Raw genomic sequence first — 576716 nt, forward strand, 5'->3', positions numbered from 1 at the left:
AATGGAGCTGAGAGCAGAAGGGCTATCCAGAAGCAGACTGTGGGCTTTGCTCTACTTCCCCCAGCTCAGAGTAGTTGTCCCACTAATGTTTGCCCTGGAGCACAAGAATAACTGAGCAAGGAGTTGTGACAGATCAATGCACTGCCATTTCCACTAGTAAAGAGCATCGCAAAATACTTATGGTGGGTCACTTGTTTTCCATAAGGCATTTATTAAAAAGTTTTTCTGTTAAAAAGCAGTCTTTCTAAATGTCAGTCGTCTTGAAACTGACTAACCTAGCTCTGTGAGTCTCAAAACTCCTTTTTTTTTTTGTCAAACTACGAGGCATTTTTTAGTGATCAGAATAATCTATCTTAAGAGAAAGAAAAAGGAGAAAGAAGCAAACCAGAGGACGATGGCCTCAGCCCCACCTGCTATTCCTTTATGCTAAAATCAGGCACCTGTGATAGACAGTTCATTTGATGAGAATAAGACCTCATATCAGGATGCCGGATTCCCCTAATTGACTTCCGAGTCGGGGTCAAAGTAACAAAATTTGGCAGGAATAGATAAGCCAAAAGATGAGTCTTTTTATTTATTTATTTATATGAGATCTAAAATAGAATGTATGTTTAATCCATATTTTAGACAGAAGAGAAAATAATGCTATATTGAGAAACCATAAATGATATTTTGTTCCAAATACAAAATTAACTGTAAAGCGGAGGACTCTATTAATGTCCCTAAGTAGAGGACAAGAAGCTAAAGTCTTTCCTGAGACATCCAAAGATCTAGAAAGGAAATAAGATTTGGACACAACCAGTTCAAAACCAGTTTGTAAGTGGGGTTTGAGACTTCAAAATTTGAAGGCTCTAAATTCAAATATGCCCTTGCTACAGTTATGACAAGGCTTTCTGGAAACAGAGAGACAGACATGCAAGGCACAGTCACTGAACAAGTGAATAAAATTGAAAAGGCAGCCGACCATCCAGAAACGTCAGGCAAGCAATGGCCTGAGAAAGGAGAGCCAAAGGGTTGGGAAAGAAAGGATTTCCTTCTGTCAATAGTAACAAAATTCTCCAGTCACCCAAGCCTGAAGCCTTACAGTCATCTTTTATTCTCTCCCTAGTTCCTTTGAGCTAATCAATCACTAAATCCTGCTCAGTCTTCCTTTTCATTTATTCCACAAGGTTTGTTTTTTTATTTTTATTTTTACTTCTGTTGAATGACAGCTGGGCGCTAGACAGAGTGTTCTTCCCTCGGTTATTCCAGAGTCTTCCTGACTGGTCTCTCTTTCCACCTTAGTCTCACCTCTGACTCATCTTGGAATCCATTGCCCATGTGGTTTTTGTGATAGTAATGACTGAGGTGATACCAGTACTCCTAAGAGTAGCTAATAGTGTTTTTGAGGGGATTCTGTGTGCTACGTACTGTGCTAAGAATTTTACATCATTTAATTCTCACAAAGTAAAAACCAATACTACCTATGAGGAAAGTGGTAGTATTTTTTAAATTATTATTTTACAGAAGAAACTGAGGCTTAGAGGGGTTAGGTAACTGTCCAAGGTCACACAGCCCCCAAGTGACTTAACCATGAATTACATGCTGGTCTCAATCTGACTCCAGAGGCTGAGAGCGTAACTTTCCAGTTTCACTGATTTAAAAAAAACAAAAAACTAATGATATCATTCTTCTATTTAAAATCCTTCTGGGCTCCCAACATGTTTGGAATAAAACATTAACTCTTTAGCATGTCACAAAAGGCTCTGTCCTCTTCTCCAGCCTCATTTCCCTTCACTCCTGCTTATAGGCCCTGTGCCCCAGGTCCACCACCTTCCAGGCAGATCTCAGAGGAGAGAGGCCCTTTCTCACTGCACCTGGCAACTTCCTCTACCTGCTCCCCTAATTACTTCCTTGTGATTCTTCCAGGCTAGATTCAAGTGTCACCTCTCTGCCGTAATGGATTAGAGGTCCCTATTCTGTACACCGTAGAACCAGTCCACACCTCTACTTGGTCACTGGTGTTGCGCTCCATCTGATACCCTTACTCATTTGCTTATCCCCAGAGAATACAATTTCCTTCTCTGAACCTTGAGTGACTTGTACAATGTTGAGTACTAAGTAGTAGATATTCAATAAGCACCTGCAGATTGGATGGATGGATGAATGAATGAAACAATGGAATTTGCAACTGGAGTGAGATAGGCACTTACACAAATGTTCAAAATTGAAAGTGAAAATTCTGTAGTGGTGATATGTGAAAAGAGCTAAGGGAGCACAGAGGAGAAAGTGGCTTTCTGTCTCTTGCCTCTCTAACCCTTCTTTCCTTTCTTATTGTTTCCTGACTCTTGGATTGCTTTGCCAGCCTCCTAAACCGGTTTCCCTGCCTGCACTGATTCTCTCTCCCATCCTTATAGCAAACAGCCACCACATTAATCTCCTTAAATCATTCCCCCCACACAATAACCTTCAACAGATCCTCATTGCCTGCAGGATACAGCTAGGAATTCAAGTCTAAAGAATTTGTACTTTATCAGATCTTTAGCAGATGTACCCATTCAACATCACCATCCATTACTGCCTTACATTAGCCTTCCCAGTCAGCTAAATTGGTTTACTGAGTTTCCCGATATGTCTTGTCTATTTCCATATCTACTTTTGTCTCTTTTGTCATTATTTTGCTTGGTATTCCATCCCCTCCTCATACACTCCTGCCCATAATTTAAAATCTGGATAATAATCTCATACCTCTTTCAGGCCATCCTTGGTCATTCCAATCAAAAACAATTTCTCTCTTCTTTGAGTTTATCTAGTTTCTGTAGTCCCCCAACATTAAATGAATTTACCACTCCCCTACAAATGTTTTGCTGAGCACGGATTAGAGAAAATCCCACTGCTCTTGAGTTTTGTACCAATACAAATCAATGATCTCCAACCTCTGCTAAGGGCTCAGCTGCTCAACATTCTTTGTTATAACTATCCAGACAACTGCCTTTCTCTTCAATTTCTAATAACACTATTCCAAATATTTAACCATTCTTCTCTGGGTATCTGTAGATAGCCCCTTTCTGATGACCTTGTCACATAAATTCAGAGCAATCCCAAATCTACTTTACATGAATTAATTCACTTTCTTTTTTAATGTATCTACATTTGCAAATACGTGCACTTTCTTTTCTCCTGGGACAAAAGCTTCTACTTGCCTACCCAATATCTATTTTATTCTTCCCTACTAATAGGACCTTAATTCTATAGAAGCAGAAAGGCTAAAGACTACATTTCCTAGCCGTCCTTACAGCTAGATGTGTCCAGTGAAAAATAAGCAGAAGTCATTGGGTGGGGTTTCCAGGAAATGCCAGGAGGGTGACTCAGCAGCAGGTATACTCTTTTGTCCTTCCTTCTTTTGTCTTTCCTCCTGCCTGGAACTCAGTTATGATGGTTGAACCTCAAGCAGGTATTTGAACCACAAGGTAACCTAAAAATAGAAAGGGCAAAAATATGAAAGGAACCTCTGTTCCTAAATGTCCAGGAGTGCCTATCTCCAAGCTTATTTGTAATGTGTGAGAAAAAGTAACTTCTATCTATGTGAGCTATTATTATTTTCATTTTTTGAAAATGCCTTTGATAACAGAAAAAATATCCATTTTCATATTGAAGGTTAAATTTTGGACCTGTGTTCTTGATCTGATTCCTTTCAATCTGTCAAGGAATCTGATTCCATTAATTAGATCCCCTCTTGCCTTTCTCTATCAGTGCCTTCCTCAAGGCCTATAATCAAGTTCATCTCTCAGGCATAGGAAAGAAAAGAAGAGAAGAGGATAAGAGAGAAGAGAGAAGAGAAGAGAAGAGAAAAGAAAAGCTCTTCATAAATCCTTTATCCCACAGTAGCTAAAACCCCATCTTTTTCCTTTCTTGAGCTACACTTGTCAGAACTATATTATCTCTTTCTCGTTTTTCTTTTTCTCTTTAACTCAAAGACTGCAATCCAGCTTCCTGCCATGCCACATCACTGAAACTGGTCTGACTGATGTCATTAATACTTTACAATTTGCAAAAGCAAATCATTCCTTTCTCACCTTTGTTCTACTTGAGCTCTTCACCATCTGGAGAAGATGAACATATTGATTCTTCCACAATACTGTTCACTTGATCTCCTCCTTTACCTGATGATCCTCCTCTGTGCCCTGAAGGTTGGTCTTCCTCTACCTACCCCTCAGAGTTAATGTTAACTGAGACTCTGGCCTTGGCTGCCTTCTTTTCTTCCTCTGCACACACCATGGGTGGCCATGCCCTCTGCATCTGTGTCATCAACTGCTGAGAGCTCCTAAATCTTCACCACCTAAATCTCCCGAGATCCCAATCTATATAGTCATGACCTACTGAACATAACCTCCAAGAAGGTCTCACAGACACCTCAATTTCCAATTCAACAGATCCAAAACAGAATTCACTATTTCTGTTTTTAACTTTCATTTTTACACATTCTTTGCCTTGGTCAAAATCACAGCAAAGCTAGAATCTCAGGAAGCATCCTAAATTCCTTTTTTTACCTTAGCCCCTATCGTTGCTCAGCAACTAAATCCTATCAGTTCACACAGCTTAACATCTGCTTTCTTCAACCCCTTCCTCTCCACCCCCACTGATCTGCATTAATTCAGAACCTCTTTATCTCTTTCCTCAACATGATTATAATGCTCTCTCCAGTCCCACACTCCTCCAACCATCCTTTGTGCTGTAGCCAGAGAGATCTGACTAGAGCATAAGCCTGATCATAGTGCACATCTTTAAAAACTTCAATGAAAAACAGAAAAAAGTAGGAGGAATCAGTCAACCCGATATCAAGATATATAACTACAATAATAATGACTGTGTGGTATTTTCAGAAGGCCACGTAAATCGACGGAACAGAATAAAGAACCCAGAAATAGACCACACAGTTATACTCAACTGATTTTCAACAAATATGCCAAAGCAATTTGAAAGAGAAAGATAGCGTTTATGACAAACAGTGCTACAGCAATTGGATATTCATAAGCAAGAGAAATAAAAGGCATATCAACTTAAATCTCATACCTTATATAAAACTTCACTCAAAATGAATCATGAATTTGAATATAAAATATAAAACAATAAAACTTTTAAGAAAAAATAGGAGAAAACTTTTGGGATATAGAGGTAGACAAAAAATTCTTACAACTTGACACCAAAAAGCATGATCCATAAAAAAATTTATATATTGGACTCCATCAGATGAAAAATATTGATAGACTCTAGTAAGAAGATAAAAAGACAAGCTGCAGACTTGTAGAAACTATTTTCAAACCACATATCTGACAATAGACTATTACCTAGAATGTATAAAGAACACTCAAAATTCAACAGTTTTCTCCTAAACAATGGGGCAGAAGATCCAGCCACTCCATGCTCCACACAGACTTAGCCTTTCCACACACATGGCTGGGCCTGCTTTCTTGGCTCAAGAAGATGTCTACGGCTGAGACCTCAGCTTCCCTGGTTCTGCCCTTGAAGTGATTTTCCCCTCGATTTTCCCTTCTCTGTCCCTGTGAGTCCATGTTAGCAGTGGTTCCATTCAAACAGATTGTGTAAGAAATTGTCAGTCTCACATATAGTTCACAAGGGTACAAACCTTCAGACCAAAGGAACTTTCCACAGATCCTTTCTACATAACTGCATTTTTGATCCTGACTTCCATGGAAATGGCCGACTGGTTCCATGTTTAGTTAAATCCTCACATGGAGCACTTTTCTCAGAATTTTCCAAACCATGAATTTCTGGTTTCTTTGTGCCCAGTAATCCAGTCCTTAGCTTATCATTTTCCTCTCATGTGAAACGCAAGAAGAAACCAGGTTGTATTTTCCAGTTAACGTGGAAATCTTCTCAGCTAAATATCCAGGCTCATGGCTTTCAACTTCTGCTTCCCATCTGACATCAGAACTCAATTTTACCAAGTATTCTGCTCCTTTCAAGCAAGAATGGCCTTCCTCCAGTTTCCAAAAACACATTCACCATTTTCTTCTAAGATTTCATGGGAAGTTTATTTGGTGTGCATATTTCTACCAACAGTCTCTTCAAAACAGTCTAGAACCTTTCTATTAAGCACCTCACAATCTTCCAGCCTCTACCCATTAACCAATCCAAACCATTTCCCTTTTTTGGTATTGCAATAGCAGCACACCACTCTCATTATCAAACTCTATTTTAGTTTTCTAGTCTGCTCAAGCAAATATTATGAAATGTGTTGATTTAAACAACAGGAATTTATTAGTTTATGGTTTCAGGTCTCAAAGAAAGTCCATATCAAGACTTTCTCCCCAAGACTGGCATTCTGATGCTGGTTGCCAGCATTCCTTGACTCCTCTGTTATACAGCAAGACACATGGCAGCATCTCTTGCTTTCTTTCTTCTCTTCTGAGTTCCATCGATGTTCAGTCTCTTGCTTCCAGTCTCTTGTTTCTCTCCCTGTTTGAATCTTATTCTGCTTTTAAAGGACTCCAGTAATAGGATTAAAACCCATCCTGATTGGACTGGGTCACACTTTAACTGAAGTAACCTCATCAAAAGGTCCTATTTATAATGAGTTCACACACACAGGAGTGGATTAGAGTTAAGAACGCATTTTTTTCTGGGGTAAATGCAACTTCAAACCACCATAGTATGCCACTGTATTTACATCTTTTGCAGTTCTCATCACAATCTATATTTACATTGTTTATTCCTTTGTATACCTGTTTAGTGACAATCTCCTTCACTAGAAAATGTTTCCATGAAGGCAGGGATCTCATTTGTCCTCTCTACGGCCATGTCCCAAGAGCTTAGCTTATAATAAGTGTTCAATCAATAATTATTATCTTTTTTCATTAGGAACTATGGAGGCAAGAAGGCAGCGGATGACATATTTAAAGTGTGAAACTAAAAAATTGTCAACCAGGAATTCTATATCCAGCAAAACTGTCTTTCAAAACTGAGGAAGAGAATAAGACATTTCATTAATGCCTGTTTATTTTGTATCCTTTTAATTTTGATGTTTATAAAATATATAACCTAAACCACAGGCTGTTCTTTCTAATAATGCTGCATTTATGAATCATCTTTTGCAAAAATCTCGAAGTTTTAACAAAATCCTAACCTGTGGGAAGAAGAAAAGAAAATTTCAAAATGTCTAATAACTATTTTCCAATTGAAAGGAATGTGTGGTAGATTTATTTCTGATACTCCAAGTTGTAAAAGTTTTAGTCATTAACAACAACATAGTGATTCTTACTTATACATACATGATCTTATAGTGAAACAACTTCTCTTGTACAAAACTTGCCAAATTTAGAATTTTCCAGTTATCATGCCAAGTAATTGAGCAGTGCATCAAGAATTTCCTATGCAGTGAGGGCTTTTTCTATCTCTTGATTAATAAGTAATATACTTGGCATTCTTAAATATTGGACTATTCAGGTTCACATTAATGCTTACTGTTTAATCACTTTCGTGGATTCCTGCATTTCTTTTCATTAATTTAGAAGAAAAACAAATCTTATCCTCATAAGTTAGTAGAATTTAAAGTCAAGGTTAAAGAAATATTTTGGTTAGTTTCAGATAAATGCCTCTAATAATTAAAACATAATGAAAGAGTCTTTAGGATTTAAGATTTTTTAAAATACCTGGCGTTTTAAGATTAGGCTCAATGTTTATGTTGAAAATCTCCTGTCAAACAGTATAATATACATAGTTGTGTATGGAAGTACAATTTACAGACTTGTAACAGCATCAGGGGCCTTGGGCGATGGAGTTGGTTTTCTGGAAATGTAACCAATTCTCAGGAACCCAGTGTTCCCTGGAGAATCATCAAGAAAACATGTTAAGTACACAATAAATGCCTTTTAGAAGGTGGTTTGTATTTTCTTGGTTGAGGTTAAGCTCCAGGTCATATCTTGTCCCCTGTGTACATAATGATATATAATGCATTTGGTTCACTTTAACACAAAAGTCTATACTCTGTGTGTTATTCTCATCTTGAAAAAGTATTCATTGCAGTATGGTTGGTTGTTCATATTTTTACAAGCATCCAATTAGTTAATAGAAATTTCAGAATATTGAACTTTAAAAAAAAGTATGTATAAATTTAGTTACAAAATCAATCTATAAATTTAGCCTTAAATGTATAGAATTGGAATATCTTTCCATCATTCCCCACTTAGGCAGTCAGCAAAAGGTCCATCACCAACCACAGAAGGTTATCTGCTCAAACTCCATTGCCTACCTAGTGATGGGTTCAATTAGAATATTGTCTAATTACAGAAACTCTCATTTGCTAGTCTATCAGAAGCAAGTCATACTTTAGAAGATTAAACCATATATATAACTAATGCATCAGTTGAAGGAAGTAAGGTAGTGGTTGACTATTATTATGAAACAGCAATCTATTTATTTCAGTGGTCTCGAGGGTTTACTTTCTTTGCTTTACTGAGTCAACAAGTATTTACTGAGCCCCTACCATGAGTCGGGCACTGGGCTAGTGCTTGGGGATGCAAAAATAAATAGATCAAGCATAGTCTCTACAATGCAAGGACATAATTGTAAAACACTATTGTAACCAGATTAAACACTGTCAGTGCAAAGTGAGATACAGATGTTTGAAAGTCATGCCTCTCTGCTTGACTTACATAGAAGTTTTCTTTCCTAATTTATTGAACACGTAATCATCCATTTTCACATACTATGTATCAGGCATGGTTCTAGCTATTGAGTTTATAGCAACAAATAAGAGACAATAGTTTGTATCCTATATAGAATTTATCAGTTAGTGGGGGAGACAACATTTAACAAATAATTACAGAAATAATTAATAATCCTCATGTAAAGAGCTACGTAGAAGTACAAAGTGCTGTAACAGTACTATTGTACTGTATTATGATAACACAAGAGTTTTTAGATTTATACTTTTTTCATGATTGAATCATCCACAGAGCTTGGAATAGTACACTGTAAATATTAGACCCTTAAATGGATAGTTGTTGAGTGATTAAGTCCTAAATTTGGGAACACGATCAGAAAATGTCACTTTTTAAAAGTGAAAATATTAATCAAAATTACTAGATATGGTATTTATCACTGCTATTCAAAGATATTTCCAGTTCTCCTCTTCTAATCATGTAGCAGGATTGTATTTTCCTATCACTTTGAAGAGATGAGCATTGGCTTATGACTTGCTTTGGACAATAAATGCAATTGGAATTGACGTGTATTATTTCCAGGTGAAACCTTTAGGAAAAGTGCAATTAAACATGTCCCCTTCCTCTGCCATGATAACAATGTTCTGAGTGAGGGATGGTCTGTTAGCCATCCTGGCTGAGGAAAACATAGAGCAGAACCTCCACTGACCAGACAGGTACATGCAACCTCATCAAGAAATAACCTTCATTGTTTTAGGTCTCAGAGATATTATGAGCTGTTTCCTATAGAAGCATAACCCAGCCCCAAGATAGTCAGTCTGCAATGGCCATCAGCCTTCTGTGGCATAGCATTTGGTGATGGTCTTGTTGCATCTTAATTAAAATAACTAAAATAGTAGAGATGACTGGAAAGAGTTATGTAGGTTGAAATTATGAGAAATAAAATAAACAATAATATTCTTGAACTTAAAGTTAGATGTGATATTAAAGTTATATTGTTAAAATGATTTCTACTTCTCTGTTGCAATACTCTAAGAGGCAGAATTTTTAAAAAACAGTGTTTCTGAACTGGTGGATCTTTTAACATTCTGTGAATTATTTTTTGACATTTGTAAAACATTATCACTGTGGATATTTTGAGAATAGTTACTGTGTTGCATATTAGTTGCATATTTTATGAGAAATAAATTATCTCTTTACCTTTTATTTGTAAACAACATAATTCTTTTTTTTTAAAGATATATTTATTTATTTCTCTCCCATCCCCACCCCCCATCCTGGTTGTCTGTTCTCTGTGTCTTCTTTTGTCCGCTTCTGTTGTTGTCAGCGGCACGGGAATCTGTGTTTCTTTTTGCTGCGTCATCTTGTTGTGTCAGCTCTCCGTGTGGGTGGCGCCATTCCTGGGCAGGCTGCACTTTCTTTCGCGCTGGGCGGCTCTTCCTACGGGGCGCACTCCTTGCGCGTGGGGCTCCCCTACGCAGGAGACACCCCTGCAAGGCAGGGCACTCCTTGTGCGCATCCGCACTGCATATGGGCCAGCTCCACACGGGTCAAGGAGGCCGGGGTTTGAACTGCGGACTTCTCATGTGGTAGATAGACGCCCTAACCACAGAGCCAAGTGCACTGCCAGCATAATTCTTAAGGATAATTTTATTATGCTTAAAATCCCATTTTCTCCCAGTTACAAATACTTCTAATTTTATATTTAAGAATATAAGAAATGGGGAAGAATTCATATAACAGAAATTTGATTTGCAATGAACTTGACTAGAGAAATATCTATTCTCATAAACAACAGATATCTATAGTTATTTTAAAGTAATAACAAATGTTATTACTTTAACCAGCACACTGGCCGAATTTCAGTGGAGGAAGATCATAGTCAATGATTTATAAAACTTTAACTGGAAACAGAAATGTATTGAATGTAAAAGGTAAAAAAAAAAAAATGTATTGATAGAAAACAACAATAAAAAATAAATCTAACAGAACTCATTGTTGAAAGTATTAGATAAAGCACTAAACTTATTCAAGATGAAAGGTGAGCAGCAGATAACTGATGACCATTTTAAAATTGTTCCAAGAAGACAGTACAGTACATAGCTTATTTTCCTTTATGCATAACATTATGGAGGAAACAATTTTTCAATTCATTCAATAATATTTATACTGCACTTTTCCATTTAGATGTGTTCATAAATATTAATCAATTCCCACAACAGCACTGAGATAGCTAAGAATTATCCAGAGTTGACAGACTGAGAGCTTAAAAATGATGCTTGGCTATGATGCCAAGGACTGCTGAGGGAATTAATCAGAAAGCTGATACTAGAGCCCAAAATCTTGGCTCCTGGCTGCTGCTTAGGGGAAGGAAGCTGTCAGAGAGCTTATTTGTCCTGTCCACTGACTTCTGTCTTCCAGTGACACAAGGAGTTAAGAACAGCTCTCCTAAATTAGCCCCTGCATTTGGTCAGCAGTACTACTGCCGACCCTTCTTATATCCTAGTGTCTGCTGATTCACAGATTTAAATATCTCACCTCTCCTTAGAAAAGATTAAGAAAGATTTTAAAATCCATAATTCAAGACCTAGTTTAAGGTCTCTGTACCTTGATTGCCCACCAGCATTTAGCCCTCACTGAAATACACATAGAGTGGTTGTGTGTATTTTCTTCAGCCAGGATCAGCCACACAGGTGTAGATGCAGAGCACAAAGTTGAGTTTAACTTGTGTATCTATTGCTGCAGAATAAACAATTCCAAAACTCAGCAGTTTAAAACAATATTTATTATTGTTCACAAATCAGTGGTCAGCTGGGCAGTCCTGCTGATCTATCTGGGAAGGTTCACCTGATTTTGGCCGGGGCCACTCATGGTCTGTGTTCAGCTCACAGGCCAATTGGGGACAGCTTTGGTTCAGGATGGCCATGCTCACACATCTGGCAGTTAGCTGACTCTAGGATGGGGTCACCAGAGTGAATGGACTAATGTTTCTCATCATCCAGGAGATCAGCAGATGCTTATTTGCATGGCAGTGGCAGAGTTCCCGAAAAGAGTGTGGATAGTCTGTAAGGCCTCTTCAAACCCAGGCTCAAAACTGACAAAGTATCACTTCTACTGCTCACTCTTAGCCAAAGCAAGTTGCAGGCCTAGACCAGATTCAAGGAATGGAGAGATAGACTCTACCCCATTGATGGGAAGGGGTGTATTATTTGCAAGGGGCACATGCAAAGAAAGGAAGTATAATGGACAGATTTGAAATCTTCCACAACCAGAGTTGTGGTTTTTCCTAAGGGTTTGAAAGGATGAGAGAGGAATATGGGAGCTAAGGATATGTCAATGAAGTGATAATATTGATTCTCCATGAATATTCAGCTTAGCAATAAAGGAAGTGAGAAGATGAGGACAATGGGGGACAGTGAAAAGGATTTGGGAATCATTGAATTTTAGATTCTAGTTTACTTGAAGGATTTTTAGAGTTGGCTACTTCACCCTATGGATTGCAAAAAATAGAGGGGGATGGTAGCAGAGTGGGATGCAAGAATGTGTGGCTGAGGTAGCGTCTGTGACAAGATCATTGGAGAAGAGTTAAAGGAGTTGAGAGGCTAGGTTATTGGACTCATCAAAAATTAAGAAAGGAATAGGGAGGGAAATATTACAAGCCAAGAGCTAGTATCTTCAAGGAATGGGAACTGGGGAGCAGGTGATTTGGGGTGGGGTGGAATAGGGATAATAGATGCATAGATGATATGTAGTTTGAGGACATGCTTTCATATATGTAAAAAGTATAAATATATAAACATACTATATCAGCATTTTGTATATAGGAATAAGTCTTGCAGGACACTCATTCAAGTGCTATGAGCAGTTCCTTCTGCAGAAGAGGACTCATGATGGGTTAGGAGTGAAAGGGATTTTCACTTGTATTTGCTTCTTTGTTCTTTCACAACACATATGTATTTTGCACAACTAATTTTATTCTAAAGAAGCAGTTCAAAAAGAGAAGTGAAATAGAAATTATTAAAGAACAGGAATGGCAGAATTCTGGTCATGCAGATCTAGGTTTGAATTTCATCTGTAAAATGAGTGTGCTGTCAGCTACTTCCTCATGGCATTGTAATCATTAAGAGAGGTCATTATCAAAAGTTCTTAATACCTGGCTTATGGATAAAGCTCAATAAAGTTTGCTATTTCTTCTCTTACTGACATGCCCCTCTCCATGCATGTCTGTGTGACACCACAAGAAGAGTGAGAGACAGAAGCAGAGATACATCTGGACACAAAGATTCTATAGCCCTTAGGTACTCTTCTTGGAGTATCCTCAATATTTATGGGTGAAAAGACAGATAAAAGGAGAAAAGAGACATGCTGTTGCTAATGTTGCTTATGTGGCTAATTTCCAAAGTAACTAAAAATAATAATAAATAATGCTGTAGCAGTTCGGCATAGCAGAGAGGTGAATTTCTTGGCAGTTGAAGAGGGTGGATGTTCCCACCCAATGTTCAGGGAGATTTTTGCTGCCACAGGGTACAGAGAAGGTGGAGCACATCCCTCAAGGATTAGGAAGGTTGAGGTCATGCCACATAGATATGAGAAGGGTGGGCCTATCCCCCAGGAGTTAGGGATAACCTAACTCATTGCTCTAAGAGAGTTGGGCCTGTGTGCCAGTATTTAGGGAGGATGTTGGCTTTACCACACTCTACTATGGGGATTAAGACTCTAATCCAAAGATTGAGTAAAATATGGCAATCATCCCAATGCTCTTGGAAGATGAGGTCTGGAACTTGGTTGACACTCCGATGCTTGATGAGGGTGGAACCAAGAAAATGGCTATTGGGCAAGCCTTGGGAAAGGGTGGGTCCTCATGAGGCCCCAGGGAGAAGAAACCATCATCTTAAGAATGATTCTCAGATGTTGAAATCAAATGGAATATGCCCTGCAAGTTTACTGAACTGTAGAGAACCTTTAACTCATGTTTCCCTCCCAATTTCTCCTTATGATAATAAAAATGTTTATCCTTTGTCCATTTCTGTATTGGAAGCAGATAAATGGTTTTGTAAATTTCAAAGGTCTACAGCCAGATAGGACTTGGCCCCAAGATAAACTGTATTTCTTTAAACTCATTATGATATGATTTTGTACTTAGTATTGTTACTGAAATAAGGTTTCTTAAATATTGTAATGTCTTTTTGGAATTCAGAGGGTGGAGTATAACAGGTATTGTTTACGAATTCCAAAAATAGATACGGGATTGTTTGTAAACTGGTCTGTTCCCCTGGCTTGATTAAATTATAATTAGGGCTTTGATTGGGCCACATCAGTAGGATATTGAGTCCCCACCCAAGAAGTGGGGGAGGGGGGTGACAATGGACTCACAGAGAAAACCATGTGACAGAGAAGAGAGTTTTGGATGCTGGAATCCTGGGAATTAAGCACACAGGAGAAGAACTGAGAGGAATAGAGATGGCTTCTTAGACATGGCAGAATTTCTGGGAGGAGAGACCAAGCATTTGCCTGATAGTTTGCAGCTGCAGAGACCAGAGCCCTGAGCAGCTGAGCCTGGAGAGAAATGAGCCCTTGGGAGAGACATGAGACTTATCCAAACCTACAGCTGATATTGGAAGAAGCTGGGACCACAGAGCCTTCAGAGGAAGAGGGAGGCTGAACCCTTGCAGAGGTCAGTAGCCATCTTGCTCCAACATGTGGCAACAGACTATGGTGAGGGAAGTAACTTATGCTTTACAGCCTGGTAACTGTAAACTTCTACCCCAAATAAATACCTTTTATAAAAAACTACAGATTTCTGGTACTTTGCATCAGTACCTCTTTGACTGACTAATACATGTGCAGATATTGAAACTTTCTCTGTAAACCATAAGCAACTTCTATTCAACTTTCTCATTAAGAACTGTTTGCATGTTCAGATGACAATTAAAAACAGGTAACGTGACTGAGATGTGCCGTGGACAGCTGACTGAAGATGAATGCCAGAGAACTTGGATCTCAGCTAAAGGACAGCATTCCAGTTATTGAACTCTCAGCAAGTGGCCCTTTTAAAAGTCAAATCTTCTTCAGACAGGTTTTCCTTATGTGAAAAAATAACCTTTTGCCCAGTCATCCTCTTGAATTATCAGAAGAGAATTTCTAGCTCAACCAAGATAAAATGAAATTTTCCACACTGAGAAACATCCAGGGTCTGTTTGCTCCACTAAAATTACAGATGGAATTCAAGGCAGTGTAGGAGGCTCAGCCACTTCCATTTCTTCCAAGCTCAAACATTTCACTGGATATTTTGAGGGTAATGCTGAGACTGTTGGATTTGAAGATATTTTTAATGATCGATCACAAAGTGAAACAATGGGAGAACCACACTTGATGGTTGAATATAAACTTGGTTTACTGTAATCAGTTGTGCTGTTAATGAAAAAAACAAGTGACCACACCTTGTTTGTAATTGTCTTCTTAGTATAATTTGTTGAACACAACATTAAAAGTACTGACACATGAGAACTTTTGTCTAAACTGTATCAGTGATTGTTTGAAATTATTTGGTTCTTTGTTTATGTCCATGTTGTGCCAAATGAAAACACTAAAAGGAGATAATTTAAAAACTAATTTATATGAAAACAATGGCCTTCTAAGACTCTGAAAAATCACTGTGAAAGAATATGATAAGTCTACCCACAAGTTCCAATTAAACCCATTTTCTAGATGTTCTGTAAACTTAATTTTGAATACTCATTATCAGTCTTTGATTGTACAGCCTTCATAGTAGCATCTTTCTGAATAAATATTTGTAATGGATTTCACTGGCAATTTCAAATTAAGAACAAAAATTATTTAAGACAATTGCAGCAGAAAATGTACTAGTTTCCAGGGGTGAAGAGTTTCAATGAAGAGAGTTTAGTAGGCAATTTATCTCAAAATAGGCAAAAAACTATAAATGGGAACTGGGAAACTTTGTGAATCTCACACCAAAATACGTAAACCTAAGTTATTGAAAGATTCATTTTCTTGTGTGATAGTCTATTAATAAGTAAGTGTTGCTGGGTAAGTCTGTCCTTGGATTCTCAAAATGCTGGCTTAGCCATTTTTAATTTGTAATTACCTGTATAGCCTACATGTAAGCTCTTGATATAGGGATTGAAGAGCCTACCAAAGTTCAAATTAAAAATTAGTATCAACAATGCTTTCGAAAACAAGATATTAGTCACACAAGGATTTCAGCCAGTTCCAACCACAGTGTCAGACCTATCTTCCCTCAACCTCAATAGAATAACCAGAGAGGTTTATACCCTGTCAGGGAAGGACTTCTGCCCTAAGCAGCAGGAAGTAACTACAAAAGAATGATCTTCGCCTCTCAGCACCCCCTTAAGAATAAGGGCATAAACTTTCTGAAGGGGGGGTTTAGGCAGGTTAGTACAGGTAAGGGGGAAAGATGAGTAACAACATGGCCAGCAGACAACATGGCCAGCAGACAACATGGCCAGCAGAACACATGGCCAGCAGACCACATGGTTGCAAGAACTTGCTAAGACCTTGAGTTTAACTTTGAGTTCCCAATTTCTCTTTCCAAGACCTTCCCTTGGCCCTGGATATTCCAAAGAGGCCTCACCATTGGCTCCCACCATAGGTGGGGTAACCAGTAACTGCTGGGGCCCATCCACTTATCATTAGCAAGGGAGTAGAATAATTAACAGTTTAAAAGATAACCACACAAGGCAGAACATGCTCTCTCTGCCTAGAGGAGTCCATACCAAATCTTGATGTGTATTTCCATCTTTGTCTCCCATATCTCAGCAAGCTCTGTTCTTTCCCCCATTTCCCAAATAAGTTCTTTTTACTGGCCCAACCAAAAAAAAAAATTAGTGTCTAATGCACTTATACTAGTATTTGACAGAACTAAAAATTAAAGTAAAATTTTTGTCAGAACACTGCCTGAAATTGTAGCTCCAAGAGATTAAAATCTTTATTATAAATCTGTAAATTATGAATGCTAATTTATGGATTACCAAGAACATTGGATTTAGGGTGCCAATGAAATATAGTGCCTCTTACCTCTGAGTAAAAATTTTCTTGCAGTCATTCAAAACTTCAAAATGGATGAAGATGAAAACTAAGAAACTGAAATTCATTCATTCATTTGATGGACATGATGTGCCAGATTGTGAGTTAAGCACTGAGATACAAAGATCAACAAAACAATGTCCTTAGTCTGAAATAACTTACAGCTAGTGGAGAAGGCTGACACAAAAACAGATTATTATAAAACAGCTTATAAGGGATCAAAGATATCTCTAAGTGGCTGCAACTAGACAAAATATTAAATGTTATTTTCAAGGGTAATATGGGAGGATGGCCTACATAGGAAATTAAATCAAGGAAGGAAGTAGGGAAGGAATATTTTGGGCAGAGCAGACAGCCTGAGTTGAGGAAGCCTTTGTGAATTAGCTTCTCCTTCTCTCTAAGTTACATACAGTGCTTTTGTACTTATCAGACTATATGTCATCCTTCTGTCTAAACATAAGCCCTTCTAAGGAAGGGACCATTTTGTATTCTGGTATCTATTTTAATTCCTGGCACACAATAGGCTCTCGATAAATATTTGCTAATCTACTAAATAGTCAAGCACTTACTACCATAAAAAAAAAGAGCCTGCTTCAATAGAGTATTTCAACCAATGCATATAGAACATAATCGGTTATATCTTTACCAAGATACTATGATAAGCTCTTTACTGTGGGCTTAGGGCAGACCCAGAACTTCATGAGCCCCAGGCTGCCCCTATTGGCTGAGATAGACTCTTAGAGCAGATAAAATAGTCTAGAAAGCCAAAGCACATTTGATTTTTAAATTCTGGACTTTCTGCAAGGAAAATAATTAAACGTTTTTATAAAAAGTTGGTTTCAGAATGGGTGCAGAGCATATGTCTTTGGTAGGGTTACTAGATGTAGCAAATAAAAATACAGGATATCAATTTTTAATTTTTAATTTCAGATAAACAATGAATACTTTTAAAATATAAGGCCATCGCCTGTAATATTCGGGCCATTAAAATTAACTGGGCATTCTTATTTTCTTACAATTAGTCTCAGTGGAACGGGATGAAAATATGATAGTGAACCATTTGTGTGGGTCCCTGAGAAAGAAGCCCTCCACTCTGTCCCCTGGCAAGGCAGAAATCCCAGTGTGGGAAATAAAACCCTCCAAACAGGCTTAGGTATTCAAAGTCCTGAGAAATGGGCCCTGATTCTCATTTGAAATTCTGAGAGAAGTCTGCTTCACAGAGTGGCCTTAGACAATAAAGAACAGTCACTACAAGAGGAATGTTTGGCCATATCTATATAGAGAGAGGGTCCAGGTAGCCACCCAAACTTCCCCCACTATAACGCATTCCCTACTTTTCTGTGGCTCCAAAACGGAAGGATTCCTGGGAAGGTTTCCTGTGACTGCTCAAGACTGATGCAGAGGTTGGCTGAGAGTGAAGTGGCAAGCCTGACATGGATTCATGGCTTGGTCAAAACCAAACCTTTTTATGTAACCAGATAGAGGTATTTCAGAGTGAATGCAGCAGGGATGGTTGTTGACAGTGTGGCCAGAGGCAGTGAAAGACTAACAGGGATTTTCTAGGGAAGGAAAAGCCATATGTATGGACACCACTGCCAAGGCCTGGAAAGACTCCTTGACAATATGTTAGCCCTTCTGCAATACAGAATTCCCTTACCTCAAGGACAGCTGAGGGAAAAGGAAAGTATCCTGAACTGCTAATCAAAGAGCTACCAAGTATAACTTGGAACTGAGTTTTCCTGGAGTTTATCCACATTTTTTTTTTCAATTTAGCTGCGGATAAATCAAGATTTCCCATTGTAGCAGTTTGATATTATTGATAAACTGCAAAAAGAAATACTGGATTATGTTTGTAAATTGATTTTTCCTCTGGGCATATTAGATTATATTGGATTCAGAGGTTTACTTGATTAATCAGTAGGGCATTGAGTACCCGTCCCTTGGTGGGTGGGTACTTGCAGATAAAAGGCATGGCAAAGGACAGAGTTGAGGGCTTTTAATGTTGGAGTTTTGATGTTGGAGTTTGATGCTGAAGCTGGAGCCCCAGGGAGAGAGATAGAGCCATTCACCTGATAATCTACAGCTGACCTGGTGGAGAAAACAGGAGCTGAGTCCAGAAGAACCCAGGAAGCCTGAACCCTCACAGATGTCGGCAGCCATCTTGCTCCAACATGTGAAAATAGTGAGGAAAGTAACTTTAGTGAGGGAAGTAACTTATGCTTTAAGGCCTGGTATCTGTAAGCTCCTACCCCAAATAAATACCCTTTATAAAAACTAACCAGTTTCTGGTATTTTGCATCAGCACCTCTTTGGCTAATACACCCATCATATACACTTAGTGTTGGTTGTTTGAACCCCAAAGCAAAACTTAACATGTGTCCTAATTACATTTCTGTCCATCAATCTATTGTTTGAGACTTTTGAATCACAGTTATATCATTTAGCTCTCCCTCCAAGAGGTTCCCATTTCATCTTTTAAACAATTAGTTCTTCACCCAGACACAACACTGAAATATTAATACTAAGTTTGCTGCCAAGGGACTAAATCTTATCACATCCTCCTTCCACACTGTTAAAAATAAATACACACATGTACATGCACACAAACACAATGGAGAAATGTCTAAGTGGCCTTCTCTTTTTACAGAGATAGAAGAAATGGAAGGTAGAAAATGAAGCATATTTTTATTAAGATAAGAAAGAACATTAAGATTACTAACAAATTCAAATGAAAAATATTCTTAGTGCAGAGCTACTGCCATCTTAAGGCCACAGCCAGTATTACAAACCAGCTTTTGGTTCTATTTAGCTAAGTGGCTTATATTTAAATATGATGAAGATTAATTTTTAGGTGTTTTTGCATTTTCCCTTTTTTTCCCAAATTACTAAACATTATCATTCCCCTTAAATGAATTACATGGACCAGAAAAGAAATGTGTAGATTGGCTTAGGTTACAATATTTAAATTGGAGTAATTAGAAAAGCACATTTTAAATGAACGAAAGAATTAACAGGCCATTTCCTCCTCCTCTGAAATAACAGTTTTGTAAATAACATTTACAATGTTGATGTAAATACAGTAGTATAAATCCAAAAAGATCATTCAGTGAGTAAGTTTGGATTCTAAAACTTTAGCTTGCTGATCACAAACAACAAATAGCAAATTAAGTAAAAGACACGTCTAAGGTTAAAGTTGCTAAATTACAGCAATTATTAAAAGATAAATGTGTTGAAATGATGCAATTCAATTCTAGAAAATCAGCAATATATATCATAATTTATTTCTGAGCATTTCTAAATTTCCATAACTTCCTAATTCTAAGAAAAAAACTCAGTACATGGAATATTGAAAAAACAAAAAAACAAAAACAAAGAAAAAAAACAAGCAATATAAATCTTTACAGCATGGAATTAGCATTACACTTAAAAGAAACCCAAATTTAAAAGGCCAACAAATAACAATTTAAGCTGAAATTCATATCATTTGGGGATCTTTCAAATCACAAACATTATTTGCCACACTTGACACAGCAACACCGAATAGAGTCAAATCTCATTGACTTTTAACATGTGGCTCAAAGAAACAAAATTAATGGATATTGGAGTAAAACATTGAATTGAAGTGAGTTGATAAAAGAAGAGCTGTGGTATTTTATCACTAAGTGGGAAATATATGGAGAAATGAAAAAAACTTTATTTGAAAATAAGCCTTATGAAACGAAGTGAAATGTATGTATTTAAGCTCAGGGTATAGAGAATGGGGAGGAGAAGAGACCATTCCAGGAGTTAGCCTGAGATTTGAGGTGGTGGCCAGAAAAGCGCGTGGGGCTCCAGGAGGAGGACAATTCTCCAGGAGGATTGGCTTGGAAGATTTGCAAAATTCTCCCCAAAGTGTCAATGTTGTAGACTCTCCAGCAGAGAGGTCTTTGGGTGGATGTGAAGACAATATAACACAGAGAACAGCTGTTAGTCAATAAGTCGATATGACTGTTGTGGAGCATGTCCTAATCTACTGACCAACTCCAGTCCCAGGATCACCTGGACAGGGTTAAGCTCTTCTCTCGGGCAACGAATGTACTTTTACATTTATGTTACTAAGGGGAGTCCTTAAAGAGCTTTTTCATTAAAAACAAAACAAAACAAAACAAGATATGCTTCAAGGCCTTCAGTACCTAATCTACCTGGAAGTTTGGAAGCATGACCTTGGTGGGCACTCTACTGCAAGGAGGAGTTGGGGGGGGGGGGGACAGGGAGGGGGACGGGCGGTCCTCAAGGAATGCTAAGGTCAATGTTCTAAGGCCAAAAGCCTCATAAAACGGAAATGGGTACAGGCTATGAAACTATCCACCGTTTTCTCCTTTGGTTCACAGACATTTAAGGCATGCCTGTTGGGCTCTTATTAGTGAACAGCGTAATTCTACTTGAGAATTCTTTCTCAATCCTATTCCAGAGAAATTTGTTTGGGAGCTTTTAAGAGTTAAAATGGAACAAGTTATCAATTTATTCAAATGGATCCACTAGGAATAATAAGTTTCCTAACCCATTGAACTATTTATTGCACGAAACTAATCCCTTGGTCTATTAGCCTCACAAGAGTTAGTGTTGTAAGGGTTAAATGTAATTTTTAATCAATTATATTTTCATTATGTCATGACTATTGATTTTTCCCATTAGACAAAGTGTTCCTTTAAATATGAAACTGAAGCACTATGAAGATTTATATTTCTTCTTAAAGTCCTAGCCCTTTTCGTCCAGGGGTTCTGGGAGAAAATTATATGCTCTAAGGTGTCCACTGTATGTTTTCTCCTACGAATCTAAAACGATACTAACAAAATACAGTCCTTGAAAGTATTGAGAAATTAGTCACTCAAATCATTTTGTGCTCTAGAAAGCTTAAAACCTTCTGCTTATTATGCATAAAGTTTTCTCTTCTGTAGTATGTTCTTTGGATTGTTGATACCCTTTTATAGAAAAATTCATTACAATATATATCATAATCGACACAATAACAACGGCTTTCTTAAACGATATCATTTTGCAAAAACTTCACGATATGTAACAAATTTATTTTCTATGGCACCCCTGGGGGTGAAATGGTGAAAGGTATCCCTAGAAAACATTGGAATAAAAATAGATCACGTGGGAGAAAAGACCTTCCAAATTCTAGCCTAACTGGATCAGAGGGACATTAATGAATAAATGTTCTTATATTATTCCGCACACATGAGTCAGGGGTCAAGTCTTAACTTTCCAAACTGCGTTTCTATGACGCCTTGATGATGAAGAGGATCTCCGGTTTAACTGGGAAAACCTCTGGCACGCGCAACGTGCCAACAGGTTCAGTTGTGCCACGCTCCCACCCCCCGCCCCGATTTCTACAGTTCGGGCCTCGTCCCTGGTCACGTCTCGCTCTCGGGACTCCAGGGCCGAGGTGGCCGAGGTGACCGAGCTCCTGGAGCCGGCAATGGGTAGTTCCGCGGCGGACGGCGGGCGAGCCGGGCTCGGGGATCTTCCGCAGCGCCGGGTCCGGCGGAAGCGCGGCCAGGGGGGGCGCTCGCGGGCGCGGGAAGCGCGGGGGAGGCGGCGCCGCGTCCCGGGAGCGGCCGGAGCCCCGCCCCGCCGCGTCTCGCCGCGTAGGTCCCGCGGAGGCGCTCGCCGGTGCCGGACGCGCAGTCCTTGTTCGGCGCTTCTCCCTTACCTCCTGCGACCTCTGAGCGCTGATGTGACCACACTCAGTGGCGCCACAGCCTGCCCCAGCGCGCGCCGGTGAGTGGCGCGGGCTGTCGGTGGCGGCTGGGGCTCGAGCTTCCTGCTCGAGCGGGCGCCCCGCCCTTCTGCAAAACGCGGCCTCCCACGTCGAGGCCGGGCGGTAGTTGTCACCTCTCGATTCCTGCGCTTATTTGAGCCCAGGCTCCCAAGTCGTTGAGCGAAGGGTAGGGAAGAAAAAGGGGGAATGAGGGACAAATCTTGCAAGGCCATCTTCCTAGGACAGGGGAGGGGCGTGGTGCGGAGACCTGGGAATGCCCTTTGCGTGTGTCCGGCCATGGCACTTCTCTGCAATTCTTTTTGGGTACCAGCGGGTCGCCAAGACAGCCACCTGATTGGGGGCTGGTATTTTCCTTGGCTGCATTTTACCTTTTGCACGTCCAGGAGAGCGCCTGGGAATTTGTAAAAACTGAAGCCAGGGACAGGTCTGGGCTGTTGAAAGGAACACTAGCCCAAAAGTGAGTGAGATCTTCCTGAACCCTAATTTTATCTCTTACCGTGAGAAGGAAATGTTTGTTGCACACCTATTACGTGTTGGGTCATGGACTTTGAATACGCTCTAAACCTCACAACAGCCTGTGAAGTTAGAATCCTCACTGGACCCTAACTGGGGAAGTCAGAAATGGAGCGTGATTCGAGAGCAGTACTCAAATTAATTGCGTTCCCTTCTCCATTCCCTTTGGCTTCACAAGGAAAATGAAATATCTACAGGAATTATTTAGTTAAAGAGCCAGAAAAAGAAATGGTTATGAGCACAGAGACCAGAGCAAGGATTCTGCACCCAGACCGTCTGGCTTAGAGCTCTGTGACCTCAGCCAAGTTACCCTGTTTCTGTTCTCGGTTTCTCCATCTCTAAATGGGCCTAAGATGTGGATTTGCTTTACAAGGTTGTTGCAAGGATTAAAAGGATAATGGATGCACGGTGCTTAAAGCAGTGCCGGGACACACAGAGACAAGTTCTTGCTTTTAGGGTTACCACCCAAACCATTGGGAGTGAACAGGGTTTATAGGCAGAGCTCTAGGCCACCTCTGCAGACACCAGCCAGAGCTGTTCTTTGTGGTGACATCAGTGCCCCACCAGCAGTTCCAGACTGTGAATAGTTATCTGAATTTTTCTTTGCACAAGGGATAGAAGGAAAAAGTGTACTTTTCCTTCTATTATACTTTTCTGCTTTCCTACTTTACGGATGGTTTCCTTAGTCATATTGACAGTTTCTGTTCTTTTTGGCGCGTTGGCCAGTAATTCTCCTAGGCCTCTGATTCCTTTTTCCTTCCATTTGTGTGCCTTTCAGATCCTCTCCTGTTCACATTTCTGTGCATCTCCTTTCCAGTCACTTTCACTCAGGGAAATTTTGTTAATACACCATCATGTTGGAGCCAATTCTGTCACTTGTGGGAGCATAAAATTTTGAAGACCAAGATTCTTTGCTCCAAGTTTTGAGTATAAGTGATGCTTGTTTTGAATCACACTCAGCTCAGAAATCTTTTATTGAGCAGCAACCAGTTTCCCAAGCACCCGGCTAGAGTTGGGGATGCAGGGATAAAAAGTACGCTCACCTTCCAGAAGCTTCCCATAATGGGACAGTGAAGTTAAGGAGGTAGTTTCAGTCCCCTGTCCTGGGAGTGGAGGTTGCTGGACCCTAATGCACATGGTTACCTGAGTCTGGAGGATCTACTCTCGGTATCACACCTAACTCACAGGCTCATTTTAAATACGGTAAATACCGTTCCCTTTGGATATTTGGAGACTTTTTCAGCACCTACACTTTACCTCTCCACCCCCACCCCTTATTTTCCCTAAAACCCACAATTTCTCATAGCTCTTTCTACTCTGCATTGTAATTTACTGTTTAATTTTCAGAATATTCCCCTAAAGCTATGGCTTCTTGACAGGCGTATCTATGACACTTTATTGTTTGTTTTGTGTGCCGAGCTTAGTGCTTTGCACCCAGTGGGCCCAGTAAGTAATTATGGATTAATTAAATAAGTAGGCATGTTAATAACGATTCAATTTTAATAGTCACAATTCTAACAGGCACTCTGCATATGTAAACCGGCTTTGTCATCACCATTTAGAGATGAGAAAAATGAGCTCCAAAAAGGTTACATAGCTTATCCAAAGTCCCCCAGCAAGGTGGTCTGGCTCAGGGTTTCTGCCCCTCACTACTGTGCGTTGTCTATGGAAAGCCCAGACGACTCCTCTGGAGTAGTGACGCCTGAACTGGAGCCCATCAGAGGAGTTGGAGCTGGCAAGTGAGGTGGAGGGTGCACTCCTGGCAGAGGCAAACAGAGTAAGAGCAAGGTCCTAAAGGTGAGATACAGTGCAGTGAACTGCAGGGGGGCCAAGTGGAAGGTGGGGATAGGAAGGTGAAGATGCTGGAGAAGTCAGCCAGGGCACGTCACGGAGGACGGTGTATCACACTCGCTTCTGTCCCTTAGGCATTTAGTAAGTGCAGAGTGCTTTGCAGGCACAGAACCACGTGTGTCCCTCACCTGAGGTTAGGGAAAGGCTTCTGCTGGGGTTGTGGACCCAGAGGCAGTTACCCTAAGTGCCCCAGTGGGCGGGTGGGCCTGGGATGGCCAGGAGGGTGTGCGCCCCTTCTGTAGGAGCAGCCTTTCTCCACCCCTGCCAAAAGCAGCTGTGAGGAAATAAGGGCTCAGTCATGCCAGAGCTTCTTGTGTGTTTTTTTCTGTAGTCGTTTTTAAGACAAGCTAGAAATTGGGACTTGTATGAGAAGTCTCTTAGTTCTTAAATGTTAGCTCACTTTCACACGTAGGTTTATCGGGTTGCCAGATTTAGCAAAGAAAAATACAGGACTTCCAGTTAAATTTGAATTTCAGGTAAACAACAAAATCATTTTTAGTATAAGTATGCCCCAAATACCACTGTGACATACTCATACTAAAAAATCTTTGTTGTTTATCTGAATTTTCAGTTTAACTGTGCAGTCCTACTTTATCTCGCTACTTTAGGAGGGACCCTAACAACTTGCAGACTGCACGTGGCCCACAGGACGCTAGTTTTCAACTGTTATGGGTGTGTGTGTGTGTGTGTGTGTGTGATTAGTCACATGAGGCTGTGAGGCAGTGGCAGCTGAGGCTGCCTGGGAGAGGGGCCCATCATAGGGGAACCTGTGCCATGAAGGCTTCTGGGGTAACTTGCATAATCTAAGGCAAAGCTGCAACAACCAAAGCCTTGGGACGAGATCTGGGGTTTCAAAGGCATAGGCTCGCCTGCAGTTCTCAACCAGCTTTTCTCTGCTGCTTCTTGCACATTGGCCGCATTCTCTCCTCCACGAGGGTAGGGAACACACAGAGTTGATCTCCCCTCTTGGCAGCCCTATTAAAAAGGTCCCCTTTCTCCTAAGAAGCAATCTGACCTTATTGGAATCACAAGCCTATATCTTGAACTAATTACTAATGCCAGGGGATGAGAAACCTCACTTGTCCAGAACTGAATAAAGTGCCTTGACCAGAGGCAAGTCCATCAGTGCAAGAGCTGGCTCTTAGGGCGTGTAAAGCCAGTGGTTAACTCTTCAGGAATTGTGCGAGCAAGTAAACTGTTAGTAGCTTAAAACTGGCCGTGGTGAAAGTATTTATACCATGGAGATAGACAAATGCTACAAATCAAGGCCTTTTAAAAAGAAAACAGCATACCACTGATAAAAACAGCATACAGTTACATTGAACTTGCTTTGTGCCAGGCACTGGTCTAAGCACTGCAGGCAGGGATCATGATGGGTAATTTTTATTGTCTGTAGCACTTTGTAGCCCTGAATGATTTATACGTTTTTAATTGATTTTTTAAAATGATAGAATGGAAATCCATATTACCCACAGGTCAGTGGTTTTCAGACCTCTCCAGGCTTCAGGGATCCTGTCGGTGCCCCCTTGGCCCCATCCTAACCTGTAGGCCTGGGTTCTCTGGCACACTGGACGTGGGTGGGTTTAGGAAGTGGCACCTGTAATTCTGAATCACCACCAGGGTTGAGAACCGTTGATGTATAATGCTGATACTGTGTGGGTCTATTAGCAGTTGACCTGGAATAGGGTCACTTTTTATTGGAAGGGAGTAGATGTATGGGTATTTTAATTTAATTAGCTTTATGACTGAGAGCAGCTCTATCTGCAGAGGAGCTCCTGCTTTGTCGTCACTCACCTTCAGCCCCTAACTCCAGCCCTGCCTGCCTTTCTGTTTCTGGAGTGTCCCATCTTCTCTCTTCCTCCTGGACCGCGGTGCATACTGTTCTCTTGACCTGCATTGCCCTAACCCCTTCACCTTATTAGCTGACCTCTGCATCCGTCAGGTGTCAGTCAGTGTAAACGTCACCACCTCAGGAAGCAAGCCTTCCCCTGCCCCCTGCGCCATTCCTTAGCAGTGGCCACCTCCCCTGCCACTTCTTGTGGCATTCCATGCTATCAAAACCTGCCATGAGTCAGCATCTGTACCAGCAAATTCAGACAGTTTGTCTTTTTGGATGCTGCTCATTTGAACTCAGATCAGTGTTCTGCCTCAGTTCAAATGCATTTGACACTGCCCTGAGAGGACTTTTGCCCACCTCTGTCCATCTTTTGTTTGGAAGGCAACAGTTCTTTAACAGTGGAACCAGCTCTTAGAAAAACCTATTTCCCATAAAAATTTGTGATTTTTAAAAATAAATCAGAACATCTGTCCACAAGGACAGAGCAAGGACTGTGCTATGACGATAGGGTGATCAACATGTTTCCCATCTTGGTGATGTGTTAAATTTATAAAGCTTTGTCAAATCTTAATTATGATCTCCAACAAATTAGAATTTGGGAGTATGAGTAATAATTGTCCTTGGCTTTATAATTGTATATTGATGGTATAATTTTGGAATATAAGAAACACTACGTGAGTCTCACCGGGGCTAATAAATTGCATGTGAAGGGGGATTACCCTGGAGAACTTCCCAGTTACAGGATATTTCTCTCCTACCTGCCTCCATCAGTGATTCCACCGAGTTTTTAGGTTCTTGAAATTAGTAATGAACAGAAAACTTTATGTTTAATGTCTTCATTTTCTTCCCCTTATTTGTAGCTCATTTATGATAGGTTTGCTTAGTTCCTAGTCAAGGAGAAAGGGTGTAATGAGGAATTGCTCACTGTGACTCCTGAGGACTGGAATTTCTGGGAAGTCTTTTTTTTTTCTCTCTCTCCCTTTTTTAAGATTCTGACATTCTCTTTGACTCTTAGTTGTTGATAATATTTTAAAACTTAATCTTCTATGAGGGAAGAAAGGAAGAAAGGAGAATATGAAACAGGGAAAAAAACAACATGCCTTCTATCCTATACTAATAGTTTTAACTTTAAGGACGCAAAGTCTTTCCTAGTTGAAACAAGTTTGACTTGCTTAATTAAATATGAAAATATGAAAATAAGCTAAGAGCTAATAGGACTAATTTGGTTGTTTTTCATATGGCTTTCATATTCTTGGTTTAGGATTCTTAATTTCCTGAAAACTTCATTTGTCTTTTTTTCTCATTTAAAAACAACAAAAACAAACAAAAAATCCTGTTAAGCTGCTTTGAATTTTCAGATTAAATTAATAATCTTTAACCACATGAAACTCACACAGTAGTAATTAGAATAGAGTAAAAATGTTCTTCCATTACACAGTCTTCAGATGTTTGGTTAATCCTTTTTGATATATCCCTTTTCTACAAGGAAGGAACAAACATTTTACTGTATGACATTGCTGACTCTGGAAATTTTACTGTGGACCAAAATAAATAATGCTTCTGTGGAAGTAGCCTGACATTCTCATTTAATTCTCTTGCTATTTGGCAGCCATTATGCCTCCTTGTTTTATTATTCATAATAATGAATCTCTACCCACTTTTCTCCCCAAATCCTACAAATCTTTTAAAGTGAAAAACTTAAAACTTAGTATTTGATTTGCTTATAATGGTTTTCCGTAATATGCCTGGCTCAAAGGGTAAGTTCGTATAACTTGCTGTGAAATGAGGTAAATTCTGAAGAGTGTAGTAAAGACTGGCTAAGAGCTTAACTTGAAGACTATAAATGCAAACACATGTGTTGTATATATATGGTGTTGGTGTACCTTAGTTAATAGGAAACACTTGCAAATTTTTTCTATAGTCTGTAGTTTAACTTGGGGTTTACTGTTTGTTTTGTACAGTTCCATAGATTTTTTAAAACGTTTATACTAGTAACATTTACAACATAAAATTCCCCCTTTCAACCACACTCAAATATGTAATTCAGTGCTGTTTAAGTTCCCAGTATGTGCAATCATCACCACCATCCATTAATCAAACTTTCCAAACATCCCAATTAGAAACTCTGTACATTTTAAGTCTTAACACCTTATTCTCTATCCCCACCCCCACCCCCATCCCTTGGTAACCTATCTTCTAGATTCTAACACTATATGTTTGCTTATTCTAATTTCATATCAGTGAAATCATACACCTGTTTGTCCTTTTATGTCTGGCTTATTTCACTCAACATGATGCTTTCAAGGTTGATGTCATCCATATTGTCACATGAATGAGAACTTCATTCCCTTTTACAGCTACAGCTGAATAATATTCCATTGTGTGAATATACACACATTTTACTTATCCATTCATCAGTTGATGAATACTTGAGTTGGCTTCCATCTTTTGGCAACTGAATAAGGCCACTATGAACATTGGTGTGCAAGTATCTGTTCAAGTGTCTGATTTCAGTTCCTTTGGGTACATACCTAGTAGTGGATTGCCAGGTCATATAGTAATTTTATACTTAGATTTCTGAGGAACCATCAAGTTGTCTTCCACAGTGGCTGCACCATTTTACATTGCCACCAGCAATGAGTGAGTGGTCCTGTTTCTCCACATCCTCTCCAACACTTGCAATTTTCTGTTTTTTTAATAATATCCATTCTAGTGGGTGTGGAATAGTATCTCGTGGTTTTGATTTGCATTTCCTTAATTATTAAGGATGAGCATCTTTTCATGTTCTTTTTTGACCATTTGTATATCTTTCTTGGAGAAATATCTGTTCAAGTCTTTTGCTCATTTTTTAATTTGGTTATTTGTCTTTTTTTGTTAAGTTAAAGGATATCTTTATACATTCTGGATATTAAACTCATTGGATATTAGGTTTCCGGATTGTCTCTTCTATTGTGTAGATTGTCGTTTTGCTTTCATGATAAAGTTCTTTGATGCACAAAAGTTTTTCATTTTGATGAGGTCACATTTATGTATTTTTTCTTTTGTTTCTTGTGTTTTGTGTCTAAAGTGAAAGGAAACCATTGCCTAATCCATGATCCTGAAGGAGTTTCCCTAGATTGCTTCTAGGAATTTGATAGTTCTGGTTCTTATATTTAGGTCTTTGATCCATTATATGTTGATTTTGTGAAGTAGGAGTCCACCTTCCTTCTTTTGCAAATGGAGATAGTTTTCCCAGCACCAATTGTTTGAAGAGGCTATTCTTTCCCAGTTGAGTGGTTTTTGCTCCCTTTTCAAAAATCATTTGTCAGTAAATGTAAGGATTGATTTCTGAATTCTCAATTCAGTTCCATTGGTTTATCTGTTTGTCCTTGTGCCAGTACCATGCTGTTTTGATTACTGTGGTTTTATAGTAAGTTTTAAAAAGGAGAAGTGTGTGTCTTCCAACTTTGTTCTTTTTCAAGATGGCTTTGGCTATTCAGGCCCTTTACCCTTCCATTTAAATTTGATGATTGGCTTTTCCATATCTGCAAAGAATATTGTTAGAATTTTGATTGGGATTGTGTTGAATCTGTAAATCACTATGGGTTGAATTGACATCTTTTTTTTTTTTTTTTTTTTTAAGATTTATTTATTTATTTAATTTCCCCCCCTCCCCTGGTTGTCTGTTCTTGGTGTCTGTTTGCTGCGTCTTGTTTCTTTGTCCGCTTCTGTTGTTGTCAGCTGCATGGGAAGTGTGGGCGGCGCCATTCCTGGGCAGGCTGCACTTTCTTTTCACGCTGGGCGGCTTTCCTCATGGGCGCACTCCTTGCGCGTGGGGCTCCCCCACGCGGGGGACACCCTTGCGTGGCAGGGCACTCCTTGCGCGCATCAGCACTGCACATGGCCAGCTCCACACGGGTCAAGGAGGCCCGGGGTTTGAACCGCGGACCTCCCATATGGTAGACGGACGCCCTAACCACTGGGCCAAAGTCCGTTTCCTGAATTGACATCTTAACAATATTTAATTTCCAGTCCCTGAACATCAACTGTCCTTTGCTTTATTTCGGTTTTCTTTAATACCTTTTAGCAATGTTTTGCAGTTTTCTGTATACAAGTGCTTTATAATTCTTGTAGGTTTTAACTGAGGCATGCATTGATCCTTTTTTTCCTCTTTTTCTTTGTGCTTCAGGCTTCTCTGTTTTAAAAGCTTAAAGGTCTTAAAAACTAAACATGCTGCCCTTGGTTTGTTTATGTAACAGTTTTCTTTAGATTCTTGGTTTATGAGTGATATTTAATTTGAAAATCTGTGGATATTTTAATTTATTTTGATTAATATATTTACCTAGATGGGAGAGTCCCTTTTTTAAGCATTGTTGCTTTTTTAAAAAAATGAATTATTATTTCTTGGGTTAGATAAATATATGAATTGATCAATCACACTTTTCCATTTTAGTTCAGAAGGCTTGGCATTGGCCCTGGAAGATAAGAGCTTTATTAAACTTGCAGGTAATACAATTTAGTTGTGAAGCCAAAACTTTTCTCTCTCCAATACACTTTATTACTGGGTAGCTTGTGACTCTTAAGATAATTGTTTTAAGTATGATTATTAATTTAGTCATTTAGAGGACAGATTGTGTGCCTCCATGACCATATATTAATTGCTTGAGCTGTTTATATACAAATCTAAGAGCAGTTAGACTTGAAAGTCTAGTTCCTTTCAATTTAGCTGGTCAGAAACATCTATAGGAATTACAGTAGAATTCTAATAACTTGCTTCATTTTATTGACTACCCCTATTGTAAAGAAATTTAGGAACTGTATTGTTTTAGCTGGCAGTGTGGATGCTTGGAATAAAATCAGGGTTTTTTAATTAAGGAAGAAGGGGAGTGTAGCAGTTTGATATTGTTTATGAATTCCAAAATAGGTATTGGATTATGTTTGTAAACTGGTCTGTCCCTCTCAGCATATTAGATTATATTGGATTTAGAGGTTTCACTTTTACTTGATTAAATAATGATTAAGGCTTTGATTAGACCAAGTCAGTGGGACGTTGCATCCCTGCCCCCTTGGTGGGTAGAAACTCACAGAGAAAAGACATGGCAAAGGACAGAGCAGAGAGATTTTGAACTGGAGCCCAGGAAGTAAGCACACAGAGGAGCCGAGCAGTTGAGCCCAGAGAGAATAGAGCCCTGGGAGAGAGACAGAGCCGGTTGCCTGGTAGTCTACAGCTGGCCTGTTGGGTAGAGAACTGGCAGTCTCTGCACATCTCCCTTTTTTTGTACCATTTATCCAATATCATGCAGGCCTCAATATTCGTAGTTTATTTATTAGACTGCTCCAACCCTCATCAATCTCCTTTCCTCTCCTCTGGTCAGCAGCGCCCAATGCTGACTCCTTTTCCTTCCCTCCACTCTGGGTGGGCCCCCCTCTCTCACGTGTCGACAAGAATAGAGCCAGCAATCCAGGTGTAGCTGCTGACTCTGCCCTGAGTCTAACCCAGGGCACTAGGATGGAGCATCCGTTTCTCTACAATAATGATGGTGTACAGGAAAGTCAACATGGCCGTGCAGCTTTGTGACTTCCTATTTATATTAGCCTGACTAGAGTCGAAGGAAAAGATGCTCTGCCCAGGTTACCCTTTAAATAAAGTCTTGCTCTCCCCTTTGATACAGCATTCTTTTTTTTAACTTTATTTTTAAAGAAGTTTTAGATTACAGAAAAGTTACACCGAATATATACAGGCTTCCTTCCATAAACGCCACTGCCCCACATTTTCCCCTATTAATAACATCTTACGTTAGTGGTATGTATGTTACAATTTATGAACAAATATTGAAGCATTGCTACTAACCATTATATTACACTACTCTCCATTATATTCTGTCTTCACTTTGTACTGTGCAATTTTATAGGTTTTGAAAAAAATGTTTAATGGTCTGTATCTGTCTGTATACCCTAAAAATGCCCTGTGTTCCACCTGTTCTTCCCTTCCCCCTTCCCCACCCCTCAGAACCTTTGGGTACCACTATCTTTAAGTCAGTGTTACAGGGAAGCGGATGTGGCTCAAGGCATATGGGAGGACCCAGGTTTGATCCCTGGGGCCTCCTGGTTAAAAAAAAAAAAAAAAAGTGTGCTCATCTGATGAGCCAGTGCCCATGCAAGTGCCTGTGTGATGAGCTGAGTGCCCATGTGGCGAGTTGAGCACCCACACAGCAAGCCAAGTGATCATGCAAGTGAGTCACACAGCAAGTTGATGACACAACAAAAGAGAGAGGAAGGGGAGAGTCATGGCAAGGCGCAACAGAAACTAGGAACTGAGGTGGTGCAAGTGACAGGGAACGTTTCTCCACATTAGAGGTCCCCAGGATCAAATCCTGGCGAATCCTAGAGGAGAAAAACAAGAAGAGAAGACAAAAACAGAAATAGGTACAGAAGATCGCACAGCAAGTGGACACAGACAGCAAAAAACAAGCAGGATGCCGGGAAAGGGGGCGAGGGGGAAAGTCAGTTTTACAAGTACTTCCATTATTACAGTAATAAGTCTACTTTGGTCCATGGTTGAATTCCCCTTTTGTTTGTTTATTTCTCAGTCTTGAGGACTTGGGGATGGCGATGCCCACTCTGATACAGTGTTCTTTTTGTGCAGCACCACCTCCTTTCATTCTCTCTTCCAAGCTTCCCCTAACTAGAGCCTATAACTCCACCTCTGATTATTTTTGTAATTCATTTGCATGTGGTTTTTCTCAGGTAACGATGTAGTGTGTATACACACACACATGCACACATGCTCAGTGGAGCTTTGACTCTGACCTTTAATTCTACTGGATCAGATTCTTGCAGTGCACTTGGCTGTCCTCAGTCATGGGAAGAGTGAAAAGCATCTTTTTCTTGTTGTTATATGTATGTCTTTTTCTCATTGTTATGACTGTCTATCTCTCCTCTCAACCTCCACCCTTTTGTCCCTCCCAAGGTCTGACCTGCAAGCTTACCTCAGTGTCTCCTGAATTTACTAGGTTTATTTCCTTGATGCTTTTATCCTTTCATTGGAATAGTAGATTTCCTGACTGATCACATTTCCAACTCAACCTTCCTCCATCTTAACTTACAGCTTTCTACAGTTTTAACCTTTTTATAAAAAGGAGCTCATTTGTAATTTCCCCCCATTTGCCCCTCTTATCTCACTTTTTCCTTTGTATTATTTTGCTACCACAATATAATAAAAGAATAATGATACTTATTATAATTCTTCATAATAAAGTACATAAAATATCAATTGTTTCTTTCCACAATGGCATGGGATTCTCTTAACCAATCCCAACTGATGATGCCTCAAGGGCAGAATTCTGAGCAAAGAAAATAGTTGCTTCCTTATCTCCTTGTCCTGTTTTGCCATCTTCCTCCTGCTGTTTTCATTATGGTTTTAGCTTATGTCAGGCCCTTGAGTGGGCAGGTTGCTCCCCGACTTCTGCCCCCAAGTGCCCCCGGCCCTCCTGCTCTTGGTGGCAGGGGTGTCCCACTGCCTCCTCGTGGGCATGGCACACGGCTCACCCTCTTTCTCTCCTACTTCCAGAACTCACTTTCCTCCTTATCACAGAGTCGTTTTCTCATTATTCCAGCTATGTTGATCTTACTTTCATCGTTAAATGACAGCTTCTCTTGGAAAGAGTGGTGTCTTATATTGCTCAGTTTTCCCAGAACAGCTGCCACAGGACTGATCTCAGAGTAAGCTGCTAAACTGCTGGGAGTTGGTGGATTTAATGGGCAAAGAGCTAGACTGTCGGTGGAAATGTCTAGTAAAACCATAAATGGGAGTCATCCAATGTAAATGGAAAAAAAAAAAAAGAAGCTTTGTTAGCTGCAATGGAGATGAACAGTAGCAGTGCCAGAGGACAGGGCATTCAAGGGAGCCACCGGTGATAAACAGGCATCGTCTTCCCAAACCATGGCAAGCCATGGCACAAAGATGCTAAGCCCAGAGCAGGTGGCCGAGGTGTACAGGAAGGGCAGTGGAAGTGCTTTGTGTTCGACAGTAGGATGGCTTGCCCCCCTGCTGCCATTCACACCCCTTTTGCTTGGGACTCTGAACCTGCTATGTGAGGACCCTCAGAAGGCCCTCCTTGCACCTCCTGGGCAGGGTGCACAAGGGGGTAGATGTGGTGCTACAGGAGTAGGGGCCATCGTTCCCACCTGTGCTGATTTCCCTTGGGCAGCTGTTGAGGATGCTTTTAGCAGCATTTTCACACTGTTTGTATTTCAGATTTTCTTGATACTCTTTTTACTTGGGCTTGTTCTGGAGTAAAGGAGATGAGCAGAAATAATACACTCCCCAGCCATCCTGTAGACCTTACAACTTTCTGCACGCTCTTCTTTCTTTTCTTTCTCCTTCCCCTTTGCTCCCCACACTCACCTTACCCACCTCTCCTTTTTAGAATTCTCTTCCTTTCCACCATTTCTAATATCGTCTGCCTTTGTCTTTTATTTTCCTTCTTATGAAAAGGATTTTATTTATTTTCCCTTTTCCACTGTCTTTAAAGAGCTTCTTCAGGGTAAGCATGAAATGATTTTCAAAGTATATTTTACACACCATATGTGTGCAATTACAGGGGATGTTAAACCATTTTTATAAACAGAATAAAAAATTAGAATTGTGAATTTTTCATTTGTTAAAATATTTTTTTCTGCCATTTGCTGGGTTTTCCTGTACTAAAGTATTGAAATGTACCTTTTCTCCTTTAGAAAAAGTAGTAACATAAAAATAGTTGGAATTGTTGCTTGCTACTATTATGTTTGTTTTGTTTGTTACAGTTGCCATCTGTGTTAGTTTCCTAGGGCTGCTGTACAAATAAGGAGGAAATGGGTACTTAAAACAAGAACAGGGAAGCAGAAGTGGCTCAACTGATAGAGCGTCTGCCTACCATATGGAGGGTCCAGGGTTCTGTACCCAGGGCCTCCTGACCCATGTGGTGAGCTGACCCACATGCAGTGCTGCCGCGCACAAGGAGTGCCGTGCCACACAGGGGCACCCCCGTGTAGGGGAGCCCGACACAAAGGAGTGTGCCCTGCAAGGAGAGCTGCCCTGCATGAAAAAAGCATAGCCCGCCCAGGAGTGGCACCGCACACATGGAGAGCTGATGCAGCAAGATGACACAACAGAAAAGAGACGCAGTTTCCCTGTGCTGCTGATCATATAGGTCGACGCAGAAGAACACACAGCAAATGGACACAGAGAGCAGACAACAGAGGGGAAGGGGAACAAAATAAATAAAATGAATCTTTAAAAAAATAAAAAAAACAAGAACAATGTTTTCCCTCACAGTTTTAGAGTCCAGAAGTCTGAAATCAAGGGCTGGCCAGGCCACACTCCCTCTGAACCTCTAGGGGAGGATTCTTCTTTGCCTCTTCCAGCTTCGGGTGGCCTCAGGCATTCCTGGGCACTCCCGGGCCCGTGGCAGCATAATTCCAATCTCTGCCTCTGTCTTCACATGGCCTTTGTCGCCCTGTGTGTCTGTGTCAGGATTTCCCTCCTCTTATACAGACACCTGTCATTGGATTATAGGACCCATCTTAACGAATCACATCTGTAAAGACCCTATTTCCAGATAAGGTCACTTTCACAGGAACTAGGAGTTAGGACTTGAACATAGATTTTTGAGGGGCACAGTTCAACCCACAGCATCATCTTTTGAGAGTTTTTTTGTTTTGTTTTATAGCACACTGAAAATGCCAGGCAGTATGAGTGCTCTTGATAAAATAAGTTGATCAGAAGAACTGAGATCTCACCTTGGGGTGGAAGCTTTCATATGTCTCAAATGTAAACAGCTAGTGGGAGCTAAACGGGTAGGTTGACTTTTACTCAAGTAATGATAAAGCACTGCGATCCCCTCTCCAGAGAAGAATTGTAAATAATCTCTTCCTTTCTCCCAGCAGAGGTAGGCAAATAAGTGTTTCACTCTGAAATGCATTCAGTAAGCGTGAGTATTTTAAAGAAGTATGTATGTCTGGCAACAAAAGGGCCTTCTCCCAGTGACACAACTCTTTACTCACTGCTATGTCCACTAGGGGGCAGCACCTACTTGGATCAAAAGCTTTCTGCTGGTGCTGTATTTACCCAGGAGGTTTCTGAGGATGGCATAGAAGTTTATTCTCATAAGAGTCCATGACTGGGGAGGTGTTTCTCATCCAGGTACCCAGTGGTCAGGCTGTGCCACTTAGTGCAAGCTAGTTATAATCTGAATTGCGTCCCCCAAAAAGATATGTCCAAGTCTTAACCCTCAGTCTCTTGAATGTGACCCTATTTGGAAATAGGGTCATTGAAGATGTAATTAGTCAGGATGAAACCAAACTAGATTAGGGTGAGCCTTTAATCTGATATGGACTGGTGTCCTTATAAGCAGGGGAAATTTGGACTCAGTCATCGAAGGGGGGTGCTGTGTGACGGGAGCAGAGATTGAGTTATCCCATCATAAACCAAGAAAGACCAAGGATTGCTGGCCATCCACCAGAAGCCAGGAGAAGGCCTGGAGTGGATTTGCCCCTCTAAGAGGAAGCAAGGCTCTGCCAGCTCCTTGACTTCAGACTTCCAGCCTCCAGGACATTGTGATGATAAATTTCTGTTGGTTAAGTCAGCTTGTCTGTGATGCTTAGTTACAGAAGCCCCAGAAAACTAAGACGAGGTCTTGTTTGTGCACTGTGGTTAGGGCAAGATAATGTCTTTAGAAAGAGTACTTATTTTTTAAATATAGAAAAGTTTAAAAAAGAAGTAGCTTGCAATTCCACTACCCATATAAACGCTGTTTACGTTTTTAAAAATTATGCGTGCACATGGTTAGAAATGTAAATGTTATTTATAGAAAGGAATAAGCTAAAAGTAATCATCTCCAACTTCTATCCCATAGAAGCTCTTTTCCCAAAGCTTTTTTTTTTTTAAGAGGTACTGGGGATTGAACCCCAGACCTTGTATGTGCAAAGCAGGTGCACAACACTAAGCTAGACCCACTCACTCCCAAGATTTATTTTTAAAAAGTATGCAAAGGTGTCATCCATTTTCTGTACTTTACTTTTTTGACCGCTATCTTAGATATCCTGTGATTAGCTCAGACATAGATGTACTTCATTCTTTTAACTGCTGGCACATCTGCTACACAGTGCCAGGATCATGATTTATTTCATTAGTCCCCAGTGAGCAGCATTTATTTTGGGACTATGTTTGGTCATTACAGACACAATCCTGCAACGGTGTCTTTGTATGCATTTATTTTGCACTTTTATAAACTTTAGCCAGGATAAACTCCTAGAAGTACAATTGTACTCTAAGGACATGTGGACTTAAAATTCTGCTAAATGTTGCCACATAAGACCCTTTTTCATGAATGATTCCTTGTATGCAGCTTCCTTCTCTTTATGTGTTAATCTTAAGAGTTAAGTGTAAAGTTGTACAAAGTGCATCCCTTACTAGTACAATTAGGGACTTGGAAGCATAGACGGATATAGAAATTTTAATAATAAGTTACTTGATAACCCCTTTAAAGTCACACTGGTCTACCAGCTTAGAGACAAGACAAAGTGCAGCTCAGTGAAGCTCGGGAAGCTTTGCCTACTACCATCCTGAGAACCCTGAAGTAATATATGGTCGTACAGCAAAGCAGGGTGAGGGCAGAAATGCACGTTGGATGTCATCTTCCCTTCTTCCAGGTCCCTGGTTCCTCGCACTGGCAAAAGCCATCGTAACCTTTTCTAAGAATGAAAAATAATCTGAGACGTATGCTGAAACAGTTTGATCTGTGAAAAAGTGAAAAACAGGAAGGCTGTGTCAATCCAGAATATTTTTAACTGAGGGAAAGGACATAGACCAGCTTAGCCTTTCACAGAAGGAAAGCAATGACTTTATTTCTTGTACATGCTTACTAATTTGACAGGAAGAGGTGAAGGGTGTTAAGTGGCATTCAAAGGGACAGAAAACCATTCTTGCCTTGAGTTTTCTCCTAATTTATCTGTGACACTTCATCTCAGAGTAACCCATTCAATTGTTGCTAACCCATTGATTCATTCCACAAATATTTATTGAATACCTACAGTGTGATGCACACTGCACTAAGTGTGCACATGGCTGACAAATGGGGAAGAGGGGGACTCAAAATCAGGCAATTATAGTACTATGAGCAAGAGTGGCTGTGACCATTTGAAAAGTACTTTCTTACCTTAAACTTGTATTCCTGAGGTTTTCTAAGGTAAGCACGCCATTTCCTCATATGACGTGATTTTTATTCCTCCCATCACTCCGGTGGTTTTCAGATTGTACTGAAATCTGTCTGATCTATATAAAAAGCGAATGCTGTGCTCTCGGTGGGCCGACCAGCGTGGATATGGAGGGGCAGCGTGGCAAGGAGCGCTTCCTGCTGCTCCAGGGCCAAGTTTTCTGATTGTTCTGAAGAACTGGCATGAAGAACGTGACCTGAGGCCTTCTTATGATCCATTTTATATTTGGGATATGTTTTAGTTTTTACCTTTTTTAGATAATCTGTAAGTATTTTTTAATAAAATGTTTAACTTGTAAATATCACATTTTAACTTCCTTGTAGCATTTCCTCAGAGCATAAACCTTATGACAATGGCCCGTAATGGAGCCATTTTGAATTGTTATGGAGGCTCCTCTAAATAATTAAACCAGAATCTCACATCTCTTCAGCCTAATGTCTGTGCATATTCCACATAAATGAGGCATTTACTTTGCAACTTAAAATTTTATTCCTTTTTAGGAAAATACTATTGTTATGATAACCACTAGACCTGCCAGGAGCTCTTCTCTGTGCCAGTGTAATGGACTCTTTGCAAAGGTGAGTGAAGGCTCATTTTTAAAAACTGTGATGTATTTAGTTGTTTATCAAAGGTCTTAATTACATGTAATGTTGAGTTTAGATTTTACTCAATTTCCTGTTTGGTTTCTGAGGTGTATGAGGAGGAAAAACAGCAAGTTTGGTCACAATATTTTTGGAAAATTAAATAGTGACCTTTTTTTCAAGGGTAACGAACTTTTTCTCCAGCAGGGGGTGTAAACATCTGGAAAAAGCAAATACAGAGCTTGTGTCAGGAAGAAATATTTCCTTAGTTTCATTAACAGAATAAAAAAGATAATAGTAATACAGAAAATTCCATGTCATTAAGCATTGTAAATAGTATAAAACCTGGAGAATGAAATGAAAATTTTAAATTCATATTTTGAAATTAATTAAATTGATTAAAAGTTATCATTTAATGCATACAAGCTTTTCTTTGTACCATCAAGATTAAATGGATCTCTGATTAATCAGTTTACATCTAGAACTTAAGACCTGTGAACATAAACTGGTTTACCTGCTCAGCATCATTTTTCCTCTTTCCATGATTCTTCTAGAATTATGATTACCGTGTTTGTAATAGAACATAGGTAATGTTTTATTTTTGAATCAGAATTACGTTTATGATCATGTCTTTTGAGCAAATAGTTTTGATGTTTAGAGAAGTCTTTATTAACATGACTTAAATTTAGAAATAGAATCATTTTCTCAATTCATAGTAACTATAAACAAAATGTATCAATCTTTAAATATTTTGTAGTGTGTATAATTAGATAAAATATATAGTAGCTTGTCTTTAGATAAGGGGACATTGGTGAATATTTCCTAGAAAGTATATGGCTCTAGGGTTCTGTGTTTTAATGTAATGATGTTTGCTGTCTGATTTAAAAAAATAATAAAAATAATGTAATTTGAACTTGGAATCTTCTTAATCTTTTCTATTTTTGAGGAATTTTCACCTCTTATGTTGAATTTCAGGCAAGATGAGAAAATACCCTTTTTTGGATGGGCTTTAGAGCTTCTATCTTCTTAGCCCCATTGATGCCATAATGCATTGAATAATACATTCCAATATCTCAGGAACTATAGTATTATAAATTTACTTACATGTTTAAAATATTCTATAATTTCTAGACTTCATAATGAGTGAAACTTTTTACTTTACTTGGGTAATCTACTATGTTTTCTGAAACCTGAACTCCTATTATAGAATAATATTGTAATTTTGCCAAGTCCTTTATACTATGCTTAAAAACAGAATCATTGAAATCAGCAAGATGGTGGCAGAATAAGGAGCTCCTAGAGTCAGCTCCTGCTGCAGGGCAGTTAGCAAACACTCAGAGCTATCTGAGCTAGTTCACCTGTTTGGGGGCTTCAGGAGGCCAGAAGGGCAACCTGCAGCATCCTTGAAGGAATGGAAGGAGGAGACTGCCCATCTGCAGAGAAGTCTCCTAAGTAGAGGACTCCACGCCTTGGAGGCGGTGCCCATCCTCCAGTGGAGGCACAAGTCTCCTCGGAGCTGTTCAGCAGCTGGAATTAAAAGTTCCACTTCCCCAAAATGGGGGAGGAAGAGACGGTTGGGCACCAACTTCAGCTACTGATGAATAAATTCAGGGGGCTAACCTGAGAACAGCTAAAGTTTGAGCCTGTCCAAGTAGAAAGAGGCCGGGAGCCACTGTCTTAACTCCGCACCTGGCACGAGGAGAAGCAGGAACTGAGAATCACAGTGCTGGTGGGGACCAGCTTCTTTCCATCCAGGTCAGATTGTAGGTATAGCCTAAGCCCCAGTGCCACCTCTGACAGGGAGGAAGCTGTAGGGACCTGTGTCAGCCTCTCTGGGAAATTGCTGGCCAAGCCAAGGAGGCCAGTGATTGTCCTACTCTGGTGGTGCCAGCCACCCCAGGAACTATTCTGTGATTGGAATCTAAAGCTCCATTTCCCAAAAACGGGAGGAGGAGATGGTTGGCTGTCGATTTCAGCTACTGATTGGTAGACTCAGATGTCTAAGGAATAACCCAAGGAATAGCTGGGGTGTGAATCTGTCCAAGTTGGAAAGGAAAGAGCCAGTGGCCACCATTTTGGCTCTGCCCCCAGCCTGAGGGGAAGCCTGGCTGACCAAATAGCACAGTGACAGTAGGAACCGGTTTCTTTCACCCAGATCAACCTGCAGTCCTAGCCTAGGCTTCAGCCCCTCCTCTGGCAGGGAGGAGGCTGGCTAGCTCTGCACTAGCCTATCCAGGTAACATTGGTTACCTTTGGCTGCCATAACCTGAATGATCTGAAGTCTGCCTGGGCAACTGTGGTCATCTTGCACCTGCACTGCATAGATTGCTGCCCACACTTGCAGCTCCATCCCCACCCCAGGCAGGGGGAAAACGAGGCATAAAGCTTCATCAGTCTCTCTGGGCAACCAGTCTAGGCCTGCACAACTTGGATTATTTGACACAAGTAACTCTGTCCCTACTTCTGGGAAAGGAAAAAGTTGGGAGAAGTTTCACTGGTCCCTGGGGCAATGAGGGCAGCTTGATTCTCCACAGTTTATAGCACCAATTACAACCTTGGCTCCTACTGCACAACCAGCAAGGGAGAAAGGGCATGAATCCCTAAACTAAAGAGAAAAACTGCACCCAGAATAAATACTCTAGTAAGCCAGATGCCAAGACACCAACCAAAAATTACAGTCCACACCAAGAAACAGGAAGATATGGTCCAGTTAAAGGAACAAGGTAAGCCTCCAGATGCCTTATTACAGATGTTCAAACAAATCTCCTTAATAAATTCAATGAGATGGCTAAAGAGAATAAGGATATTAAGGAGACACTGGATGAGCACCAAAAAGAATTTGAAAGCATGCATAAAAAATAGTAGATCTTATGGGAATGAAAGGCACAATAAATGAAATAAAAAAACATTGGAATCATATAATAGCAGATTTGAGGAGGCAGAAGAAAGGATTTGTGAGCTTGAAGAAATGGCCTCTGAAAGGGAACATACAAAAGAACAGATGAAGGAAAGAATGGAAAAAAATTGAACAAGATCTCAGGGAACTAAGCCATAGCAAGAATATGCAAACATACATGTCATGGGTGTCCCAGAAGAAGAGAAGGGAAAAGGGGCAGAAGGAATATTTAAAGAAATAATGTTAGAAAATTTCCCAACCCTATTGAAGGACATAGATATCCATGTCCAAGAAGCACAACGTACTCCCATCTGAAAAAATCTGAATAGACCAACTCTGAGGCACATACTAATCAGAATAAAAAATGCCAAAGACAAGGAGAGAATTCTGAAAACAGCAAGAGAACAGCAATGCATAACATATAAGGAATACCCAATAAGATTAAGTGCTGATTTCTCACCAGAAACCATGGAGGCAAGAAGACAGTAGTCTGATATATTTAAGATACTATAAGAGAAAAACTTCCAGCCAAGAATTTTATATCCAGCAAGACTGTCTTTCAAAAATGAGGGCAAGATTAGAATATTTACAGATAAACAGAAACTGAGAGAATTTCTAAGCAAGAGACCGGATTTTCAGGAAAATCTAAATGTTGTGCTAGAGCCTGAAAAGAAAAGACAGGAGAGAGAGGCCTGCAAGAGAGTCTAGAAATGAAGATTATATCAATAAAAGTAACTAAAAGTATCAAAGAGTGGTGAAAATAAAATATGACAGATAAAATTCAAATAGAAATACACTTAACCAACGATGTAAAGCACTTATATTCAGAAAACTGTAACCCAATGTTAAAAGAAATCAAAAAAGTCCTAAATAACTGGAAGAACATTCCATTCTGAAGACTAAATATCATTAAGATGTCAATTCTACTCAAATTGATATGCAGATTCAATGCAACCCTGATAAAAATTTCACCAACCTTAAAAAAGGAAAAAATTGGTGAAAACACAATTATCAAATTTATTTCAAGGGTAAGGGATTCTGAATAGCCAGAAACAACATAAAAGGAAAAGCAAAACCTCATCTCTGGACTTTACATCATACTACCAAGCTATAGTAAAAACAACATTGTACTGGCATAAAGACAGACACATAGACCAATGGAACCAAACTGATGGCTCAGAAACAGACCCTCACATGTATGGTCAAGTGATTTTTGACTAGCCTGTTAAACCCACACAGCTCAGGCAGAACAGTCCATTAAGCAAAATAGCCAAAAGAAGGAAAGAGGACCCCTATCTCACACATTATCCAAAAATTAACTCAAAATGGATCAAAAACCTAAAAATAAAAGCAAGAACCATAAAACTTCTAGAAGAAATTGTAGGAAAATATCTTCAAGACCTAGTGGTAGGTGGTGGATTATTAACAGAGATAAGAGAAGGACTGAGATGGACTAATGATGTTTAATGTATGTATAAGTTTTAATTAGTTTACTGTAAAAGTATGTAAATGTATAGAATGGATGGTAACAAATAGAAATAACTAGTTTATAAATGGTATGTGGCTGAAAATCCTAATCTAGGTATATAAATGCCAACTGACAGAATGCTAGAGAATAATCTAGGAACTGAATAGCACTGTAAACCAAGAGGTGGGTAAGAATTGTGGTTGATGGTACAGATGTAAGAGTGTCCTTTGTATACTAGAGCAAATGTATATTGCTACTGCAGGGTGTTGGGAACGCATGAGAAAAGTAAACTGGAATGACCTATGGATTGTGTTTAGCAGTAATAATATAATATTCTTGTATCTATGCCAAAGATGTACTGTGTTGATAATGGGGCAGTATGGAAAATGTGAGCCAAATGTACACTATGGACATGGTAACAAGCAGATGATATTATCTTATCTGTAACAAATGTTCCACCACTGTGTCGTATGTTGATAGAGGGGTGTTGTTTGGGAATTCTGCACATGTGCATGATTGTTTTGTAAGTTTACAACTTCTGTCATAAAAAATATATTTGAAAAATAATAATAGGTGAGTTGGGGGAAAAACACACCAAATGTAAGATAAGGACTATGATTAGAAGTAAGATTTTGACAATTTTTTTTTTCATAATTTATAACAAACATCTCACGACAATGCAAGATGTTGGTGGAGGGTTGATGTATGGTCCCTGTACGATGTTATGCATGTTTGCTTTGTAAGTTCACAACTTTTACTATACACTTAGTTGTTCATGTATGTTTATATATAAATGATATAAGGCTAATAATAGGGAGGGTTGGGGGAAAATACTTTGGTTAATAGTAATATTTTGACAATACTCTTTAATCATTAGTTAAAAAAGGTTTAACAGCAATGTTAGGTGTAGGTGGTGGGGTGAGTTATGGGAGTCCTGTGTGGGGTTATGTATGTTTGTTTTGTAGGTTCATAGCTCTTGCTATACACTTGTTGTTTATCTGTGTCTGTTTGTGGGTTATATATTTCAATAAATTTTTAAAAAAGCAGAATCATTGCATGTATTACATTTGGAATTTTTTTTAACATAACAATGGTCAAAAAACATTTTCCTTTTGAAGGGTTATATAACAGTTGCTGCTATACAACATGACTTAAAAAGTGTCTGCTTTTAAGGGTGGTTAGTGTGATGAGAACCTTCCTAATAGTTATTTAAGTGCTATATGTCTAGTGAATTAGTTAGAAGCTAGCTATTTTGCTGTTTGTTAATTAGATTTAATTTTATTCTAACAAATACCTTTATATAGTTGGTACTGCTTATGTTTAAAGGGGTTCTTTTATTCGTGTCTGTTTCATGGCGGTAATTGCCAGTATTCTGAGCTGTGTGGTTAAACTTTTACTTGCCTGCCCTTGGAGTGGTTCTGTGGATTCCCCAGCTTTGAGATTCCAGCTTTGCTGTTTCCTAGCTTAAATGAGGGTTAGGGAAACCTGCAACCACTGGTATAGTAATTATTAGCAGGTAGGGAAAGTGGCAGGTGGAAATGCCCTTCTTATTGCTTAAGGAACAGGACTGGCCCACCCAGAATGGGGACAGAAATATCCCCAGCCCTGAACATGTTTCCATTCATGGGTTTGCTTGAATTACACTGAGGTTTTACTTCTAAGGAGTAAACAGATGCCCGTATAGTATGTTACCCTGGTGACCTGAACAAGACTGTCCTCATTCAGCCAGCAGGCTGACGAATGCTCAAGAGCAGTGTTTTTCAGCTTAGAAAAATGTTTCCTTTGGATTGACATCAAAAACTGCTTGCCTTCCTTTAATATAAGTCAAGCCATCAAACTAATTTTAAATGTTATAGCTCATATCATGTCAAGGCAATGGTAACTGCAGAATGTTAGTTCAAACTACCTGTATCTCTGCCACATTCTCTCCTGGGAGAAAAAAACTGCTTGGGGTGATCATCTTTTCTATGCCCGGTCCTCGGCCTATGACCTGGCCCCTAGGTCCTGCGTGGGGACGGGTACCTTTCCCAGTCCACACGGAGTGCTTGGGTATGTGGGGAAGCCTGTCCTCAAAAGCAGGACACAGCCAGGACAATGGTAAGAGCCACCCGCCACTTGGTATTACCTTCATAACAGCTTTGTAAAATGAAAAGCCTTTATTTAAAAGAATAGTTGAGAATAGCAAATAGCCCGTTTCAAATAAATGCAGCATAAATATATATTTATGTACTTTATTGGATTGTAAAGAAAAGTAGGTAAAACATTTTGTGCTTTGATAAGTGAGGCACAGCTTTTAAAATTTTAAACAGCAATATAAAAATACAGTACAGAGTATAAATAAATAATGTGTTTTCACTTCTAGTCCAAATTTGAAACCCCTGATGTTAGTTATAATTTCACTGGCATAGGAGACATAATACAGTTGCTCATATTTTGTAAACCCAGAAAGTCATATTAAATAAGACTCATAAGGAATTAAAGAAATTGAATCAGTCAGATTTTCTGTAGTAATTTGCTTTTCTACAGTACTCACATCTGTATTAAGTGTGTTAAATAAATAACAATAGGTCAGACAACTATTTCCAGGTTGTGAACACTATGTAGAATACTTCTCTGAGATCACAGAGAAATTTGAAGGATTCATGACTAAAGCACCTTGAATTTCAGATTAATTTTAAAATGTATTTTGCTTTTTCAGTGAAAGCTTTTATATATATACACGTATATATATATATGCACCTGTATATTTGAATAGATCTTGATGAAAGGGTCCTACAAGCCTTGTCGTAATACACCATCAGAAATACCTTAGGATATACAGTGTCTTTTAAATTTGAATACTCAAGTAGTTAAATCCTTGTAAGTGTCATAAAGTTATATGATACGTCTTGAATGTTTCCCAAAAGTTCTCATAGTAATTCTTAAAAACAGGCTTATTTTAAAGGAAAATGCCAAGTTTCTGAAATTGAACTTAATATAATTTAGAGCAGGGGTGCTTAACAAGGGGTCCATGAACTTGAATTGCAATTCAAAAAAACATTCTTGTAGGGATCTGTTGGTGCAAGTGTAATATATTTAGTAAATAATACACAGTCTAGTGTGGACTTAGTAAAGGATCCGTGGTTTTCACTTGCCTGGCAAGGGGTCCATGGAACAAAAAAGGTTAAGAACCTCTGATTTAGAGTTGTATTTCTGTTTATTTGTGTGTAATTTTTTTTTTTTTAAGTTAGCAGGTCTTTTATGGTATAATCTTTAGATACTGAGGGAATTCACAGAAAACTTTAAAGGTTCTTAAGAGTGCTCTCTAGAAATTTGAGGGGATCTTTACATATTGCTTACCAGTGCTGCCCATTTTTTTCAGGGGGAAAATTTGTCAGTCTGAAAGTTCGAGTCAGTATTTTATAAAATTAAATTAAATTACTCACATTTTTTTAGCCTACCTCCGAATGCATTTTGTGGGGTGGGGTGGAGCCAGGGAATGCCTTTTCAAGCAGAAGATTTAGATCAGCCTGGTAGAACAGGCTCACATGGGAGCCACTAAGAATCCTGAGAACGAGGAGTGGACGTACTCGGAGGAGTACAGACCACTGGACTCGGCGTTGGGCAGCTGGAGCCACACCTGGTCGTTCTCTGCGAGCTCAATTACGGCGCTCCCTGAAGCTTGATCCAGGTAGCCTTTGGCATATTCATCGTAGGTGTACATTACTGGGGTGCCATTCTTATAGAGGCCCACCCAGACATGGATCCCCTTCACATGCACGTGGTAGGAGAAATAGTATATTCCCGGTATCCTGCAGGTAAAGATGCCGGTTCTTGGCTCATAATGCTGTTGCCTGTTATACAAAATCTTATCAAATGGGATGGGAGCGCCTATTGCTGGGTAAGCTTTGGAGAGAATAACCGTAAACGCAGACAAGGGCATTCCTGTTACACCCTGGTTAGCACTAACAAGAGGCGTCCCGGAGAGCCTGGGCATTTGTCCTGCCTTTATAAAGCCCTCGGGCAGGACCGCCTGGCCTGGGGGACCCGGAGGGCCCGGCGGCCCTGGGAGGCCAGGCTCTCCAGCATGGCCTCTTGGCCCTGGTGGCCCTGGTGGTCCGGTCGGTCCATTGAGTCCCTTTATTGCTATGCCGGCTGGGCCAGGAGGACCTGGATTTCCTGGATCCCCTTTAGATCCAGGGAATCCTGGGATGCCTGGTGGCCCAATGGGGCCTCTGGTACCTGGAATTCCAGGGGTACCTCTGGGGCCGGGCTCACCATTCTGTCCAGGCAGTCCCTTAGCTCCTGCTGGACCCACGGGGCCTGGGACACCAGGAGACCCTACAACTCCGGGATCACCTTTTGGGCCTGGTAACCCGGGGCTACCCTTAGAACCGTTGAGGCCTGGTTCTCCTGCATATCCTGGTTTTCCATCTAACCCAGGTGAGCCCCTTTCTCCCTTAGCCCCAGGGAATCCTGCAGACCCGACTGGCCCTGTCTCACCTTTAGGGCCTGGGATACCGTGGTTGCCTGGGATGCCTTTTGGTCCTTGGGGTCCCATAAGTCCAGGGGGTCCTGTCAGGCCTGGCTCCCCGGGATGCCCTGCTGGGCCTTGCTCCCCTTTGGCTCCTGGTCTCCCTGGAAGGCCGACCGGGCCTCTTTGTCCTTTCAGGCCTGGCAAGCCTGGTTTCCCATAGCCAGGAGCCCCTGGGGACCCAGCTGCCCCTGGCGCCCCGGGGTGACCCTTTGTTCCTGGAATCCCTGGCTGGCCTGGGGCTCCGGCGGCTCCCGGCTTCCCAGCGCCTTCTGGTCCTTGTCTCCCAGGAGGCCCTTGGGGACCTGGAGGGCCGCTAGCTCCCCTTTCCCCTGGAAAGCCTCGATCGCCTTTGGTGCCTGGCTGCCCTGGAAACCCATTTTCACCTCTTTTTCCTACTCCAGGAGGGCCAGGGGGTCCCATGGGACCCTGAGGGCCTGGAAGGCCCCTCTCGCCTGGGTGGCCAGGAGCACCATATCCTGTTTCCCCCTTCTGTCCGCTCACACCCGGGGCTCCTGGGGCACCCTTTTCTCCAGGAAAGCCCCTGGGTCCAGTGGCTCCTGTAGGTCCCTGTTGTCCAGGTTTTCCTGAAACAGAAATTCCAGCTGGGCCGGGGATTCCGGGTGGCCCTGCTGGGCCCCGTGGGCCTGGTAAGCCAGCTGGGCCGGCATCTCCCTTTGGTCCATAGGGGCCTCTTTCCCCCGGTTTTCCTGGGAGTCCTGGCAAACCGGGCTTCCCAGTGGCAGACGGTCCCGGTGGGCCCGGCAACCCCGGCTCCCCTTGGGGTCCAGGGCTCCCGAAGCCAGGTTTTCCTGGTGGTCCGGAGGGACCTGGTTGCCCTCGAGGTCCAGTGGGGCCTGGTGGTCCCGGAATACCTTGCTGTCCTCTTACCGGTATCCCTAAAAGACACAGCCAGAGAGGGATGGTTAGTAACATTAAGGATAGTCATTACTTCTCTGTCAGTGGGACAGGACATTGCAGTGGCATTCAGCCCATTCAGCAGTCTGTGGGCAGGCCAGTGTTAAATGATTTTTGGACAGATAAAGTTTATATTGCTTTTAAAACACTGCTAGAGAACATGGCCTCAGAGGACCACAGCTACCCTAGTACTTTCATGACACCCTGATGACCTATTAAAACATGCTGGGATTGAAGAATTCATCCAGAATAAGGGCAATGAAGGTGGAGTTATCACCTAGAAAGACCTAGAAAGGAAGGAAAAAAGGCATTTGACAGTAAAGGGAGAAAAAGACAAGCGCAGAATAAGTAGGAAAATGTTTTAAGAACTGTAACAGTTTTCCCTCACAAAAACTATCCAGATCAAGAAGATGTGTTAATATATAGGAATAGTTTCTATAAATTAATATTTTCTTATATTCTTTTCCCTAGATATCATTTTCTGATCTCAGGTAAGTAAAGCACCATGTATTTAAATGTTTGTAAATTGAAATGAAACTCCAGTTAGTACAAAATATAAAGACACCTAAGTCTAAAATGATTATTTTTCTAATTCAGCACATCTGTATTAATGATTTCTCTCTTCATTTTATCACCAAATGATTTTTCAAATTTCAGGATCATCTCTAGCCAAGACAGTAACATTAGCAACCATTTCTTACAGGCCAGTCAATTCATATGAAAGGTTTTTTCTGTTGTTTTTTTGTTTTGAATATTGGAATACAAGAGTGTACCAACAACTAATAGTAAAAGGAACTATACCATAAAATATATTTTCAAAGGCAATTCTCAGTTCATTTCCATTCTTCTATTGTAGTTCCCATTTAGTCTGTTTTATTTTTAAATTCATAAAAGATTTAATTAAATACAGGAAGAGTATACCAATCATCTTTTTACACCATAGTTGTGGCTCAAAAGTCATTGCTATGAGTCATTTTTAGGTTTCTGATTAAGCTATTTAACATATATTAACACATCTTCTTGACTGACTTTAGTGTACACATAAGATCTGTCTTTTAGGTAGAACTGAATGTTGAAATATGGCAAATAAAATAGATCAATAAATAAGGGATTTCTTACTGGTTTGGAATGAAAGAGCAAATTTTTTAAAATGCAAACTATGTTAGACTGGGATTTACTTCACAATCTTAGAAAGGATCATATGCTAGGAAATCTGATAGGATCATCTGATATGAAATTTATTTACTTGTTAGAGAGGAAAAACAAGTCTTATTGCAGACAACTGCAGTGAACACATGCTGGAAGCTAGACCTCCACCAACAGGTGAGCTCTAGCACTTGGTGTATTGTCCTGATGTGTCTTTAACCTCTCAGTGTAAGAAAGAATGCGACTTCTTTTGAATCCTTGAAGGGCACCCTCTGTTTGTATCCTGCCATCTGCTCAAGATTAGGGTAACATCATTCGTAAGAAAGATGACTACCCACTAGAGAAGTTTCTTAAGTGTCCACGAATTGGAGTAGTGGCTGCTTCTGTCTAAATCTAACCCCCATGTCCGCCCACCAGCTGCGGAATAGTCTGCAGAGTTACTCTCTTGTAGTCTGTGTTAAACACCTGTTTCTGTGAATTACATAGGAACCTCTTTGTATTTCTTTTATCAACTTAATGTATAAATCTCTCTTCATTAGAGTAAATAATGCCTGCCAGTGGATGATAATGTATTTGATTTTCCATCCAGCATTATCCAGTAAAGACTAAGATGGCTTTAATGATTAAAATAGAGCTTCTAAACTTTGTCATTTGATAACACATACACATTTTTATTTATTTTGCAAAAATAACCAAGATGATGCAGTATATAAAGATGGGGCAACAGAGAGAAATATTTGTAACCTTTAATTCAAGACTATTAAGATCTTGGTAAGCTACAGAAAGTGTTTGTGATCATAGAGATTATTGAATGCAATGGTGCTTATAATAACATTTCAAACTGCATTTGTTGCTTCATGTAAAGTAACAGATTTATCTTTTATTCTTCCTTAAATTCTATTTATTGATATTTTCAGTTGTGCAACAGTATGTTTTGTGCATCTGTGCATTTATTTTTAAATATTAAGCTTTTTTAAAACATTTTACCTTTCACCTTCTTAAAAAGACAGTCCTTTAAGTTTAATTTGCCCAAAATGGTGGCTTCCAAAAGCACAATATTTAAGGTTTATAGCAACTTTTTATTAGTTTTATTTACAGGATAAAATATATAACTATAATGAAAAAATAGTACAGAAAGGAAATTTGAATCCTGTCAGATGCTATTAAAGGAATTAGTGGATAAGAGACCTAACAGTTATCCTTCTTGGAGAATCTGTGAGCATTTGTCATACATTATCTCAGTACTCTGCACAGTAATTGAGAAAGCTGGATAGGTGAAGATTCAGGAAGAAAGTTAACACTTATGCAAGGCTACACCATCACCACTGGTAGTAGCAATAGTGGTAGAAGTACTAGTAGCTGAATGGTAGTAATAGCTAACAGTTATGCCCTTTATAAATATTAACTCACTTAAGTAATCACTAAACTGTAGAAAAATTGTGCAAGTAAATATGAAAATTGCTTCTTTGCTGAGTAAATTTATTATTAGGGGCATGAGGTTTTACTTGATAATTAAGTCTCCATTATGTGTAAATTTGTTGCTGGTTGAATAGGTTTTGAAAGTAAATATGATTTAAGTGTTTAGCTATATAAACATGCTACTCTCTTTGTACATTTGGCAGTTTTTAATTAAAAACATTTTAAGCTTGATTAATTTTGATTGGATTAATACTTCTTGATTATGGGCAGCTATTTTTGCAAAAGCAACATTTGAGGAGAAAAATCTCTATACCTACATCCTTAATTTTCTTTAGATATATTTTTCTACTACATTTTATTGTTTAAGGTATATTAAAGTTCTTAATAGAACTGCTTTTTCCACAATTTATTCTGTTTTAGTAATTTGGGCTAATCCAGGAGTTTAAAAATAATTGAACACCAAAGAAAGTTAAAAGCATCTTGTTTAAGAGATCATTAATACTGTAGAAAGCAACAGCCAACTACTTCATGGAGCAAAATGAGTAATCGAGTTTACCTTTACTCTTTATGGTGTAGGGAATGAAGAACTGGGTGTTGGAGTTGGGTAGTGGGCCTTTTATGCCTGTGGGTGTTTGGTATCGCTCAGCATAAAATCCATGAACCAAGTTCAAGGATACTAGCAGCAGAAGGGCTATTTGTGGCAGCATGTTCTCAGGTGGATTCTGAAAAACAAGAAATAATAATTTCATACAGCTTTGCTATTGACCAATATTCTTTTTCTAATGTTGCACAGATAAATTCTTTTTTTTTCAGATAAATTCTTTATACAGTTATCTTCTTTTTTTACACTAGCCTGTATATTTTGAATATATTTCATAAATTAGTGAGTTTTAATTTTCCAGTTCTATGAATATGTCTTAGTTGTTTTTGGACTCCACATTCAAATAATCAAATAAAAATCATGTGATTTATTAAAAAAAACGCATCATCATTTGATGTCTGTATTAAATAGTTCAGTATCTTTGACATAGACTGAAATATCCAATAGTTCCATAATACACTTAAATTCATATCAGAGCCTGTTTTTATAGATATGGTTATATTAGTACTGTATGATTAAATTGATACATATTAAATCTGAGTGCATTTTTGGTGGGAGGAGCCCTTTTTGAAAATCACACACTCACACACACACACACACACACACACGGTAATTTGTTGAAGCGTGTTTCCAAGCAAGCTGACATGGAAGTCACACTGTGGCATCAGAACATAGACTTACCGGAGTGCTGGGAGTTCCAGGAGATGATTTCCTGGCAGCTTTCTGAAGCTTCCTCTGACCAGGTGAACAGTGGAGAAGATGCCCTCTCCAGAGCTGCCCTGAGGTATTTATACTGTTTTCCCTTACTGCATGAGGCTACCCTGAATTTAAGCTCCTCCCCGTCAGAGGTGGTGAGCACTAATTATGGTGGAAAGTTCTATTGGGCAGGCATACAAGATCAGGTTGGGCTGTTTTTCCTTATTTTCTAATAGAAAAATAAACTCATTGTCTCAAATATATATATTAATAGTTTTAGCCATGTGCCATCTTTTCCTGTGATATTATTTTAAAAGTCATTTGGTAAATGTTTAAGTTGGTTCATGATGGAATGATGATACCCCTTTTTATTCTTGGAAAACACATCCTTCTATTATTAGGTTGAAAATATTTGGTAATATATAAATGTAAGAGAAGAATTTTTTTGAAGGGTTAGGGATTTAAACCATCATCTAAAGTCTTCAGTTACTACATGAAGCCATAAAGGTGTCAGTTAGTATTTCTAGATTGTATGAAAATAGCTTACCAATTTTAACTTATTTTTAGACTTGAGAGAAAGAAACAAAATAGTAAAAATGTAGTTATGCTTATGTATTTCAGTATTTTAGTATAAGCCTTAGAAGTTAAAAGAGAAAATTTAAATATAATAGCATATTAAATACTTCACATTTTTACATATTAAATACTTTTAACTTTCCAGACAGAAGCAAGACATTTGATAGTAGAGATGGAAGTAAAATTACCCTGAAGGATTTTGATTCTTTATTCACAGCACTGCTTTATTATTGCTCAATTTTCTATTTTACTTTCAGAGTTGCAGCTAAGTTTGCCCAATAAAACCCCCATAACTTGATAATGTGATATTATTTTTATTTAAATAAGGTTGCTATGTTTGTTTCAAAACAAACATTTTCTTTAAAATTTGCTTTCAGCCTTTTAAAATATCATTGGCTTGGGGGAGTGAATGTGGCTCAAGCAGTAGAGCACCCACCTCCCACATGGGAGGTCCCATGTTCAGTTGCCAGTGCCTCCTGAAAAAAACAAAAACAAACAAACAAGGAAAACAAACAATAAAACCAACTCAGGGAAGCCAGTGTAGCTGAGTGGTTGAGTGCCAGTTTCCCATATATGAGGTCCCAGGTTCAATCTCCAGCCCTAGGTACCTCAAAAAATAAAAAAAGAAATCATTGGCTTACCTTGCAGTTTCCTTCATGGGTCTTGAATCAATCAAATTAGAACCGTTTTTCCCCCAAAGATGAAAGTTGAGCATTATCATTGTCACTTTCATTGGTTAGTATTGTCTCCTACAATAATAGGAAACTCTTAAAATCAGTTTTAAAGATAAATAGAATCTAATAAAGATAAGAAGTTTAGAGCCCAAAATTTGTATCTTATTTAACTTCATCATTTTAGATCTAAATCAAATAGACTGCACAGGTGAGGTAAGTGAAAAGGAGAATTTGCACTTATTTGTTTATAATTGAGATTGATACCATGTTAGATATCATTAATGTGAAAGTTCAGTAGAATAAATAATTTGTTAATTTTTGGGTACTTCAGTTATTTTCAGTTTTTTACCTTACTCTCTGTAGTCTGTTTGTTCAGTGACACAATGAGAAAGTTGGACTTAGTGGTTTCTAAACTCCTCCCAGCTTTAAAATTAGGTTATTCTAGATTATTCTTGTGCTTGAGGTATTCTGCCCCTCCCCATGTACAGACAGTGGGCTTGGCTCCTTTTTAGTACTTGATATGTTTCAGTGTAGTTCTTTTTTGTGAGTAAAAATTCTTAAAGATTAAAAAATCCATACTGAGGTTGTATGCCTTCATTTTTGGCTATGTAAACAGATGTGGGTATTTGCCATTCTTTATTCCCCTCTAACTTTAAAAAATGTGGTGTCTTTATTGGATAAGCCTTGGACATTCATTTTTACAAATAGTCTACTTATTTCAGCACAAGCAATCTGACTACTGTTTGCTTTGTTAGTCATATGAGAAGCACTGTCTTGTCCAAAATAGACTATAGAATCAGAATATTTGCTAGCCACACCCAACCCAATTTTGTATTTAAAACTATTTTTATTCTGGATATGTACATGTAGCTGTTTAAAGTGACTAGTCTGTGGGTTTAGGTGAAAACCCATTCCACTTAAAACAGAACCATGTCCTATAAACCCAGAAAGTAAATTGAGTGATTTTTTTTTTTTAATATCAATTATGAGTGATGTGTTTCACACATCTAGCGATTAACTACTTCTAAGCTCCCCTATTCATTTTCACTTCCTTGGGCCATTCATTAATTCACCCAATATTTCTTGAGTACCCCTCAAGTGTCAGGCATGGAGTTAAATGCCCTTCCCTGAAGGTGTTTGTTCACTGGGTCATGACCTTTTCCCACTCAGGTAGCCCTGAGGGATACAGTATAACCCCCTCAGTACTGGGGGGTTCATTAAGATAGTGGAAGTTCAGGGACTATATTTTGAAAAAGCTCCTTAGGTGACTATGACGTGCTTCTAAGTTGAGAACCACCAGTCTAATACCAGTGTTCTATCACCAGCTAGTTAAATTAGTTATGTCATTTTTGTTCTTTTTGTTCATATGGTTTTTTTAACTTTGTCATAGAAATGTTTAGTCTTATATAGGAATAGAGATAATAGTTACAATGAATGCCTGTGTACCTATCACCCAGTTTAAACTATTCTCAGCAATTTCTCAACCAGTTCTTTGTCACTACCTCATATATTTGAAACAAAGCTTATTTTTATAGTAATTCACTTATAAATATTTCAGTATCTGTCTTTAGAAGATAAGGATTCCTTTTTCTTTAAAAAATATCTTCTTCATACCTAAAATATAAACCATTCTAATACCATCAAATGCTGAAGTTAGTAGTATCACATTTCCCCAATTATTTTATGTATGTATATGCATGCACCCACATATACATATATACATATGTATGTGTGCCTTATATGCATATATAGACACCCAAACATATATGCACTCATATCTTGTATACATTCCATACACAAGTTTTTTATTGATTGATTTTATCATTTGCTTGGATTAGGTTCACACACTGCAATTGATTAAAATGTCTCCTTGGTCCCTGTAATCTAGGTTTCTCATCCATGTCTCTTTTTTCCTCTTGTAATTTAGTTGTTGAAAAGCTAAGTCATCTATGCTGTATAATTTTCTACAATCTATATTTTGTCATTTACCTTGCTCTTCTCTAAATTAGTAGTTTGGCCTAGAGGTTTTCTCTGATTCAGGTTTGAAGTACACACACAGGCACACACACGTGGATACTTTTTCGGCAAGAATACATCATGGGTATGGTGTATTTCATCAGGGGGCCCTTCATTGCTGGTTGTGTCTTCCTGTGACGCTATAGGGCATTGATGGCTTCGATTTATTATTTCCTTGGAGGTTGTAAAATGGCCATATCCTAACTCTATCATTCTTCCTTCATTTATTTGGCTGGGATGCTTCCATGAAGAGAAACATCCCTTCATCATCTATTTGGTTACCCTGAAATATGATTTGTATAGAAAAATCAGAATAGATGCCTTATTTGTTTGTTTAAAACAATAAGCATCCTCTAGAAGTGGCCCAGTAAGTTTATGCATCACTATAAATTGATTAATTTAAACATATTTTGTATTTTCAATACACAGCTGTTATTATTCTTTATATTGCTCAAATTGTTTCCCCATCTTTTATTAATACCAGCGGGAGCCTCTTCTAGTTGACTCCTGAGTCCTTTCGACATGATCCCAGTAGTAGGCCCTGCTTGCCTGCCGGCCTTTCTCCCTCCCTGTAAGCAGACATTCCTTTTTGTGGCAAACAGAAGTTAGACACTGCAGTATGGTTGTCTCAGTCCCAGGTGTACACTTGCTTTTGGGTTGTTCATTGTTCCTAGGCTTTTTCAGTGGGAAAAGCTAGGAAATACATTTTTAATTAAATATAAAGTACATCATGCCTTCATACTGATACATCCAGTTCATATTCGGAATTGCAGGGTGTGAAATGACTTTGAACATATCTGTTGTGCCTTACACCCACACTGAAAGTCCTGATTCTCACAAGAGTAACGTAATTATTCATCTCTGTTTTACAATACTCAGTTTCTCAGAGTAACAGTCCAACATTCACAACACAATATTGAAAACAGTTCAGGATTATGTTTGCAATTCTTCTGGTGTTCCCACCAGGGCTGCATAGTCAAGTCCCATGCTCTAAAGTCATTTGAAACAGCTCCTTTCAGTGGAGTAATGCCCACTCCGTTCACCGTTAGGTTTGTGTGTTTCGTTTCGATTTCAGTATTTAGGAATTGCTCTTTTTACCTTTAATTTTGTTTTATACTTTATGTAAAATATTTGCATGTTTTCTGTAGTGTGTTGGTGTATGTTTACTAGCTTGGGGGTAGGCAGATGTGTTTGCTGACTTTCACGGTATAAATACTCTCGCCATGGCCCATTTCAAGTTACTAAGGTAAACACATTCAACTTGCAAAACTTCTGAGCATTTAACAAGAGCTAGTATGAGTCATCGGCAGCACAGCACACCTTGCCTATTTCCAAACTAATATTTACAAAACAAGGAATATTCAGAGAAGTCTAGCCTTTATCGCTGACCTATCTATCCTGTGTTTTAGCCTCTTTCTCTAAATAAACTTTTGTAAAATACTTGTTTAGCCTCCTATTATTTTTCAATATATATACTCATTTATATCCCTTTCTAATTACTTAGATACATGGCATCATGATATATGCACATTATTTTACCTTTTATTCATGTATCATTTTATCTTGGAGATCACTGAATAACATTGTGTAAAGATGCACCACTTTTCTTTCACAGTTGCATAGAACTACTAAATCGTATGGATCTACCAGGTTTTTTCAACCATTTCTCTATGATGGGCATTTGTGGTATTTCCTGTCTTTTGCTAGTACAAATAGTTCTGCAGTGGATAAACTTGTACATATGTATTTTTTGCCCGAATATTTTTGGGACAGATTCTAGGAGCAGGGTTCATGGGTCAAAGGGTAAATGCATATGTAAGTTTGCTAAATATTAAGTTCCCCTCCATAGGTATTGTATTGTTTTGCATTTTCACGAGCACTGCATGGGAGTGCCTGTTTCCCTACGGTCTCATGTTGTTGAAATTTTAGATTTTTGCCCATCTTAGAGGTGACAACTGGAAACTCAGTCTAGTTTCAATTTTCATTCTTCATACTAGGAGGGCTTCTTTTCATTTATTTAAGACCATATCTTTGACCTACTTTTCTTAACAAGTGTTCAAAGCAGAGTATAAAGCTCTTTGTATAGTTTGTACATACTTTTCCCAGTTTATCATTTGTCTTTTAGTTGGCATATGAGATTTGTAACATGCACATTTTTCTTTTAAGTTACATAAATTCTTGATCCAGAATATTTTTGTTCTTTCATAGACTCAGAGCTGTAAGGGGCATGAAAGGTTATCTAGATGAATCGTTTCATTCTTCAGATGAGGAAACTAGTTTCTCTGTATGCATGTCTTCTGTCCTAATGTTTAATTAAGTTAAATTTCTGAAGTTCTGAAGTTCTATCAGTGAGAGTGCCCAGTGAGGGAAAACATCAATGCCGAAGCGAATATGTTCGTGCCCTAACCCAAGCAGAATATTGATTTTCCTATTCTTCTAATCCTTCATCGTCTTAGCAGTGGAAATGGGAAAAGTACCCAGAAATGTAGGAAGTACCCTTGGAGACCCACAGCTTCCACATCACCTAGCTGTACTCCATTCTTCTTGAAAAATTTTAAAAAGAACATTCAGAGGTGCTATTACAGAACCCAGAGCTAAAAATAATCTATTTGTGTAAATAGTCTACTGTGGTTTAGTGGTTAGATAGCTGCTGAGGGCTTGAGAGGAGAAATTCATGCATAAAAACAGGTGTTGATGTAAAGTCCTGGAATTTCAGGCCAGGTCAAGTAAAACTGAGCCATTTTTAAAGTCTGAACAGGGGTTTTATATTCTATTTTCTGTTACACATACATTTTACAAAAAGAGCTCATCGGTTTGTGCCCCAGGTACTTAACAATATCACTTTCTTTCCACAGTAACCTGGCTGAGTTTTTAAAAACAGAGCTTTCTGACACCTTGTTCTAAGATTTTCAAAGATCTTGACCACCCAACAGGTTCTTGGTCATCCATACATGATCCTGCTCAAATTTGTGAGTTCACCTTTCACAGGCAGTCTCCACTAAGTCACAAAGGAGATCAAGTATTAATTGGGGGAACTTAGTGGGTGACACTCTTTAGTTTTGAATCTCTTTGCTCCAGCTTGTCATCGTGCTTCAGAACAACCCAGACTATCACCAGCTCTAGACTGAGGACCCCATAGGATCCAAAGCAGGGTCTGTGGTGGTACCTTTGAGACTGCCGCTTGCACAGCTATTTAACTTACTCATTTTAACATTAAAATTCATACTAGCATTTTAAGTAATTCTGTGCCCTTAGCCTGTCTAACCTGTAGTCAAATAAATTTTACCTGGTCAGCAGACCCTTACATCTGACCAGGGACAGATGCTAAATGACTGCTCTTCCCACCATCTCTGGCTTCTTCCTCTTTTCCATCCATTAACCTGAGAAGGTTGTTCAGCTTTGGTTTCCTCATTGGCAAAATCTCTAAATGTCTGCTTACTTTCAGATGTTAAAGGTAATTACTACTTAGAAAAAAATGTAGGAAAAGAAAAATTGTAGAAAATAAAATAATTTATATACCATAGAGTTTAATGATGATTACTTTTGGTGGTTTTCCCCATCCAATGACCTTGTTGGAGCTAAAATTGTATCAATTATCTCTGATCACTTTTGAGTCAAAATAACATTTGCCACTTCTGAGACCAAGAAGGCTAAGACGTAGACCTGCTACAGTCTTCTCCTATCTCCTCTGACTTATTTTTTAGGGAACTTGGAGGGGAAATAAGATACATGCAAAGTGGTAGAACAGTGCCTAGGACTGTTCAATAAACATGGATAATGATGAGGATTGTGTCAAAAAAGTGAACAGCCATCTCTGACATTACACTTGAATCTCCTTAAGGTATCAGTCTCTTCACATGTTTGCTGGACTGTTGCTGAGCCCTTTCTGAGCTCTAGTTGCTAAATTGGATGCTGAGGACATAGAGCAGAAGCTGATTCCTCTGTGGATGATCTATACTCATGGGTGCAGACACCAAACACAGCCTCTGAAGGCCTTTGCTCTGGCTTCCTTAGTGCCTGCAAGAATCCATCTTCCAAATCCTGAAATGATGCTCTCTCATCACACTGTATTCTCTTTCATGAATGTAACTCATGGACTGTCAGTTATCAGTCATCAAAACTCTGCTGTGCACAAATAGTATCTGGTACTAAGCATCAACCCATAAATATTTGCTGAATGAAGGAACTAAGAGCTCTGCGAGGCCAGATTCAATTTTTTTGGAGTGTGGGTGATTTGCCTCAAGCTTGTGGGTACCTGAGGGTGGGGGCCCTTTGCACAGTCCTGGTTTGGATCTGGGTCTTTTTTAGCCAGTGTCCTACCTTCAATAATTGACTTTTCCCCCAAGGATATAGCATCAACAACTGTTTCCCAAAGCAGTTTTCCCAAAAGAGAGTAACTGTGGCAGCTGTTCTGGTGAATGTGTACCTTAAAGTGTTCTGTGGGCTCACTGCATAGAGCTTCAGATTAAGATTTTCTGAAGAGAGTGTTTGTCACAGGAGCCATGTTAGGGGAGTATAGGTATAGAGGGGCAGGGGGCAACATGGGGGCTGAGATGGAGAGAGAGAAAAAAAGAAGAGCCCAGACTCTTGAGAATTTAAGGTGATTTCGCCAAGCTGAACTATACAGTAGCAGAGCTATGAATAAATGGCTGTGCATCATTTCCTCAAATCTCTTCACCCATCCATATGTCATTTACTTGCTGATTCATCAGTCCTCAATGTATTAAACACTTCTTATACACTAGGAAATAACTTGGGCTCGTAGATTGCCGACAGCGTTTATTGAGGGTTTCCCTGCTCAAACTACCTATTAGCATACTTCTTTCTGGAATGGAAATAGATGAGCTTTGAAGGGGGAAAATGCTTTTACCAGGAAAGTGTGCATCAGATATTTTAGAACATGTTCATAAGGTGAGAAACTTGAGAACTGCATTCAGTGTCACTAAAAGATGAATATTACAGCTACAAGATGATGTTAATCTTGGTACCAGAAACTGATTTTTCAGTATATTCTGTAGGCAACAATGGCACAGTCCTGGTTTCTACCTGTTATTTAGCAAAGCTTTGTTTGGGCAGAATTATTGTTGTTGTTGAATGTACCATTCCAGGAGTTATTAAGTGAGACAATTTATGTTACCAAAAGTATTTTCCATAAATTATGTTGAATATTTTCTCTAGTGTCATTACATTTTAGTTCAATCGAGAATTATTTTTTTAGCTTCTGGTATGCTTGGGGCACTACCCTAGGCTGTAGTGCAGTGTACCCATGCCTGGTGATGTTTACACAGAGAGTCTTGTTTACTGAGCCAAGATGCCATTCACAAAATGAAGGTATGCTATATATACAATTTGCATGGAGAACCAGGTATCTTCTTAGAGCTGTGAAAATCCAGTAGAAACCACCCAGCTGACTAATCAACATATTTTAAGCTCTTATGTGCTAGGTACAGATTTTAGAAATTTACATATATTGTTTCACTTACTCTTCCTAGTAACCCCATAATGTAGGTTTTATTATTATGCATATCTGTAAAGATGATGAAATTGAGGCCCAGAGAGGTTAAGATTCCTGACCAAAGACATACAGTAGATGGAGTAAAGTTACTGCTTTCAAAGGATACTTTTCTTGAGGATTTATGAGGGACCCAGTATAATTGTATGTATATCAGTGTTTAATAAGGAATCACTGTGTTATATTTTCCTTGTCAAGGATTTGTGTGAAAGGGGAGCCTAGAGTTGAACATAATCCCATTAAACTTACATTCCAAATCATCATCTCAAGGTTGTCGAAACTGTTTTCATTCTTTACCTTTGAATGAGCTATATTGTTTCATTTCTAAAATGTGATAATTCAGAATGTGCTACTTAAAAAAGAAGCTAATTGAAAAGCAAATGGTTCTAATATTGATATGTTTGTTTTTACGCAGAGAAGTGTCCAATATACTTATTTTAAAGCACATCTTGGCCTCTTACAATGGTTGAAAGGCAGGATGACATTACCAAACAATCTCAGTGCTTTGGAAGACATTGGAATTACAGTCATACCTTGGTACTTGACAACTTTGAAACTCATCAAATTTGATACTTGACTCATTTTGACACGAAAACTTTGTCCTGGTACTCGTCATTTCTTTGGTACTCAGTGCGCAAGCTAGAACTTGTCAGTGTCGGTTGCCTCCTGACTCACTACCCTTCCAGCCAAAACAAAAGGTCTGCATTAGTCACATGGTACCTTTTGCCCTGTACACATCCCATTGCCATCTTAGCTTCTACGGTCAGTTTTTGCATTTTTACATTTTTTTTCCCCATCATGGGTCCTAAGAAAATGAGCAATAATCGTGTTGAGCAGAAAAGAAAATTACTTTGCACCACCATTCAGCAAAATAAATAAATAGTTAAACATGAGAGTGGTATTTGCATTACTGATCTTGTTAGGGAATATGGTATGCCTAGAACAACTGTCTCCACCATCATTAGGAATAAAGAAGAGAGTTTTTAAAAAGGCTGATGTTGTGAAAGGAGTTAAAGCAGTAACAAAGCAGTGTTCCCAAGCACTCGTGGAAGTTGAAAAGCTGTGATTAATTTGGGTAAACAAGCAGTTAGCGGGCGACAGTGTGCTGGAAGCCATGATATGTGAAAAAGGGAAAGTGTTGGCTGCCAATCTTTTGAAAAACAAACTGGGACCAAGTGATGAGGGTGTTGAAGTTTTTAAGGCCAGCCTGGCTGATTTGATGATTTTAAAAAGAAGACCTGCGTCCATAGTGTTGTGAGGCATGGCGAGGAAGCTAGTGCTAATAAAAGGTGATTGATGAATTTGTCATTGAATTTCAACATTACATAGAGACTAAGGTTCCCCCACCACCACCACCACCAAGTTTTTAACTCTAATGAGACCTGAGCTTTTTGGGGAAAAAATGCTAAGTAGAACCTACATCACAAAAGTGGAGACGGCATTACCAGGCCACAGACCAATGAAGGACAGGCTTACTCTACTGTTGTGTGGGAATGCTAGCGAGGACTTAAAACTCAGACCTCTGCTAGTCTATCATAGTGAAAACCTGCAAGGTTTCAAGAAGCATAATGTCATAAAAAGCAAACTCCATGTGATGTAGAGGGCAAACCGCAAAGCTTGGGTCATAATGCAATTTTTCACTGAGTAGATAAATGAAATGTTTGGTTCCTCAGTGAAAAAATAATTGCTGGAGTAAGATTTGCCTCCAAAATCTCTCCTACTTTTGGACAGTGCGCCTGCCCACCCTCCAGGCTTGCAGGATGACTTACTGGAGGAGTTCAGCTTCATCATTGTAGGATTCCTACCCCGCGCCCCCCGCCCAACACTACTCCTCTCATCCAGCCCATGGATGGACCAACTAGTCATTTTAAACTTCAAAAAGTTGTACAACAAGGTGCTTTTCCAGAGGTGCTTTGAGATCACCTCGGACACCCAGTTGACCCTCACAGAATTCTGGAAGGAGCATTTTAGTATCCTGCACTGCCTTAACCTTATTGATAAGGCCTGGAACAAAGTCGCTTATGGGACAATGAATTCAGCATGGAAGAATTTGTGTTCAGAAGCTGTGACTCAGAGAGACTTTGAAGGGTTTGAGGCTGACTACAAGCCTGCATGTACAGAGGGTACAGTTGTGTGGAATATTGTGTCTTTAGGCCAGTCCAGTGATCTGGAGGTCAGCGCTACTGATGTTGAGGAGTTAGTGGAGGAACATCGTGAAGAGCTCTGGCACTGAGGAGCTGCAGGAACTACAGAAGCAGCAGCAACAAGAGGTGGCTGGACAGATTTCTTCAGGTGAGGAGGAGATAAGGGAGGATGTCCCCAGTTCCTTGATAAAAGAAACTGCAAAATGGGCAGAAGTTCAAAACTTTGTGGAGAAGGACCATCCGGACAAAGTTCTGACAAGCAGAAATGTGAATTTATTGAATGACCAAACAATTTCACACTTTCGAGGAACTGTGAAAAGAAGATAGAAGCAGTCCTCTTTGGATAAGTTTTAGTGAAGGTAACAAAAAGTGTGTCAGAGCCTGTGGTGCAAGTTGAAAAAAGGCAGAAAAGAGAAAGAATATCTGAAGTGCAAGTGCCCGATGTTCTATTGTAGGGGCCTTTCCTTCCAAGCAGCGCTCCATGTAACCTGTCCTCCTCATCACTCTCCTCCCACCATCCCATTAGGCCATGGACTCTTCTCAGTACAGGTAAAACGAGGTTTTTTATTTTATTTAACCTAAGTATTTATTAATTTTTAGGTTTATTTCTCATGGAAAGTAATGATATACAAGCCTGTGTTTTTACATATTGCCTTAAAAATGTGCATTGTCTTTGGTTTGGGAACACATTAAATTTACTTACATTATTCCTTATGGGAAAAATTTGTTTGGTACCTTTTTGGTTACTTGTCACTCCTCCCAGAACCAATTAACAGCAGGTACCAAGGTACTACTGTAGTACTACTGTTTTAAACCCAGCAATGGATTAACTTTAGTAAAAGTTATGAAGGTATTTGTTCTAATAAAAAGAGATCCCATTTCAGAAACCTCATATGGTTCTCAACTTTAGGGAGTTTGATAGAAAAAAGAGTTTTATATGAACTGACTTATAATTTGAATTCTCTTGCCAGTATACCCTAGTTTACCTTTCACCTACCTCTTCAAATGCAGGTTTCTTTAGATTTAATACATTCAAAATAACTTTGAACTAATGATTAATCTAATTCTTATTTTTAGTTAATTCCTCAATTAGAAAAATTATTTCTGAATTGTCAGATATAAAGAACTTAAATATCATGTAATTGCATTGGTTCCAGAAACCTTAAAATACATTTTAAATTTAATGCTATCCTATTTTGAACCTAGACTACCATGGTTATCAAAGAATTTTTCTCCGAGTTTAGATGAATTAAACATTTTGCATATATAGAGTTTAATTGACATAACACTACTTCTTAATCATTAGTTCATGGCACTTTCACTATTTTTACTTTAGTACATACATAATTTCTGAGTGAAGCTGATGAAACAGCATTAGAATCTATGCCTGATTTTGCAAAGAACACTAATTTACATATACTAAGGAGATCACATTTATCATTTCATTCTTAGATCTTCAAATTTATATAGAATTTTATCTTTAGTTAAAACTTTTAAAAAAAGGTCATCTCCCAAAGAGAAAAAGAAAAAAACTTATCTAAAATTGACAAAATGACAGAGATTAAAAATGATAGAGGATTGCTCATGATTACAACTATGATGCTGATAGCATAAGAGTAGATATTTAGATTCCATTTTGCCTGTCCTGCTTTTGGTTTGATTTCACCAAAAACCTTGATTTCACATGTTGGCAAATGTTAGTTTTTAATTGCCTCATTAGTTTTGTGAACAGTAGGATTGGTATAATTTCAGCAAAGTAAAACTTCTAAAGATTAATTTAATGAAAGGCATTTTGATCATTGTGACTAATAAATAGTACTATTACAAAATAGTAGTATTTTGATATTATAAATAGTGCGGCCATAAACCAGATGTAAGAAGAAATTGTTTGGCAGAAATTTTAGTGGGAGAATTTAGGGGAAAAGTGTTAAGAATATTGAAGACTGGGACTTGACCAATATTTTTTTTTGGTGGGGGAGCTCTCAGTCTAACAATTTGTGGGTAATTAGCACAAAGGATCAAGATTGTTTTACTTAGTACAAATGTTGATTAAACTCTCATGATGCTAGTTGTTTGGATAATGCAATTTAAAAGTGAACTCCAAACTTATACTGAGATAATTGTAATTAAAATCCATCTATTCTTAGATCTAATATAACCCTCAGATGTTTTTTTAATTTTTAAAATTTTTCTTTATTAGAGAAGTTATGGGTTTACAGAACAATTATGCATAAAATATAGAATTTCCATACACTACCCTACCACCAACACCTTGCATTGGTGAGGAACATTTGTCACAATTGGTAAAACACATTTTTATAATTGTACTATTAATTACAGTCCATTTTTTAATTAGGGTACACTCTTCATGTGATTTTTGTTGTTAAATTTTTGTTCTGTTACCATATATAAAATCAAGATTTTCACCCCAAAAAAGTGAGAGGTGACTTCTGGGAAGATGGAGGATTAAAGAGACACAGGACTTACTTCTCTCCCAGAAAAATAGCTAGAGAACAGGCAGAAACATCCTGGAAAAAATGTTTTAGGGTTTAGAGCACCAGGGGATGGCTTGACACTGCCCAGAAGAGAGAGGGGCAAAGGAAAACAATCTTGACAGGAAAACTCTGTGAGTATAAGCTGCAATTGCAGCTACCATCACCCATCCCTCCACCCTCAGAGCAGACAGCTTTGAATTCTCCAGCCTCTGACTGGTGGCCATCGACATAGGGGACTGTATGGGTCCACCTCTCTGGGAAAGCGGGGAGAAAGGAACACAGCCTAAGGCAAATTTCACTTTTGGCCAGCAATTTGGTGTGCTGTGTCCCATAAGCCCTTCCAGGCCAGGCGGGGCCACACCACTGTTCGCCCCTGGGAACCATCAAAGGGCGAAAGAGATCCAACTCTCACAAACTCCCTCCCTGCTGACTGGGACCAGTTGTTGGGGTTGCAGAGGGGAGTGGAATTCTTTCCTACCTGGGAAGATGGAGAGGGCTGCTGGCAAAGTTGAACAGCCTCTGAAATAGTTTGGTTTTCAAGGCTCTGAATAGCCTTACGGCAGGATCCTCTGTCACACTGTGGTTGTAGCAAACACATTCTGAGCAGGGTTTGGACTGAGAGGCTGCCAAAGAGCACCATCTGCTGGCAGACCAAGGAAGTGCATGTGAGGAAATTTAAAGCAATAAGAGACTTTTTCAGACCTTCATAGCTCCCTTCCCTTGGAAGGGGGTCTGCAACCCATTATTGGGTCCATGGCTCAGATTTGAGTGATTTAGGGATAATCCTAAAATGCTAGAAAAAGTTGAACCAAGAATCAAAGAATGGCAGAAACACACAGCCTCATGCTACTAAATCCCTATGCAAGAGAGAGAAATTTAGTATCAGAATAACTTCACCATCATAGTCAATGCCTAGACATTAGCAAAAAGTATATGCCATTCTAAGAAAATGGAAGATATGGGCCAAGGAAAGGAATATATTAAAGCCCCAGAGGAGGCACAGGATCTAAGACACATAATCAACAAGGTTCATACAAATATGCTAAATCAAATCAATGAGTTGAAAGGCAGTGTATTAGACAAAGAGGTGCTGATGCAAAATACCAGAAATTGGTTGTTTTTATAAAGGGTATTTATTTGGGGTAGGAGCTTACTGAAACCAGGCCATAAAGCATAAGTTACTTCCCTCACTAAAGTCTATTTCCACGTGCTGGAGCAAGATGACTGCCAACGTCTGCGAGGGTTCAGGCTTCCTGGGTTCCTCTGGACTCAGCTCCTCTGTTTTCTCCACAAGGTCAGCTGTAGACTATCAGGTGAACAGCTCTATCTCTCTCCCTGGGGTTTCTGCCATGTCAAAGGAGCCATCTCTATTCCTCTGTGTTCCTCTCCTGGCTCAGGCCCTCTCTTTCTGGGGCTTACTTCTCTTTCCTCTGCATGCTGACTTCCTGGAGCTACAGCTTAAGACTTCAGCACCATTCTCCAACATCAAAACTCCAATATCAGAAACCCTCAACTCTGTCCTTTGCCATGCCTTTTATCTGTGAGTCCCTACCCTTTGGTGGTGGGGGGACTCAATGCCCTAATGATGTGGCCCAATCAAAGCCCTAATCATAACTTAATTATGCCCAGGTACAGACCAGATTACAAACATAATCCAATATCTATTTTTGGAATTCATAACCATATCAAACTGCTACAGGCAGTATGGCTAAAGAGGTAAAGGACATCAAGAGGACACTGGACAAGCACAAAGAAAATTTGAAAACCTGAATAGAAAAATAACAATCTGGGAATGAAAGACACTGTAGATGAAATTAAAAGACACATTAGAGGCATACCACAGTAGCTTCAAAATGAAAGAATAAGTGATGCAGAAGACAAAACAACTGAAATTGAAGAAGGAGAAGAACAGAAAAAAAAAGAATGGAAAAATTTGAGCAGGGGCTCAGAGAGTTCAATGATAACAGGAAGAGCAACAACATATGTGTCATGGTAGTCCCAGAAGAAGAGAAGGGAAAAGGGCAGAAAGAATACTTGAGGAAATTATGGCTGAAAATTTCCCAACTCTTATGAAAGAAATGAATTTTTATGTCCAAGCACAGCATGCCCCAATAAGAAAAATCTGAATAGACCTACTCCAAGGCACATATTACTCAGAACACAAATGCCAAAGATAAAGAGAAAATTCTGAGAGCAGCAAAGGAGAAGCAAACCATCACGTACAAGGGATGCCCAGTAAGACTTAGAGTGGATTTCTCTTAAGAAACCATGTAAGCGAGAGGACAGTGGTATGATATAATTGGGATTCTGAAAGATAAGAGTTGCCAGCTGAGAATTCTTTACCAGCAAAATTGTCCTTCAACTATGAAGATGAGTTTAAAATATTTGCAAGTAAACAGAAACTAAGAGACTTTGTTAAAAAAAAAAAAAGAGTCCAGTTTTGCAGGAGGCATTAAAGGGACCCTTACAGCTTGAAAGAAAAAGGAGAGAGAGGCTTGGAGAAGGGCATAGAAGGGAAAACTAGCAAAAAGGATACCCAAAAAAGTAAAAAGACAGACAAAAATAAGATGTGGCATATGAAGACCAAAAAATAAAATGGTGGAAGTAAATAATTCATTTACAGTAATATCACTGAATGTGAATGGGATTAAACTACAAGTCTTACATTAGATCCAAGGATACAAATTGGCTGAAAGTGAAAGGTCAAAGAAAGATATCCTATGAAAATAGTAAACAAAAACTAGCAGGGGTATCTGTACTGATGTTGGACAAAAAAACTTTAATGCAAAAAAGTTTTGAGATTCAGAAGGCCTTAATAAAAACGACAATCCGCCAAGAAGAAATAAAATACGTAAATATCTCTGCAGCTAATCAGGGTGCCCCAAAATACATGAAGGAGGAAATAGATATTTCTACAGTAATATCTGGAGACTTCAACACACCACTTACAGCATTAGATAGAACAACTAGACAGAAGATCAATGAGGAAACAAAGAACCAAAACAATATGATAAGCAAGCTAGACCTAACAGACATAAACAGAATGTTGCATCCCAAATCAGGGAGTCCTTTAAGAAGATCAATAAAATTGGCAAACCCCTAGCTAGACACAAAGGAAAAAAGAGAGAAGATGCAAATAAACAAAATCAGAAATGAAAGGGGGAATGTTACAGCTGACTCCACAGAAATAAAAAGGATCATAAGAGGGTATTATGAGAAACTGTATGCCAACAAACCAGGCAGCTTAGATGAAATGGACAAATTCCTAGAAACACACAGCCTACATTGACTCTACAAAAAATACAAGAATTTAACAAGCCACTCACATTTAAAGAGATAGAATCAGTCATCAAAAATCACCCAATACAAAAAAGTCCAGGACCAGGTGACTTCAAAGGTGAATTCTACCAAGTATTTCATGAAGAATTAACACCAATCCTTTATAAACTCTTCTGAAAAATTGAAGAGGAGGGAAAATTACCCAACATGTTTTACAAACATCACCCTAATACCAAAGCCAGATAAAGATAACTACAAGAAAAGAAAATTACAGACCAATTTCTCTAAGAACAGAGATGCAAGAATCCCTACCAAAATACTTGCAAAGAGAATCTAACATCATATCAAAAGAATTATATACCAGCATCAAGTGGGATTTATTCCTGGTTTGCAAGAATGGTTCAACACAAGAAAATCAATTAATGTAATACACCATATTAGCAAGTTGAAGGAAAAAAACCTACATGATCATCTTGATTAATGCAGAAAAGATAGTCGACAAAAACCAGAATCCTTTCTTGATAAAAAAAAAACACTTCAAAAGATAGGAATAGAAGGAAAGTTCCTTAATACAATAAAGGAAATATATGAAAAACCAACAGCCAACATCATACTCAGTAGGCAGAGGTTGAAAGTGTTCTCTCTAAGATCAGGAACAAGACAAGGATGCCCACTGTCAGCACCATTTTTCAATACTGTACTAGAAGTTTAGCTAGAGCAATTATATAAGAAAAAAAAGAAAGGTATCCAAAAAGTAAAAGAGGAAGTAAAACCCTCACTATTTGCAGATGACTTGATCCTATATTTAGAAAATTCTGAAATGTCAATGACAAAGCTACTTGAGCTAACAAACAAGTTCAGCAAAGTGGCAGAATACAAGATCAATATGCAGGCAGCAGACTTGACCCAGTGGTTAGGACGTCCGTCTACCACATAGGAGGTCTGCAGTTCAAATCCCGGGCCTCCTTGACCCATGTGGAGCTGACCCATCCGCAGTGCTGATGCATGCAAGGAGTGCCGTGCCACGCAGCGGTGTGCCCCGCGTAGGGGAGCCCCACGTGCAAGGAGCGTGCCCTGCAAGGAGACCCAGCGCCAGGAGTGCACCCCAGAAGGAGAGCCACCCAGTGCAAAAGAAAGTGCAGCCTGCCCAGGAATGGTGCCGCATACACGGAGAGCTGACACAACAAAAAGAAACACAGATTCCCGTGCCGCTGATAACAACAGAAGCGGACAAAGAAGACGCAGCAAATAGACACAGAGAACAGACAACCGGGGAGGGGGCGAAGGGGAGAGAAATAAATAAATCTTTAAAAAAAAAAAGATCAATATGAAAAAATCAGTAATGTTCCTGTGTATTAATATTGAACAATATGAGGAGAAAAACAGGGAAAAAATTCCATTTACAGCAGCAACAAAAAGACTAGAATACAGAAGAATCGATTTAATGAACAAATGGAAAGATATTCCATGTTCACGGATTGGAAGACTAAACAGTGAAGATGCCAAACCTATCCAAACCTATTTATAGGTTCAATGCGATACCAATCAAAATTCCAACAGCCTACTTTACAGAAGTAGAAGAGGCAGTTATTAAATTTATTTGGGAGGGAAAGGCACCCAAATAGTGAAAAACATCTTAAAAAGAAGAGCAATGTGGGAGGGCTCTCACTGCCTGACTTTGAAACATATTACAAAGCTACAGGGGTCAAAACGCATGGTATTGGCATAAAGAGAGATACATTGATCAGTGGAATAGAATTAAGAGTCCAGAAAAAGACCCTCACCTCTATGGCAGACTGGTTTTTGACAAATCTACCAAGTCCATATTACTGGAAGAAAAACAGTCTCTTCAGCAAATGATGCTGGGAGAACTAGATATCCATAATCAAAAGAGGACCCCTATCTCATGCCCTATACAAGAATCAACTCAAGGGAAGTGGATGTGGCTCAAGTGATAGGGCCTCCACCTACCATATGGGAGGACCCAGGTTCAATGCCTGGGGCCTCCTGGTGAAAAAGAAGAAGAGAAAGCATGCCTGCGCAGCGAGCCAGTGCCCATGTGGAAAGCTGAGTGCCTGCATGGTGAGCCAAGTGCCCACGCAGTGAACTGAGTGCCCGTGCAGCAAGCACAGTGTTCATGTGAGTGCCCATCTGGCGAGCCAGTGACCACGCAGTGAGCCAATGCTTGCTGGTGAGCCAAGGGTCTGTGCAGCAAAGCCAAGTGCACACACAGTGAGTTAGGGCCCACACAAGGAGTCACTCAGCAAGATGATGACACAACAAAAGAGAGATGAAGGGAAGAGTCAAGGTGAAACACAGCAGACACCAGGAACTGAGGTGGCACAATTGACAGAGAACCTTTCTCCACATCAGAGGTCCCCAGAATTGAATCCCAGTGAATCCTAGAGGAGAAAGACAAGAAGAGGAGACAAGAAGAGAAATAGTTGTAGAAGATCACACAGCATATGGACAGACAGCAGGGTGGGGAGAGGGAGCGGAAGGGAAAAAAGAAGAATCAACTCAAAATAGATCAAAGACCTAAATATAAAAGCCAGGACCATAAAACTACCAGAATAAAATGTAGGAAAACATCTTCAGATCTTCTGGTAGGTGGTAGTTTCTTGGACCTCACATCCAAAGCATGAGCAATAAAAAAAAAAAAAACATAAATAGGACCTTCCAAAAATTAAACACTTTTTGCATCTCAAAGGACTTTGTCAAAAGAGTGAAAAGGCAGCCGACACATTGGGAGAAAATATTTGGAAATCACATATCTGATAAGGGTTTAAAATCCATGACATACAAAGAGAAGCTACTACTCAACAATAAAAAAGACAAATGACCCAATTAAAAAGTTTTTAAAAGACTTTGTCCGAGGTCTTTGTCCAAAGAAGAAACACATATGGTGAAAAAAACACATAAAAAATTTTTAAACATCATTAACAATTAGAGAAATGCAAATCAAAGCTACAATGAGATATCATTTCACACCTATTAGAATGGCCACTGTTTAAAAGACAGAAAACTACAGTGTTGGAGAGGATATGGAGAGATAGGAACACTTATTCACTGTTGGTAGGAATGTAGTATAGTACAACCACTGTGGAGGACTGTTTCACAATTCCCTAGGAAGTTGAATATAGATTTACCATGTGACCAGGCAATTCCAGTGCTAGGAGAACTGATAGCAGTGAAATGAACAGACATCTACACACTGTTGTTCATAGTGGCATTATTCACAATTGCCAAAAGATGGAAACAACCCAGGTGTCCATCAAGAGATGAATGGAAAAAGAAATTGTGCTGTATGTATATATATATATATATATATATATATATATATATATATATATAATGGAATATTATGGAATATATATATATATAATGGAATATTATGCAGCTGTAAGACGAAATGAAGTTGTCAAGCATATGACAAATTGAATAAACCTGGAGAACATTACGTTGAGTGAAGCAAGCCATACACAAAAGGACAAATATTGTATGATTGCACTATTATTAACTATGAACTTAAGCTCAGCCGCTTAAGCCACATCCACTTCCAGATGTGGGCCATTTTTATGAGTTATGTTTCTTTATGTTTTTCTTGCTATGGAAGGAGAAAGGGAAATAGCAATTTAACTTTGTGTTTCTTAAGATGCTATTTAAATATTAAGCTGTCTTCTTCAAAATGAGGGCCATTTGTATACAAGTTGTGTATCTTTGAGAACCTTGTAAGGTACTTCAGTCCTCTGTCAGTTAGTGTTCTAAGTAGATCTGCCTCACTTAGTCTCCAGACTGCACTTGGATTTATTAAGCATCTTCTGGCAGGTACTTTGCTTTTCCTTGATACACGTATAGTATATATAATTCTATGATATGTAAGACAAAGAATATTGATAAAATGAACATATGTGTATCTCAGCTAAGGAAACCTATGTTAATGTTACCTCTCTAACCACATTTCCTGAGTTGTCCTTATAGGTAGTTCTTCTGAATTTTGTGTTTATTATTCCCTCTGTCTTCACAAAAGCTATACACCCCCATTACTCCCTAAGAAATGCATACATATTTATCCCAAAGTAATTTTTTTGTACTTTTTGGATATTTTTTAAAGTATTGAAAAGGAATACTGTGTGTTTTCAACTTGTTGTTTTGGTGCAATACTCTATTTTGAGATTTATCAATATTGATATGTATAGCTGCTATTTTTTCATTCTAAACTACTATGTAAGTTTCCCATGGTATGAAAATATCAGAATTTATATTTTTCCTCTGAATACTGGCTTATTTCTAATATCCAATAGAAATTATATTCAATAATTAGAAATGTTTGCTGTTAAAAAAGAATGCTTCAGGAAGCAGACTTGGACCAATGGATAGAGTGTCCGCCTACCACATGGGAGGTCTGCGGTTCAAACCCCGGGCCTCCTCAACCCATGTGGAGCTGGCCCATGCACAGTGCTGATGTGCGCAAGAAGTGCTGTGCCACGCAGTGTTGTCCCCCACATAGGGGAGCCCCACGCACAAGGATTGCACCCTGTTAGGAGAGCTGCCCAGTTCCTAGTAGCCTGAGAAGGATTTTTTTTTCTTTCTCCTTTTTTTTGTCTTTATATTCTTTGTATCTTGTCTTTCATTTTTTCCTCTTCCTTTTCTTTCATTCTACTTTCCATCATTTGGTCTTAATTTCTTTCTTCTCATCTTTCCAATATTTTATTTTTCCTTATTTTTTTCTTTTACCTTTTTTATTCTTATTTATGACTTTTCACTCTTATTACTTATTTTTTCCTGGCTTTTTTATTCCATTTCCATCATTTTACTATTATTATTATTATTTTACTCTTCTTCCTTTCCTTTTTTGTGGGCTTAATATTTTTTCAGACAGCTACAAAGATATAGAATAAGTGGAACCAAGTGTTAAATAGAACCCTTAACACAGACTAGAAAAAGAAGCTAACCAACTGAATAAGCCCATCAGGAGAAACAGATGCCTAGACACCAGCAAAAAATTACATGCCATACTAAGAAACAGGAAGACAGAAGACATGGCCAGTCTAATGAACAAACTAAAAAGCAAGAGGACAAACAGAATATGGAACAACTAATCAAGGATGTCCAAACAAATATCATGAATCAACATAATGAAGTGAAGGGAGAGATAAAGGATATTACCAAGATACCGGGGGAACATACAGAAGAAACTGTAAACATACATAAAAAGAAGACAGATCTGATGGTGATGAAAGGCATAATGCAAGAAATTTAAAGTACAGTGGAAGCATGTAACAGCAGATTTGAATAGGCAGAGGAAAGAATTTGTGACATTAAAGACAGAACATCTGAAATCACACTGATGGAACAGATAGATTTCTTTTAAATGGAAAACATTCAGCAGGGACTCAGGGAATTGAATAACAACACGAAATGAACAAACATACACATTATAGGCATCTCAGAGGGAGAACAGAAGGGAAAGGGATCAGAAGGAGTGTTGGAGAAAATAATGTCCCCAAATTTCCCAACTCTTATGAGGGACATGAATGTACATGTCCAGGAAGTACAGCACACTAAAAACAGAATAAAACCTGACAAGCCTACCCTGAGACACATACTTATCAAATTGTCGAGCACTTGAGACAGAATTCTGAAAGCAGCAAGAGAAAAGAGGCCCATCACATTTAAACGGAAGCTTTCATATCAACTGCTAATTTTTCATCTGAAACCATGGAAGTGAGAGGGCATTGGTATGACATAATTAAGGTACTAAAATAAAACAATGTGCCAACCAAGAATTCTGTATTCAGCAAAACTGGCATTCAAAAATGAGGGAGAGTTCAAAATATTTACAATCTGACAGTTTGTCAACAAGAGTCCTGCCCTCCAAGAATACTAAAGGAAGTTCTTCAGGTCGAAAGGAAAAAACAGGAGAGAGAGGGAGTTGGACGAGAGTGTAGAAATGATGATTATTAGTAAGAGTAGCTAACAGGTTAAAAGAGAAATAAAAATGAATTATGATATATATAAACTTAAAGAAAAAACGGCTAATGTTTGTACTCTTTTGACAGTAATAACATTGAATGTTAATGGATTAAACTCTCCAATCAAAAGACACAGATTGGCAGATTGGATAAGGAAATATGACCCATCTATATGCTGATTACAAGAAATTCACCTTAGACTCAGAGACACAAGGAGATTGTAAGTGAAAGTTTGGAAAATGTTTTATACACAATAACCAAAAAAGGGCAGGAGTACCTTTACTAATATCAGGCAAAATAGACTCTAAATTCAAAACTATTGTAAGAGACAAAGAAAGGCACTCTATATTAATACAAGGGGCAATATATAAAGACGAAAGAATAATATTTATGCACCTAACCAGGGTGCCCCAAAGTATATGAGGCAAACAATGACAAAACTAAGGGGAGACATATTTGCTTCTACAATCATAGTGGGGAACTTTAATACAACATTATCACCATTAGACTGAATACCTTGACAGGGGGTTAATAAAGAAACAGAGACCTTGAATAAGATGTTAGAGAACTAGACTTAATAGACATAGATAGAACATTACACCCCAATACAGTGAGTTATACATTCTTCTTGAGTGCATATGAATCATTCACCAGGATAGAACACATGCTGGGTCACAGAACAAGCCTCAACAGACTTAGAAAAATTTAAATTATACATAGTAGGGAAGTGGCTGAGGCCCAGCTTGTTGGGCTCCCGTCTACCATATGGGAGGCCTGGGGCTCACGTCCCAGGGCCTCCTTGTAAAGGCAAGCTGGCCCATGCACCACAGACAGCTGACAGCCTGTGTGCCATGGAGAGCTGGTGCACCAAGATGACACAGCAAAGGGAGACAAACAGATACAGAAAAGAAAAAAAAACACACAGCAAATGGACACAGAGAAGAGACAGCAAAGTATGGAATGAGCCACAAGGGGAGAATAAATAAATAAATCTTTAAAAAAAAATTATACAGAGTAGTTTCTTTGACTACAGTGGAATAAGCTGGAAATTAATAAGGGACAGAGAACCAGAATAGGCACAAATGTATAAAACAATCAGTGGGTCAAGGAGGAAATTGCAAAAGTAATCAATGCTTATCAATCACCCCACAACCTGCCCTAAATAGCCAAAAACATCTTTAAAAGGAAAAAAGAAATTAGAGGAATCACACTACCTGACTTTAAAGCATAGTACAAAGCTACATTGGAATTGGCACAAGGACAGATACACTGACCAATGGAACTGAATTGAGAGTCCGGAGATAGACACATGCATATTCAGCAAACTGTTATTCAACAAGGCCACCAAGCCCACTCAACTGGAACAGAATAATCTCTTCAACAAATGGTGTTTGAAGAACTGGCTATCCATATCCAGAAGAATGAAGGAGAAACACCATATCATGTCCTGTAGAAAAATTAATTCAGGATGGTTCAAGGACCTAAATATGGGAGCCAAGACCATAAACTCATAGAAGATAATGTAGGGAAAATCTATGAGATCTTGTAGTAGGAAATGGTTTTATAAACTTTACTCCCAAAGTGCAAGCAATGAACAAGAAAATGGGTAACTGGGACCTCAAAGTTAGAAACTTATACTTCAAAGGAGTTTGTCAAGAAAGTGAAAAGGCAGCCTACTCAATGGGAGAAAATATTTGGGGACCACTTATCCCATAAGGGTCTAATATCCAGCATATAAAAAGAAATCTTACGTCTTGAAAATAAAAAGACAACCCATCTTAAAAATGGACAAGAGATTTAAATAGACACTTTTTCAAAGAAGAAATACAAATTACTAAAAAGTACATGAAAAGATGCTCATCATCACTAGTTGTTAGGGATATGTAAGTCAATACTATGGAGATACCATCTTATACCTATTAGACCAGCTGCTATTTAAAAAAAAAACCCCAGAAAACTACAAGTGTTTGAAAGGATGTGGAGGTATGGGAGCATTCATACACTATTGGTGGGAATGTCAAATGGTATAGCCATTGTGAAGGATGGTTTGGTAGTTCCTTGAGAAGGTAACTGTAGAATTGTCATATGATACAGCAATCCCTATGATAGGTATCTACTCAGAAGAATTAAAAGCAGGAACATGAACAGATAAATGCACCCCAGTGTTCATAGCAGCATTATTTTCTATTGTCAAAGGTCAGAAGCAACCCAAGTGTCCATCAATGGATTAATGGATAAACAAAATGTGTTACATACATACAATGGAATATTACTCAATTGTAAGAATGAATGAAGTACTGACATGCGAGACAACATGGATGAACCGCAGACCTTATGTTGAGTAGGCCAGTCACAAATATTGCATGATCTCACTGATATGACCTAAGGATATTGAGCAGACTCACAATGATAAGAATCTGAAAGATAGGTTCCCAGGAGAGAGAAAAGGAGTAGAGTGTAATAATCCAATGCTCAATCTGGGTACAGCCTATGATAAAGGTGGAAAGAAGTGGTTTGTCAGTGGATGGGGTGATGGTGGTGCAGGGACATGAATGGGGTTGAGTATGCTAGAGTATGAGAGTGAGAAGGGTTGGGAGTAGGTTGGACTATCCATGGAACTTGTGGGAGGGTTTGGGGGAAGGAACAGGCCTGTGGTTGAAAATATGATTGTGGGGAAACGGACTTGGCCCAGTGATTAGGGCATCTGTCTACCACATGGGAGGTCCACGGTTCAAACCCTGAGCCTCCTTGACCCGTGTGCAGCTGACCCCTGCGCAGTGCTGATGCACGCAGGGAGTGCCCTGCCACGTAGGGGTGTCCCCTGCATGGGGGAGCCCCACGCGCAGGGAGTGCTCCCTGTAAGGAGAGCCGCCCAGCGCAAAAGAAAGTGCAGCCTGCCCAGGAATGGCGCCGCCCATACTTCCTGTGCCGCTGACAACAACAGAAGCGGACAAAGAAACAAGACACAGCAAATAGACACAGAGAACAGACAACCGGGGGAAGGGGGAGGAATTAAATAAATAAATAAAACTTAAAAAAAAAATTGTCTTGAAATGGATTTAAAAAAAAAGAAAAGAAAATATAATTATCGGAGTGTTCTTTTGGCAGATATGGCAGGGGAGGATCACTGGTGCAGGATGTTGGTGGATATGTGGGGAAGGCCAGACCTGGGGCATGCCTCTGTGGAATATAAATGTGTTCATGTTGTCACAGGGTGTTATCTCAGTGGTTGGAAACCAACACAATAAACAACAAAATATTTAAGTCCCATCCTGGAGAGTCCTGCTACATTCTCAAATAGAGGGGCAAGAATCTGTTGAATACATGGACAGTGTCTAATAAAAGAAAACAGACCAATATGCCAAGCCCTCAATATTAATGCATGTAATTATGAATCTTATATTTGTAAAATTAAAATTTAGCCTAATAATAACTATCGCCTAAGTATTACCTCCTGAAAACATCTTTGTTACTCAAATGTGGTCTCCCACTAAGCCAAACTCAGCAAAAGAAAATGCACTGTTTCCCCCCATCTCACCTCCCCCCTCCCCCACCAGTGTGGGACATGTCTCCTGGGGATGAGCCTCCCTGGCATTGATGTTTCATACCAAGCCACAACCAGATGCATTTAGAAAAAGACCTTAACCAAAAGCGGGGAATGATAAATACAAAAGAGTTTTTACAGCTAAGAGATTTTGAAATGAGTCAAGGTCATTCATTCCAGAGGTTACATTTTTGGATGTCTAAGGCTGATCTCACTAACTGCCACTGTAAATAAAACGTCAAATAGGGTTCCTCCTGAGAGGGCTCTAGAGTCATCTGGACCCTATAGGCAAAGCACACCACCCCTTGAAATCAGCACCCAGTCAGTGAGCCTTAACCTTGGAATATATGACAACTTATTTCCCCCATGAAACAATTAGACTCATTTATAATTTTCCTTACACAGTTTTCTTCTACCCCTTTTATTTGAGCCTATACTTAAGCAATATATCCATTAAATTATGTACCAGAGACTTTTCAGTTTGTTCATATGTTGGTTGATCTCTGAATCTCAGAAGAGTTGCAGCCTATACCTACTCTCCAGTTTATCAGACTTGTCCAGGGCAGTGAAAAAAAGATGATGATGAACAACCCCCATCCCCCAAAAAAGAGTATCTACAAAAGTTCTTCCATCTGCCACATAAGTTCTAAACCCCTTCTCAATCTGAGGCAGAGTAGGCATCACCATCCTGAAATCCTCAAGATTGAGGAATGAACAAATATAAGGGGGAAATGCAACCATGGACAACATAAACTTATTAATATTGTAGTAACGGAAGAACATGTAACATTGATAAAAAGATAGTAGTGGTTACCAGTTCTCAGGGGAAGGGGAGGGAATAATAGGTGGGGCCTAGGGCATTTCTCCGGCTTTGGAATTAAGTGTAAACCACAATGTAAACTATAGACCTCAGTTAGTAGCAATTCTTCAATATTTATTCATCAATTGTAACAAATGTAACACACTATAGTAAGGTGTTTTTAAAGGGGAAGATGCAGAAGAGGGAGGGGTGGGGTATATGGGAATCTCTTATACTTTCAATGTGACGTTTTTGTAATCTAAAACCTCTTTAAAAAATAAAGTTTATTATATCAAAAAAAAAAAATGTAATGAGAACCCAAAAAAGGATTTGTTACCTCTTATTTTCACTTTTGGCAGACTTACGGTACTTGATACAAATGAAATTGATGCTAGACCTTTTTCCCTTATTGCTTTCCTATTTACATAACTTGTTTGAGGGACTAAAGTCAGCCTTTCTAAAATATTAAATTAATAGTGGTGTAATTCACAGGTCTTCTATTTTATTTTTCATAATCTGTGGGACCAATTTTAGTAATCTAATTTTAAAAGAACAGAAACAAAACAAATTCTGTTTTATTAAATTCCTTTTTTGCTTTTTTATTAAATAAAAAAAGTTTTCACTTGGCATGTTTTTGGGAGAAAGTAGTAGAGGTTGCACTGAGATTTTTTAAAAATTAATAGAAGAAAACCACACACAACCTTGGCTACCAGAAAGTATCTCCTGCTTAAGTGTCAAGTTCTGTATTTTACATTTAATTATCATTGATGCCAGTTCTGCTTCTCAACTCATTTTTCACTCTTAAGACATTTTTAACTGAGCCTGTAACTTGGTTCTGATGATTTTGTTGAAATTGGTTGGAGTCTGAAAATAAACATGTATGAGAAAATGAGCTCCTTAGTTTAATAGTGTGTGGTAAAAAACTGTGTTTTGTGCATAGAGGAAGAAATTTCTTTAGAGACCTGGGCATCATGATAAAATAATAGCTCTGGGAGGTTCATGGCAGTAGCTCAGCAGGAAGGAATTAGTGCAGTAAATTCATACCACTTTTCCCACATTGCAAGGTAGAATTGGCATTGCTTTTCTTGTTTCTTTCCATTTCTGGTAAACAGTCTGCTTCAGATTGCTGAAGATTCATTTGTATTTACCAGCTCTAAGGGATATTTTCTTATTCCAAAGGCCTTTCTTTGTTCCATATGTCCCAGTTTCTTACATTTGTCAGTCTGAATACACAGAAATCAAGGAAGTGGCTAAAAATTCCTGAGTCACCTATTCTCTGTGTATTATGGGACTCACTTTGGTAGGCATTATGGGTTATACCTTATTTGGAAGGAAGCTCTGGTTGTGGTGTACACATTTTGCTATTACTATAAAATTACTAGAGATACCATTTTTGTTTTCTAAGAATTTTGTTATTTTGAATTTGTTCAGAATGAGTTAGTCCTACAACATAGTTGTTTTGTTTTGTTTTCTTATAAAAACTATCAACAAGTTATGGAAGGGGATCATGCCTTTTTTTACTCCATTTAGCTGTGCTACTTGTTTGGGTGTTTAATATATAAACTGTTTTTAAGTGACCGCTGATGGATAAATCTAGGGAATAAATCATTCACTTAACAAAAATAACTATAGTCTTTAGTTTCATTATTGTAATCAAATCAAGAGAGATGATCACTAAGAGACATTCATTACATAGCTGAATTTGTAATAGTGTTTTCTTGTGATGAATTCTCTGTTGGATTTTAATCTGTAATAATTTGTGAGATATTTCATGAACCTTTTAAACATGCAGATGTAAATGGAATGTCTTAAAGTTGTTTACAATTTGAAGACAAATTTCGTGAGATTAGAAGCTTTTTCATTATGATTTTTCACACTCATTGCCAAATAAATATGGCCATCTGTTTTTTTAAATAATGAGGATATCCAGATCTCATTTATTAATGGTTATCAGCTATTCCACACTCATATATCTGAATTTCCTATATAATTAGAATCCTTTATATAATAAAATGTGAAAATGAACATATTCTTATTCCAATGTTAAAATGTAAACTTAAAGGAGAACACCAACTTCCATTCACTTTTGCTATGCTGCTAACTCTGTTTATTGAACTTGTTTTTCCTGGTTTTCTATATTACTCTAAATATGCCTCTAAACTTAGAACTCAAATATTTGCATGTATTTAAAATCAGCTCTGCTTTCTTCATGAAGTTTGGGATTTAGGCTTCACACTTTCCAATAAACTAGTAAATCTACACCAGACTTTGGAATGACTGTTTGTTAGACTTCACAACAGTAATGAAGTCCTTAGGGGGGCCAGTGTGATAGCAGGAAGTAAACCAGAAATGGGAAGCCAGTGGCGTTTGTCCCTGACCACTTAGAGCTAGTTCACCATATCCCAGCCACTAATATAGTATAAAAGTTTCATTTTGAGTTACATGCCTAATGAAACATTTTCAAACAAGGATCTTAGACTGATGGCATTGACTGAGCTCTGTACAGCATTGTTGAAAGTTACTGAATTTGTTTTAGAACAGGCTAGTCACTCACTAGCACAGCAGAAGAACCTGAGGGAAAAACAGCACCCATCTGAAGAGTAGATGTTGAACTGTTTTCAGTGAATGAACCAACTAATCACAGGCTGGAATCTCACATCAGGTTTGTGAGATCAGGTTGAATCACATCACAATACCTGAAAAATGGAGTACCTCTTAAGTCCAATGTATGAGCAGAGTTTTAGGATATAAACATCCTTTGGATTTTCTGTCTTCAAGTATTTAATGGACTGGAAGTTTGTTTAAAATCCTCCCCTTCTTCCACAAAGGGTGCTGTGTCACACGGGGGAAGTCAATACTGATTACTATCAACTGTCTCCAAAAGAATTTGCTTTGAAAGATGAGATATGATTAAGCAATCAATTATTTGGATTATGTCTATCATAAGATCTGAGTTCATTTACTCTTCAATGTAAAATTCTAAAAATAAGCAATTATCATTAAATTAATGGTGAAAAGGAATGCTGATTTTCAATATGCACAACCTTCTCTGCCCCTAATTATCTCTTAGTAAAGAGCTTGTTCACATCATTGCTTCAGGATAAACCTACAAGCTTTACGTTCATTGAAGTTATTAAAACTGATCTGACATCATTTTATTAGAAGTCTCGCCATTGTCATGTTATTGATTACTGTTGAAATCATTTCCTCTTTATCTCTTACCTAATATTTGTGTGGTTTTTGCCATGTTATATAATATTCTAATTTTAATATTCCAGATATTTTTAATAATATTTCCTATGATCTAAAAATCAAATTTTTATTCTCAAGCCAGTAAAATAAAAAATGGCTTATCTCATGATCTCCTAGTTTATTGTTCATTTTAGATTTTAGCAATTTATGCTGTTATTTAGAATACTATTTCATTTCTAACAGTTGTTGTGTGACTTCATTGTAAATTATATTTGTGAACTAATCAAAAAGAATGTTTAGGAACTTCTCACCTTCTTTTAACATTTAAGCAATGATATTCAAGAGCAGCAACCACCTTCCCAAAAGTTTGTGTTTGATAATTATTTTAATTTCATTTGCAATCTAGGTGTTTTTTTTTTTCCACAGCTCTGCAATGGGCAAAAGTCTTCCTTTACTTACTTCTGGAGAACAACACACAAAAGAGCAGCCCTCCTCCTTCTAAGTTTACACAGTCACATGTCACACAGCCCAACTTGTTGGTTATGCTTACAATTCATATTGATTAGAAAAAACTTTATCCTTCGAGGGGTGGGTGTGCTTGTCAGACTTTGAAGCAGGGAGAATCCCTGGGGTATGATAAAAGAATATAGATATTCTGAGATTTGAGTCCAATATATGGTAAAAAGGAATGAAGCAAATCCAGAGTTATCCAGACTGCAGACAGACCATGGCTGTGCACTTTTTTGAGTAGGTGGCATCAACCTGTGCCTCGACATAGCCAACTAAAATGGGCTTTATCATACATTGACTTCTCAAGTTCAAATGAAAGAGGAAAGAAGGAATATTTCTGAAGCTACCTGAATATGTCAGGAGTTCGAATTGCTTCACTGAAATGGAGGAAAGAAATCCCTTTGGGTTAAAGCCTGGGAAGTTCTCACCTGGCCACTTGGAAACTTCCTCTTAAAGAAAGAAAATATGCATCAATGAGGAGAAGGGAGTTAAATGAATTGACAAGTGAGAGCTAAGGCCCAAATAAATACTGACTTTCTCTATATTATGGTTTCTTGTAATTATAGCACACCTTATATTTCCTATCTTAAACTTCAGTATACTGTAAATTCTTTCTGATCTACATTGTTTAAGAATCATAGTTTTCGGGAAACGGACTTTGGCCCAGCGGTTAGGGCATCCGTCTACCACATGGGAGGTCTGCGGTTCAAACCCCGGGCCTCCTTGACCCGTGTGGAGCTGGCCATGTGCAGTGCTGAAGCGCGCAAGGAGTGCCGTGCCACGCAAGGGTGTCCCCCACGTAGGGGAGCCCCACGCGCAAGGAGTGCGCCCTGTAAGGAGAGCCGTCCAGCGTGAAAAGAAAGAGCAGCCTGCCCAGGAATGGCGCCGCCCACACTTCCCGTGCCGCTGACGACAACAGAAGCGGACAAAGAAACAAGACGCAGCAAATAGACACCAAGAACAGACAACCAGGGGAGGGGGGGAAATTAAATAAATAAATAAATCTTTAAAAAAAAAAAGAATCATAGTTTTCAAATTGAATAGGAAGTCCAGAAGTAGAATCACAGGTACTGGGGAAATCTAGAATATAGCATTTCAGATCAATAGAAAAGGGATTACTCTAGTGATGTTTGACCCATAGATGACCATTTGAAAAAGTAAAATTGAGCCCTCCCTCACACCTGACACCAAAAGAAATTCAATAGTGATCAAAGATCTAAGCATTTTTAAAAGTTTTAAAATCACTAGTATGAAAGGGGGAAGGGAAAGAGAGATATATTTTTTTAATTCTGGAGTTAGAAAGCCTCTTTAAATATGACCCAAACCCAGAAACCATAAAAGATGTATGAATCTGATAACAAAAAATTTGCATATAAAGGAAAATCTAAGCAAAATTAAAGACAAATGACAAAGCAGGAGAAAAATTTCCAACTCGCATAGTGAAAAAGGGCTAAGTCCTCATATATAAAGAGTTTCTTTTTTTAAAGAGGGATTAAAGACAAAATAATCCCAATAAATAATGGACAGAAGATATCAACAGTTCACAGAAAAGGAAGTATAAATCACTTTAAATGTATGCAGAGAGGTACAGCCTCATAATAAAAATGCAAATGGAAACTGCTATAGGAAATTAAGTTTACTATAGATTTTATGTAGGGTAATACCTTAAATTTTTTAGTATACATGGCTGGTACTCAAGACTTCTTTCTCTAATAAATTATCATACAGATAATAGTTGTCTGTGTGCAGATGATGTATATACAGATTATTCATTATTTGTAATAACAGTGAAGGAAAATGCCCAAATATTCATTAATAAAGTCTAGTTACATTCGAGTACATCTGTATAATGAAGCATTAAGCAGTCATTAAAAAGAATAGGGAGCAGATATGGCTCAAGCAGTTGAAGGCCCACCTCCCACATGGAAGGTCCCAGGTTTGGTTCCTAGTGCCTCCTGGAAAAGCAAAAACAAACAAAAAGCAAAACAATAAAAAAAAACTAACTCACAGAAGCCAATGTGGCTCAGTGGTTGAGTACCAACTTAAAAAAAAAAGGAGTCATCTTCTTATGTACTGATACATGTTTGCTAGAAAAAAATTGTAGAGTGTAAATTGTTTACTGTGTAAAATACATGTAATTGTTATATTTGTAACAGAATATCTCATATCTTGGTAAAGGATACACAAGAAACTAAGACGGATTGCTTTATGGGAAGAGAATTGAGTAGTTTGAGGTTGGGAGTGGAGAAAGGAGACTTATTCTTCATTGTATGCCAGTCCTTTACTTTTTGAATGTTGTGTCATATACAAGTATGATCTATTCCAAAAATACATCATATTTTTTAAAAATTCTCTATAAAAAGGCAAAAGAGGAAAGAATGTGGCATTTGTGTGCATTGTAATTTACATATATGCCATCCAAAGGGTGCCCATTTTTGGAGCATTTGAATGCAGTGATGGACAACTATCATCGTAAAGTCATAGTTATAATTATAGATGGTTATATAGTTTTATATATAATGGTATTAGTATTACTGAATCTTGACTGTGAGTATTGATTTTCAATGTTCCCTCAAATATGAGCATGTTAATTAGGAGAAGTATTAATATAATGATAGAGTTTATTATATATGCTTTAGTACATCAGTTTTTTGTTAAGGTAGAAATGAATAAAAGTTGGATGGTTCATATTACAAAATCATAATTAAAATGGTTTGTGAGAATATTTTTTTACTTTTCACTTTAGGAAAGAAGCAAGGGCCAAAATAGTGTTTAATATTCAGATTTACTTAAGTGTACTTATTTTTCTTCCAACGTATTTTGAGTGGTTTACTTTATAGGCAGCCATTTTTAAGTAAATGAAAAAGAAAGCAATAGGGAAAATAAGGATCTAGTCAAAGAAATGCTTTCAATAAATATACATTACATGACACTAATTATCCTAAGGAGCCAATCCTTAATTTTTATCACTAGGACATTCTAAAAATTTAAATGATGGGAAATGACTCTCCTTGCCAAACTTTCTGATTTTTAGCCTTATTTCATGTGTTTCCTACATTTTTCTTTCTTTCTTATTAGGTAAGAACATAGTCCATGGATAAAAACAGGTGGACAGTAAGCCAACAAAGTTCTCAAAATATATTTTGCCTGGCAGGGCATTTTAGGGTAATTACATATTTTGTTCAGAATTCAAAGGTGTAGATGATATTATTAGCAAGTTCAACACAATTTAAATTACTCAGTGACTTCTAAAATATTAAATTAAGAACTTTTTTTATGATTAATAACTTACATTGCTGTTTTCATCTTTGCAAATTTTCAGAGCATTATAAGCCATTTCTGATACTAACTTATGCTTCTTCCTACTGTGTATGACAGGAAATCTAAGAGATGGTATGTTTCTTTATTAGACTGACTCTGCATCTTTAGGAGTATAATCTTCTGAATTATTTCCTTGCCAGTTAACACTGGCTTATTCAAAGGCTACGTTAGCAGAATAAATAAGTTGAGTCTGAGATGAAGCTTTCAAAACAGAGTGGTGTTTGACTAGAGAAGTTGCTTTTAACAAAGGTGAACTAGAGGACAACTGTCCAAAAAGGTAATAAATGGTTTTTAAATAGAAGAAATGGCTATTTTCCCAAAGAGCCCTGGTACCTGGTACAGACAGTAAATTCAAAGAACTAGTCAAACATACTGCTGATATACCAAATCAGTATAGAGACAGGGGTAAGACCTTCGATCTGCATTCACAATGTAAAATAAGAGAGTGTGGCAATTTTTAGGGCTCTTTTTCACCCAAACTCCTTTCTTTAGAGATGAGAAATTGAGATAAGGAATTTGACTTACACACACCAAAAAAAGAAAAGAACACACACAAAAAAACAGAATTAAGCTTAATCAATTTTAATCTAATGTCCAGTTTTCCTTCCATCACAGGTGGTCCTGTTGAATGTGTTGGTACTGTACTTTTACCTTTATTCCCTAAGACATGTCACTTTGATGACGGCCCTCAAACTTTTGTTTTGGAGCTGAAAGAAGGCACGTTGGCCATGAGGGACGAGGCTTAGCAAATGGGAGTAGACCAGATGGTTTTGTAGCCATGTGAGAAAGTCTTATCTTTTACAAGGGCAATGAGAGGCCAAGGCGTGAAGGTTTTTTTAATGGAAGAGTGACCTAATTAGTTGTGTAGTTTTAAAATGTTGGGGGTCATGGGTCACTCGGAGCTTTGTTGAGAAAATGGTGGCTTGGGCTAGAGTGGTGCTGTGGAGGAGAGGAGTAGCTGGAGAAAAGGGATACCAGCTTCCTTACATTCAGATGCTATATTAAGTGACAAGAAAAAATAACAGAGAGGGACAATAATGATTAATATCAAATAAAAGCAAACTTACCAAATGCTAAGAGTCTTTGAGTATTATATATAGTATACTTCATATGTGGTGAGTTTGGGAATGTCTCTTAAAATTGTATGTAAATATGCACTTTTCATACTTAAACATTGCATAAATTGATTTTAGTTATATGATTACATTCACATTTTATAATTAGAAACATAATTTCAGATTATATGTGCTTTTATGATTTTTGATAAATTATTGAATATGATGTCACTTGACAATTTTTATGACATTTAAAGAATTATCTTTTGTCTGTTGAAATCTTGATGTCTGTGGATGTACATGGTTCTGAATTTGTTCAAGGATCAGAATTTGTCGCTCCTGATTTGCGTCTGCGTAGTTATCTAGCACATCTTCCCACCATTTTCCCTGCCTGCCCTATCACTCTTCTGCCCCTCTGCATATGGTTAAAGACTCTCAGGTCAGAATGTCAGACCTTCCGATAAATTTATCAGCCATCTTGGACCCCACTGATACATACAAATACATTTTTTACTATCCATATTTTTTCTTGACTAATTTTCCTTGAAATAAATTGTACAGGAAGAAAAATCCTCTACATTCTTCAACTTAATACTTTTACTGTTTTTGGTTTGTACCCTCTAAATTATTGTATGATTAAAAAGCATTTGCAGAGCAAAATTTTATTCCATTCATGGATTTATTTATTCACTTGAAATATATAAATACTTATATACTATTCATTTATTTGTTTGTTAATATGGAGCTGTTGAATTAAAATAATTTGTATGTGGTCTATTGGTATGCTTTTAAAATTCACATTGTTATTGAGACAGTGCATGTAAATACTGAAAAATATGATATTGAATTTTTAATTTAGGGTTAAGTTTAGACATTAAATATTAGAATTAGTTTTTATTCCTGCCTCCCATTTAATGGGAATCAAAGTCTGTCATTTTGAGTTTTCTGTAATAAATGCCAGTTTATTGTCTAGCACAGCAAATAAAACTTTAAATTAAAATTTAACAAAATAGAGCAAGAGCAAAATATTCCACTATAGCTTGTGAGTAAGAACAGTTCTTTTCTTGATAATTGAGCCATTTAGAAACTGATCATTTTGTCTCATCAAATATTCTTTTGTTTCTGGAGCATCAAGGTGTTTATTTTGGTTTCTGAAGCTTAATAAGGTCATGTTATTTAAGTAGCAATCAATGCCAACTTTTTTGAAAGCACTTGTTTTATTTTCCTGAGCTACTTCTTTGACTAAGATACAGGGTTAGAGTGACCTGGTTGGTTCTGGTACACCCTGCCTCACAAAGGAGAAGAAATGGAAATTTTGAAAGTGATGAAGTATGTGAAATTTGTATTTCATAATGTGTTTTAAAAGGAAGCAGTGTCTTCATTTTCATTCTGCTTTCAGTACAGTTGACTTCCAAAATACAAGTATTAAATTAGTTTGGAGGTTCAGGACTTGAAATGGAAACCTCTGATTGGAAAACTAGGAGCTAACTATTTGAATTGGTTTCATCTAATAATATGATTTTAAGACCTTAAAGTTGCATACAACAGTTGTCTGTTAACATACATTCACAAACATTATGTACAACTACCTTTATAGTTCAACATCTATCCCTTTCTTCCTGGCCTCTGCTTCTTCTCCATTGAAGTAGATCCCTCTGCCTCTTGTTTCAAAGACAAGAGAAAACATTAGGTAACTGTTTCTTTGACTCCTTTCTCCTGTACCCTTAAACTCATGTTATGTTGCTTATCCATGCAGCCATGCCAGAGAAAAAGAGCGAGCCTTGCTCCTTTTCCTTTGCTCTGAATCCATCCTCCTCATCTCCCATGGACCTTTATTCTACTATTTTTTCTCTGTCCTATCTTCACCAGTTTTGTCTGTAAGCCTCTTAACATATCCAAGACTTTGAAAGCTATAAAACAGAAAGAGAAAGCTTCCTACAGCCTCACAGTTCCCCTTTCCCACCTTCCCTTCACTGCCACACTTCATGATTAAATTGTTCCAGGCTTTGCTATTTCCCCTCTTACAACTCTTAATACAATACTTGGCATCATTCCATTGTCCTTGAGGAAGTCAACCCAAAACTCCAGATTGCTAAGTTCAGAGGTGCGTTCTCAGTGGTCACATTGCCATTCTTCTAAACATCTAACTTTATCATCTAAAACTAACTTTATAAATCACCCTTTGTCCAAACCTTCTCTTCCCTTGACTTTCTTACCATCTCTCTCTCCCCTGGTTTACCGATGGTCTCTGACTTTCTTCTGTGTTTTATTCCTTGACTTCTTCCTTCTGTTTTGCTCATCCCATGAATGTTGGGATTCTTAAAGGGTGGTCCTCCTACCTGGATGATCACAGGCATTGTCGTAACTTCAGCCTCTAAATGCTGATGCTGCCTTATCTGGTCTCTACCTAAGATCACTTGTTTGTTCTCCAGACTCATTTCCATATTGGAACCTTTCTTGACACAGAGAGTTAGGGATCAGGAGACTGAATTGTAGTTACCCAGGTTAAAGATAATATGAGACTGAACTAAGGAGTCCCAGAGGGGATAGAGAAGTGGGGTGTTTATAGCAGGAGATGGAATCTACAAAGTCTTTTATTCCTTTTACTGGGCCAGTGGGAAATAAAGAGATGACTTTGAGCTTTTAGGCTTGGTCACTTGAAGGTTCAAGTCACCATTCATTAATGTTTGGAGTACAAGAGCATGAACAGAACTTTAACAGATGATGAGTATAGCTTTCAGGATGTAAAGTTGAGAATATCTGTTGGACTTTAGTTGTTTGACTTGTATGAATATGGAGTTCCAGAGAGAGATTTGGCATGGAGAAAATGGAATTGAAAGGGACTCATCTATTGGTGGACATTGAAGGCATGGGAGATGGCACAGTCACATAGGCAGACCCTAGAAGGAAAACAGAAGGGCTGACATCTCTCCTTGTCATAAACTCCTTACTCACAATTCCCACCCCTTCTCCGCCTGTTTCTCCACATAATGAAATTTACTGTAACTATGACAGGCTATTTGAACTTCTCTTAACCTACCTTGTTGCTTTTCCTTTGAGCACTTCAGTGACTGAATTTCTCACCCTGCTCATCTAGTGAATTATCTTTTTTAACCTTCAAAATTTAGTTCAAATAATACCTCCTCCAGGAAGCCTTCTGTATAGTCAGGTTTAGGCATTTATTTACCTCTGTTCTCACAGAAAGAATGATAGTATTTATTACATTGTCAGTTATTTTTATATGTTTAGCCCTTTTCCCAATAGACTATATCCTCTTAAGGCTTAAGCTTTCTCTTGGCAAACTTAAGACCAAATCTACTTATTTGTCAAGGTAATAGAATTTTGGTAGATGTTTTATAATTATATGGCTTATAAAAGTATAATAAAGTTATTTTAAAAATTAAAGTTTACCATATTAATATTTATACATGACTTTTTAAAGATCCACTAAGAAAATGCCTTTGAGTTCTGTGAGCTCATCAGAGAAAAAGAAACAGTAAATTTAAACAGCCTATAATCCCACTCCCTACTGCTAGTCATATTTTTATAGCATAGTAAAATTCAGAGAAAATTATTACTTTGTATTTTACCACTAGATGGCTGAACTACATTGCTTTTTGGAAAAGAAGTAAAATCTTAATTACTTGAAGTAACTTAATATGTAACATTTTAAAAGTGTCTGATATATAAATATATATTTATATGTACACACATGCATACATACACTCATATAAATAATGGGTAGTGAGGTTAATTGGATTTAAAAATTATTTCTTAAAAATTTAAAACAATTATAGCCTTGCATGATTTCAACTTTATGATACATTATTTTGATTAGACACATAAAATCAGTAAGTTTTTTAATCATGTTCTTGTACCAAGTATCCACAAACATCAGTTTTAAAAGTTTCACAAATACCTTACAGGTGAATTTAGCTCTCTTGGAGATCTAATACCATTGTCAGATGAGTACATTCACTTTATCTTTAAACACAGTGTTTTGTAGAGTCTCACTTCAATCGGAGCTCAGAATGAAAGAAAAAGATATTACACCATTTCTCCATTGAAATTTTAAGACGTAAAACATTTTGTTCCAATGTTAAAGTCTTTGAATAAGTCTTAATCATAGATGTCTCTTTTTTGTCAGGTTTCAGAAATGTATTAAGTTGAACCTTATAAAATTGTCATTCTTGTTTGTCATCAACCAGCAAATGGCTTCTTGGGATTCAACACAATAACTTTCTTATTGTTTTGGTAATTTTAATTTTCTAAGTCTCATGCCATAACTGAAATACTTCCTGTGATTTGGAGGTTGGTAAGCTTTTGTAAGCTAAAGGTTTGGCCTTGAATGGATTGTTTCCTTGCCTTCTTTATAGGCTTTTGCAAAATATACATGCATAGAAATGCAGTTTGGCAAAATAGCCTCAGGGTTAGATCTTGCTAAATGCTGAAAGATTTTCAGCATAAAATCATAAGTATTGCATTCAGAAAATGGAGGGTACATCTTTAAAATAGGAAGTACAATACATGTCTAAAGGGACTATTTCTCAGCTTATGTTGATGATGAGCTAGTTGAAAGGATTGGTCAAAGAGATGTTCATACAGGAGTCTCAAATTAATATTGATTTGTCTTGTATCTTTCTCCCTTGGAATAGCAGCAATATAATAGTTAACTGATTTTTTTTTTATGTTACTTATGTTTTTTTATGTTACTTATGTTAGTAGAAGTGTTAACAAAATATGTGAAATTTAAAAATCGTTGGTAAATATATGTTTAATGTTTTAACAAAATATCTGAAGTGATACTTTTGGCAAAATTAAAAGATGTTGTCACTGAGGCTTCCGTGTCTTTCCATTCCTGTATCTTAACACTGTCCATTATAAGTCAGTTGCCTCACAGGGGTTGGCATAGTTATGATTTGTTTTCTTTCCTGAACTCAGACAACAGATTCATCCAAACACGTTGCACTCCTCACTACAGTTAAGCATGCTGGTGTTTGGAAATTTTTATGTCAACTTTATTTTAAGTCACCCAGCAAAATAATTGATTAAAAAGTACACTGATCTTTGTATTTTCTTTTTTTAAGAAATTGCTTGGACAGTGAGGTAGTTATAACAGTTTGAAAGTACACCGTTCATGGTGTTTATTTGGTAAACTTACAAGTTAACTTAATTATGAAAAGGAGAGGTCCTCCCTGAGAAATATTTGGATCTTTTTGATGATGGAATTTAATAATTTCTTCTTTGTTCTTTTTTATTTCACCCATCAAACTAAAAGCAAAGCAGGGTTTGACTGTTTTTATGTCTCAGGATTAATAATTAGGAGATAATTCTCTTAGCAGAGGCATCCTATTTCATTCCTTGAATTAGCTATATTGTCTTGTAATGAAGAAAAATAGTGAATTGTTTTGAGAATTAAAAAATATTTTTTCTTCATGAAGGGAAAACATTTTCTGGACTAAAAGAAAGCAAAACAAACGCTCTTTACAACCACATTCTATATCTGTTTTGTTTTTACTTCCTATGCAGATTTGGAATAAGGCTACTATAATAGAATAGAACTACATTTTGACAGGGAGGATGTAGACTTTATATGGGGCCAATTGAATTGATATATGGCATTGAAATATTTCTCCATTTGGTTAATTAAGGGTACAAATACTTAACATGGCTTCAGTGCTTATAGGCATTGAGAGAAACCATAAAGTCATGTTGGTTATATGTTACTCTGTTTCCTAACTTTTCCAAATGATCAGGGATACCAATCTGAGAAAGATTATAATCTTTGTTATTATGAGTAACCTCTTCATTTAGCACTACATGGTAGTTTTCATTTTTTTAATTCTTTTCACTCACCAGGACAAATGCCTCTTCTAAAATTCAGTGACCCCTTTCTAGGTCACTTAAAGGACCATTGTGAACCACCATTTGCCTAAGACCATATTTTGGGAATAAATACTATAATACATATTAAATCCAGTTTAAGAATTTTCAACACCTCCTTTAAAAGCCTCAAACCAACAAGTTAAAATGACATTGAATTTATCTAATCACAAATGTACTTACCTATCAGTAATAAACACATGAATGTATAGAAGTGATACATTTCTATATAGAAATGGAATAATTCCCAAGATGTATTAAGTAAAAAAAAAAAAAGCCAAACAAAATATAGAGCTTTATATATGTTATGCTATCTTTTGTTTAAACAGGGGTCGATAAGGAAGAATAGATAAGAAACTATTATAAGGCATTACCTTACTAAGATATTTGGGGTGAGGAATAGGATGGGAAAAAATTACATTGACTTGAATCAAGTTCAGTAGTAGCTTTTTTTTTTCATTTAAAAAATAATATTGGCCTCCTGTCCTCCATCGTCCTTTATTTTGGGAGCAAAATAAAATAAGGAGTGATATGTTACCTTTGCCTCTTGTTTTCCTGTTTTTTGGGGTTTTTTCCCTCTTTATTTTCTGTAGTTTGCCCCCTTTTGACACTGTCCCTCTAATTTTCTGCTTTGTGTTTAAATTTTTTCTTTTGATTATAGATCATATTCAACTTTTTAAAAAATATACCATGTAGGTACTTTGAGGTTGAAAAGATGTTTTACATGTGTCTCTGCTTTCAAATAGGTTATGGTTTTTTTATTAAGGAATTACCATGATATTTTATATATATATATATTACTAGGTAGAAATGGATATAAGATGTGGATAAATTAAGGGAGATGGAGATTATATATGCTAATTGGGGATGGATTAAGGAGGCAGAAGGAAGCCTTAGTGGGGGGTGATGATAAATTAGGTTGACATTTGAAAGACAAATATGATCACAGAGAGATGGAAGAGTGGTCACATGGGATAGCACTAAAAATAATATTTTCATAATATTTGCTTTTAAAAATCAGTATATCTTGAATAGGAATTACATTTGAAAGTAATATCAAAGGTATCTATGAATATAAAGAAGAAAGAGATCAGATGACGGTAACTTTTTGTTCTAAGTCCTGTCTCCATCCCTCTTAACACAATCCTCTGCCACATTCCCTTTGGTTCTCTGGGCCTCCAGTTCATTTAACTACCCTCACCACCCATGAAGGAGCCACTTATTCCCTAGGAAGAAGGAAGTCTTCATCCACAACTTGTTCATCCTACTTTTTTCTCCGAGCCTGCCTAAGTATCTGCATTCCGTAACACACCTACTCTTTCTCAGCCTAATAAGACAGAGAAGGGAGGGGACCAGGCTTTGGGCTGCCGGTTTCTTGGATTATTTGGGGGTCAGGTGGGAAAAACAAAATGATACTGTACTTTACCTATATGTATTCCAGATATTTGCTCCATTTCCCTCTACTTCATATTTTCTTGATTAATTTGGTTTAAGAATGAGGATTTCCACCCCATATCTCTTGAAGTAATTGCAGTGCTCTGAGTTTCTATAAAATGTCAAATTATGTGAGACCAGTCATTCATCGGGGTTACTATTTAGTGGAACTCTAGATTAGTTTTTACGGGCTTTCAGCACTCATGAAGATCCTTTGGCCACTACTACATTGGAAGCTCAGGGTGGGAAAAAGAACTGTGTGACAGGTTCAAAGAGCTGAAACTATGTTGAACAACCTGTCTGCCAAAAACGAGTGTTTGTCTTAAAGCTAAATAGCTTTTTAAATTAAATTAAAAAAAAGCAAAAAACCCAAAACATGAATTGGTGAAGAGATTTGAGTCCAAAGGGAGATCAACTGTATATAAAAGTACCTTTTTTAAAAGTTATATTTTTTTCAGTAGACCATAACATAAAACATCTGAAATGATGAGAGATGGTTCCTTCCTGTCCTCCTGCACTTTGGGCCCAATTTTTAAAAACAAAACAATGCCCCAAAAAAGCCAAACTGAATTAGAAAGTTGAAATGGAGAAAATGGGTAGAAAGACAAAAGGCATGCTTCCATTCAGTGGGACTTTCTAAGGAGGAAAGCATAAAAAGAGAATGAAAACAAGTAGCTGGCCTGACTACCCCTACTGAGGCTCTGTCCGAAAGCCTGTGGCCCTTGAGTTGTGCATGTCTTAGACTATTAACAGTATTAAAATGCCTGTAAAGTGTACTCAAACATTAAGAAAAATGAAAACCATATTTTTCATTATTTTTCGGTTTTAATTTCCAGTCTTCCCATCTTCTATTTGACATTTCCCTTTTTTTTAGAAATATGTTAGCAACTTGAACTCTTGAAAGAACTCAGGAATATTTTGAAGTCTGTTCTCTTTGAACTTACAAGAACTTTCTAGTTTCCATAATTATAATGATATGAAATTACTCTACTGCCATTTTTATTACATGATAACGATGTAACTATCCATACTGATCATCTCTCATTGTTGGGAGATGTTCAGAATTACAAAAGTGAGGGCAGATCTGGGAGTACTTTAAAGATGATACATCGCTGGAAGATACATGAAATTTCAAACAGTAGCGTCCTTGTTAGTTCTGGTGCATGCCCATGCATGCTTTCGTCCTCTTGTTTAAATTGCCTATTCCAGTTTCTCTTCAAATCCAGAAAAAAAAACTGAGTTTGTAAATGGTTCGCATTTTATTTAACCATTGCTTAGTGGAAGCAAGAAAATACAGACATAATCTTATGAGACACAGAAAAGTAATGTTTTCCTTGAATACATTTTATTTCTCCTGAAGAATTTTTTAGTCACAGCCAATACTCATGCCCTGTTTCTCGCTTAATCAGATAATTGGTCTAATAAACTTGTCACACATTTACATTTCTCCTACCTGTATTTACTGAATACGTCCCTAAGTGCTTGTTGGTTACTCTTTGAAAGTCATTACTTTGTCATCCTAATGCGTTCTTCATTCACACAGTCAGAAGCTGACAGACGCCATCGGTGGTGATTCCAGAAGGGACAAAAACACTCCACTACTTCAAGAGCCCTCTTTAGGTCAATATTCTTCTTTATACTTTTTATACAAAGCTCTGCTGAATCATTTGCTGGCTACTGAACGATGGTCTGCCTTCTGATTCATTTCCAGAAAACAATAAATTTCTGTTGTTTTCCAGCAGTCAGTGTGACTTTTGTGAAGTGGTTGGGGATTGGGGAATTTCATTTATTTGCTCTCATGTGTTAATGCAAGAATGAAATGACACTTTGGCACAAACATTTACCCTGGGATGGCTCAAAAACAAATCCTTCAGTAGTTTTAATTAGTAAATCAAAATGGTGTGTGCATTTTAGAAGGGAAAATTACTTTGTATCTATCTACTAAACAGCAATGTGAGGGAATTACACAGAAGACTGGCTTCTTATGCTAATCCTCTGATATCAGCAGTATTTTAGAAAACAGACAATTATATGTGGCTTTCTGTAGCTTTATTGATATTTATTACATCATACTCCTTTTAAAAATTGACCCAGCTGTGTTTATTCTTATTAAAATTAGAGAAATATAACCTTAATTTTCTACAAAGAGTAAAAATACCATTTTCCTTGCCAAATTATCTATCTTCTTCCCTTTTTTACCCTTCACATGTTTTTCCCTTATTTCCAGATTTGACAGTTTGTACATATATGATCTGCTTGTTCCTTTGTTCTTTATTTCCTCAAAGCAAACTGTACCATGAATTATGGGATGTCCTAATGCTTGGCCACTTTTTTTCACCACTGTGACCATCTGTAGGATTTTCTTGACATCTTTGTGCTGAAGCTATAGTATATTTTCTTTATGCTCCCTGGAATCCACACAACATAGGCAGCCCGTACTATATGCTGCTAAATAGAAATCACTCTTAAAACCAGGTCAGTAATATATTTTGAAAAGTAATTCAGCTATCATCTAAATCCATAGGAAATTTTTATTAAAATTTCAAAGGCACCTTTCATCTTATATGTGATGGTTACTTAAATATATGTAGAAGATGCAAATAAGATGAAATTACTAAAATCCTTAAATGTTACAATTCTAACCTTAAAATGAGGATGACTTTTTCTCATTTGGAATTGAACTGAAGTATCTTGTCTTTCTGAATTTAACTTATTAATTATTTATTTGAAAGTCCACTATGTATAGAGTTTTATGCTAGGTACACTATAGGACATATGAACACGAGAAAGAAATATTTCTTGTCCTAATCTAAATTACATTTAGATTATTCAGAGCATTCAGCTGCCTTAGAGTCAGCTTTTATCAGCTTTTATTACCTTCAAATTGTCTATATGCAACAAAATGCATCAAAGATAAAAGTGATTAGCTTTGTACTTTCAAAGCATTTATAAAATTAGTTAATATAGAAAAATTTTTAAGACAATGAAAGTAACTTTGACTTAATTCTATTTCAGTTGATGGAAATAAAATATTTTATAAATTGAAATGCGTTGCTCTTTCCTTAATCCTTTAACCTCCCTTCAGTTTCTAAGTTAATTTGAAGTGCTTCTAAGCAATATTTGTGTCCAGTGGCATGTGAAATAGAGCTTTCTTTGAAAAGGTAATGCCTGTGGCCATTGTTAAAAATAATTATATAACCCCAAACTGTGGATGGATAGATATGATTTGACACAATTAAAATGTAAAAAATTCTCCTTTGCATTTAGTGCCTGTTCTATGAAAATATTTTTATTATACCTTTTCAAAGGATGTTTTTTTCTAGATCAAGAAATCTAGTTAGTAGTTGTTTTCAGTGCTATCTTCTAGCTTCTTTCGTTTATCTTGAGAAGTTATTTGTCAGTGTAATTGTCCTTTAATGGGTAATCTGTTTTGCTTTAACAACTGTGAAGAATTCCTCTATCTTTGGTTTTCAGTGTTGTATTATGATGTGTCTTAGTGTAGTTCTCTTTTCATTTATCCTCTTTGGAATTTGCAAGGCTTCTTGAATGTTTGTGTAAGTCCGTTGATAGGTTATTGAAAAATTCTGAGCCATTATCTCTGAAAAATATTGCTTCTACCCTTTTTTGCTCCCTTTCTTTCTTTCTGGAACATCAGTTACACATATTTTCGAAGATATTCTGACTGCTCTTTTGTGTTTCTTTTTTTTTTTTCCCTGTATTTTCTCTCCTTTTTTTTTTTTTTTTTTGCCCATATTTTATTTTGTTTTCTTCTGCTTTGCCTTCTAACCTTTCAGTTAATCCTGTCTTCAGCTGTGTCTAATCTGCTTTTTAATCTATACATTGAATTCTTAATTTTGGTTATTGTATTTTTCAGATCTAGAATTCCCTTTTGGTTCTTTTTATGTTTTCCAGTCCCCTGAAATAAATTCTACATTTTATCTTGTAGCTCCTTGAATTTATTAAGCATAGTTGTTTTAAACTTTGTCTCATCATGCCATTACCTGGAACTCCTGTAAATCTATTTTTCCTCTTCCTGTGTGTTTTCCCCCCATATATATAGTCTCTTTGTGTGTCTGGTAATTTTTATTGATAAAAATACTGCATGTTTTAAAAGTTATAAAAAAAATTGGAGGCCAAGAATGTTGTTAGTTTTTTACAGAAAGGATTTACATTTTCTTCTGGCAGCCAGCTATGGCACTAGCAATCACAAATCAGCTTTAATGTGGTTTTAGAGATTGAGGTGATTTGAAATTGTACTTCAGTTTGAGAACTGTATTATTTCTGGTTCACACTTAACTCCAGTAGTGTAGGCCTTTGGGTCTCCACATAATCATGGAAGGTTTATTAGCCTCCACTCCTCCTCTGGACTGCTTTTTGTCCCCTAAGCTTCTTGAAGCATCTTAGGTTTGCATCTAGCTCTTCTGGAATTGGCATTGCCCTGAATGGCAGACTGAGGTCCTAGACTTCAGGCTTACCTCTGTAGGTTTCTGTCTTTCTCACCTTGCCCCCTATATCTTCATTGGCTTTATGGCTACCCAGTACCTTTAAGCAGGTATTTTTTTAAAACTTTGTCCAATTTTTCTAATTATACTCAATGGGATAATTGTCTAGCCCTCTAGTATCAGAAGCAAGAGACCAATTTAAGCAATATTTTAAAAATGAAGACAAGTTACAATTTCGAGATCAAAGATAATTTTAATGTGCATATAAGTCCATCACATTAAGTTTCTACTTCTATAAGTTTTATTAACAAAATGATTACCTAGAAAATCATATGATACCCTAAATCCTATATGGAAGAATATGTGGTAGGAAAATACATATCTAAACAAGGCTTTGAGGTTTTCTTAGCTGTTCCTATTCCACACTGACTAAATATATCCAGCCATGCATGATCTCTTTGGCTTGGAGAAGCCTTTAGTACCTGCTGTGTGTGCTAAGCCTTATTCTTTTCTTTGGGAAATTATTAAAAAGGGATAAAACATGAGGAATCAAGAGTTCCATTTTGGACCTATTAAGTCTGAGATACTCATTAGATGTCCTAGAGGAGATATTGAATAGACAGTCAGACAAACAGTTGGTTAGAGTTTTTAAAATCTATTGATTATGAGTTTATAGATGGTATTTAACTCCATGAAGAAAAGGAAGACCTAGGGCTGAGTGAAGGACAGTATCATGTTTAGATTATTTAGGAAAGAAAGGAACTTAGGCCTATAAGATGAGTAGGAAACAAAAACAACAGAATATATGGTAGAAACTGTCCCAGCTAAGAGAAAAAAGTGTCCAAGAAGAAAGGACAGTATTTACCTGCTGAGCCACTGGAAAGTTTGATTGGCCATTGGATTTAGCAATATGGAGGCCGTTCTCTTCAATATGAAGACTAATCAGAGAGAATGGGAAGTGTGGAAGTGGATATGACCAGTGTAGACAGCTCTTTATTGGTTTTGCTGTGAAGCAGAAAGGGTACAGTAGCTAAACAAGGATATGGTGTCAAGGAAGATTACCTCACTCCTCACCCATGATTCAGACGCAGTCTGATTGGGAAGAAGATAATGGAAGATAGATTTTTTTTTTTTTTTTAAAGAGAGTGTCCTAGTACAGACTTAAGTTAGACCTGGGTTTTAAGTCCATCCTTCTATTTAATTGGTTTGCTTGTGGGCCAATTATCTAACTTTCTTTTCTGATAAAAATAGTTTCTAGTCCTAGGATTGTTGTGAATATAAAATTAAATGAGAAATTACATAAAGTGCCTGACTCATAGTCAGTGATCAATACACTTGAGGGTTTTTTTTTTAAGTTTTACCTTTAAATTCTGAAAATAGTCCTGGTTCAAAAATGATTAAGAACTATTTGTGGATAGAATCATGTTTCTTCACATGGCATACATAATCCAGACATTTGCTGTACTTCACTCCCCAAAATCTAACCTTACCAAACTGCTTGGTGTTTTCCAGAATACTTTATAGTTTATCATGCACCAATTGATCTCCTTGGAAGATCTTGACCTGTCTCCACCTCCTATACCTCATCTTTCTTGTTATCTACCAGGGCCTGCTTATTTTTCAAACTCATCCCTTCCCCAAGGCTTTTCCTGCTACTCTGTTCTTTCCCACATAATTCTGTAATTGACCCCTTTTCCTTCTCTGGGGCCTCTCTTTAGCCTGCCATTACCCTGTCATGTTCAATGGTCTTTTTCACACTTTTGTTTCTCTTTACCAGACTGTAATATCCCAAAGCAGGAAATATCCATGTTTAATTTTATCCCCAGCACAAGACTTGAGACATAGTAGGTGTTCCATAAGTGATTATTGAGTGAATTAATATATGTAAATATGAATGGCCTGTTTGTCACCAAAATTATGATTTTGCATATTTTAATGTTCTAATAGCATGATTATTTGCTAATTACTTACAAAGGTTGTTATTTTACAAAGAATGTAAGTCTCAAAATCAAATAAATATGTATCATCTGCTCTGGCTTAGAAGAGCATTATTTGCAGAAGGGTTTTTTAAGAATTACAAATAGATTGTTCAAAAACACCATTTATAATCTATTATCAGAAACTTGGAATATGTGTCCTAAAACAAGTCACTGCTGAAGTGTTAGTGGTGGTGATGATCATAATAATAATAATCAGACTCCAGATCTGTACTTACAAAATGCTTGTGTAAAATCATAATACCATATAACTTGGGGACTTACCTTTTTGGGCGACCTGGAATTGAGTAACTGATCTGGTTTAGGAAGGAAAGCAAGAAAGTAGTTTATTCCACATTTGACTTTGCTGAGTTCTCCTTTAGGTATATCCTATACCCCTCTGTTTTTCTCTGCTGCTTTTATTCTACTTTTGAGTTTAAAGATTATTCCAGAACTCTTAAGATTTTTAAGACTTGCTTTCCCTGGTAGGAAGAGTGAGGTTGTGTTGGACATTTGGGATACAGTGAGGAGCTTTGGGGCAACCATCTGTATGAATGTGTAATTTCTAAGTATAGTATTTTGACATTGAAGATGTGATCATAACATAAATAAAAGTTGCTTTTAAATCAGATTATATACAAGAAGCTGAAGTCCAAGTACAAAGGTGTTTTCTTGCCTACTTTGCCTAGTGGTGGGGATTTTGTTGAAGATAGCCAACCAGATGAAGGCTGCAATATCCTAAAGGAAAAGTTGTTGTAGAAAGATTGTGAAGGGGAAAGAGAACTAGTTTGTTGTCCTAACTCAACCACTTTCATCCTAACTCTATGAATTTGAATGAATCTTGGACTTAGTATTTTTCCATCTGTAAATCAAGGTAATTGAACTAGTTGAGCATTTCCTAACCTTTTGTAAATTTGTGAACCCTTTCCTAGGTAATATGATTCTATATTCCCTCATAGAAATTTTGAAATTGATTTTTAATTTTAGATAGTAGTTAAGTGATTTAAGTAAAGAATTATAATACATCAGTTAGTATATTATTTAAGATTATATTATAAAATTAATTTTAGTATAATACTTAATATTGATAGTTCATAATGAAATTTTTTCTTTTTCTCTATATAACAGGTGATAAATGTGGTTTAATTTCATAAGAAAAATGATTTCTTGAGAAATCTTAGTGTTTTTATTAAAATTCCCTGTTTCAAGGCATCAAAAATAGACAAAACTGTTTTCACATCTGGATGTTTGTAATTCTTGAATTTTGACCATTAGAAAAATCTACTTTCTTATTTTTATAATATTCTTGTTTGGCTTCTAAATAATGAGATAAGAAAGAACATTTCATGCTTATATTTGCAAGTACTTTTCTACAGATTTCCCATTACAGGTATGGCTAGTCAGTTAGCATGAAATCATCTTTATATATTTTCCTTTGACATTTTTTTCTGAAGTACCAGAGATGCCTTGATTTGTTAATTTACAGATATAATGATTATTTTGAGGTTAACCTATAGAATTAGTCATTTTTATGTTTTTCCATAATTAGTTCTATTTCAAAATTTTTGGTGCTCATGCTTCATATCTTTTATCAATAGTCCATTATGGGAATAAATTAAACATAATGTGCCAAAAACACTATGTGTCCAAACTCTGTCACCTGGCAGTGTTCACCTAAGGGGTGAAGTGCCTGAGTAACTGTTTCGGAGGCTACTCATAGCAACTACCTGAAATACAAGGATATGTTTTAGTTTGCTGAAAGTTGCCAAAAGTAATATACCAGAAATGAGTTCGCTTTTACAATGGGGATTTATTAGCGTAGAAGTTTACAATTCTGGAACTGTGGCAATGTCCAAATCCAGGCATCAGGTGCCACTCTCTCCCTGAAGACCGGCTGTTGCTGATCCTGGACGCCCCTGTCAAACGGGAAGCACACGGCGGCATCTCCCTTCTCCTCTGAGTCTCATCACTTTCAGCTTCTAGCGTCCTCTCTCCTGTGGGTGAGAATTTTGTGCCCCTTCCCCAGAGGTGGAGACTTTTTCTTTTACTTTTTCTCCAGCCACAGTTTGTCTTTGCTGGTGCTCTGTGGGTACTTGCTGCCCCTTCCCAGCTGCTTAAGTGTTTTGCTGCTTTCGAGAGGAGTCTGAGGAAGTGGGTGGAGCTTTGTGCCTGTCCCTGCTGACACACTGCCCTACCCACCCCTATTCTGCAACTCCTTTGAGCCCTGTGGGCTAGAGGGTTTACTTTTCTCCCCCTGTGGCTTAAGGTTTTTCTTTAAATGAGAGAAAAGTCCAGGGTAGTGGGTGGGGCTTTATGCCTCACCGCCCCCCACCCCAGCTGCACACCTATGCCCACAGTGGGGCCTCTCTCAGATCTCTTGTCCTGCCCCTCAATCTTTTCTTGTGACCTGGAGAGGGCCTGTGTACAAGCGAGTTCCAGGTCCACTTCTATAAGATGCTCTCAGCGAATTCCGAAGTGGCAGCCATACTTGCCTTTGGCAAGTCTTCAAAAATTTAGGCGATTTCTTCTTCCCAGCTTTGATAGTGGTTGATGTGTTTCCTCCAGCACTCTGTCACAGCGGCACCAGTTCATATGTCCCCTTTCCGCCCTCTGCTTATTAATTTTCTTTAAAATTCCTCCCTTAGCGGAGAGGACTGTCTTTGCATTTGGGGCCTCTCCCGATTTAAATTCAACAAGTGAGCCCACCACAGATGGTGCGTCTTAGATGAGGCTTCAGAAGTCCATCTGGTTTCTCCTCATCCGGCAGACTGTCCTTTTCTAGTGGCCTTGTTTCTCCTTTTGTTCTGACCCCCAGCTCACAACTGGTCCAAACTATGAAAACAACCTCTTCCTGTTTAATTCTTTTAGATTTCTTTGTGTTCATAGCTCTTCTGTGGCTTTAAAGAAACGTGTTGTTTAGTTTTTTCTGGAGATTTGTGGTTGACTTGGCATGAGAGAAGGGCTTCTACATCCTCTTCCTCCAGACCAGCAACAGAACTTCCTTGTTGATTTTCAGCGACTCCATGTCCTTACTGCCTAAAGATGTGCCACTAAATAATGATATTCATTTGCAGATTATGTGAATTCTTAGAAAATATCTCCTCATTGCTCATGGTGAAATATAAAAATAGTTTTCCTATTAAAATTGGGTAGGAGCTCTCTAATAAATGAACGTTGCAGGATTTACAGCATTTTGGGGAAGAACAAGAACTTTACATGCTTAAGCACAGTAGCCTTGGTGAAAGAGGGAAGTTTATTCCCCTTCACCTGATGTTTACAACTTCTCTGCAGGTTCTACCTCCATATTTTATGGGTCTTCCCTTTCCCTCTGATGTGTGATGAGGAAAGTTAATTTCTAATACTGTACTTACTCTAAGACATTCTATTATCATAAGTTTTTGCTTACTTTTTTAAACAAAAATAACAGGTAGGCGGTAGGTTGGTTGGTTTGCTTTGTTTTTTAAGGCAGAACCTTTTTTCCTTAAGCTTTATTTATTTTTATGCTTAAGCTTTGAAAGTTGACAGAATCATAGCTTTACTAATTCTTCGGATATTCTAGAATCCTCTTTGATCTGTACTATTATTGTGGTGCAGCTTTAAGATGCATCTGGATGCAGGTTCTCTCCCCATGAAATCAACTTTTACCAAAGTAAAATAGTAATAAATAAAAAGCATTTCTAGTGCTTTTTAAACATCTTGGTATTGCTTAGGGTTTCCTTTTGGAAATATATATGCAATTACAAGTGTAGAAAAGTGATACATCTTTTGGAGGGGGAATTTGGTATGAAAAAGAAATTATGACTGTAATTTAACTCCTGTAACCAAGCTAAGACATGTGGTAAACTTTGAACACTGTGCATTCTGAACTAGATATTTCGGCCCCAAATTTGATTTTTTGAAATAAATATGTAATCAAAACAGGACTGGGATTGCTAAAGATTTCAAGTAGTTATTTAAAACAGAGTTTTACCTTGAGAGCTATTTTGACTTTTTAAATAAGGATATGTGTCTAGGAAAAGATTTCTCAATAGTTCAGTAATCTATTTTGATTTCTCTGTATATTATCTGAAAATCTTTCGTTTGTGGGGGTTATGATTACTATTACTACTGAGAAATCCTGTAACTGTTTAGTAAATATGTTTTGGGATTAGTAGTAGTTAAAATATTTATAGTAACAAAGGTATATTAGCTATCATGTATGGTACACTTTGAGAAAGGGGAAATTAAGACACAGAAACTAAAATGGAGAATAAGGATAAGATTGCCATAATTGGTTTAGAAGTAAGGAGTGAGCAAGGTCTTGACTTTGTGTATTATTCGTCTGTTCTATATCCTGATATGACCTTTGGAGACATGAGTAATATGTAATGTTATCATCACTATGATGATAAATGGGGTATGCCAGCTGTTTTGCAGGAAAAAAGTATCTACTTAATATAACATTCTAGTCCACAAGAGCTTAAAATGTAAGAGAGATAACATTAGCCATGATCTGAGTTCATGGCTTACAGATAGCAGAAGGGAAAACATGCTCATGGTTTCTGGGAAAAGGATGAAATTACATGTTTACCTTAAGACACTGAAAAGAAATTATAGAGTTTCTGGTAAAATGAGGCACAACGTTATTTTTTCTTAGACTGGAAAGTCAGGAGCCAGAATATCAGACACCACCTTTTACTACCTCATCCTTGGAATTTATTTTCACAGGAATGAATTGAAACTATACATACCTATTTTTTTTGGATGCACTTTTTATTCATTCCATTTTAGCTGGGAATTGCACTTCCACCCTCTCCCCAACCACCCTGCCTTCCTTCCTTCTGTACATTTTCATCATTTATCTGCTACTTTCCTGGAATAAAAACATCAAATGTTTCTTTAAATTGGTAGATTTTGTGTATGTGTGCTTGAGCATGTGTGTTTAATTTGTATGATAAAGTTAAAAAAGATATCGCCGGACATTGTAAATCCTCACAGGGCCTACATGATGGAATAGAGGAGAGTATGGGCCATGATGTGAACCAATGTATATGAGGTGCAGAGGTGCCCAAAGATGTACTTACCAAATCCAATGGATGTGTCATGATGATGGGAACGAGTGTTGTTGGGGGGGGGGAGAGGGGGGGTGGGGGGGTGGGGTTGAATGGGACCTCACATATATATTTTTAATGTAATATTATTACAAAGTCAATAAAAAATAAAAAAATTAATAAAAAAAAAAAAAAAAAAAAGATATCGCAAAATACATGTTTAGCCATTGTTTGCATAAGAGTATACCTATTCTATGCATATTCATATTCCCCCTCCTTCTCCACCATAAATTATTTGTGGCATATTAAGGATCACTGCTACTGGGAATGGCAGAAGCTCAGTTCATGAGCCATTCATATCTTTTGAGAAAAGTAAGAAATCCCAGTCTGCCTTCACTGACTAGTTTTCTGGTTTGCTTCAGTGATCTTAATACTTTTTACCTTTCTGTCAATTCATAAATAGTAGATCCTCTGAAGTATAAAAATGCTGACACTTTTCAGGACTTTTCACTGTAAGTAATAACACAAAAACTGAAATAGTGAAACCTTGTTTATATAACATAGAAACATTCTTCAACAGATTCTTAGTTTAATTCAGAATCCTACTATTTTCTACACTTCTTTTCAAGTATTGTTCAAAATATTGGTATATTTAAATAAAGTTTTATAAACAAAAAATGCCTTTTAGGGAGTGAAGTACCAGCAAAGATCATTAAACCTTTCTCTAGCAACTGGTTAGCAAACAGAGAGTAGTTGTATTAGTCAGCCAAAGGGGTGCTGATGCAAAGTACCAGGAATCTGTTGGCTTTTTTAAAGGGTATTTATTTGGGGTAGAAGCTTACAGTTACAAGGCCCTAAAGAATCCAACTTAACATTGCTTTCTCATCAAAGGCAATTGCCACATGTTGATAGCAAGATGGCGGGCAATCTCTTCCTGGTCTTTCGGGGCTTCTGTATTACTCTGGCAGAGGCTCATTTCTTTCCAGACTTGTTCAGCTGCTCAGCTGCAAACAGTCAAGCGAATGGCTCTGCTTTCCCTGGGGCTTTAGCTGTTTGATCCTTTTCCTTTCTGTCACATGGCAGAATGGAAATGACCAATTTCTCTCCTCTTCCATGTGTCTTCTTGAGTGAGTGTCCATTTATATCAGCCTACCAAGGGGGCGGGCACTTAATCTGAGTTATGCCCTACTGATGTGGTTGAATCAAAGCCCTAATCTTAACAGGTAATTTAATCAAGACATGTCAGCTGAGTCTAATGCATTCAAAGGGTATTATACCCAGAGAAATAGATGAGTTTACAAACATAAACTCTCATTTTGGGATTCATAAATAATTTCAGGCTGCCACAGTAGTATATACCACATTTTGTATTAAACTAACTTTTTCATATATTCCCTTTGAAAGCACCTTTTTCCTCCCTGTGTTTTAGTTTCCTTAGCTGCTCAAGCAAATACCATTCTATGAGTTGGCTTAAACAATGGGAATTTACTTGCTCATGGTTTGAAGGCTAAGAGAAAGTCCAAATCGAAGCATTATCAAAGCAATGCTTTCTTCCCGCAGATTGGCATTCTGGGGCTCGCTGCTGGTGATCATTGTTCCTGGGCTCCTCTGTCTCACAGAAATGCACATGGCAGCCTCTCCTGGCCTCTCCCTTCTCTTTAGTTCCATTGATGTTCAGCTTCCAGCTGCTCCCTCTGTCTCAGTTTCATTCTGCTTATAAAAGAACCCAGTAATAATGGATTAAGACCCATCCTGATTGAGGTGGGCCACACCTTAACTGAAGTAACCTCATCAAAAAGTCTTACTTACAACGGGTTCACACCCACAGGAATGTTATCATTTAAGCACATGCTTTTTCTGGGATACATACAGCTCCAAAACACAGCACCATATAATTTTAGAAAGCTTATGGGAACTTTAGATATAATTGTAGTACAGTTTCTCATCTTAGTAAATTGAATACTGGAGCTCATGTGTGCTTTGGAAATTTCCACTGTACCAGAACTAAAATCTAAAGTTCCTATTTGTGGTGAAGTATTTGCTCTAATAGAGTATATAGAATAGTTTTAATGTAAGCAATCTTGTCTCATAGAATGAGCTCATGCACACAACTATAAAAAGTCTTCTGTTAGATAGCCTTTCAATTTCCAACAAATTCTCAGTAATTGACTTTACTCTTTTAAGTTATATTCCTTTGCTATTTCCTTTGATTTTTTTTTTTTTTTTTTTTTTTTTTTGCATTGCATTTGTGGCATACTTTACAGTTAACTTTTTATTCATGGAGTAGGTGTCAGACCTTAAGAGAAGAGATCAGAATATATCTAAAAGCAGTAAGTCTAGATTGTTATTTCTATGATGAAAACATCTCTCTAAATATTAGAATGGCTTCCATTCATTTCATTGTAAACTGGCTTAAAAATATCTTCAAGATATCTTTAATGATATAAATTTTCTAGCTAAATAAAAATTACTATTTTGAAATGCAAAATACTATATAGGTAAATAGTGGTAGATGACAAAATGTGTTTAGAGGTAGACCCTTTCTGTGACTTCTTAAAATTGTCATTGTCAAGAATGTTTGCTATATTTTTGGTAGGTATAATTTTAAGGAAAAAATTGAATAAAATAATTGTAGTCAAAGACCATGCTTCTTCTCAGTATCTTATCAGGACATACTTTTCAGTAAAAAACATAAAGCCTTTGAAATTCTCCTGAGATCTCCTTTACATAGAAAGTTTCATGATCACATTAAAATCTACTTTTCAAAAAGTATCATAAATTGCATTCAAGCCTTTTGTATTCTAGTGCCCTTAAAAGAATTATAGATGGCTTTTTAATTAAAGGAACTTGTCAAAAAATACATGGAAATCAAATATAATGTATTAAAATTTAATAATCCTATTTAAAGTGTTTTATTAAATAAGCCAAGAAAATTAAATATTAATGTTCTAGAATGTTTTCTAATGTTCTAAAATATAATCATATAAATGGGTATGAAAATATTCCATTTATATATTTTCTTTTTTTTTTTAAAGATTTATTTTTTATTTATTTCTCTCCCCTTCCCCCTCCCCTAGTTGTCTGTTCTCTGTGTCCATTTGCTACGTGTTCTTCTTTGTCCCCTTCTGTTGTTGTCAGCAGCACGGGAATCTGTGTCTCTTTTTGTTGCGTCATCTTGCTGCGTCAGCTCTCCATGTGTGCGGCGCCATTCCTGGGCAGGCTGAACTTTCTTTCGTGCCAGGCAGCTCTCCTTATAGGGCACACTCCTTGGGCAGGGGGCTCCTCTATGCAGGGAGCACCCCTGCATGGCACGGCACTCCTTGTGTGCATCAGCACTGTGCATGGGCCAGCTCCACATGGGTCAAGAAGGCCTGGGGTTTGAACCATGGACCTCCCATGTGGTAGATAGAAGCGCTATCCATTGGGCCAAGTCTGCTTCCCTATATATTTTCTACCAATAGACTTTTGATTACTTCACTAAAAGCCCTGCTGGGAGGACAGAGGTAGGGAGAGGGGATGGGCTTTTTTATTTATTTTTGGTAGAATAGACAAACTCCTTAGAGATCAGAGATTGGCTTTACAATTAATTTAAAAACAATACTACCCTTTCAGTACCGTATCATTAAGCTTTTTACCCTAAATATCTAGCTTCTATAAATTATTTCAGAGAGAGAGAATGAATGAGAATAGAAGTGGGGACTGGGTCTAAATTTGTGTGATCTAGGTGAAGGTTAACTTGCTTGAATCTCTTCCATTTAGAACAAGTTGAGGATTATAGATCCAGATCACCTCCTTACCGTTTCTTTTTCTTTATTTTTAAGGGAGCTTTAGATTACATAAATGTTACATCAAAACTATAGGGGATTCCTATATGCCCCATCCCATCCTTCTCCCACCATTTCCCCTATTAACAACATCTTTCTTGAGTGTGGTACATTTGTTACAATTGATGAACATTTACTGCAGCATTGCTACTAAGCATGGCCTATAGTTTACATTATGGTTTACCTTTGCATCGCATAGTTTTATAGATTTTGACAAAAGGTATAATGGCTTGTATCTGTCATTGCAATATCATGCAGAACAATTCTAATATCCCAAAAATGTCCCAAGTTAAAACTATTCTTCCCTCTCTCTCCCCTCAGAACCTCCAGAGACCACTGTCTTTATATCAGTGTTACAAGTTTTTCCATTACTGGAATAATACTCAGTCTACTTTAGTCCATAGTTGCATTCCCACCTTATGTTTATTTGTTCCTCAACCTTAAGGACTTTGGAATGGCGATGCCCGCTCTGCTTCCAATTGAGAGGGGCTTACATCCTATCAGACAGACGGGTGGAACCGTCTTGCTTGCAATTGTAAATACTGTCTCCTTCTTGGGATGTTGTCCATCATCATCCTTTTGTTAGTTGTCCTGGGTGAGTCTGATGAACTGGAGAGTAGGTATTTGCTGCAACTCTTTTGAGATTGCTCACCCAGCAAAGGAACTGTCTGAAGACTTAAGTCTCTGAGACATATTCAATGGGTATAGCGCCAATTATAGGTTCAAATAAATGGGGCAGAAGTACCATGTGTAGGAAATCTACAAATGAGTCTAATTCTGATACACTGGGGAGATAGGTTGTCATATATTCCAAAAAGTCTGCCTTTCTTGATTCAGGTATGGGATGGAAATCACAGATCTCTCTATGTTTTATGTCCAGGTAAAGGGATTCTAAAACTGGTTGGTCAGAATCTTGGCCATTTTAATTAAGGAATACTGCAGTGAGACAGGAAGCTACCCCACTTCCCATCTTAACCCACTTCAAGTCTTTTGTTGGTAAAGCAGGCCTAATTGGGGTAAGTTGCTAGGAGAAAGCCTAGTTACCAAGTGCTCCCAACTTCTCTCTGTCCAAGGATTGAACTTTTTAAACCTAATGCAAAGAGCTGTGGTGTAGGTGAAAGCAGTTTCACTGAACAATTTAAAATTTTATCCCATTTCTGGAAACTGCAGTTTCTATTGAATAAGGAAACTCCTTGATTGAGCCCTGAAAATGTGAGCATACCGGAATGTCAAAACAAACAAAAACAAAATGAAAAAGCAAAGGATTAATTGATTTCGATGAGAGCCAGAATGAGCCTTCACCTTCCACCAAATCTGCTGATTGAGTGTTTACATTATAAATTGTCTTGCCTTAAGCAATATTTCCTGACTTGATTTGCATTTCCGACTCTTTAGTTTCTTCTCCTTAGGGGTCTGGTGCACCCAGCCAGTGAGCAGTGCAAAAAAAGATTTTCATAATCCTTATTTTCATGGTTATACGAATGATTACTCTTTGCCTAGCAATAGTCAAGGCAAGTTGAAAGTTGTAAAATAAAATAGGTTAATCCTGTTTTCTTCTTTTTATTTATTTAAGTGTTGAAACTTAGCTCAAGGTAGTGAGGCTGTGAGGGTATATATTATTTCAGAAATAGTTATTTTCTTAGTGTGTGTTTCACTATTAATGTCAAAATATTCCTCATCTTATTAAGATTTCATTAAAATGAAGAATTCTGAAAAAGTGTATCAAGATGAGGAAGATTTAAATTCGTATTCTGATCCTATATTAATGTTTTTGTTCACAGTTGATGTTTTAGCATTCACTCTTTTTCCATGAATATTAACTTCCATGATTACTTTTTAAAAATTAGTATACCAATATAATCCTGGAGCACGCCAATAGATTTTAGTAAGTATTTGGCAATTTGATGATAAAAATCTAAGTCAGCTTCAGTAATGAACTTAATGAATATTAAAAAATTCTGGTTTGATTGAGGCCTACCTTTGGTAACCCTGTTTTTTTCCAGACATACTCAGGATTATATAATGTTCTCTTATTATTATTTTTTGGAAACACCAAAAAATATACACAAATGCTAGCATGATTCTTGATGTTATTTATAGGAAAGTTCCTCTTATCCTAAAAGGTTTGTTAGCCAGTGATCCCTCTGAAGCAAGTTCCCATTTGTTGGGATTATAGAAAAATGTAGATACCATGGGCAAATCTAGCTCCAGTTAAGTAAAATAGCAAGAAGCCCATTGACAAAATAAGATCTTGTTTCATTTTTTAAAAATTAGAAACTACCATCATGTTCTGTATAACTGTATTCAGTTTTTTACAGTCTAATTGAAAGGAATTTACCCCCAAAGGGATGTTTCTATTTCTTTATTTTCAATGTAATTTTTTTCTCTCCTCTCCCCCACCCAGTTGTCTGCTCTCTATGTCCATTCGCTGTGTGTTCTTCTGTGACTGCTTCTATACTTATCAGCAGCACCAGGAATCTGTGTTTCTTTTTGTTGCGTCATCTTGTTTTGTCAGCTCTCTGTGTGTGCGGCGCCATTCTTGGGCAGGCTCTACTTTCTTTTGTGCTGTGCGGCTCTCTTCATGGGGCGCGCTCCTTGCGCAGGGGGCTTCCCTATGTGGGGGACACCCCTGCGTGGCTGGGCACTCCTTGCGTGCATCAGCACTGCGCATGCGCCAGCTCCACACAGGTCAAGGAGGCCCGGGGTTTGAACCGTGGACCTCCCATGTGGTAAGCAGACGCCCTATCCATTGGGCCAAGTCCACTTCCCTTCAATGTAATTTTTAAGGACATAGATTATTTTAGTTAAAGAGATCATCTGAAAAAGATACCTTTTATTTTAAATACTCTCTTAAAGGAGTAACATGTCTCATTGTTCACATTTTGAGGATACTAGGAAAATAACTCTGAAAACAGTAAATAAAAGGAAAAAAATCAAGCAATTATTGTTTCTCTTTTTTACAAATTGTAACGCAAGGTAACTTTATAGTTGATGTAAGAATGTTTCTCTCTGTAGAAGAATTCCAGCCTTAAAAAATGAAAAGGAATAATGGAATTGGTGCACCACAGTTTGCAACCACTAATGAAATAATAGATCCAATCAATGATCATCAGTAACTCCTAAGACTCTTAGGTGAGACTGATGCAGAATATTTTAATAGATGGAGCAGGCTCATAACACCTGAACCTGTTGATCAATATTAACATCACTAAAAAGGGAACAATTCGATATAATGTGCCTCCTGATTTGGTGTAGTAGGAAGTACAAATATCATGTATAAAGTTTTCTTGCCAAAATCTCAAACCTAGATTTTATTAAACCTCTTTAATTACCAGTTGATAGGAAGTATAGGAACCAGAGTAACAAGTTACCTGGCACTAAAAATGCAATAAGCAACGTCCAGAATGAGAGAAATTTTGGGGGAAAAAATGACCCAGTTTCGTCAGTAAATAAATGCAAGGAAATTTGAGTCATTTCAAACAAATTCAGTTGATGAATCCTGAGTGTATCTTTTTTTATAATAAACTTTATTTTTATAGAAGTTTTAAACTTACAGAAAAATTACACTGAAAATATAGGGAATCCTCATATAACTCCCCACACACATAGCTTCCCCTATTATTAACATTCTAACATTAGTGTCCTGTATTTGTTACACTTGATGTAGCAATATCAAAGCATTGCTACTGACCAAAATCTATAGTTTACATTATGGTTTAGGCTTTGTACTGATAGGCTCTGACAAATGTATTATGTGATGTATCTGTCATTGCAATACCACACAGAAATATTTTGCAACCTAGAAAATGGCCTGTGTTCTATCTATTCATCCTTCCCCCTTCCCTGCAAACCCCTATCAACCACTCTTTATGTCAATGTTACGAGTTCTTCCATTAACACAAGATAATAACCACATAACAGTAACTTCGGTCCATGGTAACACTCCCCCCTTATTTTTGTTCATCCCCAATCTTGAGGGATTTGGAATGATGTCTGCTCTGACTGCTTCAGGCTAATAAGAGACTAAGATAGTATGGGGAAGATGGAAGGAATTGTTTTGCTTGCAGTTGGAGATACTCCTTGTTTTATGGGAAGGGGCTTGTCCACCACCATTTTTTTGGTTGTCCTGGAACTAGAGAGTAGGAGCTGACTGCAACTCTGCTAGGCTTCAGGGCTCAATTGGCCTAGGAACAATCCTAAGATTTAGGTCTCTGAGAAATATATTTAATGGATGTATTGAGATTATAGGGTCAAAAACAGGAGTAGAAGAATTATGAGTAGGGGAATATAAATTACTATATGAATGTTATATTGGGGAAATAGATTATCATATCGTTTCAAATAGGGCCTGCCAGAGCGGTGTTTATTTCGTGAGGCTCTGTGCCTTGCTTCTGGTGTCTTGGAAACATCCCTGTTTGAGCTTTGTTTACTGTGGCAATTAGTGAAATCTGCCTGAGACCTGCATAAGCATAACCTCTGGAATGACCTCCCAACTCACTCTGAAGCCTCTTAGCCATAAAAACTTTTTTTTATTTAATATTTCTCGTTTTTGCTCAGGGCCTTTTTCCAAATGAATGACGGGTTAGCACTTGGTAATAATCCCTCAGTGAAGGGAGGCTCATCCAGGAGTCCTGTCCCACATCAGGGTGAAGGCAGTGAGTTTGTTTGCTGAGTTTGGCATAAAGAGAGGTCACATCTGAATAACAAGAAGGTTTTCAGGAGGTAACTCTTAGGCATTGTGATGATTAGGCTAATGTGTCAACTCAGCCAGTTAATTGCACCCTGTTATTTGGTCAAGCACGCACCCAGCTTATGTTTTACAAGGATATTTCGTGGACTTTAATCATCAGTGAGTTGATTTCTTAGGTGGCTGATTACATCTACAATCAACCAATGAGTTTGCCGTCAGCAATGAGTGACATCTTATCCAATCAGTTAAAGGCCTTAAAAGGGGAAGTGATTTCAGCATTCAAAGACAGAAAATTTCCAGCTCTACTTTGGACAGCCAGTGTCTCCTGGGAATTCATCAAGGACCTACATTGGAGCCCCAGGTTTGCAGCATACCCTGAGGAATTTGGACTTATGCATCTCTACAGTCATGTGAGAGAATTTTTATTTAATCTCATACTATTTACAGATATCTCCTATCAGTTCTGTTTCCCTGCAGAATCCTAACTAATACAGGCATTAATCATAATTAGGCAAAGTTTCATTTTTACAGGAATAATGTTCATAAGTACAAGCATTATGATCAAGGGCTTGGTATATTGGCCTGTTTAATTTTATTAGGCCTGGCTTATATATTCCAGGATTTTGGCCATCTTATTTGAGAGAATAGCAGGACTTCCCCAGGATTCAAGTTTAATATTTTGTTAGTTAATGTGTGGGCCTCTATCTATCAAGAAAACATACATATAACAACATGAATATATTCATATTCCAAAGAAATATGCTTTAGGTGCATTTTTCCCCATGTAATAATACCCCACTATCAACACCCCGTACTGGTGGCATACCTTTGTTATAGATCCTGAAAGAACATTCTTAACCATTCGCCTCAGCCACTCCTGAGTTTCCTGAGTTACACAGTCACCCATTTTATCCTCTAGCTTTCCTTCTAGGATCATGGACGGGCCAAAACTTCCCCTTTCAACCACGTGCACACTCACACTTAAGCACTATTACACTCATATCACTGCACCACAATTACTTCCATCCATTTCCAAAACATTGCCATCAATCTAATTATAAATTCTGTAAAAATTTAGCATTGGCTCACCAATCTCCTCACCTTTTATCTCCTGGTAACCTATCTCCCAGACTCTACCTCCATGAGTCTGTTCACTGTCCTTAATTCATACCAGTGAGATCATGCTGTATTTGTCCATTTGTGTCTGGCTTATTTCACTCAACATAAGGTCCTCAAGGTTCATCGATGCTGTTGTATGTGTCAGTACTTCATTCCATCTTACAGCTGAATAATATTCCATCATATGTATATACCATGTTTTGTTTATCCATTCATCTGTTGATGGACACTGGGCTTGCTTCCATCTTTTGGCAATTGTGAATAATGCTGCTATGAACATTGGTGTGCATATATCTGTTCATGTCCCTGCTTTCAATTCTTCTGGTCTTCTGGATATACACCTAGTGGTGGGATTGCTGGATCATAGGGCAATTTTATATTTAGCTTCCTGAGGAACTGCCAAATTGTCCTCCACAGTGGTGCACCATTCTACATTCCCACCATCAGTGAATGAGTGTTCCTATTTCTCTACATCCTTTCTAACACTTGTAGTTTTCTGTTTTTAAAATAGTGGCCATTCTGGTAGCTATGAAGTGATTTTTTGTATCTAAGTTCCTTACAGAGATTTGTCTCTAATTTTCTTTCCTTGTAGCATCTTTATGTGGCTTTGTTATTAGGGTAATGTTAGCATCATAGAGTGGGTTAGGTAGTGTTCCATCTTCTTTAATTTTTTGGAAGAGTTTGAGCAGGATTGTTATAAGAGTTATTACCTTCAACATTGGGACTTTCCCCATCATGGTTTTAACGTATTGTGGGTTGGCATAAGAAATGAAATGGGGATTTGAGGGGAGTTTTGAGGAAGCCTCAGATGGCATGCAAAGGCAAGGAGATAACACACAGAGGCTAGGAATGTAGAGATAGCTTAAATAGTGTAGTAATTGATAAATGAATAAAATGTATATACAGTTAGATATATATTTTATTGTTTAATAACTTAAATGAACAGCTATTCTTTTTTCTTAAAATTAAATTTGTCATAACAGAATTGTGGTTCTACTCATTGCTTTGGGGATTCCAAGCCTCTTTATAGCAGTCTCTCATGTGACATCTCAGTCATCTCTCAGTGATCTTTGCATCACAAATTTCTCTTTTCTTGTGTCATTTAAATGCCATAAACATTATTAAAATCATGGGTCCCAAACATAATGTTACCAGTGGTTTAGAAAGTGCTCCCAAGAAACACAGGAAACTGATGAACTTGAAGGGAAATATTGAATGCTTATATATGCTTCCTTTGGGCAAAATAGCTGCTACAGTTGGTAGCCATTAGGGCAGTCAACCTTAAGATATATCAAGAAAAAAAGGGAAGGAAATCCACGAAGCCTTTGCTGCAACTACACCAACAACTGCAAAGCATTTGCATAAACCATGAGATCTACATCTCTCGTGTGTAGAAATGCAACATTCTTTAGGGTGCATGATTGTTATAAAAAAAAAAAAAAGACATTCTGGTAGACTTTGGTATCATAAGAGAAAAGGATAAGTCCTTACATAATTCTCTAGAGGAAAATGAAGCTGAAGGATCTACCCCTATGGATTTTCAGGTCTGCAAAGTATGGTTTGAAATTTTTTTAAAAAGGTTTAGCCTACTCAAAAAATGTTATCTGGATATTCCAGATCACAGGGACTGTGCCCCTAACCCCTGGGATGCAGAAGGGATAACTGTAGTTCTTTTGGAAATGATTGGTAAAATTCACCTGTGAAGCCATCTACTCCTGAGTTTTTCTTGGTTGGAAGGTTTTTGATGACTGATTCAATTTCATTACTTAGGATTGGTCTTTTGAGATCTTCTATTTCTTCTTTTTTCAATGTAGTTTCCTCCGTGTTTCTAGAAATTCATTCATTTCATCTAAGTCATCCAATTTGTTGGCATACAATTTTTCATTGTATCCTCTTATGGTAGTCTTTATCTTTGTGGGGTCAGTGCTGATGTCCTCTCTAGTTTCTGATTTTGTTCATTTGAATCTTCTCTATTTTTTTCTTTGTTAGTTTAGCTAAGGGTTTGTCAATTTTATTAATTTTCTCATAAAACAGCTTTGGGTTTTGTTAATTAACTCTATTGTTTTCTTATTCTCAATTTCATTTATTCTTGCTTTAATCTTTCTTATTTTTTTCCTTCTGCTTGCTTGGGGATTAATTTGCTGTTCTTTTTCTAGTTCCCCAGATATGTGGTTAGGTCTTTGATGTCTGCTCTTCTTTTTGAACGTAGGCATGTAGAGCTATAAATTTCCCTCTTAGCACTGCCTTCACTGCATCCCATAAATTTGATATGTTCTCAGTTTCATTTGCTTCGAGATATTTCCTGATTTCTCTTGCAATTTCTTCCTTGACCCACTGATTGATTAAGAGTGTATTATTTAACTTCCCTATATTTGTGAATTTTCCAGTTCTCTACTCATTATTGATTTCCTTCTTCTGTTATGGTCAGAAAAAGTGCTTTGTACAATTTTAGTCTTTCTAAACTCATTGAGAGTTGTTCTGTGACCTAAATGTTATCTATACTGGGTAATGAGCCATAAGTACTCAAGAAGAATGTCTACCCTGCTGTTTGTGGGTGCAATTCTATATAGGTCCATTAGGTCTAGTTCCTCTAAGGTATTATTCAAGATCACTGTTTCTTTATTGGTCCTCTTTTGAGATATTCTGTCTATTGCTGAGAATGGTGTATTGAAGTTCCACTACGATTGTAAAGGTGTCTCTTTCTCCCTTCAGTTTTGCCAGTGTTTGTATAATATTTTGGGCACCCTGGTTAAGTGCATAAATATTTATGATTATTCTTTTTTCTTAATTGATTGCCCCTTTATTAATATATAGTATACTTTGTCTGTTAAAACAGTTTTACATTTAAAGTTATTTTGTTTCGTTTTGTTTTTAAAGATTTGTTTTTTATTTATTTCTCTCCCTTCCCTGCCACCCCAGTTGTTGGCACTGGGAATCTGTGTTTCTTTTTGTTGCATCATCTTGTCATGTCCACTCTCTGTGTGTGCAGTGCCATTCTTGGGCAGGCTGCACATTCTTTCATGCTGGGCGGCTCTCCTTACGGGGTGCACTCCTTGCGCATGGGGCTCCCCTACGCAGGGGACGCCCTGCATTGCAGGGCACTCCCTGCATGCATCAGCACTGCACATGGGCCAGCTCCACATGGGTCAAGGAGGCCTAGGGTTTGAACCACAGACCTCCCATGTGGTAGGCAGACGCCCTATCCATTGGGCCAAATCCACTTCCCAAGTCAGTTTTGTCTGATATTAATATAGCTACCCCACCCTGTTTTTGGTTACTATTTGCATAGAAAATTGTTTTCCAGTCTCTTGCAACCTAATTTTGTTCTTGGATCTAAGCAAGTCTCTTGTAGACTGCATATAGATGGTTCATATTTTTTATCCATTTTGCCAACCTATGTCTTCCGATTGGAGAGTTTAGTCCATTAATATTCAATGTTATTACTGTAAAGGCAGTATTTGTTTCAGCCATTTTTTCTTTAGGCTTCTTTTTGTCATATTTTATTTTTGTTTCTGTTTTTATTCTTTTAGTTACCCTTACTAATAATCTTCCTTTCTACACTCTCCTCCAAAACTCTCTCCTTTCTTTTCCTGCAGAACTCCCTTTAGCATTTCTTGAAGAGCAGAACTCTTATTCACAAATTCCCTCAATTTCTGTTTACCTGTGAATATTTTGATCTCTCCTCTTTCTGGTGGACAATTTTGCTAAGTACAGAATTCTTGGCTGGCATTTTTTTTTTCTTTCAGCACCTTAAGTATGTTACACTACTGCCTTCTTTCTTCTGTGGTTTCAGATGAGAAATCAGCACTTAATCTTATTGAGCATCCGTTAAATATGATCAATCTCTTTTCTCTTGCTGTTTTCAGGATTCTCTCTCTATCTTTGGCATTTGACAGTCTGACTAGTATGTGTCTCAGGGAAAGTCTGATAGGGCATATTCTGTTCGGAGTATGTTGTGCTTCCTGGACATGTACATCCAGGTCCCTCATAAGATTTGGGAAATTTGTGGCCATTATTTCCTCAAACAATTGTTCTGCCCTTTTTCCCTTCTCTTCTCCCTCTCAGATACCCATAATGTGTATGTTTGTGCATTTCCTGCTGTCATTCAATACCGTGAGTCCCTGCTAAACTTTTTCCATTTTTTGTCTATCTCGTCCATCTCTGTGATTTCAGATATTCTTATCTTGCACTTCACTAATTTCCTCTTCCTGTTAAAAATCTGCTGTTGGGTGATTCTAGTATATTTTTATTTCTTGCATTGTGACTTTCATTCCATAAGATCTGTTATGTTTTATGTATGTTTACAATTTCATCTGAATGTTCACCCAGTGTCTACTTAATGTCCTTTATCTCGTCCCTCATCTCATTGAACTGATTGAGGATATTTGTTTAGACGTCTTTGATTAGTTGTTCCACATTCTGTGTCTCCTCCTGATTTTTAGTTTGTTCATTAGACTGGGCCATGTCTTCCAGTTTCTTAGTATATAACTTGTAATTTTTTTGCTGATGTCTAGGCATTTGTTTATATTGAGCTGTTTATTCTGTTGGTCAGTTTTTCCCCCTTATGTAGGGTTTTATTTTTGTTTGGCTTTGTGATAAGGGTCTTCTTTGACACTTGGTTCCACGTATTCTAAATTTTTAGAATTCCCCATGTTTTACTGAGAAATTAAAATAACAAAAAAAAGAGAAAAGGAAATAGAAGAGACAAGAAAAACAGGAAGAGAAGAAATGAAGAGAAAAGAGGAAAAAGATGAAAGAAAAAAGAGGAAAAGAGAAAGTAAAGAAAGGAAAGGAAAAAGGAAGGGAAGGAAAAAGAAGGGAAGGGAAGGAAAAAGAAGGGAAGGGAAGGGAAGGGAAGGGAAGGGAAGGGAAGGGAAGGGAAGGGAAGGGAAGGGGAAGGGAGGGGAAGGGAAGGGAAGGGAAGGGAAGGGAGAGAGAAAGAGAGAGAAACATGACCTCCCTCTCAGGTCACAGGCTTACAACTTCTTGTCAGCCACCCATGTCTAAGGAAAGGGAAGGAAAAAAACAATCACTGGGCTCCTCTCAGGTGACCAGCTGCGCTCTTCCTTTCTGACAGCCTGTGCCCACCAGTCAATCATCCCAAAATAGCCTCTCTGCAAGTACTTAGATGAAAAAAGGGAGAAAGAAGGGGGGGGGGGTATAGAGGAGGGGAGAAAAAACAGCCTCTGCCTCAGGCCTCTGGCCTCTGGCTAGGTTCCCTCTCCCTGGCCTGATTGTCCTGTGGCTTCCTTCTCCCCCAGTGCCTGGCTGGGCTCTCCCTCTCCAACCACCCTCTCCAGTTACCCTCATTGCCCCATGGCTTCCCCTATGTCTGGCAAGCCTACCTACCTTCTGGCAGCTTCTGGAAGAGGAGTGCAGCTGGTATAAGATGATATAAAAGAATATCATCTACCAGTCTGTGCTAGGGGCTTACAGAGGTCAGATGATCAATGGAGTGTTAACTCAGGTCCATCTCACTTTGGGTCCAGTGGGCCCCCGACCCATTCTGTGGTTATTTTCCCAGTTCCAGAATGCAAAATTGTCATAGACATCCTCAGTAACTGGCAGAATCCCCACATTGGTTCCCTGACTTGTGGACTGTGGGTTATTATGGTAGGAATTGCCAGGTGGAAGTCACTAGAAATGCCCCTACCTAGCAAAATAGTAAGTCAAAAACAATACCAGATTCCTGGAGGGATTGCAGAGGATGGTACGACCATCAAAGACTTGATGGATGCAAACATGGTAATTCCCATCACATCCCCATTCCCCTCTCCTATTTGGCCTGTGCAGAAAACAGACAGAACCTGGAGGAAAACAGTGAATTATTGTAAACTTAACCAAACGATTATTCCAATTACAGCTGCTGGTCTAGATGTGGTATCACTGCTTGAGCAAATTAACACATCCCTTGGTACCTGGTATACAGCTACTGATATGGCAGATTCTTTTACTCTCAATTGCTGTTAGTAAGGAACACCGGAAACAGTTTTCTTTTAGCTAGCAATACCAGCAATAGACTTTCAGTGTCCTAACTCAGGGGTATGTCAACTCTCCAGCTCTATGTCATAATATTGTCTGTGGGACACTGATCATCCCTTCCTCTCACAAGGCATCACACTGGACCATTATATAGATGATATAATTCTGATTGGACTGGTGAGCAAGAAATAGTAACTACTATAGACTTATTGGTAAGGCATTTGATTCAGAAAGAATGGGAGATAAGCCCAACAAAAATACAGGGAACTTGCATCTCATTGAAATTTCTAGATGTCCAATGGTATGGGGCATGTCAAGATATCTCTTCTAAAGTGAAGGTTAAGCTGTTTCATCTGGTCCTTCCTACTACCAAAAAAAAGGCACAGCATCTAGTTGGCTTCTTTGGATTTTGAAGATAACATATCCCTCATTTGGGTGTGCTACTCCAGCTCATTTACTGTGTGACAAGAAAAGTTGCTAGTTTTGAGTGGAGACCAGGACAAGAGGAGACTCTGCAATAGGTCAGGCAGCTGTGCAAGGTTCTCTGCCACTTGGGCCATATGATCCAGCAGATCATTTGGTGCTGGAAGTGTCAGTGCAAACAGAGATGGTATCTAAAGCCTTGGCAGGCCCTGATAGGAGACTACAATGCAGACCATTAGAATTTTTGAGCAAAGACTTGCCATTCTCTTCAGATAGCTGACTTTCCCTGACTATCAAGGGGAAGTAGGATTGCAACTACACCATGCCCTACAACTAGGTTATCTCTTAGTACTACTGGGCCCTGTGATTTAAGTCAATGGAAAACTGCAACAACGCAGTCCAGGCAGGACTACCAATGATCCAGTAACTTCAGGCCCGAAGGTTTGGGTCACCCCACCAGACAAAAAACCACGGCCAGCTGAGGTACTTGCCGAAGGTAAAGGGAACATGGAATGGGTAGTGGAAGAAGGTAGTGATAAATATGGGAGGAACAGATTTAACTCAAATGGTTGAGTGCCTGCTTCCCATGTATGAGGTCCTGGGTTCAATCCCAGGTACCTACTTAAAAAGAAAACTATATCCAAGTGACCAGTTAGAGAAATGAGGACTCTAATGATTATGAATATTTCTTCCTTGTTTTGTTATGAGTTTATATATATATATATATATACACACATACATATATATATGTTTATATATGTATAGGAAGAAAATATCTTTGATTTCTTTCCTATCTTATTTCCCTTATCATATGACTTAAGTTATATTAGTTTCATGTTGTAATATTTAAGTTATAGGATATAAAGTTTAAGAGTTAAGATTACTGAAGGACTTATACCCTTTTCTGGAGAGATTTTGTGCATTTCTGGTTGTACCCAGGATAGTTAAATGTTGGATGAAAAATATGTCTGTTATTGTTTTATTAGAGATTAAGTATTGTTTTATTAGAGATTAAGGTGATATTTATGCCTGCTATGTTAACAAGGGATGCTGTGTTAACAAGGTGATGGTTAGGTTCATATCCCAACTTGGCCAGGTAATGGTGCCCATTTGTTTGGTCAAGCAAGCACTCTCCTAATTGTTACTGTGAAAACATTTTGTGGACTTAAATCATTAAGTTGATGCATCTATGTCTGATTACATTTACAATCAACTGAGGAGACTGCCTTCAGCAGTGAGAGATGTCTCATCCAATCAGTTGAAGGCCTTAGAAGAAGTAATGATTTCAGCAAAAGAGGAAATTCTATCTCTATATCAGCCAGATACCTTTTTGTGGAGAATTCATCAAAAACCTTCATCAGAGTTCCCAGCTTGCAGCCTATATTTGAACTCGTGCAGCCCCATAGTCACATGAGATATTTTATAAAATCTCAAACTATTTCTGACTATCTCCTGTCAAGTTCTTTTTCCCTGGAGAACAAGGACTAATACACCATAAAAAAACACTCACACAATGTAATATAGATACAAAAGAATCTTATAAAAATTAGCAGATTAATTTAGAATATATAAAAGTGGCTCTCCCCTAAGAAAAATGCAAGATTGGCTTAACATTTGAATATCAGTATAATTCATTACATTAACAAATTAAAGAAGAAAAGTCATGATTATTCCAATGGATACAGTAAAACTCAGTAAATAAAACTCAGCATCCATTCATAATTTTTTTTGAAAAGATTTATTTATTTATTTCTCTCCCCTCCCCCGCCACCCCAGTTGTCTGTTCTCTGTGTCTGTTTGCTGCATCTTGTTTCTTTGTCCGCTTCTGTTGTTGTCAGTGGCACGGGAATCTGTGTTTCTTTTTGTTGCATCATCTTGTTGTGTAAGCTCTCCGTGTGGGTGGTGCCATTCTTGGGCAGGCTGAACTTTCTTTCACACTGGGCAGCTCTCCTTACGGGGCGCACTCCTTGCGCGTGGGGCTCCCCTAACTGGGGACACCCCTGTGAGGTACAGCACTCCTTGCACGCATCAGCACTGTGCATGGGCCAGCTCCACATGGGTCAAGGAGGCCTGGGGTTTGAACCGTGGACCTCCCATGTGGTAGACGGATGCCCTAACCACTGGGGCAAGTCCGTTTCCCTGTTCACAATTTTTTAAATCTTAGCACTTGAAGAATAGAAGTGGACTTCTGTAATCCCATGAAGGGTAACTCCAAATAACCTATAACAAACTTTCATTCTTCTTAGTCAAACACTGAAGGCATTCTATATGAGACTGGCAATAAGATAAGGAAGCTTGCTGTCATCACTTTTATTCATTATAGAAAAATCAATTGGATATTCAGATCCCACCACAGGCAATTAGAAAGCTAAGTTAGAAAAAAATACCATTTGCAATAGCATCACAAAATATCAAGTACATTTAAATAACTCTTAGCAAAGGCTGTTGCAATTCTTCTGAACAGAAAATATAAAACATTATTAAGAGAAAGTAAAAGAAATCCTGAATAAATGGAAAACTATATCATATTCATGGCTTGGAAGACAATATTTTAAAGATGTCAAATCTCTTCAAATTAATTATCTAAACTCAGTGCACTTCCAGTCAAAATTTTAACAGGTTACTTTATGGAATTAAAGCAGACTCTAAAATTTATTTGGAAAAGCAAAGCGCCACAAAAAACCAAGACTCTCTTGAAGAACAAGGTAAAAGGGATTGTTCTACAAGATATTAGTACTTACTTATAGTCACAGTAATTAAGACAGTATGGTTTTTGTACAAAAGCAGACAAGTAGATAAGTGGACCAGAACAGAAATTCCAGAAATTCCAGACCCATGCACATGTAGATGTTTGTTTGATGACAAAGGAGGTACAACAGTAGAGAAAGGACTGTCTTTTCAATAAATTGTGCCAGGACAGTTGGCTGTCCACATGGGAAAACCATAAAACTTGATCCCTACCCCATATCATACATAAAAATCAATCGCACATGGATCATAGACCTAAATGCAGAAAGCAAGTCAATTAAATTTTCAGAGGAGAAAATGGGAGAATATTTTCATGACCCTAAGACAGAAAGATACTTTATAAGTAGGAAACAAAAATTAAAAAATTTTTCCTCATAATTACCAGGTCTGAAATATGTATTTGAATGTGGTTAAAAGGGAAACTCTGTGTTATATATATGTTACTAGAATAAATTTTTAAAAATCCATAGCACCTTATAACACAGTGAATTCTAAGGTGAATCATGGGCTGTAGTTAATAGTACAGTTATAAATATGCTCTTTTATCAATTGCAACAAGTATATCACATTAATACAAGGTGTTAATATTAGGGTGGTATATGAGAACTCTTTTGTTATGCATGATATTTCTATAAACCTACAACTTCTGAAATACAAAAAAAAGAAAACTTAAAAATCTCTGTTCATCATAAAAACACCATTAAGAAATGAAAAAATACTGTGCTAGCCAAGCACTTTCTTGGCCGTAGCCTGTGAACCTCAAATCTGTCTGGTCTATGGAATAGAAGATATTTGGAAACCTAAAAAACACAAAAGGGCTTATACCCAAAGTATAAAGAAGGTCTAGGGAAGCGGATGTGGCTCACCTGATAGGCTGTCCGCCTACCATATAGGAGGTCCAGAGTTCTAACCCAGGGCCTCCTGGCCCATGTGGTGAGGTGGCCCGTGTGCAGTGCTGCTGTGAAGGAGTGTCGTGCCACACAGGGACTTCCCCCCCCCCTTTGTAGGGGAGCCCCACGCGCAAGGAGTATGCCCCACAAGGAAAGCCACCCTATGCGAAGAAAGCACAGCCCACCCAAGAGTGGCACTGCACACACAGAGAGCTGATGCAGCAAGATGACGCGATAAAGAGACACAGATTCCTGGTGCCGCTGAGAATGCAAGAAGACACAGAAGAACACACAGCGAAAGGACACAAGAGAGCAGACAACAGGTAGGGGCCTGGGGCAGGGGAAAGAAATAAATAAAAATAAATCTTAAAAAAAAAAAAAAGGTCTTAAAGTCAGTAACAAGGAGACAGCAACCCAGTAGGAAAATGAGCATAAGATTTGACAGGCAGCTTACAAACAAGGAAATCTACGTGGCCAAAAAATGTAAAAATGTGCTTAAGCTTATTAATAATCATTAATAATCTGGAAAATGCTAATTAAAATGTCAGTGCAAAACCAATAGAGACAATCAGAGTGGTTGAACTTTGTCTGGTGATGTGAATGGTTGGTGAGACTGTGGAGCAGGGGGAATTCCCAAAACTGCTGCTAGGAACATAAATTAGTTGAGCTAGTTTTGAAAATTATTGAGTATTATTAAGAGAGTTGAGGATGACCATTCTCTATGATTCAGCCATTTCCATGCTTCAGTACATACCATACAGAATGTTCTTAGTGGCATTCACAATAGCCCCAAATTAGAAACACCCAGAATAGTGCAAAATGATAAACTGTGTATCATACGATGGATTTCTGTTCACCAATGAAAATAAACAAATTATAGCTATACCAACAGTATGAGTGAATCTTAAAAACACAATGTTGAGAGTGAAAAGGCCTGACACAAAAAGTACATTCTCTGTGATTCCATCTATACAATAAATTTTAAGCAGGATAAACTAGAATATAGTATTTATGGGTACATAATTAGGTGGTAAGACCAAAGAAGCAATGATATGAGTATCATAAATATCAGGACAGTAGTTATCTTTGGGGAGTGGTATCAGAAGACTACAAGGACCCTGGAAAAGTTGTTTTTAAAGACCCATGTATAACCTCTCACTTAAGGATACAAGGTCTAATATCATAGCTAATTCACTGTTTTTTTTGTTTTGTTTTGTTTATTTAAAATTAATAAAGCATTTCCACCATTATAATATGGAGTCAAATTTTGTCATTGGAATGGATAAATATAGCATTAACTTTGACTCATGCCTTAGAACTTTGCAATATTTAAAACATACCTTATAAATCCTAGAAGTTCAGTGCATATTCTCAATTTATAACAGTCTTTACCTATCAGTTTACTCATATTTACAAATGGTTTTTCCAAGGATTCAGTGAATCAGGTTGAAATGGGATGTTTAGGAATACCTTTTCTACTTGAATTTTGCTTGTTTTTTAGTGTATTGCTCTTCAGAAATTTTTTTTAGGTTTAAATTATCATAAAACTTTTACCTCCACTGATGAAGTAGAACTTGTTTCTCTTTTAGACCATAAGAATTAGCTAATTGATTGTGTATGTGTAGATTTTTCTCCACCTGTAAGTGCCAGAGTCTAATTTGTGACCTGAATATAGTTGCAGTTTTACTGTATGTACTCATTTTTCTCCTAGCTTTGACATTTTCCTCTGATTTTCTCTGGTTGTAATAGTCCTTATTTTATTATTAAGCATTTTGAGCAAGTTAATCCAGACCCTTTTTGCATTAAGGAAAAAGAACACATGAGCAAGTTAAGTCAGATCCTTTTTTGCATCAAGCAAAAGAACACATGAATGAATATACAAGCAATTGAATGAATAAATATTGGATGACATTGTGTTGTGCTTATGAGACTCTTGGTTCTTTATAGCTCTTATGGATGAAATAAAGTTCAAAAGTTTAAACCAGTTATGCAGACTGTTTTTCTCTTCTTTAAAAAGGCTCTTGCTTGTCAAGGGAAAGTAAATATTTATAGTTGGTTATGGATAATGTTGTGAGGGTGAAGAAAATGTTTTAATAGAACTGTATCCTAAATAGGAGATACACAGATACAAAAATCCATTCATAGGGAGAAGGTAGGGAAAATGAAGTAATGGTAGACAGCAATTACTTAGTCAAGTGCTAAGAAATTGCTTATTAGCATTATCCCTTCAAAGGAAGTACATAATTTGTTTATTCTATACTTTGTTATAGGTATGCATTTGCTTTTCAAAAGATTTTTAAACGGATTTCAATGGAGAAAGGAAATATATGTTGTTCTTTTAATAGCTTGCTGGTAGTGGCACAGTAATTGTAAACAGTATAATATAATGGAAATTGCATGGGCCATGTTTGAATATGGGCAAATTATTTCATCCCTCTGAATCAACCTCAGTTTTTCTATCTTTTTGGTTTTTGTTTGTGTGTTTTTTCAGCTATAACCAAAGGTCTAGCAATATTTATCACCCAGTTATAGTGATTGTTAAATGAAACAGGGGATAGGAGGTGCCTGGCATTAAGTAACTAGTCAGTGTATGTTCATTTTCTTCTCTTTTCATTGCTCCATTTTTAAACAATGGAAAGCCAGCTTACCTGAGCCAAAACAGTAAGATTTTTTTATTATCTACCTATTTTTTCTGTATTATATGAAATACTGTCCTTGAGAAGTGAAGTTATTCCCACATAATAGAGGAAAGCAATTCTGACAGTTTTTATTTTGAAAGAGGAAATAAATTGTTTTGTTAGCATACTTAGAAATAGAGGGGAAATAGGAATAGTTATTTGGATGAGGGAGAAGAAGTGAGGGACACAGTAGGTGGAATAAAGAGCTAGTGGTATTGGTATCTTAATGAAACAAAACAAACAAACCCCCCATCACATTAGTTGCTTTTTTTACACATCTAAAATTAAGTTAGAGGTGTACAAATGACAGTGGTGTGGGGCTAAATACCAAGTGCAGAAAGCCTCTACTTTTATTAGGTCTCGACTAAAATCAAACAGGAAAGACTTTAGACCTGTGAAGCTGCCAAAAATTTAGTGGTCTCTTGGATTTTTGACAGCTGAACCGCCAGAATCATGTGGATTGCAAAAGGGCTGGAAAGAATTGTTCTGCTGAGGAGCCTGCAACAGGTCTGCTAGATTTCAGTAATTCAAGAAGGTGCCAGAGATTTTTCCTATCATTTCTTTGGGATGGGTTCTGTGCTGCTCCATGGTCCTCTTTAGGAGTTACTCCTTTTTATAAAGACCAATACAAGAAAATCCTAGAATTCCAGGCCTTGTAAGGACTTGAGAAAGGATCTAACTTCCGTTCTTTATTTTCAGTGAGAAAACCCAGGTTCAGAGGCCTTTAAGTAACTTCCACAGAGGTGCATAGTTGAGTTGGTGTTAGAACTACGGCCAGGACCCTGTCTCTCAACTCCTGCTCTAAATGGTAATAGCAGGAGAAAGCATTCTTTAAAAACTTAATACTATGTTTCTTCCAATTTAACATTATTTGGCCCTGAAAGTCAATATCTTAAGAAAGAAAGAAAATAAACAAGAAACCCTACCCTTCATTCTGTAGTTTAGCAAGAATTTGTAACTCTGACCCAAACTCCAGGACAAGTTTGCTTCAAGATGCAAAACAAGAAAGAGCATCTGAGGTCTTTAAAAAATGTTAACCATAAGCAAACTGAAACCCTGCTCTATTTACTGTGTTTACTGCTCCCATTTCTCTGTGAAAGAGGAAGGTGAGAGGCGATTCAAGTGAAAGGAGGAGGAGGAATAAAGGTTTTATGTGGAATTTCCATGTCGTAGGTTCTTCATAAATATTTACTGATAGTTTAATAGCTTATTGATAAGATGAAATGGGCTTCAACAATCACTGTTGAAGATTTCTAAGTAGTTGATAGATTATAGCTAAGAATAACCTCATTTTGACTATTCCAGGTATCTTGATACCACCAAGTATCGGAATGAAGTGCAGTAGGAAAATAGTTTGTCTAAACTACCTATAAAGAAAATCTTCCTATTACTAAGCACAATCTAGATATTATCTAAACATTTTTGTGTGATAATGTGGGTTATATAAGTTTCTAGAATCAACATCTAAAATTTGAGATGTTTCTCCTAATAGCTAATTCCTAAAAATGTGTGTATTTACAGACAATGTTTATATATTTGTATTCCCTGAACTCTAAGGTTGCCAGGTTCTCATTGCTCAACGTTCATTACTGTCTTCACCAGTGTAAGGGGCCAGGAAACATTATCAGACCTAAATCCAAATCAGTTTTGCTGCCTGGGAGCCACTTTGATTGACTTTTTGGAGGGACAAAGCAAAATTAGGTAGAAATTATTAACAAACACGAGGATGGGGTTTGGGCTTATGAAACTCTTCACTCAGATGAAAACTGATAACCATTAAAATCATGGTAAGAGTTTTTCATTTAGACTTTTGATCAAGCTAATTAGGTAGTTAGAGAGTTGGCAATGTGTGATGTTTAAGATGTGAGTTCAGACTTGACTATGAGACTTTGGCAAGTTAATTAACCTCCATACATCACCATTTGCTCATCTTTAAAATTGGAATACATTGTGTTTTTGTGATATAGTGCCTATCTAACATGTGGTATGAGCTCTCAATAAATACCAGCTAATATTTCTACTGATGAAAAATCATGAGTCCTCTTTTTTGTATAATAAAATATTCATATGAAATGCTATTTCTGCTTTAGAGAACTATACTTGCTGCTCCTCCATTGTGTTAAGAGAAATTTGGTAGTTGTGCCTAACCATATACAAATGAAAGACTTGAACTGGACAATGCTCCTCCATGCTTAAATTGGATTCTATGTTCATGTCAATATCTAAGTTTTTGTTTAAATTTTTTCTCCTAAATATGAAAAAGCAAAAAATAAATAAATCTTAGGGAAAATTAAAGAATATTTATTTTGTGTGTTATAAAAGGTAAACATGAAATTTAAAATTTTGTAATTGAATTTTCAGGTTTTTTGCCTTACAACTGTGTCAAGAGTGTAAAACCTCAATTAACCAGAACTCAACTGGTTCAAACATTTCTATTTTGCTCTCTATTTTGAGAGTATATTTCCTGTTAGAAATTCCCCCTGGCATTCAGCTGAAGCCTGCTTCTTTGTGCTCATCCCACTGCAAAGCATGTCTTTTCTAGGTTCAACTCTTCCTGGTTCTGACCCTGCTTCAGACCCTGCTTCTCCAAAGGAGTGGTCTCCGGTTGCCCTTGAGCTTTCAGGGTCAGTACCTGGAGTTGTTCCTGCTGTCAACGTAGGGTTGGGACCATTACCCGCCCCCCCCCCCTTGAAATGAATGCTCCATTATTAGAGCTGAACGTTATAACCTGGTGCCTTACTGATTAGCAGGCATTACTTAAAGAAACTAGTTCTTATGAATCTTTTGCCTTAGTTGATTATTCAGCTTGTTATTTTAGTAGCTCTTTGTATAATGGCCTTTTAGTTTGTTTTTCCTTTTAATTCTGTCAGCTTTTCAATTGTTTATTTACAAAAATCCCACCCCATAGCATCTAGTAATAAGTAAGGAGTGAAAGTACTATATTGCTTTCTATACAAGTGTTATAATTGATAAGAAAACCTATAAATAAAAAATTATGATATCTTCTAAACAAAAGACAAAAAGAGCCCATGTGTTAGGCAGCTGTGGTAAAAGCAAAGAACACTTGCCTTTGAAAAAGAGAACTTGGTTTTAAATTTGGAACTTGCTTCTTACTTGCTGTGTGACATTAGCTAAAATCTTTTGGTCTCTCTAATCTTTAATTGCCATATCTGTGAGTAGAGAAAATTTTATGGGGTTGAAAACAGAAAATAATATATGCAAGCAGTGTTTTATAAATTGCAAGTATTAATACCAAATAAATGGTGGTCATTAATATACAGGCTATATCTCATCTCTGTTAAAGGATACATAAAGAAAAGTTTATCTTTGTTTAAGCATTTAGAAGCAAAGTTGTAGTTTTCAAAGTTTATTTTCATTTTAACTCTGCTATAATAAACTTTGGGTTTTCAACTTTATGTTTTAGACCCAAACATAAATTTGCAATAGAAATTTGAGGGTTTGGTGAATGATAGCAAAATAAAGGCAATTAGAAACTATAAGAAAAGTGAAAAACTGTACAATGATATACAACTGTACAAAACTGTCTAACCATAATGCAACCAAAATGTGGTGTAATTTTGAGCAATCATGAAAATTTAATAAAAGGAAATTTGCTCTTTGGGATGACTAAGAGTTCATAAAATGGACCTGTAGAAAAATAAATGTGATTCTGGAATATTACTTGTTTCTACAATGAAAAATATTTATAAATAAAAATATAATAAACACAGATTGTTTGCCTTTAATGTTTATAAACAACCTATAGAGAACACATAGAAAGGCTCCTTGATAATTTGAAAAAAAGGCAAAAAGATGGCTATCAGCATTAGGTTGTCAGAGTTGGTGGCAAGGAGAAGGTCGCAAAAACCTATTTTACATTATGGGGAGTTTAAAATTGATGGAACAACAAATAGAGATTGAAGGATATTATTTAAAGCTCCAAAGGTAACCAATAATAGAATAAAACTATAAAAATAGGAGGAAGGGGAAGGATGATAAACAGTAATATGAGGTAAGTAAATTCTCATTTCTTAATGGGAAGTCAGTAGATGTCTAAAGCTTACATACTAAAAACTATAAGCATATTATTTAGAGTTGTAAATATAAATTATAAGAAGAGTTAAAAACAGATATGGTTTAAAGTGGTGGTCTTTGGAGAGCACTTCTGATGGGAGGAATACGTATGGAACCAGAACCTATTGTTTTCTGTTATAAGCCATGCTATACTATTATATTAAATTTTTAAAAAAGATTTTATTACTTTTATTTATTTATTTCTACCCCCTGCTGCCACATTGTTTGAGCTTGCTGTCTGCTCTGTCTGTGTCTGTCCGTTGTGTGCTTTCTGTGTCTACTCATCTTCTTTTTAGGAGGCACCAGGAACTGAATTCAGGACCTCCCATGTGGGAGGGAGGTACCCCATCACTTGAGCCACCTCCGCTTCCTACTTGTTGTGTCTCTCATTGTGTATCCTCGTTGTGTCTCCTCATTTTGTCATCTCATTGAATCATCTTGTTGCATCACCTTGCCGTACCAGCTCACTGTCTTGCTCATCTTCTTTAGGAGGCACTGGGAACTGAACCTGGAACCTCCCATGTGGGAGCCCAGCCACTTGAGCCACATCCACTTCCTTCTTTTGTATTAAATTTTTAACCATTTACATGTATTACTTTGATACAGCAAATTTAAAAATAAACTATTGATAGCAAAAAGCCATGGATGAATACTTACAGCATATGGAACCAACACCATCCCCACCCCCAAATCAGAAGATCGGCTATAATTCTTTAAGCTTAAAGTCATCTGACTTCTCTCCTTACCACTCTTTCCAAACTTTCTATGTCTTATTCATATTCATGGGCAGCATGCAGTGATTTGATTTCCAGCTTAGGATCATCCTATGTATTTTGAGGTATATGTTAGTAAGTGAAACAGTATATTTACTATTTAGGAAAACTAAAATTAGAATAAAATATTAGCTTAGAAAATGGCTTGCCTTAAAACCAGGATTTTATACCAGGGTTTCATTATTAAAATGATGTAGAATGTTTGGATATCAAGAGAAGAGTATTGATTGGAAATTTTGTAGAAGCATTTTTATTTGTTCCCTGTATTTCCCCATTAAATTTACATTAAATTTTTATTTAATTAAAAAATTTTTTCTACTAAAGGACATAGCAGTAGTGAACCTGATTAGCTTAGTCATGGTCAGATTATAACCAAATAATTCCTAAAATCTTTATTTTTAAGGATACTTCAATATTTCCCTTTAGATATGACCACATTTGAAATTATTATTTTGGTGTAATTTCTCTACTCCTGCCCCTCAAATAATATATATAATCAGGAGTTAGAAAGATGGCTATCAAAACAGCTGCCAAATTTCTGTTTGAAGAAAACACATGTTTTAAAATAGTATACATTCTATTATTCAGAAATAAATTCATTGCTAAGTTTCCTAGTGTCAGTAGATCAATTGACAGTAGCAAATAGTACCAATTAAGCAAACTTTATGTGCAGAGAACAGACTCTGACACCATGAACTGGAGTGGGAACTGAAGACCAAAGAGTGCTAACTTTGGGAAAGACTGGAGAGAGCAGTTTTGACCATGATTTGGAAGGGGGATGGTGGAGATAGGGAGATTCCTCACTCTCCAACCAGTATTTGATAATGATCATTTATTTTGGTTAGTTTTTCCTTCAGCCTTCCATCCATCCCCCCAATATTTGTTTAAGTACCTATTGTAATACTCTGTGGTAGGTATTATGGGGAAAATAAAGGACTTAACTTGACATTCTGTCACTCTGATCTCCTGACGTCATGCAGGAGTTAGACTGTATCTCAAAAGGACAGTTTTCCTTTCCTTGCCAATCATATATTCCATAAGCATCTAACTTTCTTAATGGCTTAAACTGCAAATCCCCCCAAAAACCTTTCTGTTTTAGCTGATAGATTATTTGTACTTTCCAAATCACATTTGTTCCTTTCTTAAATAAAACTTTAAATTCTTTACATTTTTCTTATTTTTCCATTGCACTAACACCAAAATACCAATAGAAAGAAGTCCATTTAAAATCTAAACCTATTGTTATTTAAATATTTCCTAAATGGTTTCCCCAACCCATATTGGTAATTAGTTTGATTTAGAAAAAGCATAATTACACTTTTCAATTATATTTTTATTAGCACAAAAATTAATTAGAAAAAGACTCAAAATATTTGCTACATAGAAGCTTGAGGAAGTTAGGAGGAGTAGTTTGTTTTTTTGTGGTTTTTTTTTTTTGCTATAAATAAAACTTTAATTCAAACAAATAGCTGCAGTACAGGGCACAATTCTGATTAGGAAAAAAAAAACAGGAGAGAAAAAAGGGAAAATGGTTTCAGCGCTTTACGCCTCCGTAGGCTTGGCTGCCCTCTCATCCTCCCCCGGCACGAAGGCCCCTGGACTTGGTCTTCTGGACAAGGAGGAGTTTCATTACAACAAACAAAATAGTATTTATCCCTGTGTGACATTATATGAGTGTTTCAACAGTGTGGCTAACTTCTCCGATAGGATATGTTTGCTGCCTCTTAATTCCACAGTGTCAGGAGTGCCAGTTTAGCCTCTCCACATTTCCCTCTTCCACTTGTGCAGCCTTGCAGCGTCTGTTTTCAACAAGCACTTATGTAGTGCTCCCCCGGCACCATTTTTCATGAGATTGACAGGGTAAGGAGGTACCTCCTTCTCCACCCCTCTTCTAGCCTGGAATTGGAGGTTTCCTCAAATGGAGTAGCCATGTTTGCCCCAGAGTCCTGTCTGGAAGCACCTGATCAGCTCTTTTTCCTTTTGTTTCCTGCAGACCTGGTCACCGATGGCTCTTCTCTTCCTTTACTGGTGTGCGTGTGTTTAATGGCACTGCTGCCTCAGAACCAGAAGGTATACAGAGCAAGGTCTCTTGTGCTTCCCGATAGGACAGGACATTCTCTGATTTCCTGCCCAGCCCTCACCTCCTTGCTCCATTTTTAGTCTGCCCCTTGCCTCATCACCCCTGTCTTCTCTGCCCTCTCTAGGAGCCTGAATAGGCATGAGGCTTGGGATATCACCATCTGCTTGGCCTGGTTAGTGATAGAGACGTCAACTTTGTCTGAAATCACACAGCACCCAGTTTGTAGACACCATTGCCCTTACTGGGGTCCATATAAAACTCACAGCTGAACTTTACAATACTCACAAAAAGGCCTTGATTCCCTGCCAGGTCTCTGATTACCCTCTTGTCTGATTTGAAAAGCTTAGCAGAATTGAGGCCTTGGGAAATACTGGATAGAATAACTCCTAACATTCTTGACCTCCACCACAGCCACCCATGTCTTAAGAACAAACCTGTGTAATGGTTAATAATAACAATTTTAGAGACTGTGATGGAGATAAAGGACAATATAATTCAGTGATATCAGTGTCCAGATTTTGAAATTAGACTGCTGGATATTCAAATACCAGCTCAGCCTACTGATTGTTTAGCATTGACCCATTTACATGATTGCTTTTTAATTCCAAATATGAAAATAAATCTGAAAATAGTCCTTATCTCATAGGCTGGTAGTGACAGTTAAATGAGATGATATGGAAAACACTCAGCACATGGCCTGGCACATAGAAATCACTAAGAACAAAAGCACATTTGTTCTTTATCATTCCTACCATTGAGAAGCAATTGTGTATCCAGCATCATGGTATATAGTGTACTTTCCATGCACACTGTCTACTTTATCAGGCACTCCGCAAATAGGATTACACCAAATTATAAGGCAACCACAAGCCCTCTGAAGTTTTTTTATAGTCAGGACAATGCAATCCTTTATGACTACACAGCACCTCACTTTGCTCAGAAAATATCCATCACTGACAAGCATGCTTTTTCTAAAGCTCCCAAGAGAGATCCCAGTAAACAAAAGGATTCTTTCTTCTGTCAGACTGCCAGGTAATCACTTGCTACAGGGATTCAGTCATTCATTTTCTTTCCAAACTGAGGTCACTGAGCAGTGAGCAACAATTTCTGGGTAACAGCCATCTAATTACAGATTTTCATTGGCAGATTTTCTGAGCCACCTTACTTCTATGCACAACTTGTTCCTAAATAGAAGATGGCTAACAGCATGGCCAGTGAATGATGGTTTATGGAGATAAAACTTCCCTTTCCAGAACAATGATGTGTAATTCTGTTCATATCAGGGGAATTATTCATCTGATCATGCCCTGAAAGACTCAAGCATCTTGTTTTAAGGAAAGTACCTTCTCCTTTTTGTCCCATACCCAAGAACGAGGGGAGACTCTTTCAAATGATTAAAAGTCCTGTTTCTTAACAAAATGGGGGGACCTTTCTCTGATAAGCTAATTCATGAGGTAAGAGAATAAGGCAGAGTCTTCTGTAGTTGTCCCTCATAGCCATTACCATAAATATAGTTCAGGAGGAACCAAGATTGTGGAGTAGAGAGCAGCAGGGTGCATTCATCCTCCGGAAATGTCAAGAAGACAGGCAAGGCAGGCTTGCCAGATGCAGAGGAAGTGGCATGGGCAACCATGTTGGAAGTCTTTCGAGGCACAGGGGAAGTGGCATGGGTGACAAGCGAGGGAGGCCTTACCAGGCGCAGGGGAAGAGGCACAGGTGGCCTGTGAGGGAGGCCTTGTTGGGCTCCGTGGAAGAAGCAAGTTCAGCCCATTGAGGGAGACCTTGCTGGGAAATGGGGAGGCACGGGGGAAGGGTGACCCATAGGGAAGCCTTGCCAGGCACCAGATAAGCAATGTGAGTGGCCCGTGAGGGAGGCCTTGCCAGGAATTGGGGAGGCACAGGGGAAGCAGCACGGGTGACCCAGGAGGGAGGCCTTGCCAGGAGAACATGAAGCAGTGGGGGCAGTTGTGAGGGAGGCCTTGCCTGGTACTCAGAGGTAGCCCAGGGGAAATAGTGTCAGTGGCTCATGACAAGACCTTGCCAGGCACAGTGTCCAAGATGTGTCTTAGTTTGCCAAAGGACTGCTGAAGCAAAGTACTAGAAATGGGTTGCATTTTATAAAGGGTATTTATTAAGGATAAAAGCTTATATTTCTGATGCCAGGAAATGTCCAAATCAAGACACCATCATTCTCACCAATGTCAGCTACTGTTGATCCTAGTATCCTATCATGTGGTGAAAATGGTCACCGATCTCTCCTTTCCTCTCCAGAATCTACCATCTCCTGGAGCTCAGCTGTGGGCAACCAGGCATAGGGCTTGTCTCCTTCCAGGCCTCTTCTCTCAGTCACAGTTGCTCTGCTTTTTTCCCAAGTTCAGCTGTGAGCTATTAGACATATAGCTCATCTCTCCCTGGGCCTCAGCCCTTTGAGCCTCTCAGGGCTTCTCTCTTTGAGCTCAGCTGTGGGCAAGCCTGGAATTCTTTCTCTCACATTGCAGGATCAAATATGACAGATTCCTTTTTCTCTATATATCTCTCTGTCTCTGTGTCTCTGTTTATATCAGACCCAGCAAGAGGTGGAGACCCAAGCTGGCTCATGCCTCACTGATGTAGTTCAATCAAAGGGCCCCGCACCCACAAGAATGGATTAGATCAAAAACATAATGTTTTCAAGATTCGTAAAAGAACGTCAAACTGTCACAGGTGCTGAGAGAGAGAGAAAAAAAAAAAAAAAAAACAGCTGCCAGTCAGGAATTCTGTATCCAGCAAAATTGTTCTTCACAAATGAGGGATAAATCAAAATATAGATAAATAGAAATTGAGAGAATTCACCAACAGGAGTCATGCCGTTCAAGAAATATGAAAGGAAGTTCTGCAGGTTGAAGGAAAAGACAGGAGAGGGAGGTTTGGAGGAGCATGTAGAAAGGAAGATTTTTAATAAGGGTAACTAAAAAGTGAAAAAGAGAAACAAAAAATAAAATATGACAAATATAAACCTAAAGAAAAAATGGCTGAATAAGTACTATTTATACAAATAACATTGTTAATGGATTAAACTTCCCAATTAAGAGACACAGATTGGCAGAATAGGTTAAAAAATATGACTCATCTGTATGCTGTCTACAGGAGACTCACCTTAGACCCAAGGACTCAAATAGGTTGCAAGTGAAAGGTTGGAAAATGACTTTCCATGCAAACAGTAACCAAAAAAAGGCTGTGGTTACTATACTAACATCAGTTAAAATAGATTTTAATTGCAAAATTATTGTAAGAGACAAAGAAGGACACTATATATTAATAAAAGGGGCAATCTACCAAAAGAAAGAATAATCATAATTATTTATGCACCTAACCAGGGTGTCCCAAAATACATGAGGCAAACATTGGCAAAACTAAATGCTAGAGAAATAGAGGCCTCAACAATGATAGTGAGAGACTGCAATACAACACCCTCAGCAATAGACAGAATGTCTAGACAGAGAATCAATAAGGAAACAGATTTTAAATAATATCGTAAATGAACAGATCTAATAGACATACAAAGAACATTGCACCCAAAAACAGCTGGAAATACATTCTTCTCGAGTGCCCATGTTGGGTCATTGAATAAGTCTCAAGAAATTTAAAAAGATTGAGGGAGGAAGCGAACTTGGCCCAGTGGTTAGGGCATCCGTCTACCACATGAGAGGTCCACAGTTCAAACCCCAGGCCTCCTTGACCCATGTGGAGCTGGCCCATGCACAGTGCTGATGCACGCAAGGAGTGCCATGCCATGCCATGCCAGGGTGTCCCCTGCATAGGGGAGCCCCACATGCAAGGAGTGTGCCCCATAAGGAGAGCCACCCAGCACGAAAGAAAATGCAGCCTGCCCAAGAATGGCGCCGCACACACGGAGAGCTGACACAACAAGATGACGCAATAAAAAGAAACACAGATTCCCGGTGCCACTGATAAGGATAGCAGTGGTCACAGAAGAACACACAGTGAATGGACACAAAGAGCAGACAACTGGGGGAGGGAGGAGAAGGGGTGAGAAATAAATTTAAAAATTAAAAATAAATAAAAAGATTGAGATTTATACAAAGCACTTTCTTTGATCACAGCTGAATAAAGCTGGAAACCAGTAATGGGCAGAAAAATGGAAAATTCACAAATATATGGAAGTTAAGCAACATACTCTAAAATATTGGATCAAGGAGGAAATTGCAAGACAAATCAGTAAATATCTTGAAGCGTATCAAAACTTACAGGCTCTCGTGCCCACTGCCCAAGATGCCAAAAGAAAACAAGGCCAAGGGGAAAAAGGTGGCCCTGGCCCCTGATTTCATGAAGAAGCAGGAGGCCAAGAAGGTGGTTAATACCCTGTTTGAGAAAAGACCCAAGAACTTTGGCAATGGACAGGATATCCAGCCCGAAAGGGACCTCACCCACTTTGTCAAATGGCCCCGCTACATCTGGCTGCAGCATCAAAGGGCCATCCTCTTCAAGCAGCTGACAGTGGCCCCTGCCATCAGTCAGTTCACCCAAGCCTTGGACTGCGAGACAGCCATGCAGCTGCTCAAGCTGGCACACATGTACAGACCAGAGACAAAGCAGAAGGAGCAGAGGCTGCTGGGCCAAGCTGAGAAGAAAGCTTCTGGCAAAGGGGATATCCCCACCAAGTGGCTGCCTGTGCTTCGAGCCCAGGTGAACACTGTCACCACTCTGTTGGAAAACAAGAAGGCCCAGCTGGTAGTGATTGCACATGACATGGACCCAATTGAGCTAGTTGTCTTCCTGCCTGCCTTGTGTCATAAAATGGCGGTCCCCTACTGCAACATCAAGGGAAAGGCCAGGCTGGGAAGGCTTGTCCACAGAAAGACTTGCACCATAGTTGCCTTCATGCAGGTCAACTTGGAAGATAAAGGAGCACTAGCTAAGCTGGTGGAAGCTATTAAATCCAATTACAACAACAGATACAGTGAGATCTGCCATCACTGCAGAGGCAATGTCCTGGGTCCCAAGTCCATGGCATGCATGGCCAAGCTGGAGAAGGCAAGGCTAAAGAACTTGCCACTAACCTGGGTTAAATGTACACAGCTGGATTTTCTGTACATAAAAATAAAAGTTCTCCTTTTAAAAAAAAAACTTACAGGATGCAGCAAAGGCAGTGCTGAGAGGGAAATTTTTGGCCCTAATTGCCTACATTAAAAAAGAAGAAAGAGCTAAAATCTAAGACCTAACTACACATCGGGAGGAACAAGGAAAAGAACAGCAAACTAATCCCAAAGTAAACAGAAGTTTATGAAAAAACAAAAATTAGGGCAGAAAAAAATGAAATTAAGAATAAGAAACAATAGAGAGAGTTAATAAAACCAAAGGCTGGTTTTTTTGAGAAGATTCCTAAAACTGAACACCCTTAGCTGTACTAATAAAAAAGAGAGAAGATGCAAATAAATCAGAAATGAGGAGGTCATCACCATTGAGCCCACATAATTAGAAAGGATCAGAAGAGGATACTATGAACAACTGTATGCCAAAAAATTAGATAACTTAGATGAATGGATGACTTCCTAAAATCACCTGAACAAGCTACACTGTTGAAGAAATAGAAGACCTCAACAGAGCAATCCTAAGTAATGAGATTGAATCAGTCATCAAAAACCTCCCAACCAAGAAAAAGCCCAGAACCAGATAGCTTCAAAGGTAATTTCTACTAATTTTGAAAGAACTAATGCCATTCCTGCTCAAACTCTTTCAAAAAATAGAAGAGGAGGGAACATTATGAACTCATTATGTGATGCCAACATCACCCTATTACCAAAACCACATAAAGATGCTACAAGAAAAACTTACAGAACAATATCTCTAATGAACTCAGATTCAAAAATTATCAACAAAATACTTGCAGACAGAATCCAATAGCACATCAAACTAATTATTCACCATGATCAAGTGGATTTTATCCCAGGTATGCAAGGATGGTTCAACATAAAGTCAACTAACGTAATACACCACATTAAAAAATCAGAGGAAAAAAATTACATGACCATCTCTATCGATGCAGAAAAGGCACTAGACAAAATTCAGCAGCATTTCTTAATAAAAACCCTTTGAAAAATAGGAATAGAAGGAAACTTCCTCAACATGATAAGGGGCATATATGAAAAACCCACAGCTAAAAACCCACATTAACATAGTCAGTGGTAAAAGCTAAAAGCTTTCCCTCTATGATCCAAAACAAGATAAGGCTGCCTACTGTCACAACTCTTATTCAACATTGTGTTAGAAGTTCTTGGTTCCTCAGGAAGCTAAGTAGGGAATTGCCATATGATCTGGCAGTCCCATTACCAGGTATATACCCAGAAGAATGGAAAGCAGGGACATGAATAGATATATGCACACCAATGTTCCTAGCACCCATATTCACAGTTGCCAAAAGATGGAAGCAACCCAAATGTCTGTCAGCAGATGAATGGATAAACAAAATGTGGAGATATATAAATATAAATATATATATATAAATATATATATATATGATGGAATATCATTCAGCTGTAAGAAGGAATGAAGTACTGATGCATGTGATAACATGGATGAACTCGAGGACCTTATGTTGAGTGAAATAAGTCAGACACTAAAGGAGAAATATTATATGATCTCACTAATGTGAACTAATTACAATAAGAAAACTCACAGAGATAGAATCTAGAAGATAGGTTACCAGGAGATAGAATGTGGGTAGAGAATGGGGAGCTGATGCTTAATCTGTACAGAATTTATAATTTGGTTGTTTGTAATGGTTTGTAAATGGACAGAGGTGACAGTAGCACAATACCATAAGTATACTTAACAGTATTAAAGTATGTGTGTGAATGTGGTGAACAGGGAAGTTTTCAGTTGTATATGTTACCAAAAGGAAAGCAGGATATAAAACATGGGATTATATAATACAGTGAACCCTGTGGTAGATAAGGATTATGGTAAATAATACAAATATAAAATGTTCTTTCAGGATCTGTAACAAGATTATATCAACAAGATGGTATACATATAACAAGATATTAATAACAGGTTGGTACATGGAGGAAAAGCACCTAAATAAATATATGATTATAGTTAACAGTAATATATTAACATTCTTGCATCAATTGTAACAAAGATACCACACCAATGTTAAATGTCAACAATAGGGGATTATTGGAATGGTGCATTTTTTATTCTTAGAAAAATATTATATGTCACAGAATCAACCAAATTTCCATCTCAATTATACTGTTTTACTCTGAGTCTCCTCTGAAAGTACAGGAAGTTCAGCTGCAGTCAAAGCTTCATCTTCAGGGGAAAAAGAAGAACTTTACACAAGAAGCAAGGCAAGTATATAAATTATATTCTACTTGTCAAATAACTTAGTCCTGATAAGACGGTAAAGGTGGGACATGGTCAGTTGATTCAGCAGACAGTGGTTTTTGAACATATTGAACGTTATATAGCTATATACTTCTTTGGGATATAAATGTGTCCTTGTCGCCATATGGTATGTTCTCTGGATAGATAGATGCTTATACAGTAGCTAACAAAATATTAAACACTCCTCCTGGGGAAGTTCTGCTACTTTTTCAAATAAGATAGCCAAAACTCTGGAATACATAAGTCTTACCTAATAAAAGAAAACAGGCTAATAAGCCAAGACCTCATTCTTAAAGCTTGCACTTATAAACCTCAGTTTTGTAAAAATAAAACATAACCTAAGTTTAATGCCTAAAAGTTATCTCCTGAAAACTTCCTTGTTACTCAAGTGTGGCCTCTCTTAAGCCAAACACTGCAAATAAACTCATTACCTTCCCTCCAGTATGGGGCATGACTCTCAGGAATGAGCCTCCATGGCACCAAGAGATTATTACCAAGTGTTTTCAGAGAAAGACCTTGCTCAAAAGGGAGAAATACTAAATAAATTCGTTTTTATGGCTAGGAGGTTTCAAAGTAAGTCAGGAGGTCATTCTAGAAGTTATGCTTATGCAGGTCTTGGCTATACTTCACAAACTGCCACAGTAAACAAAACTGCAGACAAAAGTGCTCCTGAGGACCCTAGGGGTGTCTGGACACTGCAGGCAAGCCATGAGGCCACATGAAATCAACACCTACCTTAGCAGGCTTTATCTGGGAATATAAGAAAAGCTATTTCCCCAATATAACATAGTTACACTCATTTATAAATCCCGTAATTGTGATTCTTCTACTTCTTTTATCTGTATCTATGATTTTCAATTTACTGTTAAGTGTATTTCTCAGAAACTTAAAGCCTTCAGATTGTTCCTATGCTGGTTGAGGCCTGAAACCCAGAAGGTATACTGCCAACTCCCACATTCCAGTTCTTCTGGCCTGGCCTGGACAACTAACAAAATGATGATGATAAACCAGCCCCATCCCAAAACCAAGGACCATCTTCATCTGCTAGCAAAACCATTCCATTTCTCTGCCCCATAATACCTACATCCCTTCTCAGCCTGAAGCAGAGTTGGACATCATACCAAATCACTCAAGATTGAGGAAAGAACAAAAACAAGGGAGGAATGTAACCACTGTCTAAGGCAGATTTATTGGTATTGTAGTTATTATCTTGTATTAACTCAGTAACTTGTAGCATAGGTATAAAAAATAAATTTTTAAATAAAAAAAACAAGAAAGAGTTGAAATGGTATAAAGCTGGGTGAAGTTTTTCTAGTAGACACTCCTTTGGCTATAATGTAGGGTTTCTTAACCTGAGCACTACTGACAGTGATTCTTTTTTTCTTTTTTTTTTTTTAAGTTTTTTTAAAAACATTTTTTTTTTAACTTTTAATTGTACAATATGGAAAACTGAAAAACACAATAAGGAAAGAATACAAAAGTCATCCAGAATCACAAGCAGTTTACAATCTGACATAAACTTCTAGGTCCTGTGTGTATACACACTGAGCATACATTTTTTATGTGATCGAGATCACACAGAATATATCATGCGTTTTCACACATCATGAATATTTACCAATTCAAAGCACCAAAGCCATGAGGTATTGTAATAACCAAGAATACATGACTCCATCTCAGTCATGTATTCCTTCCTTTCTTGGGGACAAACATTTCCTGAGACAAAAATAGCAACAGGGCTTTATAGATATTGGCAGAGTTACAAATACTACACTCCCTTAATGCTCAATTTACAGCTCACATAAAGCAATAGAGTACAATAAGGATAATGCTTCTAAGAGAATTCGTTATCAGATCTATATTGAATTATTAGCAAGAATGTATGTTTCTATTGAATTAACAGTTTTCCTATGATATAGCCAAGAGATGCACACATACATCAACAGTTAGCATCAAAATGGAAATATGAACACATCTGCATACACCCATTCTCCTGCACCTCCTTCTGCCCCTCTGCAGCCAATTTAATGGAAAAAGTACTGGTGCATACTGTTCAGAGGTGGTTTAACAATTCCACATCAAAAATGCTTCTTTTCTATCAATTTAACAGAAAGATATTTATAAATTCATTAATTCACTGGCTCTACTTTTTATCATACATTGTCACCTCAAGATATCTAAAAGGCTTAGATGTGAAGTAAAGAATGAACCATATCTGCAATCAACATGGGTATTTTACCATGCACATTTAGAACTATGGTTATATTCTACAACTGTCTTCTCAACATGGAGATACTAGCAAGGAGCCCTTCCCTTTGCCCTTCCTCTCCTTCCTCATCCATCAATTCAATGAATAAGTACAGGAATCCATCCAGCTCCAAGAGGTGGATGGACAGAGATCACTCCCAGAAGACAGTCCATCCTAAAACTAACACTAGGACCTTTAATAGGGATTATTTTACTACCTCTATTTTTTACATACTTTGGACATGGGACCCGTCCTTTAATACACAGCAATAACTAAAATGCCTACAGAGAACAATGGTCAGACCATCTGAACTTGTCTCAACTCACAGGCAAAGAACCTTTCCCTGTGCATTTCCTTTCCTGCGCCCATTAACACCCCATCAACATACTGCTCTAAAATGTCTAGTTTAACAACCCCATTCCCCAAACACAGCTCTTCCTATGTATTAACAAAAAACATATTTAAAGTATTACTTTACACTCTCTACTTTAACATATGGTGTATACTTCTAAAGATCTAGAAAGACTAGATGTTTCAAATAAGGACTTAAGTTTGTCCACAATACACAGAGTAGCACTGAATAAACCACACACATTTATCAAAGGATATAATCTGAAAGTGTCTTCTAAATAGGAACACTCTGGCCTAGAATCCTTCCACTTCTGACCTCTATCAACACAGTGGAAAACTCTTCTGTGTATTGTAGGCTGTTCACCTGTATCCCTCCTTGTACCAACTAGATGCCAGTAGCAGTCCTCCCTACCCCCAAGTTGTGATGATCAAAAATGTCTCCAGAGTGCTAAATGTCCCTTGCAAAGGAGGTGTCAAAATTGCCCCTGATTTAGAACCATTCCTATAATATAAAGAACTCTTTCCCAAGAAGACAAAATCTCTAGTTGTTCCTTCTAGACAGATGGGAGAGTCTGTCCGATAGCCCTGTTAAATTTTCTCTGTCAAAAGGACTATCTTCTGGAAATGCCTTTCTCTTTATTTCCTTTTCCCTACAAATTGTTCATCTCATCTAATGCTGTGTCCTCATCCAAAAGACATCAAGTAGTAGATTTGACACTGAACTGTTATCAGAAGACTGGATTTAATCCCAACATTGCCATTTATTAGCCTTAATATTAAGCAAATCCCATAACTACTCTGAGCCTCCATTTACTAATCTCTCAAAGAGGTTTGTGAAAATGAAGAAAGTCTGTGTGTGTATGTGAAAGTACCTTTAAAAAACAATGAAAGCCCCTAGCATCCAGATCTTAGTATCTAATACCATTCTGCAATAAAAGGGCCAGGGTTCCTTGGAGAAATGACTGACTCTAAGACTGGGGCAGGAAATACACACAATGAGCCTGGATTATCTTGTAGTACCAGAAAGTAAGGGTGTATCCTCCACCCCCAAAAAGAAGCCAAACCCATGATAAGAGCAGTAAGTCAAAGGGACACAGAAGCCAGCTAAAAGAGCTTCCCAAGGCCAGAGCTGAAAAATTTCAGAACTAAGTAGTATTAGATTATAACCCAAAGTATAAAATAAATACCAATGAATTTTACTGATCTAAGTAAATGATTGAAGCAGAAAAGTTTTTTATTTTGAGGTGGTCCCATTTATCTACTTTTTTCTTTTGCTGCTCATACTTTAGGTACCATTGATATAAAGATAGTGGTTTCTAGAGTTCCTGAGGGGAGGGGAAGGGATGAGTAGGTAGAGTACAGGGCATTTTTAGGATATTGGGATTGTTCTGTATGATACTGCAATGCCAGATACAGGACACCATACATTGTCAAAGCCTATGAAACAGTACAGCGCAAAGAGTAAACCATAACGTAAACTATAGACCTTGTTTAGTAGTAATGCTTCAGTATCGTTTCATCAATTATAACACACTAATGTAAGATGTTGATAATGGGGGAAAGTGCGTGTGTGTATGTGTGTTGGGGAGATGTTTATATGATAATCCCCTATAGTTTTTTCGTTTTAAAAAATTATTGAAGTATTCATATATGAACATATATAAACAATAATTGTGTAGTAAAAGTTGTGAACTTATAAAACAAATGTGTATCTGGACTGGCTATTCTGCTGCAAGTCCATTTCCTGTACAAAGAACTTACCTTCCTCCACCTTTACTATCACATGTCCCTCCTGTTCTTCTCCATGCTAGATGACAAAAATCTATAGCCATTTTCACTGAAGAGAGGAGTTTTCATACAGGTACTATAATACTCCAGGGACATTCCCCTTCAAAAAATATAAAAAGCAGTATTAAGATGAAAAATTCCCATCAGTTACAAAAAAAAAAAAATCTACATATACTATAAAGGCCAATGCCCAGGACGCTTTAATAAAAGAAAATGGAAAAGGTTATTTGAAGTTTAGCTGATGGTGTTGCAAATGATTTGAGAATTTGCCATTCTTAGTAATGGGAATTTATATGACTCCATCATGTCTAATCTTTTTCCTACCAATTTTTCCTGTGCTTACTCTACTCCAATTAAATTCATTTCTATCTTAAGACATGTCAAATGCATTCCATCTGAGGGCCTCCACACTCACTTGAAATGCTCTTTTTTTTTTTTTAAAGATTTATTTATTTATTTAACCCCCCCACCCACCTCATCTGTTCTCTGTGTCTATTTGCTGCGTCTTGTTTCTTTGTCCGCTTCTGTTGTTGTCAGCGGCATGGGAAGTGTGGGCGGCGCCATTCCTGGGCAGGCTGCATCGCACTGGGCAGCTCTCCTTACGGGGTGCACATCTTGCGCGTGGGGCTCCCCTATGCGGGGGACACCCCTGCGTGGCAGGGCACTCCTTGCACACCTCAGCACTGTGCATTGGCCAGCTCCACACGGGTCAAGGAGGCCCGGGGTTTGAACCGCAGACCTCCCATGTGGTAGACGGCACCCTAACCACTGGGCCAAGTCCGTTCCCTTGAAATGCTCTTACCAAGATACTAGTATGAGAAAGTCCGTTGTTTCATTAAAGTATGTTCAAAAATATTTCATTAATGGAGTATTTCTAGCCTACCCATTTTTTTTATTGACTTTGTAATAATATTTCATTAAAAATATATATATATGAGGTCCCATTCAACCCCACCACCCCCACCCCACCTCTCCCCCCCCAGCAACACTCATTCCCATCATCATGACACATCCATTGCATTTGGTAAGTACATCTTTGGGCACCTCTGCACCTCATGGTCAATGGTCCACATCATGGCCCATACTCTCCCCCATTCCATCCAGTGGGCCCTGTGAGGATTTACAATGTCCGGTGATTGCCTCTGAAGCACCATCCAGGGCAGCTCCATGTCCCAAAGACGCCTCCACCTCTCATCTCTTCCTGCCTTTCCCCATACCCATCAGCCACCATGTCCACTTTTCCCAATCCAATGCCACCTTTTCTATGTGGACATTGAATTGGTTGTGTCCATTGCACCTCTATGTCAAGAGGAGGCTCAGATTCCACATGGATGCTGGATGCAATCCTCCCACTTTCAGTTGTAGGCTCTCTAGGCTCCATGGTGTGGTGGTTGTCCTTCTTCAACTCCATCTTAGCTGAGTGTGGTGAGTCCAATAAATCAGATTGTAGGTGCTGGAGTCTGTTGAGGCTCAGGACCTGGCTATCACATTGTCAGTCCAGAGATTCACATTGTCAGTCCAGAGTAGCCTACCCATTTTAAATGGTTTTCCCACCACTATTCTCTTATCTTACTATATTTTTCCTTGTAACACTCACCACCACTTGACATATTTATTTGTGTTTTGTTTGTTACCCCACAATATAAGTGCTGTAAGAGCAGGCACTTTATCTGTTCTGTACATTGTAGTATTTCCAGTGTCTAAAATAGACATGTAGGTGATTAACAAATATCAGATTCGAAGATGATCACGCCTCTTACACACATTCAGAAGTCCTTTGCTTCTCTGAAACTTCCGCAGAAGAGGAGCCTGAGATAGCCCTGGCCGGGATGGGAAACCCGGGCTGGTGTCAGGCACCGAGCCGCACCCCTCCACTCTAGGGCCCAGTCAGGGGTCCTTCCAGGAGAATTTGCTACCCGCAGCCAGGGTTAGAAAGGGCGTGCCCACAGCCCACCTGCTGCCTCGCCCACCCCACGCATCCCGAAGCCCAGAAAATCTCTCAGGATTCCTCTATTCTTGTGAAGTAACTTTTCTGTAATTTAAAACTTCTCCAAAAATAAATAAATAGGCAAGCAAATAAGTAATTGAATAACTAAATAAGTGGGGGAGACGAGACCAATCTTCAAGGCAAAAGAATTCCAAATAAGTCACCCTGAAGGAGGTGGAGCCTCCTCCCACCTCTTAAGAGTAGGCAGTGCATGGGGACCTTCCTTCTGAAGAGAACTGAATCGAAAGGGGGGGGGGGTGAATTTACCATGAGGAAAATTGACAAACTGATCCCAGCCAGGTAATCAAAGTCAACATCGACGTGGAGGAGTCATGTTGGTGAGAATGACACTTCACCTCTGTGCTCTTCCTCCCCAAGCCTCCATCCAGTCTTTGAGAAAAACATTAGACAAATACCAATTGAGCAACATTCTCAAAATACCTGACCAGTACTCCTCAACTATCAGGGTCATAAAACCAAGGAATGTCTGAGAAACCGAAACAGCCACGAGGAACCTAAGGAGGCATGAGGACTGAATGTAGTGTCGTGTGGGATGGAGTGCAGAAAAAAAGACATTTGGTTAAAAACTAAGGACACTTAAATAAAGTGTAGACTTTAGTCCATCAGGATTTATCAATGTGACAAATGTGTCATAGTAATGTAAGATGTTAATAATAGGGAAAACTGGGTATGAGGCACATGGCGGCCCTGTGCGCTATCTTTGCAATTTTTCTGCAAATCAAAAACTATTTTAAAAATAAAACCTTATTTTTTAAAAAACACAGGCTGGGGAAACGGACTTTGGCCCAGTGGTTAGGGCGTCCGTCTACCACATGGGAGGCCCGCGGTTCCAGCCCCGGGCCTCCTTGACCCGCGTGGAGCTGGCCCATGCGCAGTGCTGATGCGCGCAAGGAGCGCCGTGCCACACAGGGGTGTCCCCCGCGTAGGGGAGCCCCACGCGCAAGGAGTGCACCCGTAAGGAGAGCCGCCCAGCGCGAAGGAGGGAGCAGCCTGCCGAGGAATGGCGCCGCCCACACTTCCCGTGCAGCTGATGACAACAGAAGCGGACAAAGAAACAAGACGCAACAAAAAGACACAGAAAACAGACAACCGGTGGAGGGGAGGGGAATTAAATAAATAAAAATAAATCTTTAAAAAAAAAAACAAAACAAAAAAACACAGGCTGCAACTTGGGTGAAACTTGAGGGTATCTTGTTGAGTGAAATAAGCCAGACACCAAAGGACAAGTATTGTATCTCTCTCACTGATGTGAAAAATGTAGAACAAGCACATTCATAGAGTCAGAAATTAGAATACCAGGAGTAAGGATGGGGAATCGGTAGTTAATGCTTAATAGGTACAGAGATTCTCTTTGGGGTGATGGAGAAGTTGTAGTATTGGATGGTGTTGATGGTAGCACAACATTGTGAACATAATTAATACCATTGAATTGTATACCTGAGAGTGGTTAAAATGGGAACTTTTATGTGGTATATTATTACAACAATAAAAAATTATTTTAAAACAAAGCCATATAAATGCAAGGCACCAATATAAGTAATGGTGCCTTACTTATAACCAGTAGGCTACTCTGGTTATAGTAACCAGAAGGCTACTCTGGCTTATAATTTCCCAGGTTATTAAATATCTATCCAGTGAGTCTCCCTAACTTTATTCTCATGATGATGTTTAATGTCCTTATCAGTAATACTTCATCTCTCTTCCCACTAGCTTTTGGACCATTTTTCAGCTTCCAACTATAGATATTGAAGGGCATCATGTAACAGTTCTCCACCGTTGTTGTCATATAGCCTGTGGGGGACCATGTTTACTTTCTTTTGAGGATGTTCACGGGTCCTCCCATCCCCTCACCTAGAAAGAAGTCAAACACTTTACAACTTACAGGTGCTTTCTTCTAATGGGATCTGAAAGGCAAGTTATCCCTATGTAGTTTCTTATGTTATCAAGGGGGGAATGGATAAAAGTAGGGTGGTTTTATGGCAACTTCTCTTTACAGCTATGGGATGAAATATAAAACTGCCCAGCAGGTAATGCAACTGGATGTATGAAGAAGAGAAATGGAAGCCAGAATCCTTCAGAAAAGGACTCTGCATGTAAAATCTTGGAAGAACAGTATATTAGAAAATAAATAAGTTTAGGGGTTGGTAACTAGAATTAGTTTCTCTAGGATATTTTTACCTTTCTAACCTTGGCAATGATACTTAAAAGTACAATTGGAAGTTCTTTCCCACCATCTCCATTTCAGTGAACAGTATTTACTGGTTATCTACTCTGGACATACAGCATTGTATAAAGGTATGTATTTTAACATGATCTAGTATAGAAACTGAATTCAGAATCACTCCATTATAGAACAGTGTTCTATAATCTCTTGGTATAAAAGAATTGATCAGCCAAGATTCCCTAAATACTCCTAGTGACTTACGGAGTCACCACATTGCTTTTCAGTTCACAGCACCTAGATGCTCTGAGTGTCTGCCATAGGCAAGTTTGTTGATGGTACCCAAAGTGTTTTTGAACATAAAAGTAACAAACAGCATGCATTTACCACTCTCTAACACACACTGGTCATTTAAGCTTGTTTGTCACCCCAATTCTCCTGGGAGGTAGAGAGGGCAACATACAGCCTCCAACTGACAAATGAGGACAAGGACACAGTGAAACACAGGTGTAAATCCTGAGCCACCTGATTCTGGGGCCAAGTGTTTCCCCTCCTATCCCACACTGTAGCCTTGGCATGGTTTCATAGTTATAATAATCCCTTGTAGTTTAAAAAAAAAAAAAGCTCTATTTCTGGACCAAATCATGTTTGCTTATTATTTTGGTCAAAATGCCACATGGTAGCTTTATGCAGCCACAGGTGATAATTTTAGGAATTGCGGACTGAAGCTAATTTTCATCTAGAGCAGGTAGGTCAACAGAACTTACCTTCTGAGATGATGAAATGGTCTATATCTGTGCCGTCCAACATGGTAGCCACATGTACTTATTGAGCACTTGAAATGTGGCTAGTGCAACTGAGAAACTGAATTTTTAGTTAATTTTAGTTCATTTAAATTTAAATAGCTACATGTGGCTTGTGGACACAGTATGAGCACAGATGTAGACGGTTCAGGAACCCTCTGTTAGAATGCAAACTCCTCTTGTACGTTTGTTGTCAGCAATGCTTGTGCATGCTCAGCCATTCTTTTAGAGCAAAGTTGTTCTTTTAAGAACCTTCTATTCTTTTGTTTAGGACACTTGATATATATAACTCACTGGTAAAACAGTGTTTCTTCTAAATTTTAACCCATTCAAATTTAAGCTGTGAGATCTTAAATACAACACTAAAAAATAAAATTAATTGAGCTTAATTCACCATATGCTCTTTTTTGTGTGGGTGGGGGGGGTAGTGAATAAGGGAAAAGTGATCCCATATGTCCTTGATTCTATCTTTAAGAGTCTGAACCTTATGAAAATTATTATTGGCAAGAGGTTTATTTCTTTAATTCTAAAAACAAAGGACTATTTTCTGTTACAGATATAAATCTGATAGTTGATGCCTGCAAGTTCAGTGACACTTTAAATCAGTATTGAGTGATATTTACAGAGCCAGACAGAAACCAGTCACATGATGTTTCCATTAAACCAAGAATGGAATTCGGAGATTATAGTCTGGGAAAGGAGAAACCATGTGGTTTATAAATTCATAATGCATTGCTGATAAACATTAAAATATTAAAACAATGACAGCTATTTTCATTACTACTGTTGTTAAATTAAGTAAATTCACAAGTTGTCTGGGCAAAATCAGGTAGCTGCGGTTCTTAATTACCAAACCATTCCTTGACAGAAAAATCTCGAGGAATGAGAAAGTACAAAGTTAACAAACATTACTAGGATTAATAAAGGAATGAAAAAAAAGGGCTATCTCATCAGAAACTTTTTCTTCTATTATGGCTCTTGAACTATTAATACAAATGCCTTTTAATTTAACAGTTTAATAGAAAATTTTCTCTTGTAGATTATTATATTAGAAACATATTTCTTTTGCTGAGAGATAGGAAATAGCGAAGTTCATCTAAAATGTTATTTAATGCAAATCTGAACAAACTAAGTCACCAAATGCTTGTTTTTCTGTACTGAACTGCCTTATTTTCTACTCTATTTCTTGGTTTCATTTTCATGGTCATGGAAATACTATATCAAATCTTTATAATTTTTACTGTTAAATATATTTTTAAACATGTTTTTAGCTTGTCCCACCAAAGCCTTTCCCATGCTCTCTTCCAGTCCATATCCCTTCCCTGGAGGGATATCTGACACCATAGATTAATTTTGTCTGATTTTTAACTTTATATAAATGGAGTTATATAGTATTTATTTTCTTGTAGCTGTTCTTTTCCTCAACATTATGTTTCTGTAATTCATCCCCATTGTTCAATATAGTTCATTTTTATTGCCATACAATATACCACTGTATGACTATTCCATACTATATCAATTCTGTTGATAGACATTTGGATTAATTTAATTTGGGGATTGTTACAAATAATGATCCAAAAAATCATTTACATGGCTTTTGTATACCTCTTTACATATTACTCTTGAATCTGTAACTAGAAATGGAATTGTTGTGTTAGTGTGTGTTCAATTTTAGTAGATAATGCCAAACAAATGTCCAAAGTTCTTTATACTGTAGGAAGTTTCATGCCCTTAATATCTTTGTCAATATTTGATTTTGTCAATTTTTTTGGCTACTTTATATCTATGTATACCTTCATTTTATGTGGTTATCTTAGAATTTTAAGATAGTGATAATCATAATCATAATTTAGCTTTTGGAAAATGCCAGTAGGGAGATATAACTTTACAGTATTATACCCAATCCATTTCTCTTCTCTCCCTCACCCTCTCTCCCTCTCTCTACCTCTCACTCTGTTTCACACACACACAGAGATCAATTGTACCCACTCCTGACTTTCCCTAGACCCATCCATAAGACTCCCTGAAGGCAGTGGCCTCTGACCCAGCTCACTGTTGGCAATATAATCTGTAATTTGCTCCTGCCCTTAAACAGTTGGGTAAGGGAGAGAATCAAACACTGCTGTGAGCCTGAATGCTTTTGGTGGGGCAAGAAATATTTGAGGAGTTAATAATACTGGAATTTGCCAAGTACTCTCAGAATGTGTTTGGTGAATTTTTTTTTAAACTAATTTGACATAAATAGTCCCCAAGTCACACAGTTGAATTCAACAAACATTTTTTGGGGGTGGGGCAGGGTGATTGCTTCATTCCCAAATTGTATGCTGTGGAAATATAAAAGGAATGAAACATAGTGACTGTATTAGGGTTCTCTAAGGAAACAGAACCGACAGGAATTATCTGTAAATATTATCAGATTTTATGAAATTGTCTCATGCGGCTGTGGGGATATGCAAGTTGAAATTCTGTAGGGCAGGCTGCAAGCTGGGAACTCTGATGAAGGTTTTCAGTGACTTCCCCTGAAGAAGCTGGCTGACTGAAATAGAGATGAAAATTCCCTCTTCTGACTGCTGAAATCATCACTTCTTTTGAAGTCTTCAACTAATTGTATGAGATGTCTCTCTCTGTTGCAGGCAGTCTCCGTAGTTGATTGTGGATATAATCAATCATGGATGCCATCAATTTACTGATCATTTAGGTTCACAAAATGTCCTCATAGTGCTTGCTTAACCAAACAACTGGGCACCATCACCTGGCCAAGATGACACATAAACCCAACCATCACAGTGACTTATAAAGCTACAAAAACTGCTCTACTTAATTAGTAGTCAGGGAAATGTAAGGTAAAAGAATAGTAAGATGACCATTTTTTCACCCAATGGATTGACATATATTAAAAACTCTGATATTCCTACTGAGACTGTAGGGAAAGAGTACTCACACACCTACTGCTATAATTCTAGAAGGAAACTCAGTGTATCTATTAAAACTGGAAATGTGCATATGCAGTGACCCAGCAGTCTAACTATAACCCTAGAGAAATACTCACACATGGTTAAGGATCTTACTCAAAAAATGCTTATCCCAGAATGAGTAATAATGAAAAAACCCACCAATAAAGAATGACATAATCATCTGTAGTGTATTCATATGCTGGATTACTATGCTGTTGTTTAAAAGAATGAAGTATTTAGAACGTAAGCTCCATAAGGGCAGGAAATGCATTTTGTTCATTTCTATGTCTCTTGCAACTAGGAAAGTGCATAACATGGAGTAGGTGCTCAGTAATTATTTGTTGAATGTATCAGTAAGGCCATGGCTAGATATCCAAAGCATGTTGTTAAATGAACAGAAATTGCAGAAAATTTGTACTGTGAAATACATATGCATGCTGTAAGTCCACCAGCCAGTATTGGAAATGTGAAATACACATGCATATCCAAGTCCACAAAAACTTATAGGAAACTTACTGGAAACATACAGGAACTTATTGGAAAGACTGATACCAGAATGATAACAATGATATCCTTTGGGGTAGTCAGAGGTAAAGGACCAGAATTTGGGGAAAGTATTCAGAGAGGAAGACTTCAGCTTTTTCTCTGGTTTCCACATTTTGTAAAAGGTAACTTTTCATGTATTACTTAGGTAATTACAAAATAATTTTTAAATGACATTTTACTATGGAAAGATAATTTCCTTGTTAGCTGACAGATTGAAACTTTTTGGGTGACCTACCAGTGAGGTATAAATCAAGAGTCCGCCCTCTGGAGCCTTGAAGTGCTGCTGAGAACAATATACCAGAAATGGGTTGGCTTTTATAGTGGGAATTTTTTAGGTTAAAAGCTTACAGTTCCAAGCCTGTGAAAATGTCCAAACAAAGGCATCATCAGACGTTGTCTCACCGAAGTCTACTGGTGATCCTGGACTCCTGCCACATGACAAGGCACAATGGTCGCTCTCCAGCCTAGGTCTCTGCCTTCTCCTCCAGGCTTACTTTCTCCCCAAGCTCAGCTGTGGGTGATCAGGCATAGGGCTCATTTCTCCCCTCTTCTCTGGACCTTGTCTCTTTCAGCCTCTCAGGGACCTCTTTCTATGCCTCTGTGCTCTGTTGATTCCAGCCTCTGGCCTCCAGGACCTCCCTCTTAGCTTCTTGAGATTTCTGTCTCTGCCACTTTTTGTGTGTCTGCTGCTTTCAGTCCTCCTTTTATAAAGGACTCCAGCAAAAGGACCAAGACCCACCCTGGGTCAAACCTCATTGAACTAATCCAATCAAACTGGATCCAATCCAATCAAAGGGCCCCACACATGCAAGGATGGATTAGATTTAAGAACTTGTTCTTCTCTGGGATCCACAAAAAGCTTCAAACCATCACAAGTCCCCCAACCTCTGTATAATTTTATGGAGAGGTAGGTCTTTCTACATCTAGTCTTCCCCAAGGGAATTCATTTTGTATATTTCATCTTTGTTGTTTGCATTCATGAATGTTTGCAAAAAGGCTTTAACATACTTTAATAAAGGAGATGAAACAATAAGATTAATAAAAGTAGACACTAAGGAACACAGAAATAAAGATTCAGGAAGCCAAGATTGTCAACACACTCTGTATTTTTATTCACTGTGTTGATAGACAAGTCATATAACCTTTTGGGCCTCATTTTCATATCTGCGTGGTATGGTGATTGGGTTTTATGGTCCCCAAGGTCCTTGGCAGCTGCTCCAGGGTTCTGTGCTCATTGGTCAGGAACAATGGTGTATAATGGACCAGTGGGCCATACAGCCCAGTGTTTTGTCCCAGACGTGACAAAAAAGGCCCACCCTGCCTTTCCCCTTAGGTAGGACTTTTGGGCTTTATTTTCATAATAAAAATTTTTTCAATATATGTTTGGAAGGTAAACACCACTTTGGTAAGGAAAATCTTGCATTTTGGACCCATGCAGGGCAATCCTGTGACAGAATGTGGCCTGTAGCATTTCATAGTTCAGTAAGTGGAACTTGGTGAAATAAAAATAGCTAACACAGAGTGTTTGTGTGCTGAGCTGTTTCACAAATATTATTGTATTTAATCCATACAGTAACTTTCTGGGGTGGCTTCTGTCATCATCATCAGTTTACAGATAAGAGAAGTCTGCGAGTGACTAAAGTACTTACCCAAGTATACTGCACATCCGAGATTTGAATTGGGACTATCTGACTTGGATCCATGCAACCCAAGAACACCATGTGCCAAAAACCTGTATGTGTTTGTATATGTGTGTCTGCCTTAGTGCTGAACTGCGGGGTCCTTTGAAGCTTGTTTCAGAAGGAATGGAGTGGAGAGTGGAATGGAGTGGAGTGGAGTGGAATGGAGAGTGGAGTGGAGTGGAGTGGAGTGGAGTGGAGTGGAGTGGAGTGGAGTGGAGTGGAATGGAGAGTGGAGTGGAGTGGAGTGGAGTGGAGTGGAGTGGAATGGAGAGTGGAGTGGAGTGGAGTGGAGTGGAGTGGAGTGGAGTGGAGTGGAGAGTGGAGTGGAGTGGAGTGGAGTGGAATGGAGAGTGGAGTGGAGTGGAGTGGAGTGGAATGGAGAGTGGAGTGGAGTGGAGTGGAGTGGAGTGGAGTGGAGTGGAGTGGAGTGGAGTGGAGTGGAGTGGAGTGGAGTTCCACTCTCCTTACAGCAACAGCAGCAGATTTTATTTGATGAAGTCATCAGCAGATCAGGAATTCCTTACCCCTGCTCTGTGAAGATTTGATTTGTTGGCATGAGACATTTAAACTCCTTCTGAAGCTTGAAATGGAGTTCTTTTCTGGAAGGAAAAATATTGTCTGTCATGATCTCCTGATAAATTGAACTGTTGTTGGTCCTCTGTGAGCTCTGGTGCAATTTCCTTTTCATTCACTTTTTTTTTTCATTGAGTGCACGTAGCTCATTTAGTGTTTATTGCTAACATTTGCCAAATACTGTGAGTAAAATATTTGTCCCATTTAAATTGAATTTTTAATGTTTCCTTCTTTGTTATTGAGTAATTCCAGGCTTTCAGGTTCTCTGGATTTATGTTGGCAGCTCCTTTCCTTTCAAAAAGAACGCTTCTGATAACTTATGTCATATGTTTTTTTAAACTTATTCCTTGATCCAAAGAGTCAAAATCTAATTTTTCCTCAGTAAATAGTTTATTGCAATGTTTTTTCTTCAGGTCCTTTAGGAACTAGTGGTGTCTCTGACTTAATATCTAGAAATATTTTCTGCCTACAGCAGATTCGTTGCACTTTATTCTGAAGTATTTAAAGTATTTAAAGAATATACTACCATTCATACACCAACATACATTCATATTTGTATTATTGCTCCTAAGACCTTTAGCCTTGAGATTCCACTTTATTAGAATTTATAAGTAGGCCTCATTTTAGAGTGAATAGAAATGAAGTTTACCTTTGAATACAGAAAAAGAAATTCTTTCTTTTACTAAACCACGTAACAGTGTTACTGAGATTTCAAGGAATTATGTTGAACCTCAAGAGAAGAAGTTTCAATTTTATTATCTTTATTAAATGTGTCCAGAATCTAATCACTATGGCACTAATCAATATAATGACACAGAGAAATTTTCTTTCATGGAGCTTAACTAGGAGGAAAAAATATTGTTTAATTAATGACACATATAGAAAAATATATGCTTATGAGTTGAAACATGGTGAAATAGAACATAAGTATTTGGCACATTCAGAGAAGACAGAGAACTAGAAACTGGAAATTAAGCTGACCCTTAAAATAGGGTGGAATTCAGAAAAGCAGAGAAGAAATGAATTTTCAAATATGGCTTCCAGTTGATGTGGGGTGGAATGAGCAGCAAGCACCCTACACAAAGTCCTGCAGTAGGCACGAAGGTCTTGTTCACTCCACGCAGACCCTCAGCTCCAGCTACTGAGGACGTGCCCCAGATATCCCTGAGGTTCCAACGCTGGACCTTTTCTTCTGCTGTTCCCTCTGTTGGGATGGCCCTTCCTTCCCAGCACCACTTGCTGAAATGTCTCTCACTGATCAAGGTCCAATAAAAATACCTCACCTTCTCCTGAATCCTCACCTCCCCTTGCTGGGAAGAATTACTCATTTCTTCCCGAGCATCTGCCTAAAGCAGCACACTTCAACCTGTATTTCAGTTCCTCATTTTTGTCTCCTTCTCAAGACAGAGACATAGGAGCCACATGTCATCTGGTCCAAGTAGGCATGCAAAAAAATAGATCATGTGTTTTAGGGAATAATGGGGAAAATATTTTTCTACCTACAGTTCTTATTAATTCAATAGAGCCTACAGATAGAGAAGGTAAAGGTTTCTTTTAACTGAAGGCTTAATGTTGCCTTAAAGAGAAAGAGCAGAAAAATACCCCAGTTTTCATTCAAAGTTTTTAATAAATAAATGAAAAATAAATAGGTAAAGGCTGAGGGATGCCTCAACCTTGTTTTGTAGATCGTTCATGTTAACCTGGCAGAGAGTTGCCGTTTAATTTTTTACTTAAAAAGTCTTCCATGTTTAAGTATTTAAATACTATAGATGATTGTTATATTAATAAGATTGTACATTTGTTAATTTAGAAAAAACACCAAAGATACATAAATTTGTTGTATTAATTGAATTGGAAGTGATGAAGCCTGTGCATAAATTCAAAATTGTTTCCAAATGTACCTAGTCCCTAAAAGTCCAAATAAGTAATATAGGCCCTACAGTCTTTGAATGTTCAGAAAGGATGTAAGACTGAATGTGTGTTCAAGGTTGCATCCAGATGGAATGCGGAAGCTATGCTAAATCCAAGCTGGCTTGGAATGTGGGGAATATGCAACTCACCTGGAGGAAATAACCTATATGATACTCAGATCAAACACTGAAGAAAACTAACCAAAAGTTTGTTTGCATACAACCACCGTTTGTCTCCCTAATCCTATTACCTCTGTATAAAAGGGTCCCAAAAAGGCTATTCGGGGCTCGGTTTTTTATTAGGACAAGAGTCCGTAGAGTCCCACTGGTCGAAATAAACCAACTTCTTTCTCCAAGTTCTGGGTCCTGGCCTTCAATACCACGCACACCTGATTTCTCTACAACAGAAGGAGGAAGAGTGAATGAAATGAAATGAGTCAGACCAGAGAAGAAAACGGGGACTGAAACGGTCAAAAACCTTGCCTAGAGCCAGCCGCACACAGTCCTTATGCACCTTGACTCCCTTCTGCCCTGGTTCCCCCAGTGTTTTCTACATGAGACCCCGTCCACTGCTTAACGCTCCTCTAGTGTCACCCTGCCTTTCTCTTCTCTGGAGAATGAGGACTGGGTTTCACTAAGAAATCAATTTTAGATGTTCACTTGGGAACTGAATTGAGCATAGCATGTATACGCTACAATGCCATTTGGCATTCAGCTGAAGAAAAACCTGGTGAGCAAGTTCTATTTCAGGATTTTTGTTGTTAAATAATTTTGTAAGCACTGGAGTCCTCAGTGGGTGGCAGGTTTCCTTAAGAAATTCACAGCAAATGAACCCTAATGTCTAGTTAATGATTCCTTTGTTCCTGTTATTGTTTCCGTGTGCCTCCAAGGCACAGAATCAACTGTAACTTTTTAAAAAAGGAATAAAGGTTGCACATCTCTGAGCCTGCTTTCCCCAGGGCTATCCCATTTTAGTTCTAATTTTTTCCAGCTTCTTTTCTGGAGGAGGTGGTAAGTTTCTAGTTGGGTAATCGAGCCGTGTAGTGACTTTTGGTGAAACCAAAGCCCATTAGGATGCTTTGCGCATGGCAAATACATTTTAAAACTAGTTGAGATGATACCTACAGTATATTTCTTTGAAGCTAGCTCCTAAAACCTGTCCCGGTTTTACCTGGAAGCATCCATAATTTGAGGCATCCTTAATTTATTGTACAAGGAAAGAATTTCTCTTTCTTGTACAGCTAATTTGTAAGACTGCATTTGGACATTAATGTCTTTATTCATCTCAAGATACAAGCTCTTAGGGCCTTATGGTGACACCATCATGTCATCATGTGCATTTCTTGGATCTTTCTACTTCCTCTGACATTAAGAAGAGAAAATATTACCAGCTGTTAGCTTTTAGCCCTTGGCTTGCAGTGTGTGGCTCCTGTTGTTGCGCCATTGCAAGCAGACCAAGTGAACCTGAAAACAATTCATTCAGGAACTAAAGGTAAAGTGTTCCAGAAATACAAGGGCAAGGGCAAAAGCAGATGTCGATTTGTTTTAGTGAGATGGCAGAGTGCAGAGACCCTCTCCTGACTGAACAGAACTGGTCTTAGAGGACCCAGTCCACAGAATAACTGAGGGGCAATTACATCATGCTTGGGCTTCCCACTGTGATGGAAAGATATTTAAAAGTGTTTCTGTCATCTTTCAGAAATACAGTTTTATCACAAATGCTTTTGTAATAGTCATTCTACTGAAAGGCTGCATAGCCTTTAAGCAAAGTCTCTCAAACTAATTCCATTCATTCATTATTCTTGTTGGAACATTCCAGTAGTGAGTTATGACTATTTGTTTATATTCAGTTACTGTCTTATATTAATAAATGCTGCAGCTATTCAGGAATGAGCAACTTTTTTCCTTAAAGGGCCAGATAGTAAATATTTTAGGTTCTGCAGTCCAAAAAACAAAATCTAGGATATTATATAGGTCCCTATACAATCACTTTAAAATGAAAAATTGGGAAGTGGATGTAGCTCAACTGATAGAGCATCTGCCTACCATATGGAAGGTCCAGGGTTGAAACCCAGGGCCTCCTGACCCGTGTGGTGAGCTGGCCCATGCATAGTGCTGATGCGCGCAAGGAGTGCCATGCCACCCAGGGGTGTCCCCCGCGTGGGGGAGCCCTGCACGCAGGGGGTGCACCTGTGTGGGGAGCCACCCAGCGCGAGGGGGAGCACAGCCTGCCCAGGAATGGTGCAGCACGCATGGAGGGCTGACGCAGCAAGATGACGCAACAGGGAGAAGCACAGATTCCTGTGCCACTGGCGGCAGCAGGGCGGACAGAGCAGACACAGCAGGTGGACGCAGAGAGCGGACAACTGGGGTGGGGGGGGAAGGGGGAGAGAAATAAATGAATAGATAAATCTTTAAAAAAAAAAAAGATCCTTTAAAAAAAAGAGAGACACAGATTCCCAGTGCTGCTGATAAGAATGCAAGTGGACACAGAAGAACACATAGTGAATGGACCCAGAGAGCAGACAATGGCGCAGGGAGAGGGGAGAAATAAATGGAAAAGAAATCTTAAGAAAAAAAAAAGTAAAATTTTTTCTTCATTCTCAGATTGTGTTTGTATACCTCTGGTCTTAATGATCACCTGATAAATTTTCCCAGATATTGGCTCCCCTCACACACCCTTACTTCTGCAATTATTGATCATCTGCTATTTGTCTGACATCAAGAACATAAACATGTGACAACATGGATGAACCTTGAAGGCATCATGTTGAGTGAAATAAGCCAGTCACAAAAGCACAAATATTGTATGATCTCACTGATAAGAAATAATTGGAATAAGCAAATTCATAGAGTCAGAAACTCAAATACCCATTACCAGGTATCAGAATGAATTGTAGTAAATAGGCAGTTAATGCTTAATTGGTACACAGTTTCCATTTGAGGAGATGGAAAAGTTTTGGTAATGGATGGTGGTGATGGTGACACAACATTGCGAATTTAATTAACACCTTTAATTGCATCATGGATATGGTTAAAAGGAGAAATTTTTGGTTATATATGTTAATACAATAAAATTTTTTTAAAGAATGTAATCATGAATACAAGACTGCTCCCTTCCTAAAAGGTCTCATAATCTCAGAAGAAATAAGAATAAATAGGGAAGCAGATATGGCTCAAGCAGTTGAGCTCCTACCTACAACACAGGAGGTCCCAGGTTCAATTCCCAGTGCCTCCTAAAGAAGACAGCAAACTGACACAGTGGGCAGGTGTTGCAATCTGATGCAACAAGCTAATGCAACAAGAGACACAGGAAGGGAAGCAATGTAGCTCAAATGATAGAGCTTCCACCTACCATATGGGAGGACCAGGATTTGATCCCTGGAGCTTCCTGGTGAAAAAGAAGAAGAGAAAGTATGCCCCCGTAGTGAGCCAGTGCCTGCACGAGAGCCTGCATGGTGAGCACAAGTGTCCACATGGTAAGCCAGTGCCTGCGTGGTGAGCCAATGCCCATGCAAGTGAGTCATGCAGCAAGACGATGATGCATCAAAAGAGAGACAAGGAGAGAGTCAAGGTTTCTGCTGTGAAGTGCAGCAGAAACCAGGAATTGAGGTGGCACAATTGACAGGGAACCTCTCTCCGCATCAGGGGTCTCCAGGATCGAATCCAGGTAAACTCTAGAGGAGAGAAAATGAGAAGACAACACAGACAGTGAAAAAACAGCAGGGTGTGAGAAGAGGAAGGTGGAAAAATAAATATATCTTTAAAAACAAAGACGAGAAGAAAAATCATATTGAGAGACTCAACAAGAGCAGGGAGCAGAGGTTCCCAGTGCCTCCTAAAGATGATGAGCAAGACAGTGAGCTCGCGTGATGGGTAGGCACAGCAAGCTGATGCAACATGATAATGCAACAAGAGGCACAAGAAGAAAAAGCATGAGAGACACAACAAAGCCAGAAATGGAAGCAGTTCAAGCGATTAGGTGCCTGCCTTCCACATAGGAGGTCCCGGGTTCAGTTCCAGTGCCTCCAAAAAGAAACAAGGAAGAGAAACAGACAGAGCAAGTGCAAACAATGAGGGGGTGGCGAAAATAAACAAACAAAATCTCTAAAAAAAAAAAGAATATATACACATGGCTGTTAAAAGTGTTTACTATAATGCCATGTGATGAACTTCATCACTGATGCGCAGAGGTGGGCCTGACTGGGAAAGGGCCTTGGGGAGGGTTGTGCAGAAGAGGTCCATGTGCTGAGCTGGGATGATGAGGAGCAGTTCACCAAGCAGCAGAGGGAGCCAGTGTATTCTGCAAGCCGAAGTAATACTTATTCCTTGTGGGAAAGTGTTTATTTCGTTGTTTTCATCTCAGTACTAGGAGATCACAGTTCTCAGATAATATCTTAGTTATCAGATAATATCTTAGATAACAACGTATCAGTTCAGTGACTACAAAAAACCTCTGTAAGAATTCTGAGGAAAAGCACAGTATTCAAGAATTGCTAAATTAAACACTTAAAGCACTGGATCTCTGCTTTCTGCAGAACTACCAGTTATTTTTCTTGAACAGACAGTGCTCACCAGATAAGTTAGATCTAAAACATGTAGCTTTAGACATCTAAGCAGAGAGGTTTAGTAGACTGGGGTGCTCAAATCCTCTATTCCAGTCCCAGGTTTGTTACCAAGTATTTTGAGCAAAATCTATAGTCTCTGTTTATTCATCTTTACCACAACAAGGTTGAAGTAGATCATTTCTAAGGTCCCTGGAAGTCTAAATGCTGAACAGATAGAATGAATATTGATAGGTATGTTTTTCCTCTGCAGAAATCTAATTTGATTTCTACAAGTTTATCCAAATTCCAAACTCTTACTTATCTGAATTCCAATCAACTCCAAAGGCCCTGAACTGTGAAACTATGTAATACTGCATCATTGGGGAAAAAAAAGAGTAAGGATTTATGGTAGCCCTGAAATTCCTATATAGTACCAAAATATCTTATCACTGGAGGGGCAGTATTTCTCAGGGTTAAACATGCAGGCTCTGAAAGCAGACTGGTTGCATTCAAATCTTGGTTCTGCCATGTTGACAAGTTCCTTAGCCTCGCTCTGTATCTTAATTTCATCATCTATAAAATGGGAGTAATGTAGAACCTGTCTCACAGGGTTGTTATGAATAGATATGAAGATCTTAGAGTTGTGTTTGGTAAAAATAAGCACTCAAGGTATGTTAGTTATTAATAAAAGAATTATTATAAATGATACATTTATAAAATTTGATATTAAAATCATTAGGATGTTTTAAAATAAATGTGACTGTCTTAGGAAAATTGTTCCAATATGGTGCTAAATAAAAAAACACATACATGGTATGCTTACAATCCCCATAGAGTCACATATGAATAAAAAAACATATAGGCAGGAATTACACCAAAATATTAATATGTTTGGTAACAAGTCTCCAAAGAGCGCTTCCTAATGAATCAGGTACCCCAGTATTCACAACCTTCTATTTTCTTCTCCTTGAAAATGGGCTGGTCCTTTATGACTAGTAAATTGTACCCAAAGTGACACTGTACCAGACTTCTAGGGCTAACTCATAAGAATCCTGGCAGCTTCTCTGTAATGTCTTGGAACACTTGCTCTGGGGAAAGGCTACGCTGCCATTTCAGTCCAACTACCCTGAAGGCACCATGCCATGGGAAGCCCAAGCTAGCTTAGTACAAAGAACACCCCCACTGTGCCAGCTATCCCAGCTCAGGTACCAGGGAGTAAAGAAGCCCTTACATGACCTCAGACTCTGGGATGTCTGCATCACATGACAACTCAAATGAGAACCGTTCAGCTAAACTCAGTCAACCCTCCAAACCAGAGATGATGATCATTGTTGCTCTATGCCACCATATTTGAAATGGTCTGTTATGCAGTAACTATTTATTCTCTTTAAATGGTATTGTCAATGCTGAGAGTAGTTATTGTGTTTTATATGTATTTTTAAATTGTATTTTTGGTAATTGTCAATTTGGTGACCTAAAAACTAAATTACCTAGAGAGAAAAATCTTTTTCAATCCTAAATAAATGTAAATTTATTGCACTTAGGTTGTATACATATGGAAAATAGCATCCAGACTTTACAAAGAAGAAAATACATGATTATCTCAATTAACACAGAATAGGCATTTGACAAAATCCAGCATCCTTTCTTGACAAAAACGCTTCAAAAGATAGGAATTGAAGGAAACTTTCTCAACATGATAAAGTGCATATATGAAAAACCACAGCTAACTTTGTACTAAACAATGAAAGACTGAAAGCTTTCCTGTTGAAATTGGGAACAAGAAAATCATGCCCACTGTCACCAGTGTAATTCAATATTGTGCTAGAAGTTCTAGCAGTTAGGCAAGATGAAGAAATAAAAATCATCCAAATAGGAAAGAAAGAAGTAAAATTATTGCTATTCACTGAAAACCTGATCCTATTTATAGAAAATCCCAAAAACTCCACAGCAAAACTACTAGAGCTAATAAGTTCAGCAAAGAGGTGGGATACAAGATTAATGCAGAAAAAGTCAGTGTTATTACCATATATTACTAATGAGCAATCTGTGGAGGAAGTCAGGGAAAAAATTCCATTTACAATAGCAACTAGAAGAATCAAATATTTAGGCATAAACTTAACCAAGAACATAAAGGACTTGTATTCAAAAAACTATATAACACTGTTAAAAGAAACCAAAGAAGAACTAAATAAATGGAAGGATGATACATGCTCATGGATTGGAAGACTAAACATTGATAAGATGTCAATTCAACCCCAATTGATTTACAGATTCCACACAATCCCAATAAAACTTCTGATAGACTTTTTGCAGAAATGGAAAAGTCAATTATCAAATTTATTTGGAAGGGTAAGGGGCTCTAAATAACCAAAACTGTCTTTAAAAAAAAGACCAAAATTGGAGGACTCTCACTTCCTGACTTTAAAGCATATTAATTAGTGTGACAGTTTGAAGTTCTTTTATGAATCCCCAAAAGAGAAAAATTATGTCTTTGAAATAACACATTCCTGTAGATGTGAGACCCTTTTGATTAGACTATCTACATGAGGCAAGACTCAGGTTGAGTCTCTGCCCTCTTACCGGAGTTGATATAAATGGAAACAAGAGAAAGGAAGACATCATGTTGATTCTGCTCTCTGAGAGAGAGGCCTGCAGGAAAACAGAGAAGCCCCAAGGGTGGAGAGAGGGCCCAGAGTCTGGAACCAGCAGAGCACAGAGTCACAGAAAGAAGCCTCAGACAGACTGGGCCCATGGAGTAGCTCAAAGATGAAGAGGTGAGCCATATGCCTAATAGCACACAGTTGAGCACAGAAAGAAAGTGGAACAGCCAGACTGAGAGAGGAGGCCCAGTAAGAGACAAACCCTATGCCTGGTTACCCAGAGCTGAGCTCCAGGAGATTCTGGAGGGGAAGGCAGAGACCTTGGCAGAGATCAGCGGCCACCTTTGCAGGGTCCCAGAATCAACAGTAGCTTACTTTGGTGAGAAAGCATCTCTGATGGTGCCTTGATTTGGACATTTCATGTCGTTCAAACTATAGGCTTTACCTCAAATAAATCCCCTTTATAAAAGCCAACCCATTTCTGGCACTTTGCATCCGCAGCCCTGTGGCAAACTCAGACACTTAGCTACAGTGATAAAAATAGCATGGTACTAACATAAAAATAGAAATATTGACCAATGGAATTGAAATGAATTCAGAAATAGACCCTCACATCTATAGTCAAGTGACTTTTTGACAAGGCTGTCAAACCCACCCATTTAGGTCAGAGCAGTCTATTCTACAAATGGTGCTGGGAAAACTAGAAAGCCCCATAGCCAAAAAAAAAAAAAAGAAAGAGAACACCTATCTCACACAAAAATTAACTCAAAATGAATTAAAGACCTAAATATAAAATCTAGAACCATAAAAATCCTAGAAGAAAATGTAGGGAAACATCTTCAAGATCCAGTGGTAGGTGGTGGTTTCTTAAATCTCACAGCCAAAACACAAGCAATGAAAGAAAAATTAGATCAATGGGACCTCCTCAAAATTCAACACTATTGTGATTCAAATGACTTTGTCAAGAAGGTGAAAAGGCAGCCTACTGAATGGGAGAAAATACTTGGAAATCACATATCTGATAAGGTTTTGATTCCCATGTTCTATAAAGAGATAATACAATTCAATGATAAAAAGACAAGCAACCGAATCCAAAAAATGGGCAAAAGCCCTAAATAGATATCTTTTCAAAGTGGAAGTACAAATGGCCAAAAAGCACATGAAAAGTTAAAAATAACTAGCTATTGGGAAGCGGCTATGGCTCAAGCAATTGAGCTCCTGTTTACCATATGGAGGCTCTGGATTTGATCCCTGGGACCTCCTGGTAAAAAAAGAAAAAATGTGTCCCAGAACTGCACAAAGGCGCAGAGAGATGAACAAGGCCCCCATGGCAAGGCACCAAAAAAAAAAAAAAAAAAAAAGGACGCAACCAGATAGAAAAAAAGAAAAGATTAAAATTACAATGGGGCAGCGGACTTGGCCCAGTGGTTAGGGCGTCCATCTACCACATGGGAGGCCCATGTTTCAAACTCCGGGCCTCCTTGACCCATGTGGAGCTGGCCCATGCGCAGTGCTGATACACACAAGGAGTGCTGTGCCACTCAGGGGTGTCCCCATGCATGGGAGCCCCACGCGCAAGGAGTGCGCCCTGTAAGGAGAGCCGCCCAGCATGAAAGAAAGTGCAGTCTGCCCAGGAATGGTGCTGCACACACGGAAAGCTGACATAACAAGATGACGCAACAAAAAGAAACACAGATTCCCGTGCCGCTGACGACAACAGAAACAGACAAAGAAGACACAGCAAATTAGACACAGAGAACAGACAACCGGGATGGGGGGAGGGGAGAGAAATAAATAAATAAATAAATCTTAAAAAAAAAATTACAGTGATATAATTTCACACCTTATAGAATGGCCATTATTTTAAAAACCAGAAAACTACAAGTCCTGGAAAGGATGCAGAGAAATAGGAACACTCCTTTACTCTTGATGGGAATGTAGAAAGGTACAGCCTCTGTAGAGGAATGTTTGGCAGTTCCTCAGGAAGCTAAATATAGAACTGCCATATAATCTGGCAATCCTACTATTAGGAATATATTCAGAAGAACTGAAAACAGGCACACAAGCAGACATTTTCACACCCATGTTCATAGCAGCATTACATACAATTGTTAAAAGATGGAAACAACCCAAGTGTCCATCAACCAATGAATGTGTACACAAAATGTAGTATATACATAAGCTGGAATACTATTCAGCTGTAAGAATGAAGTTGGTATGCATGTGATAACATGAGTGAAACTTGAGGACATTATGTTGAGTGAAATACGTCAGACACATAAAGGACAACTATTGTATGGTTTCATTAATATGAACTGTATATGCAGAGTAAACACATGGAAGTAAATTATAGAGTATAAGTTACTAAGAGATAGAATGAAGTTGAAAAGGGGGAGCTGATGCTAAAAGTATGTCGAATTTTTAGTAAGGTTGATTGTAAATGTGTGGAAATGGATAGGGTCTACAGTAACACATGAAAGTGAATATAACTAACACTGCTGATGCTTAAAGGGGACGGTAGCTGAAAGGGGTAGTCTAGGGATGTAAATGTCAACTGAAAGAAACTAGAGTATAATCTAGGGACTGTCTAACATAGAAAACTTGGTGATGGATGAAGATTGTGGTTCATAGTACTAATACAAGAATGTTCTTTTATGAACTAGAACAAATGTACATCAACAGTACAAAGGGTTAAGAATGTATGGGAAAATACAACTAATGTAACTTATGGTCTATAGTTAACAGTGATATTGTAATATTTTTGCAGCAATGTCAAAGAAGGTACTATATCAGTGTGAAGGATCAGCAATAGAGGATTATAAGATAGAGCCTGCTGAGGGGGTGCTGATTTCATGTGGCCATGTGGGCACTGGATGTACACTGTGGAAGATTGTACAAGGCATGGAACTATATATCAGGTGAACCATGTCATGGATGTTGGTTAACAGTACAAATATGAGAATGTTCCCACATGAACTATAACAAATACACAATACCAATACATGATGTTAATAAAAGGGTGGTTTATGGAAAAAATATACAACTTGTAAACTATGGACTATAGTTAACAGTAATATTTGTTGATATTCTTTCATTGATTATAATGAATGTTCCACAACAATGCAAGGTTTTGGTGGTGGGGTGATGTATGGGAATCCCATATATTATTTATGACTATTGAGTAAACTCACAACTTTTCTAGCAAAAAGAAGGGTGGGATGAGGTATAAAAATGCTATATGCCATAGATACAACCAAATATCCTTGTCAGTTATACAGTTTTACTCTGAGGCTTCTCTGAAAATACTTGTGAAGATCTTTATATGAGAAGCATGGCAAGTATATAATTTAAGTTCTACCTGTCAATTAACATAACCCTCAAAAGAAGGTAAAGATGGGACTCTGTCAGGTGTCCCAACAGACAGGTCTTTTGAACATCTTGAAAGATATATACGTAAATACTACTTCAGGATTTAAAGGTATCCTGGTTGCCAAGGTATGTTTTCTGGATAGTTAGAGGCTCACATAGTAGCTAACAAAATATGAAACTTTTCTCCTGGTGAAGTCCTGCTACCTTCTCAAATAAGATGGCAAAAAGCTCTTGCCTAATAAAAGAAAATAGATCAATAAGTCAAGTCACCAATCTTAAGGCTTGTACTTACAAATCTTATTTCTGTAAAAATGAAACTTGGCCTAAGTTTAATTAATGCCTAAGTATTACCTCCTGAAAACTTCCTTGTTACTCAAATGTGGCCTCTTCCTAAGCCAAACTCTGCAAATAAACTCACTACCTAATCACCAATGTAGGACATGACTCCCAGGGATGAGCCTCCCTGGTGCCAAGGGAATAAAAGGGGGGAATGGTAAAGACAAATTAGTTTATATGGCTAAGAGACTTCAAAATGATTCAGGAGGTCATCAGAGTGTCCACACTTATGCACATCTAAGCAGGATCCCAGAGACAGCCAAAGTAAATACAACCCCAGGTACTAGTGCTCCTGAGGACTGTGGAGACACATAGGTTCTATGGTCATGGCAGATGACCCTGGAGTTCAGTGCCTTGCCAGTGGGCCCTACTTTGGAATTGTGCTCCTGAGTGTGATGGAGTTGAACTCAGATGTGACCTTTCTACACATGCCTCTTCTGTCACTTTTACTGAAACTGTGGTTGGCATGAGGTTTGTGTATACCCAGGAGACTTAAATTTCTGGACTGGCCATGTGCCAGCTGGGCCCTGAGCCTCGGCAGAGTTGCAACACCTACTCTCCGGTTCATTGGTCTTACCCAAGTCAACTAACAGGGAGGTGAAGATGGTCAACCACAGCACAAGGGAACCAAGAGTGTCTACTAATGCAAGTAGGAGAATTGCATCCATCAGCCATGTGGGATCTAAGCCCCCTTTTGATTTAGAGGTGGAGTGGATATCACCATCCCAGGGTCCACAGGTTGGAGGAATAAAATATGGATTAGAGTGTACTTACTGATATTCTACTATTGTGACTAGTAATGGAAGAAACTGTAGCATTGATCTGGAGAAAGTGGCTATGGTAGTTGCTGAGGGCAGGGAGAGGGAAGAAGAGAAGTGATGTGGGGGCATTTTGGGGGCGTGGAGTTGACTTAGATGATATTGCAGGGACAGAAGCTGGACATTATATAGCCTGCCATAACCCACTGAAAGGACTGGGGGAGAGTATAAACTACAATGTAAACTATAATCCAAGCAGTGTAGTAGTACTCCAAAATGTATTCACCAAATGCAATGAGGAAGGAAGGAAGGAAGGAAGGAGGGAGGGAGGGAAGGAGGGAGGGAGGGAGGGAGGGAGGGAAGGAAGGAAGGAAGGAAGGAAGGAAGGAAGGAAGGAAGGAAGGAAGGAAGGAAGGAAGGAAGGAAGGAAGGAAGGAAGGAAGGAAGGAAGGAAGGAAGGAAGGAAGGAAGGAAGGAAGGAAGGAAGGAAGGAAGGAAGGAAGGAAGGAAGGAAGGAAGGAAGGAAGGAAGGAAGGAAGGAAGGAAGGAAGGAAGGAAGGAAGGAAGGAAGGAAGGAAGGAAGGAAGGAAGGAAGGAAGGAAGGAAGGAAGGAAGGAAGGAAGGAAGGAAGGAAGGAAGGAAGGAAGGAAGGAAGGAAGGAAGGAAGGAAGGAAGGAAGGAAGGAAGGAAGGAAGGAAGGAAGGAAGGAAGGAAGGAAGGAAGGAAGGAAGGAAGGAAGGAAGGAAGGAAGGAAGGAAGGAAGGAAGGAAGGAAGGAAGGAAGGAAGGAAGGAAGGAAGGAAGGAAGGAAGGAAGGAAGGAAGGAAGGAAGGAAGGAAGGAAGGAAGGAAGGAAGGAAGGAAGGAAGGAAGGAAGGAAGGAAGGAAGGAAGGAAGGAAGGAAGGAAGGAAGGAAGGAAGGAAGGAAGGAAGGAAGGAAGGAAGGAAGGAAGGAAGGAAGGAAGGAAGGAAGGAAGGAAGGAAGGAAGGAAGGAAGGAAGGAAGGAAGGAAGGAAGGAAGGAAGGAAGGAAGGAAGGAAGGAAGGAAGGAGCTCCTAAGGGCCCTAGGGATGTCTGCACACCACAGGCAAGCCACACAGCCACATGAACGCAACACCCCCTCCACAGGCTCTATCTGGGAATATATGAAAAGTTATTTCTCAATATAAAAGTTATACTCACCTTTAAATCCCCTAATCATGATTCCTCTTTTCCTTTCATCTGAACCTATAATTTTCAATTTACTGTTAAGTGTATTTCTCAGAGACTTAAAATCTGTGGATTGTTCCTGTGCTAGTTGAACCCTGAAACCCAGCACATATGTGGGCAACCCCTACTCTCCAGTTCTTTGGGCCTGCCCTGGACAACTAACAAAATGATGAGGATGCTCAAGCTCCACCCCAAAAACAAGGAACATCTTCAAATGTGAGCAAAACAATTCCATTCCTCTGCCCCATAATATCTATTTCCCTTCTCAGCCTGAAACAGTCAGAGCAGACCTTAAACTTCTCAAGATTAAGGAATGAACAAAAATGGGAAGGTTATAACCCCTGACCAAAGAAGTTTTTTTTTAAGATTTACTTTTTATTTATTTCTCTCCCCTTCCCCCCTCCCCCCAGCCGTCTGCTCTCTGTGACCATTCATTGTGTTCTTCTGGGTCCACTTGAATTCTTGTTGGCGGCACCAAGAATCTATGTCTCTTTTTTGTTGCATCATCTTGATGCGTCAGCTCTCCGTGTGTGTGGCACCACTCCTGGGCAGGCTGCACTTTGTTCACGTGGGGTGGCTCTCCTTAGGGGGTACACTCCTTGTACATGGCGCTCCCCTACATGGAGGACACCCCTGCGTGGCACAGCACTCCTTGCGCACATCAGCACTGAGCGTGGGCCAGCTCACACAGGTCAAAGAGGCCCTAGGTTTGAACCCTGGACCTCCTATGTGGTAGGCGGACACTCTATCAGTTGAGCCAAATCCGCTTCCCAAGACCTACTATTATTGTAGCAATTATCTTGTCTTTCCTGAGGAACTTGTAACATTGATATAAATAAAAAATTTTCAAAAGTAATAGAAACAGGGAAGTGAATGTGGCTCAGTCGACTGGGCTCCCATCTGCCACGTGGGAGGCCCTGGGTTCGCATCCCAGGGCCTCCTTGTGAAGGCACGCTGGCCCATGCCCACGGAGAGCTGGTGGCCCATGCCCACAGAGAGCTGGCCCAGCAAGATGACCCAACAAAGGGAGACAAGCAGACACACAAGAATGCACAGCAAATGGACACAGAGCAGACAGCAAGGAAGCAGCAAGTGGGGAGGGGGGGCAGAAATAAATAAATAAAAATAAATCTTAAAAAAAAAAAGGAATAGAAACACAAAAAAATAAAATAGAGTCTCCAGGACCTATATTTGTGTAAAAACTCTAGATTCCAGTTATAAAGACACTTCTGTTTTCTAAGACATTTCTGTAAGAAGGAATATCAATATTCTTTATTATATTGCCCCAATCTATAAGAATCTAAATTTAATCTCTTGGGGTCATGTGTCCCTAATCCTGGGTATCTGATAAAGCTAGAGGGTCCCCTAGGCCTCTGATTTAGGAAATCATTATTCCTCAAGCAATGTCACAGAGTTTTGAGAAGTATAGCAACAAGTGTAGGCTGTGTTTACATGTAGATCCCATCGGGGTTATTTGAATATTCCAACACTGTCTTGTATTTCATCAGTTCAAAAATTTCAGATTTTACAGTACAAAGTTAATACTTCAGTCAAAACAATAATCTGAACTGACCTCTCACTGATTTGAAACTTTAGTATATTTTTTCCTTCCCCTTCCCCTTTTTTTAAAATCAGAGATACTTGGCCAAATGGTGCTTGGCAAAGATATATAGAGAATACAACTGGTGCAGTACATATTTGGGAAAAGTGTGGTGAAATACATAGTTCCTCATTAAGAAAACCACCAAATCCTGTGGATGCTGGATATAAAGGCACACCAGAACTGAGAAAGTTGGGGGCAGGAGGGCTCTTTCCTATTCGTATAAATGCAGTAGGAGGCCACACATTGACTACGTATTCCTGTGCAACTAGAATCTTTGTGTTCTGAAATTGATTCTTCAAAGTTAGTTGTGGTTCTTCATAACTTTTGTCTTTATTAATAAGAAAAGATATTTCTGAAGAAACTGAAGATGTTTGAACTAAAGTAATTAAGGAAACAGTGCACCCTTGTGATAAAATTTGATCTTAAAAATGTACCTTTCTTTGAAGACCAATCTGTTTTTTAAAGAAATATCAAAAGCTTTTTTTAAAGAAATATCAAAAGCTTTTGAGTTGAGACTTAAGCAGGGTTAAATATCCCAAAAAATTTGTGTTTTTTACTGCCATAAGCTCTGTCTTTCAAAAACTGGTTATTATTTTCTCTTCATCTAAGTACCTCACATTTGAAGTAGGCAAAGAAGTCAGAAGTATCCTGTAGAATTTGCCTTAAATATGGTTAATTTTGGTTTTGTTTAGATTGTTCAATAGTTTTGTATTGATGTCATATATGTATTTATAATTGATGTCATATATGTATTTATAATCTATAAATAAATATAGATATGCAGGAGAAACTTTTGAATTCTTTGGAGTTGAAAAAGAACAATGTAGAACCTGTTGATTTTTATATCAACTGTTTCTAGAAGCATATGTGAATATTTTCTTAATTTATCTTGAATTGCATGGAGATAATTGAAATTGTGACTCCATTCTTAAGCATCTTCTTTCAATTAACCTATTGCTTCATAACAAAGCCACCACAAAACTTAATGGCTTTAAAACAACTATTTATTATTATCTCCCATGATTCTGAGCTCAGTTAGGTGGTTCTTACTTGGGGTCTCTCATGTGGTTGCACTCAGGTGTCAGCTGGCTCTACATTAATCTGAAGGTTTGACTGAGCTAGATGTCCAATGTGGCTCACTCCTGCATCTAGGAGATGATGCTCTCAGTTCAGCACTCAGCTGGGACTGGCAACTGCAGCATCTACCAATAAGTTCTTCATATGACTTGCTACTCACAACATGGTGGCCTCAGTTGGTTGCACTTGTCAATAGCACCTGGCTTCTAAGAGACAGAACATTGAGGCAGCCAAACCAGTTAAGAGCCTCACCAGGAACTGGCACAGTCTCACATCATATTCCATTGGTCAAAGCAATAAAAGGACCAATCCAGATTCAAAGGAATGGAGAAAGGGACTCTTAACTCTGGATGAGGGGACTGGCAAAATCATAATTCAGGAAAGCATATGGAGATGGCATACATTGTCATGGTCATTTTGGAACCTCAGTCCACCACACGTCTTTTCCTATAATATAATATGTACAATAAATTGAGAATATAACTGCTCTGTATTCAGTTCATCTGCAGGAGAACATGAAAATGTCCCTCCAGTTTTAATGAGCTTTAGCTTTACGGAAAAATTAACTCTGATTCTAGAAGTGCAGTAACAGGCACAGGATCTGAGCATTTCATCTCTAGCAATAAACTCTCTTCAGAAGGTCTGGAAGGAGTAAGAGTAGAATCTAGGTAAGTGGAAAATGTGACAAGAAACTCCTGCTGCGGATTTTGTACCAAGCATCATGAGATGTATTGTACACATGTTACTTATTTATTCCTTTCTCTAACCTCATGAGATTTTATAGATGAAGAAAAGAAGAATCAGAAAATTTAAGTGACTTTCTCAAAATCATACTACCAATATATCAAGTCACAGACCTGGAATTCTGGAAACTCAGACCCATCTAACTCCCAAACCTGGGATTTTTCTGCTTTGTCATACAAAATTTCTCTCATAGTTTAGAAATGAAAATATGTGAAGTAACACAGAGAAAAATAGTCCCTCAGATCATCATTTTTGTATATATACTTTCTCTTTTAAAAGAAATGAAACTTCAAAGCTTGTTGGTGTAGGTACATTTTTAACATAAAACACCGGTTTGAGAATTTTCATCAGATAACATTAAATGTGCATAATCTAGCTCTTCACTCCTGGTCAAAATAGCAAGGGTCAACTTCTTCTAGGAGAAAATGGTTTTCCAAAAGCTGTCTGGTTTTAATAAGGTTATTCTTCAGCAGTGGTTCTCAGAATATGGGCCCTGGATCATCATCTTGACATCGGAACTTCTTAGAAATACAGATTTTCAACTGCACCTCTGGGAGTATTTTAACAAATCCTCCCAAGGTTTCTGATGTACACTAATAGCAAAAAGCCACATGTTAGAGAACTGATGTACTGTGGAAATGGTGTTCATTGTGACTAAAGAGTTATCTGTGACATCACCATGGAGGCACTGAATCAGGTAATCCTAACATTAAAAAGTCATTAGAAGTCACCTATTTCCTAGGTGTGTAAATGCCCGATTGGAGCCCCAGAAATTTCCAGGGTGAGACATGGGATTAATAACTGGTACACATACTACAGAGGATTATTTTGATACCATGTTTGAGAATCAGAGATTCTTGCATTCTCATGCATCATCTCCCAAAGTTCCCCTGTTGGACCACATGGACCAATCTTTGAATGTTTTGTCAGACAAGGTCCTTTATCTAGTGTCCATAACTCGTGTATCATGGTCATTCTTCTCTGGATATACTCCCTCTTGTAAAATGTCATCCAGAATTAGACCATATTATCAAGGTTTAACCTAAGAGATTGGTGGAGTAGGAATTGTTTTCTTTGTTCTGAACATTGCACTGGTATTGATGTGGCTTGAAGTTCTAATTATCTAATTGGCTTACAAGTCACACATCTAGATACCTAGGGGTAAGGAGAGGGACACATGCTTCTTACTCAACTTTCTGGAGAACACATATGTGGTAGTTTGAAACTGTATGTATCCCAGAAAATTATTTTTAAAGTTAATCCATTCCTGTGGGCATGGACCTATTGTAAGCGGATCTTTTGGTGAGTTGGATCTTAAAACATAACCTACCTCATTCATGGTAGGTCTTAATCCTATAACTGGAGTCCTTTAAAGAGAATGAAATCCATACCAAAGAGAGAGAAAGCCAAGGAAGCAAGAAGCTGAAAGAAATGAACCCGAGAGAGAAGGGAGAGACCAGCAAATGCCACCATGTACCTTGCCATGTGCAGAGGAGTTCAGGATCATCAGCCGTCAGTCTTCAGGAAGAAAACATCATGTTGATGATGCCTTGATTTGGACCTTTTTTTTCAGCCTCAAACTCGTAAGCTAATAAATTCCCATTATTAAAAGCCCATCCATTTTATGTTATCTGCTTTCAGCAGCTTTAGCAAACTAAAAAAACATATTTTTCCAAATTATGACAATGTCAAAATAATATGGAATTGGTCAAATAATTTGTAAAACATTGCCCCAAACTTTTTTTTTAATTCTTTTTTTTTTAAGATTTATTTATTTATTTAACCCCCCCCCCCCCTTGTCTGTTCTCTGTGTCTGTTTGCTGCGTCTTGTTTCTTTGTCCGCTTCTGTTGTCAGTGGCACGGGAAGTGTGGGCGGCACCATTCCTGGGCAGGCTGCACTTTCTTTCACGCTGGGCGGCTCTCCTTACCGGGCCACTCCTTGCGCGTGGGGCTCCCCTACACGGGGGACACCCCTGCGTGGCAGGGCACTCCTTGCGCGCATCAGCACTGCACATGGGCCAGTTCCACACGGGTCAAGGAAGCCCGGGTTTGAACCGCGGACCTCCCATGTGGTAGACGGACGCCCTAACCACTGGGCCAAGTCCATTTTCCGCCCCAAACTTTTAAAATTACACTTTGCCTATACTGTGGAGCTTGGGCTGACTGGGGGCTATATATGTCCAAGCTTCCAAAAAGAAAACAGCTCCTCTGTTGCTGTACTTGTAGGACTTAGACTTCAATCTGATATGATTCCATCTCTCCCTGAGAAATCTCATCTTGACAACCTTCCATTTGTCCAGATATTACTGTATGTGGTTCTGCCACCTGGTGCATCCGCTGTCCCTCCCAGCCATCAGTGTCCTCTTCAGAGAACTCATTAAACATCTTAGGGCAGGCCTCTATGAGCTCTCCACATCAGCCTTTCCTCTAAAGCTTTACCCCAGAGTATATTTCCTTCAATAATGTAATATCTGTTCAGTTACCATGTCAGAAAGAGGAAGCTAGGTTCTTTTAGAATCACTCATTCTGGCCTCAGAGGAGATAACTAATTGTGAGTTCAGATGCCAACAGGGGAGCAGACAGGTTTTATGAACTTGGTACGGCATGGCGGGGATTGTGGCAAACTATTGGAAACTTTATAGGTGTCTATCCAAAGACATTACAGTCCAAAAATTTTTACCTACTGCTGACCACAAACCATATTTATAGATTTTATTCAGTTTAAGGTCTACAGGTTTGACGGCTCTCTAGAGAGAGAAAGAATTTTCTTTGGTTTATTTAAGCTCATTTAAGCTGTTTGAATAATTTTTCTCAAAAACAGGGGTTCTTAACAAGGGATTCATGAGCTTGAACTTAAATTCAAAAAAACATTATTCTTGTGGGGACATGTTGATGTGGGTGCGGTATATTTGTTAAATAATACACAGTATTGTGTGGACTTAGTAAGGGGTCCATGGTTTTCACCTGACTGGCAAAGGGGTGTACGGAACAAAAAAGGTTAAGAACCCCTGCTCTAAAAGAATTCTACATCATCTTCCTCCAACCCCCAAATTTTCCATTGGTAGTCATGAAATTCATCATTCTATAAGTAGAATACTTAGTAAATCTAGAATACTGTTCATAATTGGTATGAAGTAAGAGTAAATGTTCTAAAGAGCATTAACTACAAAGACATTTAATAGCAGCAAATATTATTGATTGTCTAATGTAAAGGCTGATAACAATACTATAAAATTAAAAAGTCATCCCTGCCTTCAAGAAGTTAGGGTTTACACTGGGGAAGACAGGACATACAAATAATAATTCTTAATCCTAACTGTACATTAGAATTACGTGGGGAGATTTAAAAACATACCAGTATTGTAGCCCGAGCCTAGACCATTTAAACTAGAATTTTGGGGTAAAGCCCAGGTGTGTGACTTAAATTACACAGATAGAAGTCAAATATTATTCAAATGTAAGTTTCATAAATTATGTTTTTCAATACATTATATATGTCATTTCCCAATTTTAATTTGGTATCCTTCCCCAAGCATTGTATTTAGCATGGATATTTTATTTTACTTAATCATTTTCTAGATTTCTTTATTTACAAATATAATTATTAAATACAAGTAAATCATAAAGGGATCATAAACAGGAAATATATTTTAACATTACATTTAAAACATACTTAAACTATTATCTTAGTATCTCTTAGCCAAAAAAATTAAATGTATGTATGTGTGCATATACATATTTCAGCAAATTAAATATATCAACTCTTACAACATATACACTTAAACAGTTTGTAGCTAAACATTTTAGCTGTTAACTAGTGTGAAATCTTACATTACTCAGAAAGGCTGTAAATGTTTAAATCTCTCCTAAATTATGTTCTGCAATATATAGAGCAACAGACCTTCGTTGGAGACTGACAGAGGTGTTAGCAGCCTGGCATCGGTAATTCCCTAGAACAGCAGGTTTGAAAATTCTAGGCACAAGTCACACCAACAGTAGTGATACAGTTAGAAAGAAAAATGTTTAGTTATTCAGTGATGACAGAAGTAGTGATGTGGCACAATTGCCTGTTAAACTAAAAAAATATAGTTTTAATATTCAAATTGTGCTTTTTTTTTCCTACCACAAGAGGTCCCTAAATCCCAAATCTCGTTTGATAATATGCAGGCCATTTTATGTACATAAAGAGTCTTGCAACACTTTGCTAGTACTTCCATTAACCAAATCTTTAACGTAGAAAAGCTAAAATTTATTCTTAAAATCAGCTTTTTAAAATGTCTTCTTTTAATCCCATGTGTGTCAAAGGATATAAAAGAGGCAGAAAGGCCAGCAAAATGACTTATGTTAAGTGGTAGTGACACAGAATTCTTTCAGAATTTAGTTAAGTGAAAATGCAGGCTGCTGTTTGATTTAAGAGCAAACCTGACCATTCCTTTCTGCCTTGGGTCTAAATTTCCTGTTTTGTCCAGTTCATGTTACTATACCAATATCATAATGTAATTAGCATGATTTTTTTTCGCTATCGATAAAAAATGGAAGGGAACTTTAAATAGGATGACTTTGGTAGTATGTTAATAACACTTTTCTGACACAGTTTGGCAATGTATTACAAATCATTTTATTATTTTTCAGCATAAGCACAAATGATCCCATGTCTGTTCCTGAACTCATTTGGTTATTTATTCATTGTGTGCTTTTACTCTGTACCAAACAGAATGACATATTCTCTGCCTTCAGGAGCTTACAGTCTCTATGGGGAAAGAATTTAACAGACAATATAATTCATTGTAGCATTTTTAAACAATGACCCTCTCTTGCTTTTATTTAATAACTTGATTTCTTTTATTTTACTTGAAGTTGCCTCTCATTTGATTTCAATAAAAAGATGAGTGTATTTGTGTAATTATATCTCTTTAATTTTTTTAATGACTTGAGGATACAAAGGGAAAAAATATTTTCCACAACAATGGCCAGTGATCTTTTATAGTAAGTGCAACCCATAATCTACCATTGGGTATCTATTTGTGCAAGGTTATCTTGTTTAGTTTGTTCATTTCAAACTGGTTTGAATAAAATAAGGACACCCATTATTATTTCTGAGAGTAATTTTCTCCAGTTAAAGTATAATGTTTGTGATGTCTTGAATTAGGTTTATAAAGGGATACCAATAAAATTCATCTAGGTAAGAAATTTAATATATGAAATTTACATGTTTTATTTTATTTTTTTTATATCCCTTTGGAAATGTTGAGTAGCTTTATAATAGCAATTTATATTTTGATCACTAGATGGCACTAAGCACACATAGCTTAAAAAAAAAAAAATCAGCCTTTTTTCCCCAACATTTGTTTCCAAAATAGAGAAAGTTAAGTATATAAATGTTCTCAGCATTAGCCACTATAAATCTCTTTTTGTCCAGGCCATGAAATTCTTATCTTTTAGAACAGTATTTTGGAGGGGGGGGGGGCGGGCGGGAAGGGGGGGAGGAGTAAAATAATCTCACATATGACCCCCTTAGGGTCAATTCAAGCTCACCGACCCCTTATAAAGAATCCCTGCGCAAGCAGATGTCTCCTTCCAGGAGAATGAAACCCCAGACAAAATCATAGAGCTCTGCTAGCAAAGCAGAAGCACAGAAAGGATTTGGGCAGAAAGGCAATGGTATTTGCAAAACCATTTCTGTTTCTTTGGTCAGGGACTTTTCTGACCTGATAAACCTGAAATACAATATTACTTTCATTTCTATTACTTCAAGTGCAACACACTGGACAGAGGGAAATGTGTAACCCTCACCTAGCTATTGCCGTGTTTAGCATTCAGTTCAGGCCCTTTAAGCTATCGTTTTATTCGTGCATGTCCCTTTTCCTAGGAGTTGAAGAAAGTCAGATCTGCTTATTAGTGCTCTCTCTTAGTCTCTCTCAGTTGCTTTGTCAGTCTAGTAAGCCAAAGCCACAACTGTCTGCTAAGTACCCACAACTTTCAAGACGTTGGGTCAAGCACTATGGGTGTGTCTTCGTTTCTTAGGGCTGCCACATTTGGGTGGCTTACAAACAACAGCAAGTTATTGTCTCACAGTTCTGGAGGCCAGAAGACCAAATCCAAAGTGTCAGCAGCACCAGGCTCCATGTGTTGTGGAGAATCCCTGCTTGTCTCTTCTAGCTTTTGGGGTTTCCGGCAATCCTTGGCCTTCTGGGATTATAGATCCATCTCCCTCATTCATCTTTAAGTGGCCTTCTCCACTGTGCCTGTCCGTGTGTGTCCAATTCTCCCTTTCTTATAAGGGCACTGATCATATTGGATTAGGGCCAACCCTAATAATCCAGTTTGGCCTCTTTTTTACCTAATAACATCTTCAAAGACCCTCTTTTCAAATAAGGTGACATTCATAGGACTGGGGGGGTAGGAGCTAAACTTGTCTTTTGGGGGGAAACAATTCACCCCATAACAGGATGAGACTACCAGTATTGTATAATCTACATCTAGACATAGTGTCACCATCTGCCTTGGAGCTCAGCTTGACCCCCAAGTACCAAAGGGAAGAGCCAGCACTACTGGTTTAGCAGTTTAAGATCAAGTCCTTCAGCCTTCACTCTCACCTACAGCTGCCTCCCCGCCTTTTGGGACTTGTTTGGCTCTGGCCTTCTATTTAATGTCTCAGAGCCTGGCTCTCCTCCTGTGTGCTCCATCTGAACCTACATTGCCATGACTGGGGAACCCAGCTGCCTTCTTGGCTGCTTCATGCCGAAGATGTTCCTTGTGCATTATCCAAATATTGATTTATTTATTATAGGTATTCAACAAATATTTGTTGAAGGAATGAAAGATTATTAATCATTTGATATTTCAAAGGTAATAAAGTATTCTCTGGTTTGAAAATGCTGATTATATTGTGTTTATTATATTATCTATTTAACAGTCTATTTAACAGTTTATTACTTCTTGTCTAATAGCCAACAAATATTATCAACTGACATTTTCAACTATTATTTTATGTTTAAGTAAAGAATAAGAAGTACTTTTAAGAAGTGGTTCATGATGGTATATTACTACGTTGTTCAAAACTAGTCTTTTATAGCTTTTTTATCTATAATTTTAGAAGATATTAACTTGTTTGAGTATACACTGAGTCAAAAAAAAAAAAAGAAAGAAAAATCTATGGTAATTTTATTTTTTAGAAAATTGTATAACATATTTTCCAGAAATAAAAAGAGATCTAGGTAGATATACACCACTGTTCTGAATCTGTAAAAAAAACTAAAAAAGTGACTTTGAGAGCTGAAGAATGTTAGAAAAATTATTTTGTTGTTTTCCATTTCTCACAGTGATTATTGTAGACTACTCTGCTAATATATCCTTGGGTAAGTGATGAGGCATGAATTTGCACATCTTATAAAATACTGAGAGCAAATTGACCTGTGCTTTTTTAAAAGTGTTCAACCACTTTGTTATATTAAACCAAGCTGAGTTACAAGTGGTTGTTTCTTGTAAAATACTTCAACATCTGCCACAAACCCAAGTACAGTTCACCCAAGCAATATTACCAGGGGCCAGAGTCTTTGCTCACAGTTCAATTGATAAATTCCATGATAGGCTAGCAGCAGTAGTTTCTGGAAGGCACATGGACATGAGTTTGATGCTTATTCAAGGATACCAAATTGAAGATTATACTCCCTGACTGATACCTGGAGTATAAGCATTATAGCCATTTGAGAGTGAGGCCACATAGTGAGAGTGAGGCTTAGCATAGTCAGCGATGGGTAGACATCGATGAACATCGAGGCTGTATAAATGCATAGACTTTAAAATAAGACAGATATGGGTTCCCGTCCCACTCTATAACTTAACCTGGGGCATGTTAACTTCTCTGAGCCTCAATTTTTTTCACTTAAAAGTGGGACAATAATACGGCTTAGGGAAATTAAATGACATAAGGTAAGTATTAGGCCAAGTAGTTGGTAAGTTTCAGTAAGTGCTAATTCTTATGTATCATGCTTGCTTTGGACAATACAAGGGGATATCAATGGTCAAAGCAAGATTCTCCTTAGGAGACACTAAGAGATGTTGGAGCTCTCCTGAACTTTCCTCAGATTTCAGTAAACACTGAATTGCTTTGAGTATGGAGAAGGTTTTAGCTTAAAAATTGACCTACTGTTGACTTCTTTAGCCCCATGTTCCCCTGTTCCATAGCACACGTTGGTTTAGTTTGTTCTAGAGTACACATACAATCTGTCTGTGTATTTTTTGGTTTCTGAAAATCTCTAAGTGTGGAAGCTCTCTTACTCTCTTACAGGGGTAAGGCTGATCCCGATGGCTTAGAAGGTGCCTCTTATACTGACATCTCTTGCCCTAGTGATGGGACTATGCAACAGCATAAAGTCTCAAGAGTTTTCACTTCTTTTTCATTAGCATAGATAAGCCAGCTATTTCTTCTCATCTTAATTTCCAATTATTGCAGTTTTGATTTGTCAAGGTATTCTGAAATGTTGGATAAATATTCCCCAATAAGATGGCAAGTTCTTCAGGGACAAGAACTACCTTTCCTTTGCCATCCCAGATACTCTTTAATTTGGGACTAAGTACAGATTAAAAATCAATAATTGCCATCATCTAAAAGTTGCCACATTGTAAGACTATGCTGATTTTCAAAAACAAAGTATCTTCCTTCATGTTTTGAGCATTCATTGAAGATGTCGCCTCATGTGAGGTAATACTAGCTTTCTGTAAACCCATGTGACACACAATCCTTAACAACTCTTCAAGCTAATAAATCCCAAAAACTTTTAGTCCCCTGATTGGAAACCAGAGGTCCTAATATTTCCAGCAATTAGAAACTATTTGCAATTACCAATATAACAATGAACATCATGAGAAAGCATCTTGGGACCTAGAGTTAATGTGCTTTATTTTTTGTATGTTTATACTTGTGTTGTCAGGAAGACTAGTACTCAGCCACCTCCTATTTCCAGGGTAATATTCACCTAAAAATGCATAAGAATAAATAAAGCATATAAAAATTGATCAAAAGATAAAAATTGATACCTGGGTAAATTAGCTGCAGATTAAGTTTTATTTTATTATTTTATAAGGACCTTTTCTAATTCCTTAAAGTAAACTTATGAGAAATTTCATTACTGCTTAGGAATTATTTTGCAGACCTTTTTCACATTGTAATTAAAAATACCTTGAGGGGAGTAGATGTGGTTCAAGTGGTTGAGCACCTGCTTCCCACATGGAAATTCCTAGATTCAGTTCCCAGTACCTCATAAAAAAAAACTAAAACAAAAAACAAGCAAAACAAACAAAAGACCAGCTCAGGAGAGCTGAAGTGGCTCAGTGGTTGAGTACAACCTTTCCACATACAAGGTCTTGGGCTCAATCCCCAGCCTCTGGTACCTCAAAAACACAAAGGCCTTGAAGCCAAGTTTCTTCTCTCATTTATGAGGTGAAAAGCCTTTCTGGACACTAGGTGAGTTATGCTTTGTTTCTTTCTCCTCCTATTTAGGATTTGTCCATTTAGCTACTCAATAAACATTTATCGGCAATCAACCATGTGCAAAGTACTGTGTTAGAAGAAACAAGGTGCATAAAAAAGACACCAAGATAATAAGCCTATGCTTGTATTAAGTTTTAACTCTACCACTCTGTAGCATAATTATTTGTTTTCATATCAGTCTCCCCGACTTTAGAATGGCATTGCCTTTACCATAGTTTTTAGTACTCTCCTTGGGCCTAAGTGAATGCTGTAATAAATATTTGAGGAATGAATTAATTGCTTAAGAAAGAATGGCTTATTTTCTAGAACATAGGTGGCCTGCAGAATGCATTACAATTATTTAAAAAGTGAAGCAATCCCCCCTTTGGGAGACAGGCCCTGAGAATAGTTAGAACTTTCACACATATAGAAGAGGCTGATAGGGAGAGGGGTAAAAAGAAAGGAGCAAAGATGTTTGCAGATGAAAAAGAGTGAAAATAGCAGAGTGAATTGGTCACTGGTGCTGCCTGAAAGCTTGCTCTATCAGTGTGAAAATGAACGAAAAGCAGAGCTGAGCAGGAATGGAGGAATTATAGATTTGGGGAATGAGAGGGTGTTGATGATGAACTTTGTTGATATCTACTATGGATTTTATGTCTATTCAAGTAGATGTCACATAAGCTCATTGATTTATTAACATTTGAAGGCCATTCAGGTGAACATTTAAAATGAGCACAGGAAAGATTGGAAGTTGAAACACAGTGAATGGTTATAAATGCCTATCAATGGATATAGTGCCATTAAAGAAAAAATGTAGACTTAGAGTCCTAGCTGTGTTTCAAAGAGAATTGTATAAAAATGACCATAAAAATATATATGCATAATACATATGTAAATGCTTTGTAATTTAACTTATTTTACTTTTGATTCAGATGTTTGACATATAAACAGTCTGGGCTGTGTTGGATATTAAATATACATTTCTTCTTACTTCCTCACGCCCACACTTTACCATGTTTTGGAATGAAATTTAAAATCCCTCAGATAATGTACACATGAATCACACATGCCAAATCCTTTTTTAAAAATGTGGTAATACAGTATTGTTAACTTTGAACTTCTACTTCTCTGTGTTTTTCAGAAGACTGGTTCAGTGCGAGGCACTTGGCAGTAGCTCAGTACTCTACTCAGCAATGGGCTCCTGAACAGTGAAATCCAAGTTCAGTTCCATGTAGCAAGAGTTGAACAGTGAGGGAGCCTCAGTAAATGAGAGAGACGCATAAACACTAAGCAAGTCACTAACTGTAGAGGATAATTACAGATTGTGCTATGGGCCTTGAAGGAAGTAACAGTCTAATGAGGTAGAGATGCTGGGCAGGGAAGGCCTGTCCAGGGAGGTCAGAGTCGGGGGTCTGCAAGGCTGGACCTGAGGGACATGTAATGAGAGAGCAGAGGAAGCGGGGTCCTGCCAGGAGGATGGATGAACCAGTGCAAAGACCTGGAGCATGAGGCAGCGTGGTAAGTTTCAGGACAGAGAAGAGGTCCATGACTCTGGCACACGGTGATGGGCAGAGCAGGGTGAAGTTAGGGAAGTAAGCATCTTGACACACTATGCAAAGGGGCTTGAATTTTATTGCATGAGCAATCTGAAGCTATTCAATTGTTTGAGGCAGAAGAGTTATATAAGAGGCCACATTGGCTGCTAGGTGGGGAATGACTGGGTGTGGAGAAGGATGGAGAAAGAGCAGGGAGACCAGGCAATCGCAGTGGCCCAGGCGAGAGATTGGCATGGCTGGAGTGGTCATGCAGACATGAAGAGAAGTAGATATATTTTAGATACATTGTGGGGATGGAAAATACAGAATTTTTTTTTTTTACTTATTTCTCTCCCCTTCCCCTGCCACCCCCCAGTTGTCTGCTCTCCATGTCCATTCACTGTGTGCTCTTCTGTGACTGCTTCTATCCTTATCAATGGCACCGGGAATCTGTGTTTCTTTTCTTGCGTCATCTTGTGTCAGCTCTCTGTGTGTGCAGCACCATTCTTGGGCAGGCTGCACTTTCTTTCGCACTGGGTGGCCCTCCTTACGGGGCGCACTCCTTGCACGTGGGGCTCCCCTACATGGGGGACACCCCTGCGTGGCAGGGCACTCCTTGCACGCATCAGCACTGCGCATGGGCCAGCTCCACACAGGTCAAGGAGGCCCAGGGTTTGAACCTTGGACCTCCCATATGGTAGGTGGACACCCTATCCATTGGGCCAAGTCCACTTCCCGAAAATACAGAATTTGATGATGCTTTAGAAGCTACAGATGAAGAGAAAGGACTAATCAAAGATGATTGTTCATTTTTCTTTTTTCTGAAATGAGCAAATGGGTAGATGGTGGTCCCATTTACAGCCATGGGGAAAGATACAGAAGAAAAGATTATGGGGTAGGGAGGTATAACTATTAAGAATTCATTTTCCAACCTATTAATTTTGAAATGCATAGGCAGTTATCTCAATGGAGCTATCAACTGGGAAATTGTATAAATGAAACTGGAGTCCAGGGACAGGTCTAGGTTCAGGTTATAAATTTGGAAGTCATCCACTCATAGATGGGTATGTAAAGCATGGGCCTATAAGAGATCAAATAAAGAATGTAGATAGACAAGAGCCCAGACCAAATCCTGGTGCACTCTGATATTTAGGGGAGAGAAGAGTGTGATGGAGAAGGAGCAGACAGGTTATTGGGGGATGACAGGAGAGTGTGAGGTTCACATGCTTCTGAAATGTCAGTTAAAATGAGGAAATGAGGAAAGCGAAATGTCCATTGGAATGAGAAGATGGAGATCATTGTTGTCTTGATGAGCAATTCCCATAGTTTGGTGGGCATAGAAAACAGATTGCAGTGACTTGAAGAAGTCATTGGAAAAAAGAATAAGTCACTGGAGATAAGTGGAACCAGTAAGTGTAGATAACTCTTTCTAGAATTTAGTTATAAAGACCATAGAAGAATTAAGGCTTTAACTAGAGCACAATGTGAGATAGATGGCCTTTTTTTTTTTTAAGATTGACTATGCATTTATGCTGATGAGACTGGCCTAATGTAGTGGTTTTTCACTGGAGTGATTTTTGCCCCCCAGGGACATTTGACAATGTCTGGAGACAATTTTGATTGTTACAACTTGGGAGAGGTGCAACTGGCATCTAATGGCTAGAGGCTAAACACCCTACAATGCACAGGACAGTCCTGATACAACAAAGAATTATCTGGCCCAAAATATCAGTAGTGTCCAGGATAAGAAACCCTGGTCTTGTAGTAAAGAAGAAATTGATGATGCCTTATTTATAGGCTTAATGTTTTACGTAAGTCCTTGAAGTTTAAAAAAATCTGATATTAAGGATTAAATAATACTCTTTCTAATTAAACCCAGAAAAATTGTTTTCCCCTCTTCACAAACATATTTAAATTTCCTAAATATTCAATAAATGTTTTATTTGCAGACTTTTGATGAATATTTGAAAATGTAGTTGAGAGAATCACCATTTATTATGACATTCCTAAATCCAATTTGATACTTTCAACCAAAAGAAAATACTGTACAAAAATCATACTTCTATATGGTAATACTTTCTAAACAGTTTACTCTTCTATCTGGAAATTCTTCAATTAAACAGAAATGAGGACTGCATAAAATACATTAACTTGGAAGCCTAAGTTAATGCATTTATGCATCTCCAATATGGTAAAGAAATTGGTATATCTTTAGTCTACATTGTTTTTCATGACCAGTGCCTGTGTGTGTGAGATAAAGTTTAATAAAATCTTGGTGGAACTGCATAAGTACTACCACAGGTAGAGAACTCTAGATTTTCTTGGAATAAAATATGAAAATCGACTCATTGATAGTGTAATATAGGGAGCTTTTTTGGGACATTGGAATTGTCCTGAATCATGTTGCAATGACAGAAACAGGCCATTATGTTTTGTCATAACTTACAAAATTGCATGGAAAGAATATAAACTATAATGTAAATTATAATCCGCACTTATTGGCAATGTTCCAATATGTGTCCATCAATTGTAACAAATGTATCATACTAATGAAGGATGTTAATGTGGGAAAGTGTGGAGAGGTAGGGAGTGGGGCATATGGAAATCCCCTTCATTTTTTATGTAACATTTATGTAATCTAAAGTTTCTTAAAAAATTTTTTTTGAAGACTCATTGATTAAATTTATGATATGAAAAGTTAGGTATATAATTCTGGTATATACATACTGATAATAAATATACCATTTTAAAAAATTGTTTTGCATTTTGGGCTCCAGAAAAACTTAATTCATTTTAACAAGTAGCTACTGCAAATAAAGGTTAGAATTCACTAGTCCCTTCTATTTTCTACTTTCAGAGATGAGAAGTCTGGAATGATGACCTACGACCAAATTCCTGCTACAGTTCTCTATAACAATAGTATAAAATGCCCAGGGACCTCACTGTATACAGGATCTCCTGCTTTATGTGCATATGCGGAGAAGAGCTTAACCTCAATTTTGTCACAGCTAAGGTTCTTCCAGCTTTAGTTTCCTAGGCCTCTGATTTAAAGTATTTCAGTGGAGAACACAGTTTTGAGAGTTAACCCAAAATAGTTTACTCCTCTTTAGAGTACAAAAAGATTGTCAGAACTATATCATTAATTATAGGCTTCTATTGCTCATATTAAAGAATGTCTAATACATTATGTTTTGGTAGAGTTTTTATTTTGCTGCTGATTCTGATTCTTTTCCTGTCGCTAACTGCTGTTTCTCCGTTTCCACTGCTGGTTTCCCTTCATCTGCAGGTGTCCTTCTGTTTGCTTCCCAACCACTTGGGTGCATTTAAGGATAGTTTTAAAACTATCAGCTAATCACTGACTACTCCCCATCCCTTACCTCTGGGCTTCCCTTTCCCCAAACCTGCTGTGACTTATTCCTGTTTTCTAAACTCTACACTCACTTTGGCCCCAGAATTGCATGAAACTGGACATGCCTTTAACAACTCATCAATCCCCCCCCCCATCTTAAGATGCTCCACTTTTATATTCCATTACAATGTTAGTAACTTTTCCAACCATGATCTCGCCCAAGCTGAAAGAATCAGTCATCCTCAGCTCCTCTCTCCCCTTCATATCTAACCTGCCCTTCTGTGTTCTCGGGTTGGTCACCTACCACTTTCCTGCCACTGTCCTATCAATCCTTGTAGGAAGTGGTACAATGTTACGTCATGTGTGGTTATTACAAATGCCTCACAACTGATTTCCTGGCCTCCATTCAGCCATGTAACCCTCCAACCGTCCTCAATAATGTTATTGTACAAAGGAAGTCATGTCAGCCCACTGTTACAACCTGCAGCATTATATAAATCAAATCACTGCTCCAGGTGGTTACATTCAAGAGTAAAATTGTGGCAACGGAGTTTGCTGGGACGGAAGGTGCAGGGAGCCAATCACCGAGCACCGGGTCCTTGGCTGCAGTGCAGTTGGAGGGGGGGAGGGGGAGTCAGCGGTTGCCATAGAAGCACCCAAAAGCTGGAAGGAAGGGATGGAGGGGGGTCGATGGAGGCTGGGCTGCTCCAATAGGCTGATCCCTAGCAACCCTTCGAGAGTGCTCAGGGCAGGGAGCCCCTTCTAGCCAAAATCTGAACCCTCCGCACTCCCAAGCACTCCTTTCACCACCCAGATTCTCCCCTGCTAGGCCCCTGCGGGAAACTGTCTTCCTTGCTAGACTGTAAATTCATTGAAAGCATGCCATATTGTTCACTGATGCATCTTCAATGCTGCCACCCCGCTCCCTGTTTGGCAGCCGTGGCCCTACTCACTGTCTCTGTTCCTTTGGCTTAGGCAGTCACCAATATGCTGACTCCCAAATCTCTCCCCAAGACATCTTTTCCTGAGTGGTATTCCCTCCTGCTTACCAGGTGGCTCCACTCGGTATTCTGAAATCAAACTCGACATTAGCCTTCTTCCTAGAAACCAAATACAACGAAAGCCCGAGCTCCTTGTATTTCTTATCTTTGTTACTTGATCATCCACTAACTTGTCCCAACTGGAAGCCTTCATTATCTTCACCCTTTCCTGTCCAGTAGGCTGTGCTTCATGTCCTGTTTAATCTACCTCAGAAACATCTCATCTCTGCCCTCCTCTTCCTTCCACTAGGCCTTCATCACGCTGCAGTATGAGGCACCTAACTTCTCCCCACACTATGCTGCTTTCTCTCCAACTCTTTGCCACTATCCTCAAATACTTTTCAATGGCACAGATACATATCTTCTTTGTTTTTAAGGATTAAATGTGGAAACACATGGAGCACCTCCTATGCACCTTGCACAAAACTGGTGCTTAATAAATATGGAGTCATGTGAGTAATGATTCGTTAAATGAGACAATTGGATAAGAAACCGAAAGCCAATTAAAACTTTAATGAAACATTTCGTAGATGATTGCTTTCATTAGTAATTTTAATTTTGTCTACAGATCCCATAAGCAAATTTAACATAAAACTTGTATATATTATTGTTATATAATGATTAGAATCGCTTAGCACAGCGCCTGGCATGTGGCCCAACACACTATATAAATGTGTATTTTCTTCCTCTATACACACATATAACCTTACTTTCAGAAAAATTTTCTTAAAACATGTTCTGGAATATAACTTTATATACGTACCTAGTTACTACATATGGTATTTGGAACATACACACACATGCAGTTATGAAGATAATTTCCTGATGTGTAGTATGAATCTTGAAAGTCACTCTTTAGGATTTAACGCAATAGTTTATATGTGTATGAATCACCTTTGTTCATTGTATACCAACATGAAAATGGTCTAATATTCATGCATTGTAGAGATATTGTAAAACTTGTTGACTCTTAGTTTTCAGATGATAATTCATTATTTTCCAGACACTATGCTAGAAACTTTCATATATTATTTTAATTATTTTAGGTACTATTAATCCCTTTTTCCAGATAAGGAAACTGTGGCTTAGAGTGCTTAAGCCACCCTTATTTCTAGTAAGTGGCTTCAGGATGTTATACTCTCCTGATCTTCCTCCTAACTTGTGCTTCAGGATTTCTGAGAGTGGCTATAGTATTGTTGAGCGCAGCCCTTTTCTCTTCTCCATGCACACTTTTTCAAGTTGTCTCATCCAGTGACGGGCTTTAGATATGGTGGTAACTCACCTATATCCTAACGAATATTACATTTTTCTCTCTAGCACAGACCTCTTCTTTGGGATGCTCTAGGCCAGGACTTCCCCATCTCTATGTCTTTCTTGCCTCTAAAAGTTAGCATATAACTGCCTCTATTTTTCCTAAACTCAATCTTAGCCCAATCTTCCTTATCTCAGTAGTTTCCACCAGTCACCCAGCTGCTCATACCAAAATCATTCTTCATTTCTCTCTTACATGCAATTCATCAACTAGTCCAATGGCTCTGTCTTCAAAATACATACCAAATCCGACTACATTTAACAATATTTACCACCTCCATGCTAGGAGAATTTATTCACATCTTTCCCTTAGACCTCTGCAGCAGCCTCCTTTCTTCCCTTCTTGCCCTGTTTGTCCCTTGTATTCAATTCTCCAACCAGCAGTAAGGGAGTTTTCTGAAACTGTGTTGGATCATGTAACTTCCCTGAGCAAAACCCCTCAGTGACTTCCTGTGATATCCACATCCCTTATGTAGCTACAAGACCCTGTGACCTGGCCCTGCCTATGCCTCCAGACTCAGCTCACTTCTATCCACTGACTTAGTGTGCTCTGGCTGTTCTGCCTTCTCATCTCAGAGCTTTTGCACATGCTGCTCCTATCTAGAAGCTCTTCCCAGACCATCATTCACATGTTCCTCAACTGCAGAGGCTGTCCATGACTACTGTATCTAAAACTGCATCCATAGCCCTCCCTACGAATCCCTTGTTCTGCTTTATTATTTTTATAACATTTGTCATGGTCTAAAATGTTTATATATCGCTCCATAAAGTTTGTTTTCATATTGTCTCTCTCTCTCCCAACAGAAAATAAGCATCTCAAGGCCAGGGACTTGGACCATCCACTTACGGCTATATCCTTAAGTACCTAAAACAGTCTGTGAAACATAGTAGAAATAAAGAGCACCTGAAGAAAATAAAGAAAAAGAGAGAACTGTGTTTCCAGTTCATGCTCTGTTTGACCCACCAGGCTGCGCTGACTCTCTCATTTTTGTAACTTTTTGCTTGTAATAATTAAAGATTGGCAACAAGCCAGTAGAGGCTTAGTTAAATAAATCCTGCAGGATCTATGCAATAGAATAAAATGCACCTAAAAAAGAATGAAAATGAATCCATAAAAAGAATGAAGATGAATCTATAAAAAGAATGACGATACTCTCTACGACAAAGTATATAAAAAGAGCAGTTGCAAAGCAGTGCATAGAGTACGCTGAAATTTTACTCCTTTTTGTTCTCTGCTTGTCAGAGTAGAAAATAAAAAGGATTACTTGGTTATTGTGAAGCATAGCTGTATCCAGAAGGAAATAACAGTTTTTAAAAGGGCTCTAGTGTGGTTTACACATGGTTTAATTGATTGGCTCTCTATCCCTTTGTCCAATCCCGTTATTTCTTAACTTCCCAAGTTAGTTTTTTGGAGGGTTTGCAGGTCGTAAGAATAGGTTTGGCCTTTGGTTTCATGAGTCCTTCTCCTTCTTATTTATCTTGAACCCAGCCATATATTAATCATTAGATTAAAGGGTTTGAGGAATGATTCAGATATCTTATAGAATTTGGGTGCAGAAAAATGTTCTAGTATATTTTCATAGGAAAATTTTCCCATGAATGCATTTCATTAATAGGAATGTGACAAAATTTTAGGTTTATATTTTTCATAAGGCAGTGTTATTTTATCACTGACTTTGGGATTTTAATATTTTTAGCTTTATAAACTTAAGTTCAAATGCATTCTGAAGTCCTCCTCCTTTTCTTTACCCATGCCTGGTCTATTCTTGATATAAATAGAGAACAGTAGACAGCACTTAATTACTTAATTTGGGTGTTATATAAAGATACCACAGGGAGTTGGCTGGGGCTCCATGAAGGTGAGTACTAATTTATCCATGCCCTCAGGGATGCCAGATAAATGTTTCCTTTGTGCTATTCTTACTCCATGTCTGTGGCTATACCAATAGCTACATTCAGATCCAAGAATCCAAATCCAGAGATGGGCTATGAGGCTCTTGTCTTACCTTCATCTTCTATCTCCAATTCGAAGTCCTTTGAAGGGTAAGGAGACAAGGAACATTCATGCCCTGGCTGTGATGTGTCCTATTAGCTAACTTTGGGCAGCTTCTACTGCTTCTCCAGATATCAGTTTCTTTATCAGTAAAATGATGGCTATCAGCTAAAACTGCTGAACCCTTATTATGTACCAGACACTGTCCCACATACTTCATATGTATCAATTTATCTAATATTTACAAGTTCACTAAAGGTAACTGCTATTATTATCCTCATTTTAAAATGAAGTAACAAATCGCAGTCACTTTCAATCCCATTTATTTTTTTCTATTGCATTTATCTTTGATATTTTTTATAAATCAACTTTTTTAAGATCACTTTCATCATTTCATTCCTTGCAGAGCACTTATATACATATATATAAACATATACATAAACATTATATATATATAAAACTTTATTTGTATTTCTATAAATAGATAGATAGGTGGGTATATAGATACAGATAGATAGATACAGATAGGTAGATCTCATGTGAAAATAGAAGTTCCTATAACTATTTTCCTAGAACTGTGAAAAGAAAGAAGTGTTGCCCTATCTAAATAGGGTGAAAGTATTCAGGTTTATAAACTTTGCACTTAAAACTTCCTGTGAACTTACTGCTCTAGATTGTACAGATTCCACCTTGGCTATGTTGCTTTCACAGACCTCAGTTCTCTAATGCTGGAATAGTTTTTGGAGTTGCACAACCTCCTAGCTGTGGAGGTCTTGCCAGAATTCGGGAAGCTGCCCTGTGCAGGGAGATAGAAACAGGAAGCAGAAAGGGGAGTGTGATGTTTGTTATAAGTGTGGTTTTTTTGTTTTGTTTTTTTGTTCTTGCTTCTTATTAGATTCCTGACTCCTAACAGTTAAGAAATTGTATTTCTATAGATCAGTTTTGTTGTGTTTTTAACAAGCATTAGAAAAATTCCCTCCCACTGCCCTTACAAGGTATACATTTATATAGCAAATACAATCTGATATTTTAAAAATTTCTGTAAATTATTCATTTTTCCAATTGCTATTCGTATAAGTCAGGATTCTCCAGAGAAACAGAACCAACCGGATATGTATAGAGATATTTTGAGATTTACTTTAACCAATCGGCTCATGCAATTACAGGCCTGGTAAGCCCAAATTCCATAGGGCAGGCCAACAGACTGAAAATCCTAGTAAAAGTTGACGTTGAAGTCTTGAGACAAAATTTTCACTTCTTACTGGAGCCCTCAGTTCTTTGCTATAAAGTCTCAATTGCAATGAGGCCTACTCCAGTTATGGAGGATAATCTCTTTTACTTAGAGTCAACTGGTTATAGATAATAATCCCACCTACAAAATACTTCCACACAGTAACATCTAGTCCAATATTTGACCAAAACAACTGGACACCATAACTTAACCAAACTGATATAAAATTAACCATCACACCATCAAACTCATGTTACTTACATAGTCGGACATTCTGTACCAAAATACATACATACATATATATATACATACATATATACATACTTAGGAGGTGATTGGCTTTCACTGTGTTTCTCCAGTAATGTACTGAATTTTTAATGTTAAGTTCATACATAGTTCGGCAGATAACTGCTGGAATAGCAGCAAGGTAGGCAAAAATATTTCTTAGCCATAAACTACTACATGCTATGCTGGGGCTTTATAGTTATATATAAATGTGTTTTAGAATTCTTTGTTCAAAATATCTGAAGTTATGCAGAAATTCACCTCAGATTGTTGTGATATATTTGACTCATTTTCTGTTGTAGGCTTAATAAATTATATTCCATTTCAATGGCCAACATTTAATTTGTAAATCTCAATTCTCCAGTGCCATATTTGCAGGGGTTTATGCTATAAAGTAAGCAGAGATTTAAGGTGCTGGTTATATAACTGTTGGCCTCCGCTGCGGCACTGCAGGCGGGTCACTGCAGGCGGGTCACTGCAGGCGAGTCGCTGCCGGGGATCGGGCCTACGCCACGGCCTGACCGGGGCGGCAGCTGGCGGCTCAAGGCTTGGTGGGGACGCGCGGTTCGATGGAGGAAAAACCACGGAGACGAGGTCTATGCGCAGGTCTGATTTTATTCGGGAAGTACATGGGGTTTTATAGTGTCATGGAGGCGGGGAGGTTGTGGGAGGGGCATGTCCGCGGGGCAGCTGAGGATTGGCTGCAGAGGCAAGGGCGGACCTGCGGTTTATGACGTAAGCCATTGATGGCAGAGGGGGTTGTTTCCGAGGTTGTGCCGGGGCGGATACGGGATGAGGGCGGTTGAAATGAGGCGGGGAGAACAGCGATCGGCTGGGAGGGGGAAGATAACAGTGGCTGGGAGGAGGGGCGGAGGGAGGCAGCAGCACAAACTGCTGCTGAGAAGGGCCATAATACAGGGAGGTTACGAGGAACAGGCGGGCAAAGTGTAAGGAAGCGAAAGGCAGGGTGGGAGCAGGGGACATATAACCTCTACTTAAAGTTTCTTGAGGGGGAACTAGGCTTTAGGTAAGTGGACTGATAGTGCCAGAGATGTATTTTTAAGACTGATTTATCCAGCTTTACCCACATCTTTAAATATCCTTCCTGCCCTACCCCAGGGTTGATTTATAGCCAAACTAATGAAGACATTTCCAAGTCCAGGCAGAGACTGTGGCAATTTTGTATTGGTTATTTTGCATTCTTTCTATTACAAAGGGGTAGCCACTCTTGCCTACAACTTTTGGCCCATCTCATAAAGGCATAGCAGGGAGGGGAAAAAAAGTCATGATAAGTAGTAATAATACAACCATGTCAAAATCTGAATTCATAAATTAATGTGCTTTTTAAATAAAAAAATAGTTTTTAAATTTTTTTCTGTAGTTTCCAAAGCTCTAGTAACAGCTATCAATATGTTTGCTGCCACATCATCTTTTTCATATAACCTGACTTAATCCTGCATCTTCATCCTGCCATCAGCTGGTGAGCAAATTGTCTTCAGCTTTTGGCCTGTCCACAAGGCATGTAACAGTGGGCAAAATCCAGCTAGCTCTTTGCACCAGTCCCCTCTTTAGTAGGTGTGGGAAAATTGCATGCTGGGAGAGGGCAGCTCAGAATAGTCCACAAATATGTACTTTCACATCAGATAGCCCCAAAGCCTGGACTAGTGTGAAGCAACTGAGGCATCTAGGGTACAAAATTTAAGAGAGGCTCACTCTCAGGGTTGTGCAAAAATTCCCCTAATAGCTATTAAAACTAAGTCAAACTGTGTAAATCTCTCTGAACCTGTCTCCTCATTAGAATGAAACTGACCAGGGTAGGAAAATCATGGTGGAATTATAAAAACAAAGTGGTAGCTGATAGCCAGTAGCAGCATATGTAGCTATGGAATGCAAATTAGTTTGTGAAGATTATATGGAATGAGATATAGAAAACACATGCTAGAAAGCCTGCTTTAATAGACTCCAGATAGAAACTATCCTCCCTACCCCACCCAATTCCAAGACACTTAGGACCTAAGGGTTGCTTATTTAATAAAGCTTTTGAGACCTTGTGCAAAACAGCTTCCCTGAGTCTTATGGGCCTCAATTATAAAGTGTAAATAAGCCCTTCTGACCTCACAGAGTGTCATGAGGATTAAAAATTATACCCCTGATGGAGAGTGGGTGTAGCTCAGTAGTTGAGTGTCTGCTTCACATGTACAATTACCCGGGTTCAATGCCTGGCTATCTATATCTACATCTATCTATATATCCCTGAAGTTTATCTATACCCCTGAAGTTCTTGTAATATGCAGATGTTCACTGAAGGCTAGCTCCCTCCTCCACATAGGTCTTTTTTGTGCACATCCTGTAGCTGTGGCCTGAGTGTGACCTGCCTAACAGTACTTTTCACTTGATTAAAAAGTATGTGATTGTTAAACTGTAATTTCAGAGAATGACGAGGAACAGGAGGCACCCACCTCTCTGGCTAAACCTGGCTGGTACTTCCAAGGAAACACTATCCACCTTCATGAATTCCTGAGGAAAATGACCGGCAAACCTGAACCCAAGATAATTTCTGATTGAAGCAGCATCCTTGTTGCCCACTTTCATAAACAGCTGTAAACGAAAACCCTAATTCTAAATGCATTCAGTTTAGTTATCACCCAACTCACTTCTCTTAAATGAGTCCTTCTTTTGTTGATATAAACTAGGTCTTATCTATAACAGAGTAAAGCAAGAATTCCAAATAGAGCACCACAGCTCTAGTAGATGCAATGGATTAGTGTGTGGGACATCTGAAGAATGATAGCCTAATAACTGAGTCCTTCAGAGAAGTTTCTATTTGTAAAATAAGCAGTGGCTGATATTACATTATGGATTAGTCCAAAGGAAGCACACTTACTTTTGATATCCTCATCAGACTGTTGAAGTTGGACATTGGTACATTTAACAGTAGAAGACTTTGAAAAAATCTTTACCAAGAGTCCCGTGAGCAGCAGGAACCAGTAACAGCGCCTGCCTTCAGTGACTTCTACAATCCCACACCCCAGGGCACTCCTTAGGGTTTTGGTGGCCAGAACATCCTGACATGGAAGTTTCTAGTTCATATTCCTTAACATCAGTTTCTCATCTGTAAAAGGAGGGGTATAAACTAGATCAACTGGGCTATCCATCAGAAGACATGAGGAGCTTTCTAGTGTCCACATGCCTGACTCTACTCTCAAAGATTGTTTCAGCAGCTCTTTTGAAAGGGGTTCCCAGTTGGTTTTGATATGCACTCCTGAGAAGGACCCACTATAATAAGTTCCCTCTAAGACCTCACTAGCTTGCTAATTTACTGTAGACATGTGGACTCTGACTTCTAAGGAAAAGTGAATAAAATAATTTATTTTGCCTTTCTTTCTTTGCAAATGCCTTGTATAATTTCTTATGGCAAACCTAGAACCTATGACCCAAATGAGGTAGGTCACCTGTAAAGTTATTCAAGGACATTTAAGATGTTTATGAACCTTTGATTTGCCGTGCTCTGATGCAAGTTGAGGAATTTTTCTTCTGCTATGTAATAAATACCACTCTCTTTCATGATTCTTATTTTTCAGAATTTTCTATCTGACTTATAGGTCACTTACTATGGTTAACAGCATGCATTCAGATATTTTCCCAGCTCATCACTATAGCAAATGGTAGACAGTTCTCATTCCTAGAGGAGCTGAGAGAGACAAAGGCAGAAAGCCTGAGGATTCAGAGCATCTACAGAAGAAAGGAAAATACTCTGAGATAAGGATTCCTTTAGCTCTTTCCTTGAAAGAAAAAATTTTCATTTCACATATCTAGAAATTGGTTGCTTGTGCCAGGAGTGATGAATTTTTGTCAGTTACTGTGATCCTTCATGCCATCTCAGCTCTACAGTTCATCTTGCTGATAATATTTAAATTAGGCCAACATAACGTTATTTGACCATCTGTTTCTCTTCACTGCCTCGTGCTTTCATCCAGTGCTGTGGCACCATGGGTGTCTTTTGGCTGATGTGAAGGCAGTCAACTCTGACTCACTAGTCACATTCCTTGTCTCTTTTGCTTGGCCATGAAAGCTTTTGTGTTCCCTCTTCCTGGATCTAACTTAACTAAATTGGTAACTCACTCGAATTTACTTACACTGCCCAGCATGAACTTAGAAAAAGACATTAGGGAAAGAAAAGTAAAATATGTTATAAATCTAGGAAAGGGAAATAAGTGTATAGAAGCAAAATGATGCAGAAAAGAAAAAAGTTTAGAAAATAAAATACATTTATCCAAATTCATTCCAGTGGAATAATCAAAAAAGAAGGAAAAACTCAAGTCAAAATATAACTACCACAGGGTGAAGATATGGAATAGAGAGTTTAGCCTTAAAATGTACAGGGTTCCTATTTGGAACAATGGAAATGTTTTGGGAATGGATGGTTGTTATAGTGGCACAACATTGTGAACGTAATTAACAGCTCTAAAATATCTCCCTGAATGAGGTAAAAAGAGGAAACGTGAGATTGTATACATGGTAACAGAATAAAATGTTTAAAAACCCAGGGAACTGCACAATACAGTGAACCCTGAGTTAAACCACTGACTGTAATTAATAGTATAATTATAAAAATTTGCTTTGATCATTGTAACATATGTACTATACCAATGCAAGGTGTTAATAATAGAGTGATATATGAGAATCCTGTATTTTATACATGATTGTTCTATAAGCCCATAACCTCTCTAATAAAAAACACTAAAAGCAAATATCTACAAGGTCATTTTTCACACCTATAACTAATAATTCCTTAATATCATTAAATATTCCAGTCGATGTTTGATTTTCCTTAGTTGTGTCAGAAATATCATTTTATATTTAGTTTGCTGAGTTAAAATTCAAACAAGGTCCACATATTGCATTTAGATTAGATCCTTTGCTTCTTAAGTCTTTTTAAATGTGTAGTAGCTCCCTTCCTATTTTCATGCCATTCATTTGACAAATAAATGGGATTTGTCATGTAAAAAAAAGCATATGTATACATAAAACTATCAGCAGACTCAACAAAATGTTAGAATGGAGAAGTCAGGTTTCCATGAAGTTTTCCATTTAGTAACATTCAACCTTCAGGCTGCTAATAGTGGTTCTGTGGGTTGCGTTCAGGAGAGCCTTTTAAAACAACCTTCAAAAGAAGGTGGGCCTTCTAACTTGAATGACTTTGGAGGAGTTTCCACTAAAGAGAAATTAGGAGACTTGGTTTAGTCAAAACGATTTGAGAATGCAGGTAATAAGAAAAAGAAGAATCAGTGGGAAAGATTCCTCTAGCATTGCATAAACAGTGGCCCCATCCTTCTCCCAAGAATCTTTTCTCTTGGTTATTTAGTTATAAACATATAAAACAGAGTTAATAACTGGCTTTTAGACATGGATAGTGTTAAGTCTATGGCTTTAATCTTGTATTTCCTAATATTAAATTGAAATAAATAATGTACCTTCCCCACCCAGCTCCACTTTCCCATTCCACCCCTGTCCACTGAACATGGACACAGAAGAAAAGGGACGGTTTGGCCTAGCAGCAAGGTTAAAATAAAGGCCTAACCAGGTTACAACTTTAGCCTGAACTCTCTTTCCATCTCTCATGCTATTGGGATTCCGGGAAAGGTAGAGTTGTAGGAGGATGGATTTCCCTATCATGTCAGGATCTGAGGCAAATTTTTTGCTGCAAAATTCCCAGCTGTGACTCAAAACATTATATAAAAATAAATAAATAAAGTATCTTCCGACTCTTGACTACAAAATCATCCTGGTTAGACTGAATGCCTTCATGTTTCTGCATTTTGTTTTCAGGCAGTATCTGTGCTGATGGGGCCAAATTATTTGTTTTATCTACTTTGTGAAAAATCCTCCATCATATACCTTTCCGCTTATATTTCAGGCAAATGAAACAAATAGGTGTTTTCAAAAATTATGTTCTGACACAAACCTAGAACCACAATTCCTAAACATCAGACTCTTCATTAGCATTTTCACTACTTTTTGTTCAGAAGTTCAGGTCTGTTCATACTTCTACCACCAAAGTCAAAGCAGCACATCAAAGCCAGGTGGTAAATATTAATATAAGTCAAGAGAGTACAGATTCTTTCCTGTTTCCCAGGGGAAGGGTCGAGAATACAAACATCCTCAATTGCTATAGCAGGAGGAAAGCAGCCCTTAAAGAGAACTAAATAGAAAGTACTGCAAGTGGGTATCTTCTCTTTATTTTGTGAGAAGGACCTGAGTAAGGAAGAAAGCTGTGGGTGTCTAGCCTGAGCTGTATGCCTAGGATATGGAAGAGAAGGCTCAAGGAAAGTGCAAGGAGAGTCTATGGAGGGGGAACCATGAATGTTAATATGAAGTGTGTCACTATGACTCATAGGGCGATATGGCCTGATCAAACCAAAACGATAATACTTCTTTGGTGACCAGAGGATGAGCGAACTTTTTAACAGGGTTTGGAGGTCTGCATAAAGAAAAATTTGTGTCTAAAATTGAGGAAGAAACCAAAAACGAAATTCAAGGAATGGAGCGAGGCTATAGGAGTTCAACAACTGTTCAGAAAGTAAAACCTACATGATGCCTAATTCAATCTAATTTAATGACTAATTTCATTGTACTAAACAGAACATGTTAATCTATAACAAAAAGTGGCACTAGTCTGTTAGGAAAGTAAATACTATTGGATAGACTAATGTTGAGAAAAAAACTAAGGGCAACAAAATGGCATTTGCTGGTTATGTCCAGGGAAAAGAAAAGAAAAGGGATAATGCTTGAAATGGTTGACAATGTAGAAATCAATCACCAAATTTAAAAGGTAAAGTGAACATTGTAAGGGAAATTTGGGATTAACATGAGTGTACAAAAGAACAGCAAACTCTGTAATAACTTAAAATCTTCCCTTCCTAGAAAAGTTATACCTCAGCAAATAAAACTTGAAAAAAGGAAATGCATCAAGAGTCAGCAAGTCTGTTTAATTGTATAACTATTTGATCAACAGTCTCTGCCACAAATTAGAAATTTTAAGCATTTATGTCAAATTTCAATGTAGGCTAAAGGACTTGGATATTCATTTTCAGCACCATAAAACTTCTCTATAAATTACATTTATATAAATATAAAACATAAAATATAAATATGTATGTAATATAAATATTAAATATATACTAATATAAATAAAATGCAATAGCTACTGAATAATAAACTATCATTACTGGTAACAGAAGTTGTAAGTGTTAAGATGCTTGTTTCTATACATCATATTTCAGATCATAATTTTTTTTATTACTTTTTAAAGTGTCACATTGTTGTAAGAAAATAATTTAAGTCACACTCACAGGCAGAATATACACTGATTCATTCTTCTAGAAGCCCATCTTAAGCTTATTAAGAAGAGAATAAAACCAAGGAAGCCTATTTAACTTAAATGCACTAAACTGGAACGGCAAAGCAAGAACAGTTTGCCAATGAAAACAGTATTTTAAGGTAGTAACAATAATCAGTATATAGTGTATCAATTAACATTGGGAATTGTTTTGGTTTATAGGGAAAAAACGATGCTCATAAGTATGCGAATGTAGTTGGACCTCTTATTTACCAGTTTTCAAGCAAAAGTTTGATGGTGGTGACCTTTTTTTTTTAACCTTCTGGAGTTTGATGGTGGTGACCTTTTTTTTTTAACCTTCTGGATGATGCTTACTGTGATCATTTGATAATTAATGATTTCCCAATATTTTATTAACTTAGACAATGCAGACAGAGCTATTTATTTTTATTTTTATTTTAGGTGAAAATAAGAAATATAGTAGAGTGACAGACTTTATTTTTACTTCAAGTACTTGGGAGAAGACAAAAATGGTCACAATCCTCCTCTATTTTGACAGAATAATTCTTCAAGTACTTATACTGGTTAGGAACATAAAATATCAAGTACATTACTATTAGGACAAGAGATTATCAATTAAGACAACAGAGTTAAGGTTTTTTTTAAGATTACTTTCACAAGACATACAACAATTTCCAAAATCTTCAGACTCTTCAAAGATCACATTAGCAGATTATATTTCTAAGAAAACAGTTACATATGAACAGAGACCAGAACAAGCTGATACATAAATGAACATTCACACCAGCCTACATATGGCACAGGAAAACAAAATTGATATTTTTGCAAACATTCTCAATTACAAGCAATAAGCAGGCCTATAAACCTCGATTTTCTGAGGAGGCAGAAAAGGAAAGGAATGAATAGGATTTTACTCAAAAACCATGAAATAAGGAGCATACAGCATTAATTACCCACATAAAAGGTTCACTACTAGAATAGAGAGAAAACATCCAGACTTACATTTTTGTCAACAAATATCTACTAGTAAATTCAAAGAAGACAAAATGGTGGAAAGTCCTCCTCCACGCACCTTATTCAAACCTAAACTCTTTTAATTCTCCCATCCCTAGCCTGGGAAAAGCCGCAGGGGCCTCCCCTCCCAACCCCTGCCCCTGCAGGCTTTCAGTCATTCTTGACTGCCTTTCTAGAACCACTCCACAGAAGGCTCTTTTCCTGCTTCTGGGCTTTTCAGTTTCCCCAGCCTAGAAAGCACCCTCCCACTGTTTTCTTTGGAACTCAGCAACTTAGGGCAAAGCCTTCCAAAAGGAGGGGAAAGGGCAAAGACAGATATTCATCACCTCTACCATATACCCACACAAATAAGGCATCCAACAGTACTGCTGTCCCATCTACTTGACCCTGGCAATCTGCACACCTCACCCCTCACCCACTAAGAAGGAGGCCTGGGGTCTCTCATAACGCAGACTGCAGCCTGTTCCCTCATTTGTTAGGACAGATAAAGGGAAGGAAATGCAAAAGCTGAGGCCTGAGGGCCAAGAAGGCCAGAGAACAGGGTAGAGGCCCCTGGAACATCAGAAGACAGAGTGACTCACAAAATGCTAACTTGGGTTTATCATTCTAGGTGGTCCAAGGCCCAGAAAAAAATTTCCATCTTAAAAGTGAAGCTAAGTTTTTGTTGCCTTAGATCACATCCTGCTCTGGGTCTGTGACCCCATCACTATGGGGCCTTGCTCTATCTCCTCCCAGCTTCTCAAACTAAAGGTCAAGAAACATAGGAGGTTTAGGCATAAAGGATAGGGAAAAAGAGTGGGTTGGGGTTGTCACTTTCAGCCTAAAAGAACACTGCTGTAACTAAGCAATTAACCTTGCTCAAGGAAGGCTTGAGGGCAAGAAGAGGACAACAAGAGATCTGAAGTCTATTTTACAGTACCTCTTTCTCCCTTGCCCACAATCAAGGGGAGAGCCTGCTGTGCCAGTTTCGTTTTCTGTTTTTGAGCTGTAACTGTTTGAGAGAGAAAGGCATAGGACAGGCTCCACAATCCAGAAATACCTCTTTCTCAGTGCCCCCACCTGGGCACCTCAGTCATGTTCAGAGTAGGTGCAGGAGGAATGAAGGCCAACCAAGTTGCCTAGATTTGGTTGGGCTCAAAAGGCTGACTGATGGGAAGTGCCCCCATTCCCCACTATATACCTGTCACGTATGACTGCCCAATCTGCCTGACACCCAGTGAGGGATCTGGGCAATCATTGGACAGGGAGGGATTTTTCCTGTGTGCTGGCTCCACAGGTAATTCCAGTGAGGCATACAATGGTGGCTTGTGCAAAGCTCACCCAGAAAGTTGGCAGCAGATGGGGATTGGCCATAGCATTGGCCATCATAGACTCACCAGTAATCTGGTCACAATTCAGAGTGACTGATGGCACAGGATAACACAGAACGCTTCTCATCCATTACCTCAGTCATGTCTAGCAGCCATACATCAGCCACCTGCCTGTTCTGCCAGATAACCAGCAGCGTAGCTGGCATTGGCCCAGGGAGACAGCAGGGATCCAGTAGTAGTAGCCTGGAATGTCCAGGAGGGGTTGATGGCTGGCACCATCTATATCAGCTTCCAGTAGTGGTAGCCAGGAATGTCCAGGTTGAGTTGATGGTTGGCATCATCATCTATATCAGTTTCATTCTGTAGCTATGAAACTCAAAGAGCTTGCATGGCTACCAGAGCACAGCCATCATAAGGTATAAAGCTCAACTAGTCATTTGCAAAAAGATGTATCAAGCTTCCTTGTGGCTAAATGGTAGATAACCACATTTTAAAAAACTGAGAGAAGACCATGGCCACAGACAGGGGCCAAGTCATGCAAAAGAAGGCAATGTATATCTACAGCATCATATCCTTGACACAGAAGCGGTGGTACACCATGCGCCTGGAACATGTAACAGGATGCAGAATAGCATGAAGACCAAGAGGAAGACCAAGAGCACAGTCATGGAGGCGATAATCTTGCAACCTGTTGTTGAAGTCTTGCAACCAATTACTGAAGATTTAAGAAACCAAAGGACAAAACAATCCTCAGTGAAGAGAAAGCAGATGAAACACTGCATGCTGTTGGCAAAGCACAGGTCCAAAAGGTGATGGTAAGGAAACTTGTGCAGGAGCTTCTCACCAGGGCAGGAGTTAGCCAGACTGGAATCTGAAGGACATGGGGTTCTCCACTGACTGCCTTGCTGGGCCTCTTGTTCCTCTGCGGGTCCCTTCACCCATCAAGTAGTATTGTAGGGGATTGGGCCACAGTTCATCCTTGATAATCTCAGCAATCTTGTCGAATTCCAGGAGGCTGTGGTCTGAGAACCAGCTGAAGAAACTGTGGATAGTGTTTCCATCCCTATTCCTGTGGATATGGGACTGGGGGTCTTGGCCCCGGTGCCATCGGATTGGAGTGGAAAGAGAGACCACACGGCCAGAGGATCTGCGCTCATATTCCTTGACGAGCCCCTCATTTCGGAAGTAGGGGTTGCCCTGAAAGATGAACTTGAATTTGCAGCCTACTCTGGGGTGTTTAAGCTCCTCCACCTCCAAATTGGTCATGAACTTAAGCATATCTTCATCCTGGCCACTGATCATAGGTGATAGCTGGGGGTGGTTCCGAAAGGCAGTGACCCAGAAATTTGGGATATTCTGGATAATGAAACTCCTGCGCTGCATATGGAGCCTTCGCATCCGGCCAAACTTGCGCTCCAGCTGAAGGAAGGCCCTGTCAGCCTGGGCATTTACGTTTGATAGCTCCTGATCGATGGCCTCCAGTGAGTCCATGGAATTATTCACCTTCGGGACTCGGGACCCTGTCTTCTCTTTCACATCCTCTGCCATCTTTTTCTCCTTCTGCGCCACCTTCTTTTCCTCCCCCATCTCCTTTGCTTCTCCTTGGCCCTTGACCGCAGATACTGAGATGGCGCACTTCTTAGATGTCACTTCCTTTGCCTTAGCGCCAGCCGTCACCTGAGCTCTACAGCCCGCGCCACCGCATCCCACTGCGCCACCGCATCCCACTGCGCCACCGCATCCCACTGCGCCACAGGCTTCCGGGGCCTTCTTCCCACCAGGACCCCGCGGCGCTCCGCCCGGACCGCCATTTTTCTGGCTGCCTCCATTTGCCCCGGGGGCAGAGACTGCGTCCAGGCGTCCCGCTTCCTGCCCGGTTTTGGAAGGTGCATGGTTGCGGCTCCCGGGAATTCGGAAACGGAGCGCGAAACCGCAGTCCGCAGAGTCGCGAGATGCGCCCCCTTCCGCGGTGGCCTCCAAGCTGCCCCTGCCCAGCTCCGCCATCACCTGTATCGCCTTGGCTTCTTCACAGAGCCTCCGGCACTGCAGTTGGTCCAGCTCTCCTGCCGCACGGTTGGAAGTAGGCAGGCCGTGGGGTTTAGGAAGAGGGAATTTATCGCCCGCATCGAGGCCGCTCATTTTGGCACAAGTCAGACCAGCGCGAGAAGAACGAGAAGGTCCTTTCTCCTCGGTGGAAGCCGCTGCCGCAATGGCCACTCGCGCCACCCCCTTTCTTTCTGGGTGACGTTGCTATGGCAACTGTTGACGTCAATACTGCAGCATCTTGTCACCGCGGTAATTCGAGATTTTGTTGCACCAGGTAATTTGGCCTGTCATCCAAGCATATTACTTTGTCTCCTTTTTCCAAGGTGTTAACGAGCTAAACAGTCTGAAAAAGAGATTTGATTTATGTAAATGAACGTAGACCAAACTCAGGCAAGTGAGAACTGTGTTGATGAGGATTTCAGTGGCTCTGAAGGAAGTGAATCCCTCATGACTTCTAGCGAGTAAATAATGAGTGGATAGAGCAATTCCTTCCTAATGTCCAGATTCATGGTTATGACCAAAGAATTGAGATGAGCAGAGTTTGATTTTTAAGGAAATGAAGTATTGCTGTGCTAAGTGTGATGATACAAGAAATTAGGAGCAGCCACTAATGAGAGAAAATTAACGGGTTATTTAAATTTGCCTTACAGATTTTAAACACTATGTACTTTGGCCAACATTTATGAAACAATTGGTCAATATTTCCTTTTCATTTTAAACTAACAAGAGAAGCGAAATGATCCTTAGTGGCGACTCCTACACACACGCCAGCAAATTAAAACATTACTGAAAGAAATACCGTTTCAGGGGAATTTAATCTCCACAATGATGCATATTATATGTTGCTTATCATCAGGTTATGATCTTTGTCTGCAGGCAATGAAGACTACAAATATCTGCCACATTTTCTCTGCAGGATAAAGACAATAATCAGCTGTTTGGGGCCACCTAAGTTATTAATGATCTCTTAAAATATTTACTCAAGTAAAAGTTTAGCTATTGTCTATTGGAGTCAGTTAACTCATAGAATTCATTTCATAGTTATGCCATTACTATCTTTTATCTCTGTCAGTTTGTTGGCATGTGAGAAACAAATTTTTGCATATTTAATATCTTAACTTCATATTTGAGAAATGATTATGATTATAACTTGTTGTAATGGAAACTTCTGCCAGAGAGATCAGCTCTTATGATCTCTCTCAAATAAGGGCACAGAAGAGGATCCAATGAAAGTAGGAATCTAGGGAGAATCACCAGCACTTATACTGAGACTTCTAGTGAGGGAAGTAGTACAAATCCCGCCCACATAAGGATGAGGTGCTAATGGGAAAACACTGACAGATATCATAGAGAAATTGCCTGTTACACAGCCCTGGAGCTAAGTCACAGAGGTTTTCCAGAAATTTCAAAACAATTGAGATATATATTTAACCCCTAGTCAAAAGTATAGCCTACTCACAGGACATAACTGTACAAATTGGCCTCTTTACTGGATGCCAATTATCAGTTATCCCATAAAAAATATGCAAATGAGATTCACTCTTACCAGACGATTTTTTATTTCTTTTTTTTTTTTTTTTTAATTTTTTTATTTTTTATTGACTTTGTAATAATATTACATTATTATTTCTTATTATAACCCAAGCCAAGATGAAGAGAAGCAGCAAATGCTGAAAGAAAGTTACTTTTCCAGACGGGCAAAAAATGTGCTTGCTATTTGCAACAGAAAAATTATACAATTATATAGGGTTCCTATCTATGAACTTTTTTTCTCTTGATGTGCAAACCAAAATTTTAAAAAGAGGTTTATAGCTACTACCTGAAACATCCCTGTCACCTGTATCATTTTTTCACCCATAACAGCTTGTTCATTTTTAAAACTCAGCTCAAGTCTACCTCACGTAGGATATAATAGGCATTTTAAATGGATTAAATTTCATAAATAAGGACCCAGAAAGTTCAGAGAAGTTAACTTACCCATGATCCTTGTAATTGCTAATTTTATGTCACTTTGACCAGGTTATGGTTTCCAGTGTTTAGTCAAACACTGGCGTAGACATTGCTGTGGAGATATTTTATAAATGTGGTTAGCATCCACAGACAATTGACATTAAGTAAAGGAGACAAGGAAACTACCTCAATAATGTAGGTAGGCCTCTTACAATGAGTTGGAGGCTAAGATCAAAGAACTGAAGGTTCCAAAAAAGAAATTCTGCCTGAAGACTACATCAGCAACTCCCCTCAGAATTTCCAGCTGCCAGTCTCCCCAACAAATTTTGAACTTGAAACTTCAATATCAACTCTTACCAGAATTTCTAGCCTGCTAACTTCCTCTACAGATTTAGAACTCAAGACCACAACATCACACTTACTGTAATTTCCATCCTGCAGACTTGCACTATTGATCTCAGACTTGCCAGCCCTCACAATTACAAGCCAATTCATTTTACACACACGCATTCTATTGGCTCTGTTTTTCTGGAGAATTATACAGTCCTACATATATTTGGAGAATTGCCTCCTTCCATCTGCTGTGTATTAACTTTTTTAACCACCTTACCATTCTGATAGTTCTCTGAATTATATAGCTTTTATGACCTTTGCCATCCAGATTAGGAATTATCTATCCTCAACTTTTTAACTTTCTTGGTTGTTTTTGCAAGTCATTCTCCTTATCCCAGCTAGACAAGGATGATTGTGTAGTGACTTCTATAGGATCTACCATAATATAGCTCAATGACTATCTCATAGAAGATTTTAATGAAACTTGATGATTTAAAGTCAAATTTAAAAGGTTTTACAAAAATGAACAATATGACTATACTGGTATTTCATTTTGAGCTGAATGGATATATACTGTAGCTATGAACCACCTTTTACATTTTTGTACATTAGAATACAGGATATTTTTGCACACAATAAGCACATTCTACTGGCAATTGGCAATAAACCTCACTGCTCAGGAAAGGATACATCAATAGGTTATGATTCTATGGAAAAACATCCACAGAAAATGCCATGAAAATCTATGAACTAATGTTCCTTCACCAGTAGACAAAAAGTTTAGCAAAATTTCAAACATAATTTAATACTGTAAAATAAGGACTTTACTGAAGTGTACAGTAAATATTGGAAAATTTATGAAATATCTCCTATTGTTGGTTTTTTGAGCTTCAGTCTGTTTTTCAGAATGATATGGTTTATAGTTATGTATTCATTATAGCTTACATGTTTTAAGGGTTTTCTGTATATCAGACACTTAAATGAACTTACCATGGGTGTTCATTTATTCCTCACAATAACCCATAATAACACATAATATTATGACCTCCATTTTACTTTGGCTCAGAAGGAACTGAGGCAAAGACAAATTAAGTCACTTATCTAAAGTCACACAGCAAGTGGTGGAGACAAGATATGAACCAGGTAGTCTGACTCAAGAATCTGTGCTCTCATTCACTATACTATTCTGCAAACCTAGACAACATATAAAATAAGAAGGCACTTTCTTAGAAATATAACCATATGACCATTCCAATATAGTGTTAAGTCCTATCCTTCATCTGCCTCTCCCTCTCCTTTCCACAAAAGTAGTGATAATTATTGGGGGGCAGTGCCCAATTACTGAAAGAAGTAATAACTCATAATCTTCCAGTTCAATATCTTAGGTCAATGGTTCTCAATCCATAAAATATGTCATTTCTTTTCATAACAGCTGTTTTATAACACTTTAGTTTCTTGAAATTCAAAGATAGTATAGCATAATACACAATTTTTTCAAAAAAATCAATATCCTCTTAGTTGTAATTTAAAGGAGAAATAAAAGGAAAGTAAATGTTAAAGTATCTATTTCAATATATGTTTGGTCATGTCTACATTCCATGACATAGTAAATAGATGGTTATATCTATAGAATCACCTGTGTATGAAACAATTAGCTGATACAGGTGTATTGTACTAGAGATATAAGCAGCAATGCTTTTGATAATTTTCTGAAATGGCAAGCAACTTTATGATAAAGTTCTAGAAAAAATGTATAGAATTTCCTCAAGTTATATAGTATGTATCTCTTCAATTCTAAGACACACATTTTTTTCAATTCTAAGACACACATTTTAACAAGACTAGTATGTATGTGTGTAGTGTATAATTATGTATGATGATGCATCATGCGATCAATGGCATCTTACAACGGCTGTCAGCCTGACAGCTGTCAAAATATATGTCATTGCCTGAGCACATGCTTACTTGGTTGTTAGTCTTATTTGTTGTCTGAATAATGTCTGTTGATACCTTCTGGTAAGACCAAGAAAGCACTAGCATCAAAATTTGCCAGAGGGGTGTTAGCGTGTGGTAGATTGAATTAAAGATCCCAATTTAGAAATATTTTTAATCTGCATTCCTATGGGTGTGAAGCCATTGTAAATAGGAAGTGTCTTAATACTAAATGAGAGTGGTCTTAATCTGGATTACTGGAGGTTTTATAAGGAGAACCTGGATGTCACAGAGGACATTGCCATATGATGGGAGACAGAAACACAAGTCAAGAAACTCCAAGGATTGCCAGCAGCCAGCACTAGAACACTAAAGAATCTGGGGAGAAAACAGACCTTGCTGATATCTAGATTTTGGACTTCTTCTAGCCTCAAAACTGTGAGCCAATAAATGCTTGTTGTTTAAGCCAACCCATTATGTGGTATTTGTCATAGCAGCCTGGCACACTAAGACATAGTGCTTAGAAAAAAAGTGTATGTAATTTGAGTGGTGTAACAATTTTTTAAGAAACATTGCCATCATCAAAATGCGTCAAGGCACAGAAGACATTTCTGTTTGGATAAACATAGACATCAAAAACTTTAAGTCAAAATGTGATGGTGATTATTCTAAATCAGATAATTGGATTAATATAACTAATTTATTTCACTCATAATTTTTATATATACCCATGTGTGATATGTAATTTAAAAATCTATTTTTTAAAAGTCTGAATTCTTTCGGTAAGTATAAAATTAAAATTCCAAGTATTAGAAAGCTTTGTGTCAGAGTTTAATTGGCAATTATTTTCATTCTTAGTGTTAAATAATGGTAATCTTGTAATCAATACTGTTTCGGACTAGATGAAATAAGTTGCTTTCAAAAAAGGTAGCACACATTAAAATAGTGCAAAAAATATTTTAATGTGGAGAAATAATGTTATATTCTAGGCTTAATAATAAATAGCTTTTTCTTCTAGAAGACTATTTAATACTAGACAATTATTTTAGGTAGGGTGCTGGCCCTCTCAGATTGCAGGATATCTAACATCCCTAATGCCCTTAATGAATGCCATTTGTACCTCCATTCATTGTATTAATCAGAATTTCTCCCACAAATCTCCCAAACTTCTTAAGGGGAAGATACACACACATATACATACACATTGAGAAACCATTTTTTAAAAATGCCTGTGGATGTGGTATTACCATTCCTGGTTACCAAAGGGAGGAAGTGGTCTTTAAGATGGTAAGGTGAATAGTTTGCCTTTGGTGTTAAAGTATAAGCTGTTCCAAAGGGAATATTAATGGCAATTACAGACCATATATTTATTAAAATTATGTAGTTGTTCAACATAAATTTGATACTTTGTACCATTAAAGTTAAATCAAAATCTTTATTCCATTTAAGCTCACTTGTTACAAAATTAAATTTTTTCAGACAGGCTTAGGTTAGGTTATGATAGCTCCTTGTGGTAACGTTTGGCCAATTTTATTATCCTGCTTTCTTTTAATCATAAGGGAACCCAGCAAACAGCTCCCTGGCCTGAATGATCTCATACCTTCATAGACTAGGTGATAACATACACTTTGGGATCAGACAGATCTGGCTTCAAGTCCCATTTCTACCACTTACTAGATGTTTGATTTGGGCAAGTCACTTTACCTCTGTTTTCTCACATATAAAATGAATGTAATAAAACTTCAGGACTGTCATGAAGATGAAATGAGATAATATGTACTAAGTGTTTAGCACAATGAGCTTTCAACTAATAAGAAGATGAATTATTTATATTATTTTTATACTTAGGCTTACCTCCTTTAAATAGACCATAATGTGGGCAGTGTAAAATCAGTCTCAAATTCTATTATGATATCATGTGATCTATGTATCTTTTTTTTAAAAAGGTAATAAAAAATAAATAAATAAAAAATATATTACAAAACTAGAATTTCAGAGAAGGAAGACATCCACATAGAATGAAGTAGTCAGTGAAAGCTTTGTAGAAGAAACAGAGGGTTGAATTGAACAAAGTAGTATACAATTTGAGTAATCTGAGAAAGAGGAGACACATTGGTACATAGGAACAATACTTTTTCACTTGTTGCCAGCTATTGCTAAATGATTCTAGACAAAGTATTCCCAGTAGATAGAAAAAATTTTACTGCTGTAACTAAAGTGCTTGACTACATTCTTCCACTTAATATCATTTTTAAGACCCTATAAAATGCCTTAAGAAAAAAAAACTATATGAAAGCTATGTTTTTAATAGATAATTTTAACACAATTTTTTGCTCAATGTCATCCTCTGAGGGACACAGTATGGATTTCAAACGAAGTTTGATCTCAAAATCTTTGCTTAAGTTGATTAACACATTCACTTCTTTGATATTGGATCAAGACTGGTACGCAGCCACTATCTGATATCATATTCCAATTAAACATCTCCCATAGAAAGAAATGTGAGACACAAAGACACATTCTCTGCTCTGATAGATATTATAGCTTAGTATAAAAAAATGAGATCTAAATACAAATAATTGTAACGTAAAAATGTCCTGAAAAAAAAAAATTCTGGGATAACAGGGTACTGATATATAATTAATTATGCCTTATAACTACTGTACTTCTGGGAGCCATAAGGCCATCAATAAATAGGCTTATTTTTACCTTATATATTCAGTGTCCAATGCTCATCTTGAAATTACTCAGTAACTTTCCCCCACTGTTGATGAAATTAGAAAGAACTAATCAAAACTTCCCCAAGTAGACTCAGAGAAGAATGGCCATTACTTCAAACGGTTGACTACAATAGCACCTAGACTATAAGGCACCTGTTCTTAGACCCACCTGAACACAGTCCTTAATTGTATGTCCTCAGAGAAGTCAGGACTTGGTGAAAAGGATAAGAATTTAGTGCCTGTTATAAATAATCATTCTCTTGACACAAAGCTCAACAAATAACCATTCTCTCCATTTCTTAGTGATACCAACATTCTTTACAGCAGCCAAATTCCAGAAGAACATAAAAGCATTTGAATTCCTTTGGACCATTCTTTATTTTCTGAAAAAAGCACAACCAAGTAAATTAATTCAGGCAGGAAATATCAAAAATTGTATTTTTAAATACAGGGAGCAGTTCTAATCTGATGAGGTTTGGAGGTTCTCTGTTATTTAAAAATAAAGATAAATAAGTAAACATATATGAAGTTAAATTAATTAATTAAATAAAAATATCCCCTTTAAAAGCCTGTCACGAATAGATTACGATTAACATGCCAAAATTAGTTACAGGTTGCTGCAACATAGTGGAAGGTGTCCTAGCTTGAAACTAGAAATCCTATTTGAATGCAACCTATGGAACTTACCTCTTGGACAATACACTTCAGTTTGCTCAGCCTCTATTTTCCTTTCTATTAAATGGGGATAGTAGCACAATAACTGTAGAATTACAAGTGTAAAATGAGAGCATACATGGAAGTTCCTGGTATGTCTAATAATATTGAGATTTTTGACGACAGGATGTGTACCTGAAGTAGAGTTGGATGTCTGAGGCTCAAACTGTGGTTCTATGGGGCAGGGGCACAATTGTGATGAAGAATATAAGTAAATGTTTTGATTTGCTTTGTTTTTATAATGAAAACCCAAATTCAGGAAACGTGAATCAACTGGAGATAAAGCAGCAGCAGCAACCAAATTTAGGGCAGTGACTTTCAAACTTTAGCATGCATCAGAATCACCTGGAGAGCTTGGTAACACAGATTGCCGGGTCCCACCTCCAGAGTTTGATTCAATAGGTAAAGGGTGGGGTCCAATAATTTGCATTTCTTACCAGGTGGTGCTACTACTGCTGCTGCTGATCTCAGGACCACACTTTGTGATCTACTGTTTTAGGGTAATGTAGAGGAGCAGGCTATAGCTGCTGAAGAAGAGTCAGAGAGAAGGGCCTAAGTAAGGAGGGTCAGAGAACTGTCTTGTGGGTATCAGGAAGATTTTTAAGAGCAGTTGTAAGTTTACAGAAAGATCATGCAGAATTAACTCCCCATTTCCTGTCCCAACCCCAGCCCCAGTAACCTGTATTCCAGTTTCTATGAATTTCCTTATTCTACTTATTTCATATCGGTGAGATCATGCAGTATTTGTTCTTTTGCCTGGCTTATTTCACTCAGCATAAGGTGTTCAAGTTTCATCCACATTGTTGCTGATTTCAGAACTTCGTCCCTTTTCATAGCAAAATATTATTCCCTTGTCTGTATGCACTACATTTCGTTTGTCTATTCATCAGTTGATGGGCACTTGGGTTGCTTCTATCTTTAGGCAATTGTGAATAATGCTGCTGTGAACATTGGTGTGAAAATATCTGTTCGAATCCCTGCTTTCAATTCATTTTTGTAAATACCTTGAAGTGGAGTTGCTGGGTTATGTGGTAACTATACTTAAGGAAATGCCTTAAGTACAGGTGAGGAAATGCCGAACTGTTTTTCAGGGAGATTCTCAGGAGTGGCCCCAGGAGATTATCACTGAGTATGTCGTAGGACTGATAGGACAATACGTCCTGAGCAGACTTCACATCATCAGTCACCAGAGGTTGCCAGAACCTCTTAATTTGTAAGTTAAGGGAATATTTAGAAAGAACAATTTTGGCCTGGAATTGTGAAAGAATTCCAAGGGATTCCAAGATTAGATTTATAATGCAATAAATGGAACTAATACAATTCAATAAATGGACCTATAGAATGGTAAGGAGAATTTGCAAATAAGATTGTGCAAGCAGGGTCAGCAACTTTTAGGTACAGAAGTAGATAAGACTGGAGATGGGCAGTCTGCTTTTTAAACTCTCAATATTTAAAAATGTTATTTATTGACCTATAATTTATATGCATTAAAATCCATGGATTTTAAATATACAGTTTGGTAAGTTTTGACAAATGGATACACCTGTTTTCATCGCCCAAGTCAAGATATGGAGCCTTACCATTGACCCTGAAAATTCTCTCATGCTTCTTTCCAGTTACTGCCACCCATTCCAGGAAACCACTCTTTGAATTTCTGTCACCATAGGACAAGTTTTCCCTTGCTGAGCTTCATATACATGTAATCATATTGAATGTACTCCTTTATCTGGCATCCTTCACTTAACATATTTTTTAAATTCATCCATATTGTTGCATGATCAATAGTTTGTTCCTTTTTATTACTGAGTGGTATTCCATTGTATGAATATACCATATTTTACTCTTTCATCTGTTGGTGAGCATTTGGATTGTTTCTAGTTTGGGGCTATAATGAATATAGCTGCTATGAATATTCTTGTGCTACTGTAAATTATACTTTAATAAAGAAAATACAAATAACCAAAAACAAAGCAATCTATTATCAAAGCAGCATCTCTGGAATGATCAACAAAAGTAAACAAGAATTCACTAATTTCCTTTTTTGGTAAGGAAATTTGAAAGACAAAGTACATCTGCTGTTATGGACTGCACTGTTGAGAGGAAGGGGCACACATTTCTAACCACTCAGCCTAGCGAGGGTGCCTTTTCCTAATTCCTAGAGATGCCAAGTGTGCTTACAGATATTCTGGAACAAAGTTAGCAGGGCAAGATCATATCCTAAGGAGGATGAGTCAGTGTCGGTCTGGAAGGGTCCTGGGAGTAAGAACTCCAATGTTGACCTTGCCTTAGATATTAGGTTTGCAGATGTCATGAAATTAACAGGTAAATTACTCATAAGAAATAATTATTTCCCAAATGTCAACAAGCTAAAATATCTGGCCTAATTTAAAAGAATAAAATTTAGTATTGATACATGTGAAGTTTGGGAAGCAAACTTTAATCTGATTAGGAATGAACAGGGTTAATATTGCTGCCTCTAAAGCTAATGTTCTCCTAGGATACATTTAGAAAAATATACTATTTATAACAAAGGTAGTAAGAATTCTATTTATTTGGATATTATTTTGTCCAGTTCTGGGTAACAGACTTTAAGAACAATTGGCATTATGAATCGTGTTTAGTTAGCATACAGAATAGATGAGGAATTGATATATAGCCTGGGAACAGGGTGGGACCAGGAGCTATAATGATGATCTTTAAATACTTAAAGAGCTCTCTTGTGGAATTAGACTAATTTCTATCAGGAAGATTCCAAGAGGCAAAATAAGGAGCAGAGAGTACTGTGATCCTACCAGGCCCTTTGCAATAGCTGGATGGTATAAGGTGGAAGGCTTCTGGGTCAATTTAACAATACGGACAAGAGTTCAAGGACAGGTTTGGGGTAGTGCCCAGGCATCAGTATTTTTTCAAATCTGTTCAGCTATCGAAAACAGGCAGCCAAGCATGAAAACACTAGGCAAGATGACTTTTCTAGATGTAAATTAAATGAGAAACTAAAATTTAGAGTAAGGTAACTGAAAACTAAAATTTAAGTGCACATATGCCCAGGCATTTTAAGCGGCATTTTCATAGCCTAACCGCTTTACATCTTAATACTTGGAATCTTTTAGCACAGTACCTGGAACATAGTACTCTCAAACATTTGGTATTTTTGTTGTTCTCTCTCCAACCTTTTGCATTCTTTAAATGTATCATGGGAGAACGTTAGCTTATAAAGCAGGTATTATCATCCCTATGTTATGGACAAGAAAGCTGAGGTTCACCTTTGTCAATGCTGGTCGTAAACTGCAAAATTGTGATTCAATCATTATTTAAAGACATCTAATTTATTTACATAAATTAGAGCTTTACTTGAATGACCCTTTACATTTTTAATAGAACTCTGGCCTGGTCTCAAAGAAATTATCTTAAATGCAAATCCTGAAAATCAGAAATTGAAAAATATATGTCCTATATATATATATATATATATATATATATATTTTTTTTTTTGTCTTCATATTTTGGCTTTTTTTTGTCTTTATTTTTTTTTAATGTTACATTAAAAAAAATGAGGTCCCCATATACCCCCCACCCCCTTCACCCCACTCCTCTCATATCATCATTTGGTGAATATATTTTTGAGCACTGCTGCACCACATGGATAATGGTTTACATTATAGTTTACACTTTCCTCCAGTCTACCCAGTAGGCCATGGCAGGACATACAATGTCCAGCAACTGTGCCTGCAGTACCTAACCCAGGACAACTCCAAGTCCTGCAAATGTCCCCACATCATATCTCGTCTTCCCTCTTCCTACCCTCAGGAGAAATAAGCCACTTTCTCCATATATGTCCTATTTTTTGCTAATGTGGCCTGATGGAAACTTGCAGCTCTTGAGAACCTCTGAAATAAGAGGAAATGGATCAAGGTCGCCTTTCAGAACTGAAAAAGCAGTTGAAGCAAACATGATGGAAACTGTTCCCAAGTAAAATACCTCCCATACTAATGAATGGATACAGAGCCTATCTGTAATTTCTATACAGTCTAGTATTTTAGGTATTAACATTGAAGGAGGGGAAGTTGGCCCTGAGGGTATGGCACTGATCATCTCTGGTACCTTCTCTAGGCTAGGCTGACCTCAGATGCTTCTAAGCATCTTGGCTGGTTTTGAGTACGTGTATTTGCTCGAGGAAAGACGGAAATACCCAAGGAGTGGTAATCCACAAGGAGATAGCAAATTCCTGAAGGGCAAGGCCAACCTTTACTATCCTATATAATCCTTAATATCCAATACTAATTAAATAATCATTGCTGCAAGATTGCTGTAATTACAGACACTAATTTTCAAAAATAAAGTAGTCTTCTTCAAATTGTGCACATTCATTGAATTGACTTGATGCCATGCTAGCTTCAGGTATTTTCCTTTTATGTTGCTTGTTATTTGTTAAAATGTGAACCCATGTAAAATACACAAAATGGTATATTTAATGACTGAAATTATTTTAATTTTCAAGCATCAATAACATCTTTAAATTAAAATACACAGAACATTTTAGTCTAAAAAATATGAAGCTATAAATCCTAAATGTCTCCAGTTGTTAGAAACTTAAAAATAATCAATACAACTATTGGTGTCAATTTGGCACCTAGATATACCTTACCTATATCCAGAAAGTGTTACACAGTACCATGTCTTACACAGTACTATATATATTATGGGTATCCAAAGGAGACATTTTACTTTACCTTCTTTTCACCCATTAGCTTCTAGCTATACTTCACCCATCGTGAATTTTAGCTTGTCCTAGAGACACAAAACTTTCATGGGGATTTTTCATAAACATTAAGATATTTGTTAGGAAGTCTACAGCCACATGGTCCTATGTAATGCAAGGTTTTCTTGTAGCCAAATTAAAGGATAAACAGGTGAAATTCTATTAAAGTATTTAAGCCAATATACTAAAGATGTTTAAATACATAATATAAAAATTTGAGGTGTTTTACATTCTTTTTCCATACTATCTTCAAAATCTAGTGTGTATATTATACTTTCAGTTGATCTCAATTTGGACTAGCCACTTTTCAAGCGCGCAATGGCCACTGATGGCTAGTGACTACTGAAGTAGATACACACAGGACCAGAGTCTTCCACTTTTCTGAAATGTAATACTCACTTCAAACTGTACAAAAACAAACTATATAAACGATGATCTGAAGTTAAGTAATGCTCTTAAAATGGCAAGTGAAAGATTACATATAACTTGGACCTTTTCTAATTACATAAATGAAAAATTTGCCATTACCAGGAATAGCTTTGTGAATCTTTTTGGCATCGTTTTTTCAGATGCCTTGAAAACCGATTTCTTCTATTCCCTCATCAGAAGACTTTCTAGGAAGTTACTTTTCTCTTTTCTCCTTTTAAGGGTTGTTCATTCTGCCATTCAGTAAATTATCTGCAAACAACTATTTACAAAACATTATACCAAATGCGGATGTAAAAGACACTTCATCTATTTTTCCAAGTCTTTCAAACTACTGAGAAAGGGAAAAAGAGTGGCAAATGTAAAAATATATCTTTGTAATTTTATTTTACTGTGACAGTGTAAGTTGTTTGCATATGTCTTTCCTCAATTCTTTAACAATGAACTTAATGGACTTATCTTTTTTTCTTTTTATCAATCCAGGACTTAAAAGACTGACTTATAATTGTGTGGAATTCACTAAGTACGTTTTTATTTTCTAGAAGTCCCTACAAAGTACACTAATAACACAGAAAACATTTCATCTTCCCTATGGGGAACAGAAAAGACTGTAAAGCAGAAGAGTTATCTGGGCGAGGATGAGGAGGATTTAATACAGAAGATGGCCGTGAGGGTTAACGAAAAAATAAAAACATTTTTACAAATAAGAAAGTATAGGAATACAAGGGTACATCACTTATGGTACTTTCTGAACATTTGCTTATTAAAGGCACAAATAAAAAGAAGAGCCTCAATGACTTAAGAATATCATTTACGGGGCTAGAAATGGAGAATTTGAGAAAGTGAAGGTGCTGGTGCTGCACAAGTTGTATGGAAAGAAGTAACATCCATGAGTAAGCAGTTTCAATTATTAATATTTTAAATCTAATCAAAACAACCCCCTATCTCTTTTTGTTTCCTATTTTCTTACCCTTTAGGATAACGGTGATTGTGTCCATTTAAGAATTTTGATTCCATGATTTGTCACTAACTTGAATAGTTTCATTCAAGCATGTTTATGAACAAGGTGAAGAACAAGAAATCTAGCAGAGTAATGTACTTTTATTTTATCATCATGCATATAACTGAAGACAAATATGCAAATGATATAGTTCCAATATGACATAGCAATCTGAGGCACATCGATTAAGCTGTTACCAGGGCAAATTATTGAGCAAGACAATTATAGCCACAAAACTTTTTGGAGATTATTTTTCCAGAAAGAGAGCAATTTTCAACATCTTCAGAGACTGACAAGACCAAGTTATCCAAATTATATATCCAAAGACACAGTCTGAACAGAAACAATAAGTTGAAATCTATTAGACACTCTATATTGTACAAGACTGGTGTCCTTTCAAATGTTCCCAATTGAAAGCAAATGAAAGCCTGTACAGCTTAATATGTCCAGTAAGCAAAAACAGAAAAAGTAACAGGATTTTACCAAATGCTAGTGAAGTAAAAAACACAATATTAATTTTCCACATAAACATGGTCACATGAAAACAAGAGAAAAACACCAAAGTTGCACTGTTTCCTTAAAAGAACCCCTCCAGGCAACATATTTAACACTCCAACCTTCAATTTTTGCATCCTAGTCCTGAGAAAATATTTCTCCTTCCACCAATAATCAAGGAAGTATCCCTTTGTTGCAAGCTCTCAGTAGTCTTACTTCTAAACCCAATTTTCACCTAGCTCGCTATGGCCTCTGGCCTTTTGTTCAGTTTTCCCTGCTTTAGGGTACCCACCATAATCTCTTTAGTTCTTTCATCCAACCTGAATTAGACACTTTTCATTCTATCTAGATCTATCTCCCTTCTAGGTGTTACTAGGGTTGGAGTGTTGGGAAGAGAGCAGGGCAAGAGCTCTGGCAGTCTTAAACAGATTGCCTGCCTGTCTCTGGAAATGTTTATCAGAGAACCAAATTAAACTGAAAAGCCTGCTTTTGCAGATGGCCCAGAACTATCACTTTATTTGAAAAAGAGATGGAGGGAGAAAGAGGAAGAAGGTAGGGGAAGGGGGCGGGGAATGGGAGAGAGAACTACCACCCTGACACTAATCACATTCAGAATGAGAAAGAAAGGCAAAGATTCCTAGGTTTTGTGTGAATTCACAGGTTGAATACCTTTCCTGGTACAGCACAAGGTCTCACTTTTCACCTCAACCACTTGCTTGTTAGTAAATTTTCAGGGTGGAGAAGTGAGGAAGTAAGAGGTCTTTAAGGGAGAATTGGAAGGGTGTTTTATATGCTGGGAGGAAACATGGGTCCACCAGTTCAGGAGATCCTTGTTTACCAAAAACCAGACAGTACAGCTAACAGTCTCATCAGAGATGTGCATCCAGAAGGCAGCAGCTGAGGGGTAGGGGTGTACCAAGCAGCAACAGGAGGTGACCAGAGCAGCAGCAGAGCAGTAGAGTTGTAGAACCCACAGAGACAAAGTGGTCCAGGTATGCTCTCCTTGGATATCATTAATGCCCAGCAATGTTCCACAGACTGCCAGTACTGCCAGATGCAAAGGAGGGCAGGTAGAACAGGTTCCTAGCTAAAGGCAGAAATCCAGATGGTGGTAGACAGACCAGAGGCCCTGGGAACAAATAGGGTTCAAGCAGTGTAGATAAAGGCAATGCAACCTACAGCACCAATTTTCTGGCTTAGAAGTGGTGTGAACCATGGCCATGCAGCATGTGATGTTAATGCAGAACAGCATGAATGCATGTAAAAAGGGAAGAGCCTAGCCACCAAGGTCTCAATCTTGATGTTGAGAGAACTGAATGTCCAGAGGAGGGAGGGTTCAGAAAGGTCAACACACAAAAAATTGCTGTTGACCAAGCACAGGTCCAGCAGGTCATAGGGGACCTTGTGTAGTATTCCCAAGGGCAGGAGTTAACCAGACTGGAACCCAAAGGGCCTGGGGATCTCTACAGGCTCCCTTACTGGGCGACGTCTGGCTCTCCGGGCCCCTTCACGCAACAGGTAGTATTGCAGTGGATTTGGCCACAGGTCTTCTTTGATAATCTCAGCAATCCTGTCAGACTCTGGAAGGCTGTGGTCTGAAAACCAGGTAAAGAAGCTGCAGATGATGTCTTGGTTCCTGCGAATGAAGGACTGGGGTTCATGGCCCTTGCGCCATATAATCGGAGTGGAAAGAGATACCACTTGGCCAGAGGATCTGACCTCATACTCCTTGACAATCAGCTTGTTTCTAAAATAAGGGTTTCTTCGAAAGAAAAACTTGAACTTGCAGCCCATCCTCGGGTGCCTGAGCTCCTTTACCTCCAAATTGGTTATGTACCTTAACATCTCTGCATCTTGGCCCCGAATCATGGGAGACAGCTGAGGGTGGTTCCGAAAGGCGGTGACCCAGAAGCCCGGGATATTCTGAATGATGTAGTTCCTCCGTTCCAGGTAGTGTCGACGCATTCGCCCAAACTTGTGCTCCAGCTGGAGGAAGGCCCTGTCAGCCTGAGCATTCACAGTGTCCAGTTCCTGCTGGATGGCCTCTAAAGGATTCATGCGGAGATCCAGATTCAGGGGCTGGAGCCCTGCCTCCTTCACCTCCTCTACCACTCTATCTTCCTCCATCACTTCCATTTCTTCACCTGCTGGTTTCTCTCCCATCTCCATCGCCTCCTCAGTGCCTCCCTCCTCCAACTTCTCCATCACCTCAGCCCTTTCCTCCTCAATCACTGCGACTGAGAAAATGGCGCACTTATCCTTTTTAACTTCCTTGGCCTTGGCCCCAGCCACCTCCTCAGATCCCGACCACTCTTCGCCACAGTTTTCTAGGGTCTTCTCCCCACCAAGGCCGCGCGACTCTCCATCCTGAAAGCCATTTTTCAGGCTGCTGTCAGTTGCCACAGAAGCAGAGGCTGCTTCCAGGCCCTCCGTGGGAGGCGGGGCTTCCTCCCTCCCTGCTTTGGTCGCTATGAGACCGCAACCCCCGCGGACTCCGGTCTGGGGAATAGAGCTGCAGCCCGGGGGACTCTGGGGTGCGCCCCCCTCCTCCGGCAGTTGGGGCGATGGGAGCCCCTCTGTCTCCAAGCTACCCTCACCCGTCTCCGCCATCACCTGTATCGCCTCGGTTTCCTCTCGGAACTTCAGGCACAGGTGTGAGTCCGGGTCTCTCGGGGTGGTGAGGCTGTGGATTGGGGGGAGAGGAGTCCTCTCGCCCCCAGCCGGGCCGCTCAAGTCTGTAGCAGCCAGACTAGGGGTAGCAGTCCGACCAGCAGTATACGAACGTCCCTTTTCCTCACAGAACCCGCTCTACACAAACCGCCAGCTCGCGCCAGTCTCGCGAGGTGCTGCGTGGCGGTGACGTCAGAGCGTGAGGCTCTCGCCGCGGCGCGAGAAGTCGCTGAGTTTCGGGGTTAGTTTCGTGCCTACAAGTCGTTTGGAGCGGTAAATTGCTACGTAGATAAATGTGGATTGACTCCGTGTTTATAAAAGTGCGTAAACGAGAAGCTCTATGATTGAAAACGGTGACGAATCTCCCTGCGATATATCTGAAAACTGCCTCCAGCATGTAAATTGGGGCAGTCGTATGGATCGCGATCCTACGCTGCTTTTTGTCCAGTGCCAGAAAACGTTTGTTTTCCGGTTTTACTTTTTTGGAGGCAGAAAGGTAAATCTGTTCTCTGTTATTCCGTAATGGCTAGGAGCAAAAGTCTCTTTATTTTTTAACGAAGATGCAAATTGCTTCCCGTTCCTTGAGTATAAGTGACCTGAAAGTATCAATTATGGTCTAACATTATTTCTCCGCGGCTTTCTACGACTAAAGTGATGCGAATTATTCATTGCTAGTCCTCAGTTTATAATCTGCATCCTAGATGGGTTTGTACTGCATGTCTACAGAAATGAATCATAACAATTTGTTAAATCTTGTTCCATGGCCCCTCACTGCAGGAAAGAGGAAAGATCAGCTGTATCCAGCTCCATAAACTACTAATCTATTGAAGTATTTCGTTCTATAAGGTATGAAAGATTGGCTCTAATGAAGTTTCTGTTAATGTCAATCAGCCATTAAGTGCAAGGCTGCACTTGAGAGAGTTGTCATTGCTTCTTTGGTGGATTTAGTTTGTTGACTTGTGAAGAAAACTGGCGTTTCCCGAGAGTTACAAAGCCTCAGAAATATCAGTGGGGACCACCCCTACCTTTCTTATGAAGTGAAACCAGATTAAAACGGATAACCAAAACAGACTTGTAAAAAAACAGGTTTGCAGAATGCCAACATACAGCTGTATGCTGTAGTTGACTCAAGGTGTAGAAGCAAAAAAAAAGTCCTGTTTCCATTCCTTTGTGTGATAGGCTGAGCTGAATAAAGGCCCCCAAAGATGTCCATGTTCAATCTCCAGACTCTGTAAATATGTACCTACCATAGCAGAAGGGACTTGGCAGATATGGTTAAGGATCTTGAGATGGAAAGATTATCCTGGATTATCTAGAAGAACCCTCATAAATAGGAGTCAAGAGAGTTAAGAGGAGATGTCAGAGATGGAGAGATTCGAAGATGCTCTGCTGCTGGCTTTGAAGGATAGAGGCCAGCAGCCAAGGAATGTGGGCAGCATGTAGAAGCTGAAAAAAGGCAAGGAAAAAGAGTCTCCTCTAGAGCTTCCACGAGGAGTGAAGCCCTGCTGACACTTGATTTTAGGATACCTTAACCTCCAGAACTATAATAAATTTATGTTGTTTTAAACACAAATTTAGTGATTTGTTCCAAAAGCAAAAGGAAACTAATACACTTTGGATTGTGGTTTGGTTGCATCCATGTGTTCAGCTTTTTCCTAGCAGCACCTTATTCAGCTATGCTCTGAGGTATTCCCCTACAGCTATGGTTTATCATAGCATGAGTCTCTTTTTTGGATATCAAAATAAAAAATATACTAAGGCACGGACAAAATTAAAGCTAAAACCTACCAAAAAAGATGTGATCAAAGACCGAGCTCCAGGAGAATAAGGACATGATTTTGTTTACCACTGCATAGAAGTGCCTCGCACACTTGCATAGAACAGAGTTTCATAGATTATTAGAACATTAAATTAAACAAATCATAGGGTCTCCTGCCTGTAGCTTGTGAAAGAGAAGGTGCATGTGGATTGTGTCACCCTGCTCTCCTCCCTTTCTGCTACTGGCAAGCTAGGAGACTCCTACTGTCTGCAGTAGCAAAGTCCTAGCCAGGAGAATGAATTTCTACGTATGCATCAAAAATAGGAAATAGGAAAACCACAGGGAAAACTATTTGTTTTTACAAATAATTTACATTCATGTCATCACGCTTTGAGGAGCAAATTCCAAAGGACCAGCATATTTAGGTGAGTTTACATAACAAAGCTCAAACTTCAGTACTGTATTTCTCTTTAATTCTACTCTTCCTTTCTGTGTACACCAAAGGAGTGCTTCCAGAACATATTTTATTTCTCTCTGCAAGACACAGATATAGATCAGGAGTTCTTAACCTTTTTTGTTCCATGGACCCCTTTGTCAGTCAGGTGAAAACCACACTATGCTGTGTATAATTTAATAAATACATCACATCTGCACCAACACATCCCCACAAGAATAATGTTTTTTTTTTTTATTTCAATTCAAGCTCATGAACCCCTTGTTAAGAAACCCTGATATAGATCAGTGATGCGTGACTCAAAGAACTTTTGGTATAGATAAGAATAAATAATGGAACTTTCCACAAATCCCGCATCTTTCTAATTGCCATGGAGTAAGTGTTCACGAAAAGGCAAAGTGAAAGGTAAGAAGTTAGAAGGGGAAAGCAGATAAGTGTACTCTGTTCCTTTTCTTTTTCTGAAGAATCTTTGTGTGTATAAAGGAAGAACTCTAAGATTTTAAACTCAGACGAGACTCACAGGGTCAGGAAGAGTTATTCTACCATGCAGGAAAAAGAGTGGTGGTTATTTACCGCACACACACACACAAAAAAAAGGTATTTATTTTAGTAGGAATATTTACCTTTGTCCTAAAAAGGATATGTGACACAGGTTATCCAGCTATCTGAAACGTTCTCTTTCTAGAAAGATCCTGCCCATTCTCTAAGACCCACCACAAACCTATCTTTCTGTAGAATGTGCTAGTCATTTTACATGCATTAAATTGTCAAATTTGGTAAAAAGAGGCAGTAATGCCGAGAGGTTAACTAATTTAACCAAAGATATACATAATGTAACTGCTACCTTCCCCCTCCTAGGTGCAACTTTCCTTAACCATCCTATAACTCATTGATCTTCCTATGAATTCCTACTATTTTCTGAGCTGTGCCGTGAAATGTAACACTTAATTATATCCTTCCTCTTAGTGACTCTGATGGTTTCATACATGTCAGTCTCATCATCCCAGAATTGTCCCTTGAAATGGGAGCACAGTGTTTCCTTTGTCTTTCACATGTATTCAGCATAGCATGGCAGCTTACATTGTAGCATATTCTTAATGATATTTGTTGATTTGAGTAACATAAAACTTAAAGTGATTTTGCGAAAATTAATAGTGTGTCTGTTGTGGCATATTATTTAATCTTTCTGGAATGGAATTCATTGGTAATCTAACTCCCCTACACAATAAATAGAAAAACATCAATGTAATGATATTTAATATTTATATAATAAAATTATTTTAATATCTATTTCAATATACAAAGACTTTAGCATGCCTACACCCTAAGAAATGACAGAGTAGTTAGAAAATTACACTTTGTATAATCCCCATGGGTGCAGATTGATAGAGGTATGTTTTACTGGTGGCTCAAATACCATGAGCAGCATTACCCTTGATGATGAGATTTTTCAGAAATGGTAATCAACACTTGGTAAATTTCTGGGAAAGAAAAAGGGCAAGCTCCTGTTGATTGACACAGTACAGCATCTCTTCGCTTCTAAAAGCATGTTTTGGGAAGCGGATTTGGTTCAACAGATAGAGCATCTGCCTACCACATGGGAGGTCCAGGGTTCAAACCCAGGGCCTCTTGACCCGTGTGGCGAGCTGGTCCACGCACAGTGCTGATGCATGCTAGGAGTGCTGTGCCATGCAGGGGTGTGGGAGCCCCACACACAAGGATTGTGCCCCATAAGGAGAGCCGCCCTGTGCGAAAAAAAGCACAGCCCACCCAGGAGTGGTGCCGCACACACGGAGAGCTGACGCAGCAAGATGACGCAACAAAAAGAGATACAGATTTCCGGTGCTGCTGACAAGAATGCAAATGGACACAGAAGAAAATACGGTGAAAGGACACAGAGAGCAGACAACTGGCGGGGGGGGGGGGGGGGGGGGGTGGTGGCGAAGGGGAGAGAAATAAAACTTTAAAAAAAACAAAAGCATGTTTTTTCCCCACATGTCTGAAGTGAGGCTGTGTCTTACAAGCACTGTCAGTCAAACTCCAGTAGTGACATAGTTGTCCTTGTCATTGCCTGAGCCAGTGTAAACTTCGTTATTCCCACTTTCATTCCTGGACAGACTATTAAAAGACCATCTAAGGAAGGAATGTCAGTGCTAGTTGTTGTCTGAAAATATCCCATCAATACCTCTGGGAGGCTCAAAAAATGCCAACATCAAATCCTACATAATTGGTATCAGTGGCTTGGAAGAAAATCCCAGACACAAAGGTGGAGTACCGTTTTAAGAAATATAGCATCATCAAAACAATAGCACAGAGAGTAATATTTTTTGGAAAAACATGGATATTGACAACTCTGTAAAAAAACTTTCAGAAAATTTTTTAAATATAAAGAATTTTTAGAAATACCTTTAATAATTTTTTTAATTTATGTTTTTCCTTTTATATTTGTCCAAGTGTGACACTTGGTTTTAAAAGTTGGTCTAAAGAAATCTAAGAGTTCTTTCAATAAAGATAGAATAAAAATTATGTATAAGAATGCTCTGTCAGTTTGACAGTGTTTTTCTTAGTGATATTTAAACAATACTATATTTTACAATTGATTATGTCTTAGATGAAATATTGTAGGTTCCTTTTTGGAAAATTCATGTCATATTAAAATAGTGCAAACATAGGCCCAGAATATAAATAGGTTTTCCTTCTCAGAAGTGGCACAATCTTTCGTTGAAATGAGTTCCCTAACATGCATGACATTAGCATCATCCCTGCCAGTCTAATGAAAGCCAGTATCAACTCCCATTCTTTGTAATAACTAAAATAGGCTTCCAAAAATTTCCAAGATGACCCTAAGATACTGCAGATGAGAATTCCTCATTAAAATCTTATGTATGGTAGTCCCATCTATTCTCACTAGAGGGAGCTACTGGTCTTTAAGAAAATGATGGGTTTAGTCTCGGCAAGAACTACCGAATGGTTTTTCACTATAAATGAACTACTCTTAAATGGAATCATAATCTTTTACTCCCTCTAAACTATAACAGCTACAATGGAGTTTTCTCAAACAGGTTTTGGTTTGTTAGGATGACTTTCAATAATCAAATCAGTTCAAAGAATCTTAGGTGACCCTGCCTACCCAGGCAAGGCCGCTACCGTTTGTAGACTGGAGTCACAGACTTGGCTCTGAGTTCTGGCACTGCCACTCACTAGCTGTTTGACCTGGGCAAACTGCTTCATCCCTCTGAGTCAGAGTTTCCTCAAAGATAAAACGTAAAATCATCTCCTGTTTTGAAGAAGAAATGAGATATGTATAAAGTGCTTAGCATGAATAGAACCTGGTAGGATTATTTATTATTTTAGACTAAACCTACTGGTATTAAAATTAAACCATTGTAAAGGTGTAATAAGGTTCTAAATTGCATTACAAAACAGTTAAGTGTATAGAAGTGCAGAGGAGAAAGGAGTCCATGTGGACTGGAGTTATCAGTGAAACCTTCAAGGAGGAAAGGCAACTTGACTTGGATCCTTCTCAAGAGCTTGAGAAAGATCACAGTAATTCATATATACAATATACAGTACTCCCACATATCCAATATAAAACCTTTCCCTTCCACAGCAATAATCTTTTAACATATACCATATTTACTGAAACTGATGTATAGATATTGACAATAGCTTTCAAACAAGGTAACATTTGTGTTTACATTGTGGTTTATACTTTAGGCTATACAATTTTCTAAATTTTTAGTTATCCTATGTTTTATATTATGATTTACATTATAAGCTTAATAATTAGAAAAAGAAAAGAAAAAGATAGGATGTAGAATTTCTCCAGATTAATATGTATTCTATATCTAACCTTTAAACTCATCACTATATTCCATTTTACTATTAAGGGAACCTGGCATTATATTGGGCTTCACTTTTCAGGAAGTTTTGGATCACAGAGTGGTTCAACAATGGCAGCGGAGGAATACTGGTGTGGGATGTTATTGACAGGGGACATATGGTTGACAGGGAGTTATACCGGGCAAGTGTCCTGGGTGCATGGAAATGTTTGGATATATTCATAGTGGCAACAATTAAAAGCAACAGCTGGGGGGTACTGGGTTCCTGGCTGGAGGGGCTCTGTCGCAGTCCCTAGGGGAGCAGCAGCAGTCCCCCGGATGCAACGGCAAGGACCAGGAAGAAATGAGGGTCCAACAGTGAGCCTCTGATACTAATGACTATGCTTGTGAGCCTGTGCACCTGAAATAAGAACAAGGCCTAGAGCAGCAGTGTGCCTAAGAGTTCCCTCCTGAGAGCCTCCATGTGGCTCAAATGTGGCCAGTCTCAAGCCAAACTCAGCATGTAAATGCATTGCCTTCCCCCCAGCGTGGGACATGACTCCTGGGGATGAGCCTCCCTGGCACCGAGGGATCACTACCAAGTACCAGCTGATGACATAACTAGAAAATGACCTTGAATAAAAGGTTCAACTCGGACCAGCAGAATATTCCTGTCTACATATAATAAATAACAGGAGTTAAAAATGCTTTTTGACCTAAATCAAGGGGGAAATGGAAAGGACAAATGAGTTTATATGGCTATGAGTCTCTAAAAAAGAGCCTGGAGCTTATCAGAGGGGTTGCCCTTATGCACACCTGAGCAGAGTCTCAGAGACAGATAAAGTAGATACAACCCCAGGTATTGGTTCTTCTGAGGGCTACAGAGACCCACAGGTTTTATGGTCATGGCAGATGGAGTTCACTGCCATGTCAGTTGGCCCTTCTTTGGAGTTGGTGTTTCTGTGTGATGGAGCTGGACTCAGATGTGAACTCTTTTCACAAGCCTTTCCTGTTATTTTACCAGAATTGTGGTTGGTGCTGGGGTTTAAGATATATCTAGGGGATCTGAATCTCTGGACTGACCATATGATAGCCAGGCCATGAGCCTCAACAAACTTCAGCTCCTACACTCTGGTTTATTGGACTTACCCCACTCAGCTAACATGGAATTGAAGAATGGCCACCACCACACCATGGAGCCAAGAGTGCCTACAACTGAAAGCAGAAGGATTGCATCCAGCATCCATGTGGAATCTAAGCCCCCTCTTGACATAGATGTGGAATGGACACAACCAATCCAAGATCCATAGGATGGAGGAATAGAGTAAGGATTAGAGTGGACTTACTGATATTCTATTCATGAACTATTGTGGTTAGTAATCAAAGAAAATGTGGCATTGGTGTGGAAAAAGTGGCCATGGTGGCTGCTGGGTGCAGGGAATGGGAGATAGAGATGAGATGTGGAGGCATTTTCGGGACTTGGAGTTGCCCTGGGTGGTGCTGCAGGGACAATTACCAGACATTGTAGATCCTCCCATGGCCCAATGGATGGAATGTGGGAAAGTGTGGGCTATGATGTGGACCATTGACCATGAGGTGCAGTGATGCTCAGAGATGTACTCACCAAATGCAATGGATGTGTCATGATGATGGGGGAGAGTATTGCTGTGGGGGGAGAGGTGTGTGGGGGGGATGGGGGGTGCGTAGGGACCTCATATTTTTTTAATGAAACATTTTAAAAAAATGAATTAATAAAAAAAAGATCTTGAGAAAGAGGTGGGGCATAGGGACATGGTAATCATACTTGTCTGTTGTGTTCCAATTATTACAACATGCTTTCTATATCTGCACTGTCCAATAAGGTAGCCACTAACCTATGTGACTATTTAAACTTAATTATAATTTCAGTTCCTCAGTCACACAAAACACATTTCAAATGCTCAGTAGGCACATTGGGCTACTAACTAAGGTGTTGGACAACACAGCACATTTCATCATGGCAGAAAGTTTTATTGGACTATGCTGTGCTAGACATACAGTATTCAGGTAGTAGGAAAAAGAGTGGTTGTTAGATGTAAAATCCCATACCACAGAGATAGAGTGGTTGTTAGCGCCTTTTTGAGCAAAAAAAAACTTGTTGGGGATAACTATTCTCAATAGAAGTACTTAGCCATTGACTAAGATAACATCAAAAGGACAATTCAAATATTATGCTCCTTATAAACAAAATTTATGAATTTAATGTAAACTACAAAGTAACGGAGTCATTACTCTTCAAAGATAGGGATGAGACTAAATGATGCAGGTCAAAATCAGGAAATGTTGGTCAAAAAATTGCATAGTTATTTAAATAATCAATAACGTGTATGATTGGTGAAACAAACCCCTACTATAGTCTTAGGTGAAATAGTTTGAAAAGAAATCAAAAGAAAACAAGGTATGTGAAACAGTTAATGAAAACAATCACATAGATTTTTAAAAATCACTATGAATCCAAGTGATTTTTTGACACAATACTAAACATTGACTGTCAAACCATTTAGTAAATATGACTTTATATATTAAAGTATTTTAAGATCCTTAAAAGCTTAAGAATTTCAAATGGCAAATTGTTTCTGTATATTTTCTACATGGTATGACATTTGGATTAGTAGCTAGAACCTTTAAACATTGTTCCAATGAATCTGTTAGCTGCCTTTCATTAAAGCTCCAGAGCTCAATATATACTGTTACAAAAATATCAGTATTTTTGAAAAATGTGAGTACAGTCCCAAGGTCAAAGAATCTTTAGAACAAGGAGACATTCATGATAAAAACAACCCACTTATTTTCAGACAAGTTTCATCAAGGTCATTTTCCACTCTCCACATAATTAATTCAATATGAAGAGTTTGTATTATGTATCTAACTTGATAAGTTCATTGTCACAGCACTTTATCCACTAGGAAAGAACTCTGTCTGATGAATTCTTTGGCTCTAAGACTGTATTACAACTTCCTTTGGTTTATAAACCACTCTAGGCACATCTGTGTGTGTGTGTGTGTGTGTGTGTGTGTGTGTGTGTGTTTTAGGAGATACCGCGAATTGAACCAGGACCTGGTACATGGGAAGCAGATACTCAAACATTGAATTACATCTGTTCCCTGAACATCTGTTTTTGTTTGTTTGTTTGTTTTTTAAAGATTTATTTATTTATTTAATTCCCCGCCCTCCCCCGGTTGTCTGTTCTCTGTGTCTATTTGCTGCGTCTTGTTTCTTTGTCCACTTCTGTTGTCGTCAGCGGCATGGGAAGTGTGGGCGACGCCATTCCTGGGCAGGCTGCACTTTCTTACGCGCTGGGCAGCTCTTCTTATGGGTGCACTCCTTGCGCGTGGGGCTCCTCTACGCGGGGGACACCCCTGCGTGGGGTGGCACTCCTTGCGTGCATCAGCACTGCACATGGGCCAGCTCCACACGGGTCAAGGAGGCCCGGGGTTTGAACCACGGACCTCCCATGTGGTAGACGGACGCCCTAACCACTGGGCCAAATTCGTTTCCCTGAACATCTGTTTTTAAAATGTGAAAGGTTGACTTAGAAAGAGAGCACCATTCATTTGTTCTACCATTAATAGAAATATGGTATTTATTGAATATCTACTATATAATACAACTGTGTTAAATGCTTTCTGTGCATCGTTTAATTTAATTATTTCACCACCTCTATGATTGAAGTATTCATCACCTTATTGTAAAGATTAGGAAATCATGCAGAGGTCACCTGTCTTGCCTAAAGTTTTATAGTAGTAAATAATGGAAGGTGGATATAAACTCAATTTGCCTGACTCTAAAGCTCATTTTACTATGCCATGTTGCTTTTATGATTTTTTGAAATCTTTGACAGTAAGTAGAGAACTCAAGGGCAGCGGCTGCCTCCTTCTTGATAACTTTTTTTCCCCAGGGTTGTGTCTTTGGTGCCTGGCATCCAGAGGATTCGTTGCAATGTTTGCTGCATTGATTGTATGATTCCACATTGTATGCTAGCTTAAACAGCCATTGAAATTTTAGTATGTTTGTTTGTCTAAACAAAATATATGGCATTTAGTAGGCAAGTACCTTCAGGATGGAAGCATTCATTAAATATGGGACATATTTACGAAATAATAGCTCTGTAGCAGTTTGATATAGTTATGAATTCCAAAAATAGATATTGAATTAGGTTTGTAATTTGGTCTGTACCTGCATGTGATTAAGTTATGATTAGGGCTTTGATTGGGTCACATCATTAGGGCATTGAGTCCCCATCCCTTGGTGGGTAGGGACTCAGATAAAGGCATTGCAAAGAACAGAGTCGAGGGTTTTTGATGTTGGAGTTTTGATGTTGGAGTTTGATGCTGAAGACTTAAGCTGGAGCCCCAGGAAGGAGGCCCACAGGAGAAAGAGAAGCCAGCCCCAGGAAGAGAGGAACCTTGAGGCCAGGAAGAAGCAAGCCCTGGGAAGAAAGGAATCTTGAGCCCAGAGAGAAGCAAGACCCTGGAAGGGAGGAATCCAGGAAGCCTGAACCCTCGCAGCCATCAGCAGCCATCTTGTTCCAAAACATGAAAATAGACTTTGGTGAGGGAAGTAACTTATGCTTTATGGCCTGGTATCTATCTGTAAGCTCCTACCCCAAATAAATACTTTTTGTAAAAACCAATCAGTTTCTGGTATTTTGCATCATCACCCCTTTAGCCGACTAATACAAGCTTCTCCCCCTCCTATTTCTAATTAACAGAATTTTCTTATTTTCAGATTGGGGGTTCTGAGATTTTGTTTGCTTATAAATTAACTTAAGGATAAAAGGATAGCAAACAAATATTACTTTAGTTTGTACTTTCTGTACTCAGGGGGAGGTCTTGGGAATAAAGATTTGTTATTAGAAAATACATGAGGTCCCATTTGGAAATAATTTAAACTCATCCTGAGAAGAGATACCATCTTCAACCTTCCCACTTAGCGTAACATCTATGTATATGTAGTCTCTCATTATAGGAAACATTTCTCTAATTGCAAAAGCTAAGAAGGACCATATTAACTACTTTCTCCTCTACCACAAAAAGAGAAAGTTTCCCTGGCTCAACTCCAGCAAAATAAATCAGCTGATTAAATACTGTGTTACTAATATTAAAAAGTGGACACTGCACCCACCCTAAATTGTTTAATTCTCTATCTACCACTCTCCTTTGCAATGCCATCTGTAGTTCTGGAGATCAAAGGCATGGATTGGAGACTTCACCATTCTATTTGTTGTCTCCAGACTTTATAAACTCAAAACATATTTGTTAATGTTTCCCATATATAAGACAGTACTATGATGCGATACAAAGATCTGAAAGATGTGGACTCTGTTCATTTGGGATTTATGTCATTGTGGAGAAGATAAACACAGAAACAACTAATTATCATACCAGATATATGTGCAGCAAGAGAGATGTAGGTAAAAGGTTTGGGATGTATAGGGCAGGAAGTTTATACTCCTACCATTGATAGAAGAATTGGGTAAGAATTCAAAGAAGAGGTAATTTTGAGATAAGTCCTAATAGGAGAATGAGATTGTAACAGGACGAAGGAGGGAAAGAGAAGCCCTGGCTGATGAAATACCCCAAACCAATACTCAAATGGTAGTAGGATCCTGTTCAGCTTGGGAAATGGCTGAAAGATAGGACCATTAGTGGGGGTTGATGAAATAGAGCATAATGGTTAGGAGTCTTTTATATACACACCCATGCACACATACACATGTGCATGATATATATTTATGCCCTTTTATTTTGTGGACATTAGAGAAAATTGGAGGTTTTTAAACAGAAGACTGACATAGATTGTGTTAGAAATAATACTTATTGCCCTACAAAGAACATTTCGAAAATTATAATATTAGAGGATGGAGATCAGTTGTAAAGGATAGGCAATGAAGTACCTTGCATTGCACTTCACTTTATTATGATTTGTAGATACTGTTTTTTAACAATTGAAGATTTTTGGCAACCTTGTCGAGCAAGTCTATTGGCGCTATTTCACCAACAGCATGTGCTCACTTCGTGTCTCCTTTTCACATTTTGGTAATTCTCACGATATTTCAAACTATTTCATTATTACTGCATTTGTTATGGTGATCTGTGGTCAATGATCTTTGATGTTACTGGTGTAATTATTTTGGGATGCCACAAACCACACCTATATAAGACAGGGAACTTAATCGATAAATGTTGTGTGTGTTCTAACTGCTTCACTAACTGGCTGTTCCCAGGTTCTCTCTCTCTGTCCTCTGGCCTCCCTATTCCCTGAGACACAATAATATTGGAATTAATAATGCTACAATGGCCTCTAAGTATTCAAGAAAGGAAGAGGTGTGTTTCTCACTTTAAATAAAAAACTAGAAATGATTAAGCTTAGTGAGATAGGCATGTTGAAAGCCAAGATAGGCTGAAAGCTAGGTCTCTTGTGCTGAATTGTTAGCCAAGTTGTGAATGCAAAGGAAGAGTTCTTAAAGGCAATTAAAAAGTGTGACTCCAGTGAACACATGAATGATAATACAAAATAGCCTTATTGCTGATATGGAGAAATTTTTAGTTGTCTAAATAGAATATCAAAACAGCCACAACATTCCCTTAAGCCAAAACCTAATCCAGAGCAAGGCTGTAACTCTCTTCAATTCTTTGAAGGCTGAAAGAGGTGTGGAAGATGCAGAAGAAAAGTTGTTTCTTGAGGTTTAAGGAAAGAAACCATCTCAATAACATAAACATGCAAGTGAAAGGGCAAGTGCTCATGTAGAAGCTGCAGCACTTGCAGGAGCAAGTTATCCAAAAGCTCTACCTATGATATTTGGTAAAGGTGACCACATTAAACAACAGATTTTCAATGTAGATGAAATAGCCTTATATTGGAAGAAGATGCCATCTAGGACATTCATAGCTAGAGAGAGAAGAGAAGTCAATGCCTCGTTTCAAAGCTTCAAAGGACAGCTTGACTCTTTTGTCAGGGACTAATGCAACTGCTGATGTTAAGTTGAAGCCAGTGCTCATCTACCATTCCAAAAATCCTAGGACCCTTAAGAATTATGCTAAATCTGCTCTGCCTGTTTCTATAAATGGAACAACAAAGCCTGGATGACAGCTCATCTGTTTACAACATGGTTTTCTGAATATTTGAAGCCCATTGTTGAGACCTACTGACTGAAAGATTCCTTTCAAAATATGACTGCTCATCAGCAATGTGCAAGTTCAGATGGAGATATACAATGAGAGTAATGTTGTTTTCATGTCTGTTGTAGCAGTTTGATATTGTTTATGAATTCCAAAAATAGATATTGGATTATGTTTGTAAACTGGTTTGTTCCTCTGGGCATATTAGATTATATTGGATTCAGAGGCTTCACTTTTACTTGATTAAATAATGATTAAGGCCACATCAGTAGGATGTTGAGTCCCCACCCCCTTAGTAGGCAGGAACTCATAGAGGAACTGCACCACAGAGAAGGATATTTGAAGTTTTGATATTGGAGCCCTGGGAAATAAACACACAGAGAAGCAGATACTTGAGGAAGGAGAGAAGCCTCCATTAGACACTGCAGAGGCCCTGGGAAGAGAAATGAGCTGTTTGCCTGAGAGTCTACAGCTGACCCTGTGGAGAGAGCAGAGCAGCTGAACCTGGAGAGAAATGAGCCCCGGGAAGAGAGGAACCCAGGAAGCCTGAACCCTTGCAGATGTCGGCAGTCATCTTGCTCAAACACATGGCAAGATATTTTGGTGAGGGAACTAACTTATGCTTTTTGGCCTGGTAATTCTAAGTTTTTACATTTAAAAAAACCCTTTATAAAAGCCAATCAATTTCTAATATTTTGCATCATTTTGACTAATAAACCTGCTAACACAGCATCCATTCTGCAGCCTATAGATTGAGGAGTAAGTTTAACTTTCCAGTCTTATCATTTAAGAAATAAAGTTTGTAAGGCTATAACTGTCATAGATGTGATTCTTCTGATGGCATTAGGCAAAGTCAATTGAAAGTCTTCTAGAAAAGATTCACCATTTTAGATGCTATTAAGATATTAATGATTTATGAAAGGAGATCAACATATCAACAAGAACAGGAATTTGGAATAAGTTGATTCCAAACATCATGGATGAATTTGAGGGGTTCAAGACTTCCATGGAGGTACTAATTGAAGATGTGGTGGAATTAGCAGAACTAGATTTATAAGTGGAGCCTGATGATGTGACTGAATTGCTGCAATCTCATGATGAAACTTGAATGGTTGAAAAGGAGATTCTTATGGATGAGCAAATAAATGATTTCTTGAGATGGAATCTATTCCTGGTGAAGAGTCTCTGAACATTCTCAAGATGACAATTATTTAAAATTATTTAAAATATTACATCAACTTAGTGATAAAGTAGTGGCAGGGTTTGAGAAGATTGACTTCAGTTTTGAAAGAAATTCTACTGTGGCTAAAATGCTATCTAACAACATCACATGCTACAGGGAAATCTTTCATGAAAGGAAGAGTCAATTGATGTGACAAACTTCACTGTTGTCTTATTTTAAGAAATTGCCACTGCTACCCCAACCTTCAGCAACCCCCACCCTGGTCAGTCAGCAGCCATCAACATGAGGCAAAACCAGCAAAAAGATTATGACTTGCTGAAGGCTCCAATGATGGTTAGCATTTTTTAGCAATAAAGTATTTTTTAAACTAAGTTTTATAAATTATTTGTAGACATAATGCTATTGCACACTTAGTAGACTACAGTATACTTAACTTTTACATGCATTGGGAAACCAAAAAATTTGTGTAACTCACTTTATCGTTATATTCATTTTATTGCAGTGTTCTGAAACTGAACCTGTAATATCTCTGAGGTATGCCTGTATTGTAATAATTCAATACAGTAAGGGTTGATGAAGGTATCCTTAGAAATGTGGTAAGTGGCGGAACAGAATATTTCAGGAAAATAATAAAAACATTGAAAAGCTAAATGTAAAGGTGAATGAGAAGGAGTTGAGGAAGACTGATTTGTTCTATGACAATGAGGATGGGTGGAAATATGATTAAGTAGTGGGATCTAGGGAACAAGGTTATGAAGGGAGAGAAGCAATCATTCTTTCGTTTATAGAAAGTGTTTTATGAAAGCCTGGGGCAGCCCAGTGCAGAAATTAGAAGGTAGATTCAATCAATTGCATGTTAGGAGAAGCTTGGAGTCAACATATATAGACTTGGAAGTCATTGGTGTGTATGTGATAGTTAATATCATCAGAGGATGAGAACACCAGAAAGGGGAAGAAAGGAGACCCAAGAATAGAACTCTTGTGATCAGTGACAGGAAAGATCCTGGGGAGGTGGAACCAGCAGAAGCTGAGAAATAGCCACTTGAGTTAGGAGAAGAACCTGAAGAAAGTGTTGTCCCAGAAGGCAAAGGAGGAATGGACTTCAAGAAGTTGTACTTTGGAGATGCAGCCATGTCATGTAACATGAAGACTGAGAAGAAAAATTCCTGGGTTTGGCAATTGTGTGGGCATCAGTGCCTTTAGTGAGAGAAGTTTCACAAGAGTGGAGGGACAGAAGGGTTTCACAGTTGAGGAATGAATGAGAAATGAAGAAAGTATAGATAACTTGAGGTGAAGTAAAGAAAAGGAGAAAGACTAGGTGACAGATTGAGGGAGCTATGTGGTTAAGAAAAGAATCTGGAGAGAAGCAGGACTGAGGAAAATCCTAATCGTTTGTGTAAACTGAAGTAAGGGTACATCAGACTTCTTATCTCTATCTCTCTAAAAGAGGCAGACTTTAGGCTAAATCAGGCTTTGGGAGACTCATAGGATTTGGTAACAGAGAAAGGAGCCAATGACTTAATTGAGAGTGTGGAGAAAGCAAATTAAAACATTGGAAGCAAACTAAATTTCAGTCAGTGGGAGAAAGATTGGATTAATTATGGTATGTCCACACAATCAAATATTATTTAAACTTTAAAAAGAGTAAAATGGATCTCAAATAGTGACCTGGGAAAGTACCCATGTTCAGTTCAAAAGATATGAAAGAATATTAAAGATAAATATATATACCATAATTGTATTTTAATAGATAATGTTAATTTATATCCACACAACTGTATAAAGGTTGAAAATATATGGAAGGATGTGCTCCCAATTGTCAACAGTGATTATCTCCAGGGGCCTGTGGATTGGGAGAGGGAAGAGGACTTTTAACTTCTTGATTCCTATAATTTTTTCAATTACCCCCCTCCCCTGCAGCTTGCTTGCTGTCTGCTATCTATGTCCATTCGCTATGCATTCTTCTGTGTATCTGTATTTATTTATTTTTATCCCCCCCCCCCTTTTGCGGCTTGCTTGTTGTCTGCTCTCTGTGTCCATCTGTTGTGCACTCTTCTGTGATTCTACTTGTCTCCCTTTTTCGTTGTGTCACCTTGCTGAGTCAGCTCTACGCTGTGCTTGCGGGCTGGGCGGCACCCTACAACACTTGTGGGCCAAGCGGTACTCTGCGGCACTCAGGCCAGTGACTCTCTGCAGCTTGCAGGTGAGCCTGCCGTCACAAGAAGGCCCTGGGATGCAAACCCAGGGCCTCCCATATGGTAGATGGGAGCCCAATTGATTGAGCCACAGCCGCTTCCCTTGATTCCTATAATTTTAAAGAGAGGTGATAAGCTTTATACTTTGGGTTTAAAATGTTTTCCAAACAAACATTAAAGAAAAATCTTTCATGAAATAATTGAACTTTGTGTGATCAAATACAGAGTTTAGCACTCATTCCAAAGAAAAAGACTGCTCAAAATGTGAATATGAGTTCAAAGTGAATTAATGCTTTTTATAATCCTTAAAATTGGGAGATGAGGCCAATGTTAGGTTAAGCAGTGATTTGAAATAGCTGAAATTCAGTCAGAAACTTAATTTATTGGGATGGGCTTCTATATTCTGGAATGTTGGTTGCTGTAAAGAATGAGTAAGCAGTGACTTTGGTGTTCTATTTAGTAGTATTTGTTGTGGTGGTGGTTTTTGGTAATAAACTTTATTTTTAGAGAAGTTTTAGATTTACATTTACAGAAAAATTACACAAACAGTATAGGGAATTCCCATATAACTTCCCCAACACCACACAGTTTCGTCTATTATTAACATCTTAGATTAGTGTGGAACATTTGTTACAACTGATGAACCAATATTGAAGCATTGCTACTAATGTCTCTTGTTTATCTTTTAATTTACTTTCTGCTGCACAGTTCCATAGATCTTGACAAATGCATTATGTCATGTGTCTGTTATTGCAGTATCATGCAGAAGAATCTCACCACCCCAAATATGTTCTGTTACACACATCCTTCCTTCCCCTTCCTTATGAACCCTTGACAACCACTGTCTTTATATCAATGTTACAAGTTCTTCTGTTAACACAAGATAATAACTATGAGAACAAAAAAATCTACTTTGAAGTCTGCTCTGACTTCTTCAGGCTGAGAAGCAACTTATATATTATGGGGCAGATGGGAGGAATTATTTTGCTTGCAGTTGCAGATGCTATTTGATTTTGGGGATGGGATTTGTCCATCATAATCAATTTGTTGACTGTCCATTATCAAGCCTGGACTATGAATAGGTATAAGTATAGCATATAGATGGATCTTTTTTTCTTTTTTTCATTCTTCCAACACATGTTTCTTAATTGGGAAGTTTAGTCCATAACATTCAATGTTATTAGTGTAAAGGCAGTACTTATTCAATCATTTTTTTCTTTAGATTTATTTATGTCATATTTTATTTTTGTTTCTATTTTTACCCTTTTAGTTACCCTTCCTAATGGTCTTCCTTTCTAAACTCTCCTCCAAACCTCTTTCTCTCCTCTTTTTTCCTTTCAACCTGCAGAAGTCCCTTTAGTATTTCTTGAAGGGCATGATTATTGTTGGCAAATTATTTCTGTTTATCTGTGAATATTTTTATCTCACCCTCATTTTTGAAGGACAATTTTGCTGGATAATGAATTCCTGGTGGCAATTTTTTTCTTTCAGCAGCTCAGCTATGTCATACTATTCCTTCTCGCCTTCATGGTTTCAGATGAGAAATCAGCACTTAATCTTATCAAGCTACATTTATATGTGATGGTTTTCTTTTTTCTTGCTGCTTTCAGGATTCTGTCTTTATCTTTGACATTTGACAATCTCATTAGATATGTGTCTCAGAGTATGTCTTTCTAGATTTATTCTTAAATACACTGCACTTCCTGGACATGTACATCCATGACCCTCATATTAGTTGGGAAATTTTTATTTCTTTAAACATTCCTTCTGCCCCTTTTCCCTTCTGACCCTCTCTGGGACACCCATAATGTGTATGATTGTGCATTTTGTGCTGTCATTCAATTCCTTCAGGCTATTTTAAATGGTTTTGTTTTGTTTTGTTTTTGTTTTGTGTAGCTGTTCTGCTGTCTTCACAACTTTGGATGTCCTAGCATCCACTTTGTTAATTCATTCCTCTGCCTGTTCATATCTGCTGTTGTGTGATTCTAGTGTATTTTAATTTCTTCCAGTGTGCCTTTCTTTACCATAAGTTGTGTTATTTTTTATGTATATTCACAATTTCATTTATATGTTCCCATAGTGTCTTCTTTTTATTCTTTATCTCTTCCTTCATCTCATTGAATTGATTTAGGATATTTGTTTGGACATCTTTGATTAGTTGTTTCATTAATCAAATAGGTCTCCTGCTTTTTAGTTTGTTCATTTGACTGGACCATATCTTCCTGTTTCTTAGTATTGCTTATAATTTTTGGCTGATATCTAGGCATCTGTTTATCTTAATTGGTTTATTCTGCTAATTTCTCTCTCTTGCGGAGGGTTTTTGTTCGTTCATTTGTTCACTTGGATTCATGTTAAGGGTCTGCTTTGATACTTGGTTCCTCTTATTCCAAATCTTTAGAATTGTCCATATTACTGGAAAAAAAAAAAGAAAAATGTATATATAAAATGAAAAATAAAAGGAAAGAAAAAAATAAAAGATAAGAAAAACATGAAAAGAAAGAAGAAATGAAGAAAGAAGAGGAAAAGGAAGAAAGAAAAAAAGGAAAGAGGAGAAAAAAGAGAAAAAGAATGGCTTCTGGCTAGGCTCCTCCCAGTCAGTCACCCATGCCTGCCAATCAATCACCCCTTGGCCCATCTCTCCGCAGGTGAGGAAAGAGAAAAGAGAAAACAAACAAACCAACATTTCTCTGTCTTAAGCCTCTGGTGTCTGTCTAGGTTCCCCCTCATTGGCTGGACCACTCTGCTGCCAGCCACTCTCCATGTCCGTCTAGGCATCCTTACACTGTCCTGATCACCAGCAGTTCCCCATTCCCTCAGTGCTGGGCACTCCCATGCAGGCCTCATCACCCTGTTGCCTGCAGTTCTCTGATGTCCAGCAGGGTCCCCCACTCCAGCTCCCTTTCCTGTCACCCCTGGGGTCCCATAGCATTCCCTATGCCCAGCAATCCTGCCTGTCTTTCCGCAGCTTCTGGAGGAGAAATGTAGCCTTCCAGTTCCTACTCCACCATCTTGAATCTCCCAGTAGTATTTCTTTTATCTAAATTATATATTTTTCAATTATTTGTAATTGTTAGTAATTAATGAATATTTAATAATGCTGTTTTAATAAAATTTTATATAAAAGATTTAGAAGCAGAATGCTGGAGTTAGCAAAGGACACCATTCTTTTCCTAATTAAGAATAGTTTCTTAATTAGAATTTGTCCAAGGCACCCAAATCCTTTTAAAATGGAAATAACCCTATAATTATACCCAGAAGGGAGAACATAGGAAAACAGAGGTGACACGAATTTAACAAATCCCCTCTCCCCGAATCTCCTCCCATCCCATTATCAATGCAGAACAAATAATACAATCAGAACATACTCTCTCAGAATCCTGAGGTGTGTTAAAAAGAATAAAATATTCACCAACTACTAACTGAACAATTTACTGTGGCAAATCTGGTAAGTGTTGAGGATTCCGGATGGACGAGACACTCTTCCTGCCTTTGAGAGATTGTCCAGTAGGGGTGGAGGACAGTTTTGGGGGAAGAAAATCATTATACTACAGACTGTTAGGAATACTTTACCAAGTACAATCTGAACACTGAGCACAGTTTCTCTAGAGCTAGTGAGTGCTGGAGGATGGGATGTGCGGAGGGCCAGGATGCTGGGTATGGAAGAAGGGACTCAAGATGGGACTTGAAGGAAGAAGAGAGGTGCAAGAAGAGAGGATGAGGGGTGGACATCATAGATTTACAGAAAAGCCTCCACAAAGGCAGAAAGGAGGAGAAAGCTGGGCTTGTGTGGCCAGTTTAAACCACAGCAGGGTGGCACAGGGGGAAAGAGTGGGGGAAAAGGAAACTGGAATGTGGGTTGGGCTAGATTTTATTCTGGGTACAATGAAAAGACCTTTGGGAAGTTTTGGTAGGGTAGGGGATACATAATTAGAGGCATCCTTTTGGAAAACTCATTTGTTTTGTGCTGTTTTGTGGGGATTAGGTGAGGAGCAATAGTAGAGGCAAGGAAACCAGTGAAGCCAGTGAAGAAGATGCTGCTTTGGTCCAGGGGAGTCAAAATTGGCTTGGACCTGGGTTGTAGCTGTAGAAATAATGTGAGGTGTTAAGAAACAGAATATAATTTGGACAAATTATAGTGGAACTGTGGTTGTCTGTCCATAGTTTCTTGGCACTCACTGTTTCCAGGCATGCCAAAGGCTTCCTACTGCCAGGCCAGAATTCTGGGGAAGCCTCAGGAGCAGCCCTCAACCAAAGTCGAACTGGGAGTTGGAGGATAAATGTCCTAATTTCATTGCCCTTTGTATGTAGTGATGAGGAGAGTGGAGAGCAATTCTGATGCATATTCTTCTACATCGTCTCTCAAGTCTCAACTGCCTTCATCAGTAACCTTCTCATCCTCCACCCTGTACTGGCTTCCTTCCTTCCATCTTTCACTTCGCCAATGCTCCACCAGTGCCTCCTGGGAACACTTCCTAAATAAGCTTCTTATACTCCAATCCCTGACCCAGGATCAGCTTCTGGGAACTAACTTAATGTATTATTTTAGTAAATTCTAAATAACTATTTAATGAGGATTACAATGAGGACTTTCAATAGGTAATGCTTTTAAGGTTACTTGATTTGCTGCACATAGTTGAAGATGAAAAAACTGCATTTCTACCTCAAGTGCAGTCTCCCATCTGTTTTCAAGGTCCTACTTTTGAATCTTCTTAGGGTAAATTATCTGGACCATTTTCAGCAAATTCATTTTCTGTTAATCCAGAGGAAAGTTATTTTGGAATAAATACAGTTTCCAGAGTGTCTCTTTTCCTCATAGGCATCATCTTCTACCACAGCAGAGCTCTCTGGAAGTGAATTGTGATCTGCAATTACCAGACCCTCAGTGAATTCTTGCTAAACTACTATATCTGGGATTTGAATTAATGGTTCAGACATGATGACTAATCACCCTGGTTTGCCTGGAACTGAAGGGTTCCCCTGGACTGGGAGAGTCATTGTTAAAACCAGTCCGTCCCAGGCAAACCAGGATGGTCAATGTTAGAGGTTTGCAATGATTACCAGGTCATAATGCTGTGGCTCCATTCCAATCGAATGAGCAAGCTGCCTACATGTGGAAGACAGCGTCTCTCCCTCCAAGAATGAGCCATATCACCGTAGGAATGGAGCAGAGAAGGACCCTCATCTCTTCGGGGCTATCAAAACCTTCTGAATTCCAAGAAAACCCTACTCCCTAGCCCACCACCCCCAAGCCATACACAAAGAGAATTCACTTTTACAGCCCTTTATTGACCCAAGGCTGTACTGTGGACACTAACCCCCTCCCCATGAACTAACATTTCCCTGCCTATTGATGTACTGTATAAATTCACATCTGCACCTTCCATGAGTGGGCTGAAGTCTATCTTCGGACTCCCACCATGCTGCTGGGGGGACTGAAGTCTGTTCTTCAGACCTCCTTTGTTGGGAGAGCTTCTCAAGAAATTCTTTTTCTGCCTGTGGTCAATCAGTCTCCATGTCCCAGTGAACACCGTTTTTCTCCAACAGTCAGTCAACCTATCAGGCCTTTAGTAAGGCCTTTTGGTAAGAAATATTTGCATTCTAATTCCTGATTTGCCATTTATTGGCTTGGCAATCATGGACAAATTGCTTAGTCTGTCTATTCCTCTATTTCTTACTTATAAAAATGAGTTAATGCTTTGAAGATGGAGGTTAGAAGGGAACAAAGAATGAAGAGAGCCTCTGGAAGCTAGGAACACAGCTCTGCCAGCACCTTCATTTTAGCCTAGAGAGGCCCATTTCAGACTTGTGACCTCCAGAACTGTAAGATAATAAATAAATCTGTGCTGTTTTAAGCAACTAAGTTTGTGGTGATTTTTTTTTTTTCAAAGTTATAGAAAATGAAATGCGTGAAGTATTTAGCATATGACTGGCATATAGTATTCAAGCTACTCTGTTAGCTACCTCAGCTTTAGCTGTTGAGACTCATAGAAGCATTTGACTTTTCTACATTTTACTAGGTGGTAGAGAACCTGGAGCCATCCTCTCCCACTCTATCCATTTATTAACACCCTTCTCAGTCACCAACTCCTGAAAAAGTATGTTAGATACCTCAGACTAGATATGTTATTCTTCTCTTTTGAATCCTTCAATATTGTTTGTATGTTTATTATGGTATTTGTTTTGTTTACCTTGAGTTGAGTTTATCTGTGAATTTATTTTACTTATCCCTATTAGTTTGGAAGCAAGTTGAACATGAAGACAATTTTTACTAATTTTATATTCCCAGGATGATATCTATTTGCATAAAGTTAGGTAATAAGTATTGAATATTATTAAGTAATAAATATTAAGTGTTATTGAATAATAAGTCATCATTGAATTTCAGTTATAAGAATTATGAGCTTCATTGTACAAAATCCAAACTAGTACTATCAACACTTTGGCCTTTTAGGCAACTTTCTTACCTTCCTTTCCTTCAGCTCAAAATATTGGTCTAATAACAACTCTAATAGGATAGGATGTCATGGAATATTGGATAAAAATTAACTGTGGAAAATAAATTCTGCAAGACTAGAATAATATCCTGCTATGATTTAGTGATGTCTTAGAGTTGACAAGTATTTTTCCTTGACCAGATTAATATATTTTCCTTAAAAGATATTCCTCAAAAATGAAAAAACTCCTAGTGTCATGTATATAGAATGTCATTACTCTATGATACTCTATTAGTCTGATGTATATACAATGTTAGAAATCTTACTCATTCAAGAAAAATTTTTATGAACTATTTTTAAGAGTCAAGATGTTCTCGGATGTTACTTCTTGTAGAACTAAGGGAATATATACTGTTGATTGTAGCAGATGCTGTCGGTACCCAAATGTGATCTCTTCCCAGCTGGTTTCACCCACTTCCCAGCTGCTGCAGGTGTTGGATGCTAACAACTCACACCTACACCTTTCAACTTGTAGCCAATGACTGACTGAAGCAAGTGTGCAGGTATCAGAAACACTTGCCTCAGGATGGTTCAACCTCTTTGGTACAATTCATATTCTAGAGCTCCCCACTGGATCAGGCTGAGGCTCAACTTCTGCCTAAATTTTCTTCCCCACATCCACATATGCATGATTATATCTTTTCATTTCTTTGTAATAATTCTGTATCTCTATGTAAGTGCAAGCTCAGAGACTTGAATTCAAAAGAACCTCCACTTCTTCCACTAAATGTTGTCACAATTTACACAGTATTCTGATATTTCCTTTTATCACTGCAACACATACCAGAGATCTTTTTTTTAATGTTAGTAATAAAGAGTTTCCTCAATATTTTGTAAGCTGCCTAGTATTCCATTGTATAAAAGCATAAAAATTAATTAAACAGTCCTATTCCAGCAGATACTTGGGCTGTCTCCAATCTTTCACCATTGTGGACAATGTTGCAAAGAAAAACCTTGTAAAACTAATGTCTTTAATGAAAACAGCCAAATTTCAGGTATAATTAGCAGCCAGCCTAAGTTGCTATTACAAGGAGAAAAATAAATGTACTGATAGAAGTTTATATTTCTTTCATGTAACAGTCCTCAGCATTTGCTTCTATTTTGGGATTAAAGGTGGCTGCTCTACTTGTCATTTTTCACCAATCAGAAGTGAGAAAGAGGAAGTAAAAGGCAAGCAGTTGTCTAATGAGACCGAGAAACTGCACACAGCATGTCCACTCACATGCCATTGGCAAAGGAAACCAGTGTGCAAGGGAGGTGGAGAAAAATTAGTTACTAGTTGTGGTTCTGTGATCACCTAAAATTCTGGGTAAAGAAGGGAGAACAGATTATCAAGGAACAATTAGTCCCTCCCCATATTGGTTTTAAGAATTTGAGCCCATTAAAAGTTATCTTTAATTATGAATTTAGTAAGATATGAGGGGAAAAATACCCAGAGGTATAATAAACTAGACATGTAGATGAGCCCTCATCCTGACAGACTGCTTAAATTTAATCTAAATATATATATCTTCCTTGACTTTGAGTGTCATAAGCAGTTTGAGTTCATAAGTCTAACAACTATTACGGTTAGAATATATTTGGCTCTGTAGCCAAAATTTTTAAGGCCACCAGCCAAGTTAGATCAGTTTGTAGAGTTTGCCCTTTAGAACTTCCTCTTCCCGAATTCCTGGCTCTAGTGGTAAACAGAATGAGGAAGAAAAAAGGAAAAGAAATGTGTGTTACATTTGTGGGTAGTGGAAATTGGTGGATAGAGGTAAACACAGAATTATGAGTATAGTTTCAAATATATGTTAGTTAATGCCATTTTGACTCGAAACTTTTCTCCAATGGAAAAGGAGACACAGTAGCTTGTGTTTAAATTATTTTTAGAAGGTAGATAGGTAGTTTCCTTTTTCCTAAAAGAATATTCGCAGAGTGGACATAACTTTTAAAATGTGTGTAAAAATAAATATTTATGAAAGAGGTTTCTCTGCATTCAACTTGTACCAAATAAGATCTCCAAACCTTCAATAAAATGATTCAAAACTATTTTTCTCATCTAAGATATCTAAGTTAATCTTTAAATGCACATCTTTAACATTTATTAATGTTGAAATGGATAATTCCTCAGTCTATTGTGAAATGGAGTTTAGAAAGTAAAATTAGCTTGATCTCAGAATATTACTTAACACATTTTGCTTGTTTCTGAGATGGCTAGCATTTTGGCAAGGGTAGGCTGTGTGCAAGGACAAGGTGGAACATTAGATGGAAAAATAATTCTGGAATTTTAAAAAGCTGCTGGTCTGCTAATACTTCGCTTTTATTTGAACCATTTTTTATTTGGCAGTTATTCATAAATCTCGCTCCTGTGAAAAAATATACATTTTTCTTAGGAGGATATGCATAGTATTAAGAGAGTAAAGAGAGAAGGACATTCAAACTTTGCAGAAAGAGACTTCAATCAGTCCTATTCTGCTGCATACTAAATTGTTCTTGTAGAGGATGTCATAGTACTTTGGGATCCAAAATCACAACTAGAAGAACAATTGGAAGTAATAGATTCATATTTGAATAGTAAGTTTCAAGTAGCACAACATTTTAGGTGGCTGTTACTTTTTAGAATTCTAAACAATCCTTATACTACAGGACTCATTTCCTTCTGTATTTGAATATTATTTTCATATAAATGCAAAAATGAAACAAAAAACAGCCCAAATGCAAATGTGCAAGTTCCTTTAATTTCTGAATATATATTATTTTATGACCCTTGTAGATAAATTTCACAATAATGAGGAGTTTGGGAATTTTTGAATTATGAAGGAAGTTGTATTTGTATAATATTAGGCAGTGGCTTGATGCACTTCTTTTTTTATATTGAACTTTTAAATTTTTTAAAATTTTAAACAAATCAATTTTATTGATACATATGCCATGAGTTTATACAGTACGTTTAGTTCATAATAGTGCAAGCAACAGCATTTGTCCTTTTGTCTCCAGCTTGCTTCACTCCATATAATGTCCTCCAAGTTCATCCCTGGTGTCAAATGCTTCACGACTTCATTTCTTACAGCTGTATAATATTCCATTGTGTGTATACACTTCAATTTATCCATTCTTTGGTTGATGGACACCTGGGTTGTTTCAAACTTTGGACAATCATACATAAAGCTTCTATGAACATTAGTATGCAGATGTCCATTCCTGTCACTGCTTTCAGCTCTTCTGAGTATATACCTAGTAATGGTATTGCCACATCACATGGTAAGTCTATGTTCAGCTTCCTTAGGAACTGCCAAATAGTATTTCACAGTGGCTGGACAATTCTACATTCCCACCAACAGTAAATAAGCATTTTTATTTCTCCACATCCTCTCCAACACATGCAATTTTCCAACTTTTTAATAGTGGCAATTCTAAAAGGTGTGACATGATATCTCATTGTAGTTTTGATATGCATTTCCCTAATCGCTTGTCATGTTGAGCATTTTTTCTTGTGTTTTTTGCCATTTGTATTTCTTCTTTAGACATTTGCCTTTTCAAGTATTGTGCCCATTTTTTAATTAGGTTATTTGTCTTTTTATTGTTGAGTTGTATCTCTTCGTATATCATGAATATTAAACCCTTATTGGGTATGTGATTTGCAAATATTTTCTCCCATTGAGTCAGCTGCCTTTTCACCCTTTTGCCAAAGTCTCATGAGGTACAAAAGTGTTTAATTTTGAGGAAGTCCCATTTATCTATTTTTTCTTTTGTTCCTCTTGCTTTAAGAAACTACTGCTTACCACAAGATCTTGAAGATATTTTCCTCCATTTTCTTCTAGGAATTTTATGGTTGTTGTTTTTATATTTAGGTCCTTGATCCATTTCAAGTTAATTTTTGTATAAGGTGTGACATAGAGGTCCTCTTTCTTTTTTTTGGATATGGATACCCAGTTCTCCCATTTGTTTGAATAGACTAGACTGTTCTGGCCCAGTTGGGAAGGCTTAAGAGCCTCATCAAAAATCACTGGACTGTAGATTTCTGGGTCTATTTCTGAATTCTTGATTCATTTCCATTGGCCAATCTGTCTGCTTTATGCCAGTACTATGTTGTTTTTACCACTGTGACTAAGTAATATGCTTTAAAATCAGGAAGTGAGAGTCCTCCAATTTTATTCTTTTTAAAGACATGCTTGACTGTGTAAAGCCCCTTACCCTCCCAAATAAAGTTGATAATTGGCTTTTCCATTTCTGCAAGAAAAAAAAAAGTCTATTAGGGATTTTTATTGGGATTGTGTTGAATTTACCAACCTGTAAATAAATTTGGATTTAAATGGCATCTTAATGATATTTAGTCTTCCAGTCCATAAACACAGAATGTCCTTCAATTTATTTAAGAATAAATTTATTCCAATTATTTAAGTCTACTTCAGTTTATTTTAGCAATGTTTGTAGTTTTCTGAATACAGGTCCTTTATGTCCTTGATTAAGTTTATTCCTAAATATTTGATTCTTTAGATGCTATTGTAAATAGATTTTTAAAATTTCTTCCTCAGATTGTTCATCAGTAGTATATAGAAACACTATTGATTTTTGCATATTTATCTTGTATTATACCACTTTGCTGAACTCGTCTGTTAGTTCTAGTAGATTTGTTGTGAATTTTTCAGGATTTTCTGGATATCATATCATCAGTGAATAGTGAAAGTTTTACTTCTTTCTCTTCTATTGGGTACCTTTTATCTCCTTATCTAGCCTAATTGCTTTGGGTAGAATTTCTAGCACAAAATTGAGTAACAGTGGTGACAGTAGGCATTCTTGTCTTATTCCTCACCTCAGCAGGAAAGCTTTCAGTCTTTCATCATTGAGTACCATGCTAGCTATAGGTTTTTCATATATGCATTTTATCATATTGAGAAAACTTCCTTCTATTTCTATCTTTTGGAGGGTTTTTATCAAGAATGGATACTATATTTTGTCAAATGCCTTTTCTGCATCAATTGAGAGGATCATGTAATTTTTCTTCTTCAATTTATCAGTGTGGTTTATTATGCTAGTTGATTTTCTTGTATTGAACCATGCTCGCATACCCGGGATAAAATCCATTTGATCATGGTGTATAATTCTTTTAATGTGCTTTTGGATGTGGTTTGCAAGTGTTTTGTTGTGGATTTTTGCATCTGTATTCATTAGAGATAATTTGTCTGTAATTTTCTATTCTCATAGTATCTTTATCTGGTTTTGGTATTAGGATGATGTTGTCTTCATAAAACGAGTTTGGTAGCATTCTTTCCTGTTCAAGTGTTTGGAAGAGCTTGACAAGATTGACATTAGATCATCTTTGAATGATTGGTAGAATTCACTCTTGAAGCCATCTGTTCCTGGACTTTTCATCTTTTGGGGGGTTTTTGATAACTGTTTCAATCTCTTCACTTGTGATTGGTTTCTTGAGGTCTTCTCTTTCTTCTAGGGTCAGTGTAGGTGGTTCACATGTTTCTGGGAATTTGTTCATCTCATCTACATTGTCTAGTTTTTTGGCATACAGTTGTTCATTGAATCCTCTTATGATCACTCTTATTTTTGTGGGGTCAGTAGTAATGGCTCCCTTTCATTTCTGATTTTATTTATTTGTGTCTTCTCTCTTTTTTCTTTGTCCTTCTAGCTAAGGGCATATCAAATTTGTTGATCTTCTTAAAGAAACAACTTTTGGTTTTGTTGATTCTCGTTTGTGTGTGTGTGTGCATGTGTGGTTGTTGTTCTCAATTTCATTTATTTCTGCTCTGATCTTTACTATTTCTTTCCTTCAGCTTATATTGGGATTAGTTTGCTGTTCTTTTCCTAGTTCTCCAAGTGTGCCAGTAAATCTTCAATTTTAGCACTTTCTTCTTTTTCAATGTAAGCCTTGAGGGCTGTAAATTTCCCACTCAGCACTGCCTTTGCTGAATCCCATAAGTTTTGATATGATGTGTTCTCATTTTCATTCATCTCAAGATATTTGCTGAATCCTCTTGCAATTTTTTCTTTGACCCACTGATTATTTTAAGGTGTGTTGTTTAATTTCCATGTATTTATGAATTTTCCCTCTTCACATCCACTATTGATTTCCACCTTCATTCTATTATGACCAAAGAAAATGTTTTATAGAATTTTAATCTTTTAAAATTTATCAAGACCTGTTTTATTACGCAATATATGGTCTATCCTGGAGAAGGAGCCATGAGCACTTGAAAAGAATGTATATCCTACTCTTTTGGGGTACAATGCTCTATAAATGTCTTTTAGGACTAGTTTATTTATTATATAATTCAAGCTCTCTGGTTTTTTATTTATCTTCTGCCCAGATGTTCTATCCATTACTGAGAATGGTGTACTGAAGTCTTGTACTATTATTGTAGAGACATCTATTTCTCCCCTTCAGTTTTTCCAGTGTGTATCTCATATACCTTGGGGACTCAGGTTAGGTGCATAAATATCTATTATAGTTATTTCTTCTTGGTGAATTGCCCCTTTAATTAATATATAATGACCTTCTTCATCCCTTAAAAAGTTTTGCTTTTAAAATCTAATTGGTCTGATATTAGTTTCACTACTCCAGCTCCTTTTGGTTACTATTTATGTGGAATATCTTTTCACAACCTTTCATTTTAACCTGGTTGTGTCCTTACCTGTGAGGTGAGTCTCTTGCAGACAGCATAGCGATAGTTCATATGTTTTTATATATTCTATCCTATGTCTTCTGATTGGGGTGTTCAATCCATTAACAGTCAATCTTATTACTGTCAAGGCATTACTTAGTTCATCCATTTTGTCCTTTGGCTTTCCATTGTCATATCTTACTATTGTCTGTCTTTTTACCCTTTAATTTACCCTTCCTAATATTCTTCATTTCATCACTTTTCTCTAAGTCTATTTCCCTTGTTTGTTTGTTTGTGTTTTTTTTTTGTTGTTGTTGTTGTTGTTGTTTTAGGCTGCAGCACATCCTTTAGTACCTCTTATAATTCTGATCTTTTGGTAACATACTCTCTCAATGTTTGTTTGTCTGTAAAGGCTATAAACTCACTCTCATTTTGGAAGGATAGTTTTGCCAGGTACAGTTTTCCTGTTTCAGTACCTTATATACCTCATACCACTTTCTTCTCACCTCCATGGTTTCTGATAAGAGATTGGCACTTAATCTTACTGAGGTTCCCTTGTATGTGATGCTTTGCTCTTCTCTTGCTGCTTTCAGAATCCTTTCTTTATCCCTGATATTTGTCATTCTGAATAGTAGGTGTGTCTCAGGGTAGGTCTTTTTTTTTTTTTTTATTGACTTTGTAATAATATTACATCAAAAATATATATGTGAGGTCCCATTCAACCCCGCTCCCCCACCCCTCCTCTCCCCCCGCAACAACACTCGTTCCCATCATCATGACACATCCATTGGATTTGGTAAGTACATCTTTGGGCACCTCTGCACCTCATAGTCAATGGTCCACATCATGGCCCATACTCTCCTCCATTCCATCCAGTGGGCCCTGTGAGGATTTACAATGTCCGGTGATTGCCTCTGAAGCACCATCCAGGGCAGCTCCATGTCACTCAGGGTAGGTCTTATTTGGATTTATTCTGTTTAGGGTACACCGTCCTTCTTGGATATTGACATTTATGTCTTTTGTAAGGGTTGGGAAGGTTTTGGTTATTATTTCCTCAAATATTCTTTCTGCACCTTTTCCATTCTCTTCTTCTTCTGGGATACTGACAATGCACATGTTTATGCATTTCATGTTGTCATTCAATTCCCTGAGGCCCTGTTCCATTTTTTCCATTGTTTGCTCTTTCTGTCCTCCTGTCTTTTCCAGTTTGAATGTTCTGTCCTCTAACTCACTAATTCTGTATCAAGTAATTCAAATCTGTTCTTATGTTTCTCTAATGTATTTTTATTTTTATTTTTTTAATTTATTTTTTTATTTTATTTATTTCTCTCCCCTCCCTCCAGTTGTCTGCTCTTTGTGTCCATTCACTGTGTGTTCTTCTTTGTCTGCTTGTCCTCTTGTCAGTGGCACCAGGAATCTGTTTCTCTTTTTGTTGCATCACCTTGCTGCATCGGCTGTTCGTGTGTGCGGCACCACTCTGGGGCAGGCTGTGCTTTCTTCCCATGGGGCAGCTCTCCTTATGGGGTGTACTCCTTGTGCATGGGGCTTCCCTATGTGGGGGACACCCCTGCATGGCATGGCACTCCTTGCGTGTATCAGCACTGCGCATGGGTCAGCTCACCCCATAGGTCAAGAGTCCTTGGGTTTGAACCCTAACCTCCCATGTGGTAGGTGGACACTCTATCCACTGAGCCAAATCTGCTTCCCTCTAATGTAATTTTTTAAAATTTTTGTTTTATTTTATTTTATTTATTTATTTATTTATTTATCTCCCCTCCCCACCCCCGCTTATCTGTTCTCTGTGTCTATTTGCCACAGCCTTTTTTGTCCACTTCTGTTGTTGTCAGCGGCACAGGAATCTGTGTTTCTTTTTGTTGCATCATCTTGTTGTGTCAGCTCTCCGTGTGTGCAGCACCATTCTTGGGCAGGCTGCACTTTCTTTCGCGCTGAGTGGCTCTCCTTACGGGGAGCACTCCTTGTGCGTGGGGCTCCCCTATGCAGGGGACACCCCTGCGTGGCACGGCACTCCTTGTGCGCATCAGCACTGCGCATGGGCCAGCACCACATGGGTCAAGGAGGCCCGGGGTTTGAACCGTGGACCTCCCATGTGGTAGACGGACGCCCTAACCACTGGGCCAAGTCCGCCACCCTCTAAAGTATTTTTAATCTCATCCATTGTGACTTTTATTCCCATAAACTGTTACTTTGTTCTTTATGCTCACCCAGTGTTTTAAGAACCTTTATCACTTTAGTCATATTTTCTTTCAATTATTTTAATTGATTTAAGAGATTTGTGTGATTATCTTTGATTATTTGTCTTAAATCCTCTATCTCTTCAGGATATCTGCTTTGTTCCTTTGTTTCTTTTCCTGTCTCCTAGTACAGCTTATATTTTTTTGATGATGTTTAGGTTTCTGAATATGTGGATGAATTTGCACTGATGGTCAAATTCTCTCTCTTACCTAGTGGTTTTTTTTCACAGCTCTTCTTTTATTTTTGGCTCAACTTATTCTAAATCTTTAAAATTGGGCCGGGGACTCACTAATATGGCACAGATTTTCTCCAAGGGGCCTTAAGAGAGACCTAAAAGCAGTTTTTCTCCTTGCAGTTTCCTGACCAGCCAGCCAGTTTCCTGACAGCCAAGATGGTGCTTGTCAGCGACCCTTTCCACGCAGGTGTTTCTGTCAACTTTTGCTTTCCAGTGTTTCTGGTCTGGCTAGAGCTGACACTCAAAATGGGCTCTACTGGTCAAATTTACTGGAGAGAAGCCCTCAAACTCATCCTCCTTTTTCCCTTGTAACAGCTGTCAGGGAGAAAGTCATCTGTTCCCCTCTCAGTTCACTGCAGTGAGCCAGGGGTTTTATCCAGGCTTAATGTCTTGATGGTGGTGGATGGGGTCCCTTCCTGGCTGCCCCAAGGGTTTGTTAACTCATGTTTGTTGTTTTGGGTTCTTCGTTTCTCTGTCTTTCACCCTCCTGGGAGTTGTGCAACTCTGTCCTGGTTTGCTACCCCCAGAACAGTTTCCTTAGACAGCTTTTGGTCTTTTTTCCATTATTTTTGTGAGAGAGTTGAGCCCCGTCTGCCTACTCTGATGCCATCTTCCCAGAACTCCTCTTGATGTGCTTCTTTACATTTCTTTTGGCTCCTGCCAAGATCTTCTTTACAAAATTGTTTTTGTGACTATTCTGCTTCAGACCATCAAGTCAAAAGGAGCAATTTTTGACCTTACACTAACTTACTAATATTAGTCTCAAAGAACTATTGTCTTTTCCCTTTCTTTGCATCCTTTGACTCTAAGTCCAAAATAAATGAATGGTAACGAGTTTTCTTCACTGCTGTATAGTGTAGAGTTTCAGTTCAGGAAAAGTTCTGTCCAAGGATGAGAATTACAGCAGTGTTCTTAATGCCACTGGCAGCATAAAAGTCTTAGAATATGGAAATAAACCAGAGTAACTTCTGTACTGAATGAAGGCATTTATATGTGATGAAGTATGATTATGATTCTTTTTTTAATTATTTTTTAAAATTTTTAGTTTCTTTTTTTGTTTTTTTCACTTTTTAAAATTAAAATTAATAGATCACAAAGAACGTTACATTAAAACATGTAAGAGGTTCCCATATATCCCACTCCCCACCCCCCACCCCCATCATTTTTGTAAATTGTATTTTTTTAAAGATATATACATCACAAAAAATGTTACATTAAAAAATATGAGGTTCCTGTATACCCCCAACCCCCCCGCCCCAGTCCTCCCACGCCAACAACCTCCCCCATCACTGTGTCACACTCACTGCACTTGGTGAACACATGTGCTGCACCACATGGATAATAGTTTACTGTGTATTTCACACTCTCCCCCAGTACATTCAGTGGGCTATGGCAGGATAGATGAAGTCCAGCTTCTGACCCTGCAATATCTTTTAGGACAACTCTTTTGTCTAAAACAACAACAATTACTATATGATTCTTAATGCGCACTTCATGGCCATCTTTTCTTCAGAGTTTAAGCCATCAGCATTTATGGGAAACAAACGTGAAGGTGAAATAATCTCATTGTGATTTTTATTCAGATGCTATTCAGATACTAAATATGGGAGGAAGGTTCTAAGAGATAGAGCATTCTTTGGTTGGACTCCTGAGGTAGTCAGGTTTTGGAGTGAGTGTATATGAAAGGCAGCAAGGAAAAGAGAATGCGAGCTAGCAGGCATCCCCGCCTCCAGGCAGTCCTCTTCACCTGGAGAGGGTCAAGGGCCTGGCCTTATACCAGTGGAACTAAGTAACCCACTGTTCCAGGAACAGGAGGTCTGGTCCTATACATTCATGCTCATTCAGTGATTTTCTGCATTGTCTCTTTAATTAGATGTTTGTTTCTTAAGAGGGAAGAACCAACTATTTTATCCTTGGTCTGTTCTTCATACATTCACTCTTGATCTTCCAATCAATCCTGTACACCACAGCTGGAGTGTTCCAATAGAGTCTGATTATGCCACATCCCCACTTAAAACCCCTCGTTGTTGTAGGAATGTAAAATTGTGCAGCTTTCTGTGGAAGACAGTGTGGCAGTTCCTCAGAAAGTTAAACAGAACTACCGTATGACCTGGCAATCCCACTTCTAGGTATATACCCAAAATAATTGAAAGCAGGTGTTCATACAGATGTTTGTACACCAATGTTCATAGCAGCATTACTCACAATTGCCAAAATGTGGAAGCAACCCAAGTGTTCATTGATAGATGAATGGAAATACAAAATGGAGTATAGCCATAAAATGGAATATTACTCTTTTATAAAAAGGAATGGAATGCTGTTACATGTTACAACATGGATGAACCTTGAAGACATCGTGTTGAGTAAAATAAGGCAGGCACAAAAGGACAAATATTGTATGATTACTCTTATATGAAACATTTAGAATGAGAAAGTTTATAGACAGAAACAATATAGTGATTTCCAGAGAAGGGAGGAGTGGGAATGGGGAGTTATTGCATAATGGGTATGAGTTCCTGTTTGGAATGATGAAATGTTCTGAAAATAGATAGTGGTACAATTTACACAATACTGTCAATGTACTGAATGTCACAGAATTGTTCACTTAAAAATGGTTAAAATCATTTTATATATATTTATATATATTTTACCACTATAATTTTTTAAAAGTTTAAAGGAAAACCTTCAATGGCTGCTTTCTGCTCTTAGGATAAAGACCAAGTTTTTTCACATTACTCCATGCTTTCTCTTTTTCTACCCTCTAGCCACAGTTACTGGCATTTACTTTAGGCCAAGCTCCTCCCCAACTTGGGCTCCTTTTTATGAAGCTTGCTCCTGGAATTCTCCCTTCTCTACCTCACCTCACCCTTAGCTCAGCTCAAACATCACTTTCCTCCAGGAAGGCTTCCTGGAGACTCTCACATTAGGCTAGGTCCCCTTCTCCCCACTTGTACATTCTCACGTAGTCTGAATCCCCATTTGTAGCATTTACTACTATAGCAGTTATTTGTTTAATACCTGTTTTCTTTTCTAGATTGTAGCTCAGTGAAGACATTGGTTCTATCTCTTCATTGCTGAGCTTCTAATGCCTAGTGTGGTGTCTGGCACACTGTTCACTTTTGATACGTATTTCCTGAATGAATGAATGAATGAATGAATGAATGATGAGCAAATCAATGACAACTGGATAGTTGAATGGCTGGCTATATCTGATTTTTTTTTTTTCCTCCTAGATGCAGGCAGAACAGCCAGAGGCAGGTAGAGGTAGAGTTAGATAGATCCATTAGGGCATGGCAGAGGAAGGTAGGTGGATGGGAAGTGGTGCGAGAGGGTGGAACAGTGAAGAGGGTTATGGGGCATGGCTGGTAACCCCCTTTCTTAGAGGCAGTCACAGTTCAGTAGGCCCAGACGTCAAATACCAAAAACCATATTCAAATAAGAGTGAGGACTTTGGATCAGAGGGCTGAGCCAGGCCCATAATGATTGCTGAAGTACAGAATCAGGCAAAACAGGCCTTCCTGTTCCTACATCATCAGTGAGTGATTTCAGTGACCTTAAGAAAATGTGTTAATAAAGAATGTTGAATGCATTTAATGGAAGACTGATGTACTGAAAAGAAGTAAACTATTCTTCATATATTCTATATGGACATGAGCTAGATAATAAAGCCAACTTATACTAATAAAGAATTCAGAAAAAAAAAAAGGAAGTGTTATAGTTAGTAAATAATGAACAATACTTTTTCTTCAGGTAGTACAAAGTTAAACAGAAACCTTGCTCTCTTTTTATTTATTACCTTCACACCAGCTCATCTATTATTGAAAATATTTTTCCTGTGTAGCTAATCCCCACCCCCTCACTCAACAGGCATTTCTGCAGGTAATTTACTGAAAACCAAACAACTTATAGAGGAAGTGTATACACAACCATTCCAAGGGGAAAATACATATTTCCAGTTGAAAATTGGAGAAGTGTTGTATAAATATGAGCTAGTTAGTCAAGATCAGTCATGATTAGGAACTACTGGAAAAGCATGAAAAATGAATACATTCTAAGTCATTCAGTAGGAATGTCTATCAATTCAGAAATCATTTTTGCATGTTTTCTTTGTTTCTATCTTTTTGTGGATAAGGCCTAGAACATTTGGTGAGTTTTACAGTAATTAGTAAAGGACAAAGCAAAATCCATCATTATTATATTATTTGGAGGACCAGCTAGCCTAATTCTGAATGTTCTGAACTACGTGTTAATAAAGCGCTATGCTAACTCTGCTATGAAGTGGATTCATTTCCTTTGTTGGCTATCTGACAACCTGGCTGCTTCCATATACTCTTTATTTGGCTAACACTTCCTCTCCCATACAGAATGTTGGAAAAATTGGAACGAAGTTGTTCTCTAGTAAGCATTAGACTCAGATTCTGTTTCATTTTAAGCTTGGTTTAAATCTTGTCACTCACAAATATATAAAGGAACATAGAACTTGACATGACCTTTTTTGACTTCACGTATTTTGAAATGTGCTGCTTAGGAATAAAATATTTGCTTATGATATGTGTGAAAACATTAGGAATGTTGAGTAAGATTAAATGTTAAAATATTATGATGAGAACCTGGTTTTATGTGTAGAATCAGGGATTTTGAAACAGAAAGTTCAGGGTCTACATATTTGTCAGTTACTAGCTTCATTTTTTTAAGTAATTTATACATAAATTCATTGAGACAATAATATTTTCTATAAAATAGTGATAATCTTATCTTTCAGTAGGGCTGTTTTGAGAATGAAAACATGTAAATTATGAGTATAATATCTTGCACATAGGAGATAAATATTCCTTTTGATTAATAATTTTTAAAATGAGAAAACAAAAGGTAATTAAAATCTGTAATTGATTGTTGCTTTAACTAAAATTTTTAGTCATATTTAGAAAACCCACTAGTAAAATGAGCATATGAATATTATCTCTGTTTTGTGAATATTTAATTAAGTAAAATTAGAATAATCTATTTTAGTACATGTCACATAGTAAGTACTCAATAAATTCTAATTTTATTCCTTCCTCCCCATCTGACCCCAGCAAAAATCTTTTTTTGGGAAGCTGCCTTCAAAGATGGTCTAGAAAATAAAATTTTATATACTATGTCATTTGGAGCACAAATACAGTACAATAGTCTCAACTGAAAAGGTAATTACTTATTGAATGTGAATCCTACTATTGCCACTTCATGTGACATTAGATAATGATGAATATATGAATGCATTCACTTTTGTTTATCTTGAATATGAAAATAGCCTCATAGTCTTGTATACAAGGCACATTCTAAATTTAGCCAACTATTAGAGTTTATTGAGTACATATTTTGACCAAGTACTCTGCTAGGCATACATATTATCTTATTTAATTCCCACAAATTCTTACATGTAAGTATTATTTTGCAGATGAGGAAGCAAAGTCTGGGTCTGTAAGTGGTTTCAGGACCCCACATTCTCTGGTTGTTCCCCCTATTTTATAGGCAGCTCTTTCTCATCTCTTTTGCTTAGTCCTTCTTTCAAACTTCCAAATATCAAAGGGTCTAAGCTTGGGCCTTGATTCTTTTCTCTTCTCTGATTAGACTCCTTCCTTATCTCATCTACTCAGATGACTTTAAACATATCAATGAATTATCTATCTGCTGAAGAATCCTTTTATTTTTTAATTACTAATGAAGTCCTCTTCTCAAGACCAACCATTCCTGAACATTTCCATCCAGCCGAACAGGTTTCTAAAATTTACTGTGTTCTTCTTGATGTTCCCACTCATACCCTCCACTCTGTTCCTACTCCAGTTTTTCTCTTTTCAGTCCATGGCTCCACCATGTTCCCAATTGTTTAGAGAAAAACCTAGGAGTTTTTCATATGCCTGTTTTCCTCACATCCAGTCCACCATCAAGTCCTTTGGGCTCTGCCATCAAAATAGTTCCCAAATCTGCACACTTCTCACCATATCCACCACCCCCATTCTAGTACATGCCAGCTCAACTCTCGCCTAGCCTTCAGCTTGCCCACAACCCCTGATAGTCTTCTCTCCACACATAGCCTCTTCACACATAGCTTTCCATATGCCTGTTGTCACCACTTTTATTCACTGGTTCGAATGGACTTCAGAATGAAGAAATGTGACCTCAGTACAATCAAACTTTATTTAATCATAGTTCAGTATTAAACTCGAAACTCATCAGGGCAATGATGGAAGCCAACCCCTGGTGTTGCTGCACAAGCCTAGCCAAGGCACAAGCCTGGCTGAGGCACCAGTGGAAATGCCTTCAGTGTTATAGCTTAATCTGGGCCAAGGCAAAAACCTGGCCAAGGTGCTGGTGGGAGCGCCTTTAGTGTCACAGCTCAAGACTGGGCCAAGGCATAAGCCTGGCCGAGGTGCTGGTGGAAGTGCACAGCTCGGTGTTGTAGCCTGACTTGCCACTCAGTGTTCATCATTGCAGCTCAGCTTGGTGTTCTCAGCCCAGTGTCACATCTCACAACTCAGTGTTTGGCTCAGCTTGGCATTCATAGCTTGGCTCAGCATTCACAGTTCAACTCAGTATTGCAGCTCGATATTCCTCTGGCCAGAATGAAGATGGAATGCATGCTCAGGGCTGCTCTTGATATAGTCTAGCTATGCTACTGCCCCTGGGGCTGCAGCCCCAGTTGCAATGTTCTGATTGGCCAATCATTAGTTCTGAACAAGGGCATTGGTTAGGGTTTAAAAACCAGATTAGCATATTATATAAATAGGGTATCCTAACTGGGGGATGCTGGTTGGCTAACTATGAGAGGTGCTGATTGGCTGACAATTAAAGCAGTGGATTCTATTGGTTGAAAACTCTCTTACCCTATTGGTTGACTCAGGGTTCCTCTTCCTAGGAGTCCCAGGCTCAGTTACCTGCTTGCATAGTTTCTGAGTCCGGCTACTTCCTGCTGTATGGGAGCATAGTTAAAAAGGGAGGGGGTTTGGAGCAAGGGGTTGAGCAAAGAGTCTGGCAGTCTAATCCAGTTTTCCCAGGGCAGGTTGGAGTACAAGCTGACATTTAAGGACAACCACTACGGAGAAGAGGTGAGAGTGGAGGTACTCATCTATCCAAGCAAAAATATGGGGGAGCCCTGGACAGACTACAGAGCTGCTTGATGCTGTAGTAGACAGCCTCATCAAAACCAGTGCAACAGTGGCCTGAGACCAATGAAAGCTGAGATGATAGCAGACACTGCTGTAGCCCTGGCCCCCAGAAATTGGTTTCAAGCAATATCATTGGAAGGATGTGTAAAATCATTGACAAGATGTGCCTATCTCCAGCTTCTGCTCCAGAATAACATTCCACATGGGGTGACACTGTGTGACAGAGTTCTCACCACCCAAATTTTACTTGCTGATTGACACTAGCAAAGTCAGCTGCAGTCATTGCCCTCCAATCCAGTCACTGGAACAGGCCATCCTCTCCTACCTCCCACAAGAGGAAGACCTCTGCTTTGATGCCTCTCAAAACAGTCACAGAAGCCCTGCTGACCAGTGAGTCCCCCCTGGAAGCCTATGCTCACTGCCTGCGGATGGGCTGCCACTGCATTCAGCTGGACCGCTGGGATGGCTTGGATGGAATGCCAGTCATTTACCATGGATACACACTTACCATCAAGATTAGGTTCTTGGACATCCTGCACACTATCAAGGAGCACACCTTTGTGGCCTCAGGGTACCCAGTCATCCTGTCTATTGAGGACCACTGCAGCATCGCCCAGCAGAGGAACATGGTCCAGCACTTCAGGAAGGTGTTCGGGGACACACTCCTCACCAAACCCATGGACATAGCCACCGATAGGCTCTCCTCCCCAACCAGCCCAAGAAGATCTTCATCAAGCACAAGAAGCTGGCCAAAGGGCAGCACCTATGAGGAGGTTTTCACCTCGGCGATGTACTCTGAGAAGAACATCAGCAATTCCATCCAGAATGGCATCCTCTACTTGGTTGATCCTTCCAGTAGCATTTGCTTGTTCAGAGACTAAGCCATGCATGTCTAAGTAAGCATGGCTGGGACAGTGAATCATGAATGGTACCACCACTACTTTGTTCTGACCAGGAGGAGGATCTACTTACTCTAAGAAGACCAGTGGCACCCAGGGCAACAAGGATAAGGAGGATCCCAAAGAGGCCAGTGGCAGCATAGAGCTACAGTCCAATGAGAAGTGGTTCCATGTCATGCTCAGGGCAAGATGGGATGGACGGCACCTCTCTGAGTGCCTGCTCACCAAGGAATGCCTTGAGACCAGTGCTCAGGACAGCTCCTTCCTCATGCATGAGCATGAGCCCTGCTAGGCGACTACATGCTCTCTCCCTGGCAGAACAGGAAAGTCCAGCACTGCCATATTCACTCCCGGCAGGATGTCGGGACTCCCAGGTTCTTCCCAACAGACAACCTCATCTTGCTTTATGACCTTATCTCACACTACCAGAAGTGCCCTGTACTGCAACGAGTTCAAGATGTGCCCCAAAGAGCCTGTCTTTCAGAACCAATGCTCATGAGACCAAAGAGAGGCACCACGCGAGCCTGACCAGAACTGCACCCCCTTGGGCAGCTGTGACTGTGCTGCAGCCTGAAGAGGTCAGCTTGCACTCAGCAGGCACTGCACTTCTGAAACACAACCTGCACACCTTGGATAGTCTCCAGACATTCAATGACAAGAGGCCTGCTTGAGAAAGTATTTATGGCAATACGATATCCTCTGGAATGGCCCTGCAAGTAAATTGATTATTTTGTTGGACTCAATTTCAACTCTAACTTTACACTGGTTGGACACCTCTTAAAAGGGTATAGGTATCCTTCACCTGCTATTGTTTTAAGAACAGCCAGAATTTTGCACATGTTGCTAACTCTGGTTAACAAACATAGAAACTGGGACAAATCTGAGGAGACTACCCAGAGCTTGGCTTATTTAGCAGCCTTACTCACTGTGTCAGAGGAGGCTCAAAGTTGCTGCAGCCTAAAACATAGAAAAGTCTCTGCTTCTTACTGATATTTTAATGGAAAATATTCCTATGGATACCTATCCCACTCAGCATGGTAACCCAAGCTATAGGACACTCAAGGAAAACCAGCCATGGTCCTCTCTCAAAGGTTCTGAAGAATACCTTGCAGCCACTCATCCAACCATGGGTTAACCCAGTCCCTGAGCAAGGAAATCAACAAGCCTGGACATAGGACAGACCACCCAGGCCGACACCAAGAAGCTGCTTGGAACAAGGAAAAGTTTTGATCACATGATATCAAATACAAAAGCTCCCAAAAGGCAAGAAATGGAATTGGGGATCACAACACACCCAGTGTTTCTGCCAAGTTTCAGATCTATCTATTGATTCCTAATTAGCTGATGTGTTCCCTTCAATGAAAAGAAGACTGGCACAGAACATGCCTGCCATTGGGACATGCTGTCCCTCCCAGAGACCGAGGCTGAGAAATATGTGAACATGGCCAAGGGCAGGTAGTTCCTCTAGTACAATTGGCTGCAGCTCTCCTGCATCAACCCCAAGAGCCAGAGGCTGGACTCCTCCAATTATGATCCCTTGCCATGTGGATCCATGGCAGCCAACCCATGGCCCTAAAAAACTTCCATATGCCAGACAAGCCAATGCAGGTGAACTAGGTGGTCTTCCTTTCAGTGGGCATTGGTATGAAATCTGACTGCCAATTCTTGACAGTGTCCACTAAGTGGGAAGCACTCACTGTCTATAGTGGTGTCATCCTGGAATTAAAGACAATTTAACAAGAGATTTGGTTTACATTCTTACGGTAAAAGGTTTGCTCTGCAGTATTGCCAAAGACTTTGCCCGTACTAAATAGCCATTTGCTGCTTGTTTGGAGTTGGCAACAGAATTCTCGCCAAAACTTTATCAGGTCATGCTGAATGAGATGCTACTTTTGGATATTAATACACATGAAGCTAGAATGGGCAATCTGGAGAGAGAATGCCTTCAGACCTTATTAGTAGAGTTTGAGGATATCTAGAAATGAGGCTTCCCAATATTCCTTGTCAAACTACAGCTGAAGAGTGTGTTGCTTCTATGTCAAGCTAGACAGAAAATGAATATCTTACACTGCAGGTTCCTACACTTCTGCTTCAGAATAATCCATTTGTAAAGCCTGGGCAGAACCGCAGCAGCTACATGCAAAAAAACCTCCAGGCCCCAAAGAAAGCAGATGGACTGAACCCTGTGTGGCTGGCCAAGACCTATCACTTCCAGATCAGTAACTCTGAGCTGCCCTCCTGTGCTTTGCAGTGTATGAGGAAGACAGGTTTAGTGACCAGAACTTCCTGGCTCAGGCTACCCTCCCAGCCAAAGGCCTGAAGACAGGGTACAGAGCTGTGTCTTTGAAGAACAACTACAGCAAGGACCTGGTCTCGCAGCCTGGAGCCTATATTCCAGCAGTAAATGCTAGACAAAAATCCAAGCCCTTCTTCTTACTGTTCTAGCTACCCTGGTAAAATATACCACAGATGAAACTGACCAACAAATTCCCCACGAATACCTAGCAGAAGCCAGTGCTGTCCTCCCCAAAGTCCTTCCTGCCATGCACAACCTGCTGGATGAGAATTCTCTCAAAGTCCTTCCAGCAGTCATCTTGTGGGATATCTATGGCCATATGTTTAATGGCTGTGGTTTTTCTGCCAGGTTGCCGATTTGTTTCTTTATTCCCTAATCTAGCCTGCGGCAACTTCCCCCTGAGATTTTACACCTTCATTTTTAAAAGTGTGCCGAAGGATGATGGTCATTCTTCTGTAACTGCTTCCTGTTGTTTAAGGGCAGTAGGCCCTACCTGACAAGGTATAAAACCCTCCTGCTAGGAATAGAGTATGGATTAGAGTGGATTTACTGTTATTCTCTTAATGAAGTATTGTGATTAGTAATCGAACAAAACGTGGCATTGGTGTGGAGAAAGTGGCCATGTTGGCTGCTGGGGGTAGGGAGCGGGAGGAAGAGATGAGATGTGGGAGCATTTTCGGGACTTGGAGTTGTCCTGGGTGGTGCTGCAGGGACAGTTACCGGACATTGTATGTCCTCCCATGGCCCATTGAGTGGAATGTGGGAGAGTGTGGGCTATGATGTACACCATTGACCATGAGGTGCAGCGATGCTCAGAGATGTATTCACCAAATGCAATGAATGTCTCAAGATGATGGAGGAGACTGTTCTTATGGGGGAGGATTGGGGGGAGGGAGGTGGAGGGTTTATGGGGACCTCATATTTTTTTAATGTAATATTAAAAAAATAAATAAAGACCAAAAAAACCCCTCCTGCTATTCTATTGTAGTTGGAGGAAGACAAATCTGGCATCTTGGATGAAGCTGGATGGAATCCCTGTATGGTTAGCAAAATGTTGATTGTAGAAGAAATAAACTTAATTAGAATTTTGAAGATACAGGGTTTTACTAAAGGATAATGGAACACAAGAGTGGAAAAGGCCAGGTGCCTATAAAGGCTGCATCTTCCCAAAGTTGATGGACTTTATTTTGCAGGTTTTAAATGCTAAACTACAGGAAATGAAAACAGACAAGGTTTCTTAAGGGGTGTCTGGTTTGCCCTCCCCCTAAAGCAATAGTCATTTGGGTTAGAGTTAGAGGGAACAGCTAGCTTGACACAGACACTACTTAGCTTTGTTTCTTGAAGATGTATTTCAGGCTGTCTGATGACTGACACTTGTATGACCCGTCAGGTGCTTCTGGTGAGCTGGAACTTCCTTGGGCAGCTGGCTTCACTCGAGATAAGCACACCCATCCAGCTGTCAAAGTTAAAGGGTTTGTCAGTCCATCCCAGAATGAATGGGACAAGTTTTGGAATAAGGGTTAGGAGGGAGACTTGGATTAAGCATGTTCAACACTTCCAATGCAAGGTGAAACGTATCAAATGAACTTAACTTTTTAGAACTTTGCTTTCTATTCTACACTTTTACCATGAAGATGTTAATTAACAGGTATTTTACTTTAGCAGTATAGGGAAACTACTTCTTCCACTATTTTATGAAAACTGAAGGTTCCCAATGGAGTTAAGGTTCTCCCTTTACTACCACTTTAATATGCTGCAGATTGAGGTAGCCTTTGACAGTTTTTCCTAATATGAAGCTATTTTTTTATTGAAATCAATTCAGTTTCTGTGTAGTAATGATTTACTGGAATTAGCCATTCAAATATTTCAGTTTAAACAATGTTTCTACAAACTTCTTATGACTATTCATAACCACATTGACAATAGTTGCTTCATCTCAAGACAAATTCTGCTGCCACAAAACACATTCCTTTACTTAATGCTACCTTCTACAATACCTCCTACGGCTTGCCATGTGCGTTCAAGTTTTGTCCTACATACTTACATTCTTATTTTATGAAAACCAGCTATCCTATCTTAGGAAAAAAAACATTTATCAAATTTTAGTCAGTCCATCCACAAACTTTTTACTTCTTTCTATATCTACTTAAGTTTCAAATCCCTCATTCTGTTCTGTGAAAAAAGAATAAACTATTCATCTCAATTCAGGCATTTCAAAGGTTTCCATACTTTATCAATATAAGTGCTTATTTAATTTTTAGCCATTTGAATAGAGCTCTTTTAAAAACTTTCATTTGTCAATTTAATATTACCGCCCAGAGGCATTAAAACATACATTGACACTAAACAAACAGACAACACAGGTTGGGTCCCCTTTCCCTTGGGGGAGGGTGTTCATGGATATCCTACTTAGGAGGGCCCTGTATCTCTCTCTACTTGGGGTCTTGGGAACAAAAAATGTTGAGCTGTAAAATGGTGTTATAATTCAAAGTCCCACTACTGGTAATTTTTCTTGAATTCTAGTTCCTTCCCTCTGGAATGAATGGAATTCCCCAGACCTTTCAGGTACCTCTCAAATAGTGTCTCCCAGAGAAAGTTCTCAAACTCACTACTTAAAATACCTTCCACTCTTCCTTTACTTTCTAATCTCTTGCTGTGTTTCATTTTTCTGCATGGGACTTATTACCATCCAGGATTACATTATTTATTCATGTGTTTATGCACTTTTTTTTTATCTGTCTCGTGCAGTAATGTAAACACCATGAGGACAGGGACTTGTCAGTCTTGTCAGTTGCTGAATTCCCAGGGCCAAAAGCAGTAGCTGGAGGAAGGGAAAAATAAGGAATGAGCTAAAGATAGAGCGGAGTATCACATCTCTTTCTGTTGGATTTCAGGGTTTATCGTAACTACCACGTTAAACGGCCCTCATCCTTAAAAACTTTTGTATTTGGACCTTAGTGTTTTCAGGCTGAAAGGGAGCTGAAGGATCATCTAGTCCAATCCTTGATTTTGCAGAAGTGAACTAAGCACAGGGTGAGGTGATGTGTGGGGGTCCAGGGAATATGAGGTCAGGGGTGAGGGGATGACTTTTTATGATTTCAAACACATAATGAGCTTCTTATTTTAAAAAAAACTTTATAAATACATTTTGGAAATATCATTATGACAGTAACTAGTCAAATAATTCAGGCCCAAGTCCTTCATTTTCGTTTTCCAATCTGAAAGCACAGTCTTCATTCAACAGACTTTCTTGTTCTTGGAAGAAGCAGTAGTGACTTCGGGTGTAGTCGCTGGTCAGTGCAGCCTTCATGAAGGACCTAAACTGACCTTTAAAGACAGAAGGGATTAGATGGTGAACAGAGGAAAGAGTGTTTCCGGAAAGTATCACAGGAGTGAGGAACGTTGGTGGGAAAAAAACAGATGTAGAAGGGAGGCCCTGGAAGAGAAGCCTGTGAGGATTTCACAGGAAGTCAGTTCTCATCAATATGTACAATTTATTCTGGAAATAGGAAGTGAAACATCAAATTATAAGTCTTCAGGGCCTTAAATGAGAGAGGTTTACTCTCTGAAATGTTTCTGTTTTAACGATATTAACCTTTTTTTCATTCTCTAGACAGATAATGTAAGGCAAACAGCAATTACAGACTATTTTTAAAACCAAGTTTGAAGTGAAGCCAAACCAAGATAAACCACCAGATTCCTTTGCCACTGGGTTTTTGGCATACTTGGTACATTTGATTAAAACTCTCTCTATACAAGTTTTAGTTAATAATAATGATTGATTACACAATACCCATGAATGTGCACGTCTTTAAATTATTTGCACATAATTCCTTCATAAATTAATTGCAAGCAGAGTTGATCTTTTGTTTTCATTTTCCAATATAGAAGCACAATCTTCAACAGGCTTTCTTTTTCTTTTACTTGAAGCATTAATTCCTGTTTTTACTTAAGCAAATGATTTAGTCACCACTTTCTTATTAAAGAGCAGATTTTCACTCTTCTGATTTTAAGTGAATGGATATGCACTTCATCTAGTCATTTATTGCACCTACCTTTTGGAATGCAATAAGAGATGTATTACTTACTATCCCAATAATTTTGCTAACTTATATCCTTAGAGAGAGAAAATGCACACAGAAATTAATTATACTTAAACTCTGACCATCCTAAGCACGTAGTATTTTTCTCAGCAGTTTTGTGGCTGTTTACATGGGTTCACCTTGCTTATCTTTGTTTTCAAACTGTCAGCTGCTGTCTTGATGATTCTGTTTCCTTTTTTTCCCCTGTCAATTTAACCTTAGACTAAACCAAAGATTTTCAGTTCTTTTTCTTTACTCTCTATGTGCTTTCACAGTAGGAAAAAAAATGAAAATTTTGCTGTGTTATTTTTAGGCAGGTTTCTAAACAGAGAAATTTATATTTTTCAAATATGTCCGAGCATGGTTTGCAACATCTTTAAATTGATTGCTCTTCCTTCCTTTACTCAACCACAAATTCAATTCTTAATTAATTCACTTTGTCTTTTGAGGCTGGCGGGTCATGGGAACAAGTTTGAGCTTGGACATAGCATATGCGTGTTAGCCCTCATAATTATCTAGTAATCCAAACAAATGTTAGTCATAATGATAAAGAGTTTGAAGAATTGTTTGGGCATTTCATAGGACTTTGGCTCAGATAAATTATTCCAATAATACATTTTTTCAAGAAAATGTCTTCTAATTATTGCTTTCCTGACCTTTGATCTTCTGCAAAGTTTCTACGTTCCATTCAACTCTAAAAAATATTTTTAAATGATGCCCTAATCTAAGTGTATTGGGGAAACTATCAGATTTGCTTTATTCAAAAGATAGTACAATGTAACTCGAGGGAAATTTTAATAATAAGTTTTATTATTATTTTATTAAATTATGTTGAAAATGCATTTTATAGTCTCCTTTCACATTTTTCCTTAGCTATCGCTAACCTATTCATGATGTAAATAGAGACCAGTCCATAGCACTTCATTTGACCATTATAATAAAAGATGCTTCAGGTTGCCTGGAGCTAAAGGCAGAGTGAGTTCCTTTGGTCCTTAATTTTATCCATGCTCCCAGGGATGCCAACTGAATGTTCCATTTAGCAACATTCACTTCTGGCATATGGCTCCAGAAAAAGCACATTTCAGGTATAGGGATCTGTGTCACCAGATAGGCGCTGGCGCCACTATTTTACCCTCTGTCTTTAGTCACGATGCCACAGGGAATGAGAGAATAGGGTGTACCTAAAACTTGCTTCTAAAGCTTCTGCTTATATTCCATTGGCCAAAGCAAGTCACATAGTAAATAACAGCATCTTTAACATGGTCTATGAGGCTCTTTCTGCCTGATCTGGTGTCTACATACTTCCACAGCCCTATCTTTTCTTTCCCCTTACTTTCTTCACTCTGGTTCTTTGCACTTTATGTTGAGTTTATCCTAAATTCTCTTCCCACCTTTTCATATAGCCAAATCCTACCCAACCTTCAAATTTTAGATTAAACATGCCTTACTCTTGGAAACTGCCTCTGACTCTCTAGTAAAAGCTCCCCAATTATATGTCCTTATATTACCTGATGTTTTTCCTTTACATCATTCTGGACATATGAAATTAATTATTTATAATTATTAACTGAATATTTGTCTTTTCCACAGGTCTGTTTGAAAAAGAGTCTATGAGCTGTGCCTAACTCACCACCCCTAGCTCAATGCATTTTATAGTATGTAAATGCATACTACATATGTAATGAAACACTCAAATATTTCTCGGCCAAATGTCAATTGAGATTAGTGCACAAAGTCACATTTGAAATCACATTAACAGATCTGAAAGGAAGAAGACAATTGTATCAGCAGAGTTGTGGAGAAACCCTATGCCAAGATCACTTATATAAAACAATGCATGGCCAGACACCTCTTAATCATATACTTCATTACCGGAAGTTGATTTCAACATCAGAATGTATTCCTGGATAATTCTTATTGGGGAATTCTGATTTTGTTTTTCCTGTTTGTAAAAATTGGATTTTAAGCAAAAATATGTCAAGGATTTTATTCTTTTTAAAAGAACCTAGGATTTCTTTGTAGATAAAGGGACTTACCAGATACCAGGTGAGTCAGAAAACATGAAATCAGCTTTAGAGAGTCTTAGTAAAAAGCAAGACAAAAAAAGAGAAGGGTTCAAGTTAGGGCAGGTGAAGGATAAGGCTTGTCAGGGGAGGCAGAGAAGGATAGGCAGGCCTGTGCTACGTGAGGATACTGAACAAATATGTCATTAGAGTATGACTTCCTCAGGAAAGCAGTCTGGGAATTCCCCTGTCTCTGCTCCAACACCTGGTTTTGGTCCCAGACACTCTTACTGTACTTATTAATTATTAAGCGTCTGCCTTCCCAGATGGCAAGTGTCTGGAAGTGTCAAAAAGGCAGGGACTTGCTTGTTCACTGCTGTATGTTCAGGGCCCAAGAATATTTTTCAGATGGAAAAATGAATAGAATATGATGTTAAGGAATAGAGAGGTCATCCTGAATGTTCTCAAGGATCCATGAGCCTTGGTCAGCCTCCTGGAGGGAGCAGAGCCTCTCCATGACGGAGAGAGCTTGGACAAACCCTTCCAACCCCACTGCCTTAGTTTCTGGGCTGCTATGAGAAATACCACATAGTGGTATTCTGTTGGCTTAAGCAACAGAAATGTATTATCTCACATTTGTAAAACCTGGAAGACTTGCTTCCCACTGGGGTTGCTAACGGTCTGACTGGCCAGCAATCTAGGGTTCCTTGGCTTTGCTGTCACATGGTGATATCCTCTCCTTTCTCTTCTGGGTTCATGCTGACTTCTGGCTTCTGCTTCACCACACTACTTGCTCTTGATAAAGCCTCCCGTAATAGGATTAAGACCAAATATCATTCAGTTGGGCCAGATTCTAATTAAAAGTAACATCTTCAAAAGCTCTTATTTACTAGGAGTTCACAGACATAGGAAAAGATTAAGATGAAGGATATTTCTTTTTCTGGGGGCACATAAGTTAACCTACAACACCCACCATCCCCAAATTACTACTCTCCTCTCCACAATTAAATAAGATTTACCTTTGGGACCTGCTGAGTAAACCTGGAGTGGTGTTTAGGCTTCTGTCTGATTATCCTTTTCCCTAAAACATCATTTTGCTGGTATCTGAAGTTCATTAATATAAGAAAAAGGCTTTCATTCCACAGTCAGTGATAAAAGATTTAAAAGCAAACCTGTGATTGAGATTGGTATTTCAGTGATGTATAACTTCTGCTGAAATGCAATTAATCCATCTACAAGTGTAAAATACTCTCACCCAAACTTTCTTGGTTTAATAGGGAGAGAAAAGAGATTGGCGGCAGGTGGTGGGGCTTACAAAAAGATGTTTCAGAAACTAATTTCCAGGATTTGACTATTATGCAGTGCACCTTGGAGTGCTGGAGGAGAGGGAGGGTAGTTTTGCTTCCTGGTTGTGGGGAGTTCTGATGGAACTACCTGCAGGAACAATTAACCCATGTAGGGAACTCATCAGGGTGCTTCAGAAGGAAAGAGCAAATGGTGCTTTACAATATTTTGCACTTTGCTGATCTTTGATTATTGAATTCCCACATTCTCACCAATTATTTATGGTCTGATTTTTGTTAGTGTTATTCTTTGAGGAGTCAGTAAAAATATTTCCTTCCCAGTACCCTTGTAAAGTGAAAGTTATGTCAGATGTAAAAGGACTTTTAAACAGATTTCTATGAAATGCTTTTTTTTCTTCAGCTGTTTGCAAGGACACATCATTTACCTAGTAAGAAATCCTATATTGAAAAATTAAAGATCACCTTTCACTGTGTTTCTTCAGAAACGTGCTCAATCTTATTAGTTTCTTCTACTGTTAGCCTAAATGCGGAGTTTGAATGTTATCTTTTCTTCATTAAATAGTGAGAGTCCCATTTGACTTGCCAGATAAATAAAAACCAGAATGGCAGCAATGCAGATAATAAATATTTCTTGGCCATTAGCTTAGCAGTCAGGTGCCATGGTGTGTTTCAATTATCTGTACCCATTTAGGTGTCCTTATTCAAAAGTACTTGGGGAGCAGAGGTAGCCGAAGTTGTTGAGTGCCTACTTCCCATCTATGAGGTCCCATGTTTGATCCCCATACCTCCTAAAAACAACCACCAAATGAAAAAACCAACTCCCGTTGGGGAGCAGATGTAGCTCAATGGTTGAACACCTGGTTCCCATGTACAAAGTCCTAGGTTCAATCCCCAGTACCTCCTAAAAAAAGTACATCCAGAAGAATCTAGAATCTATTTCATTCGTTTTAATTCTAGGGCTAATGGAATTTCATTTTGTAGTGAACAACATACACTTTTAAAATAAGTCTGAGGAAAGTTTTGAACTTTAAATCTGTTTAAAAGAAACACGCTATAAAGTGTGATAGTTAAGGTGATTTATATTACCTTCCAAAGGGAAATTTAAGTTTGCAGAAGGTTATAGTTAAATTTGTATCTGGTTTCTCTGAGGCGAAAGTAGGTGCTTAGCCTGACAGTGTATATCTTTTCTGGCACCTTTTAAGAAAAAATAACTATTTTTTAATTGTATTTTTTGAAGGTATGTAGATCACAAAAAATGTTTCATTAAAAAATATAGGGGAAACGGACTTTGGCCCAGCGGTTAGGGCGTCCGGCTACCATATGGGAGGTCCGCGGTTCAAACCCCGGGCCTCCTTGACCCGTGTGGAGCTGGCCATGCGCAGCGCTGATGCGCGCAAGGAGTGCCGTGCTACACAGGGGTGTCCCCCGCGTAGAGGAGCCCCACGCGCAAGGAGTGCGCCCGTGAGGAAAGCCGCCCAGCGTGAAAAGAAAGTGCAGCCTGCCCAGGAATGGCGCCGCCCACACTTCCTGTGCCGCTGACAACAGAAGCGGACAAAGAAACAAAAGCAGACAAAGAAACAAGACGCAACAAATAGACACCAAGAACAGACAACCAGGGGAGGGGGGGAAATTAAATAAATAAATAAATCTTTAAAAATATATATATATATATAAGAGGTTCCCATATAACCCATCACCCACCTCACCCCCACTTCTCCCATATCAACAACGTCTTTCATCATTGTGGCATATTCATTGCATTTGGTAAGTACAGTTTGGAGCACTGCTACACCCCATGGATAATAGTTTACATTGTAGTTTACACTCTCCCCCAGTACATTCAGTGGGTTGTGGCAGAATATATAACATCCAGCATCTGGCCCCGCAATATCATTTAGGACAACTCCAAGTCCTGAAAATGCTCCCGCATCGATCTGTTCTTCCCTCTCCCTGCCCTCAGCAACTACCATGGCCACTTTCTCTACATCAATGATACAATTTCTCTTCCTTAACCTTTCCTCCCCTTCTAATATCCTCTTCCAATTTGACTTAAATGTGCTTCTGTAGCCAGGAAATGTTTTTGGTGACTGATTATCTAGCTCTTCCTTTTTTCTTTTTGGGCCTCCTATTTCTTCCCTGCCATATAGAGGAAAACTATATCTTATTAACACCCCTCAGAGGCAAACATGAGGTCAAAAGAGAAAAGGAACACCTGCCTGTGGGAATTTGTACTCAGCAGTTAATAGGTCCTCCTCCCTGGCCATTACCTCACCCCACTCCTCAAAGGGATGCTCTTCTTGCTTATACACAGGAAACACAGGCCCCAAACCTGTGTGTGCTCTTACCCTTCCCTGCTAATACCACCATGGTTTTCATTCGGCTTCACCTATCTTACCTCATCATCTTACCTGCCCATCTTGGTAGGTGGGCACATTTCCCTTAGGTTTACCTGACTCCAACAGACATGCAGCAGCTGCAAGATCCAAAAAAGCAAAGATGCTTTTGCTTATTTTCCCTAATATGCTTTAATATTAGCATATTATTATGCAGACGAGTCACCTGCTGGGATCTGGCAGTTTGGATTAATGGCAAGAACACGAGTTTGGAGGTCAAACAGTCCCAGCTCCAGCCCTTAAAGCTGTTTGAATTGATGCAGATACCTAATCTCTGTGAGTCTCAGGTCTTCACAGAGGAGGCACAGTTTACTTGGAAGAACAGGGTAGAACCTACACAAGAGTGTTCTGATGACTGAGTGCAACAGTATATGTACAATGGAAAGAGAACCTGGGTTTTGTTGGACACCTACAGTAGACAATTCCACGTGGCCCATTATCCCCTGCTGTTGGTACTCACCCAGCTTGAGTTAGCTCAAGGAAAGAAAAGGCTGATAATTGAACTACTTCCTTCCACTGCACAGATGTTCACTCCCCTGCCCCCTTCCATTCCTTTTAAATAAATGAGGAATTATAGAGGCAGAGTCTCACCCTTCTTGGGATGCATGCACTCCATGGCCCAAATTTTTGATGAGGGCTCAGGCATTTGTTTGAGCTCTCCTGCTTCTCTGTTTTTAAATTTTCCTTAATTCATCCCTTGTATATTTGCACTGTGAGACACTAATAAGTGTCCACAACTATGGAAGTTTGAGATTATTTATGAATCCCAAAAAAAGAAAGATTATATTTATGAACTAATCTATTCTCTGGGTGTGATACCCATTGATTATATTAAATTCAAATGTTTTAAGTTTACTTGGTAAAATCAATTTAGGGCTTCTGATTTGACCACATCAGTAGGACAAGACTCTGGTTGAGTCCCTGCTCCTTTGGTGGGCTGATATAAATGGGCACTTACTCAAGAAGACATAAGAAGAGAGAGAGAGCTCTGTCATGTTTGATCCTGGGGCCTTGCAGAGAAATGAGTCATTTGCCTGATAGTTTGCAGCTAAAAAGAATAGAGCAGCTGAGAAGGTGTGGAAAGAAACAAATCCTATGCCAGAGACTGATATAGGAAGCCCTGAGAGACAAGGCAGAGATTGCCCTCCATCTTGCTTCAACACATGGCCCTGACTTTGGTACCTCGAGTTGGACTTTCTACAGTGTATTAGTCAGCTAAAGAGGTGCTGATATAAAATACCAGAAATCTGTTGGATCTTATAATGCGTATTGGTGTGGAAGCTTACAGTTACCAAGTCATAAACTGTAAGTTATGTCCCTCACCAAAGTCTGTTGCCGCATGTTGGAGCAAGATGACTGCCAACATCTGCAAAGATTTGGGCTTCCTCTTCCTCTTAAGGATTCATGGTTCCAACTTCTCCCATAATCAGCTATAGCCTGGGACAAGTCTCATTCCCCTCCAGGCTCAGCTGCTCTGCTCGCTCCATAAGGACAGCTGTAAACTATCAGGTGAACGGCTCATCTCTCTTCCCAGGGCCTCTGCCATTTCTAATAGATGCTTCTCTCTCTCCTCACATATCTGCTTCTTTCTGTATTTAGTTCCTGGGGCTCCCATTAACTCCTCTGTTGTTTAGTTTTCTCCTAAACATGTCCTACTGACATGGCCCAATCAAAGCCTTAATCATAATTTAATCAAGTAAGTGTGAAACCTCTGAATCCAATACAATCTAATATACCCAGAGGAATAGACCAATTTACAAATAAAATCCAGTATCTATTTTTAGAAATAATAAATAATACCAAACTCCCACACATGGCCTTGGGACTGTAACCTTTTATTCCAAATAAATACCCTTTATAAAAGCCAATGGATTTCTGGTATTTGTTTCAGCACCCCTTTGGCAGACTAATATAGAATTTGGTAGTGAGAGTGGGGTACAGTCTGATGCAATTACCAAAAATGCTGGAACGGTTATATAAATGGATAAGGGGTGTTTTTTTGGAGGACTTGTGAGATGCTTGATAGAAGAGGCCTAGATTACTTTGAAGAGACTGTTAGTAGAAATATGGAACCTAAAGTTATCTCTGGTAAGGGCTTAGAAAGAAATGATGAAACCATTATTGCAAACTGGAAAAAAGACAATCTGTGTTTTGAAATTGCAGAGAACTTAGCAAGATTGACTCTGGATGTTATGTGGAAGGCAAAATTTGAAATTGGTGAGCTTGGACTTTTAACTGAAGAGATTTCCAAAGTAAACTTGGAGAATGCGGCTTGGCTTCTCCTTGAAGCTTATAGCAAAATGCTAGACAAAAGAGATATGCTGAGAACCAAATTTCTGGGCACAGAAAAATCAGACAGTGATTCCAGAAATTCCAAGCCTTTGGAAATCAAGCCCCTGGACAATAGTACCCTATTTGAGGAATTAATGAAACTGGGAATTAGTAGGCCAGAATTGAAAATACAGTTATCCAGGAAAGACTTGTAGAAAATCTTATGGTCTAATGGCTTGGACCCCGGCTTCCTATATGCTAAACCAACAAGATTTTGCAAGACATGTATGAACAAAACCACAGTCAGTCTGGACTAAAAGGGACATGGAGGGGAGCAATAGAAGGGAAAGTGACTTTAAGAGGAAAACCATGGAAGCTGAGGTCTGGAATTAAGACATCCTTGGGCCAAGGGACCCCACCCATGTGTACAGAGAGGGGTCAGTTTGCCCTGGCATTTGAAGAGAGTGGACGATCCAGCCCATTCATTGTTCAGGAAGAATTCTGCTGCCCCAGGCAAAGTGCATTCTCCAGTGGGTGGGGAGAGTTAGGTTGCCACCCCACTTCTCTAACAGGGTGAGCCTGTTCCCAATGAGTTGGGGGGAGTAAATTCACCACCCCACTTCTCTGAGGGGAGTGAGCCTGTTCCATGTAGATTAGGGAAGGCCAGGTCATCACCTCAGTGTTCTGAGGAGGTTGGACCTGTATGCCAGAGATTAGGGAGAATGTTGCTGCCACCTCATTGTACTAAGGGCGTTGAGACTGTACCCTCGAGATTGGGGAAGCGTGGCCATCACCTCATTGTTCTTGAAAGGTGAGGTCTGGAGCTTGGTTACCACCCAGACGTGATGAGGGTGGAACCAAGAAAACTGCCATTGGGCAAAGCTATGGAAAGGGAGGGTCTCCATGAGGCCCCAAGGAGAAGAAACTATCATCTTAAGAATGACTCTCAGACTTTGAAATCTAATGGAGTATGGCCTGCAGGTTTTTGGAACTGTTGGGGACCTGTGACGCATGTTCCCCCCCCCCCCCAAATTCACCTTATGTTAATGCAAATGTTCATCCTATGTCTATCCCTCTGTATATTGGAAGCAAATAACTTGTTTTATAAGTTTCTCAGGTCTATAGCCAGAAGGGACTTTGGCACAAGACAAACTATTTCTGTAACTGTAATGTGATTTTGTACTTAGCATTGCTAACAGAAAGGATTTAAGAATTTTTTGAATATTGTAATGTCTTTGTGGGATTCAGGGGTGGGGTATGGCAGTTTGAGGTTATTTATGAATCCCAAGAAGAGAAAGATTATGTTTGTGAACTAATCTATTTCTCTGGGTGTGATTGTATTAAATTCAAAGGTTTTAAATTTACTTGGTAAAATCAATTTAGGGCTTTTGATTCAACCACATCAGTAGGGTATGGCTCTGGTTGAGTCCCTGCCCCCTTGGTGGGTTGATATAAATGGGCACTCACTCAAGAAGACACAAGAAGAGACAGAAAGCTCTGTCATGCTTGATCCTGGGGCCTCAGGTAGAGATGAGCCATTTTCCTGATACTTTGCAGCTGAAGAGAATAGAGCAGCTGAGAAGGTCTGGAAAGAAACAAGCCCTATGCCAGAGAGTGATATAGGAAGCCCTGAGAGACGAGGCAGAGATTGCCCACCATCTTGCTTCAATACATGGCAGCTGACTTTGGTGAGAAAGTACCTCATATAGTACCTATAGTTGGACTTTCCATGGCCTTGGGAATGTGAGCTTTTACCCCAACAAATACCCTTTATAAAAGTCAACAGATTTCTGGTACTTTGCCTCAGCACCCCTTTGGCAGACTAATACAGTGACTCATTTGCATGACAGTTGGAAACTAGGAAGCAACATACACCAGCATCCCATTGCTGTGTGTTTTGGAAGCAACAATGTTTAGTCCATCCTGGGCTGGTGCCAGGTACCTGAAAGGTTGGGGTCAGGGTCCTCTAACCCAGGATCAATAGATGCTCCAGGCCCCAGGCATTGGGTGGTGTCAGAGGCGTTGTTCAGACACCAAAGCCCCCAAATCGCTGAAAAGAAGTGGATTTGTGGCACAAGGAAAGCCCTTGGAGAGTGAGACTGCTAGTTGCCTGAACTTTGCAAAGTCCTGAGTCCCAACATCTAGACATTGTTTCAGCAGGTCTGAGGTAAGGCCCAGGCATGTCTTTTGAAAAATGTCCACCACAGAAAAAGTTTTAATGTGCAGTCATATGCAAGGACTGCTGTAATACAACACCTCTTAAGGTCCCATCAGCTCTTTAGTCCCAAGGCAGGCTTAACTGTAAACACATGGGCTTGTTTTATTAGAAAAATAATGTAAAATGATTTGTTTTTATCTCCTGCCTTGCTCTCATTTCCAAATCACTTGTACCTTTCACCAATTCTTATAAAATCTAATGAACCTTTGTGTCAATAAGGGTAGGTAAATGGTCTCTGGCAAAGTTAAGATGTTTATAAAACTTTTTGTCACATTCTGATGCATGTTGAGGAATTTTCTTCTCCCTTGCATGTCAGGACCACTACTCTCATTTTCACAGTTCTACTTTCTCAAATATATAGCCAATTTATAATTTGCTGTCTGACTTACAGCATGCTTCAGATATTTTCCTGGCCAGTCACTATAGCAACTGGGAGACAGTCCTCATCATAAGGAAGCTTGGGAGGGGACCAAGGCAGGAAGCCTGAGGAGTCAGAACTTCTGGAGAAGAAAGGAAAATCTGAGGTAAGGAATCCCTTCAGTTCTGTCCTTGACAGAAAAAACTTTATGTTTGAAATTTCTTAGGTGGTTTTTCAGCCAAGAAGTGAAGAAATCTTTTGGCGGTTACTGTGAACTTCTGGCCAGTTTACCTCTTTAGAATATCTCCCTGAGTATGTTTAAAGGATGCCAACATAACATTTTTGATCATGTCTCTCTTCACTGCCATGTGCTTCCATCCAGTGCCGTGGTACCTTGGCTGTCTTTTGGCAGAGGTGAGGCAGCCAACTCCTGATTCACTACAGTCATATACCATGTCTCTTCTGCTTGGCCAAGAAAACTGTTAAGTTCTGTCTTCATTTGTCAGATGTAAGGATATTGGGTGCTCCCTGGAACTTAGGGTTGAGCTACACAGCATGAATTTAGGTGAAAACATAATGGAAAGAAAAGTAAAATGTACCAAAATCTAAATGGGGGAAATAATGTGTAAGAGCCAAAGGAAACAGAAAATTAATAGAGGGATGAGAAAATAAAATATATTTTCTGTATTTGTTTCAGTAACATAAGCTATAGAGGGAAAAGCCCAAATCAAAATATAACCCTAATTATACCCCTCAAAAATGATTATAGTAAGGCAGATCAATTTTCACATTTTACATTTATTAATCTTTGGCCTTTAGGCTGATATTGGGGTTCATTTGTGTAGTCTTCAAACACATAGGTCTTCTACATAGGCTTTCTAACTCCAGGGAAAATGAATGGGTTTCTTCAAAAGAGAAATTAGTGGGGACTAAAGGGGTTTGCAATAGATAGTAAGAAAAGGAAGGTCCAGGAAAAGTCAGGAAACATCTCTCCAACTTGTATAGCTCTATCTTTCTCCAGAACAGATCCTGTTTTTCTCAGTTACTTAGTTACATAACACATCACAAAGAGTAAACTATCCATCTTTAGGTTCAGAAAGAGGTGAGTCAAAGATATTACAGGATTATTCCCTAATGGAATTAGCCATAATGGAATAATCCTCTATGGGATTATTGGGAGATAATTAAAACAAATAACATTTCATGGATTTCTTCCCTCTCTCATGGCAAGACGGACAAATAAAGAACAAGAGGTTTAGGTTAAGGGACAGGGTTACAATGAATATGTAAGCTCCCAAATGTGACCTAGGGTTAGAAGACGAGTCGCAACTTTGACACTGACCTGTCTTTCTACCTTCTATCATTTACCAGAAAAGGTACTTGAAGAAGGGCAGACTTCCTGTCAGGGTCTTGGACATATGATTTGCGGAACCATAGCTAGTGTCATGAGGATAGGATTCATTGGGATTGAGGATATTTCGAGTTCAAAACTTTAAAGCAGTCTTATAACACTTGACTCCAAAACGCTCCTGATACATATTTCTTCTATTTATTATCAATGGGCCCATTATTGGTATATGTTTCCTATTTCATTGGTTATTTTATATGTATTTGTAGAAAATATCTTGTATATTTTACCTGCCTAATTTTGAGGGCAGTTGAAGCAATTTTGCAGGTTGCTACTGAAATTATGTTTACAAAGCATATTTAGAGGCATAACTCCTAAACGTCAGAGTCTTGATTGGCATTTTCACAGTTTTTAGCACAAGTTCAGGTCTGTTCACACTTCCTCTACAGAGGCCAGAAGAACACATCAAGGCCAGGTGGTAAACACAGCAAGTCATGAGAGTTCAAATCCTTTCCTGCTTCCCTGTGGAGGGGATGAGAACACAAACATCCCCAACTGCTCCAGCAGGAGGGAACATTAGGTCATAAGCAGAACCAAACAGTAAGCACCCAATAGGCATTTCTTCTATTTATTTTGTGATTGTTCAGTACAATGTAGTTTAGGTCTCTCAAGCAACCAACCAAATTGAAAACATATAAAGAACAGTCTTTTTGGTGAGGGGAAATTCTGATTGCAAAAGGCTTTAATGCTGTTTGTCCAGTCATTTCACTTAAAATAATTTATGCAATTAGGTTTTAGGAAGTCAGAATTTTGAGAAAAAAAATTAATCATGTCTCATTATCTTCTTTTTAAAAAATGTGAACCAGAATCTTAACATTTGCTGCCATTTATTGAGATTTACATTATGACTCACTTAGTCTTTAATTAAATTTCTCAGATGTTTCTTTTCCAGATAAACTATTTATGATGTGCAGATCTTTAACAGAATATTTTCCTCTCTCTGCAGTTTCTGATAGGGCACTAAAATTTCAGATAATGCCAGGAAATTGCTTAAATGGCACTTCAGAGATTTGTGTGCCTAATCAAAATTTTCTACTCCACTATTACAAAAAAAGTTCTGTTATTCCATGACCAGTGACAACAGAGAAGGGAAAATCAGGCACATTTTTGTAGTGATTCACACATGCCTCATTAAGGGGTAAATGGGAGTACGCTGTGTATTTTTAATTAATATTTTCAGAAGTAAATTAGCAAGCTAATTCATTATTTTTATAATTATTTAGAATCTCTTAATTCCAGAAGACTATTTGGCCTGCTAGTTAAAAGGAAGTTAGCGTCCTTTTTAATTTGCTTCATGATTTTTCTCATATATCTAGTGATGTACCAAGGATGGGACAGTGGAAGTAAACCACCGCAAGTAGAGGCAACAAGAGGATTCTTTATGTGTAGAAAATTTTAAAGTGATAAAGTAATAAAATAAAGTAAAACCAGTTGGCAATATATTATCACTATGCACTGACAATTCCAAACAGTGTCAATGATAACACTCCTGTCTGTAAAAGAAAATCTTTCATTGATCTAAGTTCTAAACTGCTACAGTTAACTGCTGAAATTTAATATATATAAGTTGAAAATTAGAACACTTTTATTTCTTAATCTTCAATAAACATTGTGTTTGACATGGAATTTAATTCTAACATTATTCATCATTTTAAATTTGAAATGATCTAATTGCAGAATTAATTCAGATAAATTGAAGAACACTGGTGATTGCTGTAAAATTTACGTTCAAATGAAAGCTGGTGATTTAGAAAAAAGTAGCAAATAGAGAGTTAAAGTTTAAAATGTATAGTTTCTATTTGGGATGATGGGAAAGTTTTGATAATGAATGGTGGTGATGGTAATACAACATTGTGAAAGTAATTAACAGCACTGAATTACATATTTGATGTGGTTAAAAGGGGACATTTCAGTTTATATAACTGGTACTAGATTTTTAAAACTTTTAAATCTTTGGACATGCACAACAGCAACAGTGAATCCTAAATTAAACCATGGGCCAAACTTAATAGTACTATTATAAATATATGCTTTTATCAATTGTAAAAAGTGTTCTACATCAATGCAAGGTGTTAATAAGGTGCTATATGGGAATCCTGTATTTTATGCATAATTGTTCCATAAACCTACAACTTCTCTAATAAAAAACAACAACAACAACAGAAAATCTACTAATGTATATCTCCAGGCAGCGGCCTCCCTGAAACAAGGTCATGGAGGCAGCTATAAGGGCTTGAGTCAAGAATAGCCATTAAGATTATAGGATTTATAGCTTTCTGCCTAGTTTCAAATTCTTGCTCCTATTCTTATGAGCTGTGTGATGTTGGCTGAGCTACTTAATTTCTCACTGCCTTAGTTTCTTTGTTTTGAAAATGAAGATCATAATAGGATGATGAGGAATAAAAGAGTATAAATATATATAAAGCAATTAGATCAGTGCCTGGCCCATTGTAAGTGCCATTAAATGTTAGCTATTGTTATTCTTTTTTTTTTTAAAGATTTATTTTTATTTATTTAATTCCCCTTCCCCGGTTGTCTGTTTTCTGTGTCTTTTTGCTGCGTCTTGTTTCTTTGTCCGCTTCTGTTGTCAGCGGCACGGGAAGTGTGGGCGGCGCCATTCCTCGGCAGGCTGCTCCCTCCTTCGCGCTGGGCGGCTCTCCTTATGGGTGCACTCCTTGCGCGTGGGGCTCCCCTACGCGGGGGACACCCCTCTGTGGCATGGCACTCCTTGCGCGCATGAGCACCGCGCATGGGCCAGCTCCACACGGGTCAAGGAGGCCCGGGGCTTGAACCGCGGACCTCCCATGTGGTAGACGGTCGCCCTAACCACTGGGCCAAAGTCCTTTTCCCTGTTATTCTTTTTAAACACATCTAACTATAGAAAACTTAATACTTCATCACTCTAGTTATTGGTAAAATTATTTTTAATAAAAATGGCACAGTAGGTTATTGGCATGGCTGGAATGGAATTTAAACCTCTTTATCAGAAATTATTAGGGGAGGGACGAAAAGGTATTTCATTTTATGCTTCTGAAATCTACCACCTATTATTTCTCCTTACTATTTCTCTTTAGCTCTGTCCTCTGCCAGAAGAAGAACATCTTCTAGCAAGGTAAATCCTAAAGAGTAACATAATGTTGCAGTTGCTTTCCTTAGATCATTTCATTTAATCCTCAGAGCAGCCTTTCAAGGAAGCTATTATCATCCCCATTTTGAAGGTGGGAATGCTGAAGATGAGAATGACTAAGAAATTTGCCCAAGGTCACACAACTAGTAGCTGCAAGTCTAGGGATTCAAACCTAGAGTAATTCAAATATCAGCCCCAATTCAAATCTTCCCAAGGTCATAAATTGACATTACTGACATTTCAGCAGAGTTGACAGTTAAAAATTAAAAGTATTTAAATTATGATTTTTAAGGTAGATTTTCTTGGTTAAGAATAGTGAATTAGATGTTGTGAATGGTGTGAAAAATAACTTTGGTAAAATGTCTATGAAGTCTCTATTTTCTACTTTTTTCTTTCAGTAAATACTTTCAATTCTTGCAAGCATTAACTCCCACAATAAATTCTACATTGCTGAAGTTTTCTTACATAACACCCTGTACTTTTTCTACATTCTGTAAGGCAAATACCAATTGGTAGATTCTTACCTAAAATGACCATGGATATTTTATGGGTGGAAATTACTAAGAGGCCCATTCAATACAGAGAGGGCTAGAATCACACTTCTTGATGATACTTCCTTCCTTCTTCTTGTAACTGAATGCCCTACCTCGGACCTAACAAAATGCAAATTGTAATTGTTAAATGAAAATGGAGGTGGACAGGCCCTAGCTTGACAGAGCTAAAATGAATTTCTTCAAGAGCTTTGGGTGGTGAAGCTAGAAGGGTTATTATTTATGCAAGAAAATATCTTGCTCAGAGTTGTCTTAGAAAGCAGCACCAAAACTGGTTTATGGGAGAAATAGATTTTAGTAAAAAAGAATAGAAGGAGCAGATGTAGCTCAGTGGTTGAGCACCTGCTTCCCATGTATAAGATCCTCAGTTCAATTCCTGGTATCTCCTTTAAAAATATATGGAATAACAAAACTATTAAATTAGAATTAGTAAACTTAAATTCTGGTCCCGATTCTGCCAATTATTAGTTATATAATAGCACTTTGTATTGAGACATATATTATCTCCTTTGGTAATTATAACAATTGTATGGAATTTGCTAGTGAGGAATCTGAAGTTGAGAGATTGACTTTCAGACCCAGATTATTGTGATAGAGACAAGCACACTGGTAGTAAAATGGATGTCTTTTGGTTCCTAGTATAGCATTGTCTATTATTAAAAAAAAAAAAAAAGGCAAAACAAAATAATAAAATAAAAAAACAATGCATCTTTTAACTTTGGAGACCACTAAATTACAGATACATGTCACTACAGTCATCTATTAATCCAGGCAAGAAAGTTTCCATGTTTTGCAGGGTCCAAAATTTCCCTCCTTCAGTACTCGGCTTTACGCCAGTACAGGGAATCCAGAAAGTCAAGAGAATGTTCCCACTTGCAACCTATGCTCTCCTAGACCATGCTCGGAAAACCCTACACAAACAACCCCGGGGGTCATTTTCAAGATCTCTGTATGCCCCTTCTGCAGGTCTATCCTCCCAAGGGTGAAAGGGCCCTCAGTTATGCACCCCTAGACCCAAGATAAGGCTATGAGGCAGTGGATTGGAGGTGGGGATTCAGCAGGGAATGGATGGAACATGTATCTACAGCATGAACACTAAACCCCTTACAGGGTGGGGTGTTAGTGGGTAAGATAAAGAACAGGCCACGGTTGGCTTTCTCCCATTCTGGTAGAACTTGATGACCCAGGAGATTAAGAATTCTAAATTTGAACCCAGCCTTTCAGGTGTTTATGAAGATATAATTGTCAAGGTGGAAAGAAAGATATTTTATTTAACATTTTGTTAGGCTGGTTTATAGCTTTTTAAAAATGCTTTAAGTATTTGGTCATATGGTATGTGTTAGAGCCTACATGAAGCAAATGTCCAAAACCATTCAGTCAAAATATATGTTGAGCACTTCCTTTGTGCAGATACTGTGCGAGGCACTAGTGTACCATAATGAATAAGACAGATGTTCATTATTTGACAAAATGAAAAGTATGCTTTGACGAAGTCTGACATTTCAAATTTATCACGGTGAAATGGTCTCATGTACTTTAGAATGTCCTTAGTCACTGACAAGTCTCTGATTCACAGCTGGAGCCGATCTCTGCCAGGTCACACAGAGCCTTCGTGGTAGGGGTGCCTGTTTGTTGAACCCCCCTCCATACAGACGCAAGGCCTGACTCCTTTGGGCGTGCTGCTGTGTCTGGCCTCTGCTGGAGAGTGCCACCCCCCACCACACATTCCCCACCCCACAGCTAGCGCAGACCCTGCTGTTCCCACCCACCTCTGGCACAGAAATTAAAAGAGCCTCATCCTTCCTCTGAGCTCCGCCCACCCCCTCGCCCCAAAGAGCTCAGTTTTCATTTTTTAGAAATAGCTTTGAGGACATTGTATATAAATTCAATCTGTGCTAATTTATTTAGAGTCTTCTGCATTCAATAAACTCGTTGGCAATGTGGGAGGACATTATAAAATCTGGTATAATTAGGAAGATTATTACTTCAGTAACTACAGCAGAAATTTTGCAGTTAATGAGTCTATCAGGTGAGAGAAACAACAATTATGGAGAATAAACCTCACCAGTTCTTTCTTTCTTTTTTTTTTTAAAGATTTATTTATTTATTTAATTCCCCCCCCCTCCCCTGGTTGTCTGTTCTTGGTGTCTATTTGCTGCATCTTGTTTCTTTGTCCGCTTCTGTTGTAGTCAGCGGCACGGGAAGTGTGGGCGGCGCCATTCCTGGGCAGGCTGCTCTTTCTTTTCACGCTGGGCGGCTCTCCTTAGGGCGCACTCCTTGTGCGTGGGGCTTCCCAGCCTTGCGTGGCACGGCACTCCTTGCGCGCATCAGCACTGCGCATGGCCAGCTCCACACGGGTCAAGGAGGCCCGGGGTTTGAACCGGGAACCTCCCATACGGTAGACGGACGCCCTAACCACTGGGCCAAAGTCCGTTTCCCACCAGTTCTTTCAATAGCTTTGTTATTCATCACATCTGTGTTTGGTCTTCTAATTTACCTTCCCTTTTTTGGCTTTCTTTAGTTTTCATTAATATACATCCTTTCACTGTGAAATATTATTAATTTGGATCACAGATACTCAGAATTCATTATAAGTTATAGTCTGAACCAACAATTACCTTTGGCATAAATCTAGTGGGAATGGAAGGCGTTGCTAAACAATATGAACCACACCCAACCTTCATCTGCAGTTTCAGGTTACCTAATTTGCATTTTCTATGTAGTTTATTCCTTTCACAAAGCTGAAAAGTGATAGAAAGCTTTTTTCCATTTTCCAGCAAAAGCACTGTGCAGGCAGCATCAAGTTTATAAAAGCAGAAGAGTTTAGTGCCAGAGAATCAGGATTCTTCAGTGCCCCATTGTCAATGGTCTCTGGACCTCTGAGGGCTTACCCAGACATCCTTGCCCATGTCCACCTGCAACTACAAGTTCATTGACAGTTCCAAATAGATGTTTGTTCTAATATTTGTTTTATTTGTCTCATGCATCCCACATCGAAGCAGTCTGTTCATCTGTATCTATTTACAAGTAAATGCTCCTGTTCAGTAGATGAATCCATTTGTTTCCTTGTCTGTAACTGGCTGAAAAAATCTAGGGTGGGATCTCCATCTCACTTCTGTCCATCTGCTCACCAGATTCCATGGCGACGTGTCCTGGACTTTTCATCTCCCACAGTTGATGTGGCCGCTCTACACTTCCAAGAACTTACATAATGTTGAATCTTAGAACATTTACAAGTTGTAAGGGAACACGTACCCACCCTCCGCCCCATTTTTCTTTCTTTTTTAAAACCTCATGGATTATTTCAGTTGAGCTGAAAAAAAATCTCCAGTTTTTCACAGGTCAAATTAGGGGTTGGTTAAGGGAAATAATGGAAAATAAAGTCTCGAAAGGAATATTCTGCTAAGAAATTCAGATTTTATTTTATGAGCTGTGGGAAGACATTGAATCTTTTTGTTTTGTTTTGTTCTTAAACAGGGAGTGAAATGACCAGAGCTATGCTTTAGGAATATTAATCTGACTACTATGTGTAGGATGGAATAAAGAGGGAAGAGAACAGAGTCATAAAATCCAGTTACAGCTCTAGGAGCAGTCTAGATGAGAATGTATTGAAATCCCGGCAAGTAGTAGTGGGAGTGAATAGGGAGAATACAGTTTTCAATAGAATTGGCAGGGCTTGGCAACTAGGTGAAGTTGGGAAAGAAGGAAATGTCATAGGTAATAGGTTTTGAATTGCCCCTGTCTATGGTTAGTGATGATACTATTATACAAATATGGAACAACAAAAGAAGAACCACCATTCTGTAGTTAAGATGCTAGAGAAATAAACAAGAGGAAGAAATTAGCAAGGCATTGGAAATGAGCTCTGATGTAGAGATTTGAAAGTCTCTTTACTGATGATCTATGAAAATGGAATGCATTTTATGTAAGCATGTGTAGTTTGGAAAGGTAAGAGTTTCATGGGATTTGTAAACACATTCACACAAAAAGGTTGAGGAAGAAAAGGACACAGCAGAGGAACAGTAAGGGAGGAATGAGGCAACCCATAATGCACACCATCACAGAAAGCCAGGGAGTAGAGTTTCAAGAGGAAGGGTTATTAACTTGGGTTGGTTAAACCTCTACAATGTACAGATTAAAGTTCTTAATCAAATTTGGTAAATTTTCAACCAATAATTTTCAAATCATTTTCTACTCCCTTCTCTCTTGCCTATCCTTCTGGAACTCCCATCATATATATTTTGGTACATGTGGTGTTGTCCTATAGGTCTTTCTTCTTCAGTTTACGTAATTTCTATTACTTCATAGTCCAGGTCACTGATTATTTCTTCTGCCATTTTGAATCTTCTATTGAGCTCTGCCAGAGAAGTTTTTGTTTCAGTTATTTTACCTTTCAACTCCAGAATGTGCATTTGCTTCTTTTTTTTCAAAGATTTATTTTTTATTTATTTATTCCCCCCCCCCCCCCCCACTTGTCTGCTCTCTGTGTCAATTTGCTGTGTGTTCTTCTTTTGTCTGCTTTTGTTGTTGTCAGCAGTATGGGAATCTGTGTCTCTTTTTGTTGTGTCATCTTGTTGTGTCAGCTCTCCGTGTGTGCGGCACCATTTTTGGGCAGGCTGCACTTTCTTTCATGCTGGGCAGCTCTCCTTACAGGACGCACTCCTTGCACATGGGGCTCCCCTATGTGGGGACACCCCTGCGTGGCACAGCACTCCTTGTGCGCATCAGCACTGCACATGGGCCAGCTCCACATGGGTCAAGGAGGCCTGTGGTTTGAAACGTGAACCTCCCATGTGGTAGGCAGACGCCCCATCCTTTGGGCCAAGTCCACTTCCCAACATTTGCTTCTTTTTAAATATAATTTCTAACTCTTTAGTGGAAATTTTTTTCATTGATTCATTGTTGTTATACTTTAATTCTTAAACATGAGCATATTTAAAATAACTGCTTATTAGTCTTTGTCAGCAAATTCCAATATCTGGGGACACCAAGGCACTGTTTTATTGGTGGTTTTTCTTTTTTTTCTTTTTTTTTTTACTGATATGGGTTATGCTTTCTCATTTCTTTGCCTATCTCATAAATTTTTTGTGGAAATTAGAGTGACATTTAGATAATATGTTCTAGTAAGTCTGGATTCTGATTTTTTAAATTTTCTGAAGGTTGTTGCTATTTTGTTTGTTTAGTAATTTTCCTTGGGTAAATTTGTAAAATTTTTCTCCTCTACTATTTTCAGGTACTGATGTCTCTGCTCAGTTAAAACAAAACAAAACAAAACAAAACAAAACAAAACAAAACAGATATATAGTTAACCTATCCCTGCAGGTGTGACTCCATTGTAAATTGGACCTTTTGATGAAGCTTCTGTTAGGGTTTGATCCACCTCATTCAGGATGGGTCTTAATCCTATTACTGGAGTCCTTTATAAGGGAATGAAATTCAGACAAAGAGAGAAAACCAAGAAACTGAAATCGAGTCCCAGAAGAGAACAGAGACCAGCAGACACCACCATGTGCCTTGCCACATGGCAGAGGAGCCAAGGATTGCAGGTGGCTGGTCTTTGGGAATAAAGCATTACCTTGATGATGCCTTAATTTGGACATTTTCTTTTTCTTTTTTAATTTCTCTCACCTTCCCCTCCCCCCTTCACCCCAGTTGTCTGTTCTCTGTGTCCATTTGCTGCATGTTCTTCTTTTTGTCCACTTCTGTTGTTGCACAAGGAGTGCCATGCCACCCAGGGGTGCCCCCCGCGTAGGGGAGCCCCATGCGCAAGGAGTGCACCCTGTACGGACATTTTCTTGATCTCAAAACTGTAAGCGAATAAATTCCCATTGTTTAAGCAGAACCATTTGATGATGTTTTGCTTTGCACAGCCTAGGAAACTAAAACAATATGTACACACACACTCAAATGTGCACATATAAATGTTAATATATATATAGACATTTAAGTTATATATATATATGTATGTATAAATGTATACTTTATGTGAGTTTGTGTATACCCATAAAACTGTTTTCATTACTGAGTGTAGTTTCTTAAGGATTTTCCTGTGTCTACATAACTTAGTGGTAAGCAATGATTGGACAGAAGTTGTGCTCAGACACTTTAAACCAATAAACTTCTGGCCTCTGCCAATGGGTCTCTGTGCAGATAGGGGAGCTCATCCAAAGTTCTGGTCATTTTAAAGTATGCTTAAGCCTTTACTTTCCCCTGGACATTCTTGGCTTCTTTGTGCATGAACACAGTTTCAGGGTTGGCCAGAAGTGGGTGACTAGCTTTGGCCCTCTCCAGCCTCCACATATTCACAGCCAAGAATATGCTGGCCCCAACCAAGACCGCACTCCAGGCTGTGCAGCTATTGACCTTCTTTGCTTACCCACCTCAGAAATTATCAACACTTTTCCCAAAACTGTTGCTGAAATTAGGTGTTTCTCACTGCTCCAAACTAAGTGATCTGCTGTTGACCACAGCAGAGGAGCTTCCCCTCCCAATAACCAGCCTTGCCTGTGCAGAATCTCTAGTTACTGAGGGATATTAGCAGGCTAGAGTGCCTCAGATTTTCTTTATTCTCCCCAAAGTTCAGGAGTTTTCAAGCCTAAACACTTCTCAGATTGCTGTGTGCCATTGGTAGATTTTCAGAGGATGGAAGTGATTGTTTTTGTCAGTTTTGCCCAGCTTTCTGGTTGCTTTTTGGAGAGCGGAGTTTTCAATCTCCTCATTTGGCCACAACCAGAAGCCCCACATCTCTCTATTGCTTTTTTTAAAAACATATTATATATTAGTTCTGTTTCATGCTTACATGCATACAATTTAAGAAATATTACCTAAATAAACTATTCCATTTACAGTGTTTAATATCTGACCTAACTTTAACAGACTGACAGGCCAAATTTGTTTCATTTTCCAATTATATATTTGACTTTTTTCCTCTTTCAAAGTAATCTGCATGTTATAAGAGAACACGATAGTAAGAAAATTGAAAAGTGATTAGACCATTCCAAATGCCTTAATGAAAACTGCAGCAGGTTATGATTGTGAATAGTCAAATATCAACATAGTATGAATCTACATTATTCTGGAATCTTCTTACTTCCATGCAAATGTGGCAACTTCCTACTGTCTAATTTCTGTGGCAAAAAAAAACTCTTTTAAAAGGAGCCTGATTGCATCAGTATTCACAATTCAGAGAAAAGATTTTGCATCTCTTTTCATATTACAAAAATTTACTACAGAGAACCCAGGGCAAGTCAATCTGAAAATCAGATTTAGAATTTGCAGAATCTTGAACTTCTATCCAAATTTTCTTGGGAAAAGTATTAAATAGGACCACTATTAACCTTCTAATCATATAATGACCCACTGACACAAATGTCTCTTCTTTGAAGGGACAAGGAACACAGCCAAGCACTGTATTATATTCAGTTTTTTATTTTTATATTCAAGAGTATTCCTTAAACAACATATGATTTTCTAAATTTCAGGCATACCCTTTTTGCTGTGATAATATTCTCGAAAGGAGTTATGTCCCACACACCTATTTTCAATAAACTTGTACACTACTATATAATCTGCCTCCAGTATGAAAAAAAAACTAAAGCAAAATTTAAGTGTTTTCCATGACTTTAGATACAATATTTAATTATATAAAGGTTTTCCTGGCGTATTTTCTTTCTGGGGGGGAGGGGTGTCCTAAAGTTCCCTCTGTTTCATGAAATATTGCAAATATTCCAGTTGCTTTTCTTCTGCAGTATATTATTTTACATGAAACTTAGTCTTAGAAGAGAATTTCTTAACAGCTACCCAAATTGCCCAATATTATCAATACTATAGTATGTTTACTATGGAGTGTTTAGTAGGATAGTTCTTGTGATTAAGCAAGAATTTGGTTCTTTGTCTCCCTTTCTCTTTTCTTCCAAATAACACCATTAAAGACTTTCCTATAAGAGAGAGATGAATGTTTTCCTCTTTCTGAATTCCTAGTCTTACAAACCCCCAATCTCGGGATCCTGGTTTTAACAGAATGGTCATCTGATTTCAGTTTGGCTATCCCATACCCAGATCTTCTGGCAGCAACAGAGTAACCCTTTTTAGTACCTGGGGAGAAAACAAAGAGTCTGTTTTGAGTATGGTAGAAGGTAAAAAATAAACCTGATACTTCATCTTCACATCTTAAAACTTTTATTTTTTATTTAAGAAATGTGCCGATAAGCTGGTAAACTTATTAACATTTAAATTCCTAGGAGCCATTTTATAGCCGATTAAAATAGTATATTCTTACTGGCTGAATATATCACCATTACATTCTGTTACATTACATTACTTTGGTGTTTGTTATTTATTAATAACTCAGTTATTTCACATCATCATAAAATAGCTACACATATATTCAAAAGTTTAGTAATGTTATGCAAAGGGAGGAAAAGAATAACAGCATTGTCTTCTTGGTTTGCATCATCTTGGGTTGACTTTCATAAATCCAGAGTCCTCAAGTGTATAATTTTAGAAACTCCATTTTATCAATTTAATTTCAAATGATCAGTCTCTGCTCATCATGTCATTTCTGCCATCCAAACAACTCCACTTCTAATCTCGGGGAATTTAGGAATTTGAGTTTGCAATCAGTCTATTGGAGAGCTTTGAATGGAGACAAAGGAATTGTTCATCCCAACTGTGGGAGAGCCTGAATAATTGGCTCTATGTGTTACCATGAGTCTTTCCAGTGACTGCAGTTCTCCCATCCACAGTGGTATTTTTTAATTTATGAGAACTATAAGTCTTGCCATTAAAACTTTACTAGGGAAACGGACTTTGGCCCAGTGGTTAGGGCGTCCGTCTACCACATGGGAGGTCCGCGGTTCAAGCCCCGGGCCTCTTTGACCTGTGTGGAGCTGGCCCATGCGCAGTGCTGATGCGCGCAAGGAGTGCCATGCCGCACAGGGGTGTCCCCCGCGTAGGGGAGCCCCACGCGCAAGGAGTGCACCCATAAGGAGAGCCGCCCAGCGCGAAGGAGGGAGCAGCCTGCCGAGGAATGGCGCCGCCCACACTTCCCGTGCCGCTGACGACAACAGAAGCGGACAAAGAAACAAGATGCAGCAAAAAGACACAGAAAACAGACAACTGGGGGAGGGGAGGGGAATTAAATAAATAAATAAAAATAAATCTTTAAAAAAACAAACAAAAAAAACTTTACTAATCGTGTATGTGTGTAAACTCCTTGGTTATATGTGGTTTCCATTTGACTGAAAACAAAGCTCATTCCAGTCTCTGTCCATCACCCTGAAAAAGTTAGTTGAAATCTCTAGTCCTCAGTTCTATCTGTAAATCTGTAAAATGGAAAGGTCACACAAAAGTCCACATATTGTAAAATTCCACTTATATGAAATATTCAGATATCAGAAATATTCAGGGATCACAAGACTATTCCTAAGGGATCCCAGGGAAGGAATCCATAGACGGAAGGTAGATTAGTGGCTGCCAGGGGTGGGGGGAAAAGGAAATGGGGAGCAACTGTTAATGGGTATGTTTTTCCTTTTGGAGTGATGAAAATGTCTTGGAACTAGGTAGAGGAGGTGGTTGTACAACACTGTGAATGTACTAAATGCCATTGAACTGTACACTTTAAAATGGCTGATTTTATGTTATATGAATTTCATCTCAGTATAAGAAAATACAAAATGGATCTCAAAAAAAACCCCAACTAGATATCTAGTAATAACTTTTTGTGATTTTAGTTGTTTATACAGTCTTAGAATTGGAATCAACACACACTGGTGTCTTACCAAATGACCAAATGTGTTTTTGATCTACATAAAGCCTCCCAGGCATGACTGATCCTTTTAGATAGTAGCATATCACATTACCATGTCTAAGGATCAGTTGAACTGAAGTGACCAGTCAGATCTATTTCTTCTCGATCACAGAGTTCCCTAAGCCCAGGGCTTCCTTGAGTGATAAAATAACTGACCTTGAAGAATATCTCAATATGGTGCTGTACATGCATGGGCCACTGATCATAATTTCTAGGCTGTGGGTGGACATAGCTGTGATTGGAATGGAATGGTAATTCTTAAAGAAATAAGGATTTAAAATCCTTAAGGCTAGTGCTGGCTGGGGTAGAGGTCAGTAGCTCTTGAACTTAGTAGTAAGCATCAAAGAGCTGAGATATGAAAAGCAGGAACTTTGAGGATTATTTGAGGAGAGAAGAGGAAGGGAGCACACCTACAATCACCACAGCCTCAGGATGTTTGTGCTAAAAAAAGTGAGAGGGCCAAGAAGAAACTATTAGTCAGGCCTGAGAATCCACTCATTCCAATAATATGCCTGGCAGAAAATCACTACCATTTTTGCAACACAGCCTTAGGTCAAGCCTGGACAGGCTCTGACTGGGCAAATAATTGACTTCCCAAACCTGTCCCAGTTTGCCAGTCCAAACCACACACTTTCCCCTTACATGGAATCTCCCTTTCTTTTTTCCTTTTTCTCCCTTCCTCCTTCCCCTTCCTTCCTTCCTTCTTTCCTTCCTTCCTCTTTCCTTCCTCCCTCCCTCTCTTTCTTTTCTTTATTTCTATTGCCAAAGAATATTGTAAACTCCAAGCTCTAAGTGGTTCATTCCTCCTACTCCAGAATGATTTGTAAGACTTATGGAATGTGTTTATCTGACAAGTCCATCAGGGACCGTCAAGAGAAAGAGGCATGAGTCTTATGGTCATCATAACTGGTTGGGGTTTCCCTCTCTCCCCTCCCATTCATTTATGTTAGCTAAGTACTAAATCATGGTCTTTACTAACTTATAGTTCAAATGTATATATGAGTGAATGTGTGTTTGTGTGCCTGTGTGCACACAGAAGTGTATATGTGTGTGGGACTGCATGTGTATAAACACTGATGGCTATTTTTCCAAATGAACTGTTGATGACCTCTAATTTGTGGTTTAGGAGAAGGAACTTTATGTTCTACTTTTTCTCTGGAGAAATGAAAAGACTGCTAAGGGTGGTGGTGGTGGGGAATTGTGCCTGTGTGTGTGAGTATGCATGTTAGGTAATATTGGGTGGAAAAAGGGATATTTTCCTTTGTAGTAATCCAAATAAATCTGTTTATGTCATGGATAGTTACTAGGAAAAAATATCTTTCTTCTTGAGAGCCTTCCTTAATTTCCAGAAAATCTCCTAAACCTTTCACTGTAAGGTCTTTAAGTTGACTTTTGTTTGAATAATGATAGCAGTTACCACTGAGCATTTACAGTGTGCCTTGTACTGTGTCCAATACTTTGCATTCTTTATCTCTCATCCCCATAACTATGAAGATGGGCATTAAAATTCCGAAAAGACTTAGGTTTGGAGATGTTAAGTAATCTGCCTGAGGTGTAAATATGTTGCCCAGCTGTTATTTGAACACAGAACTAATTGGCTACAACTACTGGACACTTCTACTGTGTCATGAAGGGACTATGATAGATATAGGCTTATTTTATAATTTTCTCCTTTGATGAGTGCTTGTCTACAAAGATATTTGTTTTGTGTGTGTGTGTGTAAGCTTTAGCAGCAATGTAAAATAATTTTTAAATTATTTAAAATATATTAGAGTTAATAAACATACTCATATACCATGTACTGAGATTCTTAGAAAAGTTTTTAGAGAATCAGATACAGATTCTCTGTATCATACATGCATTATGATACAGAATCATAATGGCTATTTTTAAAGTGATATAGCAGTGCTTTCTAGGTGTTAGAGATCTTCCAAATGTACAGCTATATCTGTAGAAATATTTGGATATAATATTCCCTGAAATGTAGTCCTTCTTATAAAATGAAGAAAAATATTTAGTTCAGGCTACATTGGAACAGCATTTACTTCCTTATGTTTGTCCTTGGGATAGGAGGTAGGAATTGGGGATTCATTACGAAAATGTTGACCCAAATTTTATACATTATATGATCAAAATCCTATTTTTAAAAATTTAAGTTAGGAAAAGGTAAGTAATCTTTATTGAAAGCTTGTGTGTGATATGCTGCTGGGAGCTCAGAAGATGTGACCTCATATAGACCTTAGATCTTCTGGGGATCAGTTGTTGTTCTCAAGTCAGACTCTTGGTTGCAAGGGACAGAGTTGCCTCCACATGTTATTTCAAAAGGGTGAGCTATTTTAAGCTAGAGCAGGTGGAGGGGGTGTGCAATGAGGGAACAAGGACACTCATGTTACTGCAGTGCAATCTAACCTCACAAGAACTTCTTAGAAATCTTTCAGAATGGGAAGCAGCTAAAGAAACTCATTCCTCCCACCATCTCATTCTTTTGGTCGAATGTGTGTGTGTGTTGGTCTCTTTGTCTCTTTTTCTGTCTCTGTCTCTCTCATTCCTGCTTTTTCTCTCTTTCCTGTTGAATCCGTTTCTCTGCCCCGTTCTAGTTCTAATGTTTCCACCACTGGCATTCTCTACTTACTCGTAGTTTCTGTTTCTATTATATAGCTTGCTTATGTCTCTGTTTGCCAAAACCTGGTCGTATCTTATGACATACTTTTAGCTTCTGTTTTTACCACTAAGACGCTCAAATCTTTTTATTCTCTTCGCTTCAGATTCTCAGTGGAGGAAATTGGTTAATCAGCTGTTACTAGGTGTCCATCAGATTGTCTCCTTCAGGGTAGATGCCTACACCTCTGGTCCAACCAAGCATGGTTGGGGTAGGGCTGGGATGCTTGTGTGGGACAGTTACCCTTAGAAAGGTCAGGGAACCCTCAGATACAATGGCTGAATGTGTAGTGTAATAGCATTATCCTATTGTAAAAGACAGAATAAAAAGTTCTGAATGATTTAGTACCTTGACCATGAACATGCAGGTAGCAGTCTGATTCTAAGGACCATACTTAGGAAGGGTCTACCAACCCTTACTATTAGAAATTTTTAAAAATCTCAGCCAACTAAGTAAATTTTACATTTGTTAATAGTTATAATAGCAACAATTTGTTGAGTACCTACTATATATCTAATTCTCACACTCAGGAAATATGTATAGCAATCTCAGACTGGAGGAAACCTGGTTGCAGCATCATTATTTAGAAAGCGTAATTTCTCTGATCCATCTACTCTGGACACTGGGGACTTACACCTAATACTTACTTGATAAAATTTGGTTCAGACATAGATCTTTAAGCAAACCTAGAAGGGCTCTGTGACTCAGGACTTTAAAAAATAACATAAACTGACTAAATCCATAGAGAAGAAATATTATATTCAGGTTACTATATTGCTAGCATAATAATAATTCTAATCAACATATCAAGTGAAACACTATCTCATGTCTACTTCTTATCTACTAGGGAATTGTTGAAAATACTTAGCTAGCTGTGCCTAAGATATTTCTCTTTTGTTGAACAACTTCTGCTTTGTATTGAAATGAACCATTCCTGTATCAAAGGGATCAATACAAATGTATGAGATGATCAGGCTCTGTCTAAAGATTTTTCAATCATATTATGAATGTATTCATTAGCTGATTTCCCAGGAGAATTTGCTTTTGACTTCTAAATTTCCATGATATCTGCCATCAATTACCTATCACAAGAGTAACTTTTCTCTATTCTTCTGACCTGTCAGCTTTTAGTCTCTTTCAGAACATGGACTCTATGGTTTGCACTGCATAGTCACGGCAGGGTGCTATTTTTCTGATTTTGGATAAATATAATTACTTTCAGAATGGGTCTAATCTGAAAACTCTACCCAGTGGGCAGATACATGAAATCTATTTCACGTAATTATAAAATAAAATGAAAACTACTTGTATTTCCAGAACCCCTATGTAAAATGACAATCTTCCACTATTTTCTGTGTAGTTACATTAATTTATTAATATATTTATAGATGGGTTATATATGTTTTTAATTTAATTTACTTTTGATGGAAATACTCCAACATCTTTCACATTTATTTTAATTTCATTTTATATCCACACACACTCATATACATACACACACATTCAGATGCACATATGCCATAATTAATTTAGCCATTTCTTTATTATTGGACATCTGGGTTGTTTTCAATATTTTGCTATTTTAACTCCATGTTGAATATCCCTGTATATATGTATATACATAGTTTCACTATATATATGTAGTTTCACACGTGTGCATATATTCCAAAGAGTAGAATTGTTGGATGAAAATTTACATAACTTTCTCAAGTTTTATAACATATTTGTCTTCCAATTGCTTTCTCAAAGGACTATACCAAATTATACTTCCACCAACAATGTATGAGAATGACTATTTCTCTGTCCCCTCATCAAACATTTCATACTTTTCTAATTGGAACAAGGAGGAATGACCAGTGTGTAGAGCCTCAGGTTACTATTTATTTGCCTAGTGATTTTCAGCTTATACTTTCCAAGCCTTCTGCTCCGGTTAAGCCTGAGGCCACTTCATCTACACTTAAGACTCATTCCCATTCCCCTGTGGATAATGTTGGCAAGGCTCATTTAACCTAACTTTAATTTACCTATTTTCTGCAAATTCCCTAGTAGCCTCTTTTGTCCATGATTAAATGATTTTGATAGGCTTCTAATACATACTCACTTCTCTTGTTTCACTAAAATAAAATTATTATGAGACTCTTCACTTTCTCTCAACTACTCTGTTACACTCAGGTAAATGTGCCCAAGGTGAGAATCAGTCCTCAGAAAATGGAGGACAACCAGACAGTTTATGCACAAACATTAAACAGGCTAAAAACATAGGTCTGTAACTATTACTGCAGCTTGATGGAGTCACCAGCTGGACAGACACATCCCGGCAAGGTGGAATCTGACCTCCTTTGTCTTGCAACCTCATTTGTTTGTTCTTTAATAAATTTTAACTTGAAAATGTTTAATTCCCTTCAGTAACTGAAAATACCCTGTACTGTCATAGGATGAGTGTTGAAATCTTCCAGCTCACATACTGAACAGAAGAAAGATCTGATGACAACTAGCTGAAGAATCCCTGGAGAAGATGCAAAACCACATAACCACTGCTTCCCTTATCCCACCCATGCCCTCTAACAGGTGTGAAGTCTTAGTTAACTCAGTGCAGAGATTTTTTAAACAGCCAGTTTGGACTGGCTGCACCTCAGATTTATATGGGGAGATTTTCTGTGGTACGATCCATGCCGAAAGAATGGGGTGGGCTCAGAAGTATTTGTTAAAGTTCCTCCAGAGATTGAGGTGAATATGCAGGCTTTGGAGCCTTGGCTCAGGGCATCAATGAGAAACGTAGCTCTTATTCCCATCCTGTGACCTTTACTCTGTTGTCCAGAGCTGTGCTGTCCAGTACAGTAGATAGTCGCCATTAGACCCCTCTGACTTTTGAATGGCTAGTCAGGATTTTTAAAGACTCATTTTGAAATGATACAATTGGGGAAATTTTGGATTAAATAAAAAATATTATGAAATCTAATTTCACCTGTTTCTTTTTTTTATTTTATTTTGAAAGATTTCTTTATTTACGCATTTACCACCACCACCCCTTGTCACGTGCATGGGCTGTCTGCTCTCTGTGTCCATTCGCTGTGCATTCTTCTGTGTATGCTTGTATCCCTTTGTTGTGTCATCTTGCTGGGCCAGCTTTCCTTAACGTGGATTGTCAGCTTTCCTTGGCAAGGGCCATCGGCTCTTCACAGTGCGGGCCAGCTTGCCTTCACCAGGAGGCCCTAGGAATCGAACCCAGGGCCTTCCATATGGTAGATAGGAGCTCAATTGCTTGAGTCACATCTGCTTCTGTGGTGGTTAGGCTAATGTGTCAACTCGGCCAGGTAATTGTGCCCAGTTGTTTGGTCAAGCAAGCACTGGGCTAATTGTAATATAAGGGCATTTATGGACTTTAGTCACCATTGACTTTACTGCAGGGGTAAATCATAGATAGCTGATTACAGTTAAATCAATCAGGGAAATTGCCATCAGCAATGAATGATGCTTTATCCAATTAGTTGAATGCCTTAAAAGGGTAAGTGATTCCGGCATTGAGAGAGAATTTCCCAGCTCATCTTTGGACAGTCAACATCTCCCATAACTTGTCAAGGACCTTCATTGGACTTTCATCAGAGTCCCTGGTTGCAGCTTGCCTGTGGAATCTGAACTTGTGCACCCCAAGGCTGCGTGAGAGACTCATATAAAATCACATATTATTGACATAGATCTCTTGTTGATTCTATTTCCCTAGAGAACCCTAATACAACTTCCCTCACCTGTTTTTTTTTTAATTTTTTTTAAATTTATTGAAGTTATATCACTCATACATAAACACAGATAAACAATAAGTCTATAATAATAGTTGTGAACTTACAAAACAAACATATATTAGCATCAAACAGGACTCTCATAACTCACCCTATCACCAATAACTTGCATTGTTGTTAAACCTTTTTAACTAATGATTAAAGAGCATTGTCAAAATACTACTACTAAACAAAATATTTCCGCCCAACCAATCCTTCTATTATTATCTTTATATCATTTATATATGAACATACATAAACAATTAAGTGTATAGTAAAAGTTGTGAACTTACAAAGCAAACATGCATATCATACAGGGGTCCCATACATTAACCTTCCACTAACACCTTGTATTGTCATGAGACGTTTGTTACAAATTATGAAAGAATATTGTCAAAATCTTACTACTAGTCATAGTCTTTATCTTACATTTGGTGTGTTTTTCCCCCAACCCATCCTATTATTATTTTTTAAATATATTTTTTATGACAGTTGTATACTTATCAAACAATCATGCACATGTGCAGAATTCCCAAACAACACCCCTCCATCAACACACCACAATGTGGCATGTCATTTGCTACAGATAAAATAATATCATCTGATTATTGCCATGTCCATAGTGTACATTTGGCTCACATTTTCCATACTGCCTCAGTATCAACACAGTACACCTTTCACATAGATACAAGAATATTATATTATTACTACTAACCACAGTCCATAGGTCACTCCAGCTGTATTTTTCCCATGCTTCTCCACATTCCCAACCCCCTGCAGCATTGATATGCATTTGCTCTAGCTAACAAAGGACACTCTTGAATCTGTACCATCAACCACAATTCTCATCCACCTCTTGGTTTACTAAGCTATCCAGTTCCTAGCATTCTGTCAATTGGCATTTACATAACGATTACCATTTTCAGTCACATCCCCATTTATATACTCTTTGTTACTCACTGTGTGTTACCATCCACTCTATGCATCTCCACAATTTTACAGTAAAGCTAATTAAAACCTCTACATATACTAAACATCCTAGTCCACTCAGTCCTCCTCTTATCTCCTTTAAGAATCCACCACCTACTACCAGGTCTTGAAGATATATTCCAATAATTTCTTCTACAAGTTTTATGGTTCTTACTTTTATTTTTAGTTTTTTTAATCCATTTTGAGTTCATTTTTGGATAAGGTGTGAGATAGGGGTCCTCTTTCCTTCCTTCAGCTATGGATATCAAATTCTTTTTTTTTTTTTATTTCTCTCTCCTTCCTCTCCACCCCCTTCCAGTTGTCTGTTCTCTATGTCCACTTGCTGCGTGCTCTTCCCTGTCCCCTTCTATTGTTGTCAGTGGCATGGAAATCTGTGTTTCTTTTTGTTGCATCATCTTGCTGCATCAGCTCTCCGTGTGTATGGCGCCATTCTTGGGCAGGCTGCACTTTCCTTGGCAATGGGCAGCTCTCCTTACAGGGTGCACTCCCTGCGCGTGGGGCTCCCCTACACAGGGGACACCCCTGTGTGGCAAGGAACTATTTGCGCACATCAGCACTGCGCATGGGCCAGGCCCACACGGGCCAAGGAAGCCCGGGGCCTGAAGCACGGACCTCCCATGTGGTAGACAGACACCCCAAACACTGGGCCAAGTCCGCTTCCCTGGATATCCAATTCTTTCAGTACCATTTGTTGAATGGATTGTTCTGCCCGAGTTGTGTTTTTGACAGGGTAGTCAAAAATAACTTGACCATACCTGTAAGGGTCTGTTTCTGAACCATAAATTTGGTTCCATTGGTCTACTGTGTCTGTCTTTAGGCCAGTACCATGTTCTTTTTACCACTATAGGTAGGTATTATGATTTAAAATCTGGAGATGAGGGCTCACTTTTCCTTTTTATTATGTTTCTCGCTTTTCAGGACTCCTTACCCTTCCAAATAAGTTTAATGATAGTGTTTTCATTTTTTTCTTTAATGCTGGTGGAATTTTTATCAGGATTGCATTAAATCTATATATCAATTTGAGTAGAATTGACATCTTAATGATATTTAGTCTTCCAATCCATGAGCATGGAATGTTCTTCCAGTTATTTAGGGCCTTTTTGATTTGTTTTAACATTGAGTTGCAGTTTTCTGAATACAAATACTTTACATCATTGGTTTATTCCTGACTATTTGAGTTTTATCTGTCATATTTTATTTTCACCACCCTTTTGACACTTTTAGTTACTTTTATTGATATAATCTTCATTTCTAGACTCTCTTCCAGGCCCCTCTTTTCTTTTCAGCTCTAGCACACTCTTTAGTATTTCCTGAAAATCTGGTCTCTTGCTTAGAAATTCTCTCAGTTTCTGTTTATCTGTGAATATTCTAATTTCACCCTCATTTTTGTCTTGCTGGGTATAAGATTCTTGGCTGGAAGCTTTTCTCTTGTAGTATTTTAAATATATCAGACCACTCTCTTCTGGCCTCCATGGTTTCTGGTGAGAAATCACACTTAATCTTATTGGATATCCCTTATATGTTATGCATTGCTTTTTTCTTGCTGCTCTTGGAATTCTCTCTTTGTCTTTGGCATTTGATACTCTGATTAATATGTGTCTTGGCGTTGGTCTATTTGGAATTTTTTGGATGGGAGTATGTTGTGCTTCTTGGCATGGATATCTATGTCCTTCAGTAGGGTTGGAAAATTTTCTACCATCATTTCTTCAAATATTCCTTCTGCCCCTTTTCCCTTCTCTTCTCCTTCTGGGACACCCACAACATGTATGTTTGCATTCCTTTTGCTGTCATTTAGTTCCCTGAGACCTTGTTCAATTTTTCCCCTTCTTTTCTTCATCTTTTCTTTTGTATGTTCACTTTCAGAAGTCATTTCTTCAAGCTCACCAATCCTTTCTTCTGCCTCCTCAAATCTGCTATTATATGATTCCAATGTTTTTAAAATTTTATTTATTGTACCTTTCATTCCCATAAGATCTGCTATTTTTCTATGTATGCTTTCAAATTCTTCTTTTTGCCCATTCAGTGTCTTCTTAATATCCTTAATCTCTTTAGCCATCTCATTGAATTTATTAAGGAGATTTGTCTGAACATCTATGATTAGTTGTCTCAACTCCTTTATGTCATCTGGAGGCCCAACTCTCTCTTCCTCCCCCATTTTGGGGAAGTGGAGCTTTCAATTCCAGCCATGGAATAGCTCCCAAGGTGTCTTGTGCCTCCAGTGGAGGATGGGCACCAGCCTCCGGGGTGTGGAGTGCTCTACTTATGAGTCTTCTCAGCAGATGGGCAGTCTCCCCCTTACACTTCTTCAAGGATGTTGCCATATGCTCTTCTGGTCTTCTGGAGCCCCCAAACAGGTGCTTCAGCTAGCTCCAGAGAGCTCCGGGTGTTTGCTAACTGCCCTGAGCAGAAGCTGACTCTAGGAGCACCTTACTTCCCCACCATCTTGCTGGTTCTCACCTGTTTCTTTTTATATTATTAACGTGGCTCCTAAAATTTTTAAATATGTGGCTTGCATTGTATTTCTATTGGCCAGCATTGATCTAGAAGGCATCTGTTCTGTAGTTCAGGAATTTTGAGTCACAAAATTCTAAAGTTAAAGAGACCTTGTAGATGATACAATCCTCTAATTTTATAAGTGGGAAAGATGACACTAAGAAGGATGCAGTGATTCCTCAGGTCACCTGAGTTGGTGGCAGGGCCAGGACATCCCTGAATCCCACAGCTCTGGGTCCCCATATGGTACAAGCTTCTCCTCCCATGCAGCCTGCATTTGGCTGCAGTAGCCACACCTAGTATTTCGGGGTTCCTACAATTCTGGCTCACCATTGCAGGCTCTGCCACGGTCTCTCTTCACCAGATTCTGTCTGCAGGGCCAGTGCTTCTCAAATTCATACCGAAAAAGCTACCCTCCGACCCTTAAGTCAATGCCTCCTCTTTTCTCCATCTCCCATTAATTACTAGCTTTGTTCCAAACAGAGCTGTGGTTTCAGTGAGGTCTTGATATCTTTCCAAGCGTGGCTTTAAAAAATTTCTAGTAATTGAGCAGTATGAACTTAGGAAACTTACCAGTAATGACTTTTCCCCAGATGTTTATTATCATCCTGGCCTTCTCTGGCATCCAGAGGACAATGTTCCTTCTCCCATCTCCAGTTTGCTCTTCAGAAGGATCAAGTGCTGACGGACAGTGAGCAACTTCCTGGTTAGTGGCTCTAAGTCACAAAAACAAGTTATTTTTTACATGGCATCAGCAGAGACTTGCTTATATAAGACATCTTTAGAGTCTAAAAATATTTTTTTCTTCCCTCTCATCCTGTAGTAAAATAATTGAGAATTTTAAGAAAATAATGTTATTGGTAGCATCCAGAGTATTTAGAAAATAGCTTTCCCTTCTTCCCACCCCCAACCACAGGAATATTTCCTCCTCTGAATAGAGTGTTTCAGGGACCTGCTTTCCCTCATGACTCCAAGTCTCCTTGGAACTGTCAAGTTGAGAATTTATGGGGAGTGATTTAACCCAAGTCACTGATAAATTAAAATGCCTCAGGCAAATCAGTTTACGTGAATAAATCTGGTTTAAGTATTTCTTAGGATTAGGTCACAAAAATTCTTTCTAATTTTTGTGTAGTTGAATCCTTTGCTGGCAGAAGACAGGCAAGGCTTATTTTCTGGCCACAAAGCCCTGTTGTATCCAATGAAGCAAAGATTTCAGACCATGGCCCTCTTTCCCTCTTCTCTTATCAGCAGTCTTTTACTGCTGCTGATTGTTTCTAGCCACAGCCACAGAAATATAGGGCAATGATACTAACTCTGTGAAAAGAGTATAAAAATAATCATCAATAGATGACAGGTTTAGAGGTCACGGTATCATATGTACAGGCTCTGCTGGCACGTCACTACCACATGGTCATTTTGAACGGAGAAGATGGGAAGAGTTTGTAAAAGTCTCTAGGTTTGTTGAGGGGAAGGGCTATTATTTGGCTATTCAAAATCTGAGCTGCACTGGTGCTGGAAAGGGGTGGTCTGGGAAGTGCAGTCCTGGGAAGCATCCTCCCAAGTGACAGGAACCGACGGAGAACTCATGAGAGCAGCCAGGTGGACCTTCACTTATGAACTGATGACCTCTAGGTGTAGGGATCCCTGAAGACTTACTGTTCTAACAAATGTGAAATTTCTTGCTGTGCTTCATAAGCATCTGTTCTTACTATTGGAAGATCTGTGTAGCCTTTGGGGAAATCTTAAATGTAATGTATTGTGTTAAACCTCACTAGTATTTTCATAATTCCATAGAGAATTATCATGAAAAGCCTCCTATTTCTTGGAGGTCTGTACCCTTAAACTTTGAGAGTAAATACAAACAAAATCTCTCTACACATATACATTAGTCCCAAAGCAATGTTTTTTAAGCTACAAGTTGCAAATCATTAGTGGGTCTTGAAATCTATTTAGTTGATCGAAATCTGTCGAAATGAAATAGACGAAAATAAAAAATATAAATAATGACTTCTGAAATTTTGTTACATATCTCTATCTCTATCTCCATATATATGTATTTTTTAATCCCCCCCTTGCGGCTTTTTCTTGCTGTCTGCTCTCTGTGTCCATTCACTGTGCATTCTTCTGTGTCTGTATTTATTTTATTTATTTATTTATTTTTATTTCTCTCTTCTTCCCTCCTCCCCAACCCCCCGTTGTCTGCTCTCTGTGTCCATTTCCTGTGTGTGTTCTTCTTTGTCCACTTCTGTTGTTGTCAGCGGCACAGGAATCTGTGTTTCTTTTTGTTGCATTATTTTGTGTGTCAGCTCTCCGCGTGTGCGGCGCCATTCCTGGGCAGGCTGAACTTTTCTTTCGCGCTGGGCAGCTCTCCTTACGGGGCACACTCCTTGCGTGTGGGGCTCCCCTATGCAGGGACACCCCTACGTGGCACGGCACTCCTTGCACGCATCAGCGCTGCGCATGGGCCAGTTCCACACGGGTCGAGGAGGCCTGGGGTCTGAACCGCAGACCTCCCTTGTGGTAGACGGATGCCCTATCCACTGGGCCAAGTCTGCTTCCCCGGTATTTATTTTTATTTATCCCCCACTCCCCCCACCTTGAGACTTGCTTGTTGTCTGCTCTCTGTGTCCATTCACAGCACTCTCTTCTGTTTTTTTTTTTTTTTGCTTGTCTGCCTTTTTATTGTGTCACCTTACTGAGTCAGCTCTCCGTGGTGCTTGCGAGCCATTGGTACTCTGTGGCGCCTGGGCCGGTGGCTCTCTGCAGCGTGCGGGCGAGCCTGTCTTCACAAGGAGGCCCCGGGACAAGAACCCAGGGTCTCCCATATGGTAGACGGGAGCCCAAGTGATTGAGCCACAGCCGCTTCCCTAACTCCATATATTTTTATACATCTATCATCCATCTATCCTCTACCTATCATTTGTTTTTCAGTTTAAAAAAAAGATTTGAAGAAAATCTGCCTTAGGGGCACTATGAGTAATAAATTGTTAGAATGGGTGATAATTCTTATGATCTGTGGCAGACTAAATTAAAAAACCCTGGGTTTTCATATGTGCTCTATCTTGCTTACGATATCTTTCTTTCACAAATTCCTCCTCCTACAATGCCCGTAGTGTTTTTTGTTCTTGTTTTGTTTTATTTTCCTTCTGAAAATGAATTCTAGAGAATTAAAAAATGGGGAAATACTAAGTTGTATAGACATAGGGTGGCCTTGTTTGTAAATAACTGTCCACCAAACGATGTTTTCCTCACAAACTTAAGGAGAAAGAATATTTCCCTGTAATCTAAGTGCAGAAAGAAAGTCACTTTTTGACATGTGTTCTAAGGTTTCGTTTGTAGTATCTGTGGTACTATTTCCTTGATGAAATGTGGAGGAAGTATTTGAAGGTTAGTTTTTCAGAGACTTATACAGGAAGGCAACACCATTATCCTACTTTCATTAGGGCATGGATTTTTGAGTTGATGATGAATTCCATGTTAATTCCCCCAGGCCCTTTGTGACCATTAGTATGAAGATTTAAGAGGTACATATGTTTGGAGAAAGTTGCCACCATGGCCTCATCAGATCAGAATTTTAAGTAAGCCAAGTGTTCACATACCATTCCTAATATCTCCCCCATGAAACCCTGGGATGATTAGGAATATTGCTAGTATTGATTCATTAGTTTCTTGTTGCTCTGTGATTCTTTGGAAGTTTTTTAATTGGAATTTTTAAATGGCTCACACACCTGGGAAAGAAAAGAAAAAAATATCAGGGACCTCAGTTTTCTAATCTGATGTGTTTACTTTTGTACTGTTAGTATTATAATTAAATTCACTGGCCAGAGCTCTGGCTATTTAAAATATTTTGAAATGTTATTTGTTTACAACTATTATAAATTTTGAGGAAATGTTCTCTATAATCTTTCCACAGAATCATTTATATTCTGGTTACAAAAGAGAATTAAAATAATATTAAGCTGAATGTGAGTTTTCATATCAATAAAACCCCACAATTCCTTTATTTATACGGTTGAATGTCCTTTTTGAGACCCACAAAATATTGATACTATATTTGCTTTTTTTCCTAAAATTACCTCTGTGCTCTAAATTTATAAAATTATTTAAAAATAACTCATATGCAGCTGGCTACTATCCAAATGCTTCTTTCACCCTATTCAATGGAAATTTACTGACTTCCAAATAAAGCTTTCGATTTTTACTGAAGAATAAAGGGCTGTTACCAGATTTCATCTACATTCTTGACTATGCTGCAGAAATGAATTTCAAGAGCACATCAGGTAAGTTAGGCCAGTAATTAATTCAGGTAGGGAGGGATGAGAAATGGGAGAAAATAACAGATCATGGGTCCCAGATAGAGAGGAAGGGGCTGAAAAGTGATAAAGCAGGCTGATTTACAGACTACAATTCCCCATTATAGGTTATAAATGCCCAGGTTTTACTTGCTTGGGGACCATGGCAGGCGAAAAATGGCAAGAGCAGTGCACAGAGGGCAGGAACAGGGGTTCAAAGGTGAGAGAGAGAATTCAGGCCTTGCACCTGCTTTTTGAACCATTAATTATTCTTGTGGATATTGACATCCATGTGGACATCTTACCAGGTTCCAGGTCCATCTATTGATTCCCTACCTTACAGCCTGCTTCCTTCCCCCCTTAAAGAGTTTACACCTTTATTCTTAAAAGGGTACTGAAGGTAGATGATCTTTCTTTTGTAGCTACTTCCTGCTGGTTAGGGTCAGTACGCCCTACCTGACAAAGTGTAAAACACTCTGGCTCCTCTATATCGGTCAGAGGAAGATGGATTGGGCATCCTAGGTGAATCTGGATGAAGGTTCCATATAGCTAATGAGATGTTGATTCTGGGAGAAACATTCTAGTTTAGAATTTTGAAAATATATGGTCCTACTAAGAGGATACAAGACCAAAAAAGTAAAAAAGTTTAGGTGCCTGCAAAGGCTGCATTTTCCCAAAGTTGGTGGGGAACTTCCTTGAGTTATTTTATGCTATTGGTTAACTCTAGAGAGATTGCAATAGACAACAGGATTAAGTATAAATTGCCAGTCCCAGTTCCTAAGGTTGAGAAGAGGAATGAGAAATGGCATTGCCCTTTTTAGTTAAGCTACAGGAGATGAAATCAGAGATTTTTTAAAGGGGTGTTTGGTTTTCTCTCCCTCTAGCAATAGGCATTTGGGATAGAGTTAGAGGGAACAGCTGACTTTGACATAGACACTACTTAGCTTTTTCTCTTGAAGAAGTATTTCAGGCCATCCATTGACTGGCTTTCATACATCCTGTCAGGTGCTTCTGGTGAGCTGGCCCTTTCTTGGGCAGCTGGCTTCACTCAGGATTAGTGTCCCAAGCTGGAAATTCCTTTAACTTTACTAACTGTGGGAGTGATCAAAACAACAGAGTAAAGTTTCTTACATTTTGGCTCTTATAGAGAGTGAGACTTGTTTTCTTGCTAAGTTTTGTTTAGAACCTAGTTTCTAGGTCCTAGGTAAAGAAAGATTTTCCATGGACCATCTTAAAGGAGCTAAGCTGAAGTGGGTCATAACCACCTCATTTGCTGTTTCCCTTCTGGTGGGAAAACACTTAGCCCTGGTAGGATGGCATGTGGGTTTGCCAGTCCTCCCCAGGATATGAGTGGGAGAGGTTTTGGAATAAGGGCTGGGAGGGAAACCTGGGCTAAGTATGTTCATTAGTTACTTAGAAAATGAAGTTTACCAGGACTTTTAACATGTTCAATATTTCCCTGCATATGGTCTAGAATAGAAAAGATATCACCATAATAATCAGGCATATATTTAGAATAGGATACAGGAACAGTACTTAATACTAATTAATGTACTACCCAATGCATAAGTTTCTCTTTGAGCTGCAATTAATAGATGTAAGTTCCAGGTTTGCAATACCTTACATGTTATCTCTCCATGGGAGCAGGCCATAATGCCAATTGTGTTTAAATTCTATTTACAGTACTCTGGTGATAATTGCTCCACTTGGTATATTCTCGCACAGCCAGCAAGCTGCAGGACTGTTGACCCTAAAGAGAAATTAGGAAGGTAGGTTCCAGTATTCCACTGGCTTGGTGCATAGCACCCTTTGGCACTATGAAACAGTGACACTCTGTAGGTAATATTCATTGTACATTTGGCTATATTGAGCCTTCATTGGCTGCTTCAGGGGTTTGAAACTTCAACATAGTCTCCATTAACTTCAGGAACACAACCAGAGATGTAGTAGATACCATTACTGTTTCAGTGTCAGTGACCAACCTAGCCAATAAATCAAATGGAGAGGCAACCCGTAGTATATTGAAGGCCTAGCTTGAATGCACAAGAGAGTTTGACAATACTGAAGTCTATCTCTTGACTTTTATATACTTTTTAAGCACTTCCAATGCAATGTGTAACATATCAAATGAACTTCTTAGTACTTTGCTTTTTACTTTTATACTTTAACATGAAGATGTTAATTATCAGGTATTTTACTTTAGCAGTAAAGGAAAAACTACTTCTTCCATTTTTTAAAATGAAAACTGGAGATTCCCAATGAAATAAAAATAATTTTTCTTTCCACCACTTTAATATGCAGATTAAGGTGGTTTCCAACAGATTTCTTTGTTATGAAGTTACTTTTTGCAATTAATATCTTAACCCTTATTTACAGTTTCTAGTAACTTTTTACTTTAAGGCAAATTGGGAACCATTATTAACTAAGTCACAAGAATTTTATTAGTAACAACTTTGTGAAATTTCTCACTTTTCTAGCAACTAAATAAATTCCACTTGTGATTTATACATTAAATCCACTCACAAGACAGTATTGACATTTAATGACTCATCTTTAGGTTACCTTTCACCATTATCCAATTTGTAACAGGTGACCCCCAAATTTGATTTCCTAGGCACAAGCAAACTGACAGATTTTAACACAGATTTCAAGGTTGAACACAAAGTTAAGCACAGATTAAAACAGAAGAGAGAATTTTATACCTTAGCATTTCTAGGAACTCTTTGATTTTAATCGATGACACATGAGGCTTCTTTTTCTTGATCACTATTTACACCTTTTATAGGCACAACCAAGGTTTAACTGAGAAGGCTGTTTCTAAAAGGGAGTTATTCAAAATTTGAGCTTTATTTCCTCATTTTTAAAAAGAAACACCACATGAGGTTTCTGGGCCTCAGATCCATCTGTTCTTTTTTTCTTACACTGGTTTAACTGGAATTCAGGGTCCTATACAGAGGCTACTCTCAGCTATACTGTGGCCACATGGACCAGAAGTAGGCAAATTTTCCTGATTCTTGAGAAGATACTCCTACAGGGAGTTTACTGCTGGGCTAGAGACCATGCCCATTATTTTAGAAAGAAGGAAGAAGTACATTTTAGTCAATCCATCTGGTGTCCCAGAGTCCTAGTCTGAATAAATTTTCACTACTTCATATAATTTGGAGCTGATGCTCTATCCCAGTATCCTGAGAATTTCGATTTTCAGAGCCTTCCTGGCCAACAGGTGTCCCTGTGAGTGACCTAGGTCCTGGGGGATATCTGATGATTCCAGAGATCAGATAAATGCACTCAGGCTGAGTTGGTGAGAGATGTTCTGAGCAGTTACCCCAAAAAGAGTGCCTGAGACAAGTCTCAGGGGATATTTTACTGCCCTCTGAATGGAAGGATGCAAGGAATGGGGGCCATTCACTGTTTATTGCTCTGGTTCTAGGCACTTCTGACATTTCAGGGTCCGAAACTGGCTGCATGGTTATCCAAACAGAAGTTCCTGAGTTAAATCTCAGGAAATGATTCCTGCCACCCTGGGAATCACAGAGCCCCTGCCACCGGGCATTCCTGGGGCCTTTCTGGACTTGGACAACAGACCAATAGATCAAATGCCTTTCACGCTGAATATTTTTCCTTCCTTGAATATTACTTCTTCCTCAGAAAAGGGACAAAAAGCTTCTTCTTATTCTTACAGAGGTCCTCAAAGCCATCCATCCTAGTTTTATGATTTTACTTTCCAGGAGTTTCCCAGTTCCACCAGCCATAAAAAGCCCATTAAGTGATTAGCAATCAATTGTTCTAGCTAACAGGCCTTGGGGCCCTGAGGCAATAGCTTCCTTGCTAGCAAAGGCATCTTGTTTTACAGTTTTTAAGACATTCCAAAACATTTTAACATATTGTGAGCTTCAGTAACAGGAAGTAGGAAGGTAAAAACGTGGGTAAAAGCTAATTATACAAGGGTGTCCTGGACTGTGACTGCCCTGGGGAAGGGAACTCCCATGGCATCTATCTTGGCTTTGCCTGCCCCCTCCCAGAGAAGCAGGCCTGCAAAGGCATAGATACATGAAGCCCCCACTCTCTGTCACTGCCGTATACCCCCTAGGGGAAAGGGTGGGAGAAGGCAATGGTCACTTGGCCCCAAGGGTAGATCCAATGGCTGCTAAAAGGGATTGAAAGAGTGGCACAGTGAGTTCCTGTCCTGTGTCCAGTCCTCAGATCTAACAAGCCTGGGCACATGGTACAGATGTGGAGAGTTCCAGTGCCCCAGCCTCTTCCCTCCTGGGATTACGTCCTATGGGGGCTCATAGGCAAACCCATTCAAAATGGATAATCAAAAGAAGGCATTAAATAGGTCGTAGGCCATAGTTTCACTCACCAAGAAGCCCCTGGCTGGCTCACCAAATGTGTTACTGGATTTTGTCTAGGTTCTTGACTATACAGCAGAAATGAATTTCAAGAGCATATCAGGTGAGTTAGGCCAGTGATTTATTCAGGTACGGAGGGACGAGAAATGGGAGAAAATAACAGATCATGGGTCCCAGGTAGAGCGGAAGGGGCTGAAAAGTGATAAAGCAGGCTGATTTACAGACTACAGTTCCCCATTATAGGTTATAAATGCCCAGGTTTTACTTGCTTGGGGACCATGGCAGGGGGGAAATGGCAAGAGTGGTACACAGAGGGTAGGAACAGGGGTCCAAAGGTGAGAGAGAGAATTCAAGACTTGCACCTGCTTTTTGAACATTAATTATTCCACCCCTTTGCTAATGGCAGGGGAGGAGTTCCAGCTGTTTACCATTTTGATTGCTTATCCCCCCATCAATCCCCCATGAGGGCCCAATGATAAAGTCCTTGGAGAATATCCAGAGCTTCTCCTGGCTTCTGGAGAAAGTCTTATTCTCAATGGCAGAATCTTGTGGAGGGTCTTCCAGCAGCCATCTTGGGGGTACCAATGTCCACATGGATTTCTTGCCAGGTTCCAGGTCCATCTATTGATTCCCTATCTTACTAGCCTGCTTCAGGACCATATATTCAGCAAATGTATTTTCAAATGAACAACTCGCAAAAATATGTTTACTGCATTATGTAACCAATTGATCAATGAAAATGGACTAACAAATGTGTGTTTTCTCTGAAACTACACAATAGAAAGGCTACCATATCGGTCTCTTTCTGATGTACATTATCTGGATGTTTCAAAAGCTGTCATTAAGTTATATTAAAATCCATACCAATCCAGAACTGCAAAGACCCTTAGAGATCTTCTATGCCAGTGGTTCTTAGATTGGATTCATATGGGAAGCTTTAAGAACATGCCTAGAGTGTGTACACTGGAACAATTAAATCAGAATAGGGTTGGGAAGGAGCCATCACTAGTTTTAAAAATTCTCCAGGTGATTCAAGTATGCAGCCTAGTTTAAGAATAAGTGTCCAAGGCCAGTGGTCCTCAGACTCAAGTGTGATAAAAATTACCTGCAGAGCTTGTGAAACCAGATTGCTGGTTCTCACCCCAAAGAGCTAGTAGATCTGAGCTGAGGTCTGAAAAGGCTGCTGCTGATAGACCAAGGACCACAGTTTGTGTAGCTCTGGACTAAGCCACATCCCTCAGAAATTCTGTTTTAATTTGTATGGGGCAGTGCAGGGCATAATTTTTTTTTCTTCAAGTTCCCCAGTGATTCTAATGAATAACCAAGATTTTAAAGCACTGACATAGGTCAGTTTCTTCTATTCAGTGAAGGACGCTGAGACTCAGAGATTTGTCCAAGCTATTATGGTTTGTGCTATTGATGAATTTTCCAAATCCATAAGGGAAAATAAAGAAACAATTTCTTCTGAGGTCACATCTCTAGTATGTGAAAGAGTTAGTTCTAGAATCCAGCTCTTTCAATTTCCTATTATCCTATTCATTTTCCCCTCAAATACCATTAAAATTCAGGCATTTTCACTTTTAGTGAATCCAAGACTGTTGAATTCTACATCTACATTGACTTTGTAACAGTTCTCTTTGATGCAACATGTTTAATGACTCAACAGAAAGCTGAATTATACATGTGTTTACTGGAATGCTTAGCTGAGCTTCAGATTGTGACACTAATCTGCCCACCACGAGCAGCAGAAACACTGCTACTTAGCTCTTTCCATCTTGTGTAATGGCAGGAAATGCAGGACACTGATTCATGCAATAAAACAATGAAAGTTCTAAGATTTTTAAATGCTTTACAAAAATCCAGGTACAATGAGGAGAAGAATGATTAAGAAGAAATTAAAGTTTTTTGAAGATTTCACCTAATGGAAAGGTTAGGTAGGTAGATATTGGTTGGATAGTAGAGATGGGCTTATATTGCCCAAATCTCAGTGGAAAATTCTATCATAACTAAACATACCCCATTAAATTTAACAGGATTGAATGAAAAATGCTAGCCCTTGAGCATTTTCAGTGTCATTTGATTTCCTCCAAAAATAAAACTGATTTCTCCTTAATGCACTGGCATTTTGTAAATGGAAAGAATGGATACTTTTTTTTTAATTGCCAGAGTTGTTAAGAAAGATAAATGCTTCAAAAGGAGAAGTTAGTAGCACTTTCTTGACCACTGACTCAGCCTGGAGGAGTGGGAAAAAGGAAGTAGGTAAAAGCTGGTAAGCTTGATTTCTCTTCCCACTTCTACCAGTAATTAGCAACAGGCCTGCGAAAAAAATCACCTGCTATTTTTTTAGTTTTTTAAAAAATTTATTTTGTTTTATATTTATTTATTTATTTATTTAAAAAAATATTTTAGGAGGAACCAGGAATTCACAGGACCTCATACATGGGAAGCAGGCACTTGCCCACTGAGCTACATCCACTCCATAATGGGTTTTTTTTTTTACCTCCTATTTTGACCTCAGTTTCTTTGTCTGTAAAATGAAAAGGTTGGAATATAGTTATTCCAAGTTTCTTTTTACCTTTCTAACATAGGCAATAAGTGCTTCTAAAGAATGTCATTTTTCTGTCTGACTGTAGTTTGGCTTTTAATTTTTATTTTAGCAGTAAAAAAAATGCCAGTATTTTCCATGCGGCCATGAGGAATGAAAAAGGCCACCCAAAAATGGCACTATACAAAATCATAAAAATCCAAGAAAATATAAAGAAGATATACTTTGTTTTCTCTGGTGGAGGTGAGAAAAAGAGACAGAAAAATATGTTCTTGAACTCATAGTTAAGATTAACCTTAGTAAACTATCAGTATTTCCTCATTTAAAAGATACTAGAATATAAATGCAATACAGCCAAGACTTTTCTTTGCTTGACAACAGTTAATCTTATCATCAGAAGAAAAGTCCAAATAGCTGTTAAAATTTGTGTTTTCTGGAATTCATTATTTATAATGCATAGGCAGCAGAAAATTGAAGTGAAGGAGGAACTGCAATTTGAAATCAACTTCACTAGTTCAAACAAATTATATGGAAATCAAGTATTATTTTCCCAAAGTGCAAATCCAACAAAAATATTTAATACTAAATACTTTCCTGAATTGGTGTAAATGAATATCAAACATCTTTTATATATTATAATTATATAATATTGTATATAATTATTAAACCAAAACTCAGCAAATAAACATATTCTCTAAGTCTAATTACTGCTTCATTTGATTCATGTCTGTTCAGTAACATGCCTAAAGAACATAATTTCCAAACTTTCCATGCATTGGAATCACATGGCTTTAAACACCCCTACTATTACAGTTTAATTGGTATAGGCCATGGCATCAGGATTTTTTAAAACTCCTTGGGTTGCTCTAATGTGCATGAAGTTTGGGAACCACAGGTTCTAAGCCTAGCTGCACATTAGAATAATCTAGTAGACTTAAAAGCATATGGGCGAAGCAGATGTGGCTCAACTGATAGAGCATCTGTCTAACATATGGAGGGTCCAAGATTCGATCCCCAGGGCCTTCTGACCTGTGTTGTAAGCTGGCCCATGTGCAGTGCTGCAGCGTGTAAGCAGTGCCATGCCACGCAAGGGTGACCCTGTATAGGGGTGCCCCACACACAAGGAGTGTGCCCCATAAGGAGAGCTGCCTTGCATGAAAAAAGCACAGCCCACCCAGAAGTGGCACCACACACACAGAGAGACACAACACAAGATGACACAACAAAAAAGAGACCTGGTTTCCCAATGTTGCTGGATAATGCAAGCAGACACAGAAGAACACATAGTGAATGGACACAGAGAGCAGACAATAGGGGGAAAGGGAGGAGAAATAAATAAAGTAAATCTTAAAAATAAATAAATAAATAAATGTTTAACATGGGGGGAAAAAAGCATATGGTACCTCCTGAGAGATTCCGTGTTGCTCAAATGTGGCCACTCTCTAAGCCAAACTTAGCATATAAATGCATTACCTTCTCCCAGAATGGGACATGACTCCTGCGGGTGAGCCTCCCTGGTGCCAAGGGATTACTACCAGCCACCAGCTGATGATGCAACTAGAAAAAGACCTTGAATGAAAGCAGGAAATGGTAAAGACAAATGAGTTTATATGGCTAAGAGACTTCAAAATGAGTCAGGAGGTCATTAGAGGGGCCGTGCTTATGCATGTTTCAGCAGGATCTCAGAGACAGCCAAAGTAGATACAACCCCAGGTAGGGGTGCTCCTGAGGGCTATGGAGACACCCAGGTCCTACAGTCATGACAAATGGCTCTGGTGTTTAGTGCCTTGCCAGTGGGCCCTACTTTAGATTTCTGCTCCTGAATGTGATGGAGTTGGATTCAGATGTGACCTCTCTACACATGCTTCTTCTGTCACTTGTACTGAACCTGTGGTTGGTGCTGGGGTTGGTGTGTGCTCAGGAGACTTGAATCTCTGGACTGTCTATGTGCCAGCTGGGCCCTGAGCCTCAGCAGAGTTTCAACACCTACTGTACGGTTAATTGGATTTACACAGGTCAGCTAACAGGGAGGTGAGGATTGTGAACCACCACACCAGGGAACCAAGAGAGTCTACAACTGCAAGCAGGAGGATCTCATCCATCAGCCATATGGAATCTAAGTCCCCTCTCGATTTAGAGGTGGAGTGGACATCGCCATCCCAGGGTTCTCAGAATGGAAGAGTAAAATATGGATTAGAGTTGACTAACTGGTATTCTACTATAGTATTATTGTGACTCTAGCAATGGAAGAAATTATATCATTAATGTGGAGACAGTGGCCACTGGGGTTGCTAAAAGCAGGGAGAGGGAAGAGGAGGTGTGATATGGGGGCATTTTTGGGACTTGGAGTTGTCCTGAATGATTTTTGCAAGGACAGATGCAGGATATTATATATCCTGCCATAACCCACTGAATGGAGTGGAAGAGAGTGTAAACTACAATGTAAACTATAATCCATGCTGTGTAGCAGTGCTCCAAAGAAGTTGTTGATGTGGGAAAAGTTCAGGGGTGTGGGGAATGGGGCAGATTGGGATTTGCTATATTTTTTAATGTAACATTTTGTGTGATCTATGTATCTTTTAAAAATAAATGAAAAATACATTTTAAAAAAAAAGCATATGTGACACCTGGGCCTCATCCTAGAAGGAATTAAATCAGAATCTCTGAGGGTGGACCTGGACATGGTGTGTTTTAAATACTCCTCAGCTGATGCCCAAGTAACAGCCAAGGGTGAGAATCACTATTGCAAAATATCACTAGGGCAATTCTATTTCCTTATGACTACTTGAGCACAAAATCACATAAAGCTTAATTTCCAAACTAGTATAAAAAGGGCATAACCACAACTACTTTTAGCAGAGTTGTGAGATGGTAGAGTTAACTCATTGAGCTTGGTCCAGATGCTGCCCCCCAAAAAACCAGGCACATTCCAGTCCAAACAGGATGATTCTTGTTGACAGACCCTAGAACCAATTTAAGTTTAACAATAAACAACTATTTAAGTGCTCACTCTTTTCCAGACACTTTATACACAATATCTTATTTACTCCTTCCAGAAATTGTATGAGGTAGATATATGTACCAGAATTTTGCAAATTAGGTAAGGAGAGCTTGAAGATTTTAAATGCCTTGCTTGCCCAAAGCCACACACATTTAGTAAGTGACAGAGAGTCTGGCTATGAATCCAGTTTGTTTGACCTCGAAGTTGATAGACATATTAAATTCTCCACCACTGGATTTATTTTTTTTTTTTTCCACCACTGGATCTATTCTGAGATACAACCACAATCTGAAACTGCATTCTAATTTAATAAACATGCACCACACTAGGAAATGTGAGGGAGAGATATGGAAATGTAGAAGAGACTCTGCCATGAAGGAGCTTATAACTTAGTAAAGGATATTAAGGCAAAAACAATCAAAAAGAAATGAGAAAAAAAGAAAGCCAGTACAAAGCAAAACTTTCCTGAGAGAGTATAGTGGATAAAATAGAGTCCATAAGACAAGCTAAGTCTCCCTTGCTTCCTCTTGGAGCCACATATGCTAAAGTCAACCACAACTTACGTATTCAATGCTCCAATGCTTACTGTATTAGTCAGCCAAAGGGGTGCTGATGCAAAATACCAGAAATCGGCTGGTTTTTATAAAGGGTATTAACTTGGGGTAGAAGTGTACAGTTGCCAGGCCATAAAGCATAAGTTACTTCCCTCACCAAAGTCTATTGCCATATGTTGGAGCAAGATGGCTGTGAATATCTGCAAGGATTCAGCCTTCCTGGGTTCCTCTCTTCCCAGGGCTCATTTCTTTCCTGGCTCAGGGCTTCTGTTTTCTCCACAAGGCCAGCTATAGACTATCAGGCAGCCAGCTCTGTCTCTCTCCCCAGGGCTTGATTCTCTCTGGGCTCAGCTGCTCTGTTCCTTGAATCCTTCCTTCCTGGGCTTCAGCTCAAAACCCCACCATCAAAACTTCAACAGCAAAGCTCCAACTAACTCCTCTGCTCTGCCGTATAATTTTATCTGTGAGTTCCCCCACACCAAGGGGGTGGGGACTCCACATCCTACTGATGTGGCCCAATCAAAGCCCTAATCATAATTTAATCACACCCAGGTGCAGACCAGTTTACAAACACAATCCAATATCTATTTTTGGAATTAATAAACCATATCAAACTGCTACACTTACCTTGAAAAATACTTAGTAAATTTCCCTCACTGCTGATGTAACCCAAATGGAGGAGAAAAAAATCACAATTAGCCTGCGAATAAATTCAGTGGACAACAGAGGTGTCTGGTGCTTGAAGAGAAAAGTCAGGTTCCTGGGCCATGAACCTATCATCAGAAATGTCTGAATACAACTCTTCCTGAACTGTACTTTACTGTAAGAAGTCAGGGTTTGGTAAAAAGAAAAGTACTACTAGCCCACATGGCTATCATAAGTAATCACCAAATTAAACCAACCAAGTACTTGTTTTCTAAATTCCTTACTGATATTCACAGTTCTTTACAGTTCTTAGTAGTCATGTTTAAGAAAAACATTCAGTGGCGAAACTAATTTTTGTCCATTCAGTATCTCTAGGAATAGAACAAGCTTCTAATTTTATTCATTCATATGGCAAATATCAAGAATCATTTTTGTAATTTCAGAGAAGAGTGTGGTATAATTTGATAGGCATTTGGAACATCTTGGGCAATTAAAAGTGAATCAAGAGTGATATATACAAACATCCATTTCAAAAGCCAATTAACAAAAACAAACAAAAAAAGCATTAAAAAAATGCAATCATGAATGAATGGAAAGCACCTGTCAAGTAAGGCCACCACTCACAAACAGTAATTAGGTCTTCAGATAGAAAAAGTTATTACAGATCATATGATTTGGTAGAAAGACCTGGATTTTATATCAGAAAATTTAATCACATGAGGTCTAAGCCATTTCTTGGGAAATTCCCTTCATTTCCCTGAGCCTTTGTTTCCTCCTCAAATAACCACAGTAATACAGACATGAGGGACTGTGAGGATAAAATGATACACATAAGGAAGTGGGTGACATGTTTAATGACCTGCTAAAAGACTGTGAGGTCAGAAAAAATGTATGTGAAGCAGAATTGTACATACAGGTCTCAAATAGTGACACTGTGCAGGCATAAATTCAATTATAATTAAGATTGTAGGTAAATATTTTGTTTTCAATGATGAATCTAGTTTAGGAAGCTTGAATCATCTGGAGATGAAATAGTAGCAGAAGGAAAATCTAGGTAATGGAGAGGAAAAGGTCAGAGCTGGAAAAGTCAGGGAATTGGGTCTAACTGCCAGTTGTCAGGTCAATCAGGCAACTAAGGAAGGTCGGAAAAGACTTTTGTGGGTGTCTGGCTAGGGATGAGTGCTCACAAATAGAGAGGAAAGCTCAGGGAGATAATCACTAAGTCAGTAGAAGGATAGGGCAATATAGCTCAAGTAAACCAAAATGGTCATACCTCTTCAGTGACCTGAGGATGAAAGGATCTTTTCTTTGCCAAGTACGGCAATTTTACAAATAGAATAATTTTAACTTACAGCAGAAAAACAAGGACTGAAGCATTTTACAGTCATGGAGAAGCTGGCTGGTTAGTAAAACCTGAATGGCAGATTTGAGTTTAATTTAATGAGTTAAACTAAACAGAAACTATGTATCTGTAACAGACCTGTAAGATTGGTATTGATTTGGCCAGAGTCAAGAATAAACTAAGGACAACAGAAAAGACATTTTGTTTTGTTTTGTTTTGCTTAGACGTGAAGAACTTGGGAGGAATGCCCCTTCTCAAGATAAATGGATAAACTCTCTTTTGTTCTTGCCTTCTCTATCATGAAAAATACTCATTAACTAAAAGGATAAAATGAACTTTGCAAGAGTTAATTGACAACTAAGAGAGGTGAAAAACTCTAGCTCTCTAAAGCTTAGCTTGGTTTGCCTAGAAAATTTATATCTCAGCAAGAAGAAAATACATATAAGGACTTTCCTATAGAATCAGCATGAAGGGAGATGAACACTAAACGACTGGAGATGGACAAATGAAGTTCCAGTTTTCAAAAAAGAAGATGCTTGATTACTGGAAAAGGGGCAAGAGACTTTTCACAGATACTGAGCAAAAGCAATAAACCTATTACTTAAGTGTCATCTGTGAGAACTTAGAAAAGGTGAATAAGTGTTCACTAAGTAGTCATATTCTTTTTAACAATGTTTTGCACCAGTAAAGCAAGGAAATTTAATAGACAAAGCGTATCTGCTGTTTGGAGTTGCATCTGGGAGGAAGGTATTGCTTTTCCCTAATCCCTTAGACTGGGATTGCGGAGGGGGGTGCCTTTTTCTAATTCTTACAAAGGTGCTATGCACATTAGCTGCTGCCCTGGGACGAGGGAATACAATATGACTAGGTACCATGTGGGTGATCAAGTGATGAGCCTATTCATCAACAGCATGCTAATTCAGTGTCAGTCTCCAGTGGACGGCACCTGAGAATGAGTACTTGGATAGTGAACGACAGGGCACGCAGGCTGGATTTGCAAAGGACATGAAATTGGAAGGTAGAATTACTCTTTGGAGGTAGTCGATGCAAAACATATCAACAAGCTAAAGGAGGCCTAATTTAACACAATGCAATTAAATAGAATCATACGTTACATGCTGCAAATCTGACATTTTCATTATAGGTGAATATAGGTTGGGGAAGTATGTTGTAGCAACAGTTGTGAAAAAGACATTAATACTCTAGGGTTTTAGTAGATTCTACTATAGGAGTCAATAGGGTACAATGGCTGCTCCCCCAAACTCCCAGGATATACTTAGGGGAATACAGTATTGGAACAAAGGTTTTAAAAATCTTTCTACTCTGTGCTATTTGGATGAAACAGGAAAGGTACTGCATTCAATTCTTGGGATCATATTTTGAGAGGAAGAGTGACCAAATGAATCACCTTCCAAGAACCTTCAAAATGGATGAGAAAAGTTGACAAAGTTGTATTTACTCAGGCAAATTGTAACGCTCTCCTGTGGAATCGAGGCTAGATGCGTCATCTAAGACAGCAGAGGATAAAACTGCAGACCGAGACCTACCATAGGGGGGCCCTTTGGAAAAGATGGATGTAATCTAGAGGCAGATTTCCAGGTCAATCAGGCAAAACTGAGGCTAAGAGAACAGTGGGTACTGCCTTATTTGAGGAATTCTCAACCCTTGACTGTACATTAGGATTACCTGGGAGGTGATTTTAAAAAGCTGGTGCTTAGCTCCTATCCAAGAGATTGTGATTTTTATCTGTTGGGTGTGGGGCCTCAGGCAAAGAGTATTTTGTCAAAATTCCTCAACTGATTCCACTGTTTGGCTAGGTTGTAGAATCACTGGGCTAGATGACAAATGGCTGGGATGTTAAAGAAATTAAACCAGGTGTTTTCTCTCTAGGATCTCTTCCAAATTTGAGAAGATAAATGGACACTAACACTTACGGATTACATCCTATAGCTAGGCACTTTTATAATTTATTCTCTTTCATAATTGAATTAATACAGGTAAATCTCTTAACACAGTGCCTGGCAGGTAATAAGGTCTCAATATACCATCTGTTGTTGTTGTAACCTTGCTACAAGGGATCAGTATTATCCCTACCTTATAGATGAGGAAACTGAAACTGAAGTTAATTTTCCAAGGCCCCTGGTAGTAAACTATAAATAAGAATTTAAATCAGATTTAAAGCTAGTTCTAAATTCCAGATGGTCCCCTGGCCTCAAGCTTTCATCCACAGGCCAGCTCTAAAACCTCTGTTCATGCAAATTGGTGGTTTATCTGAGTGAGTATTTTAAAAATTTAACAAACCCATTTGCTTCCATCTTGTTCCATCCATGTTTATAAGGCATCTCTCTTAAGTGCAATTTCTTTTTTTAATATGAGCGATTGTAGGTGTACCGAAAAATCATGCAGAAAGTACAGAATTCCCATATATCCCTTCCCACACACACAGTTTTCCCTATTAACATTTTACATTAGTGTGATACCTTTGTTACTATTGATAAAATAATATTAGCTTAATTATAGTATTAACTGTAGCCCATAGTTTACATTAGGGTACACTCTGTGTTATACAGTTCTAAGGTTTCCCTTCTCCCATAACTTATATACAACCTAAAATTTCCCATTTTATCCACTATTACATAACAATTCAGTAATGTTAATTACATTTAAAAAGTGTGATTCCATCACTATCATCCATTGCCAAATCTTTTCCATTACTCCAAATAGAAACTCTGTACAAATTAAGCATTAACCCCTGCTCTGGCCCTGGTACCCTGTATTCTAGTTTCTGATTGTGGGAATTTGCTTATTCTAATTATTTCCTATCAGTGAGATCAAACAATATTTGTCCTTCTGTGTCTGGCTTATTCACTCACCATATGTCTTTAAGGTTCATCCACTGTAGCAGATTTATTATTCCTTTTTATGACGGAATAATATTCCCTTGTATGTATACACCACATTTTGTTTATCCATTCACCTATTGATGACCTCGCATTTCTTCCACCTTTTGGCAAATGTGTTAAGTGCAATTTCTGAAAAAGAGAAGAAGAAAATTAGACATTCACTTGTTATCGTAATGTGGCCTGATAGAAACTTTTGTAGATGTTTGAAACAGTGAGGGCTGGGGGATTGGTTGAACGTGTCCTTCCCTTCAGCTTTCAACAACACACTTGAAGCAAGTGTGGAGGAAAGCACCTCCATACTAGTCATGGGTAAGTAAGGGGCACATCAGTTACTTCTGTACATTCCAGTCTGGTAGGTTAATTACATATTAACACCTTGAGGCGTTGGTCCTGGCCATATCTGACACCTCTCCTGGGGCCAGGTTGGACCGGCTGTGCGCACTGGCTAGTTTAAGAGAATAGGAGAAACCTCCAAGGTCTGTGCTTGCTAAGGTTGGAACTGCTAAGGGTGCAAACGCTTCACAGAACTCCTTGGATGGATGATGGGGGTGGGTCTCGATGGCTCGCAACTCTGTCTCTCTCTGTCTCTCTCTGTCTCTGTCTCTGTCTCTCGTACATGAGAAAAGGCAAATAAAAGGTCAATAAAATTTCCTCTTGTGGGCCGCAAAGTCGAATGCTCTGCTTCTGGCCCCTTACCTTTTATGAATAAAATGGATTTAGTTTGCCGTGTTCACTGCTTGTACATTTAGTGTATTTCATTACCAGAGTTGAGGCCAGAATTGCTTCTGAATAGGTGAGTCTTTCCCCTTCTCTTTGAGAGGAGAGTGAAACCTAAGGCCGGATAAAGAGGAGTACCTATTTTGGAGCAGGGGGAGGCGAGTGGGTACCACAACACACCACGTCCTGCCCCGCAGTAAGATTCTCCAAGTTCTCCTCGCTCTCCTCTCCCCGGGCGGTAAGGAGACAGCAGCTCCTCCCACTGGGCCTCCTAAAGTATCCTTCGATTGGGGGCGATTCCAGAGTTTAACCCGAAGCCTATGGGTCATTCGAAACTCGAGCTGGTCGGAGCAGAAGAGGCCCGGCAGGGGCGGGGTGCGTGGGGCCGGGCCCGAGCAGCGGGGAAGGCCCAGCGCAGCGGGGAGCCCGGGGAGAGGCGCCGCGAGAAAGCGGGGCGGGCCCGACGTCGGGGTTCGGCGAGGGGAGGGGGTCCAGACTCCCCCTCCCCCTTCTCGCCCCCGGGGCCCCGGTGACGTTGCGGTTTCCTCCGCCCTCCAGCGGAGGCTCGGCGCCCGCCGCGGCCCGCCCTCGGCCCCTTTCCTCCGCTTTCCCCGCACCCGCCAGCGCCGCCCCGGCTCGCAGTCGCGCCGCCCGAGGCTGCAGCTGCGCATCCCGGGGCGCGGCGCCCAGGGCATCCATGGCGCGGCGGGCGCGCTGAGGGCTCGGCGCCGGGGGCCGGGCGCCCTGGAGTGAGAGGGGCCGGGAAGGGGGTCGCGAGCGGGGCCCGAGGCTGGGGCGGCGACGCCGGAGAGGACGGAGGCGCGGCGGGGAGCGGTAAGCGGAGGGACGCGCGAGGAGCGGGAAGGGGCGCATCTTTCTGCCCGAGCCTCGGGGCGGGTGGCCGGCCGGGGTGGCCCGGCGCCGGCTGGAGGCGGAGAGCCACGTCCTCCGCCAGGCGCCGAGCCGTTGCTGCTCCGCGGGGCTCCTGGAGGGCGCGCGGGGCTTGGAGCCAGAGGCAAGGGCTTCCCCGGCGGCGGGGCTGCCCTGGGAGCACTTCCCCTCCGCCCCTGCTCGGCCCTCGCAGAGTCGGGCGCACTGCTGAAACCCGGAGATCGCTTTCGGGGGCTTCGGGTCTGGCCGACCCAGCCGCAATTTCCCGGAAAGCCCGCGGGGTTCGGCTTCGGTCTGCCGGATTGAGTGGCCCAGCCTCGTATCCCATTTCCTTCCATGCCCCCGTTAGTGGGCTGGGGGATGCCGATGCTCGCCCTGGCAGCCCCGCTTCGTGGCTGCGGAAGCCGAGGAAGCCCGGCCCGAGCCTCCCCCAGACGCTGGACTCCCGCGCCTCTTGGCTCGGTCGACACGCGGAGAAATTGGTAAACCTCACTCCTGGGACGCCGCGCGGGCTGCGATCCCGGAGCGCTGGGAGTGTGGGATGGGGGACCTGACTCACAGGCTGGGAAGCTCTGTAAGCGATGCCACATGGGCTTAGGCATCAGCCGGGGCCGAAATCTGTGCTGCGTTTGTGTGAGTTCTCGTTTTCATCCCTCATTTAAGGCTTAGGCTGGCTGGCGTTGAGGTTGAAACCCCATGGCGTAAAAGCATGAGGTGAATCTCATGTACCTGAAATTCCTTAAGTCAGGTAACGGCACTTTTAGTTTCTAGGAATCTTCGAATAATAATAGCCTTTTACATTTTTCGTTAGTCAAAGTTAAAAAAAAAACTAGTTAATATTACATTTAATTTGAGAATAGACTTTCTCACTTAAAAATAATTTAAAAACAGTCTGCCTCCAATACTTTATTTTTCACATTACACAACTCCAGGTTTTATCTGATTTTTTCAATAAATGAAAATCTCTACGAAATGAAATATTGATGTGCAATAATTCATAGTATATGCAGACTATTCCTAAATGGGATCAGAGAAATGCTCGTAACTGGCTTGGAAGAAATAAAGTACAAGATTATCTGAGTATTTGTCTATCATGTGGTAGTTTTTTTCTTTGATGGTCACCGTACATAAGTCCTTTTATGAAGTAGGTAAGACGTGTTCAAGTGAAGATGGAGAAGAGATTGAATTTGATGACTCCAACATCTAGTGACCTCTCTGTGTGGATTCAGCAAAAAACGCAAGAGTGCTGGTTACTTAGGAGAGATACAAGATATTTAAGTTATAACCCTGGCTGTCTTGGAGCTGCAGCTCTAGAAAGGGAGAACATATAAATATAGCCCAGTTGTGAGTTTGAACTTGGGAAGTTATTTTTAATTGACCCATTATATATTTCATTTTCAGTTTCTTCAAGTTTTAAATAAAAACAGCGGTCTACAAAGTGCATTTGAACATTCAGTTTAAAACATACATGATAGTACAGTAATCAAGTGAAAGGAAATTTTCAAAAAATGGAGGAAGACCTTAGATAAAAATGGAATTTGCCTTGGTGGGTATTAGTAGGTTCAGTTCCTTGTTCAGTTCTTGGCTCTGTCAAGTTCTTCCTTCTGAGTTGGGGGCCTGGTTGTGGGAAATATCAAATCTGAGTTTGAAGTCTTTTAGGTTTGCCACCTGACCTACACACTGACTAACATTCATCTGTACCTCTACCTTAATATTTATAAAGTTAATTCACAAATGAACCAATAGAGTTCATTTGAATGAGATTTGTGAACTGTGCAGTGCAATAAATGGCAGTGCTGCCATGAGAGGATATGCCAGCCACCCATGAGGTAAAATTTTTAACTTTACAGATGTTGTTCAGCGCCTTCCCAATGCCTCATAATAATTTTGTTTTTTAATCTTTGAATAAGTGTTTTAAGATAATAGATTAACATGCATTCTACAGCTAAAGAATGAAATGTTTGTTTATACATTTCTTGACAATGTTACTTGTGATAGAATAGTTTGCTGTTTATTTCTACTTGCCTTTGAGCACATCGTGTTGCATGAAAGAAAGTTGTTTCCCACTCAATATTATGATTTCAATAAATGACTGAGAGAGAAAAAGGAAGATAAGATAAATTTCAGATTTAATATAGCTGTAATGTCTGATATCAAAGGGGGCAAAGAAACTAGTAAAAAAAACTAGCACATAGTAGTTGTAATGTATATTAAATATTACATAACCATTGGCATGTCTGGGTCCTAGATATAGTAAATTTTTTTACCTTTTTTCACTGATACCACCTGCCTCCTACCCATCACCATATAAAATATATATATAGTTACTGGCCTGGAATGTGTTTTTGGTAGGTCTTTGTGGAAAATCAGTGGTAAAGGGAACTGTGTCATGGTGTATACTTTTATTGGATTTATTGAGAGGGGCTGGTCTTTGCCATGGCTGAAGGAGTGGGTGAGGTGCCTGGTGAAATTCGATGACTAATGAAGAATATTCCCAAGCAGAGGACAGGACAGTTCTTAATACTATGTTAAATATCTGGGGATTTTCTCATCTTGGAATTGCATTCTCTTACTTCGCAGTGATTTTTTAGAATAAAGCTCTGGGGGGAGGAAGGGACCACCAAATCACCAGCAGATGTTCAGACGACACAACAGAATTCTCTGGATCTCAAGCCAGTGCCCAATTTGGGAATCAGGCAAGTGTATAACCCAAGAGTACTGAAAGGGGAAACTATATACCCACAAAATTCATATGGTATATTAATGGCATGATGGGAAGTATAGATTAAAATCCCAAACCCCCCAGGTACTGATCCATGTTTTCCATCTGGTAATAGCAATAATTAGAGATGAGTGAGTATCTAGAAGTCTTGTTAACTCTCATGTCCAATTCTAATAGGAAATTCCCTATTTAAAAGTAAACTTTGCATGAAGTGGATATTTTTAATTTAAATAATCTTTAAAGAAAATCTCTTTCTGTATTTCTAGTAAATAAATATAGTCCCAAGTTCTGGCTTATCTAACTTTAATTATGCATATGTGTTTTGGTTAGCCGATGGTGATTAATTGCAGAAAAGAATCAAACTGGAAAGAGAAATAGATGGATGGGATAAAGAGCGACCACTGGGATTCATAAAGTTGTGCTACATACTCAGATGCATCAAGACAACTGAAGGAAAGGAAAAGTACCTATTAGGTCATACTGCTACACGAATATTTGCGTTTGAAAATTGTCTGGTACCTTTTACCTTTTTTTCAGACTATTCTGATATCACATTTTAGCCTCTTGGGAATGGAGAGAGATGTAGAGCAGGTGTATTAACCTCATTTTAGGGGTGTGGAATGGAGATACTGTGAAGGTAAGGAACTTGTCTATTCATTTTACAAGTAGTGGTATACTTTAAATATGACAGTAACCACAATTGCACACTTAATTCTGCCTTTCTCCTTTATGACTCCAAATTCATATTATTACAGACTGTTAAATTTCATTTTCCTACAGACCTACTTTATTATCCTTTTTTACTACTCACCACTAACCATGCACTGTCTGTTCCCTAGAACACTCAGGTGCCTCTGAGCCTTCTGTTACTGGCTATTTGATTTGCCTTTCTGCAGACCCTGTCATCTTAACATTCCTCTATGTCTCTTCTGTGGCCACAAAAAGATTCCATCATGGGGCTGCTTCGAAGTCCTGCAGAGCCCAAGGCTGACTGCACAGTTCTCATTTGCTGGCTGCAGGTCTCTTACTGTTGGGGGACTTTATCAATGAGGTTGCTTGCTTCTGAAGTATCTAGGCAAGCTTCAACCTGTTAAGGGTGTGGATGCCAGATCCTCTTTCAGAGGCCCAGAAGAGCACAAACCTGGAGGCAGAGTGTTCAGAGAGTCTGCTAGAGATCACAAAGAAAAGGGTTTGGTTTTAATTTGGAAAGAGAAGAAAAGATCGTTGAGGCCATCTGTTTGTCTCCTGAATAGTTTGTTCAGTCCTTAATTCAGTATAACACTATGAATTTTAATGTGTATTAAGATTACCACTGGATTTCTCCTAATTGTTTCTGTGTACTGGAATATTCTTTAAACATGATCTTGGTGTTATTTGTCATCAAATGGTAGTAAACAGTTCTTGAAAAAACAGAATTTGCCTCTTTAATAGTGTGTAGATGATATAAACAATACTGATATTTTAAGCATGGCTTGCTTTGGCATTTTACATTTGAGAATTTTTGTAATCATTAGGTAAGTGCAGCCCTGTTTTAAAAAATATTTAAAAGATATGCATATTCAGTTCTCAGTTATGAACGTGACATAGCCTTTATGGATTATTTTTCTCCATCTACTTTGTCCTAGACAAGGTCCAAAAGAGTTTCCAACCAAACACATGTGACTGCATGCCTCCTCCCCCCGATTTTTTTGTATTCTTCGTAGATTAATAGTGCTTTTCTTCTCCCAGCTTAGTATGAAAAAACAGCGATATACTCTTATAGTAAAAATCTCATTGTGTTTAAATTAGCATATATGCTTTTAAACAGTCCGTTTAAAAAGTAATCATTTAAGTCTTTCCATTTGAAACATTCATTGCAAATGATGCAACAGAGTTGTAATGATTTGTTGATTAAATCAAAGCTTTTGCAAATATTTTGGCATTTTTCTCAGGTGTAATGAACTTGGCTATTAAGCAATAAGCATTCAATGCATGCAGATGCCATATCACAACAGTTGAATCAGTATTTCATAATTCTAAAAAGGAATCTGTCAAGTAAATGTGTTCACCAAACATGTGGATCTATAGTATTTTTATTGTTGAAGTACTCAAGTAGTATGCCATTGTCACTGCTGGAGTCAGGTGACCATTGCAAGAAAAATGAGGATACTTGTTAGCAATTTCTGTAGTGGGAGATAGCAACAGAAGTATGGAAATTTCAGTGTAGAGTGTAGTAATTGCAGTTTCTCTGCCCTAATTTATAAATTTTAGATTATGACATGAATCCAGTATTGATTATGCATTTAAAGAAATAATTGACTAGAAATCAACACATTTGTTCATGAAGTTTAGATTGTGGTGTTGAAAGAGTTACTATATTTCTGAAGTTATCTTACATCCAGAAAGTTGCTGTAATGACAAGAAACGCCAGAGTTGCATGATAAAACCATGAGGCAGTTTAAATATGTTTCACGCCAGGATGCACTCAATACCCAAAAACCAGCGTGGCGCAGTACTGAAGGTCAAGGTGTCCCAGCTCCAGGCTGGCTCTCCTCACTAGTACACCACCAGCTGTACACTTTCCTTTCTGAGGGTGTTCGATTTTTGTTGTTTGACTATATCTGAAGACAGTCCCTAAGCGATGGGTTTCTAGAATTTCACAAATTCTGGTAAGGACCTTTTCTTGAGACCTTTGCAGGTTAATGGTATCATTCCAGGAGGTACGAATGGGGTCAAGCTCACCAGCCCTGTGGACACTCAGGCATGGGCCAGCTGGATTTGGGGATCACCTGCAGTGCTTATACTTCTCCCATGGGGGGAATTGGGGTGCCTGGAAGGAAGGAAAAGGAGCCTGAAAGGGAATGTTGAACAGCTGTTTTTCATCTTTCCTGAAGAAAAAGAAGAGGAAATACTCTTAAAACAAGCATCGTGAGGGATTTATGCTAAATTCTGGGATGTTTTCCTGAATGTTTTTATCCTTTAGATTTCTGAAGGAGGCTTTTGAATTCTTCTCTGTTTTAGAAAGGATTAATTGGGATTGTCTTGAAGAGACATTAGAAGTTGCCTTCTGGGTTCTAATCTTAGCCTGCTGCTCTCATTTGGATGTGAAAATCTTAGAAGTTAAAAATTATTTAATTATATGAATGTAGTAGAAATGGTCATTTTTTTGTGTTTGAAATACTAGGTTCTGCTTAGTATTCTTATCATGTTAAAAGAAAGCATTTCTCATTCCATAAAGCTAACGACACCCCAATACCAAAGTCAAATAAAGATATTATGGAAAAAAAATATGTAAAATTTCTTAAACTTTTCCTTCAGGTAAATTGTATAATATCTGAAAACTCCCCTTTCCTTTATGCTTAATCTGTTTTCTCCCTAAACAGGTCACTTTTCTCCACAGTTTTTTTTATTCTAGAAAACCTTAAAAGATTGTCTTGCACCAAACTCTGGAGTTCCATCTGAACTTTCATTAATACCTTCCATGCTTCTCTGCTCTGGTTTCTATAGTGAAGCCAGACAGCACAGTGGAAGGAAGCTCAGTGGTTTATGAGGCATTTATCAGTCACACAGTCAAAATAGAGAGGTTACCCATGTCAGATGGAGTCTGGGAGCTTCTCTCATATACCAGACTTATCGTTGCAGAATTTATAGTTAAAAATGACCATGGTTTTTCTAGAAGCAGAACTTGAACTTTGCTCCATTTAGTTTAGGAAGATGGAACCTCCAAGAGAACAGATCCCATGGTTTCAGGCCATCGGTTCAACTTTTTTCTAAATATTAAAATCAGGCAGTCCTTAAAATATAATTATTTTAAAAGCAGGTTTATTTTGATGCAAGAAAACTTGGAAAGTGTACGCTCAGCTAATAGGTGGGTCGCCTAGTTGAGAGGGTGCCAAGAACATGGAGCCCAACAAAATCAATGTCTTAGACAGTTGGAAATGTTTCAATTTAGTGTTTATTCTGTGGCTTTAAACAGTTTTCGAATGGAAATTTTCAAAAAGAAACTCTGAATTCTTGGAAACACTGAAAATCCTGCAAGGTTCTCTTGGGTTAGAGTGACTTTTGCTGGCCCCTTTTGTTGCAGGGTTATTTTCTTTGTTCTTATTTTCTAAGTCACGAATTAGTTAGATCCTCTTGTGTACTAATGAGAACCCCGGGTTGTAAGGAGCAAAATAAGAATTTATCTGTTGCTGTTACACAACCATTTAAATGATCCTTTCTTAAATGCTGGTGCGAAATTGTGAAGATCCATCTTTTTCTCTTAAGGAAACCAGTAAGGAACAGATTCATCCTGTTATCCACGTGCTATTTTAGGGTGCTTAATATTTTCATCATTAAAATTTTTAGTCTAAAAATTTTTAGATGTAACGTGACTTGCGTAGAATTATTCCAGATAAAATTTGAATTTGAGTGTGTGCTGTGGGAACTTCAAAAGTTCAGTTTCACCTCAACATATTAAATTTCTTCATGCAAGTTTTAGATTAAGTTAGACAACTAACAGAATCTTTTTCTTGGTGAAAATATGTGTGGCAGTATTTATACTACTAAATTGCCGTAAAATGATAAAGCCAATGCCTAAAGAAGTTGAATTGAACTAAGAGTGTTAGAGTGATTATATTACAGATCCTTCTTTGTGTACTTATATTTTTTTCTTGTTGAAGCCACTGAAGTTTGGCTCAGTGATTGCACATTTTAGAAGGGATAAATCTGGGTTACTTGGGAATGAATGCTTTGACATATAACTTTTTCCAATATACTTTTGAACCTGGAATGTCAAATAAAAGAACATTATACTTTAGCGATAGACATACTGAAAGGATTTAGTCATTCTGCAAGTATTGCCAAGTACTCTGTGTTTGAAGGTAATTCTGGGTGGAGAGAAGAAAGCATGCAAAATAAATAGGACATGGTCTCCAGCTTTGAGGAGCTAGAAAATCTGGTTGGAGAAGGATAACTAAATATGAAACTTTATGAGAGCATTTACGGGCCCGAAGGGAGGCAAATTCATACAGTGATATTACAGGAAGGGTGAGATCTGGGAGGGTTACTTGGACAGAGAATACTCAGCTGGGAGGGAAGAATTACCTTAGAGTATTTTATGAGGAAGAGGGAGGACAGGGGGTTTTGTAGACTGGGTGGCTGGTGGGGCAGAGGCCCAGGAAGGGGAGTGAGCAGAGAAATGGAGCGTCTGCAGGTTGAGGAGAACTTGGAAAAATCCTGGAAATTCACGTATCTCCTTTTATGACATTCTCTTTCCTTTCTTCCTCTGCTTCATATATTCTTTGTTTTCCACAAGTGTTTTTTGAAGGCCTGTACTGCACATGAATTGGTCATTCTTGGCTTATAGGAGAGACAAAGAAATCCAAGACCCCTGCATCCCAGTAGCTAATAACCCAATAAGGGAGATCTACCTCAACTCCCTTTCAGATCCAGAGAGGACTGAAACAATAACTGAGAAAGGAAGATAAGATAAACCTTAAAATGTATGTTGTGCATGTGCATATACATGTACGTATCTATATGATAATATATAATTAGTACTAAATTTGTAGTAGAGAAAGTTAAAGCTATAAACATTCTTACTGACTGCTTTTTAAGGCCCAGTTCAGATACCACCTCCATGATACAACCTTCCTTATTCACCCCAGTCAGAAGGCTTAACTTGTTTCTGTAAATCTCATTACTACTTTGTCATTCATGGAAATGTACTGCCTTTTTATTTTAGTGGTTTGTGTAAGCATCTTATTTTTTCTGCTATTTTGTAAGATGGTATAAGCATCTTCATGGCTGGCACCATCCCTGAATTCTCAGAGAACATTGAATAATTTATAGACGGGTTCATGGGAGAAGGGGACATTTATGGATGGAGTTGTCGGGGAAGACTTCATAAAGAATGTATTTTTTGAAGGAGAAATGTTGCAAGACTGAGAGTGGGGCAGGTAGAGAGAAGGAGCCCCATAAGATAAAATTCTAAGATTTTCACTATTAAAATGAACCCCATGAAAAGGAAAGGGCAAATGTGAGTTGTGCTCAACCAAGGGTGAGCAGCTCATTGTGAAAGGAGAAGTTTATGTAGTAAGAAAATGAGTGATAAGATTGGAAAGGTAGGCCAGAGCTGGATTTTGGAAGCTCTCACATTAGAAGGTCGTGTTGCTGTAAGAAATAGAAATTCTTGAATAGGAAAGTGGTATGACGATGGGGATTTCTTTAACCTTGAGGAACTTTATGGTTTAAAGATAGTTCTTTTGTGGGTAGTTTTGATCAGACTGCCTCGGTTTATTTCCTGGCTCCTTCACTTTCTGCGTGACCTTTGGCATATCAATCAGTCTGTTGCCTCAGTCTCCTCATCTGTGAAAAGGGGATGATAGTAGTATCTACATCCTGAGAGAGTGAGGTGAGTTATGTGAGTTAACCCATGTGAAGCACAATGCCTGGCACTTGGCAAGTGCCGTAAACATATTGTTTATAGTGGGCCTTGGAGGAGATAGTACAGAATTACAATCTCTTTTTAGAAATGAGAAAACTACAAAGCTAGGACTCCAGAGTCAGTTTAAGTATACCACATTATGGCCTTAAGGTGCCAAAAGAATTGTAGAAGAGGGAGTCAATTTGTTACATTTATTTGAGAAACCATTAATGAGCTGTCCTTGGCTCTTTTGTGGCCCGTATACCTGGACCTGCGCCATTCCCTGCATAGCCACAGCGATGGATGTGACAGGGAGGCCTTGGGACATTGGGGCGCTCCCCCTCTCCTGAAAGGATCTTCTGCCTTCCTTCTCTCTGATGGATGTGACAGGAAGGCCTTGGGACATTGGGGCGCTCCCCCTCTCCTGAAAGGATCTTCTGCCTTCCTTCTCTCTGTCATGGCACTCTGTGCAGTCTTTCTATTTGGGGTTGGAGATAAGGGTAAGAAGATAAATTTAGAGACATTGCAATTATAAAGGATAATTTGTCTTCCCTGTAAATTAGATGATACATGATTGTTCCACCCTAAAGGCGATAAAATAACAGAATGCTTTTGGAGAGATGCAAAACTGAAGTGTTGATGGTGAAGATTTTATTGGGGAGTCAGTTGGAGAAGCATAAGCAGGCAGGTATGCAGCTGAGAGAAGTTGGGTAATGTGAATTTATAATGAACTAGGTCTGCGTTCTACTGCCTGTAGAAATGGAGACTATAGAGTGGGAGCATATCTAGAATGTTGGGAAGGACGGGCAGGAAGCATCTAAGGAGGGTAGATTGGGTAGAGTAGGAGTACCGAGTAACTGAAGGTCTTCAGGAAAGTGGCAGAAATTGAATGGTGGATGTAATGGGGCATTGGTAGGGGTGATAAAGGAATGGCTTGAAATAGATAAAGGGCAGGTAATGATGAGTTAAACATTTGTGGCCTTGCACATACAAACTCATACAAGCATAAAATATCTGGCCATATTTCAGGCTCCGAGTTGGAATATTTCTGCAGGAGCAGTTTTTACCCTGTGGATCAGTGGCTGTCAGTTCAGAAATTATCCTCCTGGTCTGCATAATGTGAATTGTTTCCCGACTTTATAGATAGATCTAGAAATACCATAATAAGTTTTTTAAGCAAACAAAACAAAAGCAAAACAGGAATGATACAGGTATAGAAGAAATAATTCACTAGGGAACATTTTTATTGTTTTGAATTCTCTGGAGAAAAGAACTGTTAGTAGTACAGATGTTGTAACTAATGAAGAAAGTTGTTTTTTTTTTTCTAATTTGCAAATGATAGCACTAATACAGCCCTTATACCAAACCATTAAATAATATTACTAATAATTCTTGGGAATATGATTAAAAGTGTGAGGGCTTACAGGGGGGAATCTCTTTAAATGTCAAAACATGGCAACCTAAATAAAACATTTTAGCGTTGGAACAGTCATCCTGCAGCAGAAAAGCCTGGCTCATTTGTGTAACCCCAGGCAAAATGGCCTGAAGGTTTTGAGGTAGCATTTCAAAAAAGACCCAGAGAACAACTATGAAAGCCCCCGATGGAATGTCAGTGTACAGCCAGAGGTACTGGGGAGTGAACTGTGACCAGCAATGGGCCAGGCCACAGGGTCAAGGCGAGGTTGGGAGTAAAAGCAGCCAGCAGCTTGCAGAAACTGGAGTGGGAGCCTGGTGCCTAAGGGAGGGCTGAAGGGCAGTGGGTGTAGGGCCTTCTCAGCCAGCTCTGATCATCACCCCAGTGACCTTGAAAGGATCAGACATTGTGGCACATTTTATTTCCAAATGGTTTGTCCTGGTACACAAGGGGTTTTATTACTTCTATTCATTTAGTTACATTTATGTAGCTATATAATTATATATGTGGTTTATCTCTGAGTGCCTTGACACATGAATTAAATTCATCCATTCGGTAAATATTTCCTGAGTGTGTACTAAGTGCTAAACACTATTCCAGGTGCTGGGGATATAACAGGAAGCAAAGAGCAAAAAAAAAAAATCCCTGCCCTCATTGAGCTTCTGTTCTCGAGCAGGGAGTGAGGCTGGCAAACAAAAGAAATGAGTTAATTATTTAATGGATTAGAAGGTCCTAAGGGCCATGAAGGAATTATAGGGAATGGAGATTGTGGGGCTCAAGGAGGATATAAGAGATGATCAGGACAAGCCTCCCTGACAGTGGGACACTTGAAGGGGGTGAGGAGCAGGCTCTGGGGACGACTGGGGAAAAGCATTCCAAGTAGAAGCAATAGCAAGTACACGAGCTCCAGGGAAGGAGCCCACTTGCAGTGTACAGGAAATGGCTGGAAGGAACGAGAGAGGAGCGGCGGGACTCAGGGCAGAGAGGCCGGACCCTGCAGGGCCTGTGAGCTGCTGTCCGGACTCTCAACTCTGGATGCCATGGGAAGCCCTTGGAGGTTTCTAAACAGAGCATTGATGTGCTCTGAATTATAATGGAGCAGTATCAGTCGGACTCCTGTGTTGAGAATGACCTTAGGGAGCGAAGGCTGGAGGCTGGGAGGCCACAGACAGGCACAAGGGCAGCTAGTGAGTGGTGAGGCCTCTCCAGGGGTGGTGGACGTGGCTGGATTCTGGATGTATGTTGAGGAGAGAGCCAACAGCAGTTGCCGATGATTTGGAGCAAATAGATTTGGACGGAGGGAGTTCGGGCCTGAATTATGACGGATTGGTTGCCGGTAACTGAGATGGGAAAGTCTGAGAAGGCAGTGCCTGCGTCTTTTGGTCAATTACATCTGTATATCATTGTTTTACAGACCGAGTCTGTGGCATTCTGAGTTTATGATTCATAAGAGAAATTTGGAAAGTACTCGGGATTTCGATGCCAAAAGACTATGCTCTGTGGGCAAAAATGAGAAGTTTTAAAAGAATATGCAGAAATGTTTGAGGATGTGAAAGGCAGCAAAAAGAGTAAATTTTATCCTTAGTGTTTGAGGGCTGAAAAAAATGGAGGAATGTTCGCATCTATGCAAGGAATGAAAAAGGACTTCATGTATAGTGATAAAAACATCACTCCAGGTATAACTTCCAATAAATAAAATTTTCATTTTGATTAAATGAACTGAAATTGTAAATTTAATCTCAGGAAAATACTTTCCTAAATTCTTTTAAACCTTTGGCTTAACATTTATATATTTCATTTTTAGACAGTTTTGAAAGATTTTGAACAATCTGTAGGCCCAGTGTATTCTGCTATGTTCTTTGCTTTGACAGTTAACATTCTCAAACTGAATGTTTCTTTCTAGGTAGAAGTCAGAGAAAAATAATGAAAGTTGAGTAAAGAGAAAGTTTTGATAAAAAGTATTTCAAGGTTGTATTAGTCAGGATTCTCAGGAAATAGAACCAACAAGAGATATCTGTAAATATTATGAGATTTTTATAAGAATTGCCTCAATCTTGAGTGTGGGGATGGGTAAGTCTAAATTCTGCAGGACAGACCGCAATCTGTGAACTCCAATGGAAGTTTTCGATGAATTGCCCAAGAGAAGCTGGCTGACTGAAGTTGAGATGGAAAGTCTCTCTTTTTTTTCTGGGTTTCATTGATTTCAGCTTCTTGCTTCTGTGGCTTTTCTCTCTCTCTCTAAATTTCATTCTCTTATAAAGGACTCCAGTAAGAGGATAAGACCCATCCTGACCGAGCTGAGTCACACCTTAACTGAAGTAGCCTCATCAAAAAGTCCTACTTACAAAGGGTTCACACCCACAGGAATGGGTTAAAGTTAAGAATATGTTTTTCTGGGGCTCCTACAGCTTCAATTACCACAAAGGTTTTATTTTCCTTCTTACTGGGACAAAGTATTCTGACAAGACTATCATCATTCTAACATGAACTTACGTGATTGGTCTAAAAAGAAGAGAAGGGGCCCTCTTAGTTCATTATCATTAGAGAGTAAACCTATAGGATAAATTCTGCTTCTGGAGGCAATGATGATATAAAGACAGACCTAAAACATACAGTTTCCAGAGGGATTAGCTAAATTCATTAAGTGAATGAACCAGAGTTGGTTACATAAGAGTTTAGATATGTTTTGTGGTACTTTTCTAAAAATCTATAATTCATGTAATGACCCATCCCACCAAAGCTAGAAGAACAGAGTAGCTGACCTCTAGGTATGTGTGGTACTGTTTGGAGTCAGGAAAAAGGTCCAAAATCATAACTTGGAAGTTGATGTTGAATCCTAGAACGAAATGGTAACATTCTATTCTCGGTCAGTAATCTGTGTAAAAATGAAGAGTAATGAATGCTGCCTAGGGGGGAAAATATATATCTTTGGTGAAAAAATCTTAATGATGGAATTGAGGATGACTTGCAGATGATCAGTTTGGGAAAATACTGGTTCTCCGAACAGTGAGGAGGAGGTTAAGAATGTTTTGACTGAAAGATGATGTAGCAGTAGATGTCCCTGGAGTTTATCCCAGTGGATTCAGGTGAGCACCCTGGGCAGCTGTTATAGAGAAGGCATGGGGGTGGCGTTGAGCACAGGAGATGCAGAGTCAGAACCGTTTACATCCAGCTCGCAGCCACAGCCTCCTCCTAAGTCCCTGGATTTAGGTATTGGAGGCTGCTCACTGGGAGAGAAAGTGAGGCAGGTGGTCAAAATATTGATTCTCATATCAGACAGACCTGGAGTAAAAAATAACCCTGACCACTCAGAATGACACTGGATAAGTTATTAGCCATTCTAAACCTTACTTTCGTCATCTGTTTAAGTCAAAACAAAACTACCGGAGGCAGTTTTGGACCATGAGGCCTCTGTGCTCCCTTGCTTGTGCAACCAGTAAACCTCTTTCTGTCATGGAAACCCAGTGTCTCAGGAATTGGCTTTAAAGACGCTTTGGGGAAACGGACTTGGCCCAGTGGTGAGGGCGTCCGTCTACCACATGGCAGGTCCATGGTTCATATCCCGGGCCTCCTTGACCCGTGTGGAGCCGGCCCATGCGCAGTGCTGATGCGCGCAAGGAGTGCCCCCCCACGCAGGGGTGTTCCCCGCGTAAGGGAGCTGCATGCGCAAGGAGTGCACCCCATAAGGAGAGCCGCCCAGCACGAAAGAAAGTGCAGCCTGCCCAGGAATGGCGCTGCCCACACTTCCCATGCTGCTGACGACAACAGAAGCAGACAAAAGAAACAAGATGCAGCAAATAGACACAGAGAAAGACAGCTGGGGGAGGGGGCGGAATTAAAATAAATAAATCTTTTTAAAAAAAAAAAAGACGCATTGGGAGAAAAGAACCTGTTTTTGCCCAGTATCAGTTTGGCAACCTAGATTGGACTATGGACAAAGGGGTCTCTGAACGAGTCCAACCGCCGGCGGTTCTGGGGCTGCAGTGAGAGCTAAGCACGTAATTGAGCTTTCTGCAGACACTAGACCCTCTTGGTCTAAAAGCTCGACAGTCAGGTTTTCCTACCTTGCTGGCACTCCAGGCCCTAAACGTGCTTTAAAGCTTCAAAGGGAGAAAAAGTTCCTCCCCTGAATCTGGACATCTGTCTGGGTGAGTAGGTCAGCAAGGTAGAAGTGCATCTGGAAGTTAGTTCAGCAGTTTGAGCCCCTTTAAACTCCTTCCAGAATGATTCCTCTTTCTCTGACATCTCTACCTTTTCTGGTCTTTTGGAGGTAATATTCTTTTGGGGTTCAAGTCCCCATCTTAAGTCTGTCCATTAACTGTACTCCTGAACCTTGAGTATGTCTTTTGGATATACTCCTGACGCTTAAGTCTGTTGGTTGGATATACTCCTGAACTTTGAATTTGCCTGTTAAATACACTCCTGAGAAAGTACTCCAGAATATAGGAAGTGCTAGGTGTCTGTTCATGAAATGGTGTGTGCTGCTTAGGTATAGTAAATGTTCAGTGTCTGTCTAAACTGCTAAATTAGTATTTAACTGCATTTATACTGCTCAAGTTTTCCTAATTGGTTACTGGTTATTGAAATTCTTTAAAATGGGAAATTCTAATTTTACTAGCTTTCCTATATGTAGCCCTTTAGGCTGGATTTTGAAAGACAGGAAAATCTTAGCCACGAGCCTATGAAAAAGCAGGAAATAGTTTTCCTGTAGCAAATATATGTATATGTGTATGTGTGTGTATGTATGTATGTATGTGTGTATATATATATATAACTGTTCAATATATATTTTCTGTAACTTTGGATGGTAATGTCAAATTAACACATGAAAATTCTTAAAAGAGCTCTTTTCAAATTGCTAAAAAGTTAAATAAGCACTTCTATATGTAAATGAATACTCCTGGAGCCCAAATTAGGAAAGCCAAACAGGATGAAAAGATATATAAAAATTTTGACTAAAGAAACTAAAGGAAAAAAAATCTAAAAAGGTTGTCCTGAATCCCTCCACAATCTTTCTATAGCCTATCCTATCCCCAGGGTCTTCTAACCTTGACTGAATTAGACTGATTCAAAACCGGTCTAGGAAACAATGGGGGATGGGCTGGGTATGGAATGATAGGGGAGATGTAAGTTTGGTTTAAAATTCTGTCTCCCAGGCTTGGAAATTAAAAAGGATAGTGTTACCAGATGGCTCTAGTTCTGGGCTTCTAGGTTTTTGGCTTGTGTTGCATAAAAAAGAATACATCACAGGGTAGGAAAGGGAGTAAAGAGTTTATTAAGAAACAAGAAAATGAGAAAAGTACACAGTCCATGCCAAGGCATGGACCAGGGACATGGTATAGGGTGAGTTGCACATGTGGGACCCTAGGTAAGCAGTTTTTAAAGTCTTTCTTTCTCCCCTTTCATAATGTTGGGGTCAGGGTCCCAGCTGTTTGCTGTTCAGATTGGTTGCCCTACCTGCCAATTCTCAGGGGCCAATGGTGAGGCCTTTTGAGGGTATACAGGCTTTTCCTTCTCCTTCCCAATGAGATTCTCATTCCGGTGTCTCATGGGATACTCTCACGAGGTTTCTGGGAGGGGTCTCATGGCCATGTTGTCTGCCAGGTCTTCAGCTGTGACCCAAGTCTTTCCTTTCCCTATACTAACCTGCCTCAATTCCAGCCTAAGAGAATTTACACCCTTATTCTTAAGGGGTGCTAAAGGGTGCTGATTATTCTTCTGTAGCTACTTCCTGCTGGTTAGGGGGAATAGGCCCTACCTGACAAGGTGCAAAGCCCTTTGGCTATTCTATTGCAGTTGAGGGGAGATGGGTCTGACACCCTGGTTGGAACTGGAAGAAATCCCCACATGACTAATAAGGCATTGATTCTGCAAGAAATAAGGTTAATTAGAATTTTGAAGATGCATGGCCCTGCTAAAAGGATAAAGAGGATGGTGATAAGCAGACCTGAAAAGGGGCCAGCTGTGATATACTGGACCATGTGAGTGAGAAAGTCCAGGTGCCTTCAGAGGCTGCATCCTCCCAAGTTGATGGGAAACAGCATTCTTCCTTGAGTTCTGTTATGCTGTTGGTTAACTCTAGGGAGAGACTGTGGTAGATATCTCTGGGTTTGGGTATAAACTGTCAACTCCAGTTCCCACAGCAGTGGTTATGCTTAGGACAGCTAGGAGAGATATGAAAAGAGGCACTGCCCTAGACATAAACTCACAAAGACATTATAGGCAACAACAAGACAAGCATATGGCAAGCAAAATAAAGACAGTACTTAAGAGAGTCATTCCTTTATCTTAGAAAATGAATTAAATTTATCAGGGCTTTTAACATGTTCAGTATCTCTCTGCATATGACTTAGAACAGAAAATATCATTATAATCATCAGGAATATAGGTACAGTACTTAATACTAATTGATGCACAAGTTCCTCTTTTTTTTTTTTTTTTTTTTAAGATTTATTTATTTTAATTCCCCCCCCTCCCCTGGTTGTCTGTTCTTGGTGTCTATTTGCTGCGTCTTGTTTCTTTGTCCGCTTCTGTTGTCGTCAGCGGCACGGGAAGTGTGGGCGGCGCCATTCCTGGGCAGGCTGCACCTTCTTTTCACGCTGGGCGGCTCTCCTCACGGGCGCACTCCTTGCGCATGGGGCTCCCCCATGCGGGGGACACCCTTGCGTGGCACGGCACTTCTTGCGTGCATCAGCACTGCACATGGGCCAGCTCCACATGGGTCAAGGAGGCCCGGGGTTTGAACCGCGGACCTCCCATATGGTAGACGGACGCCCTAACCACTGGGCCAAAGTCCGTTTCCCACAAGTTCCTCTTTGAGCTGCAGTTAATAGATCTAAGTTCCAGTTTGCAATGTCATACATGTTATCTGTCCATGGGAATAGGCCATAATTCCAATTGTGCTTGTTTAAGTTCTACTCATATTTCTCTGGTAATTGTTGCTTGACTTGGTGTGTCCTTCACACAGACAGCATACTACAGCACAGTTGATCCTAGAGAGAAGCTAGGAAGGTAGGCTGCAGTATTTCACCAGCCTGGTGCATAGCATCCTTTGGCACTATGAAACAGAGCCAGTCTGGAGGCAATGTCTGTTGTACATCTGGCCATATCGAACCATTGCCAGCTGCTGCAGGAGTCTGAAACTTTAAGAGCATGTTGAGAGTTATAGATATTTTTATTGTTTTAGGGGTTAGTGACTATATTAGTCAGCCAAAGGGATGCTTATGCAAAGTACCAGAAATTTGTTGGGTTTTATAAAGGGTATTTATTTGGGGTAGAAGCTTACAGTTACTAGGCCATAAAGCATAAGTACTTCCTTCACCAAAGTCTGTTGCCACATGTTGGAGAAAGATGGCTGCCGGTCTCTGCAAGGGTTCAGTCTTCCTCTTTCTCCTAAGGCTCCATGGTCCTAGCTTCTTCCCATCTCTGCTCTTGGCTGGCATAAGACTTTATCTGTCTCCCTGGGGCTTGATTCTTTCCATGCTCAGCTGCTCTGTTCTTTCCATAAGGTCAACTGTAGATTATCAAGCTCTCTCTCTTCCTGGGGCCTCTGCCGTGTCTGTGGAGCCATCTGTATTCCTCTGTATTCTTCTCCTGTGTTTACTTCCCTGGGCTCCAGCATCAAAACTCCCACTGTCTCTTCTGTGGTGTGGTTTCCTCTGCAAGTCCCTGCCTACCATGGGAGCAGGGACTCAATATCCTATTGAGGTAGTCCAATCAAAGCCGTAATTATAATATAATCAAGTGAAAATGAAGCCTCTGAATGTAGTACAATCTAATATGCCCCGAGGAACAGACCAGTTTACAGACACAATCCAATATCTATTGTTGGAATTCCTAAACAATACCAAACTGCTGAAGTGACCAACCTAGCAAATAACTCAAATGAAGTGGCATCATGCAGGGTATTGGTGCTTGAATACACAAGAGAGTTTGATGATACTGAAGTCTATCTCTTTTAATTTTCCTATACTTTCTAAATACTTTCAAAGCAATGTATGACTTATCAAATGAACTTAACTATTTCAGTATTTGCTTTTTACTTTTAATCCTTTACCATGATTATGTTAACAGGTATTTTACCTTATCTGTACAGGAAAAACTACTTTCTTCATTATTTTATGAAAATCTAAGAGTCGCAATGGAATCAAGATTATCTTTCCTTACCACCACTTTAATATGCAGATTGAGTTGGCCTCTGACAGGTTTCCCTGTTATTAAGTTACTTTTTGTTATTAATATCAATTATGTTTCTTATTAATAATGGCTTCCTGGAATTAGCCATTGAAATGCTTCAGTTTAGAAGATGCTTTTCATAAACTCCTCAAAATTAACCATAACTACATAGACTAGTTATTTTACCTTTAAATAAGCTTATTAAATTACAGTTAGCAACCAGTTAAATTTACCTTTATCCTAATTTCATTAAACATGAACTTGCAGTTTTCATTACCTTTAAGATTTAATACATATAATGTTAATTTGTTTATTTGGTATTCAGTAAACCTAAGGAGATAACACCGAAGCTAAATAAAATTGAAACAATTATAGTTTATGCAAGGAATGTTCTTTTTACTTCCTTTACAGGAGGCTAAACCTCTTCTCTTTAATAAAATCCTAAAACTGTGAATAGTTTTAATAGCATACTGATGGCTAGGTTCTGGAATGTATTATAATTGTTTAATTTGTTTTAATTATAGTTTAGAAAAGATATTTCCATTGCTTTCAAGGACTTTCTTTACTTACTGAAATTTGGTAACAGGATTATTAACCACCCTTGTTTTAAGGAGGTTAAAATGTTTAAATTGGGGAATTAGAGGGCAAACTGATTCTTAATCCTGGCCCCCCCCCCTCGGTCCCTGGCCTAGAAGATAGTTTTAATCTGTCACACTGTCACACCTAGCCCCATCCTCATAGCTCTTGCAAAGAGAAAGACCTGGGGGCTGGGTAGTCAAAGAGCTTAGGAAAATCTTTTTGCCTTTCCTGAATATGACCTTTCCTCCTCCTGAGCCTAATTTGGGCTCCAGGAATATTCATTTACATATATAACCACATATTTAATTTTTAACAATTTGAATAGAGCTCTTTTAAGAATTTTCATTTGTTAATTTGATATTACCATCCTGATACATGAAGATAAACGCAGAGCAAATAGGCAGACACAAATAGAGAGTTGGACACATACAACTCACTGATATTACTTATAATTTTCATTCTCTTACAAAATAAGTTTAGCTCTAAAATAACATAGTCAAAAGATCTCTTTGAAGCCTATTTCTAATTACTCTAATTTGCACTGTGACCATGCAGTTTTGCACAAGAATTTTGTTCCTTTTAATTATTGGATTATAACCAAATTGTTCCCAATGCTTTAAAATACAATTTACAACATTTTTCTTTACTTCAGAGCTTTGCTTATTTTCCATTTTGACTTTGACGGACCTTGGATGAGAAGCACTAATTCCAGTATATACTCACTGAGGTCACTGAAGTCTCAGATGGAGACCTTGACCGAGCTGCTTTAATTGACTGGTGAGAAGTCACTTAACCTAAAAATCAAGGGGGAAGTGGGGGAATTGGTGATAGTGAATTAAAAATCATTTCATCCACAAATTCAAGGAGTTAAATTACCACCTGAAAGTTAATATATGCTAGCATTTGTGGGAGATGGAAATATGTTTTGATCAAACATCAGATTTTTAAAAAATTATATTTAAATTCAGAAGTAATTTTTTCATCTTTTAAATTTTATCAGGACTGATGTTTCTGCATTTGGTATGTTTTTTGACTGTGTCAGCACTTAAATATCAGTATGGTGTATCAGTTAAGTTTTATTTATATACATACTTCAGGATTCTGATGAAGAAATAGTATTAGGTTTGAAACTTTCCCCCTGAGATGGATTCAGTTTCTTGGAATATGTAGCCTGAAAGTTTTAAGTGTGCAGTTAAGCAGGACAAAGGAGAAATCTCTTGGCATCAAATATTTCACATTTGTCAAAATATTTGATATTTTTAGCCTCTTGCAGTATCTGAAGGTTATGAATAAACAGTGCATTGTACCTATTTTTAAAATAACTTTCTTCTTCGAGTGATAGTTTTGTGAGCGAGACCTCCTGGTGTCCTGGGGCACTTCCTCCCAGTTGGGCTGACCTTGCTCTTCTCATTGAAAAGATGGTAACTGCCTGCATTCATTGAGCACTTTCTAAATTCTTGGAACTGGAGTAGCTAACTTAATCTCAGCCACCCTGTGAGGAAGATACTAGTGTTTTTTCCCCATTTTACAGAGGAGGAAACAGTCATAGCTCAGGATGTGGCAGCCCTGGGATTCAAACCAGGTAGTGTGGCTTCAGCTTGACTCTCAACTACTAACACTGAGATGAATACTAATAACCAGAATTTTATTTTTGGACCCTAACTGTAAAGTGCTATGTGTTTTATGGGTGTTGTCTCATTTAGTGTCCCAACTAGCCTATGTGTTTATCTTCATTTTAAATGAAGCCATAAGTTTAGATAATTAGCTTGTCCAAAGTCATACAGTGGTGAAACAAGGCACTGAAAGGCACCCTGTGCCAGCCCCTTAATCACCTCACTGATCTGTTTCATGAATCCATGGCAGAGAGAGAAATTTTATTTTAGTTTTCATGAGCACATCATGGTTTAGTTTAACTGTTTTTTAAAACTGTATGAAGTTGGAGTTTAGCTTTTGGCTTCCTTATCTTTATTCATCTTCTTTTCTGTACTATTTTAAGCCAGTGATCCCACAAAAGTGTGTTCTCATGCTTAAGCCACAAAGCTGAAGCTGGTCCTTCAGACCCTTGCAGAAAACCTTTGGTTACTTACTCTTTTAGAGAAATTTTTTAATAAGAGATTGCAAATTTTCTTCTGGGGCCAGGCACAATGGGCTAACTGAATTGCTTTAGAAAAAGGGGGATGATGCTATTAATCTTTATTGTCAAACGGTGTGATACAAATTCTTGGAAATATATATAAATTTTTTTAATATTTAATTTTATTTATTTCTCCTCCCCTGTTCCCCCCGTTGTCTGCTCTCTCTGTCCATTCGGTATGTGTTCTTTGTCTGCTTGTATTCTCATTAGGTGGCTCCAGGAACTCATCCTGGGATCTTCTGGAATGGGAGAAAGGCGATTATTCCCTTGTACCACCTCAACTCCCTGTTCTGCAAGGTCTTTTTATTTTCTCTCCTCTGTGTCTCTTGTTGTGTCATCTTGCTGCTTAGCTCTGCGTCAGCCGTGCTGGGCAGCATTCCTGTGCGTGGGCCAGCTCACCACATGGCCCAACTTGCCCTCACTAGGAGGCCCTGGGCATTGAACCCTGGACCTCCTGTATGGTAGATGGGACCCCAATTGGTTGAGCCACATCCATTTCCCTCTAGGAAATATTTTAAGAGTACAAACTAAATTTAGAATGAAGTTAAAAAACACTTTAACCTAAACCTTAAAACTAACACGTTTCTTAGATTCACTACAGGATTTAGATCTGAATGTGGTTTTTCTTGTTCACTTTGTAATTTCAGTGCCTAACATGGATTTAATAGCTGCTCAGTAAATAGTTAAATTAATTAATTGATATTTACAAGAAATTCTTATCTTCAGCGTCCGTAGGGAATTGATAATCCAATTCTGGGTAACAATGCATTGCAAAACATAATAAGTATAAAGGCTACTTTTCAAGGATTCAGATTACAAGAACTATGCTTACTTTGAGTATTCAATGCTGAACGATTCTGAGAATATTAGAATAAGAAATTCTGAAAGTACTTTAAGAGATTGTATTCTAAGAACATTATTAAGAAAATCAATTAACAGTGTCATAAAGTAGTACCACCCAAAAAATGTACAATTGTTAGACTGCTGGATAAACTAGAATTTATTTATAGCTTATCTTAGAAAGTATAACTTTTATAATAACTCTTTTAGCCTCTTTGAAACCAAAATCAAATTCTCCAGTAGTCTTATCAGTGCCTAAGTATATCTCCACCTTGCTTTCTCTTTGTTTCCATGAAAATGGTGCAGATTTTACTTTTCTCCATTCCAAAGGACAACAAAGCTGTATCTTAGTGGTAACTTTGTGGGAATGTACATTAGGAAAAATTCTGCTACTGAACTATGCATTCAATTTGGTAGCCACTAAATTACCCTTTCAGGTGGTCTCTGGTGAATCAAAGAGGGAACCTTTCAGATTGGACATCAGAAATTTTCTGTGGTTCTTTTAAACATAACTTCGATTATGTTTCTCATGTTATGAAGTTGTACAATTCTCATTGTGTGGAAAGAAAGTGGGGTTCAGATTACTTTATTAGAAAATTTGGGATCTTCATGAAAAGTTTCCAGGGGACATTGACAGGAATGTTCTTTACTGCACGGAGCTGTACTTAATTTACAAACGTAACCTGAAGTTTCTTGAATGTTGTGTGTGAATGTGGTGAATGCCATTATTATACTCAGTGTGGTTTTGCTGTGTGGGCTCAGGGTTATAATTACTCCTTTAGTAGTATGTGTGCATTCTTGGCGGTTCCATATGCTGTCATTTAATATGGCGGAATTTTTGGAAAATGACTTTTGTGGGGTACTTTTCATTTCACTCTTTAAAAAGGGAACAATAAGCCCTCAGTAAAAGGAACTTTCATTTTGATTAAGAGTTCTTGGTGGGAAGCGGACTTGGCCCAGTGGTTAGGGCGTCCGTCTACTACATGGGAGGTCCGGGGTTCAAACCCTGGGCCTCCTTGACCCTTGTGGAGCTGGCCCACGCATGGTGCTGATGCTCACAAGGAGTGCCATGCCACGCAGGGGTGTCTCCCACATAAGGGAGCCGCACGCGCAAGGAGTGCACCCCATAAGGAGAGCCGCCCAGCGCGAAAGTAAGTGCAGCCTGCCCAAGAATGGCGACGCAAACACGGAGAGCTGATACAACAAGATGACGCAACAAAAAGAAACACAGATTTCCATGCCCCTGACAACAGAATTGGACAAAGAAGAACATGCAGCAAAATAGACACAGAGAACCTACAAATTGGGGGGGGAGGGCAGGAAGAGGAGAGAAATAAAATAAAAAAAAAGAGTTCTTGGTTTTAAACATTTTTATTTTTGCCTTGAAACCACAGGCTTTTTTACATCAGAGAGTATAATTTTTAGGTACTGATTGCAAAATAACCAAACCATATGTTTTCTCAGATAATAGTCTAATTTTTTTTTTCATTGAGGGGAAACCCCAAAAATACACTTGATAATTTTCTAGGGTCATATGGTTTCCTTTCCACTGACTAATGGATGATGGTGCAGAAGAGTCATGGGTTTAAGCTTCACCTGCATCTCTAGCAAACTGCATGAGCTTGTCCTACTCGGTTAACATCTCTGATTCTCATTCTCTTGCCTGTGAAGTATGAAGACAGAGTTTCTTTCAAATAAAATAATTAATGGATTATGGATAAGTGAATGTAATCTTGCATGTCTGATTATGTCTTCCCTTTTATTAAAATTAGCAAATATTCACTGAGCTCTTACTTTATGTCAACTTATAGGCTAAGGGCATCATATATATTTAATCACCGTATGAAGTAGGTACATTTTATGTATGAGGCTTTGAGAGTTTAAGTCAGTTGATCAAAGCTAGTAGACAGCAGAGTTGGGATTTACACATATGCCCAGCTTCATGCCCCATATTGTTAATCATTATGCTGTGCTTCTTAGATTTGACACATATTACAAGAGTGTTTTTAATCCATCTTAATTGGGGGCATGTTTTACTTTCTGCAGGGTAATTTCTCTCTTCCATACTTACATTTTCTATATTTTCTAAAGCCTGAGGAATTGAAAGAACTTTTGTTCTACCATATGTTTCATTCTATAAACAGTCCCAGACCATTTGGAAACTCACATCATTTTTGAAACTAACACTCGTTTTCAAATCTTTTCCTTCTCAGCATACTCTTTCTGTGCTTTCTTTGTCTAAGGATGGCAAAAATGGAAACCTTAAGGTGGTTGAACATTGTTAAAACCCGGTTTAGTTAGAGGGAAGAAGGTTGGCTCAGGATTTAGGAGATTTCGGTCTGGTTCTGTCTCTGAGTCTGGTTCTAATATGGAGCAAATTACTGTTTTGCCACTTTATTATTGTAAAGTAAAAAGTTAAATATACAACAAAACAAAACAGACACCTTAGGATGATGGAAACAAAGTATGTCTGATATGTCAATAATCATAATAGCTGCACTGATTATTGGAACCAGAATTAAAGCAAAATAATTTGGGTCTTACTGTTGCTTTGTAAGGGCCTGTTTAAGATGATTAGAATTCAGACAGCTCATTAAATCCTTTTTATGTCATTTAGCTTCTTCAGAGCATCATGCCAAACTCAGAGCACTGCAGATAGGTAGGGGGTTTGCAGGCAGAGAGATGATCAAATTGGCATCAGAATTATTTTATGGTAACAGAGTGATTCTTAAATGACACTTTTAGGAATCTTACATTATCTGAGCTGTGTAGAATGAGACAAAGTATGGGAAGGAAAACTGGATTTGTGAAAATAAGCATACTACAGTGGAAGAGACGTGGAATGAAAGAATTTCATGGGAAGCGAGGCTCAGTAAGGTCATTCAGAAATCCTGAAAGTTGAATTCTGAATAAGCTATGTATTAGTAGAGTCAGCTGCTGAGGGTATTCTGCAAGTTTACCAAATTGAAAATGCAATGCTCATGAACTGGGTCAAGTGCAATGTAAAGATTTAAGGCATCTGGCAGTACCCTGCTATTTCTGGAACACAAAGAGGTAAGGGGAGAATGGTTTGAAAGATCATTCACCAACATCTGTATTTTTTTCTCCAAGGTGCATACATATGTATGTGTGTGTTCTTGGTAAACTCACAGCCTTTATTTTATTTATTTATTTTTTAAACTCACAGCCTTTAACAACTATTGTTTTACTCAGCATTTTCAGCATTTCTCAAATTTTAATCATTCACACACCACTTTCAGCAATTTTTTGCCATATCCTTTATCACCTTTATGTGTTCTTAAACTTACCTTTTCTTTTTTTAAAATTTATTGAAGTATATCACTTACACATAAACATATATGAACAATAAATGTATAGTAATTCTTGTGAACTTACAAAACAAATATGCGTAACACCATACAGGACTCTCATACCTCAACCTACCGTCAATACCTAAACTTGTAAACGGCAATGAATTTTATTTTTTTATTTTTTATTTTTTTAAAGATTTATTTATTTCTCTCCCCTTCCCCCCCCACCCCGTTTGTCTGTTCTCTCTGTCTATTTGCTGCGTCTTCTTTGTCCGCTTCTGTTGTCAGCGGCACAGGAACATGTTTCTTTTTTGTTGCGTCATCTTGTTGTGTCAGCTCTCCGTGTGTGCAGCGCCATTCCTGGGCAGGCTGCACTTTCTTTCGCGCTGGGCGGCTCTCCTTACAGGGCGCACTCCTTGCACGTGGAGCTCCCCTATGCGGGGGACACCCCTACGTGGCACGGCACTCCTTGTGCACATCAGCACTGCGCATGGGCCAGCTCCACACGGGTCAAGGAGGTCCCGGGCCTAAACCACGGACTTTCCATGTGGTTGGAGAACACCCTGTCCACTGGGCCAAGTCGCTTCCCGGCAATGAATTTTAAAAGGAACTTTGTATATCTTTTGAAATCTCAAGTTTGATACACTAGTTAGAGTTTTTCATAATGCACATTTAAATAAGTACATAAAATTAGCATAAAAACTCACCATCTAAAATTATCTAAATATTCCTTTCATCTAACTTTAACTCCTCTCTTTACAGAGTGGGAATATACAGTGCCAAATGTGAGGAGTCAAGGGGAAATTCCAAAGACTGAAAAAGGGGTTTATCAGTGGAATTTTCTAGACAGGTTTAAGATGATGGATGGAATTAGGTCTCCTTTTAGTTTCTCGGGTGAAAGCAAATTCGATTAGTCATCAAAGTTTAAATTTCTTTTATTTCTTTTTTTTAAAAAACTACTGAATAATTTTTAGGCTCTATGAATTCCTAGACTTTGTATTTTCCCCCATTAGTTTCCTAGAACATTTTTTTTTTCCTGGAAAATCTCACACTTGTCCAATAAGGGGAACAGTTTTTCCTTGCTCAATTGAGTGATGAGATCTACTCTACCAGCTCCAAGCCCAAGAGTGTAGTTCAGTTTATACAACTTTCATGAACCCTCTTTTATATGCCAGGCACAGTGCTAAGCCCTGCAATGCAAAGATGAAGCTCTGGTTTCTGTCTTCTGTGAGGCATGATGTAAATGCCTGAAAACATCTAAGGTCAAGCTGTGTGGCAGACACAGAGTCATTAACTCTCTAGGTGTATCAATAAAGACTTTAGTAGCTGAAAGAGCAGTGGGAGGCTGGGCATGTTGAGTGGAACATAAGGCAGGCAGCAGGCAATGTGTGCTTCCTTAAGAGCTGTGGCCCTTTCTCTCAGGCAGTCTTCATAGATAATTACTCCATAGAATTTCTTTAGGTTCTGCTCTGGCCCCCATAGCATTCCAAAAAGAATTAATGTTTTAAATGTGGGATTAACTCACAGCAAGCCAGGGAACCGTCAGTAATATTTGGCACAGTGAGAAGGCGTCCCTCCCCAAACGAGTTAATGAGGTTCTGTGCTTTGGAAGCCCCTCTTCCTAAGTATACTCAGGTCTGTCCTACATGCCTGGAAGCAATGGGGCCGAAGTGGCTGGGGTCATAGCAGGAGTTTTCTCAGGGTAGGTATGTAGACCCTGTGGTGAGAGGGCCCCTCTGGAGCAGCTAAATCTCAGAGACTCCGGTTCTGGGTAGGAGGGGGATATGATATGCTCAGGGGAGGAGAAGGAGAATTAAAAACAGCAGACTTAGCGACTTTTAGGGAATCTCTGAACAGATGGAGAAATTCCACTCTACACACATCCTCTCACCCATCCCCCCAAGACCCAAGCCACCCTGCTACCCACCCGTAACTTGCACACCCACACATTCAGAAACCAGTAGTTGAGAGAAGAGATCTTCAACCCCATGTCTGTGTGGGGCATTTGAAGGAGAAAATTCCAGCCTGTCCTTACCTCGTGCACCTAAAACCCCCACAAGGCTAGTGCTGATTGCATTGATGAAGACTGCAACCAATCGCAGACTTTCGGGAATTTATTTTGTGTTTATATCTATGTAGACATTTTTAATAAACACATTGGTAGCAGTATTGTTCTCTGAAAAAAGGGCAAGAAAGAACCCTCTGGGGGAACTGAGCATTACTTCGATCCCAGCCATGTCCCTGTTGCCAGAGACCACACCTCTCCTCAGACGGAACCGCAGAAGACTTATTTCTTTTGGCCAGGTCTCTGACCTGGAAGGATCCAGCCAGCCGCCTGCAAGATTTGGTTGCTAAACAAAATACTAGTAGAGTCCAAAAGTGATTTCTACTTTACACGTTTTATTTAGCATGGCTAAATTATTTTTTTTTTACCCATCACAAGTTCTGCTTTTGCAATAAATTAAAAATGCTTTACCAAACCACTACCATGGAGTTTCTTATAATCTAGTCTATAGCACATTTAGAAATACAAAGAATACCAGAATTCAAGGTAATTTCCTCCAGTGATACCATGTTGTCTTACTCTGGAAACAGCAAGGTGAGAATGTGGATTGATCTGTAGTATATGTTACATGCTTGGTTTCCTTCCTTCTGAATGTGACCAGGCAGTGCTTCCTTGGGAAAATCGTTTGTGTTCATCTTGGGTGGTTGATTTTCACCATCATTTTCTCCCTTTAATAACTGAAAACTACTGTTCATTATTTACATAAAACTGTCTTTTTCTGGTCTGTTTCCTATAACCTTTCCCCTCTTAAGAATTTTAAGAATTTCCTGACTTTCCTCTGGGGGACTTTATGCCTGCTTTATCCCAGATGTGGGACACAGACTAGGCTGGGGTGTTTTTTTTCCCCCAATGTTCCTACATTTGGAAGATGTTCTTTTAAACTTTGAGCAAATCTGTCACTGAAAAAGGGATTTTTAGGAAAGTCAAGTTGTTAAGAAAATCTGTGAATTTGGCTTAAGTTTCTGACTTGCTGGAAGACACCAGAAAGCCTTATGCAAAAGGGAAAAATAGACAGTAGTATCAAATAATAAGAGGAAAATGAACATATATTGTTTTAGCATTTTACTTCTAGGGTTTTACTTTCTGAATGAAGACATGTCAAAGTGTTTCTGGTCTCGTGGCCTCCTGTCTAGTTTTTGCACATTTGCTGATGTCCACCCAGAGTGTGTGTGTATGGGCATGGCAGATGCTCACCCTGCCTTTGTCTTCTCTGCCCTCACCTTCTGATCCCACAAAGGGGACACTTAACTGTATCCTTGATATTGTATCCACTTATATTCTTATAGATGTATTACTCCTAATTCTTTGTACAGAATGTGCAGTGTAAGGAAGATGGCAGAAGTTAGGGTGAAGGAGTTAACATTAAGAAATACAGGATTTTCCTTTTATTTCCCATAATGTCAATTTAGATTCCCAGAAGACATTTGACCACATGCTTTTGGTTATTGTGGTCTATGTATTAATCTCTAAAAATATATAAAATCTAAATTTTTTGCATGACAAAATGTGAGAAGAATGCCAAGGAGAGATTTTGTTCCCTACTTGAGCAAATATTACATTGTTTCCCTAAATGTAAAGGTCTGTTTCCCACAGTGAATACAAATCTGATGGGTCATGTTTACTTTGATAAAAATAAGAATGTATTAGGTTTTAGAAAGTTTTCTCAAGTGCTGTTTCTTCCTAGATCAAGTTTTCATCACATTCATATCTAAATTCATAAGCTTTTTCAGTATTGAATTTTTTTCCAGTAATACCAGTTTTTGTAATGAAAACTAGGTGCCACCTACTATTTTTCTTACTATGCCACGCTTCCTTGGCTGACGTATCCTTCTCTGCTTTTCTCTCCAACAGGATCTTTCGAAGATGGTTTGGCTGCCTTGGAGATTTGGAGATCGGATGCCACGATGAGGACTCACACACGGGGGGCCCCCAGTGTGTTTTTCATATATCTCTTTGGCTTTGTGTCAGCCTACGTCACCGACGAGAACCCGGAAGTCATGATTCCTTTCACCAATGCCAACTATGACAGCCACCCGATGCTGTACTTCTCCAGGGCGGAGGTGGCGGAGCTCCAGGTCCGCGCCGCCGGCACGCACGAGCACATCGCCGCGCGGCTCACCGAGGCCGTGCACACCATGCTGTCCAGCCCCTTGGAGTACCTGCCTCCCTGGGATCCCAAGGAGTACAGCGCCCGCTGGAATGAAATCTATGGGAACAACTTGGGTGCGCTGGCAATGTTCTGTGTGCTGTATCCTGAGAATATTGAAGCCCGAGACATGGCCAAAGACTACATGGAGAGGATGGCGGCGCAGCCTAGTTGGTAGATTTTTGTCTTTTTCTTCTTACTGTATTAACCTCTATAATTTAAAGAAACAAATCCGTGGTCAGATGAAATCTCAGATTTGTCAGATACTTGGTTCTGTGGGGGGTGGCAGGGAAGGTTACTTGTTATTTCACTTGACAGGGGCATATGAGAGGTCCGGAGTTTCAGAAGACCTAGTTACTTCCTTGTTTAAAGTTAGAAGGCAAATATTTAAATACACTCTAACCAAAGAAAAAATAATTTGATGAACTTAGTAAACAGCATACCATCTGGATTGCTGAGCATTCTTTCCCCCTTGTTTAATAAGTATATATTACCATCCTCTAGTGTTAGGTTTTGTTTGATCCCAAAGTAGCTGAAAGCTTTTGCCAGCAAGATTTCAGGCAATGAGGACTTATTTGCATTTTATGACATTGAGGAGTGAAAGGTCAGTGTGGTGGGATTGACTAGCAATTTATAAATAAGATCTTATCCATTAGCCAGCAAATTGCCTCAACTTGTAGCAAAACCACCTTGTAGGATAATTGTGGCAGGAAGCCTGTTGATTATGTAATAATTTACTTTCAGAAGTTGAAGATTCGAGAACAAACTTCCTGTCCCTTTTTGATTACCTTAAGTTTATTTTGTTTCATAATTATGCCTCCACCTGCTTCCAAAAAAATTATAGGGAATGAATTGGCTAAACAAGGAGGCTTGCACTTGAAATGTGTTTAATACACATTCATGGTTCACTTGTGCTGAAAAAAAATTGCGAAGTATATGAAAGTGAAGTAAATGTGACTTAAAGGGCTGAGGAGACTTCATTTTTTAAGGCTTAGAAAATCAGTGGATATAACTTCATTTTTTAAGGCTTAGAAAATCAGTGGATGTATTTAGTGCTGTGATGAATTATGTCTCATAGCTGTCACAGGGGTGAAGAGTGGTGGCAGGCAAGCTTCCCAGTAAATTTCTGTCAGTGTGGTTAAGAATGCTGTGTGCTTATAGAATTTCAAGGATTTTCTGGAATTTCTTAATGAAAAAGAATGAAAAGAATGGGAAGAATTTCCAATACATACATAGCAGAGTTGATTTTTTAAGGCTTATTGTTTTAGTTATACATAAGTCATTTTGAAGGTTATAATATTTTAAGGTTGAAAAGAACCTTTTTACTTTGGTTTATTTAAGTTTTTAGTCATGTAGGTAGTTGTTTCTGACTTTGACTCAAACTAACCTGATTGTATTCTGCTCCTGACACTAAGAAAGAAAAGATGTAAGGAAATTTATTTGATATTTGAACTGCAAGGTTAAATTATCAAATATAATAACTCACTTGATATTGTGGAATCAATTAGTTAAAAATGGCAACCATGTTTACATTATTTATAAAAAATCTTTTGTTGTCTATAAGGGTAACTTCTAAGGTTCTTTTTGTTTTAGATAAATAAATACGTGGATTTTGAGAGATTAAGATATTGATGAAAATGTTCTAGAGAAATAGTTATTGTTAAAAGTCATTTATTTCATTTCATGAAAGAGTAACTATAAATACAATAATGGTAAAAGATTTGCACAAGATTCATGCAGTTTTATTATTATAGTATAACATTCACGTGTATAAATACCAGCTAGAATGCATGTTGTCCTAAGAGAGCACTAGGACCCTTCCATGTAGAAGGAAAATAATTTCAAATTAAAACGATAATTTTGACATAGTTGCTACAAGTTCAGACCTACTGATTATCGGAAATGTGTAGAAATTTTTTAGAGGACTAGTACTTTACTCTTGACAGTATTAATAAAACTAAGTATTAATAAAACTAAGTATAACTCTACGTCATTACCCAGTAACCCAAAAAGCCAATCTTCGACTTAGAAGAGCTAAGCAGTTAACTTCTTTCTCTCTACCTCCAGGAAGCTGAAGGTCAGAAATTGAGGATTTACTTTTACATCTAGTTTCTATTTCCGGAAATGATTTTGTCATAAAAAATTGAGCTACTTGAACATTTTGTCTTGATAAAGACTGTTGTTATATAATTCTTTTTAATGCTTTGTAGAAATTGTAACTTCTAAAAAATTCCAATCCCTGGATTTTAAAATTCTCACTTAGATTTGTGGTTGAACGTATTACTTTTTTTCTTTTAATTTTAATTTTTAAAATTTATTTTTAATTATCTTTTTTTAAAGATACATAGATCATAAAAAATGTTACATTAAAAAATATAAGCGGTTCCCATATACCCCACCCCCTCTTAATTTTTATTCTAATAGCATATATACAGCCAAGTACAGGGGTTATTAAGGGGTCTGTGAATTTGAATTGAAATTCAAAAAAACATTATTTTTGTTGGGACATGTTGGTGCAGGTGTGATATATTTATTAAATAATGCACAGTATAGTGTGGACTTAGTAAGGGGCCTGAGATTTTCACCTGATGCAGAGGAGTCCATGGAACAAAAAAGTTTTAAGAATCCCTGACCTAGAATTTTCCTTATTAACCACATTCACATATATAATTCAGTGCTATTTATTACATTCACTATGTGATGCTACACTCACTATCATCCATTACCAAAACTTTACCATCAACCCAAACAGAAAGTCTGTACAATTTAAGCATTAACTCCCCATTCCCTACTCCCAAACCAGTCCCTGGTAATCTAGATTCTAGATTCTGACTCTTTGAGTTTACTTATTCTAATTATTTCCTATCAGTGAGCTCATACAATATTTGTTCTTTTGTGTCTGGCTTATTTCATTCAATATGATGTCTTCAAGGTTTATCCATGTTGTCTTATGAATCAGAACTTCATTCCCTTTTTTTTCTTTATTAGAGAAGTTGTGGGTGTACAGAACTATCATCCATAAAATTCAGGATTCTCATATACCACTCCAATACCAACACCTTGTCTAGGTATGGAACATTTATTACAATTGATGATAGCACATTTTTATAATTGTACATTAATTAAAGTCCATGGTTTAACTTAGGGAAAACTTCATTCCTTTTTAATGCTGAATAATATTCCATTGTATTCTATATATATATATATATACCATATTTAGTTTATCCATTCATCAGTTGATGGACACTTGGGTTGCTTCTGTCTTTTTGCAATTGTGAATAATGCTGCTGTGAACATCAGTGTGCAAATATCTGTTCAAGTCCCTGCTTTCAATTCTCTGGGTATATAACTAGTAGTGGGATTAAAGCAAATACTTTTTCACAATTTAAAACGCTGTTAAGTGTTTTAACAGTTGAACTCTGTTTAAATTGCTCAACTGAATCATATCCCCACTATATGTAAAGAAATATATTGTGGGTGTTGCCATTGTCTTAGTGTATGATTCACCTATAATTGATTTCACAAAAATAAAGGCTAGTTCTTGTTTACAAAAGAGATCAACAATTGGTATTCATAGATTAAAAAAAAAAAATTCCTAAAATGGCTTCATTAGACTAAATACATTTGCCATTTCCTTAATGAGCATTTCTACTCTTTTGGAAAACCAATGGCTAAATTGTATTCATTCATTTTTTCATTCAATCAAGAGACATTTATTGAGCATCTGCTATGTCATGAACTGTCCTAGGGTACTGGGGGTTCAAATTGCTTGCAGGCTAGCGGGTGCAAACATTAGGTAGTTGAGGCCTCAGCTTGGGGTACCAAATGATCAGAATTGAGTGTAAGGATCATTTAAATAGGGGCTTCATTAGTTTTTGCTCAAAGATTTATACCAAACTGTACTCTAGTGTGGTTAAATAGAAACATTGACTCTGTATCCACACTGCCTGGATTTGAATCCCTGCTCCCCCACTCTCCAGCTGTGTTATTCCAGACAAGTTTACTTAATTTGTCTGAGCCTTAGTGTCCTCATTTGTAAAACGTCAGTAACAACTGTATGTACTTCGTAGGGTTGTTATGAGGATTAAATGAGAAACTTAATGGGAAGTACTTATCATAGTTCTTGTCACATAGTTAACCCTAAATAAATAATAATAATACTCATTATCATTACAGTTATTTCACCTAGCACTTCAACCCAGTTCACTTCATAATTTGTATATGGGCTCTAAGGAAATAGTATTTGCTTACAGTTTATTTGGGGATTTTACTCATCTCTGTTCAAATTGCTATCAAAACTAGAGCATCTGCTTAACTCATAAATTTTTCCTTTTGGCTTTGTTCCATTAAAACATTCAGCCATGCTCCTCTGGGCCCTTTCTCTATGCATACAGGAAACTAATTGTACAAAAAGGAAGCTTGGGGGAAAGTAGCAGTGATGTTTCTTTTGTCTAATATTAAAAAGAAGCCCATATGAGATACACATGCATGCAAATTTATTAATTTTTTTTCATTTTATTTGAGTATTTAGCAAATAGCTCAAATGTTACATTTATAGATTCGCTTATTTAAGAATCTTGAGTCATTATAAAAGGAAAATTTTTATGGAAAATAAGTATACTGAACTTATTATTTATCCATCTGATATTCTACAAAGTAGAAAGGCAATCTAATTGATAATGATGGTGCTGGTGATTTAAAAAGTAGCAAAATGAGAAGCTTCTTTCTTCTTTTAGTAATATAGTTTTGTGTGTCTTCTGAATACCCAGACAATTGGGCATCACAGAAAGAATAGACATGTCAATGTGCTGTGTCAGCCTTTACAGAGGTACCCACATCCTCTCTCAGAGGATCTCTCCTTGGTTCTTTTCCCTGCTGCTAATGCTTAAAAGTTAGTTCTAAAAATTAAATTTAAAAAGATCATTTAACCTAATATAATGACATTATTTTCATCATCACCAATAACATCTTTTGTTTTTAACCTTTGAATTAAAACTTTTTTCCTTATAGATCTTATCTTCCAAATGAGAGTTCGAATTTGGGTTGTTGTTGGACATGTGTTGCATTAAGGCTTGATTAGAACTTAATATAAACCATTTTCAGAAATTGTAATGAACTGAGATCATAAATGCAGGGCTGGCAATAAAAGGCTGCCAAAGTTTTGAGATATCAGCTAAGATGTTCAGTCACTCATACAAGTTCTGTGTAGCCAGTTGGCACATGGGGTAATCTCATTTACAAGTGGTTGCTTTCTGCAATCAATCCCAACACAGTTAAAAAAAAAATTAAACTCCAAATAACTAAAATCCTTCATCAGTTTTTTTCCTCCTCTAGAGCTTGCTTGAACTTTTTAAGAGGAAAATTACAAAAACAGTGCTGAGTAGAGACTTAAAAGATTTTTTTATTTTTATTTTTTAAATCTACTTTCTGGGTGAGTTTTTGGAGTCAGCACCTATTATTACTCTGCTTTCATAACATACATGTATATTTTTATCTAGTCATTTGTATTTATTTCTACAATATCTTTCAGTACCCTTTCCCCCAAAAGATTAAGGAAACATAAAATACAAGATTCAAATTAAGATTAGCTAGAAAGAAAGGGTGGGTGGGAAGGAAAAGAAGGGCATAGACTGGATTTGGAATGAAACAAATGCCAAAAGGCACTTTACATGCCGTGGGTAGGCCACAAATCCGACCCTGAATTTTCCACCAGCAAAGAAAGTGAGCTCAGTTTTTGAAATCCAGTGGCCATGAGATTAAAAACAGAACAGTGACTCAGTAAAAGACCTACTGCTCTTGACCCAAGGATCAAAAAGAAATTTCTCCTGTGGTTTTCCTGGAGACCCACGCCACATTCTCGTTGCATTTGTGATAAGTTGCCCAGTGCTGCTCTTCACACCGCTCTAGACTGACAGCAGGACACTGTCTGCTTTGCTCACATGTGTATCCTACAGCATTTAGCATTGCACTGGCAGCCAGTAGATTTACGCCCAATGAATGAATGAATATTATAGCACCCCTTGATGGAGATCTCCAAAGTAAGGTCACTTAGCACCTAGATCTACTGCATGGGAGGGGGTGGGGGTCAGCACAGCTTAGCGCCAGGCCACTATTTTTTTTCCTTTTCTGGTCTAACTTAGTCCTACAGTAGAGTTTTGCATTTGTAGAAAAATGAAATGACTGCCTCCCCATATATTGTGTCTCCGCCAAGCTCTGCACACTCCCCTGCGAGTTCTTACAGAGCTCTTCTATAGCTAAAAACAATCAAAATTTAAAAAAAACTCATTCATATGATGATTTGAAGACACTATAGACCCTGAATCGCTTGAGAAAGATGCAGTTATGTTTACCATATTTTACTTACTATTATGGGAAGATGAATGCATCATTTTAAAGCAATTTAAAGTAGGATTGTAGCAGAAAGGATTTGTTGTTTTAAATCCTGGTTGATGGGATATAGTTATGTAGTGGGCTTTCTGAGCAACAGGCTTTAAAAGGCTTTCCTTTAGATTGTAAACCCCAGGTCTTTGGAGTCAGATCTGCATTGCATCTTGCTTTTGCTGTTTTATTGGCCACGCGTCCTTTGCCAGGTTCCTTGAACTCTGTAAACCTTAGTTTCCTCTGTAAAATTTGATAATTCCTCCCATGCAAGTCTGTTTCAAGAATTTAAGGAGATAATGCATGTAAAGTTAATTTTAGCATTATATATCTGGTACATAACCTTGTTAAAAAGTTTACTATTACAGAAATAAGGGTGAATAAGCAGGTTTATTCTCGCTAAGTTTCTTCATGCACAATACTTCGTTTTACCTACTCTGTCTCTCTGGAGTTGTGTTTTGAGAAGTATTTGTTGTGAATCATTTTGCCTCCATTTCTTTATAGTTTTGTTTGTTTTTGTTTTTGCTTATTTATCATCAGACAGAAAATAAATCACGGAGGAAAGAAATTACTTCACTCTTGCGCACGAGCCAGGGTGCTACAGGAAATCAGGAAAACTGGTTGAGGGAAACAAAGAGACTTGAACTTTTGGACAGAGACGTAATTGTATTTTTATTTGCAAAAGACTGAGTATTAAATCCTTGTCCATGAATTGCATACTTCTGGATGGTGACATCTGAGGATGTATTTGCAATAATAAGATAAAATAAATTTAAAAAAGAAGGCAAAAGGAAAACAGAAAGGAAAATCTCTGGCATACTGAGATGACTCACTCAGATTCATTACTGTACATACCAAAAGGAAGAATGACTGCCTTGCTCAGCTATCGCCTGCTGGGCTCCAAACGCAGTTCCTTACAGCTGTTTCACAGGCTTTTTTACTTTTCTAAATTGCAAGTTAGAGGCCGGTAACCAGGGGGAGGACATAATTAGACCTCAGCATGTGGAGCTGCAGCCCGGTGAGTAAAATGATCAGGTTTTCCTCTCCTGACCTTGCAGTGACGAGGGGAAGCCCAGCCCAGAAGGCACCTGGAATCCATTAACGGAGACACGGAAAACAAATACAGGGCTGGGAGAAAACGCGGGCCCCCGTGCCCTTTGGCTTACTCTCATTCATGCCTTTCCCTTCTCTTACCCTTTCCCCTCGCTCTTTCTGCCTCTCTTTTTCTCTATTCCTTTCATTCTGTGGCCCAAAGAAAGTTATCCCCTTTTACCGTCCTCAGATCCATGGGAAGTTAAGTTAACCCATGACTACAAGGCTTTTTACAGTGGTCAGATCTTTAGAAAGTTACAGAAACACATGGAAATGTGTTTCTGGCCCTTGAGATTTCCCTTCTTGAACAGGCAGCTTCTTGCCAACATCATTACCAATGGGGAGGACTTGGGGAACCCGTAGGCTGGAGGTCATGTGCGGGAGGGGGAAGCGCAGGTGAGCTGCATCCCCTTGGGTGTGCTTCTTCCACGCGTGTACCAGGCAAACCATTCTTGTCTAGTTGAAACACGGGAGGATGGTAAAGTACTTTTCGTTGTGCTTTTTTATCATAAACTTCAGATATGTTAAACAACTGTAATCCTCTGCAATTGGAAAGAAATCCCAGGTTGACTTTGTTTGTGGATCTGTTTGTTGTTTGACTACAGAATTTAGTGTCAGTATTACCCTCCACTTGCCTCCATGACAAACGACCCATTCTCTCCTGCTTCCATGCTTTCGGTGCCCTCCAGTTGCCCACATGGATTTTCTGAATTGCCTGAGGGAGCTGTGCTCAGCGCCAGAGGAAACTTCCTCTCCCTTTTGATAGAGCTCTAAGTTAGTGGTCTCATCCCTGGATGTACACACGAAGGCAACACAATATGTTAAGTTCCGTGCAGTCTTTATGATCTGACTTTTAAATTTTTCTGATATAAAAGCTTGGCAAGCCTAACGTTTGAATTTTGCACATACTTTGTCCTATATCCTGAGGGAAAACATAAACTTGACAAATACTGTATGTGCATCTGTATTCTATTTCAGTGATGCTTCATGATTATTTGGTGAAAGATAGCTTTATCTACTGGGTAAAATAACTATTCAATTCTAATGCCACTTAAAGTGGAGGATCTTGTCCGAAGTTAAGTTCTTACTAATACTAATACGTTAAGCCTAGTGGTTTATGTTATCATTGATATCTTCAGAGTGGGCTTTTGCATCTCCATCTCTTTCTGCCTGATCCATTAAGGGAACAGATTTTAGCCATGCTTAAAACAGTCTCTCATTTATATATCTTTCCTGTTACTTTTCTGTGTTAGACATGCTGGCTTAGGGCAGAGAGAGGAAACATAGGGGCCAGATATTGCCTGTCCCACATAAACAATGGGGAGCCTTGTGGTTTAGAAAGTCTTGTGTGTAGGATAGCTTGCTGAGGAGGCATCAGGCAGAGAGACGCTGGTTAGAAGCTTGTGATAGTCAAGAAAGGAAATGAAGATCACAAGACAGTAAAGTTGGAAGAAGGAATGGATTGAAGAGACCTTCAGGACATATAATCTACAGAAGGACTGATCAGATATAGGACAGTGTTTCTCAAAGTGTGATCCCTCTATCAGAATCATAGGGCAGGGTTCTTAACCAGGGGTCCACGGACCTCCAAGGGGTCTATGGGAAGATTTCAGGGGGTCTGTGAGGCTTGAATTGAAAAAAAAAATCAACTTACCTTTATTTTCTCTGACCTCTGGTGTTGAGTGTCTTAAAACTGTCTGCCACTACATTCTGAGAAAGGGTCTGTGGTTTTCACCTAACTGGCAAAGGGGTCCATGGAACAAAAAAGGTTAAGAACCCCTGATATAGGGTCTCCTTAAAGAGAGATTCCTGGGTCCCACCCTGTCTCACTGAATTAGGATCTCTTGGAGTAGACCGAAGAATCTGCATTTTTAACAAGTTTTCCCTGTGATTCTAAGGCACACTAATATTTAAATAGTAAGGGAGATGGTGGGGGGGTGTGTTGGGGGTGGGGACAGGGGTATATACTGAAACTATGTACTTTGTGTGATTTCTCTGAAAACCTAATACTCTAAAAAGTTAATTTTTTTAAAATGAAAAAAAAAAAAAAAAACCAACAGTAAGGGGGAAGAGGGAGGTATAAAGGATGGCCCTCAGGTTTCTGTCCTGGTTGCCTGGTTGAGTAGCGATTCCCAGATGACATAACAGAGTATAGGAGGGGGCGTGGGTTTGTGAGAGAGGAGAAATGGCTCATTCTTTCACGTGTCTTCTTATGTCACTATCTGTTTCTGCCATCTACTTTACAGGGCTCACTTTGTTACCATCACAAGCTGTGTAGACAGGTGACTTTCAAATCCTTCTTCCCCTGTTATCATTACAGGGTCTCATCGTTCCCTTAGTGAAATCTTGGTATTTGAAAATTTGATATAGTACCTCCTAGCCTATCTGATAGTTCTTTTAAATTCGCTACCTTCCACTTGGACCTGTCCTGTGGCCCTTTTTTTTTTGTCCTGTGGCTTTTGCACTGCTGCTTCTACATTCTTTACCTCAAGTCATTTTTTCTCCTCCCAATTTTACTATTTTTCACTCTTGCTACTCTTTGAATAAATTTTACTGTTGTTGTATGTGCCATTGTTGAATGTGGATTGAGTTTTTCAGGAAAAAGTATGTTTGGTTGGCAGAAAGATCAGTCTGTTGTCACTGGTTGCCATAAAACAGGGACCCATCTGTAGTACTTTTTTCCTAGAAATGTGATTTTATTTTTGAAAGCTTCTCACTGGCGGGAATGGATGTGCAGACTCCCCAGTGGTCCACTAGGGCCGTGGGCACTGGCATTTTCAACTCTGCCCTGGGATTGGGCAGTAATAAGTCTATAGTCCAGCCCAGAGCCTGCCTTTCTGCATGTAGTGGTCCCAGACTCATCCTTCTCCTTCCTTTTTTCTTTTCCAGACTTCATGATACAGTTTAATTTCTCCTTCCTCCATAACAATTTCTCTAGTCCCTCATCCCTCTCAATTCCCTCATCCCTCTCAATTTTTCACGCAGTTCATTTGTTTATGCTAAAACTGTTGCTTACTGGGTTTTGGACTTGGAGTATAAGTCTACAAGTTGTAGCCCAAGTGAAACTTCTTTCTAGAAACTTCCTGGACTCCACCTTCTATCCTTGTCCTGGACAGTATGAGTCAGATGCCCCAAGGACCTTATACAGAACTCTTACAGAATATTTTGCCTGCACCAAAATTCTTGTTTGGCTTCTTTGCCTCCCCCAGTGATACCATAAACTTATTGAAGGTAGTATCATCATCATGTTTTACCTTTGAGTCCTGAGAATACCTGGTACAAAGTCAGTAAAAAATTGTATTGAGTGAATGAATAAATGAATCATCTTCTTTTATTTGAGGTCCCATCCTACCAGTTGCAGGAGTCCTGGTTCTGTATACCTCTTTGAATCTTATTTGGTGCCCTGTGCCCTATGGATGCTCATATTTATCTGGCCTCATTTTCACTCTGAAGACCTGCCTGTTCTGGCCTTTAATCTCTTAGCCTGTAATCACGGCGGTATTGTACCTTTGGCCTACTTGGAGGCTGGTAGGAGGAATGTCAGGATTTGACATCTTGGGGAACAGCTCACCAGTGCGTCTCAAATTACCTGCTCTTTGAAGTGCTTCTCTTGCACCTGGTATTCTTGCCTCTAATCTCTTGAATTTTGGTGTCCATCACCTTACATGCATTCACAAAGTCTGTGTGTGCTCTCTACCACTTCACCCAATAGAAGTTTGTTTTCATTCACCATTAAAACCACTTGCTTCAATCTTTGAAATGAATAGTTACAGTGTCAGCAGTGCGAGGTGGTATTTTATTGGAATTAAGAGCAAGGACTCTGGAGCCAGACAGCCTGTGTTCTAGTTCCACTCACAAGCTTTGTGACCTTGAGCATGTTATTTAATTTCTCCATGGCTCCGTTTTCTCATCTATAAATTGGTGATTAATACTTCATAGGGTTGTTTAGAGGATTTAATGAGTTAGTCAGTGTCTGGCACATAGTGTTAGCTATGATTGTTATTTTTAACTTTTACTTTGCTTATAGTTTGCATACTTATAAATTGATGCCAACCAAGGCAGTCTTCATTTGTAAAAAAAATGCTTGCATATATTCATTTTACACAAGTGTATCGTGTGTCTACTCTCTTCTAGGCGTTGTGCTAGGTATTGGAGATAAAAAAGTTTGAGGGCAGGTTGTGCATCTATCTTGCCTAGCAGATATATATTATGGAAGATATGGAAGATATGAATTAATAGACAACATTAAAGCAGGTGATAAATGCTGTGATTGGAGAAGTACAGTGTATGATATGAGTACTTTGTTCAACCTTGGAGCATGGGGAAGACTTGCCAGTTAGGACCTGAAGGACAAGTAGGAATCAGCCAAGTGAAGGAGGAAGAGAGCTGAGTTTGTGCCAAGCATAATTACCTGATGCACAGAGTTCCACAAGTGTAAGGAAATGGGGTGCCTTTAAGGAACTGAAAATTTAACATGCAGAGAGGACATCAGCAAGTGCTGAAGCTTCGAGAGGAGAGCCTACCATTTTAAAGAGCATGAACTTTATCTGAAAAGCACTCTGAGGCCTTAAAAGTAGGGTGGGCCATGGGAAAGGGAGGGGCGGGTGTATGTATGTGACATGATCATATTTTTGTTTTAGGAGGAATCTCTTGACTACATTTGGAGAGTAGATTGCAGAGGACAAACCAGACCTTTCACATTGATTGAGATGGGAGACAAAAGTGGTCCAGCCTGGCTAGCAGCTGTGGGAATTGAAAGGATTAATGGAGTCCAGAGAGGTGTAAGAATTAGCATTTGTAGGACTTGGCAATTGTATTTGGAGGTAGAAGAAGGTAAAGCATTTTAGGGGATGCTGAGGGCATGGTGAGGCTTTTCAGTGAACTTGTAACTCTTAGAGGTGTTTGGGAATGCTAACAAAGAGTATCGTTTTGGTTATACTGATCTTCAGGCTCCTGGGAACCCAAGAGGAGATAGCTACTCAGTTCTCATATCCCAAGCTTTATTTTCAGCTACTTCCTATTAGCAAGTGGTGTATTGTGACTTAAAAAAATATTGTTATCACCAGGAAAAAAAGGACTTATCCAATATAAAATATGTATTTTATTATTTTTTAAAGATTTATTTTTGTCTGCTCTTTGTGTCCATTCCAAGTGCTTGCTTTCTGTGTCTGCTTGTCTTCTCTTTAGGTGGCACCTGGGACCTTCTGGAGTGGGAGAGAGGTGCTTAATCTCTTGCTCCACCTCAGCTCCCTGGTCTTCTGCATCTCTAATCTTCTCTCCTCTGTGTCTCTTTTTGTTGTTGCATCATCTTGCTGCACCACTTCTCCACTCAGGCCAGCTCTCCTTCACCAGGAGGCCCCAGTAATCTAACCCTGGGCCTCCTATGTGGTAGACAGGAGCCCAGTCGCTTGAGCCACATCCACTTCCCTAAAATATGCTTTTGGGTGCAATATACATAGTTCCTGTTGATGACATAAAAATGTAGAAGGAAAGTTCAAAGAAAGTCATATTTAATTAAAGTAGCGTTACAAATAATAAATAAATCAGTAACAGCGGGAAGAAGGAGACAAAAAAGCAAGGTACTAATAGAGCATTGCATCCACATGGGTGTCTTCAAATCACTTTCTGGCACTTAAGCCAAACTGGAATATCACCCAGGTGGGGGCTCCAGGAGGAGACCTTCAGCTGGAGTGAATCATGTTACTTCTTCTGAAGTTAAAAAGGGAACAGAAAAAAGATCTTGATGAAGCCTAGAGAGAAAGCTGGGCTTATGACAGTTTTGTGAGCAGTTGCTAGTTCATCTCTGTGAGTCATTTACATTTACAGTGACTTCACTGCTTCAAGAAAAAAAAATTGGGAAAGTAAGATATGAATAAACAAAATCTACATGTATTGTAAAAACTTGATATTAAATTCAATATCTTCCTGCCCTAAAATTTGGGCCATTATTTATAAAAACCACCTGGAGTTCACAGACTCTTACTGTTTTTGAGAGCTCAACTTTTTTGACATGGGTAAGATTTTAAATTAGTATTGAATCCAGATTGACTCTTGCTCCCTGGTTTTTACCATAGCCTGTCACTTGCTCAGAGAAGAGGGAGAAAGTGATTAGTTAGCATTTTGGATGAACTTGTTTATCTTCAAAATGTACAGATAATCAAGTTGTAAAACTTGGGAAAGTTTTTAATGCCCATGGCATATTGAAAATAGCTCACAAGGTTGGCTCATAATGTAATTCAAATTTAGTTTCTTTATTTATTCTGTTTTGTGACGACCTATAAGACATCCCACAAAATGTTTTATGATTCACAAAGAAATGTCCTAAACTGCCTTTTTCCACTCTCCTGCCAAAAGACTTTAAGAAATACGTCTTGAAACTGGGTCCCTGGGACACAAAATAAAGTGAACATTATTGGTATAGGGTGCTGTCCTAATCATTATTTCATTTACTTGACCGTAAATGGCTTCAAAGTTACAACAAGTTGTTGTGGTTTTTTTTTGGGGGGAGGGGGGTGGTTCTTGTTCTTTTCCCACACAGTGATAAATTATTTTCCCTCCCTGAAGTGACTCCCTGAGCCCGTTTGGTGTCTATTTCTGCCTCCACCATGCAGCACCTTCCGCTCCCAACCGCCACTTGGAACATTCAGAACCCCTCTAGTTATCTGGGTTCCTTCCTAAAGATCGTACAGTGGGATCTTCCCTCAGTGCTGATTCCAGACCCCTTGAGGGATGGTGCTCTGGGAAACCTGAGTCTCACCCCAACTCCTGGCAGTGAAGCAGGCCTTGGACTCGGTGCCTCTCCGCCTAGACGCTACTTCTAGCGGCCATTTGGTATCGTGTTTCCACACTAAGACAGTGGCGCTCAAACCTTTTTTGACAGTGACTCCCAGTAAGTAACAAATTTTACCTCACAACCCAGTGTACACATACCTTTACAAATAGTGAAGTCCTTGCATTTAACTCATGCTCTGTACTCGGCTTATGAGCTCCAGTTTGAGGAGCCTGCCTAACATGCTGACAATGACTCCTTGACAGAGTCCCTTCTGGATGGTCTTGAATACTCCCAGTGAGGGGCTGCATCACTCTTTGAACTGCCCTCTTTATTACATTTCTAGTTTTTAGAGTACTTATTCCTAAAAAAATATTAAGCATCTTTTTTTCATTAAGAAGGAGTGCAAGTCTGTGATTAATGATTTCATTTCAGGGTTCCAGGACTGAGTGGAATAAATTCTGTAACACATTATTTCTTATTGGTGCCCAGCATAAAATCAGCCAGTTAATCACTTATTTGAAAAGACCCTTGGTTTTATTAGGTTATATATATATATATATATATACCTTCAGCAAAACCTTTAAAATCATTTCAGAAGAGAAAAATTTTGATAAAGAATTCAAGATTTAGCAGTTTGACTGCAGTGTTTGCCATTGTCAAAGTGCCCCTCAAATTTTTAACCTTTGTGTCTCGGTTCATTCTTTATCTTTATGCATGCTGTCAGAATGTTTGGGGATTGCTTTTTAAAATAAACAGTGGAACAACCAAGTGTTCAGGCAGCAGCTGGAAAATGGTGTGTGTAAGACGGCGGCCATGTGGCGCGCCAGATTCTTTCAGTCACAGAATATAATCTGGACCTTAGAATTCTTATTTTAAGGCATTAATGAATGTATTTATTTTCTCTTGTATTAGGTATAATTGCTATGAATCTAGATCAGTTATAAGACCAGCTCTACTATTATTTTCCTCATGGCATAAAAAATGAGGCAGAAGAGAGACCTCATGTTTCTTTAGTACTTATTATTTGTCAAGCACATTTTTTTTCCAATTATTTCATTATTTCCTTTAAATTTCCTGGGCATTTTAATAATTACCCACTTTGAAGATGATGAAACTGAGCCTGAGGGAGGTTATGGAACTTGCCCAAGGGTGCATCATGGGTTCAATTTACAAAGCAGGAGTTGAGTTCACATCTTTTTGAGTCCAAAGCGTCTGATTTTTTTTTCCTACCAGCACTGCTTTCCCTGCATAGCTAATGGGAGCGCGGTATCCTCTATTTGAAAGGCACTCTGTTAATCACCAAGCATAAAACACTTCCTTCTCTTTCACAGATGCAGGTTTCTAGTAAAGTTGTTAAACATGTGGTAAAAGAGTTTATAATCCCAAAGAAAACCCCAGTTTATGGTTTATTCCTTGACAGCTCCTAGGATAGAATAGATGGTAATTGGCTGAGTAATTGAGGCATTGTCAAAACAGGTGTCATCCCCACAAGTACGGTGATTTAAGAGTTGAGATGTTTATGGGAAGAGCAGTAATAGGAGTTTAGGGGACTTTCAACAAACAGTCTTCGCATTTGTGTGGGATTATCACTATTGATATTAAAATCCCTATATATATGCTTAATAATTGCATCTTTCATTAAGGTTTAAGTTCGATTTTTTATTCCCTGTGGGCTTTCTAAAAAAAAATTTGTGGAGATGGCAAATTTTTAAAAATGGCTTCTTGATTTGTCACATAGAAAAGAGGAATTGAGTACTTGAAAAAAACAATTTTGTTTAGTCAGTAAACCTCTGGCTAAGGTGTGGAATAATATTATTTACAGAGTACTCACTATATGCTCTGCACTGTGTTAAGTGCTTTGCATAATATTTAATCCACCCAACAAGTTTGAATTATTATTATTCCCAGTCTAAAACTCAGAGAGGCTAGGTAAATACCCAAGGAAATAAAACTAGTAAGTGGAGGAATCAGGATTTAAACCATACTAAAATGATTTCAACCTTTTTATATTTATTGAGACTTGTTTTATGGCCTAGCATAAAGTCTATTTGGTGGCTGTTCCATGTGTCCTTAAAAGAATGTGTAGACTGTTGTTGGAGGTACTGTTTTATAAAGGTCAGTTAAGTCATAGTTTATTCACAATGTTTTTCAAATATTTTATATCCTTATGGCCTTTTTGTCTTCTTGTCCTATCAATTTCTAGTAAAAGTGCATTGAAATCTGCAAAAATGATTGTGGGTCTGTCTTTTCCTCCCTTTAGCTCTGTCAGTTTTTGCTTTATGTATTTTAAAACTCAATTGGTAGGGTGTATACACATTAAGGACTATGATATTTTCTTAATGAATCAACACATTTTCATTTTTCCTTTTTTATTTCTGGTATATTATTGCTTGTCTTGAAGCCTATTTGATAGTACTATAGTCACATCAGCATTTTTATTTTAGTGTTTGCATGGGATATCTTTTCCATCCTTTATTTAAAACCTGTTTGTAACTGTATGTTTAAAATGTGTCTCTCTAAACATACTTGTGCTTTCCTCCTTTTTTATCCAGTCTGGTAATCTGTTTACATGGAGGGTTTGTCTATTTGCATTTTAGTGTAATTTTTGGTATGATTGGATTTTAATGTACTATCTTGGTATTTGTGTTCTATTTGTCTCTCCTATATTTTATTCCTCTTTTTCCCCCTCCTGTCCTCTTTTGGATTAGTGAAGTATTTTTCATTCTGTTGTCTCTATTGACTCTTAGCTATACCTCTTTGTGTTAGTTAGTAATTGCTAGAGATTACAGAATATGCAATATAAAAATAATATGCTACTTCAGAAAAGATGTAGAAACCTTACCACAGCATAATATCATTTACCTCCTCTCATTTTTTTTGTGCTCGTTGTCACATACTATACTTCTTTATTTGTTGCAGATCTCACAATATATTGTTATTTTTGCATAAATAAGCAGTAATCTTTTTTAAAAGTTTATAGTGAATGAATTCATTCACACATGTAGAAATATAAATATTAGGGAAGAAAAGCCGCTTATGTTTACCCACATGGTTATCCTTTTGGTATTCTTGATTCCTTTCTACAGATCCTGGCTTCTGTTTGTTATCATTTCCATCAGCCTGAAGGACTTCTTTGAGTATTTCCTATAGTGTAAGTTGTCAGCAACATATTTTCTTAGCTTTCAGTTATCTGAATATCGAAGCTTTATTTCACATTCATTTTTTTCACATTAATTTTTAAAGGGTTTTTTGTGGATATAGAATTCTAGTTGTATAGTTTTGTTTTTTTTTTTCTCTTGGCAATTTAAAGATATCATTCCATTTATCTTTTGGTTTCACTTTGATGAAAATTTAACCATCATTCATATCATTATTTCTCTGTACATAATCTACATTTCTTTATCCTCTGGCTACTATCAAGATGTTCTCTTTAAGGTGGACATGAAAATTCTCTGCACAAATAAATGCCATGGAGAGCATGATTGATTGATGGTTCCAGCTGTTGCTCCTCTAAATCCATCACTGTGTTCAAGCGGAACTTACCCTTCCTGTGGGATGCTCCCAGCTAATTATGGAACATGATGAAAATACTAATTACTGTCCCCCACCAGGGACCTTTGTTTGAAGGTTCCACAATGACTGGCCAAACCTTTGCTGGGGCTAAGGTTTCCAAGACTCTTTTGGCCCAGTCCCCCTCCTTTCTCTCTTTCCTCACAGTAGTAGCATTTCCTCATATGTCTAATTTGGCTGTGGCTTTTCAGAGGACTCAGATTAACACACTCCTCATCCTTTGTTCTCAACTGGTTTACAGTGATACACATACGTGTGTTTTCCTTTGTATTTATTTTCCTTGGGGTTCACTAAGATTTCTTCATTTGTGGGTTGCTATTTTTTGTTCAAATTCAGAAAATTTTCAGCCAATATTTCTTCAAATTTTTTTTGCTTCATCTTTCCTATCCTTCTGGGTCTTCAATTACATATATATATGAATTCATAATACTATCCTACAGATCATTAAGGCTCTATTCACAATTAAAATATTTTCTTCCTCTCTGTGTTTCAGTGTGATACTTTCTAATGACTTTATCTTTAAAGTTCCTGATCCTTTCTTCTGTTGTGTCTAATCTGCTGTCAATCTCAGTGAGTTTTTTATTTCAGAAATTTTATTTCTCAGTTCTAGGATTTCAGTTTGGTTCTTTCTTATATCCAAATATCCTCTAGAATTTCTTTTCCCTTTTTCATTATGTCTGACATTACTATATATTCCTTAATATATTTACCATAGTTGTTTTAAAGTCTATGAAATAATATCAACATTTGAGATATTTGGTCTGTTTCTACTGACTGTTTTTTCTCTTGACTATGGGTCACATTCTCCTTCTTTGGAGGTCTTGTAATTTTTATTTAAGCTGTTTGCTTATTTGCTTTTTAAAGTTTTAAACTTTGTTTCCACAGGTCTTTTGTAATCTTTAAAAATATGATTTTGAGGGAGGGGTATGGCTACTGGGATTTCTTATTTTTTCAATAGATGTGAAGGTTTTTCGTGTCCCTCTCCATCTTAACCAGAATTGAAATTTTCCTCTTCTCTTTCCTTCCATTATTTTGAACCAAATTCCAGATAATCATTTCATATGTATTTCTGACTTGTTTTTAATTTTTAAATATTTAAAACATTTACATGGTTCCAAATGTATCATGTCAGAAGCATATTATAAATAATGCCATAATGAATAACCTTGTTATATGTAGTTTTGAATTTGTGGATATTTATTTTCAGGGTAGATTACTAGAAGTAATATTGGTGGGTCAACTGGTAAATGTCTATATAATTGTGTTAGATGTTGCCATAGAATGTGTACCATTTTGTACTCCTAAAAGCATTTTAAGATTGTGTCTGTTTTTCCACAGCCTTCATAAGAGTATTTTGTCATATTTTGAGATTTTTGCCAATGTAAATGTTACCTCATTTTAGATTTAATTTGCATTTCTTTGATTTTAAGTGGAGATTAGCATTTTTAGGGACACTTTACCTTTATCTTTCTGCTGTTTGTCTTTTGCCCATTTCACTAATGTGGCTTTGATCCCTTTCTTAAATCTTGGGGCCTTTACATATGTTAGTATGTATATGATTTTATCCAAGATTATATAGAATGCAAACATTTTTCCTTGGTTTGTCATTTGTGTTGGACTTTGCTTCTGGTGTTATTCCCATGCAAAGCATTACTTTAAAAAATATATATATGTATGTATGTATGTATATATATAAAATGATCATTCTTTTTTTCGTTGCTTTTGTTTTTGAGTTATAGTTAGAAAGGCTTCTCTCTCCTTGTTACATCCCTGTTTTCTTTTAGTACTTGAATGATTTCATTTTTTACATTTACATGCCAAATTCATTTAGAGTTTATCATATGTTCTTTGAGATTTGGATACAGTTTTATCTTTTTTTCAAATAACTGTCTAGTTGTTCCAATACCACTTGTTAAGAATAATTTATTTTCCCAATGATTTCAGATGTTACCTTTATCATTTACTAACTTTCCATGTTTTAGTAGCCCTAGTCTTTTGACAAAATGGGTGTAGTTATTGAGTTTGAATTATTTTATTCATCATAGTTTAGCTCTGTTGCCTTTTCAGACTGGACACTAGGCAAAGCATACTTGGTCAGCTAAAAGATATTATGATTAATAAATGCTGTTTGATTATACAGTATGCTCCTTAGATCATAAGACTTGGATCATAAGACTTCATGTCAGTGAAATAAACATTGGAATACCGACATGGTAATACCTTTTCCCTTTTAACAACACTACTCTACATTTTATTCTCATTGGCTTGGTATGTTTTGACATTCAGTTTAATTCATTTTACCCACAAATTATCTAGAATCCTTGTCTTTTAAGTGAAAAGAATATTCCTTTTAGTTGATACTTTCATATAATTGACTTCTCAATATTCTGCCTGAGTGGGGCCAAGCTGACCTGAATTTATATTTTATCATTTAATACTTGGGACACTGAATTCATAGCTTTAAAATGAAATTAAGTAATAATGTCTGCTAGACTGAATGCAGTGATTTTTTTTGGTCTTTATTTTTTTTTAATGTTACATTAAAAAAATATGAGGTCCCCATATACTCCCCACCCCTGTCACCCCACTCCTCCCATAACAACAACCTCCTCCATCATCATGGGACATTCATTGCACTTGGTGAGTACATCTCTAAGCACTGCTGCACCACATGGTCAATGGTCCACTTATAGCTTACACTCTCCCCCAGTCCACCAAGTGGGCCATGGGAGGACATACAGTGTCCAGTAACTGTCCCTGCAATACCACCTAGGACAACTCCAAGTCCTGAAAATGCCCCCACGTCACATCTCTTCTTCCCACTCCCTACCCTCAACAGCTACCATGGCTGTTTCTCCACATCAATGCTACATTTTCTTCGAATACTAATCACAATAGTTCATGAATAGAATATCAATAAGTCTACTCTAATCCATACTCTATTCCTCCATCCTGTGGACCCTAGAATGGTTGTGTCCACTCCACATCTATATCAAGAGGGGGTTTAGATTCCACATAGATGATGGATGCAATTCTCCTGCTTTCAGTTGTAGGCACTCTTGACTCCCTGGTGTGGTGGTTGACCTTCTTCACTTCCATGTTAGCTGAGTAGGGTAGAGTCCAATAAACCAGAGTGTAGGAGTTGTAAGTCTGTTGAGGCTCAGGACTTGGCTATCACGTGGACAGTCCAGAGTGAATGCAGTGATTTAATGAATATAGAAATATATATATTGTAAGAGGAAATGGTCTTTTAAATTTCAGGAGTGATATGTTATTTTTTCCTAAGTTTTAGTATGCAGTCAGTTCTCTTTCTGTCATACTGCGATCCTTCAGGCAATTGTTCCCAAAGAGGGAGCAAAGTAAATACTGAAAAAGGAAAGCTCATTGTCCATCCTGTGTGCCTTACTCCTATAAAAGCCAAATGTTCTGAGCATATAGCCTCTGGCCACCAGTCCCTGACCAACTTTACCAGAAGTGGTACCCTAGGAGCCCCAGACTTATAGAGGTCTGTGGGGAGAGTTGCCTCCAAAATTCTACATGATTGATATCTGAGGTGCCTTGGGTGGGCCCTGAGCAACCAATGTCTGCCACTTTTCCCAGTTCTCATGGGGCTCCTGGGTTTATGAAAATGGTAGACTTGGAACCATGTTTTTTATCCCACAAGTGCCCTTCTTCCTAGCTCTTGCTAGATCTGCTCACTCTAGCACCGATTCTAATTACAAATTCAGTGACTTTCACTGAAAGCACAGTGCTTGCCCTTGCCTTGAGGAATTCAAATCACTTTTAGAGTCAGGTAAGTCCTGGATTCAATCCTTGTCTCTACCATTCAGTGTTAAGTATATGACCTCCTAGATCAGTCTCTCTCTCTTGGAGATTTATTCTGCTTTTCTTAGCAACATTAAGGCCCCAGTGAGGCCACACAGGTTAGAAATGTACCTCCCTTTGGCTAAATTTTATGACCATTGCTCACAAAATTTAATATACTACTGACTTTTAACATTCACGGTTAGTTTTCACATTTAACTCACCAGAGGAAAAAAGATGACTCAGTACTGCATTAGGCATGTTTTTAAAAAGGGGGGTAATGCATGACTTTCCTGAATTATTGGAGGTGGAGTGCAAATACATAAAAGCATTTGGTTGAAAGTTGAATGACTTTCTCTGAGATTACTGTCTCTAGGACTCTTTTACAATGAATTGACTGATTTGCATTTTAAAAAATAGAAACCAATCTCATTTTGGCATATTTTGATGGTGTGGCAAAGTGCAGAGGTGTGGCTTCTGTACAGTAGACGCAGCCGCAGTGAAGCTGCTGTAATCTAAATTTACCGCTAGGGTTTGCTAAAGAGTTCTTTGCTGTGTTCTGAATTTAATTAAAGTGCATTTAAAATATATATTTTTATTAGAGAGGTTGTGCACTTACAAAGCAATCATGCACATGTGTGGAATTCCCGTACAACACCCCCCCACCAACAAATTATATTGTTGTGAACATTTGTTACAGGTTTTTAAGATATTATCATCAAATAAATGCATTTTTAAATGGATATATAAATTCATAATTCTTTTAAAGCTTCTTTTACTTTCTCTTAAATTTGTATTTAAATAGATATCTAGAGTCTAAAATGAGCCAGACTTTTAAACACGAATCTTCTACTTGATGAATTCACTAAGTAAATATTTCATAGGTTTATAAAACTATACTTTATGTTATTCTGAAATTAAGAAAAAAACAGCATGGTTTTTTTAGTGCTGCTGCTTTATTTGGAAAGGCTTAACCAATAGTAGATCCTCATATAAATGTACTTCTAAAAATAGATTTTCTGTATCATAGGTCAAATTATGACCCTCAAAATATGAAAAGGCCTGATATAAAAGTGTTAGGCTATCAAAAATGCTAGCGATACCTTTTGCCTGTTATTTTAGTTTTTTGAAGTTGAAATAATGTTTTAAAAAAGTGTTAGGAAAGTAGACTGAAAACTATATCATAAAACATAAAGGCTACAAATTGTCCCATTGTTTCCAGTTTTTATTTCTTGTATACCTTTTTTGTTACATGGACCCCTTTGTCAGGTGAAAACAATGGACCCCTTACTAACTCCACACTGTAGTATGTATTATTTAATAAATATACCACACCCACACCAACACATCCCCACAAGAATAATGTTTTTTTGAGTTTCAATTCAAGCTCATAGTCCCCTGGTTAAGAAACTCTGCACTAGATTAATTTAAATCAAGATCCTGTAGTGAATCAGGATCTCTCTGCATTGCTCATGTTTTAAATACCTAACTTCTTTTATTCTTCCAAGTATTTACTTTGACAGTATTACTGTAAATGAAATAGTTTAGTAATTTAAGCAGTATTATGCAAAAAGTATTCTATGAACTGTGCTATATACTATTAATCTTTTCACATATAATTATTTTCTACAGACTAGCTTTTAAAACTATATGAAAAAATTTAAAATAGCATAATCTGATCATTTTAAACTCAAATCTATGCAAATGAAAATATGCCAGCATTGTTATCAGACTTCATTTTATTATTGATCAAATAAATTGTAATACAGATTTCTTAACATTGTCTGCTGTTGTACGTGTACATAATAGTTCAGAATGCTTTCGTGATAATGAAAATAGTTTGTATAAAATTGTTATAAAATTAGAATTAATAAAGCTGTTAAATTAATTTTTAAATGATTTTTATGTCTCTTTTATTCTCTTTTACATTCATGAGTTGAGTCATAAAAACAGCACATCCGAGTAAAATCTTTGACTTTCCCCACCAAACCCAGACAATTAGCCGTTCTTTTCTGTGTTCAAATCATTTTGTTTCCTTTTGTTTTTTTTTTATAAATTCACGTTTGAAAGTATTCTAAGCAGCAGTTTTCAAACGTTTTGCTTTTAGTGAGGGTATCAAAGAGCCTTGTTTATGCGGGCTCTATCATATTTACTGTATTAGAAATTCAAACATAAATTTTAAAAATATTTACCCATTCATTTAAAAATAATAATAAGCCCATTTCATGTTAAATAACCTATTTTTATAAATAACTATTTCTTTTGAAATCAAAAAGTATATAGTGAGAAAAATGGTGTTGTTTTACATTTTTTGCAACTCTTTCACGTCTGCCTCTGCATATAGTCTATTGCAATGTGTTGTACTGTTTGAAGTGTGTGAAGAAAATGTAGTCTCATGCATAAATAAGTGATTGAAAAGGGAGGAGAATTTTAAGAAAATTTCCAGATAATTATGGATATTCTTCTTCAATATTGTATTAAAACTTGACAAATGATAATTTCATAACGTTAGCTGCCGTGGGGAATCTGAAACCATATTCAGCTAGAGGCTGCCAATGTGAAAATACCAGAAATGGGTTGGATTTTTTAACAGGAATTTATTAGAGTAAAATCTTACAGTTCCAACGCTGTGAAATGTCCAAATCAAGGCATCATCAGAGATGCTGTCTCACCAAAAGTCAGTTTCTGGCAGATTCTGGATTCCTGCTACGTGGCAAGGCAAAATGGCAGCCAGATTGCCTTTTCCTCCAGGCTCACTTTCTCCTCAAGCTCAGCTGTGGATGATCAGGCATATCCTTGTCTCTTCCCTGGCTCCTCTTTTCAGTTTCAGGCTGCTCTGCTGAGTCTAGCCTCCAGCCTGTCTCTCAACCTCTCTGGGTTGCTCTGTCTTTGTGCAGCTGTAGGCAATCCTGGAGTCCTCTCTCACACGGCAGGGTAAAAAAGGCAGCTCCCTTTTTCTGTGGCTTTTTTCTCTCTGCATGTTTCTCCCATTTATAAGGGTTCCAACAAGAGGGTCAAGATCTGTCCTGGGACACACCTCACTGAAGTACTCCAGTCAAAGGCCCCCAACTGAATTCAATCCATTCAAAGGCTCCTGTACCCACAGGAATGGATAAAGAACATGATCTTTTCTGGGATTCACAAAAGCTTCAAACTGTCACACATATTAACAAGCTCCTTTTACATTAAAATCTGTTGGTCTGTTTTGCACTTAGAAAGGATCTTTTAGCCATATGTGAGATTTTGTAATTTCATTCCTGTCATTTTGAATGTATTTGTTCACTGAGTTATTTCAGTCTTCCAAATGTTGACATATTTAGTTATTCAGAATAAAAAGTGTCACATTAGTTAATGCTGCCACTGATCTCATAAGAAAAAATCTTCAAGTATTGGTGAACTGTTAAGCTTACATTAACAGATACAAGTTTCCTAAAATTCTTATTTTTTTTTTGTCATTGGCTTTTGATACTGTCAGTTTTCCTTGAACTGGCAAGCTTTCTTGTTCATTTCCTAGGAATAATCTTCTAAATACCAAATTCTAAATAACTATAATTGGTCATTCAGCAGTTCTTTCAAGTAAAAATGGTATTTCATGAAAAAAAGAGTCTAGTTCCGCTCTCAACAGTTGCACAAGTTCTTTTCCTCATGACCATCATTGTACTTTAGAGTACAGCTATGCACTTTTTACATACTTCCCATTTCACACACAAAATATTAAAAATACCTGTATTCATGGGTTGAGATTTTTATAAAATGAATATTTTTTATTGCTTCATCAAGGACATTCTTAAGTGAAACCAGTTTTTGTTTTTTCTTACTATGAGTATAAGGTGGTATAGAATACAAGAATTAGTACATTTTTGTGCCCCTTTATTATTCTTGCCACGGCTTCAACATTTTACCCACCACTGCTTTTGCACCATTGGTGCAAATATCAACATATCACATTTTTGTATTGTTATGAAAATAGTGCTTATAGGGGAGTCCCTAAAAGTTCTCAGTGCCCCCTGGGTCCAGGAACCTTAACTTTGAGAACAGCTGCTCCAGGAAGATAGCCTATAATAGAGAAATACAGAAAGTTTTCCTAACCACACTCCTCAGTTAAGTCAGTTTCTTAACCGATGTGCCCATGAAGTGAGCCTCCATTCCTGGTGTAGCATGGCAGCTTCTCTCACATTGTGCTGAATGTCAAGGCTGATAGGCTGCCCTTTAGTAAGCTCATTCATTCATAGCTCTTCCACCAATAGAGTTATGTGCTTAGCCAGTGTCCATTGCATTTATTCTAAAACCAGGTTATGCCAGTTTCACAACCTATAATTGCATGATTTAAAAATATGTAAATAGAGGAAGTGTGTATTCAAAAAGGAAAAAGTGTTTCTCAAGACATCGTAAAAACTTAATTTAGTGTGGAGCATATTTGTAAAAGATTAAGGGGAGTCTCATAAAAACCTTGACGGATACTACATTCCCTCACAAATATATTGAGTTTCTTCCTGTATTTTAAAGGAAGGAAAGTTGGATATTGTGGTGTGCTATGAGTGTGTTCTCTGAAGGAAAGACAAGGGAACTCCAACTAGTATACCCACATTCAAAGAAATCACGTTAGCACTCCTTCACAAGATTACTTCGCAAGATTGGTGAATGTGAATAAACATAGATATTTTTAATTGAAATAAAATTCTTGAATTAATGCCTGTGTTATTTTTTATGATTCTCCACTTACCCAGCTTTTCCAGGGAATTGGTTAACCACTGGTCAGGAAGACATTGGATAAGATAATTTCTCTGTGGCTATCCATGAGCTAGGAACAAGTTTGTTTTAGTTTCTGTGACAGTAAAATATCCTGTCTTCCATTAATTGCCCTTTGTTTTTGTATCTGAGACTGGGTAAGTTTGAGTTTGTAGAGGATTTAGATAACCTTTAAGAAATAGAGCTATTACAGGTCAGATTTCTTAATGATACTGAAACTTAAAGGTACCACAAATACATTTTTAACTGATGTGCGTAATGTTTTACTGAACTGGAAACTGCTCTAAACAAGCAAACTTGGATGTTAGGGCTTGGAAATTTTCACGAAAGTTTACATTGTAAGATTTCCCAAAGGACTAGAACTATAATAAATATGAAAATAGACTCATGGCTTAATCAGGTGTTGAGTGAGTGAGTGGTAGATGGTAGCAGTTCATTGACATCAGCATTGTGCTGGCGAGGTATATATGTTGTCCTTGATAGTTGCATCATGTCAGGGTGCAGAGAAACAAATGACTTGGATTCTTTGCCTGGCTCACCAATCACTGTGAGTTCATAAAGATTATGTTCCTAATTCCCTCCCTCATAGTAAGCCTGCAATAAGAGATGGTTGTTTTCTAGAATTAGGGAATTAATTTACACTCTTACAGTATGTTTACAACCAATACACACACTGGCAGGCAGACAGGCTAGAGCAAAGTGATTTTGTGACCAAATGGTTAAGAAACCCATTAGCCTCAATCTTTTTAGCCCCAGACTGAATCACAAGCATGGTCAGCTAATCAATGAAATTATTCGTAGATACAAATGGATCCCTCCAAGTTCTTGATTGCACAATGGTCACATATTCATGGCCAACAGTCTTGCCTAGTTTTTTTAAAATAAAATTTTGTTAAAATATTCATACATGAACATACATAAACAATACATATTTAGTAAAAATTGTGAACTTACAAAACAAACATGCATATCATACAAGGCTCCCATACATCACCCCACCACCAACACCTTGCATTGTTGTGAAACATTTATTACAAACTGGAAAGAGCATCATGAAATTATTACTAACTATAGCTCATATATTACATTTGGTGTGTTTTTCCCTCAACGCACTTGATTACTAACATCCTGTCTAGGTATTATACATTTGTTGTGTTTCATGGGAGAACATTTTCATATTTGTCCTGTTATGCACAGTCCATCTTCTACCACTGGATTTCCTGTGTTATACAGCCCCATATTTTGTACGGTCCATTCAAGGTGTAAACTCAGTGGCTTTCACTTTTATCACAGTTGTGCTGTCATCACCTCAGTCAATTTTTGAACATTTTCATTACTCCAAACGGAAAAATCCCATAGCCTCCTTATATTGTCTCTTAGAATTGATGTATCTTATTTGCCATTGCTTCAAAAATATTACAATATTACTGATAACTGTGATAAGTTTCATTAGCTGTAATTTTCTCATGTATCACCATATTCTTAACACTTTGTTAAAGAACATTATTATACTACAATCTTCATCCACCACTGAAATCATTGTTACATAGTCCCTAGTTTATTCTCTAGCTTTCTTTCAATTGACATTTGTGTCCCCAGATTATCCCTTTCAGGCACAATCACATTTATAAATCAGCAGTGTTAGTTACACTCACTATAATGTGTTATCATCAACTCTTTTCATTTCTACACTTTTACAGTAAACCTTATTAGTGTCCCCCACATAGGGGAGCCCCACGCGCAAGGAGTGCGCCCCATAAGGAGAGGCACCCAGCATGAAAGAAAGTGCAGGCTGCCCAGGAATGGCATCGCACACACGGAGAACTGACACAAGATGACACAACAAAAAGAAACCCAGATTCCTGGTGCCGCTAATAAGGATAGAAGCGGTCGCAGAAGAACACACAGCGAATGGACACAGAGAGCAGACAATTTGGGGGGGGGATGGGAGAGAGGAAATAAATAAATAAATCTTTTAAAAAAATTCTATGTATATGAAGCATCAGCTCTCATTTTCAACCCACATTCTATCTCCTGGTAACCTATACTCTATAGTTTACCTCTGTGAATTTACTCATCGGATTTAGTTCATATTAGTGAGACCATACACTATGTGTCCTTTGGTGTCTGGCTTATTTCATTCAACATAATTGTTGTCATATTCTGATTTCACTTTTTCTTACAGGTGAATAGCATTCCATTGTATGTACATACCACATTTCGTTTATCCATTCATCAGTTGGTGGACACTTAGGCTCCAATTCTTAAGCAATTGTGAGTAATGCTGCTTTGCACAGCGGTGTGCAAATATCAGTTCAGGCCTTACTTTCAGTTCTTCTGAATATATTCCTAGTAATGGGATTGCTGGATGAGACAGCAGTTCTATATTCAGCTTCTGGAGGAATCATTCTACATTCCCACCAACAGTGAAGGAGTGTTCCTATTTCTCCACATCCTCTCCATCACTTATAATTTTTTGTTTTTTTTTTTTTTTAAATAATGGCCATTCTATAAGGTGTGAAGTGGTTTCTTATTATAGTTTTGATCTGCATTTCCATAAGAGCTAGTGGTATTGAGCCTTTTTTCATGTGATTTCTGGCCATTTCCATTTCCTCTTTGGAGACACATCTATTCAAGTATTTTGCCCAGTTTTAAATTGGGTTGCTTGTCTTTTTTATCATTGAGTTGTATCATCTCTTTATATAACATGGATATCAAATCCTTAGATATGTGCTTTCCAAATATTTTCTCCCAGTGAGTAGGCTGCCTTTTAATGTTCTTAACAAAGTCTTTTGAAGAACAAAAGTGCTTACTTTTGAGGAGGTCCCATTTATCTATTTTTTCTTTTGTTGCTGATGATTTGACTTTAAGGTTTAAGAAACTACCACCTACCACAAGATCTTGAAGATGGTATTTTTTTCTAGGAGTCTTATGGTTAGAGCTTTTATATTTAAGTCTTTGATCCATTTTGAGTTAATTTTTGGATAAGGGGTGACATAGGGGTCCTCTTTCTTTTAGATATGGATACCCAGTTCTCCCAGCACTATTTGTTGAAAAGACTGTTCTGGCCCAGCTGGGTGGGCTTGACAACCTTGTCAAAAATCACTTGACTACAGATGTCAGGGTCTGTTTCTGAGTTCTCAGTTTGGTTCCATTGGTCCAAAAATCTATCTTTATGCCAGTACCATGCTGTTTTTACTACTGTATGTGCTTCAAAATCAGAAATGAGAGTCCTCCAAATTTGTTCTTTTTTTTTGAAGACATCTTTGGATATTTAGGCCCCATACCCTTCCAAATAAATTTGATCATTGGCTTTTCCATTTCTGCAAAAAAGGCTCTTGGAATTTTTTGGGGATTGTGTAGAACCTAGGAAGCAATTTGGTTATAATTGACATCTTAATGACAGTCTTCCAATCCATGAGCATGGAATGTCTTTCCGTTTATTTAGGTCTTCGTTGGCCTCTTTTAGCAATGTTTTGGAGTTTTCTGAATACAGATCCTTTATGTCCTTGGTTAAGTTTATTCTTAACTATGTGATTGTTTTAGTTGCTCTTATAAATAGATTTTTGTCCCCCTGACTTCCTCTTCTGATTGCTCATCAGTAGGTTATAGAAATGCTGTGTTGAGTTTTGCATATTATTCTAGTGGAATTTTGGGGATTTCTAGATAGAGAATCATAGCATTAGCAAAAAGTGGCAATTATACATCTTCCTTTCCTATTTGGGGGCCTTTTATTTCTTTATGTTGTCTAATTGTTCTCGCTAGAACATCTAGCACAAAATTGAATAACAGTGGTGACAATGAGCATCCTTGTCTTGTTCCCAGTCTCAGTGGGAACAGTCTTTCACCATTGTCTATAATACAATCCTAGCTGTGGGTTTTTCATATATGCACTATTCTATAATATGCTTATTTCATAGCATCTTTCCCTGGTTTTGGCATTAGGGTTATGTTGGTTTCATAGAATGAGTTTGGTAGTGTTCCTTACTGTTCAGTTTTTTAGAAGAGCTTGAGCAAGACTGGCATTAAATCATCTCTGAATGGTTTGTACAGTTCACTTGTGTAATCATCTGGTCCTGGGCTTTTCACCTTTAGGAGATTTTTTATGACTTTTCAGTGTCTTTATTTGTGATTGGTTTGTTGAAGTCTTCTCTTTCTTTTAGAGTCAGTGTAGTTTGTTTTTGTGTTACCAAGAATTTGCCCATCTCGTCTTTGCCTAGTTTTTTTGGCATGCAGTTGTTCATGGTATCCTCTTATGATCTTGCTTATTTCTGTGGGGTCAGTGGTAATCTGCCCCCTCTCATTTCTGATTATATTTATTTGCAAATTTTTTTCTTTTTTTCTTTGTTAGTCTAGCTAAGGTTTCGTTGATTTTATTCATCTCAAAGAACAAACTTTTGGTTCTGTTGATTCTGTTGTTTTGTTGTTGTTGTTGTTGTTCTCAAATTCATTTATTTCTGCTCTGATCTTTATTATTTCTTTCCTTGAGCTTGGTTTGGGATTAATTTGCTGTTCTTTTTCTACTTCTCCGGGTGTGCAGTTAGGTCTTAAATTTTAGCTCTTTTTTTTAATGTAAATATTGAGGGCTAGAAATCTATAAATTTCCCTCTCAGCTCTGCCTTTGCTGTATCCCACTCAAGAGCTTTACTGATTTCTCTTGCAACTTGTCCTTTGACCCACTGGTTATATAAGACTGTCATTTAATCTCCAAATATTTATGGATTTTCCCTTTTTCCATTATTGATGTCAAGTTTCATTCCATTATGATTAGAGAAAGTGGTTTGTATAATTTCATTCTTTATAAATTTATTGAGACCTGACTTATGACCAACATATGGTCTATTCTGGAGAAGGGCCCATGAGCACTTGAAAAGAATGTATATCCTGCCATTTGGGGATGTAATGCTCTATAAATGTCTATTAAGACTAGTTCCTTTATCATATTATTCAAGCTCTCTATTTATCCTCTGTCCAGATGTTCTATCCAGTACCAAAAGGTGTCTATTGAAGCCTCCAACCATTATTGTAGAGACATCTGTTTCTCCCTTCAGCTTTGTTAGTGTGTGCCTCATGTATCTTGTGGACTGAGGTTAGGTGCATTAATACTTAGTATAGTTATTTCTTCTTCCTGAATTGCCTAGTTTATTAATATATATCCTTCTTCATCCCTTATAACAGTTTTACATTTAAAGTCTATTTTGTACGATGTTAGCATCACTACTCTAGATCTTGTTTGGTTACTATTTGCATAGGATATCTTTTTCCAACCTTTTACTTTCAACCTGGTTGTGTCTTTATGTCTAAGGTGAGTCTCTTATAGAAAGCATAGAGATGGCTTGTATTTTTTTATCCATTCTGTCAATCTATATCTTTTGATTGGGGATTTCAACCCATTAACATTCATTGTTACTAATGTAAATGCATAGTCCATTCATTTTCTCCTTTGTCATATTGTGGTATTGTCTTTTTACCTTTTATGTTACCCTTACTAATAATCTTCATTTCAACACTGTTCTCCAAGTCTCTCACCCTTGTTTTTTTTCTTTCATGCTGCAGGACTCCCTTTACTATCTCTTGTAAATCTAGTCTTTTGGCAACATACTCTCTCAGGTTTTGTCTCTGAAGACTTTAAACTCACCTTAATTTTTTGAAGGACAATTTTACCAGATACAGAATTCTTGGCCAGCAGTTTTTCTTCTTCAGTACCTCAACTGTATCATACCACTTTCTTTTCACCTCCATGGTTTCTGGTGAGCAATTGGCACAGTATTAAAAAGATTCCCTTTATGTACTGCTTTGCTTTTCTCTTGCTGCTTTCATAATCCTCTCTTCATCTCTGGTATTTTTCATTCTAAGTAGTAGATGTGTCAGAGTTGGATTTATTGTTTGGGATGTGTTCTTGAATATTGATATTTATGTTGAAAGAGGGTTAGGAAGTTTTCAGTCATTATTTCCTTAGTTATTCTTTCTGCTCCTTTCTGTTCCCTTTATGGGACACCAGTAACATGTATATTTGTGTGTTTCACGTTGTCATTCAATTCCCTGAGGTCCTGTTCCATTTTCATTTCTTTTCTCTTTCTGCTGTCCTGTCTTTTCAAGTTCAGAAATTCTGTCCTCAATTTCACTAATTTTATCCTCTATCAATTCAAATTTGCTATTATATGACTCTGATGTGTTTTTTTTTATCTCAACTGTTGTGTCTTTTATTCCCATAAGCTGTGTTACTTTTCTTTGCAGGTTTTCAAATTGTTCTTTATACTCACCCAGTATCTTCTTAGCACCTTTTATCTCTTTAGTTATATTTTCCTTCAACTCCTTGAATTGATTTAGGAGATTTGTATGATTATCATTAATAGGTTGTCTTAAATCCTGCGTCTTATCAGGATTTTTGGTTTATTCCTTTGACTGGGCCATCACTTTCTGTTTCCTAGTATGGCTTGTAATTTTTTGCTGATGTCTAGGCATCTGAATAAGTTGGTGAATTTACACTGACAGTCAATTTCTCTCTTTTGCCTAGTGGTTTTGTTTTACGGCTCTTCTTTGATTTTTGGTTCAGTAGATTCTATGTCTTTAAAATTACCCAGCTTAAGTTATCAAAATAGGACCAGGGACTCACTAATGGGGTCCAGAATTGCTCACAGAGGTTTGGGATGAGAGAGATCAGTGATTTTTCTCCTTGTAGTTTCCTGGCTGGCCAGAAGATGGCACTTGTCAGTGAACCTTTCCAGGGAGGTGACTCTTTCATTTTTCACTTACTGGTGATTCTGGTCTGGCCAGAGCTGAGATTGAAACTGGACTTTGCTGGTCAAATTCACTGAAGGGAAACTGCTCTCCACCCCCTGCCACACACTCCCTCTTCCCAAGGAGGAAGGCATCTGTTCTCCTCTCAGTTGGCTGCAGTGAGCCACAGATTTTATCCAGGCTGCACACCTTGAAGGAGGGGGATGGGGACCCTTCCTGGCTACCTCGGGGTTAATAACTCATGGCTTTCATTTTGGCTGCTTCGTCTCTCTGTTCTCTGCCCTCCTAGGGGAATGGCACAGCACTCTCCTTGTCTACAGATCCTCAAAACAGGTCCCTTGGACAGCTTTTGGCCCTTCCTCTGTTGTTTTTGTGAGAAGGTCAAGTTCTGCCTACCTCCTCTGATACCATCTTCTTTCTTTCTTTCCAGATATACTTATTGAGAATCTCTGATGTGCGACTCATTGTTCTGGGACTGGGGATCCAATAGCCAAACAATAGAAAAAAAATATTCTTGCCTGTGTAGAACTTAAATTCTAGTGGGGTACTTTCTCCCACTAGAACTTAAGTCTATATTTATGAGCTTAAATAGTGCTAAGTGAAGAGGACAGAAGTAAGGAAGAAGAGTGAAATTTTATTGGTTGAAAATGATGGTGAAATTCTTCCAGATTGATGAAGGAAAACCTCAATCAAGATCATTTCTTTAATCCATGCTGAAGGAAGAACACAGTCTGGAATAGGTAATCTCTCAGAACATTTTAAAGGTACTTAACCTGGGATCCTCAAATTCCTTGAATTTGTGGATTTGATGGGGGAAGTATTAAATCTTAATTTTCATTAAATCTAACTCAAATTTAGCATTTCTTTCAATCATGAATGTAGATTACCAACCATGGTAGGTAGTATTGGCAGAACCTGCAACTTTCACAAATAGACAACATGGATATGAAAGCTGTAAGCATCTCACAATATTTATGCCCATCCCTACTTATAAATTATGGTAGTTACTATCTATGTTGCTAAATCTTTTTTATTTAATGCCTTAATAAAGAAGCTCATATATCACAATTTCAAAAAATACACATGGTTGGACTATCCATGGAACTGGGGGTAGGGTCAGGGGAAAGAGCAAGTGAAGTCTAGGGATTTGCAGATCTGTGATTGAAATTACAATGTTTGGAATGTTGTTTTGACAGATATGGCAGGGGAGGGTTACCGGTGTAGGATGTCGGATGTGGGGGGTTACAGTATACGGGACAAGGCACACCTGGGTCAGGCTTCTGTGGAATATACAAGTGTTCATCTTGTCAAAGTGTGTTGTGTCAGTGGGTGGAACAAGAATCCCTTGAGATAATAGGCAGTGCCTAATAAAAGAAAACAGACCAATAAAAAATATATGTGTATATACATATTGATAATTATATTTCAAAGTAGTAGATTTCCTTCTATGTATTATATTTTATGCATTTTAATTTTTTTTTTTTTTTTGGTGAGGTACCAGGACCAGGAATTGAACCCTGGACCTAGTATGTAAAAAGCTGGCGCTCAACCACTGAGCCGCATTGGCTCCCCTGAGTTGGTTATTTCGTTTGTTTGCTTTTTACTTTTTCAGGAGGCACCAGGAACCAAACCCAGCAACCTCCCATGTGGGAAGCAGGGTCTCAACTGCTTGAGCCACATCCATTCCCTAAAACATTTTGAGGAAGGGGCCAGTGCTTTACTAGATTGCCAAAATAGATTCATGGTAGTAAAATATTAAACTTTAATTTAATTCTTACTGAGGACTTTCTTCTACCTCCCACAGATACAATACACTCTCCATTTGTTTCCTTTTGTAGAGAGTACACAAATATATCCTGAACAGATGAGGAAGGTGTTCTGGATAACTCGTTGGAGTTCTGATTGTGAAACATCCTTTTTAGCTTCCTGTTTAATGCAGGCCACACACTATTAAAATACTTACACAGAATAATGTAGCATGTCAAGCAAAATTTCACTTCCTAGAAAATGACAACTTTTAACACTTTACAGAAGATCAGTTTTTAGACTCCTCTAAAAGACATTTGAAGGACTTAAAGGCAGGGCAGTTTAATTTTTTTTTTAAGATTTATTTATTTATTTATCTTCCCTCCCCTCCCCCACCCCGGTTGTCTGTTCTCTGTGTCTATTTGCTGCGTCTTCTTCTTTGTTCACTTCTGTTGTTGTCAGCGGCCTGGGAATCTGTGTTTCTTTTTGTTGTGTCATCTTGCTGTGTCAGCTCTCCGTGTGGGCGGCACCATTCTTGGGCAGGCTGCACTTTTCTTTTGTGCTGGGCGGCTCTCCTTACGGGGCACACTCCTTGCACGTGGGGCTCCCCTATGCGGGGACACCCCTGCATGGCAGGGCACTCCTTGCGCGCATCAGCACTGCACATGGGCCAGCTCCACACGGGTCAAGGAAGCCCGGGGTTTGAACTGCGGACCTCCCATGTGGTAGACGGATGCCCTAACCACTGGGCCAAGTTCACCGCCCGTGGGCAGTTTATTTTACAGGAAATAAGATGCAAGAATTCTGAATTAGAAACCATCATACTTGATTAAACCAGCCTTTCGTCACCATCCCTATCATGGTATTGGCCAAGCTGGCCTATCCAGATTGAGCGGTCATGGACTGTGTAGCCCATGACCTTGGTCTTGTTCAGCCTCTGGAAGATAAGGTGGTATGTGTATGTGTGTGTGTATCTGGCTGCTTTAGCAAGACAGCTGTATGCACAAAACTGAGAACCTCTTATGCAGTTAAAAAGGGAGAGGTAAGCATTAAGTAAATGGGTACGCCAGAGAATTTTGCCCTGCCCCTACAGGTTCTTCGCTTTGGATCCCCTAGAATATTTTCGACGACCTTTCATCAAGAGTAAAAAATTAAAAAAAAAAAATTCTCTACATCTCATATTGCCAGTAGCCTGAGAGAGAATAGCATTCACTCTGTAATTTTCACATTAGACAAACTTTATGCTTATGGGTGTAATGTGAAGGGATGTCAATTCAGTGTTGTTAAACCACTTGGATTGTATCTTCAATTGTGTCTTGAAGTCCTTTAGGAAATAATACTTTAAAAGAATAACGAAAGCTGTGAGACTTTTGTAATCATTTACATTGTGTTTTTCCTTTTCAGGCTGGTTAAAGATGCTCCTTGGGATGAAGTCCCACTTGCTCATTCCCTGGTTGGTTTTGCCACCGCCTATGACTTTTTGTACAACTACCTGAGCAAGATGCAACAGGAGAAGTTTCTTGAAGTGATTGCCAATGCCTCAGGATATATGTATGAAACATCATACAGGCGAGGTTGGGGGTTTCAGTACCTGCATAATCATCAGCCCACCAACTGCATGGCTTTGCTCACCGGAAGCCTCGTTCTGATGAATCAAGGTACGTGTGGACATGGCAGAGGGGGTACCTGAGCTGACATCAGCTCTAGTTGCCACATTGTAAGCGATGACTTTTTATAAATCTCTTAGGTACATGTTCATACTAGGATCCTAACTGAGCCTTGAGATGAAGTAATGACATGGGCATCTCTTAGCTAATTGAGAGACATCTCTTTTCTAATTTCTGTGAGTTTATTAACCTACATGTTGGAGTGGTTTTTTTTTTAATTTTTAGGGCAATAACATATTTGTAACACAGAATTTCTCATTTTAACCACAATCAGGACACTAACGACATTCACGATAATGTGTGACCCTCGCCATCATCCATTATCAAAACTTTGTCATTACCTTGAACAGAAACTCTGTACCTCTTAAGCAATGATTCTTCATTCTCTCCCTGCTCCCTGACACCTGGCAAACTGTAATCCCCTTTCTGTCTCTCTAAGTTTGTCTCTTGTTCTAGGTATTTCATATAAGTGAAATCATATTTAATTATGGCTTCTGATTTTCCCAGGCCATGTCTGTGTAGCACAAGGTCAGTGGCAAATATCCATTTTTCCCATGAATTTTGATGGTGAAGACAGCCAGCCTAGAAAAATGGAGTTTATAAAAGCAAAACAGGTGGCTTTTTATTTGAAACAAATGTTCGTAGGACACAGGTTTATCATCCCACCACTATTTTTTTTTCCCTCTGACTCAAAACAGCCAATCTAGATGATTTAGGTCAAGATTGAAAGCAACTTTTGTGGATTGTATGGCTACTTTCCCTTAACTTATTATATAATTGCTAATATCTCATCTTCTTTGTTCTTGGAATTCTGACTTAATCACATCTCCTGTGGAGGTCTGAATGACTGAGTAGGTTATATTTAAGCAAAGCAGCCTAAAGATCACAATTATTTGAACATTAAATATATACTTGGAACTAACAAATCTAAAAGATAACTTAACTATATTTGCCACAAAAAAATTAGTATGCATTTTTTAGACTATCAACATCAGGTTTTACCCAAAAGTCAAGCTTTTTCCCTTCTCATATCAATTATCACTTCTAATTCAGTCTTAGAGGGAAAGAGACCAACATTAACTGAGCATGTGACATGTCCCCATTCTTTTCCATATTTTATTTAATTCTTATATCAGCTCTATAAGGTAGCTGAGATTTGGACCCGATTCTTGCCAACCTCAAAATTCAGTCATTCTCCACTATCTTTCGTTGCCTCTTTTGGAATAGAAATGCAATTTATCATAAGTAAAGCATAACCAGACAGGTGAAGTTTCATCCTAGGTGCTTTGCCCCCTACCCTTACAAAACAAAATCAAACATAGACCTAATGTGAAAACCCACCATCAAGCTACTTAATAAATCAAAAGGCCTGTGAAAAGAATCATCATGAAATACTATTTTTATTGGATCTAATATGCAGTTTTCCCAGGAGTATTCATATACCTTTATTTTCTGACAGCAGTCAGGGTTGCTTTGAAATACACTCTTCTGTGGGCCATATGGAAGCAGTACATACATTTATAAGAAGACTGGGTCAAGGGAGGAAAGAACTCTCTGATCCTGCATCATCTCAGTGAATAGCCAGACTTTGGTCCTGGCTTTCATGGCACATTCACTCTGACTTCCGGAGCTCCACTTGCCAGGCTCCTTCAGTAATTCCGTGTTGTCTAAGAGGTAGCTTAGAGTGCACCTGTAGCTTTCACTGGGATCACATAAAATCTCAAAAGTTGGAGAATTAGGAAGAGACTTAAGGTGAAATATCAAATGAAGGTATTGAGTTTGAATTCAGGAGAGCACCGTTCTTACGGGTGAACTTGGGCGGGTTCATAAAACTTTGAAGGATGGGTAGGATTTGGGTAAGTGGATAATAAAGAACGTTCTAGGCAAGGTGCATAGGTGATGGAAAAATAGAAGGCATAGCATCCACAGCAACAAATAGCAGTGCCTTGTATTGACAGGATTTGCAGTTTGAAAAGTATGTTGGTAAACATTGCCTTAAATCTCCTGAACAGGGCTGTTAGTTGTAAGGAACAAATAAGGAGAATCAGGTCATGTGATATCCAGGGAACACTTGCATAGCCAGCTGGATGTTCACCAGTCATACTGGTGTCTGATTGGCTCTGGAGAACATATGAGAGAAAAAAAGATGGTTATGACTGGAATTTAATTAAGACTAATGACAGTATACATCAAACACTGTCTGTTTAGCATTAATAATATTTGCAGTTTATTACAAATCCTATAAAATAATGGTGAAATTTACATAAAGCCAAAAACTTAAAAATAATATTAAGAGAAAACAAAGTGGGGAGCAGATGTTGCTCAAGTGGTTGAGCGCCTGCTTCCCATGCACGAGGCCCTGGGTTCAATCCCTGGTACCTCTTAAAAAACAAACAAAAAAAAAAAACACTTCTCATTGGGGAGCAAATGTAGCTCAGTGGTTGAGCCCTGCTTCCTGTTACCTCCTGGAAAAAAAAGACAGAAAAGAAAGAAAGAAAAGGAAGTAAAAACTAGCCAGAAGACTGGTTTGTCAGGTGTGAAGCTGGTGGTGGAAGGAGCCAGGGAACAATTAACAGTCGACATTAACAGTCTCTTTCATGTAGCAGAGCTAGGAGGTGGAGGCAAGTCTTAGCCTGGGACCTAGGATATAGACCCGCAGGTGGTACCTGGATCCCCTGGAAGCGCCCTCTCTGAGCACACTGAGGAGCCTTCAGTAGAGTGCTCAGCTCTGATGATGACACATATGTCTGTGGGTGTGAGGCAGGAAGGCTTCACCCATATTCGGAAGCAGTTTAACTTTACCCCTAGGGGTTGTGTACTTAAAAAGCAAACCTAGGGAAACGGACTTTGGCCCAGTGGTTAGGGCATCCGTCTACCACATGGGAGGCCCGCGGTTCAAGCCCCGGGCCTCCTTGACCCGTGTGGAGCTGGCCCATGCGCAGTGCTGATGCGCGCAAGGAGTGCCATGCCACCCAGGGGTGTCCCCCGCATAGGGAAGCCCCACGCGCAAGGAGTGCACCCATAAGGAGAGCCACCCAGCGCGAAGGAGGGAGCAGCCTGCCCAGGAATGGCGCCACCCACACTTCCCGTGCTGCTGACGACAACAGAAGCGGACAAAGAAACAAGATGCAGCAAAAAGACACAGAAAACAAACAACCGGGGGAGGGGAGGGGAATTAAATAAATAAAAATAAATCTTTAAAAAAAAAAAAAAAGCAAACCTAAATACAAACCTAGGTCCAGGTCAAAGTTCTGTTCTGTTTCAGTCGTGTGCCAGAGATCTTTTTTTTTTTTTAAGATTTATTTATTTATTTCTCTCGCCTTCACTCCCCACCCCCCCAATTTGTCTGCTCTCTGTGTCCATTCACTGTGTGTTCTTCTGTGACCGCTTCTATCCTTATCAGCGGCACCAGGAATCTGTGTTTCTTTTTGTTGCATCATCTTGTTGTGTCCACTCTTTCCGTGTGTATGTTGCCATTCTTGGGCAGGCTGCACTTTCTTTTGCGCTGGGTGGCTCTCCTTACAGGGCACACTCCTTGTGCATGGGGTTCCCCTACGCAGGAGACACCCCTATGTGGCAGGCACTCCTTGCGTGCATCAGCACTGCTCGTGGGCCAGCTCCACATGGGTCAAGGAGGCCTGGGGTTTGAACCGCGGACCTCCCATGTGGTAGGCGGACGCCCTATCCATCGGGCCAACTCCTCTTCCCTGTGCCAGAGATCTTCAACAACGTTTCTGATGGTCAGATTTCTCATCTGTAATATTGGAGCAGTGATGCATAATTGGATCGTTAAAAGAATTAAGGAAGATTCTGTTCAGTGCTGTGTAAATTATAAATGTTATGGAAATGTGAGTGTTGTTAATGTTACCAAAACTCTAGTCTCAGGAGAATTATAGAAAGCTAGTGTTTCTGAATCAAAGTAATTTTATAAAAATGTTTTAGACCCTTAATTTTTCATTGGGGAGACTGACGAAATGTGACAGTTTGAAGAAGACCTTGGCCAAAATCCTGCAGCTCGTTGGTGGCACGTTCAGGACTCCCGGCTGATTTTGTCACGCTTAGATTCTTGCCACTCCTGTGATCTCTCCACCCTGTTCAGCTCCTGTGGAATCTAAAAGCACATAAAGGATGAGAGGTTGAAGTCTAACGACAGTACACATCAAACACTGTCTGTTTAGCATTAATAGTACTCGCAATTTATTACAAATCCTATAAAATAATGGTGAAAGTTATATAAAGCCATAAACTTAAAAAAAATATTTTCAAATAGTATTTTTTAGGAAAATTGAATAGCCGTTTCAATATGCAAATCTCTTCTTGCAGACATAAAATTACATGCAATTTTTTTTTAAAGATTTATTTTTATTTCTGTCTCCCCTTCCTGCCCCTCCCCCCATTGTCTGCTCTCTGTGTCCATTTGCTGTGTGTTCTCCTGTGTCCCCTTACATTCTTGTCATGCGGCACTGGGAAACTGTGTGGCCTTTTTGTTGCATCATCTTGCTGCGTCAGCTCTCTGTGTGTGCGGCACCACTCCTGGGGCGGGCTGTGCTTTTTTTTCACACAGGGTGGCTCTCCTTGCAGGTCGTACCCCTTGCGCATGGGGCACCCCTAGGCGAGGACACCCCTGCGTGACACAGCACTCCTCACTTGGGGCAGCACTGCATGTGGGCCAGTTCAGCACATAGAGGCGGACACTCTGTCAGTTGAGCCACAACCGCTTCCTGCATGCAGTTTCTGATCTTAGATATGTTGTGATTTCCATTGATAAAAGATTGGAAAATGACGGGTACTCGTTTAAAGTTTATCTTCAGTTTATTAATAACTAATCTGTATTTAAGCACTTCTTAACTTACATTGTGAACCCATCACAAACCTGGATTAACAGAATGGTATTTATGTGTCAACAGTGAGAGATTTGCAAAATGCCATTTGTTATAAAAACTAGTCCACTAACTCAGAGGGTTTTATTTGGCCATATTTTTGGTTTGCTTTTTTTCGGTCTTTAGTTATTGTTTCCATGTGCTTTCATCCTTCAGGGTATCTTCAAGAGGCCTACTTGTGGACAAAACAAGTTCTGAGCATCATGGAAAAGTCTCTGGTCTTGCTCCGAGAGGTGACGGACGGCTCTCTCTATGAAGGAGTTGCTTATGGCAGCTACACCACTAGATCACTCTTCCAGTATATGTTTCTCGTTCAGAGGCACTTTGGCATCAACCACTTTGGCCATCCGTGGCTTAAACAACACTTTGCATTTATGTATAGAACCGTCCTGCCAGGTAGAGTGAGGAAGTCAGAAGTGGGAAAACATGGAACTATTGTAATTCTTTCTGATTTTGAAAATGGGCTAGGTTAGGAAAAGAAATGAGGTCTGTGGGGTTTGAATTACACTGAGATTAAAGGTATTTTTAAAAAAAAGCTTAGAAGAATTGAATTCAAGAGTTGTATATAGCTACAATATTTGGGGAATTAGCATGAGAATTTGTAATTTAGATATTATAAAGCTTATGTAAATAATGGATCAAATATAATTTCTAGCTCCCACAATCCTTGTGTTTTTGTATACATATAAACTTGGGCACATATACAAACTTATTTTCATGAAGTTAAACAATTTAATGGCCTACATGTCAGTTTCCTCTTGTGTGTAATCCTTATCGATCCTATTTTTTGCTTCCAAATGATACATACGTGATTAAAAAAGAAGGATTACATCTATATATTTAAGTTGGAGCTTTATTATTTTCTTTATTTAGTTGAAATAGTTTATATAAAGTACAGAAAACTAACCAAGAAGCTATAAAACTTCTAATTTCTTGTTGTTGTGTAGCTTTGCCATCTAACTTTGAGTTGGATTTTTTAAAAAAGGCAGGAATTTTTGAGTTATTAGTTTATTCATTTTTTTGAGAGCTTTACAACTTTGCCTATTTCCAAAACATGAGCTAAGATGTTTGAAAGAATTTGGGAGGTAAATTTTCATCAGAATGGGTCCCTTCCTCCCTTTTAATGAAATGCAATTTTTATATGGTGATTCTAGACCTACAACATAGAACCTAGTATTTAAATCCTTTTGCTCCGGTTATAGAGAATAGATTGAATAGCATCTCCATTATTGGATTGGTTATCTAAAAAATACTGCAGAGGAAAAGAACCATGTTAATATTTGGTTTAGACGTACCTGCAGAAACCTATTGCTTTATTGCTTATTCTTAGGCATGCAGGAAAGGCCTGCTTTGCAGCTTATCTTGGTTAACAAGGGCCACCTAAATGAGGGATCTTTAAAAAGTCTCAGTGCTTTGTAATTTGAGCTGAGGCCCAACAGCCATCTACTTCTGCGCTTGGATCTGTTGTGAACTGTGTATGTGACTGTTTCCTAAGCTGGAAAAAACAATATGAAAAAAGGAGGATTTAAATATTGTGTCAATTAAGTCAATAAACCTCTATTGTCTGCCTGTATGCCAGGTACAGCCTTAGGCAGGGCATCCAAACATGAATAAAACTTATCCTCTGTTTTTAAGGAACTGTCAGATTAGTAGAGGATTATGAAAATTACATTTTCTAATAATATTTACTTAGAAGAACATCTACTAAATTGTTAGAAGCAAAAACATTAGCTGTAAATTAAATGAATACAGGTACAGTCGTATTTTACAACGGGATTCCATGTTAAGGCAATTTATAGTCTAATATATTATTCTTTTTTCACTACAATTGATATTCTAATAATGATTATTCCTCTCTGGCCTGTTCTTCCTCTTTTTCAAATGTACTTCGAGTATAGCCAGTGTTACCTGCTTTTGTTTTTCTTCCCTTTTTTCCAGTGATGATACCTGGCTTTTGATCCTCATGCTCTCTGTCTTTTCTTTAACTTTCAAATGGTATGAACTGGCACAGTCTTGTCTGGGAATTATTAACTTTTCTTCCAATAGAAACTCAGTTTCTCCTCAGAACCTTATCTACAGTATAATTTCTATTTTATTAGAAGCCAAATTGAGGCACCTTATGTTACTATCTTGGCCTAAGATGAAGGAAGAGTTGGTAGGAGGGCTAGCACCCATGCCAGGTTCACAAACTCACCATGCAAAAGAGAGCAGCCCATGTGAATACGTAAATAACTCTGTAATTGTACATGGCTGGGACATTGGCAAATGAGAAAGATGAGCGATATACATAAGCATTCATTAGGTGCAGCGCTTTCATTACCAGTGACAAGCTGCCAGGTAACAGAGACAAACTTGCATACATGATTCACAGAAGACCTTCAGAGGGATTCTGATTAATCAGTCCAGGGTATAGGGCATGGGCATTGTGGTTTTATTTATTTTTAATCTAAGAAACGTGATGGGTTCTAATTTGCAAATCATTAAACTTCTCTTAATTCTTTCAAACATTCCTCCCCAGGGTTTCAAAGAACTGTGGCTATTGCTGACTCAAATTACAACTGGTTTTATGGTCCAGAAAGCCAATTAGTGTTCCTGGATAAATTTGTCATGCGTAATGGCAGTGGTAACTGGCTGGCTGACCGAATCAGAAGGAACCGCGTGACGGACGGTCCAGGGACACCATCCAAAGGGCAGCGTTGGTGCACTCTTCACACAGAATTTCTCTGGTAGGACACATCTGGGCTAGCTTTCAGGGGAGTGGCCCCCAGGGGGCACCATTCTTGCCTTGTGCTAGATTTGCAGCATTTAAAAAGAAGAACTAATTTAAAATACTCTTCTACCCCTTCCCCAAGCCATCTAAAGACATGCAGCTTGAATTCAATTCCTATCACAGTGTCTAAACTCTGTTAGAAATATTTCCTTATATTTAAGATCTAATTACTGTTTGCAGCTTTTGTTCTCTTGTATTAGAGACTTCCTAGACTCACACTGTTTCATGGATAAGCATGTTTTGATTTACATCCTTTTTGAAACTATGGAAAGAGAGAACCACAAAAGTTAGACTGGGTTGTTCTAATTATCACACCAAGAAATAGAAGGTAGTAAAATGCTTTGTTTTGATAAATGGAGCATTATAATCTCCCAGTGGCAAAGCCATTAATAAATTTTCAAAACTGTTTGACAGCATATGACAGCTTCACTTTGATTTAAAAAAAAAGAAGAAAAAGAAGCTTGTAATTTTTTTTTTTTTTTTTTTTTTTGCCTTAATCTCTTAAGCCCAGAAGGAGAAGCTTGGATCTCCTTTTTAGTACTGCCAAATATATTGTTGGCATCCAATAAGTTAAAATCAAAATTACAGGGAACTGGTTAATCATTAATCTCTGATTTGTTTCATGCTTTTGGAATTTGCATTCAACTTCAAAGCAAGCTTTCTATGGTTTCACTCCTTTTTCCAAAATTTAAACAATTATGGAGAAAATAATACTAGTAAAATAGTGACTATGTAGATTAACCAACATTTCTGAACTATTTTCAGAGATGACGTAAATGTATTAATATGCTGCCACTCTTGAGTTCTTTTAGGAGTATGAAATAATTGCTTACTAATGCTCAATTTACCCGTAAATAAGCAACTGAGAGCTCTATAACACTGACTATAGGAGTCAGATTAATGCTAAGCCTAACTTGGTTCTACATCTTCCTTTACAGGAATATTCAAACTGACCAAAAACTGAGGGAAAAAATGGCCAATTCAGTTTGTATCCAGGTTTTTTAAAATCATATTAATTAAGCCAACATTATGCTGGACAAGAGTCGAGACACAATTTTTGATGTCCTGAGACTCTAATACAATAGGTGAAACAACCAAAGTCAAATACCAAGAAAATTAACCCTGCAATAAGTAACTGATGTACTTTAGAAGAAAAGTATATGAGATAATACCTTTATCTGCCTTTCTTCCCTTGAGCAGCAAATCATATGAATCTTTCAAGTCATCCAAAACAATCATCTCCATTATTAATTTTGGAGCATTTCTGATTCAAACACCTATGTTCTTATCACTGAAAATTTAATGTTGATTGTTACATCACTTTGACAATAGCCACTTATTGTCTTAGGAGCATGGTGTCATCTCTAGATTAAAGAAAAAAACCAAAATGCTTTGGATCTAGGCTAGGCAGTGGTAGCCTATCTCCTATATTGGAATTCTACCCATTTACAGTCTTAGGTGCATTATTGGCAGTAAACTTTATATAATATGTTAAGTTCTACTGCATTTTAATTAATTTTTTAAAGGAAAAATATGCTCTACCAAAATCTCAGTGATAGTAGCTATTGCAGACATTACTTTATTATAACTCAAGGCTTATTAGAGTCTAGGTCCTAACGTGGGGCTCCCTAAAATAGGAGCCCTCAAATAGAAGTTTGGATGAAGTGTTTAAATCTGTTAAGTCCTGGTAGTTGAGGTGACAGCTCTGAAATTGTCAAGTAAAGAAGGTCCATGTGGTGATTAGCAGCAGAAATAATTTTAGGCTCAAACCCAAAGGCTTATAGTAATAGCAGTGTACTCTTTTCCAGTTCATCAAGTGTTTCCCCCTATACACGCTGATTATCTGTGGGTGTTTTCAGAACTCTCGCTACTATAATCTATACTGCCGGTGCTCTAGGGAGCATTTGTACATTGTTTCTTCTAGCCGTATTGCCATGTGGCATGACGGTTTTGATGTGTTATTCTCACTTAAGTCAGAAAACCATTTAATTTTTTAAAATTAATTTGTTCAGGTATGATGCCAGCTTGAAATCTGTTCCTCCTCCAGATTTTGGCACCCCTACATTGCATTATTTTGAAGACTGGGGTGTTGTGACTTACGGAAGCGCGCTACCTGCAGAAATCAACAGATCTTTCCTTTCCTTCAAGTCAGGAAAACTTGGGGGACGTGCAATATATGACATTGTCCACAGAAGCAAATATAAAGACTGGATCAAAGGCTGGAGAAATTTTAATGCAGGGCATGAACATCCGGATCATAATTCATTTACTTTTGCTCCCAATGGTGTGCCTTTCATTACTGAGGCTCTCTATGGGCCAAAGTACACCTTCTTCAACAATGTTTTGATGTTTTCCCCAGCTGTGTCAAAGAGCTGCTTTTCTCCCTGGGAGGGTCAGGTCACAGAAGACTGCTCATCTAAATGGTCTAAATACAAGCATGACCTGGCCGCTAGCTGTCAAGGGAGAGTGGTTGCAGCACTGGAGAAGAATGGGGTGGTTTTCATCCGAGGAGAAGGTGTGGGAGCTTATAACCCCCAGCTCAATCTCAAGAGCGTTCAGAGGAATCTGATCCTCCTGCATCCACAGCTTCTCCTTCTTGTGGACCAAATACACGTGGGAGAGGAGAGCCCCCTGGAGACTGCAGCAAGCTTTTTCCACAATGTGGATGTTCCTTTTGAGGAGACAGTGGTAGATGGGGTCCATGGAGCTTTTATCAGGCAGCGAGATGGTCTCTATAAAATGTACTGGATGGATGATACTGGCTACAGCGAGAAAGCAACCTTTGCTTCAGTGACATACCCTCGGGGCTATCCCTACAATGGGACAAACTATGTGAATGTTACCATGCACCTCCGAAGTCCCATCACCAGAGCAGCTTACCTTTTCATAGGGCCATCTGTAAATGTTCAGAGCTTCAGTATCCATGGAGACTCTCAGCAGCTGAATGTGTTCATAGCCACCAGCAAACATGCCTATGCAACCTACCTTTGGGCAGGTGAGACCACGGGACAGTCTGCCTTTGCACAGGTCATTGCAGATCGTCAGAAAATTCTGTTTGACTGGAGTTCAGCTCTCAGGAGCACCACTGTCCCTGAGGTGAAGGATTATGCTGCAATTGTGGAACAGAACCTGCAGCGTTTTAAACCAGTGTTCCAGCTGCTGGAGAAGCAGATCCTGTCCCGAGTCCGGAACACAGCCAGCTTTAGGAAGACTGCGGAGCGCCTGCTGAGATTTTCAGATAAGAGACAGACTGAGGAGGCCATCGACCGGATTTTTGCCATATCACAGCAACAGCAGCAGCAGCAAAGCAAGTCAAAGAAGAACCGGAGGGCAGGCAAACGGTATAAATTTGTGGATGCCGTCCCTGATATTTTTGCACAGATTGAAGTCAATGAGAAAAAGATTCGACAGAAAGCTCAGATTTTGGCACAGAAAGAACTGCCCATAGATGAAGATGAAGAAATGAAAGACCTTTTAGATTTTGCAGATATAACATATGAGAAACACAAAAATGGTGGCTTGATGAAAGGCCAGTTTGGACAGGCACAGATGGTGGTAACTACTCACAGCAGAGCCCCGTCCCTTTCTGCTTCATACACCAGACTGTTCCTGATTCTGAACATTGCAATTTTCTTTGTCATGTTGGCAATGCAATTGACTTATTTCCAGAGGGCCCAGAGCCTACATGGCCAAAGATGTCTTTATGCAGTTCTTCTAATAGACAGCTGTATTTTATTGTGGTTATACTCTTCATGTTCCCAGTCACAGTGTTAGCACTGATGGTCCAAGTTGCTTATCATTTTGTGATCACAAGAGTCGATGTAAAAAAAAATTTTTTTTTTCATTGCCCTAGTTTGTCATTGGATTTTTCCCCTCAGATTCATTTTAACAAATTAAGGGGAAAGTATCTTCAGACAAGGAAGCAGGGTCATGGTGAAGTCAGATTTGGAGCAGACAAGGAAAGTATCAAAAGAATTAAGAGTAACTCGATTTTCCCGTGGTATTTCTGGAAGTGTTTTGCTTGCTAATTTAGCTGTCCATATACCATGACTCTTAGAAGAAACAACATGTCTGATGTTAAGTGATATGTTTTTCTTAAAAGAAGAAAAGATTTACATGGAATTGGGTTTGATTAATATTAATTTAATGATACTTAGCAATGTCCAGATACTATTTTACAGAAAAGACCGAAGCACGCAGTCTGAGAAATACAATTATTTTTCATGGCATAGTCATATTGAGAAATAAGTGTTGCTAAGTCCTGGTTGTGGTGGAATCATTTTCCTTGGAGAAGTAGTGCTTTTGTTAAAATGAATAGGAGAATCCATGTATTGGCTTGTCATTCTGGTAAAATAGTAAAAATGCTAGCAGAAGAGCATTAAAAACTTAAAATGTATTTTCCATTTATCTAGGAATGACTATGTCCTTCAGGACAATGGTCTTGGCACATGTATAGTTGGTTGCTTTTATCCATTCATTGGTTGTTCAATAAGTAAAACAACTAAAGATAATTTTGTACGTTCTTTACGTGAGAAACTGTTATAGACCCATTGACTAAACTATTCACAGTAAAATATTTTATATCCTGAAGGTGGATTTCAATACCAAAGAAGAAGAGGAAGCTAAAATTTGGATATGATTTTTATGTTTTTCAATTAAAAAAAACTTTCTTCAACTTTATTTTGCTAAATAAACTGATCCTAATTGTGATTTTTTTAGGTTGTCTTTCTCCTTTGTTATATTACATTCATTACGTACGTAAGTTTTTCTGAACCCTTTGAAGAAATGTTTATTTGGATGTGCACTAATCAAATGTATAAAGTAGTGTTTGAATCAAAACAAGTTCATTTCTCTTATTTTACTTTTTTGTTGTTTAAACAAATAAAAGCAGACTTCTGATATTTAAGTTACACCAAACTTGAAAACATAAAATTTCCATAGTTATTTCCAGTGAAGTCCTCAGAAGATAACATCATATTCCACAGTTTATTCATCAGTATAAGAAACTGATATACTTGAACTAACAAGTAAATAATCTGAGCCTTTTGAGTCTTTTACATGTTTCTCCCTTCTAAAGAGTTTTAAAATATGTTTAGCTCAAGTTTTAAAGTAAGGATATAGTCACAAATTTATAGGTCTAAAAAGTAATAATGGTGATCTCTTTTGTTCATGGAAATACCATAACACAAACCACTAACTCAAAGAAACGGTTATGGGCACTTTTTGCAGTTGTAATTTTGAACTTTCTTACGTAAAGAAAACCTAACTTTGACTCTTAACTCTGCTTCTCTCATACTTGGAATCTAGAAAATGACTTCTGAGGAAGTTTTTTTTCTTTCATGTAAGGAAGTCTCTAGGGAGGATGTCATTACACACTGTTTAAAAGAATAATGTTTTCAAAAGAATAATGCTTCCGTTTGTCCTGCATGGATGCTCTTACTGGGATTTAAACTTGCTTTATGTGACAGGTTCTCGTTTACTTAACCTCATTTGACATTCCTCTCTTCTACCCTTTCTCATTCAAAAGTCTGAATTGTCTGAAATGATCAAAGGAAATTTTGAGGGAAAAAAAGAGAGAGAAAATTACTCTATGAGGCTACCAGGCAAACCTGATCTCACATCCAAAACTCAGACATACTTTCTAACAGATGAAAAGTGAGTGCCAGTCCCAGCATTCTTTTTGTTTTCATTAGTTTACAGCAAAGCAATGTATTAGGCAGCATAGAATGATTTAGTCTAACACATTTGCTCATTTTTAAAGTAATTAAAATATATGGTACTTCATATATCTTAAAAAAGTTGAATTACAATGATATGTATGGGGTTCTTTTCCCCTTCTCATGGACTGAGAATTTGTTTTGTTTAACAAGAAATTTCTGCAGGCAGTGGTTTATGTAGTTCAGATAAAAACTGCTGGAACAAATCCACAGCTCTTCATAATGAGACGTGTTTCATATCAGGGATAGTGTGTATGTGAGCAAAACTAAGGAACTCTTTGTTTCTTCAGTATATCCAAGCAATGTTTAATCTCCCTTGAAACTGAGTGACCAATGATAGAATCTGTTTCAGTGCTGCTCTCTCTGAAAGGAGTGTTTCAAGCTCATTGGGTAATATGTGAACTGTTGTTCAGGAGATTGATAGGACTTTTGGTCCTTGCCTTAAAGAAAATTTGAAAACCATTAGCGCTCAGAGCTTATCTGGAGTTAGAACAGAAGTAGTGGAAGGGGCAAATTTGCTTGTTTGTGATTAATTAGCTTGGAAACAGCCATGTTGTTTTTTATCTATTGAGAGAGCATTCTTTTGAGATACTGGCTGTAATTGTTAATAAAGTCCAAGATCCTTTTCTGGGACTGTTTGAATAAGTAAAATGTATTAAATCACCTAGAAAGTTGAATTAATTCTTCCACAAATGTTTGAGTTGTAATTTTTTTAAAGTACCAAATGTTCCACAGTTACTAGAAAACATTTTTAACAGAGTATTGTGAACACTTGATATATTTTTAAAAGAAACATTTACATCCGACTTACTCTGTTTTTCAAAAATTTTTGAAGTCCACAAGCCATCCACAAAGGGATCTGAAATCTCTTTCAATGTTAAGAGAAAGCAAATTAGAAAATGTTACATTTGTAGTATTTAGCTTGAAGTTTAGTGCTAAAATAGAAAATAGAGGAGATCTCACTGAGCCCCCTAACCCTGCAGATGAGGAAACAGAGGCTCAAGAGGTGAAGGGGACTTGGTCCTCTCCCTACACCCTGCCCGGCCTTATTCCTGTGCTTATTTCTTTTCTGTTCACAAAGCCCATTTGTTTGGTTCTCTCCTCTTTGGGTTTGTGTTGAGAAGATAGTTTCTGCAGTTTATTTAACTTACTGGCAAAGATGACATGTTTTTCCAGCCATGTTTCAGCTAAATATTTGCTTTGTGCTATATCATGTCATTGAAACACACATTTTCAAGAAATGACTGAGAGAAATCATGCATTTATTCCACCACATGGTCTAAATATTTCATTTTGGTCATCGGTTTTAATAGACAGGTTCAAACTATATGAGACTTGTAGTCACAGGAATGAAAATGGATGAAGTTGTATTATATCTTTCTTTCATGCTTTTTCTTGGGTAAGCAGTTTCCCCCTTTTTTGTTGTTTTTTTAAAATTTTTATAAACATATGATTGGAAAAGTGAAATAGTGCCAGTAGATTTATATTTTTAAAACATTCCTTGCCCCTGCCCTCTCCCTTCCCATTCTTGAAGTATGCTTCCCAAAGAAACCAATTTCTGTTATTTTAGCCGTTACCTCTATTTTTTGTTAATTTGTTTATATTAAGGTCTAAAACTTCTTACCCCTGAAAAAGATGAAGCTCACATCATCCATTCCTCTCTCCTTACAACTCTTCTCCCTCCGCCCCCAGCCTCTTAACAGAGCTATCATAATTTTTGATTAGGTCAATATTCAGTATTTCTATTTTACAACTGTGAATATGACTCATAGGTTAGCCATGTAGAGCACTATCATATTTCCTTTCTTATACAACTTTGGTTTTCTCAGCTAATATTTCATTTTTTCATTTTCTTAGTTGTCAAGCAATCTTTTCATTTTATCCCTAATCCTTCCAACCAAAGTGTGACTCTCCCTGTCTCTGTTTAGTCACATATGCCAGTTCCTTTTTTTTTCTTTTCTTGGAGCCAGCCCTGGCAGAGCCCTGCTTTCCTCTGCACATTTTTTCCCCTCAGATCTCTTTTAGATCATTCTGAGGACTCTATGCCTCTTTTCTGTAGAAATCTTCTGTCTCCCAAGCCCCATGTTTTCCTTTTTCGTGGTTAATGCCTCATACTGGTGGATTGTATGCTCCTGAGGATTCCTGAGAAAGGCTGTATAAGGAGTTATTATGTTTCCACCTTCCATATCTGGAAAAACGATTCTTTCCTTCACTAGATTCATCACTTAGCCAACACTTCGAGGTTGGAAATAATTTTTCCTCAGGATTTTGAAGGCATGGCTCCGTGGTATTCTGGCTTCTGGTATTGCTGTTGAAAAGTCTGTTTCAGGATCTTCTTTTAGACAGCAATTTACTCAGAGAAACCCTCCATTCTCCTTCCTGGTTGGTTCAGTGGAGGATGCTGAGTAACGGGTTACCTAATAGGCCTAACTGCTTGTGTTCACAAAGTCAAATGGGAAAAGGTGGTTGGAGGTCTCACTATTTGGTAGATAGACACTCATGTATCTTCTCATTAAGGACAGCACCTCCACCCTCAGCTATGTGGTGTCTTTATGTCTAGAATCCCTCTGCTCAGTCTCTCCGGCCTCATCTTTTGTTGGGTTCCAGTTGCATTTTGCCCACCAGTGGCTCTGTTATTTCAGCCTTATGTGCTTCCGACTTTTAGAGGTACCTGCTGCTGATTCCTGAGCCTCCCTGCAGTTCTGCTGAATAACCTGGAGTGTTTTGGGTAACTCCTCTTCCACCCTCTTGATGCCTTGATTTTGGCCTGCTTAGTTACCATTCATCTATCTGTTTCCAGCTTCTACAGGCTTGTTCTTTTCTCCATTCATTCATTCCACAAATATTTTTCAAGCATTGTTCTGGTATTGAGAATTTATTTATGAGTGAAGAAAATAAAGATCTCTGCCTTCTTGGCCCTTAGATTTTAAGTTTGGACCTGACACATTAGCATAGTTTACATCTAAATTATATCTAGAAATTAACAGGTACCATAAGGAAAGAAAAAGAGCAGCAGACTTGAAAGGCTATAATTTTAAATTAGTGGTTAGCGTAGGCCTTATTGATATTGCCATTCCCATTCTCTTTGTTTTAAAAATCCCTCTACTGACAATTTAGTGAGGTTTTAGGAAGGAGCAGAAATAAAGTCATATGTTGAACCCAAACTGTTTAGATGGAAGTCTCACATCACTTTTCATATGAGTTGGCAAATAACAAGGCTGACAATAACACATGTTTATTGAGTACTTTCCATGTACCAGATATTCTTAGGAACTGGAGATGTGGGAGAGAACAACACAAACATACCAGCTTTCATGGAGTTTACATTCTAGTGTGGATGGGTGGAGGTCCCATAAATAACAAAAATTCAAGATGTCAAGTAGTGATAAGTACTCCAAAGAGCAGAGCAAGAGAAAAAGGTATTGGGTGATGGCGGGCTGGTACTCTTCTATAAAAAGTGGTTTGGAATGTGATAACACTTGCACAGAGAGGGAGTTATAGGAACATCCAGAAGAGTATTCCCAGCAGAGAGGACAGCAAGTACAAAGACATGAGCTCGGGATGATTTGGTATGTTTCTAAAATAAGAGGCCAGTATGGCTGAGCACAGGAGGTGAGGGGGAGAATGGTGGGAAGTGAGATCACATCATACATGCTCTCTTAGGTCAGAGCAAGGACTTGGATTTTGTGGTGAGAAGTCAGCTGGAAGAATGGAATTGGGATTAACTGAGATGGGGGCAGACTACAGCAGGAAAGGTGGGGAGAGGGAGCCCAGGAGCTTGTTTTGGCCATGTTAAATTTAAGATGCTTTCTAAACATCCACGTGGAGATGTACAGTCCTAGATTCCAGGGGTAGGCACTGGCTGAATACACAATTGGTGGTGCCTTCTTAAAAGTTAAATGGAAAATTCACCAACTAAACAAGAGGAGAAAAGGAATTCTGGGTAAATGGAATGGGCAAAAAGAAGTTTGAAAAAGCAAGTGTGACTCAGAAATTCAACTGAGATTGGTATGGTTGGCCCATAGAGTGTATTATTGGGGAGTGGGTGAAGATGAGACTTTGTATGGCATACTAAGGAGTTTTATCCTGCAGCAAGGTCCTCACCCTCTTTTATGCCTCAGCATAACGGGAATATGCTACACACCCATTACTGAGCCAGCATGACAACGATTCACCTGGTGGGAAATAGTTGTGGAGGGCAAAGGGGGTCATGGGTCAGGGGAGGTGATGATGTTACACATCTCTTTGACTGAAGTTTTGAGACATTCCTGAGGTGTTCCAATATGCCCCCGTCTCTCCCATGTACACTTCAGGAGTCAATAAATGCTTTTCTTTTTAAGTAATCAGATGTGCATTTTAGAAAGACAACTTGAACATCAGTAAAGAGGATGGATCCAATTAGGAGACCATTTCCATAGTCTAGGTAGGAAATGGTCAGCTCCTTGACTAAGCTGAAAGAGGGAATATTTAAAGCACAGCTTACAGGCATTACTAATGGAATCAATATTTTCTGGGAGCACCAATCAAAAAGATGAATCAAGGAAGGATCCCTAATGTGTCTCCAAGTCCCATTTCCTGTAGAAGAGCAGAGTTGTCTGCAATGGCTCTGCCACAGTACCCCAACGGTTCCTTAATAAGCCCAGGAACTTGTCCAAATCTTCCTGCCATTTCCAGCCTGCCTGGTTCAGGCACTTCACCTAGAAGAGCATGCTGGAGCCTAGAGTGTGTGATGGAGAGTGGTGGAAATGAGACTGGGAAAGTAGGTGGGGGAGTGGGGGTGTCACTTTTCTTTCCCCCATCTATTTAAAATAGTGCCAATTGTATAAGCATTTTGGTTAACCCTAGAGGTTGGGTTCTCTTCTAAATCAGAAAAATAAAAGTGCTGCTCCTGCATGTCTCTGGAAATTTGGGGAAACTGGAAAGTCTTTGTCATGGAACCTTCATTTTATTTCAGTGGTGAGCCCCAATGGAAAAACTAAAGTTTGGGATGGGCCCTTGAGGCTTTGGTTAAAGGGAGAATTTCTTAAAGCAAGAACTTCTAAAAACATTCCAGTCAGCCCGGCACATTCCAAATTAAACAATCAGAAGTGTTTTTAGAATATATTTAGGAATTATTTTCTTACTAAGAAAGTTTTCAATGGTTTCAGCCCTTTTTTTTGTTCAAATAAATGGTAACAACAAGATATTGGGAAGGTGCCTTTTTTGTGTCTGAAAAGAACATCTTGTCTGTTTCCCCTGTTTTCACTTCTCGGCATTTGTTGTTTATCACTTTTTTATTTTGTCCAGGATCAGAATCCTCCAATATAATGAGAGTCCCTTTTATAAAATTGCTTTGCTGAGCAGATAATCTTGGTTTCTTGACTCCTTCATTCTCTAAGGAATTTGATTTACATTCATGCCATTTATTAAGCATTCTGGAGAGAATTCTTGGGACACTATATGTTTAAAGTTCTGTGTTCCTGAGGCAAAAAGAAATGAAGAAGAATTATTTTGTAAGATGAATTTGTAGAATTTTTATCAGTTGTAATAACAATTTAAAACAGATTGTTATTACTGAATGCTGCTCTTAGGTAGCTCACACTTAAAGAGAAAATAAAAATATCTTCCCTCTCTGTCTTTGCACTAGACTGCACTCCTTGAGGGTAGGGTTATTGTCTTGCTCATTGTATGTACACGACTCTTGTTATACACTTGGTATTCAAAAACGCTTGATGGGGAAGCGGCTGTGGCTCAATCGACTGGGTTCCTGTCTACCATATAGGAGGCCCTGGATTCGCGTCCCAGGGCTTCTTTGTGAAAGCAAGCTGGCCCATGCCCACGGAGAGCTGACGTCATGCGGAGAGCTGATGGCCTGTGCCCACGGAGGGTGCACCTGTGGAGACTGGTGCAGCAAGGTGATGCAACAAAGGGAGACACACAGACACAGAAGAATGCACAGCGAATGGACACAGCAGACAGCAAGCAAGTGGCAAGCGGGGGAGGGGATAAATAAAATAAATCTTTAAAAAAAATGCTTGATGAATTGACTGACTGCCTGACTGACTTAATGAATGAATGGAGTACAGTAGATTTTGGTCCCAGAAGACTTTAATATAGTGCTCTATATCTTACAGTGAGCTAATATCATTAACCTCCCATAGCTGGGAATCTCAGACCTGAGAAACGGGCCCACTAGATCCTGGAGCTGTTTCAACATTGTCATCCCTGAGCTGTGAGGAGGCCCTAAGTTCAATGTCTAGGACAGAATCCATATGTAGAACAAATGTTAAAGGTGCACAGACAGCTACTATATGACCATTATACGTGGGATGACCCCAAATGGGATAGAAGTCCAAAGCACGTGACTTAAAATAACACATCCTCCGGGTGGAATGTGGTAAACCACCAGGACTCGACAGACTGCTGTTAGGCTTCAACAGCTGCCCTTGAGAATGCCTTTCAGGTTCATGACATTTTGAAATCCACAAAGCAAGGCGATGCCAGCACAGCAGACTTCCTTGAGAACATAGGACAATGAAGTGTGGGAGTGCGAGCGTGGGTGGGCAGGATGCCAGGCAGGGCTGGTTATTCACCTGTGCACGTGGAGGCTTACTCCACAGCACCTTGGAGCTCACCGACTCCCTAAAAAGGACTGGCCAGGGGGAGGGTCTCATATAAGTTTGAGTTTGTGTGTTGCCTAGTGATGTTTTTTTTAAGATTTTTATTTTTTTTATTTTATTTGTCTCCCCTTCCCCCCTCCCCCAGTTGTCTGTTCTCATTTTGCTGTGTGTTCTTTTGTCCACTTCTGTTGTTGTCAGTGGCACAGGAATCTTTCTTTTTTTTGTTGCGTCATCTTGCTGCATCAGCTCTCCGTGTGTGCATTGCCATTCTTGGGCAGGCTGCACTTTCTTTCACACTGGGCAGCTCTCCTTACAGGGCACACTCTTTGTGCGTGGGGCTTCCCTACGCGGGGGACACCCCTGCATGGCACGGCACTCCTTGTGCGCATCAGCACTTCACGTGGGCCAGCTCCACACGGGTCATGGAGGCCCCAGGTTTGAACCTCCCATGTGGACCTCCCATGTGATAGGCGGACATCCTATCCATTGGGCCAAGTCCCCTTCCCAGGGCCATTTTTTAATTTTTAAATTTTAATTAGATACTAGAGGAAGAGGTAAGGAATGAAGGTGTATTTGATAATTTCATAAAATAAGTTTAGGTTTTTTTAATCATTTATTTTAAAAAAACAACATGCTAAACTAATTTTATAAAATGTGTTTAAATGCATGAAAACACTACCTAGTCCATATTTATGCCATTATTATGTAAAACATTCTGAACAACAGTGATGATAACAGCCATCTTACTGAGGTCCAGCAGAGTTCTAAATATTTTGCACACATCATCTCATTTAATCTACACACCAATTTTGTCAGGAAGGTATTTGCTGTAGCCCCATTTTACAAATTTAGAAGCTAAAGCTCCAAGAGGTTAAGATATATGACCAGAGACATACAGCCAACAATTATGGCTATTGCATAAGCTCAAAATAAAGCAATGCTTTATTTCCTTTTTTTCCCCTTCATATTAAAAGGAGTTTTAGACTGCATACAGTTACATCAAAAATATAGGGAATTCCCATATACTCTTCCTCCTTCCCCCTCACACCATTCCATGTTAACATCCTTCATTAGTGTGGTACATTTGTTACAATTGATGAACAAATATTGAAGCACTGCTAACCATGGTCTATAGTTTACATGATGGTTTACACTTCGCACCACACAATTTTATATGTTTTGACAAAATGTATAATGGCCTGTATCCTTCACGGCAATATCAAAGCAATGTTTTAATACTTGACTTTCAATTATTTGGAATGTTCAAAATGGCATCGTTTTAAACCATAATGTAAACTATAGACCATAGGTAGTAGCAAAGCTTCAATATTTGTTCATCACTTGTAACAAATGTACCACACTAATGAAAGATGTTATTAATAGGGGAAAATGTGAGAAGGGGACTGGGTGGGGTATATGGGAATCCCCTGTTTTTTATGTAACTATTCTATAATCTAAAACTTTTTAAAAGATAAAGTTAATAAAATCATTTAAAATATTGAATGCCAATTTGAGCATAATTACATCAAAGCTATTAATAAATCTCACTGCAATTTTTTTTACCTTTAATCTTGTGAAACTGAAAGAGCAAACAAAAAAAATTGTCACCATCGATTTCCCTATTAAAACATTATTAAAATTAAATTTCTTAGTCTATTAAAGATACAATGAAGGACATTCTACATCCTAGAAATTACTAAACAACTATTTGCCACAGTTTAAGATCCTGCAGCATGGCTTTTTCTTTTATAACCACAGAGTATAAGGTATATACCATCAGAGCAAAATCAGACTTTGCTTCTACTCTCATCTTGCACTCAAACTAGAGTCACGTTAATTCTTTCAAAATGAAGAATTTCATAAATTTTAAAACAAATCATTTACTAATCTCTTCAGGTACATCTCTTAATTTAGGATTGTTCCCAGACTTTGCCTTGTCATGAATGTTTGCAGTTTTTAGGTGGTTGGAGTAAGTCTGCCAAATAATAATTTATATAAAGTAAACCTACTTTATCACCCTCTCCTAAAGAAGGCAACGATTGGGCTGAAATAATTATTAACAGAGGATGTGAAGATCTAGAAGAGGCCGGAAAATATTTCACAATCAACACATCTTTCAGGCAGTCAAACTTCTATCACTCACATTGATTTTTAATCCCCCCATTATATATGGGAGACAAAAAGGAACTGCATGCAGTCTGTTTTGTTTTTTTCTGGTTTGGGAGATTTTTAAAGAAATTTTTTTTTACTTTGGATTGAGTTAAATCACTTCTTGGATTGTGTTTGTATTTTTGGAACTTGTGCCTTTTTTTCTTTTATAATCTAAAATTGTGGATTAAAGCATGTAAGAGTTTAAAGGAACCCTGAAGACCATCCAGTCCAACTTTCCCATCTGACAGATGAGAGAGCATCTTGTTTGGCACGTCTTCACTTTTGGATAGGTCAGGGCATCCCCGAACTCAGCGTTGCCTGCTTTGAGTTTCCACTGCTTGTCGGACCAACCTTCGGCAGGGAAATATAAACAAGCGACCTACACATGATGTAACATTGGATTGTTCTTTTCCCCTAAATAATTCCAAATAAGTTAGGAACTTAAATGCTTGAATTTTATTAATTTATTTCATTAAAGATGGGTAATGTTTTGTTTACTAAACATCTGATTCTTTGCTGCATGGTTAGATGAGTTTAGTGTCCTGCCCTTATAGAGCACAATAACCTATTATAAATGTCTTAGCGCCCTCTAGCACATTTCTAAGTCATTGCTTTTTGAAAACCTTTTATAAAATCTTAACTGTGAAATCAAAATGGTCTAAAATTGTGCTGGGTTTTTTATATTATTTTAATTCTCACAAAAAAATTTTGACATGGCTTGAGAAAGCTATGTAGACTAATAATGTGATGAGGGCTACTTCAGGGTCTGAAATGAGAGCTGGAAACAGAATGACTGACTCTACTGAGGGATGCAGCAATGAATAAGAGATGGTCCTGGCTCTCTGGGAGCTTCCAGTTTAGTAGAGGACAAAGAACTCTGGAACAGAATGGCCATGTTAGGTACACTAAGAAATACTGCAACATTACTAGTTTTTAATGGTGTGGGAGCAAAGAAACAGAACCACTCACTCTGCTTGGGGGTGTTGAGAAGGCTTCCACGAAGAAATGACGTTGGACTGAATATGAGAGGAGGAGAGGAGTTTTCCAGATGAAGAATAGAGAAATGTCATTCAAGGCAGTAAGAATAGCAGGTGGGAAGGCATGTATTGAGGAAGACAAAGATAGGAATGGACAGGAAATGTGAGAGGGTCAGCGTTACTGGAAATCAGGGTGCCTGGGATGGAGTGGGGCAGGAGCCACACTGGAAAGAGCTTCTGTGCTAAGACCGCTGGTATGGAATTGTCCTCTGGACAACTGGGAACACTGTGGGTGTATTTGTATTCAGCTCAGTATTTTCTGAAAATAATATAATTGGATTTCTTTCTTTCCTTCCCCTGCCTTAAACACTGAGAAATATAACCCATAGTCTGAAAAATACTAAAACAAATATCCTGTACAAAAGATAATTACAAAGCAAATACTTCTGTAACCATCACCCTGCCCCTCCTCCCCAATCACAATCCCACCCAAGCCCCACAAACAAAACCACTATTTGATTCTTGAAGTAATCACTTCTTTGCTTTTCTTTATGGTTTATCATTTACATATACATCCTCATAAAATACAGTTCGTTTTTACTTTTTTGAGGCTTATCTAAATGAAATCCTGCTGAACACATTCGTGTGTGATTTCTGTTGTTCAACATCGATTGATGCTCTAGTTATACTTCATTTACTTACATTGCCGTATAGTATTCTCTTATTTGAATACTTCACAGTGTATCTCTTCTACTGTTGATAGATATTTATTTGTTCTTTGATTTTTTTTTTTTTTTACCAGGTCTTGGCATTTATAGGCAATACTGCTATGAGCTTTTGAATCTGTATCCTGGTTCACTCGTGCATCATCTGTCTCAAGTATCATCAGGTTAATTTTTCAGGAAGATAACTCTGATAGAGCTGGCTGATATAAACTGGAGTGGGTGAGAAAATATGGACCTAGACTATACTCAGTGAGGGTAGAGAAGAGGGGTCCAGTCTGAGGGACATCCTGAGGCAGAATCAAGTGGCATAAGAAATGGTGACCCTAAATTTTCTAGCTTGAAAGACTAAAATCCTTAACTGACATTAAAATTCTGGAGGAGAAATAAGCTTTAAGGGAAAAATGAGTTCTATTTTGGGTTTGATGTGCTGGACATACAAGTGGAGATGTCTGCTAGGCAATCAAAAATACATATCTAGAACTTAGGAAACGTCAGGAGATGCAGATGAAGATTTGGAAATATTAACATACAGTGGGTGTGGAGGCCATGGGAAAGCCAACACTTCCTGAGCATTCACTATGTGCCAGGAACTATTCTAAGATTGTTCCATGTAGCAACTCATTCAATCTTCACAACAACCCAATAAGGCAGGTGATATTATCTTCACTTTAAGGATGAGAGAACTGAGGCATAAAGAGGTCAATTAGCTTGTCCAAGGTCACATGTTTAGCCAGTAGTAGAACCAAGAGGATATTATTCAGGGAAAGGACTGAATTTTAGCCAGTACCAATATTAATAGATGGGTGGAAGAACCTAGTAGGAGACTTAGATAAAACAGTCATCCTGGTAGGAGGAGAGCCAAGAGCGTCACTAATAACCAAACTTAAATTGGCTCATTAGAGGTAAGCACTACAGGCACCTGGCTCTGTCTGAGGAAGTACAGTAGAAGACCAAAGTAGTCACAGATGGTTAAACTCTGAGTCTATGTGTAAACAAAACCTATTCAGGCTTGGTTCATTGCTTTCCAGAAAGGAAGCAAAACCTCCTTAGAGAATCTAATAATGAAACATAGAAAAATAGTTATTCCTCTTTGGTTCTATCTACAACTAAAGTAAAAAAGAGAGAGAGAGAGAGAGGGAACCCTCTTTAAAGGAATTCAGTTATGTGTGGGTGTAAGATGTGTGGGTGTGAGCAGACTGTGCAGAAATGTGGGAGGAAGTGGAGAAGGCAATGAGGGCTACATACCAGAGGACTGTGCTGAATAAACAAGAGAGAGGCAGCTGAGCGAGGCAGGAAGGAGACAAGGAGGAAGTGGTGGCGGTCTCTACCCTGCCTAGACCAGCGCCTTTCCCACTCCCCACCAAGGCCTGGTGACACTGAGGAAAGTGGGTGGGAGTAGGCGTTCAGGTGCACCTGGAACCTACCCCGTGGCCCTGTCTCCTTGGTGCTGCCCTGGCCCTCTGGATAGATTACCTAATTGTCACGATGGCAGGAACCTGTGATGCCTTGTGTTGTTCTGAGCTGGGTCACATGCTCAGCAGGCATGGCCTCTGCAGGGGAGCCCCAGTCCCAGAGCTGAGTAAAGTAGACATGGTGCTCACTCTGTGGTAGAAGTGCCAAGTCCATCTTTCGTTCATTCATTCCTTAACTCACTCATTGTTTCCAGAAGTATTTCTCAAGGACTGACAATGTCCCAGGCACTTTGCTGGGACCTGTGTAAACAAAAGGGAGTAAGTCAGGCACAATCCCTACTCATGTGGAATTTATTTATAATCTAGGTGGGGAAATGCCCCGGAAATGGTAAACAGAAAATAAAAGATTATAACACTGTCATATGTAATAAGGAAACTGAGTCTTTAAAAAGATTAAGGGATATGTGGGGGACTGATTTGGGAAAATTGATCATAGAAGATGTAGGAGAGACTTCCCATGCTTACCCCTTATTTCTGCCTTTAAGATATGGGAGAGGTCCACACTTCCCCTTTCCATTGCAGTCAGTAGAGCCAGATGGTTAGTTCTGAACAATGGGTTGACCAGATATTGATGCCTGAAGCAAAATGCTACCATAATAAAAACCCTAAAATAGGGGGCATTGGCTTAGTAGTCCAATTGTGGACAGAATGGAAATTGATAATGGAGTCTGGAGAGCGGACAATCTTTGATTTATGGTAACAAAATGGTGATAAAACTGACTTCTGCATTACCTTGGAACAAAGGCTGTGTAGCAAAGAAATAGTGTCTCTAGGGGAAAAGATTGGAAAACGAATGTTTCTAGTGTGTTGGTTGGCTATAAACTCAAGAAAGTACTGATTGATTTGTAAGCAGAATGAAAAAGAATAGAGATTTTCCAGAAATTGGGCCTTTGCAAACTAAAAAAGTGACTTGTTTTAAACTCCAAATACTAAGAGAGAAAACTGAGAAAGCCCTGAAAAACGAAGCCCTATAAAACAAACCTATAGATGAGAGCCAAAAATATCAGTATGAACTCATATTTATACAGATACAGGTAGATTACATATAGACTTGTTTATAAATATGTGTATATATACAAGTTGGTTTACACACACAGATCTCCTTGCTCTGTTTGCTGAGTGGGTCTAGAAGTAATGACACCCCAGAAGCAGCAACGAACACACATAGTTTTTTTTAACACCATTCTCCAATAAAAAGGAACCTGTACTTCTTGGAGGAATGACTGATTATAGGACTGGGGCAGGAAACATACAAGAAGAGCCTAGAGCATCTTGTCCTGCCAGAAAGCAAGGAAGTGCTAAAAATAAAATACAATAAAAATAAATAAACGTACAATGATGGGAGCATATCAAAAGGAAACAGGAAGGAAGCAGACTTGGCCCAGTGGTTAGGGCATCCGCCTACCACATGGGAGGTCTGCAGTTCAAACCCCAGGCCTCCTTGACCCGTATGGAGCTGGCCCATGTGCAGTGCTGATGCCCGCAAGGAGTGCCATGCCACGCAGGGATTTCCCCCGTGTAGGGGAGCCCCACGCACAAGGAGTGCGCCCCGTAAGGAGAGCCGCCCAGCACAAAAGAAAGTGCAGCCCGCCCAAGAATGGTGCTGCACGCATGGAGAACTGACAGCAAGATGATGCAACAAAAAGAGACACAGATTCCCGTGCCGCTGACAACAACAGAAGCGGACAAAGAAGAACACGCAGCAAATAGACACAGAGAACAGACAACTGGGGGGGTGGGGTGGGGTGGAGAAGGGGAGATAAATAAATAAATAAATAAATAAATAAATCTTTGAAAAAAAAAAGTAAACAGGAGTCAAATGAAAATACTTCTGATCACCAAAGCTGGAACTATGTTGAGCAACAAAATATAACATTATTGGATTATAATCCAAAAAATAAAATAAATATTTATGACTCCATACTGACAAAAATAAATGATTAAATAAATAAATAGAGGAGAAAGACAAATCTCCCTGTGCAGAAAAATACCAAATAATTTATGTAGACATTCTGCCCCCAAAGGACGTGGAACATAACTCACTACTCCTCATGTAAGAGACACCCACGGTGAATTCCTCCCAAAGATTACAGAATGGAAAGGGGGGAAAAAGAATAACTCTACAGTGGATAAACTTGACAAATACCACCTCAGCCAGGTGATCTAGGTCAACATCAACAGTGCTAAATCATGCTGATAGTATGTACCCTTGATATGATGTGATGAAAATGACACTTTGCCTCTATGGTCTTCCTCCCCAAACCCCTAACCCCAATCTAATCATGAGAAAAACATCAGAAAAATTCCAACTGAGGGTCATTTTACAAAATGCCTGATTTAGGATACTCCACCAACCTGTCAAGGTCATCAAAAAGAAGAAAAGTTTGAAAAATTCTCACAGTCAAGCAAAGCTCAAGGAGAATGATGAGGGTGGCAGACTTGGCCCAGTGGTTAGGGCATCAGTCTACCGCATGGGAGGTCCGCAGTTTAAATCCCGAGCCTCCTTGACCCTTGTGGAGCTGGCCCATGCACAGTGCTGATGTGTGCAAGGAGTGCCCGGCCACGCGGGGGTGTCCCCAATGTAGGGGAGCCCCACGCGCAAGGAGAGCCACCCAGCACAAAAGAAAGTGCAGCCTGCCCATGAATGGTGCCACACACACATAGAGTTGACACAACAAGAAGATGCAACAAAAAGAAACACAGATTCCCGTGCCGCTGACAACAACAGAAGCAGACAAAGAAGATGACGCAGCAAATAGACACAGAGAACAGACAACCACGGTGGGGGTGGAGGTGGGGGGGGTGGGGGAAGGGGAGAGAAATAAATAAATAAGACTTTGAAAAAAAAAAAGGAGAATGATGACTAAATTTAATGTCATATCCTGGATGGGATCCTGGAACAGAAAAAGGACATTGGATAAAAACTAAGAAAATGTGGGGGAAAAAGTATGGATTTAGTTAATAATAATTTATCAATAGCAACTGTTTAATTATGCCTAATGTACCATAATTTTGTAAGATGTTGATAATAGGGGTATGAGGTATATGAGAACTCTTTGTACTATTGTCACAATTTTTCTGAACATCTATAATTTTTATAAACAATAAAGTTTATTTTAAAAACAATGAAAAAAGATCAAATTAAGGGTACACCTTGTTTTTTTCTTTTGTCTTTACTTTTTTAATATTACATTCAAAAAATATGAGATTCTCATATACCCCCCACCCCCCTCTCCCCACTCCTCCCCCCATAACAACAATCTCCTCCATCATCATGAGACATTTATTGCATTTGGTGAATACATCTCTGAGCATCGCTGCACCTCATGGTCAGTGATCCACATCATAGCCCACACTCTCCCATATTCCACCCAGTGGGCCATGGGAGAACATACAATGTCTGGTAACTGTCCCTGCAGCACCACCCAGGACAACTCCAAGTCCCGAAAATGCCCCCACATCTCATCTCTTCCTCCCACTCCCTACCCCCAGCAGCCACCATGGCCACTTTCTCCACACCAATGCCAGATTTTCTTCGATTACTAATCACAATAGTTCATGAATAGAATATCAGTAAGTCCGCTCTAATCCAAACTCTATTCCTCCATCCTGTGGACCTTAGAATTGTTGTGTCCACTCCACATCTATATCAAGAGGAGGCTTAGATTCCATATGGATGCTGTATGCAATTCTCCTGCTTTCAGTTGCAGGCAGTCTTGGTTCCCTGGTGTGGTAGTTGACCTTTTTCACCTCCATGTTAGATGAGTGGGGTAAGTCCAATAAACCAGAGTGTAGGAGTTGCAAGTCTGTTGAGGCTCAGGCTTGACTATCACATGGTCAGTCCAGAGATTCAGGTCCCCTGGGTATACATTAAACCTCAGCACCAACTACAGCTCCAATAAAAGTAAAAGGAGAGACTTGTGGACAAAGATCACATCTAAGTCCAGCTCCATTGCACAGAAACACAAACTCCAAAGTAGGGCCAACTGAGATGACACTGAATTCCATCTGCCATGACGATAGAACCTGTGGGTCTCTGTAGCCCTCAGCAGAACCAATACCTGGGGCTGTATCTAATTTATCTGTCTCTGGGACTCTGCTGAGGTGTGCATAAGGGCAACCCCTCTGATAACCTCCTGGCTCTTTTTGGAGACACATAGCCATATAAACTCATTTGTCCTTTCCATTTCCCCCTTTTCTTCAAGTCAAAAAGCATTTTTAACTCCTGGTATTATATGTAGACTGAGATATTCTGCTGGTCCAAGTTGACCCTTTTATTCAAGGTCATTTTCTAGTTACATCATCAGCTGGTACTTGGTAGTAATCCCTCGGCACCAGGGAGGCTGATCCCCGGGAGTCATGTCCCATGCTGGGAGGAAGGCAACACATTTACATGCTGAGTTTGGCTTCGAGACTGGCCACATTTGAGCAACATGGAGGCTCTCAGGAGGTAACTCTTAGGCACCCTGCAGCTCTAGGCCTTGTTCTTATTTCAGGTGCACAGGCTCACAAGCGTAGTCATTAGTGTCAAGGGCTCATTGTTGGACCTTCCTTCTTTTTTGGTCTTTGCCATTGCACTGGGGGGATTATTGCTGTTCCTTTAGGGAATGTGATAGAGCTCCCCTGGGTAGGAACTCAGCATTCCCTCAGTTGTTGTTTTTAATTGTAACCATTATGAAATTATCCAAACATTTTTATGTACCCTGGATATATGCCCTGTAGGACTCCCTGCCATCCATGTGTGCCCTGTCAATAACATCCCACACCAGTATTCCTCCCTTGCCATTGTTGAACCCCTGTGATCCAAAACTTCTTCAGAAGTAAAGTCCAATATATTGCCAGGTTCCATTAATAGTAAAATGGAATATAGTGATGAATTTAAAGGTTAGATCTAGAATACATATTAATTTAGAAAAATTAAGGTGAAAATAAATTGGACACCTGAGTTTTTAATCTACACCTGTTGGTAATACCTCTCATTGGATTATGCAAATTTAGGGCAAAGATTTAGGGTGTGGCTTATCCAAAGAAAACCATAAACTCTTGTAAAGTCAGGGTATCTTTGCAGGGGGTGGGTAAGGAAAGAGAGAAAGCATGGGCCAAGAAAGCAAGGGAACTAGTAAATCTGAAAAGTATGTCTTGGAAAGAATGGTGGGTATATTAGTATTGGGCAAATAAAGCTGACTAGAATCAAAGAGTTACAATGCTTACTAATTTTGAGAAAGGTTTACAGTCAATGGAGTCACAAGCCTTATTGGATCTGTGGTCTTCCAGCATTATGCAAGCAGGACATGGACAGAGGAAACTGATCAGCCCCCAAGGAGGGTATATTTTCCAATGCCCATTTAATATGTGGCCAAGGAAGAGAAGAAAAGACCCTCCAGAGGATGGAGTGTGGAGTGTAGAGAATCAAGGAACACTTTTCACACCCAAGGTAGGTGCCTTCACCAGGTTTGTCCAGGAGTATTTCAGAATTGCTCCAGGTCAGACAGTGCCTGCTCTGTATCTTCTGTTTCCTGCTTTCTGAATGGGAGTGTTACCTGTAGTTGTCCTGGCTCTGTTCCTCCACTGTACACTGTCCATTGGAAGTAGATCGTCTCTCTTTGTTAGTTCACAGGTCTGTAGACAAAGAGGGGCCACATCTAGACCCGATGTAGAGACTACCACACATAGAGACTACCACACACTACCAGAGATTCCAGAGCTCCACGTTAGACTTGTTTGGGAAGGAGGTTGGTGTGGCAGAAAAAGAGTGAAAAAGAAGAGTGGTCTGCAACAGACGCAAGTAATCACTCTGACACACAGAAGGATTACATACTTTGTCTGTTTGCAGTAAGGTGGGATCACAAGACTGTGCATGCTAAGGCACTTACTGGATGTTGTAGGACCCTCCAGCACTCTTCCTGCTGTGGCAATCCAGATGGAGGTCTTGGGTTGAGATAGAGGTGCTGAATATTCAAAGTAGCAAGGAAGGCAGGTGCCTGGAGCTGATGTTTTGGAAGTGAGAAATAAAGGTACTGTATTAAGCCACCAAGAAACTGAAGGTGGTTGTTGTGGCACATCATAGCCTACCCAACCTAACTAATAAAGAAGGCCTTTCTGAGTATGTGATATTTAAGCTGAACCTTAATGGATGAGAAAGAGCCAGCAGAGGGAACATTCCAGGCAGAGGAAGATGTCTACGCAAAGATTCTGAGGCAGAAAAGGACTTGATGTGTTTGATGAGTTAAAACTAGTCATCATCCATGTAGAATCTAAGCCCCCTCTTAGAGAGGACATCACCATCCCAGGGCCCACAGAATGGAGGAATAAAATATGGATTAGAGTGGACTTACTCATATTCTACTATAAAACTATTGGAGAAAGTGGCCACAGTAGTTACTGAGGGCAGAGAGAGGGAAGAAGAGATGTGATGTGGGGGCATTTTTGGGATTTTGAGTTGTCCTAAATGATATTGCAGTGTCAGGTGCTGGACTTTATATATCCTGCCATAACCCACTGAATGTACTGGGGGAGAGTGTGAACTACAGGGTAAACTATTATCTGTGTGGTGCAGCAGTGCCCCAAAATGTGTTCATCAAGTGTGATGCGTGTGCCAAAATGGTGAGGGAGGTTGTTGGTGTGGGGGGGTGGAGGGTATACAGGAACCTCTTACAATTTTTAATGTAACTTTTTTTTTGGTGATGTACATATCTTCAAAAAAATACAATTTACTAAAATGACGTGGTGGGGGGTGGGGAGTATGTCATATGGGAACCTCTTACGTTTTTTGTTTTTTTATGTTTTTTAATGTAACATTCCTTGTGATTTATTAACTTTAATTTTAAAAAAAAAGAAGGTAGTTGGGGAAGGGGGAGAGGGAATTCTCTAAAGGAGGAGCTAGGCCATGTCTAATCAGTTTATTATCATGACTGAATCCAATTGGAGAAGGTTTTCTTATTCAGGTGGACAAAATGAAATTGTAACTTTGCAACCGTTTTTTTGAACTGGCCTGGAGAAAAGGCAATTGGTTATGATTCAGCCTAAAATAAAATGTTTTTAAAAACTGGAAAAAAAAAAAAACAAAAACCAAAAATAAAACTAGTATAGTAAAAGTAGTGAGGAAGTGAGCAGAAGACAGCTAGCATGGGGAGAGGACCAGAGTACAAGTAGAACAGCCCAGAGGCTGACTCTAATAAATCTACTGAAAGCCGACTGTAGTGAACAGAGAGGAGAAACAGGAAACGCACTGGGATAAGGAGGCTATAGGATCTTCCAAACCTTCCCAAGGTGCAAATGTCACCTAGAAGAGAAATGTAGACACAGAGATAGTGACATGTATCTTCATCACTAACAAGCATCCCCTAAAGAGGGGACAGTTAACTTCCTGAAGAAGCAGATATATAGAACCCAGAGGTGGAAGGAGAGTAGTGCCCAGGGTTCCTGGGAAGGCCAGTTTCCCAAAGAGATGACAATGGCTACCCTCCAGCCTGGTTCTCTAGAAGTCACAAAGATACTTGCTGGTGTGTATAGGTGAGAAGCCCCTTCACTTCAGCATAAATTCCCCAAGTGTTTTCTTTTCTTTTAAAGATTTATTTTTCATTTATTTCTCTCCCCTTCCTCCCGCCCTCCCCCCCCCCCCCCCTTTGGCTGCTCTCTGTATCCAATCACTGTGTTTTCTTCTGTGTCTGCCTGCATTCCTGTCAGTGGCACCAGGGAATCTCTGTCTCTTTTCGTTGCATCATCTTGCTACATCAGCCCTCAGTGTGTGTGGCGCTACTCCTGGGCAGCCTGCATTTTTTTCGCATAGGGCAGCTCTCCTTCAGGGGTGTACTCCTTGCACATGGGGCTCCCCTATGTGGGGGACACCCCTGTGTGGCATGGGACTCCTTATGCACATCAGCACTGCACGTGGACCAGCTCACCACATGGGCCAGGTGGCCCTGACTTTGAACCTGGACCTCCTATGTAGTAGGTGGATGCTCTATCAGTTGAGCCAAATCTGCTTTCCCTCCAAGTGTTTTCTAACAACTGCCCCAAATCCTCACTCCTTTAATGGAAATAGAAGAATAAGACTTCAAAGGTGTTTCCTTTTTTTTTTTTTTTTTTTTCAGTTTTGCAACTTTATAACAACAGACTCTTTGAAAGGGATCTGGGGTAAACTGGAATTCTCTTTGGTTGTAACCAGTCACTTCCCTTTTTCCACCTCTCTGTTGCTCATAGCCAGGAGCACCTTCCAGCCTAGAGAAAACATTATCTATAGGATTGATTTCCTCCTTGTTGTTTTTCAAAACCATAGATGGTTTTTGATGATGCTAGACTCAAACAGTTAGCCCCAAACTCAGGAAGAACCTGTCTGGATCAACATTTAAAATAGGTGATGGCACGCACAAGGAGTGTGCCCCATTAGGAGAGCTGCCCAGCGCGAAAGAAAGTTCAGCCTGCCCAGGAATGGCGCTGCACACACGAAGATCTGACACAACAAATGACGCAACAAAAAGAAACACAGATTCCCATTTCCCGTGCCGCTGACAACAACAGAAGCGGACAAAGAAGAACACACAACGAATAGACACAGAGAACAGACAACTGGGGGCGGGGAGAAATAAATACAATAAATAAATCTTTATAAAATAAAAAAATAAAATAGGTGACGGCGTGTCCTAAATTGCCAGGAGGGAGCATGGCTGGAAGCCATCCCTTGCTGCCCTGCTCCTTCTGGCTTCCACTACCCTGCCCTCAGCCACCTCCTCTCTTCTCCACCACCTTCCCCCTGTACATTGCTCCTATTCCCGTGGAACTCTTCAGAGCACAATTGTAGCCTTCCCTGAAGGGAGCAGAGAGTTTTCCCACTTTGTGTCCCCCAGGGCTTAGGTAAACCACCCAACCTCACCTTCGAACAGTCTAATAGTTCCCTCTGCTCCTCCTGCTTTTTTGTCACCTTTCAATTCTCAACATCTCAGTTCTTTATCTTCTGTGTTCTTCAAACACAGTCGATTTCTCACAAGAATTTAATAGTTTTTGGCAACAAGAGATGAATGATTAGGTTTCCAAGTTCAAGGAGCACACCCTCCTTGTGTGCAAAGGAGGAAGGAGGAGGAGGCTATGAAAAAGCTACTTCCCAGGCTTACTCCATGGAGCATCTCCATTAGATCAAGATATTTTATGTTAGTATTCTTTCATTGTGAATGCAACATATATGTTTTTTAAAAATCAAATATTAGGGAAACGGACTTTGGCCCAGTGGTTAGGGTGTCCGTCTACCATATGGGAGGTCCGCGGTTCAAACCCCGGGCCTCCTTGACCCGTGTGGAGCTGGCCATGCGCAGTGCTGATGCGCGCAAGGAGTGCCGTGCCACGCAAGGGTGTCCCCCGCGTGGGCGAGCCCCACGCGCAAGGAGTGCGCCCATGAGGAAAGCCGCCCAGCGTGAAAAGAAAGAGCAGCCTGCCGAGGAATGGCGCCGCCCACACTTCCCGTGCCGCTGACGACAACAGAAGCGGACAAAGAAACAAGACACAGCAAATAGACACCAAGAACAGACAACCAGGGGAGGGGGGGAAATTAAATAAATAAATAAATCTTTAAAAAAAAAAAAATCAAATATTAGAGACATATTTAATAAAAGTCTCCCCTTTTTACAGTCCTTCTCACTTGTCCCTGCTCCTTAGAAGTAAATGATGTTAATATTTTTGAACTTTACAGGATATTTTATGCATCTTCAGGGGATATAAACATACAGGCATATATAGTCTTTTCTCTTTTTTTTTTCACAAATGGGTCATATTAACTTGTTAATTTTGGCATCTAAAGTTGGGTGTTGCACATGGTGAATACTTAAAAGATATCTGAATCCTAATTTGATTTCTCTGTAGTTGATGGGTCTCGGGGCCAGGACTGACAATTGGCTAGAATCTAACCATCATAAGCCAAGGAGGATCCTAACATTAGCCTGAGTTTTCATGAAAACTACAGAGCATAATGTTTAAGAACTAGACCACTTGAAGACATTCAGGTTCACGGTGTGATTATGTATTTCCTTTTAAGAGTTTCTCTTGCTTTCTGAGAAATGTTTTATTGTTTCTGAAACTTGTTCCTGACACTGATAATGAAAGTGCCAAGAAACAAAGTACTATCTTTAAAAAACAAAAACCCATGACCACTGGTTTTACAGTGTGCTTAACATGTAAGCTCATTTCGTAAAAGCTAAAGCAAATTGGTGTTAGAATCACAGATGTTCAAAAGTGTAAAGTGCTTTTAAATATTATTTAATTTGCCTCTCCACTCCATTTCCACTGAGGGCTGAACTTCTGAGCCATGTCCTCTCAGGACAGAGCCTGGGATGGCGGGCAGGGCAATCTTCAATAGACCTGGAACTAGAACCGCCCACTGCGCAAGAGATGGTGGGGTCACCAGTGGGCTATCAGAACCAATTGCGGGAGCTGGGAGGAAACTCAGGCTGGCAGTCGAACCCAGCTTCTCACGGGGATGGAAACCTGTAATAGCTACAGAATCATCATCAGTATCTGGACGGTCCAGTAGGGGAGCACAGTGGCAGCGAGCCTACGAGGTGGTTGTAGGAATTCCCAGGCACCCGTGATGCGGCCTTCGCCCAGACCTCCCCTACCTCCACCTCCTTCTCTGGGGAAGTCATAAACATATGCTAAGCGACCCCCACCTCCTAGTCTAGGGTGCCGATCATGGGGGAGATGTTAAGTCTAACGAGAAGGCCCTGCCAGAACTTAAGCCAGGAAACGAGGAACATGAAGCCCCAAATGCTTATCAGAACATGACTTCTCAATGGAAGGCCCCCCGGGGGGGAAAAACCACACTCAAACAGTACAGACGTGTCTCTCTTCTCCAACACGAAGTGTCCCATGTGGAGCTGCCGTCTATGGATCTGACCCACCCGGGAGACGGGTGGTGATGGGACTTCTTCCCCTGCTCTTTTGTACATTTTGTACCAAGTAAGTGACCAGGAGATATGCCCTTTCTAGACTCTTTATTCTGAACCATAAAGGGGTCATTTGCTGACAGTTTCTCTTGTGCCCTAAACCCGTGTTCCCCTGATGCACCCTTGTAGAGCCTCACTCCACAGTAGTACCTGAGGACACAGGCAGGCTGGAAACAGTCAGGATGCACCCGATCTGTGATGACTTTCAGGGGCTGGGTTGAGAACTACATGCTCTGGTCTATGCAGCCCCTAAACCTGACCCTCTCCTGCACCTCTGGCCTCGTGATGTGTGATGTGACACCTTGCTTCTCACCCTCGGTGCTCCCACCATTCTTTCTTTCCAACCACAGAACACCATGCTCCTTTTGCACCCCAGACTCTTTTTCATTCAGGTTTCAGCTAAATGTCATCTCCTCTCTGAGGCTCTCTGAATACTCTAACATCTCTGCATAACCTTTACAACTTTTTTTTAATCCCATTGTCCATACCCTTTCCCACAGTAGAAACTCCATGAGAGCAGAGTACATGTATTTTAATAGGCACTGTTACTTGCTCGTTGCCGCTCTCCCTCTCCCAGTTGTCTGCTCTCTGTGTCCATTTCCTGTGTGTTCTTCTGTGTCCGCTTATATTCTTGTCAGGGGCACCAAGACTCTGTGTCTCTTTTTTCACTGCGTCACCTCTCCGTGTGTGCGACACTACTCCTGGGCAGGCTGCTCTTTTTTCGTGCTGGGCGGCTCTCCTTAAGGGGCACACTCCTAGTGCGTGGGACTCCTCTATGCGGGGGACAGCCCTGCGTGGCATGACTCTGTTTGCGCACATCAGCCCTGCGCGTGGGCCTGCTCATCACAGGGGTCAAGGAGGCCCTGCGTTTGAGCCCTGGACCTCCCATGGGGTAGGCGGACGCCCTATCTATTGAGCCAAATCTGCTTTCTCAACTAGTGTTTTCTGAACAGCCAAGCACCCTTCTGTGCTGACCAGCTCGAAGGTCCTGGAGGAAGAATTTGGCTATCCTCTAAGTGCTGACAGTGTTAGGACACACCTGGGGGCGAGCGGAACAAACCACAGAAATCAACCCTATCTATTCAGGTGCTAAAAAGCGAGTCACAGTTGACTGTCCTGCGGCAGCTCAGGTAGAGAGAACATGCAGTGTGAACCAGGTTGCTGGTTTTGTCTGAGTAGAGCAACATGGCAGAGAAGAGCAGAGCAACACAGGAGAATGAGAACTTGAACTACACTTGGAGATGTAGCTTCTGCAAAAGAAACCAGAAATTTACCTTTGAATAAGGTTTCCAGTAAACCATCAGTTTCTTGTAATTGGTGGAAGTTTGGTTCAGGAACCAGGGTGGTTGCAAAAGAGGAAAATCTGGCATTGTTCCAGTTGGCTTAAATTTTTTAAAGTATTACTTCACTGGATGGCTGCATTGGGGCAGGAAGCTAGTAAGGTAAGTCCCCTGATTCGCTGTGAGTTTGTGGGAGCGAAGGTAACAATGCATCCTCAGGAAAGGTCTCTGAGTTAGTGAAGAAAGGTAAGCTGTGCCTCTGCCCCCGAAATGGAGTGGGCGCCAGGAAGGTCAAAGGTATGTCTGCCTGGGTCTCTCAGCCAGGCATAGCTTGGTTGGAATGCGAAAGTAAAACCTTACCAGGGTAGGAGAAACCCACTTCCCTTTCCTGAAGCTGCTTTTGAGCTGATTGTGTAATGCCCTAAACCCAAGCCCACCCAAAGCATATGACGAGCCGGGGCATTTAAAGGGCAGAAGCATTCGGGCCAGTCGTGGTATTATGGTCTCCATACCATAAGGAATAACTGCCTAGGTCAAGCAGTCTCTCCAGTCAGCAGAAAGTAGAACTGTTGCAATAAAATGGCTTTGCTGTGGTGGAAGGACACCACCCTGCAATGCTTCTGAGCTTTCCAAGCCCAGAGGTTCTTTAAAGCGAACGTTCCTTTCCCTGGAGACATGTTGTGAGTTGAATGGGAGTGACATATGGACTTCTCCCTGGGACCTTGACATGGCTTGGAACACAACTGACTTTCCAAGCAGGAGGTGTACTGGGGTGGTGGAAGTAGGGGCATCAAGTTTACTGTGACTCTTTTCTTTTGAGAGATTAAATCCTAAGATTCTTGTTTGGTAGGTTGGTATAACTTGTGAAATAGTTCAAACTTGATCTGAGGATTTTTTTTTTAAGTGACTAAATGGTTATTTTTGCTGTGTTTTCCTAAGGTCATAGGCTGGATGCTGATAGCCGCTGTTATCATCTTCCTTCTGATTTTTACAGCTGTCACCAGATGCTTCTCCCCAGTTAGTTTTCTGCAGCTGAAATTCTGGAAAATCTATCTGGAACAGGAGCAGCAGATGCTTCAAACTGAAGCCACACTGCATGCAACCGAACTGGCAAAAGAGAATGTTAAATGTTTCTTTGACAGCACACATCCAAAGGTTTACTCTACCCCAAGCATTAAAGACTGGCAACAAATTTCAGCACTATATACTTTCAGTCCAAAAGACCAGTACTACAGTATGTTGCATAAATACGTTAACAGAGAAGAGAAGAACCACAGCATCAGATCTTTAGGAGAGGTGGTTCCTGTTCTTGGCTTTGTAGATACACCTGGATTGAACACCACTGCTGAGTTATGAATAGAATAAAAGTTCTTGGAATTATTATTTCCACACTGATATCTCTTATAACCGTTTTATAAATATAATCTCGATTGTAGACACATAGACCTTTAGGTATGAAATTAAAATTTAGAGGTTAACCTCTTTGTTTTATGTATATATATGTTTTTTAAATCAACATTAAGCAGTTCACTATAGCTGACACACTGGTATTAAACAAGAAGTCTCCTATCCCTAGTCCAAGGTCCTTTCTACTGAATAATAATGCTGCTTTCAAATAAAAGACTTTACTAGCAAAACAATGAAAGAGCAGTCGAACTTCAGACGTTTCTGTAGATTATCTGATGTTAATTTCAAGTTTACTTTCTTGCAGACACCATCTTCTTTGGAATTAAAAAATATACACATTTTATGACTCTGATATGGTACACTAAAGAAAAATATAAAAACCCGCTGTGAAAAGGAAAAGTAATTTTTGGAAAAATCCGAAATTTGAGAAAGTGTTTTAGAATATTGGCAAGTGATAATTACTGTTTTTAGTTTGTAAGATTGGAGGAAAATATTGATGATATTATAGTAGATTTGAAATAAGCACAAAAGTAGCGAGGAGAGTATGATGAGTTCACCGGAGTGGCAAGTTAGGTAAGACCCATTACTATAGAAACAAATATAGGAATACAAATTGTGACCTGATTTAGATTAGGAGTGGGGAGAGGAGTCTTCCAGAGACTGAAATCTGTAAGGTGGGAAGAAGAGCAATTCAGTTAGAAGGAAGCATAGCTGCTAAGGCCCTGAAGTGAGAAAGATCTTGACACGTGGGCGGGAGACTTCATGAAGGGCCTTGAAGTCATATGAATTATTTGGGTTTTTTTCCTATGAGTATTTTAGGAAGGTCTATCTGTTGGGGGGGGGGCAGAGGAGGGAGTGGGGGTGGGCAACAGTGGAAGCTGGGAGACTAATCAGTGAAAGTAGGTGGGAGGTTGGCAAGGGTGAACTTGAACTGGGTCAACTGTGATGAAAATGGAAAACTTGGATGGATTCAGGATAGGTCTTGTTTGTGGATGTGACAAGATTTGTTTATGTAAAGGATGCAAGGAGATGATATCTAGAGATAACATTCAGTTAGTTGATAATGATAGGATTTTTCAGGTGACACTTGTCTTTCATTCGATTGTCATTCCTGCCCACAGGCCAAATTTATCACTGTTTCCTGCATTTTAAGAAATGAAATACAGAAACTTCAAACTGTGAAACAATTGGGCACTGATCATGTTGAGCCACTCTTCCTCTCTTGGCAGACACTTGTGCTAGTTTTTGCACATTATTGCATAGAGTCATTAAAAAGAATTCGCCAGCAGGGCTGAGTTGTTGAGAGTCATATATAATGAGGAAGTTGGCAGCAGAAACTGCATGGTCAGTCTTTTCCTATTCTCTAATCAATACTTTTGAAAATCAAATTATACTTTCATTTTTGCTTCCTTTATTTCATTTTCCATTTTCTTTTTGAATATTCTTCCCTTTCACTAGTTTTTTTTCTGGTCTACCATTTATAGGTGCATTTGTAATAGTATCGTATTGTCTCCATTTTGCTGATTTATGTGCCACTTTCTCGAGTTTTTTTTAAATGAGTAATATCATCTATGTAGTTAGAAAAGTTAAGATGAATCTTTCCACTGGTGTAGAGCTTTATGATGACAAAGCAGTTTGGCACCTTCTACCTCATTTCATTTTCACAGCAGCCTGTGGGGTGCAGGGAAACACATCACTCACATTTACAAGTGGTGTTAGAGACAAGGTTAGATGTTACATTACTAAGTCAGTGAAGGCAGAACTGAAGCGAGGGGCTAGTTCTTTCTAGACCATGCGGTTCAGTGTGACCACGTCCCTGTTTTTATTATTGAACAATATTTTTTCCCTTCTTCGCTCATGTGCCCTTATGCTAAGAGGTTCAGATGTCCTCAGGGACCCCCAATATTTTTTACCTCATCCTGAAACTTGGCAACTGCTGATGGCTTTTGGGAAATATAGAACACTACTTGGGATAAACCTAGCAAGACCAGGACTCAGCACAGTTAATTCATGGGTCACCACTGTTTGGCAGGACACACCATTCCTCTGAGCTTGGCCCCAAGCAGGCCACAACTTGGACTCAAGAAGCATTTTGACACTCAGTGTGTATTTATTTGCTGAATTATTCTTCATAATCTCCTCTGGCTTTAGGTTGCCCTGAAGCCTTAAGCTCAAAAGAGACTTGAACACATCATCCGCTAATAACAGTTGCTGAAAAACGACTATGTTGATCTAAGGGATGATTTGACATCAGATTGAGTACTGGCAAGATGATACCATTTACGGAGCATAAGATTAAGCATGGTCTCTGCTTCCTCCAGAAATGTCAGTGCTCTATGAACTAATTTAATGAGCAAGTCCTGAGGAAAGCACCCAATAATAGAATTGACTACATGCACAAAAGTCTAAAATAATCATGGAACCCCTAAGTTTCACAACATCCTGCATCTTATCTACCAGGTGGCCTATAATAAATAACTCCTCCTCAGACAAAGGGCGGACAAATGCTGTCTGAGTCAAGCCCAGCAGCAGAAGTCACTGCCCACTACTTGTCAGCAGCAAGCTTCCACAAAGAGCCTGCCTTGTGCCTCTCTGAAAGTTGAATCTTCCATTGGCCTTATTTTGACTTATGCATGTGTAAAAATATGAGGTCCCCATATACCCCCTGTCCCCCTCACCCCACTCCTCCATCCATAACAACAATCTCCTCCATCATCATGAGACATTTATTGCATTTGGTGAATACATCTCTGAGCATCACTGCACCTCATGGTCAATGATCCACATCATAGCCCACACTCTCCCATATTCCACCCAGTGGGCCATGGGAGAACATACAATGTCTGGTAACTGTCCCTGCAGCACCACCCAGGACAACTCCAAGTCCCGAAAATGCCCCCACATCTCATCACCTCCATGTTAGATGAGTGGGGTAAGTCCAATAAACCAGAGTGTAGGAGTTGCAAGTCTGTTGAGGCTCAGGCTTGACTATCACATGGTCAGTCCAGAGATTCAGGTCCCCTGGGTATACATTAAACCTCAGCACCAACTACAGCTCCAATAAAAGTAAAAGGAGAGACTTGTGGACAAAGATCACATCTAAGTCCAGCTCCATTGCACAGAAACACAAACTCCAAAGTAGGGCCAACTGAGATGACACTGAATTCCATCTGCCATGACGATAGAACCTGTGGGTCTCTGTAGCCCTCAGCAGAACCAATACCTGGGGTTGTATCTAGTTTATCTGTCTCTGGGACTCTGCTGAGGTGTGCATAAGGGCAACCCCTCTGATAACCTCCTGGCTCTTTTTGGAGACACATAGCCATATAAACTCATTTGTCCTTTCCATTTCCCCCTTTTCTTCAGGTCAAAAAGCATTTTTAACTCCTGGTATTATATGTAGACTGAGATATTCTGCTGGTCCAAGTTGACCCTTTTATTCAAGGTCATTTTCTAGTTACATCATCAGCTGGTACTTGGTAGTAATCCCTCGGCACCAGGGAGGCTGATCCCCGGGAGTCATGTCCCATGCTGGGAGGAAGGCAACACACTTACATGCTGAGTTTGGCTTCGAGACTGGCCACATTTGAGCAACATGGAGGCTCTCAGGAGGTAACTCTTAGGTACCCTGCAGCTCTAGGCCTTGTTCTTATTTCAGGTGCACAGGCTCACAAGCGTAGTCATTAGTGTCAAGGGCTCATTGTTGGACCTTCCTTCTTTTTTGGTCTTTGCCATTGCACTGGGGGGATTATTGCTGTTCCTTTAGGGAATGTGATAGAGCTCCCCTGGCTAGGAACTCAGCATTCCCTCAGTTGTTGTTTTTAATTGTAACCATTATGAAATTATCCAAACATTTTTATGTACCCTGGATATATGCCCTGTAGGACTCCCTGCCATCCATGTGTGCCCTGTCAATAACATCCCACACCAGTATTCCTCCCTTGCCATTGTTGAACCCCTGTGATCCAAAACTTCTTCAGAAGTAAAGTCCAATATATTGCCAGGTTCCATTAATAGTAAAATGGAATATAGTGATGAATTTAAAGGTTAGATCTAGAATACATATTAATTTAGAAAAATTAAGGTGAAAATAAATTGGACACCTGAGTTTTTAATCTACACCTGTTGGTAATACCTCTCATTGGATTATGCAAATTTAGGGCAAAGATTTAGGGTGTGGCTTATCCAAAGAAAACCATAAACTCTTGTAAAGTCAGGGTATCTTTGCAGGGGGTGGGTAAGGAAAGAGAGAAAGCATGGGCCAAGAAAGCAAGGGAACTAGTAAATCTGAAAAGTATGTCTTGGAAAGAATGGTGGGTATATTAGTATTGGGCAAATAAAGCTGACTAGAATCAAAGAGTTACAATGCTTACTAATTTTGAGAAAGGTTTACAGTCAATGGAGTCACAAGCCTTATTGGATCTGTGGTCTTCCAGCATTGTGCAAGCAGGACATGGACAGAGAAAGCTGATCAGCCCCCAAGGAGGGTATATTTTCCAATGCCCATTTAATATGTGGCCAAGGAAGAGAAGAAAAGACCCTCCGGAGGATGGAGTGTGGAGTGTAGAGAATCAAGGAACACTTTTCACACCCAAGGTAGGTGCCTTCACCAGGTTTGTCCAGGAGTATTTCAGAATTGCTCCAGGTCAGACAGTGCCTGCTCTGTATCTTCTGTTTCCTGCTTTCTGAATGGGAGTGTTACCTGTAGTTGTCCTGGCTCTGTTCCTCCACTGTACACTGTCCATTGGAAGTAGATCGTCTCTCTTTGTTAGTTCATAGGTCTGTAGACAAAGAGGGGCCACATCTAGACCTGATGTAGAGACTAAAACACATAGAGACTACCACACACTACCAGAGATTCCAGAGCTCCACGTTAGACTTGTTTGGGAAGGAGGTTGGTGTGGCAGAAGAAGAGTGAAAAAGAAGAGTGGTCTGCAACAGACGCAAGTAATCACTCTGACACACAGAAGGATTACATACTTTGTCTGTTACAGTAAGGTGGGATCACAAGACTGTGCATGCTAAGGCACTTACTGGATGTTGTAGGACCCTCCAGCACTCTTCCTGCTGTGGCAATCCAGATGGAGGTCTTGGGTTGAGATAGAGGTGCTGAATATTCAAAGTAGCAAGGAAGACAGGTGCCTGGAGCTGATGTTTTGGAAGAGAGAAATAAAGGTACTGTATTAAGCCACCAAGAAACTGAAGGTGGTTGTTGTGGCACATCATAGCCTACCCAACCTAACTAATAAAGAAGGCCTTTCTGAGTATGTGATATTTAAGCTGAACCTTAATGGATGAGAAAGAGCCAGCAGAGGGAACATTCCAGGCAGAGGAAGATGTCTACGCAAAGATTCTGAGGCAGAAAAGGACTTGATGTGTTTGATGAGTTAAAACTAGTCATCATCCATGTACAATCTAAGCCCCCTCTTAGAGAGGACATCACCATCCTAGGGCCCACAGAATGAAGGAATAAAATATGGATTAGAGTGGACTTACTCATATTCTACTATAAAACTATTGTGGCGAGTAATAGAAGAAATTATAGCATTGAGGTGGAGAAAGTGGCCACAGTAGTTACTGAGGGCAGAGAGAGGGAAGAAGAGATGTGATGTGGGGGCATTTTTGGGATTTTGAGTTGTCCTAAATGATATTGCAGTGTCAGGTGCTGGACTTTATATATCCTGCCATAACCCACTGAATGTACTGGGGGAGAGTGTGAACTACAGGGTAAACTATTATCTGTGTAGTGCAGCAGTGCCCCAAAATGTGTTCATCAAGTGTGATGCGTGTGCCAAAATGGTGAGGGAGGTTGTTGGTGTGGGGGGGTGGAGGGTATACAGGAACCTCTTATAATTTTTAATGTAACTTTTTTTTTTGGTGATGTACATATCTTCAAAAAAATACAATTTACTAAAATGACGTGGTGGGGGGTGGGGAGTATGTCATATGGGAACCTCTTACGTTTTTTGTTTTTTTATGTTTTTTAATGTAACATTCCTTGTGATCTATTAACTTTAATTTTTAAAAAAAAGAAGGTAGTTGGGGAAGGGGGAGAGGGAATTCTCTAAAGGAGGAGCTAGGCCATGTCTAATCAGTTTATTATCATGACTGAATCCAATTGGAGAAGGTTTTCTTATTCAGGTGGACAAAATGAAATTGTAACTTTGCAACCGTTTTTTTGAACTGGCCTGGAGAAAAGGCAATTGGTTATGATTCAGCCTAAAATAAAATGTTTTTAAAAACTTGAAAAAAAACAAAAACCAAAAATAAAACTAGTATAGTAAAAGTAGTGAGGAAGTGAGCAGAAGACAGCTAGCATGGGGAGAGGACCAGAGTACAAGTAGAACAGCCCAGAGGCTGACTCTAATAAATCTACTGAAAGCCGACTGTAGTGAACAGAGAGGAGAAACAGGAAACGCACTGGGATAAGGAGGCTATAGGATCTTCCAAACCTTCCCAAGGTGCAAATGTCACCTAGAAGAGAAATGTAGACACAGAGATAGTGACATGTATCTTCATCACTAACAAGCATCCCCTAAAGAGGGGACAGTTAACTTCCTGAAGAAGCAGATATATAGAACCCAGAGGTGGAAGGAGAGTAGTGCCCAGGGTTCCTGGGAAGGCCAGTTTCCCAAAGAGATGACAATGGCTACCCTCCAGCCTGGTTCTCTAGAAGTCACAAAGATACTTGCTGGTGTGTATAGGTGAGAAGCCCCTTCACTTCAGCATAAATTCCCCAAGTGTTTTCTTTTCTTTTAAAGATTTATTTTTCATTTATTTCTCTCCCCTTCCTCCCGCCCTCCCCCCACCCCCTCCCCTTTGCCTGCTCTCTGTATCCAATCACTGTGTTTTCTTCTGTGTCTGCCTGCATTCCTGTCAGTGGCACCAGGGAATCTCTGTCTCTTCGTTGCATCATCTTGCTGCATCAGCCCTCAGTGTGTGTGGCGCTACTCCTGGGCAGCCTGCATTTTTTTCGCATAGGGCAGCTCTCCTTCAGGGGTGTACTCCTTGCACATGGGGCTCCCCTATGTGGGGGACACCCCTGTGTGGCAAGGGACTATTATGCACATCAGCACTGCACGTGGACCAGCTCACCACATGGGCCAGGTGGCCCTGGCTTTGAACCTGGACCTCCTATGTAGTAGGTGGACGCTCTATCAGTTGAGTCAAATCTGCTTTCCCTCCAAGTGTTTTCTAACAACTGCCCCAAATCCTCACTCCTTTAATGGAAATAGAAGAATAAGACTTCAAAGGTGTTTCCTTTCCTTTTTTTTTTTTTTTTTTTTTTCAGTTTTGCAACTTTATAACAACAGACTCTTTGAAAGGGATCTGGGGTAAACTGGAATTCTCTTTGGTTGTAACCAGTCACTTCCCTTTTTCCACCTCTCTGTTGCTCATAGCCAGGAGCACTTTCCAGCCTAGAGAAAACATTATCTATAGGATTGATTTCCTCCTTGTTGTTTTTCAAAACCATAGATGGTTTTTGATGATGCTAGACTCAAACAGTTAGCCCCAAACTCAGGAAGAACCTGTCTGGATCAACATTTAAAATAGGTGATGGCACGCACAAGGAGTGTGCCCCGTTAGGAGAGCTGCCCAGCGCGAAAGAAAGTTCAGCCTGCCCAGGAATGGCGCTGCACACACGAAGATCTGACACAACAAATGACGCAACAAAAAGAAACACAGATTCCCATTTCCCGTGCCGCTGACAACAACAGAAGCGGACAAAGAAGAACACACAACGAATAGACACAGAGAACAGACAACTGGGGTCGGGGAGAAATAAATATAATAAATAAATCTTTAAAAAAATAAAAAAATAAAATAGGTGATGGCGTGTCCTAAACTGCCAGGAGGCAGCATGGCAGGAAGCCATCCCTTGCTGCCCTGCTCCTTCTGGCTTCCACTACCCTGCCCTCAGCCACCTCCTCTCTTCTCCACCACCTTCCCCCTGTACATTGCTCCTATTCCCGTGGAACTCTTCAGAGCACAATTGTAGCCTTCCCTGAAGGGAGCAGAGAGTTTTCCCACTTTGTGTCCCCCAGGGCTTAGGTAAACCACCCAACCTCACCTTCGAACAGTCTAATAGTTCCCTCTGCTCCTCCTGCTTTTTTGTCACCTTTCAATTCTCAACATCTCAGTTCTTTATCTTCTGTGTTCTTCAAACACAGTCGATTTCTCACAAGAATTTAATAGTTTTTGGCAACAAGAGATGAATGATTAGGTTTCCAAGTTCAAGGAGCATACCCTCCTTGTGTGCAAAGGAGGAAGGAGGAGGAGGCTATGAAAAAGCTACTTCCCAGGCTTACTCCATGGAGCATCTCCATTAGATCAAGATATTTTATGTTAGTATTCTTTCATTGTGAATGCAACATATATGTTTTTTAAAAATCAAATATTAGAGACATATTTAATAAAATTCTCCCCTTTTTACAGTCCTTCCCACTTGTCCCTGCTCCTTAGAAGTAAATGATGTTAATATTTTTGAACTTTACAGGATATTTTATGCATCTTCAGGGGATATAAACATACAGGCATATATAGTCTTTTCTCTTTTTTTTTTCACAAATGGATCATATTAACTTGTTAATTTTGGCATCTAAAGTTGGGTGTTGCACATGGTGAATACTTAAAAGATATCTGAATCCTAATTTGATTTCTCTGTAGTTGATGGGTCTCGGGGCCAGGACTGACAATTGGCTAGAATCTAACCATCATAAGCCAAGGAGGATCCTAACATTAGCCTGAGTTTTCATGAAAACTACAGAGCATAATGTTTAAGATCTAGACCACTTGAAGACATTCAGGTTCACGGTGTGATTATGTATTTCCTTTTAAGAGTTTCTCTTGCTTTCTGAGAAATGTTTTATTGTTTCTGAAACTTGTTCCTGACACTGATAATGAAAGTGCCAAGAAACAAAGTACTATCTTTAAAAAACAAAAACCCATGACCACTGGTTTTACAGTGTGCTTAACATGTAAGCTCATTTCGTAAAAGCTAAAGCAAATTGGTGTTAGAATCACAGATGTTCAAAAGTGTAAAGTGCTTTTAAATATTATTTAATTTGCCTCTCCACTCCATTTCCACTGAGGGCTGAACTTCTGAGCCATGTCCTCTCAGGACAGAGCCTGGGATGGCGGGCAGGGCAATCTTCAATAGACCTGGAACTAGAACCGCCCACTGCGCAAGAGATGGTGGGGTCACCAGTGGGCTGTCAGAACCAATTGCGGGAGCTGGGAGGAAATTCAGGCTGGCAGTCGAACCCAGCTTCTCACGGGGATGGAAACCTGTAATAGCTACAGAATCATCATCAGTATCTGGACGGTCCAGTAGGGGAGCACAGTGGCAGCGAGCCTACGAGGTGGTTGTAGGAATTCCCAGGCACCCGTGATGCGGCCTTCGCCCAGACCTCCCCTACCTCCACCTCCTTCTCTGGGGAAGTCATAAACATATGCTAAGCGACCCCCACCTCCTAGTCTAGGGTGCCGATCATGGGGGAGATGTTAAGTCTAACGAGAAGGCCCTGCCAGAACTTAAGCCAGGAAACGAGGAACATGAAGCCCCAAATGCTTATCAGAACATGACTTCTCAATGGAAGGCCCCCCGGGGGGGAAAAACCACACTCAAACAGTACAGACGTGTCTCTCTTCTCCAACACGAAGTGTCCCATGTGGAGCTGCCATCTATGGATCTGACCCACCCGGGAGACGGGTGGTGATGGGACTTCTTCCCCTGCTCTTTTGTACATTTTGTACCAAGTAAGTGACCAGGAGATATGCCCTTTCTAGACTCTTCATTCTGAACCATAAAGGGGTCATTTGCTGACAGTTTCTCTTGTGCCCTAAACCCGTGTTCCCCCGATGCACCCTTTTAGAGCCTCACTCCACAGTAGTACCTGGGGACACAGGCAGGCTGGAAACAGTCAGGATGCACCCGATCTGTGATGACTTTCAGGGGCTGGGTTGAGAACTACATGCTCTGGTCTATGCAGCCCCTAAACCTGACCCTCTCCTGCACCTCTGGCCTCGTGATGTGTGATGTGACACCTTGCTTCTCACCCTCGGTGCTCCCACCATTCTTTCTTTCCAACCACAGAACACCATGCTCCTTTTGCACCCCAGACTCTTTTTCATTCAGGTTTCAGCTAAATGTCATCTCCTCTCTGACGCTCTCTCAGAATACTCTAACATCTCTGCATAACCTTTACAACTTTTTTAAAATCCCATTGTCCATACCCTTTCCCACAGTAGAAACTCCATGAGAGCAGAGTACATGTATTTTAATAGGCACTGTTACTTGCTCGTTGCCGCTCTCCCTCTCCCAGTTGTCTGCTCTCTGTGTCCATTCCCTGTGTGTTCTTCTGTGTCCGCTTATATTCTTGTCAGGGGCACCAAGAATCTGCGTCTCTTTTTTCGTTGCATCAGCTCTCCGTGTGTGCGGCACTACTCCTGAGCAGGCTGCACTTTTTTCGTGCTGGGCGGCTCTCCTTAAGGGGCACACTCCTAGTGCGTGGGACTCCTCTATGCGGGGGACAGCCCTGCGTGGCATGACTCTGTTTGCGCACATCAGCACTGCGCGTGGGCCTGCTCATCACAGGGGTCAAGGAGGCCCTGCGTTTGAGCCCTGGACCTCCCATGGGGTAGGCGGACGCCCTATCTATTGAGCCAAATCTGCTTTCTCAACTAGTATTTTCTGAACAGCCAAGCACCCTTCTGTGCTGACCAGCTCGAAGGTCCTGGAGGAAGAATTTGGCTATCCTCTAAGTGCTGACAGTGTTAGGACACACCTGGGGGCGAGCGGAACAAACCACAGAAATCAACCCTATCTATTCAGGTGCTAAAAAGCGAGTCACAGTTGACTGTCCTGCGGCAGCTCAGGTAGAGAGAACATGCAGTGTGAACCAGGTTGCTGGTTTTGTCTGAGTAGAGCAACATGGTAGAGAAGAGCAGAGCAACACAGGAGAATGAGAACTTGAACTGCACTTGGAGATGTAGCTTCTGCAAAAGAAACCAGAAATTTACCTTTGAATAAGGTTTCCAGTAAACCATCAGTTTCTTGTAATTGGTGGAAGTTTGGTTCAGGAACAAGGATGGTTGCAAAAGAGGAAAATCTGGCATTGTTCCAGTTGGCTTAAATTTTTTAAAGTATTACTTCACTGGATGGCTGCATTGGGGCAGGAAGGGAGTAAGGTAAGTCCCCTGATTCTCTGTGAGTTTGTGGGAGCGAAGGTAACAATGCATTCTCAGGAAAGGTCTCTGAGTTAGTGAAGAAAGGTAAGCTGTGCCTCTGCCCCCGAAATGGAGTGGGCGCCAGGAAGGTCAAAGGTATGTCTGCCTGGGTCTCTCAGCCAGGCATAGCTTGGTTGGAATGCGAAAGTAAAACCTTACCAGGGTAGGAGAAACCCACTTCCCTTTCCTGAAGCTGCTTTTGAGCTGATTGTGTAATGCCCTAAACCCAAGCCCACCCAAAGCATATGACGAGCCGGGGCATTTAAAAGGCAGAAGCATTCGGGCCAGTCCAAGGCGCTCCGGAGGCGGCGGCCATGGAGAAGTTTCGCTCGGTGCTGGACCTGCACCTCAAGTACCGTCACACACTGGGCTACGGTCTGGTGACCCTGCTGACCGCGGGCGGGGAGCGCATCTTCTCCACCGTCGTGTTCCAATGCCCCTGCAACGCCTGGAACCTGTCCTACGGCCTGGTCTTCCTCCTGGTGCCGGCGCTCGTCCTGTTCCTTCTGGGCTACGTGCTGAGCGCGCGCACGTGGCGGCTGCTCACGGGTTGTTGCCGGTCCCGCACCCGCAGGGGCTGCGGCGCGGCGCTGCGCGGCACCCTGGTGTGCGCGCAGCTGAGCTGCGTGGCCGCCGTCGCGCCGGTCACCTGGGTGGCGGTGGCGCTGCTCGGGGGAACCTTCTACGAGTGCGCGGTCAGCGGGAGCGCGGACGCCGCGCAGCGCCTGTGCCCCCCCCTCAGCTACACCTGCGCCTTGGAGCTGCGGCAGGTGCCGTGCCAGCAGGCTGAGACGAAAGAAGTGCAGGACCTTCTCAGCGTGCTCAAGGCGGAGTCACAGGTCAGGCGCGGGCGCTCGACGCCGGGCGGGCGCGGGGCCGGCAGGGGCTGGGAGCGGCGGGAGGGGCGAGCTCCTGCGGGGCAAACCGAGGTGCAGGGCTGAGGCTAACTTATGCAGAGGTCTCCGATGCGACCTTTCTCCAGACGGGCGACACCCTTAAAAAAAACTAGAGTGGCCGCTTGGGTCTAGTGAGTCCACAGGCGAATAATGAAGGAAAGCGAATACAAAGGAGGAAGGGCGCTCGTGCAAGGTGAGTACCTCCTCTGTGCCAGGTCCTGCGCTAGCCCCTTTACTTCCGACGTCCTTCTCTTCCATCTCGCAGCAACACCTCTCATGGTATTATGATCTCCATACCATAAGGAATAACTGCCTAGGTCAAGCAGTCTCTCCAGTCAGCAGAAAGTAGAACTGTTGCAATAAAATGGCTTTGCTGTGGTGGAAGGACACCACCCTGCAATGCTTCTGAGCTTTCCAAGCCCAGAGGTTCTTTAAAGCGAACGTTCCTTTCCCTGGAGACATGTTGTGAGTTGAATGGGAGTGACATATGGACTTCTCCCTGGGACCTTGACATGGCTTGGAACACAACTGACTTTCCAAGCAGGAGGTGTACTGGGGTGGTGGAAGTAGGGGCATCAAGTTTACTGTGACTCTTTTCTTTTGAGAGATTAAATCCTAAGACTCTTGTTTGGTTCGTTGGTATAACTTGTGAAATAGTTCAAACTTGATCTGAGGATTTTTTTTTTTTTGAGTGACTAAATGGTTATTTTTGCTGTGTTTTCCTAAGGTCATAGGCTGGATGCTGATAGCCGCTGTTATCATCTTCATTCTGATTGTTAAAGCTGTCACCAGATGCTTCTCCCCAGTTAGTTTTCTGCAGCTGAAATTCTGGAAAATCTATCTGGAACAGGAGCAGCAGATGCTTCAAACTGAAGCCACACTGCATGCAACCGAACTGGCAAAAGAGAATGTTAAATGTTTCTTTGACAGCACACATCCAAAGGTTTACTCCACCCCAAGCATTAAAGACTGGCAACAAATTTCAGCACTATATACTTTCAGTCCAAAAGACCAGTACTACAGTATGTTGCATAAATACGTTAACAGAGAAGAGAAGAACCACAGCATCAGATCTTTAGGAGAGGTGGTTCCTGTTCTTGGCTTTGTAGATACACCTGGATTGAACACCACTGCTGAGTTATGAATATAATAAAAGTTCTTGGAATTATTATTTCCACACTGATATCTCTTATAACCGTTTTATAAATATAATCTCGATTGTAGACACATAGACCTTTAGGTATGAAATTAAAATTTAGAGGTTAACCTCTTTGTTTTATGTATATATATGTTTTTTAAATCAACATTAAGCAGTTCACTATAGCTGACACACTGGTATTAAACAAGAAGTCTCCTATCCCTAGTCCATGGTCCTTTCTGCTGAATAATAATGCTGCTTTCAAATAAAAGACTTTACTAGCAAAACAATGAAAGAGCAGTTGAACTTCAGACGTTTCTGTAGATTATCTGATGTTAATTTCAAGTTTACTTTCTTGCAGACACCATCTTCTTTGGAATTAAAAAATATACACATTTTATGACTCTGATATGGTACACTAAAGAAAAATATAAAAACCTGCTGTGAAAAGGAAAAGTAATTTTTGGAAAAATCCGAAATTTGAGAAAGTGTTTTAGAATATTGGCAAGTGATAATTACTGTTTTTAGTTTGTAAGATTGGAGGAAAATATTGATGATATTATAGTAGATTTGAAATATGCACAAAAGTAGCGAGGAGAGTATGATGAGTTCACCAGAGTGGCAAGTTAGGTAAGACCCATTACTATAGAAACAAATATAGGAATACAAATTGTGACCTGATTTAGATTAGGAGTGGGGAGAGGAGTCTTCCAGAGACTGAAATCTGTAAGGTGGGAAGAAGAGCAATTCAGTTAGAAGGAAGCATAGCTGCTAAGGCACTGAAGTGAGAAAGATCTTGACACGTGGGCGGGAGACTTCATGAAGGGCCTTGAAGTCATATGAATTATTTGGGTTTTTTTCCTATGAGTATTTTAGGAAGGTCTATCTGTTGGGGGGGGGCAGAGGAGGGAGTGGGGGTGGGCAACAGTGGAAGCTGGGAGACTAATCAGTGAAAGTAGGTGGGAGGTTGGGAAGGGTGAACTTGAACTGGGTCAACTGTGATGAAAATGGAAAACTTGGATGGATTCAGGATAGGTCTTGTTTGTGGATGTGACAAGATTTGTTTATGTAAAGGATGCAAGGAGATGATATCTAGAGATAACATTCAGTTAGTTGATAATGATAGGATTTTTCAGGTGACACTTGTCTTTCATTCGATTGTCATTCCTGCCCACAGGCCAAATTTATCACTGTTTCCTGCATTTTAAGAAATGAAATACAGAAACTTCAAACTGTGAAACAATTGGGCACTGATCATGTTGAGCCACTCTTCCTCTCTTGGCAGACACTTGTGCTAGTTTTTGCACATTATTGCATAGAGTCATTAAAAAGAATTCGCCAGCAGGGCTGAGTTGTTGAGAGTCATATATAATGAGGAAGTTGGCAGCAGAAACTGCATGGTCAGTCTTTTCCTATTCTCTAATCAATACTTTTGAAAATCAAATTATACTTTCATTTTTGCTTCCTTTATTTCATTTTCCATTTTCTTTTTGAATATTCTTCCCTTTCACTAGTTTTTTTTCTGGGCTACCATTTATAGGTGCATTTGTAATAGTATCGTATTGTCTCCATTTTGCTGATTTATGTGCCACTGTCTCGAGTTTTTTTTAAATGAGTAATATCATCTATGTAGTTAGAAAAGTTAAGATGAATCTTTCCACTGGTGTAGAGCTTTATGATGACAAAGCAGTTTGGCACCTTCTACCTCATTTCATTTTCACAGCAGCCTGTGGGGTGCAGGGAAACACATCACTCACATTTACAAGTGGTGTTAGAGACAAGGTTAGATGTTACATTACTAAGTCAGTGAAGGCAGAACTGAAGCGAGGGGCTAGTTCTTTCTAGACCATGCGGTTCAGTGTGACCACGTCCCTGTTTTTATTATTGAACAATATTTTTTCCCTTCTTCGCTCATGTGCCCTTATGCTAAGAGGTTCAGATGTCCTCAGGGACCCCCAATATTTTTTACCTCATCCTGAAACTTGGCAACTGCTGATGGCTTTTGGGAAATATAGAACACTACTTGGGATAAACCTAGCAAGACCAGGACTCAGCACAGTTAATTCATGGGTCACCATTGTTTGGCAGGACACACCATCCTCTGAGCTTGGCCCCAAGCAGGCCACATCTTGGACTCAAGAAGCATTTTGACACTCAGTGTGTATTTATTTGCTGAATTATTCTTCATAATCTCCTCTGGCTTTAGGTTGCCCTGAAGCCTTAAGCTCAAAAGAGACTTGAACACATCATCCGCTAATAACAGTTGCTGAAAAACGACTATGTTGATCTAAGGGATGATTTGACATCAGATTGAGTACTGGCAAGATGATACCATTTACGGAGCATAAGATTAAGCATGGTCTCTGCTTCCTCCAGAAATGTCAGTGCTCTATGAACTAATTTAATGAGCAAGTCCTGAGGAAAGCACCCAATAATAGAATTGACTACATGCACAAAAGTCTAAAATAATCGTGGAACCCCTAAGTTTCACAACATCCTGCATCTTATCTACCAGGTGGCCTATAATAAATAACTCCTCCTCAGACAAAGGGCGGACAAATGCTGTCTGAGTCAAGCCCAGCAGCAGAAGTCACTGCCCACTACTTGTCAGCAGCAAGCTTCCACAAAGAGCCTGCCTTGTGCCTCTCTGAAAGCTGAATCTTCCATTGGCCTTATTTTGACTTATGCATGTGAAAGTGTTTCCTTTCCCACACCTACCTATGAAACATCTCTTGTAAAATGCAGTGCAATGACTGTGGAATTGGTTATATTAAATTCTTATATAATGAAAGGAACTGTATCATAAAACAGGAATGTTCCATCAAGATCCTTGACCACTGGTCCAGACTATTAAAACTTCCAAAGGAAAGAAAACTCCTAAGAGACCAGGAAGTTTATTGACATTCAAAAATTGTGAGATATCAAACAAGAAAAGAGTATTGGACTCGTGTCCCCCACAAAGACATGTGCAAGTCCTTTCTCCCAGTCCTGTGGGTGGGAACTCATTTGTAAATAGGATTTTTGAAGATCTCGGTAAGATGAGGCCAAATTAAATCAGGGTGGGCTTTAATCCAATATGGCTGGAGACCTTATAAGCAGAGGAAATTTGAACACATTAGTAGAAGGAACAGGAACAGACAAAGAAGATGGATCCCCACGTGACGGGGCAGAGACGGGTTGGCCTGATGATAACCTTGATTTTGGAATTCTGGCCTCCAAAACTGTGAGACAATAAATTCCTGTTGCTTAAGCCAACCCGTCTCTGGCAATTAGTCATAGAAGCCCTGGCATACTAAGGCAGTTTTACAACATTTATGTACAGTTTAAAGAATAATAATAACACCTATGTAATAGCCACAGAGGGAAAGAAATAGAACATTTCCAGCAGCCCCCAAAACCCCTGCCCCATGTACCCCTCCACAATCACAGCTTTCGGCCCCGGGAACTGGGAATGATCGTTTCCTTACTTTGATTGATAGTTTCACCATCTGTATGCTCATTCCTAAACAATCATTATTTAATTCTGCCAGTTTTTGAAATTTATATGAATGAAATAAATCATCCTCTAAGAATTATTTTGTGCTCTTCTTGTTTGTTTTTGTTTGAGGGATGGCTAGACTGCAGGGGTCCTTTAAAAGGGGTCTGTGAGATTGAATTCAAATTAAAAAAAAAAACATTTTTCTTGTGGGGACATGTTAGTGCAGGTATGATATATTTGTTAAATAATACACAGCATAGTGTGAACTTAGTGAGGGCTCCATGGTTTTCACCTGACTGGCAAAGGGGTCCGTGGAACAAAAAAGTTTAAGAACCCCTGGGCTGCTAGAGCAATTTGTTTATTTTGATTTCTATGTATTATTCCCTTGTATGGTCACACCACAATGTAGTTATCCATTTAACTGCTGATGGGCATTTGGGTGTTCCCAGTTTCTGGCTCTTATGAGCAATGCTGGGCTGAACTTCACAGGCTAGTATTGTGTTATGCCTGTGCAAGTGTTTAGCCACGGTGTGTTCCAAGAATAGAAGGTAGCACAGACCGTAAGCACATCTTCCAGTTTGACAGATAATGCCAAGTATTTTCCAAAAGGACTGTACAATTTACACTACCATGAGAATTCCTACTGCTTCTCACCTCTGCAATACTTGGTATTTCCACCTGACTTTTTGTCACTCTAAGGCAGGTCAGCATAGGGAACTGGGAAAGCGGAAAGGGAGTCAGTGAGCAGAACATCTCAGGGGCAACAGAAAGCACTGGGGCAGCCAAGCCTGAGCTATTGTGTGCAAAACTCAGGGACCGTCTTGCAGCCTTAAACATCTTGCGCAGAACATCCGTTGTGAACAAGTAATTACATCTTGCCCAGCTCCATCTGTGGGAACAGAACACACAGGCTCTTACCGTAACCTTCCCTTCCAACTGAAGCCACAGGGCAAGAAAATCCTCCCACTTCATCCCTACTTAAACCCCGGCCCCAAGTCACTGCGAGTGCCTCTTCACTAGTAAGAGCGCCTGCCCTCACGACTCAAAGGGTGTACTGTAATTTCTTTCACTTTGCAACCATCTCTCTACTTGCTTAATTTGTGGCACGTCTTTGCATTCCTTCTCAGGATACAGCCGAGAACCTGGAAGCCACACCCGGTGGTTAACAACTCTGGTGAGTATGTATGGCAGGGGGCAGTCCTAGCACCGCCTGCTGCCTTTCCCTGGGACCCACAGATACATCTTGTGCTCAGGACCAGGGGTGTCTGCCTGACGGGATAGAACACAAACCCCTAGTAAACAAGGGGACTGCCTAGTAATTCCTTCATTGGAGACAGGCTGACTCTGGTGGGCTTGTTTACTGGCATCGAGGTCACACCCCGGGTGTCTCTGTCCCTGGCAGGGCGGGGGCAGGGTTCCTCCACTGCAACAGCATACAAACACCAGATGCATGGGAAGCATCTCCCTGCGCCCACCCCACGTGGAGACCTGCTGGCTCTGGGGAACTGACGCCCACTAGTGAAGCTGACCTTGCTCTCTCTTTCTATGTGAGGGCACGTCTTTCCATCAGAGCCTGTGCGAATCGTTCTTTCGCTGGTGACCCGACACCTTTATCCTAGTGGGCCGACATCTCTTCAGGTGTCTTTCCTTCCGACTGATAGTATGTAATGGTGTCTCTCATTGTGGTTTTAACTGGCATTTCTGTCATCACTAAAGCCTTAAAGCATCTTTTCATATGTTTATTGGTTATCTGGATATCGTCTTTTATGAAATGTCTATTCACGCCTTTGAACATTTTAAAAAATTTAAGTTGTCTGTGTTTTTCTATTGAGTCATAGGAATTCATTAATTACTTCATTCACTTCTGTCGACAAGTATGTATTAAGTGCCTACTGTGTTCTAGGGGTTTTCTAGGTTCTTGGGTATATCAGTGCAACAGCAAAGACCCTGCCCTTGGAGATCTTACATTCTAGGGGGGAAAGAAAGCCAATAAACACTAAGCATAATCAATAATAAATCTTCGGGTATGCAAAGAGGGGAAGAGTCCAATGAGAGAGAGAGTGAGCCTCTCAGAGGTATGAGGGATGCTTGGGGCTGCAGGAAGTTGTCCTCAGTGGAAGGAGTGAGCGGTTAGTGAGTATGGCCTCAGAGTGGTGAACTTGGGGGGAAAACAAGGCCATGAACCAAGAGATATAAAGGGCTTTGCGGAGCAAGTTATGCAAGGGCTTTGGAGCCATTGTAAGTACTTTTACTCTAAATATAATGAAAAACCACACGTTTCCTACAATGACTAAATTCTCTGATGATTGAGTCAAACCATTTGTCCTTCTGGGATAACTAATAAAGTGCAAGAGGCTGATTAAAGGAAGGGAAGTGATGATTCTTTTACACTACGGGCATCCATAACTCCAGCTGGGAAGTGTGTGTGTGTGTGTGTGTGTGTGTGTGGGGAGAGAGAGAGAGAGAGAGAGAGAGAGAGAGAGAGAGAGAGAGAGAGAGAGAGAGAGAGAGAGAGAGAGAGAGAGAGAGGGAGGGAGAGGGAGGGAGGGAGGGAGGGAGGGAGGGAGGGAGGATTCTCTTATGGTACCTTGAGAGTACACTTTTGCTAGTTTATTTTGCTAGGAAAATATTCTTTTAGAAAATTTTCTCATTCATTAAACAACACCTTGTCACAAAGAGGCCAACATCCACAAATATTGGCTTGACTTTCATTGTGGATCAAAACAAACCTCCCCTCCCCTGTATACAAACTCTCAGGTGGTCTCTTCTCCTTTGTCTCCTTTCCTTGGCAATTTGCTTATTAGTCACTTACCTTTTCTTCTTCAGGTATGTTTGCTGCTCTAGTTCAAAGCACTGTACGACTTTGTAAGAGAGTTCAGATATAAGGTGTTGGGATGAGTTTTTAAGTTCACAGACTCTATCTCCCTCTAATCTTGGTTTTTGCAATAGTCTCTTGCCTGTTTATCTATCCGCAGATTTTCTCTCTTCTAAAGCCTCCTTCCTGCAATTGAAGAAACAGTTTTCCTAAAAAACTCATCCTGTCCCAACATCCTCATTGAGAGATCCCTATTGTTTGTCCCATCAAAGCTAGACTTTAAGAGCGATGTATCGAAGGAAGAGAATACCACTCAATTTCTGAAAAGCTGAATTTATTGCTTGTTAAACAAGGGAAAGCTGTGCTTGTAAAGCACAGGATCCTTGAACAAGGAAATATGGTGATCTTATATAGAATTTTGGGAAGTGGTAGATTTCAGGAATTTGGGACTTTAAAAAGGGCGTATTGTTTGCAAATTGGTGGAACTTAAAGTGTGGAAGTGTGGTTATTGGAGTAAAGCTATTGCTGATGGACTGACTGCTTTAGAAGTGTGGGAATATCACTGACTGGGTGGCTTTCTGAATCATGGCTATAGAAGCAAAGTTGTCATTGGTCAGTTAGGACAGGTTTCTTCAGATCTAGTGGTTTCTTATTCATGGCTTGGGTGTATGGCCTGAGGCCATTGATTCTTTTCCTTTCTCAAATTTGGGGGATAAGGACTTTTATTTCACTTGAGAGGAGAGATAGTCCTGATTTTGATCTATCGGTATGTCTGGGTGCTTAATATGGTGTATGATTTAGTAAATAAATCTAAAGTCCTTTGCCTATCATTTAAGGTCCTTAAGACTTACATCCTGCCCCCCCACCCCATCTATCTACCTTTATTTTTTTCAGTACTCTCCAATATACAGTCTCTGATTTAATAAGGCCTGCTGACCCCTCTGCCACATCCATTATCAGCAGCATGAAGCACGCCTATTCTCACATCTAATGTCTGGTCTGAGATTTGACCTACTTACAAGGTAAAAGTTAGCCTGCTAATGTAGATGAAGTTCCTGGGTTAGTGACAAAAGACTTCATAAATCACAGCTGAGCAAATAGCATGCTCATCATGTTTAAATTGGTTCCTCTTGCCCCCAGGTTCCATGGGACAACGTGGAAGACTAAGATGGATACCTGCACACAGAGTAGATTGCCTCACTGGAAAGGACACTGAGCTTGGGGAGCTACAAGTAGAAATCAAGGCTGCTCTTTGTCCCAGGGGAAGACAGTACCTCATCTTCTAAGGTTATTGTCTGCAAACAGAGCTCTGAGAAATGGCCTGGATAAAAAGCAGAGCCTTGCATTCTTAGCATACTAGTAATACATGTAAGAGCTTGAAAGACCCATAGAGGACTATCTCCAACACACCATATTTTCCATCTTTCAAGTCCCTTTTTAAATCCTACTTCTTCCTTGTGGCCTTCTCCAATTACAACAGTCCACAGTAACCTCCTTCTTCTCAGAACTTCTCAACCACATTGTAGCATTTCATCATATCATATACTGCTTTGTGTCAGATTATGGCTGTGTTTATACCTCCTGAAGACTTAAAAAAATTATCTTGCAACTGCCAAAAATAGCAATAAAACTGATTAAAAAACAATTTTTTTAAATTATTTTCTATTTTATTAAGAATAAAAATGGTAAAGTATCACAAATACTTTAAAATTTAAGACACAAGTGTCAGTAGGCGCATTTTGTTATTTATTAGGCTTTTTGTTTAGCACTAGTTTTAAAAGTCAAGCTATTGCATAATAAAAGCAATTATACAGTAATATATAACAGTACAGTGGATAATATATTGAATAATACATAATCAATAATATATTTAATACTTACATAATTTAAGAAACAAAATTTAAAAGACCTTTTTTTTTCATGCAATATCCACCAACAACTTAGGGACCATTGATGTTCCAAAGAACACAGTTTGGGAAACAATACCTTGGCTAACCGGAAGCAGATGGTCATAAACTGTTATTTGCTTACTGCACAACATTCTTAAATCACATGGTCTAATCCACGAATAGTGATTTTCATAAACCAAAATCTGAGATAGGGTCAAGCTGAGCGGCAACTTATTTCAATGTTCAAGTAGATGGGTATTTCAGGGATTCATTAAACCATAGTTTAGTTCATGGAGATCAGATCATCTTGTGTATAGGCAGCTTAAAGATACTTGAAAGCACATGGAGAGAGGGCAATGCCTGAAATGAAAAGCAGATGTTCTGCCTCATAAAAATCAAAACAATTCCACCCCTTTCTCAGCTCCCAGCCTTGCTCAAGATTTCTTCATGAGACAACTATTCCTATTCAATTCTTATGCAGTCCAGAAGAATAACTTTAATGAGTCCAGATTCTTCAATTTTTAAATCTGCTAACCACTGTTAATACCAACAGAATTCCACAACTTTTCCAGGTGCAGAAGCACTTTTATCCCAGCCAGAAACTGCCTAACTCTCTCTGCAGATGTTCTGCAAAGCCCCCTTTTAAAGTAGTTATTTTATTTTCTTAAAATTTAAAACTTTATTCCAGACCCTCTCTATTTCCATACTATTTGACAACCAAAAATTTATGCTTATTGATAGCAATTCTTGGCAAATATAATTATTGGCAGTGAAAGGCAATCTACAGAAGTAACTCTGGTTAAAATTGTTGGGTTGTAAGTACACAAACGGCTCCATAACATAAGGGGATTTTTTCTCATGGCATCAAGCAATGGGAGAGGCGACAAAAGAAAAGCAATTTTTGGAAGCTTGAAAGCAGATGATAAGTGTTAACTGGCCTAACAGACCTGAGAAATCTGAATCCCAAGTCAGATATGGAAAATAATAAGCAATATGATTTGCACCATGGAATTATAAAAAGGCTTAGGAATTTAGCTACATGAGTCATCTCTGGAAATGGGGCTGAAGGCAAAACTAAAGACAAGGATTGGTTGAGAAGAAATTAGTCCCCCAGATCCCTGTCCCCATTCCATGCAGTTGAGCAACTGCTTCTCCCTGCTTGGGAAGAAGATGGGAGTTTTAATCACTCTGTTTTTTTTAATCTCAATGCACTTAATCCCTGGCCAAAAGTCACCGGGGGCGCCTCTTCACTAGTAAGAGCATTCACACTCACTTCTTAAGTGTGTGCTTTAGCTTTTTCACTTTGCAATAAATTTTCTGCTTGCTTGTTTAATTTGTGGCACGTCCTTGAAATCTTTCTCAGGAAGTCTCCAAGAACCTGGAAGCCACACCTGGTAACAACAGTAGGGTAATGACAGCATATTGATTTAACCCTAATTACAATATATTAAGAGAAAGGGTCAGGAAGTTTGCATAAGTGTGTGGAAGCTGTATATGAGAAAACCTCATCTTTCCTGTGCAGAAGTAAAAAAATAATGCGTCAAGAAACAGCTACATCAGCAAGCTATGATAAGAAATGCAAGAAATGCCAGAAGAATCATAGAAAACAGGTTCTACTGTGAAACAGGAAATGGTCACACACGTGGGAAATGGTGTCGTTGGGCATAGGGAGGTAGGTAGATGACTTCCTGAAGGTCTGACTCTTTAAACTATTTACATGAATGCACTTTTTAAAAGTAAATTTAAAAAGAAAAGAGAAACTAGATAACTACAAAATAATTCACTAATGTGTGGAGGGAACCTCTAAGCTGACCAATGTTACCAATCAGTGCCTCACATCTTCCTTTGCAAAGCCTAGTTTTCTTCTAGTTGGTCCCCCAAATATGGACCTTACATCTAAAGAGAATAATACCTACATGACATTAACTTCCACTTAAGATCTTTTGGTGTTTTCTGAACCAACAAAAAATAATCCTGTGACAGAATGTTTTAGTGTACTGACAGTAAACAAAATCTCTAGGGACCACTTTAATCACTTCTGGCAGCTATTCTTTTTTCTATATTGATTTAAAGTATGAGAAGTAGTATTCTAGTTATTAGATAGGTTTCCTTCTTTTCAGCCTTTCTTTCTCTTTGCAACCTTGCTAAAAAAAAAAAAAAAAAACAGAGCCAGTTTAATTAAATAAGTATTTATCAAGTACCCAGTACATGATCACAGTGTAAAGGGGGGAAGACCTGTAAATAAGTAATTAAATGCAATGGAATTTGTGCAAAGATTAATGTATGTGCATGTCAGGGAAGTAGTACAGAATGGGTGCCCTTGAACCAGTCTCAACAATTATCAAGTTATTGACAATCTTATCTATGTTCCAACATACTTCCTTCCATTCTTAGATTATTTTGAAGCACATCCCAAATATAATATTTCATCTGTAAATATTTAAATATATATCTAAAAAAAGAAAAGGATGTTTTAAACATAACCAAAATACCATCATCACATCTAATAAACAATAATTCCTTAATGTCATCAAATATCCAGTTAGCATTCTCACCTCATAAAAAGTATTATTTGTTTGGATTGTGATTCAAATAAGATCCATATACTACAATCAATCATCCTCTTGTGTGCCTTTTAATCTATAGGTTTGTCCTTTATCTCTCTATCTCCCTTATAATTTATTTATGAAAGAAATTGGGTTGTTTTTTCTATGAAGATTATGATGAAGAAAGAATAAAAGTGCTAAGTTTATTTGGTGGAAGAAGTAATCTGAGATTACTAGAGTTTCAGTACAATATGGGGTTAGAAATCAGATTGCAGTAAGTAAAGCAGCGAATGGTAGGGAAAGAAGAATCAACAAGCATAAGAATAATGGATGTCATTTATCAAACACCTAAGATTTCCAAGAGGTATTCTTTCACTGTTTTACCTGAGGGAAGAGGACTTGCCCAAGGCCACTCAGCTATGAAGTACCAGGTAAATATTTTAACGTAGGGTTGTCCATTTTCAAAACTGACACTCTTTCTCCCACATGATGTTGTTTTCTTAAAGTCTGAGGATGAGGGAGGCATTGGTGGCATGTTAGGGAAGAGGTTCAAGGCAACATTCTGTCGAGGATGGTAGCAACTTCAGCTTTAAAGCTGGTAAGGAACCAGTGGAAGGGAAAGGGAATAACAGATGATGTAAGGTGCTGGAGGAGGTGGTAGGAACTAGAGCGCTGATGTGTCTCTCTATGAATAAGCAATTTCATATACTAGTAATTATGTATCCATGTTGCTCTTCTCTGGGCTCCTATCGTCACACCAAAACAAGCTTTCAGGTCTCATTTTAAAAAATAGGATGGTTTAGATCATCTCTGTTTTAATTTCCTCATTGCTAAAGCAAAGAACATGCAATGGGGTGACTTAAACAATGGGAATTTAGTGACTCATGGTTTTGAGGTTAGAAGAAATCCAAATCAAGATGTTGCTGTAACCAAAAGCTAAGCAATATTACACAGATGATTTTAAAATTAGCCCAAAAGGTTAATATCTGAAGTTACTGAAACTGGCTAGACTGACTTCACCTTTTGTATGTGGCCATTTCTGACTAAAAACCTTCCATCCTAATGATTACTCCAGGCAGTATCTTCCCTTGTATATGGCTACTTATACCTGGTATTATAATTCCTCCAGAGGAATCTTACCTTTGTATATGAACATTTCTATTGAAAGGGTGATCACTCCATCTTCCCTTGATATCCATATGAAAAACCCTGTAGCTGACCTTTGTTTTAGGTTTTCCCCTCTCCCGGATGGCTTGATCTCCAATAAAGGGCATAACTTTGTGACTCAACCCCCAGTCAGTACCCACCCCCATCCTGGTTCAGCCCCTTAGTGTTTATTAATGAAAGAACCTGGGCAAATTCCACCTAATTACTCATTAACATCTGATGGTATAGAATACTAGAATTTCTGCAAATGGCAGGGGGTGAGCAGTTTTGGGCCACAAGGCCACTATGCTCCACTGCCTGCACAACCAAAAAACTCTTTCTCTCTTTCAAACCCTAGTGTTTCAGGAATTGGCTCAGAAGAAGAGAACCCACTTTTGCTAGGTATTAATGTTTTCTTCCCAAAGACTGGCATTCTAGTTTCCTCCGTCACATGGCAATGCACATGGCAGCCTCTCCTGATCTTTCCCTTCTCTCCTGGGTTCAGTTGACTTTTGACTTCTTGCTTCCTGCAGTTTTCTATCTGTCTGAATTTCATTCCGCTCATAAAGCACTAGAGTAATAGGATTAAGACACATTCTGATTGAATTAGGCCATAGAAGTATCCTCATCAAAAGTTCCTACTTACAATGGGTTCACACACACAGGAATAGATTAAGTTTAAGAGCACATTTTTCTGGAATACATACAGCTCCAAACCACCACAATCTCCAAGGTCTTTTTTGCTCCTAAACTTTTATCTTTATAACTTTAGTTATAGAGTCTTCCATCCCAGAACTGGAAAGAACTTTGTTACATGACCTGTCTCCCTGCCCTCAAGTCAAATTTGCCACGGATATTTCTGCCTCTAAAAGGCAGCTGCCAGAAATGTCATCAAGACTTAATTCAACAATGTCCAGCTTTAGATTACAAAAGACAAATCTTTGCTAAGGGATAGCTACTGCTCCAGTCCATGTATAGAAATGCCATCCGAATAAGCTATTGGGCCTGGAAAAGTTGACTTCTTGATAAAGAATTGCCCCCTTGAGTGGTGTAAACTAGAGCAACTAGTTTTGGAGCCTTTTTTCCCCCACTCATTCCCTTTGATTTGGTATTCTCATAAAGAACTCCACCCAGCAGGTGTTCAGAAAAGCTTAAAAGGCCTACTTTTCACCTGTCTAGGAGGTTGAAAAGTACATTGTTTAAACATGGAGCTCTTCCAGACAGTCTGGAATTTCTTAGGCAGCCCCAAGGCAGTAACAAGTTACGTCTTTTGAGACTGCTGACATTGAGGGTGGAGATTTTCTTCTTTTCATGTTTTTAAGCATCCTGGCAGCAGTAGAAATTATTTTAATGAACTATTTTAATTAATGGCTCCAGTTTTTGTGCTGCTTTTCCTGTTTGTTTGTTTTTAATAATGGCACATGGCAGCTCATCATAGGATTCTGTGAAAACCCCTGGAAAATCTTTTCTCAAAGGAAGCAATGTCATTCCTTTTACATCTTTGGCACAATCAACCTTACAAGTCTTGGTGGGCCCACTTATGTGGCTTTCTGTGGTTTTCCTCAGTGGTCATTTCTTTGTGTGTTTTCTGAGCAGTTTCCAAATTCAAGAGTACCTGGGACAATTTTATAATCATAAATCTGATCAGTTTATGGAAGAGTTCCTTAAAATAGCCTGCAACTAAGTCTCCCTATCTTCTTCCAAGACAGAGGAGATCATGCTGATGGTGGGTGTAGAGTACCAGGTAAGTGTATCCAGTTAGGATGTTATCCTCCTGCGTTGGTGTGAGGGTGGGGAATAGGTCATCAGTGCACACAAGAAGTAAAGGTGATCTGTATTGTCACCAGGAATGTGGATGTTGTTTCAACTTGAAGGTTGGTGTTTAGTTTGTGAAGGCTGCTATGACAAAATATCACATACTGGTTGGCCACATATTGGTAGTCTAGAATTCCAAAATCAAGGTCTTGGCAGGCCATGCTTTCTCTAAAATCTGTAGTGTTCTGGTGCTGAGTTGCCATAACTCAATCTCTGCATCCATCTCATGGCCATCTGCCTCTTTCTGGCTCCTCCTCTGGCTCCTCCTGCTTCTTCTGGGCAATTGTCTGTGTCTCTGTTTAGACTTCCTCTGCTTATAGGGACTCCAATCATATTGGATTAGGGCCCATCCTGATTCAGTTTGGTATCATCTTAATAGGAGCTCTGAAGATCCCATTTAAAAATGAGTGCACACTCACAGGACGGGTAGTTAGGACTTGCACATGTCTTTGTGGTGACTTGATTCAACTACAGCTGGGTTATTCCCATGTCTGGGGCATGACTGCTGAGAGGAGGGACAGAGATCTATGGGCTCTGTCCACCTCCATCTCCACGAACACCTTGGATTTTGCTTCATAGAAAAAAATGATGCCAACGCTCATGACCTCTACCAACGTCTTCCCCTAACACCTCCAAGCCTATCTACATTGACCCACTCTCATCATCATCACTCTTTTCTCAGGGAAGGGTGGTGTTTCTGACATCCGGAGTCAAACCTTTCTCCTGTGAGCTGGATCCTACCCACCATCACCTCCTCACAGTTCTTGTGTCATCAGGTATTCCTTCTCACCTATATTTTCAAACACCTGCTTTCTTAAAAAATAAAAATAAAAGAACAAACCTCCCAACTCTGCATTTAGTATCCTAGTCTCATTCCATTTATAGTTTAGCTTCTTAAAAGAGTCATCTAAACATAATATCTCACCTCCTATTGACCCTTCAATCCACTGCAATGAAGCTCTGCTGCCACCACTACCCTGAAATTGTTCTGAGGCAAAACCTTCTTGTCATCAAATCCAATGTCTCCTTTCAGACCCAAACTTCTTGGTTTCTCTTTATCATCAGATACCTCTGACAATGCCATTCTCCTTGAGCTCTTAGTGTCAACGTCACCAGTTTCTCCTGTCTGCATCTCTGATCGAAGGTTCAGTCTCATTTGTGCTCTTCTTTCCTTGCTGCTCCTTAAATGGTCGTGTTTCTCAGGATTCTATCTCTGTCCCTTATATTTTTTCAAATCCATACTCTCCCTGTATGTTGCCACCCATGTCCACTGCTTTAACTATTATTCATATACCGATGACTCCAAAGTCCTATCTTCAGTTCAGAACTCTCTTCTGAGCCCTGGGATTATTTAGATGTCTCAATGCACTTCACACTTAAGATATACAAAACTTCTTTGGTTCTTTCTCTAAGTCGACTCCTTTTCCTGTGGTCCCTCCACTCACATGAGATGTTGGGAACCCTTTCTAAGTCCCTTTGCTCATCAGCCCTGCATCTAACAATCAAATACTAGCAAGTTTAGCTCTTTCGTAGTTTCATATCCAACCGTTTCTCACTCTCTCTTTTGCAAGTTTAATCCTTCAGGAATGTTGGATAAATTAAGATACCACATATTAATGTGCCTGGCACTTGATAAAAATGTTAATTGAACTGAAAAAAAAAAAAGAAACCAGCATTTCTAGGTGATTTTATTGCTTGGAATATATGGATCTTTAAGAATTAGCACTAAAATAATTACCACTCTTTTAAGTCACTAAAATCTGTGGTTCACATACTACACTGAAATGGCAAGTCACTAAATGCTGGCTTCAAATATTTATGCCACAGGCAGGCTCCTGGAATCAGAGGAGGGTTCTGACTTTGAAATCCTCAAGCAACTCCTAATGTGATTTAAGTTTCCAGCAGAAGTACATTGAAGCAAGAAATTGAAATATATGGTGTTTGTGTTTTTTTAAACAAGATGCCATTAATTTAAAGGTATGTCTTCTCCTTGTGGAATCTCCCTTTTCTGGGACTTGGTCTGTTGGATAGATGCACACTGTAGTGCAAATCTCTATTCTTTCCCTCCTGTAAACTTTTTCTCTCTGTGAGGAGGACAGCTATGTAAATCCAATTTTATTTTATTGAACCATGTGGAAAATGTAATATTGAACCATGTGGAAAATGTAATATTGGTATTTTCCAATATTTTGTAAATTCTTGATCTATCACATATTTATCATACAGTGAACTTTGTTACATTGCCATCAATAGGGGTAGGAGATTTGGAAGATGCATTATTTCAGATCCTATCCATTGCAAGTAACAGAAACCCAACTCTACTCTCTTAAAGAATAAAGTAAATTTATTGGTTGATGTAACTGAAATTTTCAGAGGTAGGTCTGGATTTTCTTCTCTTCAGTTCATTCATCCTTGTTCTCCTCCCTATGTCAGCAGCAATAGGGCCACATGTTTCCAGAAGGAGAAAAGGAGAGGGAAGAAAGAGAGAGAGAGAGAGAGAGAGAGAGAGAGACTCTCTTTTCATAACCATAGAATAAAAGTCACAGTGATTGGCCAATGCCAGAATCAATTATTATGGTATGAAGAATGCCTGTGATATGTGGCTTAGATCTAGCTGTCAATGGGGGTGGTTTTGCCAGAGCATTGAAATGGAACTGGGGGTAGGGTTTTTTTCTTCTGAGGTAGATGGGTTGCTTGATAAAATGGTGGGCACCTGAACAGAAGAATGAAAGTTTATTAGGAAGAGGGAAGATAGGCAGCCAGCAAAGTTTCATTGCTTACAGCACAAGTAAAAAGGAAGGAAATGGAAGGTGGAATAAAGGAGGAAAAAACAAGTTATAGGAAGAATCCTTGGAAGAAAAGAGAAAATGGTATGTAGTGGTAACAGGGTTCCTAGAAGAATGAAAAGCAGACAAAAGAAATGGAAGAAGGAAAAAGAAAGAGTTCATTGGGGTGAAATGGGAATGACAGATTTTGAGTTTAAGGGAGACAAAGAATTATCCTAGGATATATACTTCTTAATTGTCATTAATGAGGATTTCCAAGTTTTTATATTTTTGTTTATCACCTCCTCTTTTAATGAAACACTCAAAAAATAAAATAATGCCAAGGCTTTTTTTGGCTGTGCCTTGTTTTGCTATACTTGTTTCAATTTTGGAATGACTCTTGCTGATTGGATAATGACTGGGTATTTTTTCTCAGATCATAGACTGAGAATTTTCCTGGCTTCATCCCTTTTCTGTCTGCTGATCTCTTGCCATAGACAATGTTGCTCAACCATTGGTGATGTCAAGTTACAGTTCTGGAAGGTCTACTAGAATGAGGAGGTGCAGATGTTTCAAGGAACTGACAACCAATTTGAGTAAACAAAACTTGGCTCCCTTTTTTAAAGAAAATGGATCCTGAACCTTCTGTCATGCCAAATTTCCAAGACAGAGAGAGATGCCTCTGTCATGGACTCTTTCAAGTTTACTGAAGACATATTAATATTAGCCTCCAGAGTTGGTAGATGAAGTTGTGAAATATATTGACCTCTCAGTCCCAAATGGAGATTCCCTTTGCAATGAATAACACCATATCTTTTAGGTATTTACTGTGTTAGTTAATATTTAACAGATCTTGGTTAAAGTGACCTCTTTGGTTACCAAAGATTTAATGTCCTTTTCTTACTTTAAACATCTGGTTTTCCAAATTTCTACTTAGCTCATTCATAAACAGGGAGAAGAGGAAATTACTCCTCTATTAACAGCAGTCTGTTCTAACTTCTAAAGAGATCTGGGTATAGCTAAAGAACAAACCTGAGGTATTTGAGAACACAATAAATAAGTAGACCTCTACTGAGGGAAGTAATTCTGATCCCTATCAACTTTAAATAGTGAATAGGTAACCAAGGCTGGCCTCCTCAGTAATAGTTTTGGCAGCAATCTGGTGACGCCATGTAAAGAACAGTAAACTATACCTCTGCCTAAAACCACTCATTCACTTTGCCTTAGCCAAGATGATAAAATTGTCTGGGAACACCCTCTTTCCATAATCAGAGAAATAAAAGTCATTGGATTAGTCAAGTTTTGGGGTTCAGAGTGAAGGTTGTTGTGCAATGAAAGTGTTCTATAATCCCTCTGTTATGGTATATGATATCCTCAACTCCTTAATCAGAAAGACCCAACGTTACATAAAGGCAATGAAAACACACTTGGAGTCCAGGGGATGATGTGCAAACTTCTTCACTGTGTCTATGAGTCAGCACTCAGTCTCTGGTGAGATAAAATTCCATAGATCTCTAACACTGTCTTTCTCCTCCGTTTTTTTCTATTCTACTAGTCTCTCCTTTCCCTCACCGTGATCCTAGATCCATCCTTGTATGCCTTCTCCCAATTCATTCCTTTATCCAAGACCATGGAGAGCCAGTGAATTTTTGCTGGGACATTCTAAATGTGAAATATCCAATACTGTAGCCACTAGCTACATGTGGCTATTTCACACTTAAAACACTACTAGCATGACTAAGAAACTTAATTTTAAATGTTATTTAATCTTATATAATAGAGATTTGGAAACCAAAGCTGTTAAATACCACTAAAAATGACTTTGTTGTTTTAGTAAGATTACAATTCACTTTAATCTTCGAAAATTTCACATCAGAACAGGAGATGTGCTGAAAGTATAAAATACACACTGGATTTAAAAGATGCAGCATGAAAAAAATCTAAAATATCTCATTAATAATGTTTATATTGATTAAATATTAAAATACTATTTTGGATATTTTGTTTAAATAAATGTTATTAACATTAACTTCTACCATTAGAGTGAAAGTAGAAGAATGGAAAAGATATGATATACAAACAATACGCATAAGAAAGCTGACCTGACTATAGTAATATCAGAGAAATGAGACTTTGAGAAAATTTAAAGAAATGAACTTCATTGTTTCTTTTTACTTTTATTTTATGGCTAATAGAAAATTTAAAATTGCATACATGCTCTCATTTTCTAATGAGCAATGCTGCTCTAGAGTTGCACATGCTTCAAGATGAAATGACTATTTAATATAAACAAGCAAACCTTTAATAGCATACATTTAATGCCCAAAGACCCTCCTCCCCCTCCAGGGTGAGGAAAAATGAAAGGGGTAGAGAAAGAACTCATCCTAAAGCCATCCCCAGCCCCATCTCTTGGCATTGCTGAGAGTATCAGTTCAACTGGCTTGGGGGTGAGGAGTGGAAGAGTGGGTGGGTGGGTAATGAAGACACTGGACTGAGGGAGTTTTGCTGGTTGGGTTGGGAGAGAAAGGAAAGGATATGGACAAGTATAAAAATACTGCATGGAGCACTGTCATGGAACATTGTCAAGGGGGCTCACTGGATTCTGACCTAAGAGGGCAGACCTTAGACATGAAGAAAGCTTGGGTGTGAGGACTGTGAAGGAAGAAGAGGCAACTGAGCAAAGATGGGAAAATCTTGAAAAGAAGCTTAACGATGGGTAGTAGGAACATTCTTCTGGAGGCACTGATTTAAAAACACGTGACAACTTGAGATCCCTTCTGATTCTTCTGCGTCCTACTCCTGGTTTCCTGTGGAACTGGTCGAAGGATCTTCCATCCATGCTGTGGCAGCTGCAACATCCCTGTTTGGTCTTTAGTACCTATCTCAACCTCAGTGTTATCTTGAAAAGACAGCCGGGCAGGTGGGAACCAAAACAGTTTCCATCTACTGTTCTAAAGGCCAAAAAATGTAGAGTGTCAGTGGTCATTTATGTCATTTAAGCACACTGAAAAATCTTAGATTTTTATCACAGTCAATCTTCCCATTTTACAGGTGGGGAAAAAAAAAAAAGAGAGAGAGAGAGAGCTGATGTGTCTTGCCCGGGATCACGCACTATTTAGAAAGAGACCTGGGACTGAAACCCCACGCTTCTGAATCCTAATTGAGTTCTGTCACTATCATATCACTTACCCCAGTTTTAACTATGTTGTAACACTCATTGTAACTCTTGCTTGTAATTTGAGTTTTCTGCAGAACCTAGTAGATTCCAGGTGGCCACCCAGGTTGCCACATTGTGTGCTGATCATTTACTGAAGATAATTGTTTATTTAATCCAATGCATTTTGAAGTTTAAATATTTGTTCTGATCACAGACAGACAAAATATTCTTTGGAAGATTTTAGGGACTAAAATTGATTATAAAAATGCTAAGTGAATAAATTTAGGGGCAATAAAATGTTCTTAAAATCATTTAAACCTCATTTTAGAGATTTTCTGGCCTGATCATTAGCAATGATATTTCATGAGACAATGAAGGAATTTGATTAATACTGTCTTAGTTTGCAACAGGGCTGCTGATGTAAAGTATCAGAAATGGGTTGGCTTTTATAATGGGGCTTTTATGTGGGGTAAACGCTAACTGTTCTGAGGCCATGGAACATCCAAATCAAAGCATCATCAGTGATGCTTTCTCACCAGTCTGCTACTGGTGACCCTGGTGTCCTGCCATGTGGCGAAGAGGCATATGACAGGGCTGTCTCCCAGCCTTGAGCTGCTGCTTGGGCTCCACCCCTTGGGGGCCACTTTGCGTGCCTCTGTGCTCTGCTGATTCTAGACTCTGGACCTCTCTCAGCCTCTTGGGACTTCTCTGCCTTTCTGCAGTTGTAGACGAACCTGGAGTCCTGTCTCACAGGGCAGACTCAAAATGGCAGAGCTCCCTTTCCCTGTGTGTCTCTTCCTCTGTGTCTCCATTTATATAAGACCCAGCAAGAGGACAGAACCCAACCTGTGTCACGCCCCCCTGACGTAGTACAAACAAAAGGGCCCCATACTCACAGGAATGGATTAGTTCAAAAAACAACCTTTTTGGGGGATTCACCAAATTTAAACTGTCATACCAACTATCTAAAAATTAAATAAAATTTAAAATTAAATGAACTATAACTAAATGTCACTTTTACATGTCTCAGAATTAGCACCTAAATAAATATCATGCCTCGATTGCAAATCAACGATAGCTTCAGTTGGCTAAAGGTATAATCCAAGCTAACATGAGAAAAATCACATCTATAATATCTAAAAAATATGGAAAAATGTTACAAATGGAAGTGTTTCTCTAGAGATTGCAATATAAACTCTTTAGCCAACTCTATTACTGAACCATTTCTTCCATTTTTCCACTAAGAAGAGATAAATATACTAACTGTGTGTACAGGTAGAGTGATTTTCCCCCATCACCATAAGTAAATAGAATGAACTGAATCTCTTAAGAGGGATTATGTAATATCTGGAACTCATGCTTGCTATCGTATAAGGAGTTATTTGTATATGAAATCTTGTGTACACAAGACTTGAAATATGTGTGATTTATAAGCAAAAGAAAAAACAGATTTAAAGCCTCGTCCTGGGCATTCAAATATCTGGATGATTTATAAGTCTTCCAAAAGTCCACACTATTCAGTACTTCAAAATTCCTACGGCTCTACAAACTTCGCTAATAGTAGCTCAGCTCATCGCTCTGCAGCATTTTGCATGCTGTTGTTCATTTTTTACGTCTATATTTTTTCTCATCTAGCTTTTTAAGAAATGTTATTCCTATTTCAGTCACGCTGTCGCCTTTTAGTTTGTCTTGCAAGAATGTAACATCAGCGGCCAAATGAACCTAGGAAAAGAAAAAAAAGGCCAGTGTCATTTCATGTTTTTCTCTTTAAAAAACTCTTTTCAGCTACATTCACCCCATTAGGCGTTGACTTTCCTTTCAAATGATAAAAAAGGCAACTGTTGTGTGGAGGAAGAGGACTTTACTGTGTGTCTTTCAGAGATGGTCTGGCTGTGTGCCAACTCCGTGGTATGAGTCTGTCAAGAGAAGCGCTGTGAGGAACTGGCCCCTCTTAGATGATTCTGGGGCCAGCCAGGCTTTGCTCACAGCATGGGGCTGAACTAAGGCTCCACTTCAAGAAGAACACAACTTCCCAGAGATAGCCGTGTCCCAGTGTGCCTGGCCCAGCAGAACTTTCATGGATAAAGAGATTCTTAAAGGACTCTCATCAAACTGATTTGCCATAAATCATTCTGTCCTTTACATAATAATATAATCACTTGTCCTAACAACATTTAGCAATCACTGATGGCTTTGAGAGCTTTGGAAATTAAAACCAGATAAATAAATTATAAGTATAATATTAAAGATTAAAATTACAGTCATGAATATTTGATACTTGGGCCATCTTTTACTTTGTAAAGTATTTCCTATTTCCCAGACACTGAAGTAAGCTCTTTGAGGTTACTTCTTTATTCATTACAGTTAAGTTCATGTAAGAGCAACATGATATTCCTGACCTGCCCTACACAGAATATTAGTTCCATTATTTTAAGTCATTGAGGTAAATACAACAAATATGTAAGGTACCCAGTAAAAGAAAACAGTAAGTTAAAATGCCTGGATCTAGCAGGTAATTAACAAAACTGTATTGAATCTCTTTCAGTTTAGTCAAAATATATTTTTTTTATTGAATCGTATCTGACTCACTTCTTTTTTTTCCACTAAGTATCCCTTGGGCAGCCAGTCTGCATTCACCAAACCACAGACCTTGGTATGCTAACTTATCTGGCTCATACAGGAGGCAAAAAACACATATTGTCATTACCAACATCCAGGATGCTCTTTGAAATATGGAAGCCAAATTCACCCTCAATTTTTTTTTTCCCAGAAGATCTTCTGGATTTTTGTCAAAATTTAACAGAAATTTAATTAAAATAACATGGAGTCTATGTTAAGCCATTTTGATATTTGGGCCACACAAAGGCTGATCCCTACTTGTCGTTCTATGTATAATTGATGGTTACCCATGAAAGGTGGAGACTTCTCTCTCTTACTTTTGACTTGCTGTTATGGTTTCTCCCTTTGAAAACAGCTCCCACCACTCTTTCCGTCCCCTTTCTTGATCTCCCAGTCACTGACTATAGGGTAAGCCTAGAAAAATGGTAGGGTAGTAGCGTGATTTTGCTTTATTCTTTTGGATTTCCTGTAACAATATCCTCTCCTAATTACTGCAGGTAATTAAAACATATGCAGGCCTCCTTATTGGGTAGGTTAACACCTGTCTAGCTGTAGGCTACTAGCTGGTCCCACCATTCACAATAGCTAAATTTCTGGAAAAAATGAGACTGTGTTGACTGTTACCTCTTCCTAAACTGCCCTTGGCTCATCAGTCTATTGAGAGATTTTCTTCTCCTTCCACTTTCCTGAAACATCTTTGATCAAGGTCCTACCTAACTTTTTGGTCCCAAAATGAGATGGATATTTTTCAGGCTTCTTATACTTAGCCTCTCTACTGTCCTTGGTCTTGCTAACCATTCCCTCTTCTTGAAATCCTCTCCTCCCTCATTTCTGTGACTATTTTTTCCTACCTCTGGTTACACCATCTCTTTGCAGTCTCTGCTTTCTCTCTTTAACTTATCACTTTTTGTCGATTCCCAGGGTTCATTTGGGACTTCATTTTCTTCTGAATCTCCACACTCTTCCTACACCTTCTTTCCTGTTCCATAGCTCCAGCATCTCCCCAGTTCTCATCTCTCTGTGAGCCCCAGATGTGTCTAAGCCCCTGCTCACTGGATATCCTTACATGCGTGTGTTAGACACCTCAGCCTCAGCAGGCTCCAAATTAACTCCTCACTCTGTCCTTTCCAATACCAAATTTGCTCTTGCCTGTTGTGTTTTCTTGGTTAATAGTACAAATTGCCCTAAGATGCTCGGAAAACTGTTATTCCTGAATATCTTTTTCTCAGCCTGGTCCTTTTAGCCAATTGATATCATAGCCTTATCTGTTCTACCTTCTTAATATTGCTTAACTTTAGTCTTCTCTCCTCTCCTACTGTCAAGGCTTTTTTTCTGGTTTTAGTTGAGGTTACCATCATCAGCTACCTAACTGCTCTCCTGCCTCCCTCCCTCAGTGCCCCCCTCCTACACATTTTCACTTTGACAAAGGAATGAAATTCCAAAAATACAAATTTCAAAATATCGCGCCCCTGTTTATAATCCTATAATGGGACTCTGTTGCTTTGAATTTTAAAATTCATATTCTCTAGCTTGTCATATGAAGCCACTTTTTAATCAGGTCTGTGTAAAGAATTTCAACCTCCTTTCTCATGTCAATCCCTCTCTCAATCTGCCTGTCAGTCATACTGAACTAATTCAAGTTCCCTGATCCTTGAATGAAACATTCTTTTTGTGCCTTTGGACATGCTGCTTCTTCTACCTGAAATACCCTTTCCCTCTGCTCCCCTCCCAAAACCTTTTCCTAATTCCTATTTGTCTTTCAAAAGCCAGCTCAGAATTTCTCCAGGAAATCTTTCCTTCCCCTTCTCCCCAGTTCCTCCCATAGCCCTAATGATGCTGTAATGCTTCTCTACACATTTTACTTCTCTACTAGACAGCAGACTCTTGCATTAGGGTTGGTCTGTGTGACCAATAGCATATGGCATAAGTTATGGTATATACTTTGAGATTTGCTTAGAAAAGACTACGACTTCTGTCTTGGGCTCTTGCTCACTTGTGCGCTCTTCTCCCTCTTTCTCTTTAATCCCTGGCTCAGTTTTTCTGAGAGATGCAAGCTACCATGTTGTGAGTAGCTCTACAAAGAGGTCTATGTAGCCAGAAACTGAAGCCTCTGGCTCACTGCCAGCAAGGCACTGTGGCCTCGGACAACCACGTAAGAAAGCCTGGAAATGGATTCCCCAGCCCCAGTCAAAGAAGTTGGTTACAGTCTCCTGGGACAGTCTGAGCCAGAATCTCCTGGCTGAGCTGCTCCCAGATTCCTGATCTTCAGAAACTATGAGAGGTGATAAATGTTTGTTATTTTAAGCTGGTATATTTTGGGGTAATTTGACAGATGACAATAGTTAACTAGCACATCCAACTAAAAATCTTCCAGGTCACTCTCTATGGATGCTCTTCAGGCTGCATTTCTTAGACCATCCCTTAATGCTTTACCATTTCCAGGGCACCTCTGATGATCCCACAGAGTAAATTGCAGTAGCACAATGAAGATCGCCCAGCAGGGAGCTCTTCCACAAACTCCACCAGAGGATTCTTGTCTAAAATCAGGGAAAATTCATTTCTGCTTGAATTATTGCAGGTCACACTTGGTGTAATTCCCAAGTACATCTTGAAAGCAACCTGATAAAGGGAGGGAAAAAGACCTATTTACCAAAACTTGGTCTAGAGCAACCATCTATTAGTATGGCAACCAGTTACCCTGTTGCAGGCAATGAGACACAACATTAAAAATGTGGAGTCTGCAGCCAGAATGTTTGGCTTCAAATTTAGCTTTGCAGTTTATTGAACCTATGACTAGTTCAAGTCTTAAGTTCTCTTATTTTTATGGGGTATTCTAAGGAACTAGTTTTCTGTAGAAACAATATGATTTATGAAACACTGGGTTAAGGTATTATTTCCAGAAAACCTTTTTCAAAACTTAATACCCTTTAGGAGAGTAAAAACTGAAAACATCATCAATCATTGACATACTAGCCTATTTGTCATATTGAGCCTAGCAAAGGATCAGATCATAAATTAAATGGATCCAGGACACACCTGCCACCATGGAAAGGTGATAGCTAGAACAGAGGATGCTATGGACACATTAGACCCAAATTATGTTTTGGGAGTGGGTGAGAATCATGTTATGAGGAATAGTGATATCAGTGAGTGATAAAGTGACTTTTCAAAAAAGTCTGCCATTTTATAGGACTTGAAGAAAAATATAGTGTACCAATGGAAGAAACCAGGAAGACTATTCCAATTACACTCCTAGTTTCACAGATGAGGGAAATGAGGCTCAGAGAGGTGAAATGACATGACCAGGGCCAAGTTAGTGGAGGAATTTTGAAATCATTTCCCTGGGCTCATAGTCTAAGGCAATTTCTTTTTACAAAACTACCAGGCCTAGACTTGGAAGTTTATTCATGAAAATTTATCAACTTTATATGTCAGCCTCCTCCAAGTGCCTATTTAAATTTTTAATTAAGAGCCGTGTAGGAGAGAAAGGGAAACGATTTTCTCTAATTATGTTTAATTAGAAGGACTCACAGATGAAGCGGCTTCTACCATGTTCGTGAGTGAGTGAGAGTGTGCCAGGAGGATGAGGGTGCGGAGGGCATTCTGAGAACATGACATGGGTATGAAATGCCATGATGGGGTTCAGGGGAGGGTGCGGTCTATCAGCCTTTGCACAGTGGGGGGCCGTGAAGGTGTGAAGCAGGCTAATACAGAACCGGATTTCTCTTTTAGAGGAGCTCCCCGGTGTCAGCCGAGCATGAGGTCAAAGAGGAGATATCCGTCAAGAGGTTACTGCATCTCTTCTCCTTTCTGTTTTTTCTTCAAAGCTCAAATCCTCCCTAATACTTTTCCAAATAAGTTTCATAAATTTGGTGCAAGTCGCTATCACTAGTCAGTTGGAAAGGATATAAAATGGATTCCTGTCTTCCAAATCTTAAGCAGCAAGAGGAAAAACCATCATGAAACTCCAGGCTTGGAGATGCGATTTGGCTCCCAAACAATTGGCTGAAACCCATTTCTGTGAACGTCGATTCCTTCGACTGGAAAATTCCTAGACTATTATTTGTATGAGTAAGAATTTATTTCTGATTCTCAATCCAAGTCACATGGAAACAGTCTGAAAACGGATGCTGTGCATTTTGAATTTACTCTATTTATGTGTTTAGGCTGCAGTTTCATGGCCAGACATTCCCAGCAGGAGGCATTATCTGAACATGGTTGGAAAATATTCATTCCTAGAGAATGACGTTTCCTTATCTGGCTGAATCGTGCTTGAGAAGGAGGACTGTTGTTTCTAAGGAGGAAAGCTCCACCCTCAGCCACTGCCACAGCTGCCCTGCCGATAAACAAGGGCAAAGCATTTTACCTCTTTGTGGATTTCCAACATGGATGCTTTTCAGGGGATTTTAAAATTTCTCCTTAACCAGAAAACTGTTATTGGCTACAGCTTCATGGCTTTGCTGACCGTAGGGGGTGAGCGGCTCTTTTCACTTGTGGCTTTTAAGTGCCCCTGCAGCAAGGAGAATATGGTCTATGGACTGGTTTTCCTTCTGGCTCCTGCTTGGGTGTTACTGATTCTGGGATTCTTTCTGAACAACAAGTCATGGAGACTCTTCACAGGTTGCTGTGTGAATCCCAGGAAAATCTTCCCCAAAGGCCAAGGCTGCCACTTCTTCTATGTCCTCGGCCAGATCACCCTGAGCTCACTGGTGGCTCCAGTGATGTGGCTTTCTGTGGCTTTGCTCAATGCCACTTTTTATGAATGCGCCATGAGTGGCACAAAAAGTTCAAAACTCCTGGGGCTGATTTGCAAGGGCAAGCCCAGAGAGTGCTGGGAAGAACTTCACAAAGTCTCTTGTGGCAAAACCAGCATGCCATCTGTGGACAATGAAGAACTGAAGCTGTCCCTTCAAGCCCAGTCTCAGGTAAGAAAGGACAAACTGGTCTTTTCTCCCCAGTGTGAGCTTGAAGTATTCTCTCTGTGCTCCTTTCAGCCAGAACATTTTGAAACTAAATGGAAATTGAAACATGATGCAGCATTAAGACAATCTCAGGAAAAGCTTTTTAGAGGTTGGATGGCGTGATGAAATTGCTGATTGGATTACATCTTTGCCATTTCCGAAAAGAAAATAACCTCTGGGTTATGCATACTTAAGTAAATACTTGAGTACTTTAAAACAGTCTCTCTGGGTTGACTTTGTAAATTATGCATAACACTAAATCATAAATTGAGTGTTAGCAGCAGAGTTGCAGTCTGAAATTACTACCTTCTATTAATTATTTATTTTCAAACCGGTTTCTCAGAAAAACACATATTGTTTGGCTATTAAAATATAGCTGAACCAAATGAGCTGATACTTTCCAAAGAGGCATGTAGTAAAATCAGTGTAGAGATTCACTTGAATGATTTTTGGCAACTGCTATCTCTATGTATAAATATTCTCAAGATTGAGAATTTCCCATATAAATGAGAATCAGTAGTCTTTAAATAGCTCTCAGGGAAAAGTGACCATATGCTAGGGAGATTATGTCTTATACTCATTTGTACGGTATGGCTAAAGAGGTTCTTACAGTACTATAGGATTCAATGTTTGGAGCATTATTTTATTCAACAGAAGGATAATAGCTTTACTGAATTGACACAGGGAAGAACCTTGTCAAGTCTCCATGCACCCTGACTCTGGCCTCAGGAAAAGCCTGACTTCCTACTAGTGAGGGGTAGGAATTGCATTCCCCAAACTAAAACAAGCAAAAGAGAAGATGAATAGGTCCACAACTTGTTAGAAATGCTATTTGTTTTAGAGTAAATGCACTGAATAAAGTCTAATTTTATTTTTTTCAACAAAGAACACATTAAGAACACATCAACGCAAAGTCTATTTTTAAAATCATGCATTCCAAAGATTGTTGGCTGTATAGTCATATTCCTTTCATAAACTGGTAAACCAAAAAATACCCCCAAACAAAATTTTTTGCTCAATGCATAAAACACATCTTAGATAAAACATGCCAGGCTCCCAAATACCTCTTTTTCTTTTGTTGAAGGAAGGTGTTAATTATGAATGCTATGACTCAATGAATGATTTATGTCCTTAGGCAGCGGGCTTCATTTAGTTAGTGCCAAGTTCAAACCCTTATCACTGTATGAGCTTTTCTTCTCTAAACACATAAGGCGTAAGGAAATAAAGAACATCTTGTCACAGCTGAGACCTACCTGTTTATTTTCAGCAGCATGAGAAGGGGGAGGACCTGGGGCTGATTCATAAAGACAAAGGGAGCTGTATGGATAGCAGGTGCTGAACACAGAGGTTTGGATAGGCCGGAGTCAGCATACAGCCCAGGCCAATAGTTGGGTATGTGGGTGGTAGTGGGCAGTGCCATGGGTGGGGCAGAGAAACAAGAAATCCAGCTGAGTGGCTCTCTATTCTTAAGGAAGGTAGAATGGAGTAAAGGAAGAAACTTGATCTTGGCATTGGCTGGTCTTGGATTTGAATCCTGATTCCTCCACTTTACCAGCCATGTGACTAGAGCTAGTGGTTTGACCCTCCAACCCCCAGTTTCCTCATAGTTGGGGGGAAATCACACCTATCTTGCAGGATGTGAAAGTTTAAAGATAATCAGCTGAAAGCTCCTGACATATAGTAGGTGTTCCAAATTCATGAGAGCACTAGGAGGACTGGCAGAATGAGACTCATTCAGCAGGACACTATTGAGGGCTGGGGGTGATGTTCTAGTTAGACTTGGGGCACTGTGAACTGGGGAAGAACAAGGGGGTCCTGAGCTTGGTACTGGAGGGAGGGCAAGTCAATGCTAAGATCAAGCAAGGGGGACGGTGGGGAAAAGAGGTCTGATTTCCAAGGCTGATAAAATAGTCTATAAGTCAGGCAGAATCGGATCAGATACTGAGGAGAGATGGCCTACAGTAGGTCTGGTTTTGGGGAAAGAGGAAGATAGAAGATGAAGACATGAAAAAGACCTGAGGTAGCCAGATGTAAGTGGTTCAAAGTAAGAACAAGGTCTTTCCCATTAAGGGATGTGGTGGAAAGATTCCGTGAGTGCAACCACGGAAAAGTGCAATACACATTTGAAAATGGCATCATGTGGTAACAGCCATAACTTGCTGAATGCATTCTAAGTACTTCCTCTGAATCATCACATTTAATCCTCAAAACCACCCATTTTACAATTGAGGAAACTAGAGCACAGAGATCATCCACAGTAAGGGGAAAGCTGGAGTTGGAACCCACATAGCACAAATCCAGAGCTTACTCTCCTGCTGCTACAAACACTCACAGTGTTCATGTGCAGCCTCAGTGCCTTCACAATAACTCACAGTCTGAACCAGAAGTTGGAAACCACTGATTTAGAGCACTGGTGCTTATTTGTGGTTTTGTTATGATCTGAACAGCCTGGTTCATTTGCAGATTATTGTTTCTATTTTCAAACAGGCCCCTCTGAACAAAAACACTAAGGCTCATTTCACAAAATGTCAAAAGACACTTTGGTAGAGGTCTGTTAGTTGTCCAAATATTAAACCAATTTCAGCTGTGAAAACTCTAATTAAAACAAGAACAAAATTGAAGTTAAACTACCTAGACTTCCACTTTTATAATTCAGAATGAAACAGTTGAACCAGTTTGCATTCTGAGAGAAGTTTGTTTTTTACAATTACCAAAATTCAGAATGAATAATCCCCAATATTTGGAATGGCCCTATTTTTTTTTTCAGCTTTAGACAGGCTTTCAATTCTTATAGCTTCAGTTTCCTTATTGTATTATCTGTTTCTTTTTACTGTGGATAATAAATAATGACATCTCTTTCAAGTAAAACCTATATAAATGTAAAAACAAATAACAAGGGAAAAATCGATCAACAAGTCATGTAAATGCATTCATCAATATCTGAAAACACCTGGTTAAGGAACTGGTTGGTCATTTTCTCTAATGACCACATTACTTTAGGATAGAAGTCCACCTGAGGGCTTGGTTTATCCAATTCTCAAATGATCTATACTCTGGTGGGGTTTTTTATTGTTGTTTTTTGGCCTGACTTTTGGTTATTTCTTTGAAAAGTAGCAATGGTGGGTAAGAGAACAGAGAATAGGTAAATTTGGACTGTCTTCTGACAGTTAAAAATGCTGTTAAAAAATAACAGTAATGATTTCAAATGACATACGATAATGACTATGGGGTTAATTTAGCACATACTTCCTAATAACACTACCCCAGGAGGGGCTTTGCTTCTACATATCCTCAACATTTCTTTCTTTCTAAGATTCTAGGATGGTGCCTGATTTGTTCAGCATCTTTCTTCTCTCTACTCACCATTTGTTATGCCCGCTGCCGATCCAAAGTTAGCTACCTTCAGCTGAATTTCTGGAAGGTGTATGCGCAAAGGGAGAAGGAGCAGTTGGAAAATACATTCCTGGACTATGCCAACAAGCTGAGTGAGAGGAACCTGAAGTGCTTTTTTGAAAACAAGAGGCCAGATGACTTCCCCATGCCCACCTTTGAGGCCTGGGAAGCTGCTTCAGGGCTGCATTGTTTCCAGCAAACCCGGCAACACTACAGCACCCTCCACAGGGTGGTGGAGGATGGTCTGGAGCTTAGGCCTGTGGACAATGAGATGACAATGGTCCTTGTGGGTACAGCCCACCAGGTGTAGCTCATCTAGCATCCCTGACTCAAGGTGTGGGAGTGCCTTATTTGGAAATCCTTCTGCTGCCTCCACAGCTTCCTGCATAGCTCTGTGTTTTCTCACATTTGCTGTTTCTTTCAAGACAGTACAAAGGTTAGTAGCCTTGAAGCTCCCACGTGCAGACAGTCTCAGCGATGGTGACAAACGTGCTCTTGCAGTGTTTGGGGATTGGGTTCAGTGGCCCCTAACATCCCCTCAAGTTCTAAAATTTTCTGATTTGACAGTGAGATGCATGCAAGAAAGTCTGTCACTATATGCTAATCTTGGTCCTGGCGTCTGGGGGCAGATAGGGAGACCTAACAGAGGGTGCTATACCCGATGGGATCTGTGGTGTGGGCAGGAAGTGTGTTCACCCTGTAATCTGTCTAACTGTCCTTTCAAGGATATATGAATTCCACCATTTGAAATGCATTCCTTTGGAAACTGAAGACCTCAATTCTCAGAAAAAACCAACTGAAAGGAGATGATGCCTAAAATTCAGAGATTTGCATGACCGCATTGTGACTTTCCTAGCCCCTCAGCACATTTGCTTTTGTGGACCCCTTTTTGCATTAAAGAAAAAAAACTACAACTGTATTCACAAATGCATTGGTATAAAGATGAATATATTCATTCTACATATATTAAAATGTTTTCTTCAACCTAATAGTACATTTATTCTCTTCTAATTTAGTTAACCACATTCAAATTACTAGCAATTTTAAAAGCATTTTTGTAGGGTCCTAAAAGTGTCATTGACCCTAGGCATGTAGTCCCCTGTGCCTAATGGGTAAAGTAGGCTCTGACTGAAGGTCTGGGGACACCATTCAAGGCAGAACTGGTGTAAAATATTTCTGCAGTTTTACCTTTGCCAGAAATAATGTAAATTTTGTATGCTACTATATAATATATCCATATTAGCTTAAATATACATAAACCCATATCATTTTTAAAATGTCCTACTAAATCTCAGTGGTGGTTTGAAGCTTATGTACCCCAGAAAAACAAATTCTTAAATTTAATCAATTCCTGTGGGTGTGAACCCATTGTAAGTAGGACCTTCTGATGGGGTTACTTCAGTTAAAAAGGTGTGGCCCAGATTAATCAGGATGGGTCTTACTCCTATTGTTGGAGTCCTTTATAAGCAGATTGAAATTCAGACAGATGAGAGAAAGCCACAGGAAGCAAGAGGCTGGACATCGGCAGAACCCAGAAGAGAACAGGAGAGACCAAGAGATGCCACCATGTGCCTTGCCATGTGACAGAGGAGCCAAGGATTACCAGTAGCCAACCCCAGAGTGCCATAGTCTTTGGGGAAAAAACATTGCCTTGATAATGCCTTGATTTGGACTTTCTTTTAGTCTCAAAACTGTAAGTAATCAAGTCCCATTGTTTAAGGGAATCCATTGCATGGTATTTGCTTGAGCAACTTAGAAAACTAAAACATGAAGCAGCAGTTCTTCAGAAGCAGCTTAGCTGTGGCCAGGTGAGAATTTTGGAGTCCGTTTTGGGCATTTTATTGCCACCTCAACTTCAGGGGCTTTCTGCCATCAGACAGTTTACACTCATGGTAATGGCTACCCCACCCAAGAATATCCAAGCTGACTAGTCAGAGGCCTGGAACACTCTGCTGTTTCTTGGTGAGCAGAGGAGCTCATCTTCCTCCTTTGGGACAAGTCACCTCCACAGGTTCCCATCATGACTTTTGGTGGGAACTGCCTTCAGGACAGTAGAGTTATCCCTTTCACATTGCAACTTTCCCCATCACAGTTTTGATGTATTACAGGTCAGCATAAGAAATTAGATGAGAATTTTTGAAGAGTTTTGTGGAAGCCACAGATGACAACATGAAGGCCAGCAGACCACACAGAAAAAGTTTAGAAACTCAGAAATATATAAAATATATTTATAGTATTGTATAATATCAACATATTTTATCTTTCAATAAATATGCATAATTACTTTTGTAAAGTTAAAATAAGAAGTTTAAGTTTGTGAAAAAAATGCAAATGCCAGAAGACTACACTACAAAGTCTAGAAAGGATAGAACTATCTTTAAAAGTTTATTAACTCATAAATGCATAATATAACCAAATACTTAACCCAAATTTCACAAGAATGTACTGTAAACCTTAAAAGAAAAACAAAAAATTTAAACTTCTTCTCTGGTCTGAAGGGAGGATCAAAAATTTTTACTCTTATTTTCCAGATCACAGGGGCACCATGCCCTAAACCCTGCAATGTGGAAGGGATAACTGCTTCACTCAGAATTCAACAAGTCCAAGAGACTTGATTTTGCCCATGGATAGATTTGAGGGGCTTTAGGTGGAATGGGTGTCTCTGCTGGATTTAGGCTGGTGTCCAGAGACAGAAGGATCAGGGTACTGCTAAAACAACGTCCTTTGGTGGTCTAGAATAGAAGCATGTGGAGAAGATCCTGGGTAAAGCCCACCCAAGCCCACACTGACTCCCTTTCTCAACATCAAATTTCCTCTGATACCGAAGAGCAACAAATTGTGAGTAGCAGCAAAACCTTTCACTCTATCAACACAATTCCATAACTCAAAAGGAAGGGGCTTCTTCTCTTGGAGGAAGATGCCATCTAGGACTTTCATAGTTAGAGATGAGAAGGCATACTGTTCTTCAAAGCTTCAAAGGACAGGCAGACTCTCTTTTTAGGAACTAATGCAGCTGGTGACTTTAAACTAAAGCCAATACTCATTTACTATTATGAAAATCCTAGAGCACTTAAGAATTATGCTAAATCTACTCTGCTTGCACTCTGTAAATGGAACAACAGAGCCTGGATGACAGCATATCTGTTTAAAACATGGTTTACTGAATATGTGAAGCCCACTATTGAGACCCACTGCTCAGAAAAAACATAATCCTTTCAAAATACGACTGCTCATTGACAAGGCACCTGGCCATCCAAGAGCTCTGATGGAGATGTACAATGAGATTGAGGTTGTTTCATGCCTGCTAACACGACATTCATACTGCAGCCCATGAATCAAGGAATAATTTCGACTTTCAAGTCTTATTGTTTAAGAAATACATTTCATACAATTATAGTTGCCATAGATAGTGATTCCTCTGATGGACATGGGCAAAATAAATTGAAAACAATCTGGAAAGGATTTACATTCTAGATTCATTTAGAACATTCATGATTCATGGGAGGAAATCAAAATATCAACATTCATAGGATTTGGAAGAAGTTGATTCCAAACCTTATGGATGACTTTGAGGGACTCAAGAATTTAGTGAAGGAAGTAAATGCAGATGTGGTGGAAATAGCAAGAGAACTGAAATTAGAAGTGGAGCCTGAAGATGTGACTGAAATTCTGCAATCTCATGATAAAACTTGAACGGAAGAGAAATATCTTCTTATGGATGAACAAATAAATGATTTCTTGAGAAGGAATCTACCCCTGGTTAAAATGCCGTGAACATTGTTGAAATGACAACAAATGATTTAAAATATTACGTCAACTTAGTTGATTAAGCAGTGGCAAGGTTTGGGAGGACATATGAAGCTATCAAAACAGCTTCATATGCTACAGGGAAATCTTTCATAAAAGGAAGAGTCAATCCATGAAGCAAACTTCATTGTTGTCTTATTTTAAGAAACTGCCACTGCTACTCCCAACCTTCAGCAACCACCATCCTGATCAGTCAGCAGCCAGCAACACTGAGGCAAGACCCTATACCTGCAAAAAGATGATGACTCACTGAAGGTTCAGGTGATGGCTAGCACTTTTTAGCAATAAAATGTTTCAAAATTAAGGTACGTACATTTTAAAAGACATAATGCTATTGTACACTTAATAGATTACAGTATAGTGTAAATATAACTTTTACATGCACTGCGAAACCAAAAAAATCATATGACACATTTTATAATAATATTCATTTTGTTGCAGTAGTCTGGAACCAAACCTTCAATATCTCCAAGGTATGCCTGTACAATTCTAGGATAACCATTAATTTCTCCCAGGACATTGACTATAATCTTCCACCGTCTTCTGATTCCATTATTGATGTTCAGATTGTCTCTCCAACTGTTGTTCTTATGTAAAAATAATCTTTTCTCTTTGGCTTCCTTTAAAATTTTTATTTTTATGTCTAGGTGTGGCTTTCTTTAAGTTATATTGCTTAGTATCTATTGGGCTTTCTGAATCTTAAAATTTATGTCTTTTCTCACTTCTGGAAATATTTCAGCTTGTATTTCTTCACCTATTGCCTCACTCTCTTCTTTCCTTTTGGGTGCAGATCAAATTTGCCACTCTGTCATTTATATTTCTTAACTTCTGCTTCATATTTCCATTTCTTTGTTCCTCTGTATTGCTTACTGGTTATTTTCTCACATCTAAATACCAGTTCACCAACGCTCTTTTCAGATAAATTAATTTTTCTAATTTATACCCTCCATTTAATTTCTAATTTTAGTTATCATGCTGTTCATTTCTAAGTGTTCCTTGGCTTTGTCTCCAAATTTATCTAACCATTTAAATAGACTGTTGGTTCCTCATCCTACTTTTATTAGCCTCTTTAACCTTATTGAATGCACACACTACTTATTTTGTAATGCAAATGACTGTAATCTTTGCAGATCTGTTTCCATCCTTTGTAATTTTTGCTGCCTCTCATTAATGGTTGCTCATTTCTTTATAGATTTTATGTATTTATTTTAAAGTTTGTGCTCATGTTCCCCAGACAATTTCCTATGGGGATTAAACTAGACTATTCCAGAAAGGATTTTAGTTTGCTTGCACCAGATGCTTGGGTCTACTATCAACCTGAAACCACTTTACACTAAACTGTGTTCCTGATGCTTTGGAGACCACACCAGAAGTGTTGATTCTCTTCTCAATCCTGATGAAAGCAGCCTGTTACTAATTCTCAAAGGAGACTTTTTCATTCTCTCAACCCAAGGCTGAGCCAACCACTTTATTATTATTATTATTATTTTATTGAAGTATATCATTCACACATGAACACACATAAATAATAAGTGTATAGTAAAGATTGTGAACTTACAAAATAAACATACATAACATCACACAGGGGTCTCATACATTACCCCTCCACCAACTCTTTGCATTGGTGTGAAACATTTGTTACAAACTATGCAAGAGTATTGTCAAAATATTACTACCAACTATATTCCTTATCTTACATTTGGTGTATTTTTCCCCCAGCCCATAGTATTTTTTCAAAATGCATTTTTGTTACAGATATTGTGAACTTGCAAAACAATCATTCAGATGTGTAGGCTTCCCATAAAACTCCACACCCTGGTGGAACATTTGTTACAGATTATGAGATATCATCAGACTTTTACCACCAATCATGTTTGATAGCATACATTTGGCACACTTTTTCCATACACCTCCATTATCAACACAGTATAGCTTGGCATTAATGCAAGAATATTATAGTATTGCTGTTAACCATTGTCTATAGGTAACACCAATTTTAGTTTTCCCATGTTTCTCCATATTCCCATCACCCTGCAATAGTGATGTACATCTGTTCTAGCTAACAGAAAGACTTTCTTGTATTTGTACCCTTAACCACAATTCTCAACTGCCTCTGGGTTCACTGTGTTATTCAGTCCCTAGATTATTCTTTAGCTTCTTTCTATTGACATTTACTTCCCCAGACTACCTTTTTCAGTCACAATCCCATTTATAAACCAGTTGCTACTCACTATAATGTGTTACTATCAACTCTACCCATCTCCACACTTTTACTGTCAAGTTAATTAAAACTTCTACATACATTAAGCATCCATAGTTCTTCTCAACCCTCCTCTTATCTCCTTATAACCTATACTCTAGAGCCAACCACTTTTTAATAGCCAGCTCTTTCTGGATCCTCCCTGCCCTTGGTAACTTTTTCACTGAGACTGTTGTCTTTGGTGCCGAAAATCTCTATTCAGGTTTTCTGGTTTTCATAGACTGTAGACGTTACTTCATATTCTCAATCTTCTGGGGTTCATTAAAATGAAAGCTCTAGGAATATGTTTATTTACATTTTTTTAAACATTTATTTGAGTATTTTAAATTTTGTTCCATTTGTCTCCCTGGCTATTCTTCTCCCCGTACTATATATTTTAACTATTGAGGCTTTCCTATATGTTTTACTATAGGGTGGGACTTGTTCCCCCAATCCCTATCCCTCACCACTGCTCTTTAATATCCTTGGACTTTTTCTACATGAACTGTGGAATCAGCTTGTCTAGTTCCAGAACAGGAAAAAGTTAGCAGTTATTATTTTTATTGGGATCACAATACAGTTACCCATTCCCCTACGGAAAATTTGCATATTTGTTATGTTACATCAATCTGCCCAAGAACATGAGCGCCTTTTCATTTGTTCAAGGCTACAATTTTGTACATTAGGAATATTTTAAGGTTTTCCTCACATAAATTTTGGAAATTGCTTGTGAAAATTATTTATAGGTTGTGATGGTTAATTTTATGTGTTGACTTGGATAGGTTAAAGTGACCTGTTATTTTAGTGAAACACTGGCCTACTTGTTACTGTGAAGGTATTTCATAGATGGAATTTTCATCTATGATTGGTTGATAGCATTTACAATCAAAAATCAATTTTCCCTTCAGTAATGTGGGTAATCTCCTTATCCAAGTGTGTTTCAGAGTTCAGAAGAAGAATTCTGCCTCAGCTTCAACATTAGCTCCTTCTGGAATTTCCAGCCAGCCATCTTCCCCTGGGTGATTTGGATTAAAGACTTCAATATTATCTTTATCTAGATTTCCAGCCTGTAGCCTACCCTACCAAGTTCGGACTTGCCAGTCACCAGTCACCTGAGCCACTTCCTTAAAATAAATCTCTACATATATCCTGTTGTTTCTGTTTCTCTGGAAAACCCTAATACATAGGTATTATTTGTTGCTATCATAAATGGTTTCTTTTTTCTATTTATCTTCTGATTGTTTTAAGTGTATGTGAAAGCTATTGCTTTATGCACATCATTTTTAGACCTCTCTGTTTTACTGATTCTATTATTGTTTTCGGGATTTCTCAGAATTAGAAAACAACCATTTGAAACCCCTAGTGAAATAATGGATCTAGACAATGGTACATCGCGGATGCTAAAACAATTAGGTAAAAGGAAGATGAGCTCAGGCCTGTACCAACTGAAGCTACTCACCCATCTTAGCATTCCTAAAAATGGGACAACCAGATATCATGTACTTCTTGATGCAGTACAAGAGGTAGTACACAACAGTAACTATAAAATACTGTTTCTGAAAAATTAAACCTGAATCTAATTAAATATTTCAACCTATAACTATTAGTTTATAGGAAATATGGCAACAGAAAACAAGATAATTAGTACCATGAGGAAATAGCCAGATAAATCTATTTGGAACATTCTATTTGACAGATGACCCAGTGTTTCCACAGATCAATATCAGAAAAAAGAATAAAAAATTCATGACACATATGGGCCTTACTTGTATCCTGTTTCAAACAACCACCTGTAACAAGTTCTTTCAGATATTTAGGGAAATATGGATAAGTGTTAGATGATTTTAGGGAACTATTAATTTTGTTATGTATGATAATAGCATGCTGGTTTATGTTTTCTAAAAAAGTTCTTAGAGTTAGATGATGTATATTGAAATGCGTTATGTGAATCATCATGATATCTAGAATTTTCCTTAAAATACTCCAGAAAAAAAAAGGGGGGTGGGGTGCACTGCTGAAAGAAACAAGATTGTTGAAGCTGAATAGTGAGTACTTGGAGATTCATTAAATTATTCTCTTTACATTTGTGCATGCTTAAAAGTTTTTATAATATTTCCACAATGAAATTAATTAAATTCTCATCTCAAGTCTTTGCTGAAGTTTTGTCAATCACTTCTTGTCTGGCTGGAGTTTACTCTCAAGTATCTTTCTCAAAAGGGCTTACAGGAGTAGTATTTCCTGTTATATTTTGAAACTGCCAGCCTGTTCTATACCGAACGAAGAGGTTGACGCACTCACATTTGCTCTATTTAAGTATATTTTCAGTGTTAATGCTGCTTAGAAACAGTCTGATCCCATCTTTTTAAAAAAATTATTAAGATGATGCTTCTGCTTATATTCTCACAACTTTCCTTCTTTATCTCTAAAGTCCAATAACATTACTAATTTTGCCTTCATATATGTCTTTTGGAACAATTTTCCCTAATACAACGTATCCCCTTTTATTATGAAAAATACTTTTCTCTTAATTTGAGAATGTTAGTTTTTTTAAGATTAAATGTCATATATACATATATGTAATATTTTGTGGAGTTTATTTTCACCTTTGGTCAATCTAGCTGCCATTTTTCTAATGTTTTATGATTTTTTAAAATCTCTTTTCTCTCTTTATTTCTATTTCATTTGTTTACTTTTCTGAATTTTATTTTTGATGTCACTGTATTGTACTCTGTCATATTTAGTCTCCCTAGTGCTCCTTTAAATTTTTTTTTTCTGTAATGATTTGCTTTTTCTCCCATTGCTTCCCTGAATTCCATTCCTATTTTATATCTTCCTGTTGGCAGGAATATCTTGCCTGAGTCTTGGCAATTTCTGCATTGATGTCTTCTTTTCATAGAGGTAATTAAATCTTTCCACTCATGGTGAAGTGTTTGTTTTCAGTTATCGGTGACTCTCAGACAATATTTCTCCTGTGAATTTTCTTCATTTACAGTTGAGTTTTGCTGCTCTTTTCTACATTTTTTTTCTCATAGTATCTTTTGTATGAATTCTGTACCTACATATATAAAATGGGTTGGAATTTCCTAGAAAAATTATAGGGATGTGTAGAGGGAATCTTTGGAATGACCAGGATAGGTTTTACAACTCAAAATCTCCTTCCTTTGTTGTTGTTTCCTTCAGTAAGTTGGCTCTGAATAACTAAACCTCCTTTGCCTCTCATAATCTACTTGGGTCCAAGAATGTTCCTACTGAGCTTCTCTGTTTTCTTTTACAACTTATTGTTACCAAGGAATCCAACCCCAGTCTTCCCATCACCTTTAGCAGGTATACATTTTGCTGCTGCTTTGAGACATTCACCACCTCAGCGCTCCCTGGGTTCTTTCTATGCCTTTCTCAGTGCTCGAGCTCTGTCTATGACTCACAGTAGGGACCCTCCACTGCTAGGAATTTAATTCTGAGCTTGGTCACAGTCAGATTTTATTTTATTTTTTGGTTCTTCCTGTTCTTTTAATGTTTCCTGTACTCACATCCCTTACATCTTCCTGCACAGCACTGCTAGTCTTAGCCAACTTTTGATAGCACTTACCTATAATTTGGAGCTCACACTTTTTTATTGGTTTTCTGAAAATGAAGTTTGGCTTTCTTCCTTATTCTACTTGTTGCTCTGTACAATTTTCAAGAAACCATATGGTTTGGGATTCAGAAGTAAACCACTACTATGTGCCTATTGAAATTTCATTAGTTTAATTTTAAAAATCTAATTAAGTTAACCATGTTGTCTTGGCTTTTGTTTCACCTATTCCTACTCTTACCTTCCCCTTCCCTTCCCAGATAATGAAGATAGACTTTTAGACATTTGCAGCCCCTCACCTATAAGGTGAGCAGCAAGGAGAAATGGGATTATATGCCCACCTCTTATGTGGAAGCCACAAGAATGAGGGTCTTCTCCTTCATGTGGCCACTGCCTTGACTATTTCCACAGAGTCAACCTGACCCCACTATTGCCCAGCGTTTTCCTGGGAGCCTGGACTGTTTTAGGATCTGATACAGGGAAGAACCTAATTCCACTTCTAATCATTTATAGCAATGGCTTCTGGATAAATCTTAACAAAGCACAAAATGCATACTTAAACAAAATGAGATTCTTAGGAAAAGGCAAAAGGGCAGGAAAAGTGACTGAGACTGGGGCTTGAGCAAGATGGGTCAACCCCAGGAAACCTACCTCACCTATGAGCAAGGCAAGTGCCAGTGGCCTTGGACTCACAGCTTTTCAAGTAGAATTTGTATTAAGAGCATTAGATTCGTTTAATCTCTTTTGGGTTGGAACATACTTATTAGTTAGATAATCATAGGAGCTAGGTGTGAAACTTTGTATTCGAGTCTGGAAGCTTTTAGTCAGCTTCCAAACATATTTGCAAGGCTCAATTGTTTGTTAAAAGTGAGTTATGCACAAGGAACACTTGTTAAGCATTAAGAGAGACCATATTCTAAGTTTTGCTCTCCAACTAAGGAAGAAAGAGGAATTAACATGTTTTGGTGACCTATTATGTGCTCGATGCTTCACATATGATTTATATTTAAAATTTCACAAGCACCCTGGGAAGTAGGTACTACTGTTTTCATTTGTATGAATACAACTGAAGCTCAAAAATGTTAATGTGGTTAAGGTCACAGGTAAGAGACATCTTAAATTTGGACCCAGATTTTTCTTATTCCTAATGTCAGCCACACATATGATGCCTCATGTTGGGGTATTCTTGAGTGTTCATTCAAACTTTAAAAGCCTGTTTCCTCATTTGTAAAGTGAAGGTCTTGAATTAGGGCATTACAAAGTTTCCCTCAACTCTGTCAAGAGTTGACAATATCCTTCTAATTTATTGTATCAATGAGGTCAACCTCCCATTTTATTTATTTTTATTTCCTTAGGTGAAAAATGACAATTTATAGAGAAGGAATTTCAGCAATGAGACGTTTATAAAAGATTTACAATAATCCCCAAACTTTAATTCTTATATATTTAAGACCCATCCATCTGTCTTTCTGACTAGCTATCTTTTTTGTAATTTCAGAATCCCTAAGCCTACAGCCACATCAGTGCCAGAGAAACATCTTGAAATGTTTAAATTGTGCTGAAAACTGAGGTTAAAACTGGGACAACCAACCAATTAATCCGTCTAATCACATTCTCTAGACTATTTCAAGGAATAGGATACAGTAAGAAAAAAACTCAGGTGATATTGATTAACCTTGCTTAAGAACAATAATTCAAAAATACATGTGTGTCTTGACAGCAGGCATGGCCTATAAAATGGATCCTTTTACCAGTTGCAAAATTGTAATACCATTCTATTCCTAGATTTTACCATGGTTAAGGGATGCATTTCTGCAGTAATAATGACTGCTGATGGCCTCAACAGAACAAAGTTTTTTTTTCCCAGAGGTTCTTTTTACTATGTGTCCTGTGGAAGGAAACATGAGGGGAAGAAATTAGTGTTTTTAAAAGCTTGCTTCCTTATGCAATTGGCTAACCACGACTGGGTTTCACTGCCCTTATACAAGAAGTAAGGCAATTAAAGAAATATGCAGTTACAAAGTGGCGTTTAATCAAATTTCCATCATCCTTGGAGTGAATATTTCCAAACCCACAGCTCCTCTCCTTTACCCCTTCCCCCAGAGACAAGCCAGTAGTCCTAAGTACTGGTGAGATAGCTTTTATTTCAGTCAAGATGGCCCAGCCACCATGTTTTCTACTTTCTTCCAAATGCGTCTTATTTGAAACACTTAAATTCTTTCAGAGTGACTCTGGGAAGAATTTGGACTGAGAGTCTGGAGGAATGCCTCTCCCCCCTTCCTCCCAAACCTATCAGTTCACCTCTTCAGCATCACCCTAGAGCTCTGAGGAACACAGTTTGGAACCCTTGCTCTAAAGCAGTGAATGCCCATTAGGGCCATCTGGGCAATGTTTTAAAAGTTTCGATGCCTGGGCCTTATTTCCAGAGACTATGATAGAAGTGACCAAGGGTAGGACATGGGCATCAGGAATTTTTGGAAAGCTCCCCAGGTATTTTGAAAGAGCAGCTAGGACTGAAAACTATTGGCCTGGAATATCACTGAGAGGTCAGAGCAAGTATGGACCAAATCTTAACTTCGCTTCTGACACAAATGAAGAATGACCCCAAGCAGGGATGATCCAGAGTATAGCTGCTTGCCCTAATAGGTCTCTGGCTTCTTTGCTCCAGATAGGACTTGTCTGAGCCTTCCTTAGGGGCTTTGTTTCCCAGAGTATTTACTCCATGGAGTTCCTCTCTGGGTAAGGAAATTAATTGTAAATGGTTACATAAATGAAATGCTTCCAAAGCTAACACTATTTTCAATTTACACACTTAGGGTTGTTTCACAAATAAATCTTCCATGAGTTTCATCCAAATAAGTTAAGCAATAAGAGTAAAACCAATACTTTTGAATGAAAAGTTAGGGCAGTGTAGCCTAGAATTTCATGTGCTGAGATAAATGGAACATTGAAACACTCTCCTTGGAACATTTTTTTATAGTAATGTCAAGGAGACAAGATGCCTAGATTAAGTCAGGTCTCCTGAAAATCCTGACCACAGACATTAGAAAAATATGGACATCTGTAAGTAAGGTGAGAGGCAGTGCTAAGTTAGCTTGGTGATTTGCAGAATTTATTGGGAATTGAGCCTGGAGAGACACTTGTCTGTGACTTAAGGGAAAATAAAGCTACACAAATGCAATAATAATAGAAGTCTATGACACTTGCTCTGCAGGTGCCTTCTCTTCCTGTTGGAACTCTGCCATCAGCACTCAATGGGGTCTTCTGGTTAGATCTAACCAGTCTCTACCTCAGACCTGTGACTCTGCATGTCTTCACTCTTCGGCAAAGGAAACTTTCCTAGACTTTTACTCTTTGTCTCAGAGGAACAAAGGGGAATTGATCAGGTGTGTGGGTGTTTATATAAAGCAGTTTTTGCCTACACATTGGGGAGAATCAAGTCTAAGTGATTATGTTTGCTTAAACAACCTTTTTTTTTTTTTTTTTTTTTAATAATCCATCTGCTGTATTTCTGGCCCAAATGGTAACTAGTCTCAAAATATTTTATGAGTTGGTTTTGTTTTTATTACTTCTCAATTTTTAAATATTGGGAATTGTATGACTATAAAGAATTTTCCTTTCCTTTCAATTTTCTCTACTCGATTCCTCTGCTCAAAAGTGCTATGAAGTAGGAAAATGGCTTGACATTCAACTAACTCTGATGACAGCCTTCTCTGGAATGCTGTGCTGTGTTGTACTGTGACTTCCTTGGAATTCAATCCCTGTTCACCAATGCTCCCACTTATTTTAATATCCTATGTTGGAAAAAGTGGAAAAAGTAAAGCAACTCAGTAGACTCCTACTGAGCTGGCCTTTAAAAAAATAGTAACAGGAAAGAAAGATGTTATGTTTAGGTTTAATTTGATTAATATCAATTGTTCAGTTGAGGGATTAAAAGAAGCAATGATTCAAGGAAGGTGTTAGAAGAAACACTGCTGGGGCTTTAGCCCTTGGGTCTCCCCCACCTGCCACTGTGCTGAGAGTAGTTCTCTCTGACCCAGACTCCAGTTCCCATCCTGTTGCTTATGAACCTGACTTCTCCAGGTCTGCCCAGACTCTTTGAATTAGTGACTGGACATTTTACTTGGCTTCTCCCCACTCCTTCAGCTCCATGCACCGAGCCACATGGCAAGGAATGCCAGATCCCAAATCCGACATGGAATCTGAGAACTCTGTATTATTCCAATACCTCAGTGTCCCACTTCAACTTTTATTTTGTGGTAGTGAAGGGGGACACATAACAATGGCTAAATTCTCAAATATTCATTTAAAACTTAATGTAAGTATGGAAAATAAGTGTACTAGAATTATAAGGCAGTGGCAAGATATCCAAATATCATAGAGGTAGGGGCCATCTTTGCAACCATGAGAGTCACAGCTGTCAGCTGTGTGATGCAGGAATAAGTGGTAGCCTGCCCACTCCCCTTCCTACTCTGCACTGCTAGGGATTTCCTAGCAGGAATGCACTGAGTTGCCTGATATGAGCTGTGGAAATTGCCCGCCATTGGTATCTACCTTCAGTAGTCTTCTCTCTGTGTCCCGGGAAGCAGAAGGCAGAGCCACAGCATCTGGTGATGCAGTGTGCTCCCAGCCCCAGAGAAGCGAAAGGGGCATGAGCCAGTCACCTTTTGAGGGGCTCCTCAGGAAAGATCAGTCCTTCTCAGTGTCAGCTAGAGATTTTAAAAGTCAATGACAGGAAATGCACAGTAAGATGAAAAGGTTCAAGGAGTCTCTCTACTTATGCCATTCAGGCTGCATTTCTTAGCACATCCCTCAAAGTAAGTTGCTGTGTATAAAAGGTGAGGGTGGGGTGTGGCGTGGTGAAAGAAAGGCAACATTAGAATAGAGATTTAAATTTTAATCCTGGTAAAAGGAAGAACATTCAAAGGGCAGAAAAAAGCCTCTCATTTTGTGCATAGAATTATTATGTCAACAAAATCCAAGCATGCATTGATACTGGGTGCATTACATTTAGGCTTAAACCCAGAATTGTGAAATATGGTGACTTTCAGGAAATATTTATTTTTAAAATGTGCATTATATAGGAAATGAAGGAAGCCCAAACTAACCAGAAAAAAAAAAAAAGGAGGAAAAGAAAACTACAGGAGTATAATGAACAAAACTGTTAAAGAAAATAAAGAAAAACAAACACAACTTAAGATTTACTGATGTCTCTGACTTGAATGGCCTGTTTCAATCTCATTTCAGTTGGGCAGTTTTCCTATTCACACAAAAAATCAGGCCATCTCTGGTAACATCCTCTGAGAAAACTCAGAATGCCAAGAGAAAGGACTGAAAGAAGAAAAACCAAAGCCAAAGCCCCATAGAATGAGGACCAGAGCAAATTTTATGATTGGTTCCTTTCAAGAAATGCAGAAAGAAAACCTAATACTATCTACTGTAATACAACATCATTTTTCTTATGAGGATTTGGCTATCTGCCTTCTACCAGAGCATCTGAGTGTTCCTTTTCTGAGAAGTGCCCGCCCCATTCTTGCCAATGGTCTAAAATATTTACTTTCAACTAACAAAGTAGTTTCATATGGACTACTTCCTAGGTGAGGCTGTTTTTTGAAAGTGTGCTTACTCAGACTATTATCTGCAAAATGTGTAACAAAGAGAGCTCTCTCTACCTCAGTACCTTATAGTTAACATACTAAACAGAGTATGCTGCACTAATATTCCCCCAAAGCTCTAACCTCTGGAATAAAGGAAAACAAACGCCAGTATCAGAATGATAAACAAAATGAGCAGAGTGCTCAGAGGTAAAGTAAGACTCATAAATTACTGTTACTGATTTCCCGGATGGACGAACAAGGTCTTTGGCAATTACTTTGCCCTACTCTGGGAAATTTCCTGAGAAGTTCCCTATGATTGTCATGGTCTGGGTCTCATTACCCTGCCATTCTGACCGCAGTTAATGGACTGGGGTGGACATTTGAACCAGGGCTGTCATGTAGCTAAGGGCTTTGGAAATGGCCTAGCCTGAAAGCTCTACTCAACAGTAGGGCTAGTGGCCGACTGAACAGGTTAGAACCTCTTTTTGAGACTCTGAATATGTGACAGAGAGAAAGTCAGTTTGGGTGATTGGGCAGAAGAAGAAAGATACCCAGAAAAAAGGTAGTAAGCAGAAGCCATGAGGTGGCAAAAACTACAAGGCAGCAGAAGTACTGAGTGGAGAGAAGAAAAAGAAAACTAGAAAAATACAGGTAGCTGCAAAGGAAATATAGGCAGAGAATAGTTGAGTCACCAAAATGGCAGAGGACTAAAATAAGCAATCACATATACCTGCTGCTGAGGTGACAAGATATACTGAATATTTTTCCAGTTTCTGTTCTTTTATGAGACCTAGCTATTCTTGTGTTCCAGGATACACTTATACTACATTATGACCTGACATGAACTCAGTCCACCTAACACAGCTTGGCTTCATGATGAATACCTTTGAAATATTTTCTATAACATGGAATTTTATATCTAATGATTTGATTACTTATTAAATGCTTGAATTTTGTAATCACAGTTGACCTCAGAGTAGCAGGAATAAACCTTCTCCTGAAACTTTCTACACTCACATAAATAGATAGTAGGGGAATTTTTTTTCAATAAAATTATGGGGTGAATTCACTGCCTATTATTTATTGATAATCAGCTATTTTCCTGTTCAGGATCCTATTGCAGTTCAAACCTTGTTATCGCAGACTTGTGGGCAACCAGATGTTTTTATAGTACTGGATTTTCAAGCACTAGTAGTGAATGCTGCTTGAAATAAGAGGCTTCTTCTTAAGTAGGGGGAGTTAGGGTAGGAGGGGAAAGAGTAGGAGTCTTTGATTTAGAGACGAATGCAGATTTAGAGATGAATGTCCTCTTCTGGACACAGAGGAGGAGCAAAAGTGCATAGCTGTGCAAAAAGATCTTCAAATCTTTTCACAAGCATACACACATATATCCTGTTGGTTCTGTTTCTCTGGAGAACCCATAAATCCAATACAGTTGTTGTCATTTTCGTTGAATTATCTCAACACTGCAAAATAAAATGCCACTGACCCTGACTATTACAGTGCAAATTAACTTTCACCCTTTGGCACAGTAAGGTCTTTGGACATTTCAGAAAGTGGATCTGGTTGATTTAACACCTACGAGACCTTCACAAAGGCTTTAAGTCTAAACCCCGAGCTCCTGCTACATTTCTCACTGGATGGAAGCTTAAGTGCCAATTGGCTATTGTGCCTTACATCACATCCTTGGACTTCCAAGGAAGAGAGTACAAGTTGTTAGTAGTGGTGTTCTGCAGTTGCTGGCCATAATGTCATTTCATAGCACTTCTAATAATAATAAAATTGAAAGAGTAGATTTAATAACCATGGGTAGGACTGAGAAAAAGTGTAATTCCAGTTACAGGAGTTAAGTAAGAAATCCATAGATTCTATGACATAGAAGTAGAGTCTAAGTTTTTATCTAACAAATTTCACACTGTTTATCAAATGAAAGTCCTTATTTTAAGAGAAAGGTTTGCACATTGAAGAGTGTGCTCTTCAGTCTATTTTGTGCCTTCAGTTGCAGAAAGTTGACACCACCCTGGGAAGAAAAGCATGTGGCTTTCCTCACCTCATCTTCCTTCCTCCAGTCAGCTAGAGTTGCTTTTAGAGGTGAGAAGAGCTCCGGTGCAGGCAGGGAGGTTGGATAGGCCAAACTTGAGGCCACAGAAATAAACATTGGCCACCATAGAAATTTAAACAGCCGTCACAATGGCTCCTGCTTTCCATGCTGGTTGTCGGATTACTGTCTCTCACCTCCCAATCCACTCTTCATGGCTCTGCTTGGGATACTGCAGCTAGTTGTTGGAAACATTTCTCCTTTGCCAGTAGAAAGTGCTGGAGAGGCCCTGCAGGAGGAAGGGGCTTCCCTTCCAGGGAAGGCTGCCAAAGTATCTGAGTGTACCATTACAGGAGGAAGGAGCTTCCCTTCCTTCTTTTCTTGGTTTGCCCCTGCAGCTATCAGTGACCAGCAGCACATGGGATACCCAGTGGTGGCCCCTTTCCAGCTTACCAGTTCTTTCCTGTTGGGTCCTTGTCCACCAGATGCAGACCAGCAGCTATAGACCAGTTTTGCCCCAATCCAGTGAAATTCTCCACCATCCTTTAGGCCATAACCATACCTTCTCTATTGAGTTCTGGACCCCTGCCTTGAGAAAAGGGACCCCTTAAAGTTTGTTCCTCCTTTGGGCACACTCTCTCTCAGCTTTCAGGTATTTTAGTGGTTTTGTTGATTTTTTTTTCATTTATTCTTAGTAGTTAATCCCCTGGGTCAGTTAATAATTTTTATATTGAACCTTCCCTGTTCACATTAGTCTATGGTTTCTGTCTCCTCACTGGGCCCTAATTGATATGCCTTCCAAGTCCTGGCACTCCCATCTAACAAAGAAAGATTTGGATATCCCTGTTGGAATAGCAAATTAGTGCTTCTGAGTACAAATCTGTGTTGGTGGTTGAAATTCTTTGGCTAGAGAGCTGCCCATTCTAGGGTGACTCAGGAGTTTTTGGCTTCTAAACACGTGAATTACAGTTATAGACTCAGTCAAGCAATTTTGTGCAATCAGATAAGATGCAGGATAAAAAAAATATGTTGTATTTGATTTGCTTGAGTCCTTCTGTGCAGATGCAATCCTAATCTTAAATGGGCCACTTTACTGAAATAAAAATGATTCATCTCTGCCATTTGGGTTCCCTTCTGGGTTGTATCCCTGAATTCTTTTGTCCTTGAGTTTATGCTTATGGCATTCACCACTTAGATTCTCTCCCTGCCTTAGGCCTTCTCATTCATATTGCTTCATATAAACCTTTCCTTTCAATTATATCATTGATTTTATATCACTCACCAAAAAAAATCATTGCTCACATTATTTAAGGTAAAATTTCAATATATACTATTAAAAGTAAAAGATCTCATTTTTGCTTTCCAAAATTAGGATGCTTCCAACAAGTAGAATATGTTCCGTATTAAAAGCAGTATCTTTTAACCTGAAGATTAAAGGTTCAAGTTTTACAAGCCTTTTTATATCATATATTTTTCCATTTAAAATTTTCTCTTACTATAACAACACCAATGATGTGATGTTTTTAAAGAAAAATGACAAATTACCTCTGTGCCATTTGGAGCAACCAGCCTATTATCCTAATGGTAAAAACCTTTCCCTGCTTTGTTCAGCAGAGCTTGTGCAAAGGCAAGCGGTTGTAAACACTGTCAGTATTTAGAAGCCAAGGATGCTCTCTTGGAGGGAGGGATTTTGGAAGCTCCATCCATCATCCTTAATACAGATTTAACTAGGAAAAACACCATCTGAACGTCAGGATAACTACAGCTCAAAGAGATCTCACTCTTTTCATCTGAAAAAAACAAAAAACAAAACACAAAACACAAAAACCCAGACAGGCTAAAGAATTCTCTCAGGGTCACACAGAATATCCGAACAGATTTGGACCTTATCTTTTAACCTCCAGTACACTGCACACTGCACACTGCACATGGTTACATGAGAGCTCATCTGCTAATACTGGATCTGAGCGCCTTATGGTTAAATTACTTTTAAAGGACAGCCTTATAAAATTTCTTGCCAAGCCTGATTTAAAATGATCAGGCTTATCTCTAGTTAGCTTCTCCAATAATAAAACTGCTTTCTCATTAAGGTGTTTGGATATCATGAAATGCATTTTTGGTAACTAAAGAGGTGTTTTTAGATCTTATACCAGAAAGAGGTACAATTGTTTTTCCTACATGCCCTTATAATAAACAGACAACTATATACACCCATTAAGTAGCTGGTAAGCTCTCTCATACTTCATCTAAGCCAGGGGTTCTTAACCAGGGGTTTGAATTTAAATTTTTTAAAAAACCACATTATTTTTGTGGGAATGTGTTGGTATGGGTGTGATATATTTATAAAATAATACACAGTATAGTGTGAACTTAGTAAGGGGTCCGCGGTTTTCATCTGATCGGCAAAGGGGTCCATGGAACATAAAAGGTTAAGAACCCCTGATCTAAGCAAATCCCTTCAATTGAATTCTCTTTCTCTGGAACCAAGACAGAGATGATGAGTTCTGTGGAAGCCATGGCATAAAGGTGCTCAGTACTCGAGAAGGATGACGATGGTGTTCTGCGTGTTTGCACAGTCTTAGAAGGCAACCAGACAGAATTCACAGCCACCGAGTTCTATTCCTGACTCTGAAATGCCCTGTAAGCAGTGGGCTGCTACAGTCAGGGCCCAGCTTTCACTGACCTTGCCCTACTCTATAAAACAGACTCTGTAACATTTGACAACTGCCTCCTCTGGGGAGAATTTGCAAGGCTTGAGGTAATGCTGCCAAAGGCCCAGATCTTTTAACCAAAAGCTACTAACTATAAGCAGAGTATCAATAGGTAAGTATTTGGTTATCAGACATAACCAAAGCCTGACCCTTCATCTGGGCCACAATGCTCCTAAGTGGGTCATATCATTCCCACACGAGTAAGAGCATTTTGCTGGAGAAATTAAAATAATTAAGAGAGAGGAAATCAGGCCTTTGAAGAAAGGAACAAATACCAGCTGACAACCCTTCTGCCCAAGAACAGAATAAAGGTGACTATGGCAGTTTGAGGCTTTTATGGACTCCAGAAAAATCATGTCCTTAGAGCTAATCCATTCTTGTGGGTGTGGACCTATTGTAGGTAGGACCTTTTGACTAGGTTACTTAAATTAAGGTGTGGTCCAGTGTAGGTCTTAATCCTCTTACTAGAGTCCCTTATAAATGGGTTGAATTCAGACAAACTCGGGGAAGGCGAGAGGAAGACAGACCATGAGGCAGCAAAACCTGAAAGAGAAGGGACAGAGCAGCGGAGGCCACCATGTGCCCTGCCATACGACGGAGGAGTCCAGGTTCACTGGCGGCTGGTCCTTGGGAAGAAAGCATCACCTAAGGATACCTTGATTTGGATATTTTCACAGCCTCAGAACTGTAAGCTTGTAAGCAAATAAACCCCCATTATAAAAGCCAACCCATTTCTGGTATATTGTCATTTCAGCATCCTAGCCAACTAGAACAGTGCTGAAATATTCCCTTCACAGATAAGAAAGAATCTGGTATAGGGAATGGAAGATTGTCTTTATCCAATGCACTGGAAAACTGACATGAATTCACTTGACATCAGAGAGGTTGGAAAGACATGAAAAGTTTAGAGAAGGGATATTTGGAAAGCAGATGTTGCATATGTTCTTAATTATATCAAACAGACCTGATTCTAACTTGTTGAAAGCTGTCCACTGTTGGGAGGTCATGTGTCTTTAGAAGCTGACTTAACTCTTTCAAAGGCAAAATGTGCTTTTTGAAAAGGAGCCATACTGAGAGGATTTTTTCTCCTTCAGCTTTCTGTTGAGATATGAATCCATTTCCTCTCTTTCATTCACTCTCCATGTAACAATTCCACCTAAGTTCCTCCTCAGTCTTTCCCCTTTCTCTTTGGCATAGAAAGACCTCTTGTCCTATTTTCCCACATTATATTTCCCTTCATTCTCAGCTAAAACCCCTAGGCCTCATGGAAGGAATTTGTGGAGCTCTTAAATGTATTGGGCAGGGTGAGGAAACTTCTCAGGACTCCTCCCCACTATGGACGCGTGCTCATCCCAACGGCCTGAACCAGTTTCTTTCGTTCCTTCTTCCTCCTTCCTCTCCTGTTCCCTCTCCTTTTCCCTTCCTCTTTTCCTTGGTGCCTTTTTCCCTTTCTTTTCTTTCAACTAATTTTTGCTGAGCACATACCAAGGACCAGGTCCTGTGTTAGGCCTCCCATGTCCTGTGTTAGACCCCATGTGCTCCTATTGGCACATCTGCATTTGCTTTCAGCTTAGTGTTTTCCCACTGGCTAGTGGGACCTGGGGGTGGGGTGTCCTGGCAGAGGATCACATGTCCCTAGAATATTTTTCGTGAGACTTCCAATAGACTTAGCCACCTCTGGAAAGGAACATCATACGATATTTGTTAGCAGTAAGCCTGAGGTTAATGATACTGCTAGAAGATTATCATTTACACTGGTTTCCTTTTCTACTAGAGAAACCTAGTTCCTTTATGTTTCTCTGATTAAAATGAGCATAATTAATTATTCCTTCCAAGTCCACAAGGGGCCTGACAGTGAATTGGACTCTGCACTCAGAGCCAAGAAAAGACAGTAAGAAAGACGTGAAGGATCCTTCCATGTCCCTACTACTCTAACTGGGTGGGTCTCCAGGTCAAGAGTATTTACATTTTTGAGCACATTTCAGATGAGCTCTGATCTTACATGTGTGTCAGAGGGTAATTCCAGATTCTCAGTAACAAGGCTGTAAATGCCTCCACTTCTCTCTTTACTGTTCTTTACTTGATATTTTTTGCTGTTTATCATCTCTTTTAAAGCATGAGAGGATATACTATGAAATGGAAAAATGTCTATAAACATGTCCAGAAAAATAAAGAATTTCTTTCACTAGTTGTGCTAACGTATCTTTAGGATTGAGGCTCCATTTAGCCCTTGAAATTATTTTCCTCTTCAGATGTCTAAAACCTAACAAGCATCCTTAAATGCAGAAGAGTCATGTTTTAATTTCCACATTATATGATTTTTCAAATTATCAGTCAATGTTCTGTTGGCATGAGGATCTGCAAGCCTGGCTTTACCTAGACACAGTTTGTATTTAATATTATATATTCATAGTAAGACAGTGGGATGGACTTGGACAGAGGTCAGGGGAGTCATTCTCTAAGCAATCCGACCATCTTCATCAAAGAGAGAATGCCCTGCCAATCAACAGGCCAGGGGGCTGCTGGCTAGAAATTTAACAAGATACAACTGCCTACATTTACATAGTTCGACTATTTGCTTTTCTTTGACACAGCAAATATTCTTGAGGTATTGTCCATAGAATCGGTTTAGTGAAAAATTATTTTTCTTTTTGAACTACTGATTCAGTATCTTGGTTGTATTCTGCCATTTTTTTAAAAATCTTTAGCAATATGATAAATTCACTGCCCTAAGGTCAGACAACCTGGATTCCAATTTCAACCACATGATTTCAGTCATGAAATGGTAAAAGTGATAACAATGAGTACAAAAAATATTTCCTTTAGATTGTGTTTTCAATCTAGATTTTTTCCCACATAGACTGTTATTATCCAGTTTTGATCTTATTCTTTGGGGACTCAGTTTTCTTATCTGGAAAATGGTGGTAATAATTCCTACTCTGCTAACTTCACAGGGTTACTGCACAGGCGAGAGAGAAAAAGTACATAACATTGTATTTAGAATCACAAAACAACACATAATGCTATTACTCACATTTATATGAAGAGTCAGTTTGGCAACTTATAATAATGTTAAAGACCAGGAGAGAGCAGAAGAATGAGACTACTTAACTGGTCAGTTGTGAAAACCAGGAAGCAGCATACCTGGACCTCATAAATATCTCATAGCATACTTTCTAGATATTTCACAAATTAACAACACTAGGTTAATAGATATTGACCTGCAGCTTAAAATTTGAGTTTGTCCTGGACGATTCCAGATTGTCTGTCATACAGCAAGGCTAAAACCGTTCTTAGAGCATGTGCATTTACAAGAAGCTTTATTTTTCTCTTGGGAAAACATTGCTCTGGGATTGACTTTAACAATATTCTCTGAGGCAGCCAAAGATTTCTATGAGCAGAAAATGATTACATAAAGAAACTGGTTTCACAGGTTGCCCTATTTTTAAAAAACCATTATAATAACACTTCACTTCTATTTACCTTCTCAAAACATTTTCCCCAGCATGAAGTGTATAATCCATACACACCATGTGGTCAGGAAAATCTATAGGTGCTTAAACGCCTGGAAGCATTTCTCCTTGAGTTCACAATAGCTTTATCTCTGTGCTGAAATAAAATGCTTTTTGATTAGAATCCCTTCTCTTAGCTCCCAAAAATGAATACAGCTGGAACCTGCCCAATCAAAGCAGAATACCACTAAACCCAGAAAGAATCGAAGATTTTCAAAACATATTGACAGAACTAAAATGCATTTACCTGTGCAATTATGTCTATAATTTCTGAATAACTATGGCATCTTCTGACGTGGGACCGAGCCAAAAAGTCTTCCACCAGTCGCGTTCCAATGCCGTATCCCCTGTGGATAATGGAAAGTGTGTGGTCTGAAAATAACATCTGAGCAATTAGTAAAGTCCATCAGTATTTAAAAATGGATTCACCTGTTAGCACATACACAAATGGGTAACAAACTAAGCCAAATATGACAAGTATGGTAGGTTGACTCATGGTCCCCCACAAAGATACGTTCAAATCTAACTCCTCATCCTATGGGTGGGAACCTTTTGTAAACAGGACCTTCGAGGATGTTATTAGGCCAAACTGAATGCGGTTGGGCCTTAATGCAGTATGGCTGGTCCCTGTATGCAGAGGAAATTCAGCTGTAAGCACTCAGTAGAAACCAGAAGTCTGCAGAAACCAGAAAAGCAGACAAGGACAGGGAGGTTGCCATGTGGTGGAGGATTGCCAAATACTGCAGACTCTGGGCAAAAGTCATCCCTGTTAATACCTTGACTTTAGACTACTAGCCTCCAACACTGTGAGACAATAAATTCCTGTCATTTAAGCCAACCCAGTGTGTGGTATTTGTCATAGCAGCCCAGAAAACTAAGCCAACAAGTCAAACAAGCTGTTTGGCAGTGGGCTTCTTAACCCCATAAACCTTAACCTAGAAGCAGGGATTTAAGAACCCAGAAAATATTATCTAGTATCTTACAAGCAGAGGAACCTGACTAGATCAAGACTGGCCCAAACTCGACAGTATAAATTAAAACTAAGGTTTCTCACTGGCAACTGACTTTCTCATCATTAGCCATTGATAGGATCAGGATGAAGATCTTGCTAACTTGTTTTCTGCTACAGAAGTGGTTATTGGATGCTCACTCTTCTATCAGCCTAGCAATCCTGGTAGGAGGGTAGGCATGTCCGTGATGGGCCATGAAAGGAGTGGGAGAAGAAAACAGAGAAATCTTTGTTGCCAGTGCAGGTTTCAACAGTTAGGACTCTGAAGTTTACTAGAAAAAAAAAGCCAAGTCTAGAAAATTCATTTTTCATCCCAGAGAAATTGAATCTACAGGACGTGGGGTAAGGTATGGGGTAGCTCTACCTCTAGCAAATAGTTTGTGAAAAGTACCTGAAGTACAATTCTAAAAGCATTTTATGTGAGAATGCAACTGAGTAGGTAGCTAAAATGGCTGAGCATATGTCTTCAAGAAGATAGACTGAGAAACTACTAAATTGAAAACTAGTAGATCTGTGTTCTTCTGAGCAAAGAAATGTCAATCTTAGTTTTATAAGAACTTTCATCATTTTGAGGACATACGACCTTAGTAGTGAAAATAAAAAGGGATGTGACTGCTTTTGCCAGACCACTGGCACCAAATTGGTTTTCTAATTTCAAAACCACATGTATATAAACAAGTGAAATGATTTGGATGGAGCAAAAAGATCAACAAGATAAAGGCCCTATGGTACTGTAGAAACAATAATTCCTTCAGAGGGTTTACAAATGGGAAAGATTTTTGGTGACTGGGCAGTTGAGAGACTGACTTATTTGAGAGGAGACTGATTTACAGTCAAAGTGCTTATTACAATGTAAATACAATATAAGCCAAATAAAAATGCAAAATTTTTGAATTCCAGTTAGATAGTCAATTTATATTTCTTAGTGGATAGAATTATTCAATTTAGGTTGCATGACTCTTGAGAAAAATACTTTGTAAATCAAGCTAGGGAGCTCGCACTGAAAAGATTTTCAGAGAACAGAATGTCTGTCTACTTTGCTGAAATAGTTGTAGCAGGATTAAATGTTTCCAGTGTTTTCTAATCATCATCATGCTTATCCACTGGCATGGCTCTTGCAGAGAGTGATGGGAAGCTTGAATGCTATGAGCAATATAATACATATACATCTTGCCTTGATCTAAGGGTATGTTTCTGCAAAGTAGGTATTTTATAAATCAAATTAAAAATGTAAGATGCTCTCACCAGAAGCTATTAAAGAAATCCAAATGTGAATTATTTTCCTTAAGATAAGGCAGGCTACCAAAATTCATTCTTTAATATTTCATCCATACTTGTTCAAATGTGTACCCAATTAGCTAACCAAAGGTATGTTTTTTTACTAAAATAAAGGAGCTTCATTTTCTACAGCTGTTTCCCCAGACAATGTAAATACAATATAAGCCAAATAAAACGATGAAACTTCTGAAAATGCTGTGTCAGCTGTTCAAATGTGAAAACTAGCTTAAGCAGCCCCTACCATTCTCAAATAGTTCAGCTGAGGAAGTAACTGAAGAAGCCATCAGCAGTTGGGCAGTTTGGTTCTTTGTAAGTCTTCCTGCCTCATTAAGAAGAAATCCAAAACAAAGAACAAAAAAAGCCATATGGACCATGGACCAAAATAAAATAGAGCAATGAAAGGATAAAAAGGAAAAGAACTTTCCAAATAAAAAAAGGATAAGCATATGGAAAAGACATTCCTGAAGGGTTCAAGAAAAGGGTTCGAAAAAAGAAAGGTCTTTCAAGTTTTCAACGTTTCCCTCATGCTGTCCTTTTCTGTATTCCAACTGAAAATACAATGAACTCTTTTTAAAAACTCTGTTTAATAAACTAAATTTTCCTTTCAACCTACCTATACAGGAGGAAATCTTCTAACACAGTATATATTTTAAATCTTTGCCCTGTAGATCCTACATAATTCAAAGGTTTAATATACATTGATAGATTTTTATTGTTGGATAATAATTGGATGATAATATAATTATTTTGAGAAAATTACATTAAAATTAGCATAGGAGCAATCTCCTTTAATAAAGGAGAATGGTTTTATTTAAAAAGGAAGAAGTGGATTTTTCCATTAACTATTTTTTTTAGTAAAGCATCGACATGTTAAAAACTTTCAAACAGTGAAAACACTATGTAGTGAAAAGAAAATCTTCATTTTACCCATAATCCCCAGTCCTGCAGTTCTCCTGCTGGGCAGCTACTCTTAGTGGTTTTTAGCATATCCTTCCATAGCTGGTCTATGCCTATGTAAGCATATATATATATATATATATATATATTTCTCCCCCTAGGGTTTTTATTTATTTATTTATTTATTTAAAACTGTATTTTTTTGAAGATACATAGATCACAAAAAGTGTTACATTAAAAAATATCAGAGGTTTCCATATACCCCACACCCCACCCCTGCCACTCCTCCCACATCAACAACCTCTTTCATCATTGTGGCACATTCATTGCATTTGGTAGCATATATTTATATTGGAAGGAGTTATGTTAGAAAAAAAGATTTCTGAAAAGATCCAAATTTGATATCCCATTATATTGTTAAAAGAACAATTTGAGTTTTACCATATTGTTTACTCATAAGTAACTAGCAAATAAATGAATGATTTCTACCTAAAAAGATAATGTTTCATGATTTATACTAATAGGGAAAAAGTTCCTTCCTATTACTTTATACTGTCAACCCAAATGGCAGTTGTAAGAAATTGTGTCCAACTTTAAGATGCGCTTCCTTGAAATGGAAGAAGAGCTCGTGAAATGGGGCAAGGGAAGACATCAGAGGCACACAAAATGCAAGTGAAGTTAAGAAATCACATGTTCCACAGGAATTAAAGCTGCCTACTTACATTTTATCTAAATATTTATTCACATCTTCATCTTTTTCATAATCCTTACACAGTTGGGCCACCAGAGCTCCATAGGTGAGGACAAAGAGATCTTTGTTCTGGAGAAAAAAGGATTGTTTTATCTTTTAAGCAAAGTTACAAATAATATACTATTACATTTCTTTTTTCTTATTTCCATAGTAGAATTGATATCAAACAGTTGTAACAATTTACAATAAAGTATTATGTTGATAACATTGTTTTATCACTCCTGGGAATATTTGCATTTTAAAAAAGGATTCTCCTTGTTCTATGTTTCTTTTTTACAAAATCTTGAGCTTGGAAGCAACCTTAGAGATCAGTCATTTGTTTATATTTTCTGTCCTCCTACTAATTATTGAAACAATTTTTCACTCTTGAGATTAAATTGTACTCCCATTTGGGTCATTGCTGGGCGGTGGGGGGAAAGAGTTGAGAATTAAAATAAATTTCTTAACATCCAAATATGTTTCTATGCATTTGCCTACATTTCATAAGTTAGAAATGTACTTTAATGAAGGAAGCTTTTTATACTAATTGCTAATAAAAATTCCAATTATATAGAATGGCCTTTGATATATGCTGACCATGTTTTCAGTTAGAACGAGTAATTGGGTGAGACTTCTCACGAGTCTGCACAATCCTTAATGGGTCCCAGCTCTGCCAAAGACACCTTCAAGATGAACGCAGCTATAGCAGCAAATTTGTGAGTTTTTCCTTCGTATTTTTTGTTTGTTTGTTTGTGTTTGGCTTGTGTTTTGTTTTACTCAGAGGAGAAAGAGAGGAATTTGATCTTTTCTTACAGATCTCCAAACCATGTCCTAATTTCGTAATGAATAAAAATGAAAACTAAAAGTGAGGACAAATTAGGCTTGGTTTACATGGATATGTTCAGAATATGGGAAAGAGAAAACACAAAGCTGAGTCAGTCCATTTTAAAAAGCCTCCCTATTTTACTTCTGCTACTGAATACTATCTAAGAAAGGGAAGGGGATCTTACAGATCCTTCGCCCCAATGCTCTTATCCTGCAGAGGAAGGAATGAGGCCCTAGGAGGGCTGCGTTATTGGCCTAACCAGCCATGAAGAGCTGAGGCAGGACGGCGTCTCAGGCCTCTGTCACAGCATTTATCACCGGGATAAGCATAGGAGGGCCTTGTTTAGAGTAGAGGAAGGTAGGGGAGGAAGAAGAGGAAGGAAGGGGGAGAGGGAAGGGACCCCTGCTAATAAGATGCCCCACAGGAAAACAATCTTATTTTGAGCATAATCTTGTACGTTCATGAAGGGACAATGTGAACTCCAGACTAAAGAACTTGTCATCAACTCTAAAACCAGGTATCTTGGGAATCTTAATATGGAGGGGAAGACAAGGCTGAAAATATGTGTTCAATTTTTTTCATGCATGGACAGCAATGACTCAAAAAACTTTAAAAATAGTTCATTCAACTAGGTGACTTCTATTAGATATTACATCATTTTGATTCAAATATTTCTAAAATTGGCCCAATAGCACCAGTGTCCACTCTCTTATGTGTGGGAATATACCACAACAAGCATTTTCTCCAGTTAGGTAGATTATTATTCTCATTTACCAAATTTTCAACTGATAGAAATTAAATATTTTATGGCACAGATAGAATCAGTTTTTATGGAAAATTTTAAGCCAGAATGGCATAAACGTATATAGAAAATGCATTATACATATTAATTAAAATATTACACATTAAATATACTAATATGTACAATTTAGGTACAAGAAAAATTTAGTACAATAATATTTGTATTAGGGAACAATGGAAAAGCAAATGAAATAAAATATTGTTAAGCAAATCAATGAAAGATCACCATGTATTCAAATTTTAATTCCTTCCTTCTTATTTAAATCTCCCAAGAACCTAATCATAAATCACCATAAATGAAATATTTGCCTTACATTTTAAGGAGCCATAGCAGAAGACAAATTACTGCTATGTGCTAATACTACAGCATAAAAAATAAGCAACGATGAAGAGAAAGGGAGAGAAAAAGGAAACTTGAAGTGTTTGATGCCACTAACAGTGAAACAAAAGAATTTGAAAAACAGAGACAAGGAGATAAAATTATATCTACAAGCTTTAGCCTCAGCATTGCACCCATTTATAAACAAGTTCAAACTGAAATAATGGCATTTTCTTCTCCATTTTAACTGACAGGTGGGTACCAACTACATTTTCACATATATTTTTACCACCAGTTGAGTTTCAAGGTCAATACCCATAAAGGCCAGTTCACTTCATTCTGCTTCATAGCCAAGGGCTGTACCTTGAACTGTATGTTCATGAAAGGAACTCAAATCCAAACCCCTGATCACTGAAAGGGTCAGAATAAACTTAGCTTTGTGGTTTTTAAAACAATAAAAAAGCAATTATTTTCATGTATGAAAAATAGAGTGCTAGTTATTATTTCAGGAAGTTTTGGATATATCAGGATGGAAGTGTGCCAACTAATAAAAAAATCAAGAGATTTAGTTACAATATGAATTATGTACAATATTTTTAAACATTTGAGAGCTCCCACAGAAAAGAGAATCAAGATCCCAACATGCCAGAGAAGAGACCTACAGGCATTTCCTACTGGGAGCTGAGAGTTGGTCTGCTACAACTCTAAGTATCCTAGGCTGAAATTACTTAAGGTTATCCAGTGTCCGTCAGTCTCCTGAAATAATTAACAGAGCTTTAAACTTAATGATGAATTTTCACATCTGTAGCTTCTCAATGCCTAAAATGATAAGAGAAATTAAAGGATATTTATCCAAATTTAATCTGCAAAAAATTTTAGGATAATAGCTTATACCAAATTACAATAATAAACACCAACTTTTAAGACTAGGAAGCAGATTTTTTAAGGTGATGTTTTTAATACTTAGTTTTCTGAGGATCTATTGCTATTCCCTTGAACATACACTCAACTTTCTATACATTTCATTTCCTGTTTCAGGAAGTGGTTACAAAGACTTGTTTGATCCTTTCATAGTTTCTGTCAGAAGCAAAAGAAATATTTGCCACTTATTTGGATATAATTAGTTAGAACAGTCTAAAATATGTATAAAGAATCGATTATTCAGTTAGCGTATGTAAGAGATAATTGTAACTCTTCTCAAAGGTCTCATTTATGATTCACTCCACCAAACTCTCCCTTTGCTCCACTAAAAAATTCCACTCACAGCATCACCTTCCTGACAAAATAAATCATGAATCACTGAAAAACAACAACAACACATTTTCTCTGATGTAGAAAAAAAGCTTTTTTTGAGAATATGTTTAATTTAAAATTCTTACTATTTTGTGATATTCTGTTCTTTTGTGTGCAGGGCGAGACATACTGCTTGAGAGATGAAGAATATGATCTTCAAGTTCTTTTCTTTTGTTGGTATTCTTAGCTGTGCATCTGTCTTTATTCTTTGCTTTGCTTTTTGGAAGTTTCTCCTTGTTTTGAGACAGGCGTGCGGCTGCTTTACCTGACTGCTTTTGCTCTTTGCTGAACTGAAAAGAGAAAACATGAAAAACAGAACTGTCTTATAGCCATGCAACTTGCCACAGATCGAATAACTGCTTTCCTTGTGAGGATGAGTTGTAACCTAGAGGCATAAAAGCTGATAGTGTGAAGTCAGAACCAGAAATTCTGAGACACCAAAAATTCTTTAGCCCAAGGGATTCGAGAGTGGTGTTTTGTTCTCATGCCAAGGCACTGTTTTAAAATCACAAACAGAAACTTTTACAATCCAAGATCTAAATGTTAGCATTAGACAGTCACTGCATTGATTGTTGTATGAATTAGTGATACATGATCAGCAAATCTATAAGCACTAAATCTTGCTTCAAACCTAATCAACAACTCAATAGATTGTCTCCAAAATATAGACCCACCCCCCCATCCTGTGTGATTACAAAATTTAAACATATCTAGTAACTTTTTTTTTCAAGCAACAACTTTAAGGAGTGATAGAATTTAGGCTACATTAACTTATAGAACTCTTGCTCAGAATGGATGTTCTACAGTTTAATAATGAATAATGATTCTGGCAGAGAAAGCAAACCCTTAGCTTTCTTTTGCTTGTATCCGAGATGTTAGCTATTGAAGACTCACTTTATTTATGCAGAAGAATCGATATTTAAAGTTCAAATGAGAAACCCTTTCATCTTCACAAGTGCAGTGTTCAGAGAATCAAAAGTGTTCCTGAAGAAAAAGCATATATCTCTGTTTTAGAAAGCAATTTTCTACCTTTTACACTTGAGTCAATTAACCCTATTTGTTCCAGCAAATTCTTGATATAAAGTGACTGACTCATTCCCACTTTAAGGAAGTCAGTAGTATAGTTGAAAGAGCCTAGGAGGATCAAGAAGGCCAGGTTAAGTTGCCATTCCCCATTTACTGGCTGTGTTACTTTGGGCAAGCCATTTTATTGCCGGCTGGTTCGGTTTCCACATTTGCAATATGGCAATAATACCTACCTCAAAGAATATTAGTGAGTATCAAAGAGTTAAGGTGTGTTATGAAACATTGTAATGTACTATAAAAACACTAATTATTATAGATTATTCTTGCAGGTGAATCTATTGAATGGAATTCTACGATATTCAAGATATTTACGATATTCAAGATATTTCCAGTAGTACCCACCTTCTATGACACCTTTCTCAGGAAAATCAGGGTTGGGGTTGGCAGGCTTTTCAGTAGCAGATTAATAATTTTCCAAAGTGGCTGTACCACTTTATAGTCCCACCATCAGTGTGTTTCAGTCTCTCTCCATCTTTGCTAACGTTTGCTAGGGTCAGCCTTAACTTTTAGCTATTTTAGTGAATATGTAGTTATAGCTTTTGGAACAATGTATTGCCTTAGTTGTATCTTTTTAAATAAAAAAAAAGTTATTTATGAAGTTAATAATTAAAGGAACTTTAAAAATATCATATTTGTACTCATCACTATGTTTTGCACCCATGTCTCTTCTCAGATTTCAATTCTTCTTTTGGCTGTATCCTTTAACAATTCTTCTAATGAGGTTCTGTGGTGGTAAATTCCCTCAGTCTTCACGTGTCTTTATTTTGCCTTTAACTGTTATCTTCTGGCAGAACTCTTAGGTTATGGTTCTTTCAGCCAATCCTAAATTTTAGGGTTTTATAATTCCATTTTTCTCAATATTGTAATTTTATGATGATCAAATTCTGGTCTATTATAAGGGTAAGAATGTTCTCTGTTTTGCTTCCTATGCTCTAGTTGCTGGTGCTCAATATTTTGTAGGTTATTCTACAAAACACCCCATGAGAAGATGCTGGCAGTCTGTGGGAAGATATACTGAAAAATTTCTCCCCTTCACTTATACCAGATGAATGTCTCCCTCAATTTCTTCCAGGTCAATGTGAAGCGCATTATTAGCTCTTCACAGGGAAGGATGGTAGAACTCTTTAAACATGTAAAGAGCCTGGGTTACTTGGCACAACCAGTTAAACCAGAAAGATCTCATAAAACGGCTATAGCCGGTGGAGTCTAATGATCAGAAAGGGTCATACGCTGCCTGGTGTGAAAGTTTCCCACCATGAGCCCAACTCTCAACAATATCATATCTTCACTACAAAGAAGTGGAACATTTATCAATTCTTTGATCGCTGCTCTGACGATTGGCGGGCAACAAGTGTTCTCCACTTTCACATTCAAATGTCCCTGTCAGGTTGGCAAAAACGTCTACTACGGCTCTGCTTTTCTAGTCCTTCCTGCCTTGATCCTTTTGATTGCCGGCTATGCCCTGAGGAGCCAAACGTGGACCCTTAGTGAACACTGCTGCAGCTGTGCAGCTCCGCGCCGCAGGCCCAGCCCCCGGGAACGCAGGCTGGCCTGCCTCGGCTTCGTCGGCGTCACCGGCAGGGCACTGGTTGCTCCGTTAACGTGGCTGGCGGCGACGCTGCTCACAGGCACGTACTACGAGTGTGCAGCAAGCGAGTTTGCTTCTGTGGACCATTACCCGGTATTCGACAACGTCAGTGCCAGCAAACGGGAAGAGCTCCTCGCTGGGTTTCCATGCTGCAGTTCAACTCCTTCTGACATGACCCTGGTAAGAGATGAATTGGCTCTTCTGCACAGATACCAGTCGCAAGTAAGTTCTTGATTTTTGTTTTGCTTTGTTTTCTGCTCTGCTATCCTATCATGCATATAGTCGCTGGAGCCATTCCCCAGTCTGTTGCTCCTCATGTTGTCTGAATATTGAAGGCAAACTAGATGCCACTCATCAAAGTGTGCTCTCCCGAGAGGCTGTATACATAGAGTTAGAAAGTTGGGTTTTGGAGTCAGGAGACCTGGTTTGAGTCTTGCTTGGTCATTTATTAAACTGCAAAACCTTGAGCAAGTTATGTTACTTAGTCCTGCCTCTTTCCTCAGCTGTAAAATGGGGATATTAACAGTGTCTACTGCATAGGGTTGTTGTTAGGAATAAATAAGCTAATATGTCTAATGTGCTTAGTACAATGTATATATGATGGGATCTATAGCACAAACAATAAGTTTTAGATATTATTAGTAGTAGTACTTATTGCTAAATTCCACCTTTCCACATATATGCACATATATGTTTATTCTATAGGCATTCTTATATATTGCAATCTCAGCTAAAACTCCAGAAAGCTTAATTAGGATTAAAAACAAATTCCAATGGTCATTCTAAATTTAGTGGCCAACTTCCTTTGTAATACAAAGGCCAAGTTGAAATAGCTGGGTGATATAGTCTCTATCATACTTAAATCCACATCAAGTGATCAGCAACTTCACCTTTTAATATATTAGAGACTAGGGAAACAAATTTCGAACTCATATTTCAGTTTTCAGCTTTGTAGAGCTTCCTACGACTATGACTGCTTCTTGACTATCTGATGCACTAATGTTTTCTGCCTTTCTTTTCAATAATTATATGAAGATGCTAGGCTGGATTTTGATCACCTTGGCAACCACCTCTGCCCTAGTCTCCTGTTGTTTGGCGAAGTGCTGCTCTCCCCTCACCTCTCTGCAGCATCACTACTGGACCAATCACTTCCATAATGAGAGGGCGCTCTTCCGACAAGCTGCAGAGCAGCACTCACGACTCCTCAGCATGCAGCGCATGAAGAAACTGTTTGGCTTCATTCCCGGGAGTGAGGATGTCAAACAAATCCGTATCCCTTCTTGCCAGGACTGGAGAGAAATTTCAGCCCCCAGTCTCTTATGTGTGGGTGATGACTCACAGGGTTCCTATAGCTTCATTGGAGACAGGGTAGGTGAGGATAATGAGGAAGGCAAATCAGGAGGTATTGAATTACAACCTTGATTATAGCACTTTCACAATACAGATTGCTTAACTTTATTTCCATGATGATGCTGTTTCAATTCATCTCTTCATCTTTTTCTCTCTTCTGATATTTATTTATATAAGTCCACCCCAAAAATGGTATCTCCAAGATAAATTTATGTGATAAATTAATCAGATAAATCTCCTTCATCTTTGCAATCTAATGTTTTCTGTCACTATTTCCCTGACTCTAATTTCTCCTTTTCCCTATTTCTAGCTTTACATAATGTCCAGGAACCTTCCACTGCCTTCTCCATTTTCTTTAAGTCTAACCATCTAGCCTTTTGGAAACCAGGGCAAAAAGCCCTTTCTAAACTGGTAACATATACAATAAGGTCTTGAGTCATCCTGCTATAGTCATGGGAAGATGATGTGTTACCGTATCATCATTCGTATCATTAATGTTAGTTGTAGCACCTACATGCTAGGAACATTTTTATAATCACTACATACAAAGTTTATCCCAGAAAGTTTCCCCTCTGTACTCCACTATAGGAGTACATCTGTGACTTTTCAGTGTTCTCATTATCACATTGTACTTTTTGTACCAAAATCCATGTGGGGAACCAAAACTGCAACCTATAATTGTATATCCATTACTTTGACCTCCAAAAGGAGTGATCTACCTGCCTTTACTTTGCTTGGCTTTTCTAAATAGAAACTCTAGTGTCTGACAGTTTTCTAAATTAACTTGATGATTTCTGCTAAATATAGTATCTAGTGCTTGATTTTGCCACATGCGTTTAAACAATTGGTTCATTAGCCAAAATAAGCAATCTGAGGGCTTTTATTTACTTATTTTTGTGTTTATTTTAGCCAAAATAATGACTAAAATAATCAAAATAACAATTGTTTACTGGGCAGTGGACCAATTGCCATTGGTCAACCTTACTTTCAAGATTAATTTTCAAACGAGAACAGAGAACTTGAGTATCACAAATGCAATCAATTACTTGGTAATCTTCTTTTATACAATTATGGAAGAAAGATTCTGTTTTGTGTGAAATTCTGGATTCCTCAAACAAATAAAAAATGAATTTTACAGAAACCAAACAATTTCAGTGTTTCACTAACAAGAGACTGTAGAGTGTAGTACCTCCACATAATTTATTGGTTATTTAAACATGGGCAAGTAAGTTTGTCTTTCTGGGACTGTTTCATTCATAAAATGGGAATAATGATACTGTTTCTGCTACAAGGCAAGGAATGGAATTAAATGCATTCTTAAATTTCCTTCTAAATCTAATAAGATTTTTATATTTTTGTTTATATGTATACAGGTTATTATGTAAATGACAATAAAACCAGGTAGTTTCTTCGAAGGGAATGGATCACTAAGTTTGATCATGGGCATTCTCTAAAGACATTCAGTGGCATTGTGCTTTAAAAAGACTATTAACCTATTGGGGATTTTTAAGTGTTCAAGGAAAAATATTCCAATTTGCCACTTAACTTTCTACTCAGCATTGATATGACATTACAAGTGGCATTTTTTTTTAATGGAGGTATTTGTGGCAGGAATCTAGCTTTTCTCTGATATAAATTAGCCATGTAAATATCATAGGTCATATCCATTTTGTTGTCCAAGGACTTCTCCAGTTCTAAAATTCTTTGTTTCTGCTTATCTGACATTTTGTGAAATGACTCTATATTGGGACATACTAGTTAAATCAACACATTACACTGTGTGCAAAATTAGTTTATTAATTTTCAGGGAATATTACCATAATAAAGACTTTTCAATAAGATTTTCAGTTAGCAAAATTAAAGAATGTATAAAGTTAAAGCATTACATCATCAAAAAGAAAATTACTAATTGTTTACACCTAACCCAGAAACCGTTGTTTCCACTAGCCTCTGGAAGCCCTTTCTACATCATATTCTTTTAGTGTGGCCTGCGTGGTTTATATTTTGAGCTAGATAATCATGATATTCCACTATAACTTTCTAGCCAAGGATTGTAAGTATTCTCTGGCTCTTCTGCATGGCTTCAAAGGGTTTTATAGCATCTATGTAAACATTTAAAGAGTAGTACACATCCTTGGCATCTCATTGTATATTCTCTATTTCAAATTAAATTCCCAGTCTTTTCTGTCTTTCATTTTTGGCCCGTAGTATTCTTTATTCCTCAACCAGTTAGACAGTTTTTTTCCATTAATAACATGGTACTTCCTTCTCTTTACGGTTAATGGATTTATGTAATTATAAAACATATAATTATAATGAATTATAAGCTAATACTACCTTATATTTTGCTACCATATGCTTTTGTCTATAACATCAAATGCTGTGGCTTGGCATATATTGTGTACAGACTTGCTCATTTTTTAACTTCAACTTTATCAGCTCCAGTACTTCTCCACCACAATTTAAATTGCCTCCTTCCCAAGAGACACAAAAACAATCCCAATGCTTAGATCAGTTTTACTCAGCTTTCTTTGTGTTTTCCAAAGCTGAATTGCAGAACTACACTTCTACTCTGTCATCCTCTTTTTCTTTCTGTTCTCAATCTCCAATTACATTTTTTTAAAAATTCCAATACATGATTGTAAGTAGGAAGCAACAGTGTGATTTCAGAGTGTTTTCTTACATTCTGATTGTAGCACAAAGGGAAATCACATTAACTCTAAAACTTTGGAATATTTCTACTAAGCAGAGACCGTTCCAGTGCAAGACAGCTATTTGCTACTTAAAAATATAAGGCATAGAGATACAACTTTAGATTCTGAATAAAGTCCATCAAAATTTAGTGTTGGCCACTGAAGAACAGATACTGGGCTGTTGTGGCAGGGTCCTTGAGCTGCAGGACACAAATCCATTCATGTGACCCCTGACTGAAGGGCAATAGATGGCATTTTTAGAAAGGTGAGATACAATATTCCAAATTAGAATTATTTTAATGTACTAACCACCACGTACAAAAAGCTTCAGAAAGAAATGGAGTTCAGAAAGAAAATGAATTTCAAACATAGTTTCCTCTGCTGTCCTCCAGCGGTCCAAACAAGTATCTGCAGTGTGTGTTAGGTGATAGTAGTAAAAAAAAAAAAAAAAAAAAAATGGAGTGCTTATGACATGCCAGTTACTTGCGATGAATTATTGCCTTTACTCCTTACAGCAAACTGGTAAATGGTAAAATACATATTAGAAATTGGCTTGCTGAAATGATATTGAATAACATAAAAAATATGAAAGAATTATGAGTAAAGTCCTATATAAATGAAATGTTTTCTTATTGATGTAATGATTTTATTAGATTACTGGTGAATCATGGGTTGTCATTGGAATCCAGGCCTATCTGACCCCATTATAGTAAGTTTCCCCATTTTACTGATGATGTAACTGAGTACAGAGAAGTCAAGCAATTTGGCAAATTCACTTACCTGTACATGATGCAGTCAGAATCCAGCCCCGGAAATCTGACTCGTGAGTCTGCATTCCACAGCACACCACTAGAATACAACCTTGGAGGGCAGCCTATCAGCCTTCAAGGTCTTGTAGGTGTTAGGAAGATTCTCCTCCTACTCCTGCCAATGAAGAACTAAAACATCCTGAGCTCTGACAAAAAGTACCTGTATTAGTCGGCCAAAGGGGTGCTGATGCAAAGTACCAGAATCTGTTGGCTTTTATAAAGGGTATTGATTTGGGGTAAAAACTTACAGTTACAAGGCTCTAAATTGTCCAACTCAAGACTGCTTTCTCATCAAAATCTGTTACCACAGGTTGAGGCAAGATGGCAGGTGATCTCTGCCTGATCTCTCCTTCCTTCTTCCTCTTCAGGCTCCATGGGTCCAGCTTCTTCTGATCTCAGCTGTAGGCTGGCATAAGGCTCATTTCTCTTCCCAGGGATTTAGCTGTTTGTGGTTTCTCCTTTCTGTCATGTGGCAGGGCCGAAATGACCAAATTCCCTCCTCTTCCATGTGTCTTCTTGAGTTAGTGTCCATTTATATCAGCCTATCAAGAGGGCAGGGACTCAACACTGAGTCATGCCCTACTGAATCACAGCCCTAATCTTTCATCAAGTAAACTTAAAACCTTTCAATTTAATACAGTCAAAGGGTATCATACCCAGAGGAACAGACCAGTTTACAAACATCATTTTTCTCTTTTTTGGGTATTCATAAATAATATTAAACTTCCACCAGTGCCATATCACTTCTGAGTCCCTCTGTTTTCACTTCCACTGCCTGTGCAAACATAAGGACTCATCTTTGAGGCACTTTGCTTCTTAGCAAAGTGACTTGTGCACTGTTATTGGTGTATGACTTTAGACCTGGGCTACCCAATACTAGTGTTACTACTTTTAATAGCCACAGACTAACCACAGGCCCACTCAAGAGTCTTGGGAATTTTCATTTCTTATGCCAGGGATGGGCAGGTCACCACCATTATCTGTCAATTTGTTTTCAGTAGGCCGTTGTTATGAAGAATTAAATGGGAGTCAGGAAAACATGGTCTCCCACCATTCAAATGATCTTGCACAAGTTAATTTTTCTGAGACTTCAATTTTTCCTTACATAAGACAGGAGAGGGTAATTAAATTGTGGAAGTGGGTGACTGGCCTATTTTAAATACAGAGCCCTTTGAAGATCCAATATGGGAAAAACTATTAGAGGAAATGATCCAGAAAACTGTGCATACACAAAGATATGCTCAGAGTTCACCTACTGTAGTAGATTGAATAACAGCCCCTTAGAGATGTCTATTCCCTAATCCCCGGAACCTGTGAATGCTACTTAATATGGCAAAAATGACTTTGTACATGTGATCAAGTTAAGGATCTTGAGTTGGGGTGGTTACTCTGGAATAGCCAGGTGGGACTGATGTGGTCACAAGGGTTCTTATATGTGGGTCAGAGTCAGAGAGAAGGCAATGTTGTGACAGAAGAGAAGTGTTAGTGATGCAGTGTGAGAAAACTTGACCAGCCATTGCTCCATTTGAAGATAGATGAAGGAGCCATGAGCCAAGGAATGCAGGCAGCCTCTAGAATCTGGAAAAAGGTGAGACAAGGAATTCTCCCCTAGATCTTCCAGAAGGAACGCCAATCTTTTAGAATGATTTTAGCTCAGTGAAACTGCTTTCAAACTTCTATCCTCTAGAACTGTAAGATCATGAGTTGATGTGGTTTTAGTTATTGAGTTTGTGATGATTTTTTTTTTTTTTAATGGAATTAGGAAACCAACACACTGCTGCTTTCCAGGAGTTTATGGACCCACAAGTCTGTCCATGAATGACCTAGTCAAGATTACTTCAACCACAAGTATCCCATGATTCTATATGTACTATGCTCTCCCTTAAGCAAAGCTGTGGGCTCAGTTGCTCCTAGGAAATAAACTAATATTTCTATAGCATAATATTTTATAAATATATGCAATAAAATGTGTCCTATATTTTCAGGTGTTCTAAAGTGCAGAAAAAACAGCTAAATGTAAATTATATATGTATTTATAGCTATGTTTCATTCTAATCTACAAATAAAAAGCATTTAAATATATTTTTCTTTTGTAGTTGCCAGTTAGTGACATCAACAAAGGTATATACTGCAAAATATTTCCTAAAGTGAATATATCCCAAGATTTGAAATAAGAAAAAGCAAATGTCAAAGGCAAAAAACTAATCAGGATCTATACGGTGCTTTATTGAGTGTATAAATTTCATAAATCAAGAATATTGAGATTATTATTGGTAACTTTATGCTTACTATTCTGTCACGTTAAGATAATTTGAATTTGAGGAAAAATTGCCTAGGAAATAGCATTCTTAACTCAAATAATGGTTTAATAGCTCCTTTACGAGTCTATGAAAAAGGTCTGTATCTTGTGAGGTAGAAAATCAAAGCACAAAATATCCAAGTTATTAATGGCAGAGCTAAAATAATAAAAAGTCAGTATTCAATTCAATAACACCTGCTCACAGGGAGCACTGGTATTTTCTAGGACGCCCTCGAGTGCCTGGGAACTGCCAGGGCGCGGTGCGCGAGGCCAGATGGGACCACGTGGACCGTTTCTTTCCTTCTACGCTCCTGCTCATTCAGCGGATCACCGCCCGCCCTGGGGCTGTAGGCGACAGCGTGGGCGGAGAGTCGGTTCTCCCGCGGTCTGAACTGCTTTAGAGTGCCAGCTCCACACACAGCACCCGAGCCAGCGAGGTGGCGGCAGGGCCCTTTCTCAGTGCGCGCCCCCTCAGGCAGCGCGCCCCTGGTGAGGCAATCCTCTGAGGTGATGCGTCTACTGTTCTCTCCAAGGCTTTCCAGGGACCCTCAGATCGCTGTCCTGTCCTTGGAGAATAACGGACACCCTCTCCTGCCTCCGCCCACAGGCGCTGCTCAGCTCCACAGAGAGAGATCCTATTCTAGAAATGAAGTAATTATGGCCTGAAGAATTCTAGAAAAGACATGGTTGGAAGACATGCTTTCTCATATCTATGCTATAAAATTCCAAAACCAGAATTCAACATGACCAGAAAACAAACTATCATTCACATTTTCCTGCATGCTTGGGTAAGACTTCCATTAGTGGTCATCATCAAGAAAGCAGGGTAATACCCTTTAATAAAGTCATTGGCAGCCAGGAGCAGCATGATGGATAAGGGAACTTAATGAGTTGCTGTGTAACCAGCATTGAATAAATGGCATTAGGGTACTGTAGAAGCAAGAATTATATTGTTTTACTACAGATAAATTCCAAAGAGCCATGGCAAGTGAGTAAGAAGAACGCTGCTATTGTTTCTCATGGTGGGAGATATGAAATTAGACGGGAATGGTACAACTGACAATAAAGAACATGACCTGCACAGGAAGAAGGATGCTGCATGGACACTAGAGAGAATCTTCACACACAATGATTAAACAATAAACAGGTAAATACCTCTTCTTTACCATTATACTAAACCTTCATTAATAAAGCAGTATATCTCATATGGGTCCATGAATATTTTAACACCTCTTTTATTAAAATTGTACAGACAGGAACCCACAAAACATTTGCCCAGTTTCCTACATACTCTAGAAGCAACCCTAACTCAATCCTTTACTATGCTTTCTCGCAGAAAGCCAAATAAATGGATTTGTCTTAAATTTAAATTTTGTATTTTTTAGCTCTCGAGTTCCTTTTCCTTCTATACGTTGTAAGTCATATCTCCTTTATTCCTTCATAGTTCTCTCCATCCCCACCCAGTTAATTTCAAATCCAAAGCACAAAGGTGTGTGTGTGTGTGTGTGAGAGAGAGAGAGAGAGAGAGAAGGAAGGAAGGAAGGAGAGAAGGAAGAGAGGGAAAGTCAGAGAGAGATCAAAATGGTCATTGTGAGGGTGGAAAAAAAGAACATTTACAAATTCTCTTTTCTGCCTGCTGCATATTTTGTCCTTACATGCAAGGTAATTTTGGAAGTGTGGATCCCTTAAAACTAGTTTTGTCCCTATTTGTTATTGCCCAGAATTGAGACCTGTTCTGTGGATCAAGAGCATTAGTGTCCAGGTTGTTAAGAGATGAGCAACTCTACCCACAGAGATACCATTCTTCTGACCATGGCACCTTGAGTTGAAGATGCTAGCTGCTAACTTTGAAGCCTGGTTCCACACTATTGGCTCCAATATAAGCATGATCTTGAGGAATCATAGGCTCTTATATCTGGAAAGAGACTTGACAGTCATTTTGTCCAACTCCCTCATTTTATAGATGGGAAAGCCGAGGCCAGAGAAGGTATGCCTTGCCCAAAGACATATGGTAAATTAATTTTAAACATAAGTTAATTGGAAGGCCTACTACCTAGCCATGTAACCCTGATCCAGTACTTTTAGAACTATGCCATGTTACCACTCCATTGGATTCAGTCATTCTTTCAATGAACAAATATTTTCTGAGTGCCTACTCTGTGTTAGGCACTGTCCTATGTGCTAAAAAAAATATAACAGTGAACAAAGAAAGATTGTTGCCCTTATGGAACCTACATTCTAGTAGGGAGAGGAAAAGAATAAACATAAATAACTCTAGAGTATATCTGAAGATGGTAAGTGCTATGGAAAAAATAAAGCAGGGTAAGAGGGATAAGTATTGCTGAGAAGTAGGGTGCTCAAGATAGCCTCACTTGGAAAATGACATTTGAGGAAAGACTTGAAGGAGGTGAGGGTGTGAGCCAGGTGAGTAGGGGAGGAAAAACATTCCAAGCAGAGGCGAATAACAAGAGCAAAAACCTTAGGAGGGGAACTTGCTTGAGAAATCTCCAGCATTTTTTGAAATTAAAAAACAAACAAAAAAACCTCTTGAGCATTCTGAGATTCTGGTGGTTTGAAGCTGTATGTACCCCAGAAAAACATGTTCTTAAAGTTAATCTATTCCTGTGGTTGTAAACCCATTGTAAGCAGGAACTTTTGGTAAGGCTACTTTATTATTGTGTGATCCACCTCATTTAGAAGCGGTCTTCATCCTACTGGAGTTCTTTATAAATGGAATGAATGCTCCCTCGGGCGGGGGGGAGGTGGAGAACTACAGAAGAAGCTGAAATCAACAAAACCCAGAAAAGAAGGAAGAGGCTAGCAGACACTGCTAGCACTTTGCCATGTGCCAAGGATCACTCATAACTGATATTCAGGAAGAAAGCATAGCTTTGATGACGCCTTGGTTTGGACATTTTCTCAGCCTTAAAACTGCAAGCGAATAAATGCCCATTGTTTAATCTGAACTATTTCATGATATTTTGCTTTAAGCAGCCTAGGAAACCGGAACAAAGATATAAAGGCTTTACAGCGAATATATGAGTATTATCAAAGATTCTGTTAATAAAATAGTAAAGAAAATGAAGGGGCACTCCATTTGCTAGGTTAAAACTTGCAGTACTTTACATTGCAACAAGGTGATCTAAGAGCAAAACATTTGAGACTTTCCTTTTCAAGTATGTAGTATTATTATGATTAACTGCAATAAATTTTTGCAAAGAATTTTTTTTTTTGCCTCCCCAAACTAGAAATGAAAGCCACTGTGGACAGATAGCAATATAGGACTAATATATTCCGCAAAAATAGATAGTCAATTTTAAAAGCTGCTTAATTGATTAATGTTAATTGTGACTGATAAATATAAGGAAACTATAAATTATACTAACACAGAAACTTGAAAAATTCTTTCAAAGAGATTATTTATCTGATCCTGCAATAAAAGTACATTGTGTTTTATAAAAAAAAGACTTTTACAGATGTTTTCAAAGAAAATATTTTGGATTAGGAAATAGTACTTGAGTCTGCTTTACAAAGCACTTTAACTGTAAGTCACTTGTGGGTAATTGGATTTTCTAGTAAAAGCGGACTTTAGAAGAATTCTGCAGAGTAGAACAACAAAAGCCTACAAGGCAGTTCTCAAAGATGAAAAAATAAAATGATGTATTTAGTAATTGTAATTGTTCTCTATTGGTGGACAAGAGTGCTTCTCCAATTTAGCATTCTGTTGCCCTTTTCAAGTTGATAAATTTTTCTAGTAAAACCTGATCCATCTAAGAATTCCAGCTCTGACCTTCTTTTTGCTGAGTCAACACTCCTAAGTCATTTTTAGAAAGTGATCACAGTTGCTCACCAGCTCCCTTCCTGGAGATGTGAGCCAGACCTAGCTATTGCACATAGTAGAAAGTCCCATTTTTATTAATAACTATATTTAAAGACAGCATTTTCTCTACTGTAAAATAATTGAAGTCTTCTGATCTGAGTGAGATAAAAGTGAAGTGATTCTTCTACAATATCAGTCACAGCCATGGAACCTCATTGTTCTTCATCTGTGGAAGCACAAATAAAGATTAAATATGTTGTCATGTCCATTTGCTGTTTTTTGACTTCCTAGAATCCCCACTTCCTGTGAACTCTCACTGTGCATCGTTTCAGAGGGAGGGGAGTTTCAAGTCATTAGAATGCAAGGTGGACACAGGATTAAATTTTGGTCAACTACTAACACCTTGGGTTGTTTTTTTTTAAAGCTTGAGTTGGTGAAACAAGAAGAAAGGAAACACTAATAATTCATGCAGTTGTGGCCTGTTCTGTGGTTTTACAGTAAGTCTTTTAGACAGGTAGCATGAGCCTTCAGAATTTGTTCTTTTTCAAGATTCCTTGGGCCACTTTAGTTCCCTAAGTCATTAAAATTTTAGAATCAACTTGATAATATCTACAAAAACAAAACAAAAACAAAACAAAGACTTCCAGGAAGAAGGCAGAAGACAGAGACACAGGACTCACATCTCTCCCAGAAAAATAGCTAGAGGACAGGCAGAAATGGCTTGGAAAAAAATATATTCTATGGTTTAGAACACTAGGGGAAGGTTGGACACTACCCAGAAGAGAGAGGGGTACAGGAAGAGAATCTTGATGAAAAGATTGTGAGAAGCTGCAGCTACAGCTGCCAGTGCCCTTCCCCCCACCCTTGGAGCAGACAGCTTTGATTTCTCCGGCCACTGGCAGAGGGCGCTGCAGGGATCCACCTCCCCAAGGAAACAGAAGAGAGAGGGATGCTGCCTAAGGCAGATTTAGCTTTTGGCCAACAATTTTGGTCTGCTGTGTCCCACAAGCCCTTACAGGTGGGTGGGGTCACACCATTGTTTGCCTTGGGAGCCAGCATAGCACTAAAGAGATCCCACACTCTCAATCAGCCTCCCTACTGACCAGGACTGGTTGTTGAGGACACAGAAGGGAATGGAATTATTTCCCACCTGGGAAAAGGGAGGGGGCTGTGGCAAAGTTTGGAAAAGAATAGCTTCAAGGCAGGATCCTTTGTCACAATGTTGCTGTCACTATTGCAGCTAACACACTCTGACCAGGGTTTGAACTGAAAGGGTTGCTGGAGAGCACCATCTTCTGGTGGAATAAGGAAGTGCATGTGAGGAAATTAGAAGTAAAGTAATAGAGGCTTTTTGTGGCCTTTAAACCTCCCTCCTCAAGGCTCTTGGAATCAGGCCTGCAAACTATTCCTGGGTCCATGACCTGGATTTGAGCAACTAATGGGGACAATCCTAAAAACCTAGAACAGGTTGGACCAAGAATCAAAAAACAGCAGCAACACACAACCTCATGCCACTAAATCCCTACACAAGACAGAGAAAATAAGCATCAGAGAAAGTAACATAATCAGATGCCTAGACATCAGCAAAAATTATAAGCCACACCAAGAAAAGGAAAGCTATAGCCCAAGCAAAGTAATATATCAAAGCCCCAGATGAGACATAGGATTTGAGATACCTAATCAATGAGGTTCAAACAAATCACCTAAACAAAATCAATGAGTTGAAAGATAAAGGACATTAAGAAGACACTGGGTGAGCACTAAGAAGAACCCAAAATCCTGAATAGAAAAATAACAGAGTTTATGGGAATAAATGACTCAGTAGGTGAGATAAAACATACATTAGAGGCATACAGCAGCAGACTCGACATGATAGAAAAAAGAATAAGTGATACAGAAGACTGAACAGCTGAAATTAAAAAGAGAGAACAGAGAAAGAAAATAATGGGGAAAAAATGAGCAGGGACTCAGGATTTGAATGATAACATGAAACACAACACCGTATCTGTCAGTGGAGCCCCAGAAGGAGAAGAGAAGAGAAAAGGGGCAGAAAGAGTATTTGGGGAAATAATGGCTGAAAATTTCCCAATTCTCATGAAGAAAAAATGAATTTACCTGTCCAAGAAGTACAGCATACCCCAATCAGAATAAATCTGAATAGACCTATTCCAAGACACTACTCAGAATGTCAAATGTCAAAGATAAAAAGAAAATTCTGAGAGAAGCAAGCCATCACATATAACGAATGCACAGTAAGACTTAGTGCAGATTTCTCATAAGAAACCATGGAGGTAAAAAGACAGTGGTATGATATTATTAGGATACTGAAGAGAAAAATTGCCAGCTGAGAATTCTTTATCCAGCAAAATTATCCTTCAAATAAAGGTGAATTTAAAACATTCATAAATAAACAGAAACTTAGAGTCTGTAAAAAAAGAACCCACTTTTACAGGAAACATTATAAGGAATCTTACAGCCCAAAAGAAATAGAAAGGAGAGAGACTTGGAGGAGAGTATAGAAGGCAAGAAAGATACCCAAAAGAGTAAAAAGACAGAAATGATGGATGTTGTCATTGTAAACAGGAAGAAAGATGACCCTGGCTTTAAAGTGGCAGAAAGCTTGGCAAAACTGAGTCCTGATTTCCAATGGAAGGCAGAATTTGAAACTGACGAACTTGGATATTGAGCTGAAGAAATTCCCAAAGTATAGAAAGAGCTGCCTGGTTAATCCTTGCAGCTTATAGTAAAATTCAAGTGGAAAGGGATAAGCTGAGAACTGAACTTCAGGACACAAAGGTACCATAAATTGATGGGTCAGAAAACTCTGAGCTTCCAGAAAAAGTTCCCAGGGAATAGTATTCCACGTGAGGATTTAACAGAGCATGGAACCAGTCAGCCATTTCAGTTCAAGTCAGGATTGGAAATGTAGTTATACAGAAAGCATTAGTGGAAAGTTCTTTTGTCTGATGTTTGGACTCATGTATACTACATGCAAAACCAGTATGTTTTTTGTAAGATCTGTATGACCAGAACCACTGACAGCTTGGACTAAAAGAGACAGATTGATAGAAAAATGACTTCAAAGACTTCCTGATAAACAAAAAATAAGTCTAACCATTAGATGCTAAAAAACAAAAAACAAATAACAAAGACAGTCATGGATGTTGAGGTCTGGGCTGAAGACTTCTTCTCCGGCCGACCCATGTGTGTGGAAAGGCACTCAAAGCGATCTAGGCTTTTATCAATTTGATCCCTTCAAAGAGCCAATTTTTGGTTCAATGATTTTCTCTTTCTCTTTTTAAATACTCAATTTCATTCTTATCTTTATTATTTACTTCCTACATGATTAGATTTAATTTGCTCTTATTATTCTCTTAAAGTAGAACTTAAGATCATTGATTTTAAACCTTCTTTATCCAATATAAACCTTATATTAGTTGCTTAGATACATCTCACAAATTTTGGCAGGCTGTCTTATCATTCAGTTAGAAAAAAATTTTTATAATTTTTTTTTTTTTGATCTATGGTTTATTTCCTTACCAAGCTCACTCTGTCTTCCTCATCTCATTTGGTCAATAGAACCATAACTTTCTAGTTGTTCTGGCCAAGTCACCTTTGACTTTCTTACAGTCCACTTTAGTATATCAGCAAATTCTGACAGCTCTACCCTTCAAAATGCATCCAGAATTTGATCACTACTTCACCAACTCCCTCTTCTGGTTCCAGTCATCTTTTGCTTGGCTATTACCTAGCCTAACTGGTGCCCATGCTTTCAGGTGTCTCCTTTACGTAAATTCACATCAGAGTAGATTTAAGATTTCTCATCTTAAAGTCAGATTAGTCATTCTTCTGTTAAAACCCTCCAATAGCCCTAAATGATCTGCAGTGCATCCCCTGCCAGCTCACTGTGACGTGACCAGTGGCTTCCAACATGACACATGGTTCCCGCTTTAGGATCTTAGGCTACTCCCTTTGCTCAGAAAGCTCTTTACCCAGATAACAAATCATTATAATCTTGTGTACTGAGGATAACCTTAAGAATAAACACCTAACATGCCAAAGTTACTTTATTATTTGATCCTCAACACAGAGACCTTTCATTCTTCTTTCAACAAGTTTAAAAGAATGCCCCAAATCAACCCTAATACATGACATGCAGAGCTAATACTCAGATATGCTTGCATATAGTTGTTTTAATGTATTCTGCTATAAGCAATATTTTCCAAAAAAATCACAATGCCTTCTGATCCATGGAACATTATCATTTTAACAAGAGAACATTTCAGGGCCTTCGTTAATAAAGAGCTTCTTATTTAAAAAGTTTTCCCCTACTATATAAGTGAAACCACCTTTAATATTGACAAAAAGGTTGGGGGGGGGTAGCATACAAAGAGCGGAAAACATCTTTTAATATGATAGTGTTTTCTTATATTTTCCAGGGTTTTTTTTTTCTTTTTAGCCATAGCCCTTTATTATGAACACAAATTTATACCAAAAAAGCTGCTTAATATTTTTTTCTCGTTAAAGTACCAGTTCATTCAGCCATTTTCTTAGCCTTTGCTATACTGATTCTCTCAAAATTTTCTAATTGCCGCGATAAGGTTGGAGATGATAGACATGTTTTAAATATTACTTCCCCAAGTTTATTCTTAGAAATGGAATTACCAAATCAGTGAGTGTGAATACTTTTCGGGGGGTAATGACACTTTTAAATTGTTTGTCAACACTATTATTGCAATCTACACCTCCATCATAAATTCACAAAAATACGCAATCACAAACTATGGAGGTAAAAAATTAAGCTCAGGAATCTTTATCCGACCACCTTTCATTTTACAAACTCAAAGATGAAGCCTAGAGATGTGAACCCAAAAGCCAGGACTCCTCCCAGTCAATTTCTTGAGCAGTTAGAGCTACCTTCCCTGACTCGCCTGAAGCCCTACCAGAGTTTCTCTCCTCTGCTCACCAGACTCTACACTGTTCCATATCCCTCGCCCCACTCCCGTTGGAGGTTTGAGAATCGTCTAATAATCTGGATCCCACCATTAGCTGGAAATAGGTTGCACTTTCGCCGCACGGTTTGCAAATCAGAAATCAGAAAAGCGGATGTTCGTGTGTGCCCCCACTTCCCGCCGCTGGCTACACCTTCCCGGCTCGACACGTGAAGTCGGCCTTCAGTCCTGACACATCGAGCGAGGACGTTGAGCTGAGGACCTTCTCAGGCTCGGGACCTGCAAGGCCCAGGAACGCGGTCCCTAGGTGTCCGCAGCAAACGCCAGACCGGACACTTTCGCCATCTAGGCAAATCTGGAGCGGGAATGGGGCAGGCGGTAAATCAGTGTTCCCGTTACCAGGCTGAACCAGTCGAACGCGGAAAAAAGGAGCAGGCGGAGGGCAGCGCGGGGCTGTAGTTCAGTAGGCCCGCCTGGCTCTGGGCCGCGGGCCTCCCAGCCCGGGACTCTGCGCCTGCGCCCGCCGGGCCGCGGTCTGCTCTCCTGGCGCGGCCGCCGTCTCGGCAGCAGTGCTCTGTCTCGCAGTGTGGGCGATCCATGGGCTGCGGCGACGGTCACGATGACAGATTACGGCGAGGAGCAGCGCAACGAGCTGGAAGCTCTGGAGTCCATCTACCCCGACTCCTTCACAGGTGACTTCTGCGGCCGCGAGCTCGCAGCCGCCCCGGGGTGGAGTGGGGCGGGCCGGACCCGCCGCAGCCCTCAGACCCCGGGTCCGAACTGGAGAAGCGGCAGCGAGACCGCGCGGCCACCTCGCTTGCCACTAAGTCCTCAAGTTCTCTCCAAGTGTTCAGTTACTAGTAACTCTGCGGCTGTTTACACTTTCCCCTCTTTCCCGAAATCCTAAAGTCTAGACCAGGCTGGTGAGGTCTCTGGATAGTGTCAGGCCTGGAACTGAGTCCGGGGCATTTTGGTGTCTGTGTAACCCACTCATACTTTAGTGAAATACACCAAGAGAAAAAAGACAAACTCCAAGAGGGATTAGTCTTTCTTTTCCAGAACCTCAAAAGTGCCTTTTTCCACATTTTCAACATTATTGAGCTCGAAGCCCTTTTTCACACCGTTTTGTTTTACTTTCAAGTTTTTCAGAATTCGGGTTGCTGTTCTCGGTCACCCAGAATCGGTTTTGAGCCTAACATAGTCCCTGAAATTTGTCGGGTTATTTTTTCTTTTTTCATTATTTTGGCATTCTGCAGAGTGCTTAATGAAATGTGTGACCCAAATTCCATTTCCGCTGTAGACTTGGAGGTTGTTAGAGTGGAAGGAATATTAGACAACATCTAGCGCGGAGTCGTTGCAAGCATGGTAATGGAGGTTACAGAAAGGTGAATGAATGGTTTGCTCTGGGTTAGCCATTGAATTACAGAAAGGGCTGTACTAAGGAGTTAGGTCAAGAATCTACCCTTTCACCTTCCAGATGTGTGGAACTTGGGGCGCAGCTCCTGTGGAGGAATGAGAGGGAGGAGAAGAATACATGTAGGTTTGGCTAGTTTAAAATAAGGTTTATGAGAAGTTATTAGGTATATTTTAAACGAAAAGAATTCTTCTGTATTAAGCCATCCTTCAGAAGATTCTGAAAATGCTGCAGGTAAACTTATCAATATGGCTTATCTCACACTAAGTTTTTGAGAAGCTATCAAAAAAAGCCAACATGAATGAGTAGAACCTATTGTATGGGGTTTATGTTTCCCTTCCCTTCCTTTAAGTGTTCTCCATCATTGCTTGTCAGAATTCTTAATATAAAGCACCTTACTTTAACTCATAAACTCCAACTCCTCTCCTTTTCACTGTATAGCTTAGTTTTCATGGCTCCACCTTTTGACCATTGCTTGCAGTGGTAGCACATTTTGTTCTGCTTTGCCAACAGGCAGTTGTCTCTCAGCTACCCCTGAACAGCTCCAGTCCCGTTCATGTTCTCTCTCATCAGCAGTACAGCTTACTGTGAGACTGTGAAGGGGATGAGTGAAGAGGGGGGTTGAAAGTGTCATTATCTGGGTGTGTATGAAGCGTGGCTCCCTTCTCTATCCTTGCTCATGTGCTGATGTCTAAATAAGACAAAATTGGATCAGCAGTGAGTATATTCTTAATCATGACATTTGGTCATTTCCAGTGATTTGGAAATGTAGTAGGCATGAACACTGTGAAGCAGATTCAGAAAAGTATAGGATGGGGGAGCGGACGTGGCTCATCTGATTAGAGTGTCCCGTCTACCACATGGAGGGTCCAGGGTTGGATCCCCTGGGCCTCCTGACCTGGTGTGGTAAGCTGGCCCATGCACAGCTTTGGAATAAATTTCTTTTTCCTGTTCTTTTTAGAATCAGTCTCAGCTGTGATAGAAAACCCTAAATAACAGTGGTTTAAACAAGGTAGATATTTAATGCTTTTGCCCATAAATGAAAGCTGTGGCAGCCGTAGTCCATGAAGTTCTCAGGCACCAGGCTTCTAATAACTCAGCTGTTTGTTGTCCTTGATGTGTGTTCTTAAACTCATGGTCCAGTATGTGAGTATTGTCTTTCCAGACAGGAGCATAAATGAAGACATGGATAAAAAGAGAGGTAAAAGCTGGTTTTTAAAGGAAATTTACTGGGGCAACTGTCAAAGGACATATCTCCTGGAGTTTAGGCATTTGGTGAGACCTAGCTGGAAGAGAGACTGGGAAGTGTAGTCTTTCTTCTGGGTGGTCACTATGCTCAGTTAAAAATGATATCACTTAAAAAAAAAAGGAGAGAAGATATTGGGGGACTGTTAGCAGTATTCCCCCCAGTCCCCCAATATCCTTTTTCTTTCACAATTTTTTTTCAATAGTGGCAGTTTGGTGTAGTGGGTATTAACTGTGTCCTTGCATAAATTGTATACCTCTCTGAGGCTCAGTTTCTCTACCTGTTTAATGGAGAATAATGTATATGCAAGTACCTTGTAGCCATTAAGCAAATATAAGATATTCTTCACTAAAAATTTATCATCTTAGTTGTTGACTCTTCTAATAGTCTGGCTTTGAAATTCCTAGTCTTTCTCAACAGGGTTGATTTCCATCTCCTTTAGCTGCACATGAATATAGCCACTCTTTGGAGATGCCATTTCTAAAAATTTAGCCTCTGAAACTTCCCTTTCTGTCCATAACCTTTTAGCCTTCCAATTCTTTCACTCCCTTGCTTTTACTGAATATGCCTCTCATCATGATTTCTCATGGGTTAACAGTTCATCAGCTTCTTCCTGCTCCAGATTGCCTCCCTATTCAACCTGTCAAGGTCAGATAGTTCGGTGATGTTCTTGCCAACACCCCCTTTCCTTCTGATTTCCTCATTTATCATATATTTCCCTTTATGCACTGTTAGGAGCTCAGTCCTGGGGGGGGGGGGCGGGAGGGTGAGAAATAGAAATCTAGATAAGTAATTTACAACAAAATGTGATAATTCTGCCCTAGAGGTACATGTTGAATGCAGCAGGAACAAAGGGGATGGGGAGGGTCTGAGCTGTTTTGGAGAACAGAAGATTAAGGAGGATTTAACAGGTGAATGAGACTGGGGGAAGGGTATTCAGACATGAGACACAATATGCACAGTAGCATGGTGCCATGAGAGAGCAAAATGTCCAAAGGACAAGTGGTTTGTTGTTGATACAACATACAGTAAGAAATGAGAGTCATGGAAAAGAATCAGATATGATGAGTAGGTGGGGACCAGGCCACAAAGGGCCTTGCCAGGAATTTAGCTATGATTTTAAGGCCATTTTTCCCCACATGACTGTACAGACACTTTGTAGACACTGCCATGTCATACTCAGATCCTGATAGTTGGGGCAGCTTCATTCAAAAAAATAAGCTTCCACTGTGTGCCTGAAATATGAACTAGGCCTAGAGCTGCAGGGTGCCTAAGAGTTACCTCCTGAGAGCATCCATGTTGCTCAAATGTGGCCACTCTCTAAGCCAAACTCACATTGTAAATGCATTACCTTCCATCCAGTGTGGGACATGACTCCCAAGGTGAACCTCTCTCGTGCCAAGGGATTACTACCAATCACTAACTGGTGATACAACTAGAAAGAGACCTTGAATAAAAGGGTCAGCTCAGACCAGCAGAATATGTCAGCCTACATGTAGGATCATGTGTTAAAAATTTGCTTTTTGACTTTGAATAAAAGGGGGAAATGGCAAAGACAAATGAGTTTATATGGCTAAGAGTCTTCAAAAAAGAGTCAGGAGGTCATCAGAGGGGTCGCGCTTATACACACCTTGGCATGACCCCAGAAAAAGCCAAAGTAGATACAACCCTAGGTACTGGTTCTCCCGAAGGCTACAGAGATCCACAGGCTATATGGTCATGGCAGATGGATTTGGAGTTCTGTGCCGTGTCAGAGGGCCTTACTTTGGAATTTGTGCTCCTGAATGTGATGGTGCTGGACTCAGATGTGACCTTTCTACACATGCCTCTTCTGTCTCTTTTACTGAACCTGTGGTTGACACTAGGGATGGTGTATACTCAGAGGACTTGAATCTCTGGACTGCCCATGTGCCAGCTGGGCTCTGAGCCTCAGCAGAATTGCAACTCCTACTCTCTAGTTCGTTGGACTTACCCAGGTCAGCTAACAGGGTGGTGAAGATGGTCAACCACCATACTAGGGAATCAAGAGTGCCTACAACTGCAAGCAGAAGAATTGCATCCATCATCCATGTGGAATCTAAGCCCCCTCTTGATCTAGAGGTGGAGTGGACATCACCATCCCAGGGTCCACAGAATGGAGGAATAAAATATGGATTAGAGTGGACTTACTGATATTCTACTATAAAACTATTGTGATGAGTAATAGAAGAAATTGTAGCATTGAGGTGGAGAAAGTGGCCACAGTAGTTGCTGAGGGCAGGGAGAGGGAAGAAGAGATGTGATGTGGGGGCATTTTGGGGATTTTGAGTTGTCCTAAATGATATTGCAGGGTCAGATGCTGTACTTATATATCCTGCCATAACCCACTGAATGTACTGGAGGAGAGTGTGAACTACAGGGTAAACTATTATCCATGTGGTGCAGCAGTGCATTAAGTGTGCCACAGTGATGGGGGAGGTTGTTGGTGTGAGAGGAGTGGGCTGGGGGTTGGGGGTATACAGGAACCTCTTATGTTTTTTAATGTAACATTTTTTGTGATGTATATATCTTCAAAAAAATACCATTTACAAAAATGGGGTGGGGAGTGGAATATATGGGAACCTCTTATGTTTTTTTTAAAAGATTTATTTATTTATTTATTATTTCTCTCCCCTTCCCTGCCCCCCAGTTGCCTGCTCTCTGTGCCCATTCGCTGTGTGTTTTTCCGTGTCCCCTTGTATTCTTGTCAGAGGCACTGGGAATCTGTGTCTCTTTTTGTTGTTTCATCTTACTGCGTCAGCTCTCCTTGTGTGCAGCTCCATCCATGGGCAGGCTGCACTTCCTTTTGTGCCGGGTGGCTCTCCTTACGGGGTGCACTCCTTGCGCGTGGGCCTCCCCTACGCAGGGGACACCCCTGTGTGGCAGGGCACTCCTTGCATGCATCAGCACTGCACATGGGCCAGCTCCACACGGGTCAAGGAGGCCTGGGGTTTGAACCTTGGACCTCTCATGTGGTAGACAGACGCCCTAGCCATTGGGCCAAGTCTGCTTCCCTCAACTCCTTGAAACTCTGTTCCCTTGATTTTCATTACACTGTTGTCTCAACTGTTTATACCTCTCACGGATGCTTCTTTTCTCTAAATCTCTGCCACTTTTTCCTTCAACTTTGCCACACAAATTTACAATGCTGGTATCAGCCCCTGGCCCTTATTTCTCCTTGTCACCTCATTTAGTCTAATGACTTTAGCTATCACCTCTCTGGATGATCCCAAATTCCAGTGCAACTCTCCTTAACGACATCTGACCATTTTTGATGGTCTATTCTACATCTCTAGAATACCCTGTGTCCTTGCAATTTACCATATCTGATTTTCTCCTGTACTTGTCATTTTTGCTAGTGGCACCACCATCCTCAGCCTGCAAATTCAAAATGTCATCACCATTTGAGATTCTTCCTGTTCCTTGCCTTTCTGAGAGCTGCCAGCCTAGTTCAGAACCTCCTTATCCTTTGCTTAGACTATTGCAACAGCTGCCTAGTGTTCATCTTACTCTTCTCATTTCCCTCTTTCCATTTTATGCATCACTGCAAGATTTATCTTCCTGTGTTTGGAAATACAGTTCTGACTACATTACTCTGATCAAAATCTATCACTGTCCACCATTAAAAGTTCAACCATATTTTCAACACCTGGGTCCACCAGACTGAATAATTTATTATTCCCTGTACATTTGTTAAGCTTTCCCACCATTATGCCCTTGCTGATGTAGCACTCTCACTTACATTCCCTTTATTTCTCCTTTCCAAGAAGCCACTTGTAATTACAGCCTAGCTCAAACAATGTCCCTGGAATTTCTCAGCTGGAAATCTTTTTCTTTCCTCCCCTCCCCTCCCCTCCCCTCCCCTCCCCTCCCCTCCCCTCCCCTCCTGTTTAGCCTTGGACAAATTATTTAAAAGCTCTGTCTCAGTTTCCAAAGTTGGGATGATAACTGTATTTAACTGATTCTAAGACACATTCTTTTCACATTTTAACATTTATGGCGTGAATTTATATACAGTAAGTTGCATGTCACAGTTTTATAGGCAGTTTTTTTTTTCTTTCTTTCTTAGTGGTACCTAAAGTAGGGTGTATGTCTCATACTTGATGGTGCCTTAAGTTTGGTGAAATAAAGCAATAATTTGAGATTGTGATCTTGATATAAGGGTTTAAGAATCTTATGCAAATGCAAGGCACAGCACATGGAAAAAAGCATTGTTCAATAAATGTTAACTTGTTATTGGGGCCCTGACTTACAGTCCTAGAAAATGGACATAAGTTGGAATGTCATTGGGTCGAACCCTTATTTCTGTAAAGTGTTTATATTTCATGGCATGCAAATGTTAACATTGGTCATGGAAGGAAATAATGAACCACAACAAATATATTTTACACACATTGTTTAAAAAAATAGGTAAAGCCAATCATATTATTAAAGGTTTATTTTAATTACCTTTCAGGGCTTTTTAAGTATGACTGTACTACCTAATGAGGTCTATTAAAATATGAGTCTGATGGATAAGAGTTCTTTTATCTTACTGAAAAGCAACTTTCTTGTCATTATAGGTGTTCATCCTTTCTTCAAGTATTTTTAAAATTAAAATTAAAATAAGGTGTCTGTCTTGAAAATATTATTGATAATGAATATTTATGAAGCCTTCTGAAAGTTCCTGAGCAGTCAAAGCTGAGCAGTCTCTGAGGTGACTTATTCAGTGATCCCTCACTCTTTGATTTTCGAGTTTGCTGAGTGGCTGTCAGCATAAACAGGTGCCAGTACTTCCCAGGCATGGCTGAGGCATAGGCTTTTCTCACTAGCCTAGCAGCAATCAGTGTGGCCTTGGAATTTCCTTGTTTATTCTTCTAATGGTCTTGAATGCAAGTTTCCCTTGTTAGTATTCATCTCCTTTAGTCCATTAATTTAGTTATTCTTTTATTGAGTTTCTAGATACTGACAAGCACTGATCTGGGAGCCTTCAGAAAGTTTTTATAGTATTCTTGTGGTGTAATAAATAATAAACAGTTGTATGTATCAGATAGACATCAGGCTGTAAAATTATATATAATGCTTTCTTATTTATATGAATATTGACTTAGATGTTTTGTCTTGCCTAATACATTGTAAGCAGTTAGATAATTTTAATTCCTAGCTGATTTATTTTATAATTCCATTAAAGATAGTACAGGTTCAATAAGTATTTGTGAGAGAATAAAATTTGGTCCTAGAGACATTTTAGGAGAGATAGCAAAAAGTTGTATATACTGTAACAAATTGTTATTTGCTGTTTATCATGGAGATTCTGTGGTATATGTATAAAAATTAGTGATAATACTAAATGTTTATCAGTAGGTAAGTGCTGGTTTAAAACATCAAACTTTTTTTTCTATTCTATTTGGAATTTTTTTAGAATGTAATTTTTCATACATTCTTTTATTTCAGTAAATTACTTAATTTAATAAAAGGTAAATTAGTTACTATAATCCATACTGAGTGACGGTGCACCAAAATGTGTTCATCAATCGCAATGAATGTATCACATTAATGAAAGAAGTTGTTAATGTGGGGAAAACTGGGAGGTGTGGGGGTTAGGGCATATGGGAATCCCTTCTATTTTTTAATGTAACATTTTATGTAATCTTAGTATCTTTTAAAAATAAATAAAAATTATATTTTTAAAAAGTAAATTACTTAATTTTTGTAATTGATTTGATAAAACTCCAAGAGGGTATCTACTATAGATATTTCTTTCCAGATTAAGACAGCCCCACATTTAAATACAAAGTAGATGGGTATAGTAGTAACATTTAAATGTTCTCTTCAGTCTGTATTTTTGGAAATGGAAATACAGGCTAGGAACCAGTTTCCAGGATTATATAGTGATACTTTGCTAATAAGGAAAAGCATCTGTCTTAAGCATCTTAATAACTTAAATTTTATGTATATTTTCTTACAGTATTATCAGAAAATCCACCCAGCTTTACCATTACTGTGACATCTGAGGCTGGAGAAAATGATGAAAGTAAGTGCTAAGCAAAAATACTTATGGTTTTTCTAAGCTTCTTTCTCAGGAATTTCACTCATTCTGTAACTATTGTGCTAGACGTTTTAGGTGGGGAGGTACTCAGGTGTGTTAATAATCTAGTAATACATGTTTGCATTTCCAGTCAGTATTTAGTATATGAACAAGACTCCTAGAGAAATTGAGAGGATTTCAACAAGATATATCCTGGCACAATAATCTTATTTTTAAAAAGCAGAAACAGAGATGTTAACAGTATAACAGATGGACAAAGAATAGGCATTTCTATTCAAAAAAAAATTTTTTTTTTTAGATTTATTTTATTTCTCTCCCCTTCCCCCCCCCCCCAGTTGTCTGTTCTTTTTGTCCATTTGCTGTGTGTTCTTGTTTTTGTCCTCTTCTGTTGTTGTCAGCAGCACAGGAATCTGTGTTTCTATTTGTTGCATCATCTTGCTGCATCAGCTCTCCATGTGTGTGGCACCATTCTTGGGCAGGCTGCACATTCTTTCGCGCTGGGCAGCTCTCCTTACGGGGCACACTCCTTGCGTGTGGGGCTCCCCTATGTGGGGGACACCCCTGCGTGGCACGGCACTCCTTGCGTGCATCAGCACTGCGCATGGGCCAGCTCCACGTGAGTCAGGGAGGCCCAGGGTTTGAACCTCAGACGTCTCAGGTGGTAAACGGACGCCCTAAGCACTGGGCCAATTCTGCCACCTCTATTCAGAATTTTACATGCAAACATGTTTCAGTGGTTGCAAGGGAGTTGTTGAGTAATTATTATTTGCATAATTATTTTTCTCTTTGGAAAGATAGTTTATAAGACATTTGCTGTTATATGTGGGACTGGATGAAAACCTACATTTCTTTCTTTAGGATGGATATTCAGCTAATGTTATTTAAATATGTATAAATAAAGCAGATATAACAGCCATTGTATAACTATAGAAGCAAAGTAAAAATACAACTTGAAATAAACTATAAAAACAGTAAGTTAAAATGTAATTTATAGGGAAGTGGATTTGGCTCACCTGATAGAGCATCTGCCTACCACATGGGAGGTCCAGGTTCAAACGCAGGGCCTCCTGACCCATGTGGTGAGCTGGCCCATACGCAGTGCTGATGTGTGCAAGGAGTGCCATGCCACACAGGGGTGTCCCCCGCATAGGGGAGCCTGCCCAGGAGTGGCACTGCACACATGGAGAGCCAACGCAACAAGATGACACAACAACAAAAAAAGAGAGACACAGTTTCCCAGTGCCCCTGACAAGAATACAAGTGGACACAGAAGAACACACAGTGAAGGGACACAGAGAGCAGACAACTGGGGGGGGGGGATAAATAAAAAAATAAATCTTAAAAATAATGTAATTTATATATGACAGGTACCGTTGGGTATCTTCAACTGAGTTCTGCCTTCAATCCTACTGTTTTTGTAGTTCATCTGAATAATAGTACAATTTGTTAAAAACATTATAGGAATTGGCATTGATGACCTCAGGGATGTTTTCCTTTTTTAGGCTATGTATTAGTCAGCCAAAGGGGTGCTGATATAAAATACCAGGAATTGACTGGTTTTTATAAAGGATATTTCTTTGGGGTAGAAGCTTACAGTTACCAGGTCATAAAGCCTAAGTTACTTCCCTCACCAAAGTCTATTGCCACATGTTGGAGCAAGATGGCTTCCAGTGTCTGCCAGCGTTCAGGCTTCCTGGGTTCCTCTCTTCCCCAGGGCTTATTTCTCTCCGGGCTCAGCTCCTCTGTTTTCTCCACAAGGTAGCTGTAGACTATGAGGCTCTCTAGGCTTTGCCTCTCTCCACAAGGCCAGCTGTAGACTATCAGGCAGCCGATTCTGTTTCTCTCTCCAGGGCTTGATTCTCTCTGGGCTCAGCTGCTCTGCCCCTCTGTCCTTGCTTCCAGCTCAAAACTCCAACTCTGTCCTTTGCCAGAATTTTATCTCTTAGTTTCCACCCACCAATGGGTGGGGACTCAACACCCTACTGATGTGGCACAATCAAAGCCCTAATCATAATTTAATCACGCCCAGGTACAGACCAGTTTGCAAACATAATCCAATATCTATTTTTGGAATTCATGAACTATATCAAACTGCTGCAGGCTATTAGCCAGAATTCTTTCATTTGTAGTCTACAATAACCAATTTTAATGATATCACTTGGTAAGTCTAAATCTGCTTATGCAATTGAAAATGAGGTTAGTGTTGAGATATTATTGAATCTGAATTAAAAGGGTATTGAATATACCTATTTACTACTAAGTTGATAGCCAATAAACTCTTGCAGACAAATACATGAAAATTTTTTCTATAATGCCTTAAAGCACAAAATAGATGTTGGACTGGCTGCTCTTCAAACTGTATAAAATTTCTCTTTGTAAAGAAGAACATGACATTGTTTGGGCTTCATATGATGCCATTAGGGGTGCTGAAATGGTGTGGCAGTTCTCATAAAATAATTCAGTATATGATTTTAAGATTTTACTGAAATGAAAACCAGAGTTGAAAAATTTCTGCAGAAAGTTCCCATATTCTTAATAATATCTCTATAGTCCATCCCCTCATTTTGAGAAATACTTTTAAAACTATTTCTTTAGAACAAATTCCTAGATTGTCCTTTTTTTTCCCCCAAAAATTCCATTTTAAGGAACCACCACTAGAAATGGGGCAGAAGGCCTCGTCATAAAATTTCTAAAAGTAGAATATTATTGATCATTAAAATTTTTTTAAAAGATCAGTCTTACTGATAACTAAAAAACACTAATTAAAATAAAAATAAGATTCCATCCTGTCCTGCAAATTGTCATTATTGGTGAGGACAGATACTCCAGTGTCTTAGTGGGAGTATAAAATGCCACACATGTTCAGGAGAGCCATTGGGATCATGAAGCGGGACATTTAAAAATATTTTTAAAATGTTTGATCCAAGGAGTAGCTCCATTTATGTGGTATTTGTTCTTTGAAAAGAATTACGACACAAAAATATACATACAAGAATGTTTATTGTGTCATTGTTCTAATGGGGAAAAAAGGAAAAATATTAAATAACCAATAAATGATAACATAATTATTTCATTAAATATTTAGAGACTTGGAAAGATGTTCATGTTATATTTGAGGTATATACTTTATACGTAAAATAAATAGAATTTTGTTTAAAATGTGAATACATGCATAGAAACTAAGTAAATATTATAAAAGGGTATAATAGGATCAGACCTCCTTTGTGATGGGATTATTTGTGATTTTATTTTTCCCTTTTTCTTATATTCCTAAAAATTCCACAGTGAACCTCATTACTTTTTAAAGAAATCAATTTATTGATACATATTCATACAGCATACAGTTCACTCAGTGTTTGCAATCTGTGGTTTCTGGTAAAATCACATAGTTGTGCATTCATCACTTATTCATTATTAGAGCATTTTCACTAATAATCATATAATAAAAAAGACAAGCCAAAAAAAAAAACCTCTATCCCTTAATAATCATGTCCCAATCTCTATCCTTCCCCTGGTTTCTGTCACTCTAATTTATTTGTATTTATATTTTGTATAGACGGAGTCAAACAATATATAGTACCTTTTGTCTAGTTTCTTTCACTTAGTATATTTCCTTTTTATTTTATCCTTAATGGAAGATAATTAATATATTACACTATGCTACTATCCATCGGTTGCTTTGGTTACATTTTTGCCTGATATTAACATCTTGTAACATTAACATACATTTGTTCATAGAAGTCTTTTTATTTGCAGTATTATCCAAACTCATATTTCATGTGAGGTTTGGCTATGCTATACAGTCCCGTGTTACTTTTTCCTAGCTTTCCTTGTAGTAATAAACATGACCTATATTACTTCTAAGAGTAGACTTGATGAAAGTAGAATTGATAAATTTTTGTTCTAGCAATAAAGTTAGAAACTTTAATGAGAAAAGGAAGAAAAATGCCAAAACACATTGTGTATTTCTTACTGATCTAACATTTAGTCTTTTGCATTTGTTGATTCATAAAGTTCTTTCTTTAATGTCATACGCAAAAAATTCAAACAAAATATGAGACCAGCAAGTTTGAAGATGTCCTTGTTGCCTCCCATGGAGACAAATCTATACTGAGTTACTTCATCAAAATAAGGTTTTAGTAATTAAATTCTGAAGTACAAGAAAGATCATATCTAAATAAAGGACCATTGTGAATTATAAAATTTTAACAAAATCTTCAGCAGTACCGCTTAATTGTAAACCTCCTGACTTGGCTAGGGGAGAGCCTGGGAAAATTGAAATGTACTGTGGTGCTGCCCAGAGAGGCACCTTGCACTGATGCACCTGTCAGAATCTCATTCCCATATATGTGTCAGATGTGGGAGATCTATAAATTGGTGTGGAGCATAGGCCAAAAGTATATAAGTGAGAATATATACATGAGTTAGGTTAAATGTTTCCCAGGCAACTTATCAAATTGTCTAGTTCAAAACCAGGTCATCTGGCAACCCCTTTTGGCATTAGGCAAATATAAATATAGATTCCAGGCCTTACAGTCAGATCTTCGGCATCTGGAAACTGGCTCTGACAGATGCTTGAAAATAGCCTAAGGTTGTACTTTTTCTGTGTAATATATTCAGTGTCATTTTAAAAAGATTGGCTTTTACTTTTGTCATATGCAGTATCGTAAAATGCTGACAAGTAGTAAATGTTTTTCATGTGTAAAAAACTTTTTTTGGTTTTTGTTTTGGTATTCCCATTTGTTTTCACTTATCTCTTGGAGGGATGTGCTGCTTGCAACAGTGATTATCTATCTGTTCTCATAGTAACCTTGTTTTTCTTTAATAGGAAAATCTAGTGTGCTATTTTTAAATGACACGTTGTAAATTAAGGACTGATTCACCAGAGATGTTGACTTCTCTATACTTGATGTTTTAAGTTATGCACATCAAACTCTTGTGTCTTAGCTGTCCAGACTACGCTGAAGTTTACATATAGTGAAAAATACCCAGACGAAGCTCCCCTTTATGAAATATTCTCCCAGGAAAATCTAGACGATAATGATGTCACAGATGTTTTAAAATTATTAGCATTACAGGTAAGGAAATGGCATTTTATGTTTTCTGATGGCATTTTTTATTGGCCTTTTATTAATAGTGTGCATTAATTTCAGGAGTCAGAAAACACTATCAAATATTTGTAACCAGTACTTTTAACAACTGTAATTATGAGATGTGTTATCAGAAAGCATCTTGGTTTTTGTCTCCCTCTGTCCCTTTAAAATCTGAGCAAGCAAAGTACCCCTCACCCCTGGTTGAAATGCAGTCAGCTCCATGATTTTTCTGCTCACTTTTAGGTCATAAAAAATCCAACAGGTACTTGTAAATTGTAAACAGAGATTTTATTTGGTTCTTAGAATGTCTAGTCCCAGGTATAGTTAAAAATTCCAGCTTTAAAAAATTAAAACTCTAGGCCCCCTTTGACCTATGCAAGTTTCTTGCAGTCTGTTAAGAGGACTCATGATTTCTTTTCTTTTTCCCTTCTATCTCTTCTCCCTTAGTTTACAAGGAACAGGCATAGTTTCTGATCCCTTCAAGTTTAGGGAGGATTGGGGGTGTGGTTGTGGTGGGGAGAAATGGGTACAGGTAAGTTCTTACTTGATTAGCTCTGTTTGAGTATTAAACCACTGTCTGGGCTGGTCAGGTATTTACGGCTGACTCTTGCTCTGGTATATCACTCTTGTATATTTTCCAGAGCAGCCACTCTTCTCCATCCCACTCTTCCTCCCATTCTATCCTCTCCTACATACATACATACACACACACACACACACATTCACACATACACTAGCTTCTCACCCACAGTTCTCTTTGCTATATTGCCAAAGTAGCTGCCCAGTCTGTCTCTCACCTCAGGCTGATGTCTTAGATATTAGTCAGTCATTATTATATTATGCCCCCCTAGTCAAGGGTGGTCCTTGACTTGAAGAGAGAGGGTCTGCTCCCATCAACCTCAGGTAGAGGGAGGGTGAAACTCACATTAGCAGCCCTCTCTAGAAACATCCTTCTTAGAAATCTCTCAGTCTGCAGTCTTGACCCTTTTGCATCCTTGTGGGTACAGGGCTTTTGGGGGCTACGTAGCTGGTTTAGGAATACTTTCTTTGAAAAGTTATATCTTGGACTGGTATTTCACTTTGGAATGTCATATCTGTTATATTTCAGTGCCTCAGTCAAATTTTATGATCTTTATTCCTTTGATATGTTTTGTCATTGATAATGCTGCTAGTTTTATTTTGTGGGATTTTTTAAAAGTGTAAATAGATGTAGTTAGTTTGTTTGTAGCAAAGTATTATAGGCACATGGTTTTATAAAAGCCAAGAGTGCTAAAAGAATTATAGCTGAAAACTCTGCCATCCCCATATGCACCCCCTCCCCCAACTCCATTCAACCTTGGTGCCCAGGAGCAACCCCTTTCACTTCTTAAGCTATTTTTTTCTGGTATTTGCTTCCACATTTTAAAATAATGTTATTCTTCTCTTTCTTGATTAAACAATTTTAGTTACCTATTTTGAAAGAATAAAGATTTTAGCATTCTCTTCCCATTCACCTATGAAAAGTAATAGCAGTTTTTGGTTAAATTACTATTCAAGGTTTTAAAATTATGAACCCATAAGCAAAGTATCTGCTGCTGAGCCAATTACTTTGCTATGATTCCATAGCCTTTCTTGTATCTCTCTTCCTCTCCCACCCCGGATTCAATAATCACTTTTTTCTTTTTCTTTTTTTTTCATTTGAACTGTGACTAAATCTTCTCACATACTCCAATAGTCTCTCAACCAGGTTTGTTTTTTTTTCTTTTAATAGAGCCAAAATTTTCTTACAACCAGCCAGTTCTACATTTCTTCTTGGGTCCTTCTCTCTAAGAGCCTTACATACCCCTGCTCCAGTCCATCTTGATTGTTACTCAGTTGCTATGCAGTTATTGGCCTGTTTACCTTTATCCTGGCCATTACTTTACCTCTCATCTCTTGGCTATCCTATTTCTGGAACCCATGTAATCCTTTGTTTGCTCAAATCTTTTTTTGGTGAAACATTGTCCAGTAGCTCCTTGAAAAGAGGTGATGCTTTCTTCCCAGTTACTGGTGATCCTGGATTCCTCTGTCACATGGCAGGGCACATAGTGTATCTGCTGGTCTCTCTCTTCTGGATTTTGTTGCTTACCGCTCTTTGCTTCTGTGGCTTTCTCTCCCTCTCTCCCTCATTCCCTCTCTCCTTCCCTCTGTATTTATCCCATTTCTAAAGGACTCCAGTAAGAAGGTTAAGACCCACCCTGGGCCATGCCTTAATTGAAGTAATCTATTCAAAAGGTTCTACTTACAATAGGTTTACAACCACAGGAAATTAACTTTAAGAACATGATTTTCTGGGGTACAAAACGTTTCAGACCACTACAGGGAGCTTTTTTTTGTCCTTCAGTGCTTTTAATATTTCATTTCTGGAATATTTATGTTTTTAATTTTGTAGGCTTCTTTCTTGTTTTGTTTTGTTTTTTTTAAATGGCAGCCTCTTCTATGAATGAAACATACCTTCTCTTTTCTGAAGATATTTGTTATTCTTTAAAGTTTTCTTTTGCTTTACTGTCTCTTTGAGACTCTTTTTTTTTCTTACTTGGAAGTTTTTTCCTGTAGAGGAATTTTATCAGGTTACTGGTGACTTGGCTGTTCATTCATATTTAAAGGAAGGGGCTTGTCTTTGGTTCATTGTAGACTAATCAGGTGGGAAATGGGCATTTTGTTGGAGTTCTTGGAGTACTCTCTTAAACATCAGTACTTTCTCCAGTGTGGTTTAGTTTGCTCAGAGAATGGTCCTCCATTCTGCCTGTGAGTTTAAGCCTAACTGTTGGGGAAGCGAACTCAAAGTCTTATTGTTTAGAAAGCAGAATTTCACTTAACCCCCAAGTTTTTAATCCAGTCCCACTGTCCTTCTACCATCCTTAGTAAGGTAGATCAAGAGTAAATATCTCCCATTTCTGAAGGTGTATTTGGGGAAGGGGTCTAACTTCTCCTTTTAAAGACTTGCATACAATTCATCTGTTTTCTTGACTACCTTTTGTCTTTTTCCTCTCTACTCTAATGTGGAATCTTCTTGGGCTTCCACAGAGAAAAATCAATCTTGTTTCTCATTGGTATCTCTCTTTGCAGGCCCTACATTTAACCTCTTCGCTGTGCTAAATGACTTATAATTTCTTCCTCTGCTTCTTTTCCAATATTGTTGGTCAGGGTTTAAAGGTATTTCCTAGTTTTTTTAAGATAAAGTTTGTCTGTTTTTTTTGTTTTCCTAGTACTTTGGGAGACTTTTTAGAGTAGGGAGGGCAAGTAAAATCCTTCCCCCACTGTGTTAAAATCAGAAGTCCTAGTTTGCTTATTCTAAGAAGAATGGACAGGAAACACATTTTTATCTTAGAATGACTTCAATATACCAAGGACTATTGATCCTCTAAATGCTGGTATTATAAACATGTCTGGAGTTGAGGAATGAGGAGAGAAAGAAGATACATCAGACAGGAATTTTAGCTGGTTCTGGGCCCTGTTCACTGTGTTACCCCCTATGAAATGATTCTAGTTTTAACATCATTTGTCCTAACATGCTTCATTTTAGAACACTGCAGAGAATCTGGTTGGGTCATGCTCTGTTCAGTTGATTATTCAATCTGAATGATTTTTTCCGTGTATTTAATATTTTGTTTTAGACCTAAATTCCCTCCTTTTAAAAAGGCAGTTTTGATTTTCAAGTATAAGACCAACAAAACTATATTTCAGAAAAACTAATAAATATAGGGAAAGTCAACAAGAAAAAATAAAATTACTCTTAATCCCATAAGCTAATTATAACTATATATTAACATTTTGGTATGGTATTGTTGCAAACTTTTTTCTTATGCTTATATACATAGTTTCCCTCTGCCTCCCAAAATTAGAGCATTCTATACATAATATTTTGCTTTTTACTCAGAACAATGTATTTTAGGCAACTTTACATTTCAGTAGACAATGGAACTGCATATATACTTTTAAAACAACTTACAGTTGTTTCTCATTTTTTGGCTTATCTAGTAATTATTTGAACATTCTTATACATCACTACTTGTAAGTACTTTGAGAGAGATTTCCACTGAATCTTTAGTGTCTGGCACCAGCTATCTAATATTTGTTGGAAAAATTAATAGAATGAATTACTGATGAGAATAGTATTTTCTAGAAGTAGGATTGCTGTATTTAGAGGGTTGCATACTTTAAAATTTCATACATACTGCCAAATTGACTTACAAAATGGTTGTGCCAATTTATGATCTCACCCATAACCACTGAGATGTGTTTCCACATTTACTGCCAGTAGATATTTTCATTTGATATTATAATAATTTTAATTATATGTAATTACAGTTTGCATTTCTTTAATTACTAGTAATGTGGAAATATGTTTTACATGACTTCTGAGTTCTCTGTGTGAATGATTCTTATTTTTGTATTTGAATATTTAACTTCTTAATAAAACCTTTAAAGAGAGTTCTATATGGAGTGGATGTTTTCAGTAGAGATCTGTAATTTATTAGAGTACTTTGAGTAGTAAGGATTTCTTACTGGACTTTTGATATGTATTAAGTATGTATCAAAGTGACAGGCACTTCTGGACTTGGAGGTTTTACAGTCTGGTAAGGAATGTACACTAACAAACTTGAAATTGTTATTCTGTATGAAAAATACCATGTTGGGTGAAGTACAGAATTGTGTAGATGGCCATGGACTTGAGGCACTAGAGAAGCTCCCAACAGGAAGGTGACCCAGAAGGAAGAGTTTGCAAGGTCATCAAGGGAGTGAAAGTTTCAGGGTAGAGGAATAAGCTTATTAAAAGGAAGATTTTCATTTAATGATGAGAGAGATCATTATTTCTTGCTGGAACTTCCAGAAATATTGAATTACTTGAATTTAGAATTTGAGGCTGATGATGATAAGAGATGGAACTAAAGAGGTTAGTTACCGAAGGGCCTTATGGACTTGCTCCTAATTGGATTGGGAGTCTGTTGAGGGGTTTTAAGTAGGGAAGTGACTAGATCAGTTTTATGTTTTAAAAAATCTCTTCATCTTCTAAATTAGATTAACCCTGTGTGTATATTTTGGGGTTTCTGGGGAGGTTGGTGGCAGGGATGACAAGATTGGAGACTTTTAAAAAGACTGTTAGGAATTTCTTATAGTATTCCAAGCTAAAGATGATGGTATCCTGGGCTAGGGTGATGACAATATTGATAGAGAACAGTGGGAGGATTTAAATAAGAGGTAGAGAATAGATAAGAACTTATAATGGGATGTGGCTGTTCAAGTCAGAGGGATCTTGGTGTGATTCCCTGAGGAGAACCAGGAATAGGATTTGTGGAAAAGTTGATGGTTTCATTGATGAGGTGCTCGTGGAACATCAAGTGACTATGTCCAGAAGGCAGTTGTAACATGGATCTGGCACTCAGGTAAGAGGCTAGTTTAGAGTGACAGATTTAGTCATAGATTCGGATGCCCCTTTAAGGCGGATTTCAGTAGCTAGCCTGGACTCAAGGAGGGCTCTGAAGAGAACATGCTCACTCAGTTGCTGTTGAGGTGAGCCCAGTCAAAGAAATGCTTAAGAATATTTGCCTTGCTAAGTTACATGGTTCTATGCATCTAGGTTCAAGACTCACGCTTGTATATTCTGAAGTTATCTTTTTGTCTTCATTCTTGGAACCCTATCCCTTGTCTGTGAAGAAATAATATCTTGCTTATCTTATTTTTGCCTTCAGCTCCTGCCAACCTCCAAATAGATTTTAGAATTATAACCCTTTCATGAATTTGAGATGCGTTTACATATGGTATTTAGTCTTTCAGATTTAGAGAAAAAAGGTAAAGGTGAATCATAATATCATCTATATTCTTTATTCTTGCATTAAATAAGAAAGTCATCTGGGCCTCAAAGTTCAGTTCATTTTCAGTGCTCTTAAAATAGAAAGAGCTAAAATACTGAAAATATGCTGGAGAACTGATGTTACTAATTACTTTTTCTTTTTCTGAATTTTACCTACATTTATCATTATTGAACAAAATTTACTTAAATATCTATTTTAGATAAATGACTTTTTATTAGATGTCATTATATTCAGTTCTTTAATGCTCCTTCATCTACCTGTATGAACAATATGGTATAACTCACTGAAACAGTAGTCATTTAATAAATATATGGAGTTTAATGATTATGCTTAAAAAGCTTTTTAATTGGTTAAATTTGTTTTCCTGAGGAGTATATTTCTGACCATCTCATTCAGCCTTTTTTTTTTGTCACATAGGCAGAAGAAAATCTTGGTATGGTAATGATCTTTACTTTAGTGTCTGCTGTGCAAGAAAAATTAAATGAAATAGTAGATCAAATAAAAACTAGAAGAGAAGAAGAAAAGAAACAAAAAGAAAAAGAAGCAGAAGAAGCTGAAAAGGTATAAGTATTTTTTTCTTTAATTTAAATTAATTTTTTCTTTTTTCCTCTTTTTAAAAATTGCAATAATCTTTTGGAAATCATGAAAATAAATAAAAAGTAAAGGGCTCATGCAAGTAATACAAAGAATACAAATCTTTTCACTTAGAGTTTGGAATTATAAAAACCCCACCACAGTAGTTTAAATATTTACTAAATGTAAAGGAAACCTCAAATTCTGAAATGAAGTAAAAAAAAAAAAGAAAGAAAGATAAACTAATGTTATAAATTGATGTTTATTTAAAACATGTTAATACTGACAGCAAACAACCTTCTTCTTAACAGGTAGTAGCTATGGGGATATATTGCTTTGTTTTTTGGTAATAAGAATAAAAAACAGACTCTTCTAAAGTTGGGAAAAAAAAAAATAAGAGAGCAGCCAGTAAGGACAGAAATCAGGTGAACTCTTTCAAAATCTGAGACATTAATTTTCCGTGTTTCTCTTGTAGGTGGCTATATTCATTTGATTATAAGATTAATTAGTTTTTATTTTTGAACTGTTATCTTTCTGGTAATTTTGTCTTTTTTATTTTCTAAGCAATTATTTCATGGCACTCCTGTTACAATTGAGAATTTCTTAAGTTGGAAGGCCAAGTTTGATGCAGAGCTCTTAGAGATTAAAAAGAAACGAATGAAAGAAGAAGAACAAGCAGGAAAAAATAAATTGAGTGGTAAGACATCCCCATTCCTGTTCTCCCTAGTCTCCCTGTATCACATTTTATACAGCAAGAGGATCATTTGGACAGATTTCTATAAGGAAGTAATATACTTAGGCATTTAGGGCAAAAATAGAATATGTATTTATATCTATATGATAGTATTTCTTCAAACAAAATTATAAATAATTTTTATGGCTTATCTTTGATATAAATGTTGCAACTGGTAGATCCTGAGATAGAGGCAACATGACTTGCAGGCCTAAAGATCACAGACCTTAGAAGTGTTAGTGTCAGATCCGTTTGTCTTTCTAGGACTCTGAGGCTGACTTATTCCATTTTAATGAAAATAAATCTTATATGCCTCTGAGCTACTGAAAGGATTCAGAAATTTATTGAAATTAGCACAAAAAACACAGGTTTTCAGACTGTTTTTCTTTATATATATATATATATTTTAAGGGTCATAAGGAAGATGGAAGAATACTATGCCATTTGAATTAAATTTATTTATTTATTTTAGGGAAGCAGCTATTTGAAACAGATCATAATCTTGACACGTCTGATATCCAGTTCTTAGAGGATGGTAAGATAATTTTAAACTCTGAAAATTAAAGTGATAACTTCACTTAATTTTTCTATCCAAGACTGAAAAAAATAGATTTTGAAGAATAAATTTCTAAAATCCAATATGAACCATTGGAAATATTTGATCAATTTATATATTTTTAACTGACAGAAATTTTGTAGTGATTTTTTTTTTTAATTTTCTGATAAATATCAAAATTAGCAAGCAACAGATAGAAAATTATGGTCACCCTAGCTTCTTAACAACCAGTGAAGTGGGCCAGTATGACTCAAGTGACCTCTTTATCCTCAAATTCTATTATAAATCTCTGGAAACTGTATCCCATGATCTGGCATAGAATTTGTAAAACCGCACATCTGGACTTCTAGCATGTCCTCTATCCAATAAATTCCTACCTTTCTTACTACTCTTGCTGTCATTGGAGCATCTAGTCTCTTGTACTTTCCTTGTCCTTTTTCTTCTAGTAGTTGACTCTTTCAGGTCTCCCACTCATCCATCTGTCCATCCACTCCAAAGTATTTATTGCACCACTAGTATAAGCAAGCAAAATCTAGCCACTGAGGGAGCAGACAAGAACAGAATAGACAAATGCTCTGCCCTGCTGGACCTTATGGCCTACACATGTTGCCTAAATTGGGTTCCATACTCAGTCACACCTCCAATAGGATCTTAAACTCTGTGTTCCATTAATCTTCTGTTACACCCATTTTGCCAGCTGGGGATTCTCTAGTACCTGGCTTTTCAACCTTGTTCCTGGATTACCTGCTGGAGAAAGTTAAGAAGTGATGTTCATGTGACTACTTCTAAGTCATGATGCCTAACCTGACCTGGGATCTTACTGACATTCAGCACTTGAAAAAATGTGCATCTTAATATATTTTCTGTAGGTGCTCCAAGATGTTTATAGTCTCAAAATGAAAGACAGAAAGAAAAAATCAAAACTTAAAACAGCAAGAATGTGCTTATGTCCCCTTTGCACTTAAGGAGCTCATCTTTCCTCTTATTTTGCTGAGAAAATTCTAGTTCAGAAAAGCTTCATCTTATTCTGTCTTGCACATTAGTTTTAGTGTCTTTCTTCATTCTTGACTTGTTTCCCTGTATGTCCGAGTGTGTCCTCATAGCCAGTAAGTTACCAAAAGCTGCCTGTTGATTCTGTCTCTGAAATGTCTTCTCAGTTCAAATTACTCTCCAAATTTGAGTTTTATTATTTTTCACCTTGACTTTTGCAGTAGCCTCCTAAATTATCTCTCTAAAGCAGTCTTTTCTTCCTTTAATTACCCTTACCTACTCTATAGTCATGCCTCTGAGATGGTATTTCTAAAATCCATATTTAATCATGTCATTTTCTACCTTAAAATCTTTTACTCTTCTTTATTTTTAAAGATGCTTTAGATTACATAAATGTTACATTGAAAATATAGGGGATTCCCATATACCCCACCTTCTCCCCCTTCCATACTTTCCCCCATTAACAGCATCTTTCATTAGTGTAGTACATTTGTTACAATTGATGAATGTGTATTCAAGCATTGCTACTAACCATTATCTATAGTTTACATTTTGGTTTACTCCACCTCACAATTGTATGGGTTTTGGCAAAATATATAGTGGCCTGTATCCATCATTGCAATGCCATTCAGGACAATTCCAGTGTCCCCCAAATACCCCATGTTACACATATTCTTCCCTCCCTCTCCCCTCAGAACCTCTGGTGATCACTGTCTTTATATCAGTATTAAAAGTTCTTCCATTACTAGAATGATAATAAGTCTACTTTAGTCCATAGTTGCATTCCCCCCTTATGTTTGTTCCTTCCTCAATCTTGAGGATTTTGGAATGGTGATGCCCACTCAGTTTCTCATTGAGAGGGGGCTTAGATCCCATGGAGCAGATGGGTGGAACTGTCTTGCTTGCAATTATAGGTGCTCTCTGTTTTTTTGGGATCGGTGTTGTCTATCACATCCTTTTTTTTAGTTGTCCTGGGCAAGTCCGATGAACTGGAGAGTAGGTGTTAGCTGTAACTGTGCTGAGATTCAAGGCTCAACTGGCATATGGACAGCTGGATGATTTAATGGATATAGTGCTAATTGTAGATTCAAATAAAAAGAGCAGAAGAACCATGTGTAGGAAAATTGCACATGAGCCTCTCATACATATATTCCTTTCCTTAAAATATTTTGATGATTCCTTGTTGCTTAGAGGAAAAGTTTACCTATACAGTCCTCAACCTAACCCTCAACTGTGTTATCTTCAGGCATCTTTCCTTAAGAATATGTGTACCAGTTAGGAGTAATCAATGTCTGAGCTTTCCTCTCTGCCTTTGCATATACTTCTGCCTAGAATAACTTCACCCTGGCCCCTTTTCTTCCTTGTGGTTTCCATTTTATGGTTAAGATATTTCAGACATCATCTGCTCTGAAGTCTTCCCTACCTTGGATAGAAGCAGTTATTCTTTGGCCTAAACTTAGCGAATTATATTTTATTACTGAACCACTCACGGGCATGAAACAATGAATTGAATGTCAGTGACTAGAGTCCGAGAGGCAAGGAAGATGTAGCAATTTATGATAATTTAAGATTGCTGTATACCCTACCTTCATCTAATTCAGACAAGCTGAAGAGTGAAGATATTTATTGCAGAGCTCGGGTATTGCTTTCTGATAGAGTTTAGACTTTGGCATCTTGGAAAGGCAAGATCAATTTAAATATCAGTGAAATAACAGATATAGTTTAAATCTGCAGATAGTTGTGTTTTAATAATTCATATATCTGACACCTTTGGAAGTGAAAATTCCTGGATGATGGGTCAGCGATAATCAGTTTTTGTATAACCATGACAGTACATTGTCGTGTCCCATCATAATAATTCATTCTAGGAAGCTTCTTTTTATGACTGAACTTTTAGACAATGAACTGGAAGCATGAAGTTGCTCTAAATTTCTGAGTCTCTGCTGACCAGTACAGATTGCTCTTGCTATGATTTGCAGTTTGGGATTTTATCACTTGCACATTTAGGAGTTTCTGTTTGGTCCTGCCAATGAGCTGTATCTTTTATTCTTGAGTACAGGACTGAAGGTGAAATATTTTTGGTTTTTGCAGCTGGAAACAACGTAGAGGTGGATGAATCTTTGTTCCAGGAAATGGATGATTTGGAGCTGGAGGATGATGAAGATGACCCAGACTATAATCCTGCCAACCCAGAGAGTGACTCGACTGACTGATGAACTGCCCCTTTCTGCAGAGAGGCTTGACTGCCACAGCATCTGTGGCTATGCTGAGAGAGTTTTGATTTTCCTTTCTTTTTTTCTAAGAAAAAATGATTTTCAGGAGAATGCTCTTCTGATAACTTTCAACATTGAACTTAATAAACTGACCTTATAATTTGAAATATAAATGAAAATGTTTAGTTCCTCTTGTTGCTGGATGGCAGGTCGTGTCTTTATAATCATTTAGATTGGAGAAAGACCCTGCCTTTTATATCAAGACTTGAAGATAGGCTGCTTCTGTGCACAGGTGTGGATTGATATGTAATGAACTGGAGTAACTTGGAATTTCTGTGCTGGAGACAGTAGTTGTTTCTGGTTTTAAGTGTTGGCTTTCATATAAAGTATTAGAAAACTGAGATGAATAGAACATTAAACCTTCTGTATTCCAGCCTGCAGGCATGAGAAATTTAACAAAGCCATATACCCATATAGTCAAGAATGAAATGGACTTTAGTTTTATGGTAGTAGTTGAATCAGAATTGTCTGTGTTAAAATATATATATATATTCATAGGCCCTTCACAAGGGATTCATAACACTAAGCTCCCATCTGAATTTTAAAACAGTAAAGTCGCACCAGTTTAAAGGATGATTCTGCTGTACACTCCCAATTAAGAACCACTTGTCCTACAGTTATGAAAAGCTGAAATCTATATTTTTTGGTGTTTCTAATCAACCTGGCTGAAGGGGTCTGAATTCTGGGATATACCTGTCTAAGGGCACGATTCTCACTTCTGGAGGATTATCTAGAACTGAGCCAGACTGAGGTATCACTAATTTCTCAGCACTTCAGAGCTGGAAAGTTGGGGTCCAATGTGGTTCAGTGGTACTGTGTGTTTAGGCAGAGTAATGGAGGGCGCCAAGGCAGAAAAGATTGTTTCATGTTTCCAGTTCACTGTGATAATCTTCTTAGGCTTTTGTAAAGCACTGTGTGTGTATATACACATGAAGTATACATCCATGCACAGAAACTACATACACCCACATACAAAACATTTTTCTTAATAATTTGGACTGGCTGGCTCTCCAGATAGGAGAGCCAGGGTTCATGCAAGTTACTCTGTCATGGTAGTTTTGGAGGACTGAATCTTAACCCCAATAGAAAATGTATTATGACAAATAGCTGCCTCCAATCAGAAATACATATACCACATACAGACAACAATGTTTATCTCACACTTATTTTTAGAGTTAAACCATATAGATTAAAAGCAAATTAAGATAAAATATGATTAGGAGATTTTTAATATACTTTTCAAGGAATCCTCTCTTCAGTCTTGTTTAAGACCAGTAAAATGGAATATCAGTAATGTTCAGTTTCTATGCAGGTAGAAGCCCCCAAAGCATTTGTTATGTAAGATTTTGCTTTTTTTGAAGGAGAGACACTTTTTCAAGCTGATCAGCAGGTGCATAAGAAACTGGAAGAAGCCATTTAAGATGAAAAAAAAAGCAGTGATGAGCAATGTGGTGCCAGGGTTAATGAAGACTTAATCTTGAAGAATCAAGAATGTTTACCGCTCCCTCTCACACATTATTATATTTTTTTTAAAAAGAGACAAGTATACAGCTTTAAGAAAAAAGTGTTAGAGAATTGTCTCCTCCATATTGAAAACAGAGTTTAACATCTAATTGTTAGGGTTTCCTTTAGAGTCTTAAGTTTTATACATTTCCTCCTATTGAAGTAGATCTCCACCTTTGTCATTTCAGAATGTAGAGGGAAACTAATTTTGTGGAAATGAAGGTAGCCTGGTTATAAAGACACATTCCCAAGCGTTTTCATTCAGAGTAAACAGTTCATTTTGCTGTTGGCTTTGTATCCTGGGAATTAACCAAAGACTGTGCTGCTCCAACTGGAGCAGACACATTCTCATGATGTGTGGAAGTGTGACTGGTGGTATTTGAAGCAATAATTGGCCCTCCTCTTGGATTATTAGTTTTGCTCTTGGATTTGGGAAAATTGTTTTGTTTTTCCCGTCAGGCTAAGTTGCATAAAATAGAGGTTAAAAACAAATAGGTTTATTTATTGTTATATTGCTATAACGATGCCTGATGCAGAATAGGCACCTAATGAATTGTGAATGAATGAATTATGGAATAGGATGGAAAAATCACATGAATTTTAAAGATAAAACATGGAAGTTCAAAGAAATGTTCCATTTGCTATAGGTACCTTTGCCTAACGCTCCTAGACTCTGCATTACTTCACTCTTCCAGCAGGAGAGCCTCACAGGACAAGATAAATGCTGGTCTAAGGCATTTAGATCTGAACTTTGACATGAACATTTCCCAGTTGAAGTCAAACCAAGTAGTGTGCTCAGTAACACCTCAAGAGTGAAAAGGATGAGTTCTTTATTTTCGTTGTCACAAACTTCATTTATACATGTCCCAAGAAGCTAAGAGATGCATGCTTGGAGCCTAGAATAAAGGGCTAGTGATTTTTCAGTGTTTACGTGCTAGCCCTTTGTTAAGCATTAGGAGGATACAAACATAATGGGTAAACTACCCTCAAGTGAACATACATGTCAGGCAGCAAAACTAGGAGACATTGTGTGATACATGTCAAAATGAGTCACATTGCAAGAACTGTAGGAAGTAATTTTAGAAAAAGCCACTGAATTCTGAAGTGATAGGGAAAGTTTTTCAAAAGAGGTTATGTAAAGTGTGGATAGGGTATGGATAGGATGTGGCTAGGTGGAATGGAAGGGGTTGGAAAGCACAGCCAAAAATGCCTGGGCATAAAGGGGAGAGATAGGTCATGGACCTTTGTAAAGTGGTAGGTGCATGGTTTTTCATTTAAGTTTTCAGTGTGATAACATTAAGTGCCTCATGGAACTAAAGTTTAAAAAGAATCAAGTGGCCTAATTGCCCCTGGCATTAGGGTATGCCCTACATTGTTCCAAGGGATTAGAAGGTGAGTAGGCCTTGGATAAGGCATTGCTCTCTGTTCCTGCAGTGTAGGGAAAATGGCATGTCTTAAACTGGGCTGCTAGGTAGAACTGTAGAGAAAGTTCTCTGTACAAAGATATAAGGAACTTATTACCTTTGATGTGGGCAGCTATTCTAAAAATAGTGTTGGTACAATGCTACAAGACATCTAATGGAGGAGGTGCCTGTTTGGGCAGGTTAATTTAAGATCCGGCTCTAGGCTCTAAGTTTCTTTGCATGTTTGTAGTTTAGGCATCTTGGGATTCAATGCCTGAGGTCGTATAGCCCTATGTATTACTAGGGAGGTGGGTAGGTTCTGTGGGACCAGGCCATTCAACAGAGTAATCAGTAAATAGGAGACAGCTGTGCTCAGGAAGCCTTCCTTGCTTGGTCTCTTAAGTGGTGAGTATGTGACTGAATGGGAATTAGTATAACTGTTGATACTGAGAATTTAAAGCAGTTTTAATAAAACTTTATTATTTGCCATGCCATTGATGTTCCCCTGAAAATCTCTCACATTTGTCCTTTTAATTTTGTATCTGGACTATTTATAATAACAATCATAGTATGTTCTCTACCTCTAATCTCTACCCTCTTCAAATCTTCCCCTACATGTTGCTCTAAAAGATTTTTCTTGCATAATGCCTACTTTGACCCTTTGATTTCTTGGCTCAAAATTTTCCAGTTGATTCTCTTTACCTTTATATATTGTGTCTCAAACATTTAAATGTCCCCAGATTGCAGAAAAGAGTAAACATTTGCCTTTGAAGACAGGTATAACCTGAAGCAGAATTTTATGAGAAATTTCCTTGAAGTCTTATGTTTATATTAAAATTTCTAGCTATTTTCAGTCAACTCCATAATACAACCATTGTTAGACATAAAAGAAGAAGTTAAAAATTAGTTACCAGGACAAAAACAAATTGTTTCCCATTTCCATTAGTTCTTACCTTTTACCATTAGTGAGCAAGATTGTATTGAATTGGGGCTAATAACTTCTGAAATTTGGGATGAATTAGAAGGTATTGACATTGCATATCCAGTTGGGTATCCTCATGATTTTTTTCTTTTCCTTTTTGGTGTTACAGTATTTTAAGAATTCAGATCAACTTAAATATGTATATATGAATGAAGTATTATAGTTTATTCTTTGGGAGCTATGTCACAGTAATGGATGGACAGAGTGCTGCAAAAAGATTGTATATCATTTAGTTTTCAGGCTGCTGTTGGTGGAAAATTTAATGTCACTTTGCTAAAAGGTCAAGTTACTTGTGTCAGGAAGGGAACGAAAGGGTCATTTTAAATGTTTAGAAAGCTCGTCAAAGAACAGTTTTGTTTTGTCATCAAGGAAAAATGGCCAATGATGTTAGTAGTTTTACCTCTAAAACTAATTTACATTATCCATGTAAGTTACTGAATCTCAACTCATGTTTTATTTTTTGGTCCAACTTTTAAAAACTTCATTTTCTAAGACATGGATAGTACAGTGAAAAATACACAGATTTTTTTCAGGAATTGTTGATTGGCCATTATCAGTTTTTAAAAACCAGTAAATAAGGCCACTTATTGAGCTATTCTTTGTCATTCAGATGAGCAGTTTGAGTGCTTACTATGTGCTGGTCCTCTTTTGTAGTAACATCTTTTTTTTTTTTTTTAATCTCCTCTGTGAAGTGTGAAGAAAAGAAAATACAATTCAGCCCGAGTTCAAGTAGCCTTATCCATTTGTGGCCAAGCCAGCATATTTTCATCTAACAGACTGCTTTCAAAGGCTCCCCACATTATGAGTAAGCACCACACCCGCCATGTCTGCTGCTGTCCGTGGTGCTGAACCAATCTAGTTAGTTGTTTTCCCTTAACCCGATGACATTGCTAGGTGAGAGGAAAGAGAAAGAATGAGAGATTATTACTGTTAGAAAAGAGAGAAAAGATACGTGTTGACATTGTTTTTCATTTCTGAAAACAAGTATGTGTGTGAGAGAGGTATGCATAGATGGATGAATAGATATGTAGATAAATACATACAGACACACATATGGGAACCACCCAATTCATCAAATGTTTTTCATTTCCTTGCACATTTGTTTAACGTGGTGAGTTTCTAAATATGTATATCATTTTTTTCAGCCTGTTGGTCTTTTCTACTAGGCATTTATCACTAAAGTCCCATCTCTCTCTGCATTTGCAGAAATCCCCTTGAAAAAGTAGTCTCTATTAGTTGTCTTGACTTCTTCATCCCCATGCATAAAGTAAAGTATATTTAGTTTTACTAAATGCTCTACTGTTGAGCATTTAGGTTGTTTCCAAATTTAACATAACAAACACTACACCAAGTGATTAACTGGCTGAAAATAAATTGGAAATACAAGAGAAAATATGTTAAAAAGGTAAAAGTTCTTTTTTTCTTTCAAAAAGGTAAAGATAAAATACTCAAGGTAAATTACTTCATGATGCAGCAGGATACCAACAATAAAATCCCAAAGCAACAACAAAATAAGTAATTGGGAAATGTAGTCTTGATGGATTTGGCATTTCACTGTATGTTTATCACCTTTCTCCCACCCAATTAGCTTTAAGCTAAAAAGTAACCTAAATTACTATCAGTTCATTGATATCAAGTTTCAGATTTTTCAATTTCAAATTCTTTTCAGTCAGATTTCCTGGAAAACAGTAGTTGCTAGGTGACAATTAGAAAAATAAGACTGGGGGGGGAGGTAGTGTAACTCAGTAGTTGAGTGCCAGCTTCCCACATACAAGGTACAGGGTTCAATCTCTGGCCCCAGTACCTCCAAAATATTTTATCAAGTCCTTTGTAAATTAACTGCCTTTTTTTTTTTTTTAACTATTACAATTATATCTTGAAAACATCAATAACATTGCCAGATCATTGATATTCCTGCTTTTTTCCAATTATAAACTTTAATGAACCAGATTTTGAATATGCCTTTGAGCAGAAAATGGATGGAGCTGAAAGTTGGTTTGAGTTTTTTTAATGGAGAGAGCTTCTAGCAATCCTAAATTCCTGATTCTCTATATAGGCATTTTTGTTGCTTTCAGTTGTTGTTTTTTTTTATTTAAATATAAAAGCAATGTCCATTTATTATAGGAAAATTAGAACAGAAGAGAACATTAGAAAAATTATAATCCCATCTGCTTAAAGGCACCATTGTTGGTATCTGATTGCTTAAGTCACCAGACTCTTTTCTAGTTATTTCTGTTCAAAAGTGGGATCCATTAGAATGCAGACTTCACGAGAATCTTGTTTGTCTGCGCCACAACTTTATTTTTAGTACTAGAACTGGGCATGGCAAAGAGCTCAACATTTGTTGAGTGAATAAATGAGTCCTGTTGTACATACTGTTTGTAACACTATAATTTTTTAAAACACAAATTGTCAAATATTTAGGTTGGGATAATTGAGAATGAATCTGGAAAAACGAAGTGTTTCTTTCTTGCCTCTAACCCCTACAATTCAAATGGATAAAAATGCTTAAAGATACACAACACTTTGGAAAACGGAACCAGAATAAATTATAAACCCAATAACTGGGATGTTTATCTACAATAATATCCTGACAGAAATTGCCATTAACCAATTTGCTTTATGCCAGAATGCATTTGGCTGAATTGGATTTAGTCAAGTTAGTTTCAGCCAAACCTTATGATGACATGTCAGGCAATATAATTAGGTATTCATCTTCTTGAGGAATTCTTTTCTTATGGATATAAAAGACAGTACTGCATGCTAACTGCACAGGATCCTATGGGGCCACATAGGAGGGACATCTAAGCCAGTTGGAATGGCTCAGGGAAAGTTTCTCAAAACAGGATATGCCTGAGATGACCTGGTGGAGAGGAGGAGTTGTGTTTTAGTTGACTTTGTATTTCTAACTTGGGAGAGAATTTATATTCAGTAATTTATTGGGGGTAAAAAAGTCATGAAAAACAAAAGAAAATGCCTAGTGGAAATAAGAGAAAGCTGGAAACAGGAGGATGAGTTTAGAGAGCAAAATAAAAACATTGAGGATTTCTGATGAGAGGCTCTTTCAGGTAGTGACAAGTTCCACGGTGACTCTAGGAGGTAAGTGATGGCTGAAGTGGAGTGAAATTAATAAACTATGTGGTTAGGTGTTGTGGGTGTGTTATATATAAGGACACTGAAGCTGCCAAAGTTGTTAAGGTATAGGGTAGAAAGAAATTCTGCATGAATGTTAGGAAGAAAGATGGTGTGTGCTAAAGATGAGTTGTGAGTTGTGTGCTTGTTTTGAGTGTTTAGCTAGGAAGCTTTTCCCTATGTAAGCTGACCATGCTGCTTTTAGCAGGTTCCAACCTCTACAGAAGCAGCTTTACTCCTCCCATTCATGTCTTGGCTTCATAGACCATGAAATAGAAAAGGAAAATGTTTATGGAATGGTGCATTGTCCCACCCCCCATTTAGGACTGAAGTTCTTACTACCTCAAGTGAAGGTGCTGCTGTTCTTCCCAGTTGCCCTTGGCCACAAGAAGCTGTCTAGCTCAAGGTCATCCCACCTCCCTAGGAAAAGTTCACATCTAACAAATGCTCAAACTTATTGGCCTTCCTACTTCTGAAGGAACATCCCAGCTCCGAGCTTCTTCACAGATGTTTTATCCATGATTCCATCTCAATACATTTCTTTTACGCAAATCTCCATCTCAAACGTGACCTAAGATAGTTGGCGACAAGAAAGATCTGATCTCTAAAATAGGTTATTTGGAACTGGATCGCCCATTGGCTGGCTGGCATTGAGGACCCTATCACTTGGAATTCAAATCATAGTTGGCATGCAGTAGTGGATGCTATGGGTTGTGTTCCAAATTTGACCTTTGGAAACAAAGTATATCCTAGTGGCCTGGATTGTTCATTGCTAGTTCTCACCTCCCTGGGAATTTCTCTTAAACCGAGGTTTGCCTTGGGATATGCTACACACCTGGGGCAGCCCAAGACTGGCCAAGATAAGGATACCAAGGCCAGATACCTGCCTCAATTTAGAACAATTTGAAGAGCACCCCAGCTCCTCAGCTTCCTATTGGATCAACTGTGGACTTTGTTACTTGGACACAATTGCAGTGCAGTTCATTTTCTCCTGCCCAACCCTGTTTCCCTCACTCCATCTCAAGTATTGTTCCTAAAGGCACTTCCCATTAAAATAAAATTTGCATACAGGTATGGAAATCTTATTGTCTGTTTCCTGGAGGAACCCAACCTAAAACAGCTTATAAAATAATTTAAAATACCACAGTGACCCAACGGCAGAATGGCAGTAGATCAGAACTGGCTGAGGAAAGAATTTGTTTGGATGGCCCCAAACTGGAGATGACCTAAATGTCCACCAGCACAGGTAAATGGACAAATTGCGTTATCTTCATACAATGGAATACTGCTTAGCAATAAAAAGTAACAAAAGATGATTGATTTCATTTTCACAAAGTTTTAAAACAGGTAAAGCTAGCCTATGTTGATTTTTTTAAAATCAAAACAATGGTAGCCTATAAGGTATAAGGGGTTGACTGGAAAAGGCTGCTTGGTACTTTCTGGACTGGCTGAAACATATATTTTACAAAACACATCAACTCTACACATAAGATTCATGAATTTTATAGAATAAATTATACCTCAATTAAAACAAAATATTGTGGAAGGGAAAAAAAAATAAGTGTGGATATGATAGGTTTGAGAACTGTTTTTCTAAGATATAAAGAACTTCCACCAAGCTCCTGTGAGGATGAAGTGCTAAGAGAACCTACTGAAAAGGAGAAACATGGAGTGGGCAAAAGGCAGCCACTGAGTACTAGCAACTGGAGACCTTAGGCAAGGCAAGGTTCATGGCCATCAGCAATTGGTGGCCAATCTCATGCAACATTCACCAGTTCTGAATGCCCAGGTGGAACATGGGACATCTTAGTGGGGGCCAGCAAAGACAAAGAGGACAGAACACAGTTCAGACTGGAATACATGTAGATACCAAGCTTCCTTCTGTGTCATACACTGGGGAAAGAAGAATAGGAGGGAAGATCTTTTGAGTTGAGAAACAGTCCTGACAGGGAATTTAAATGGTTTTAATTAATATTTATTTGATGTCACTGTTTAACACTGGAGGAGATATATGACCTTTGGTGTATAGGTTTATTTTTATTTTTACTTTGTAGAGGTAATGAGGATTTGAGAAAAAGATGATATTGATACAGAAAATAACCTTTCCTCCCCACTGCCAGTACACTGCTGAATCATTGAGTAGACATTTTGATCCCACTTCTACCAGATTGTAGAAGAATTAAATGAGATAAAATAAGTAAAGGCCTTGGCTTGAATTTGAATCAGGGCTAGGAGGTGGCTCCTAGGGAGCAACTCACTTAGCTAATGAATAAGCATAGAGTACAGCCCTATTAAAGATACCTGTGAATAAGGACATGATATAGGTCCTGCAGTTACACTGCAATTATGTTGTTAGCTATATATAAAAAGACAGCAGTGCTTGTGTTTGAACAAAGTGAAGTAACTTTATTCAATTGTTTCATATGTTTTATAATAAAAAATAAGGAAAAAGAGGCATAATACAAACTTATCTGACATGGTTGAAGTTTTGAGAAATGAGATATGAACACTGTTCTGAATAACTGAAACAAATACATTATTACAATTTCATAAGGAATTTTTATTCACAGTAGAGTTCCTTTTACTAAACACATGTGTATTCCTCATAATGCTTGTATTCATGAATATGTTAAATGACGTTAAATTTAAAAATACTCTTGTTCATGAGAAGGACACTATTGCCATCTATCAACCAAATTAAAAATTGTCTTGAAAGTGTTCAGGAGTGCCATCTAGTGGTTAAAAAAGATAGTAGTTATCTGCGTTTTAGCCGCCAGCGACCTGTTTCCAGGCGCAAGGGAGAAAAATCAAAAACAAACAAAAAGGGGAAACTTACACCCTGTCCTGACCCCTTCCTCAAGTTTTATCTCCACGCCATAATCTGCCTTCTTTTGTTTACTCTGCGGTACCCTCGAGTAACTCTGTTCTGTGTGTATGTTTATCCAGAATTTATAAATGTTTGAGGAATGGATTGTAGGGGTTTTACCCAGCCATACTGAAACTGGAACTTGGGTTATAAAGTTTTTTTGTTTTTGTATGTATGTAGATATGTATGTATGTACCATACATATGTATGTATGTTAAAGCAATTGTAGATTTACAGAAAAACAATGCAGATAGTGCAGAGTTCCCAAATACATTCCTACCACACACATACATAGTTTCAGCCATTGTTATTGGGTCACACTGTTTTGGTCCAAGGATTTTATGAAGCTTTGGGTAAGCATGCTGGTTTAACTGGACTTTAAGCTCTCCTGAATTGAACTGTTCTCAAAATCCTGACTTCCCAGGTAGCAGTCTCTCTCACTTCCAGCATGGGGAATATCTTCGTATATAACATTGACATCTATAGTCCTGCCTAGGAACCCGCCTTTTCTCAGGCTCCCTGCCTGACTTTTCCTGCATCCCTATTTTTTTTTGCAGGTAGCAGTTGTACTTCCAGTTAAACTTAATCTTGGTCTCAATTTAGACAAAATTCCAAGAATAAGAGACTCATTTATTTCCAATCTCTTAATCACCCCATTGAAATGGGAAAAAGACTCAACATTTCTGAGGGTTGACCTAAGAGTTTGAGAATTTCCTGATTAATCTAAACAAATTCACGTAATTAAAAAAAATAAAGTATAAATGAGAATTTTTATTCTCAGCCCTTCCTAAGAGTCCTGTGTGTTTGAAGATCTGTATAGAATTTTTGACTTAAGTGTCACCCAATTTGCCCCAAGCTGCCTCCCACTGGGGCCCTGTCCCAAGTATCGAAAGGATGGCCCCTGAGTCCAGGAATGTGGTGAGCCCTGGTCACCACAACCAAGGAGGACCGAAGGGGCCCAAGACCAAGTGTGGCTCCTTGGATAACACTGAAAACCACCAACAAGTAGGAGCTTCAGGTGACCCTTGACATGGCAGGTAAGATTGTTAATTTCTTAACTGATATGGGAGCCACTTACTCAGTGCCACTCTGAACCTCTCTCATCTCAGACTTGCCCCATAGTAGGAGTTAATGGAAAATCTAGATCCAGGCCATTTACTAAACTCCTCCCCTGCAGAATAGGTGATCTCATAAGTCACCAGTTCCTAATTATTCTAGAATGCCCAGCTCCTCTACTCAGGAGAGATCTCCTATACTCCCTGGGAGGCAGCATTCAGTTAATAAACCCTAGCCTGGTCCCCCAAGGGTCTGGTGCCCGAGATAGGGAAACTGGCGAGCTGGGATTTGAGACTATTTGACAGACTCAGGCCTGGGGAACCTCTTAAGCCCAATTCCCCCAGGAAATGGCTCATCAAATAAATCCCCTAGTGTGGGATGCAGGAGTTCCAGGACAGGTCCTCTGTTTCCCCTGATTTCCATCTCTTATAACTCCAACCAATCCTACTCCATAAAAAACAGTATCCCCTCAAGGAGGAAGCTGTCTATGATTAAAAAGTTCCTGGAGAATGGCCTCCTAGTTTCCTGCCGATCCCCTTGTAACACTCCAATCCTCTCAGTAAAAAAACCAAATGGCACTTACCAGCTGCTGGAAGACCTAAGAGCAGTTAATATCTTTGTCCTACCAGTCCATCCAGTAGCACCCAACCCCTATACCCTGCTAAACCAAGTCCCCCAAACCACAGCCTGGTTCACTGTTCTTGACTTAAAGTATGCCCTTTTCTGCATTCCACTCCACCCAGACTCCCTGTTCCTTTTTGCATTCAAATGGCAGGAATCCAACCATAAATCCCCAATCCAGCTTACATGGACCATACTTCCCCAAGGATTCCGGGATAGCCCTCGCATCTTTGGTAATGCCCTGGGTCAAGACCTGGCTGCTCTCCACCTGTCTCAGAGCTCCCTCCTACAATATGTGGATGATCTGCTACTCTGTAGCCCAACAGAAGAAATCTGTGATGTTAACTTTATCTTGGTCCTCCATTTCCTTGCTGATAGGGGCTACCAAGTATCAGTATCCAAGCTCAGATCTCTCAGCAAAAATTCTCTTACTTAGGGTTTCTACTCACCCCAAGGGAGAGATTACTCTCTCCAAAGAGGATTCAGGCCATCATTAGCATCCCCCAGCCCAAAACAAAGAAACAACTATAGGCTTTTCTGGAAATGGCTGACTGTAAATATGGACGGTCAGGTTTGGTGAAATAGCTCAGCCACTATAGAATGCTACTGCAGGGACTAATAACCAGTTCTTAAAATGGGGGACAGACCAGAAAACTGCCTTCCATGCCATAAAACCTAATCTGAAAAAGCATTTCTTTCTGTGGGTAAAAACGTCCTCCCTAGTCCCAACTGTGGCTTACCTCTACCTGGAGTGAAACCTGGAGATCAGGTTAACAGACCTCACTCCCAACTTGAGCCAAAATGAAAGGGCCCTTACTCTGTGGTTCTGGTCGTTCCCACAGCTGGTAAAGCTGAAGAAATTGCTAGCTGGGTGCACTTATCCCTAGTGAAGCCCACTGGCCATGGAAGTGTCAACTCGTCAGAAATGCCTGATGAGACATTTGAGTGCCAGCCACTGGACAGCCTGAAGTATCTCTTAAAAAAACAAAGCTAAGTAGTGCTTGTGTCAAATCCAGTTCATGAACAGTGTGACGGGGGGAAGTGGGGGTGCTGTTTGCTCTAAAATATTACCTTAATCACCGCCATACTGTGCTTGCTCTCTTGCCAGGAGGAGGACAAACAAAACATCCTTTAAAAGACTTTGTCCAAAAAGCTTCCAACTTAGCAAATAAGTCCTTTTGTTGGATTTGTGAGTCTCAACCAGAAACATCCTTGGCCTGGCCAGCTGCTCCCAAGCACTGAGAAACTGCCAATCTTACAATATGCCCCATTACCACAGTGTCGTCCAGCACATTGGCGGGATAGCAACAACACATCAGCCAGCTTCTCACAACACTTCAAGCTAGGCGCATCACCTTAAAACCTATCTCCTCGCCTCTACTGGGACCTCTATACACCTCTTTTGCATACCTAACACCACCACCTTTCCCATCTGCATCTACTACAATGCCTCCCAACATTCTTCTTCCCCTTCTTTCCTGGGCCAACTTAATTTTTCCTCCTGTAATATACCTTCAGATGGCCCCTCAGTCAATCAAACACAGGTATGCTGCCCACTTCCCCTGAGCCAGGGTGCCAAATGCCACAATGCTCACCAATACCAGAGATCCATTCAAGGCTTGGTGATCTAAAGGCAAATAGTAAGGGACTCAAACATTACCCAATACTGATGAGAACACTCTGTCAGCTCTTATGATTCCGTACTTCTAAGCACAAACTATGCCAACAAAAGCACCCCACCAAAAAAGCCATGGGCATTTTGTAAACTAAATGCCTATGTCCAAGAGTGAGAAGCCAACCTTGACTGAGATACCCAAAGAAGTATCCCTATTTCATAACCCAGGGCCCAACAGGTATATGTCAGTACTGTCTGCTAGCAGGTTAGCCAGTGAGCTGGTAACCGTAAGTTCTCAACAGGGCTCCAACTCACCAGTAGCCAATCTCTCATTTGCTGCTACTTTAAACAATCAAGATGGAATTTTCTTTCTTTGTAGAGACAAGGCTTACCTCTCCTTACCACCCCTCTAGACAGGCTTGTGCTCACTAGCGTACATCACCCCCTCCATATACTGTGGTCCTGGAAACCTTATCCTCCTAGTTCCCATATTTCCTAGCCATGCAATAACTAAAAGGGCAGTGCTTCTCCTCATCCCCATCCTAACCGTCCCAGGCATCACCACTGCCCTGGGAACTGGGATTGGCAGTTTATACCAAACCGAGCAGGTCTATCACAATCTCTCCTTAGAGTTAGCCAATGTCATGTAAGAAACTAGCCATGCCTTAGAAACCCTAAGACATCAAATAGACTCCCTTGTTGCTGTGGTGGTGTAAAATAGCAGAGTCCTAAACATGTCAACAGCAGCACAAGGAGGAACCTGCCTGTTCCTCAAAGAAGAATGCAGTTTCTATGTAAATTGTTCCAGAACATTCTAGACAGCATTTAAAACCTATAAGATCAAGCTCAACAGCTTTGGGAGGATGTGGCCTCTGGAGGTACCTGGCCTTTCTCACTCCCACAGTCCAGTCTGTCATGGCTGGCCCTGTTTTTAGGGCCACTTGCCACCTTCTTCTTTATCCTCTCAGTAGGACAATGTAGCTTCAAAATTCTAAATGAAGATTCTAAATTTCTCTCTTCCAGATTACAAGCTTTCCAAGGACAAGCTAATGTTTCTGTGTAAGTTCCAGCCAGTGCTCACTGCTATCCCAGGAACCCCCACTGACCCCAAAAGAATATCCAGAGAGTTTTATACCATGTCAGGCAGGGACGACTGCCCTTAAGCAGTAGGAAGCGGTTACAGAAGAGGTCTTCCACCCTTGGCATCCCCTAAGAATAAGGGTTAAAACACTCTGAGGGGAAAGCTGAGGCAGGTCAGAATAGGGAACTGGGGAAGGGAACAGGGGGCACAGTGAGCACAACATTTTGGAGGTAACAAAAACCACTGTAGGCAGCCAAGCCTGAGCTATTACCTGTGAAACTCAGAAAATAAGTGATAACATCTTACGCTGCGCAACAAGAGAGGACAGAACGTACTGGCCCTAACCCTTTCCCTACCAACGGAGGCCCCAGGGCAAGAAAAGCCTCCGGTTTCATTCCTACTTAAACCCCAGCGCCAAGACACCAGATTGCCTCTTTACTAGTCAGAGCACCTGCACACACATCTTGAGTGTGTGCTTTCATTTCTTTCACATTGCAATAAATTCTCTGCTTGGTCACTTAATTTGTGGTGCATCTTTGAATTTTTTCTCATGAAGTGGCCAAGAACCTAGGGAACCACACCTGGTAACAGGAATAAACACTTCAGGTCCCTCTTTTTATCCCTACCATTTAATGATCTCCTCTGAAGGAGTTAATCTAATTGGTCCTTCTTATCAGTGGGTTTCTAAGGTGTCAGACAGGCTTTGCCCTGTTTCTCTCTTCCTCTCTGGGGCTTTGGTCCAGACACACCAGGCTAGCTTTGTACCTCCAATCTCCATGCAGCCAGCCCACTACCGTCATCTGTGAGGCCTTGGGTTTTCGGTTCCAGCACCTCTATCAGTTGCTGGGCAAGGCAGAGCTGGGTCGATACCAAAGTATTGTCTGGGGACAGTGGCATGCAATCCTAATACCTTCTCTAATCCAGACATCTAGAGTCAACATAAGCAATACTTTTCTCCATTTGACTCAGTACTTTGTGCGTATATTCAGTTGTTCCAAACCTTGGAAGGGGAGTGAGCAGCTTGTGGTGGTAGGCATTATTCTGTTCAACAGTTCTCTTGTCCTCAGGCAGAAAAGTTCAACTGTAGGCGCTGGGCTCTTGGCCTACCCTTCCCCAGCCGGGAGGGCACGGTGTCAAAAGATCACCTCTGGAATGCAAGAACACCAACTGGAGAACGGTTGCCCTGGAGAACGGCCCCCATCCACAGTGGAATGTGTAAGATATACATTTTTGTTAATGAGATTTTGTGGTTGTTTGTTACCACCACAGAATCTAGAGACAAATGACACCTGCTTATAGTCCATCGCTTGAATCCATTCTTCTAGTTCATTTTTGTTGTAGGGGATCATCTGAGGGCAGCCTAATACCTTTTCCTGTGACCCACAAATAAACCCCTGTGTGATTCATGTCACTGACTCCCTTCTCAGGGGTGCCTTGAGGGAAAATCCCATCCTCTATCTGATAGTAACCTGCCCGACAGCATGTTCCTTCCCCTATTGTCCCCAAACATACTCAAACAGTCATTGGAGACAGCTGGCATTTTTATGATGCCAGCTAACAACCCCGCCTTAGGATATCTCTTCCTGGCGGGGAGGGAGCCCCATCCTTCCACTGTGATTCAGGAAGGGTGTACATACATCAAACCGGCTGGCCCTCAGGGATGCTCACTAGTGACTTGCTCTGCTCTTCTCTGTGTGAAGATGTGGAGACCTTGAAATGTCAATAGCAAGGACAGGACTTCCAAAATGGCTGAGGGAGTGGCACCAGAAATCCTCTCCCCAAAAAGCAATGATAAAACTAGACAATGTTGTCAAACATAAGCAGTTAAATTGTCTGGAAATTGATCAAAGGACATACGACAAATTGGGAAGCAATGGTGTATATGATCATGTGTAGAGAGAATCCTAATTAATCCCTCCAAAAAACAAAACAAGCAAATGAAAACTACTAGACTAATAAATGAGTTCAGAAAGCTGTTAACTGTTTTTGTCTTCATGAAATGGGCTATTTGCCTTAATTTAGAAATCACTGTGAGAGAAAGACATCTGAATAATTACAAGCTCAAATTTCTGTCACATTAAACCTTTATTTTCTTAGCAGTAAAGATTTCTCCAAAAGGGATTAAAGTTTTCCTGTAGGATCAAATTTTTATTTAATGAAAGATGGCAATAGAGAAGATGAAATCAAGACCTCCAAAGCTATGAAGAGCAGTTCTAAGTAAGAAATACAAGCTGGTTTTACCTGGTACAGCGTCTAAAGAATAGGGATTAGGGGAGATGTGTTAGAAAGGGTCTGAGTTATGTTCCAGATAATGTAGTGTGCCCAGGTTAAGAGACACAAAAGAGTCATTATTTATCTTAGTAGATGAGAAGAAATACCTGCCAATCAAGAAGCACTAAATGTAGTTAACCTAAGTAAATAAGCAAGAAGTTTAAGTAAACCCTCGAATATTTATTCTTTTAAGGCCAGTTTATTCAGAAGGCAACCTGATTGGATAGAGTATGAAACCCATGGAGGAAGGACACACTGAATGCCTAGAAACCAATCCCAAGACCCAATTCTACCTCTGTGATAGACTGGTATAAAAGCCTTACCAACCTTTATTTGCCCAACTAAGGGGGGGGGGGGGCATGTAAAAGCAGATAAAGTGAATGGTATTTAAACGAATATTATATGTGTCAAACATATTGGAGCATTTGGGAAAATGCCTAAATCTTTTAAACTAAATCTATCCACTAATTGCAGATACGGCTTTTTTTCCCTCTCATCTCCTCAGTTTATTTCTAATTGTGTTTCACAAGAAAACCAAAGACCTAAAGGACCCAGTAGCAGTTCTATTCAAGTAGAAGCAACCCAATCCATTTTACTGGTGATATATGGACTTAAGAGGGTCCTTAGTGAGACAGCAAGCAGTTTCCTGAGCAAATATTTTCTTACTTACTTATTTCCAAAGCAGGACTTTGAATACTTCCAGTAGACTTGAGTAGCTTTGAACTGATTGAAACAAGTCTTATTGTTTTTGTTAAATCAGTTAGGATTTTTCTGGTCTTTTGTGAGATCTAAAAGTCAGCATTAGCTTAATCCATCCTCTTGAATGAATTATAGATGCTGGGAGCACTGCTAATTGGTCAACCTTTAAAGTTCTTTGTGAGATAGTTAGTCTTCATCTGGATCTTTCTCCAACAGCAGTAACGCAACTACGCTTCTCACTTGCATTTATATCAGACATGGGCTCTTCATTCTCAGCTAACTCCTCCAGTAAGTAGTTTTATTCTTGCCACTACAGTCCTAGTGATATGTAGCTTTAGTCATTTGGTGATTTTTTTTCCTCTAGTGTCTAATACTCTCCCCCATGCCCCATAACTCCTAATCCTAAGAATTTTGCAACATACTATAATGGTTTCTAAATACTAGGCTAAAAATGTGTAAGAAATCTGTTCTTATCATAAGAAACAAAAACATTCTTGACTATTCTGCTTTGTTTTCCAGTAAACCTAACCACATATAGTTCTAAAATATTTATTTGGAGATTGAGGAAAATATTCTACTAAAACAAAGGTATAGTTCACCATATCAGTAGGACTTATGTACTGTGCATAAAAATTCCCTGCAACCTGATCAGCAGGTCTGGGGTGGACCAGGAAATAAAAACTTTCATCAAGTACTGAAGCATTCCACTGATCAAACTTTAGAAAATAATGATTTGTGGCTTTTCTTTTCTCAGTTACTTTCTTGTTATTTGTGCATTTGTGTTTGTGCTTCTGTGTGTGTGAAATAATACAATATTCCTAATTTAGATTGGCTTTGACAAAGTTATCAGAAGCAATTTAACATTCATACTTTGATATCTTCTTGGCACACCTAGAGATTATTTTTTAACATATTACTGATCACAATCTAAATTCATTTCATTAGAATAACTGAGATTTACAATTTGGAGTAGATAATAGGTTCAGTCTATTTGTTTTCTATTCTACTCCTCTTTTGATTAATACACAATACTCAGCTTTCTCCAAACTTTTCCATATCCTTCTAAACATTTTTTTCCCCCAGGAAAGAGTTCGTTTGTGGAATGCCCCTTCAGTCTTTTTGTTTTGTTTCATTTTCCCTATTAGTACAAGCAATATTAGAAGAAATATATTTTCTATTATTATAATGTTCCATACTAATCTGCACAAAACGTCAAGAGCCCTAATATTGTCTTCATCAGAATTCCCTTTTAACTGGGCTCAGCTGTTGTATCAGAAGCAATATTTTCTGGGTACCATATGTAGTTTTCACCTATTTCTTTGTCCCATTTTTAAAGTATATTCACATTCTTCCTGCCATTTCAAAGTATTTTTAATTGCTCTGTCACTTCCTTTAAATATAAATTCTTACTCCTTTGCATTGGTGCCAAAGGCACATTACTTTGTTTTCATTGCATTTCTGTATTTTTGAACATCATGAATTAGGTAATAAAAGACCATTTAAAAATGGCATGGATGGGCCATTGGAATAGCCTGTGATTCATCAGCTCTTTTTATATAATAGGCCTCAGCATACCACACTGTGTAGTTTTGCACATGTTACATCCCCAGTGGTCCTTTCTGTGCAGTTTAAAGTCAGGTGGGAGCTAAGATGTGGGACATATGCATTCCCAAAAGTCTGCTTTATACCTTCTTCTACACCAAGGAGAATATAACCCATTGGATTTAGGTGACCCATGTGACTTCATAAATCATGGTCAAACTCTGTGTCATATGCAGCTCTTTCCAATTTTCAGTACAGGTAACCAAGTATAAGTATCTGTTAGTATGCTCTTATAAAAGTATAGCAAGGGACAAATAATCATTCCTCAAGTTCTGTGTCTTTTACATCTTTCAGAACTTTTAATCTCACTGTTAAAAGCCATTCTGTATTTTCCATCCTTCTCCAGGAGGCACCAGGAACCAAACCCAGGACTCCCACATGAGAGGGAAATGCCCAACAGCCTGAGCCACATCTGCTCCCAACAGATTGCGGCTCCTGCTGGTTTGTGGCATCTGCTCGTTGCAGTGGGGGCAGCATCTAGCTTGTTGTGATGGGATGTGGTGTCTATTCGTCTTCTTTTTAAGCCTCAGGACCCATGTGGTAGGTGGGCACCCAACTGGTTGAGCTGTCAGTGGGAAGTCGAGCCACCAGCACGGATGTTGGTTTCGCTTTCTCCACCGCCGCCACGGTGGCTGCTGGAAGCCTTCCTCACACCGCCTTCGCAAGCCGCGGGTGTCGACACACCTCACCAGCCATGCGCTGGGGACTGCTGGCCGGGGCTGCTAGTCAGCGAAGGGGGACCGTGCTACAAACCCACGCAAGCCAGTGGCCAGGAGAAGTAGACAGCTTTATTGGCAGAAGCGGGGGAGCCAGGGCTCGCGGGCTTATGCACGATCTGTGAGCGAGTCCGGGGAAGAGGTAGTGGATGGGAGTTATATAGGGTGAACGCGGAAACATTATCTGATTGGTTGGGACCGCAATATGTCTATATATGGTAACTATAGATTTACTAGACAAAATAGCGGAAGGAGATGAAATGGCGGCGCGGCGCATGCGCACTGTCCTCGCCCCGTGACTCAGCGCTTTGAAGACCATCCCTGAGTTTACTCAAGGGCATGTGGGGGCTAGAGTTTACTCATAGTCCCATCTCTTGTAGCGCAAGTCTCATGGCTTGGACGGCTACACTGTCGGGCCTTCCCTCATTGAGCCACATCTGCTTCCCTGTTGTGTGCCTTCTGATGCTCCAGTGGGCACTCCTATGGCACTAGCAATCCTCATTTTGATCTCTTTGTCATTTTAGCATTACCTCCAATATCAATGAAATTATATTTACTTATTGTTAAGATCAAAATGTCTTGGGTTCATCTTTATTGTACAGGTGCCAAGATGTATGATTAGCTATTCTTCAAGGTGCACTGTTTCTTTTCAATGGACATTAATATTAGAGCCCAAATCTGGGTATTGGGGTGTGAATTAGGTTTTTCTTGATCACTGGAGGACACCTAGGAAGAGGCTACTTTAATTTTAGTGAGCAAGTCTTCAATTTTTCTCTCTTTCTGTTTCTGTCTCTCTCTGGCCATGAATTCATACAGATGGTTCCAAATACTTTACTTTTCAAAAATTGCATGTAAGAGAGGTTTGAAAACTAGGTTTTCCAGTTACAGGTAGCTGTCAAATTATTATTATTTTTTATTACTGTAATGAAGATCCAGGCTCCCTGGAATTGCTTTTAAATCATGCAGTTCTGATGCTCCTTTTTGTCAGCTACACCCAAGTACCAACTATATGGGGGGAGATTCCTTCTGGAAGAACTTCCAAGTCAACTAAAACCTCAGAGTCTTCAAAATCAAAATGGATTTTCCCACAAAACTAATGACAGACAGTCATAAAGGGAAAAATATATAAATAAATGATGACGCCAAACATTTCTTTTAAAATCTTACTCTAGCAATTTTCCTATTTCAATGATTTTCTGCATATTTTTTTCTATATTTGTGCCATTGCTTATTTGGTTGCTATGGACAATTGAATTGCTCACCTCTAATTTCTCAGACTTCCTTGGATACTGTATTAGTCAAAGAGGATCTTATGCAAAAGTACCAGAAATCTCTTGGTTTTTATAAAGGGTATTTATTTGGGGTAAAAACCTAGCGTTCCAAGGCCCTAAAAGTCCATCTGAAGGAGCCGTAAGAGGTACTTTCTCACCCAAAGTCTGTTGCCACATGTTTTTTTTTTTTTTAATTTTTTTATTTTTTATTGACTTTGTAATAATATTACATTAAAAATATATATGTGAGGTCCCATTCAACCCCACCCCCCCACCCCCCCTCTCCCCCCCCCCAACAACACTCGTTCCCATCATCATGACACATCCATTGGATTTGGTAAGTACATCTTTGGGCACCTCTGCACCTCATATACATTGGTTCACATCATGGCCCATACTCTCCTCTATTCCATCATGTAGGCCCTGTGAGGATTTACAATGTCCGGTGATTACCTCTGAAGCACCATCCAGGGCAGCTCCATGTCCCGAAGACGCCTCCACCTCTCATCTCTTCCTGCCTTTCCCCATACCCTTTGTCCATTATGTCCACTTTTCCCAATCCAATGCCACCTCTTCTATGTGGACACTGGATTGGTTGTGTCCATTGCACCTTTATGTCAAGAGGAGGCTCAGATTCCACCTGGATGCTGGATGCAATCCTCCCATTTTCAGTTGTAATCACTCTAGGCTCCATGGTGTGGTGGTTGTCCTTCTTCACCTCCATCTTAGCTGAGTGTGGTAAGTCCAATAAATCAGATTGTAGGTGCTGGAGTCTGTTGAGGCTCAGGATCTGGCTATCACATTGTCAGTCCAGAGATTCAAATCCCCTAAATATATCTTAAACCCCAACATTAACTGTACCTCCAGCACATTAGCATGAAAGTCTTATGAAGGGAGATCCCATCTGAGTCCAGATTCATCACACATAAACACCATTTCCAAAGAGGGGCCATCTGCCCTGGTAGTTAACCCCATCGGCCATGACCATAACTCCCATGGGTCTCTTTAGCCCTCAAAGGAACCAATATCTGGGGGTTGTATCTGCTTTATCTGTCTCTCTGACTCTGCTCAGTTGTGCATGAGGGCAAACCTTCTGCCAGCCTCCAGACTCTTTTTTAGAAACTCGTAGCCATATAAACTCATTTCTCCTTTCCATTTCCCCCTTACTTTAGGTCAAACAGCATTTTAAAGTCATGGTATTTTATGTAGACATGGATATTCTGCTGACCCGCATTGAACCTTCCGTATAAGGTCATTTTCCAGTTGCATCATCAGTTGGTAGTTGATAGTGGTCCCTCATTGCCAGGGAGGCTCATCCCCGGGTGTCATGTCCCACGCTGGGGGGAAGGCATTGCATTTACATGCTGAGTTTGGCTTCGAGACTGTGTTGCCACATGTTGAAGTAAGATGGTTACCAATCTCTGTGAGGGTTCAGACTTCCTCTTTCCTCTTAAGGCTCCATTGCGTGGTCCCAGCTCCTTCCCATCTCAGATGTAGGATGGAGGGCTCATTTCTTTCTGGGCTCAGCTGCCCTGGTCTTGTCACAGCTGTGAACTATCAAGTGAATGGCTCATCTCTCTTCCCAGGGCTTCAGGAACCTCTTCCATGTCTCCAAGCTCCCTTCCTCTGTGTATCTTCTCTGTGTATCTTGTTCTGTGTTGCCTAGATTAAGCATCCATTTATTATATATATATTGCCCACAAAGTGGGAGGGGACTCAAACTCAGTTGCACTAATGATAGGGTCAAATCAAAGCCCCAATCTTAACATAATTTAATCAAAGTCATCTCAGCTGAATCGAATACAATCAAAGGGTATCACATTCAGGAGAACAGACCAGTTTACAAATATAATCAATATCTCTTTTTGGAATTCATAAATAATCTCAAATTGTCACAAATATATTATCTGCTACTTCACGGTTGTTCTACCATGGTTTCTCCAAACATGTTGCTAGTTAAGAAATAAAATGTAAATTTTATCAAAAAATACTATGAATAGGTAATTCCCACCCAGTAAGTACACAAAGAAAAGCTTCTATAAATTTACTAAGATCTAAGGCACCATATTTTCAGATGCAGAAAGTAGGAAAAAAAGGCCCAGCTAATCAAGAACAGTCTGGTTGTCTAATTAACACACAAATAATTCTTAAGTCCAATATTGTATTCATTTTTACAGTGGGCTATATATCAGATTTCTGTTCAAAAGCATCTGTATTAGCCAGGGTTCTCTAGGGAAACAGAATCAACAAGGGATATCTGTCGATAGTAAGAGATTTATCAGAGTCTCTCATTCAGCTGTGGGGATGCACAAGTCCAGGTTTCACAGGCAGGCTGCAACCAGGAACTCCAATGAAAGTCCAATGAAGGTTCTTGATGAGTTTTTGGAGATGTCAGCTGTCCAAAGACAGCTGGGAAATTTTCTCTCAATGCTGGAATCACTTCCCCTTTTAAGGGATTCAACTGATTGGGTTAAGCATCACTCACTGCTGATAGCAATCTCCCTGACTGATGTAATTATAACCAGCTCTCTATGATTTACCACTGCAGTAAAGTAAAAAATGCCCTTGTATTACAGTTAGCTGAGTGCTTCCTTGACCAAACAACTGGGCACAATTACCTGGCCGAGTTGACACAATAACCTAACCATCACAGCATCTTATTTTGCATTTATTACAATTGTTACTATTAACTATTTTTCCTATGTGAGAGGAGCATATACACCTAAGGCTAAGAGCCAGCTCATGACTGTAGGCTGCAGTGCCCTGGAACCAGTACCACATGTCTAAAATATGAGACAGCAGTTTATCCATGTGTGTGTGGAGAAAATAAGAAATAAATTTCTTTTCTCTAAATATGGCCTACAAGCAAGGATATGGAAGGGAAGAGGATATAAAATGCTGCTAAATTTCTTTTAAAGAATTGCATTTGTCTTTTCTTGCAGATGGCTGAATTATAGAAGAGATACAGGCACCTTCTTATTGGAATTTAAAGGATATAATTTTAAATACAATATAACTGATATTGACTTTTTAGAAAAGTTAGATGATTTCAAGGTTAGAGATGGCAATATCTTCAATATAGCATATCCCGAACCTGGTAAATTCAGTATCCCAATAGCTAATCTGATAAACAAAATTATACTTCAGGAACATGAGAATTTATTATCAGTCTTTTCATTAGGATTATTTATGGAAAAGTGCTCTTTTTTATTTACTAGTGGAGTTATAGGTTTACAAAAAACCATGCGGAAAAAACAGTTCCCATATCCTCACCCACCCCCCGCCATTTTTAACACCTTGCATTAGTTTGGTATATTTGATAAAAATGATGAAAGAATATTATTATAATTGGTGGGATATACTCTTAACACAGTGTTTATTTAAAAATTAACCAAATTCCATATCTTCTGAAAGAAAGGTCTTTTACATAACACTTAAAATTTATTGTTAATTTTGGCAAGCAGAAGAGACAAAGTGCTGTAGTGTTAGGTCGAAGGTAACCTGTCAAACACCGAGTTGCTTAAATGGGCTGGGAAAGGAAGCGAGACTATTTATCACTGATGGAGATACTTGGGATGTTTACTTGAAGTGATATTTAATGACTAAGTGTATGAGTAGGAGGAAGTTTAATTTATACTATTTAACCTGATAGGTGATAACACTGAAATATTTAATTTAAGTCTTTGTGTCATAGAATGAACTTTCCCATTAAATTGATACTATAAATAATGATTTGTGAGGGGAAGAGCTTCAGGGGCTGCCTTGAAACATTTTTTCTCAACTCACAAG

At 38.9% G+C, this 576716-nt stretch overlaps 9 protein-coding genes, 3 long non-coding RNA genes and 2 pseudogenes across 20 annotated transcripts; 9 read left to right on the forward strand and 5 right to left on the reverse strand.

Annotated features, from left to right (window-relative positions):
• Positions 1-22360: 22360 nt before the first annotated feature.
• On the forward strand, positions 22361-195220 carry LOC131280434 (uncharacterized). Of its 4 annotated transcripts, none has more exons than XR_011650117.1 (4): positions 22361-22493; positions 39430-39507; positions 115715-115948; positions 194474-195220. It is a non-coding gene; the product is annotated as an uncharacterized lncRNA (long non-coding RNA). The 4 variants fall into 4 exon arrangements; XR_009188025.1 differs by lacking the exon at positions 194474-195220 and adding an exon at positions 190827-191868; XR_011650116.1 differs by lacking the exon at positions 194474-195220 and adding an exon at positions 143593-143686.
• Positions 46092-207396, reverse strand: COL10A1 (collagen type X alpha 1 chain). 3 transcript variants are annotated; one of them, XM_071218635.1, is made up of 3 exons: positions 206929-207396; positions 52427-52592; positions 46092-49286 (listed from the first exon to the last, which is right to left on the reverse strand). In XM_071218635.1, exons 2-3 carry the CDS (start codon positions 52575-52577, stop codon positions 47398-47400), a joined length of 2040 nt encoding a protein of 679 aa, XP_071074736.1. In that variant the 5' UTR covers positions 52578-52592; positions 206929-207396; the 3' UTR covers positions 46092-47397. The 3 variants fall into 3 exon arrangements, with proteins under 3 accessions (XP_071074736.1, XP_058163297.1, XP_058163296.1); XM_058307314.2 differs by lacking the exon at positions 206929-207396 and adding an exon at positions 53153-54543; XM_058307313.1 differs by lacking the exon at positions 206929-207396 and having other exon boundaries at positions 52427-52917.
• On the forward strand, positions 138184-142773 carry LOC131280433 (large ribosomal subunit protein eL8 pseudogene; annotated as a pseudogene).
• On the forward strand, positions 204444-407734 carry DSE (dermatan sulfate epimerase). Of its 3 annotated transcripts, XM_071218634.1 has the most exons (7): positions 208572-209182; positions 283060-283192; positions 358557-359025; positions 395108-395361; positions 400407-400646; positions 402769-402976; positions 405033-407734. In XM_071218634.1, exons 3-7 carry the CDS (start codon positions 358610-358612, stop codon positions 406792-406794), a joined length of 2880 nt encoding a protein of 959 aa, XP_071074735.1. In that variant the 5' UTR covers positions 208572-209182; positions 283060-283192; positions 358557-358609; the 3' UTR covers positions 406795-407734. The 3 variants fall into 3 exon arrangements, with proteins under 3 accessions (XP_058163301.1, XP_071074735.1, XP_004471270.1); XM_058307318.2 differs by lacking the exon at positions 283060-283192 and having other exon boundaries at positions 204444-209182; XM_004471213.5 differs by lacking the exons at positions 208572-209182; positions 283060-283192 and adding an exon at positions 328837-329023.
• On the reverse strand, positions 207718-208449 carry TSPYL4 (TSPY like 4). The gene has a single exon (XM_071218385.1). It carries the CDS (start codon positions 208447-208449, stop codon positions 207718-207720), a length of 732 nt encoding a protein of 243 aa, XP_071074486.1.
• On the reverse strand, positions 222826-226083 carry TSPYL1 (TSPY like 1). Its single transcript, XM_004471212.5, has one exon. It carries the CDS (start codon positions 225845-225847, stop codon positions 224666-224668), a length of 1182 nt encoding a protein of 393 aa, XP_004471269.2. The 5' UTR covers positions 225848-226083; the 3' UTR covers positions 222826-224665.
• LOC139440067 (1-phosphatidylinositol 4,5-bisphosphate phosphodiesterase gamma-1-like) lies at positions 265556-266772 on the forward strand (annotated as a pseudogene).
• LOC111767282 (uncharacterized) lies at positions 295602-311735 on the reverse strand. Its single transcript, XR_002799138.2, has 3 exons — positions 311438-311735; positions 308412-308554; positions 295602-296206 (listed from the first exon to the last, which is right to left on the reverse strand). It is a non-coding gene; the product is annotated as an uncharacterized lncRNA (long non-coding RNA).
• Positions 407735-445717: 37983 nt separating the features above from the next.
• Positions 445718-447587, forward strand: CALHM6 (calcium homeostasis modulator family member 6). Its single transcript, XM_012530105.4, has 2 exons — positions 445718-446347; positions 447132-447587. Exons 1-2 carry the CDS (start codon positions 445823-445825, stop codon positions 447546-447548), a joined length of 942 nt encoding a protein of 313 aa, XP_012385559.1. The 5' UTR covers positions 445718-445822; the 3' UTR covers positions 447549-447587.
• A 4376-nt stretch (positions 447588-451963) lies between these two features.
• LOC101438248 (uncharacterized) lies at positions 451964-455455 on the forward strand. Its single transcript, XR_188684.3, has 3 exons — positions 451964-452194; positions 454730-454857; positions 454976-455455. It is a non-coding gene; the product is annotated as an uncharacterized lncRNA (long non-coding RNA).
• A 10680-nt stretch (positions 455456-466135) lies between these two features.
• On the reverse strand, positions 466136-509141 carry TRAPPC3L (trafficking protein particle complex subunit 3L). Its single transcript, XM_058307320.1, has 5 exons — positions 508841-509141; positions 505508-505605; positions 501849-501948; positions 472206-472391; positions 466136-468875 (listed from the first exon to the last, which is right to left on the reverse strand). Exons 1-5 carry the CDS (start codon positions 508880-508882, stop codon positions 468756-468758), a joined length of 546 nt encoding a protein of 181 aa, XP_058163303.1. The 5' UTR covers positions 508883-509141; the 3' UTR covers positions 466136-468755.
• CALHM5 (calcium homeostasis modulator family member 5) lies at positions 474044-486319 on the forward strand. Of its 2 annotated transcripts, XR_009188027.2 has the most exons (3): positions 474044-474697; positions 478047-478562; positions 482079-486319. XR_009188027.2 is itself a non-coding variant. In XM_004471219.5 (2 exons), the coding sequence occupies exons 1-2, from the start codon at positions 474158-474160 to the stop codon at positions 478434-478436; spliced, it is 930 nt and encodes a 309-aa protein (XP_004471276.2). In that variant the 5' UTR covers positions 474044-474157; the 3' UTR covers positions 478437-479115. The 2 variants fall into 2 exon arrangements, 1 of the variants encoding a protein (XP_004471276.2); XM_004471219.5 differs by lacking the exon at positions 482079-486319 and having other exon boundaries at positions 478047-479115.
• On the forward strand, positions 509048-514011 carry CALHM4 (calcium homeostasis modulator family member 4). Its single transcript, XM_004471218.4, has 2 exons — positions 509048-511650; positions 512464-514011. The coding sequence occupies exons 1-2, from the start codon at positions 511096-511098 to the stop codon at positions 512848-512850; spliced, it is 942 nt and encodes a 313-aa protein (XP_004471275.2). The 5' UTR covers positions 509048-511095; the 3' UTR covers positions 512851-514011.
• Positions 514012-527762: 13751 nt separating this feature from the next.
• On the forward strand, positions 527763-555509 carry RWDD1 (RWD domain containing 1). Its single transcript, XM_004471220.5, has 7 exons — positions 527763-528043; positions 535977-536042; positions 541005-541135; positions 547402-547545; positions 548122-548254; positions 548763-548825; positions 551928-555509. The coding sequence occupies exons 1-7, from the start codon at positions 527971-527973 to the stop codon at positions 552047-552049; spliced, it is 732 nt and encodes a 243-aa protein (XP_004471277.1). The 5' UTR covers positions 527763-527970; the 3' UTR covers positions 552050-555509.
• Positions 555510-576716: the final 21207 nt, after the last annotated feature.

Source organism: Dasypus novemcinctus, chromosome 11, assembly GCF_030445035.2.
Source record: "Dasypus novemcinctus isolate mDasNov1 chromosome 11, mDasNov1.1.hap2, whole genome shotgun sequence".
In the NCBI taxonomy this organism is placed as follows: Eukaryota; Metazoa; Chordata; class Mammalia; order Cingulata; family Dasypodidae; genus Dasypus; species Dasypus novemcinctus.

Excerpts from the sequence above, each read along its gene's own strand:
- COL10A1 (XM_058307313.1), bottom strand. The coding sequence starts at position 52,619 with ATGAAATTATTATTTCTTGTTTTTCAGAATCCACCTGAGAACATGCTG. Across the intron at positions 49,287-52,426 it reads CTACACCATAAAGAGTAAAG|GGATACCGGTAAGAGGACAG; the intron begins GTAAACTCGATT and ends TGTGTCTTTTAG.
- TSPYL4 (XM_071218385.1), bottom strand. The coding sequence starts at position 208,449 with ATGGGGGAGGAAAAGAAGGTGGCGCAGAAGGAGAAAAAGATGGCAGAG.
- DSE (XM_058307318.2), top strand. The coding sequence starts at position 208,753 with ATGGTTGCGGCTCCCGGGAATTCGGAAACGGAGCGCGAAACCGCAGTC. Across the intron at positions 359,026-395,107 it reads ATGGCGGCGCAGCCTAGTTG|GCTGGTTAAAGATGCTCCTT; the intron begins GTAGATTTTTGT and ends TTTCCTTTTCAG. Across the intron at positions 400,647-402,768 it reads GTATAGAACCGTCCTGCCAG|GGTTTCAAAGAACTGTGGCT; the intron begins GTAGAGTGAGGA and ends ATTCCTCCCCAG.
- TSPYL1 (XM_004471212.5), bottom strand. The coding sequence starts at position 225,847 with ATGGCGGAGACGGGTGAGGGTAGCTTGGAGACAGAGGGGCTCCCATCG.
- CALHM6 (XM_012530105.4), top strand. The coding sequence starts at position 445,823 with ATGGAGAAGTTTCGCTCGGTGCTGGACCTGCACCTCAAGTACCGTCAC. Across the intron at positions 446,348-447,131 it reads TGCTCAAGGCGGAGTCACAG|GTCATAGGCTGGATGCTGAT; the intron begins GTCAGGCGCGGG and ends TGTTTTCCTAAG.
- CALHM5 (XM_004471219.5), top strand. The coding sequence starts at position 474,158 with ATGGATGCTTTTCAGGGGATTTTAAAATTTCTCCTTAACCAGAAAACT. Across the intron at positions 474,698-478,046 it reads CCCTTCAAGCCCAGTCTCAG|ATTCTAGGATGGTGCCTGAT; the intron begins GTAAGAAAGGAC and ends TTTCTTTCTAAG.
- TRAPPC3L (XM_058307320.1), bottom strand. The coding sequence starts at position 508,882 with ATGTCTCGCCCTGCACACAAAAGAACAGAATATCACAAAATA. Across the intron at positions 505,606-508,840 it reads GAACAGAATATCACAAAATA|AACAAAGATCTCTTTGTCCT; the intron begins GTAAGAATTTTA and ends TTTTTTCTCCAG. Across the intron at positions 472,392-501,848 it reads TTATAGACATAATTGCACAG|GTTGCTTTCAAGATGTACTT; the intron begins GTAAATGCATTT and ends TCCCTTTATCAG.
- CALHM4 (XM_004471218.4), top strand. The coding sequence starts at position 511,096 with ATGAGCCCAACTCTCAACAATATCATATCTTCACTACAAAGAAGTGGA. Across the intron at positions 511,651-512,463 it reads TGCACAGATACCAGTCGCAA|ATGCTAGGCTGGATTTTGAT; the intron begins GTAAGTTCTTGA and ends AATTATATGAAG.
- RWDD1 (XM_004471220.5), top strand. The coding sequence starts at position 527,971 with ATGACAGATTACGGCGAGGAGCAGCGCAACGAGCTGGAAGCTCTGGAG. Across the intron at positions 528,044-535,976 it reads CTACCCCGACTCCTTCACAG|TATTATCAGAAAATCCACCC; the intron begins GTGACTTCTGCG and ends ATTTTCTTACAG. Across the intron at positions 541,136-547,401 it reads TAAAATTATTAGCATTACAG|GCAGAAGAAAATCTTGGTAT; the intron begins GTAAGGAAATGG and ends TTTGTCACATAG.